At 46.1% G+C, this 567,524-nt stretch overlaps 5 protein-coding genes and 1 long non-coding RNA gene across 26 annotated transcripts; 2 read left to right on the forward strand and 4 right to left on the reverse strand.

The window, feature by feature from the left end:
• Positions 1–245,447: 245,447 nt before the first annotated feature.
• Positions 245,448–267,399, reverse strand: nkapd1 (NKAP domain containing 1). 11 transcript variants are annotated; one of them, XM_038778633.1, is made up of 6 exons: positions 267,197–267,399; positions 259,930–260,011; positions 251,428–251,528; positions 249,999–250,151; positions 249,359–249,412; positions 245,448–248,323 (listed from the first exon to the last, which is right to left on the reverse strand). In XM_038778633.1, the coding sequence occupies exons 2-6, from the start codon at positions 259,996–259,998 to the stop codon at positions 247,789–247,791; spliced, it is 912 nt and encodes a 303-aa protein (XP_038634561.1). In that variant the 5' UTR covers positions 259,999–260,011; positions 267,197–267,399; the 3' UTR covers positions 245,448–247,788. The 11 variants fall into 11 exon arrangements, with proteins under 11 accessions (XP_038634561.1, XP_038634559.1, XP_038634563.1 ...); XM_038778631.1 differs by lacking the exon at positions 267,197–267,399 and adding an exon at positions 266,766–266,871; XM_038778635.1 differs by lacking the exon at positions 267,197–267,399 and adding an exon at positions 266,560–266,741.
• On the forward strand, positions 267,009–275,402 carry pih1d2 (PIH1 domain containing 2). Of its 3 annotated transcripts, none has more exons than XM_038778628.1 (5): positions 267,009–267,028; positions 270,075–270,320; positions 271,483–271,606; positions 273,043–273,575; positions 275,177–275,402. In XM_038778628.1, the coding sequence occupies exons 2-5, from the start codon at positions 270,138–270,140 to the stop codon at positions 275,333–275,335; spliced, it is 999 nt and encodes a 332-aa protein (XP_038634556.1). In that variant the 5' UTR covers positions 267,009–267,028; positions 270,075–270,137; the 3' UTR covers positions 275,336–275,402. The 3 variants fall into 3 exon arrangements, with proteins under 3 accessions (XP_038634556.1, XP_038634557.1, XP_038634555.1); XM_038778629.1 differs by lacking the exon at positions 267,009–267,028 and adding an exon at positions 267,677–267,706 and having other exon boundaries at positions 270,081–270,320; XM_038778627.1 differs by lacking the exon at positions 267,009–267,028 and adding an exon at positions 267,679–267,706.
• Positions 275,403–278,513: 3,111 nt separating this feature from the next.
• dlat (dihydrolipoamide S-acetyltransferase (E2 component of pyruvate dehydrogenase complex)) lies at positions 278,514–311,819 on the reverse strand. Its single transcript, XM_038778642.1, has 14 exons — positions 311,490–311,819; positions 303,563–303,664; positions 301,428–301,552; positions 293,959–294,112; positions 291,165–291,291; positions 290,471–290,646; positions 289,636–289,780; positions 289,029–289,096; positions 285,762–285,842; positions 285,544–285,651; positions 284,359–284,477; positions 282,830–282,992; positions 281,502–281,638; positions 278,514–281,055 (listed from the first exon to the last, which is right to left on the reverse strand). Exons 1-14 carry the CDS (start codon positions 311,718–311,720, stop codon positions 280,926–280,928), a joined length of 1,866 nt encoding a protein of 621 aa, XP_038634570.1. The 5' UTR covers positions 311,721–311,819; the 3' UTR covers positions 278,514–280,925.
• Positions 311,820–318,377: 6,558 nt separating this feature from the next.
• On the reverse strand, positions 318,378–479,356 carry LOC119953854 (dixin-like). Of its 9 annotated transcripts, XM_038778430.1 has the most exons (21): positions 479,221–479,356; positions 471,620–471,716; positions 417,250–417,379; positions 416,335–416,460; positions 415,255–415,513; positions 408,497–408,595; positions 368,243–368,352; positions 361,307–361,461; positions 359,261–359,350; positions 359,098–359,151; positions 352,286–352,336; positions 351,796–351,900; positions 349,798–349,851; positions 348,523–348,615; positions 344,360–344,431; positions 333,706–333,789; positions 325,430–325,591; positions 323,307–323,373; positions 322,859–322,967; positions 321,927–322,035; positions 318,378–321,609 (listed from the first exon to the last, which is right to left on the reverse strand). In XM_038778430.1, exons 2-21 carry the CDS (start codon positions 471,641–471,643, stop codon positions 321,526–321,528), a joined length of 2,037 nt encoding a protein of 678 aa, XP_038634358.1. In that variant the 5' UTR covers positions 471,644–471,716; positions 479,221–479,356; the 3' UTR covers positions 318,378–321,525. The 9 variants fall into 9 exon arrangements, with proteins under 9 accessions (XP_038634358.1, XP_038634359.1, XP_038634357.1 ...); XM_038778431.1 differs by lacking the exon at positions 471,620–471,716 and having other exon boundaries at positions 479,221–479,339; XM_038778429.1 differs by lacking the exons at positions 471,620–471,716; positions 479,221–479,356 and adding an exon at positions 446,235–446,456 and having other exon boundaries at positions 322,859–322,964.
• A 320-nt stretch (positions 479,357–479,676) lies between these two features.
• On the forward strand, positions 479,677–484,471 carry LOC119953856. Its single transcript, XR_005458125.1, has 3 exons — positions 479,677–479,775; positions 480,702–481,304; positions 482,158–484,471. It is a non-coding gene; the product is annotated as an uncharacterized LOC119953856 (long non-coding RNA).
• Positions 484,472–493,024: 8,553 nt separating this feature from the next.
• Positions 493,025–535,230, reverse strand: LOC119954439 (uncharacterized protein C11orf52 homolog). The gene is made up of 4 exons (XM_038779652.1): positions 535,080–535,230; positions 506,925–506,965; positions 498,808–498,860; positions 493,025–493,507 (listed from the first exon to the last, which is right to left on the reverse strand). The coding sequence occupies exons 1-4, from the start codon at positions 535,214–535,216 to the stop codon at positions 493,265–493,267; spliced, it is 474 nt and encodes a 157-aa protein (XP_038635580.1). The 5' UTR covers positions 535,217–535,230; the 3' UTR covers positions 493,025–493,264.
• Positions 535,231–567,524: the final 32,294 nt, after the last annotated feature.

A 567,524-nucleotide genomic window follows, 5' to 3' on the forward strand; every position in this document is an offset into this window, starting at 1 on the left:
TGAGCCCTCATTTCCACCCTATCACCCTTAATCCAATAACCCCTCTTAAACTTATTGGACACTAAGGGCAATTTAGCAAGGCCAATCCACCTAACCTGCGCATCTTTGGACTGTGCGAGGAAGCCGGAGCACCCGGAGCAAACCCACGCAGACATGGGGAGAAAGTGCAGACTCCGCACAGACAGTGACCCAAGCCAGGAATCGAACCTGGAACCCTGGCGCTGTGAAGCTGTAGTGCTAACCACTATGCTACCATGCTGCCAATCAGTCCCAGTGTCAGCACTTAATCTCTCAAATGGAGAATTCTGGCCTTTATCTTTATCAACCCTGCCTTTTCCTATTAATATCTTGAAGACTTCGACCAGATGACCCCCTTAACCTAAATTCTAGCGAAACAGGCCTAATTTGTGCAATCTCGCCTCATAAATTAACCCCTGTGGTCCAGGTATCATTTTTGTAAACCTACACTGCACTTCCTCCAAGGCTAATCCATATTCCTAAGGATATATTGTGGTGCCCAGAACTGTGGATTACCAGGGTTTCGTACAGCTGCAGCATAACTTCGGTGTCTTTATACTCAAATCCTCTTCGGGATGGCACGGTGCCTCGCGGCACCGAGGTTCCAGGTTCGATCTTGGCCCCCGGTCACTGTTCGTGTGGAGTTTGCACGTTCGCCTTATGACTGTGTGCCCAAAGATGTGCAGGATGGGTGGATTGTCCCTTAATTAAAAAAAAGAATTGCATACTCTAAATTTAGAAAAATTATTATACTCAAATCCTCTAAAGATAAAGGCTCACATTCCATTAGTCTTTTTGATTTTTTTCTGCACTTGTTCCTGACATTTTAAAGATCTATGTACCTGAACCCCCAATTCTCTTTGCACATCCCCTGTACTTAAACTCTTCCTATTTAGAAAGTACTTTGCTCTATCCTTTTTTGATCCAAAATGGATAACCTCGCGCTTGCTTATATTGAATTCCATCTGCCACAATTTTGCCCGATGTGACGGGGAACCAGGCCTCTAAGGCCCCGAAGTCTGAATAATAGATATCCCACTTTGTGCATGATGAATCAAACTCCTGGTCATTGGCATGGTGCAGGAACCCTTGAGGTATGGTATTAAACAGACCATGGAGCTGATCGCACAAAATCATCCCTTCTCTCTCCTCTGCAGTGACGCCTGCGTATATCTCAATCTTCTCCAGCTAGCAGAAGAGATGACGATAACCACGCTGCCCACTCCGATAGCTTCAATGATAAAATAGCATTCAATCGTTGACTTGATTTGTAACCTTTCTTCTCTTTTCGCAGAGCAGTTTTGCTCTCCTCCATTCCAGGTCCCCAAAGTTTTCCAAGGCCAGACCAACCTACCGCACATGGGGCTACCATGACAAACCCTGCTGGAAGTTACCCCAGAGCCAGAACGACTTTCAGAGAAGTCTTTACCTCCACCAGTGACAGTAGACACGCCAATCTCTGCACAAAGCCAACAACCTCCAGCCAGTGTGCCGAAACCACTGCATCTGCTGCAACCAGGGAGCAACCTCACACAACCTACACAACTAAACAAAGATGAGCCACCTACCCAGTCTTCTTCTATCCACAGGTGAAAGAAGAAGAAAAAGCATCAGCAACCTGACGAATACCAGTTTCATCGACTCAGAAAGGACCGATCACAACTAACAACAACCAATCACCACTAAACCATCCAGAATGACCAATCATGGAGCGCCATTCATCAATAGAAGAAGCATTGAAGCCGTGCCCACATCCCAGAACAATTCCAAACCTCTAGAGCCTTCCACTTTCCCGACTGGAATGCTAATCGAGATGTTGCAGATTGTCTGAATCTTTGCTGACAAGGATTTGAGGACGGAAGATGGGTAGTAAGAACATTGTTAATACATGCCATTAATGTTAATGTCTATAATGAAATAGCACAGGGTTAGAATAGTTTATAGTTGTGACATTAAAATTGGTGCACAAGACATAAAAGTAATGTCGGACTTGAAGCAAACTGGAAGTAAACTAATGTCTTGAAGTGCAGGTGTAGCAGAAGGATTTGGTACCTAAAGGGTTAATATGAGACTGAGTATAGTATCGCCCAACACGGTGATGTGAGAAGGGCCACACCTAGAACTAGGTCCAGTCTCGGGATGAGTAACAACGTGTAAGTATCCAGTATGGAGTCCTCTCCATATCTATGCACATAGTTTTGTTCATAAAGACTCCCTTTTAACTTATTCTTGAAGGACAGTGACCCACAAAGGGCAACATCCTCTCAGCATCTGTCAAGAGCATAAACAGAAGCCATCAATGTAAGTTTGTCAAATCTCCTCAGAAACTTTACATGTTTCAGTGACAAGATCACATCTCATTGTTCTAAACTCCACTAAGTATAGGCATGCTGCAGGATTCTCCATCATCGGGATCCTCCGCTTTGCCTGCAGCATACCCACCCCCGCGGGTTTCCCGACGGCTTGGGATGGCCACAATGGGAAACCCCATTGGCCGGATGCCGGAACGGAAGATCCCGTTGCCAGCGGGGGGGACGTCACGCCAGTAAAAGGGCTGACGGGGCGGAGAATCCTACCCCCCTTCTTTCTTCCAGATTCTGTTTATCGATTGTTGTAATTCAAGTGCTTTGAATTAGCTGAAAACTTAAGTCTTGTTTATAACTAACAAAGCCAATTAACATTTTCCTCCATTACACCTCATGTGAGGCTCTAGTGAGTATCTATGGTCTACTGGACCTTGACAGGTATCACCAGTGAGTTTGTTGTTTTGCTCCTTCATATTGTAATTTTGTTTCTCGATGCGTAAAGTTTTTTGTTTTTTTTATAAATTTAGATTACCCAATTATTTTTTTCCAATTAAGGGGCAATTTAGCGTGGCCAATCCACCTACTCTGCACATTTTTGGGTTGTGGAGGCGAAGCCCACGCAGACACGGGGAGAATGTGCAAACTCCACACGGACAGTGACCCAGAGCCGGGTTTGAACCTGGGACCTCAGCGCCGTGAGGCGGTTGTGCTAACCACTAGGGCACCGTGCTGCCCTCGATGCGTAAAGTTTAGCGGAACTCGCAAATGATGCATCGGCACCTGGACTTATTTGAGCCAATTATTGATTTTCATTCTCCCCTCTCACTCCCATCCTCCCCAGTGGCGAGCAACAGCCAATTAAAGCTATGTAGGGACACTGCCCATTGTGGGAAAGCCCTTGATAAAACTTCAACTAATGCTAGAAAGAAAGACTTGTGCAGCATTGCATGGGAAGTACTGCATTGAAATGTAGATGTCATTGGCCAGGCTAGCCCATCCCTAAATACCATAGACCATTACGCTCCCACCTCCCCAAACAGTCCATGTTTGAGTTTATGCTTCTCTCAAGTTTCCTTCCATCTTTTCTCATATACATCAAACATCGTGAACCTCTCTCCCCTTCTCCCACGCCTAACTTCTCTTTAAATGCTTTGATATTATTCACTTCAACCACTCCTCAAAGTAATTCTCAACATCATAATATAAGTCTTACTGTCACAAGTTCGGGGCAGCACGGTAGCATGGTGGTTAGCATAAATGCTTCACAGCTCCAGGGTCCCAGGTTCGGTTCCCGGCTGGGTCACTGTCTGTGCGGAGTCTGCACGTCCTCCCCGTGTGTGCGTGGGTTTCCTCCGGGCGCTCCGGTTTCCTCCCACAGTCCAAAGATGTGCGGGTTAGGTGGATTGGCCATGCTAAATTGCCCGTAGTGTCCTTAAAAAAAAAGTAAGGTTAAGGAGGGATGGGGGGATGGGGGGATGGGGGGGGGGGGGGCTGTTGGATTACGGGTATAGGGTGGATACGTGGGTTGAGTAGGGTGATCATTGCTCGGCACAACATCGAGGGCCGAAGGGCCTGTTCTGTGCTGTACTGTTCTATGTTCTATGTAGGCTTACATTAACACTGTAATGAAGTTACTGTAAAAATCCCCTAGTCGTCACACTCCGGCGCCTGTTCAGTTACGCAGAGGGAGAATTCAGAATGTTCAAATTACCTAACAGCACGCCGCCTTTCGGATCTTGTGGGAGGAAACAGGAGCACCCGGAGGGAAACCCACGCAGACACGGGGAGAACGTACAGACGCCACACAGCCAGTGACCCAAGCTGGGACCCTGGCGCTGCGAAGCATCAGTGCTAACCACTGTGCTACCATGCCGCTCTGTAAGAAGATTCTTCTGAATTCCAGATTAGATTTAAATTGATAGCTTCTGTTTAAGCTCTTGTCCACACAAGGAAACATAGAAAATAGGAGCAGGAGGAATCCATTTGGCCCTTCGAGCCTGCTCCGCCATTCACTATGATCATGGCTGATCATTCAACTCAATAGCCTAATCCTGCTTTCCCCCCATAGCCTTTGACCCCTTCGCACCAAGTGCTATATCTAACTACTTCTTGAAAATATATATGTTGATCTGAAAGTATCAACTACTTTCTGTGGTACTGAATTCCACAGACTCACCACTCTCAGGGTAAAGAAGTTTCTTCTCATCTCTGTCCTAAATGGTCTACCCCGTATCCTCAGACTGTCATCCCTGCGTCTGGACACACCCACCATCGGGAACATCCTTCCTGCATTTACCCTCTCCAGTCCTATTAGAATTTAATAGTTTCTAAGAGATCCCCTCTCATTCTTCTGAACTCCAGTGAATACAATCCTAAACCGACTCAATGTCTCCTCATATATCTGTCCTGCTATCCCAGGAATCAGTCTGGAAAACCTTCTCTGCAATCCCTCCAGAGCAAGAACTCAGATAAGAAGATCCAAACTGCATACAATATTCCAGCTGTGGCTTCATCAAGCCTGCATAACTGCAGCAGGACATTCCTGCTCCTGTACTCGAATCCTCTTGCTATGAAGGCCAAAATACCATTTGCCTTCTTTACCGCTTGCTGCTCCTGCATGCTTAACTTCAGCGACTGGTGTATCCAGATCACATTGCACATCCCCCTCTCCTAATTTATGGCCATTCAGATAGTAATCTGCCTTCCTGTTTTTATCAATAAAGTGGATAACCTCACAATAATCCACATTATACTGCATCTGCCATTCATTTGTGTGGTAAACCACTTTTACACCTGTATTAGGTGATGTAAGGTAGGACCTGTACTACAGGTTCGCCGGTAGCCGCTGCCTGCTGGCTCCACCCAGTAGGAGGAGTATAAATATGCGCGTCATCTATTCAGCAGCCATTGCGCCAGCTGCTGTGGGAGGCCACACATCTTACTGCAATAAAGCCACAGCTGTATCCAACCTTAATCTTTGTACAATTGATCGTGCATCAATTTGCCCATTCACTCAACTTGTCCAAATCACACTGAAGCATCTCTGCATCCTCCTCACAGCTCACCCTCCCACCCAGCTTTGTGTCATCTGCAAATTTGGAGATATTGGGCCGGATTCTCCATTGACGGGATCCTCCGCTTCGCCGGCAGCGCACTCACACCCACAGATTTCCCTATGGCATCGGGGTGTCCACAATTGGAAATCCCATTGGCCGGCTCCCTGGATGGAGGATCCCGCTGCTGGTGTGGGCGTGCCGCATCAGAAAACGGTGCAAAGGGGCGGAGGATCCCCCAGCCGGCGTGGGCGTGCCACTCCAGAAAATGGGTGCGGCAGGACGGAGAATCTCGCCCATTACATTCAGTTCACTCATCTATATCATTAATATATATAGCGAATAGCTGGGGTCCCATCACCGATCCCTGCAGTACCCACTAGTCACTGCCTGACATTAGGAAAAAGGCCCGTTTATTCCTACTCTTTGCTTCCTGTCTGCCAACCACCTTTCTACCCATTTCAATACACTATCCTAATACCACACGCTTTAATTTTATACGTGGAATTTTATACGTAATTCCTATGTGGGACATTAGTGAAAGCCTTCTGAAAATCCATATTAGCCACATTCTCTCTGTGTATCACTGTGTCCGAATCGCTCATTTTAAAAAAAAATTCCGATTAAGGGGCAATTTAGCGTGGCTAATTCACCTACCCTGCACATTTTTGGGTTGTGGGGGTGAGACCCAGGCAGACACGGGGAGAATGTGCAAACTCCGCACAGACAGTGACCCAAGCCGGAATCGAACCTGGGACCCTGGAGCTGTGAAGCGATTGTGCTATCCACAATGCTACCGTGCTGCCTACAATGCTACCGTGCTGCCTTTCACAACCTCAAAACCTCTCCAAGCTCTTTGCAGTCGTTCAGGTGCCGTCACTGGTATAATGTGGAAAATGCAGCGGCCAATTTGTGCTGAGCAAGCACCCACAGACAACTCAAGTGATAATCACCGGGTAATCTGCTTTAATGTTGTCGATTAAGAAATAAACATTGGCCCGAATACAGGGAGAATGCCCCTGCTCTTCTTCAAACGATTAGTCCGAGAACGCAGACATCCGCCAGGGTCCCAGGTACGATTCCCCGCTGGGTCACTGTCTGTGCGGAGTCTGCACGTTCTCCCCGTGTCTGCGTGGGTTTCCCCCGGGTGCTCCGGTTTCTTCCCACAGTTCAAAGACATGCAGGTCAGGTGGATTGGCCATGATAAAATTGCCCTTAGTAACCAGAAAAGGTTATGAGGGGTTATTGGATTACGGGGATAGGGTGAAAGTGAGGGCTTAAGTGGGTCGGTGCAGACTCGATGGGCTGAATGGCCTCCTTCTGCACTGGATGTTCTATGTTCTATCTCATGCAAAAAAGCGGCACCTCCCTCAGTACGGCACTGGAGTATCAGTCTGGAAGATTCCTGGGGTCGGCTTTGAACCCACAACCTTAAGCACATTGCAATTATTGCAAAGGATCCCTCTGTTGTACTTGGAAGCGCACAATGCTCAGGAATTCAGAGAAAAGAGCTCAAAAAATGACTGCCCGCTTTCAAAAACTTTAACAACAAATGCTCATTAGTCAGACTGCAGGAGGAGGAGGACAGAATATGTTTTCAGCAGTCCTGTAAGCGCCGGGTAGATGTACGATGATTCATTTTGTACAAAGAATAGACGGTGTGCAGAAATAATGCAGGCAGTGATTCAGCCGGGCTTGATTGAGATATTGTTGAAACACAGTTAAAAGGCGAGCAATTATTCAGCAGCAGGGAAGTTAGCAACCCGCAACCGGGCACACCATTTCTCAAAATGGAAACGGAGAGGGGAGGCGGAGAAACAAACAGAAACAGGGAGGCAAACGCAACCTGTTAAGCACCTTGGTATCCCGTCACCATGGCAACACAGGTCCCAGCCTCTCAGCTCCAGCTTGCTCTGACGCAGGCATTAATTTTCCAAGATAACATTAGCGTCACCGAACCTGGCTCGACAAGAGGGCAGGTTGCGTAACCTGATGCCGAATTTGGTGTCACACCTAATCTATAGTATTTTGCCATCCACAGCGAGGCCATTCGGCCCGTCCTGGCTGCGTTTGCCCCCTGAGCGAACTGCCTCCTCAGACCCATTTGCTTCCCTTTCCCCACAACCTTTTACGTTTTAAAAAAATATATTTATCTTGTAATTTAAACACTTTTATGGACTGTGCTTCCGCCACGATTTTGTGAGCGGAGTCGCGCCCCTAACAAACCAGCAGGTTGAACAAAAACCTCTAGAATTTCTCCCCTCATGTTTTTTGGTGATGGTTCCACAAGTTGTTCACTTTAATTTGCAACACTCCAATATTACAATCCCAGACCGGACGCCAACAGTTGCTGGGACACCAGACAGAAATCCCATTATTTAATTAATTTGTAAGATTGTGAGGAAAGGATACTTTGCTCTGTGGTGATTCCACACACAGATAGTGATGTGATGAAACAAACTTTATCATGAACACAGGGTTTGAATAACTTTGACACCATGCAAGAAAATAGCTCACAATCACCTGTTAAACAAAGGCCAACAATGAAATGTAGCCTTTTAACTCCGAACTTTAATCTTTTAATCTCCACTCAAGCAAAACCTATTTCTCATAAGTTAGCAAGCCCAGGGTTACCTGCTGTACACATGAATAGAGTTATTTTTAAAAGACTGATTAAAAAGAGAGGGAGATACAGTCAGGATACAGGCTGTACATTCTTGCCTGTCTCAGACTACTGTTTAACCTGCCAGCCTATGACAAAGAAGCTCCTGTCCTTGTCCACGGGAAGATTTTTAACTCTAAACTGTTTTGAGAGAAGCTGCTGACCTGATCACATCCCAATCTTTAGCTAAACTGAAACTCAACACCTGACGGCTTCAGCTCCTGCCTCCTCCCATTACCGACATCATCTCACTAAAGCGAAACACAATCGGCTGGATTCTCCATTTGGGAGACCATGGGGCGGGATTCTCCGTCCCGCGCGGGGGGCCCCCCACTGGCAGCGGGACCCTCCGTCCCGGCAGCCGGCAGAAAAACCGCGAGTGTGAGTTCGCTGCCGGCGAAACCGAGGATCCCATCGGCAGAGAATCCAGCCCTGTGTTCTCCCCGCTAGAGGTGAATTACAACCGGTTTATGATGCCCCTGGCAGTGCAAACTGGCATGCAGTTCAGTGTTCCTTGCCATGCAAATTCATGCATGGCTTGGATTACGAGGGATCCAGAGGGAATCCCGCTATTGGGCCGCCATTGTGAGCGGGTGGCCTGATAGCAAGGTCTCCTGGCAGGCTACCCCTCTGTACCGCTAATCAGCCCGGAAACACCCCTGCACCGCACAGCAGCCACTCACCCCGAATTATCTGGATGCCCCCCTACCCCAAGTACATGGGTGACCTAACCCTCCTCCCGCCCCCCCCCCCTCCCCAACCCCAGGGACCCCTGTAATAGGGAGACCCCCCACAGGCACTCTGATAATATGAGGACTCCCCACACTGAGACCTCTGTAATAGGGAACCCCCCATGGACCCTCTGACCAAAGTGGGTCAAGTCCCCTGCCTAAAGGGACCCTCTCACAAAAGCCTGCCCCAAACCCCCCTCCCAGACAAGCAATCCATGTCTGAAAGTTGGAGAGCAGCCCAGACAGGAGCAGAGTTACAGCAGCTATATTTACCTTGAAGCTCCATGTGTCCATTCCTTAAGGGAGAACAGCTGTGGCACGTGCCTGGCTCACACAATCCGTTAACTACACGCCATTCATAGCTTTCTAGTAGTCGTTTATGATTGACAGCTTCTACAAACCATCTGCAGCTTTGATTCATTCATCTCCCTTCATGGTTCAGTGGCCTAGGTGGTGAAACCCCAATGTTTACAAGCATTGACACATCAAAGAGAGGTAAGTGCACTCCAAGCACTAAGTGTATTTAAAGCACTCAGGCATGTGATTGCACTGTGGTCGTGGTTGCGGTCGTGGACCTCAATCCTGCCACGAGCGGGGGGGGGGGGGGGGGGGGGAGTCAGAGCATCGCGATTGGATTGGCGCCTGGTATCGATCCCGATTTTGCCCCTCCTCCCGATTCTCTGTCACATCGTGATCTGGGCATCATGGGATGGAGAATCCCACCCAATTATCCACTCCCCCAGAGAACCTGCTTTGTCAGGGTAATGGAAGGTGACCCTTTATTGCAAGTGGGCTCAAAAGTGAGGAAGCGGTGCTTCAGCTGCACAGAGCCTGTCAGACAACATCTGGAGTAACAGCATTCCATACTGGGGACCAAATCTCAGGAAAGGTATACCGGCTTTGGAAGTAGTACAATGCAGATTTACCAGAATTTTTTTTCTTTTTTTTTATAAATTTAGTGTACCCAATCATTTTTCCAATTAAGGGGCAATTTAGCGTGGCCAATCCACCTAGCTTGCACGTTTTTTTTTTGGGTTGTGGGGGCGAAACCCACGCAGACACGGGGAGAATGTGCAAACTCCACACGGACAGTGACCCAGAGCCGGGATCGAACCTGGGACCTCAGCGCCGTGAGGCGGTTGTGCTAACCACTAGGCCACCGTGCTGCCCTCAGATTTACCAGAATGATTAAAGATTACATTGCGAGGGAAGGTTCTTCAAACTTGGTGCAATTATGCATTTTTGGAGACTTCTTTGGTAGAACAAAAAGGGATTTATTTACAAGTCATCTGCAGGAGCTGCATATTTGCAGCTAATTCTGGAGTACGTCTCCACTAGGGGTACTCTTCCCTCGAAGTGATTCCCCACTCTGCACCCCCTCGGCCAGGTAACCCTTACTCTGATGTGTTGCCCTTCAAGGGACAATCACCACCCTTGGTTTGTATTCCTATTAGTTTTGAAGCTGGGGGAATGGTGGCGAATTTAATCAAAGTAATTAAAATGATGAAAGGGTACAATAGGGCTGATAGGGAGAAACCATATTCTCTGGTGTGAAAGAATGTAAAATGAGGGCGCATCCCCATGACATCAGAGCCATGCAATTTAGGCGCGACATTGGGATTCCTTTTTCTCACACAAATGGAAGTGGAAATCTGGAACTTACTCCCGCAAATAATGAGGGTGTTGAGTCAGTCGAAATCGATAATCCTGAGATCAGCAGAATCATGTTATCCAGAGTATAGAGAATAAATAGAATTTGAGCACAGATCAGATGCAATCCAATAGAATAGTGGATCAGGCTTAAGGCCCACTCTTGTCCCTATGTTCCATCCTGATGCCAAGTTAATAAATCTGTCCTTTGGAAAGCAATGGAACAAGAACTTGACAGCACTATCTCAGAGATTGACTAAAATAATTAGTCCGCACCTCATATTGCTGCCAAATCCCAAGACACACATACAAATCTGTCGGGATTATGAAGTAACATAGACCATAGTGTGGAGGATAAAACCTTTCGCCTTCATCCAAAATTGACAATTTGTTGCTAACACTATCCAGAGCCACCTTATTCAGTAAATTGGGTTTGTAGAATGTTTACCAACAGCTAAAGCTAGGAGCTAACTCCATGGAATATTTGATGTTCAATGTTCACCAGGATACCTATTTATATAATTGGCTTCTGATGGAATCTCAAGTGTGTTCCAGTCAGTCAGTGATCAAACATTCCGAGATCTGTTTCTCCCAAGACATACTGATTACTGCTGGTTCAAAACAGAATCAATGTCAAGTTTTAGTATTTTGGGCTCACTAGTGGGAGTACAAAAATTATAGGGAAGTAATGTAAGGAGTAATAAAGAAAATGGAACCGTTCACTCACTTGATTCATGTTGGAGAGAAAGCCAAAGTGGATTATTTGATTTTAATGTGACAGTATTCAGGATTCAAGACCTATGCCTGGGAAGGATTTCCCGCTGGTCACAGGAATGGGACATGGCTAAGCATCGGAGGAGGATTCTGTCCGGAGAATCGGCGGACTTCCGTCCAGGCGGCGTGGCACGATTCGCGCCGGTCCCGGCGATTCTCTGGCCTGGCCCCGGGGTGAGAGAATCCCGCCCATGCTGTTAGGTGAATTGGATATTCTAAGTTGTCCCTCAGTGTACCCGAACAGGCGCCGGAGTGTGGCGATTAATAATAATAATCACTTATTGTCACAAGTAGGCTTCAATGAAGTTACTGTGAAAAGTCCCTAGTCGCCACATTCCGGCACCTGTTCAGGGAGGCCGGTACGGGAATTGAACACGCGCTGCTGCCATGTTCTGCCTTACATGCCAGCTGTTTAGCCCACTGTGCTAAACTAGCCCCTGTGGGTTTTTACGCCAATTGACAATGACTTCGTGGTCAGCTTTAGACTTTTATTTTCAGATTGTGGTTTTTTTTAAATGAATTCAAATTTCGCCATCGGCCATGGCGGGATTCGAATCCGGATTCCCAGAACATGACTCTACGTCTTTGGGTTACTAGTCCAGCGGCGGATCAGGAGCTTTTCACAGTAAATTAATTGCAGTGTTATTGTAAGCATACTTGTGACACTAATAAAGATTATGGTTAGGAGTGTAGCAACCTGGGGTGGCCACGTCCCGATTCCAAAATGGATACTCGCAAAGAGTGCAGGGAAAAATGGACAGCACTAGAAAAACAAGCAGATGCAAGGTTTCCTGTGGATTGGAACTTGCAGAACCCAGACAGAACTGAAACTACAAGCCATCAGCATAGTAATGAGCTATCTCCGGGGACAAAAAGAAACATTGAAACAATCGGTACCAGGACAGACTTCCCGGCGCCAGTTGAAGCTAAAACAAAGGCAGGCCAACGGTTACCTAGAGCCCGCCCAATGATCAGGGAACGACCCCGTTATTGGAGAGAACCGATACAAACGATTGGGACATGGTCCAATTAATTGGGACCAAGTCCAGGGTCCGCCCAGAAGGGCGCGAAACCCCTTGGGGTATAAAGCAGAGTCCCCAAGGTCAGTTCGCTCTCTTGAGAACTCTTACTTTCTCCATCTTCACCTTGGCATTTGGCTCTCAGCGACGAGAGGCCCAATAAGCACCAGCCAAGTAAGTCTAAGGTCAATGCACACTACGAGATAGGCGCTCCTAGATACTATTATATACCAGTTCGAAGCCAGCAGTATTAGAACCGGACAACGGCCATTGTTCCTCTGACTGAGTGGGCCACTCGAAGCTAAGTATAGGCCTTTAGTATTAGTTGTAGTTTAGCGACTAGAGTTTATGCACGAGTAATAATTGACTGTGTGTGTAAATAAATGTGCATTGATTTCAAACTTACTAACTGGTGTATCGAGTCATTGATCAGTATTCAGCTTTGAACCCTGTGGTGGTATCAGAAAGATACCTGGCTCTAGAGACTCTTGAGCAAAGGTAATTGAAACAGAGCAAATTAAGGGAAAGCATAACGAGCAGCAGGAGGAGTCCAAATATTAATATGTCAAACTAGGTGGGAGTTAATGCCACCTAGTGGCCAGAGACAAATTCAAGTTGTTCTTGGAAAAAAAATCATTCATCGAACACACCCACCCGGTGGCCGTATCAGTGCTGGAGCGTGTTTACAGACAGATTGGCCAATTAACCGGCATCCTGCGTGAAACACAAGCTCCGAAAGGTTCAGTGCTGCGGGGCAAGGCGAGAAGAGGACGGGCGCTGAGAGAAGTGATGGTGCAGGTGGGCGTTTCCAACAAGCCCCTGAAGGCTGTCAGCTGCCCTTTCAATTGTTGACGGGCGTGCTTCCGACTGCCATACAGGTCCACCGACTGTAAATATGGCGGGAGAGCGCCATGGCATCAGGATGCGTGTGATTTCACACGGGTTTGGGTCCAGCACTCGTCCAACCAAGCTTTGTAAAACTATGTTGCAGTGCAGAAAGAGGCCATTCAGCCCATCATGTCTGTGACGGCCAGAAAAGTGTAAAAAAGAAACTAGCCGCTCGATTTAATGCCCCTTTCCAGCAGATGAACACTGCATGGGAGAAGAGAGAGGCAGTCAGCACTGCCAGCATCACCAGGAGGAGTTAACTGGTGATCTGGAGGGGTGGTGGGGTCACTGGTGAGGCCTCTGCCCTGAGAGGGGCAGAGAACAAGCAGGACTCCTTAGGCCAAGGTTCCAGTGTCCTCTGGCTGATGTGAGCTCTGCTGATCCCCTGCTTCCTCTGCGCTTCTGAGGAGTGCCAACACCTGGCGGTCCTCTGATTGAGCTTGGCCACGCCCAACCACTTGATGACACAGCTGTGCTATGAGGGTGTCCAGAAGGGTGGCCTAGATGGGCTCCCAGACGACCAGAGGCCTTCTGAGCATTCAAACGATACAGAAGCACTCAACAGTGTGAGCAGTCAGGAGCTTTTAAGAAGCACCAAAGGGGTACATTTAAAAGACAGAGTGCAGCAACGGCAACATGAGCCAGGCCACCCTGATCCCGAGGGGGACACCCCGAATCCACAGTCTCGGCACCAAGTCACTCACCGCTACTGCCCCCGGCCTGGGGAGCCACCCTCTCGCAAGCCCAAAAGTTATTAACGGCTTTTCAGTATTTCTTTAGCCGCCCGCTACCCCTCCATAGTCATGGTGCCCAGTCCCCGTTCGTAAATAATTGTAATAATTGTTGCGCATTCGAGACTTCCACCTGAGAGGGGCGGAGCATCCCAGAAGGGCGGAGCATGAAGTGTCCAAGCCACTAATCAAATGCAAATGCCGGTTTTGCATGCTACTGCAGGCGCGGGAACCAAGCCCCATTTTCGCTGGTGGGGAGGGACCAGAACATGGCGCCCGAATCAGTGCTCGATTTTTACCGGGCACCCGATTCTCGCGGGGCAGCACGGTGACGCAGTGGGTTAGTCCTGCAGCCTCATGGCGCCGAGGTCCCAGGTTCGATCCCGGCTCTGGGTCACTGTCCGTGTGGAGTTTGCACATTCTCCCCGTGTCTGCGTGGGTTTCACCCCCACAACCCAAAGATGTGCAGGGTAGGTGGACTGGCCATGCTAAATTTCCCCTTAATTGGAAAAAGTGAATTGGATACTCTAAATTTAAAAAAGAAAAGAATGTTTGCACCAAATCAACTAGACTGGACTGGACGCTATGTCTGGATGGCCTATTCACTCACATGAACACCCACTTGTGACCCTGATTCCTACTTAAATCGAGACACAGCTGATGCCACTCAGTTTCTGAGTGTATGTGTGTGTGTATGTGTTTATGTGTGTGTGTTTATGTGTGTGCATGTGTGTGTGTTTATGTGTGTGTGCATGTGTGTGTGTTTATGTGTGAGTTTATGTATGTGTGTGTTTATGTGTGAGTTTATGTGCGTATGTGTTTATGTTTGTGTGTGAGTTTCTGTATGTGTGGGTGTGTTTATGTCTGTGTGTGAGTTTATGGATGTGTGTGAGTTTATGAATGTGTGTGTGAGTTTATGTCTGTGTGTGAGTTTATGGATGTGTGTGTGAGTTTATGTATGGATGTGTGTATGTGTGTGAGTTTATGTACGTGTGTGTGTGAGTTTATGTATGGATGTGTGTATGTGTGTGAGTTTATGTACGTGTGTGTGTGAGGTTATGTATGGATGTGTGTATGTGTGTGAGTTTATGTACGTGTGTGTGTGAGTTTATGTATGGATGTGTGTATGTGTGTGAGTTTATGTACGTGTGTGTGTGAGTTTATGTATGGATGTGTGTATGTGTGTGAGTTTATGTACGTGTGTGTGTGAGTTTATGTATGGATGTGTGTATGTGTGTGAGTTTATGTACGCGTGTGTGTGAGTTTATGTGTGTTCCTCTACCCTCCATTGCATAAAGCAGCAATCACTTAAACATTGGTGAGACAATTTTGCTAGTATAATTAGTCAGGCTTTATTACAACCACTTTCTTGGAACGCTGGCTGCCAATACCAAAGTAAAGTCTATTGAATAATGGGGCAATCAAATCCTTGTTGAGCAAAGGGCAGAGGACCAGCCACACTGTTCAATCTAATCCACAGCTTCACACAAAGAGCACTCAATCTGCACATCTTTTCAGTTCAATAGAGACCATTGTTCAGGCTCAGGTTGAGAAGTTAAGAGTAACATTTGTGCCCCACAAGTGCCACAGCTGCAGGAAGGGAGAACTCAGCTACCTCCCCATGACATTCAGACGCATTACGCTTGCTGAATTCCTCCACTATTATAATCCTTTGGGTTACCATTGACTGAACTGGAACCAGCCATATAAATATTGTGGCTACAGAGGCTGGGGACATTTTGGAGAGTAACTCACCTCCTGATTCCCCAAATCCTGTCCACCAGCTACAAGGCTCAAGTCAGGCGTATGATGAAATACCTGCCTGGATGAGTGCAGCTCCAAGCTTGTCACTGTCAGAACCCTCACAAGGACCGGGGGTTGCCATCATTGATCTCCCTGTGGGACCTCTGGAGTACAAGCTTCTCAGGTAGAGGCTGGAAGCCAACCATCTGGGGCTGGTTATGAGCTAACATAAAAGCAGGCCCAAAACAGGGCCTGGTGTGGTTAGTCCTCCCAGCTAGGATTGCAATGGGAGCGATATGCTGCGTTATGCAGACCTGTGTAAATAATGTAAATAGATCTATGTTTTGTATACCTTCAGCCTCCTTCGAGTCATCAAAGACACCATCCAGGACAAAGCAGCCCGCTCGGTTGGCACCCCATCCACCTCCTCTGAGAGCACCTTCAAAACTCGGGACCTTCACCAGTTCGAAGGCGCGTGGGGACGCCATCACCCGCAATTTTCCCTCCAACCCAGCCCGGAAATCCCTTCCCAAAATCACTGTGGGCATACTACTCCACATGGCCTGCAGGAGTAGGCTCACAGCCACCTTCTCAAGGGGAATTAGGGACAGGCAATACCTGGCTGTCTTTGCCAGTGTTGCCCACGGCGTGAGAAAGAATAGATTAATTTTTTCATAAAGCGCTCAGATACCCCTCTGAGGTGTCAGAAATAGTCTCCCAAAGTTCCCTTGTCATTTTGCGTGTAAAGCAATGTAAACCAACGAGATGTATTTTTGTGGTCTGAATTTGCAATTTGGAAAATTGGGCTCTGAATTACTTAATCATTCTCCACCGGCTCCAAAACGCCTAAAATAGAATTGAAACAAATAAATCACATTTCAATCGCAATTTCCGTCTGCACTCAACAACTTCATAAAATCTCTTCAACTTGCCATCAGACTTATTTAGAACATTAATGCTAATACACCATGAAAAAAGGTTTTATCTTATTCAATACATTTATTCTGCAATGTACTTCTTGTGCGATTCTCCTAATTTAATATCTCAAATGATCCCTGCCATCAGAACCATCAGTGATAGACTATAATTTTAGCTCAAATTGCTCTCTCCTGACATATAAAAAAGCCTCGATTTATATAGCAACTTGCACAACCTCAGGACATTACAAAGTACTTCACAGCTGAGAAGGTATTGTTGAAGTGCAGTCACTGTTGTAACGTCAGAAACATGGCAGCTAATTTGGACTTGGCCAGCTCCCACAAGCAGCAATTAGGCAATGGCCAGATTTGGGTAATCTGCTGGTATGATGTCGATTGAACGATAAATACTGGTCAAGGTGCCAGTGGGAGCTTCCTGACTCCTCTTCAAAATAGTGTCCTGGAATTTCTTCTGTCTACCAGGAACGACAAACCACGCATGGAATTTTCCATTCCAGGTCTAAGTCCTGTGGCCAAAGCTTCCTTTGATTAATTTTGTAACCGGGCGTTTTGCACTATCTTCCATGGTGGGGAATGTGGCGCTAACAATTGCACACAAAAGACTCGATAAGGTACAAAAGAGGCTTTATTACAGTGAGATGCTATTCCTCCGGCTGCAGAATGGCATCTCAGGGAAACTTATGAATATTTATATTGCTCCCTGGGGGCGGAGCTAGCCGGCAGGGGCTTACCAGCAAACCTGTAATACAGGTACTGTCATACATCCCCTAATGCAAGCACACACATATATACAGTGGTAGATCACCACATTCACCCCCTGTAAAAATTTGAACGGCGGGGGTGATGTGAAACTATAATACATAAAAGTGATATAATTACAGGGGGGGGGGGGAAGGAACCAAGAGTCCATCGGGTAACCCTGTGTCCGTCACAGCTGCGATGCAGCAGTGGTGGCGACGTCTGCACAGGCGGTGTCGGCGACAACGGCGTAGGTGCTGGCAGTGTTGGTGCTGGCGGTGTTGGTGCTGGCGGTGTCGGTGCTGGCCAGTGGCAGGATGACTCCGGGAGTGAGACAAAATCTTCCTTGTCCTCTAGTGTGGGCAGGGGAACAAGGGATGGACCTGGTGGGGCTGAATTCGGGGGCACCGGGGAAAAAGAGGGTGGCGCGTGGGTAGGGAGGAGTGTGGGCATGGGATCGGCACCTGCGGGAGCCAGGTCCCTGAGTGAGACTGTATCCTGGCGGCCGTTGGGGAACTCCACGTAGGCATATTGGGGGTTCGCGTGGAGCAGGCGTACCTTGTCCACCAGAGGGTCTGCCTTGTGGTGCCTGACATGCCTACGAAGGAGGACTGGCTCTGGAGCTGCGAGCCACGTCGGGAGCAAAACCCTGGATGTAGACTTCCTAGGGAAGGCAAAAACACGTTCATGGGATGTATTGTTAGTTGCGGTGCACAGCAGTGACCGAATGGAATGGAGTGCGTCAGGGAGGACCTGCTGCCAGCGAGCGGCTGGGAGGTTCCTGGACCGTAGGGCCAGCTGGACGCCCGCCATACCGTTCCGTTCTCCCTCTCTACCTGCCCGTTTCCCCGGGGGTTGTGGCTGGTCGTCCTGCTGGAGGCGATACCCCTGCTGAGCAGGAACTGACGCAGCCCATCACTCATGAACGAGGATCCCCTGTCACTGTGGATATAGTCGGGAAAACCGAACAGAGCGAATATGGAATCAAGGGCCTTGATGACGGTGGCAGACGTCATATCCAGGCATGGGATGGCAAAGGGGAACCTAGAGAATTCATCGACCACACTAAGGATGGAGGTGTTGCAGTCGGTGGAGGGGAGGGGCCCTTTGAAATCCACGCTGAGGCGTTCAAAGGGGCGGGACGCTTTCACCAGGCGCGCGCGGTCTGGCCGGTAGAAGTGCGGCTTGCACTCAGCACACACCTGGCAGTCTCTGGTGACTGTCCGTACTTCCTCGACGGAGTAGGGCAGATTGCGGGCTTTGACCAAATGGTACAACCGAGTGACCCCCGGATGGCAAAGGCTCTCGTACAAGGCACGGAGCTGGTTCACTTGTGCGCTGGCACATGTACCTCGGGAGAGGGCGTCTGGGGGTTCGTTGAGCTTGCCGGGGCGATACAAGATCTCGTAATTATAGGTGGAGAGCTCGATTCTCCACCGCAAGATTTTGTCGTTTTTGATCTTGCCCCGCTGCGTGTTGTTGAACATGAAGGCTACCGACCGTTGGTCAGTGAGGAGAGTGAATCTCCTGCCGGCCAGGTAATGCCTCCAGTGCCGCACCGCTTCATGGAGGGTGAGGGAAAATAGTGCCACGGGTCTGCCTGCCTGGTTTAGAGTGGCGGTAAGGGCGACATCTGAAGCATTGCTCTCTACTTAGAAGGGCAGTGTCTCGTCTACTGCACGCATCCCGGCCTTGGCTATGTCTGAGCGAATACGAGCGAAGGCATGTTGTGCCTCGGCCGTGAGGGGAAATTGTGTGGCCTGGATCAGTGGGCGGGCCTTGTCCGCGTATTGTGGGACCCACTGGGCGTCTGAGGGCCTTGGGGCAGTGGGGAAGGGGGAGCATGCGGTCGGGATCGGGCCCCAGTAGTCCGTTCTGGACTACGTAGCCGAGGATGGCTAAGCGGTCTGTGCGGAACACGCACTTCTCCTTGTTATAAGTGAGGTTGAGGAGAGATGCGGTGTGGAGAAATTTAGCAAGGTTGGCGTCGTGGTCCTGTTGGTCATGGCCGCAGATGGTGACATTGTCTAAGTACGGAAACGTGGCCCGCAGTCCGTACCGGTCAACCATTCGGTCCATTTCTCGCTGAAATACCGAGACCCCGTTAGTGACGCCGAAGGGAACCTTAAGAAATTGATACAGTCGACCGTCCGCCTCGAAGGCAGTATAGGGACGGTCCGATTTACGGATGGGGAGCTGGTGGTAGGCGGATTTCAGGTCAATTGTCGAGAAGACCCGGTACTGTGCAATCTGATTGACCATATCAGATATGCGAGGGAGGGGGTACGCGTCGAGCTACGTGTACCGATTGATGGTCTGGCTGTAGTCCACGACCATCCTGTGTTTCTCCCCAGTTTTAACCACCACCACGTGGGCTCTCCAGGGACTGTTGCTGGCCTCGATAATACCCTCCCGAAGCAGCCGCTGGATCTCGGACCTGATGAAGGTCTTGTCCTGGGTGCTGTACCGTCTGATCCTGGTGGCGACGGGCTTGCAATCTGCAGTCAGATTGGCAAAGAGGGAGGGAGGGTCAACCTTGATGGTCGTGAGGCCGCAAACGGTGAGGGGAGGTAGGGGTCCGCCGAATTTGAGGGTGAGGCTCTGGAGGTTACATTGGAAGTCCAGGCCCAGTAAAAGTGTCGCACAGAGGTTGGGGAGAACGTATAGGCGGAAACGGTTAAATTCAACGCCCTGTACGGTGAGTTTAACCAGACAGAAGCCCTGGATCGGGACAGAGTGGGATCCGGAGGCCAGCGAGATCCGCTGGTTGGCGGGATGGACCGCGAGGGAGCAGCGCCTTACCGCGTCCGGATGGATGAAGCTGTCTATGCTCCCAGAGTCGATGAGGCAGGAGGTCGCGTGGCCGTTGACAAGCACCGTCGTAGAAGCGGTGGCCAGGTTGCGAGTACGGGATTGGTCGAGCGTCATGGAGGTGCGTAGCGGGCGATCGCCCGAAGAGCCCGAAGATTCCGATGAGTAGCGGCAGCGACCCGGGTCCCGTGGTCCAGTTCCGAGGGGAGGACAAAATGGCGGCGTCTGGAGTACCTGCGGGGAAGAAGATGGTGGCGCCCATGCAGCGCACGTTGTGGGGCCGGGGCAAGATGGCGGCGCCCATGGTGCGTACATGGCGGGTGCGGCGAAAGATGGCGGCGCCCACTGATCGCACGTGGCCACAGGGGCGGTGGACGGCAAGGCCCATTGCACGATCGGCTGCAGTGAGGGGGGGGGGGGGGGGGGGGGGAGTTCGGGCACGATAGCGGCAACTGCGCGGGATTGACACACCGCTGCATAGTGGCCTTTCTTGCCACAAGACTTGCAGGTCGTGGTGCAGGCCAGGCAGCACTGGCGGGGGTACTTCTGCTGACCGCAGAAATAGCAGCGGGGACCCCAGGGTGCGTGGTGCGGCGAGCAGTGCAGGCATACTGCGCGGGAGCGGCCCCCAGACAGGGGGGGTCGGTTGCGGGGTCCACAAGGGGTAGGATGGGTGGGCCGCGCGGCTGGCAGGGTAAGATTGCACATTACGGGAAGCGGCCGTCATTGAGAGCGCTAAGGTCTTTGTTGCCGCAAGATCGAGAGCGGCCCCTTCCAGCAGTCGTTGCCGGATGGGGTCCGATGCAATACCCGTTACAAATGCATCCCGCATGAGTAGATTCGAATGTTCCGTGGCCGTGACAGCCTGGCAGTCGCAGTCCCGTACTAGAGGGATAAGGGCCCACCAGAAGTCCTCAATCGACTCACCCGGTTGTTGAACACGAGTGGAGAGTACATGCCTCGCAAACAGAGTGTTCGTTGATTGAGCGTAATTCTCTTTGAGCAGTTCCATGTCCCGGGCGTAATTAGGCGCGTCCTGAATCAACGGGAACACGCTGGAGCTCTGCCTCGAGTAAAGGAGTTGTACCTTCTGAGCCTCCGATGGTGCAGGGTCTGCTGAGGAGATGTAGGCCTCGAAAACAGCCAGCCAGTGGTTAAAGTCTTTCCTGGCATGTGGCGACTGCGGATCCAGCTGATGTCCATGATGTTGGAAAATCTCACTGTAATAAATTGTGGCGCTAACAATTGCACACAAAAGACTCGATTAGCTACAAGAGAGGCTTTATTACAGTGAGATGCTATTCCACCGGCTGCAGCTGTAGAATGGCATCTCAGGGAAACTTATGAATAATTATACTGCTCCCTGGGGCGGAGCTAGCCGGCAGCGGCTTACCAGCAAACCTGTAATACAGGTACTGTCATACATCCCCTAATGCAAGCACACACACATATATACAGTGGTAGAGATCACCACAGGGAAGACCTGATGGCGTGTAGTCCACCAGGCGTCCGACGCCATATTGAAAAGGCGCCCAACATCACTGACCCACTACTGAAGAAAGAAGGTGGACCTCCTGAAAATGAAGATGGATCTTCCGGAACATTCTGAGGCTGGAAGATGGACACTCTTCAAGACATCAAATCTGGAAGGTCCACCTGCAGATGCTCTCTCCACCGACTGCTGTGCAGTTCCGGGATCCAGGGTGATGGGCGGCCTTCATCCTGAAATCCGAGGGCAACCCCAGGCATTGTTCGAGTGAGTTTTGACATCCACATGCCATGTTGTTCCAAGCGTATTTCGCACCGGCATGTGTTCCCAACTGGTGCTGCCGAAAATCGGGCATGGACGATCAGGCCTTTATCTGAATCCCATTAGTGGGATGCTGCCCTCCAGCGGGTTTCCCGATCCGACATGGCGAGCACCAGCGGAAGACCCTCCGGGAAATTCACCCTGGCGTAAAACCAATGTTTGGGTCTCCTGCCGAATTCTCTCCCCTGCCTGTTCTCCTCCCTCCATCCACCCAGGAATCCGAGCGAAATTGTTCATGCCCACGCAATTAAACAGATTTGAGGCCAACGTAATTTCCCTTTGGTGCGATGCAAGATTAGACGGCGTGGGGAGATTCTGGCAAGCAAGTATTTTAATGAGCATTCATGAGATGCAACAGCATGTAACGGGTATTCACACCACCTGCGGCAGCGAGAGAACCAATCCGCCATTGACAGAATTACAAACTGGTTTTACACCCATGGGTTCCTGATGTTTTGGCTCCCGATAAATTTTCCGCTCTCAATCGCCACAAAACCTGCCGTGGATGGGATCAGAAAAGCCTGCCCAATAAGTGGCAATCCTGCATCATAGAAATATAGAACTCGAAACACAGGAGCGTAACATCTGGCTCATCATGCCTTTTGGATGGTCGCTGCACATTAGAGCTGTCTGCTGTAATCCCCATTCCCCGGCCTTTCCCATCACATGGAGATGCCATGTGGAATGAAGAAACTATTTCACAAGGAGAGAGGAGCATTTGGAGATAAAAACATACTTTAGCTGCTCTGGCGTACTCCTTAATAGTTTTGGAGCAGGCACTGGCCTCCTTTGGCCTTCTGCCCTCGAGTGCTGGGCCGTCCAAGTGTAGAGGAAATAGTGAAACAACAAAACATATTCAGACAAATTTAAAATTTTGAGACAATTTATTCAGTCAGTTGGGGCAGAAAGTACAAGTGTAGATCACCAAATAGTGAATTCACTCCATTCTCCTCATCAATTCTCACCACCTCATCTTTTCTCCTCAGAATAATTATTCCACAAAATTCCGGGGGGGGGGGAGGGGGGGGGGGGGGGGGGGGGGGGGGGGAGAATATAATGCTCCTTTATTCGTCGGTTTCAAACACATTCCATCCAGTGGTGGTTCGAAGCAATAAATGAAAGAAAGTTAAATAGTTCAGAATACTAACGGCAAAGTTTATAAATTCCGAACAGCTGCGGCTGTAACTTTGTTCTATTGGAAAGAATTCTTTGCAGTTACCAAAGCAGGAATGATGAGCTCCCTGATTTCGGCCTCCCGGAAGAGATCGTGGCCTTGACTGAGAGTGCCTTTTGAGCTTTCTTCAAGGGGTACTTCTCCTGCCTTCAGTCACATTGAACACGGAAAGAAAAATAGCCCAGAGCGCTTTTCTGTATTGCTCAAGGCTGCCCTCTGGCATTGTAGCTTGGCTGAAGAACAGCTTTGATGTTTATGGATTGGGCAATTCTGACTTAAGGGCATGAATTTGGCTACTTAATTTGGGGAAAAACTTCTCAAGTTTGTATTTCTTTTGAAGCAGACTACTGCGCATAACAACCAGCAAGAAACATTTACTGATATTTGATTCACATAAGTTTCTTAATTCATTCATTATTATATATGGGCTCCTATTACATGTTTGGTTATGCCTCTGTTCAGATCACGGACCAGAACCCGACTATCGCAATGTGTAAAACTGTGAAGAAAGGTTAGAGCACTACAGGAGTGATAACACTGACCAATAGGTTAAAACAAACATTAATTTAACCACAGAATTAACAACATTAACAACAGAGTAATAGCTTTGCAACTAATAGTTAAAACAGTTCTTAAGTGAAAGAAGAACTTTAACTTACTTCCTAAACCTGCCACTATATTCCAATTAAGCAAACGGATATAGTTCAAATACCACTCATGAATAAAGGTTAACAACCAGGTATCTACTTGCTTTTCTCTGGGCAGAATCTTTGGAGAGAGAACCTTTCAGGACCAAAGCTGAAACACCTCTGTTCAGATTAAAATCCGAGGAAGAACTATATTTTCCCAGACAGACTTGGCTCCTCCCCTTATTTACATCATCTGTACCCAAAGCAAAATACATTCTTCGGTCTCCTCTCACATGACCCCTTATTTACAGCTTTAGCAGACATACTGACTGTATGCATCCAGGTTTTAATAACATTAATGCAAAAGATCTCTAAAATATGACAATTTCTTACATTCATCACACCTTCCCCCTTAAAGAAAATGTACCAACAATATGAAAAGACGGTTGCAATTTCCAAAGACTTTTCATCTTTAAATACTACTCATTACTAAAACTGCTGTTACACTATAAGGTACATATCTCATCATATTCATGCATGCAAATTTAAACATCAGTAGAGTCCATTTCAGTCTTTCTTTCCCAACTTTAAACGTTCCAATCTTCTCATATCTTAAATCATGATTTAGCATCTGCAATTATGATTTCTCTCCCTGCTACATGAATAATTTTAAAGTTAAATGGTTGGAACAATAAACTCCATCTAAACAGTGCTGCACTATGATCTTTAAACTGCTCCAGAACGTTCAATGAATTATGGTCTTCATAAACAATTGCCTCTGATCAATTGTTAACAACATAAATGTCAAAATGTTGTAACGCCAATACCAAACTTAACGTTTCCTTTTCGATGATCAAATACTTTTTGATCTACATTTAGTTTTCTGGAAAAATAACCAACAGGACTTTCCAGACGGTAGCACAAGTGGACAGCACTGTGGCTTCACAATGCCAGGGTCCCAGGTTCGATTCCCTGCTGGGTCATTGTCTGTGCGGAGTCTACAAGTTCTCCCTGTGTCTGTGTGGGTTTCCTCCCGGAGCTCCGGTTTCCTCCCACAGTCCAAAGATGTGCAGGTTAGGTGGATTGGCCATGCTAAATTTCCCATAGTGACCAAAAAAGGTTAGGAGAGGTTATTGGGTTACAGAGATAGGGAGGAAGTGAGGGCTTAAGTGGGTCAGTGCAGACTCGATGGGCCGAATGGCCTCCTTCTGCACTGTATGTTCTATGTTCTATACCTTTGTCATCTTCTTGCAACAATACAGCACCAACGCCCACATCACTCAAATCCATGGTCCCCTTAAATTGCTTGTTATAATTGTGTGCCGCCAAAACTGGTGCGGTGGTCAACACAATTTTCAGATTAACAAATGGCTCCTGATGTTCTGAGGTCCAATGAAATATTGTGGGCTGGATTCTACCCCCACAGCCAAGCCACATTTCTGCCCTGACCTGCCGGCGGGATTCTCCGTTATGCCGGCCGGTCAATGGGGTTTCCCATTGTGGGGCTCTAACACGCCGTTGGGAAACCCCCGGGCATCGGCAAAACGGAGAATCCCGCCCCCTGTTCTTTAACAAACATTCAGTCAGTGGAGCAACTACACTGCTAAAATTGAGCATAAATATTCTGTCGAAACCACTCGTGCCCAGCGATCTCAAAACCTCTCTTCTCGTTGACGGTATTGGGAACTTCCCAAAAGTTTCTGTTTGACGTTCCATGTGGCCACCTGACCATGTCCAGCTGTATGGCCGAAGAATGTGACTTTGGCTTTCGCAAATTCACTTTTAGTCATCCAGCCAGCCTCTTTTAGTTGATGGAACAATTCCTTTTGATGGTCCAAATACGCCTTCCACATTTGACTGAACACTGCGCGATCATCCATGTAAACTGCACAATTATTTAGTCCAGAGCTGACCTTATAGGTTAGGCTTTGGAATGTTGCTGACATATTCTTCATTCCAAACGGCATGAATTTAAACTGATACATACCATTTGCATTACAAAAGCCAAAACATCCTTTGCCCATTCAGTTAAAGATGCTTTCCAGTATCTGTAATGATATGTAGAATATCATTTGTGTATATAACATAATAACCAATCTGTATATAAACATTAGGGCCTGTAGGCATAGATTACAATTCTGGCATCTGAATACAGGTGGCGTGGCGACAGGAGAAGGTCACTGGAAGACACCCACATGTGAGACAGGACGTTTTCTCCTGGACCGCAGAGAGAGACACACACTGGGCAGCAGGCACAGACTGCAGTTACAGATCAAGCAGCTCCTGAGTCAACAATAATTAATTAATAATAATTCATTATTAATAATAATAATAATAATTCATTAAATAATAATAATTAATAATAGTTAATCATAGTTGTTTGGGGCTGGTTTAGCTCACTCAGCTAAATCGCTGGCTTTTAAAGCAGACCAAGCAGGCCAGCAGCACGGTTCGATTCCCGTACCAGCCTCCCCGGACAAGCGCCGGAATGTGGCGACTAGGGGCTTTTCACAGTAACTTCATTGAAGCCTACTCGTGACAATAAGCGATTTTCATTTTTCATTTTTTTCATTGTATTTAGCCATCGTATTGTAGCCACCTAAGATGGACACTGGGCTACAAAATGGAGAACTGCTAAGGCTGCAGGGAGAAAACAGTCTTAGCAAGGACAAGCAGTTTGCAGAAGGATAATTAGCATTCTGCACGTACAGAAACCAGTTTGTGGCCAGGTGCAGAATCTCAGCTAAAGGTGTAAATGGCAACAACGATTTACATAGTAATGAGGTGATCCAGATCCAGGCCCACACAATAGAAACATGAATGGATACTTTTGAGTAGACGCCCAGACGAAACGGCACCATAAGTATCCATCACAAAGAACCATAGAGACCGCCCCACCCATCGAGAAGCAACCCTCAGATTGGGGGGTTTGGAAAATATCGATTGGGAGAAGGCCCAATCGATACACGGCAGGTAGAGAACCGCCCCGAAGAGGCACGGACTTTGGGGGACCTATAAAAGTAGACCCCGCACATGGTCCGGTCTGTTGTTTTTGGCTCCGGCTCTCTGCTGTTTTCATCGCTTTGCTGATACATCGCATCCTGACTCCAGTTCCATCGCCAGCCGTTGAGCCACCAGTCATCGAACTGTAAGTGTCACCACAACAATCGCTACGTGATCCAGACTTGCTAGACCCTGACGATTTTAAGACCCTGAGAGTTGCAGACCAAGAACGGGACAAAGGCCTCGCTCCCTGACCTTGCCTGTTCCTGTCTAGATAAGTATTTTAGTCATTTAGTTTAGAAGTAACTTAGTCTCTTTAGCGTATGCATGTGTATTTATTATATTTGTTATAATAAATATCAATCGTTTGAACTTACTAATCGGTGTACAGATTTATTACTTTGAACCTGACCTTGATGTACTTGTGAGGTGTCAAAATACGGCACCTGGCGACTCCTGAGCAGAATTACATACACAGAGCCGTAGTAGTGTTAAGCACACGGCCTTTAAACGGAGGCGTGTTAATATACTCCAATAAAACGCGTAACACTCAAGTAAAACGTGCAACAGTATCCAACTGTAATCTTAGTAGACATGATAGAAACACTTTGGTGTTTTAGTTAATTAATAAACAGTTTTGTTCATTTACAAAGCTGTTTGTTCTCTGATCACTTCAACTACAAAAACCTCGCCATCCGCGCATATAGAGAACGTTACAATGGGCGGAATTCTCCAACCCCCCGCAGGGTTGGGAAATCGCCCGGGGCCGTTGTAAATCCCGCCCCCGCCGTGACCGGAATTCTCCACCACCCAGGAATCGGCGGGGGCGGGAATCGCGCCCCACCAGTCGGCGGGCCCATCGCGGCGGTTCCCCGGCCTGCGATGGGCCAAAGTCCCGCCGCTGTCAGGCCTCTCCCGCCGACGTGGTTTAAACCACCTCTGTGCCGGCGGGAGCAGGCGGCGGGGCCCACCGATCGGCGGGCAGGCCGGTGCTGTTTGGGCACTCTTTTTCTTCTGACGCCGCCACGGCCGCCACCATGGCGGAGGCGGAAGAGACCCCCTCCACCACGCATGCGCCGGTGCTGACGTCAGCGGCCGCTGACGCTCCGGCACATGCACGGACTCACGCCGACTGGCGATGGCCTTTCTGCCAGCCCTGACACCGGGCAGCGCGGCTCCAAAGGCCGTGGGCGCCAGTCGGCGGAGTGGGAGCCACTCCGGCGCGGGCCTAGCCCCTAAAGGTGCGGAGAATCCGCCAGACGCCGGAGTGGTTGGCGCCACTCCGTCCCACCGGGACCCCCCGCCCCGCCGGGTAGGGGAGAATTTCGCCCAATATTCTTTTCATACATCGATTTTGGTAATGAAATTTGCCTCTTTTTATTATTTTTCTCTCTGCCCTTTCTTTTCCTCCCTCTGCCCCCCTTTCTCTTTTGCTTCTGCCAAAGCCTCTCTCTATTTGTCTTTCGCTTTTAATTCAAGCTGTCTTTTTATTTTAGTATGTTGCAATTGTTCAATTTGCAACTGGACCGTAGGTAATTCCAATGATTCTTGCCACAACTCAGGCTGTGTATCTTCCAAATTTATAGGCTGAGCTATTGAATTAATTATCTCTAACTTCCTCACCCCTGTGGGTAAGTTCACCTACAACTTGTCCACCAATTACAAAAGTTTTGTTTTAACCATCTTCTGTAAACCCTCCAGGGTTATTTCTTCAACCCCCTGGAATCTCTTAGCTTCTGAAAGAGCCATTTTACAAGTCACTTGCTATTAATCAAAACCTGAGAGCAGCAGCTTCTCACTCACTGGGCAGGATTCTCCAGTCCTCCAGCAGCGTTTCCCTGCGCGGCATTCCCCCACCGATAGTGGGATTCTCCATTCCCATTGTGGCCACCCCACGCTGCTGGGAGGCCCAAGGGCATGGGTGCACTGCCGGCGAAGCGGAGGATCCAGCTGGTGGAGAAACCTGCAGAACATTCCTCAGTAATTATATACACCCCAGTTGTCCTTTAAACATAAACAATATTCCATTTGCCAGATAGTTTGAAACAAGTAAATGGGCCTCAAATTTACTAGCAGAACACTTCACCTGAAAAATCAGTGATCACCTCACTTTTACAACCCCTTAATCACAGCTTTAGCGAACATACTGACTATGCAGCTTAACCCAAGTTTTAATAACATTATTGCAAAAAAAAAGTATAATATATGCCAATTTCTTACATTCATCAACCTCTTTCCCCAATATTTTCCTCCCATAATTATCCAACTCAAATAACAGTTGAGCCCCTCATTCTAGGTTTATTCTGGACATGCTGATGTTCAGTTGTCTGCTCGAAAGTTCCTCACTGAAACACTGGCAGTTGTGACTGCCCTCCTTCCTCTGGGCATCTATCTTCCACCTTTGTGGGTGACAGCCCCATTACAAATGGGGAATTCCCCACTATCCATTCCCTGAGGGAGACATGCCAGTATTTCAGGCACCTATCAGGATACCCATCAAGGTCTTCACAGAGATGGATGTCCTGCAACTGAGAGCTGCTTAGCCAATCAGAGGCCGGCAATGTTCCATTGCTGATCAGCGGCATCAGAAGCAGTGACCGCTGGGGTAATCCACCCACTAGAGGCCCAGGATTTCCGAAGGACACCGGGCCAATGTTGAGTGAGAACAAGGTGAGGATCCCAGGGTGGGGGTTGCAGGAACAGGATGTGGGGGAGGAGTGGTCAGAGACAAATGCAGATGGGGGGGGGGGATGGTATCAGTGCACAATCTCCTCTTTACCAATGGTGGGGGCCCTAAATAGTTATAATAATAATAGCTTATTGTCATAAGTAGGCTTCAATGAAGTTATTGTGAAAAGTCCCTAGTCGCCACATTCTGGCACCTGTTTGGGGAGGCTGGTACAGGAATTGAACCTTCACTGCTGGCACTGTTCTGCATTACAAGCCAGCTATTTAGCACACTGTGCTAAACCAGCCCCAGTTTTGCTGGGTGGCCTTCTGGAGTCGCAGGGGAGCTGTGTGCCCCCCATTTGATCCCTGAGCCACCACTGAATTGTGGTGGGCTCAGAGATAATGGACTGCAGTTGGCTCATTAGTGAGCCTAATTGACATCCTGCTGACAGCCATCTGATCCGACTGTCTGTCCATCTGCACCGGCTACATTCACGCTGGATGTTCCTGGAGAGGGAGCTCCAGTCCTCCCTCCAGTACTGTCGAGGTCTTCGGTGCCAGGTAGGCAGGCTGGGACTGGGCTGCCTTATCGACCCCCTTAATCACATTTTGGTTTGATGTTCTAAGTTTCATGTGTGATTTACATATACATATAATTTACAGTGCAGAAGGAGGCCACTCAGCCCATCGAGTCTGCACCTGCTCTTGGAAAGAGCACCCTAACCAAGCCCATACCTCCACCCTACCCAATAACCCCACCCAACATTAAGGGCAATTTGGACCCTAAGGACAATTTAGCATGGCCAATCCACCTAACCTGCACGTCTTTGGACTGTGGGAGGAAACCGGAGTACCCGGAGGAAACCCACGCACACACGGGGAGAACGTGCAGACTCCACACAGACAGTGACCCAAGCAGGGATTTGAACCTGGGACCCTGGAGCTGTGAAGCATTTGTGCTATTGTTTAAGTTTTTGTTTAAGGCAGGATCCCGTTAAGGGGCTGTCCCTTTAATTTGTCCCTCAGTTTGTTTAATTGAGATTCCTTGGATATTTGATTTGCAACAAAGTGGTTGGAATGCCTATGTCAGCCCTTCTGTCCTCTGACTTAATCAGGGGGAGGTTTTGCCATGAGTGGGAGACTAACATGGGGCCTCTCCTATGATTACGTAAGTCCAGCTGCAAAGGTTTCTGCTACAGCAGGCTGCATTAAATCGAGCCCAAAGAGAGAGATGGAAGGATTTGATTAGAAAAGAGAAAAAAGAGGAAGTATAAACTGAAAGTCTTTCGAGACTTTTTATGCCTGTGGGATGAGACTCTGGAAGGTGCAAGTGTTTCCTTTCTGGGTCAGAGTGGATTAGTGGCAAGGCAGAAATATAAAAGTTGTCAATGAATGGGTCCTTACGTTGTTAAGTACCAGCCCTACCTTTCTGCATCAGGTTTGATTCATTCTTTGCAGCGCAAATGCAACACGTTAATGGAACTTACCGGGAGGCTGACGGCGTGAGTGCATCTTCATCAGGCTAACTGCGGAGCGGCACAAATTGTCCAACGAGTTATTATGATTTGCAACCCATGGTGTGTCTTGCCACAGATTGATGGATTTGTCATGTGCTAACGACAGCGTGTGCATTGGGCCCGTCATTATTTTCGCAGCAAACGCTGACCCACTGCACAGAGAACCGAAGACATGAGCAGACGTTGAAAAACTCTGGGTGGAATTGCTCGAGTGAAAGTGGTTAATGAGCGTGTGAGGGATCACACTCCCGGACTCAAACAGCAAATCAATGGAAACAATGTAGACATTAACAATAATGTTTCCTACTTTCCTCCTTCATAAGTTCTAAATCTTATGCAAACAGTTAAGTAGCCTTAGAGTTTCACATTCCTGTAATGATACACGAGATCCATTGCCATTTGCCCAGCTGTATCTGGGAAAAGAGACTATTTCATTTGCTGCATCCATTTCTTAATTTCTTTCCAGTAAGCCGCTCCATCGCAAACTCCAATCACCTAGAAAAGTTCAGGTCTGCACACGGTGCTATAATTATTAACGTGCTATTTAAAAATACAAACTAAAATCTGCAATAATCTTTATCCTTATCACACCCGGTCATTCCTATCAAATTTTAAGTTTATTTTTAAATCCCTTAATTATTCAACGTCATTCTCTCCAGGTTCATCTGTACACTAAATATCCGTACTTGACAAATGGTTTCAATAGAAACCGATTGTTTACCACATTGTCAACTTAAACCTCACTTGGGGCAAGCCATCCAATATGATAAGCAAAATAGGCTGCAGCTTCAATTATCCATCTGCGCTCGGTTGGATGATTAAGCCGTATGGCCGTCAAGCATCAGTTTGCCTGAGTGCTCTTGGGGGTCAAGGAGGAGAAAAGTCATCCTTCATTCTCAGCCCTGATCATTACCCCATGACCAATGCTGGAAATAAAATACATTAAGCATTGGAGGAACACAGGATCAGGCGTCGTCTAACATTCCCCCACAGTCGAGCAACACTGGCCCATCCTTGCACAGAGCATAAGTCAGAGGGGGGAAACACTTGCAGTAGAGAGCACAAGATGAAGCCCATACTTGCTTCAGGGGGTCTGATTATCTTTTTCTATCCTCTTTAACCCATGGAAACTGACGCCAGTTGTGGTCAGCAACGTTACTGCTTCTGACGTCTGGATCAGTACACTGTGGTGCCGACCAACTGGATTTTTCATGATCATCCAGATGATCCCGCAATCCCAGCTTTCTGCCCTTCATTGTGTCTCACAGTTTTATAGGCCATGAGCATTTAGAACCACACATAGGTGGCATGGTAGCACAGTGGTTAGCACTGTTGTCTCACAGTCCCTGTGATCCCTCACACGCTCATTAACCACTTTAACTCGAACAATTCCACCCAGAGTTTTTCAACATCTGCTCATGTCTTCGGTTCTCTGTGCAGTGGGTCAGCGTTTGCTGCGAAAATAATGACGGGCCCAATGCACACGCTGTCGTTACCACATGACAAGTCCCCGGTTCGATTCCCGGCTTGGGTCGCTGTCCCCGTTTTCCTCCAGGTGCTCCGTTTCCTCCCACAATTCCGTGTGGAGTTTGCACATTCTCCCAGTGTTTGCGTGGGTTTCACCCCCACAACCCAAAATTTGCAGGGTAGGTGGATTGGCCACGCTAAATTGCCCCCTAATTGGAAAAAAAATAATTGGATACTCTAACTTTACAAAAAAAAAGAAATATGCCAACAGAGATAACGTTTGAAAATTTGTTTTTTTACAGAATAGTCTAAGTTTGGAATGCGAAATTGACATTTTCAAAATGAAGATTTCCCTGTTGGTGGGAGTGAAGTTGTGATACTGATCAGCAATGATCTAATTGAATAGCAGAACAAGCTCAGGTGTTGAATGATCTGCTCCTGTTCGTCTGCTTGAATGTGACACTTTTCAAATCCTTATGATCGCCCAAAAGCAATTTGGAGCTAGAAAATTACATTTGATGTGGCAGTCGCTGTTTGTGGGGCCATCTCAACTGGCAGATGAGGCTTTGTGTTGACATCCCAACCAAAATACTGTACCTCTAACAATGCTGCACGCTCTCTCAGGTGCTGAATTATTATTTTTTTTTAAATTCATTTATGGGATGTGGGTGTCGCTGGTCAGGCCAGCATTTATTGCCCATCCCTAGTTGCCCTTCAGAAGCTGGTGGTGAGCTGCCTTCTTGAACCGCTGCAGTCGCACGTGTGCAGGTACACCCACAGTGCTGTTAGGGAGGGAGCTCCAGGATTTTGACCTAACGACAGTGAAGGGACGACAATATATTTCCAAGTCAGGGTGGTGAGTGACTTGGAGGGGAACCTCCAGGGGTAGGTTTCTCAGGTATCTGCTGCTCTTGTCCTTCTAGATGGCAACGGCCGTGGGTTTGGGATGTGTCGTCTAAAGAACCTTGGCGAGTTACTGCAGTGCATCGTCTAGATGGTACGCACTGCTGTCACTGTATGTCAATGGTGGAGAGTTTGAATGCTTGTGGAAGGCAGAGCAATCAAGCTTAGTCCTGGATTGACATCTTCATTCTCACATCTTCAAATGGAACTTCAACACTTCATGTTCAGATTCAGGTGAAAGTGCTCCCAATAGAGCCAAGCAGAATCAGGGACTGAAGTGCGTGCCCCAGACAATCACCTTACCCAAACTTGGTTGTCTGGGGAAGTATTTGACAAATAAACACAGATCTTACTATAAATAAAGATCATTCAGACCATTAAAATATTTATTCTGTAATAAATAGATAAAACATTTCAACGCCTCCATCTGATGTAATATTGATATTTGCAGTACATTAAACTTGACAGAAAAATTAAGACGACATTACTATTTTGTTAAATATGTATTGCTCGCTGCAAATTCCTGTGTGTTCATTTGCAATGAGTGACATGACAGTTGAATGAATAATGCATACATTTATGCATAATTAACAAGCCATTGCCTGGTAAACCCAAGTTCATAAAGTATTTGACAATGAATTTATTAAATATATATTTGCCTCAAGGATCAGATGTTATCTAAACATTTTACTTTTTCTTGAATTATGATATCCATGTTCATAGTGATTTAAATACCAAAGTGAATTTTCACAGATGTTCATTCAATTTAGTTCAGCTTTTCATCTTTCATTTGTAAAATAAAACTGGGGTAAACGGCGGCAGCTGTATCAAATTGCCCAGACTGCAGGCAGCAACCAAGTGACACCAGGCAGAGAAGTTGTGAGGAGAGTTTTGAAACACTGGGACTATTTCTATTTGAACAAAGGTGTTTGAAGAGAGGATTTTGATCAAGTGAATAAGCAATTTCATTTTTTTTAACCCAAACTGTTTAAAAACCACCTTTCGAAGATTTGTATTACAATCAAGAACTTACCCCGACACCTTCAACAGCAGCCCACTACTTATTTACAAAGAAAATCTTGTTGAAAATCAATATGTAGAGAGCTTAATTATTATCCAACCATTCCCACATCACATGCTGTCAGTTAATTTTTCCTCTGTTGCACAGAGACCACGGCGGCGGGTTGGAGAATCCCCGGGGGCACGTGAATCGCGCCCCGACGCCGGCTTCCCCATTCTCCGGCGTCAGTTTTCGGGCGCCAGCAGGATTGCCGCCACGCCAGTCCGGGGCCATTGACAGCGTTCCCCCCTCTCCCCCCCCCCCCCTCCCCCCAGCAATTCTCCGGGCCCCAATGGGCCGAATGGCTGACGGGTTTGGCTGAGTCCCGCCGTCGCGGATTACTCACCTCCCACACGGTGGGACCTGGAAGGTGAGCATGTGGGAGCCGTCCTGGAGGGTGGGGGGGGTGGGCAGTTCCGACCCCGGTGGAGTGCCCCTACGGTGGCCTGGCCCGCGATCGGGGCCTACCGATCGGCCGGCGGGCTGGTTCCGTGGGGGCCTACTTTACTCCCCGCCGGGCCCCTGTAGGGCTCCACCATATTGCCCGGGCGCCATTGCGGCCGTTCCGCACATTCCTGGAAATGCACTGGCCATCTCGCGCGGGCAGTTCCGCGCCGACTGGAGCTGCGGGGACTACTCACTTTCGGGGGCCATTGACGCCAGAGTCATTGACGCCAGTTTTCACGCCAGTGTGGGGGCATAGCCCCATAATTAGAGAATCCCACCCCACAATTCCACAGGATATCATTGGGAATGTCCGAAGTTATGAGAGGCTCTACATAAATGCACATTGTTGGTTTCTTAAAGGCTTTCTGCCCAGTTAGATTTTTTTTACTGTTCAACTCAAAGAGATGTGGTTAGAATCATAGAATTCTCTGCTCCATCAAGCGGCCACTTTCACTAATAGTAAAGTTACAGGAATGCGCACCATCTTGCTGTCAATCTGTACCTCAACGTGAGAAAATGGTGTATTTTTTTCCTGTGTTAAAAGGTGCTGCGCAATTATCACTCTCTTACATTTCTTTCCAGCACATCCCCCTCTGGTAATAGGAAAATTAAACAGCCATATTCACAGTTCATTAATTATTGTAATTAGTTGTTATAGTGGTTTCCACCCTACCTGGCACGTACTGAAGCCTATGCTGAGTAGGCAACCACCTAGCTTTGTTGTTTGTTTTGACATCAAAGTAATATTTATTTGCTTCACGCACGGTTCACTTTTGGATCCGTTGCTTTGGCTAACACCACAGGGAGCACCTTTGACATTAGTAAACTGGCTGTGGACATGAGCCTGATGGCACAGGTAAACTCTCAGTGCCTGAGCCACTGAGACAATGAGCTTGTTTTCAATCCCAGCTCAGGTTTTGAGCTGCCGAAGCTTTGGTGAGGAGGAAGTGGAAGAATCAGACAGAATTGCAAACGCTGCTACTACACCAGTAGCATTTAAGATCCTGAATGACCTTGACAAGGTGGAGATAGGAAGGATGTTCCCTCTTGTGGGTGAGTCCCAGAACTAGGGGCCACTGTTTCAAAATTAGGGGCAGACCTTCTGGGAGAGAGATGAGGAGAATGTTTTTCTCTCAGATTTTTTTGCGACTTTGGAACTCTGCCTCAGAAGGCCATGGAAGCGGGATCGTTGAATATCTTTAGGATGAATATTTTCTAATGGTTGATGAGATGGTAACCAAGACACAAATGTAATGTTGTCATAAAATGGAAAGGTGAGGTAGAAAATTATTTGCACAAAATGTGGTTCGAATTGTAGAGTTCTCTGCTCCAGAACGTTGAAGTGGAGTCCATAAGTACTTTTAATAGGGGATTTAGGGGCAACGCGGTGGCGCAGTGCTTAACACTGCTGCCTCACGGCGCCGAGGCCCCCAGTTTGATCCCAGCCCCAGGTCACTGTCCCTGTGGAGTTTGCACATTCTCCCCATGTCTGCTTGGGTCTCACCCCCACAACCCAAAGTAGATGAATTGACCACGCTAAATTGCCTCTGAATTGGAAAAGAATGAATTGGGCACTCTAAATTTATTTTAAAAATAAAAGGGGATTTAGATAATTATTCAAAAGAGAGGAAAATTAATGAACAAGCAGAAAGTGGGATTAGACTAGTTGGATCATACAGAAAGAAACTGACACCAACTGATGAACTGAATGACCTTTCCCTGTTCTTTGACAATACGTCTCCATCCATAATCATGATGATTCTGAGGACCAAGTGCCATAATCTGACGTAAGCAAGAGAAATAAGAGGAGTCGGTGATTAATACAAGTACTATGAAAAGCTATTTGGTACTCAGGAGGTAGCGGTCCGATCAGTGAAAAAGACAAATGAGCCCTGAAAGATGGCTGCCCCACCAGAGGCCTACTTTGTCAAAGGAAGAGGTAATTCCTTGCTTAATCTGAAGAGACGTGTCCACCAGTGAGGTCCGGAGCAGCTCCATTCCACCACACATCGCCATGATGTGACCGACCCCAAGCTTTCAGGTCTGAGGTGTTCTGTACTGATTACAATCCGCCAATGACTTCGAAACATGACTTCCTTTCACCACTGTGGCCCGTATCGCCTGCCTGATCCAGTGTTCTAACGTATAAGATGAGTGAAACATAGTACGTAGAACAGTACAGCACAGTTCAGGCCCTTCAGCCCACGATGTTGTGCCGACTATTTATCCTAATCTAAGATCAACCTAAGCTACACCCCTTCAATTTACTGCTGTCCATGTGCCTGTCCAAGAGTCGCTTAAATATCCCTAATGACTCTGACTCCACCGCCTCTGCTGGCAGTGCACTCCACACACCCACCACTCTCTGTGTAAAGAACCTACCTCTGACATTTCCCCTATACCTTCCTCCAATCACCTTAAAATTATGTCCCCTTGTGACAGCCATTTCCACCCTGGGGAAAAGTCTCTGGATAGCCACTCTATCCATGCCTCTCATCACCTTGTACACCTCTATCAAGTCACCTCTCTGCCTTCTGCACTCCAGTGAGAAAAGTCCTAGCTCCCTCAACCTTTCTTCATAAGACATGATCTCCAGTCCAGGTAGCACCCTGGTAAACCTCCTCTGTACCCTCTCCAAAGCATCCACATCCTTCCTATAATGAGGCGACCAGAACTGGACACAATATTCCAAGTGTGGTCAAACTAGAGTTTTATAAAGCTGCAGCAAAATCTCGCAGCTCTTAAATTCAATCCCCCTTTGAATGAAAGCCAACACACCATATGCCTTCTTAACAACCCTATCAACCTGGTTGGCAACGTTGAGGGATCTATGTACGTGGACCCCAAGATTCCTCTGTTCCTCCACACTTCCAAGAAACCTGCCTTTAATCCTGTATTCAGCATTCAAATTCAACCTTCCAAAATGAATCACTTCACGTTTATCAAGGTTGAACTCCATCTGCCACTTCTCAGCCCAGCTCTGCATCCTGTCAATGTCCTGCTGTAACCTGCAACAACCCTCAACACTATCTACAACTCCCCCAACCTTCGTGTCATCGGCAAACTTACTAACCCACCCTTCCACTTCCTCATCCAAGTCATTTATAAAAGCCACAAAGAGCAGAGGTCCCAGAACAGATCCTTGCGGGACACCACTGGTCACCGACCTCCAGGCGGAATACTTTCCATCCACTACCACTCACTATCTTCTTTCGGCCAGCCAATTCTGTATCCAGACAGCCAGATTTCCCTTTATCCCTTGCCCCTAACTTTCTGAATGAGCCTACCATGGGGAACCTTATCAAATGCCTTCCTGAAATCCATATACACCACATCCACTGCCCAACCTTCATCAATGTGTCTCGTCACATCCTCAAAGAATTCAATGAGGCTTGTGAGGCATGACCTGCACCTCACAAAGTAATGCTGGCTATCTTTAATCAAACTATGTTTTTATAAATAATCCTAAATCCTATCTCTCAGAATCCTTTCCAATATTTTGCTCACCACAGGCGTAAGACGGATGGGTCTGTAATTCCCAGGGATTTCCCTATTCCCTTTCTTGAACAGGGGAACAACATTCACCTCCCTCCAATCATCCTGTACTACTCCAGTGGAGAGTGAGGATGCAAAGATCATTGCCAACAGCACAGCAATCTCCTCCCTCGCTTCTTGTAGTAACCTTGGGTATATCCTGTCAGGCCCAGGGGACTTATCTATCCTGATGCTTTTCAAAATTTCCAGCACATCCTCCTTCTTAATATCAACCTGTTCGAGTCTATTAACCTGGTTCACACTATTCTCATGAGCAACTAGTGAATACTGAAGCAAAGTATTCATTTAGGGCCACCCCATCTCCTCAGACTCGAGGCACAAGTTCCCTCCACTATCCCTGATCGGCCCTCCTCTCACTCTGATCATCCTCTTATTTCTCACATAAGTGTACAACGCCATTGGGTTTTCCCTAATCCTTCCCGCCAGGTGGCAACTTTGAGGGACCTATGTACGTGGACCCCAAGATTCCTCTGTTCCTCCACACTGCCAAGAAACCTGCCTTTAACCCTGTATTCAGAATTCAAATTCGACATTCCAAACTGAATCACTTCACATTTATCAAGGTTGAACTTCATCTGCCACTTCTCAGCCCAGCTCTGCATCCTGTCAATGTCTAATCCCTAATCCTTCATGCTCCCTTCTAGCTCTCCTCGGTCCATTTTTGAGTTCCTTCCTGGCTACCTTGTAACCCTCTAGAGCCGAGTCATCCTTGCTTCCTCAACCTTACATAAGCTTCCTTCTTCCTCTTGACGAGAAGCTCCACTTCTCTTGTCATCCAAGGCTATTTCACCTTACCATTCCTTCCTCGTCTCAGTGGGACAAAACAATTCAGCACTCGCAGCAAGTGCTCCTTCAACAATTCCCACATTACTGTTGTATTTCTGGGGGGCAAAACTTGAGGCTGGACTAGCAGAAAAGGAAGGTTGATTATTACGCTGAGCATAGATTCAAACATGACGTTTGGCACCCAAAAATAGAAGTTGTCTTATACACTGGGGTGACTTATGCACTGTGATTTCCGGTAGACATTTAAGCCAGAATTCTACCGTGTTCCATGTACAGTGGTTGTGTGGAAATGATGACAGTTATAGACAAGTTCAGAAACACCAACCTTGTTAGGTGTCTGTAGCTTCAAACCATTAACTCCTGTGTACAAACAGCAGCCAGCTCAAACTCGTAAAAAAAAAACCTGTTGAAACATTTCCAAAGACTCTATTGTTTAAAGGGCAACTTTTCTATGAATATCAAAAATATTATTTTGACAATTACAGTGAACCTGCACAGGGAGCCAGAACCATGCATTAAATGCTGAGGTTATTAAATGCCTATCAGACCTATAGAAATATCTGGCTGTCCTTTAAGGGAGGTGTTGCAATATCAGTAACAATGTGTGGGTGAAGCACATGCACTGCATGAATGCACGTATTGTCCTTATAATCAGACTTTGTTGCGAGAACTTCCAATTAGAGGATTTCTATTTGTTTTACAGTTGGTGACATCTCAGTAACTCTTCAGGCAGGTATGATTAAGGCCTTTGACAGTGCAGGAGAGCATCTTGTGCTCCTTTGGGCTATTTGGCATTTTCATTCCTGGTGTGTTACTAGACCTGTCAAGAGCACAGACTGGCCAATTAGGCTCAGTCTACGAATTAGAACTGATGCTCACAAGGGAGCAAGCTTGAGTGCAGACCAGACTGCCAGAACTCATTTCCCATGTGATGCATTACTTCCAGCCGTGATCTCCGCACTGTTTAGAATGAAACCCAGGTGTAAAGAGGTAAGAGATGGCAGTTGTTAAACTGAGGGTCAAAACAGTACTTTATTGCTTTGATAGTCTGAGTGGTGACATTGGCAGATAATTATTTTAAACCTTTTCAGCCTTAATGATGGCAACAGCAAAAGCCTATAACAGCCTTTTCTGCCTTTTAGTTTTGACATATACTAAATTTCTTGCCATATTTTTGTGAAGATGAACTATAGCTATATTCCATTGCATAATCTCCCCTGTTTCAGTTGTATTTCTATGTTTTATGTATGCTCGTACTGTACTCTGGATTCAACCAGGCATCCATTAGGGGACTTGTCCTCAGTAAATTGGTCAGTCAAAGAATTTCCTTCAAAGTAGGTATCTGGAAGATACTAACTGTGGATAAAAAATCAACGTTCCCAGTGTGGTCTAGACTGAGACATGGAGCAAAGCTATTCCCGCACAAGGGACATCGCAACTAAGCCCCCATCTGTTCTCAGCCACCATTCGTGCCATCAGGGACCGCTGGCTTGAAATTTGGGGTAAAATGTTCACCCTCATTCGCCCAAAGGTGGTGCGTTCAGTTGCACCATCTCTACCAACACCTGAACTGAAATCAGCCAGCTCGCCAAAGACTGAACAATGGACCTGGAGGACTTCCCTATTCTTTTATGGTTCAATTCCCAGCAGCCATTTCCTGAACTGGAAGGTCAACTTTAAAAAAAGCCATTGCTACTGATTCTTTCATTTCAAGATCTGACTTTACATACACACTGTTTCTGTGCAAGTCCAGAATGTCGCTTTGCATCGCGTGTAAACTGAACCAAAAGGGAGATGCCAAAGTGAAAAAAAGGACCGGATGGTAAAGAAGAGATAGTGAAATATTTCAGTCAGCAGAGTGGGCTTCTGATATTGTTTCCCTTGGCAGTGCATTTGAATTAGCTTCCTGATACCCAGCCTGGTAACATTTGCAGGGGAGACTGGAAACGGAGATGCTTGTTTGCCCTCTGAGGTGGATGTGAAAGATTCCATGGCACTATTTCGCAGAGGGCACTTATCCCTGGTGTCCAGACCAATATTTATCCCTCATTCGACATTGCAAAAACATATTGGGCGGGCTTCTCCGGCCTTTCCCGCTGTCGGAATCTTCCACTCGCGCAGAAGTCCACCCCCACCCCACCTCCCCCCAACACCGGATTCCCTGGCAACGGGATGGGAGAGCCATGCGTAGACATCAGTGGGACCGGAGAATTGTGCTGATGGCCAATGGAGCTACCTCCGACTCTGGAAAACACGCCATTGGGTGACTGGGCCTGATCATTATCACATTTTCTGCGGAAGGGAGCTTGCTGCGCACAAATTGGTTGCCTCATTTCCTGCCCTACAACAGTGAGTAAGCTTCAGGAGTACATTATTGGCGTGAAAGGAATGTGGGATGCCCTGAGTTCATGACAAATACCATACAAATGTGTGTTTTTCTTAAGATGAATCTGATCGCCATTTCTTCGGTGTGTATTCCCAATGAAAACATTTCAGTCTTTGAGATCATTAATAATAATCTTAATTAGTGTCACAAGTAGACTTACATTAACACTGCAATGACGTTACTGTGAAAAGCCCCTTGTCATCACATTCCGGCGCCTGTTCGGGTACACTGAGAGAGAATTCAGAATGTCCAATTCACCTAACAGCATGTCTCTCAGGACTTGTGGGAGGAAACCGGAGCACCTGGAGGAAACCCATGCAGACACGGGGAGAACATGCAGACTCCGCACTGCCAGTGACCCAAGCCGGGAATCAAACCCGGGTCCCTGGCACTGTGAAGCAACAGTGCTAACCACTGTGCTACCATGCCGCTCATCTGACACAGAGTATATAGCTATAGATTCCATTTATATATTCTTTCACAGTGCTAACATTTCCATATTGCAAGCAAAAAAAAATTATTTTCGAGTGACTCATAACTAAGGCAACAGTAGAACCTGATAACAGTCAGAGCAGGTGACACCCTACAAATGTCATCAAAGCTAAATATGGACCCATTTATCTTAATACACATAGAACTCGGTAGCACATCTGCCTGCAAAGGTGACTGTGTGTGTGGGAGAAAATATTGGACTTTGAATTACATTCATCGGACCATTGCTAAATGCATTGCTCTTGCTTCAGCAGAGCAGTATTAAGAGCCATGTGTTTGTAGTTAATCTGATGTGATCACTGAGTGTCTCAGACACGTGTCAAATTTGCCTGATGAAGTGATAAATGAAGAGAAGCAATTGTCTGATTCTCTTTCTCACTCATCAGCGGACCTTCCCCCCCCCCCCCCCCCCCCCCCCCCATTGGTTTTGCAAACTTCGGCAAACCTGTTTCAACTAAAGCTTTCAGTAGATTCTCTTATCCAGAAAAGTGAGGAAGCTCCCCACGGCCCTTACAAGCTTACAGTGTGAAAGGAGGTCATCCAGCCTATCATGCCTGTGATGGCCCTATGAAAGAGCAGCGGTGCTTAGTTCCACACCTTGCTTTTTGTCCGTACAACTCCAAGTTTCTCACCCCCCGTATACCTTTCCAACTCGCTTTTAATACCATGAAAGCAGTTTCTACTAGCTTTCCGTATAAAACATTCCAGACAACTCTCACAGTGAAAAAGCCTTTCTGCACCTTCCACCCAGACCTTTTGCCACTTATTTTTAAATCTATGATTTCTAGTTATTGACCAATCGACAGAGGGAATCATTTTTTTGTATCTACTCTATCAAGACTTCTCATCATCTGGCAGGGCAGCATGGTAGCACAAGTGGATAGCACTGTGGCTTCACAGCGCCAGGGTCCCAGGTTCGATTCCCCGCTAGGTCACTGACTGTGCGGAGTCTGCACGTTCTCCCCGTGTCTGCGTGGGTTTCCTCCGGGTGCTCCGGTTTCCTCCCACAGTCCAAAGACTTGCAGGTTAGGTGGATTGGCCATGCTAAATTTCCCTTAGTGCCCCCCCAAAAAAAAGGTTAGGAGGGGTTGTTGGGTTACAGGGATAGGGTGGAAGTGAGGGCTTAATTGGGTCAGTGCACACTCGATGGGCCAAATTGCCTCCTTCTGCACAGTATGTTCTAGAAAACCTTTAAGATGTCACCTCTCAACCTTCCCTGTTCCTGGAAGAACAATGTAAGCTTTCTGATCTTTTCTGATAACTGACTTCCCTCATTGTTGGTAACATCCTGATAAATCTCCTCAATATCCTTTCTACATTTTTCATGAAGTGTGTCGTCCAAGGTGGTCCACAATACCCCAGCTGAAGTCTAACCAGTGATTTGTAAAGTTCTTTAAACATCTCTTTGCATCTGTATTCTATCCCTTCATTCATAAACCCAAATGCATTTGTAGCCAACTTATCAACCACCTTTCAGGATTGATTGGAACGGATATCTAGCGTGAGGAAAGGCCGTAAACAAAATAAAATGTGTTCCATATGAAATGTGCACTAAAAACTCACCATTTACTACAAATGCCGCTGATATTCTTTGGGGGAACTTTAAGCGCTTCTCCCTTCAGCTGTGGCACAGTTGGTTGTGCTCCCACCTCTGAGTCACAAGGTTCTTGGTTCAAGTCCCAGGCCAGGCATTGAGCAAAGTATGCCTGATACTCCAGTGTGGTTCAATCGGTGCTGCACTGTCCGAGGTGCCATCTTTCGGAGGAGACATTAAACCAAGGTCCCGACCTGCCTCCTCTGGTGCAAACGGTCCAATATCAAGATTTGGAAGAAAAGCAGAAGAGTCATTCCTGGTGCCCTGACCAATATTTAAAGCACCATAGCATACAAGGCTTTGGACCAAGTGCTGGAAAATAGGTTTGGAATAGATTGGTGCTTGATGGCCGCTCAGACACGATGGGCTGATGGGCCTCATATTGTCCTGTAAAACTTTGGACGTCACTTTGGGTGGGCATCGTGAGGTGATTTCCGTCGAGTGTATGGTGATTGCAATTCACTCACATTTAAGCCATGATTCACGGACCAAAGTTAAAGTCCTGCTTTGGGCATGTTTGGCGGGGAGTTTCAAGGTGGCCGTGTATTCAACGCACTTAGTGCCAAGAATGAGTCCCCCCCCCCCCCCCCCCCCCCCCCCCCCACCTCCCCCTGTTGGAGAATATTGACATTACTGGCTCCCTCACCGTCTGATTTGCCCAACTCGCGCCTCAGCTGCTCGTTGCTAACCAGGAGGAGCTGCTTTTAAGTGCTCCCTGACCTCACACTCCCAGTCAACACAAGCATGGCAGGGTGCCGGCCTGCTCCTCACTTTGGGAACGCTGACCTGTCCAGGCTTCTTGACGCTGTGGATGAGAGGCGGGCCACTCTGTTCCACCAAGAAGGTTGGAGGTCCAGCTGCAGAGTCAACAATGTTGCCTTACAGTTTGGCCAACATGACCAGGAGGACTGCCGTCCAATGTAGGAAGAAGACCAATGACGAGCTGCAAGGGTATATATGTTACCACCTCCCTCCTGGCATCAGTTCTGACTGTCACTCCCTGATTCCCCAGAGCTCTTGGGGCGACATGTGTGCCAAAGCTGGCGCACTAGACCTGGGGCATCCCGCCGGTGGCAGCATATCCTGCAGCCCGGGCTTCTTGGTGGGCCTGGCCAGGTCAAAGTTGATATAGTCTGATGCCTGGGCACACAGAGCATCCGCCACCTCCCAGATACATCTGCCAGCCTATAGTTGTGATATTCCACACAGGTCCCTTCTCAAGCCCTTCAATGACCTGATGGCATAGAAGTTGAGGACTGCGCTGACCTTTGCGGCCATTGGGAACAGGTGTCCTCCTCCACGGGGTGCCACATCATCGAGGACATGGCACAGAATCTATATTGTCTCTGCTGAGATGGAGTCCTCTGCGGCATATCATGTCCATCAGCTCATGGACTGTCCAACGATGCCTGTACACTTTGGACCATCGCTGATCTCCCCTTCTCGGTCCCTCCTCAGCCTAATGGGGAGCCGGGTCTTCAGGGTGGACCGTGACCCCATTCACATGGGGTGCCGCAACCAACCTGAGTTGCGTTGCTGCCTTATCCAGCGTCTATTTGCCTTGGCTGCCGCAAGCACAGCATTGCGGGATCCACACCAGCAAACATAGTTTATCTGGAAGGAGAAGCAGAGAAACTGACAATCAGTTAGGCCTTTCACCCGGGGCCCTCGATTCCCCCATGGTTCCCCCACCTTTATCGTGACTTTCCCGCCTTCTCTCAGAGTCCCATCCAGTGAGCCAGTTGTGCCGGCAAATCATGCTCTGCACACCCACCCCCGGGCCATGTCAGGAGCCCCTAGACCTAGTGGGCAGCAGGGTAGCATTGTGGATAGCACAATTGCTTCACAGCTCCAGGGTCCCAGTTTTGATTCCGGCTTGGGTCACTGTCTGTGTGGAGTCTGCACATCCTCCCCGTGTGTGCGTGGGTTTCCTCCGGGTGCTCCAGTTTCCTCCCACAGTCCAAAGATGTGCAGGTTAGATAGATTGGCCATGATAAATTGCCCTTAGTGTCCAAAATTGCCCTTAGTGTTGGGTGGGGTTACTGGGTTATGGGGATAGGGTGGAGGTGTTGACCTTGGGTAGGGTGCTCTATCCAAGAGCCGGTGCAGACTCGATGGGCCAAATGGCCTCCTTCTGCACTGTAAATTCTATGGCTTAGAGAAACATTAGGGAGGCCGTGCTCAGCTTCCCTCCGCTCATCCACACACTTACCCTTTGGTCGCGAGAAGGTCCTCAGTGCTCATCCCCAGCTCTTTAGTGTTTGATTGTTGTCAGTTGCCTCTTTGGTGCTGATGCTCCTAGAGTTCATGCACAGCGTTCAGGCTTCAAAGTTCCTTGAAATCCCATAATCATCCTCTGAGGCATGGCACGTGCACCCTCGAGGAGGCTCTTGAGAGTTGAGGAGTGTGAAGTGCTCTCACAACTAACAAGGTAATTCCATATTTGAAGTAGCCTTAAGTTGTGAAGCTCAAGGCTGCTCACAGTCAAAGTGGAGGAAATTTGACTTTCAGGAGAGGAGCTGCAGCAGGGCTCTGTCCTGGAGGTGTTGAGTAAGACAGACAGGTTGCAGCTGTGGTTGCCCCTGTTATGGGTGTCCACAATATTTAAAGTTACTTGAAGGTCTCACAGACGCAAAGCCCATCACCTCCCCCCCCACCCGGGCAGTGGTGACCCCCCCGTCCTGGAAAGTTTCAGCCCCCCCCACCCCCACCAAGCCCAACCCCCCCTGTGGTGTCCCCTCCTTCCCTCCCAGGGCTCCACCCCCCCCCCCCCTCCCCTCCCAAGTACTGGGCCAGTAGTTCCTGTGCCCTTGAGCTGCATGCCCGTAAATGGAAATGGCTACGCACCTCAGCTCCGCACAAAGGCCATTGCGCCAACTTCACGTTTCTGAAAAGGAGCACTAAACGACACCCTGTGACTTCCTGCTGAGGAGCCAGGTAAATGGTGGGGGGGAGGGGGTTGGGGAAGTGGGGGGGGGGGCGGGAGGAGGGGTGTCTGGCAAGATGGGCAAGGTGTCCGGGGGTCAGCCCGTATTGCAGAAGAAAGTGACAGAGACATCGTAATGGTTGTGCAAAAAGCTGTTTAATGTGCTGTACAATACCCGATTCCGGATAGTGCCAACCACCCAAACACCCCCAGCCCGCAACCACACTCCCTCCCCACCCCTACGTCTACTTCCCCCCCCCCCCCCACTCCCCCCCCCCACCCCCCTTCACCAGTTACCTCAGTGATCCCCTCCTAACTCTACCACTACGTCTTGGTGTTTCCCCAGGATGCACAACTGAGGTGGAGGCAGCCAGCTGCTCACCTCGTCCCCTGGCTCTTGATGCCCTTGGCGGATGTCCTCTGGGGAGGCGGGTGAAGGGAGGATTGAAGGGGAGGGTTGGAGGGAGCGTGGGGGTTACCTGGGGGATGCTCCCTGGGGGGTCGGGGGGTGGGATGTTGGTGTCTCCTCACCTGTGCTACCCAGTGTAGGTCGTTCTTCTGACCCTGAAGGCCAGTCCTCCTGGTCACACTGCCCGAGCAGACAGCTACTGCCCAGGCGGCACTTGCTGCTGAGTGGCTCACCCTCTGGGACCCTCAGGGGAACAGGATGTCCCTCCTGGCCTCCACCGCATCCAGGAGCCACCCCAGGTCAGTATCCCCGAATCTTGGGCTGGTCTCCTCGGCGCCATTGTTGCGAGCTGGCTGGGGTTGGCTGAGCAAATGCAGCTTAAGTGCTGCTCGACCTTGTTAGTGGGGGTCTGGCGAGCGCGGTCCTGGTGAATCAACTGGTGAGCCAGCATTCGGGGCGGGAAGCCCATGAAGCCTCGTTAAGTGGACCAATTAACGATGAATAGCGTTGCCGGCCTCGCTGGGCCGAGCGCTAGGAAACTCACTCCAATTCCCGCTCACTAGCAAACTTAGAAACCATTCTGGAGAATCGCGCCGTACACTTCGAAAAGTTATTAAGTGGCTTTGCAGCACAAACTGCTGATTGCAAGTCTTTCTCTTTTTTCCACTTCTCCGTTCTATGCACTTATATTATACTTTCCCTTCTTCCTGATGATGTCCTTTACTGTGACACTGAATGCTGCTGCTGTTTGCTGTCTAAGCTTTGAAGAACTGGGACAACACCCCAATAGGGGTGGGATAGTGAAAGAAAGGTGACAACAGTTTGCTGAGGTGAAGCTGTCTCCCAGAACTTTATGGTTAAACTAATATTGATTGTTTACTTCTTTTAATAAAAATGCCATCTGTCTACACACCTAGCCCCCTCCCAAAATATATTGTTGTGTTATGCTTCTTCATGTAGCATAAGCTGCTTCCTTGATGTATACTCTGACAAAGGAAGGTTCAGACTTGGAGATAGGTGTGTGATGCTTCCCTGATCTGCCCCTGTCTCTCTGAGTGTCACCTATGGAAAAAGAAAGAGCATGTGTGCCCTGTCCTTTTATATGGGTAGCCCCCTTGTGGTAGTGTCACCTCTGGGTGTGTCTTGACTGCCCATTGGACATGTCCTATCTTACTGACCTATAGGTTGAATGTCTGTGTGTCATGATGTCTCTGGTCTCCCTCTCGTGTTTATTTAGTGCTAGTGTATTTACATTAACCCTTTGTGTATTTACAGTGTCCTAGTGTATCTACATTAACCCCTGGTGTAGTTACAGTGATGCATATCACCACATATATTACACATGCCATCTATCCATTAGTGCTGAAAAATGCAATTAGATTGGTAGGTGGTTGTTTTTGACCGGCGCAGACGTGATGGGCTGAAGAGCCTTTCTTTATCACTCTATTACTATAGGTCAGTATGAACAGAAATCTAATCACAGATGCTGAAGAACGGAATGGTGAATACACAGTTTTTGGTTACAGCAGTTAAGCATAATGGACACCTGTCTAATTGTCCAGATGAATGCATTAAGTTTGACCTTTCTGCTAATCCTCTTAATTGCTCTTGTAAGCAAAATGCCTCCGAGTCCCAATTGCTTTTGCATTATTTATGCTGAACCTGTTGTGGTATTGCTGACATCAAAGAAAAGGTTTTAATTCTAAGTTATCCCCGCCCCTCCATTTTCTGTCAGTCTTGTCCCACATCACCTCTTCTTTTCAAAGCATCGACACTGAGGGGTCGAGTTAACCTTCAGCATGTCGCTCAATTTAGATTTCTTTCGCCTATGGGACAGCACAGCAACATGCTCGGCCTGTTTCGTTGTCGACATCACAATTCACGATCACAATTCTTATGACTTTAACCCAACACAATGGGGCAACTGTGTCACTGTCGCTGGGTTAAAATCCTGGAACTCCCTCACGACCAGCACTGTGGGTGGACCTGCACCATATGGACTGCAGCGATTCAAGAAGGAGGCTCACCACCGCCTTCTCAAGGGAAATTAGGTATGGGCAACAAAATGCTGGCCTTAGGGCAGCACGGTGGCTCAGTGGTTAGCACTACTGCCTCACGCCGCCGAGAACCTGGGTTCGATCCTGGCCCTGGGCCATTGTCCATGTTGAGTCTGCACATTCTCCCTGTGTCTGCGTGGGTCTCACTTCCACAACTTCAAAGGATGTGCAAGGGGGGGGGGGTGGTAGCACGGTGGCACAGTGGTTAGCATTGCTGCTTCAAGGCGCCAAGGTCCCAGGTTCGATCCCGGCTCTGGGTCACTGTCCGTGTGGAGTTTGCACATACTCCCCCTGTTTGCGTGGGTCTCACCCCCACAACCCAAAGATGTGCAGGGTGTGTGGATTGACCATATCTTTTTATTAAAACAGTAAAAAATATACACAAGGTCAAATGGTACAAACACTAATTTTGTGTTGGAGAAACAGGATATCCTCCCCTCAGTACCAATGTACAGGGAGGGGGGTAAGAAACTCTGATTATTAAACAGTTCACAACACATTTATACAAAAAACAAATGGTACACGCACTAAACTTTGCGCTGTAGAGACAAGATTCCCTGGCCTCTGGGAAAGGAAGGGATGTGGTGGAGAGAGAGGGTAAAGGAGGGTGGTGGGGAGGAAGAAAGTCAGGATGTTGGTGGAGGGGTGCCCAATAGGACACTGCCTGAACTATCTACAGAGGCAGAAAAACAAAAGAAACTTCAATTATGATGTGCCAGATTCCGGGAGACCCCAGAGGGGGTGAGGGGTGGCACAGTGTCGGGCACGAGTGAGCCATGCACCCCACTGCAGAGAGCCTCATGACCGCCCTCCGCTCCTGACACTGGGCGGGATTGGCCACGCTAAATTGTCCCTTAATTGGAAAAAATTAATTGGATACTCTAAACTTTAAAAAAAACGATGTGCAGGGGAGGTGAATTGGCCCCACTAAATTGTCCCTTAATTGGAAAAAAAATAATTGAGTAGTCTAAATTTATTTTTAAAAATAATAAATAAATTCTGGCCTAGCTGCGATGCCCACATCCCATGAACGAACTTTAAAAATAATGAGATTTACAAAGAAACAAGTTGCCTGACATGACCTTGTTATTCAAGCTGACTGAGATGCTAAAAGATAACTTATACATGGTTAATAAATTCTATAACCACGAATACATTAATCCTGCTTTAAAATTATGGATAATTACATCAATGCTCCGTCCTTTGCAAGTAATGTTTAACGCAAATTGAAAGAAACAAAAATGAATGTCATGACACACTTTTCAATTAAATTGCCTATTAAATATCACAAAACCTTAAAGAGCCCCTTGGCATTACTCAGTAAGAGAGGACCCGTTCGATATTTCTGCATTGAGCATTAATGGAATTTCAATGCAAAATTAATTGTTGTCAAATACATTGACATAAATGGGACAGTGGACATCTGCACCTTCTGTTCTTGGGAAATTCACACCCGGTTTCAAAATGATTATTTTGTTTATTACAGGTGGCAGTGTTAATTAAAACACTTGAGTGTTAAATTGCAAATCCATCATGCACATTTCATCCTAAAGTAAGGTGAGATTGACAAATTATATAAATAATAATGAAGTAATAGAGCCTGAAATGAAGCTACAACTAACTTAAAATCAGGGTTGGGTGAACTTTCAGGGAAAAACACAGAGGCTGATTTAGTAATACAAATTGCATTACTTTTCTCACCAACCTGCATGACTCAATATTAAGATGTGGAATGGTATAAACGTCCCACTGATTGAATTTCTATAAAAAATTATTTGCCGACTGATTTTCTTCTGAAACCTATTTAAATATTATTGAGGTTTGGGGAGGTGGTGGTGTAAAGGCATTGTCACTGGACTAGTAAACCAGAGACTCAGCATAATGCTCTGAGGTCCCAGGTTCAAATCCCCCCACTGCAGATGGCTAAATTTGTATTCAATTAAAAAAACATCTGTAATTAAAAGTTTAATCGTGTCCATGAAACCATTACCGATTGTCGTAATAACCCACCTGGTTCACTAATGTCCTTTAGGGAACGAAATCTGCCATCCTTACCCGGTCTGGCCTACATGTGATTCTAGACCCACAGCACGGTAGCATAGTGGTTAGCACAATTGCTTCACAGCTCCAGGGTCCCAGGTTTGATTCCCGGCTTGGGTCACCGTCTGTTCGGAGTCTGCACGTTCTCCCCGTGTCTGCGTGGGTTTCCTCCGGGTGCTCCGGTTTCCTCCCACAGTCCAAGGACGTGCAGGTTAGGTCAATTGGCCATGCTGAATTGCCTTTAGTGTCCAAAAAAGGTTAGGTAGGGTTATGGGGATAGGGTGAAGGTGTATGGATAGGGTGGAGGTCTGGGCATGGTAGGGTGCTCTTTCTAAGGGCCGGTGCAGACTTGATGGGCCAAATGGCCTTCTTCTGCACTGCAAATTCTATGATCTAAATTCTATGATCAATGTGGTTGACTCTCAACTGCCCCTCAAGGGCAATTAGGGTCAGGCATTAAATGCTGGCACAGCCTGCGGTGCCCTCATCCCATGAACAAATTTTTAAAAATGGCTTTTAAATAAATAGTTTCGTTCATGCCCTTGCTCTTAAATCAGCTTGTGAACTTGGAGCTCACAGGTTGGTTGTGCTTGAATGGGTGAATTTTTTTTTATGAATGTTTTTTTATTGGGTTTTTAAACAAAATATATTTACAGTTTTGTACACAGAATAAAATATGTATATAGAAGAGAAGAAAACTAAACTAATAAAAAAAACTGGTAGGATAACTGGTAGGTACAGCAACTCTGTACAATCAGCAATATTGTTAAAACATATGTAAGCACCTGTTTTGGGGGGGGGGGGGGGGGGGGGGGGGGGACTGGGAGGTGCATATACATTTGGGTGCTAGAGAAACAATTTCACTAGTTATGTCCAGTACAGAGAGGGCAATATGAGCATGGATCTGGTGTTGATGTTGTTACTTTCTGAATAGGTGAAGTTGACCTGAAATGAACAAGGAAATAACTGGGGAAGAGGCATATCAACTGGGCAGAGAGTGCCTAAAATACCCTGAACCTCTTGACGCTTTTGTGCACTAATTAGTGACAAGCTGTGTGCAAGATCCCCGAATGGTTCAGCTGGTAACAGTAACATGCCGCTCAACCACATCGTCGCCTGTGGCCAGTTAACTTTTCTCAGCCAGTCTGGCAGAAAGGGTGCTGTGACGGCCTTCAGTGTTCTCGAGTTTGGTGGGGGGGGGGGGGGGGGTGATAAGTCAGGATTCCTGTTCCACGTCACTAGCCGATATAGAAAATGGGAATGTACATGGAGTGATTGTAACGTTCCCACATGTGGAAGGGCCTGTCCACACCTAGGTTCACAGTTGAGGAGTAACCACCTTGGCTTGTTATTAAAAATAGACTGGTACAGAGGAACATGGGAGTGAGAGTCGGCCATTCAGTCCCTCAAGCCTATTCGGCCATTCAACTAACTCAGGGCTGAAAGTTTGCCTCAAAGCTATTCCCTCCCCCCCCCCCCCCCCCCCCCCCCCCACCCCACCCCCCGTGACAATATCCCCATAGCCCCTAATGCCATTAGTATCAAGAAATCTATCGACCTGTCTTGAACATACTCAATAATTGAGCTTCCACGACCAAATCCAAAGACTCACTCCCCCAAATGAAGAAATTCCTCCTCATCTCAGTCCTAAATGGCCTGTCCCTTAATCTGAGACTTTGTCCCTTGGTTCTGGATCCCCCAGCCAAGGGAAACATCCTTTCTGCACCTACCCTGTCTAGCTCCTTAACAATTTAGTACGTTTAGATGATATCGCGTCTTCTTCAAAAGTCACGAGAATACAAGCCCAGTTTTTTCAATCTCTCCTCATATGTTAGTCCTGCCGTCTCAGGAATTAGTCTGGTGAGTCTCTGCAGCACTCCCCATATGGCAACTATTACCTTCCTTGGGTAAGGAGCCCACACCTGTACACAATACTCCAGGTGCAGTCTAACCAAGGTCCTATGCAATCACAGTAAGAAGACCCATGGGACCCTACACCGGTGAAACTTAGCTGAGCAGGAGAAGGGCATTTGCCCAGTTGAAATCAAGCTAGAATGTAGATGCCATCTCTGCCCATTTCAGAGAGGAGCAGCAGCGGGCATCAAATCCAAAACCTGCTTTGGAATGTGATACCGCCTCACAGTGGCAAACCTTGGAATGGCACCGTTAGGACTGTCATCCATAGTTCTCTGCCGATTTGGGTTCTTGATTTCTTCCTTGTCACAGGAGGCGTTGGCAGGTGAGGTGAAGGCCAATTCACCGTGGGAAAATCTCACACTGGCTATCTCAGGAGTGGCATTAACATTGGCAAAGTAGAAGATTGCTAGGTGGGCAAGAGAGTTCGGACAGTATCAAGTTTCCCACTATCGTGAAGCACAAATTGAGGAGGTGGAATAACCTGGGCCCCTTTTTTGTGTTGTAATTCCAATAACCAGGTGCTAGAGTTACTGTACTCCTTTGTCTTTTAAAAACCCCACATTGAAGCAATGTTAAGTTTTAACACTCTTGGCTCAGAGTGAGCAGAGTGCCATGTGAGTGTCCCTTTAAGAAAAGTTTTTGTCTCACCACATGGCTTCAGTGATGTAATTGTGTGGCTGGAGCTGGGCTGTGGCTGTGGGAGGTTTTTGGTTTCACTTTCACATTTGAACGCTGTGGTCTCAGACCGGAGAGAGAAGTGTTTTGGCCTGTCTCTTTTTATTTTCATTTAAAATATCTGCTCCCGTAAACAAAAACCATTGATTATAGCTACCTGCTGTTTTGGTAACTTAGAAGATATAGTTTGCTTTACGGAAGGGTTTAGACCTGCTGGTGAGACGGGAATACAATCTCAGGGAAAACCCGTCTTATTCAAGTGAGAATGCAGAGTGCTGAGCCACGCCCTTGAAAAGGGGTTTTTGGTTTATGGGATTTTGTTTTTGAATTGGAACAGTTAAGGGGAATTCATTATGTTTTATACATAGATTACTGTAGCTGTGGGGTGTCTTTATGTTTGTAATTGATAAAAGGTCTTGCTGTGTGTTTATATAAATGTTAATTCAGTTCTTCGAATAAAGTTTATTTTGATTAAAGTGTCAGGGAAGATTGTTGTATCACACCTCAAGAGAAGGCTATCACCCTAGCCAATTTCAACAAAAAAGTATTGGTCAGGTGGACGCCATAATATACTTTGGAGTTTTAAAACCCTGGTGCATAACAAGAGTTTCAGGTTAAAGGTTGTTTTGCAATTGTTTTGATAAGAACGTAAACATAGATTGGAAGAAAGTCTAAATTGGAGCAATCAATGCTGGAGCATGTGTCATCTGCTGATCATACAGGCCCTGAACTGAAACTCAGAATCAAACAGTAATAGCTAAAGTTCAGAAAGACACAAAATGGAAGATTAGGACTGACTACTCTGGCAATGCTGAATAAAGCCTGAGTATAAAGGAACAATGTAGGTATTAAGCTAGAAGAAAGCAACCTCAACAAATACGCCCATAGACTCAGCATTAAGAAGAGGTAAATTAGGGAAAGTGGAAAAAAGTAAGAACATTGAACTGACTGAGAAGGGCTAACCATGAAACATAATGGGTGGGGGATTCTCCCCCAATTGGCGGGATGGCCCGACGCTGGTGCCAAGAATGGCGCGAACCACTCCAGCGCTGAGCCAACTGGAAGTTGTGGAATCCTCCGCACTTCCAGGTGCGAGGCCGGCATTGGAGGAGTTGGTGCCATGCCAACTGGCGGCGAAGGGCCAGAGCGAGTTGGCGCATGCGCAGAACCACTGGTGTGGTTCCACGGATGCGCAGACTGACCAACGTGTTCCTGCGCATGGGGGTTCTTCTCCGCGCCAGCCATGGCGGAGCTGTACAGCGGCCGGCAGGGAAGAAAGAAGTGCCCCCATGGTACAGGCCCACCTGCAGATCAGTGGGCCCCAATTGCGGGCCAGGCCACCGTGGAGGCCTCCCCTGGGTGGGATACCCCCACGTCCCCCAGTGGACTCCACTAGATGGCCTACTAGCAAGGTCCTACCATGTGGGACCATGTCCATTTCACGCCCGCGGGACTGGCCAGGAACTGATGGCCTCTCGGCCCATCGGGGCCTGGAGAATTGCCTGTGCGAAAACCGGCGCCAGAGAATATCGGAGCAGCGGGGCGGGATTCACGCTGCCCCCCGGGTATTCTCCGACCTGCCGCCGGGTTGTGGAGTCCCACCCAATAAGTCCTAATAAGTGGCAATCCTGGTGAACCAGCCTTTGGAATTGTTATTTACTTGGTGCAAAAACCATCACAGAGAGCAATTTGGTAGATGTGTCCAGGAGGGCTTTTTGATACAGTATGTTGACAATCCAACCAGGGAGGAGGCCATACTAGACTTGATATTGGGGAAGGAGCCAGGCCTAGGTGATTCATGTTTCTGTGGGGGAACATTTTGGGCTTCGAGATCATAGTGCCATAAGATTTCGACTAGTCATGAATAAGGACAAGAGTGGCCGGAGGGTGTGGGGGGGGGGGGGGGGGGGGGGTGCGTAATTGGGCAAGGGCCAATTACATCCAAATTAGATAGGAACTGGGGAATGTGGGTTGGGAGCAGCTATTTGAGGGCAATTCCACGTCTGACATGTGGGAGGCTTTTAAAGGCCAGTTGATTGAAGTGCAGGACAGATATGTCCCCGCAAAAATGAAGGCTAAAAATGGCAAGATTTGGCAACCATGGATGACGAGGGAAATTGTAAGCTTAGTCAAAAGGAAAAAGTAAGCAATGATAGGTCTTGGCATCTAAAAACTGACAAAGCCCTTGAGGAGTACAGTGAAAATAGGAAATTACTTAAATATGGAATTAGGAGAGCTATAAGGGGCCTTGAAATGTCTTTAGCAAACATGGTCAAGGAGAATCCCAAGGCTTTTATACCTATATTAGGAGCAAGAGGGTAGCGTGAGAAGGAGTAGGCCCACTCAAGGACAATGGAGGGACGTTATATGTGGAACCACAGGAAGTGGGTGAAATCATTAATGAGTACTTTGTATTGGTATTTACCAGGCAGGAGTACATGATGGATGTAGAGGTCAGGGATAGGTGTGTGAACTCTCTTGAGAACGTCAGTATATCAAAGCAGGAAGTGTTGAGTATCCCAAATTTTATGAAGGTAGACAAGTCCCTGGGGCTGGATGGGACTGATCCCAGGCTACTGCAGGAGGCAAGGGGAGAAATGGCAGGGGCCGTAACATATCTTTACATCCTCTTTGACCACAGGCGAGGCTCCAGAGGGCTGGATAATAGCCAGTGTTATTCCCTTCTTTAAGAAAGGAAGCAGGGATAATCCAGCAAATTAGAGGCAGTGAGCCTGACATCAGCGGTGGGGAAGCTTTTGGAAAAGATACTGAGTGTCAGGATCTCTGCACATTTGGAGAAAAATGGACTCGTTAGTGACAGGCAGCATGGTTTTTTTCCAGGGAAGGTCATCTCTCACCAACGTGATTGAGTTTTTTGATGAGGTGACAAAGAAAATTGATGAGGGAAGGGCTGTGGATGTAGTTTATATGGACTTTAGTAAGGCATTTGGCAGACTGGTACAGAAACTAAAATCACATGGGATTCAGGGTGGGCTGTCTAGATGGATACAGAACTGGCTTGGTTATAGAAGGCAGAGGGTAGCGGTGGAGGGTGCTTTATTGAATGGAGACCTGTAGCTAGTGGTGTCCCACAGGGATCAGTGTTGGGACCTCTGTTGTTTGTAGTATATATAAATGCTCTGGAGGAAAATGTGGGTGGTCTGATTAGTAAGTTTGTGGATGACACGATGATTGGTGGAGTTGCTGATAGTGCCGAGGATTGTCAGAGAATACAAGATATAGATAGATTGGAGAGTTGGGTACAGAAATGGCAGATGGAGTTTAATCCAGACAAATGCGAGGTGATGCATTTTGGAGGATCAAATCTAGGTATCACCAAGGAGAGGAGCCATGTTTTTGAGGATGAGAGTGTGATACAGGCGGGTAGGCTGAAGGAGGTAGATGTTCTGCGGAAGGATGTATTAGCAATTTTGAAAAACATGAGGGTTGACAAGTCCCCTGGGCCAGATGAGATATATCCAAGGATTCTTTGGGAGGCAAGGGATGAGATTCCAGAGCCTTTGGCTTTGATCTTTGGGTCCTCACTGTCCACGGGAATAGTGCCAGAGAACTGGAGAGTGGCGAATGTTGTTCCTCTGTTCAGGAAAGGGAATAGAAATGACCCTGGTAATTATAGGCCAGTTAGTCTTACTTCGGTGGTCGGTAAGTTAATGGAAAAGGTCCTGAAGGATAGGATTTATGACCATTTGGAAAGATGCAGCTTAATCCAGGATAGTCAACACGGATTCGTGAATGGTAAGTCTTGCCTCACAAATTTGATTGAATTCTTTGAGGAGGTAACTAAGTGTGTAGATGAAGGTAGAGCAGTTGATGTCGTATACATGGATTTTAGTAAGGCGTTTGATAAAGTTCCCCATGGTCGGCTCATGAAGAAAGTAAGGAGGTGTGGGATAGAGGAAAACTTGGCCAATTGGATAACTAACTGGCTATCACATAGAAGACTGAGGGTGGTGGTGGATGGAAAATTTTCAGACTGGAGACCAGTTACCAGCAGTGTACCACAGGGATCAGTGCTGGGTCCTCTGCTATTTGTGATTTTTATCAATGACTTGGAGGAGGGGGCTGAAGGGTGGGTCAGTAAATTTGCTGATGACACCAAGATTGGTGGAGCAGTGGATGAGGTGGAGGGCTGTTGTAGGCTGCAAAGAGACATTGATAGGATGCAGAGCTGGGCCGAAAAATGGTAGATGGAGTTTAACCCTGATAAGTGCGCGGTGATTCATTTTGGTAGAAAAAAATTGAATGTGGATTACAGGGTCAACGGCAGGGTTCTGAGGAATGTGGAGGAACAGAGAAATCTTGGGGTTCATGTCCACAGATCTCTGAAGGTTGCCACTCAAGTGGATAGAGCCGTGAAGAAGGCTTATAGTGTGTTCGCGTTTATTAACGGGGATTGAGTTTAAGAGCTGCGGGGTTATGCTGCAACTATACATGACCCTGGTGAGACCACATTTGGAGTATTGTGTGCAGTTCTGGTCACCTCATTATAGGAAGGATGTGGAAGCATTGGAAAGGGTGCAAAGGAGATTTACCAGGATGCTGCCTGGTTTGCAGGATAGGTCTTATGAGGAAAGGTTGAGGGAGCTAGGGCTTTTCTCTTTGGAGCGGCGGAGGATGAGAGGCGACTTAATAGAGGTTTATAAGATGATGAGGGGGATAGATAGAGTGGATGTTCAGAGACTATTTCCTCGGGTTGACGTTGCTGTTACAAGAGGGCATAATTATAAGATTCAGGGTGGGAGATATAGGAGGGATATCTGAGGTAGATTCTTTACTCAGAGAGTGGTTAGGGTGTGGAATGGACTGCCTGCTGTGATAGTGGAGTCGGACACTTTAGGAACTTTCAAGGGTTATTGGATAGGCACATGGAGCACACCAGAATGACAGGGAGTGGGATAGCTTGATCTTGGTGTCGAACAATGCTCGGCACAACATCGAGGGCAGAAGGGCCTGTTCTGTGCTGTACTGTTCTATGTTGCAACTATACATGACCCAGGTTTAAGACATGGCAGGAGATCCCAGACCCGTGTCATGCTCCTCGTGTGCGATGTGGGAGCTCAGGGACACGTCCACTGTCCCTGGCTCCTTCACGTGCAAGAAGTGTGTTCAGTTGCAGCTCTTGTTAGACCGCTTGACGGCTCTGGAGCTGCGGATGGACTCACTTTGGAGCATCCGCGATGCTGAGGAGGTCGTGGATAGCACATTTAGCGAGTTGGTCACACCGCAGGTGAAGGTTACTGAGGGAGATAGAAAATGGGTGACCAAAAGAAAGAGCAAGAGTAGGAAGGCAGTGCAGGTGTCCCCTGCGGTCATCTCCCTGCAAAACAGATATACCACTTTGGATACTGTTGAGGGAGATGGCTCACCAGGGGAAGGCAGCAGCAGCCAGGTTCATGGCAACGTGGCTGGCTCTGCTGCACAGCAGGGCAGGAAGAAAAATGGCAGGGCTATAGTGATAGGGGACTCGATCGTAAGGGGAATAGACAGGCGGTTCTGTGGACGCAATCGAGACTCCAGGATGGTATGTTGCCTCCCTGGTGCAAGGGTCAAGGATGTCTCGGAGCGGCTGCAGGACATTCTTGGGGGGGAGGGTGAACAGCCAGCTGTCGTGGTGCACATAGGCACCAACGATATAGGTAAAAAATGGGATGAGGTCCTACAAGCGGAATTCAGGGAGTTAGGAGTTAAACTAAAAAGTAGGACCTCAAAGGTAGTAATCTCAGGATTGCTACCAGTGCCACGAGCTAGTCAGAGTAGGAATGTCAGGATAGATAGGATGAATGCGTGGCTCGAGAGATGGTGCAAGAAGGAGGGATTCAAATTCCTGGGGCATTGGGACCGGTTCTGGGGGAGGTGGGACCAGTACAAACCGGACGGTCTGCACTTGGGCAGGACTGGAACCGATGTCCTAGGGGGGGTGTTTTCTAGAGCTGTTGGGGAGGGTTTAAACTAATGTGGCGGGGGATGGGAACCAATGCTGGAAGTTGGAAGGTAGTAAAACAGGGACAGAAACAAAAGGAAGTAAGGGGAAAAGTGCAAGGCAGAGAAGACATAGTCAGAAATCCATAAGGGCGACAGTACAAGGTACAGTGACTGAGGGGAGCACAGTGAATAGGCCCAGTAATAACAAAAGGAATAAAACTGGAGATGTTAAGATTCAAAACAGAGGTAAAAAAACCCAACATAAGTGTACTTTACCTGAATGCTCGTAGTATTCGGAATAAAGTAAATGAGTTGGTGGCACAAATCATCGTAAATGACTATGATTTAGTGGCCATTACTGAAACATGGTTAAAGGATGGTCACGACTGGGAGTTAAATATCCGAGGGTATCAAACTATTCGGAAGGACAGAGTGGATGGTAAGGGAGGTGGTGTTGCTCTGTTATTTAAGGATGACATCCGGGCAATAGTAAGGGATGACATCGGTGCTATGGAGGATAAGGTTGAATCCATTTGGGTGGAAATCAGGAATAGTAAGGCGAAAAAGTCACTGATAGGAGTAGTCTATCGGCCACCAAATAGTAACGAGATGGTGGGGCAGGCAATAAACAAAGAAATAACTGATGCATGTAGAAATGGTACAGCAGTTATCATGGGGGATTTTAATCTACATGTCGATTGGTTTAACCAGGTCGGTCAAGGCAACCGTGAGGAGGAGTTTATAGAATGTATCCGCGATAGTTTCCTAGAACAGTATGTAATGGAACCTACGAGGGAACAAGCGGTCCTAGATCTTGTCCTGTGTAATGAGACAGGATTGATTCATGATCTCATAGTTAGGGATCCTCTCGGAAGGAGCGATCACAATATGGTGGAATTTAAAATACAGATGGAGGGGGAGAAAGTAAAATCAAATACTAGTGTTTTGTGTTTAAACAAAGGAGATTACAAGGGGATGAGAGAAGAACTAGCTAAGGTAGACTGGGAGCTAAGACTTTATGGTGGAACAGTTGAGCAACAGTGGAGAACCTTCCAAGCGATTTTTCACAGTGCTCAGCAAAGGTTTCTACCAACAAAAAGGAAGGACGGAAGAAAGAGGGAAAATCGACCGTGGATATCTAAGGAAATAAGGGAGAGTATCAAATTGAAGGAAAAAGCATATAAAGTGGCAAAGATTGCTGGGAGATTAGAGGACTGGGAAATTTTTAGGGGGCAACAGAAAGCTACTAAAAAAGCTATAAAGAAGAGTAAGATAGAGTATGAGAGTAAACTTGCTCAGAATATAAAAACAGACAGTAAAAGTTTTTACAAATATATAAGACAAAAAAGAGTGGCTAAGGTAAATATTGGTCCTTTAGAGGATGAGAAGGGAGTTTTAATAATGGGAAATGAGGAAATGGCTGAGGAACTGAACAGGTTTTTTGGGTCGGTCTTCACAGTGGAAGACACAAATAACATGCCAGCAACTGATAGAAATGAGGCTATGACAGGTGAGGACCTTGAGAGGATTGTTATCACTAAGGAGGGAGTGATGGGCAAGCTAATGGGGCTAAAGGTAGACAAGTCTCCTGGCCCTGATGGAATGCATCCCAGAGTGCTAAAAGAGATGGCTAGGGAAATTGCAGATGCACTAGTGATAATTTACCGAAATTCACTAGACTCTGGGGTGGTCCCGGTGGATTGGAAATTAGCAAACATGACGCCACTGTTTAAAAAAGGAGGTAGGCAGAAAGCAGGAAATTATAGGCCAGTGAGCTTAACTTCGGTAATAGGGAAGATGCTGGAATCTATCATCAAGGAAGAAATTGCGAGGCATCTGGATAGAAATTGTCCCATTGGGCAGACGCAGCATGGGTTCGTAAAAGGCAGGTCATGCCTAACTAATTTAGTAGAATTTTTTGAGGATATTACCAGTGCAGTAGATAACGGGGAGCCGATGGATGTGGTATATCTGGATTTCCAGAAAGCCTTTGACAAGGTGCCACACAAAAGGTTGCTGCATAAGATAAAGATGCATAGCATTAAGGGTAAAGTAGTAGCATGGATAGAGGATTGGTTAATTAATGGAAAGCAAAGAGTTGGGATAAATGGGTGTTTCTCTGGTTGGCAATCAGTAGCTAGTGGTGTCCCTCAGGGATCCGTGTTGGGCCCACAATTGTTCACAATTTACATAGATGATTTGGAGTTGGGGACCAAGGGCAATGTGTCCAAGTTTGCGGATGACACTAAGATGAGTGGTAAAGCGAAAAGTGCAGAGGATACTGTAAGTCTGCAGAGGGATTTGGATAGGATAAGTGAATGGGCTCGGGTCTGGCAGATGGAATACAATGTTGACAAATGTGAGGTTATCCATTTTGGTAGGAATAACAGCAAACGGGATTATTATTTAAACGATAAAATATTAAAGCATGCCGCTGTTCAGAGAGACTTGGGTGTGCTAGTGCATGAGTCATAGAAGGTTGGTTTACAAGTGCAACAGGTGATTAAGAAGGCAAATGGAATTTTGTCCTTCATTGCTAGAGGGATGGAATTTAAGACTAGGGAGGTTATGTTGCAATTGTATAAGGTGTTAGTGCGGCCACACCTGGAGTATTGTGTTCAGTTTTGGTCTCCTTACTTGAGAAAGGACGTACTGGCACTGGAGGGTGTGCAGAGGAGATTCACTAGGTTAATCCCAGAGCTGAAGGGGTTGGATTATGAGGAGAGGTTGAGTAGACTGGGACTGTACTCGTTGGAATTTAGAAGGATGAGGGGGGATCTTATAGAAACATTTAAAATTATAAAGGGAATAGATAGGATAGATGCGGGCAGGTTGTTTCCACTGGCGGGTGACAGCAGAACTAGGGGGCATAGCCTCAAAATAAGGGGAAGTAGATTTAGGACTGAGTTTAGGAGGAACTTCTTCACCCAAAGAGTTGTGAATCTATGGAATTCCTTGCCCAGTGAAGCAGTTGAGGCTCCTTCATTACATGTTTTTAAGGTAAAGATAGATAGTTTTTTGAAGAATAAAGGGATTAAGGGTTATGGTGTTCGGGCCGGAAAGTGGAGCTGAGTCCACAAAAGATCAGCCATGATCTAATTGAATGGCGGAGCAGGCTCGAGGGGCCAGATGGCCTACTCCTGCTCCTAGTTCTTATGTTCTTATGTTGTTCTTATGTTCTATGTTCTAATTATACTGTAAATGCCAGAATTCTTAAGAATATGAACATACAGAGGGATTTGGACATGCACGTCCACAGTTTCCTAAAAGTGGCAATACAGGTGGCCAAGGTGATTAAGAAGGCATATGGCGCTTGTCTTCATCAGCCGGAGCATTGTATACAGGAGTTGGGAAATCATGTTGCAGTTATATTAAACCTTGGTTAGCCGCTTTTGGAATATTGCGTACAGTTCTGGTCACCACATTATTAGAAGGACATGGAAGCTTTGAAGAGAGTGCAAAGAAGGTTCACCAGGATGTTGCCTGTTCTCGAGGTGTTGGCTATGAGGAGAGGTTGAATAAACTAGGATTGTTTTCACTGGAAAGACAGAGGCTGAGGGGAGATCTGATAGAGGTCTACAAAATTATGAGAGGCATAGACAGGGTGGACAGTCAGAGGCTTTTTCCAAGGGTGGAAGTGTGAATTACAAGGGGGCACAGGTGCAAGGTGAGAGGGGGAAAGTTTAAGGGAGATGTGCGGGGAAAGTTTTTCACGCATAGAGTGGTGGATGCCTGGAACGCGCTGCCAGAGGATGTGGTGGAAGCAGACGTATTAGCAACATTTAAGAGGCATCTAGATGGATACATGAATAGGGAGGAAATAGAGGGATGATGCACTGTCAATTACGACGAGACGAGAGTAGAATGTAATCGGGGCTTTATTACACAGACATGTGTGGCCTCCTACAGCAGCTGACGAAATGGCTGCTGTACGCAGAGCACAGATACTTATACTCCGCCTACTGGGCGGAGCCAGCAGGCAGTGATCTACCCCCATACCTGTAGTACAGGGGCCTTACCGTAAAACCCATATATATATATATATATATATATACAGTATAACACATCAATGGTGACTACCACAAGGGATATGGACAGAGTAAGGGCAGAAGGTTTTTTTTACTTAGGGCATCATATCAGCAAAGACTTGGAGGGCCAAAAGGCCTGTCCCTGTGCTACACTTTTCTTTGTTCTTTGCTCTTTGTCAAAGAATTTTCCATCTCCATGGAGATTGGATAGACGACATGCATTAAAATGATGTAAAATGTGTGATTCTCATTGCTTATCACTTGCTGCCAGAACATTCAGGCAGAGATATAAAATGTTACAAAGTGCCTGGGGCCATAGTTACAAAGACTTGGTGATAATGTTGAGCGACTGCTATGGAGAGTGTCAACCGAATGGTGCTTTTCCTGTTGTAATTAAAGGTGGAAATCCAACAGCTGATATCCCTCCCTCACCACCTCCAATATGAGAGAAAGTTGGGTATCCAAAATGTATTTTGCCAGATGGAATTTCATCTAGACATGCAGGTTCAGATCACTTTAATAGCGACTGGTCTACATGTGACTCCAGGTCCACAGCGATGTGGTTAGCCCTAAATTCCCCTCTGAAATGGCCAACTGGGCCATTTAGCTGTTTCAAGGAAAGAAACCAGATGGACCACCCGACACCGAAATGACAATGCAAATTCAACCAGGTGAACGCTCCAAAATCCTCCTTACTAAGGTCTGGGGCCTTGTGCCAAAATTGGGAGAGCTGTCTCACAGCCAGACTCAAGGAATAGTAGCTTCCAGATAATTTCCCAGGCACCATTATCGCCAGCCCTGTCCTGCTCATAGTTCAGGATATAATAATAAAAATCACTATTGTCACAAGCAGGCTTACATTAACACTGCAATGAAGTTACTGTGAAAATCCCCTAGTCACCACACTCCGGCGTCTTTTCGGGTACACTGAGGGAGAATTCAGAATGTTCAATTCACCGAACAAGCACGTCTTTCGGGACTTGTGGGAGGAAACCGGAGCACCCAGAGGAAACCCACGCAGACCATAAGACCATAAGACATAAGACATAGGAGTGGAAGTAAGGCCATTCGGCCCATCGAGTCCACTCCGCCATTCAATCATGGCTGATGGGCATTTCAACTCCACCTCCCAGCATTCTCCCCAATAAGACCATAAGATAAATACAAGCTGTTGTTGCATTACTATTGTTGCAGAAGTAATTGATATTGAAATTGAAAATCGCTTATTGTCACGAGTAGGCTGCAATTAAGTTACTGTGAAAAGCCCCTAGTCGCCACATTCCGGCACCTGTTCGGGGAGGCTGGTACGGGAATTGAACCAACCTGCTGGCCTGCTTGGTCTGCTTTAAAAGCCAGCGATTTAGCCGAGTGAGCTAAACCAGACACGGGGAGAGTGTGCAGACTCCGCACAGACAGTGACCCAAGTGGAAATCGAACCGGGACCCTGACGCTGTGAAGCAATAGTGCTGACCACTGTGCTGCCATGCTGCCCATATCCAACAGAGGTGGTAGCACAGTGGACTACAGTCAGGAGGGAGTTTCCCTGGGAGTCCTCAATATTGACTCTGGACTCCATGAAGATACCCTCCATATGTCCATTCTCCCAAGTAGCGTTCATTGATTGGCTGAGATTTCAAACAGACTTAACAAGGTTATGAGGGGCATGGATAAAATGGACGCGCAGGCACTCATTCCCAGGGCAGAGGGGTCAGTCACAGGGGGAATAGGTTTAAGGTCCATGGGGCAAAATTTGGAGATGAGCGAGACAGGTTTTTTTACACAGAGGGTGGTGAGTGCCTGGAACGCGTTGCCAGTGGAGGTTGTGGAAGCAGATACATTAACGGCGTTCAAAAGGCATTTTGACAAACACATGGATAGGATGGGTTTAGAGGGATACGGCACAAGGAAGTGCTGAGGGTTTTGGCCAAGGTTGGTATCATGACCGGTACAGCTTTGGAGGGCCGAAGGGCCTGTTCCTGTTCTGTATTGTTTTTATTTGTTGTTTATCCACGATTGGGCAACAGGAGGCGCTGTGGGGCATCAGCAGCAGCAGAATTATACTCAAGCACAATCTGTAACCTCATGGCTGACATATCCCCTACTCTACCAGTACCGTCAAGCCAGGGGGTCAACCCTGGTTCACTGAAGAGTGCAGGAGGGCATGCCAGGATCAGCACCAGGCATACCAAAAAAATGAGGTGTCAACCTGGTGAAGCTACAACATAGGAATACTTGTGTGCCAAACAGCATAAGCAGCAAGTGAAAACAGAGAGAAACAATTCCACAACCAATGGATAAGAATTAAGCTCTGCAGTCCTGTCACATCCAGTCGTGAATGGAGGTGGACAATTAAACAATTAACTGGAGAAATAAGCACTACAAATATCCCCATCCTCAATGATGGGGGAGTCCAGCATAATTGTGCAAAAGACAAAGCTGAAGCATTTGTAACAATTGTCAGCGCGAAGTGCTAAGTGGATGATTAATTTTGGCCTCCTCCAGATGTCCCCAGCATCACAGATGTCGGTCTTCAGCTAATTCGATTCATCCCATGTGCTATCAAGAAATAACTGACGTCACTAAATACTGCAAATGCTACAGGCCTTGGCAATATTCTAGCAATAATACTGAAGACTTGTGCTCCAGAACTTGCCGCACCGCTAGCCAAGCTGTTCCAGTATAGCTAAAGTACAGGCATCTACCCAGCAATGTGAAAAATGGCCCTCAAAAAATGTGTACACAAAAGGCAGGACAAATCCATCCCAGCCTTTTATTTTTTTTTTCTTTTTTATAAATTTAGATTACCCAATTATTTTTTCCAATTAAGGGGCAATTTAGCGTGGCCAATCCACCTACTCTGCACATTTTTTTTTTTTTGGGTTGTGGGGGCGAAACCCACGCAGACACAGGGAGAATGTGCAAACTCCACACGGACAGTGACCCAGAGCCGGGATCGAACCTGGGACCTCAGCGCCGTGAGGCGGTTGTGCTAACCACTAGGCCACCGTGCTGCCCTATCCCAGCCTTTTATAACCCGTATGAGATCAACAGGGTTGCAGCAATCAACTTCACCATAAGACTTGCTGAATAAGAGCTCGCCCACTAAAGGGGCAGGGAACCCTAATCATCCATCGATAAACCCTGTATAAAGTCGGTCAGATATGGTACCAACAGTTCAGAGCCGGCTAGGATCTGGTGCATATTGTAAATACTAGTGTGTGTTAATAAACTAAGTTTTCTTAAGCCTACTCAGTCCGGACTCATTTGTGATCTACAAAACAGCCAATAACAGCTCTATCCGTCTACTCTTGACTATCCGGGGTCATCAATAGTGCTATCAAGAAACACTTCCTTAACAGTAACCTGCTCACTGATGCACAGAAGTGTGCACAGAATTGAGGTGAGAGTGACTGCCCTTGAGATCAAGTCAGCATTTGGCTAAGTATGGCATCCACGTCATACATACAATTTACAGTGCAGAAGGAGGCCATTCGGCCCATCGAGTCTGCACCGGCTCTTGGAAAGAGCACCCTACCCAAGGTCAACAGCTCCACCCTATCCCCATAACCCAGTAACCCCACCCAACACTAAGGGCAATTTTGGACACTAAGGGCAATTTATCATGGCCAATCCACCTAACCTGCACATCTTTGTGACTGTGGGAGGAAACCGGAGCACCCGGAGGAAACCCACGCACACACGGGGAGGATGTGCCTTACCAAAACTGAAGTCGGTGGAAAACAAGTGGAAAACTCTCTGTTGGTTGGCGTTAAACCTGGCACAGAGGACAAGAGTTGTGGTTGGTGGAGGCCAATCATCTCAGTTTCACTGGATCAGGCTGGAGGAGGACACCTGTACGTGGCCTAGCCTGAGGACCCTGGTGATAGCCCCCATTGCCATTAGCTCCAGTGAGGTACACGGGGAGTCCGATAGTGCAATCAACGATCAGGATATGGAACCAGTTGAGGAGACTTTTCAAGCTGGGAAGAATGTTGGTATTGATGCCATTGTGTGGGAACCCAAAGTTTATGCTGGGGGTGGGGGAGTGGAAGGGATGTATGGGAAGTGGGGGGTGGCGGCGCTGGAGCGGGTTAGGGATATGTTCTCGGAAGGGAAGTTTGTGGGACTGGACGAGCTGTGGGAGAGGTTTGAGCTGTCCAGCAGCAGAGAGTTTAGGTATATGCAGGTGAGACCATAAGACTTAGGAGCAGAATTAGGCCACTCGGCCTACCAGGTGTGGGACTTTGCGCGAAAAGAGTGGCTGACGTTCCCCAAGCTGCCAGAGTACGCCCTGTTGGAGCAACTGCTGCTTCCTGCCGACGTGGGGGAGGGAAGGATTGGGGCTATATACAGGTGGTTGGGGAACAGGTTGGAATACAGGTGGTGAGGATAAAGCATAAGTGGGAGGAGTAGGAGAGGGAATTAGGTTGGGGCCTATGTTGTAAGGCACTGGGGCAGGTGGACGCACCCTCCTGCTCTGTGAGGATGAGCTTGACTGAGTTTAAGGTGGTGCATAGGGTGAACATGCCTCGGGCGAGGATGGGTGGACTCCCAGGGGTGGCCAATGGGTTTGAGAAGTGTGGACGGGGGCCGACGAATCACGTAATCGCGTTCACATGTCCTGGGGCTGCGAGATGCTGGAGAGGTTTTGGAAGGCAGTGTTTGGGATGCTATCCAGGATAGTGGGGGTGGAGGTTAGGTTGGGCCATATGGTGTTGATCTTTGGCGTCTTAGCGGAACTGGAGCTGCTGGGGGTGAAGGGGGTCGCGGCAAAGAATCTTGCTGAATTGGACGTCGAATGCGCCGCAGGGGGGTGGCGGTCCGGCCGGGGCACTTGAATGACTTCCTCCTGCTGAAGAAGGTCAAGTTCAAGTTGAGGGGGTCAGAGAAGGGTTTCGAGGTGGGTTGGAGGCTGTTCATGATTCATTTGAGCAGTTGCCCATCGCGGGGAAGGACTAAAAGGGAAAAAAACTGTAGAAACCTTTGATTATGCTTTGAGGGGCTGTGTATTTTGTTGATGCAAATGCAATCCATATCTGAACAGATATGATCATGGTGGAATGCAATTCGACAGTTGTTGTCCAAATGATCTGTTCTCCTGTTCCAACTCCTTGTTACACTTGACTTGAAGATCAGGCATTTTCGAGGCTGTGGGGAATTCACGCTCTGCCTCCAGGAGAGGCCATGGCCATTGAACCTGGCAGGATGTCCAGCATTACCCAAGAAGTGTGCCAGTGACAGTCCGCGAGCAGGATTACTGATTCTGCACCTGATGTAGCATTATTCAAGAGTTTTCCAAATTTCTTTTCATGATCCAAGAAAATCAGATGTACTGGGAACATTCTCCCAAGTAGCGTTAGATGATTGGCTGAGAACAATGATAATCAGAAATGGATTCTTCAAAATAAATTGAAGCTACCCATCACACATATAATTAAAGACCCTAACCCTAACCCGAAGGTCGAATATTTGTGGGACTGCTCCCCACTGTGCCTCGTCTCCATGCCATTGCTATCAGAATAAATTCAATTTGTCACCTGTTGACTTAATGGACCCTTAACTAACCAGAGTCAGTAATTGTGGCAAATGGTTCAGAGGATCATAAGAAATAAGAGCAAGTGTAGGCCGTTCAGCCCATCGAGCCTGTTTCACCATTCAACAAGATCTTGTCTGATTAGAATCATAGAATTCCAGAACGCAGAAAGAGGCCATTCGGCCCATCAAGTCTGCACTGACCCTTTGAAAGAGCATGTTACCTAGTCCCACGCCCAGCCCTATCCCCAACTAACCTACACATCTTTGGACTCTAAGGGGCAATTTAGCGTGGACAATCCACCTAACCTACTCTTATTTGGATTGTGGGAGGAAACCGGGGCACCCGGAGGAAACCCACGCAGACACGGGGAGAATGTACAGACTCCACAGTCACCCAAAGCCGGCATTGAAATCAGGTCCCTGGCACTGTGAGGCAGCAGTGCTAATCACTGTGCCACCCCACGTGACGCCACACGGTCTTAAGTCCGCTTTCCTGCCTGCCATCCCCTGTCATAACCTTTGACTCACTTGTCAATCAAAAATCTGTCTAACTCAGCTTTGAACATATTCATCGAACCAGCCTCCACTGCTCTCTGTGGACAAGAATTCCAAAGATTAATGATCCATGAGAGTAGAAACACCTCCGCATTTTAAACGGGAGAATGGGAGAGTCCTTAGTTTTGAATTGTGCCCCCCTAGTTCTAGGTCATCCCCACTCAACATTGTTTTTCTTTATTCTTTCACTCCCCAATGTTGCTTGAGCGCAACGCGGCTGGAGAATGACGGGAGAGCCTTCCAGCGAGCCTCCCGGGAATCTCCGATGCCCCGCGAGGCGTCGGAGTCGGAAAGCCATCCCACAACGGTGGGACAGACTGACGCTTACAACATACCTACACGGGATCCAATGGCCTCCCAAGGGAGGCTGCAGCTGGGTGCCCATCAGTTCTGGTCCATACAAGCGTGAGCCAGGCGGAATGGCACCCAGCAGTCTCCCAGGCCACCGGAGACCCTAGGGTGGTCAGGGTAAGTGCAGGGTGGCTCCCTGGCCCTCCTGTGGAGCGCGGGCACCTTGGCACTGCCACCCCAGCACTGCCAAGGTGCCTGGATGACACTACCAAACCAGCAGGGAGCTGCCTGGGTGCCAGGGTGGCACTGCCAAGGACCGGGGGGGGGGGGGGGGGGGGGGGGGCGATGGGGGCCTTGCCCATAAAATGAGGGTGGGGGGGTTGAAGGGTGGGAGAGGGTGGGGCAGGGAAGTAGGGGCCCCTGGGAAGTTGGAGGGTGATGGATGGGTGTCCTGGAATGGAAAGGGTGCTGTTAGGATTTTGAAGTATGGTGGGGGGGGGGGGGGGGGGCTGAACAGGGGGGACCCCCAGGGACCCCATAGTGGGGTGTCCCCACTTGGGGGTGTGTGGGGTGTTGTCCATGAGTGTGGAGGGGGGGGAGGGGGGGGGGGGGGCTGACATTGCCCATGGGTGGGGGCGTGGGGGACCCACAAGCTCACTTGGAGATCGGGCACCCTTTCAAAACGGCGGCCCGATCTCGAGTTCAGCTCCCCCGGTGCTAAGAAAAATTCTAATTGTGGCCCAAACCGGTGAGAAACCCCGAGGGCCCGAAAAAGTGACAAAGTGTCATTGAATAGCGGTGGGGAAGTCGCTGGCGGGGCCTGCGGGAAACTCCCTGAAAAACCAGCCACAAATTAACTCCGAAGTGTTGGGGGAGAATCGGGCCCATTAACTTTGTTAGAGATTCCTTGCCATTTAAATCAAACAGACTGCTGCAATAAGAAAGAAATCTCAGGCAAAGAAATTGATAAAGAATAAGCTTGTACTTACTCAATATTTTACCACATTATTTGAAAGTCCCAGAGTGCTTCACAACTGACCGACTACTTTTTTTTAGCAAAGATCACCGACACTACGTAGAGAAGCAGTTCTGAGCTTGCCCGATGGTTGGGTGGATGATGCACCATATGTAATTTTACTGAGCAATACACCACAGACACATTTCAAATTCAATCTCTGAGCCGTGTGAGGTTAACCGACCTCGACTAAGACGCGAAGCAGCAGTTGTGTAATTGGCCTCAGTGGCCCTGACCGAGTGAGGGGAAGAAACAATTAGGTTCCCGGTGGTCCTGAGCGTCAGAAAACGATCTTTAGCAAAGAGATGGCATGAACAAAAATAATGGCTGCTTTTTTTTCTCTCGAAGATACAGTCCACAATAAGGTCACTGGAAAACAACTCATTCACATCTATGGTCGCGATGGCAACTGAAGTTTTACTGCGGTGTTTAATGTGTTTCACACTTTGAGGTAGCGATGAACTGAGGTGAGATTAAAATTGATATTGCCATATTTAAATGCTTGAAAAGTTCAAGGAAGTGGCAGCGAATAATCAGAGAGGTGCGCTTTGATTAAAAGAAAACATGATAAGACCATAAGAGATAGGAGCAGAATTAGGCCACTCGGCCCATCGAGTCTGCTCCGCCATTAAATTATGGTTGATATTTTCTGATCCCCATTCTCCTGCCTTTTCCCCATAACCCCTGATCTCCTTAGTAATCAAGAACCTATCTATCTCATTCATTTTGAAAAGATTAAGCTCAAGATGGAGGAGCGTTAACTCCAAAACGTACAGCGTAGAGTGAATGGTTACAGATGTAAGTAATTAGTTCTTCTCCCTGCTTTGATGTCCCTCACCTGATTGAGCGAACAAAATCATGACAGTTTACTCAGAGTTTTTTTCATATCTGTGTTTCAAACCAAGTCAGATGCATGGATTGGAATATAGGGCGTGGTTCGACAAAAACATTTCTAAATGTAATTTTGGGCACGTTTGCCGGGGTGTTCCTCAATGGCCATGTTTGTGTCATCGTGGCCCGTATTTAATGGCACTTAGTGCCGAAAATGTGCCCCCACCAACTTCTCGTCATTACTGGCTGTCACGCCATCTGATTCTCCAGCCTCACGCCTGAGTTCTCGACGCTGTGAATAAGACGTGAGACATCCTGTCCTCCCGAAGGGACAGAGGACCAACAGCAGGGTAAGCAATGCCACCTGGAAGGCAGTACCTGCGCCTGTCAGTTCAGGCAGCATGACCAGGAGGACCGCTGTACAATGTCGGATGAAGACCACCGGCCTACACTGAGCTGCAAGGGTAAGTTACCACCGCTCTCCTGTCATCAGTTCTTCCTGACACCCCTCAAATTCTCAAACCACCCCCCTCCCCTCACCATCACCAAATCACTAGCTGACACCTCGCACCCTCCCCACGTCCGATCTTCGTATCACTTCCTCAGAGCCAGCTGGCCCCCACCAGGACAATGTGCAGGTGCGGTGCCCAAACATGCCACCTGCCGCAGACCCCCTGACCCATCAAGTGTGCATCTCACAACGCCCTCTCTTTGTCCCCGCAGGAGAAGATAGCCCACAATAAGCAGGAAAGGGCCAAGGTGGTGAGGCAGAGTCCCAGAGATCTAAGCCCTCACGCCCTATGACGAATGGGCTCTCGAGAACGCGGTGTTGACCAAGGAGTATGTAGTTACCGACAGCAAGGTTGGTCTGTACCACAAGGTGAGGATCCACAGCCCAATCACCCAGACAACCTGTCTCAGGTCAGTAGTTTCTGTCAGACAAAATGATCCTTCCCTCTCACTGGCCACATGTCCATTGTCTCGCAGGATCACCATCTGATGGGGCCGGGCCATCCGGAGTCAGTGCACCAACACCACAATCCATTCTGGTATCTGTAAGGAATTGGAGAATCAGAGAGACTGACAGTTAGCGAGTTAGCTTCCATCCAGGGACCTTCACATCCGACCCCCCCCCACACACACACACACAACTGTATCATGATTATCCCTTTCTCAGTGTGCCATCCAGTTGTGCTGGCAATACCTTGCTCTGTATCATAGAATAGAATCCCTACAGTGCAGAAGGAGTCCATTCGGCCCATCAGGTCTGTTCCAGCCCTTGGAAAGAGCAACCTACTTAAGCCCACGCCTCCATCCCATCCCAGTAACCACACCTAACCATTTGGACACGAAGGGGGCAATTAAGCATGGCCAATGTATCTAACCTGCACATCTTTGGACTGTGGGAGGAAACCAGGGCACCCGGAGGACACCCACGCAGTCACGGGGAGAACGCGCAGAGTCCGCACAGTCACCTGAGGCCAGTATTAAACCCAGGTCCATGGTACCGTGAGGCAGCAGTGCTAACTCATAAGTCCAGCTGAGCCTGGTGCTCCAGGAGCCAGGCATCATAGAAAAAAGTATCCTTCTTTCCGGCTGCAAAAAAGAAAGGAAACAGCAACAGACGTCCCCTGGCATCTGCAGCCCCCAGTCGGAGCAAGCAGCAAACACAACCTGCAGCTGTGAAGTGAGGATGTGTGCAGTGCTCTCACAACTAACAAAGCTAATTCGTCATTTGCAATAGCCTTTGGCTGTGAAGCTTGAGTCTGGTCACAGTCAAAGATAGTGAAATCGACTTTCAGCATTGAAGCCAGAGCAGGTCTCTGTCCTGGAAGAGTTTGGTGGGACAGACAGGCGGCAGCTGTGGCTGCCTCTGTTATGGGTCTCCACAATATTAAAAAATGGCTTGAAGGCCTCACAGACGCAAAGCGCCTCACCCCTCGCACCGCCCCCCACCCGGCCCCAGGTGACTTCCTGGCCTACAACGCTTCAGCCCCCCGTATGACATTATCATAAATGGAAAGGGGTTAATGTAATGTCTAAATCAACCACTAGAGGGAGATAGAGGCACAACTATATAAGACATTGATGCTAAGCATTGTGGGGGAGAGGTTGAGGAGAAAGCAAGAGAACAGGCTGAAGGAAAGATAGTTTGAGCGAAAGCACATCATAGTTAATGTAATTATCATAGATTTACAGTGCAGAAGGAGGCCATTCGGCCCATCGAGTCTGCACCAGCTCTTGGAAAGAGCACCCTACCCAAGGTCAACACCTCCACCCTATCCCCAGAGCCCAGTAACCCCACCCAACACTAAGGGCAATTTTGGACACTAAGGGCAATTTATCATGGCCAATCCACCTAACCTGCACATCTTTGGACTGTGGGAGGAAACCGGAGCACCCGGAGGAAACCCACGCACACACGGGGAGGATGTGCAGACTCCTTGCAGACAGTGACCCAAGCCGGAATCGAACCTGGGACCCTGGAGCTGTGAAGCAATTGTGCTATCCACAATGCTACCGTGCTGTCCCTAATAGTTTAGTTTAGAGATTAGTAGTAGATGAGTGTAGATTATGGGCGGGATTCTCCTTTCATGGGACTAAGTCCCCATACCGGCGGGAAAACCGCACTTTCGGGGGCTAGATGGACGCCGGAGGGTTTGTTGCCGTGCTAGCCGGCTCCAAAGGGACTGCGTGAGTCCGCGCATGCGCCAAAGGGCCAGCGTGATTCCACACCAGAGAATACGGCAGCCGGCATCGGGGCGGCGGGACTCGATTCGCACAACCCCCCGGGGATTCTCCAACCCGGCGGGGAGGGGTCGGAGTATCCCGCTGTATATGTGTATTATCAACTGTGTATTATATAGGAGTAAGTGTCAAATTCAATTAAGTATTGTTAATAAATTTAAGCTTTGTTCAATGTAGAGCTATTTTGTGGTCTTTGTGAACACTACACCAACTATCCTGAAATTAGCAACACAAAGACCACCCCGACCAAGCCCAACCCCTCCTGTGCCCCCCCCCCCCCCCCCCCCCCCCGGTAGCCATCTGCAAAGGACCATGGGAATTATGGCCAACCCAGGACTCGGACAGATAAAGAACTTCTGTGTATTTGAAACGCAAGTGGCTAGATCTGATCGAAACCCCTCCTCGTTTGCATTTTAATGGGCCGTTCCCCAGAATAATAAGACTCCAATCAAGAAGCCGGTGCAGCCACAGACTGATCGGCGCCACACCCTTTACTCAGAGAGACCAACTGTCAAGGTCAATGACTGCTAACGACCCTCCCAGGCACCAAGGCACCCACCCCTTTATTGGCCGAAATCGAAGGCAGTGATCAGAGCCCTGTCGAACAATTGGGTCCACGGTTAAGGACCGTCCCAAAGAGCGCAAAATCCCAGAGGGATAAAAGGGGACACAGCCATGTGTTCTGTCTATTTTGGATCTGGCCTGTGCCAGTCCAATTGCAGCAGGAACAGCCAGCTAAGTTCAAGACCAACGATCGCTACCTGACGGATGAACCCAGTAGAGACAGAGCCACTTCTTCAAACGAGCCACATGAGATCAAGATAAAGGCCTTTTCCACTTGCACAGTGCCAGTTAGCCTGAAGTTAAGTATAGATTATTGTAGCTGATAGGTGTAGTTTAACTCGTAGTAGATACTGTGTTTGCATGTCGAAGTAAAGGGGTGTGGAGGTAATAAACAAGTTTAGGGAGTTAGGCTGGAAGTTAAAGGCCAGGACAGACAGAGTTGTCATCTCTGGTTTGTTGCCGGTGCCACGTGATAGCGAGGCTAGGAATAGGGAGAGAGTGCAGTTGAACACGTGGCTGCAGGAATGGTGTAGGAGGGAGGGCTTCAGGTATTTGGATAATTGGAGTGCATTCTGGGGAAGGTGGGGACCTGGACAAGCAGGACGGGTTGCATCTTTACTAGAGGGGCACCAATATCCTGGGGGGGAGGTTTTCTAGTAGTCTTTGGGAGGGTTTAAACTAATTTGGCAGGGGAATGGGAACCGGATTTGTAGTCCAGCAACTAAGGAAGCCGATATTCAGGACGCCAAAGCGTGTAGTGACACAGTGGGGAAGGTAACACTGACAAAGGAGAGTACTTGCAGGCAAGGAGATGGGTTGAAGTGTGTATACTTCAATGCAAGAAGCATCAGGAATAAGGTGGGTGAACTTAAGGCATGGATCGGTACTTGGGACTACGATGTGGTGGCCATCACGAAAACGTGGATAGAAGAGGGGCAGAAATGGTTGTTGGAGGTCCCTGGTTATAGATGTTTCAACATGATTAGGGAGGATGGTAAAAGAGGTGGGGGGCGGGGTGGCATTGTTAATTAGAGGTAGTATAACAGCTGCAGAAAGGCAGTTCGAGGAGGATCTGCCTACCGACTGCACAGGCAGCAGACCCCCCCCCCCCACCCCCCCCCCACTCACAATTCGACTTCCATCAATCCAGTCACCACACAGTGTAGGTCATCGGATCAGGATGAGCCTGATATCATTTACACCACCCCACTATCCATAACCCAATTGAGAGAAGCTTGCACGAAAATTAGTCCATTCCAGCCCACCGCAGACCCGCACAGCTTCTTTGAGGAAGAGGGCCAACAAAAAGTTATGTACGGTCTAGACGCGAGAGAGGAAATCAAACTCATAGTTATGAACCTTAGCCAGTCCGTAAGATCAGCTTTGCCTGAACCCCAAAACGTAGCAGGAGGAACCCTACAGGAAATGAAAACGGCCATTTTAGACACAATCGGGTACAACAAAGGAGATCCAGTCGAGGGTTTAAATCACTGTAGGCAAAAGAAGGTATAGCATCTGACCGCATTTGAAGGTCGCCTTTGGATTCATTTTATGGCAGTTTACGGACAATTGAACCGCACACACCTAAGTGTGGACGACACCACTAAATGGTCCCACACCTTAGTCTCGCATACCAGAGAAGCAGGTCAAAAGGCTTGTGTGAATTACGACCCCGCACACCAGACACACAATGAAGTTTGGGTATTAAAACGACTTTCCAGAGCATGGGAACAATCCCTACACCGACAGACAGATCAGGAAGAGATAGAAGCAAATATGCACCCAGTTAGAACTAACCAGGTCCCAGCATGGATAAACGAGGGTAGACATGAGGGACAGCACCCCAGAGCACAGGCACTGTTTCTGGAAAAGCAGTACTAAACGACGCCCACGTGACATCCCACTGGGGAGCCGGGTAATTCCCGGGAGGCCGCTGCATTCGACTTCAATCTCGTTAAAGAGATTGAAATGTTTGCGAATGAGGGTTAATGATATGCCCGCCATTTTGGAGCGAGATGCAGAAGCACACCATTGGGAGTGAGCTGGGTGAATTGCTGATTGGCTCGCGTCCTGCGCAAATCTCAATTTTGGCCATTCCCGCTAATTAGCCGGCCTGCCCAAATCCACGGCGGGTACAACACGATGGTTAAGTTGTGCCCATAGTCTGTCTGAGGGCTGTGAGGGTTTCTGGTTTCGGTGGCCTGCAACATCGACTGCACTAACTTGTCACACTGACAGCTAATTTGTTTCTGAATATTGTTGAATTGAAACATTTAAAACAATGCTCTTTAAACTCTACTCATTAGGTCATACTATTAACTTTAACGTTAAGGTATGAGGGCAATTTAAAGTAACCCTCAGTTAGCCCCCACTATGGTAGGGGAGGTGGTGGCACAATAGTATTGTCGCTGGTTTAATAATCCAGACACCCAGGGTAATGCTCTGGAGATGTGGGTTCAAATCCCAACATAGCAGATGGTGGAATTTGCATTCAATAAAAATCTGGAATTAAAAGTCAATTGTTGTAAAAACCAATCTGGTTCACCAATGCCCTTGGAAATCTGCCATCCTTAACTGCTCTGGCTTACATGTGACTCCAGGTCCACTGCAATGTGGTTGACTCTTAAAATTGCCACTCAGCTTGAGGGCAATTAGGGACAGGTCTGTGACACCCACATTCCATGAAAGAATTTTTATAAAATGCACCGCATATTTACTTCCAAACCTTTAGATAAAGTGTTCCACATTAACTGTGTAATTGTACAGAATCATCTGTGAACGTTTCCAGGGAGAGTATATTGTCGCTAATATACATATCGGTGGTGTGAGTCAGGTTCTGTTACAGCTCGTAGTGTGTGGGCTTTTAATTCCAGGCCCTCAGTTTTGCTGCAGGAAGTGCAATAGGGGTTAAGTCTCTGCAAGCTGAGGGGGAAGAACTTTACACAAATGCTGCGCGCACTCGGAAAGCTGCAGCTTCTATAAAGTTTTATGACCAGCCAGTGTTTGTATACTATCATCTTAAAGCTAATATGGACATAATAATAAGATTCTGTTAATGTTTGACTGCGTCGTTCTCCATTAAAGATACAGATGATCACTTTGAAGATTGTAATGGAGTTCCTCAAGCCCCAATAAAATTATTATATTCAGCATTTATCATGCAATAAATGACCCGTTCAAGTGTAATGGCCTTAATTTACAGCTCTCCAGTGGTAAATGTGTCAAGTCAAGCAGCAGCAGAAGTCAACCCCTTCTCGGCTCTGTTGTGGATTTCAGTTGCGGCATCAATTGAGGCACCTCATTGGCTTTGTATCATTGAGTTGTGCAGGGGGAATACCGACAAGGATCCAATCTCTTGATTTTTTAAATCTTTATTCTTTCATGGGATGTGAAAATGTTGACCATCCTGCTTGCCCAAATGGCTTGTTTTCAAGAAGCAGTTAGATATAGCACTTGGAGGGAAGGAGATCGATGGGTATGGGGGGAGGGGGGAAAGATGAGATCGGGCTATTAAGTTGGATGATCAGCCATGATCATAATGAATTATGTGCTTTCCATTCATCTCCCTTCATGGTTGAGTGACTTTGAAGTGGTCAGCTGTGAGACTAAGAGAAAGAACTAAGTGGTCCGGGATCTGTCAATCAAGGCTTGATGTTCATTTCACAGTTGACCACTTCAAAGTTACTCAACGGTGTAGGGAAATGAATGGCACAATGCTGACAACTGTGTGTGTGTGGAAGCTGTCAATCACAGCCTATTAAAAACAATATCAAAAAAAAATAAATGAATGGCTTGCAGATCAAAGATCTTAGGGGGTTTAAACCCAGCTGACTGTTCCTTTCTTTTCAGGAATTGACATGTGCTGCTTCCTGGGTCTGAGCCAGCAAGTGAAATGTCCAGGTGAGTTTTAAAGCAGTAATTTTGTTCTCATCCTAGGTCTGGACTGGTCTCGAGCTTCCTGACAGGGGTCTCTCTTCTGGCAACTCTGTGGGTGGTCTCTTTATTTAGGGGTCTCTGTGGGAGGGGGGTCTCTTTACTTAGGGGGTCTCTGTGAGAGGTCTCTTTATTGAGGGGGTTTCTGATGTGGTGTGGGGCAGGGTTGGGATGGGTGGTCAGGTCACCCCCGGACTGTGGGGGCAAGGAGCGTGACTCAGAAAATCCAGGTGGAGAGGGGTGAGTTACGCTGCGCGAGGGGAAGAGTTGCACATCCGCGGGGCCTCAAAATCGGGCTGCCCACTCAAAATGGGGATCCGATAATGGGATTCCCTAGGGATTCCCTCACGATCCCTTACGGAGTTGCCGCCAAAGTCCATCTGAGGGCCATCCTCCCCACCCACAATCCACTACCTGCCCACCCTGTGACATCATCATAAATGTAAGAACTGCAAGGATTAATGAAATGTCTAAATCAACCACTATAAGGAGCTAGATTTACAAGCATATAAGACATTGATGCTGAGTGGGTGTTTATAGGTGGGAGGTTGAGGAGAAAGCTAGAGAACAGACTGATGGAAAGATAGAGTGAGTGAGAGCAGATCATAGTTAATGTAGTAGTGTAAAGATTAGTAGTAGATGAGTGTAGATTATATGTTTATTATCAACTGTGTATTATCTAGGAGGAAGTGTTGAATCCAAATTAGTAGTGTTAATAAATTTATAGCTTGTTCAATTTAAAGCTATTTTGTGGTCTTTGTCAACACTACGACAACCATCCTGAATTTAGCAACACAAAGACCACCACATACCCCTCCTCTACCAGACAAGGGGTTGCCCCCTTGGCCCATCGTGACATCCAACATGAAAGGTAATGCTGATCGAAATCACAAGTGATCTGTGCCCACGTGATTCCTGGCCCCTGGGAACGGAAAACCCTGGAAGGACGGCTAAACCAGCAAGGGGCTGGTTTAGCACAATGGCTAAATCGCTGGCTTTTAAAGCAGGCCAGCAGCACGGTTCAATTCCCGCACCAGCCTCCCCGAACAGGTGCCGGAATGTGGCAACTAGGGTTTCTTCACAGTAACTTCATTGAAGCCTACTTGTGACAATAAGCAATTTTCATTTCATTTCATTTTCATTTTCATTTTAATTTCATTTAATTTGCATAGGGTGCCAGACCGGCTAAATGTTTGCAAAAGAGTAATTAATCCATGGGCGGTCATGGATCTCGATTCCCGGGCGTCAGAACATCACGTTTGGATCGGCTGCTGCAGTGGGGTTACATTTTCTGCCCTCCAATCTGCCGGGATTGTTCCCGAATCTACAGAATGTCGCTGGACTAATCCAGAGACTCAAGATAATGTTCTGGTGACATGGGTTCAAACGCCACCATGGAAGTTGATGAAATTTGAAGTCAGTTAATAAATCTGGAATATGAAGATAATCTCAGTGATGGTGACCCTGAAATTGTCATAAAAATCCAGCTGGTTCACCAATGTCCTTTAGGGAAGGAAATCTGCCGTCCTTACCCGGTCTGGCCTACGTGTGACTCCAGACCCACAGCAACGTGGTTGACTCCTAGCTGCCTCTGAAACGGCTCAACAAGCCACTACGTCCAAGGGCAATTAAGGACGGGAAAAAAATACCACGAAAGAGTAATAAAAATTTATATTCTCAGTCTTCACTCTTTGTCCATGGCATGAGGCTCAGTGGATTGGATTGGATTGGATGGATTGGATTTGTTTATTGTCACGTGTACCGAGGTACAGTGAAAAGTATTTTTCTGCAAGCAGCTCAACAGACCATTCAGTACATGGGAAGAAAAGGGAATTAAACAGAATTCAAGAACATAGTGGGCAGTATAAGTTGGGGAAAGAGAGGCCTCCCTGTGGAGGTAGACAACTGCAGCATTGTGACATTTTCCATTCTCCACACTATTCATCACTTTGGATTCTGAGACTGAAATTGTCAACCTACTGTCAAACTCTGACAGTTTTGTGCTGTGCACTTGCTGCACCACATGCCAGGTTGTCACTAAAGGCGTCAGAAAGAGACTTTTATTTGTGGTCTGGATTCTAAAACGAGTCTCGAAAGTGAACGACTGGTGTGTCCAAGCTCGTCAAACTCGCGTCACTTTGCCTCCATCTATATTATCCTTAAAGCAAATGATTAGCTGTGTTTTGGTTTTGTGCGGCGTTTCCACTGAGAGGCCGAGTGATTTGGAACATTTTGTGAATTCTATTCCCTGTCTCTGTTGTTGTCATTCGCTTCTAAAGCCTCTGTTCCTCTCAATGGCGTCGATGATTGTTCTTCACCTAGTAATGTCACTATTTCCTCTGACTTTTTGAAAGGTTTGCTAACGTGTGAACATGTCCCCTGTCATTTCTGTATCACACCAGCCTGATACAAACATTCATAGCTCCCTCAAAAGGTGCCGTACAATCAAAGTTTCCACATTTTCTGGAGAGGCAGAATCTGCTGATGAACTTCATCATGATTTATTGTGAAAGGATTGAGCTGTTTTGAGGGCTTCGTGGGGAAAAACAACAACTGCATGAACAGTGCAACATTTTCTGTTGTCCCCTGGCGTTTCTAGTCAGCAAGAAGAAGCAGAAATGAAATTCTCCTCTAGCTTGGACATTTGTGCCATTGTCAATCTTTCTTTTCCCAGGTATCAGTCACAATTACTTTAGATAAACTAAATGGACTGTGAAGGTTCCACTTGGCCCCATCTGAACAACAGACTGTGATTATTTTCGCTCCTCCAAGGTATGTGTACTTGCACAAGTCTTTGTGGCATTTGCTGATAATCATGGAATCCTACAGTCATTTACAACACAGAAGGAGGCCATTCAACCCATCTAGTCTATGCCAGCTCTCAGTGGAGTAATCCAATCAGTCCCATTCCTCACTCTATACCCAAACCCCTATAAGCTTATTTTCATCAAATGCTGACCCAATTGGCTTTTGAAATCATTGATTTCACCACCCTCGTGGGCAGTGAGTTCCAAGTCATTAAAATTCGCTTCCTCGCATTTCCCCCTTAACCTCACGGGCAAAACCTTGGGCGGGATTCTCCGAGCCTCTGTGCCGGAATCGTGTACGGCATGGGGGACGGAGAATAGCCGTTCACACCGGTATACCGGCGCGACAGCACTTGCGCGGTTCTCTGCTGACCCAGCAGTCCCACGCTCAGTCGACACGGCGCCCGTCTGGGGCCGTTGGAACAGGCCCCCGCGGTGATTCTCCGCGGTCGACCAGCCTCCGCGGGCCAGCGCAATCTGGGGGGGACCTACCTTACTCCGCACAGACCCGCTGTGTGGCCAAGGTGGGCTGCCATGCGCATGCGCGGACCTGCTTGCGGCCGGCATGCGCGTGCACAGCCACGCGGTCTGTACAGCAGGGCCCTGCTGGCAAGCAGAGGCGCGAGTCGAAGGCCCTTTTTCCGGCGGGCGTGGGGACTTAGTCCTCAAAAGGGAGAATCCCGTCCCCTATATCTATGCACACTAATGCCTTTGTCGTCATCTAATAGGAATGTATTCCCTTGCCTGCCTTATCCAAACCTGTCATAATCTTGTACACCGCTATCAAATCTCCTTTGATCCAAGAAGAATCCCAGCTTCTCCAATCTAACCTTGGAACTGAAATCCCTCATGCCTGGAACCACCCTGGTAAATCTCCTCTCACGGACTCTCACATCCTCACGCAGAAACATGCAGAATGTCAGCAGGTTCTAGGACATTGTCAGTGTTGGCAAGATGCTATACCAGGCCTCCAGAACCAGAAGAGGAATATAGGTTTCAATGCTGATTCAAAAAGGCAGTTACAAATAACACTGCAAAATAGTGTCTGAGAGGCAGCACGGTGGCGCAGTGGGTTAGCCCTGCAGCCTCACGGTGCTGAGGTCCCAGGTTCGATCCCGGCTCTGGGTCACTGTCTGTGTGGAGTTTGCACATTCTCCCCGTGTCTGCGTGAGTCTCACCCCCACAATCCGAAGATTGGCCACGCTAAATTGCCCTTTAATTGGAAAAAATGAATTGGGTACTCTTTAAAAAAAAAATTTTTTAAATAGTGTGTGAGATGTTTTGGTGCTGAATGTATACATCTGTGAGTGGGTATCGGTACAAAACCTGATAGGAGCAGAAAGCATTGGAAAATCTCATTCGAAGAGAGCACTATTGGCACATTGCTACTTCAGATCCGTGTTGTTTTGTTGTGAGCCATCCTTTCTTGCAAGCCCTGAGTTATTACTAGTTTAAAAACCACACACACTGACACACGCACATCTCCCTCTTGCATGTGAGCCAGTAAATGTATCATTACGATGTGGCTTCTTTTCAGCTTTCAATGTGCCAACAGTCTTCCTTCTAAGATGCAGCCTGCATCTCTGCCTTGCTGCAATGTGACTATGGATGGTAGGTATGCAAAGGTCTTTCAGGTTGCACGACTACTCTGCAGGCAGCAGGACACGAGCGCACCTGGACATGTTGGAGGAGACCAGACTTTTCCGTCTCCATGCCACGCGACAAGCTGCCCCAGAATTGTTCCATATATGTACAGTGAACTCTGATTGACATCGGGAACAGGCATGGCTCTGCTCAAAGAAGGAAAAGTTAATACAGCATGAAACTTTAATGTCACTGAATTCTTCCGAGCCACCCGAGGAGACACATGCTAAATCGGGCAGTTGTGCAATACTTAATAAAAACCAAAATTGCTGGAAAACAGGAGCTCGCCTGACACCAACTGTTTAGAAATAGATAGATTTCAATGCCGATATGATTCTTTTTCGGAACTTACCTGCATCAAGAAAATGACAAATATTGTGTGGGATTCTCCACACTTCCCATCGCGTGTTTCTCAGCAAGGAAAGGCTGCGCACCATTCGCTGGCGGTCCGATTCTCTGTTCCTGCCGTTGTCAATGGGCTTTCCCATTGAAGCCACCCGACGCTGTTGGGAAACCCGCGGGCAGGGATGTGCTGACAGCGGGACAGCAGGACCTGAGAATCCCTCCACCAGCGAATGCTCAGAGAATTCCAGCTATTATGTTTGCAAAGGGGCGGGGAGTATATTCATCACTTTCTCTGTAAAAGTAAGTTAGACAAGGCTGCATGATGCCCAGAGCATCTGCATGAAAGCAAAGTTTGCTCAAGTGATATTTTGCCACAGAAACCTTATTATGCACATTAATGGTCATTATCCAGGATGCAAGATGATACTCTCATCACGGGGTTGTCCAAAGTGTCTGCCTGTTTGGATGATTAAAAACACAGGGAGGAATAGCTGTAAGGTTCTAAAGCTAGCCTCTGCACAGAATCATAGAATTTATAGTGCAGAAGGAGGCCATTCGGTCCATCGAGTCTGCACCGGCCCGATGGAAAGAGCACCCTATCTCAGCCCACACCTCCAACCTGTCCCCGCAACCGAGTAACCTCACCTAACCTTTTTGAACACTACGGGGCAATTTAGCATGGCCAAGCCACCTAACCTGCACATCTTTGGACTGTGGGAGGCAACCGGAGCCCACAAAGAAAACCCGCGCAGACACGGGGGGAATGTGCAGACTCCGCACAGACAGTGACCCAAGCCAGGAAGCGAACCTGGGACCCGTGAGCTGTGAAGTAACTGTGCTAACCACTGTGCTACCGTGCCGCCCATCTATGACTGCGAACAGTACTGAAAACCCTTCGCAGCACAAGACATCTTGGGCTAGAAGAAACTAATCACTATTCCACAGTCATCACTTCCATGCACAAAACAAAATACTACTGATTCTGCAACAATGAAAATTTTGCGCAAAAGAGCAATGACTCCTTGAAATCTTACTTTCCTGAAGGAATGCTTGTTTCCTTTTTAGGTTTTTGTCGATGATTGATGAGTCACACAAGATTGTCGTGCCAGTTCAGGAACACAATTACATTGGACTTCCTTCTGATGACAGCCTCATCCTTGATTTTGACTTTTTTCACCCGCCAGTAAAGATGTCTTTATCCTGAGGACTGTCCTGCATTTCTGCATCTTTGTTACTGTCCTGGACTTTGCTCCCTGTTGATCATGTTGCAGCCTGCTTGATGTTGTCAATTTTTTCCATTTACGGGGCAGTGAATAATGTGGGTGTGATGGCCTGTACCATTGATTATCCTGATTTAACAAGTTCATATCATGTTAAACCGAATGTTGAACGCGGGATTTGTCCACAATCTTTATCCTAAATGTACTTTGGCCTTGGGCTGGTTTAGCACAGTGGGCTAATCAGCTGGCTTGTAATGCAGAACAAGGCAGCAGCGCGCGTTCAATTCCCGTACCGGCCTTCCCGAATAGGTGCCGGAATGTGGCGACTAGGGACTTTTCACAGTAACTTCATTGAAGACTAATTTTGATAATAAGCGATTACTATTAATGCCTGACAATCCTTGTGGTGGAGGGAGGGGGCTGCTCTTTGTTGCCTTCCTCCTGTCTCGCTTAGAAGGAAAATGAGTGGAGCCAGAGTGGGATGGGGGGGGGGGGGGGGGGGGGGGGGGGGGGGTGCAGGGTTGGAATTGGCAGGGTTTAGTTTGTCCTCACGGTGATCGAGGAAGGTCCTCCCAGTTAGAGCTGAGCAGTTTCATGTTTTTCATCTTATTTTTTTCTTTTAGTTTGGATTCAGAGTATCCGTGCTTTTTTAATTTTTGGGCCTGGAAGGGAGCTAGATTGCATTGTGGGAATCAGTATAATTCCCCCTTAGCTCTGGCGTTCTAGTGTGTTTACTCTTCTGTTTTTTTTCCTTGAAACTGTGGGTATGATGTAACTCTGTGTTGAATGTATCCTGCTTTGATGCAGACAGATCTTGTATCCGTGGAGGGAACATGTTGGGAATATCGTCCCTGGTTCATCTGGTCTTATTTGTTCCAATGCTTGCAATGACTTTTGTTTTGTGCTGCACTCGTTTTGCATTGGTACCTATGGCGTTTATCTCTTTTTCTTTTGTTTTGATGCGCTATTTGTAAAAGTTTGAGAACTTCAACAAAAATACATTTGAAAACAAAAAGGTAGAGTTTCAAGGTGACAGAGACTTGCTCTGGACTGTCTTTTGTAGAGAGATTGGGCAAACTGGGCTTGCATCCTCTAGAATTTTGAAGAATGGGTTGTGGGGCCGGGTTCTCCGGTCCCCCAGCCGCGTGTATCTCGGCCGCGCGCCGTTCGCTTGCGGTGGGATTCTATCCTCCTGCCGCTTGTCAAAAGGTTTTCCCATTGAAACCATCCCATGGCGCCACGAAACCCGTTGGCGTGAGTGCGCAGCCAGCAGGAAAAGTGAATCCCAACGATCGGAGAATTCCGTCCTGTCTCATTGAAACCCACAAAATACTTCACAATAATAATAATCTTTTATTGTCACAAGTAGGGTTACGTTAACACTGCAATGAAGTTACTGTGAAAAGGCTCCAGTCACCACATTCCAGCGCCTGTTCGGGTAATGAGCTGGGAATTGAACCCACGCTGCTGGCCTTGTTATGCACTACAAACCAGAATCAGACAGGGCATATACAGGTAAGATGAGGAGTCTCGAACCAGGGGGCACAATTTCAAAATAATGGGGAAGCCACTTCAGCTTTCATTACTCAGAGGGTTGTGAATCATTGGAATTCTCTACCCCAGAGGCCTGTCGAAGCTAAATCATTGAGTATGTTGAAAGCAGAGATAATAGATTTCTGATGAAGAACAACGTAAAGACTTATGGGGGTAATGTGTGTAAAAGACATTGAAGTGTTTGATGAGCCACAATCACGTGGAATGGCGGAGCAGACTCGATGGGCTGAATGATCCACTCCTGTTCCTATTTCCTTATCTTGCACTACAAACCCATCTTGCTATCCTCTTAGCATTCGGTGATGGCTGCTTAAGGTAAGTACCAGAAATTGAGGAGGAAAAACTCCCAGATTGGGAATAGCACAATATTTGATTAGGGATATGAAGTTCTGATCAAAATATTTGTCCTGGTCTATTCATGGAGTCCTATTTGCTGTCTGGTTCATTTATGTTGTCCTAAAAGCTGACATCAACAGTTGTGGAGCAGGCGAGGGCGTTCGATGTGGAAATCGAGCTAAAAACAGCTCGGCGCTGTTCAGTCTCCAGTGGTGCTCAGTCTGTTCCGTGTAGGTGGATTCAAGGGACCTTCTAATATGCCAACTCTTGTTTATTTCATTCATTGCTCCTCTGAAGTCCTTGCTTTGCTGTGTGCGAGAGCTGATGTAAACCACCAGGGACAAACTTCACCTTAAAAGTCACTACCCTGAAGCTGCTAGCGGTGCCCATGAGGAGTACTAAATAATGCATGTGTCCTTTGAAATGCCTGTCAAAAACGTGTCCTTTTTTGATGTGACATCCTGTACAACTATGCGGAAAAGATGATGTGAAAGCAGCTGGATATTGATTTCAATGATGCATTTGGAATGTTGTTTCGCTAGAAATTGGAGGCGTTATTATTGGAATCTCTAATTCACGGGTGTCTTCATTAAGGTATTAAAATAGTTAAAAGTGATCAATGAACACAGAAAATGTCATTAAAATGTGTAATTGACATTCGGTAAATGCAAATCCCTGATACAGTTTGTCCTATTTTCTTTTTCCTGCTCTGTTGACTCATGTTTGGTGTCCCAGATGAGGCAACAACGAAAATATAAATATATATATCTGCGTAACCTGGCCAGTCCAGTCCATAAAATTATTGTTTTTATTTTTAAAAATTGACAAGACTTTACGCTGACAAGCCATGACTCATACCAAAGGAGGTTCCAACCTTCCGACAAACCATAAGAGACTCGTTATCTCGAAAAGAAAGGCACTAATGCCTTTTCCTGAAACTGCACAAAGCCACTTTGCATTTCTAAAGTAGGATTCCAGCCACCAGAGATGCAGTGGTTCCAAGAGCAAAAGGAACCCTGACTCCTATTAAACACCTCAATATTCCAGACCTGGGAAAATATATCCTTTGTCCAGTACCGAGAAGCGGTGGGAGGCATATCGCATGACCTCTCTAAGCTGATAGGACCTATAATATTGCCCTGTGGCCCTGAACTCAGTCCGTTACTGTTTGACCTCCAAAGAGAAACAGTAGCCCAGGCAAGCAGCCTGTGGCTGTCTATCATCTTGCCATCGAGCATTTGGCAGGTGGAAAACGAATCTGATCCTCATCTACACTGTAAACTACTGCAACATTGGAATGTGTGCCTTCAAGACTAATTCAGCTCTCCGTGCCTTCTCGCATCTTGGAAGTCCTCACTTCCTGAAAGACGGATTACCCTGTAACAGTAAGCCAACTACCCGTTGAAGGAACATGCCATGGATTCTGGATTCTGAACTCACATGAAACATAACTCGTATTACTGCAGATGCTGGAATCTGAAACTAAAACAAAAAATACTGGACAATCTCGGCAGGTTTGACAGCATCTGTGGAGAGAGATGGGAGCTAACTTTTCGAGTCTGGATGAGCTTTGGCAGTGAGTTCCCCTATATCCTCCCACCCAGTCACCCCCCCCCCCCCCCTCCCCACCCCCGTGCATCCCTCAAACCCATTGTCATAATATACACCAGAATATCATGGTGCAGACATTACTGAGGGACATACATTAGGACCAATCAACATGCACAAACACCGCAGCCAATCACCAGTTAGAACATGCACACTATAAAGGCAGAGGGCATCACTTTTCCCGCTCATCCTGGATGCTGCCTCACAGAAGCACAAGAGCTCATCTAGTTTAGTACAGACTCACACCATGCGCTGAGAGATTCAACTGGTTCAGACAGGCACAGGTCTCTAGTTAAACTAGCATCGTTTAAACCCACAGTTCTCGTATGTCTATTATTTTATTAGTAGTTAATAAAATAGAGTTGAACCTTCTTCAGTGTTGGTGGCATATGTTAGCTTCACAAGTCTACACTGCCCAACACGTCACCCATGTCCCAGGGGGAGGATGGAGGGGGCAATAAGTTCCAGCCATTATTTGTTCCAATCTGCATTTAGATATTTAGGCTACTGCAAATATATAAATAACTGATTTTAATGATTTGCTCGCTTGTCTCATAGAAGAGCTCCGTAGTAAGGCATTGGCTCCTCAAGCATTGTCTATGGGAATAGAACCCAGTCACCACAACAGAGCCTCAAAAGAGTTGAAAAGGAATTTTCCTGCAGTACAGACTTTACCCCAATAATTGTGCCGTGATATTTTATCTTTCAGATCAAACATCCACTTGATCCAGATGCGATGACCTCATCAAACATGATTATCTTCATCATTGATGTTAGTGTGCGCACTGTGTTCACTGAGTTGCAAGACAAATTACTCCTGTAAACATCCCATATAATAAAGAGAAAATAAATATACCCAAGAGACTCTTATTGTCAAGCAATAATCATGAGCCACATAAAATAGCTCTGTGGAAACGTAGAAGATCCTATGCTTCTTGACAGTCAGTAAGGTTCAATATACAGGAGATGCCCTTGCTGTTCAAAGTCATCCTTTCATTGCAACTCTCAGGCTAAGAAGTGACACAATGAATCTTTTTTTTTCCAATTAAGGGGCAATTTAGCATGGCCAATCCACTTAACCTTTTTTCCAATTAAGGGGCATGGTGGTTAGCATAAATGCTTCACAGCTCCAGGGTCCCAGGTTTGATTCCCGGCTGGGTCACTGTCTGTGCGGAGTCTGCACGTCCTCCCCGTGTGTCCTCTCCGGGTCCTCCGGTTTCCTCCCACAGTCCAAAGATGTGCGGGTTAGGTGGATTGGCCATGCTAAATTGCCCGTAGTGTCCTAAAAAAGTAAGGTTAAGGGGGGTTGTTGGGTTACGGGTATAGCGTGGGTTTGAGTAGGGTGATCATGGCTCGGCACAACATTGAGGGCCGAAGGGCCTGTTCTGTGCTGTACTGTTCTATGTTCTATGTAACCTGCACATCTTTGGGTTGTGGGGGTGAAACCCACGCAGACACGGGGAGAATGTGCAAACTCCACACGGACAGTGACCCAGGGCCGGGATTCAAATCCTGGTGCTCAGCACCGCAGTCCCAGTGCTAACCAACAAAATGCATCTCGAGTACAATGCAAGGAATAACATGCAGCTTATCCTAAGATTTAAACCAGGGAAGGCATGAATCATAAAAAAAAGTCTTGAGTGCAGACCCCTGTAAACCTATACAAGAATGCTCCCATTACAATCTGGGCAGTTTAATAATGGAAAATAAAAACTCATGAATATGAAAAAATGATGTCCCTCCTTTACCCCCCTTCTTGGAGAGGAAGTCTCTAATTCAGTCACTTTATAGAATCATAGGCTAGAATTTTTTGGTGGGTTAATGTTTTAGTTTATTAGTATTTATAATAAATGTCTTCAAAATGCAAATAAAGCAAAATGAAGTTAAGCTTTTTTTAAACTTTGGTTTGTCATGAGGCTGTTAATTCCATTAAAGGAATTATAAATGATAGAATGGGTTTGGAGAGTATGTAATCTTCGGTGATCTCTCACTCGCTAACAAGTATGATTGTCCACCTAAGATGCTCAGTGTTACGAGTCGCGGGTTCTGTGGGTCCTTGACTGCTTGATGAGCTTAATCCTAGAGCTGCATTTTCAATCACTCACTTGGTAAGAGTTTCCCAAAGATGGGTCCTTGGACGCTTGGTTATGATATTGCTATCTCAGGCTCCTTTCCTGGGTCTCCTCTTGCTCTAAGGTGTTCTTGAAGAATTGTACCCCTTCAATCAGGCGGTTCCTTCAAATAGGCCTCTTCTGAACAATGGTCTCCCAAGCTTTCTCGATTATGTTCCATTTCTTGAGGTAAGCCTACAAGATGTCTTTGCAGAGCTTCCTTTGTCCTCTTCTTGCTTGGGATCCTTCCTTGTGCTGGATGAAGAAGATTTGTTTTGGCAGTTGGGACTCTGACATCCGAAGCATATAAGCTACCCAGCGGAGTTGGTGTCAGATGACCATGGCCTCGATTCTGGTGCTATTGACTCCTTCACGAACACTAATCCTCCCAGCTGATTCAGAGGTAAAGTACATTTGGATTTTGCAATGTATTTAAAGCTGTGTTGTTTAAGAGTCTCCTTGATGTAATTTTAATCTTTACAAGCCTCAGTGGTTGCTTCAAATGCTTTAACAAACATTAATGCCTTAGTTGACAAATACAAGCCTCCTGTAAGGAGAGAATTTATCTCCACTTGGAGAGGCAAGGTTTGATCACGGATAGTCAGCATTGCTTTGTCAGACGGAGTCATGCCTAACAATTTTGATTGAATTTTTTGAGGAAGTGGCCAGGTGTGTAGATGAGGGTAGTACAGTTGATGTAGTTTATATGGATTTCAGCAAAGACTTTGACAAGGTCCTACATGGGAGACTTATAAAGAAGGCAAATGCACATGGGATACAGAATTTGATAAGGTGGATTCAAAATTGGCTTAGTTGTAGGAGACAGAATGAGGGTGATGACAGACGGCTGCTTTAATGATTGGAAGTCAGTGTCCAGTGGCGTACCACAGGGATCTGTGCTGGGTCCCCTATTGTTTGTCATTGATATAAATTACATAGATGACTATGTGGGGGGTCAAATCAGTAAGTTTGTGGATGACACAAAGTTTAGCCAGGTGGTTAATAGTGAGCTTGAGTGACTTGGGTTACAAAAGATATAGATGGAATGGTCAAATGGACAGATACGTGGCAGATGGAATTTAACCCAGAAAGATGAGAGGCAATATACTTTGGAAGTAATTTGACATGGAAGTATTTAATGAATAGCTTGATGCTGGGAAGTTCTGAGGAACAAAGGGACCTTGGCGTATTTGTCCATAGATCTCTGAAGGAGGTAGGGCAGGTTAATAGGGTGGTGAAAAAGGCATATGGGACACTTGCCTTTATTAATCAAGGCGTAGATTACAAAAGCTCATGTTGGAGTTGTACAGAATCTTGGTGAGGCAACAGCTAGAGTACTGTGTGCAAGTCTGGTCACCACATTATGGGAAGGATGTGATTGCACTGGAGGGGCTGCTGTGGAGATTCACCAGGAGCTTGCCTGGGATGGAACACTTTAGTTATGAAGAGTGGTTGGATAGGCTTGGGTTGTTTTCGCTGGAGCACAGAAGACTGAGGGTTAACCTGATTGTGTGTATAAGATTATGGTGGGCATGGACAAGGTGGATAGGGAGCAGCCGTCCGCCATAGTTGAAGGGTAAGTCACGAGGGGACAGAGTTCAAGGTGAGAGGAAGAAGCTAATAATCAGACGAGGTTGGGCTTTTTCAGATTAGTATGGCTATAGGCAAAGGAGATTTGAGGAAAAACCTTTTTACCCACAGGATGGTGACAGTCTGGAATGCACTGCCTGGGAAGGTGGTAGAGGCGGGTTGTCTCACATCCTTCAAAAGGTACCTGGAGGGGTACTTGGCAAGTCATAACATTCAAGTCTCTGGGCCAAGTGCTGGTACATGGGATTAGGTAGGTAGGCCAAGTGTTTATCAGATGTTGATGCAGACTCGATGGGCTAAAGGGCCTCTTCTGCACTGTATTTTTCTGTGATTCTGTGATCTCTCTGTCAGGTATTGCAGAATCCAGTGCAGCTTCAAAATCTGTAGTCACGCTTCACCTCCACTGGGGCAACACACATATAGCTTGGCTTCTAAAAATCCTTGAACATCTTTTGAGGCTTTGCGTGGGCGCAGGGATCGTGAATCAGGCATCATCTCCGCCTGGCGAGCAAGTAAATCAATTACCCAACCCTCAGAGTGTACAGACAAAGGTATGAAACGATGCCAGAGGAGATGTGTGCCAGGAGACTGAACTTCAGCAAGGAAGCAATAGTGACGCCTTCGTGAAATGTTGAAGGAAGACCTGAAGCCGGGCTCTCACTGCCGCACTGCCTTAACAGTGGATATGAAACTGACGGCAGCATGATTTTTTTGTTCTGGGTTCTTTGTGTAACATTTCACAGAATGCTGCTCGGACCTGCATTCTCCAGGTAATTAATGCAATTTATCGTTTGGCTTCGGACCTTATTGGGCGGGATTCTCCAACCCCCCGCCGGGTCGGAGAATTGCCGGGGGGGGCAGCGTGAATCCCGCCCCCGCCGGCTGCCGAATTCTCCGGCGCCGGAGATTTAGTGGGGGCGGGAATCGCGCCGCGCCGGTCGTCGACCACTCGCAGCGGCACCCCTGGCGATTCTCCAGCCCGTGATGGGCCGGTGTCCCGCCCATTCTATGCAGGGCCCGCTGGCGTAGATTGGAGTAGGTCCCTTACCGGTGGGACCTGGCGGCGCGGGCGGGCTCCGGGGTCCTGGGGGGGGGGGGGGGGAGTGTGGGGCGATCTGGCCCCGGGGGTTGCCCCCACGGTGGCGTGGCCCGCGATCGGGGCCCACCAATTGCCACCAGAAACGGATGAGCTGGAAGGGGGCAATATGGAACCTGATACAGGCAGGCCTCCTAGTGCGGGTGTGCAAGCCCAGGCTCCAGGTGATGCAAGGGTCGTTCGAGATCACCTGGCAGCTGCTACTTTCGGACATTGAGCTTGTAACATTAACAATTGATATGTTATAACCCTCCACTCCCCCCTTTCTCCCTCCCCTCTCCCTCTCTCCCCTACCTCCCCTTCCCACCTCTTCTCTCCCTCCATCCACTTCCCCCCTCTTTCCTCCCTACCTCCCTCCCCTTGCCTCTCTTCCCTCCCCTCCCTTTTACAAATAGACAGGACCATTGTCTTTATATGGAAGCATATTCTATTGGCCGCTGTGCTTAAGTGAGAAAATATATTTTATTGCAAGAAATTTGTAAAAGTTTAGGTAGTTTTATGTCATTGTTCAGCTGATAAAGAACAAAGGACAAAGAACAAAGAACAATACCGCACAGGAACAGGTCCTACGGCCCTCCAAGCCTGCGCCGACCATTGTACCTGCCTAAACTAAAACCATCTACGCTTACAGAGTCCGTATCCTTCCAGTCCCACTCTATATTTGTCTAGATGTCCCTTAAATGCCCCTATTGTACCTGCTCCCACCACCTCCCCAGCAGCACGTTCCATATATTTGCCACCCTCTGTGTAAAAATCTTGCCTCGCACATCTGTTCTAAACTTTTCCCCATGCACTTTAAACTTATGTCCCCTAGTACTTGACTCTCCTACCCTAGGAAAGAGCATCTGACTATCCACTCTGTCCATGCCACTCATAATCTTGTAGACCTCTATCAGGTCGCCTCTCAGCCTCCGTTGTTCCAGTGAAAACAGGCCGAGTTTATCTAATCTTTCCTCATAGCTAATGCCCTCCATACCAGGCAACATCTTAGTAAACCGCTTCTGTACCCTCTCCAAAGCATCCACATCTTCTGGTAGTGTGGCGACCAGAATTGTACCACATCCTTCTGGTAGTGTGGCGACCAATATTCCAAATGAAGTTCCACGTTAAGTTAAATGCTAACTGGTTTCCAAGCTTGGTATTTATAAAATATTTTTTTTAAATAAATGTTTCCATTAAGCTTTACAAGCTTCAATAAATGTCTTACTAAAATATCAAAACACATTTAATTATGATATAATTATAAATGATTACGATAATTGAAGTAAACAAGACAGAAACATAATAACACAGGTAACACGGTGGTACACTAGTTAGCACTACTGCCTCATAACACCAGGGATCCGTGTTCAATTCGGATCTTGGGTAACTGTGCAGTGTTTGCACATTCTCCCCGTGTCTGCATGGGTTTCTTCTGGTGCTTCAGTTTCCTCCCACAGTCTAAGATGTGCAGGTTAGGTGGATTGGCCTTGCTGAATTGCGCATGTGTCCAAAGGTTAGATGGGGTTGTGAGAATGGGGCATGGGCTGAGCAGAGTTCTCATTCGGAGAGTCGGTGCAGACACGATGGGCCGAATGGCTTTCTTCTACACTGTAGTGATTCTATGATTCCATAAACACAAATCAAAAAAATATCCAATGTGACAAGGACAGTGACAGCAGAAAGCCCTGGGGCACTTTTAGAATCTTATAACCATAATCCAAATTAAAACATACAAACACTTTTAAGCATGCAACACGTAAAGTTATATAATAACATTGTGCAGATGTAAATAGTTTCACAGATTTAAAACAAATAACCAAATCTGCGTTCACTTATAAATAATCATGTTTAATCATTAAAAAATTAAAAATTACTTTAGAAGAACCAACAGCAACAGCGATGGCTGTATCAAAGAAAGGGGAAGAAAAACTGTTCAAAAAACATGTACATGCCTTTAAAACACTTGTAAAACCTATTGCCTGTTGTCTTCAATATAAACCTGCTGTTTAAACGCCCGACTTCAATGGGCGTTGCCGTAGCTGCTGCGTCACAAGGGGGTATGGCTACATTGAAACTGTGCCACGCTGGAGCCTGCGCAGACTGTTGTGCTGGAGACCCGAGGCTGCCGCTGGAACCGGAAGGTTCTCTGCGATTTCATGAGCGCAGTTAAGTGCGCACATTTCTCTTTCAGTATCGGCGGACTGCGGCTTTCCGCCGATACTTGGAAGTTACGGCCCATTACTATATTAAAAATGGTAAACACACATCTCAATTGTCACAACAATACACACGCATGCAAAAATTAAGTTACAGATTATAGGAGGTTAACCTTTCGTCAAACTCAGGTTCAACAAGAAAAGGCAAGTGAAGAGTTCACTAATTGTAACCCCTTTATGTTGTTTGTGGCTGAGGCAGTTCTTAAGCTTGTCCTTGGTTTCCTCCCAGATATACTGTTTTGGAATTTGAAGTCTTCTTTAGAATTTCTCTATCTGGGTTCAGGTTTGTTGGCAGACAACCTTCAGCTACTGGTCTTTTGTGCTTTCAAATATGACTTTTCTGGACTGCTCCAAAGCAGGGTTTTTTTAATCAAGGGCATTTCAAATGGTGATTCTGATTGTATGACATCTTTCTCCATAACGATTGAGTATTCCACAGAAGGTCATTGCTTAGCTCATGTCCAGACAGATCTTGGCTACTGTGTTATGGTCTAGGTGACAAAATAACTAGGACGCGATTCTCCGCAAATGCGGAGAGTCGTAAAGGCTGTCGTGAAACTGGCCGTGTTTCACGGCAGCCTCCGCGCCCCCTCCCGGGACCCGATTCTCCCCCCCGGGCGGGGCTAGCAGCGCAGCCCCGCGAAGCACGGCATCGCGGGCTTAGCGACCGTCGCTAAGCCCGCGCGCCAAGCGTCATGGCGGCTGACGCGCACAATGTCAGCCGCGCATGCGCGGATGACGTCATCACGCATATGCGTCAAACCCGCGCATACGCGGGCCGTTATGCCCCTCAGCCGCCCCGCGGACTGATCCTGCGGGGCGGCGGAGGAACAAACAGTGTGTGGGTATCAGACCCGCTGCCCGCGATCGGTGCCCACCGATCGCGGGCCCATGCCACCCCTGCCGGCCGTGCCAATCGGTGCCATGGTTGTCCGGAACGGCACTTTGCGGCCGTTTTCACGAACGGTGAGATCAGGTGTGTTTGCGTTCGTGAAAATGGCCGTAAAGGCCTGGGAACTCGGCCCATCGGCCAGGGGAGAATCGCTGTTCGCCGTAAAAAACAGCAAGCAGCGATTCGTGTCGTGGGGCGGCCGTGGGGGGGGGGGGGGGGGAGAATAGCGGGAGGTCGGGAAAAATGTCGGAAAGGCCCTCCCGCTATTCTCCGACCTGTCGTGGGCAGCGGAGAATCGCGCCCCTAATGTTCAAATGAACCATTCTCCCATGTAATCATAGAATTTACAGTGCAGAAGGAAGCCATTCAACCCATCAAGTCTGCACCGGCCCTTGGAAAGAGCACCCTACTTAGGTCCCACACCACCACCCTGTCCCCTTTATCCCCATAACCCGACTTAACATTTTTTGGACACTAAGGGCAATTGAGAATGGCAAATCCACCCAACCTGCACATCTTTGGACTGTGGGAGGAAACCGGAGCACCCGGAGGAAACCCACGCCTACACGGGGAGAACATGCAGACTCCACACGGATAGTGACCCAATCTGGGAATCGAACCTGGGACCCTGGAGCTGTGAAGCAACTGTGCTAACCACTATGCTACCGTGCTGCCCTAGGTGAACTAAGAAGAATAGACCAACGCCTCCAAGGTGGCTATTGTCTCTGTAAACTCTCCCTCTCTGGCCCAACAGAAATGAAATGTAGCTATTAGAGTGATGTAAATGGTAGCAGCCATTTTAAGTTTCAGTCCACGTTTGAAGCAACCCTTGACTACAGCAGGTGTGAAATTCCACAGGTGGTTCCCCCCGGCCACATCCTGATTGTAATCCATGTTGGAAACTTCCAAAAACGAGACCAACTGGCAGTTGCAGACATGTCAGCTCTCCTAAGTCAGCATCTTTATTTTAACATCTCAAATAGCCGCCCGGCAGAAATTTTAATTGCAATTTAATATTTGACATCAACACATCTCTGTAAGAACACACAAAGTTTTCAGAGGAACAAAGTCTGGCCAATTTTGTTTGCTTTCACACATGAATAATCTTGAGATATTTAATCAGTTGATAGTTAAGCATTAAGAAAATATTGCACCCACAGGTTTCTGGGCAGTAATATAAATGGAGATTTTGTCATTTTATCAAGTATTTGACATAAAGGGCAAAATCTACCAGCCACGTTATACCCACAAGGCAGTGTGCCGTGGCTGGTAGATGCCGGGATCCACCTGGCTCGCCACGCCTCGCGAGATCTAACCCGATCGTGTGAGATGACGCAATGTCATCCCGCCCAATGGACCTCGGGCGAGAACCATTCAGTGCTGGCCTCCACAAATGGGGACCCGATGGGATGGGGGTCTCACAGGGAATCGGAGGCCCCCCCCAGGTGCCACTGCCAGGGCGCCAGGCTGGTATTTTTCAAGTGATGGGGATCGGGCCCAGGGGGCGGGCCACAGGCACCCTTATAGGTGAGTTGGGGTTCGGGGGTTCGCAGGGTTCGGGGGTTGCGACAGGAGGTCGAGAGATTGGGACACAATTTTAAAATGGCACCCCGATCGTTCTCTGCACTGAGGAGTTCCAGCAAGCGGAGTGTGGCCTCGGCCGCGCGTTCCCAGCTGAGGCTCCCGATCTACCCAAATGGCCATTCAATAGGGTGGCGTTTCTCAACACCCAACTAATCGATCGCACTATGGGACTCCGTTCCCATTCGGGTAGATCGCGCCCACGATGTTTTTATAAACAGAACATTTGTAGGCATATGCAGAAACCAAAGCATTGTGATAGTCCACAGAGGCTTATCAAACTCCTGCAAGCAGAAAAAGGGCTCACACTGTTTAAATAATTAATATGTTCAGATCAGCATCTGTCAGTTTACTGCAGTGATGTCCTTAACTAGTCAAGCATTAAGCTTTCTTGCAAAGAGTTGCTGTGAAAGGCAGCAGGAAACTAAAGGGAGGTTTTTATGAGCATTGCTGAAACTTAATGCGATCATTCCATCAAAGCCTAATGGAGAGCATTGGAGATTTAACCAGGCCAGGGTTACACAGATCTCTGCTTATTTGTTTGCGTGAGAGCAACTCTCAGCAATCTGGTTTGTACAAATGCCTGACATTGATGCAAACTCTGAAGGCGTGGGTTCCAGACCTGCATCAACTCAGGCAGAACTCACAGAGTGAGGTGAAAGAAGAATTCAAAAATACCGCAACCTGAAATTGAAACAGACCTCTAGCCATGAAGTTATTGGTCTTACCGTTCCTGTTAACTCTTCAATAATTGTGGATTCAAAATTATTGTGCACCAGCTGCGCAAATTGGGCTTGGAGCAAATCAGCGGCCAATTTTTCACTACAGTCAGTCTCATTTTATGCAGAACATAGAACATACAGTGCAGAAATTCTATGATCTATGATCTATGGAGGCCATTCGGCCCATCGAGTCTGCACTGGCCCACTTAAGCCCTCACATCCACCCTAACCCAATAACCCCTCCTAACCCTTTTGGATACTAAGGGAAATTTAGCATGGCCAATCTACCTAACCTGCACATCTTTGGACTGTGGGAAGAAACTGGGACACCCAGATGAAACCCACGTAGACAACGTGCAAACTCCACACAGACAGTGACCCAGCAGCTGAATCGAACCTGGGACGCTGGCAAGCCACAGTGCTAACCACTTTAGGGCAGCACGGTAGCATTGTGGATAACACAATCGCTTCACAGCTCCAGGGTCCCAGGTTCGATTCCGGCTTGGGTCACTGTCTGTGCGGAGTCTGCACATCCTCCCCGTGTGTGCGTGGGTATCCTCCGGGTGCTCCGGTTTCCTCCCACAGTCCAAAGATGTGCAAGTTAGGTGGATTGGACATGATAAATTGCCCTTAGTGTCCAAAATTGCCCTTAGTGTTGGGTGAGGTTACTGGGTTATGGGGATAGGGTGGAGGTGCTGACCTTGGGTAGGGTGCTCTTTCCAGGAGCCGGTGCAGACTCGATGGGCCGAATGGCCTCCTTCTGCATTTAAATTCTATGATCTATGATCTATGCTACCGTGCTGCCCAGTGGCATCCTTTCCAGTGACGTTCACAGAGCAATAGTACAAACCTATTTTGGAAACTCATTTCCCAGACGCACTGTCAATTTCACTTGGTTTGAAATGAAAAATCTCAACAGTATCTTCCAAGTCAATGGAAAATGAAAACTGGCGAGTGAATACTCAGCTGGCAATTCACTAAGAGTCTGTTTCATGCTGGCATTATCCAATTTCACCCCCTATTTTCAGGCGGGATCTTCCAGTCCCGCTTCTGTTAACGGGTTTCCTGTTATTCGCCCCCTCTGCTGTCGGGGAGCCCATGTCCGGGGGTCTCTGTCGATGGGGCCAGAAGATGCCGCCAGCGGGAATGGCCAGAAAATCCCGAACTGCGCACTTTGGCCAGGGGTCAAAAACGGAGCCGGGCGCCCAATGGAACGTCATGCTCTGGTGCCTCAACAGCGGCGTGAATGTATTCCACGCAGCACACCAGTGTGGGCATGTAAATTCTACAGTGAAGGCCATTGGCATATCATTAATGGGCCCGACCCGCCATTCTCCAGGCGATACTCCACCTCCGCCAGGTGGAATTACTGATGGCAAGGTTCACTTGTAGTTTTGAAAATCAGGAACCGGCCGCAATTGTTACTGAAGGAGAGAGAGGGAGTACAAAAAGTGTCCAACGTCGCTGTAGTGTAATGACAGTTGTGTCACTGGCCGGGGACATCTGCCCGGGTGGGGGAGGAGTAGCGGGGGGGGGGGGGGGGGGGGGGGGTGGCCAGGGGTGGGCCGTGGGGTCAGGGTGGCTGAACACAGACCACCATTCCGCAGCCTGCAAGGCGGCCATGTGGCTGCACAAGCCACAGACTGCCCGCTGTGACCTTAGTACCACGGGTCGTATGGCTGTATCCCCAGGCCAGCCCCTCAGGAACTCTCTGACCCCAGCTCACCCATCAACGCGATTGACATGCTCCAGCGTAACCAGTGCCATCTTGTCGGCTGGGATGAGGGAGTGTGGGGGGTGGAGTGTTCATATGCAGCTCCTGCCAGTCAGCCTCTCCAGCGCTGATCCCGACCCTGTTATATCACACGCCACCATGCACTAGTTCCACATGGCGGGGTGCCAGCCCAATAACGTGTCCTGAATTGCTCTGGAACCGGTGCCACTTTTGAGGCCATAGAACAATTGCCATTCTGTCCTGGCATCAGCACCTAGACTCCCATACAGAGAATTCCGCCCTATTTGTTTATTGTTCATGTTTAATCCACTCTATGCACTCAATTGTTTGCCTAAATTATCACTCCGACATAGCTCACTAACATTACTGGCAAAGAAGCAATGTCTCCTCAGCCTCACAGAATTTAACAGGATCACTGGGAGCAGCAATCGTGGCAGGCGTACTCAAATGGAAGTTGAAACCTCTGCTTCCTGATGGCGGGCTGAGTTTAAGGGACCAACCCGGCAACGTTTCAGGTACGGGTCAGGACTCAAGGTGTCCAAGTGACGAGAATCTCCTTTCCCTCCGTCGGCCTAGCTGCCATGAATACTCACTAAATCTCCTAAATGATTCAGACCTTCAAGGTTAAATCGGTGGTGAATGGGAAACTCTTGCCACCTCATTTATGTTTGGTCAAAGATGGCGTGCACCAGTGGAGGAGGAGTCTTTGCGATCATAGGTGAGCAGGTTGTCTTAGTTGAACCCTGAGGAAATTGGAAGGGGAGCAGAAGAATGATCACAGACCTGAACTGAACTGTGGAAAGAGCAAAGGTGGTGGCTGGGGAGTGATTGGGTGGGGGGTGGGGGTAGGGGGGGGGGTTCCTGAGACGATATAGAATTATGAGGGCGTAAATCATGGGGGATAAAAGATTTTGAGATACAAATGGGGGTGTCAACTTAGTTTCCAGATAATGCCCTTCCAAATCTTCAAATCGGAAAACGTATCCTTGGGCACCTATTATAGCCTGCCCGGAACTACCCTCCAATTTCCTGACGGAAGATTTGCCGCTTCCTGCCTTCCCCCTGCAGCGTGATTGCTCATGCCCTAAATGCCCATGCGCACCAGCTGTCAGCACGCAAGCGGAGGTGACGCCCACTTCCACTTTCGGCACCAGGACCCACACCTCGTGGATTAAATTCCACCCCTGCTGTGTAAAGTTCTCCTGCAGTTCCACCTTCATTGTAAGCAGAAGAAAATGTCGGGATAACTGAGGTTTACTTGCGTTTATTTATGGCTGGGCATTCTGGTGTGTCTCTACAACAATGTCAAATGAATATACCTTTATTAACCATGTGAGCAATAGATGTTTTTCCTAAATGGTACTGATCATTCGTATAAAATATCTTGTGAGACAATTATCTGTGAACATGCACTGCTGTGAGTATACCTTCATATCGCATGCACCAATAAATTTGAAAAGCTAATGAAAAATTGTTGTCCAAGATAATGCTGTTCCAAAACCTTGTCGACTGCTACAGACATCGCTTCCTCAGTCAGATCCCTTCCGCAACATGGCAAACTACCTTAGTAATGGAAGGCTGCGTGGGAACAACCCAGGCTGAGAATAAATCTTCAATCTACCTTCAGCAATTAATGTCTCAATAAACAGTGTCCTTCCTCGGCATGTGTAAAGTAATTTTGTCATGGCAAATTTTGAATTGATGGAGACCCCGCTTGATCGTCCACCCCGCCATAAATCCAGTGGGTCACAGCAGCTATAGCCACCTGGGTTTGCCACTTCCCAACTTAAAATGGAGATTCGCTGAGAACGCAGGGAAAAATGGACAGTCTCAGAAAAACAAGCCGTTTGCAGAGTTTTCCTGTGTATTCGATTTGCAGAAAGCAGACAGCACTGAAACTGACGACCATCTACATATTAATGAGCGATCCCTGGGAACAATATCAACAGTTAAAGATAATCGAGGTAAAGCCAGACTCCTCGGCGCCAGCAGGAGCCAACAAAAAAGAAGCCAACGGACACTTAGGAACCACCCAGCTATCAGGCAACAGCCCCAGTATTGGGGAAATCAAACCAATTGATCGGAACATAGTCCAATCAATTGCAACCAGGTACGGCTCTGCCCAAAAGGGCGGGAGGCCCCTGGGGACTATAAAATAGAGTCCCCAAGTTCAATTCGGTCTTCTTGGCAGGGTCTCCCAGCAGCTCGAAACAACCCTTGACAGAGTCCTGCCTAGCAGCTGCACCAACCAGCAAGTGTCCAGTCAATGCATGCTACGAGATAGGCGTTCCTAACCCTTAGTCCATACCAGCTGGAAGCCTGCAGATTCAGGATTGAACGAGAGGCCATTGTTCCCTGACCCAGTGAGTTCCTTTTCCAAAGCTAAGTATTGGCCTGTTAGTGGTAGAAATAGTCTAGTTCTGTAGTATTTTGTGCATGAGTAGCAATTGACTGTGTATATAATAAATGTGTTTTGATTTGAACCTTACTAACTGGTGTATTGAGTTATTGATCAGCACTTGAACTTGAACCTCGTGGTGGTATCATAAAGATACCTGGCGACTCTAGAGCAAAGGTTATAAAACAGAGCAGTTAAGTGTAAAGCGCACTTAGCACAATGAGCAACACAGCCAAACGTATTTGATATTATATTGGTTTCTGTACTCGCTCACCAATTTTACAAACAGCAAGCTAAATATATTTTATCTATGTATTTATGTACATATATTGGTATTGTCACCGGATAATGCTCCAGGGACCCTCTTTTGAATCCCACCACAGCAATTTATGGAATTTGAATTCCACAACAAATCTGGAATTGAAAGTCACGCAACGGGGTGGCACGGTGGCGCAATGGTTAGCACTACTGCCTCACGGCACCGTGGACCCGTGTTCGATCCCGGCCCCAGCTCACTATCCATGTGGAGTTTGCACAGTCTCCCAAAATAATTGGGTACTCTTAAAACAAATTTTTAAGCGACATGATGATGTGATTTAAAAAAAGTCCCATGACGGCCTAGAATCCATCAGCAATTGTTGTAAAAACCCACCTGGTTCACTAATGTCCTTTAGGGAGGGAAATCTGCCACCCTCACCTGGCCTGGCTACATGTGACTCCAGCAATGTGGTTGACTCTTAACTGCCCCTCTCAAATGGCCTAGCAAGCCACTCAGTTCAAGGGTAATTAGGGATGGGCAATAAATGCTGGCACAGCCCACAATACCCACATCCCATGAATGAATTGTTAAAAATGACATGGCATTAGAACATAGAACACTACAGCGCAGTACGGGCCCTTCGGGCCTCGATGTTGCGCCGACCTGTGAAACCATCTGAAGCCTATCGGACCTACACTATTCCATTTTCATCCATATGTCTATCCAGTGACCACTTAAATGCCCTTAAAGTTGGCGAGTCTACTACTGTTGCAGGCAGGGCGTTCCACATCCCTACTACTCTCTGAGTAAAGAAACTGCCTCTGACATCTGTCCTATATTTATCACCCCTCAATTTAAAGCAATTAACTATGCAAATAACTGAAATTGCTCTTTCTAGGAAGGAACTGCATGTTAAGAATAAATACAAACAATTATTTTTGTAGCAGTTTCCTTTATCTTATCTCAAATCCTTTTTTACTTGTTTACATTTTTTACTTCCTTCTTAAGCTGCCTGCCTGGCACTATCTTCTCAAATTTGTCACTATTGCCTCTCTGTCCCGTCCCTTTAATATTTATTATGTTAGATTTTGTATGTTGAATTCTTTCGCCGCCGGTTTTTGCTCTCCTTCTGCCTCCTCTCATCTCATTCAGTGCTTCCAGATCTCTCTTTTGGCTTTCTGATTTCTGCCTTTCAATATTTCTTTCAATTTCGCCTTGTTGTTTTTCTTTCATTTCAAGCTGATGATCTGTAAGTCCAGCATTGCTTGTTTTTAACTATTCAATAAAATACTCAGCAGCCGCAGCAAGGTAGGACAACAGTGGTATCACATATAAAACTCCTCATGATCCTTCTGTTCTTGGATTCTATTTGGACATTTACTGCTTCATTATCAGATGAGTTGCAAATGGTGTTGAACCTATTGTGCAGTCATCCGCAAACATCCCCACTTCTGACATTAAGGTGAAAGGGAGGTCATTGATGAAGCAGCTGAAGATGGTTGGGCCTAAGTCACAGTTTTAATGCAAGTGAGGCTCATCTTACCTCAGAGGGCGGAATACTGGAAGGGCAAGAAAACTGCAAGGAAATTTGCAGGTGAGGTAATCAATTTTGGTGTGGAAAACAACCCAAACATATCCTGCTCCACCATGCTTCTAAAAATAAATACTTGTCCTAAGTATGCACTGAACATACTCTAAAACCTTCAGGAATCATGAGAAGGTGGTATAAGCCTAGGTTTATTTGTAAAGCAAAAGTGAAGGCCACAAGGCAGCATACAACACCTAGGTCCCAGCCGGACTACCGATCCTGCCAATCCCAATTCAGGCCGGCTTTTAAGCATTAGTTCCACAAGCCCCAGCTTCAAAGCCTCCGCTCCTCAGCAGGGGAGCTCATATTCCACAACCCCATTTGAAGATCACTTGGCTCATCCCCATGGTTCTCGTGAGGGTTTATTACATAAACGCCAAAAACGTCCTGGAAATTGCGAGGCTAATGTCTTTATAGAAGTCATAGAACAATTGCAACATAGAAGACGGCCATTTAGGCCATTGTATTTACACTGCCCAGCTGCATCCCACCTTCCTGTACTATTTCTGTAACCCAGCAGGTCACAGCTTCTCAAGTAGACATCCCAGTACTTTTTAAAACATTGTGAGAGTTTCTGCCTCTACCATCATTTCATACAGTGACTTCAGGTCCTGACAACCTACTGGCTCCTATCTCCAGTCAGTTGTGGCTCAGTTGGTAGCAATCTTGTCTCTGAGTCACACAGTTGTAGGTTCAAGTCCCACTCCAGGGCTTCAACATGAAACCCAAGGCTTGGAGTACTGCATTGTTGGAGGTGAGAGATGAGGCCCTGTCTGCCTGAACATGCAGATGCCATGGCCCTATTTTGAAGATGGGCAGGGGAGTTATCCATGATTCTGATGAAGAGCGAAATGGACTCAAAATCCTTTCTCTCTCCCTACAGATGCTGCCAGCCCTTCTGAATTTTTCCAGCATTCTCTGTTTGCTTCAGATTCCAGCATCCGCAGTATTTTAGAGTTATCCCTCAATCAACATCACAAAAAAACAGATTATCTGGTCATTATCACATTGCTGTTTGTGGGGGCTTGCTGTGCGGAATTGGCTGCGATGTTTCCTATGTTGCAACAGGGGAGGCGGTGGAATAGTCGTATTGTCACTTGGTTAGTAAACCCAAGACCCAGAGTAATGCTCCGTCACTGCAGAAATTTCAATTCAATAAAAAACCTGGAACTAAAAGTCTAATGATGACCATGAAACCATTGTCGATTGTCATAAAAACCCATCTAACTCCTTTAGTGAAGGAAATCTGCCGTCCTTACCCGGTCTGGCCTACATGTGACTCCAGACCCACAGCAATGCGGTTGACTCTTAGCTGCCCCCTCAAGGGTAATGAGGGATGGCCAATCAATGCTGGCACAGCCTGCAATGCCCATGTCCCATGAACAAATAGAAAAAAAATAGTTAGTGCACTTTATTGGCAGGAAAGCACTTTGAGATAGAACATAGAACAGTACAGCACAGAACAGGCCCTTCGGCCCTCAATGTTGTGCCGAGCCATGATCACCCCACTCAAACCCACGTATCCACCCTATACACGTAACCCAACAACCCCCCCCCCTTAACCTTACTTTTTTATTAGGACACTACGGGCAATTTAGCATGGCCAATCCACCTAACCCGCACATCTTTGGACTGTGGGAGGAAACCGGAGCACCCGGAGGAAACCCACGCACACAGGGGGAGGACGTGCAGACTCCACACAGACAGTGACCCAGCCGGGAATCGAACCTGGGACCCTGGAGCTGTGAAGCATTTATGCTAACCATCATGCTACCCTGCTGCCCCTAAGATATCCTATGGCTGTGAAATTTGCAATATAAATGCAAGTATTTCTTTCCATTTTTGTAATCCTTCCACCAATTACATTAAATTATGACCCCTGGTTGTTGGCTCCTCAGGTACAGTAGCGTGATCCAGATAAGAACATAAGAACTAGGAGCAGGAGTAGGCCATCTGGCCCCTCGAGCCTGCTCCGCCATTCAATGAGATCATAGAACATAGAACAGTACAGCACAGAACAGGCCCTTCAGCCCTCAATGTTGTGCCGAGCCATGATCACCCTACTCAAAACCCACGTATCCACCCTATACCCGTAACCCAACAACCCCCCCCCCCCCCCCCCCCCCCCCCCCCCCCCCCGCCTTAACCTTACATTTTAGGACACTACGGGCAATTTAGCATGGCCAATCCACCTAACCCGCACATCTTTGGACTGTGGGAGGAAACCGGAGCACCCGGAGTAAACCCACGCACACACGGGGAGGAGGTGCAGACTCCACACAGACAGCGACCCAGCCGGGAATCGAACCTGGGACCCTGGAGCTGTGAAGCATTTATGCTAACCACCATGCTACCATGCTGATCTTTTGTGGACTCAGCTCCACTTTCCGGCCCGAACACCATAACCCTTAATCCCTTTATTCTTCAAAAAATCTATCTATCTTTACCTTTAAAACATTTAATGAAGGAGCCTCAACTGCTTCACTGGGCAAGGAATTCCACAGATTCACAACCCTTTGGGTGAAGAAGTTCCTCCTAAACTAAGTCCTAAATCTACTTCCCCTTATTTTGAGGCTATGTCCCCTAGTTCTGCTTTCACCCGCCAGTGGAAACAACCTGCCCGCATCTATCCTATCTATTCCCTTCATAATTTTCATGTTTCTATTAGATCCCCCCTCATCCTTCTAAATTCCAATGAGTACAGTCCCAGATGTTGTATATTTCCACTGAAGAATTGATGTAACCTTTCAGCATCCACCTGACTCTCCCTCCTTATATTCAGCACGTATATCTCTGTTTTACTAAAGCATTAAGTGGACTTACAACTGAGGGTAGTAATAATACCGAGAGTGCATTGACAGCTCACCCTCTGACTCTTGTCAGATCCGACATGCTTAGGGTTTATAAGAGGGTCAATTTTTCTCTCAGGCTACTTCGCTGTTTGAATCTGTAAGTGCTTTGAGTGATTCCATTTTTCTCTTTTGTAATAGTACATTTCTTGTCTTGTTTGCTAGACAGCTAGCTGATTCATTTCCCCTTCTCCTGGGTTGGAGTAAGGCATGGTTTGCCCTAAAGGGATTTCACACCTTACCCCAGTTTGATGTAACCATGGTTATACTCATGCTCCTGCACTTCACAGTACATTGCTTAAACCGATGTGCCAATTAAGTGGGTAACAGTCCATACGGAATAACAGATGCCAGGGATGGTGTTTCTAGATTATAATTCCATCAAGTGGTGCAGGTGATGTCATAAATTCTTCTTGCTTCTCTTGGCGGTTGATAAATTGTTTTAAATCCCAAGGTCATTTCCAGCCGCACAGCTCACTGAAGTTCAAAATGATGTAAATAGTCGTGATCTTTTCCTGACATTTTTGAAGGTTGAAATTTCAACACAAACAGTTGTCAAGGAATTTATTCACCAGCGCAATGTTAGTCAACTGCCTGTTTTCGAAAACTGTGACGGCTTTGACAACCCATTCATTTCACCTTCAGCGGTGGTTCAGTTAGCAGAACCCTCGCCTCTGAATCACAATGTTCTGGCTTCAAGTCCCACTCCAGAGCTTGAGCACAAAAATCAAGGCTGACACGACAATGCAGTACCGAGCGGGTGACACACTGCTGGAGGTGCCATCTGTCAGTTGAGGCATTGGGTTGCACTTAATGTGCCGAATAGAATATAGAATAGAACATCCAGTGCAGAAGTTCTGCACCGACCCACTTAAGCCCTCATCCTATCCCCGTAATCCAATGACCCCTCTCAACCTTTTTGGTCACTAAGGGCAATTTATCATGGCCAATTCACCTAACCTGCACGTCTTTGGACTGTGGAAGGAAACCGGAGCACCCGGAGGAAACCCACGCACACACGGGGAGAACGTGCAGACTCCGCACAGACAGTGACCCAGTGGGGGAATCGAATGTGGGACCCTGGCGCTGTGAAGCCACAGTGCTATCCACTTGTGCTATCGTGCTGCCTTGCCAAGTATGTTTTCAGGGGAGGATGGGGGGAGGGGGGGGGGGAGGACATGTAAAATATGGCAGGAACCCCCCTTCCCACTGACCCCAAAGCTCACCCTTATAATATGACGGTGGGGTGAGGGAGGGGGAGAGGAACGACACTGAATTCAGCAGGCCCACCCACCATATTTAAATAGATGATCAAGGGTCAAGTTGGCTCATTGCCAAGCCAATTGCCTGATACAGTAATACACTGCCCTCACGATGAAACATTTGGAGTGGGCATTCGGGCGCGGGTGGGCAGCCAATTTTTAACATAGTCTCTTCGGAGGGCGAGAAGGAAGTGAGTTTCTATATTCGGGACTGATATCTGCTGACTGTGGGGGCGGGGGACTCAAGATAGAATTCCCCCTCTTTCTTCCTAACCACCCGCAGCCTCAACCCCTCCCCCCCCCCAACACAGCTACACCCCCTCCCTGAACTACTCAAGCCCTCCCTGCCCACGATTACCTGCGCCCCCCCCCCCCCCCCCCCCTTGCATTACATTCAGCCACTTAAATCGAAGCCCAAATGCCAGCTTGGGTGGATGTAAAAGATCCCCTGGTACTATTTTGAAGCAGAGCAGTGGAGTTATCTCTGGGGTCCTGGCCAATATTGACCCCTCAGTCAACGTCACAAAAACAGTTTACAACATCTGGTCATTGTCACATTGCTGTTTGTGGAAGTTTGCTGCGTGCAAATTGGCTGCCACATTCCCTGCATTGTGTTATGGGCCAGGGTTTAGAGAACCCCAAAGTGTATCCTGGAGTTCACCTGACCCACAACTTTTAATAGATTGTGGTTAATGGGAGCACACGGGCCTACCTTACAGGTGTGATGCACCAGAGATCCATAGTACTTTTAAATTAAAACAATGTTTATTTATGAAACCACAGTAGACATCTTAACAACTATCAACACCAATAAATCCCACAAAGAATACAGTACGCTATAAGTAACTATAAGTAGCATAGTGGTTAGCACAATTGCTTCTCAGCTCCAGGGTCCCAGGTTCGATTCCCGGCTTGGGTCACTGTCTGTGCAGAGTCTGCACGTTCTCCCCGTGTGTGCGTGGGTTTCCTCAGGGTGCTCCGGTTTCCTCCCACAGTCCAAAGATGTGCCGGTTAGGTGGATTGGCCATGCTAAATTGCCCTTAGTGTCCAAAATTGCCCTTAGTGTTGGGTGGGGTTACTGGGGGTGGGGTGGGGTGTGGGCTTGGATGGGGTGCTCTTTCCAAGAGCCGGTGCAGACTCGATGGGCCAAATGGCCTCCTTCTGCACTGTAAATTCTATGAATTATTTCCTTGCAACATCCATAAGACAAAAAGAACCCTTTTTGTCAGAAAGACATCAGGTTTAACTTCACGACTGAGAACAGTTACCACATTGAAATCACCAAATGGGCATTCATAAGCTTGCAGGGATTCAGAGAAAGTAAAAGCTGACAGACAGCCCAGCTCCACCACACTCTGACATCACTGCAGTAATAAACACCCATTTCTTAACGGTACTCTCACATGACAATTGTAACAATTACAATACTTCAAACAGTACTTTATTGGGTGTAAAGTGCTCTCAGGCACTGCTACTCAGCAAGGGTGCTATGTCAATCCAATTTATACTTTCTAATTGGTGCATTCTAAACAGGATCAAAATCATGATGGAGTCTGGACAGAGTAGGTAAAGAGGAACTATTCTCATTGGCAGGAGGGAAACAAAAGTATACCAATTGACACAAGAAGTAATGCTAAGTAGAGGAAACCATTAATTATTATCAGACAAAGATGTGCAGGGCCACAGAGTAAAGGTGGGGGAGTCGGCCGAGAGGAGTCGCTCTTGCAGAGGGCCAACACATACATGATGGGCTGCATGGCCCCCTTCTGCACCGTAAGCATTCCATGAAACCATGGTGCGTGATTCTACGGACCCCCAGCTGCATGTCTCTCGGTGGCACGCATTTGCCGGCGGTGGGATTCTCTTACCTGGCGACGTGGGGTGGCCTCAATGGGAAATCTCGTTGACAAGCGGTGCTTTTTAACATATGTGAAACAAAGCCAGATAAGATGGTGAAAGGGCAAATGTACCTGTACCAACAACAGAAAATCCACAGGCTGATAGACATCTTCAAAACAGTCAAAGGTTTGATAAGATAAGTAGCGGAAAATTGTTTCCATTGGTCACAAATTGAACATCAGGCTGAAGAATAATTTAGCTAAGACATTGGGGGAAACTCTCTCCACTTTGAAATTTTTCCTTTGAGGATCTTTTGCCGTCACTAGTGATGGCAGGTGGATCCTCATCTTAAAGTTTCATTGGAAAGACAGAACAACCAACAGTACAGCACTCCCTTAGTACTGCACTGACGTGTCAGCCTGGATGTTGTTCACAAGACCCGAAGGTGGGACCAGAACTCACAACGCTCTGACAAAGGCGTTTGCTGCCATCGAACCACACCTTATACAGTAGAGCCCCGTAACCTGTTTACCACTCTGAGAGTGGGTTAATTTAGTCATGTGGCTGGTTTGTGGATGGTTCTCCATCTCAACAGTTCCATTAGGTGCGATGAACATTTTAAAATTTACATTACAAATGAGAAGACACCGTTCACGGAACCAAAACGTGGAATAGAATCAAGGAGCAAGAGTCTAAAAACAGCTGTGACAGCATTTAATAATGAAATGGCAACACCTCTTTCCAACTTTGACTTTTAACATATCACAGTTGTGAACTAAATAGGAAAGTTAATAGGTGAACTATAATTAGACTGAAATGATAGTATTTCATCAGAACATCATAGTACTATTACAGCAAGAATGAGAGACCGACCGCAGAACCTAGACACCACCCCGAGGACTCCACATCTATCCTTTTTCCTTTGAGTGTGTGTGAATGTGAGTGACTCTTATGTTATTTCAAAACGTAATTAGTAAATCTTCATATTTCATACTGTATGTTAATAAATGTTGCCTTTCTATTCGACAAGCCTGGTTTTATAAAAAACTCATAATGTTGTTTATTGAAGAAACATCATGATACATGTCTTTCAGGACTTGTGGGAGGAAACTGGAGCACCCGGAGGAAACATACACAGACACGGGGAGAACGTGTAGACTCTGCACAGACAGTGACCCATGCCAGGAATTGAACCTGGGACCCTGGCGCTTTGAAACAACAGTGCGAACCACTTAGCTACTGCACATGGCAATTAAGTGGTCATTCTGAGATTAATAGAGAAAGCGCATCTATGGTCATACAGCTAACTGGGAACGTCATTTGGATATATCTTGTGGTCCGTGGAGTAGTGGGATTCGAGACAGACACTACTCCCATCCTGGTCATAACAACGCGGCCATTCCAATCCAATCCTATCAGTTTTCCACCAGACAAGTTAAGCAAGTTCATTTAAAATTACTCACATTCTACATTGCAACAGTGGCTGCAATTCAGAAGTACTTTTAAAACATTCTTTCATGCGACGTGGGTGCCACTGGCAATGTCAGGATTTGCTGTCCAACCCTTGGTTTGCTCGGCCATTACAGAGGGCAGATAAGAGTCAAACACATCGCTGTGAGTCTGGAGTCAAATGGAGGCCCAGATAAGGATGGCAGGTTCCTTCCCGAAAGTGATCTTTACAGCAATCAATGATAGCTGTTGTGGTCACCATCACTGAGACTAGTTTTTTTTATTTCAGATTTGTTTACCAAATAAAAAATTTTGCTAAATGATGGGATTGAATCCATGCACCAGGAGCATTAAACCTGAGTCTCTGGCCCAGTGACATTACCACTATGCCACTTTCTTCCCCCTTTATTCATTGCAAAGCGTTTTGAGAGGTATAGTGGTCATGGAAAGCTGTACAATTTTTCCTTCCATTGTGTGAGATGCCTATTATAAGACCATAAGACATAGGAGCAGAAGTAGGCCATTCGGCCCATCGCATTTGCCCTGCCATTTAATGCGATTACGGCTGAATTGATAATCCTCAACTCCAGTTTCCTGCCTTTTGCCAGAACCTTCGATTCCCTTACTGATTGAAATTCTGTCCATCTCAGTCTTGAACATATTTAATGACCCGTCCTCTACAGCTCTCCACAGATTCACTACCCTCTGAGAGAAGAAATTCCTCCTCATCTCTGTCTTAAATAGGCTGCCCCTTACTCTGAGATTCTGCCCTCTGGCCCTAGTCTCTTCCACAAGGGGAAACATCCTCTCAGCAGCTACCCGGTCAAGCCCCCTGAGAATCCTGTAAGTCTCAATAGTTCACCTCTCATTCTTCTAAACTCCAATGAGTACAGGCCCAATCTACTCAACCTCTCCTCACAAGAAAACCCCTCCATACCCAAGATCAACTTAGTGGAGCTTCTCTGCACTGCGTCCAACGCCGGTATATCTTTCCTTCAATAAGTGGACCAAAACTGTTCACAGTATTCAAGGTGCGGTCTAACTAGTACCTTGTATAGTTTTACCAAGACTTCCCTATTTTTATACTCCATTCTTTTCCACTATAAGCAACCACTCACTTCAAGCAATATTCATTGAGATCAAATGTGGAAACCCTGAACCACCAGGAATTCACACTGCCTGAGTGAAAACATAAAACAATTTTTCTTTTCTTTTAATTTTACTTCAATTAAAATGTAATTGGTGAAGTACAGACAACACATCACCTCACTGACTGTATCGTAACAATTACTTTGCTTTCTATAATGTATTGCCATCTAATAATCTAAAACTCCTCTCATGTGTGCGCCTTAAACATTCACTTGAGACAGTTCTCAAATATTAGCAATATTTCAAAAATATCTGGTCATTTTATGATTTCTTTTTTAAAAATTTTTAGTTGGGTAATCAAAATGAAGCATTTTCCATTACATTGACTTAGACGTGCTCTAAACACTGCAACACCCAATGGCTAAAACCAAATTATTTATGAAAATGATTTCTATATTGCCTTCTGTTATGGATCGAATAATGATGCGGAGCGTAACAGTTTGTTTTCTGCTGCAGGCCTCTCACAGCCATCAGATGTCCCACTGTTAGATTATCAGATTACAGTGAAACTGTTTTCTTTTTCAACCGTATTAAGGTGAATCTTACAATTGCGCCTTACACTCCACAATCCAGCAGCCGTACATTTTCCGCACAGAGTTGTTTGACCCCGAGGGTTAACAATTACTCTTACCTGCAGTAATCGCCATTTTGCATTAAATGTAGAGCACTGGAAGCTGAGCTCAGACGCGCCACAATGATAAATGTGTTTTACAGAATAGCGGAATACTTAATAGCTCAATGTACCGCAACAAAGGCAAGCTCATGATGGGGCAATTTGCTCTTTGAAAGCAGCATCTTCAGATACTAAAAAGTGAAAGGACTTTTCCAAGACCCCATACCACTTTTGGAGCACAGGAGGTCAGTTACCAGACAATCGAGAGTGCAATTTACTGTCGTTGTCCCTTGGAAAAGTCCTTTAGCTTTTGAGGTCTGAGCCACTAATGAGTTGAGTTCAATTCATTTAGGTTTTCCGTCTTCCTTTTATATTACCAAAAATGTTCCAAATTCTGAAGAGGCGGGAGATGCTGCCCACGAAATAGAGCAATAATGATGTCTACAGAAATCATGGTTATTTTCTTCAAAGCACAAAGAACAGTGGCCCAGATCTTACTGGAGGGCATTTTGCAATGTACAATGTTAGTTAGCCTCTCGCACCCTTCAGCTCAAATCTTTGTTTGCGCTTTATTTGCTGGACATTTGTGGTGATATAACCACTGTAGATATGCGTACTTGCAGTAGGGGGATGTATGGCTGTACCTGTAATACAGGTTCCTCCGGTAAGCCCCTGCCGGCTAGCTCCGCCCACAGGGAGCTTGTGTATAAATATGCGTGTGAGCCACCGAGAAATAGCATCACACAGCAATAAAGCCTCGATTGTACATGTCTCGAGTCTTTGTGTGCAATTGTTAGCGCCACAATTTATTGCTGTGTGATTTTCCTTACACCATGGACATCAGGATCAAGCCTGAGCATCTGCAGCTGGATCCGCAGTCGCCTCACGCCAGGAAAGACTTTGTTCACTGGCTTGCAGTCTTCGAGGCCTACATCTCTTCAGTGGACCCTCCCCCGACGGAGGCTCAAAAAAGACAACTCCTGTACTCAAGACTTAGCTCCAGGGTCTTTCCTCTAATTTGAGATGCGCCTGACTACACCAGAGCTATGAAACTGCTCAAGGAGAACTATGCACAGTCGACGAACGCCCTGTTTGCGAGACATCTACTGTCTACTCGCGTCCAGCAGCCGGGTGAGTCGATTGAGGACATCTGGAGGGCCCTTATACCTCTGGTACGAGACTGCGACTGCCGGGCCCTCACAGCCACAGAATACTCTGATTAACTCATGCGCGATGCCTTTGTTACAGGCATTGCATCGGATCCCATCCAGCAATGACTGCTGAAAGGGGTCGCCCCCGACCTCGCGGCCACAAAGACTCTGGCGCTTTCAATGACGGTCGCCTCCCGTAGTGCGCGATCTTACTCCGCTAGCCACTCGGCCCACCCGTTCTACCCCTCGTGGACCCTGCAAACTGCCCCCCAGGCCCATCCGTCCTACCCCTCGTGGACCCCGCAACCGCCCCCCCCAGCAGCCGTCCCCGCGCACTACGCCCGCGCTGCTACAAGGAAGGTAATGCTGAGAATCCATTTGTGTGAAGCAAATGGCGGAGTCTACAAATTGACCAGTGCGTTCTGGAAATTTGCCCATCAGGTTATATCCCATGAGCCCCTGAATTTCTCGGTCAAGTTGTCCATCACTCATGGCCAGTGTTGTTACCATGCCATTATTCTTCCAGCAAGATTCAGCCTGATATTTAATTCAAATGTAATTGCTCCACCTTCAGTACATATACAGTTGCGGCTTCACACTTGCCTATCACTTTGTTCTGTGACAATTCACCTAATTCCAAACTTTCCAAGCATTCGCTTTAAACTTGCTCAGTTCACTTTTGTTTACACTGATTCAACCAAATCCAATTTAATTTGGAGAACCAACAGAATGCAAAATTCCTATATAAACAGCCAGTGACAGCACACTGATTAAAATGAAACAAATAATATACACCTCCAAAGAAGCAAAGGTGATGATGTAGCTAATTTGATGATTGAAGTCAAGGCTGTGGCTAGGATTCCCCGAGGCCGCCCGTTAGCCATGGGATTCACGATGGCCTGCTGAACCCTCCGTCGGGCCAAAATCGGGATTCACGCCGGACGTCAAACCGTGCCGTGAGGTTCCCAGCCCACCCCGGCAGCCATAACGGGTTTCCCGACATCCTCCCAGGATACCCACACCCACCTAGCAGGACCATGCAAGTAGCCAATACGAGCTGTTCTGCATCTCATTGATGGTCAGGACGCCCAACTCGCTAGTCAGCTGGGGTGTTCTCACCCCATCGAGAGTCCCACTGGCGTGAATTGGTACAAGTCTTGAGGAATGTGGACCTGGCGGCTTGCAGTCCAAGGGGTGGAAAGTTGGTAAGTACCCTCCCAACAATCAGCTCCAGGGTGCTGAGTGTGGTTCATCATGGGGAGGTGGGGTCAGGGGGGTTTGTACTGGACTGGAGGGATTCAAACCGGGGGTCATTTCTGGGATGGGGCTTATTCAGCTGCTCTACCATTTGCAGCCTTTAAATCCTTTAAACGGTCAGTGATAGAACCATAGAATTTCTACAGTGCAGAAGGGGGCCCTCCGAATGAACAGCCCACCAAGACCCACTAACCCGCCTTATCTCTGCAACCTCATTACCCACCTAAACTGCACACATTTGAACACTCAGGCGCAATTTAGCATGGCCAATCCACCGAACTGGAGCACCCGGAGTAAACCCACGCAGACACGGGGAGAAAGTGCAAACTCCACACAGTCTAACAAGGCCTGAATCCAGGCCGCTGAGAGGCAGCAATGCTAATCACCGTGCCACCAAGCCGTCCCTCGGTCAGTATGAAAAAATGGAAGTTTTCTCATGATAAAGTGAAAGTGATCCCTAAACCCATTAAACAGACACTCCGTACCCCAGAAATACACATTTCTCATAACAAAGTGAAAGTGATCTTATCTGTACCACTAAACACTTTAAAAAGTCTGTCAGTATGCCAAGTTATATTTAGTCATTGTCACATAGAGCAAAGATATGGAGGTGCCTACACTCTGCATTCTTGTAAAACACAATGAGAGGCTTATTAAGGGTGTTGCTCATGCAGTCAAGGTGGTGATCTGCCCAAAGCCCGCGCAAACGCTCTGCTGACGCCACTATACATCACGTGACGCATAACCAGAAGGAATGTATTCCCAGATACATAACATCCCTCCCTCTTCACTTCACTAGTGCAGCAACAGCAATTAACATTTGTACAACAGATCCCTTGATATGTTATTTCCGTACATGTATACAATTCAATAAGAACTGTCTCTGTTGGACATCCATTCATTTTTGGTGGAATTTAGCATTCTTGAATTCAGCAACTTGCAACCTCAGAAGTTTCCTCATTCCTTTCTGTGGATGGTTCTTCTTGAGTAATCATTTCGGTATCTGTCACTCTCGGCATTGGAAAGTCCTCAGAAACAGAATCTGAACTCGTCATTATCTCTGGTCTCCTTTCCAAAGTTAGCTCTCCAGATCTTCTAAAAGTGGAACCTCTTGGGAAATTTTTGCAAACTCACTACGTGTAACAAGTAACTGATCAGCATGACATCACCAAACATTTTCGCGGTTTATGCTATTGGACCTCTCTTCGCGAGGATCATAGCTGGTACCCATTTCTCGTTAGTGGTGTAATTCCAAGCTAACATTCTCTGTCCCTCGTTGAATACTCATCTTTTAGAGATTTTCTCCCTCCTGCAATTTGCGTTTGTTGTTGTTGTTCGACAATCCCCGAAGTATGAGATGGAGTGAACAAATCAAACTGTGTTCATAGTTTCCTCTTATACAACAGCATTGCCAGAAAACTTTGTGTGGTACCACATACGGTGTTCCATTGAAATATCGGAATTTAAAAAAACTTTTTTTGATAATGTTCCCTGGTCCATCGATGCTTTGATAGAATGTTTTAATAATTGCACAAACCCTTCAAGCCAATCCATTCGTTGCTGAGTGATATGGAGCTCACTTGATCGGGTGTATACCATTCCCTTTCAAATAATCCTCAAACTCTGGATTTTTCCTATGAACATCTAACAGCATTCCTTTTTGGACCAAGTACATCATCTTCCCCATCACTGGATCGGTTTTTGCATATCTTTGAGCTTGAGGTGAGGTCACAGGTACACTAACCATGAACGGAAAATACAGCAATATGCTTAACTTGTAACAGCAATCGTGATAAAGCATCAGCATTTGCATGGTTGCTCGGACTTGCGGTACTGGACATCTTAAGTGTGCTGACAATATCAATGACAATATTTGCAATTGCCTAGCTGCAAAGATGGTATAACTTTATACAGCCCAAAGATTGTAGTCAAGGGTCAATTATACAATTATACATCAAACGGGTGAAATATCGACCAGAAAGGTAATGGTGGAACCTTTTTACACTGAATATGATGCTTAAAGCTTCATCCTCTAGCTGGCCTTTAATCGTTTGTAAGAACACGTGAAGCAAATTCTATCAGTCGTTGCTCTCCTGAAGGCAAAATGTGCGAGACGACTGCACCAAACCCAAAGGGCGAGGCATCATAAACCAATTGCAACTTCGTCTTGGGATTACAATGAATCAACAGCTCTGACTTCAGTAAAGCTTGCTTCACTTCATTCTATGCATTTTCACATTCTTCTGACCAGTGCCATACCTGTTTGACACATAGAAAAGTATGTAAAGGCTTCAATTGTGTTGCTAAACTCAGCACAATGCCAGCATAATAATTGATTCTTCCTAAAAGCGACCTTAACTGTGTCATATTTTGAGGACACGGTGCTTCTATGATTGCAAACTTTTTCTTTGGTTCTTTGTGTGAAGCTCACTGTTTAGCTGTGTTTAGCTCACTGGGCTAAATCGCTGGCTTTTAATGCAGACCAAGCAGGCCAGCAGCACGGTTCAATTCCTGTACCAGCCTCCCTGGACAGGCGCCGGAATGTGGTGACTAGGGGCTTTTCACAGTAACTTCATTGAAGCCTACTCGTGACAATAAGCAATTTTTCATTTCATTTTCATTTCATCTTTGTCGATTATATGACCTTGGATGACTTGAAAAAGTAATTTTTTTGGATCCCGGCTCCTGGAGTCTACACTTCCTCTTTTCCCACTGTGTTGGAAAGTATGGCACAAACAATTCCTTGAACGAGTAACTAGGAATTCTTTCCCTTTTATACCTGAGGATTATTTTTTTGAAAAATTTAGAGTACCTAATTCAGTTTTCCAATTAAGGAGCAATTTAGCATGGCCAATCCACCTACCTTGCACATCTTTTGGGTTGTAGGAACGAAACCCACACAAACACGGGGAGAATGTGCAAACTCCACACGGACAGTGACCAAGAGCCAGGATCGAACCTGGGACCTCGGCACCATGAGACTGCCATGCTACCACTGCGCCACCGTGCTGCCCTATACTGGAGGATTTTGACTTTTCTACTGAGTAGTGGCCCGTGCAGAGCCAGTAAACCTTGAAATTCCCGTAGCCATATGCACAGGCCTTGTAGCCCAGACCCATTCACTTCTACACCAGCAAGTCTTCCCCGACTGTTGGTCTTCTTACTCACAGTTGCTGTCGAAAACCTTTGTTAAACCTTCACATTGGTCGCAATGCTTAACTCGAGGTTTGCGTGTGTGCAAGCCTGATCCTGAGAATCTTCCGCTGTTCCCGATGCCGTCCCACAATTAGTGGACAAAAATCCTCTTTCCAGCGATCTCCGCGCCTCAATCCTCATTGGCAGTTTTCTCTCCTTTTATATTTCTTTGTTGCCGCACATTCTTGTGAAACACGATGAGGGGTTAAGGGTGCTGCTGATACAATCGAGATGGTGATCTGCCCAAAGTCTGTGCAAACACTCTGTTGGTGTCACAACTTCCACACCTGCTCTTTCTAGGAAACACTTCAGAACAAAGTGGCAGTCTCGTTTAAAAAAAAAACCTGTGATTAGGAAAGTACCTGCGCTCCTGAGTTCATGAACCCCTGCAGAGCTATCTAAATAAACAATTTGATCTCCCCTTTGAAACAGCCTTGACCTGTCAATCAAACTTTTTTAGAAAGCAATGGTGCATTAAATTGAATGTAAACAATGTCATTCATAGCTTCAGCCTTCCCGGCATACACACAGACTTTTTAAATTCACAGGACAATGAATTTGACTGTGTGAAAACCACTTTAAAGGTTTCCACAACTTCAAAGGGATTGCATTTACATTCATCTAATTTAAAATTGGCATACTGAGACATTTTTGAAGGCTTCAAGGATACAGATTGGCTCACTTTCACTTTATTATGAGAAATCTTTAATTTTTACATACCTGACTATTTAAAGGGTTTAAAGGCTACAGATGGGTAGAACGGCCAAACAAACAACATCCCAGGAAAGACCCACAACCTAAGCCCCTCCAGTACAGCACAAGGCCCCCTGACTCCACCTCCCATGAAGGACCCCCTCAGCCCCTTTGTGCAATTGTTGGGAGGGGGCGTAACCCTTTGCTACCCCTCAGACTGCAAGGTGCCAGGGGGCGGGGCCTGAATGTGGTGGACTGGAGGGGTGAAGGGTAGATTGAAGGGGTTACTGAGGGGGTGGCTGAAGGTGGGTACAGGAGGGGTGGTGAAGTGGGGCTGATAGGGGTATGGGCGGAGGGCAAGCCTGTGGTGGGGGGAGGAGCTGAAGGGGAGTTCTGAGGGGGGAGGGCCTTGCCAGTTATTAGGATGGGGGGGCATGCCAGCGATCAGGGGGTGGAGGGGGCTGCAGCAGCTTTTTGAGATCAGAGCACCCTTTACAAAGCGGGCTCCAATCTGAGAGATGCGAGACCTGTCAGAGAGATTGGGCCCCACTCCGGTCTGCCATGGAATGGCATAGAAAACCCGATTCAGGTGCAAAAAAAATCCAAGTGCCAGTATATGGCACATTGCAGTTGCTCCTCGCACCAGTGGGAATCAGTCTAGTTTTCCCACAGTCAGGAGCACTAAGTAGCGGACCGGGAGAATCGCAGCCTGGCCTCCTCTGGAACTTGAAGTTCACATCATAGAGAATATATATTTAAATCCTTGCCATCTTAGATCAAATGAATATCCTGTTCTCTTAAGGTTGCAAATATCAGTGTGATAGCGCAGTGTCAGTACAAAGTAATCTTCCAGAAATCGGTATGAAGACGAACATCAGAACTCACCAGTCAGTCAAGTTGTCCAATATTGAACACAGAATTGCTCAAAAACACGATTTAGCCGCAATATGTATGAAAATGTGAGAGAGAAATAGAACAAGCAGATTGGCAGTAATTTGACAGGCCTGGATACACATGCCAGATGTTTCTGAACATATGTCAAGATTTTCTTAAAGGGGCAGTCACAAATAAATTTGAGCAGTCAGAAATCGTAATCTGGCAAAATGAATAACAGGTGAATGATATCGGAATTCACTCCACAGTTAATCGTGTTCAGGTTGGTTTGCTTTTAATTTTAATTGTCTTTGGGGGTTTCAATTAGGACATAGTAAAAAGAGTAAGGTTAAAAAGAGATAAATTATCTTGGCTACCTTTCTATTATAAGATACAGGTCATTCTGCTGAAATTTGCATTCCACCATAGTGCTCATTTGATCTCCGATTCTATCAGCTTATACAAACTTGTAGGTATTGAAAAAAAAACCACTGTGGGCAATGGCACTTCAGCACGCCATACATTTGTGTGAAATAGCTCATTTCTATTATTTTAATGAGCATGTTACCCTACTTATTTAAAATCTCCACTGAAGCAGTGGAGAACAAATTCCAAACAAACATGTTAATCATTTGTACAATATCATCTTGGAGCTTAATTTCAAAGGCATTAAAACAGTTGTTGATAAATTTTAAATGTTCGCAGCTTAAGGCAGGAATAAAGTAGAAGAGATTTACCATTCACAGCACATAGGCACCAGATAATGACAATCTCCAGCAACTAAACACCCAATCACACCACCCTGACCTTCAATGGCACTATCATTGCCTAGCCTTCTACCACTAACATTCTGGAGAATAATGATCAGAGGATTCACTGAACCACCTTTGGCTACTTGAGTATGTATTTGAAATGTCATAACCTCCAAAAGGCACAGACCTAGAGGTGGAACATGGATCAGACTGGAAATTTTTATTTGGGCAGATTAGAAGCAATGGCCCCGAATATCCTCCTCTGGTGCCATAACCTTCTATGATTCAATATTCTGCCAAAAACACAGCTCACGGGGCAGGGCAGAGGCTCAAACGTCCAGTCCATAAAAGAATTTTCACCTTCCACAAGGTTCAAACCACAAGTGTGACGGAAGGTGCGCCAATTCACTGATTGGACGCCATCAGGAAGGTTGACCCTGCCCAGGCCAAAGCTGGCTGCTTCGAGTCACCTGGACTTGAAACGTTGATTCTATTTCTGACTCCACAGATGCTGCCAGACCTGCTGAGATTTTTGCCAGCATTTTCTCTTTCTGTTTGTTTGTAAAGTGCGCCTGCCAATGAGCGTAATATGCACCCCTCCCAGCCCTGGTGCACTGCATGATCCAGCTCCAGGATTAACTGCAGCAACCCAGCAAGTTTACTTCGACAGCATTACCCAGACCTGTAACCACAACCACGTGGAAGAACAAGAGCGAGACGGTCATAAAAATGCCATCTCCTCTAAATTACACCGACTTGAAAATGCTATCCCTTCACGTGATTGAATGAAAAAATGCACAATTCTTCCCTAACATCTGCACAAGAACTGCAGCGGCTCAAGAAGAAGGTCAATCATCACTTTCTCAATAAATTTGGGCAATATGTGCTGCCTTCCAGGATTTACTCACATCTCAAGAAGAAATGCTAGTAATAGTGTTTAATAGCCTGTCGTACCAAATGCCAATTCTACTGTGTGTCTCAGAACATAGAGGACTTGGAGATTTTGATCATTTATTATCCTTTTACAATAAATTAAATGTGTACATGTGTTTATTGACAACATATATATTGTAAATAGTACTTTGTCGGAAGCATATTTTTTGCTTTCTGCTACAATTTGACATTACCCAAATGCTGACAAGTAACAACCTATTGTCATTTTTTCTGGCATTCCCATACATAATATTATAAATAATTACAAAATAATCGAATCGTCGGGTTGAGATCACATTCACAAAATGCTCAGATTCCCTTTCTTCATTTATGACAATTGGATTTCTACTTTACACTTCTCCTCCAGGTGTCTATTCTTCCTTGTGCAACAGTAATGCGAAAAGCTACGATTCACCATGGCTCTTGAAGGTTATATTTACACCGTGCAGGGGTTGTGAAATATAATTCCAATCACCTTTTATTCGTGTATCTGCTGAAATCAATAGGAAGGAATGTTCCGACAGAAGCTCTTGTGTCCCCACAATGAGCCGAGAAGGTAGTTATCACTGCATTGTACAAATGAAGAATGAAGCTTTCTCTCTGATGCTATGCCTGCTTATTTTCTCTGGGTGAATTTAATTTGACCCCAGATCTTCCACCCCCAGAAAAGAAAATAAGCCTCTTACACTACATTGTGATAATGAAGCAGAAGATTGACAATTGTGCCATAATGCTGTCATCTTGTTCCGAGACTTCTTTGTGTTACTGAAGCGCTCGCTGTGTGATAGTTAGAAACGCATTTTTGTTCCTTCACAGTTTTGCAAGTGCGTATCCATCTCAGATGAGCTGCTGCAGATCCTGCTCACAGTCAACACGACAGGTTAATTTACATCAGAGTCCAGCGCTGCACTCCTTTGACATTAAAAATTCAGTGAGATCAAATATTCCAAAATAAATTAAACAATGACTGCATTAAAAGGTAACATAAATCGCAAAGGATTGCCGATTTACTGAGGACGATTTTACCGTGACTAATGGGAAGCCTACACTGGCAGCCATGTTACATCTGTCCCCACTTACCCAAGTTGACACTGAAAAAAGGGAAGACTTGCCTTCATACAGCACTTTATATGATCACCAGGCATCTCAAAGCACTTTGCAGCCAATGAAATAGGTTTGAAGTGTATTGATTGCAATGCAGGAACTGTATCAATCAGTTTGTGCACAGCAAGCCCCCACAAGCAGCAATGAGATTGTGACCAGGTAATCTTTCATTTTTGCAAAAACATACTCTATTCATAAAGAATTCTGAATTCTCCCTCTGTGTATCTGAACAGGCACCAGAGTGTGGCGACGTGGGGCTTTTCACAGTAATTTCATTGCAGTGTTAATGGAAGCCTACTTGTGACAATAAAGATGATTTATTTATTTTATTTATTTATTAGCTGAAAGATCATTCCAAACATTTCAAAATGGCCAGCAAAGAAAGTGCAACAATATTCAAGTCTTCTCCATGGATCATGTTGCAATCTGAGGTGCTTCAATACAGTCAAAAAAAATCACCAAAATCTCATAATCCGTTTTTGTGAAGTTGGTTGAGGGATAAATGTTGACCAGGAGACTGGATAATAACCCCCCTGCTCTTCCTCACCTTCCACCTGAGCAGGCAACTGGGACCTCAGTTTGTCATCTCACCTGTAGGTCGGCGCTTCCAACAGTGCAGCTCTCCCTCAGGACTATAATGGTGTAGCACCCTTGATTCTGATGCACAAGCCCTGGAGTGGGATGTGAGAGTTACCAACTAAGGCACCAATACACAACTGATGGATGGACAACAAAAACAGGCAGTATTTAAAGGCAGTGTTTAAAACAAGGCAACCAACTCGATCCCGTCGGGAGTTTCCTGCAGGGTTAGGGTACAATTGCTCCCACTACTGTGAGTTGGTGAGGTGAGAGGTTGCTCCCGGGAGTGTTAGGTTTGTCCCAAGCCTTTCTTTGTATCAAGTGTCCAATCTCAGCCCTGTCTAAGTTCCACTTAGGAGGAGGGAGGAATGAAAACTGAGGAGCATAAATATCAGGAAGTCATTAATAAATCCGACAGGGAATTCAGGAGAAATTTCTTTACCTAGAGAGAGTGGCTAGGATGTGGAATGCATCATTACAGCGTAGTTGAGGCAAATAGCAAAGGGAAGCTAGATAAACACAACACTGGCGTTCTGATTAAATTTGTTTTTCAGTTTTATTATGTCGGTTTTATGAAGATGCAGAAAATGATCATGAGATTATAATGAATTTAGAGAATAACATATGCCTGAATCGACCATTCTGAATGACATCATGAAAAGCAACAGCAGAAATGGAACAGTTTATTAACATCATCTGAACCCTACAATTGTGTTAAATCCTCCAAGGCGTTCAGGATAGTCACTATTTTGTGTATATCCTAATAGTTTCTTGCTTGGGAGGCTGCCAAAAATCCCATCACTTCTCTCTCAGAGATAAGATACGGTTTGTATCAATCAAATGAAATTCTATAAACCAGAGACATGAGCATTGTGTTGAGGAATTACTGTATATTTTCATATTACCTGGAAGAAGCAAAAGAACGAAAAGATCAAAAAGAACAAATAAAACCCTTGTTATTTTGTTGCTCCCTTACTCGGCACTGTGCTGTGACCTGTCAAATCAAATCGCAAAGCTCGATTGCTGTGACTCACCTCCCTAAAACCAGCATGAAACAACGCATCAAAAAAAAATAGTTTCAAAGAGCTGGGTCTTTTGCAAATGAAAAAAAACTTGAGGTTCCAGGCAGCTAGAAGGCTGGGCCAATATTGAAATGAAATGAAATGAAAATCGCTTATTGTTATGAGTAGGCTTCAATGCAGTTACTGTGAAAAGCCCCTAGTCACCACATCCCGGCGCCTGTCTGGGGAGGCTGGTACGGGAATCGAACCGTGCTGCTGGCCTGCTTGGTCTGCTTTAAAAGCCAGCGATTTAGCTCAGTGAATGTGCCTCAGCTTATCCCGAATCCATTGGAGTTGGGCTGGAATTCTCCCATTTTGGGACTAAGTCCCGTGGCAGGGTTGGGAATGTGAAGTGTTTCCGTCTGCAAAGGCTGATGGGTAAAGAAGACACATCTGCCCACATCAAGATCATTAATTATGAACCCGGCTGTTTCATGCCATATTCAGTGGCGGGGCAGGCCTGATGGTGCGTGGTCCACCAGCCTGTCCGAGTGCCGTATTACAGAGGTGCCCAACATTACTGACCCATTATTGGGGAAAGAAGGTGAACCTCCTTAAAATTAAGATAGATCTCCGGGAGCACTCTGAGACTGGAAGATGGACCTCTTGAGAAAGAAGATGGATCACCTGGAACATTCTGAGGCTGGAAGATGGAGCCCGTCCAGGACACAAAATCTGGACGCTCCACCTGTAGATTATCCCCCAGCCGACTACTGGTGCTACGGGGTCGAGGGTTACAGGTGGCCTCCTTCCTGAACTCCGGAGGCAGCCCCAGGCATTGTTCAGGTGAATCCCGACAACTGCACACCACGTTGTTCTGAATGTGTTTAATGCCGACATAGTTTCCAACCGGTGAGAATGTGAATCCGGCAAGAGGGCATCAGGCCTTCATCTGCATCCAATAACGGGATGCAAATTAGTTTAACGCTGGCTTCCGGCATGTTCTCTAACACAAGCCATGGTGGGCACCAACGGATGATCCTACTATAAACTTACATCGGTATGCATCCAATTTCCCTCCACATACTCCCCCCACATCTGCCATGAAACCCGTTGGCGGGGGCTTGGAGGAATTACACCCTTAGATTAACAAGGAGAAATTGACTCAACTGTTTTGCCAATACTCATTGTATTCACAAACCTGAGTTTAAGCTCCTGGAATGGGAACCATGAACGGGGAGTCAATATCTTCGGAGAGAGATGGAAACTGGCAGATAAAGCTAAAAAGAACTGACAAAAATGCTTCAAATGCAATAAGTTGAACATTATGGCCAGAACTTTCCGGTAGTTCACGTTTGTAGGATCTTCATGTACTGCCGGCGGCGCAATCCCGCCGTATGTTTCCCGGCTGCAAGGGATGCATTCAATGGGAAACCGATTTCACAAAGGCGGCTCCAGAAGATACCACTTCGGCCAATGGCGGGCCCTCTCTACCATTGCGGGTTGCGCAGAAAATCCCGCCCTATATTCTATGAACTTAACTGTAAATAATAGCACCCAAAGCTTAGTGAGCAGGATTCGCCAGTCCGGCAGCCGCAGTTCCCTGGGCAGCGTGCCTTCACCGGCAGTGGGATTCTCTTGTTCCGTCGCCTGCCAATGGGATTTCCCATTGTGACCACCCCACGCTGCCGAGAAACCCGCGGGCGTCGGTGCGCTGCCGGCGCAACGGAGAATCCCGCCGGCGGAGAAACCCGTAGATTCTCACTAATACAGTCTCTCTGATTCTGGGGGACCTAATCCATCCAGGGTGTCTATTCCTCATTGTTATCAAGTAACATCTACATAAATAGACCCGTATCTGATGGCAGTATTGGGCTTTCTTAAAAAATATTTTTATTTGGCATTTTGGCAATTTTATATACAGTTGCATTTCCTGTTTGATGTTCTATGTTACGTGAGATTGTTTTATATCTATTTACATTTTGTTACCATCTGTCTTGGTGCGCCATCCTCTTCTCCGCCCCTCCCCCCCCCCCTTGATATCTTCCCTGTTCACTCGGTGGGGTTCCCCCCTCACTTCCGCTTTCTCCCTTTCCCACCTTCTTGCCTTTGTGTTTTCTGCCGTGTCTGCCCTGTGGGTAGGGGAGAAGGGGTCTTCTGCCCCCTCCCTCTGTGGTGTTCCCTTCATTTCCCTCAGGTTCCCTCCTCTCTCCCTCTCTTCCCCCCTCTCCCCCAGGGTTGTGCGTCCCTGTCAGTCTTCTTCTAATTTTTTTGTTTTCTTCCTTTCTAGTTATTGTTGGCTTCGAACAGGTCTTGGAACAGGCCAACAGATTGCCCCCATGGCTTTGAGGAAGCCTTCCTCTGACCCTCGGAAGGTGCATTTGATCTTCTCCAAGTGGAGAAATTCCGCCAGGTCTGCCAGCCAGTCTGCAGCTGTGGGTGGAGCTGCTGATTGCCAGGCAGTATCAGGTTTGACTGTACTGTCTCACGTCGTCCATCAACCAGCAAGACTCCGACTTTCCAGCCATGCACATGAAGAATAGCTGCTTAGGCAGGAACTATCTGGTGTGGAAGCCCTTCATTGGAAAACATTGGAGAAGTATCAGCGGTAGTGTTGGGAAGGCTCCTCCCCCTGAATGCATGCCACCAGTAATGCAGATGTCCATTAAAAACAACAGGACAGAAACTAATGCATGTGGTTGATGGCATTGGAGATTAATGTTGGATTTAAAGATATGATATAAACTATGAAGTATGAAATAACATTGGAGCAAAGGATTACCTGCCCAAATGGCACCTGGACTTTGAAACTACATACACCATGCATGGGGTACCAGGGTTTGCAATTTGTAGGTTCAATTCCCCGTGCCACTAAAGGTCCCATGCTGAGCTGAGAGCAGGCATTTTGGGAGCAGGCAGTTGCATAGAAGAGGGAAAATCAGAGAGATGCAAGAAGCCTCAATCTCACTTCTGTAGCCAGGGTCATGAGTTGCAAACTATCTTTTCAGCCTCTTGACTGCCCGCCTCTGCGACCCTGAAAGACCCTGCCGGAGGGGGAGAACAAGAAGGTGTGCGTCTGTGTGATTCACACAACCTTCAGCATGAGAGATATCTTTCAAGAGCCTGACATGCCTCTTGACATTTTAATTGGTGGGTTGATTATGCTTTCTGCCAGATCATGTGACTCGGCCGAGCATATGTTTTGCTGAGAGTTTATCGCTCCCTCTCTCTCCCTCTCTCTCTTTCCCTCTCTCCTTTTCACATAATCCCAATCTACAGTTCCTGAATCCACCAGACTTTGAATGAAAATATTTCCAAGCAAATGGAATCTCTCGTTTTCTCAAAATGCCCCGAGGCAGACGTATTTTATTTTGATGCCACGTACTGATTATGTTGAATTTCTTTGGCAGCTAAGCAACAGGAATATTGAAGCTTGTCGGGCATTATTTTCAAGTGTTGAATAAAATCACCTTGTGTAAAGTCTTTTGTCAGCATAAAAATGTGGTTTGTGCATCTCCTCAATAAGACAGGTTAATGCAAAATTGTGTTTACTAACTGAATAGAATAAGCTATTAAATAGCAATTGAACAATCAATATGAATAATTGTATAATTTAATAGCGGAACATTTGAAAGGATTCACTGCACAAGTTATGTGGATTGTCCATTCTTTTGTTAATATTCTTCTGTAATACCACAGAACATTACCCTTATGCGTTAAGGCAGGTACACGCATCTACAGTTTTATATTATATTTTATAATCACCTATCCAAATTAAAACCATCACGTTGCACAGTTTTCAAAAACTAAGAATAAAGTAACCTGTCACCAGGTTAGATTTTCCGGAAATTGCATTTCAGTGTTATTAAAATGTGCCTGAAATGTTTGATTATAAAACAGTATGAGTTAATCCGTATAACTTCCATTTTTAATAATTTTGTCAAGTAAATGTTTTTATAATGAAGTCTAGTCCATGCAAAATGAAGGACAAAAAAAATGGCAGGCGTTTTTCCATTGACTAAGTTTGGTTGAAGACACTTAACCTGCAGCACAGGTTAGCTGGAATTAACCTGCCTCACAGCAATGCTCAGAGGAACGAGCTCTGGACATGTTAGACATGAACGTCACCTGTTGGAAACTGTTCCCCTCATTGCATCTGCAATTCCCAAATGCGGTAGCTGTAATCACAGAACATCCAGCACTCGAAGCACCAGCCTCAGATATGAAATCTCAGAAGCGGTCCAAAGCAAACAAGTCCCTCCACAACATAAGCGTCTGAATGAGGCAGCAGCCAAGAAATCTGGACTAAGTTAAAGTACATCTGACTGCCGCCGGGATCAGAATTATCTCTCACGCAAATGTAACTGATAATCATTAAAGCTATAAAACAACCAAAACCGGAAGAACTGACACTTAACGGTGACCCTGCCTTGTCATTCGGTCGCACATTGGTTAGCACCATTGCTTCACAGCGCCAGGGTCCCAGGTTCGATTCCCGGCTTGGGTCACTGTCTGTCTGGAGTCATAGAATCATAGAATTTACAATGCAGAAGGAGGCCATTCGGTCCATCGAGTCTGCAACAGCACCCTACTCAGGGCCGGCCCAAGGTACCGGCAACTCGGGCAGTCGCCCGGGGCGCCATGTGCTCGGGGGCGCCAGAGACTCGGGTCCCGCGCATGCGCAGTTGGGCCGGCGCCAACCAGCGCATGCGCGGTGGCCGCCCTCCCCCAGGGGGGCCCCTTCCGCCCCCCCCTCCGTCCGCCGCCCCCCCTCCGTATCCCTTCCGTCTGCCCCCCCCCCTCGGCCCGCCCCCCCCCCTCGGCCCGCCCCCCCTCGGCCCGCCCCTCCCCCTCGGCCCGCCCCCCCTCGGCCCGCCCCTCCCCCTCGGCCCGCCCCCCCCTCGGCCCGCCCCCCCCTCGGCCTCGGCCCCGGGCCCGCCCCCGCCCCCCCCGGGCCCGCCCCCACCCGAAGGGCGCCGAAGTTCAGCTTGCCCGGGGCGCCAGCAACCCGAGGGCCGGCGCTGACCCTACTTAAGCCCACACCTCCACCCTATCCTCATAAACCAGTAACCCCACCTAACCTTTTGTACACTAAGGCCAATTTAGCATGGCCAATCCACCTAACCTGCACATCTTTGGACTGGGAAGGAACCGCAGCACCCGGAGGAAACCCACGCAGACTCCGGTTTCCTCCCACAAGTCCCGAAAGGCGTGCTGTTAGATGATTTGGACATTCTGAATTCTCCCTCAGTGTACCCGATCAGGCGCCGGAGTGTGGCGACTCGGGGATTTTCACGGTTACCTCAATGTAGTGTTAATGTAAGCCTACTTGTGACAATAACAAAGATGATTATTATGAAACTTGTGTTCTCCGAGAATAGTATTTTGAATTGTAGCCTGATGGGTATTCGTAAAGAGACCAGCAAAGTGAAGGCACCAGCAAAGCCTGATGGTTAGAAGGGCTGACTCTGTATTAGAGTAAGTAGCATAAGCAGTGGGTCTGCATTGAAGGACAGGATATGCAGCCAGGGAGTGAGTGCAGGAGCTGATTGGACAATGACTGTTGCTCTGCCTTGGATGGACTGTGATTGAACACTGACCTCTCCCTGTGTGTCATGCTCCTGGGAAGAAATGTGACCCCTGGGTCATGGGTGAGACACGACTCTTTGAGCATTTGTGACCAAAAAAACCACTGATTGATTAGTGCTGTCCTTTGAGTACGTGACTGGAAGCATGAGAGAGTTCTGTATAAAAAGGAGAGACTAGAAGACTTCTGAAGTGATAACCTGCAGGAACAACCATCTTACAAAGCCGTGCTCTGGGCCGGGGACCTATGGGTACCTCAGGATTCACCAAGAGGAAGTCAGATCACCTCACCTCTTAACAGGAGGTATTTAGGTCCAAGCCATTTTGACATCTTTTGTAGAACAGTGTTTTGATACTGTGTGCAACACAACTTTTGATACTTTGCGCAATGGATTAAGATAGAACCTCTCTTGTAGCAGTGATAAGCACTGGGATATTTATATTGTGTTCAATAAAGTAGTGATTTGATTCAAAGTTAAAGTGTTGGCCGGGTTTCCCTGGTATCTGGCAGGGCGGGCCGTATCGGCGCCAAAAGTTTGGCCTGAACCACTCCAGCATCGGGCCGCCAGAAGATGCGGAATCTTCCGCACCTTCGGGGGCTAGGCCGGCACTGGAGTGATTGGCGCAGCGCCAACCAGCGCTGAAGGGCCTCCGCCAGCCAGCACGAGTTGGCACATGCGCAGGAGTGCCAGCGTGTTCCAAGAACCGCTGGTGTGATTCCTGCACGGGGGTTTCTTCTCTGCGCCAGCCATGGCGGAGTTTTATACAGGCTGGCGCAGAGAGAAAGAGTGCCCCCCATGGCACAGGCCCGCCCGCAGATCGGTGGGCCCCGATCGCGGACCAGGCCACTGTGGGGGCCTCCTCCGGGGCCGAAATCCCCCCGCGCCTCCCCGAGGACTCCGCAGGCCATCCTCAGAGCCAGGTCCCGCCGGTACAGACCTTGTGTAATTTACGCCGGTGGGACTGGCCAAAAACGGGGGGCTGCTCGGCCCATCGGGGACCAGAGAATTGCCAGGGGGGCCACTGACAACTGCCCTCGACCGGCGCGGTGCGATCCCCACCCCCGCCAAAAAACGGCGGCCGAGAATTCGGCAGCCGGCTTCGGAGCGGCGGATAATCCTGCCCGTTGTGTCTCCAATCAACTGGAACATGGGTCCCGGTCAACAGGAAGGATGATCAGATCAGATGGCCCGAAGGTTCTCCTATAGTTGAACCAATCTTCTGATATGGAAACAGACTGGGGCTTCAGCAGTTTTAAATGCAAGGAACTCAAGCAACTCCTTGCAGTTCTTTTTACTACTTCCTTCTGTTTGTTCCATGCATTGAATGAGAATGGCTGAGTTTCTACAATCTTCTCTTCCAAGAATGGTTTGAATGGCACAGTATATTGCAGCATGGGGATTTTTCCTCAGCCCTCAAAACCTCTTACATCCTATCCGATTCAGAGCCCTCTATCCTGCATCGGAATGCAATGTTAACTCATGCCCCCACCCACTCGCCATGTCAACTCAATGCCAACTCATGACCCCCACCCACCCTGATTCACCTCTTGGTCCTCATGCAAACTCAATGTCAACTCATGCCCCTGCCTACTTACCATGTCAGTTCAATGCCAACTCATACCTCCACAAACATTGACCCCCCCTAATAGTCTCCATGCCAATTCATGCCCCACCTATTTCCAACTCCCCATGCTAACTCCATAGCTACTTACCCAGCACCCACAAGAGCAGCCCTCAGGAGCCATGTGGAGATGAAAAAAGTAAACTTCTGACAATCTAATACACTTCTTATTCACAGACATTTGATAGTGAAAATGCATCAGTCGCTGAAAGTAAGTGTTCAGGTGCAGCAGGCAGTAAAGAAGGCAAGTGGTATATTGGCCTTCATAGCAAGAGGATTTGAGTATAGGAATATGAATGTTTTACTGCAATTGTTTAGGGCATTGGTGAGACTACACCTGGAGTACTGTGTGCAGTTTTGGTGTCCTTATCTGAGGAAGGGTGTTCTTGCTATGGAGGGAGTGCAGGTAAGATTTAGAAGACTGATTCCTGGGATTGCAGGACTGCCATGTGAGGAGAGATTAAGTCAATTAGGATTATATTGATTGGAGTTTAGAAGAGTGAGAAGGGACCACACAGAAACTTATAACATTCAAACAGGATTAGACAGGATAGATTCAGAAAGAATGTTCTCGATGGTGGGGTAGTCCAGAGCTAGGGGTCATAATTTGAGAATAAAGGGTAAATGTTTTAAGGCTGGGGTGAGGAGAAATTTCTTCACCCAGAGAGTGGTGAATCTGTGCAATTTACTGCCACAGAACACAGTTTGGGGTGAAAACGTTGTGTAATTGCAAGAAGTATTTAGATATAGCTCTTGGGCTAAAGAGGTCAAAAGGTATAGGGGAAAGGCAGGATCAGGGTATTGTATTTGATGATCAGTCTTGATCATAATGAATGGTGGATCAAGCTCAAAGGGCCAAATGAATGATTCTATGTATGTTTTTGAAAAGCTCCCATTCATGAAATCCATTCAACAAGTGATTTATCCCTGGTAAGAACAAACACACTTCTGTTCATACGTCACGGCACGGACAACTAATTCTTTAATAGCCTCTTTTAACTGTCAATAAAATTGTGAATTTAGAACCCCCTGGTGTGAAATTATAGTTTTTGATTTTCAAACAGGCATTCACAATGACTTAACAATAGCTTTGGGGAAAGTTCAACAAAGTGATCTATTAAAACTGCACAAACAGATGCGAATGCTTTATTCTAGCCTACACCAGGTAGCCTGTCAATCAAAGCAGTCCAGCAGAGGTTTTTTTAACCTCTCTCCAAAGGCTTAAATTAAGGCTTTTTAAAAAGGTTTTTTAAAAACTACGCATTTAAAACACTTCAAACGATGATACTTAAACAGACCTTAGCCACATTTCAAGAGTATTCATGTCTACTCCATCAACTTGTGACTCCCACTCTGTGGTGAAGGCCCTTGCAACAGCCAAAATGGGCTCCTTTTGACCTCAGCACTAGGTTCAAATTACCCTCTTGTGTTTGTGACTCACGCCCTGCCCCTCCCAACTCTTTCCCCCACCCCAAAAATTGGGTCGGCCAGCAATGATGGCAAGAATTCCACATTTGGGTCCCACACACAATTATTCCAACTCCACAAAGACCCATCCCTCAGTTTTGGTTCAATGTGTATGCATGAATCGACCTCTGAGCAAGGAAACAATCCAAATCTCGGGTGGAATTTTAACGCTAAAAAGTGTGGCAGCCAATGGAAAATGTGGTGTTGTAGCTGCCAGCACCAACAGTGGTGGTCTCCATTGCATTGCTAGGACCTTAGTGCAGAGGAGTTGTAAGGGTGAATCCCATGATGTCATGTTGGCAGGATGGGCCTTGATTGAGCCTTCTCTGCCAACAACATAGCTTTCTCAAGATCAGGGCACCATTTTTAAAGGCATTTTAAAAGTTCAAATGGGTACTGCCAGGTCAAATCACCTTCCCCCCCTCCCCCATTCCTCCCCGCGCGAGTGATGCACCCACCTGAGCTCCGCTGGTATCCACCATTCAAAGGCCTTCATTTTCTTCCTTATCATAATGTGACCTAGGGGATGAAAATGCTCCCACGCTCTGGGAGACCAGTTTTAATTCACGCCTGCGCACTGTCACACCGACGTGAATGGATTACATAATGGGGAGGGGGGTGATCAGGTGTACAGGCCTTATAATGAAATGCAAATTTATCGTGATGGGGTTCCATCGGGATTCCTTTCATGTCACAGGTGGGGAGGGGGAGGTCGGAGATAATTGTGACGAGACCTCCCGTTGATGTAAAATGCTATTTGCGCTTCTTGAAGACATTTTCCACTCCCATCACCTCAAACACGCCCGAGAAAAACAGGAGCAGAAAATCCTGGCCCTTGTTTCTATTTTTGTTTTAGTTTAACTGGGGTTCGATGTTCACACCCATCTTAGCTAAATGGGATCAATTGCAAATGTTTCAACCTGATACTGTGTGTCGTATTATCTCAATTCATTTTCTGTGGTACTGAATGGAATGACTCTCCTGTCGAAATGAAAGTATCTCCTAGCCTTAATGAAATTCTGAGATCTACGGATGAATAATTGAACATTGCACTGCTTTTCTGAGGTGTACGCTGAGACTTGATTCAAGTACGTAGACCTCGGCACTGACCTCAATCCCCAATTGCATTGTATGGATCATCCATATAAATAAAATTGTAGGCTTTGATTAGCCTTGTCCACGGTCCGTCTACCTGTCTGTTAACTGCATTCAACAGGTAGCAGGTCTCAGACATTCATGTTCGGTGATATAGTGCACTAGTGCCAGTGTTTATCAGTTCAACTGGTACTAACATTCAGGCTTTCAGCCCCCTAATCTTCCATCAATGAGATGTGAAGATGTGTGCCTCAGACAGGTCAGAAGAAACGGGCAGAGTGTTTCCTCTCTGCATTAGCAGTTCAGTGATAAAACCACTACGTCATCGCCTCCTGTAGTAGTTACTTGTAGCTAGTACAGGAGGAACCTGTAGTTAATTGCAGGAACTTGTAGATATGCTGCTACGGTCTTTCACGTCCACCTGCCTTGTGCAACCCTCGCACATCCAATGTAGAACGCCTCCCAATCTACGATGCCCTTCTTCCAATCTATCTGCCTAAGAAGACCCCTCTTTCTGCAATCCTCCACTTTTCCCCCTGGAAGTAATGTCTGATCAAATGTCAGCTCTGATCAAATGGTCGAAATGCTGACGCTTTCTTTTCTGAGTGTCACTTTTCCGTTGTCTCTTTGCTCTTGCAATTTCCAGCACCTTGTCATTTGTCTAAGGTCTCCAAATGGAATTTTTTTTTTTCATGGTTTTTTTTAAATTTAGAGTACCCAATTTTTTTTCCAATTAAGGGGCAATTTAGTGTGGCCAATCCACCTATCCTGCACATCTTTTTGCGTTGTTGGGGCGAAACCCACGCAGACACGGGGAGAATGTGCAAACTCCACACGGACAGTGACCCAAGGCTGGGATTCGAACCTGGGTCCTCAGCGCTGGAGGCAACAATGCTAACCACTGTGCCACCGTGCTGCCCCTCTAAATGGAATTTTGCATGTTTCTTTAGCGTCCACAATTCAAAGGCCTCCATTTTCTTCCTTGTCAAAATGTGGCCCAGGAAAAATTAGCATTTTCTTCCCCAGGTCACATTTTGACAAGGAACAAAATGGGGGCGTTTGACTTGTGGACGCTAAGGAATGGGCAAAATTCCATTTACAGACCCATTAGACAAATGAAGAGGTGCTGGAAATTGCAAGTAATTATTGCAATGGTGTAGTGGTTTTGTCACTGAACTGGTAAAGCAGAGACCCAGGGTAATGCTGCCATGGCAGATGGTGAAATGTGAACCCAATCTGGAATTTAAAGTCTCACGATAACCGTGAAACAGTTGTTGATTTTTGAAAAAAAAAAACCCACCTGGTTCATCAAAAGCATGCAATCAGAGGGGTGGCATGTGGCTCAGTGGATAGCACTGGGACTGCGGTGCTGAGGACCAGAGTTCGAATCCCGACCCTGGGTCACTGTCTGTGTGGAGTTTACACATTCTCCCCATGTCTGCGTGGGTTTCACCCCCACAACCCAAAGATGTGCAGGTTAAGTGGATTGGCCACGCTAAATTGCCCCTTAATTGGAAAATAAAAAAATAATAATTGGGTACTTTAAATTTAAAAAGCATAGAATCATAGAAATTATAATGCAGAAGAAGGCCATTCAGCCCATTGAGTCTGGCACTTGGAAAGAGCATCCTACCTGAGCCCACACCTCCACCCTTTTCCCAATAGCCCCACCTAACCTTTTTGGACTCTAAGGGCAATTTAGTCTGGTCAATCCACCTAACCTGCACATCTTTGCACTGTGGGAGGAAACCGGAGCGCCCGGAGGAAGCCAACGCAGACACGGGGAGAACGTGCAGACCCCGCACAGACAGTGACCCAAGCTGGGAATCGAACCTGGGCTCAGGAGTTGTGAAGCAACTGTGCAAACCACTGTGGTACCTTGCCGCCAATAATGTCCGGTAGGGAAGGAAACCTGCCATCCTTACCTGGTCCGGCCTACATGTGACTCCAGACCCACAGCAATGTGGTTCACTCTTAAAAGGCTCTCCGAAATGGCCTACAATCCATGCAGTTAAAGGGCAATTAGGGGTGGGCAATAAATGGTGGTCCAGCCTATTTCCCATGAAGCAGCAGTAGGTTACTTAATGGCTTGGATGAGCACCCATTATCAGACCAGTTAATGGCCCATCCTTGTATCTAAAGAAAGGGAAACTGATATTGGGTTTCCAGGATTCTTGCACGACATAAGTTCTAGTTAATTTCTACGCTGAGCTCTGATTCCCTGGCTGTACAATGCAAGCTTCCTTGAAGGTTTCCTGAATTTAACTGTGGGTGTGCAAACAAGGGTTTCCGGCCTAATTGTGTCCCAAACCGGGGCATCACGGCAATAACTTAGCCACCAGATAATATAAAGTGTGATATAATCAGCCTGTGGAGACTGTCATAGAAAATTTCTGGGAAGCCACAATGGCAAGATTAGTGTGGAGGTGGCCTAGCAGCTTGATTATTGTTTAAGCTCTAAAGTAATGTCGGCATTTTTCTGCCTCCAGAGAATTCAGAATGGGACCCAAAGTACTCGAGCAGATAGTCCGTTGAATCAAAATGCCTTTGCATTTAAAAATCACACTTGACAAAATTTAAGATACACATGTGTCACCAAATGCTCGTGTGGGGATGGGGAAGGGATGCAGGAGCATTAAAATATTACAAGAATAGCATAGTTATATAAAAGGTCAGAGAATTCATCAAGCCTCAAAAGCTCCGGTATTTCAGCCTGGTCAATTCCTTGGGTACTATGTATGCAAGAGTTGGCCTTGTTATAATTTATCACTGAGCTGCAAAAGGTCATGACCTACATGACAGAACTCCAGCTTTGCCCAAGGCAGATTCATACGATCGCATTTCGTCTGTTCCCATTTGAGAACAAAGGATTCATAGAAACCTCTGAACCGAAACAAGAGTAGATCTTGAATCCTGTATTATCAGTGCTTATATTTTCCACAAATTCCCAACAGGGTGTTCTCAACCACCCCCACCACCACCGCCGTCATGGCAGGATTTCGCCGGCTGAGACGGCAATGGCGTATTCACTGACTCGCCAGCCTTGCTGCGGGACACCTTCCAGCCAACCATGGGTCGCCTACGCCGTCGGAAAACCCGTCACAAGGGTACTGGAAATTTCCTGCCATGATTGTATGATTTTGGGTGTTTCAGAACTCCTCAGCCTATGGAGTGGACTTCATGGGTGGGCCATGGTGAATTTGACGGCAGAGGAAGAATTTAAATCAGGTGTGAGAGTGGCAGGTGGTGGCTGCCTTTCCACCTCTGCTTCCATTTGAGGCCCTTAAGTGGCCAATTAATGTCAACTTAATGGCCTCATCCTGCCAGGGTTGCTTGCAGTCAACGGGGGCCATCCCTCATTCCATCAGTGCCCGATCAAGGGACCTACCTTTAGGAGGGGTGGAGGAAGGGTGGGGTGTGGTACTAAGAGTCACACCCCTGTTCTTGTTGTCAAACCCTGCCATACGACTGTCAACCTGCAATGCCCACCCCGCCATCACTCCCCGTGAGCCTAATTCCTTGGTGATCTGAGTGCAATTCCATCAGCAGCCACAACCTCCCCGCAGGCGCTGCTGAGCAATGAAGAGCTGCCAACCTCTGATTGGTCGGCAGCGCTCGGGTGGGGCTTGCAGCTCAGCGCCCGTAATTCTTGGGAAGGGCAGTCACTGACCAGTTAATGCGATGGGCCTTCCCGAAAAGAGTGGATGGGAGGGTTTCCGCCGGCTCTCCAGCTGGTGGGTGAGCCTTCCATCACCTAAACTGCTCCCCACCTGTTTTAACCAGGCAACATGACAATAAATGTTGCCAATGAGAGAATGAGTGGTCATGGGTTTACCTGATGCATTTCTACCAACAAAGGAAAATTGATTAGAAAACTGTCATGGGAATGTCACTTTAAGAAATGTTTGTCTGCTCAAGTGGCTGCAGTGATATCAGAGTGTGGATCGAGCTGAGCTCTGGCTCTGCTTTTTAGTTTCAGTTTGAGGAAAAGCCTGGGTATGTCGGTGTTTTTTGCTTTAGTTTTAGTTTTAGAGAAGCTGCAATCACAGCAGGATGTGTATTAATCTCTGCAATCTTATGAATGTCCATTTGGCGATTTCAACGTGGTAACTGTTCTCAGTAGTGAAGTTAAACCTGATGTCTTTCTGTACAAAGGGTTCTGTTGTCTTATGGATGTTAAAAGGAAAGTTTAAGTATTACTTAGAAAGTGGTATTCTTTGGGGGTTGTATTTGAATTGGTGGTTGCTAAGATATTCATTGTATGTTTTTAAAAAGTTAACTGAGTTCATAGAATAAACATTGTTTTGCTTTAAAAATTACTATTACATTTCTGCTGCACCACAGCTGTGGAGTGGGCCTTGTGCTCCCCATACCACAATCCAGTAAAGTAAGAAGTCTTACAACACCAGGTTAAAGTCCAACAGGTTTAGTTTCAAACACTAGCTTTCGGAACACTGCTCCTTCCTCAGGTATAATCCAGTAAAAGTCGTGGGTCAGGTGAACTCCATGATACACTTTGGGGTTCTCTAAACCCTGGCCCTTAACGAAACTACCATAAAGTTGATTCTAACAAAGTTCATGCCGTAGAGATAAAACAGCACCCGACAGCTCAATAAAAGCCAGAATATAAGCCTCATGGCAATGCGATGACAAGGAGTTAGACTGAAAGTACATTTGCAAGCAGGCCTGTCATAATTTGTGATGGAGGAATCCCAGGATTTCATCACTTCAGACTCTAGTGATAAAGCTAAAGCTACAGCTTGCGACAGTGTGAAATTTCTCAAGAAGATGCGATAGTTATTTTTCTAGGGCCAGGTGAGAGCATGGGCTCTGGAAAGTATAGATATTTGCCATTTGCACAATTTTGCAACTCCACTTTTTCAAACTAAACCTAATCTACCCTGAACGGTTTATTTACAAATGGGGGTGATTTACAACCCGCGATCGCCATCACAGAGAACGACGGCAGGGGCAGGAAATAGGGAGTGAATCGGGAAACACAATTTTTTTACTGAGAGAAAGAGGCACCCTTAAAAGGTGCCACCCCGATCTTCTATGGAGCTGGCTGCTATATTGCCCAGGGACCGGCATGGAGAAGGGAACACCCGTAATTACGCTGGCCGTAGCGTGCATGCGCGGAAATACGCCAGTCGTTTCACGCATATGTGAACCTGGTCCAACTCAGACACTTCCCTTCCCTTCCTTGATCTTTCTGTCTCCATTTCCGGCAATAGACTATCTACTAATATCCACTACAAGCCCACTGACTCCCACAGCTATCTGGACTACAGCTCTTCGCACCCTACACCCTGTAAGGACTCCATCCCTTTCTCTCAGCTCCTTTGCCTCCGTCACATTTGTTCCGATGATGCCACTTTCGAAATGGTGCTTCAAAAATGTGTTCCTTCTTCCTCAACCGTGATTTCCCACCTACAGTTGTTGACAGAGCCCTCAACAGTGTGCGGTCCATGTCCCGTGCCACTACCCTCGCTCCCTCGCCTCCCACCCAGAACAAGGATAGAGTCACCCTCGTTCTCACATTTCACCCCACCAGCCTCCGTATGCAAAGCATAATCCTCCGCCATTTTTGCCAACTGCCCACTTTCTCTGTTAGCTTTGACAAAGGATCATCTGGACTCGAAAGGTTAGCTCTTTTCTCTCCCTACAGATGCTGCCAGGCCTGCTGAGATTTTCCAGCATTTTCTTTGTGGTAAAGAGTTTGTATCTGTGATTTGGGAGAGAGAGGGGTTTTCGAATGCTCTCCCTGTGATTGCTGTGTCAGTGAGCTGTGTTAGAGCTGTCAGAGCTGTATCAGTGGAGAGTGATGCTCCAGAGGTTTATGCAGGGTATGTCCCTCCATACTTGACTCATGAATGAACTGTTCTCACGTGTCCCTGAGTCTCCTATGGTTAAAAGCAAATTACTGCAGATGCTGGAATCTGAAACCAAACCGAAAATGGTGGAAAATCTCAGCAGGTCTGGCAGCATCTGTAGGGAGAGAAAAGAGCTAACGTTTCGAGTCCAGATGACCCTTTGTCAAACCATCCAATGGCCACCACCAGCATTTTTATTGAGAACGGTGGCTGCTGCCAACATTTAAATGAGAAGGAAAGGGGGCTGTTTGCAGTCTTACAGCCAGAAGTGGCAGCTGTGAGCAGGTCACACATCCTGCTCATACATTTACCATCAAGTTCCGGTATATATGTGTTTTTGGCGGCAAATCACAGAGGAGAGCTTCTTCCATTTTCTAGCTGCTGGCAAGCAATATGGGTAGCATGGGAGCACTGTTGCTTCACAGCGCTAGGAACATGGGTTTGATTCCCGGCTTGGGTCGCTGTCTGTGTGGAGTATGCATGTTCTCCTCATGTCTGCGTGCGTTTCCTCCGGGTGCTCTGCTTTCCTCCCACAATTCCTGAAAGACGTGCTTGTTAGGTGAATTGGACATTCTGAATTCTCCCTCTGTGTACCCGAACAGGCGCCGGAGTGTGGTGACTAGGGGCTTTTCACAGTAACTTTGTTGCAATATTAATGTAAGTCTACTTGTGACACTAGTAAAGATTATTATTATTGAAAATTGGGTTTCCCGTCTCCACCCTGCTGCCTACGCCAGAGGTTTTGTGGCACGGACAACAATATGGTCCTTCAATGGCAAGATATTAAAAAATACTTGAACTAAGTCCACCCATAGCAAAAATAAAGGGTTAACTGAATGACAACAAGCCTAGTTGAGGGGCCAGCTCAGGGATGGGCGGGAACGTGGTGAGATGGGTGCCCACCCCATTTCATATTCCCCCTGTTATTTTACTTGGCTCCCCTCCCACACAGGGGGCACGTAAAATTCATCCCAGAGAGTTCCTCACTGACACCTTGTAAGTAATTAGGTCAAACCTGCCAGGCCCCAGCCCAATTGAGCATCTGCTCTGTTGCCTTCCTTGAGATTCACCTGGTGCCTTCTTGAAGCACCATTTCATCTTCACAGCCTCCCCTAAATCCTGCCCCGGAGTTTGATCATCTCCCGAGGAAAACACAGCTCACCATCTAGAGATCCAGTTTAATTCTCTCTGTCCTCAGCTTTCATGAGGGATTCTCTTGCTGTGGCCTATTTGAACACGTAACAGATTAATAGTGACATCCTGCTGCCCATTGCTTTAACAGCAACATAAACTTGTGAAGTGGGCTAACGATACCATTAAATAGCAAAGTACTGTCGCAAGGACACATTCACCATTTACATCACAAATAGTAATTTCTAGCTTTATTCTCTGTTGGGATATTTCATGGGAGCCAAATAATGGAATTATTACAAAAATGTTTCAAAATGACAAGATATTAAAAAATACTTTTAACTAAGTCCACCCATAGCAAAAAAGACCGTTGTTAATACGGAAAAGTTGAAAGGTCATCTCTATAAATAGCGAAGTGGTCTTTTCCGTCTGCTCCAGTAATTATTAGAAAAAATAAATAGATTTCAACTTCATATATTATTTCACGAGAAAACTGACTCCTTTTGTGGATCAGGTTACGGATTGAGATCTTACAGGAATAAATGCAGAGTGAGAATACAGAACAAATAAAATGTGGGATTGGCTTGATTCTCTGGCGTTACTTACAGGGGATTGCATAGAAATAGGAGGACACAGGAGGTATTGTTTAATGAGACTATGTGAATATATAAATCTATTATGAGCAGACAGATAGAGAGGGGATTCAACGCGCATGAAGAGATATATGACTAAAAGAGTTTTTAAACAAGGTAGTTGCAGGTTTCTGCTGGATAGAGAAAGGCAGAGAAGACAAGATCACCGATAATTCCGGGTCTCTGGCACTGCATTACTAAATCTGGAAGCATGCCCTCCAGCTCCTTGATTATTTCCTCAATCTCAATTGGGGCTCCCAGCCCCTCCATCGGGTCCTCCTCCACCCTCGGGAACCTCAACTGATCCAGAAATTGCCTCATCCACTCCACCCCAGCCGGGGGTTCCGCCTCATATAATTTACTATAAAAGTCCTTAAACATCTCGTTCACCCCCGCTGGGTCCAGGACAGTATTACCGTCTCTACTCTTTGCTTTACTTATCTCCCTGGCCGCCTCTCTTTTCCTGAGCAGGTGTGCCAACATTCTGCTTGCCTTTTTCCCGTACTCATAGATCGCCCCCCTTGCCTTCCTCAACTGAACCACTGCTTTCCCTGTGGTCAACAGCCCAAACCCCACCTGTAACCTCCGCTGCTCCCTCAGTAGCCCCGCGTCCGGGGTCTCCGAGTATCTCCTGTCCACCTGGAGTATCTCCTCCACTAATCTATCCCTCTCAGTCCATTCCATCTTTTCTCTGTGGGCCCGTATCGAGATTAATTCCCCTCTGACTACTGCCTTCAAAGCTTCCCAGACCGTCGCTGCAGAGACCTCCCCCGTATCATTTGTTTCCAGGTAGTTCTGGATGGACTTGTTAACCCGCCCACAGATCGCTTCGTCCGCTAGAAACCCCACATCCAGTCTCCACAGCAGGCGTTGCCCTCTCTCCACACTAACCCGTAGATTCACCCAGTGTGAGGCATGATCCGACACTGCAATTGCCGAGTACTCAGTATCCACCACCTTCGGTATTAGCGCCCTGCTCAGAACAAAAAAGTTGAAGCAAAAGTATACCTTGTGAACATGTGAAAGAAAGGAAAACTCCTTCGTCCTCAGTCGTGCAAAGCTCCATGGGCCCACCCCCCCCCATCTGTTCCACAAAACCCTTCAATTCCTTTGCCGCAGCCGGCCTCCTCCCTGTCCTGGATTTTGACCGGTCCAATTCCGGATCAATGACTGTGCTGAAGTCCCCTCCCATGATCAGGTTATGTGACTCTAAGTCTGGGATCTTACCTAACACCCGCCTCATAAATTCCACGTCGTCCCAATTTGGAGCATATATGTTCAAAAGTACCACTCTCACCTCCTCCAGCTTCCCACTCACCATTATGTACCTAACCCCCTTGTCTGACACGATTCTCCGTGCCTCGAATGCCCTCATTTGCTGATCAAGATCGCTACCCCCCTGATCTTTGAGTCCAGTCCTGAGTGGAACACTTGGCTAACCCAGCCCTTCCTCACTCTCGTCTGGTCTGTAACCTTTAGGTGTGTCTCTTGTAGCATTGCCACGTCCGCCTTCAGTTCCCTCAAATGCGCGAACACGCGAGCCCTCTTGACCGGCCCATTCAGTCCTCTCACTTTCCATGTGATCAGCCTAGATGGTGGGCTTCAAACCCCCTCCCCCTCCCTGCCGACTAGCCATCACCCTTTTTAGGCCAGCCCCGAGCTCGCGCCCTCCGCTTCCTCGTGTCCCCACTTGGGCTGTCGCCATTCCCAACCTCCCATTTGTCCCCTAGTAACAGTTCCTGCCCTGTCAGCAAAGCAGCTGCCCCCCCACCCCATTCGCTTACCCATGCTGACTCGATAGCTCCCACCCCTGGCATCAAGCAGTCTGTCTCCCTATTGTATTCTTTCTCTCCCCATCACACATGAATAAACATTTTAAAAGCATCACATTCCCCAATAAACAAACAGAAAAAACAGTGAAGTAACAGTCACTTTAGAAAAATAGTCACCCAAAAAGCAGAACTAAATTCAAAGCCCATCCCCCCCCAACAAGGTCTCTGCAAGACAGATCAACCTTTAACCATCCATTCAGCCCATTATTTCACATAGAGCTACTTAAATTTAGAAAATCCAGCACCACAAAATCGCTGCCACACTACTTCTCCAAGGCTTCAGTGTCTTTTAATTCGCCTCCAGCTTCATTTCTTTAATAAAGGTCCATACTTCGTCTGGTGTTTCAAAGTAGAAGTCCCGTTCCTTATGTGTGACCCACAGACGGGCTGGGTGCAGCATCCCGAACTTCACCCCCTCTTAAAGGGGGTCGTTTTTGCCCGATTAAACCCAGCTCGCCTCTTGGCCAAATCCGCTCCCCGGTCCTGATAGATGCGCAACTCTCAGTTCTCCGACTTGCTGCTCAGTTCTTTCTTGGCCCACTGCAAAACGTGTTCCCTGTCCATGAAACGGTGAAAACGTACCACCATGGCCCTCGGCAGCTCATTCGCTCTGGGCTTCCTCGCGAGGGCTGTGTGCGCTCTGTCCAATTCCAGGAACGCCCCAGCCCCCATCAACTTCTCCAACATGTCCGTCACATAGGCTCTCGCATCCGATCCCTCACTGCCTTCAGGGAGGCCAACAATTCTGAGATTCTGCCTCCTGGACCTATTCTCCAGGTCCTCCAGCTTCTCCTGCATTCTTTTCTGGCGGTCGTTCATCATCCCCCACCTTGCTTTCCAACACGGTTATATACTCCTCGTGCTCGGACAACTTTTGTTCGACCTCCTGGATCGCTCTCCCGTGGGTTTCCTGATTCTGAACCACCTGATCAATCGAAGCCTTAATCGGGTCCAGCATGTCCTTCTTCAGCTTGGCGAAGCAATCCTCGAAAAACTTCACCAACTGCTCCGTCGACCATTGTGCCGTCTCCCCACGGCCCTTGCCCTCCGCCATGCTGTCCCGTGTTACCAGCTCTGCTTGCGTCTCCCTTATAGGACTTTGTCGTCTCACACGGCTGCTTCTGGTCCAATTCTCCATACACCGGATGGGGATTTCTCCTTAGTGTCTCACTGTTCACTGATTTATCCCATAAAATCCGAAAAAAATCATGGGTAAAAGGTCCGAAAGTCCGTTACAGGCGGGAGCTATCAAATGTGCGACCTAGTCCTCCATGGCCGCCACCGGAAGTAACTCTCGTTAAAACTTGATCTGAGCGAGTTGAAGTGGATCGTGATTGAGTTTCAGGGGCGGCATTCTCCCCTACCCGGCGTGACGGAGGGTGCCGGAGTAGGGGATTGGCGCCAACCACTCAGGGGTCGCGCCTCCCCAAAGGTGGGGAATTCTCCCCACCTTTGGGGGCCAGCCCCGCGCCGGAGCGGTTTGCACCAGAAGACCGGCGCAAAAACCCTGCGCCCCCGGCAGCGGGGCTGGCCGAAAGGCTTTCGCCGGTCGTTAAACCACCTCTGAAACGGCGGTCGCGGAGGAACATAGTGCACCCAGGGCACTGGCCCGGCCCCTGATCGGGGGGCCCCGATCGCAGGCCAGGCCACCGTGGGGGCACCCCCCTGGGGTCCGATCGCCACCCGCCCCCCCAGGACCCCGGGGGCCTGCTCGCGCCGCTGAGCCTGCCGTTCCAGAGGTGGTTTATACCTCGGCGGCGGGAGAGGCCTCCCAGCGGAAGACCTCGGCCCATCCGGGCCGGAGAATCACCGCATGGGCCTCTCCGATCGGCGGGGCGAGATTCCTGCCCCCGCCACTTCCCGGGTGGCGGAGAATCTCTGCCACGGCGGGGGCGGGATTTTACGCGCCCCCAGGCGATTCTCCGACCCTACTGGGGGTCGGAGAATTTCGCCCCAGATTTGTAACTTTTCTCCCTGCCCCTTTCCTGCTTTATCTGGGATATTACAATTCTCCCATATTCTTGTTGGAACAAGGGATACAGGTTTTTCAAAGTTAACACGGGAGGCTGGGGGGGTTGGTGCTCAGAATGTAAAAAGTGCATCAAATTTCCATCAACCATATTGATCAAAGAGAAGCTAAAATACTGTATGTGCTGAAATTGAAAGGCTTAGCAAGCAATTGTGATGTATTGGCTGGGCTGGAGAGTTTTAGCTGTGAAGAGAGAGTCGATGGACTGGTGTTGCTTTCCTTAGAGCAGAGGAGACTGAAAGGGGGAAATGATGTATAAAATTATGAGGGGCATAGATAGAGTAGACAGGAAGAAATGTTTCCCCTTGGAGGAGGGATCAATGACCAGGGGCCCTAAGGCAGCACGGTAACACAGTGGTTAGCACTGTTGCTTCACAGCACCAGGGTCCCGGGTTCGATTTCCGGCTTGGGTCACTGTCTGTGTGGAGTCTGCACGTTCTCCCCGTGCCTGCGTGGGTTTCCTCCGGGTGCTCCGGTTTCCTCCCGCAGTCCCGAAAGGCGTGCTCATTAGGCTAATTGGACATTCTGAATTCTCCCCCTGTGTACCCGAACAGACGCCGGGTATGTGGCGACTAGGGGCTTTTCACAGTAACTTCTTTGCAGTGTTAACGTAAGCCTACTTGTGACAATAAAGATTATAATATTGGAAAGGAAGGGACAGGAGGTTTCGAGGAGATGCGAGCAAAAATGTTTTACCCAGAGAGTAGTGGGAGTCTGCAACTCACTGCCTGAAAAGATGGTGAAGGCAAAGACCCTCAAAACGTTTAAGAAGTATTTAGATGTGCATTTGCGATGCCAAAATATAGGCCATGTGCTGGAAAATAGGATTATTTGTTTTTGACCGGTGCTAACACACTGGCCAAAAGGCCTTTTCTGTGTGGTCGAGTTCGAGACTCTCTGGCTACTCTATATCAACTTTTTTTTAATGTATTCTTTCACATGATATATGTGCATCACTGGCAAGGTCAGTATGGTATCTTGAAACACTGGTGACCACCAAGTAGATTAATGAATAAACGATTAATTAAGGCTAATAACTATTTACAGAGAATAAATACTCCACAACTCCAATCTCCGAACAGTAAAACCTGCGGCAAGTCCCAGGGTTCGCATACTCCGGCCCGATTGGCCCTGTGTGTCACATGACCCTCTGAGAACTGGAACACCGCCACAACCGTCAATTGTTGCCCCTCCCTAATTGCCCTTGAAATGGATCGCTAGGGGGCAGCATGGTGGCGCAGTGGTTAGCACTGCTGCCGCACGGCACCGAGGACCCGGGTTCGATCCTGACCCCGGGGTCACTGTCTGTGTGGAGTTTGCACATTTTCCGTGTCTGCGTGGGTCTCACCCCCCCACGGCCTGCTTTGTGGTCACCATTACTGAGCCTAGCTCTCAGTTACGGACGTTATTCATTGAATTTAAATCCCACCAGCTGCTGTGGCGAGATTGGAATCCCCTAATCCTCAGAGCACTAGTTTGGTGGATTACTACGCCGGTGACGTTACCGCCATCTCCTCGGTCCGAACTCTGTTTCCTGAGTTAAGCTGCTGAGCTGTGCGGAGAAGTAAGGATTCTGAGCGCCTGGAAATGAGAGTGTCGTCACAGCACGGCATCAGGCTTTTCTACAATAGAATGAGGAAATCCACAAGGTTGTCTGCATCAATTATTAACAGCGTCGATTCACACTGGGTGCAGTGGTGCAATTGAACAAATTCTGATCTTCACCCAGTCAGAATGGGTAAGGTAATGTGAGTGTTCAATTCATTAAAAACAATTGGAGAGGGAAAGTCGACTGTTGGCATGCAATTTGCACCCATGACTCTGAGAAGTGCACAGAAACAGTGCCATTATGATTGCTATGCTTCCACTTGCCTCTGCAGCCCCCCCCCCCCCCCCCCCCCCACCGCTCCCCCAGCAACCTATGTTACTGCAATTCAACCTTCTATATGGCAAACAGAATAATTCATTAATTTTATGATTTACAGAGTGAGACTTCATTCATTTCAGCAACATAAGATCAGTAATTATAGACGTCAGCACAAAATGTTTGGAGGCAAGATTCACAGACTGCTGCAACCTCCAGTCCAAGCAACTGTTTTTTTTCCTCCAGCGTGGGTTACCCAGGCAATTGCTCAGAATTAAAAGGGCATTGCCTTGCAGTGAGCAAGCACTGTCCCAACATTGTAAACAGAGGCTTGCAAAGAGATGACATATAAAATGACGACCACCTGAGGGGCAGGTTTTGGATTTTAGACTGGGAGGACCGGGAATGAATGGAAATGCGTCCTGTGGCCTCATCGGCATCTGTCCATCTCAATGGACAGTTGGATGGACGCAGAAATTAATATTTTTTACAGACAGTGTAGTTTTCAGATAGATTTTACAGAATGGAATTTACAGTGCAGAAGGCGACCATTCGGCCGATCGAGTCTGCACCGGCCCTTGGAAAGAGCACCCTACTTGAGCCCACGCCTCCACCCTTTTCCCGTAACCCCACCTAAACGTTTGGACCCCACTAAGGGGCAATTTAGCATGGCCAATCCACCTAATCTTTGGACTGTGGGAGGAAACCGGAGCACCCGGAGGAAACCCACGCAGACACGGGGAGAGCGTGCAGACTCCGCACAGACAGTGACCCGAGGCCGGAATTCGAATCTGGATCCCTGGAGCTGTGAGGCAGCAGTGCTAACCACTGTGCCACCATGCCTCTCCAGGTCCTTGGAGGAGATGGGAACATGAAAAAGGCCTTGGGAACGGGAGCGATTGTGACTCCGTAGGCGTTAGGGATAACTCTCCATCCTTTGACCCCCACATAAAGCTTTTATCATTAATATGCTCAGGCTGCAGAAACATACTGAATGAGCCGAGCCCGATAGTTGTCCCACTCTTCAGCAACAGATTTCTTGTTCAGAGCATTAAGCTCCCAATTTTCATATTCAAAAGGTCCAACACATCAATCATTAAAGTTTAAGGGGTCATCTACGTGAAAGGATGAAATAAAAAGCAATCCCCCCACCCCCTCCCCAAGTCCCAGAGCTGAGCTGATTTGGTGCTGGCCATTCTACTGCCAGACTGGTCTGCCTGGTGCCTGCTTTGCAGGTGTACAATGGATGCAACAGTTACCCATCTCTGCCGCTGAGTGCCTCCTTCCTTCATCTGCCCTGAATTAGCTGGTTCTTCTGGCATTGGGAGTCCTTCAGCCTAGCTCAAGTGAGTGGTTGGGGAGGGTCAATGTACCCTCTTTAACAGAGAGGTCAGTGCCTACCAGACCATAGACTTAAAGTGATTGGCAGAAAGTTTAATAAGGACACGGGTACTCCACACCAAGTAAAAATAAGAACAAAGTTTTATTCACAGACGGGATATGTACACTTTGCGTAGACCCGACTGGTCGGTGCCTTACTGGCCGACTTTATATACAGAGGATAATTGGGCTGCCCCGCCCCCGACGAGGTAGCTCGGACTCTGCAAGGAGCACAGGGTAAACAAACATTCCCATCCCGTAGGTCCCCCCGTGTGGTATATTACATTCCTTCCTCCCCCCACCCCAGAGTCTGAAGATCCCTTCGATCAGCAATGAGACAGAGGAGGAGGAGCAGGTGGAAGATGTTGGAGTCTCTTCGGCTCCGGAATGTCCTCATGGAGCTGATGCGCTGGATCAGTGGGCGGATACCTCGCCGGGGAACGCCGTCGGTGGCAGGAATGACGTGGTGGAAGATGGTCAGGAAGTGGCTGAACTATGGAGTCGGTGTTCGAGACCTGGCTCAGAGTCCGCCAACACGAAGTTGGGCATGCCGGTGTCGAGAGAGAGAGACGAGAGGCGTCACAGCAGATTGGTTCGGCAATGGAGCCGGAGGATCCGGAGCATCGGAGGCACTTCACGAGGGAGTAGCAGCCATGAGCGGATTTGATCCAGGTGTCACTTCATGAGTTGCCCCCAGAACTGTACTTGGTAAGAGACTAGTCCCGATAGTCAGACGACATCCCAGAGAGTCAGCGAGCATCGCCGTTGAAGTTATGAACGAATACCGTGTAGTCAGGTGCGAATTGACAAAGAGGCGAATGTCAAACTGGGCAATGCCCTTGTGAATCTTGGTGATGACTCACCTTCACTCCAATGTCTGGTCGAGTCAACCTGGGTCATGTATGAAGTCTACGAGCCATTAACATCTCTGTGGGGGCTACCCCAGTTACCCAGTGCGATATGATCCTGTACAAGATTAATAACCTTGCCGTTCTTCTGTCCATCGAGCCTGACGTCTGTGTCTTCAGCCCACGTTTAACCGTCTCCACCAAACTATTGGATGCCGGTAGGTACTCGGTGGTGCGATATGGCAAATCCCATTGCTCTTGACGAAAGCGGAAAATTCTTCGCTCGTAAAAGAGGCCCCATTACTAGCAGAACAAGAACCGCGGAACCGCTCAATGGTCACCCGAGAGGTGATCGTCGCCGTCTTGTGGAACTCCAGCCACTTTGAGCGAACGAGAAACATTGAACCCAAGAACGGATTGGCGAAATTGGTGTGCAGGCAGGCCGTAGGGCACCCTGGCCACTCCCAAGGGTGTAGGTGCCACCACCGGGAGCTTCTGGTACTCCTGACAGCTGGAGCACTGCTGGGTCTTAAAATCCGTGTCCAATTCTGGCCACCAGATGTAGCCTCATGCCAGCATCTTCATTTTGGACACTCCAGGATATCCGTTGTGAAGGTCGTTCAGCATGACAGCCTATCCTTTCGCCGGGGCAACAATCCTGATACTCCACAGGAGGATGCCGTCCGCCATTGTCAACTCTGAGGAGATAGTCTTTTCTCCCCTAGTCGCTACAGATGCTGCCCACCGAATAGCACCAGATGACACACATTGGCAAGTACAGGGTCTGGTTTGTGTCCAGTCATGAACACATGAGCAAGGAGTCCATAAAGTTCAGGACGGCAAACGCTTCATCCGCCATAGGATGGTTCCCGGATTTGACCTGCAGGGGAGGATGGCTCAATACATCAGCATGCACAATCTGGGTCCCTGGGCAGTGTTCGGAAAAGTATTCATAAGCAGCCAAAAACAGAACCCAATGCTGTATCCTCACAGATGCTATCGGTGGGATTGCCTTGTCTTCACGGAAGAGGCCGAGCAATGGTTTGTGATCAGTGTTGATGACAAAATGGCAGCCACAGACATATTGATGGAATTGTTTCATACCGAACGCGAGTGCCAGACCTTCCTTTTCGATCTGGACATACTTTCTCTTGGCCCCAGCCAACCTCCGAGAAGCAAAAGTGGTCGAATCATCACGGCTGTCGTCTTTCCGATGGGACATATGCGACATATCCGACATATTCGGATGCCATATGGCGAAGCATCACATGTGGCGTACAATGGGTTAGAGGAGTGAAAATGTGTCAGCACTCCTAAAGAGGACAACGGCCACTTTACCTTGTCAAGCGGCGCATCTTGTTCCATTTCCCAAACCCATGTCTGGCTAGCATTTTTTCAAAAGCAACTGGGGTGGGAGGGGGTGGGGGGCACTTGGATTGTAGCCACATCCGGAACAAAGCGCCCATCATAATTCACTAATTCAAGGAAAAAGCGAAGTTCCGTGGCATCTCACAGAGCGGGAACCATCTTAATTGTCGTATCTGCTCGCTGACCGGGTGTGGGCCATCCCGTTGCATCCAATACCCCAAATGCGTGAAATACCAGGCAGACACCCTATTTGGAAAACTGTTTTAACACCGCCTCGAGGTTCTGCCAATGTATTTGTTCTGTGGCTCCTGTAACTACAGTAGTCCCCCTTTATAACGCGGGTGTTGGGGTCCAAGACAGCCACCCGCGTTGCATCCGAGCCACGGATATCCACGATGGGGGTTTTAAATTTATTTAAAAATCTATGCTAGCGCTTCCCATTGAGAGTCTACGGGGGTCTGACCTCTCCCCCCGCCCCCCGTAGACTCACAATGGGAAGCGCTAGCATAGATTTTTAAATAAATTTAAAACCCCCATCATGGATCTAATTAAAACAGTGTCAATTTCAGCGGCCGGCTCACTTTGATCCGGAGAGGGAAGCTGCTCTCTCACTGAAACAATCAGCCGGCCGCTGAAATTGACACTGCCGGCTGCTCTCTCCCTCCAATCAGAAACATTAAAACTTAAAAGTTGGATTGGAGGGAGAGAGCAGCGGGCAGTGTCAATTTCAGCGGCCGCTGATTGTTTCAGTGAGAGAGCAGCTTCCCTCTCCGGATCAAAGTGAGCCGGCCGCTGAAATTGACACTGCCGGCTGATTGGAGGGAGAGAGCAGAGAACACAGGAGGAGGTCATACGGGCCTCTGCAAGACCAGCATGGTCTCACATCGCCCCTCCCCTCTGTAGCTGGGGTACAGGCCGTGGCTGCTGGGCTTCAGGCTGTGGCTCCTGGGGTTCAGGCTGTGGCTGCTGAGGTACTGTGGCTGCTGGGGTGCAGGCCGTGGCTGCTGGGGTACAGGCCGTGGCTGCTGGGGTGCAGGCCGTGGCTGCTGGGGTGCAGGCTGTGGCTGCTGTGGTGCAGGCCGTGGCTGCTGAGGTACAGGCTGTGGCTGCTGGGGTACTGATTGGAGGGAGAGAGCAGCCGGCAGTGTCAATTTCAGCGGCCGGCTGATTGTTTCAGTGAGAGAGCAGCTTCCCTCTCCGGATCAAAGTGAGCCGGCCGCTGAAATTGACACTGCCGGCTGATTGGAGGGAGAGAGCAGAGAACACAGGAGGAGGTCATACGGGCTTCTGCAAGACCAGCATGGTCTCACATCGCCCCTCCCCTCTGTAGCTGGGGTTCAGGCTGTGGCTGCTGGGGTACTGATTGGAGGGAGAGAGCAGCCGGCAGTGTCAATTTCAGCGGCCGGCTGATTGCTTCAGTGAGAGAGCAGCTTCCCTCTCCGGACCAAAGTGAGCCGGCCGCTGAAATTGACACTGCCGGCTGCTCTCTCCCTCCAATCAGAAACATTAAAACTTAAAAGTTGGATTGGAGGGAGAGAGCAGCGGGCAGTGTCAATTTCAGCGGCTGGCTCACTTTGATCCGGAGAGGGAAGCTGCTCTCTCACTGAAACAATCAGCCGGCCGCTGAAATTGACACTGCCGGCTGCTCTCTCCCTCCAATCAGAAACATTAAAACTTAAAAGTTGGATTGGAGGGAGAGAGCAGCCGGCAGTGTCAATTTCAGCGGCCGGCTGATTGTTCCAGTGAGAGAGCAGCTTCTCTCTCCGGATCAAAGTGAGCCGGCCGCTGAAATTGACACAACTGACAGTTGGGGTCCATAAGCCCCCCCGCGGTATATCGCGAACCGCGGTATTGCGGAGCGCGGTATAACGGGGGACTACTGTAATACGGCGTCTAAGTAAACCGCAATGCACAGCAATCCACTTGGGATATTCTCCATGATGCACTTGAAGACGCCACACGCCGAGGAAACTTCGAATGGAAGCCCGTGGTACTCGTAGAGTCCATTATTAATTGTGACCTACTTCCATGAGGATTTATCAAGCACCAGCTGCAGATAAGCATCACTCATGTCCAATTTGGATCGGATTTGTTTATTGTCACGTGTACCAAGATACAGTGAAAAGTATTTTTCTGCAAGCAGCTCAACAGATCACTAAGTACATGGGAAGAAAAGGGAATAAAAGAAAATACATAATAGGGCAACACAAGATATACAATGTAACTACATAAGCATCGGATGAAGCATACAGGGTGTAGTGTTAATGAGGTCAGTCAATAAGAGGGTCATTTAGGAGTCTGGTGACAGTGGGGAAGAAGCTGTTTTTGAGTCTGTTCGTGCGTGCTCTCAGACGTCTGTATCTCCTGCCCGATGGAAGAAGTTGAAAGAGTGAGTAAGCCGGGTGGGAGGGATCTTTGATTATGCTGCCCGCTTTCCCCAGGCAGCGGGAGGTATAGATGGAGTCAATGGATGGGAGGTAGGTTCGTGTGATGGACTGGGTGGTATTCACAACTCTCTGAAGTTTCTTGAGGTCCTGGGCCAAGCAGTTGCCATACCAGGCTGTGATGCAGCCCGATAGGATGCTTTCTATGGTGTATCTGTAAAAGTTGGTAAGGATTAATGTAGCCATGCTGAATTTCCTTAGTTTCCTGAGGAAGTATAGGCGCTGTTGAGCTTTCTTGGTGATAGCGTCGACGTGAGTGGACCAGGACAGATTTTTGGAGATGCGTACCCCTAGGAATTTGAAACTGCTAACCATCTCCACCTCGGCCCCGTTGATGCTGACAGGGGTGTGTACAGTACTTTGGTTCCTGAAGTCAATGACCAGCTCTTTAGTTTTGCCGTCATTGAGGGAGAGATTGTTGTCATTACACCACTCCACTAGGTTCTCTATCTCCCTCCTGTATTCTGAACTCGTCGTTATTCGAGATCCGGTCCACTATGGTCGTATCGTCAGCAAACTTGTAGATGGAGTTGGAACCAAGTTTTGCCACGCAGTCATGTGTGTACAGGGAGTAGAGTAGGGGGCTAAGTACGCAGCCTTGCAGGGCCCCGGTATTGAGGAGTATTGTGGAGGAGGTGTTCCTGTACATTTTATAAATGTACAGATACCGGCCAATGTTGGAAATCCTCAATCCGAGGTAACGGGTAAAGGTCTAGTTTCGAATCCGTGTTCACTGTCAATTTATAGTCTCCACAGTGGTGGAATGGTCTTATCCGGTTTCATTACGGGGATCACCAGCGTCACCCAATCAGCGAAGCGCACAGTCCCAATAAAGCCCAAACTTTCCAAACACTGAAGCTCAATCTCACCCTTCTCCATTATAGAATAGGGACAGGTGTGCTTGGAAATATTGGGGCTGGGCCTCTATGTCCATCTGTTTTCTAGCCACGGCCCCTTTAATGGTACGCAAACCAGGCTGGAAATTTGTTCACAAACCCCAGACCCCACTTGGAGGATATTCTGCCAATCCAACTTCAATCGGTGTAGCCAATCACAGCCCAACTAGCTAGCGCCATTTCCTTGCACAACAATGAGGGAAGGCGCATCGCCTGGTGGCCGTAAATCACTGGAGTGAGGGTGGACCCCACGTCGTTCCTCTGTGTAAGTGGGCAAACGAACCACCAAGTCAGCCAAATGCAAAGTGTGTACTCCCTGTTTGCGTCGCCACAGAAATTTCACTGCGCCATCATTGTTATTAGTACCGCAAACCAAGCGATCGTGGAGCATGTCGGACAAAACAGTTCCATGCTCACAGAACTCGCTACCTTCTGAGCTAAGACACAAACTCGGTGACGGACTCAATGGAGGACCTCCATTTGGAACATATGACCATTCACTTGCATAAGGACGGAAATGGGCCCACATGGGGTGTTGACGAACAGTTCAGCTGCATCTCAGTCTCATCCTCCGCCTCTTCTGGGTCATCCAGATGCAAAGCCCATCTTCAGGGCTCATGACTACCTCAATCAGGGTGCCTGGAGCATTGACCATCCTGTCGCCGGCGGTGACGCCCAGACCAGCATCGACATGTAGCACGCAGGCCGGAATCCTCCTCAGCCAAGTCCGGGATCGGCGCACGACCTGGTGGCCGGCTCCTCACCCAGAGGCCAGAGTCACTGCGGCATTCGGTCCGGGCCGTGGGGATATGCCATGAGGGGCATCGCCGCAAATCGTTCGTCTGCACCGCTTGTATCTCCTGGATGCCGCATTCCGCACTTTCCTGGGGTAGGGAGAGCTGTAGCGCCTGCTGAAAAGTGAGGGTGACTTTGCCCAGAAGCCTTTTCTGAGTTTCTATGTTATTAGTACCGCAAACAAAGCGATCGCGGAGCATGTCGGACAAAACAGTTCCATGCACACAGAACCCGCTACCTTCTGAGCTGAGACACAAACTCGGTGACGGACTCAATGGAGGACTTCTCCGGCATATTAAACCGATACCTTTAAATGATTATCGACGGGGTTGAGTTTAAAGTGCTGCTCCAAGAGTGGATGTACACGTTTCCAGTGCCACCGGATATATGAGACTCCGGATCACTCGGAACATATACGATCCACAGGCCATCAACAGTATGACTGTCTGGCTCATTCTCCGCATTCATTGAGCGTACTGGTTCCTGTCTTCATCACCGGCGTCAAATGCAACTAGCTGCCCAGACAGAGGCACAGCAAATCAAAGAAATCCAAACCTGGGTCCAGAAATTGGGGAGGTGGCTCAGCTGAGTAGGTCGCAGCGTCGATAGCAAAACAGTTAACACCTCGTCGCCAGTTTAGTAAGGGCACGGGGAGTCCACACCAAGTAAGATATGAACAAAGCTTTATTTACAAATTAAATATATACACTTCCCGTTAGACCTGTACCGAGTTCCTTTCTGGTGTTACTGGCCGACTTTATACACTCTGGGTAATTGGGCTAACCCACCCGAGTGGGGGAGTGAGTACTCCGCAAGGAGCACAGGGAGGCAAGCATTCCAACCCCATTGATCCTGTATGGGATAAAACAGAAAGATTAGAGGGGAGATGGGGAGACATGTTTTTACCCAGGGGGTTGTGGGGCTCTGGAAATTATTGCCTGAGAGGGTAGTACAGGCAGAACTTCTCAATTCAGTGAAAAGGTATCGGGATATGAACCTCCAGTACCATAACTGTGGTGTTTTTTGTGTTGCTTATTTAGGACGGTTGGCGTAGTGTTTCACGAAGACCACAGTATGGATTTTACCAAAACAAAGCTATTAATTTATTTACACTACTAAACTGGGATTCGACACTTAGTCCTGAAGAATACAGAATTGATCAATAACATCTAACTACACTCATCTACTGCTAATCTCACTACTGGTATAGACTGTAATCTAACCTTCTCACACTAACTGCTCTGATGACCTTCACTAGCTATCTCCTGCAGACAGTCCTCCCCTAAGGTCACTGCTTTATATAGTAGTATCTGCAGCTCCCTCTAGTGGCTATTCATGGCACTATATTAACCCTTGTAATGCTGCTAGTTATGATAATACCACAATAACCTGCAGGGCTATATACCAAATACTGGAGAGTGGGATTAGACTGCATGACAAGTGGCCTCTTTCTGTGCCATAAACTTCCCATGATTCTAATTGCCTCATCCAGTGTCTGCTCACATGCGGCAAGCGTGTTCCTCTTTGGATAATGACCACAAGTAGGCGCTTCTGGCTGGGTGTTTGACCCCCTATCCTAGTAGCCTTTGAGTCCAATTATAATGGTGTATTGGGAGTGGCACAGTGACACAGTGATGAGCATTGCTGCCTCACAGCTCCAGGGACCCAGGTTCAATTCTGGCCTCGGGTGACTGTCTGTGCGGAGTCTGCACGTTCTACCCGTGCCTGCGTGGGTTTCCTCCCGGTGCTCCCGTTTCCTCCCACAGTCCAAAGATATGCAAGTTAGGTGGATTGGCCATTCTAAATTGCCCCTTAGTGTCCAAAAGGTTAGGTGGGGCTACTGGGTTGCGGGGAAAGGGTGGAGGCGTGGGCTTAAGTAGGGTGCTCTTTCCAAGAGCTGGCGCAGACCCAATGGGCTGAATGGCTTCCTTCTGCACTGTAGGGATTCTGGATTTCTAGATAATGCTCCAACTACTACTAGCCAGACCGAGATTAATCAACTCATCAGACAGGGAGCCAAATCCTGGATACCCTGGTACCGAGACGCACATGCCCATCGAGCCAAGTTCTTCCACAATTTAATCTGACTCCTCTGCGCAAATTCCCTGAGCACTTGAAATTAATAATAATAATTTTTACTGGTGTCATAAGTAGGCTTACATTAAAACTGCAATGAAGTTACTGCAAAAAGCCCCTAGCACCACACTGCGGCACCCATTCGGGTACACTGAGGGAGAATTCAGAATGTCCAATTCACCTAACAGCACGTCTTTTGGGACTCGTGGGAAGAAGCTGGAGCACCCGGAGGAATCCCACGCGGACACGGGGAGAACGTGCAGACTGCACACAGACAGTGACCCGAGCCGGGAATTGAACCCGGGTCCCTGCCGCTGTGAAGCAACGGTGCTAACCACTGTGCTACCGTGCTGTATCATGCTCGTCTGTCTTGCCCCATCCACACGCATCCACAGTACCTCATCTACAGCCACTCTGCGATGTCCTTCAGCCTGGGTTGATCCCTCGTTCTGCTGCCCTCCTCTTTGCCCACGAGAAGAGATCTTCTGTAGATTCTCAGCTCTGATCAAATGGCCGAAATACTGATATCTTCTCTTCTGCATGCCACTTTTTCAAAAGTTCTTAGTAGTGACATTAAAATACTCAGGCAAGTAAAAGGAAGTACAGAAGCCGTAAACATGTTGAAACGGTTGAGGGTTTAATTTCATGCAATTTTTACCTTGTTTTTGCCAATCCCACCACAGTTTAATATTCACAACTGTCGTAATGTCATGTGAAACCTCCTGGCAGCTGCTAAGGATTTGGGCTGTCAGATTTATTCTTTAATCTGAAAATAAAAGTATTGGGGGGAAAGAAAAAAGAGTTTAAATATAGCTTTAATGCACCGTTTGAATTGATAGGGCCGCCTTCAAAACAATTACCTTGCTTTATCTTTCAGATGCTAATCAACCTTCCATGACTTTCAAGCGCTTTATTAGATTTCCGGCATTTGCAAATTTCCTTTTCATTTTATCATGAAACCCTCGCACTTTAAAGTCAGATTTAACTCTCTTGGGGAAGAAAGAAAGCTTTTTTTCATGACATCGCACAGCACTTTGCAGCCAATGAAGTATTTTTGAACTGTTATCACTGGTGTAATGTAGAAAACACATCAGCCAATTTGCACACAAGTCCCTTAATGACTAGATAATCTGCTTTTTATAATAATCATCACTTATTGTCACAAGTAGGCTTCAATGAAGTTACTGTGAAAAGCCCCGAGTCACCACATTCCGGCGCCTGTTCGGAGAGGCCGGTAGGGGAATTGAACCCGCGCTGGTGGCATTATTCTGCATTGCAAGCCAGCTACTTAGCCCACTGCGCTAAACCAGTTCTGTGGTGTCGATTGAGGGGTAAATATTGGCCGGAACACTTGGGGGTAGGCGCCTTGCTCTCTTCCAAAGTGTACCGGTGGGTTGGAGGAGGGGAGGGGGGGGGGGGGGGGGGGGGGGGGGGGGGGGCATTTGACATTCACCAAAACTAGCTGTGGAACCTTGGTTTAATACCTTACCCAAAAAACACAGAGATGCAGCACTCCCTCCGCACTGCCTTGAGGCGCCAACCTCAATTTTTTTGCTCAAGTGCTGGAATGGGACTGGAAGCCAGGGCATTGTGACTCCGAGACAAGAGCGTTACCAGCTGAGCCCTGGCTGACGCTCATGCTGTGAATCAAATATTATACGTTCAAAGAAACATCTGCTTTCGTCACAAGAAATGCACATTTGGGAAGCATTGGCAACTCGAGAAAGTACTTCAGCTTGAGAGTCAAGTCTAAGCTAATTAAAGATTCCACTTGTAAATTAGTTGATAATAATTTACTTCCTGCGTAACAAGATATCTCTCTGGGTCGACCATACCTTTCATCCTAATGGTCCCAAAAGGAAAAATGAACAAATATTTTTCACGTAGAAGCTTAAAATTTACAGTGCAGAAGGAGGCCATTCAGCCCTTCGAGTCTGCCCCGGCCCTTGGAGCACCCTACGTAAGCCCCACGCCTCCACCCTATTCCCTTTATCCCCGCAACCCAGTAACCCCACCTAACCTTTTTGGACACTAACAGACAATTTAGCCTGGCCAATCCACCTAACCCTTTATTTGGCCTGTGGGAGGAAACCAGAGCACCCGGAGGAAGCCCACGCACACACGGGGAGAACCTGCAGACTCCACACAGACAGTGACCCAAGCTGGGAATCGAACCTGGGAAATGAATATGAAATGAAAATCGCTTATTGTCACAAGTAGGCTTCAATGAAGTTACTGTGAAAAGCCCCTAGTCGCCACATTCCGGCGCCTGTCCGAGGGGGCTGGTACGGGAATTAAACCGTGCTGCTGACCTGCTTGGTCTGCTTTAAAAGCCAGCGATTAGCCCTGTGAGCTAAACCAGCCCCTGGAGCTGTGAAGCAACTGTGCTAACCACATGAACAGGTGTCAGGCTCCCTTTCTCTATCCTGACCATATAAGAACCGGGACCCTGTGGTAACAGTTAGCCAGGGTAAAATTTAGCCAGAGACTGATAAACCACTGTCAGAATGGTCAGATATACTTCCTGTCGTCATTTAGCAAATACCTTTGTGATACTTAGATGAAGACGATTGTTTGTAAATAACATATGCTTCTGATCGTTACTGAAACATTTTATAACCCAGGTTTTCTTTTCCCTTATTCCTGCTGAATCCATGGGCAGATAAATGCCTCTGGTAATGAGTAAACTACTCAACAACAATAACACAAACATGTATTTATATCCAGCACCCTTTACTGGGTGAAACATCCCAAGGCCTTTGACAGGCGCATTATCAAACAAGATTTGACACTCGAGCCACAAAAGGAGATAGGACGGTGGGTGGACAGCTTGGCGAAACGTATAGATTTCAAGGAGCATTGTAAAAACAGAGGCAGAGAATTTCAGGGGGAGAATTCCACAGCATAAAGCCTCGGCAACTGAAGGCACAGCCACTAACATTGAGGATGCTCAAAAGGTCAGAATTAGAGGAGTGTGGATAGTTGGGAGAGTTCCAGGCTGGAAGAGATGACAAAAGAAGGGGGTCAAAATTTGGACAGCATGGTAGATAGAACATAGAACAGTACAGCACAGAACAGGCCCTTCGGCCCTCGATGCTGTGCCGAGCAATGATCACCCTACTCAAACCCACGTATCCACCCTATACCCGTAACCCAACAACCCCCCCTTAACCTTACTTTTTAGGACACTACGGGCAATTTAGCATGGCCAATCCACCTAACCCGCACATCTTTGGACTGTGGGAGGAAACCGGAGCCCCCGGAGGAAACCCACGCACACACGGGGAGGACGTGCAGACTCCGCACAGACAGTGACCCAAGTCGGAAATCGAACCTGGGACCCTGGAGCTGTGAAGCATTTATGCTAACCACCATGCTACCGTGCTGCCCCATAGTGATAGTGATAGTAGCATAGTGATTAGCACTGTGGCTTCACAGCATCAGGGTCCCGGGTTTGATTCCCAGCTGGGTCACTGTCTGTGCAGAGTCTGCATGTTGTCCCGGTGTCTGCGTGGATTTCCTCCGGGTGCTCCGGTTTCCTCCCACAGTCCAAAGACGAGCAGGTTAGGTAGATTGGCAGGGATAAATTGCCCTTAGTGACCAAAAATTTAGGAGGGGTTATTGGGTTACAGGGATAGGGTGGAAATGAGGGCTTAAGTGGGTCGGTGCAGACTCGATGGGCCAAATGGCCTCCTTTTGCACTCTATGTATAAGGATTAGGGGTTAGGGTTTTCTAAAATGGGATTTGCTTTGACCTCAAAACATAATCTCATATTTATTGAAGATCAATAAAATTACTTATGGTTACAAAGCTTTTCATCACATGATGTCCCAAAAGATTTCACATCCAATGATTTATTGTTTGGAGTTTGCTGTTATGTTGTCAAATGCGGAAAACAATCTGCAAGTAGCAAATGGGCTGATCAGATGAATAACCGATTATAGTTGGGGGAGAAAGCTTGATCTTCTTGCCATGGGAAGACCTTGGGCTGGATTCTCCACACCCCAATGCCAAAATCGCGTTTGGCAATGTGGCGGAGAATCCATTTTCCCGCATGAAATTGGGACGGGTGCCGGTTCCGCGATTCTCCGCCCCCCCCGAAAATCGGCTTACTCAGGGAGTACGCCGCGCAGGGTATCCGCTATCTCAGGCCATCGCTTGAGGTCCACCGCACTGTTCTCCATCCCCGACCGGCCGAATTCCCGACGCTGTATTTCTAATGTGGCTCTGCCGTTCGGGAAACCCGCGAGGTGGCTGCGGACTCAGTTAATATTTGCTTCTCTGATTCCAGGACCAATACTGTCTCAGCTAACTCACAGTGAATTCGGGATTGAATCTGGGAGCTTGAACCTGGGATCTTTCTTGGTCTGTGGAAATGATCTACTTAGTTGCTGCACCAGTAGGTTGGGTAAAACTGGCTGGACCTCACACCCCACTGATCCTTTCCCAGCTGTAGTTCTGCTCCCCATGTTCATTTAGTTGAGCTCTAGCTTTCAACTGCATTCCCTCTCCCTCCACCATATTCTTATTTTTAAGTTTTCAGTATCACTAGTTACTTTCCCCTGATTTTTCCTTTCTTATTCCTCTTGAACTACAAAAGCTTTGTTCCACACAACCCTTCGTTCAACTGCTTCTTTGTTTTAAAGCCAAGACTTGCTACATCATCTGCGATTTCAATTCATTCTTACCCAAGGACGGTGGCACAGTGGTTAGCACTGCTACCTCACAGCTCCAGGGTCCCAGGTTCAATTCTGGCCGCGGATGACTGTGCGGAGTCTGCACGTTCTCCCCGTGTCTGCGTGGGTGTCCTCTGGGTTCTCCAGTTTCCTCCACAGTCCAAAGATGTGCAGGTTAGGTGGATTGGTCATGTTAGATTGCCCCTTAGTGGCCCAAAGGTTAGGTGGGGATGGAGTGGCGGCGTGGGCTTAAGTAGGGTGCTCTTTCCAAGGGCCGGGTCAGACACGATGGGCCGAATGGCCTAGTTCTGCACTGTGAATGCTATGATAACCAGCAGCCTTTGAAAACTCGCGCTGAAGTTAACTCTTTACGCACCGCGTTTTCTCTGCTACTCTTTCGACCCCGCTGATCTCTTGCACCGACAGCCTTTGGCCCTCCACTCACGTTTCTCGAGAAGGAATCTGTTTTCGCGACGTTTGCAATGTAAACAACTCCCTAACAGTACGAACACCCACAAGAACACATATTCCTGCTTGCCGTGAGATTGCTTTCATTATGCATCTGTGCACTCAATAGGCACGAACTGGCATATGCTGAGCAACGTGCCCACCTGTTACTATGCAAAGCATTTGTACTGTTGAGTGAGTTAAAAGAACTTTTCATATCTTTACATATAAATATACATATTGCAGGAAGCATCCTCTATAAAATATACATCTTTTATGAACACGCAGTCATAATTATTGTCCTTGAAAAATTAAAGAAAAGCCACCAGTATATAAAGTGTAGGTGTGGTATTACTGCACAGTGAGGAGCTGCTGTGGGCAACAGACTGTCTATTATCTCAGTTTTTCTTAGACCGGTTAATTCTGCCCAAGATGGTGCCAGAACAGATGCAGGGAAGAGGTTGGTGGGATTAGCATAATTCCCTTCAAAGATCATAAATGCCCCAGGGCTGTTTCCTGACGGTCTGTTCCTAATTCTCATTCTCAGAAATAAAGCAATTAATAAATCCGCACCTTCGTCATCTTTTCCTCTCACGGAAACATTCAAATCATCAAACTGACGGTTTACTCTGCAAAACAAAAGACTGTTTTGCCAATCAAGACGCTGAATTATATTTTACCAGAATGTTATGTTCACATGAAAACTATCAGATTCCAAGGCGCTGCCAAAGAGTTTATTTTGTTGCAGACTTTGACTGGAGTATCGTTCTCCACGGGTGGGCACCAGCACCACTGATTTTGCTGATATGTTGGGTGCCGAGTGCACAATTACAAAATGTGAAGGTATCATCAAACTTGGGAGTATTAAGAGCTGTGAGGATAGTGGTAGATTTCACTACTCAAGCCTGCACCTCCGTCCTGTCCCTGTAACCCCACTTAACGTTTTTTTGGACAATTTAGCACACCCAATCCACCTAACGCGCACAGGGCTGAGGGCTGGTTAAGCTCAGTGGGCTAGACAGCTGGTTTGTGATAGATCATAGAATTTACAGTGCAGAAAGAGGCCATTCGGCCCATCGAGTCTGCACCAGCACTTGGAAAGAGCACCCTACCCAAGGTCAACACCTCCACCCTCTCCCCATAACCCAGTACCCCACCCAACACTAAGGGCAATTTTGGACACTAAGGGCAATTTATCATGGCCAATCCACCTAACCTGCACATCTTTGGACTGTGGGAGGAAACCGGAGCACCCGGAGGAAACCCACGCACACACGGGGAGGATGTGCAGACTCCGCACAGACAGTGACCCAAGCCGGAATCGAACCTGGGACCCTAGAGCTGTGAAGCAATTGTGCTAACCACAATGCTACAGTGCTGCAGAACAAGGCCAGCAGCACGGGTTCAATTCCCGTTCCAACTTACCCGAACAGGCGCCGGAGTGTGGCGACTAGGGGCTCTTCCGAGTTACTATATTTTTTTTTTAGGGGCTGTTTAGCACAGGGCTAAATCGCTGGCTTTGAAAGCAGACCAAGTAGGCCAGCAGCACGGTTCGATTCCCGTACCAGCCTCCCCCGAACAGGCACCGGAATGTGGCGACTAGGGGCTTTTCACAGTAACTTCATTTGAAGCCTACTCGTGACAATAAGCGATTTTCATTTTCATCTTTGGATTGTGGGAGGAAACCCACGCAGACACGGGGAGAACGTGCAGACTTGGCACAGACAGTGACCCAGCCGGGAATCGAACCTGGGACCCCGGAGCTATGAGGCAATTGTGCTAACCACTGTGCTACCGTGCTACCATCCTTCAGCTATTTGTGCACAGATAGCTGAAGGAGGCAGGGCAAGTTCAAAATGTTAATAAGGCTTCATGGATCCTAGGCCTTATAAATTGAAGAGTACACTGGTTCAGTCTCAATTGAAGTATTGCAGTACATTTTCCGTTCCTGCACAGCGTGAGAACCATCGCAAGTGGGACAGAAAATTTGGCGGACCGTTTAAAGGTCCATTGACCTCGAGCAGGGAATCTCCGGTCTTGGACAGGCACGACTGGAAAGTCCCTCCAATTGGATTGGATCGGATTTGTTTATTGTCACGTGTACCGAGGTACCGTGAAAAGTATTGTTCTGCGTACAGTCCAGACAGATCATTCCACACATTAAAAAATTGTGTCTAATTTGGACCTTTACGATGGGTGTGAAGGCTTTGGAGAAGATGCAGAAAACTGGTTCTAAGGATGAGAAACTTCAGTTGCATGGACAGATTGGAAAAGCTGAGATTGTTCTCCTCAGAGAAGAGATTGTTGAGAGCAGATTTGATAGAGATGTTCAAAATCATAAGAGGTCTTCTAAGGCAGAGTAGATAGAGCGGTGTTCCCATTGGTGGAAGGATTGAAAACCAGAGGGCCACAGATTTAAGGCAATAAAAACAGAAAATGCTGGATAAACTCAGCAGGTCTGGCAGCATCTGTGGAGAGAAACAGAGTTAATAGGCGCGATCTACTGGCACTGTTACCGAAAAGCAGCGTGCTGCAGCGTAACGTGGCCGGTAAATGACGGGAGACCCCACTCTCGAGATCTACCCGACTCACTATGCTTAGCGAGATCTAACGCGATCTCGCGGGATGTCGTGTTGCGAAGCCCGCCCACTTTTTGACAAATCTGCAAATTAGAGTGAGGCAGCTAGTCTCACTCTGATATTCAGTTCCCTGAGGCAATCAAGGCTTTGGGATCTATCCTCTTCATCTTAGGTCCTCGGACACACGCTGTTCAGTGCTGGTCTCCACAGGTGGGGACCAGGTGGAATGACACTCATGAGGGTCTCCCAGGGGATCGGAGGCCCCCATGTACTTGCCCTCTGGGCAGGATGGCACTCTGGCAGTGCCACCCGGGTGCCAGACTGGCACTGTCAAGTTTGCCAAGCTGGCATTTTTTGCGCGGCGGTGATCGGACCAAGGAGATGCACTGCGCAGGTGAGGGGGGGGGGGTGCTCCAGAGCTCCCCTTATAGTGAGTTGGGGCTGGGGGGTGTTCGGGGGTCGTGTCGGAACCTCGTGAGATCAGGACGGCATTTAAAAATGTCGTCCCAATCTGTCGCTGCACTGAGGAGTTCCGGCGTGTGGAGATCCTCAGTGCAGCAAACGGGGCTGAGTGCGGCTTCGACCGCTCGTTCTCCTCTGAGGCCCCTTATCAAACCGGATGAGCGTTAGATAGTGGGGTGTTTCTCGACGTTGCGAGCGCCGGGAAATGCGCGGCCAAACCCCGTCACTATGGGACTCTGAAGACCAGCACTGAGCGGCATTCGTCCGAGGCCCGAAGATGAAGAGGATAGATCCCAACGCCTTGATTGCCTCAGGGAACTGAATATTAGAGTGAGACGAGCTGTCTCACTTTAATTTGCTTAGATTGGGCCCAACGTTTGGAATGATTTAAGGCGATTGGCAAAAGAACTGATGAACCATCAATCGAACGCGAGACGAGTTGCTGTACAAAAGTTAGGCTTTAATAAGCTAGAAGTTAGCCCTGCAGTCGACTGCAGTAAATGGACGACCGCCGGGCGTTCTGGGTATTTATACCTCGCTCTGGAGGCGGCGTTAACTCAGCCTCTCGACCAATCGGGGAGCCGTCACATGACTGGTCTCAACCAATCGGTCGAGAGGCACATGACCGACCAGGGCCAATGGTAAGCCAGTGTTCTGCACCAATGGCAGACAGCTATGCAAATCATACCACCACAAGAACCAATGGCAATTGGGAATTCTTTTCATTACTCAGAAAATGGTTACGATTAGAATGCAGTGCCTGAGAGCGTGGTGGAGGCAAATTCAAACACGGTTTTCAGTAGGATATTGGAATAAGCATTCGAAAATGGCAGGGCTACTTGGAAAGGGCGGGGGTGTTAGACTAGCTGAATTGTTCTGCTAGAGAGCCCGCAAGTATTCGACAAAACTGAATAGTCTCCTTATGATTCTATAATGCTTGCTATGCTGTGACATTTGCTTCTATTGCCATAAATCAGCCTTCACTGTGGAAATCCTGTTATGATGAGATTTTTAAACTATAATATAATATGGCTCCCTTCATGACTTTTAAACAGTACCAGCTATTAGAGCGAAGTTGAGGAGAAAAGACAGGATTTTAATAAAATTCTTTATTTTCATACTAAATTATTAATCATAAATCCACAGTTTAATCGACCAATAAAACATCCATTTTATACATTTGTCTCTTTGTACAAATGTTCTTTCAATGTATGAATCACCTGAATTGGATAATCTATTGTGAAGTTATGGCCTTATAAAGGTCACTGTTTGTCATGAATATCTGAACTAGTTGGTTCACTACACTTGCGGTAAGGAGGATTTCATTAACCAAGGTACCAAAAATCAATTTTTAATTAAAAAATGCGAAGAAATAAATATACAGAGCCGGTTTCAAATTTACTGTTGGAAGAGAAAGGTCACATTCTGTAATTCGAAGACTGTGAGCAAACTAATCGCTCACTGGCAAATTGAGATGAAATAAGACAAGGCATTTCAGACCCCTCCCCCCACCCCCCTGCAGAGACAACTTGTTGGGATGGACGTGTGTGTACTAACTCTGTATGTGCCTTAACAACAAGTGCAGTAAGTACCGGAATTTTCAGCCACCTCATGGGTTCAAAGGGCGGAATTTTCCAGTCATCCCGGTCCTGCCAAAGTTGACCCCTGCCGTACGTTCCCTGCCGACAGGATGGGAAAGCCATTCAAATTACCATTGACTTTACGGTGACCAGAAGATCCCACTAACAGCCAATGACCATCCATCTCTGTGGGGCGGGGCAGGCAGGGGTTGTGGGGGAAGGGTGGGGGGGGGGGGGGGGGGGGCTGCTTCTGGAACGTTCCGAACAAAGTGTGCAAAGACTGCACCACAACAGTTTGCACTTTCTGCCTGGGTTTCCTCCGGGTGCTTTGGTTTCCTCCCACAGTCCAAAGATGTACAGGTTAGGTCAATTGACCATGCTAAATTGCTGCTTACATCCAAACGTTTGGTGAGGTTATGGGTTTGCGGGGGAGTGGGCCAAGCTAGGGTCTTACAGACTCCCAAGGGCTGAATGGCCTCCTTCTGCATTGTAGTCATTCTATGATTCTATAATAGTTCTCAATCAAACGTAGTAAAACATCCCAAATCATTTCCCAGGAACGTTGTGAAACAAAACCTGCCAGCGAGCCACGTAAGGACATACTAAGACCGATGACCAAAAGCTTGCTCAAAGAGGCAGAAGGGAAAGAATTCCAGAGTGGAGGACCTAGGCAGGAGAATGCATAGCCGCCCTTGATGAGGCAGTTAAAATAATGGGATGCTTGAAAGGCTAGAATTAAAGGAGCGCAGCGATCCCAGTGGATTGTAGAGCAGGGTAATGCTACAAAGATACAAAGGTGGAAAGGGGAAAGATCGTGGATGGATTCGAAAACAATTTAGAATTGAACTAAAGAAGAATCATATGAAAATGTTGAGTGGAATATCGATCCTGACAACATTTACTGAATAGAGACACATGGAGAATGCAAGGCACCAGCTGAGATAAAATACAGCATCAGCTAAAGAGGAAAAAAACTTTTTAAAGTACAGTCATGGTAGAACTGAAAAAGCATGGAATATAAAGGAAAGATGTTGCACCTTTCCATTCTAATGTTAATGCAACTTACATACAATCTTTGTCTGTTTCTTTCCCTATATGATGGTTTCATAAGGTAGCTTTTACTCAATGTTGTCCTGGTGCAACTTAAATTCATGACATCTTTTCTGCTGAGTGGAAAAGAGACAATATTGACACCAGTGATCTGTCAAGCATAACATGTCCATCACTACCAGCTGTTTATTCAAAGCACATTTCTGGTTATCCTCCCAAGCTTCTCTGACAGAACAATTCTATTCTCTGGCCTCTAGCGGTCTCCAAATCTCTCTGATGATGATCACTCACCTCGGGGTCCATCCATACTGTGCTTTCATGTTGTTGCCGTATCTCTGGCAGTCTCTGCTAATGAGGGTAGCAAAGTGAGCCATTACGTTAACAGGCAAATGCATCTTAAAACAAACAGCTCAGACTGTCACCAAGAGAAACAGAATTAAGACGATATCGTCTTAAATTGTATTTGGGTGAACATAGGTGTTGCCGGAGATTTCATCCAGAATTGCAAGACAGCATTGCGGAAGCCTTTCAAAGAGCAAGGCTACGAACAAGACTGCACAGGCTTACCATCTACCATCTTGGTGGATGCTGTCCACTTGCAAAAATGGACAACCTGGATTCTTCACTGCGATGAGCCTTTCTGTCGTTTATTCAGGCCATGGTGGAAATTAAGAAAGGCCTGACTTTCTCACTGTTGAAAGTCTCTTCACGGGTTGATAGGCCCGTTTGAGAAATACGCAGAAGCGTTGAAGTCTCCACCCACACCTTCAGTAAATTATTCATCCATTTGTCTGATCTGGTCAGCACACTGACAGTCAAGCAGGGTCTAATTCTCAAAAGCTGCCATAAGTTCCTTGGTATGATTTGCTCAGTTCTTTGGCATATATTCAAACGGATGCCACAGTCAGAGATACTGTTAATTAAGAAATCGTCTGTCTTTCCATGCACCCTCAAAGTCTTCTTCATAATGCAGATGTCAGACAGAATAGTGCGCATTGCGCTCAGTTTTTGCTAAGAAATGGGTACATTCTAAATTTGGGTACCAGTTGTGCCAGTTACATCTCATTTATTTCCCCTAATGTGAAGGAACCCAAAATCCAGCAGTGCTACAGGAAGAACATGAGATTAGGCAATCCTCTTTTTAAATTACTTTATCGCTTACTTAAAATGTATTGTTCCCATATATTACCTTCTGCATAAAGACTATTGTTTAACTCTGTGCAGTGAATACTTTTTTTTTTGTTTTTTATAAATTTAGATTGCCCAATTATTTTTTCCAATTAAGGGGCAATTTAGTGTGGCCAATCCACCTACTCTGCACATTTTTGGGTTGTGGGGGCGAAACCCACGCAGACACGGGGAGAATGTGCAAACTCCGCACGGACAGTGACCCAGAGCCGGGATCGAACCTGAGACCTCAGCACCGTGAGGCGGTTGTGCTAACCACTAGGCCACCGTGCTGCCCGTGCAGTGAATACTTGATAGTAAACCTGCAGCCAGCCGGTCCACACCTTATTTTCTTCCACCTACAAAAAACAGCAAATTTTACACCATCAAATGACATTAGATTTTAGACTTAGTGGAGTACTGGATAGGCCATTATGTTGCCATTATGATCTTTGGCTCCATTTTTGTGTGTTCAAAATCCAACCTGGTGTCATGCATGTCACATTATGATCAGTCAGTCAATATTTTTAAAAATTGGACACGAGTAAGCTGTTACGATGGCTGCCGTAAATCATGTGACTTTTGGCACTTGGACTGCAGACAGTATCAATATCCGGCGAATACCTTTTAAAAAATGTTTATTTTATTACAAACATGTATCAAAACAGTTCACAGCAAATAAACACCCTGGGAAACATATTTCCCAACAATCAACTACATTCTGTACGGATTTTTCCCCCTTTTTCACCCCCCCTCATCCCTGCAACAAACAGCTCCTCAAACACGGTCACAAACATCCCCCACCTTTTCTGAAACCACCCCCCCCCCCCCCCCGCTTAACTCATACTTTAAAATATATATATATTTATTCTCCTCCTTTTTCACATTTTCAACCAAATTTACACCCACCAATAAACAGTCAACGGTAACAAATACAATGTCAATCTGCTGGCCAACAATTCCTCCCTCCCACCAACCCCCAAACAAACCTCAACATTTTAAATATAAAAATCAAAGAAAAGGATTCAGGAATCCACCTTCCAACCCCATACATAGTCACCAACAACATACACAGTCCAACCACACCCCCTCCCCCCCCCCCCTCCACCCCCCCCCCCCCCCCCCCAACCTCCCCCCCACTAATGTTCGATGTCATGCAATTCTTGGAAGTGCATAATAAAAAAAGCCCATGAATTGTAGAACCCTTCCATCCTTCCCCTCAACTCAAACTTCACCTTCTCGAGTGTTAAAATCTCCAACAGACCCCCCCACCATGCCAGGGGACAGGGTGGAGAAACTGACCTCAACAGGATCCGCCTTTGGGCGATCAGTGAGGCGAAGGCTAATACATCTGCCTCCAACGCTGCCAACCCCGGCCGAACCGACACCCCGAACATGGCCTCCAGAGGACCCGGCTCAAACCTCACATGTACCACCTTCGAGATTACCCTGAACTCCACCCTCCAATACCCCTCCAGCTTTGGACATGACCAAAACATATGAACGTGATTTGCGCCCCCCCCCCCCACCCAACCCCCCCCCCCCCCCCCCCAACCCCCCAACATTCACAAACATCCTCTACCCCTTCAAAGAGTTGGCTCATTCTCGCCTTTGTGAGGTGTGCCCTATGCACCACCTTCAGCGATATCTGCCCCAAACTCATGCATGAAGTTGGGGCATTTACCCTCCGGAGCACCTCACATGTATTCCCTCCTCCATGCTCTCTCCAAACTCTTCCTCCCGCTTTGCCTTAATCCCCTCCAGCGGTGCCTTCTGTTCTCCCAGAATTGCCCCATCAATCGCCAACACCACCCCCTTTCTCCATTCCCCCTGCCGTCAGCACCTCCTCCAACAGTGTGGAGGCCAGCATCACCGGAAAGCTCTGTAACTCCTTCTTGTCGAAATCTCAGACCTGCATATAACTATATTTCACCCCAGCTCCTTCAGTCCCGTAAACCGGCCTCCTAGAAACAAATCCTTTAATGCCCTGACCCCTCTCTCCTCCCATCTCCGAAAGCTCCCATCCCACTTCCCTGGCTCAAATCTGTGATTCCCCCCAAATTGGCATTTCCTTTGCCCCGCCCCCAGCCTAAAGTGCTGGCGCAAGATTTTCAACGTCGTTACTACTATGGACTCCTTTAACTCATACTTTAGCTTCTCCAACCACAGGAAGTCGTACAGGTCACCCAGCCAAGCCTCTACCCCCAGTAGTGATGCTGACCGCCAGTCCAGTAAAGTTTTGCCGCCGTGCAATCTGAGAGCCAAAGGCCACCAGATCAGCCTTCCTCCTATCCATGAGCTTCGGCTTCTCTGAGACCCCAAATATTGCCACCAAAGGGTCCGGATCCACTTCCTTCTCCAGTATCCTGGCTAACACCGCAAACATTCCCGCATCCTGCGAATACTGATTAAATATGGACATAGGTGAGGACACCCCACAGCCGTTTATGGAATTCACACATATTATTGTTTAAGGATGGGTCAACACCTGAAGGCTATTGTGTTCCCAGACTACTTGTCGCCCATCTTCATACCGGACAAAATGAAAGATTGAAACCCAATGGCCACTATCAATTTTGCATTGTATCACAAAGGCCATCCATCATCCAAATTAGACTGGGTGGGCCCTGGGAAAGTGTGTGAGAATATATAACCCTCATTTTGTTAAATTCACAAACAACTTGCTGCAGAAGCTAGTTCTTTAAGTTATGAAAAGATAAATGTTGCTCTCCTAAGTGCCTACGCACGCCCACCAGATGCGTACCACCAACAATTCCAGAACTCTCGTAAAACACCCACTCAAACATTGCTGCATATATACCAGAGCTCTGGCTAGCTGAGATCTTGTTTGGAATCCTGTCTGAAGGAGAGGAGGCACTCAGCCAAGCCTCCTCAATGAGGCCCAGCAGGCAGACTCTGAATTAAAGGCTTTAGCACAGACTACCTGTTCAGAGGTAGAAACCCACAGATCCCCAAGATTTCTGTCACAAGGTGGGGTAGTAATGCAGAAATGGAGCCTCCTGGGAGACCTGCGAATGGCGTGGAGTAGATTGTGCTTCACCAGTTTCTAATGGTCCCAGAATATTGTAAGAAACCTTGTGAATTTCCCAAGCTATTCCGATGTTTGGACACGTGGGTATCCACAAAACATGAGCCACATAAGCACTTTTTCTGGCCTGATGTGTCATGCTTGTCAGATTGCAGGAAAACCACGGGCTACAATTAAACCTGTCCTCTCAAACTCATACCAGCATTGGTAAACCCATTACCTGAATACTTTTCGAGAGCAATGTGTCATGGAGCCAACCACAGAACAGGCTATCTTCGATTTGGTAATGAAGTAAGTTTAATAAATGACCTCAGTGTAAAAGATCCTCCAGGGAGTAGTGATCATAACATGAGCAAATTTAATATTAAGTTTGAGAGTGCGATACATGGGTCGGAAACAACTGTATTTAACTGGGCAGCACGGTAGCACAAGTGTATAGCACTGTGGCTTCACAGCACCAGGGTTCCAAGTTCGATTCCCCGCTGTCTGTGTGGAGTCTGCACGTTCTCCCCGTGTCTGGGTGGGTTTCCTCCAGATGCCCCGGTTTCCTCCCACAGTCCAAAGACGTGCAGGTTAGGTAGATTGGTAATGATAAATTGCCTTTAGTGACCAAAAAGATTCGGAGGGGTTGTTGGGTTATGTGGATGGGATGGAGGTGGGGGCTTAGGTGGGTCGGTGCAGACTCGATGGGCCGAATGGCCTCCTCCTGCACTGTACATTCTATGCTCTATGAAATAAAGGGAATTACAATGAAATTGGAATAGATTTGGCTAAAGTGCATTGGGTTGTTAGATTCGCAGGAAAGACAGTAAACAAGCAGTCGCAGACTCTCAGCAAAAATATATCCCAGTAAGGAAGATTTGAAGAGTCGGATAAACATGGCTAACCAAGGAAGTTAAGGAAGACTTAAATTGGAAGAAAAAGCATATAAGGAGGCAAAAGTCAGTGATAGACCTGAAGACTGGGATAAATTCAGAATCCAGCAAAGGAGGGCTAAAAAGCTAATAAAGAGAGAGAAAATAAACTATGAGCCAAACTAGCGAGGAATATAAACACTGACAATAAGAGCTCCTTTAAATATATAAAACGAAAGAGAGAGGTCAAAGTGAACATAGATCACTATCTACCTGGCTGCTGCAGCCGTTGAGGATGCACGGAGTCGAGAGCGCCAGGGCCAGCCCAGGCGCGACCCTGCACTAGAGAAGCCTGCCCTAAATCAGCAGGGATCAGTCGGTAAGGCTCAAGTGCTGCCCATCCACCAGGCAGAGGAGGAGGTACGAAGAAGGCCGCATCAGGCCACTTGTGTACCATCAGCGCCTGTCCATCAAGGAGTTACTGGGACCATGCGTGCTGCCAACGATTCCGGCTCACCAGCGAGACCATGCACTGCCTGTGCCAGATGGTGGCGCAACCCCCCCCCACTTCAATAACCCGTCACCTAAAATCCACATCCCCAGAACCATTCTTCTCCCTTAGACCTTCCACCCCTTCCCTCTACCACAGCTCCCCCTCCCCCGAGGGTCAAACCAGCATCACTACAGGGTGATGGGCCTGTGTTGGCAGGATCAGTGGCTTTTGGCTATGGGATGGAGGATGACGATGACACACTGTGAATTGAGATCTGGTGCTCCTCAGTATCTGGCCAAGTCTGACTCCTGGCTTTCAGGTAACATCCCACTGTCCGCGTGGCTACTGCACAACATCCAGCCCCAGCCCCTAGTCCCCGGCCCTTGGCCCAGCCCCAGGCCCAATGTGGTAAACGTATTGTATTAACCATGTATTTCACTGTATCACTCTGTTGCCCATGTGGGCTCCACCTATGGACCATTGTACGATATCACACGGAATGTATCATGTTGGTGCCCTTGTGGGCTCCGCCCCTGGCTCCGCCCCTTGAGGGGAGGTATAAGAGCAGTAGCCCTGTAGGCGGCTCGCAGTAGCAGAGCAGTCGCAGGCAGGCACTGTTCCAGTCGATTAAAGCTACAGTTTACATCTAGTCTCTGTTTCGCCTGAATTGATGGTCCCATCACTACTACGCGCATGTCAACTAAGTTTTTCTTATCTTTTGAGCTCTACCCACTTCTTCTAAAGTGTTTCTTCAGACAACACTTCAGGAATGGAGGCGGCCTGCTGCTTGTCTCGTCATCTGCCCTGTGATGCCCTTGCCATTCGTCCTCTGGAAGGCCTGGATGGGCCCGGCCGACTTTCAGGTGTCACCGGTGATGAATTATCAGCCTGTTTCAGCTGCTGCTCAGCAGATGTGCCAGTGCCAGGTGGGGGGCATTCAGAAGGGCTTAGATGTTCCAGCGGGGAGACTCCGGCATGGGCCCCATCACTTCCTCATCCCTCAGGGTGCTCGAGGGCCTCCAGACAATTCCATGGGATGGAGGGGAGGCTGGCCGGAGTGAGCTCCAAATGCCCCATCGGCAGTCAAGGAGACTCACCCTCATCAGAACCATGGTGGCGATGCCCTCAGCCATGGTGCTCTGTAACTGGGACATGCCCTTAGCGAGTGAGCCATGTCCCTCAGAGTCTCAGTTATGTCCCTCTGTGCCTGTGACAAGTCCGGCTGTGATTGGCTAAGGTCAGTCATCACCTGACCAATGCTCTTGATGCCCTCAACCATAGCCCTTTGTGAATGTTCCAGCAATGTCCGTCTGTGCACAGGACATGTCCGCCTGTGACTGGGTCCTCCTGACCTGCACCTCAGCCATCGGCAGCATGGCATGCCCCAAGCCTTGGACATCTCGACACCTGGCTCTGACTTCTTGCCCAAAGGCCTTCCACCGCAGCCGCCACCTTTTCAGTGTTGGCCTGGGTGCCACGCATTGCCATCTCCAGTGCCTAAAGGCAGCTGGACTCCTCCAGCTGTACTTGTATGTGCTGGAAAGTTGCTGACACCCTGTCCTGTAAATTCTGGATCAGGTTCTGCATCTGCACCAGTGATGGGATCATCTTTTCCAGAAGCGCTGTGTCTGTCTGGACTACAGCTGTTCCCTGGGATCAGAAAGCTCTCTGACTGTCCGCTCCCTCCGGAGTCCCTGCTTCCACTTGATGTGCTGCAGCATGTGTGTGATATTCACCAGAGGGTGACCCAGGGGCCTGATCACTAACATTACCCACCGAGGTGATAGTCTCTGCAATGGTGGATTAGCACTGCTGCCTCAGAGCGCCAGGGACCCAGGTTCAACTCCAGACTCTGGTGACTGCGTGGAGTTTGCGTGTTCTCCCATGTCTGCGTGGGTTTCTCCTGGGTGCTCTGATTTCCTTCCACAGTCCAAAGATGTGCAGGTTAACGGGGGTTATGGTAATAGGGCGGGGAAGCGAGCCTAAGTAGGGTGCTATTTCAGAGGGTAGGTGCAGACACGATGGGTCGAATGCCCTCCTTCTGCACTGTTGGTATTCGATCGATTCTGTGGAAAGCTTTGCCGAGATGTCAGTGTCTTCTCCACAGCACGGCTCCACGGTGTTCTGAGCGTCTGGATGGGAGGCAGTGACCCCGTTCAGCCCGGCCTCCTCTGATGCTGACCTTGCAAGACAAAAGACATGGGGTGAGATTTTGGGAAGGAATGGCCTGTGGGAGAGGAGGGACATCCGAGTTGCGACATACTCTCACTTGTTTGGCACACGCTGGACTCCATTGCAGCCTCTGTCCTCTCCTCTGCCTCCTCCGTGAGATGCAGGGCCCTTTCCTCAGAGGGGGTGTGGACCCAAGTATCTGGGATGCCCCCCATCGTCTGGTGTTCCCAACAATTATGGGCTATTTTATCCTTGGGGACACAGAAAGGACATAGTGAAACACTGGGAGGTGGGTTTTATGAGGGATTTGTAGGTGGCGGCAAGTGCATGCAAGGGTGCTGGCCAAAGAAGACAATGGGCTAGAATCTCTGCTGTCAGGATTCTCCATTGCACCGGCAGCACACCCACGCCTGGGGATTTCCCAATGGAGTGGGGCTGCCCACAATGGGAAACCCCACCAGCCGGCTGGCACGACGGAGAATCCCGCCCATTGTTGGGTTTCGTGGAAGGTGGGTTGTCAGGGAAATGCAGGCAGGTGAGGTATTGTTGGCCTCTGGGGAATTGGAGGAAGATGTGAGGAGTGCTATTTACTGCAAGAAGCTGCACTAACCAGTCCACAAGCTTCCGTCTATTTGAATAGATTTACAGACCGATGTGCCATCAATTTTGTACAGTTGTACAAAACTCTAGTACGGCCGCATTTGGAGTATTGCGTACAGTTCTGGTCGCCTCATTATAGGAAGGACGTGGAAGCTTTGGAACGGGTGCAGAGGAGATTTACCAGGATGTTGCCTGGTATGGAGAGAAGATCTTATGAGGAAAAGCTGATGGACTTGAGGTTGTTTTCGTTAGAGAGAAGAAGATTAAGAGGTGACCTAATAGAGGCATACAAAATGATCAGAGGGTTAGATAGGGTGGACAGCGAGAGCCTTCTCCCGCGGATGGAGGTGGCTAGCACGAGGGGACATAGCCTTAAATTGAGGGGTAATAGATATAGGACAGAGGTCAGAGGTGGGTTTTATACGCAAAGAGTGGTGAGGCCGTGGAATGCTCTACCTGCAACAGTAGTGAACTCGCCAACATTGAGGGCATTTAAAAGTTTATTGGATAAGCATATGGATGATAATGGCATAGTGTAGGTTAGATGGCCTTTAGTTTTTTCCATGTCGGTGCAACATCGAGGGCCGAAGGGCCTGTACTGCGCTGTAGCGTTCTATGTTCTAACACAAGACGCGTAGTGAATGAAACTGTGGCTTTAATAAGCTCAACAGAAAGCCTCCCGGCCATTGATCCCGAACTAGAGCAGGGTCGGAGGTCAGCCACCTTTATACCGAGCCCGAGGGGAGGCAGAGCCATCAGGCAGTGGTTTACCACAATACATGTAATACAGTAACAGCTTACCACAATATATATAATACACTAACAGTGGTTAACCACACAGACGTGAATTCCGAGCTCTCTTGAAGCTACTAAAAATTTCTGGATCCAAGGACGGACAACTCCGTGCTGGGATACATATCCACGTTTCAGAAACAACTAATGCCTGTGTTGCGGCCCAGTAACATTTAAAGCCTTCTAGCTCCTTAACAGACAGGTTGAGACTCAACCCCTCCACCCAGGGGAAGCCCACCTCGTGCTGCAGCAGCCAGGTGATGCTTTCCAGGGCACATTTATTGGTCCTTATTGGGTCGTCAAAAGGGTCAGTGAGGTAAATTGTTTGATCCACACCCCTTACCAGGGAGAGAAACACTGGTTGTGCCATCTTCATACGTCAGACAAGAACCTCTTCAGCCAGAGGGTGGAGATCGCAGAGGACAGCCCGGGAGAGTTAAACAAGGCAGTGGGACTGGGGGGGCTCCCCTGGTTGAATGTCCAAATGTCAGACTGGCAAACATGGGAATTCTGAAAAATCTAAATCCCCTATTAACCTAAATGAAGCGGAAGGGCATCGCCAGCCGGCTCAGGGAAGTTAAAGAAATCTGCAGGGACCATCCAGACATGCCTCACTGACAGACCGCGATATGGATGTAGGTGCTACACCACTATTAAAGCAAAATCCCTAGGGGCTGATCCCCGACAAGTAGACACAGCCAGACAATTATATAATCAAGACCAGCCCAGATCGCCCGTGGCATTAGTTCTAAAACTGGATAGATCACAATGGCTCTATATTGACTATTGGAAGTGAGCCAATTCATATCCAACCATTTGCATAAAGGATTGTATGGATAAGAGGGAATGCCCTGCCCACTGCAGTAAAATTGATCTTTCAAAGGGGGGGCTGGCAAATCCCCATGACCGCCCCCACCAGAAATCTCAGTGTTTGTCACCCCCATGGTCGGTGCAGGCTTGCAGGGCCGAAGGGCTTGTTCCTGTGCTGTATTGTTCTTTGTGACCTATACCAGTGTAAGTGGCTTTAAAGAATACCACAGCAACCTTTCAAAGGCGCTTTGGTGAGTTGCTGCATTGCATCGTGTGAGTGGAGGGAGTGCTCAAAGTGAATAGGTGATGATCCACCGGGATGCATTGTCCTGGTTGACGTCGACCTCCCTGCGTGTTGTTGGAGCTGCGCTCATCCAGGCAAGTGGAGAGAAGGCTACCATACTCCTAACTTGGGCCTTGTGGATGGTGAACAAGCTTTGGGGAATCAGGAGGTGACTTACTCGCTGCAGAACTGCCAGCCTCTGACATATAATTCTAGCCCACACTAGTTGGCTCAAAGTGCCCTCTGAAATAGCCAAATAAACCACCCTGCTGTAAAACAAACTCAACAAGAAATGTTGTCAGAACAATTAGAGTTGGGCAATAAATGTTGCTTTTCCAGTGTTACTCACATCCTGACAACAACTAAACCATAGGTCTTAATCGCCCAACATAATTGTTCGATCGACACAAAAGTCTCCAGCATAGCAATTTTGCTTATTGTGAACTTGTCTCCTGAATATTTTTCCCCGGATAATTATTAATAATCTAAATTTCTCGAAAATTCCTGTTGCGCTGCACCTGTTCCTCCACTGACTGTGTGTGAGGCAGGTGTGACGTTCCAATGTTCGAAACAAATATTCCGATTACAATGCAAACAATAGTGTGCATTAACACCATCTGGAGCACAGTTTGCTCCATTCTAAATATAGGCTTGTGTGGGTGAAGGGGTTAAACAATAGCAAAGTTGCCATGGAAACAGGCACCGTCACTGTAAAGAGATATCATTTGAAACCGCTGTACCAATGCCAGTGCCTTATTACATTTGAGGTTTTAAAATTTGTAGCAATTATATTTTTAAAATTTGTACATGTTACCGAGCACTAAATCCAGCTATAAATTAGCAAGTTGCCATGGGCCAGACTTCAAATGTAACTAAAAAGAGTTTAATAGTTATGTTGCCCATTCTGACAAGTTCTGTTTTAGTTTGATCACCAGGACGTGGTTTTTTAATGTGCTCAGTGAGGGTCAGAGCTGCAATGTGGCCATCCATCCATTGTATCCTGGAACTGGTTTTAATTCAAGTCTCCGATATGAGATGCTCGAGCCACTTACCGCGTTAGCCACAGCTGAGTTGAACCACTCCAGGCACCTGAACGCAGAAGTCAAAGCTGACAATCCTGTGCAACACTGACGGAGTGCTGCACCATCAGAGATTAGGTCTTTGGGAAGAGACATTAAAGTGACGACCTGCCGCCTGATCAGGTGTCTGTATGACAATACGTCGACGAAGAGTAGGGAAATCATACGCTGTATCCTAGCAAACATTTGTCCATCAATCAACAGTAATAAAAACAGACATTCTGGTTATTATCAAGTTGCTACTTGTGGGAGATGCTGTGCGCAAATTTGCTGCCATGTTTCCCACATTACACTGTAAGGGTCCTCCCTGTTGATTCCCTTATTCCCCCGTTTTGCCGTTATCATTTTGATCCCCGGATGCTTAATTAACATGTATTTCTTAGTCAAGAAGCAGCGAGAATGAGGAATTCAAAAAGTTGCAACATAGAATTTGGCGTTAGTTTTCGAACAGCGGAACTCAGACTCGGCGGCACCCGAGAGATCGGTGGGACTTGGTTCGATTGGTTGGCTGGTGGTCAATGAATTGGCCAAAAGCCCGTATTGTGCCAGGTAACAGGTGGTGATTGGATCCTACCCGAGTGGGATGATTTCGAGAGACCTGAAGAAAGCAGAGTTGACTCTTGGACGCTCAAGGAAGAAGGAGTTGAGAGTGTCTGCACTCCCTCTGTTCTCTCTCTCCAGAAATGCTGTGAGCTGCTGTATTCTTAACCTATGTGAACCTGAATGTATGAATTTACAGTGAAAACCATTACAGACTGAAAACAGAGGCCTTGACCTGAAAGCCTAGGGACGGAAAGTGTGGTTGAAGACAAAAATCTGAAACAATGACTCTTTATCCTTTTACTTATTATTTTTACCCCTTTCATCCCTTTTGTGTTTGTTTGTCGTGTGTGTGAGAGCATGTGAGGGCAAGTTAATGTGGAGGATTAGGAATTAGATAGCTACCCAATTGTATTAGCTGCATATTTCATCATATTGCTTATTATAAATAACAAGTAATTGAGCTTAAATTTACAAACCTGCTGCTGGTAATTATTGGGCAGCCAAGAGCCAAAGGCCTTGGGTATTTTTCTAAGATTTATTGGTTACTTCAATTGTGTTGCGACTCCAGGACAAGGGGGTGGCTGGAACTTACTGCGCCCTAGCCCAGGGGGTTGTAACAACACTTCAAAAGTATTTCATTGCCTGTAAAAATCGGATGATATCCGATAGTCATTGAAAGCCTTATATAAGTGCGGGTCTCACTTTACAGAGAAATAGTTGAGGTGGTTTCACATTGCTTTCCTTGAGGATTTTATCTTTGGAGTGCCTTCTCCTCGATGAGCTGCAACCAAGGCTGAAGAAATGAAATGAAAATCGCTTATTGTCACAAATAGGCTTCAAATGACGTTACTGTGAAAAGCCCCTAGTCGCCACATTCCGGCGCCTGTTCGAGGAGAGCATCCCCCTATCCTTTAAAATTGAGGATTGTCCATGCACCCATTGGACACAAATGCCCCGCAAGATGTCAATCCAGTATTCAGCTCTGGTGCTCACGGCTCCCTGGTTTGGGCTTGAACACAACAGTCCTGACAGGACAGAAAATAAATACATAATCTCGGTTAGCCTGACTATTTTATACATTTTGCTTCCCCTGTTTTTCAAAATAGATGATTGATAGACTGATAAAATGGCTCCAGCAGATCACATGTTAGCTTCTGGAAGTTTCCAAGCAGTGTAAAAGTGAACGAGGACTGACGCCTCACACCTGCTGGAATGTGACACTCCTTACTTCACATGAACATTCCAGCCAAGTCAACACAATGGTCTCGCAGACGAGCTGCCTGCCCCAGCCAGCTATGAACAAAGGCAGTTGCTTTCATGTCCTAGGCCGGTACTTTCCGGCCGTTCACACCGGCGGGATCTTCTGGTCCCACCGACGTAGCACCCCCACCATGGATTTCCCGGTGGCAAGGGGTTAATTGAACAGGAAAGCCCGTTGAAAATAGCCGGGCCAGAAGATCCTGCTGCCAGCCAATGGTGGTCTGGTGCAGAAATGGTTAAAAGCCTGGGTTAGGGTTGTATCTGACTGCTGCAGTAATGTTTTTGAAAATCCTGGTTAGAAAGGCATCTAGACTTTGGGGCTGCAGAGGTTCAATTAAAATATCATAAAGCAAGATCATAATTCATTCCAGCCGTGGATACTGTTTGCCAAAGTAAGGCTAATAGAATTTTATTTATAGAACAACTCCCTGGGGAGTAGATAATTAGAGACATTGTGTTTAGCCTTAGTCAGGTGGTCAGAACCCAGTTAGTGGGATAGTGATTATATGGTTAATGGGAGGAGCAAGGGGGTGAAGCAGTCCAGTGCTGACTTTAGCTTACGATCTGTCTGTGAACAGACTTGCAACTTCTGGAAAACAGTGAGTTAAAAAATTTACTGTGAACAGAACAGGAACTTCTGCAAAAGGCTGTCAGGTTAAACAGTAGTCTGACACAGACAAGAACCTGCAGACTGGTCCCTGAAGGATCTCTCTCTCTCAAAACAGTTAATCCAAGACATCTCTATATAGCGAGTATTCCTCGGTCTGCTAACTGGAATTAAAAGTGTGTTTTGACCTGAGTTGGGTTTGTTTGATTGGAGATGAAAAGATAGCAGTTAGGAGATTTAGAGTGTTTCATTTTATTGTTAAGCATTGTTTAACTAGTAATTGTAAACCATTTTTTAATGAGGTTAATGTTAGTTTAAGATTGTGTTAATAATAAAGTTTGTTTTAATACACCATGTCGCTATTTGTGCGCGGAATCATTCCTGGAGCGAAGTATCCTTTCCTCACAATCTTACAAATTAAATTAAACATTGGGGGGGGTCTGTTTGGTATCTTAACAACTGTTGGCGTGTGGTCCAAGATTGTAATGTAAACTTGATTAGTAAATTGGAATGGGTCTGAAGACTCGCTATCATTCAGGACACATGCCATGATGCTGGCGTGAAACCGTCAAACCATTGTGATGAATTTCCCAGGGCAGTGTGATGAATTTCCCAGGGCAGTCAAATTTTTCCATTCTCGTCCAAAGGTGCTCACTGCCGACTGTGTCAAAGGCCTTGGTCAGGTCAACAAACATGGCGTACAGATCCACGCTCTGTTCTTGGCCTTTTGGAGTTGTCTAACTGCAGGCACCATATGAGCAGTTCCTCGCACTGACTCTCTGGCAGGAGATCCCGATCCAGGAATTGCACGCCGAAGATTTTGCCAGCAATAGAGAGGAGGGAGATTCCTCTATAATTGTCTCACAGTTGGCGAGAGTTCCTTTCTACTTGTGCAGATAGATTGTACAGCTGGGAAACATCAGCTCTTGGAGCCACGCCAGGCAAGAGTTAAATCGCATTCACCATTTCTAAATACAAGGGAGGGTCATCAGGAGAACAGGTGATGGCAACCTGTGATAGCCTGTTGATTGCTTCTCCACTGATGGATAAAGGCCAATTGAGAATGTGTTTAAGTGCTCTGCCCGTCTTTCTAGGATTTGGGCTTTTTCTGTGAGTAGTGTTGACCTGTCGGCGTCAGGAATTGGCGATGAATCAGTAGATTGGTCCCATGGACAGATCCTACAATATCATAGAATCTCTTCCAGTTTTTGTGATCTGCATGTGACTGAACTTCATCTGAGTTCTGAATCAGTCAAATTGTATTTCTCTGAGCTTAAAGACAGTCCTGTGGATGTGTTGGTGGGCATCGTGCTTGGATAGTGATGACTTGTCATGTTGAGCCATGTTGAAATGATGTTTTTCCTCCAAAACACTTACCTCACCGAACCAATGTTGTTGCTTGTGGGAGAGTCAAGGGCCTCTAAAACAGTGGAGTACACTATGTCCCTATATCACTCACTATATCCTATATCACTCTCTGCATTGAGAATGACTGGGTGACCTTCAGGGATATAATGTACTCCACTGTTTTTATCCTTCCTACCAAAATGAGTAACTTAACACTTCCCCATATTATATCCATCTGCTACTACGATGTCCATTCATTTCACCGGTCTATATCTCATTGCAGTCTCTTTGTGCATTCTTCACAGCTTATCTTCCCGCCTAGCTTTGTATAACCATCAAACTTAGATACATACATTACTCCCTGTCTCTACGTCTCAGTCATTAATACAGACTGAAAGGAGTTAAGGCTACAGCACCGATCCTTACAGCACTTCATTAGTTACAGCCTGCCAACGTGAAACGGCTTGTTTTTCCCCCTACAGATTGCTTTCTTCTCCTGAACCAATCCTCTACCTATTCTAATATATTACCTCTAACTCCATGAGCCCGTGTTCTGCTAATTAATCTTTTGCGTGGCACCATATCGACAGCCTTTTGAAAAACCAAGTCTACCAGTTCCCCTTTACCTACCTTATTTTTTACACGCTCAAAAAAACTCTGATATATTTGTCAAACAAATTTTGTTAAATCATGTTGACTTTGTCCGATCATGCTATGATTTACAAAGCGATTTGTTAAGACTTCCTTAATAATAAATTCCAGCACTTTTTCAACCATTGATGACAGGCTAACTGGCATGTACATCCCCGTTTTCTCTCTCCTTCCTTTCTTGAATATCAGTGCTGTACTTGCTAACTTCCAACTTGCTCGGACTGTTCAAGCATCTAGAGGATTTTGCAGTGTGTATTGGAATTTGTTCGTGGGTCTGTTAATTCACTACATATATATCATCCTGGAATGAGTAAATATGTCAGTTTTGCTCCAGGAAACATTATTCATTTTAAGGTCGAAGTTTGGCATAAATCAATATTTTACTTAACACTAATCTCTCCTTTATTTGCTTTATGCCTTCCTTTAATTTCCTATATTTCACCTTAAAATTACCAAATTTGATCAGCAACTTTCTTGTAAGTTAGCCTGATGTCAATGAGGATTTCAGCAAGCTTACCATGGATTATGTAAGAGAAATATTAACCTCAGTTTTGCCAATAACCAATTCTTAGGTGCAGTGGGTAGCGAATCCATAGAACCGCTGCAGCGCAGAAGGAAGCCATTCAGCCCATCACGTCTACACCAACCCTTTGAAAGAGCACCCTACCTAGATCCACTCCCCCACCCTATCCCCGTAACCCCACCTACCCTGCACATCTTTGGACGCTCAGGTGCAATTTTAGTAAGGCCAGTCCACCTACCCTGCGCATCTTTGGACCGTTGGAGAAAACTGGAGCACTCGGAGGAAACCCACAGAGACATAGGGAGAACGTGCAAACTCCACACAGTCACCTAAGGCCGAAATTGAACCTGGGTCTCCGGCACTGTGGTAACAACTGTGCCACCTTGGGTATAATACATCGCTGAAAAGCGGTATGCTTTTTTTTTCTCATTCATTCACAAGATGTAGCCATGTTGGCAAGGCCTAGATTTATCGCCCAAGCGCTCATTTTCCTTGAGTTGGTCGGGGAGCTTCTTGCAGACAACCAAGTGGCTTGCTAAGCTATCTCAAGAGTACTTAAGAGCCAACTGCATTGCTTTGGTTCTCATATATAGGCTTAAGTAGGTAAGGAAAGTTGACATCCTCCCCTAAAGGGAAACCCAGATGGGTTTTTACAACAATCCAGTGATGTCACAGTCACCATGACTCATACAAGTTTCTTTTTAAATTTAATTAATGGAATTTAAATTCCCCAGTTTTGTGGAAGGTTCATGTAGTCTGATTATTCTCCCAGGTTTTGTTCGGGTACTTAGCCAGTAACTTAATCAACATGCGGCCATACTCTATGAAGATAGGCGCAAACTATAAGCAAGGTACCGAAAAAGTGGATGCTGGGAATATTTTTGTTGAATATGGTGCGAACACCTGCAAATTATCCAAAAGAATAAGGTGAACCAAAATGCACAAAAGTAATTTACAAATAATGGCATTTATTTCAATCTAAAATACCTGCAACATTCAAGTTGGAACGGTCAAGCAAATTATGTTTTTGCAACTACTGTGCTGTGACCAAAACATAAAACAAAAGGTGAAACAACGCTACAGGATGCAGTGTGTGTACAACATGGTGATAAGAGGTTTACAGCTCTTGTTCAATCAGATTCATAGGCTGGAGCACCAAGGCATTTCCGTGGTTTCATGTTGTTGAACTTGACCTTCAAATGTTTCAAAATCACTCAATTCAGTTAAGGTCATGTTTTCACAGAGCGCAAGAACAACTGACCTTTGTTTCAGTAGAACTTTCTTACAAGATGGGGTTAGCGTCTCGGATCCTGTTCATATTGAGGCAGAAAATAAATGTCAAAGCCTTTTTCCTTTAAGCCTGTTTATTACTCCTCAAGGATTCTGTGTCCCTTGGGTGTCTGACAGAGCCGCGCGTGTCTCGGACTCACAGTCACAGCCAGATGTTGATTCTTTAAATGTTTCTGTGGCAGAATTCTGACTGACCTCGAACACCGATGTCGCTTTTGTCCCCCTATCTGAAAGCCATCCAGTAGATACCACATTGTGACAGAGAGCAAGTCCAAACACTCTCTAACACTCTATCACGTTCAAGTATACCCCACCCAAGTTCACTGACTGTTTAAAGACTGCAACGGCTGCCATCAATTTCCATAGAAGCTGGCTTCATTCACAAGATGGCTTTTAGTGGATTTTTCATTCAGGCGTGTAGTTTGTCAATCTAGCCACATAATGCATACTTAAGCAACAGTTTAATAACACCCCCCCCCCCCCCCAAACCAATTTACCATTGTAAATGCGGAGTTGCTCATTTTTCATCTAAACATCTAAATTGGCACTCCACAGAAGCACGGATTGTTACAACACAGAAGGAGTCTGCTCTGCCTCTCCGAAACAGCAATGCACTCACCCACCTTCTCCCCAGGTTCGAATAAAGCTGCCTCTGCCACACTCTCAGGCAGCACATCCCAGATTCTCACCATTCACTGCATGAAGGAGGTTTCTCTTCATGTCGCCATTGCTTCTTTTGCCATTTACCTTAAACCAGTTCCTTCCTGTTCCCAATCCTTCCATCACCGGGACCATTTTCTCTCTATCTACCCTGTCCACACTCCTCATGACTGCAGGTATCGAAACCGACAACCTGTCCACCATATTAATATGATCACTTAGAATTAGAATTAGAATTAGAACAGTACAGCACAGAACAGGCCCTTCGGCCCTCGATGTTGTGCCGAGCAATGATCACCCTACTCAAGCCCACGTATCCACCCTATACCAGTAACCCAACAACCCCCATTAACCTTATTTTTTTTAAGACACTAAGGGCAATTTAGCCTGGCCAATCCACCTAACCCGCACATCTTGGACTGTGGGAGGAAACCGGAGCACCCGGAGGAAACCCACGCACACACGGGGAGGACGTGCAGACTCCGCACAGACAGTGACCCAGCCGGGAATCGAACCAGGGACCCTGGAGCTGTGAAGCATTGATGCTAACCACCATGCTACCGTGCTGCCCTATGGTTTGTTATTAAGCCTATTGACCCTAATAATATGCTGTCCATTCCATGATATATTTGCCATGGGTTGCAGGGTGGTTAAAAAGGGCGAGAAGGAAAGGGAGAAGTCTCTCTTCAAGGACTGCCTTTTGCTGTCCGCAAGGCGGCCTCCCTAACACTGAACCCTTCACTTCCTTCCTTCCTGCCTGCTCCCTCTTTTAAACCTAACATCCCCCCCCCCCCCCCCCCCCCCCCCCCCCGGCCCTCCATTGCCCCTTCCCTTCCCAAGACCCCAGATTTACATTTTCCAGGGATCCCAGACCTTGGGCCCTGCTGTGCAGCTGCAGTCCCAGCAGCTGTCACAGGTGCCTTCTTGGTGTTGCCAGGACTGACGGAACTGCCAGCCAATTGAATTGGTCAGCATTCCAGAGGGGGCAATTCCCAATCCGATGAGGGGCAGGAGACCCACTCAGCCCTCGTTAATGAGCCCTGTGGCGTTTTAATGCTATGGGACTGCTTGGCGTGTTGTTAGTCAGATTCACGTCAATGTGATTTCTAGGGGGGGGGGGGGGGGGGGGTGGGGGGGGGGGTGCACCATCTGCCACCACCCCTCTCCCCCTTCCTCCTATTATTCAGCCATTGATGTCAGTCATACACGATCTTGCCCACCCTGGTTCTACCTAGTTTATTCCCACAAATACCTTTATAGGACTGCAGTAACTCTTGTCAATTCGCTCCGCCTCTTATTTGGGAGATGATTTACCCACTTCCTCATTGCCCAAATGAATTATAGCGAACTCACAATCAGAATTTGATCTCTCGACTTCCCCCCTCGCTTTGTTACTAACACTACTTACTCATGTTTGTTCTCATCTCCTCTAACCATGATACAGTACACTGTGTGATTTGCAACTATCTGGGGTGTGTGCCAGATAGTTTACATCGCTCAATTCCATTTCAATGTGATATGGCCCAATGAATCTAGCTTTCAGGTGTTCGCAGGTTACAGCTAATAACACACACACGGTCTCTCTCCTGAAGTAAAACTACAAATCTGGGCCTTCCTACCTGATGCGTGATCAATAACTACTGAAACGAGGATGTAATCCAAATTGAAGGCTTTAATCAACAAGATGTTTCCCCAGCAGCTCGAGTACAGAAAGAGGCTGGCTGCTGGGAAACACGGGTTCTTATACCCCGCCTCACTGGGCGGAGCTACCTTACGTTCCGACCAATGAAATGCAAACACTTGGGCCAATGAGCAGCGAGCCTTCTCCACCAATGGTAACTCACACTCCCAGGTACCGTAGTACCTCTAGTCACACTACCAACCCCTACTTTCATTCCCCGCTAGGCTGCCTTTAAATGTTTTCTCGCCACCTCACAGACCCCATTCAGCTATTGCCGCCCGAAATTTGTTCTCCGGTGTCTAACTTAATTTTGACCCTGTTTAAGTTTGATAACCCCAACCGCTCAACTATTTAATCCCCAGCATAGTGATTTTGTGTGGCCCAGTTTATTACAGTGAAAACGTCTAACCCCTTTCACATCTCTCACCCCTCCAACAGACTTTTTATTTTGACGTAAAGTCCTTGGGAGTTTCCAACCATCCCCTCTCTTGCTGGCCTGCCCTCTGGCACACCTTCCCAGTTCCCGGCTTTCTCCGATTTAAAGGTGGGTCTAAAGAAAGGCTTTGATCTGGGAACCAGCCCATAGTCATCCGCAAGTTCCATGGCTAGTCTGGCAGTTCTAACTTTCTGTTCCTCAACATGAGTTCTAATCATTGTATGAAATTAATCTTTAAACTCCGCCAACAAAATTATCCCTCTCAGGGTATCATGGGTTTCTTCTATTATCAATGCTCACACCGACCGATCAACTTTGCTTAACCCTTTCGAATTAAATGTACGTCTGTCCAGATTGTTTCATTACAGCTCAAAACCTTTGCCTCTGGCAGCTCATAAGCCACGACCCCACTGTCTAACGGGAGATCTGTTGGTTTTTTTTGGCCTTGGCCGGGAAGAACACACTGAGGCTGCACTTACCTCATTTCCTGCACTGGTGAACTCAGCTTGTCAGTGCAGGAAGGCATCGAGGCGCCATTTTAAAATGTCATCCTAATCTTTTGACCCCCTCGGAATCCCCTCTGAAGCCTCCAAACCCCCACCCCCACTGCCACAGCTTACCTCGTAGGGGGTCCTCGAGACCCCCCCCCCCCCCTCATCCTGCCTCTTTAGGGCAGAGCACCCCCGGGCCCATTCCCTGGCATGGCACCCGTGAATCTTGGCACTGCCAGCCTGGCACCTTGGCAGTGCCACCCGTCCGCATCGGAGGTCGCATCACCGAGTCAGACGCGATGAGGTCATTCAGTCGCACCCGTTACTGCCACTCTGCTTCTGAGGGTGCCGGCAACTATACATCATTTGTCTAGATCCCTGAATCTTGTTACTTTTAAAATCGCATCCGATTATGACTTTGGGATGTTGGCTACTGCTATCGCGGGGCAGATTTCTACCTGTTGCTAGGCAGATCCATGACACTTATACTACAGTCCTGAGACCCGCCATGTGGTTAGACGGCCATGTTTACAAGGTATTCTGTTGGAGCTCGTTTGGAGCTTAGCGTGCGTTGCTGCCTCAGCAGCCCAATCTTTTCAAAGTCTCGCAGAGCCTAGCGTGTAGAATGGTCAACTTCTGTCCTGCCTCAGTTTGTTCTACTCTACAGTTCGTATCCAATATCCACTTACATGCAGCTTCTGGAACCGGTCACTGGAGCAGGCGGCACAGTGGATGAAACCCAGGCAGATTTTCTCTTCTCTACCCAGGAGTACTGTGAGTAGTAATAATAATCTTTATTATTGTCACAAGTAATTTTTGCAAACTCACTGTTGGCCGAGCTGAGACCAACTTGGCAGCGCACAGTGCAATCAGGCGTCTTCCTGATCTGTGTCCAGCCCTCTGTATAAAACGTGAGTCAATGAACTGGTTTCAAAATGGCTGAAGCTGCACAGAAACATTTGTGTTTTGCATCAGACTCCTCCCTATATTCTGTAAATGAGACATGGAGAAGCAGCACCATTATTTTTAAAAAGCAGCCGATTCTAGAATTGCAGTCCATCTGTTCAAACTGTTTCTAACTATTAAACGTTAGTCGCATTTCTAACTGTGGCAGTGAGCTGCACTTTCGAGTATTAAGTCCCAAGTGCTTTTCTAAATGTGTGGTTAATCGAGAGGGCTCTTTAAGTTAGGAATAGACATTGTTCTAAACAGTGTTTTGCATTCTGTGGCAGTCATGGAAATAATGGGAATTTAACTTGCTTTCAGCAATTAGCAGGAACAAGCAGTCATTTACAGTCAGTCTAGAACAGGGGTGGGCAAACTTTTCCGTGCAAGGGCCACATTCAGAAATTCACAATTTTAAAGGGCCGCATAGTATATTAAGTAAAATAATTACTTCACACGGTTATGATTCTGGGCGCCTCATATAGAACATAGTACAGCACAGAACAGGCCCTTCGGCCCTCGATGTTGTGCCGAGCAATGATCACCCTACTCAAGTCAACGTATCCACCCTATACCAGTAAGTAACCCAACAGCCCCCCCATTAACCTTAAAAAAATAATTAAAAATTTAAAAAAAAAAATTTTTTTTTTTTAATGACTTGGTGGGCCGCATAAAGACCTTTGGCGGGCCGCATGCGGCCCACGGGCCATAGTTTGCCCACCCCTGGTCTAGAACGTGGGTCTTAAACATTACTGATGAGCTGCTGATAAACTGGCATTCACTGGAAGTGTCGGGGTGAAAGCACAGGTGAACAGATGGTACAGATGCTTGAGTCTGTAGCCTCAGTCACTACATCTCAACCCTCCACTGGAGGCCTGCACTCCAACCTGGACCACAAAGTGCTCAGCCTGGTCTCACAGGTACAGATCAGGAGGGAACTTAAGTTCAACATAATGATGATCAGGAAGGGGGGAGATGTCCTCCTACTCAGCATTGATTCTCCCTCCCATATCGCCTGTTTTGACACTTGTTTCCTGGCCGCTAAACGTGATCCACAAGATCCTGTCTCCAAATCTGATCTGAAGGTCTCAAGATGTTGACCATATTTTACATTATTACATTAAGGGTTGCATTATTCCCCTCTAATTGGAGGGTATTTTAACCCATCATCTCCACTTTGAAGTAACTCAAGATATTAAAATTTTGATATTGAAAGACCACCCCCTGGAAATGCAGCAAGGATTCCCTAATATTCCTGTTGGATGGCCTGATTTATATTATCATAGAATTTACAGAAGGAGGCCATTCGGCCCATCGAGTCTGCACCGGCTCTTGGAAAGAGCACCCTACCCAAGGTCAACACCTCCACCCTATCCCCATAACCCAGTAACCCCACCCAACACTAAGGGCAATTTTAGACACGAAGGGCAATTTATCATGGTCAATCTACCTAACCTGCACATCCCTGGACCGTGGGAGGAAACCGGAGCACCCGGAGGAAACCCACACACACACGAGGAGGATGTGCAAACTCCACACAGACAGCGATAATCTTTGTTATTGTCACAAGTAGGTTTACATTAACACTGCAATGAAGTTACTGTGATAACCTCCTAGTCGCCACATTCCGGCACCTGTTCGGGTACTCAGAGGGAGAATTCAGAATGTTCAATTCACCTAACAGCACGTCTTTCGGGCCTTGTGGGAGCAAACCGGAGCACCCGGAGAAAACCCACGCAGACACAGGAAGAACGTGCAGACTCTGCACAGACAGTGACCCAAGCGGGACTCGAACCCAGGAACCTGCCGCTGTGAAGCAACAGTTCTAACCACTGTGATACCGTTCCGTCTCTCTCCCAGCTCCCTAGTCAGACTGAAGTCACCTGACTCTAACAGTCACTTATATACCAATGAGATTCCTGGTGGTCAGTCGGTGAATTACAACACAACCATGATATCACGACAGGGGACAACAGTGGGAACTTCAGAGGCAAGGTAAAAAAGGTTAGAAAAACTACCATTTGGCTGGTGTTAAAATTTAGCTCCTGCTGAAGTTACAGTCAGGGAAAGCCACAAAAACCTCATGGCTCGCAATTCACCTAAAAGGCCTGCCTATGCAGAGCATACTAAAGGGCCACACCTACTCAAGTGTCAGGTCGGCAAGAGCATGTCTGTATGCCAGCCTCCAGTAATCTGCAGGGCAACAGAGGGCAGCTCCACAAAATCATTGAATGACACAGTACCGAACAAGGCTATTCAGTCCGTTGTGCCCGTGTCAGCTCTTTGAAAGATCTATCCGATCAATCCCCCATGGCCCAGCATTTCTTTCCTTGCCAAGTATCTATCCAATTCATTTTCTGAAAGATATTATTGAATCGGTTCCCATTACCCATGTGCACTCCGAATGAGAGTACCCTCTTGTAATCTCACGGTGCTACTGAGTTTACTATATTTATTCAGATGAGGCCAGACTGGTGCCTCATCCAATAACACTGAGCTAGTTTATCAGAGGGAGGAAAATTAGGCCAACTTACATTACAGAGTCGATTTTATCATCCAGGGGCTGGTTTAGCACACTGGGCTAAATCGCTGGCTTTTAAAGCAGACCAAGGCAGGCCAGCAGCACGGTTCAATTCCCGTACCAGACAATTCCCGAACAGGCGCCGGAATGTGGCGACTAGAGGCTTTTCACAGTAACTTCATTGAAGCCTACTCGTGACAATAAGTGATTTTCATTCATTCATTTCATTTATCGCGCCGGTTTGTACCCAGACCTGTAATGTGTTGGACTCATTGCTCAATGATGAAAAAAAGCATCAATATTTCTGAATGCAATCCAGCTCAGAGGTTGTTGATAACAGCCTGGGGAAACATCCTGCCTGAATCAGCTTTCTGGACAGTCAACACTTACTGCTTCAAAATGATTGGAAAATAGTTTTAACAGTTGCCAGTTTTTGGTTCATGAAGAAACAGTTACTAAGATAAATCAAAACAACCGGTCAGGGGGAGCTCCTGGGTGAACCAAGCTGTCGATCGGGGATGGATTTCTCTAGTGTGAAGGAGCAGCAGCAGCGTTCCGAATCAGGAATGGCTGCTAGATTCTCTGATGCACTCGAGATGAAATCAAGGCAAAATAGATTGTCTGTTGGGCAGTGAAATTAAATGAAAATGAAAATCGCTTATTGTCACGAGTAGGCTTCAATGAAGTTACTGTGAAAAGCCCCTAGTCGCCACATTCCGGCGCCTGTCCAGGGAGGCTGGTACGGGAATCGAACCGTGCTGCTGGCCTGCTTGGTCTGCTTTAAAAGCCAGCGATTTAGCCAAGTGAGCTAAACCAGCACGCACAGTGAAGGCAGTTAATCCCATTGAAAGGGGAATAAGTCTCAATTTTAAAGTTCAAATGTTCCAATACATCAAAAGCCTCACCGCTCCCTATCTCTCTGACCTCCTAATCACTACAACCCTCCAATAGATGGAACACTCATCCAATTCGGACTTCTTGCATGTCCATGATTTTCACCACTCCATGGCAGGAATTCTCGGGCCATTCACTGGCGGTGGGATTCTCTGGGTCCGCCGGCAGCACACCCCTGACCGAGCGGTGCGGGTTGGCTTCAATAGCAATTCCCATTGACAGTGGTGGGAGCGGAGAACCCAGCCGCCGGCAAACATTGCGCCGCCAAGAAAGACGTGGGAGGCTAGAGGCCGGAGAATGCAGCCCATATTGTTTTCGTCATCTTTCCTATCAGAATCTGGACTTCAGGAAAAAAAATGGCAAGCGCGTTCTCTGCAACACACGAGCACCATTTGAACTCGCATTGTGCGCCTCTGCTACTCTTCACGACTTCATTTAATGGCACAATGCATCAGCACTCCCATCATTATGCAATGCATCCTTTCATCGAAGGGATAATAGGTCTCTCTGATGCTAACGTTCCATTCAGCGTGTCATTTTCCTCCAGAAAGGAAAACAATCACCGACAGTACGTGGGAGATGCACAAAGTCTGAAATCCCAGAGCCCAAATTAACAGGAAGCTCCGCAAATAATAGGCAAACTGGTGAGGTTGTAGGATGAATATGATGACAAAGTTAGATCAACTTTTACATGTGGGAACTAGCTTCTTCACTGCCGTATCCAATTTAGATGTACATTCACAATACTATTATCCATGTGAGCCATTGTCCTTGCTTGCATTTCTGTAGTAGATCAGCCTCTACTCCTAAATATATCTAACAGCAGACACACATGTTTTTCCATGAGGGCCATCTCGGATTCGGCAATGTATTTGGTCCTTTCTTTATTTCTTGACAAGCTCTTTGTCCTTCAAGACACCAAATATAAGATAGGTTCTTGCACATGAGATACTGCAAAGGGAAGCAACTTGGTAACGAATGTAGGAAGCATAGAACCATACATGTTTGAAAGTTGTGATATATTCTTCACAGCCTGGCTGATGTCAGAATTCCTTTTGAGATTTATGGAACGTATTATATTCCCCAAATATTCACTCTTGCCTTTTGAGTATTTGCACTTCACAAGATAGAATCGTGAACAGTCCGAGAACATTTGTAACGCCCGAACCGAGGAAGCAGACAAGATCATTGTCTTTGCTGCTGCTTTTTAAAAATAAATTTAGAGTACCCAATTCTTTTTTTTCCAATTAAGGGACAATTTAGCATGGCCAATCCATCTACCCCGCATATCTTTGCATAGTGGGGGTGAGGCCCCCGCAGACACGGGGAGAATGTGCAAACTCCGACAGGGACAGTGACCCGGGGCCGGGATCGAACCGGGGTCCGCGGCGCCCTGAGGCAGTAGCGCTAACAACTGCGTCACCATGCCGCCCCTGTATTTGCTGCTGCTGAAAATTCTGTGAAAACTATGTCACCATGACCATGTGAGGTGTAAAGAAGTGGGGGGGGGGGGGGGAACCAATAAATCAGACTTTCACTGTCTGCCCTATATCTTAGAAAATGTCAGACTTACCACTCAAATCTAGTGGTCTTCCTGAGACGCCCAACCATCACTTGACAGCTTTGTACAGCAGTGGCATAAGATCATGGACTGACCCGACACCGCACGTGAAAGGTATTGTAGGTATCAGCCGCTCTCAAGCACACATTCACCAGAGTCCCTGTGCGTTGCATCAATATATTCAATAATCTTTCTTTTAATAATATTTTCTTTGTGTTCACATTGCAACTGTTGCCACCTATTTAATGTTTTCTCAAGCACACAAATTGTATTATCAAAGTTCTCGTCACCTTCAGCTTTGATGGCAGGATAAACACTTGTATATGGGAAACAGTTTACATCTTTAATTATTTCGATTGTTTAGGGATTAAGGACTGATTTCAGTCCAGCTCCTGTAATTAGTGGATTAATTATTCAAATTAGATGCAGGTGGGGGATGGAGGGGTGGAACTTCAGTAGGTGCCCTTATACTAATTAAATACAGCCATGTAGTGCTCAGTGGGGTGAATGAAATGTTTAATTCAAACACAATTTTGAGTGCCAAGGTGATACTTGGCGATTTGTTTTTTTTATGTGAAGACAGCATCTTAGTGTCATGTTCAATTAAAGTTTCTTGCTAAAGATGAGTTCTGGATTAGATATTCAGACACTTGTCACAAATGATAAGCTTTAAAAAACTTTACCAATTTCAGAATGGCTTGTCAGAGTTACTGCAGAGTAGAGCAATGTAAAATAGCACAGCATCTTATCTCAGTTTTGCTTTGAGGCTGTGAGATTAACATAAACTATTGATGCTTTAAGAGCAGATACACATTTAATTATTAACTATTTCTTCTTGCCAACAGCATCTTGTGCAAGTACAAAATGGCACATAGACATACTGGAAAGCATAACACACTTGGTTATATCAAAGCAGGTTAACTCTGCCACTACCGCGGCAGCACGGCGGCCTAGTGGTTAGCACAACCGCCTCACGGCGCTGAGGTCCCAGGTTCGATCCCGGCTCTGGGTCACTGTCCGTGTGGAGTTTGCACATTCTCCCCGTGTCTGCGTGGGTTTCGCCCCCACAACCCAAAAATGTGCAGAGTAGGTGGATTGGCCATGCTAAATTGCCCCTTAATAGAAAAAATAATTGGGTAATCTAAATTTATAAAAAAAAAGAAAAAAAAAAAAAAAAAACTCTGCCACTACCCTGTGAGAAGATAAGAAAGCATGAAATGGGAAGAAATCACTCGGCTTATCAAGCTTTCACTTTGCACGAGCAATGTACAATCTACCTTATAAAATCCACCTGCCCCTTTAATCAGAAGCAAAGTCACGCATTGAAATGCCTGGATCACAAAGGTTATCAAGTAAAGGTCTAAAATATTTTGCAATTCTATCTATTTAACTGTTCCACCCTGATCAGTTCTCTTCCTGTGACATGATTTCCCTGTCACTGCAACTATTTTGAGGAATGCTTTTCTTTTTAAAATTAATTCATGAGATATGGGAAGCGCTGGGATGGCTAGCATCTATTTCCCATTTATGTGCAGTCCACAGTCAGTAAGAATGAACACCAACACCTCCTCCACAACAGTCCTCAATACCGGTGCCCCGCAAGGCTGCGTACTTAGCCCCCTACTCTACTCCCTGTACACACACGACTGCGTGGCAAAACTTGGTTCCAACTCCATCTACAAGTTTGCTGACGATACGACCATAGTGGGCCGGAACTCGAATAACGACGAGTCCGAATACAGGAGGGAGATAGAGAACCTAGTGGAGTGGTGTAACGACAACAATCTCTCCCTCAATACCAGCAAAACTAAAGAGCTGGTCATCGACTTCAGGAAGCAAAGTACTGTACACACCTCGTCAGCATCAACGGAGCCGAGGTGGAGATGGTTAGCAGTTTCAAATTCCTAGGGGTGCACATCACCAAAAATCTATCCTGGTCCACTCACGTCGACGCTATCACCAAGAAAGCACAACTAAGGAAACTAAGGAAATTCGGCATGTCCACATTAACCCTTACCAACTTTTACAGATGCACTATAGAAAGCATCCTATCGGGCTGCATCACAGACTGGTATGGTAACTGCTCGGCCCAGGACCGCAAGGAACTTCAGAGAGTCGTGAATACCGCCCAGTCCATCACACGAACCTGCCTCCCATCCATTGATTCCATCTACACCTCCCGCTGCCGGGGGAAAGCGGGCAGCATAATCAAGGATCCCTCCCACCCGGCTTACTCACTCTTTCAACTTCTTCCATCGGGCAGGAGATACAGAAGTCTGAGAACACGCACGAACAGACTCAAAAACAGCTTCTTCCCCACTGTCACCAGACTCCTAAATGACCCTCTTATTTACTGACCTCATTAACACTACACCCTGTATGCTTCAACCGATGCCAATGCTTATGTAGTTACATTGTATATCTTGTGTTGCCCTATTATGTATTCTCATGTATTTTCTTGAATTTTGTTTAATTCCCTTTTCTAATGATCTGTTGAGCTGATGCAGAAAAATACTTTTCACTGTACCTCGGTATACGTGACAATAAACAAATCCAATCCAATCCAATCATCTCAACCACTTTCGTACAATCTCATTCGCTGCCAGTTCCTTTGTGGGGGAGTTAATTGTTCTTCTCTAACTGTTTTTGTTGGGAGCCTGTTTAGCATATCCATTACGCGTTGGGTAGAAAAGCATTCTCTGATCTCAAAATCCCATTTGAGGCTTGTTAATTCTAAACCTGCGCCCGCTGGTTCTGCCTACAGCCAACGACCAATGACCCACAGCATTTTAAAGACTTGACTCCAATTGGACAGCATGGTGGGCAGCACAGTAGCACATGTGGCTAGCATTGTGGCTTCACAGCGCCAGGGTCCCAGGTTTGATTCCCGGCTGGGTCACTGTCTGTGTTGAGTCTGCACGTTCTCCCCGTGTCTGCGTGGGTTTCCTTCGGGTGCTCCGGTTTCCTCCCACAGTCCAAAGACATGCAGGTTAGGTGGATTGGCCATGCTAAAATTGCCCTTAGTGTCCAAAAAGGTTAGTAGGGGTTATTGGGTTATGGGGATAGGGTGGAAGTAAGAGATTAAGTGGGTCAGTGCAGACTCGATGGGCCAAATGGCCTCCTTCTGCACTGTATGTTCTATGGACATCTTTTCTTCAATGAAGATAAATTTGCTTTGCTCATATCACTTCAATGTTAGAAAATCAAATCCTAGAGTAATCTTTGTTTCTGTTCCTTGGACCTTAAACAACATACAAAGCTCTTAGTGGTGGATTCACACTGAAGTTAATCCGTCCGTGACCACTCTTGTACTGATGAGCACAAATTGTAGTGTAATCAAACCAGAAAATGTTGGAAAGGCTCAGCAGGGAAGGCAGTATCTGTGGAGGGAGGAGCAGAGTTGTGTTTCAGATCTTCAGATGAAAGGACATCAAGTCAAAATGTTGGCAGGAATTTTACAAACAACACCCCCGCCCGCGCCCCCCCCAAATCGTCATTGGCTACCGGCACGATCTCCGAGTCCTGCCGAAGCCTCAGAGGTGGATCGTCATTGGCCACCGGCGCGATCTCCGAGTCCTGCCGAAGCCTATGCAGATTTTCGCGGCTGACACGCCAGCAACGGGGTTCGACTTCGACAGGGCCAGAGGTTCCCACCAGTGGGAAGGGCCAGAAAACCCTGCCTGTTAGCCCGACTTCTCTCTCCACAGATGCTGACTGATCAGCTGAGTGTTTCCAACATTTTCTGTTTATTCAGATTTACAGTACCCACAGTATTCTGCTTCACAAATTATATTGTATTAGATCTGATGGTTGAATATTCTAGCCCTCTCTCTCTTCATATAGTGTCAGCATCAATAGTTCACAATCTACCCAAACAGACTTAGTTTGATATCTCATTCAAAGTGGACACTATTGTGAGAGGCTTGAGAGAGAATTAATCTCTTGAACCCATTCCCTCATTGACTGTGTTTTTGGAAGGCTCAATTCCTGAGCGTGTGATCAATTTTTAAACAATTCGCAGCAAGCTTTCATGTGCTTAAATGAAGAGGAATATATATTCATGCATTCACCTTGAAAGTCTTGATGCTGCATCATTCATTCACACAAATACACACTAGAGAAAGAAACTGTTCAAGAGGATAGCACACTTTTACAAGTTGTAAATGAAAGAAAAGTGGGATGAATGTAGGAATTTTAGAATAAATTTTATTATAACTGTTTGGTGAAGTAAGGGTTAAAATCCTGGGTTAGAGTGTGTTTGACTGCTGAAATCATGTTTTAAAAGATTCCTAGGTTGAAAGACAAATACGCTTTTGGGAGCCAGAGGTGCAATTAAACATCGTTAAAAAGCTTGAGCTAGTGCAATTTTGTTTTGATTAGGCGTATTCCCTGGGGAGTTAATTCATTTTCAGCTTGGTGAGATGATGTCATTGATGGGGTGGAGCTAAGGCTTTTTGAGGAAGCATTTTCAGTTTAGTTCTGATCTGGCTGAAGCTGTGTGCACAGTGAAACAGTTCTGCTCTCACTGTAAGTTAGTTAAAGGAGAGTAACAGTATTTAAAGCAGTGCAGACTTGTCTGAGGACAAGGGGGAGCCGAAACATGTCAATGAAACAGATTTTGAAGACATACAGCCAGAATTTCTGACAGGAGCCAGATCTTTTCTGTAAAGCATTGCCAACAGATCTCTTTCTCAAAGAATAGCTCTGAAAAGCAAGTATTCCTCTGTGCCATTGATATTTTAGGTGCTGGAATAGCTGTTTTCGTATTGTTCCAGTGGGAATAAAGAAACCAATTAAGGGTATTGTATTCGCTGTATTGAGTAGTAGTGTTTAAGCGGTAATTGTAGCTATTTTCTGGGGTGATGTTAAAGATTTTAATACTGTGCTAGGAATAAAGTTTGTTTTAAACCCCTTCTCCCTATTTCTTTGACCAATCACTCCTGCAGTGAAGTGTCCTTTCTCACAGTCTTACAAAATTAAAATAAATTATTGGGGTCAGGCCTAGGATCATAATATAGAAGTTCATAAAAAGCATTCATAGGCAAGTAACTGACAAATTATGTTCAGTGTAGATAAACGAGAGATGCATTTTAGCAGGATGATTAAGACACACACATACTATATGGATAATACATGGCTAATTGGTGTAGAGGAAAGAGGAACTGAGGATATAGTACATATGTCACTAAAATTAGCAACATGTAATCAGGGGTTCCTAAACTGGAGTCCATGGACCCCCAAAGATCCGTGGAGGGTCTCCAGGGGATTCATGAAGCTGGCTGCCGCCACATGTCCGGTAAACATCGGTTCGAACTCCAAAAATCCAAAATAAATTTGAGAAATCAAATAGACCAACCAGAGCCAGATATCTTGCCGCACTCAGTGCTCCGAGAGGCCTTGCAATGATTGGCTCATTTGATTTATTCCATCTTGCTGTTGCTGGGCAGAATAGTCCATGGGAAGCAGTGAGGCCAAGGTGAGGCAGGAGACAAATCGAGCAGAAGCTGGGCGGCGGCGGCAAGGTGAGGCTGTGTGCGGCCTACAAGCGGCAGGCAGTCCTGGGTGACAGTGGCGGGGCCTCAAGATCGGAGCTGGTGGGCCTTGGGAAAGGAGACGCGTGGTTTGGGCCTCAGGAATGGAGAGGTGCAGTTCGGGCCTCGGGGACGAAGTGGGGAGGAGGTCTGGCCTTGGGCAAATGTGGTGGCGGGAATTCTGGCCTTGGGAAAGTGGGGCAGGGCATTCTGACCTTGAGAACGGGGTGGGGGGCGGTTCTGGCCTATGGAAAAATGGGGTGTTCTGGATTCTGGAAAGGATTCTGGGGGGTGAGAGGCATGTGGATGTGTGAATATGAGAGAGACACGAGTATGTGAATGTGAGAGAGACATGAGTATCTGAACGTGAGTATGTGAATGTGAGAGAGACGCGAGTGTGTGAATATGAGAGTGAGCCATGGATGCCCCGAGGGAGTGTGAGGGTGCCCTGATGCACAAAGGGTACCTACCCCCTTCTCTCCCAACCTTTCAAAACCTTTTTGACAGAGAAAACTTCCCACTCGGGCCTCCATGCATATACCAATCATGTTATAGCGTAAGCATCATAAATTTGGGGCTAATTGACTTGTAAACAAGCCCAACTGACTCTTAATTATTTAATTACATTTGGCAGGTGGGTGCCGAACTTCTGTTTTATGGGGGACAGCTCAGAGGTGGGCAAGAAGGTGGTGGGCTCGCTACCCCTCATATTTTATATGCCCCTCCTGCTGAATGCACGCCTGGCTTGAAGGACGTAAAATCCAGGCGCAGGACCTGATGGCCGGGGAAGGTGCGTTCTTAACATGGCCAAGCAGATTGATTATTACCCTGTAAGTCCTTCCAATATGCCTATGGCAGGCAGTAAAACACTAGGGTCTCCTGATCAGCCAAGCTTTTGTGGAGAGGCCCCCTTATGTATAGCCTCTGGTGACCAGTGGGCAAAACGTTCCTGTAAAAACTAGATACAAAACGGGCATAAACACGTGCTGTGTCTGCCTTATGTGTCATTAGATGTAGGAATAGTCTAAGCCTAGATAAGTACATGAGGGAGGGAGGTAGGAATAGAAGGATACATCGTAGGATATGAAGAGGCTCATGTGGAGTGTTAATACCAGAAAAAATAATCAGATGAGCCAAATGTTTTGTTTTTGTGCTGTAAAGTCTGTATAATTTTATGTAACATGTAACCTACTCCTTTCAAAAAGTCACAGCACTAATTAGAAAATATGTGCCGCTGGTTGAATGTTCCCGGGTTACCGTAACTAGAACTTAGTGAGTTACTGAGAACCCCTCCAGTATTGTTTTTGATATATGGTACATGGCCTCAAACATCCGCAGTCCTCATGCAACCAGCATTGTCAGATGGGGACAGTTTGATATAAAATCATTCAATTCTTGTAAGCAGGATGCGCTGCTGAGAGTGATGATGGTGCTTCGCTTTGCAGAGTGCTTTGCGATTTCCACATTAGCTTAAATCCCAAAAAGACAAAGCTATTGTCAGGAGAGACAAATGATTATTCTGCACTAAATTAATCTGAAGGCACTTAGAATGGTGGCAACAATTTGTTTTCGAACAGAACTTTTTTTGTTGTTAAAAAGGTTTTGCATTTTTAAATGAAACGTAACATGCTGTGGGAAATGGTTGGTGCATATTAGCAGCTATTCTGTTTGCAGGGAGCTCCCCCAACTGAGGGAATAAACATATTGCTGCTCGAGCAATTATTCCATTTGGGCAACAGGTTTACATTCTGCCGCTGATCCTGGCATTCATGATAAACAAGCGCCACTTAATTAAAGGCTAGTCACAATTATTGGGAATTCTTCACCTTGCACAAGAAGCAAATGCACTTCTGTCACTGAATTCAGCAGGTATGTGGGCGCTACTGCTAATTCTGTGGGTGTTGGGGGTGAACAGGAAACTAAATCTCCTCTGCATTTGGTTATTTCGCCACTCCACTTAATTGGGTACTCTAAATTTAAAAAAAGAAAGAAAAAGAAGCTCAACTAAGTTAACATTTCATTCACAAATCGCTACTCGATTATGAGAAACAGGATGAAAACCAAACGTGCCTCACAGCCAAGTAAGTACTTTGGAAGTGTAGCTTTTCTGTCGAGGCAGCCCATTTCTGCACAGCAAGATCACACAAACGACTCTTCTTCTAAACTTCTTTTGCATCCCATGGACAGGACCTCAGTTTAACATCACTTCTGGCACCCGTACTGTGCTATATTGAAAGGTCGGTCAGGGCTAGGCGCCCAGGACCTCAAGTGGGAATCAATCCCGTAACAATCCGGGTCAAAGGCTGCTGCCACTGAGCCACGGTTGGCACCCTGGAGAAAGGGCTCGACAAAATAAATTTATTATGCCCCTGGCTAACTAGAAGCGGTGAGTTGTTAAGATTTAATAAGCAGAAGTGTTGAACCTTTATCCCCAGGAAAATAAACAAGCATGGCTCTCACTGTTCGGTGTGCTGCTGTGATTTGTTCATGGGTGAAAAGCACAATAAAAATGTCAATTATTAAAACACAAGTGCCTTTGGCACAGAAAGGGATTTAGGCTGGGAGGGAACAGAGCTTTAACAAGTTGAAGGGTAGCAAAGCAGTGAGATAATGCATAGAAGGAGCAGAGACAGAGGAAGAAAGACGTTCAGGCAAATTGCTTTGATGCTTTAGCTCACCAGCGCTGGTAAATCACTTATCCCAGCAAACAGCAAAGTCAAATGTTGAAGGTTTGTTCAAGATGTGGATGCCATTCATTATAAGTTTAAAGCAGAGCTGGAAGCTAAGCTTTCAGTTCAAGGAATCTAAAGCATTTCAAGATAAAGAATGTTACTTTATCTCGAAAGTCTTCAGCTTACCGGATAATTCAAATAAAAGTGCTCAATGAAAGCACACGCAGAGGTGAGATTCACAAGCTCAAGTGCTATGTGGGGAAAGACTCGTGCATTGTTTTATGGAACTGCTTAAGGCCACCTATTGCAAATAACAAACATTTATACAATCATGGAATGGTAAAACACAGAAGGAGATCAATCAGCCCATTGTGTCTGCGTTGGATTTTTGGCGGATCTATTTAATTAATCTGACTCCCATACCCTTTCCCCATAACCCTATAAATTGTTTTCCTTCAAAGGTTTGTCCAATTCTCTTTTGAAAGTTACTGCTCCCACCATCCTTTCAAACAGTGCGTTCTAGATCTCAACACTCGCTGTCTAAAAAAATGTTTACCTTACGTCACCGCAGGTAGTTTTTCACGTCGCCTTAAATCGGTGTCCTCCTGTTACTGACTCTGCCATTGGTAACACTCTCTCCTTATTTACTCTATCAAAATCACTCGCGATTTTGAACCCCTCTATTAAATCTCCTCTTAACCTTCCCTTCTCTAAAAGGAACAATTCCAGTCTCTTCAGCCTCACTACATAACCTGACGGCCCACGTTCCCTGAGATGCTGCAGAGAAGTGTCAAAATTAATGTCTACTGAAAAGTGTTAAATAAGAAGAGATACACTTGCTGATTGCCAAGTGTAGGAGGCCCTAATTGAAATGTCACAGCTTAAAATTTTAATTGCATTATATATTATACATTACTAATATCCTTTTAAATAATAAATCACACATCACGATGTCGAACCATTTAGCTTTAGTATTACTGAGGCAAAAAAATTAAAGGACAATTAACAAAAGTAGACAATTGCTTTAAAACTCAAACTTTATGCCAATTTGGCGGCCTTGCAAGAGATAGGAGTTTATTCTCGTGGTTGATAGCAGTAGCTAGCTAAATTAATAGAACATTGTCATGGAATTTAATTCAAGTTTCTTTATCTTTTAAAACTTTAGAGGTTCCAAGGATTCAATGATCTTAGTGCCTCTGAACTCTCTCACTCTGATCTCTCTCAGTCCCTGACATTTATTTTTTTGGCTGCGCACGGTCTTTGCCAAAACCCTGAGGTAAACTACTACGATTTTCTTTCTTTTCTTGTGAGGTGCCATGTAAGAACAGAACGCTCTGCACGCATGGTCACTCGACATGAATTATGGGCTGTGAGAGATAAAATATTAAGATCAAATGTTAGGATAAATCATAAATCAAGCATTGAGCTTGCAGTCTGTGAGTTTTGTTACTGCAATTAGGTCCCCACTCAATGTGCTCATGTGTGAACGGAATGGGTTCATCTAACACGTGGTGGTAATACTTTACGTCCCATCAATTTAATGGTTTAGAAACCTTTTCCCACCTCAGACAACTACACCTAAAAGCAGACAAATTACTAAACACTACTCATCCTTCTAAAGCTTTTGCAAGAATATCATTATGGAAGCCAACTCATACAATGTCCAACTATCTATTCTTCAGATGTGAGCTGAACAGCAGGTACCTTGAAATACCTGACAGTGCGGGCACATGACAGTCAAACCTGAAGCTGCTTTCCCCTGATTGTCAAGCCATGGATGCTGGGCACTGGGAGTTGGGACCTTTGGCAGTTTTTCTCCTGCTTATCTGATGAGGTAGAGATCACGTGCTGCATTCTCTCAGGTAACCTTTAATCCCCAGTGAATCAAGACACCTTTTTTTCTGGGGAAGAATTTAAGCCATTTATTGTGTAACATTGTCGATTTGTCAAACAAATGTCATTATTTTCCCTCACGTCCAGCACTTCAATGGTAAGGCTAAAGCGCTGAAAGAATTTCTACTATAACCCCTGATCACATTTGTGAGAAAGTGCTGAACATCTTGCATAATTTTAATGACTTTCACAGTGAAATGATTGACCCATTAACCTGTTTCACTGACCAGGGCTACATCCCAATGCTTCCGCAAAGTTGGATCTGTTATTTTGACCCAAACTTAGTCGAACAGGAAACTGAAGCTCTCCCTAACGTCTCAAAAGAAATCTGACAATGCAATGCTCCCTTTATGTTGCACCCGGGCAGCATGGTAGCACAGTGGTTAGCACAGTTGCTTCACAGCTCCAGGGTCCCAGGTTTGATTCCCGGCTGGGTCACTGTATGTGCGGAGTCTGCACGTTCTCTCCGTGTCTGCGTGGGTTTCCTCCGGGGGGGGGTCTGGTTTCCTCCCACAGTCCAAAGATGTGCGGGTTAGGTGGATTGGTCATGCTAAATTGCCCTTAGTGTCTAAAAAAGGTTAAGTGGGGGTCACTGGGTTACGGGGATATGGTAGATATGTGGGCTTCAATAGGGTTCTCATTGTATGGACTGGTGCAGACTCGATGGGCCGAATGGCCTCTTTCTGCACAGTGAATTCTATGATTCAGTCAAGATCCTTGGCTTTGGGTCCAAAATGAACCCACGATCCTCGGTCTCAAGGGGGCTGAGCGTTACCAGGTCACCCAATTCAAACTGGATGGCCCTCATCTGGGCTGGGGGATTTTAACCGAAGCTAAGGAAAGGTAAGTGTGTGGATATGCTGGAGGGTCCATCCCCAAGTCTGCTGACTGAAGAAAGAATCTGATAGGCTTTTCGCTGCAGATGAATGTGTTGGGGGAGGTGGGATGCAAAGTAGAAACTATAATCAGGTAAATTGGGTAATTAAAAAACAAAATTATACACAATCTTTGAAATCCCCAGTTATCAACAATATTTAATTAACTGTCATTCTCTACAATTAGTTAGAAAATAATTTCAACAGAATATAACAATGTCCATAAATTAAAAGTGAACATGCAATCATTCTGTTTATTATTTTGATTAGTTGTTTCCTATTAAATTGGAATTAGGATTATGAAATGATATTTAGTTGGAGACATTTTATAAACCAACTGGGAATTTCAGTCGCTGAGTAGAATGCAGAAGTTCTCTTTGGAGCTCACTCACTATTTAACAGGATTCTCTTTGGAGACAACTATCTCTAGTTCACTCTGGCCCACTGCATTTACCCACAGACCAAACCCCACAGTCATCCCATTGCCACACTGCGTATACTCCCACTTTAACAATATTTTAAGTCTTCATTGATCCCCATCCCCCCCCTCCCCCCCCCCCCCCCCCCCCCGCCCCGCCTTACACCTTTGAAATGCTTATAGGGCAGCACGGTGGCGCAATGGTTAGCACTGCTGCCTCACGACGCCGAGGACCGCAGTTCGATCCTGGCCCCGGGTCACTGTCCGTGTGGAGTTTCCACATTCTTCTCGTGTCTGCATGGGTCTCACCCCTACAACCCTAAAAGATGTGCAGGGTGGATAGATTGGCCATGCCAACTTGCCCCTTAATTGGAATTTATTTTTTAAAAGATGTCTGCCGTCCTTACCTGGTATGGCATATATCGGCCCAGTCAGTAACACCCACATCCCATGGTTGAATAAAAAAAAGACATGCTTTTATCACTCCAGACTCAAGGACCTCAAGACACTCCATGCTGTCCATCAGCAGCTTCCAGCAATGTCTACTTGTCCAAATCTCTGCCTCACAAATACCGGATCACGGTCAACCCATTTTGATTGAACTATCAGTTTGTCCTTTAAGGTAATAAATGTACGGTCCTCCTCTTCATCTTTAAATCGTTCCAGTGTCTTGCTCCACCCTATCGTTGCCATATCCAGCCTGATGCGCCCTCTTTAAGGCGCCATGCAAATTCAACCTCCTGTTCTTTGACCACGTGATTCTAAGTATTGTTTTGTGTTTTGTGGAGAAGGGTTTGCCAATCTGAAGTGTAACACTGACCTCCTGTTTTTAAAATCCTTAAGCTTGATTCCCCTTTTGGCTTTACAGCAATTAGAGTGCCTGGTGTAAAACCTAGGCAGGGTAGAAGAGAAGGTTTGTGCGTTCAATTCCAGGTCACTCTCAGGAGGCTGTTTATGAATTCTGAATTTCAGTGTGAAGCTCACAGATTGTTAGGCCAATTGTTGTGCTCTAACCCAGTATTAATTAACCTGGGGCTTTGAAAAAATTCTCTTTCTTGCCCCAGCGCAGCACACACTCCCGGTCGCTGAATTGATGGAACCGCACCAGCACCGCCCGCGAGGGTTCATTTGTCTTGGGCCTCCTGGCCAGCACTCTGTGGGCTCCCTCAAGCTCCAGTGGCAAATGGAAGGACCCCGCTCCCATCAACGAGCTCAACATCGTGGTCACATAAGACGGAAGATCCGTCCCCTCCAGCCCCTCCGCCAGGCCCAGGATCCTCAAATTCTTTCGCCTCGTGCGAACATCCAGCTCCTCCAAGCGGTCTTGCCACTTTTTGTGAAGTGCCTCGTGCAACTCCACTTTCCCCACGAGGACCACGGCCTCCTCCTCCCGCTCAGCGGCCTGCTGCTGCAACTCTCGAATGGACACCTCCTGGGCCGCCTGGGTCTCAAGCAGCCTGTTGGTAGTCACATTCAGGGAGTCCAACAACTCAGCCTTCAGCTCCGCAAAACAGCGCAGAAGAGCAGCTTGCTGCTCCTGCGCCCACTTCCACCAGTCCTCGGGTGTTCCGCCGGCCGCCATTTTGTCCTTCTTCCCCTGCTTTTCCTGGGGAGCTGCTGCAGCCTTTTCCCTTGCCCCACTCCGGGTGAGCACCATAAATTTCGCGGAATGCTCCTCCAAACACCTTCCCCCACCAGGATTTGTCGAAACAGCGCCGTTTGGGGCCCTCAAATAGGCCCGAAAGTCCTTTAGTAGCGGGAGGTGCCGAACGTGCGGCTTAGCTCCGCATAGCCGCAACCGGAAGTCCGGCTTTGAAAAAATTGAACACACGGTCAAGAAACTGGTATGAGACCATCAATTTCCTCTAAATATGGCGGTGGTATATTTTCAGCTAGAAATGTGCACAAGTTTCTTGTGCACTATACTGGGGGCATTGTGGACCAGTTAAGGTCAAGCAATGAGTACTGACTGGCCCAATTTATAAGTTTATATATAATATCTTACATGACCGGTTCCCGGGAAAAGTGACCAAGTTTGTTAACCTGGACGAGATCCCTTCTTGGCCGCTATCCCAATTTGTAAAAGAAAATCCTGGATGAGATTCCTCAACTTGTTAACTTCCAGCTGGGACACCCTCAAATTGTTACATCCCATTAGGGACGAACTGGCTCTTTATCCAACCGTCCTTTGTTGGTCACAACAAGATTAATGTAAAACGAAAAGAATCTTTCCTTTTGTGGATTCCTTTTCCTTGTCCTAATGTTTATGGTTTATAAGGAACCAATTTAACCAGGTTTTCTTGAGTTAAGGAAAGAGTGAGTTTATTGACTATTAAATGCAAGAAAATGATAAAACATATGCATATACGTTCACGCAGATTAGAATTGAGAATTGAGTTCAAAGTAAGTAAGTTTTTAAAAAATGTATATGAACCAGCCCTTGACTTGTTTGTGAGGAATTTGCGGTTTGTGATTTATGTGGCGTTGACTTAAGCAGGTAACGTTAAGTTTTGATGTTCTGCAGTTTGGCAGAGAAACTGCCCTGTTTCCCTTTTCAGCTGTGGCCTGGTTGACTTGACTTGCTTCAACAATAAGAGAGAGAGAGAATATCTTGCAGGGGTTGATCCACTGTCTTTTCTCCTATGTGACACGTTGACATACCAAACACATGTTGATCCTGACCAAGCATTGCAGCTGGCTTGTATCCCTGTCTTTCCTGGAAAGTGAAACCACCAAATCAGTTTGGGACATTGATCACAGGATATCATTCCTGCTGAGTTGATACTCACCTCCCATTGTCTCCACAGGAGATAGCAATTAGTTTCTGGAATGCATTTGTGTTTTTGATGTATCTTTGTCTGGGAATGGGGTATGACTCAATTTGTTCTCTCTCCTAGTGTCACCCACCAGCAATTAAAACAGTGACTGAATTTATTTAGATCATTAGCCACCTTTGGCTTGCATGTCCATTTTTAATAATGCACAGGTCTTATTTAAATTCAATACTTTTGCAGGTAATTTGGTGTTTTTCCCCAGCATCGTGACAATGTCCATCATCGTGACCATGGAAAGCTTGGTAGGTGAGAAAATGTGACAGGATAGAAATTACATAAATTGCCATTCTGATGGAAGGTTTGCTTTTTGAAAAATACATTGAGCTGTATAGTGTGTCTATAAAGGAAAGTGATGAAAGTTCCTGCGTTACAATGATAGGATCACAGCTGCAGAGGCTGATGGCCACACAGGGTGTCAAACAGTTGCTAGCAATACACTATACTGGTACGATCTTCCAAAAAACAAATTCATACAAATCAAGATCATTCACTTACAATAGTGTTTGTCTGAAAGTAGCTAAGGGGTAAAATAACTTATTTTGGTCAGCACATGATAACCTGTGTTCGAGAATGTTCGATACAACCTTTCCAACAAAAGCAACAATGTGTGGTGTACTGTGCCTTTCATGTGATATCATGCACAAAGACACTGCACAAGAGTGTTTAAAAGAAAGTATGTCACTCAGCCAAGTAAGAAGGCTTTAGGTCAGATCACCACAAGCTTGAGCAAAGAGAAAGGTTTTAAGGAGTGTCTTAAAGCAGGAAAACCAGGTGTAGGGAGGGCCTAGGCAAGTGAAAGCATAGCTACCAGTGGTTGAGGAACTAAAATCAGGAATGCACGCGAGAGGCCAGAATTAGGGAAGCGCAGGGATTTCGGATGATCGTGGAATTGTAGAAAATGACAGAGACGGGGACGGCCAAGGTCATGGAGGGATTTGAGAACAAGCATAGGAATTTTAAAATCAAAACACTGCATATTCAGAAGCAAATGTATGACCAGCATAGAGACGTTAGGGGTATGGGACTTGATACGAGTAAAGACAGTGCAGTGCACATCTCAGTGCATCACAGTACTAATTGACATCTTTTATTCAACAGCAAAAAAAAAGCACTGGGCGCGATTATCCGCCCTCCACGACGGGTTGGAGAATAGCGGGAGGGCCTTCCCGACATTTTTCCCAACCTCCCGCTATTCTCCCCCCCCCCCCCCCCCCCCCCCCCACACGAATCGCTGCTCGACGTTTTTTTACGGCGAGCAGCGATTCTCCCCTAGCCGATGCGCCGATTTCCCAGGCCTTTACGGCCGTTTTCACGAACGGCAACACACCTGCTCTCACCGTTCGTGAAAACGGCCGCAAAATGCCGTTCTGGGTAACCATGGCACCGATTGACATGGCCGCACCACGGCCATGCCAAGGGTGCCATGGGCCCGCGATCGGTGGGCACAGATCGCGGGCAGCAGGTCCGAACCCCGCGCACTCTTTGTTCCTCCGCCGCCCCGCAGGATCAGTCCGCGGGGCAGCTGAGGGGCATACGGCCCGCGCATGCGTGGGTTTCACACATATGCGTGATGCCGTCATCCGCGCATGCACGGATTGGAGCCGTCATTGTGCGCGTCAGCCGCCGTTAACTTTGGCGCGCGGGCTTACCGAATTTCGCTAAGCCTGCGATGCCGAGGTTCACGGGGCCCCACTGCTAGCCCCGACCGGGGAGCAGAATCTGGTCCCGGGAGGGGGCGTGGAGGCTGCCGGGAAACACGGCCGGTTTCACGGCAGCCTTCACGACTCTCCGCATTTGCGGAGAATCGCGCCCACTATTTCTCAACGCTGAAAAAAAAATACTGACACGGTACAAATCTGTTTGCGGAACATTCTGCATGAAAGCAGCAGAATTACACTGAGGAAAAGGAATGAACAGGTGGTGACTTGGGCATATGCATATTGGGGTCAGTTGTGAAGAACAAAAATTTATATATATTTATGTTAGATATATATGTGTGTGTTTTGTTAGTACATGTGTGACTCCCAGAAGCTTCTTGTATTTTGGCAGCATACCTGTCATTCAAACTACTCTCTTTAATGGCATTCTGAAATTAAATATGCTAATGGAAGAGAAGTCACGTAGAACTGAAATCTGAGTCACAGAAATGTGTTTGTATTATGATCTGCTAACCCATCAGTGACTGAGCACTCATTATATGATGAGTCATGTCTAACTGCATAATTAACAAATGCAAATTAAAAAAAATAAGGGAAAAATTTACAGTGAAAAGTTGGGCACAATAGATTCACAACCATGAAGACATTAGCTCCCGTTATAGATCTGAAGGGCCACTCGGTATTGAAATATCATCCATCTTTGAATCTGACCCTACTGACAGTTGGGAAAAACCACAAGTTGGTCGGAGAGATACTAATTATTTTATTGTGTAAATGTTATTTCCCTCTGTTCCTTTTCACGACCTCCCTGCATGAACTCTGTCCAAAAGAATCGAAAGGCGCGGCCACTTCGATTTTGTGACTGCTTTAGTTATTCATTACAAGGTCCATTTGAGTCACGTTGAACACTATCCGGCTCTTGCTCCTCAGCCAAGCCCTCTTTCTAGTCCATGATGGGCAAGGACAACCCAAACTCCTTTTCATTGCACCGGATCACCTCTTCAAACCTTTTCTTCTTGCTTTTTCTCCCCCACCTCCAATAGACAATGCAAAAGGAACATGGGTTTATTTTTTTTTTAATTCATTCATGGGATATTGGCATATCTGCAAGGCCAGTATTTAATGTCCATCTCTGTTTGCCCTTGAGAAGATACTAGCGAGTCATCTTCCTGAGTTGCTGCAGTCCATGTGGAGTCGATACACCCAGATTACTTTTAGGGAGAGTGTTCCAGGATTCAGACCCAACCATGTAACAGTGAAAGAACGGTGATAGTTTCAAGTTAAAATGGTGTGTGGCTTAATGGGAAACTTGCAGTTAGAGGTTTCTCATGCATCTTCTCCCCGTGTCCTTAGTAGAGGCCGGAAATTTTGGGAAATTCCGTTGAAGAAAACTTGATGGTTTGCATCTTGTAGATGGCACACACAAGTGGTGGAGTGGGTGAATGTTAAAGATGCTGGATGGGTGCCGATCAATCACAAGATAATGTCAAGCTTCTTAAAGCTTGCACTCATCCAGGTAAGTGAGGCACATTCTGATTTGTGCCTTGGTTGAGGCCGAACTCATGTGTACAGAACTTGGCTATAAGTTTCTGCTCTGCGAACACTTCAGCAGTCATGGGCATTCAGCCTCTGATCTCCGGGTAAGCGTTCTCCAAGGCGGCCTTCAGGACGCGTGACAACGCAGAATCGCAGAGCAGAAACTTATAGTCAAGTTCCGCACACATGAGTACGGCCTCAACCGGCACCTTGGATTCATGTCGCATTACATTCAACCCCACCACCTGGCCTGGGCTTGCAAAATCCTACCAACTGTCCTGGTTTGAGACAATTCACACCTCTTTAACCTGGGGTTACCCCTCTGGCTCTGAAAGAATTAATTACCTGCAAATGCTCGCATTCAAAGCATTGTCTTGCATCTTTGACTTTATCTATATAAATGTTTCTGGAACCTACCTCTCCATTCACCTGAGGAAGGAGCAGTGCTCCGAAAGCTAGTGATTTGAAACAAACCTGTTGGACTTTAACCTGGTGTTGTAAGACATAGAATTCTGAGCTGCTAACCTGTTGTTGTAGCGACAGAATTTAAGTAGCTGGTCCAGTTAAGTTTCAGGTTATTGGTGGCCACAGGATGTTGATGGTGGAGGATTGGTGATGTTGCTGAATGTCAAGGGGAGGTGATCATTACCTGACTCTGGTATTGTGTGAATATTACTTGCCATTTATTTGCCCAAGTCCAAATGTTGGCTAACTCTTACCGAATACAGACACTGGCTACGTCACCATCTGAAGAGTCGCGAATGGTGCTGTGAACATTGTGCAATCATCAGCGAACGCTGCTCCTTCCTGACCTGATGATGGAGAGAAGATCATTGATGAAATAGCTGAGGGTGGTTGGGCCTGGAACATGACCTTGAGAAACTCCTGCTGATGCTGCACAGGTGTCAAGATGATTGACCGTCTTCCACCTAGATGTTTATGGAGTTTCTACCCGTTTCTGATTCCTTGTCTCCATCCAAGATTCCATTAGTTTCTTTCCCAATGATATGCAGGCATTTCACTTCCTTGTGATATTTCACTGGGTCCATCTGAAATCTATCAGATTCTGGCTGTGGAGTGCTTTCTGTCACGATGCCTTCTCTCTCCGCACTCTCTTCCTGGGCTGGAGAGCTTTCAGGTTTTATGCTCTGTGCCTGAAGTTGTGCCTGAAGTTGAAAGTATGAGCTTGAGTGCCCCTTTGTTGCTCCTCATGTTTTTTTAATTTTCTCAAGATCATCTGAGCTAATGCTAGTTTGTAGTGTTTGCTGTAGAGTTGTAAGATGTGTTTGCAGGCATCTTCCCATCAATAGTTCTGATGGTAAGAACGTGTTCTTTTGGCGGGGAGGTCCTGTAGTTAAGAAGAGCTAAGTTAATATCTTTGTTCTTTTTCATCAATTCCTTGATTGTTTGAACTCCTCTTCCTGCTTCTCCATTCAGCTGAGGATATCAAGACGAACGAGTCGCATTCATGAAACCATATTCCTGTGCAAAGTTATGGAGCAGCTCAAACTGAGGACCGTTGTCTGACACCACAATGTCCGGGATGCCATACTGTGGTGATGATTCTTCTTAGTGATGTAATAGCTGCTTCCGCCATAGTCTATGCTGTCCACTCTCCATGGTCTATACTGTCCACTCTCCATGGTCTATACTGTCCACACTCCATGGTCTATACTGTCCACTCTCCGTGGTCTATACTGTCCACTCTCCATGGTCTATACTGTCCACTCTCCATGGTCTATACTGTCCACTCTCCATGGTCTATACTGTCCACACTCCATGGTCTATACTGTCCACTCTCCGTGGTCTATACTGTCCACGCTCCATGGTCTATACTGTCCACTCTCCATGGTCTATACTGTCCACACTCCATGGTCTATACTGTCCACTCTCCATGGTCTATACTGTCCACTCTCCATGGTCTATACTGTCCACACTCCATGGTCTATACTGTCCACTCTCCATGGTCTATACTGTCCACTCTCCATGGTCTATACTGTCCACACTCCATGGTCTATACTGCCCACTCTCCATGGTCTATACTGTCCACTCTCCATGGTCTATACTGTCCACTCTCCATGGTCTATACTGTCCACACTCCATGGTCTATACTGTCCACTCTCCATGGTCTATACTGTCCACTCTCCATGGTCTATACTGTCCACACTCCATGGTCTATACTGTCCACTCTCTGTGGTCTATACTGTCCACTCTATGGTCTATACCAGGGGTGGGCAAACTACGGCCCGCGGGCTGCATGCGGCCCGCCAAAGGTCTTTATGCGGCCCACCAAGATCAAGTCATAAAAAATTTTTTTAAATATCTTTTTAAAAAAATTTTTTTAAAAATAAGGTTAATGGGGGGGGGGGGGGGGCTGTTGGGTTACTGGTATAGGGTGGATACGTTGACTTGAGTAGGGTGATCATTGCTCGACACAACATCGAGGGCCGAAGGGCCTGTTCTGTGCTGTACTGTTTTATGTTCTATATGAGGCGCCCAGAATCATAACCGGGTGAAGCGCCATTTTTGAAAAGTAGAGAAAAAGAGGGCTAAAGGCAGGATGCCGCCGGGGGAAGCGCTTAGGTATATGCCGCACGCTAATTGATTACAACCGGGACTATTAATTAATATACTATGCGGCCCTTTAAAATTGTGAATTTCTGAATGTGGCCCTTGCACGAAAGAGTTTGCCCACCCCTGGTCTATACTGTCCACTCTATGGTCTATACTGTCCACTCTCTATGACTATACTGTCCACTCTCCATAGTCTATACAGTCCACACTCCATGGTCTATACTGTCCACTCTCCGTGGTCTATACTGTCCACTCTCCATGGTCTATACAGTCCACTCTCCATGGTCTATACAGTCCACTCTCCATGGTCTATACTGTCCGCACTCCATGGTCTATACTGCCCACTCTCCATGGTCTATACTGTCCACACTCCATGGTCTATACTGTCTGCTCTCTGTGGTCTATACTGTCCACTCTCTATAGTCTATGCTGTCCACTCTCCATGGTCTATGCTGTCCACTCTCTATGGTCTATACTGTCCACTCTCCATGGTCTATACTGTCTGCTCTCTGTGGTCTATACTGTCCACTCTCTATAGTCTATGCTGTCCACTCTCCATGGTCTATACTGTCCACACTCCATGGTCTATGCTGTCCACTCTCTATGGTCTATACTGTCCACTCTCCATGGTCTATATTGTCCACACTCTATGGTCTATACTGTCAACTCTCTATGGTCTATACCGTCCACTCTCCATGGTCTATACTGTCAACTCTCCATGGACTGTACTGTCCACACTCCATGGTCTATACTGTCCACACTCCATGGTTGATATAGTCCACTCTCCATGGTCTATCCTGTCCACTCTCCGTGGTCTATACTGTCCACTCTCCATGGCCTATACTGTTCACACTCCATGGTCTATGCTGTCCACTCTCCATGGCCTATGCTGTCCACTCTCCATGGTCGATATAGTCCACTCTCCATGGCCTATACTGTCCACTCTCCATGGCCTATACTGTCCACACTCCATGGTCTATGCTGTCCACTCTCCATGGCCTATGCTGTACACTCTCCATGGTCGATATAGTCCACTCTCCATGGTCTTTACTGTCCACTCTCCATGGTCTATGCTGTCCACTCACTTCAAAACATCTGCAGTGGTAATCAATGACAAGGATGAAAACTGCGCCTTTCAACTTTAACAAATCCATTCCTAGCAATTGCCATGGCCTCAAAGGAAAAGTGGAAGGTGCCAATGGTGCACCCTGTTGCTGGCTGTTCAATGCGCATGTTGGGAAATTCGTGATTAAGTCTTTAATGAAGTGATTGATGCCTGTCCACCCGACTGCTGAGCTCTCGCTCGACATTTGCCATTCCTAAAGTGACCTGAATGTACTTTTTGGATAACGTCAAGTTGATGTTAAGAATCATTAGTCTGTCATTAAAAAATTAAGAACTCATCAATGATGATCAGGTTAAGGTATTGGAAAAATACTGGATTATTAGGTGTATAATCCATCTATCCATTCTAGCAAAACTTTTCTATTTTGATGCACCTGATCCTACTCTGATGCTTGCTTAATCTCTTATATTCTCTTCTCGGTAACTGGTAAGCGTTTAGTAATGAGTCAAGAAAAACTTCAATTTTCTCAATAAAAATTAAATCTTCCAGTCTGACTCCTTCCACTGGTACTCTTGATGAGGTATCTGCTGAGTCTGGTACTTTCCTCGGACATACACAGTAACTGAATTATATCTCTTCAGTCTCCGTCTAAAGCGTTGAATTCTAAGGGTTATTTTTAAAATTTCTTTCCGGTTAAGAAGGGTAACCAAAGGTTTTTTCATTGATTTCAATTTTAAATCTTACTTTCATGACATAACTGCAGAACATCTCACAGGCTCATGTTAATGCTTCTTTCTCAATGGCTGCATACCTTTCTGGTGGTCCTTGAGGTGCAATTAACTGGTCTTCTTTGTCCATCTTTTTGAAATTAAACATTATTGTGCCCAAGCCTGTAGGACAGTTTGCATCTGCAGCTACAATTGTTGCCAATTCTGGATTGTAGTGCGCAAGGATTTCTGGTGAAATTAGCTGACTTTTGATCTTGACGAAAGCATTTTGCTGGTCCACATTCCAGCGCCACTCCTGACTTTGTCGCAACAGCTGTTGTGATGTCCCATTGATTTCTGCCAAGTTTTGCTTATTTGGTTGACCCTGCCAAGGAATCCTTGTAATTCTGTGCTGGATGTGGGAGCTGTATAATTGGCTTGGTCTCTGTGGGTCGGCAGTAATTCTTGAAGCGTGCACAATGTGCCCTAGGAATTTCATTGTAGCTTTTGCAAATTTAAATTGGTTGTCCAATGTCAAATATGTTTCTTGTCAAAACCCGAGGACTGCTCTTACTCAATAGACGAGTTCTTGTCTCGATGAACCTTATGCGAGTATGACATCCACATGGCATATCACTCCCTTCATGTCTTCCAGGGTCTGACACATCATTGCTTGAAATATTTCAGGTGCAGAAGCAAATTTGAATGGTATCCTGTTCACAATAAAGACTAAAAAAGATGATAGAAGCCTCAACTCAAGCCCTGTCTCATATCATGTCATCTGCAATAGTCCCTACTGTGTAGATTAAAGTACTGGTCGGATCCCTTTGTTCCTTCTTGATCAAACCTGAAGCTGTCCTGTATCTAGAAAATCGCTTCCACCAATTGTCCTAGTGTTGAGCCTGTTGTGAGCCTTCAGCACTTTGGAAAGTTTCTGGGAATGACAGCATATACTCCATGCTTGTCCTAAACTCTTGAGCTTTTACTGCTTCAGTCGTTTGGCTTGTAGGGTGTGATCTGTACTCCCTTCTGTCTGGACACTGGATCTGTCTGCCTCTGCTGCACTAACGATGCTCTGTTCTCAGATGAGTCTTCAATCTTTTCTCTTCTTGTCCTTTTGTCAAGCTTTTGTAGGTCTTTCAGATCAGCAAACTTCTCTTTATGCATTTTATACTCTGTCCAGTGCCACCGTTGAATCTTGAGTTCGAGATTTGATGGGGTTTCTTTTGGGTTTGCCTGTTGCCCTAAGAGAGCTACTTTAGTCTGTAATTCATAAAAAAAACATTCTTGTTTATTGACAGATCTATTTCCATCTCAGTATTCTACACAAAGTTGTACTTCTGCTTCCCACCAGATCTCAGTTACTTAATCATGTGTGATATTGCAGCATAGTTACAGCAGTCGTTATATCAATGTAGGGTGTCCTGGTGTTAACCCTTTCCTCTACATTGATTGCACCTTTCATCACTTGCTGACTATTGAGAATAGACTGATGGGGCAGTAATTGGCTGAATTGGATTAGCCGTGCTTGTGAACAGGGCAATTTGCCACATTGTTGGGTAGATGCCAGTGTTGTAGCTGTACAGCTTGGCTAGTTTTAGAGCTCACGTCTTCAACAGTACAGCTGGGATGTTGGCAGAATGCTCAGCCTTTTCTGTATCCAATGTACTCATTCACCAAGCTGAATGCTTTGCCTCCTGACATTTAAACCACCCTTGACTTTACTACCCCTCCATAATCCTGGCCACTAAATGTGTTCACTGGTCTCCTATCCATCCTGCCTCTTACCACCTGTTAACACAGTTGGCATTCTCTCTCTGACTCCCCCTTCCACCCCAAACTACATAGTCTAAGGTCCTCAAACATGCTGACACCTCCAGCTCCTACTCACTCCTGCAGAATCCTTTGTTCGACTCCCTTCAGTCCAACCTTTAGCCTTGAAGCACTTTGGGACATATTATCACTTTAAAGGCGCTGCAGAAATATAAGTTGTTGTTGTTGCTCATTATACCACACCAATGGCTAAGCATCGCCTGTGACTGTGGCCATGATGCAATGATGCCGAATCACTCCTTGTCCTCCTGAACCCCATTACGGTGATTGGTCTAGCTCTAGTCAAGTCATAATCCAGTTCCCAGTGTGCAATGCTCGGTCTCGAAATTGGCAATTTAGATTAGACTCGTATATTTGATTAGGGATCCAATTATTGGGTCCTTTCCCAGCGTAAAAGTTCTTGACCTTGATCAGCACCTAAACATCATCCATTTTTTTAAAAAAAGGTTTGAACTGATTGTTCTTCAGAGCTGACCAATTACGGCCTCTGAGTGTTTCAATGTTCAGTCCGTCATTTCTCTTGGCCCTTATTATTTGGATTCTATACATACCAAACTGTGTCAAAAAGCAAGGGAAGATAACTCCGCTCCATGTCTGATCTTATTGTCACATAGGAACAGGAGTAGGCCATTCAGCCCATCGAGCCTGCTCCGCCATTCGACACGATCATGGCTGATCATCCACTTCAATGCCTTTTACACACGCTAACCCCATATACTTTAATGTCATTGTTATTTAGAAATCTCTCAATCGTTACTTTAAACATCCTCAAAGACTGAACAGTTCTGGTCGCCTCATTTTAGGAAGGATGTGGAAGCTTTGGAAAAGGTGCAAAGGAGATTTACCAGGATGTTGCCCAGAATGGAGAACATAGAACATAGAACAGTACAGCACAGAACAGGTCCTTCGGCCCTCGATGTTGTGCCGAGCCATGATCACCCTACTCAAACCCACGTATCCACCCTATACCCGTAACCCAACAACCCCCCACTAAGAGTAGGTCTTACGAGGAAAGGTTGAGGGTGCTAGGCCTTTTCTCATTAGAACGGAGAAGGATGAGAGGCGACTTGATAGAGGTTTATAAGATGATTAGGGGAATAGATAGAGTAGACAGTCAGAGACTTTTTCCCTGGGTGGAACAAACCATTTAAAGGGGACATAGATTTAAGGTGAATGATGGAAGATATAAGGGGGATGTCAGAGGTAGGTTCTTTACCCAGAGAGTAGTGGGGGCACGGAATGCACTGCCTGTGGAAGTAGTTGAGTCGGAAACATTAGGGACCTTCAAGTGGCTATTGGATTACGGTAGAATGATGGGGTGTAGATTAATTTGTTCTTAATCTCGGACAAAAGTTCGGCACAACATTGTGGGCTGAAGGGTCTGTTCTGTGCTGCATTTTTCTATGTTCTATGTTTTTTTTTTGCTCTGGAATTGCTCGAGAATTCCGGAGATTCACAACCTTCTGAGTAAAGACATTTCTCCACATCTCGTTCCGAAATGGCTTCCTCCCTTATTTTGAACTGTGTCCTCCTGGTTCGAGACCCACCAACTAGGGGAAACATCTTAACTGAATGAAGCTTAGCTCCATTCAACAACCCCCCCCCCCCCCCCCCCCCCCACCCCAGAAAATGTTAACCATTTACAACCATAATCCTCATGCAATATTCTGCACCCTTAGTTTAATGTTGGGGGTTAAGATTGGGTGTGTTCTTGATTGATGATTGTGTTCTTTTTACATTGTAACTTGAAGCATCATCTGTTTTATATTTATTTCTGTTTGTAATGAAAAAGTTTTCAATAAAAATATTTTTAAAAAAAAAACAATATTCTGCACTCATCTTCCTGGGAGGCAAAGGGGTTCAGATACAATAACAACTTGAATTTATAGAGTCCCCTCAATTTAACTTTGCAGGAGTACAATGAGACAGGAACTGAGATTTAGTCAAACAAGGAGGAGCCATTACAGTGAGTGAGAAACATATTGGTCACAGCAGCCTCTCAAAGGAGGAGAGAAAGAGAGGGGGCTAGAAGTATCAGGAACCGAAATCCTGCCTGATTTTTACATAAAACTCAAGAATCCGATGACGAAGTGTAGCTCTCTGCGTCCGATTGTGCTCACTGCAGCTGAGGTCAGCCAAGGAACAAATGCCTGACCGTCTGCCTAGTTCAGTGCCCCACCCAAGAAAGCATTTGCCCAGCTGTGGTGTTTTCACCGGGCATGCTGCTCCTGAAATAGTGTTTCTCTCTAAACTGGAGGGTATGGAGTCTGGTCGGCTGACAGGTAGGTTTAGTTTGAAACACAGCCAAAGCAGATGCCGCTGAAATGGATCCAGTTTTCAACATTCTCCAGTTGTAATGGCTTATGTAAAGCGGCCTGTAAAAATGAAGCTATCAGTCACATCAGCCAAGATTTAGCAAGCATAACCAGCTCAAGCTGCTGTGGCAGATAACTGCAGGAGAGAAGCCCTTTTTTACCCTGCTTACTATTAAAACAGAGCGTGAAGCAACAGTAACATTAAATTAGATTCTGACGAAGGGCCCACTACCTGAAGCATTAACTTGTCATTTTGGTTTATGGCTGATTTTCCCAGCACTCTTGTTTTTTTAAAAAAAAAGGAAAAATGGACATTGTTTCATTCAGGAATTGGATAGAATGAAATGAGGTTTGAATTTGTACCTTCTCAAGATTGAAATTTGCAATCAGCAGCACATCTCTCAATCTGCAAAGTCCTGGAAAAGTAGAATTTGGGTCAGAAATTGGCACAGGAGGCGCATTTTTCGAAAACATCAGCAAACTGACTCGACTTGCGAGTTTTGCTTCTCTCAGCAGTACAGGAACATCCTGATTAAAATAGCACAATAAGACGTATGCTTGTGAATAATTCATCCCACTCGGACTAGACCCAACCCATAAGAATGCAGGCTTAATGTATCCATTTAAATAAAGTATTAAGAAAGTCTCAATCTCCACTTGTGTGAGTCCGGACAAAGTGTCAAAGGTCCGACTGCCAGGGGAACGTGGGTGACCTGGAGTCAGGTAGGTCACCCGCATTAACCAAATGTGTTCCTCAAACTCCAACATGGTAAAGTCAGTGTCCGGAGAAGAACAAAAGTGCAATATTACCAAATTGCTGCCACGAGGGGTTCACATGTCGAATGGAGACTGAACACAAATCACCCCGTTAGAAGAAAAATAAGTAACTATGTCAAATGGCCACTTTTAGACTAGCTCCTAATAGGCACAGAATCCCTACAGTGCAGAAAGAGGCCATTCGGCCCATCATGTCTGCACCGCCCCTCCAAAAGAGCATTCTACCCAGACCCACTCCCCTGCCCTATCCCCATAACCGCAAGCATTGATTATGACCAATCCACATGATCTGAACATCTTTGGAGTGTGGGAGGAAACCGGAGCACCCAGGGGAAACCCACACAGACATGGGGAGAACGGGCAAACTCCACACAGACAGTTACCCAAGGTTGGAATCGAAGCTGTTTCGCTGGCGCTGTGAGGCAGCAATGCTAACCACTGTGCCACCGTCATGTGCATAAAATTCCGTAAATTCAGCATCAGCTGTCGATTATCACTCAGGAAGTGGGTACTTCGGGGCTGGCAAGATGGCACAGTGGTCTCTCACAGCACCAGCAACCCGATTGAATTCCAGCCTTGTGTGACAGTGTGGAGTTTGCACATTCTTCTCTGTGTCTGTGTGGGTTCCCTTTGGGTGCTCCGGTTTCCTCCCACAGCCCAAAGATGTGCAGGTTAGGCGGATTGGCCATGCAGAACTGCCCCTTAATGTCCAAAGATGTGAAGGTTAGGTGGGGTTCCAGAGCTATGGGGATAGGTTGGGGGACTGGGCCTAGGTAGGGTGCTCTTTCAGATGGTTAGTGCAGACTCAATGGGCCAAATGACCTCCATCTGCATTGCAAGGATTCTATGATTCTTAGAGCTCTGATGGAAGTGACAAATTGTCACAGTCGATGCAATAAAAGGCTGCTTTTCGGGAATTCAATTGGTGTTAAGCATATTTTTTTGGACAAAGTAAAACTCATCTGACCTGGGACTATCCAGGGGCAGTACGGTAGCACTGTGGCTTCACAGCGCCAGGGTCCCAGGTTCGATTCCCCGCTGGGTCACTGTCTGCGGAGCCTGCACGTTCTCCCTGTGTCTGCGTGGGTTTCCTCCGGGTCCTCCAGTTTCCTCACACAGTCCAAAGTCATGCAGGATAGGTGGATTAGCCATGAAAAATTGTCCTTAGTGACCAAAAAGGTTCGGGGGGGTTATTGGGTTATGGGGATAGGGTGCAAGTGAGAGCTTAAGTGGGTCGGTGCAGACTCGATGGGCCGAATGGCCTCCTTCTGCACTGTATGTTCTATGTACTATTCAACAGTCATAGTAAATGTCCAGAATAAAAAAAACAACTTTGTTTTCACAACTTCCACTTCCCTTGACAAGGACAGAAGTTCATTGGAAAGAATTTCAATGGGAGGGGGTTATTGGAAACGCACAGTTGCTGGTTTATATTAGGAAGGTCGGTAGAAGTCTCAAAGCAACAAGTTTGTGATAAACCATTCAGGAATGAGGGTGGGCATTGCTCATATTATTTAAATCAGAATTAATAATTAAACTGCAGGTATCAGGAGTGGAATTATGGTGAAGCATCATTAATCATAATCTTCACCGCCTCCTCTCACCCAAACGAGGATTCGATCATTGTGGAATATCTTTACGAGGGTGATAATCAATTTGATGTTGAACAATCATGGGTGGAAGTTCCCCTTCAGGTGCCAAAAATCTCTCAACCCACATAGCAACTGAGCTTACAATTGCAAGTCTGGCAGGAAACAGTCCTTGTCTAATTTTCTATGCATTGTTCGTGTTTTGAATTTTCTGTTCTGTTCATTGGTTTGGAAACTTCCTCATATAAGATAAAAGCAGATGCTGGAATCTGAAACAAAAACAGATCTGACAGTGCCTGTGGAGAGAGAGAAAACAGAGCAAATGTTTTGAATCTGGGTGACTCTTTGTCAAAGCTAACGTGTGTAAGAGAGCTAGCTGCCCAACGAAGGGGTGCCTGGGTTGATGCTGGTTTTGTCATGGCCGGGGGGCAGGGGGTTTAAGTGGATTTTGAAATATCCCAGCCATTAACCCCCTGAATGAGTCATTCCCCTTCTTGATTAGAGCGGTCATCATATCTCCATATGACCATTGCTCCCGCACACTTTCTGTCTCCACTGGGGAAGTAGCCTTATGGTAATGTAAATACTCTGCCCAGGACATCACAGTAGATCCTTCTGAAGTAGTTCCTGCCAGCCACAGATGTGAAATTCTAGAGAAGGATGCATGTCTGAACTTTATTTTGATGTCAATACCAGGCATCAGGTGCTTTATAGCAGCCATCTTTCTTGTCTTCAGAAAGTCCTCTTTATACAGTTCAGTATGTGTTTGTTCAGTCGGTGAAATTACAGATTAATATCACTCAGGCACAAATCACATCATTGTGACACAGACAAGGTACACTTTCTGGACATGCACAATCCCCCTGACACTGAAAATGTAATTTTTTAAAAAATTTGTTCATGGGACGTCGGCATCGCAGGCTGTGCCAGCATTTACTGCCCATCCCTAATTGCCCTTGAAAGGCAGTTAAGAGTCAACCACATTGCTGTGGGTCTGGAGTCACATGTAGGCCAGACCAGGTAAGGACAGTAAATTCCCTTCCCTCAGGGACATTAATGAACCAGGTGGGTTTTTATGACAATCAACAACATGGTCATCTTTGAATTCCAGATTTTTATTGAAATCAAATTCAGTGACGGGATTTGAACCTGGGTCCCCAGATCATTACTCTGGGTCTCTGGTTAAGTAGTCCAGTGGCAATACCACTATGCCATCACCTCTCTTTGTTTGGGATATTGTCCTGTCTGCGGAGGGGCAATGGGTTCCAAGTCGAGAGGAGAAAATGATTTAATCGATACGGCCCACCTGAAAATTATTTCCAATTCAAGGACGGCACGGTAGCACAGTGGTTAGCACTGTTGCCTCACAGCTCCAGGGTCCCAGCTCCGATTCCCGGCTTGGGTCACTGTCTGTGCCGAGTCTGCACGTTCTCCCCGTGTCTGCGTGGGTTTCCTCCGGGGTGCTCCGGTTTCCTCCCACAGTCCAAAGATGTGCAGGTTAGGTGGATCGGCCGTGCTAAATTGCCCCTTAGTGTCCAAAAAGGTTAAGTGGGGTTACTAGGTTACGGGGATAGGGTGGAGGTGTGGGCTCAAGTAGGGTGCTCTTGCCAAGGGCCGGTGCAGACTCGCTGGGAAAAATGGCCTCCTTCCGCATTATAATTTCTATGATCTATGATCCTTCAAATTTGAAATGAAATAATGGGAAATACGTTGTATGATATACCTCCCTCAACTGCCTTATGTTGGAATAATCTACCCCGCGGTACCCAGCAACACCCACCCCTTCCCACCACCGCCCCTCTCCCCCTCAACCCCAACCCCACTCCAGCAACCCCACTCCAACTTCTGTCCGAAGTTTTTAATAGGGCCCCACTAAAACTCTTCAGGATTATTTCAGAAATCCATTGGAATGGTCTGGGCGTATTTCCTGGATCTTGGAAGCATTTGTTTTGCAGGCCCAGCATTGCGGAATTTCATTTGCACCGTATGTATGTATATATTCCTTAACCTGGATAATGGGAATATCTACAGCTATATGCTAAGGAGGAGACACTTTATTCAAGCAAACGTATTTTTTCGACAAGCATTCAGAAGCCTATTTCATGCTGAGAGGAATCATTATTGTTGACTGACATGGGTTACTGTGCCTCCATCAGTGTTTTCACAGAAAATAGACCCTCTCCCCCTGCATTCAGCTGCAACCCAATGTAGCCATCTGGGATGGCCACTTACAACAAGAAATATGGACGTTCGCAAAGCCTAATGGGAAATATGGACAATGTAAGATTCAGGCAGGCACAGAACCTCAATGTGTATGTGTGAGCAAAGAATCCAGACAGCATCGAAACCCCCAATCGATTGGCATTTTGATGGCCCATCTTCGTAAGATGAAGGACTGATACTTGTGTAACCGATACAATCCCAGACATTTTGGCGCCACTCCCTGTGCTCAGGAAGCGTAAACAACAGGGTCAATGACCGCTTAGGACACGCCCAGCCATCAAGGCACCCGCCCCTTTATTGGCTCAGATCAAATACAGTGATTGTGAACTACCCAATTAGTGGGGTCCAACCCGAAGGACCGCCCAAAGGACCGCAAAACTCCCCAAGGATAAAGAGAGACACTGCCACGTGTACGATCTCTTTTGGACCTGGCGCTCCGGCAACGTCCATCTCCAAACGCAGCACCACCAGAAGCAAGTTCAAGTTCAACACCCGCAACCAGACGGATGAGCCCAGCTGAGCAGCAGCTACTTCTCCAGACCCAGTAGATCCAGATTCAAACAAAGGCCACTGTTCCTCTGACCTAAGCCGGGTGCCTGAAGTTAAGTACAGGTTGTCATAGTTGTTAGGTGTACTTTAGCTCGTAGTGTTTATATTGCATGTATAAGTTAATCCTGGGTATAAATAAAGTATTATTGAACTTGAACTAACTAATTGGTTGTTAGGTCTTTGATCGATATCTGGTTGAACCTTGTGGCGGTATCCTTTGATACCTGGCGACTCTGAAAGCAATATAATACCAATATCTAGATAAAAGAAGAGCAACCTTATTGACGGCCATATTTATAGCAGGTAAAAAAAGGCGACACCAACTCCAGTCTTCCCTTTCTCCCTAAATTCCTTGAACGTGTCGGTGCCTCTCAAATCTGCAACTCAAATCTCTTCCAATTAGATTTCCAACCTGATTGAGACCTGCAAGTTCCTGAGGGGTCTTGACAAGGGCGGATGTGGAGAGGATGTTTCGTCTTGTGGGAGAATCTAGAACTCGGGGTCACTGTTTAAAAATAAGGGGCCGTCCATTTAAAATGGAGATGACGCGAGATTCTTTTCTCCCAGTCTTGGGAGCTCTCTTCCTGACAAGGCGGTGGAAGCAGAGTCCTTGAATATTTTCAAGGCAGAGGTGGATAGATTCTTGGTAAGAAAGGGGGTGAAAGGTTATTAAGGGTAGGCCGGATACAGATTTGAAGTTACTGTCAGATCAGCCATTATCTTCTTAAATGGCGGAGCAGGCTCGAGGGGCTGAATTACCTACTTCTGCTTTTTGTTCGCAACCTGCTGTAACACTAAAATACACAGATCAATGTCACAAATGTCTTAGTCTGTGATGATGACATTATTCATTGTCATTCCTCACTCCATCTTAAGCTTTTAACATAGTCACACAGCCATCCTCCACAAAACCGCCTTCTGTTGTCTAGTTCAACAAAAACTTCATTTCACACAGTCGCACAATGGTTCGCACTGCTGCCTCACAGCGGCAGGGACCCAGGTTCGAAGTTTCCTCTCACAGTCCAAAGATGTGCAGGTTGGGTGGATTGGCCATGATAAATTGACCCTTAGTGCTCAAAGAATGTGCAGGTTAGGTCACAGGGGTAGGGCGGGGTGGGCAGGTGAGTGGACCTAGATACAGGGCGCGATTCTCCGCAAATGCGGAGAGTCGTGAAGGCTGCCGTGAAACTGGCCGTGTTTCACGGCAGCCTCCACGCCCCTCCCGGGTTCCGATTCTGCTCCCCGGTTGGGGCTAGCAGCGGGGCCCCGTGAACCTCGGCATCGCAGGCTTAGCGAACTTCGCTAAGCCCGCGCGCCAAGGGTAACGGCGGCTGACGCAAACGATGACGTCAGCCGCGCATGCGCGGATTAGACGGCTCCAATCCGCGCATGTGTGGATGAAGTCATCACGCATATGCGTGAAACCCGCGCATGCGCGGGCCGTTATGCCCCTCAGCTGCCCCGCGGACTGATCCAGCGGGGCGGCGGAGGAACAAAGAGTGCCCACCGATCGCGGGCCCATGCCACCGGCCGTGCCAATCGGTGGCATGGTTCTCCAGAACGGCACTTTGCGGCCGTTTTCACGAACGGTGAGAGCAGGTGTGTTGGAGTTCGTGAAAACGGCCGTAAAGGCCTGGGAAATCGGCCCATTGGCTAGGGGAGAATCGCTGCTTGCCGTAAAAAACGGCGAGCAGCGATTCATGTCATGGGGCGGCCGTGGGGGGGGGAGGGAGAATAGCGGGAGGTCGGGAAAAATGTCGGGAAGTCCCTCCCGCTATTCTCCGACCCGTCGTGGGGGGCGTAGAATTGCGCCCACAGTGTTTGGAGGGTCAGTGCAGACTCAATGGGCCACTGTAGTGATTCTATGATTCTTCCTGGAATTTCCATCTCAGGATTCCACCAGGTAGCCTATCCTTGGGGCCCCCACCATCCTCATCTGTATCTTGTCCCTTGACGCCATCCACAGACATGAGGTCAGCATCCACATTCATGTGGAGTTGAGGTGGAGTTAAGGCCAGAATAAGATCAGTCATGATTGAATGGCAGAGCAGACTCGATGGGCCAAATGGCCTAATTCTGCTCCTATATCTTATGACAGCAGTTACCCTGCCTCACCATCACTTCTTTTCAGCTAGTACGTTAATTTAGACAAGTCTTTGAGGGGAGAGCAGTAAATGTTTTTGTAAAAACAGAGATGTAGATCTATATGGCACCTCCACATATACGCTGTGTGATAGCCATTCCATCATTTTGTTCAGATACGGGCTGAACGAACATCAGTGGAAAGGATGAAGGAGCTTTGATTTCATTAGTTCCTTTAAGGAATGCACCTTCTGACGTGGCCACTTTGATACATATTTCCGCTTGTTTTAAATCCAGCTGTACGATACATTTTGGTATCTGTGTGTGTCTTGCTTTTTCATGTGGGATGTCACACATTGAAGCGGAGGTATATTTTTAAAATCTTGTGAGAATGCTTTGAAACTCCTTCTCAGGATTTGGAGAAAAGATAACAAAGGGATCAAAGTGGCCACATCAAAGGACATTTGCTTTGTCAAGGGACAAGTCAGGTTTCATGCGGTGCACTCGTCTTGGTCAACGCCAGCCTTTAGTGCAACAATTTTAACGTTTTGGATACTCTTGCTGTGTCCTTCAAAGCTTCCAGAAGGCACATAGGTTCTGCCATATAATATGTGCAAAAGTGAGTTTCTGTAGTGATAGAGAACACCCACGGCCACTCCCCCCCATCCCCCCCCCCATCCCCCCCCCACCCCCACCCCCACCCCCACCACCCACCCCCACCCCCTAAATAGCAGAACATTTCTAAACTCTCAGCTCCATCAATGCAGACAGTAAGGCTAATGTGTGTTGGAATTAGTGCCCGCAACAGGGCGAAACAGTTGAAATTAAATTAAATGAAAATCGCTTATTGTCACAAGTAGGCTTCAAATGAAGTTACTGTGAAAAGCCCCCAGTCGCCACATTCCGGCGCCTGTTCGGGGGAGTTCGATGTTCGAGTTCGGAGTTTGATGCCTGGTGACTCTCTACCTACCTCACATTCAAGCCCCCACCTCAGTCAAATGTCCTGCTGCCTTTCTTGTCCAGATCTGCGCATGAGGATTAGCCGCTTGCCTGAGCTACTGAGTACCTGAATGCTCCTGAAGGATCAGTGTGCTCATGGGGAGGGGCGGAAATGTGAAAAGTAGTTAAGAAAATGGTCAGATCCTTTTTAAAGAATAAAATGAGCCTGAGATTCCAAACCTCCAGCCTCCGACAAACAGAGGGGCTTTTCACAGTAACTTCACTTGAAGCCTACTTGTGACAATAAGCGATTTTCATTTCATTTTCATTTCATTTTTTCATTTCATTTCATTTCAAACAGTGGCTGTGCTGGTCTCTGATCTGTTCTCAACTATGCTTTTACCAACCCTTATGTATGTTAATGCTTGGGTAGTCCCAATACCCACTTCAACCGGTGGGAAAGCAATCCTACCTATAGAAAGATAACAATGAAAATGGTGCCGCTAAATTCATGCACAGCAAGCTCCCACAAACAGTAATGTGAAATGACCAGATTATTATTATTTTTTTAATGATGTTGGGTCAAGGGATAAACATTAGCCAGAACAGAGAGAGAGAGAGAACTCCCCTGCTCTGCTCCAAATAGTGCCGATGGGACCTGCACATGCCCCTGGCATGGGAGAAAGGGGTTTGTGTCAAACCTTTCACCCAAAAGACCTCTCCTCCCCTAGTGCAGCTGCGTCCTCAGTACTGAACTGATGCGTCAGTCGAGCGATTACAGCCACGTCTTTCAACTGGGACTTGATCCCCGGATCTTTATGAGCCAGAACAAAAGGTTGCATTTCTATAGCGACTTTCACGGCCACTAGACATCCCAGCACCCTGTACAGCCAATGACGTACTTTTGAGGTAAAAACTTTTGAGAATGCTGGAAATAGCCAAGGGCCCTGGCAGCACCTGTGGAGAGGGAGACAAAGAGAGTCTGGTTGTCTGTAATTCGAACTTCCATCACGTTCTGTCTGACGTGTTGAGTGTTTCCAGCATTCTCAGTTTTATTTCAGATTTGGAGCATCCGCGGTATTTTGGTTCTGTACAAGTACACAGCCACTGTAGGCAGGACAGCAACCAATGATAATGACCAGATAATGTTTCTTTTCATGTTGCTTGAAGGATAAATACTGGCCAAGACTGCGGGGAGAAGTCTTCTTCTTTGAATTAGTGCAATGGGAGTTTTCATGTCCACCTGAGAAATCAGACCTTTAGGCCGGGACTGTCCGGGGCGAGTCCGCCCCCCGGCCGCTGCCAGCAAGGACTGAGGATTTGCCGCTCAGACAAATCTCCCGTTCACTGCAGCGGGCCTAGAGGCCCCGACTGCCATGAGCGGACGGAGAATCCTACCCTGGGGAAGTGGTGGAAGGATTCCCGAGCTGATTATCCGCCCGTTGAACCGTGTTATGAACATTCCTTCCATGGCCAACAAGTCCTGGCGTTGGACTTGAATCCGGAGCTTCAGGTTGAGAGGATGGGGCACTGCCGATGTCCCACAGGACCTCCCACCTATCCAGTTGTAGGCAGAGAATCACGTGCAATAGTTCCTCTACCTACTTCTGCACCATTACCTCTGGTGGCTTCAAGGATTTATCCTTGCCTCCCCCGTTTCTCAGAGAGGGGAGAGGAACATAAGAACATAGGAATTAGGCGCAGAAGTAGTCAATTCAGCTCTTTGAGCCTGCTATACCATTCAATCAGATCATGGCTGATCTCATACTGGTCTCAAATCCACCCCCCTATCTGTTCCCCATATCCCTTTAACCCGTTTTTAAAAAATCAGAAATATATCTTTCTCTCGAGGTGTCGGAAGACGATACTGTCGCCATTTGATCGAAGTTGAAAAGCTACAGAGATCTCTGACGGAGAAGGTGACGGGCAGAAAGCGGGGTTGGATGAGGGAATAGAGCAGTTGAAGATGAGCGACAGTGACTGTGTGAGGATGGCACAAGACAGGTGAGCGCGACACACCATGACGGGAGTAGCTACAAGCAGCAGCAGCAGCAGAAAGTGTGACCAACCGTGTCAAAGGCTGCAGACTCGAGAAAGACAAGTAGATAGTTTATCTAAATAACCCAAAAAACTGAATGCTAAGCATCCAATTATGGTGAGGGGGGGGGGGGGGGGGGGTGGATTAGGAACACCCGCAGCTGAATTGACAAGATTCACAAAGCACTTTTGTGATTGTTCAGCTGCCTCATTGCTGGGTCCAACAATTCTGAGCAATTTCCTTCGTACAACACGCTACCTACAGCTGTTGCAAATCACATCTTCAAGAGCCGGAACTAAAGTACTCGTGGTGATAAACCGCTACAGTCAACCCTTTGATTTCCTGTTTGCAAAGTGGAACATCAACCCTCGCCAGTGCTTAGGGGGGTGCAAACATTCCACTGGCAAAGCCGTTTCTATTTCCCTCTGCTAGCGCGCACAATTTTAGCAAATGCCGACTCGAAAGTAAGCATGGTAAGTCATCCAGACTCGAAGCGTTAGTTCCCTTCTCTCTCCACAGGAGCTGTCAGACCTGCTGAGACTCCCCAGCATCTTCTGTTTTTGTTTCAGATTCCAGGAGCCGCTGTAATTTGCTTTTATTGAACCCTCGCCATGTTTTTTTCTCACCAAATAACGCTGTCAAGTACGGCCAGTTACAGAGTCTTTGAATATGGAGTTAGCAATTTGCCAATAGGGACATATTGCACTCACCCAGGTCCATCTCCCTCAGCCGCAATTCAGCAGAACCAAGGAACAGTTCCTCCTTCTCTTCTGCGCACAGATTTCTTTTGGCTAAAACTGCACAACGTACGCATAGGCAGATGGTTAGTAGGCTTTGCATCGCCTTCAACACCTCCATTTTAAAGAAAATCAACTTTATTTTCAACCCGCCCCCTCCCCCTCAACCCTGGTCCTTCCCTATCTCTGGAATCTCCTCTGTGAGGCGCCTTGGAATACTTTGCAATGTTAAAGGGGCTACATCAATACACATTGTTGTTGATGAGGTGGGACCACCCCACCCGCAAGAGTTTAGATGTAATATTCCTCGTCAGACAATAATTACAAAAGGGGACATTCTCAAGTACTTCATGTCATGATATGCAAACATGCAGATAATGATATGCAGAAATGCAGCTGATGAACACATAGAATAGGACGCAACCAAGGAGCAGTCAGGACACTCAGGGGTGGTATCTCACTATAAAAGGGATAAGGCACTCACGCCCCGCCTCTTTCCACAGACCAACATCTACAGAGTGCGACAGGGTGTATCCTCAGCATCACACCCAACACGTGGCTTAGAGCAAGGCTGGTTCAGTTAGACTGAGTTACTACATTTAGATGAGCAGAGAGTCGAAGTCATTAAGAACTGTGCTAATGGTTCAATAAATCACATTGAACTTACTTCAAAGTCTGGAGCATCGCTTACTGAAAGCTGTATCAAGTTGCAGCCTGTGTTATTCCAAAGTACATAACACGACACTTTACGCATGCCAAAAAAGAATTTCTGCAAAAGTGGCACCCTGATGCCAATAACTTAAAAAATAAACACGGCAATATCAGCTTCATTCCTGCAATCCTTGTGTACTTGGGCCCCCTATTCCCTGAGCCATTTTCTTGGCAGCTTTGGTCAGTGGTTATCTGCCATAGCCTTCCAGTCTCAGAGGCAGGGCAAGGAGACAGGTCCCAAGTTTACCTCAGGCAGAATAGAAATCAAATCTGCGCTGTTGGCATCAATCTGACCCACATGCTAACCATCTGGCTAACAACCCCCCCCCCCCCCCCCTCCACACACACAAAGAGTAGCAATATATCATACAAAACTTTTATATTCCTATTTTTATATTTTATATTTTATAGGGCAGCACGGTAGCATTGCGGATAGCACAATTGCTTCACAGCTCCAGGGTCCCAGGTTTGATTTCAGCTTGGGTCACTTGAGTCTGCACATCCTCCCCGTGTCTGGGTGGGTTTCCTCCGGGTGCCCCGGTTTCCTCCCACAGTCCAAAGATGTGCAGGTTCGGTGGATTGGCCATGCTAAATTGCCCTTAGTGTCCAAAATTGCCCTTAGTGTTGGGTGGGGTTACTGGGTTATGGGGATAAGGTGGAGGTGTTGACCTTGGGTAGGGTGCTCTTTCCAAGAGCCGGTGCAGACTCGATGGGCCGAATGGCCTCCTTCTGCACTGCAAATTCTATGATATTCAATAAATCAAGTCAAAACATATTCTACCCCGGAGGGTCGGAGGGGTGTGCGACTGCCAGGATAGTGGTTGTGTGTGCTGGGACAGAGTAAAGGATGTATAAAGCTGATCTACTGGAAACCTTAACAATGTAAAATAAAATCGAAGTGCCGTTAATTACCTGCTGGTGGCACTGCTGAGTTGATAGATGTTCATGCTGGTAGCACCACCAGCAGGTCATTTTTAGTATTACAGGGCTCTAATTCTGGAATCCACAATTTGCCCTCATGTAGCACTTATAATGTAGTTAAGGATCTTCACAGGAGTGTTATTGAGCATAATTTGACACAGAGTCACAGAAGGAGATCTTCGGCTGGTGGACAAGAGACAGATAGGGAGAAAGGCAGAGAATTCCATAGTTTAGAGCCTTGGCAGATGAAGGCATTGTTGCCAATTGTGGAGCAAATTTAAAAAAAAAGATATTTTCACACACACACAGACTTTTTTCCCTTTGGGGATTAGTGGGGAAATGGTGGAAGGATTCCCAAGCTGGTTATCAGCCCAGTTGAACCAGTTCACAAATGCTCCTGCCCTGCCGTGGCAACAGGTTCTGGTGCTGGGACGTCAACCCGGAGCTTCTGCTCCAGGGGTGGGGCTGCTTTCCACTGTATCAAGGTGGCACCATTAGACCACTGATTTCGGGGAGTTTTAGGAGGTTACAGAGGGTTTGTAGGGGGCCCAGGTAAAACTCATGTTGATGCAAACAAGGGGAATGATCTCCAGTGGCCAGCACCAATTCAAAAAGGCAGCTCATCACCACCTACAGAACAGCAACAGGGTATGGCAACAGTGCCAACTTAGCCAGCAATGTCCACATCCCATGAAAGAGTTAGAAAAAAAAGTTCTTTGAATTTATTTCATACTTTCAAATGATGGGAATCTAAAGGTTAATCCAGAATTTATGGCATGTTTTTGTTTTATTTGCAGGTAAAATTATTTTTAAATTTCTTCCCTCTTTAAGTCTTAATAAAAAAAATCTGTTTTATGGTTTCTCACAAGTATTTCAGTCCAATGAATGGCAAATATACATAATAAACGCAAAACTATATAGATGGACCTGATTTTTGATCTGCTTGCTCACTTTAGTAACAAATTGCACCATGATCGAAATAAACACATTGGATAAACTTAACTGGGTTTTCAATTTTTGGAAGTTCACCTGGGACACCACTTTTTGTTCCTCTTTTTCCATGTATCAACATTGTGTTTTTATTGTATGTCCTGTGTTTTTTCGTGTATGGAACGATCTGCCTGGACTGTACACGGAACAATGCTTTTCGCTGTACCTCGGTACACGTGACAATAAATCACATCCAAATCCATTACTAAAACAGGTTACTTGGTCTTCATCGCATTGCGGTTTGTGGGGCCTCGATGCATGCAAAGCTTCACTGGCTATCAAGCACTTTTGAGATGTCCCTATAAATCAAATCAAATCAAAGGATTTTACAAATGTCAATAAAAGTTGCAAAGTAATGTTTTTATTTTCAATCCGAGCAAGGCCAGAATTGTTTTTCTGCAACTGCTAAAACTATTCTCATGGTTTCAAGTCTATTTCTCCCCCGAGCTTTGTGACTTTTTACAAATGCCGTCAACGCGATACAGGCATCAGCAGCAGAGTCAGTATTTATTGCTCATTCCTGGTTGTCCTGGTGAGCTTTATTCCCTGTTGCACACTTTGGGTTGAAGGCACTCTCGCAACACTGTTAGGGAGGAAATTCCAGTGACGATGGAGAAATAGTGATGCGTGTCTATGTCAGGATGGGTGCGACATGGAGGGGAACTTAGAGTTGGCGGGGTTCCCTTCCAGCTGCAGCTCTTGCTCAGGGTAACCCAACCTCAGCAAGGGTGGGTGTGTGTTTTGCATGCTAGGGCACTACCGGCCCACATAACGAAGCACGATTGCAGTCATCAGAAGCCAATCGTCTCCGCCCCAGGGTTTTTCCGCAGAAGTATCTCCAGGAAATGTCCTGGGCCCAGCTATCTTCAGCTGCTTCAATGACCTCCCCCTTCAGCTTCAGGTCATAAGTGTAACTGCTGACGATTGTTTAGCTCTACTTGGAATTCTTCAGATAAAGCTATGCCAGCGAGCGGGAAGATCTGGACAACATCCAGCCTCGAGCTGATAAGCAACAGATAATATTCACATTGTACAAGTGTCAGGCAATGAGTACCTCCAATGAGAAAGCCCAACATTCGCCATTTGACATTCAATGGCATTAGAGACTTGATCACACAATCTAGGCCTGCATCCCAGCACAGTACTGAAGGAGTGTTGGGCTGTCAGAGGTGTCATCTCCTCGTTAAGGGCAGCACGGTAGCATTGTGGATAGCACAATTGCTTCACAGCTCCAGGGTCCCAGGTTTGATTCCAGCTTGGGTCACTTGAGTCTGCACATCCTCCCCGTGTCTGCTTGGGTTTCCTCCGGGTGCCCCGGTTTCCTCCCACAGTCCATAGATGTGCAGGTTAGGTGGATGGGCCATGCTAAATTGCCCTTAGTGTCCAAAATTGCCCTTAGTGTTGGGTGGGGTTACTGGGTTATGGGGATAGGATGGAGGTGTTGACCTTGGGTAGGGTGCTCTTTCCAAGAGCCCGTGCAGATTCGATGGGCTGAATGGCCTCCTTCTGCACTGTAAATTTTAAGAAATTGGGGCTCCACCTGCCCTCAGATGGACTTAAAACATTCAAAGGCACTATTTCAAAGAAGTTTGTAAGTTCTCACTGGTGTCCTGAACAATATTAATTCGTGAACGATCATTCTCTTTTCCAATCTCTTCCATCAGGCAGGAGATATAAAAGTCTGAGAACACGCACTAACAGGTTCAAAAACAGCTTCTTCCCCGCTGTTACCACTCTTGAATGACCCCCCTATGGACTGAACTGATCTCTCCACACATCTTCTCTACTTAGCACTACACTCTGTATGCTTGACCCGACGTCTGTGTCCATTTATCAACATTGTGTTTTTATTGTATGTCCTGTGTTTTTTCGTGTATGGAACGATCTGCCTGGACTGTACACGGAACAATGCTTTTCGCTGTACCTCGGTACACGTGACATCAAATCACATCCACATCCATTACTAAAACAGGTTATTTGGTCTTCATCGCATTGCGGTTTGTGGGGCCTTGATGCATGCAAAGCTTCACTGGCTGTCAAGCACTTCTCAGATGTCCCTATAAATGCAAATAATTTCTTTCACCATCATTGAATCACCATAGTCTTCGGAGCCATCACTGGGCAAGAACTGCACTGTACCATCCACATCTGCTGCAGAGAAGATCAGAGAGGGGAAGTCACTGGAGTACCATGGCCGAATGATCTAAATAGCTTCAAGGTGCCACAAACAACGTGCCAAGGTTTCTTTGGCAATATTTCCCATACCACCAAGAAGAACAAGAATCGCAGGTGGAAGGGAACACCACCAATTCTAAGCTCCCCTCCAAGCCACACGCCATCCCGATTTGGATATACGGATATCCACCCTTCCTAACAGTGTTGTGAGAGAGCCTGCAACACAAACTGCAACAGTTAATAAAGCTCACCATCAGCTACTCAAGGCCAACCAGGGATGGGCAATAAATGCTGGCTTTGCTGATGATGCCCATATCCCGTCAATGCATTTGTAAAAATTCACAAAGCTAGGTGGAGGAATAGCCTTACATCTATGAGAAAAGTTCTTAACAGTTTAAAAAATAATTGTAACGTCGCATTGTTTGGATTAAAAATACAAACATTAATTTGCAACTTTTATTTCTAAAGACTTTGATACCTTAAGTTGATGGGACCTTTAGGTTGGTTTTATTCTGTGCGGCCCCCTTATGAAGCTCCAAAAACTTTAAACCCTAGTAAAAGTTATCCAATGGATTTATTTAAATCTTGACCCAATTTGTTACCAAGTCACAGGTCCAGAATCCAGACAGTTTTGGCATGGTTATATTTTTGAAAAGCAGTATTTACTTGTATCATTAAGACTTATGTCATGTGAGAGTGCCTTTAAGAATTGGATGTTTAAGAAATGCACCTTTAAGAAATGAAGCTGATCATATTACTGAAGTGGTATCACAGGGGGTGAGCTGAGCTCACTTCTGCTTTTTGGGAGTTTTAGTTTCAGTTTGAAGAAAGCTTGGGTGTGGCTGTGAGCTGCATTGCTGGTGATCGCTGCCATGAAGGACTATCTCTTAATCCTTTGGTGAAATCGGAATTGTAAAAAGTCTCAGTATTGAATATAAATCTAATGTGCTTCTGTTTGAAATATTTGTTAAGTCTTTTGGATGTGTAAAGGAATAGTTTGCAGGATTAGGTAGTGTATTATTTTCGGGGTTATCTTTGAAGTAAGGGGTGTTAACAGATCCAATGTTTATTTAAAAGGATAATTTGAGTTCATGGAATAAACATTGTTTTGTTTTAAAAACCACGTGTGCATAATTGTAATACTACACCTGGGGAACAAGCCGTGTGCTTCAAAAGCAACAATCCATTAAAGGTGGGGGTTGGTTGAACTCCATGATACATTTTGGGGTTCTGAAAACACCGCTCCCATAACACTTAGAGGAAATACATTTTTTTATGATTTTATGCGAGAACGAAACAAAAGCATGTCAAATTTCAGCTTAATCTGTTGATACCTGTAATTTTGCATGTTTTAATTAAAACTCAAATAACTTTTTAACTCTTTCACTGGATGTAGGCGTCGCTGGCTAGGCCAGCATTTATACCAATCCCCTGTTGCGCAGGTGGTGGTGAGCAGCCTTTTTGCAGGCCATCTGGTGTAGGTACACTCCAAGTGCTGTCAGGAAGGGAGTTCCAAGATTTTGACACAGGAATAGTGAAGGAACGGCGACATATTTCCAAGTTGGGATGCAACATAATCTTGTTTTAACATACTTCCTTACAGTCAGGGACTTGAGCCATACCTTGTTTGATGCGACATAGATTTCTCTGCAAACACCTCCAACCACTCCCCACAAGATTGATCAAGGCGCTGATGCTACTCGCATCATCAATGGGCTTCCGTAGTCATGAACATGGGACAGTGTAAACCGGACAGGAGAATAGGAAGGAAATTGATAGTCAAGGATTTCTTTGTGACAAGATCCTAGAGATTATTACACCATTATGGCACTATGGGCAGCATGGTAGCAGTGGTCACCACTGGTGCTTCACAGCGCCATGGACCCGGGCTTGAATCCCGGCTTGGGTCACTGTGCAGAGTCTGCATGCTCTCCCAGTGTCTGCGTGGGTTTCCTCCGGGTGCTCCAGTTTCCTCCCACAAGTCCCGAAAGATGTGCTTGTTAGGTGAATTGAGCATTCTGAATTCTCCCTCAGTGTACCCGAACACTCGCTGGCATGTGGCGACTAGAGGATTTTCACACTAACTTCATTGCACTGTTAATGTAAGCCTACTTGTGATACTAATAAAGATTATTAAAACTTCAGCATAATTCACGTGCATTGCATCTTCTGGCCTCTCACACAAGAAAATATTCCAATTTGTTTTTTTCTGAGTTCTAAGGTTACCCACATTGACATCTATCTGCCATAGTACTGCCTACTCAGTCTGCCACTTTCCCAAAACAGCTTCCTGGTATCATTCACATAACTTACTGCACCTCCAAACTGTCACCTGCAAACTTGGGTGCATAACCTTCCTAATCTTTCACTTTGCTCTCATTGATTTATTCAGTGATGAGCCATATAGCGCAGTTACCAATTTGATTGCTGCTGAGTTTACTGGTCTTGGGGGGGGGGGGGGGGAGGAACAGGAGTTGGCCATTCACGTTCTGCTACGCAATTAGATCCTGGTAGATCTGTACTTCAACTCCAGTTACCCACTTTTACCCCATATCCCTAGAACCACATAGCTAACAAAAATCTATTGACCTCAGTTTCAACTCACCCAGCATCGAAAGGCAGAGCAATTTCCAGAGTTCTATTACCTTGGCAAGGAAAAAATGATTCCTGATATCAACCCTTAAAGACATGGCTCAAATTTGGTGCATGCCCATTTTCCAGATAGTTCTGTCTCTACCCCGTTGAATCCTTTTATCATTTTAAATACATCAATTAGATGGCTCCCTAATCCACCTAAATTCAAGATTATAGAAGACACGTTTGGTTAAACAGTCACCCTCCCTCGTAAGCCTTTATGCGAGTGAATCGGCACAGTTATTCTCATCCAAGATCTTCTGCAGGTCTGTTGCTCAAAACTGACAGCAGCACTTCAGAAAGAACCTGGCCATGGATCTACGCAACTGAAGCAGAACTCCTTCACTTTTGGATTTTCAGCTCCCTCGGATGAGGCCAACATTCCCTGAGGCTTTGCGATTTAAAAAAATTCCTTTTAGCGATTTATGTACATGATACCTGATTCCCCACAGCGCACAAGAAAATTCCAAGCGACACCCTCGGATGTCCACATTGATATCCATCTGCCATAGTTATGCCCAGTCAGTCTGTCACTGTCCCATAATAACTTCCTAGTGTCATTCGCATGGCTGCAGCACTGAGCCCTCGTCACATCCTGCCAACCAGAGACTTAACCCTTTTTTAAAAAAACTCGGTCTTCTCCCAATCACTGTTACAAGCTGACCTCCAGTTCCATCTCCCTTTGAACTTTGCTAAGCAACTTGGTGCGCCAAATGTTGAAGAGGCAGTGGTTTGGATGCCACAACTGGTTTACAGAAGAGAAAATGGAAATGCCGCCAATTTATTGGTCCTGCAAATGTGGGAACAAAACCTGCGATAAAATTAAAATAATGTAAATGCTGGAGGTTTTGAACTAAAATAGAAAAATTAATAAACACGGAGGCTAGTCAGCATCGGAAATAGAATTGATTCAGTTGGATTCCATCTTCCAGATACTGAACAGACTGCCATGAACTCCAGTAGTTACTGATGGCAATGATTGTCTCCGTCATTTACCATTCTTTAGGGAAAGCCGATGTAGGGGAAAACCACTGCTAGAATTAGAATTAGAACAGTACAGCACAGAACAGGCCCTTCGGCCCTCAATGTTGTGCCGAGCAATGATCACCCTACTCAAGCCCACGTATCCACCCTATACCAGTAACCCAACAACCCCCATTAACATTATTTTTTAGGACACTAAGGGCAATTTAGCCTGGTCAATCCACCTAACCCGCACATCTTTGGACTGTGGGAGGAAACCGGAGCACCCGGAGGAAACCCACGCACACACGGGGAGGACGTGCAGACTCCGCACAGACAGTGCCCCAGCCGGGAATCGAACCTGGGACCCTGGAGCTGTGAAGCATTGATGCTAACCACCATGCTACCAAAGACTGAACTCCAGAACATTACAGCGCAGTACAGGCCCTTCGGCCCTCGATTTGTGCCGACCTGTGAAACCACTCTAAAGCCCATCTACAATATTCCCTTATCCGTAAGTTTGTCCAATGACCATTTAAATGCCCTTAATGTTGGCGAGTCCACTACTGTTGCAGGCAGGGCATTCCACACCCTTACTACTCTCTGAGTAAAGAACCTACCTCTGACATCTGTCCTATCTATCTCCCCTCAATTTAAAGTTATGTCCGCTCGTGCTAGCCATCATCATCCGAGGAAAAAGGCTCTCACTGTCTGATCCTCTGATCATCTTGTATGCCTCAATTAAGACACCTCTTAACCTTCTTCTCTCTAACAAAAACAGCCTCAAGTCCCTCAGCCTTTCCTCATAAGATCTTCCCTCCATACCAGGCAACATCCTGGTAAATCTCCTCTGCACCCTTTCCAATGCTTCCACATTCTTCCAATAATGCGGCGACCAGAACTGCATGCAATACTCCAAATACGGCCGCACCAGAGTTTTGAACTGCTGCAACATGACCTCAAGGCTCCGAAACTCAATCCCTGTACCAATAAAAGCTAACACGCCGTACGCCTTCTTAACAACCCTATCAACCTGGGTGGCAACTTTCAGGTATCTATGTACATGGACACCGAGATCTCTCTGCTCATCCACACTACCAAGAATCTTACCATTAGCCCGTACTCAGTCTTCCTGTTACTCCTTCCAAAATGAATCACCTCACACTTTTCTACATTAAACTCCATTTGCCACCTCTCAGCCCAGCTCTGCAGCTTATCAATGTCCCTCTATAACTTGTAACATCCTTCCGCACTGTTCACAACTCCACCGACTTTAGTGTCACCTGCAAATTTACTCACCCATCCTTCTACGCCCTCCTCCAGGTCATTTATAAAAATGACAAACAGAAGTGGCCCCCAAACAGATCCTTGTGGTACACCACTAGTAACTGAACTCCAGGCTGAACATTTCCCATCAACCACCACCCTCTGTCTTCTTACAGCGAGCCAGTTTCTGATCCAAACTGCTAAATCACCCTGAATCCCATGCCTCCGTATTTTCTGCAATAGCCTACCGTGGGGAACCTTATCAAACGCTTTACTGAAATCCATATACACATCAACTGCTTTACCCTCATCACCTGTTTAGTCACCTTCTCAAAGAACTCAATTAGGTTTGTGAGGCACAACTTACCCTTCACAAAACCGTGTTGACTATCCCTAATTAAATTATTCCTTTCTAGATGATTATAAATCCTATCTCTTATAAACCTTTCCATGACTTTGCCCACAACAGAAGTAAGGCTCATTGGTCTATAGTTACCAGGGTTTTCTCTATTCCCCTTCTTGAACAAGGGGACAACATTTGCTATCCTCCAGTCTTCTGGCACTATTCCTGTAGACAATGATGACATAAAGATCAAAGCCAAAGGCTCAGCAATCTCCTCCCTAGCTTCCCAGAGAATCCTAGGATAAATCCCATCCGGCCCAGGGGACTTATCTATTTTCACACTTTCCAGAATTGCTAACACCTCCTCCTTATGAACCTCAAGCCCTTCTAGTCTAGTAGCCTGAATCTCAGTATTCTCCTCAACATTGTCTTTTTCCTGTGTGAATACTGACGAAAAATATTCATTTAGCACCTCTCCTATCTCCTCAGACTCCACGCACAACTTCCTACTACTGTCCTTGACTGGCCCTACTCTTACCCTAGTCATTCTTTTATTCCTGACATATCTATAGAAAGCTGTAGGGTTATCCTTGATCCTACCTGCCAAAGACTTCTCATGTCCCCTCCTGGCTCTTCTTAGCTCTCTCTTTAGGTTCTTCATAGCTAACTTGTAACTCTCAAGCACCCGAACTGAACCTTCACGTCTCACCTTTACATATGCCTCCTTCTTCCTCTTGACAAGTGATTCAACTATTTTAGTGAACCACAGTTCCCTCGCTCGACCACTTCCTCCCTGCCTGACAGGTACATACTTATCAAGGACACGCAGTAGCTCTTCCTTGAACGAGCTCCACGTTTCAATTGTGCCCATCCCCTGCAGTTTCCTTCCCCATCTTATGCATCCTAAGTCTTGCTTCATCGCATCATAATTACCTTTCCCCCAGCTATACCTCTTGCCCTGCGGTATATACCTATCCCGTTCCATCGCTAAAGTAAACATAACTGAATTGTGGTCACTATCACCAAAGTGCTCACCTACGTCCAAATCTAGCACCTGTCCTGGTTCATTACCCAGTACTAAATCCAATGTGGCCTCGCCTCTTGTTGGCCTATCTACATACTGTGTCAGGAAACCCTTCTGCACACATTGGACAAAAACGGACCCATCTAAAGTACTCAATCTATAGCGTTTCCAGTCAATATTTGGAAAGTTAAAGACCCCATAACTACACTGTTACTTTCGCTCCTATCCAGAATCATCTTTGCAATCCTTTCCTCTACATCTCTGGAACTTTTCGGAGGCCTACAGAAAACTCCCATCAGGGTGACCTCTCCTTTCCTGTTTCGAACTTCAGCACATACTACCTCAGTAGACGAATCCTCATCAAACATCCTTTCTGCCACCATAATACTGTCCTCGACTAACAGTGCCACCCCTCCCCGTCTTTTACCACCTTCCCTGAGCTTACTGAAATATCTAAATCTCGGAACCTGCAACAACCATTCCTGTCCCTGCTGTAGACATGTCTCCGAAATGGCCACAACATCGAAGTCCCAGGTACCAACCCATGCTGCAAGTTCACCCACCTTATTCCGGATGCTCCTGGCACTTTAAACCACCTTCCTGCCGGTACATTCCTGCAACCTTGAAACCTTACTCATGACCTCACTACTCTCAACCTTCTGTATACTGGAGCTACAATTCAAGTTCCCAACCCCCTGCTCAATTAGTTTAAACCCTCCCGAAGAGCATTAGCAAATTCCCCCCCCCCCCCCCCCCCCCCCCGGGATATTGGTACCCCTCTGGTCCAGGTGTAAACCATCCATTTGTAGAGGTCCCACCTACCCCAGAATGAGCCACAGTTATCCAGGTATCTGAAACCCTCCCTCCTGCACAATCCCTGCAGCCCGTGTTCAACCGCTCTCTCTCCCTATTCCTTGTCTCGCTAGCACATGGCACGGGTAACAACCCAGAGATAATAACTCTGTTTGTTCTAGCTCTAAGTTTCCACCCTAGCTCTCTGAATTCCTGCCTTGCATCCCAATCCCTTTTCCTACCTATGTCGTTGGTGCCGATGTGGACCACGACTTGGGGCTGCTCCCCCTCCCCCTTAAGGATCCCGAAAACACGATCCGAGACATCACGGACCCTGGCACCTGGGAGGCAACACACCAACTGCGAGTCTCTCTCGTTCCCACAGAATCTCCTATCTATCCCCCTAACTATGGAGTCTCCAATGACTAATGCTCTACTCCTCTCACCCCTTCCCTTCTGAGCAACAGGGACAGACTCTGCCAGAGACCTGTACCCCATGGCTTACCCCGGTAAGTCCGCCCCCACCACCTGTATCCAAAGCGGTATACTTGTTACTAAGGGGAACGACCACAGGGGATCCCTGTACTGACTACTTCCTCCCAGCCCCCTCACCGTCACCCACCTATCTTCATTCTTCGGAGTAACTACATTCCTGAAGCTTCTATCTAAAACCACCTCTGCCTCCCGAATGATCTATGCCAGCAAGAGTTACCACCTTAAGAGAAGATGCAATGCAAGAAAAACTGAAATGGAAGAAAAATCAACAGTTACATCACTAGATCAGCCATTTTGAGCACTGCACCTTGTATGTGTAACTTGTGTGGTGCCATTCCTTCAAATGCATTCACACAGAACTCAAGTAAGGAATGTGATTCAAAGGCCAGAGAACTTTCAGTTCGCAATGGAGTGGAAAGTGTGGAACAGAGTTTTTTTAAAAAAACGAAACAGTATTTATTCTCTATCCCTCATGGAATACAGCCCACAATTTCACGTTTGCACCTTTTAAAACTATAAACACTTCTTACACAGTTGGCATTTCATGGATGTTAGCAGTCAACAAAAGTGCAATTGTTAAAATATTTGTTAAGCAAAAATCATGCTTTAATGTTCTAAACGTTAAATACAAAATGGATTTTTAAAAAAAATGTCACTTAGTAACATGGGAAAAGACAACACCAATAGTTATTGGCAGGAATATTCAACGTAACCTTGTACATTGCCAAGCAGTACCCACAGTAGTTCTATTTATAGAACCAGGGCTTAAACACATCAATTGTGCAAAAAGCAGCAAATATTTTTTCCACAAAGGTTTATGTTGATGGTTTACCAGAACATAGGTTTCAGGCATGTTCCTTGATGTTTCGAAGCAGGAGAATATTTACCAGTAAATAGCTCCAGCAAGTGGAGGATATAACGTAAAGGACAATACTGTGTTTTGAGAAAAAGAATTACAATACTGTTCTCATGGAGCCAGAGGTCTGTACAAACAAGGTGCAGAAATTTGCTGCTCCCTGCCAAAATGGATGTCGCTGCTTTTAATTTAAAAGAACAGGTTCCCATTAACATAAAAAAAACCTCCGTACTCAGAACACGTCCAATCCACTAGTCATCTAAAGCAAATGCTTCCCATCAATATCCAGTACAGTGAGCATCCTGAGAGCAGTCAGCGCCTCTGGAACTCTCAAGGATCTGCCTCTCAAGGGGGAAAAAAGAAAAGAGGGAGGAAAGAGCTAGGGAAAAGAAATCCAGGTGGTAAAAGCTCGAGCTGTTCCCTCTTCACAGATTTAATAATGGTTAAAGTTATAACGGCCAGAAAAATCTTAAGTTTTGAGCTGAGTTTGTGCAACAGTTGGGAGTGCCACAACTGGTTTCAACACCGCTGAGCCTGATGAATTCTTGCTCCAAATTGCATTTTGGAAAGTGCATCCGAGCGCGCATCAAGTGAACATCAGATTGGGCTCAGTTACAGCAACGGATGTGTATATTAACTGCCAAAGCTTATTGCACACGGGCTCATACGAGAAATGGCCATGTGGACAGGGTAACAATTGAACTGTCTCCACGAACCAGGATCAAAAGCAGACAGGAAAAATGCTCCACCAGTAAACATTCTACGACAGTGTTTTGCGTAGAACCAACATGAAAGTGATCAAAGTGCTTTATTAAACCAATTTTTTTCTTCAATTGCCTATCATCTTTGCCTCTGTGACCTCTCCCTTGGCCTGTCTTTGTTTACTACCCATTTGGAATCCTGAGAATCGCAAAGAATAATTAACCGTATGTAACAAAATCAGAAATAATTCAGTCAGAAAACGCACCATCAAAATCAATCACATGATTACGGTTTCACACAGGATCGGAGCTAGGAGCATTTGGCAAAGTACACAGCTGCTATAGTGCTCTCCAGTATATAGTTACTGATTGGATCAAAGGCATTAGATTGCACAAAGAGCTGTAAGCACTGGTTTCAATCAAAAGCAAACCTTTCCAGTCAATCCTGCCATTCAGCAGCACAGTATCAAGAGCTTTGATTGCAGACTTTCACTATTGTGGAAGCTGACCCATTCAAGTTCCTGCAGCAGGTACACTGCATTCAGTTAAGATTACCTTATCCTCTTGTACTAATCATAATTTTGCTTCACACCACCCTCTTCCCAGGCCAAAGCCAATTCCGCAGCTCTGGGACATCATTTATATAGCTCAAGTCAGAGAGATTACACACATCAGACTGAAAGGTCACTTTTGATTTTCACGTCCACCATTTCTTTGCGACGGACAACTCAAGTCCCAAGCAAAAATAACAGCGACTGAAACAAAGTGCAGTTTTAAATTTTAATCATAGTTGCCCCGTCCAGAATGACTGTAGAACTCTGCAAAATAAAATCAGACACAAGATTTGTGTTTTAGTTATATTACAGATAGCTCCAAAGTCAACGACAGAATGTTTCCAGAATTTTGGTGCGGTACAAGGAAGCCATTGCCAAAACCAGGAGGGTTTTGAACACGCCGTGGTGTAATTCTGTGTTGGACAGGCCCAGCTCCTGGTGTGTAATATTCAGCGAATGTAGGCATCACTTTTGAGAGCCAAGAAGCTTTATGGAGTAAAGCCAGTGCTGTACAACAACCACCTGAAGCCAAAAACATAAATGTACGCCTAGCACTAGCACTGTTAGACCAAATCAGTAAAAACCAAATGATGTACTTGGTCTGGTTCGGTTTACACAATTCAAATAGGTTCCTTAGGACCTTGAAGACAAGATTTTCAAGGTGCAAATCTAATTCAAGTCATCTTCCCCACTGTCATCTGAAGTATCATTGTGTGCTATTTTCCAGTTTTTTCTCTTCCTTCTACTATTTTTTATTTCTTTATCGCCATCTTCTTTGGGAACGTTTCGGTGATGCTTTTTCTTCCTCCTTTTTCTCCTTTTCTCCAGGCGATCCCCAGGATCGCTTTCATCTTTGCTAGTCGTGTCGGAATCGCTACATTGCGATGAATTGTTTTCACTTTCACAGGAGACGGAGGGTACTTTCTTCTGCTTTTTGGCTGTTTTTCTGCGATGCTTCTTCTTCAGTTTTCTCCGTTTCCTGTGATCTGAGTCCTCCTCCTCCTCCGAGCTTTCACTGTCACTTGAAGAATCACTACTCCGCAGATGTTTCTTCCTCCTCAGCTTTTTACTGGATTTCTTTTTGCGTTTCTTCTTGTTCGCTTTACTTGATCGCTTGCGTTTCCGTGAATTTGATTTTGAAGACTTCAGGCGTATGGCTTTTGTTCCGTTGGCAGTGCGCCCGTCGCTGCTATATTTTTGGTCACTAGAAATTTAAACACAAACACATACTATGACTTTTAAGAAAAGCTTTATTTCATCCGTAACCAGATATATCTTAAGACACGCATACTGGAATTAGGCCACCGTTGTTGCGGAGATATAAAGACACTTCACGGCAGCAGATTTTCCACTTATATCAAAGGATGAGGGTTTGAAGAGGCCGAGGTTCCCACACTGTGGGCAAAGCCGGCACTGTGCTGCAATTATGCTTTGTCCTTTTAAACAATTGGCAGAATCAGTGTTGAGGGAATCAGCTGATCACCAGCACGAAGCGAGCCACTGCTCAGATGCCGCAACCAAAGCCAGCAGGGTGACTACGAGGGCAGGCGAGACACTGAGGGAGAGACCGGGGAATGGAGGCAAATTTTGCAAAGGGGACGAAAGGAGCAATCAGGAATTGGAAGATAGGCAGAGGGCAAGTGAAGGGGCACATCCTGCAGTGGGGTCAATTGGTTAAAGTGACGACACAGCTGGTGGACTAGCTTTTTCAATCTTTTGGGGTTGCCTGCGGAGGCTGAAGGTGAAGCATACTGGTGAGGAATATAATCAAACCATCATTTAGTCTTGGTTTGCAAACTTATTGGCTGATGTAGTCAATAATATCATCCAGGAATGGTGGAAGAACTCCGCAATCTTTAAACATATTTACACGGGACATTTTACATACTTAGATGCAACTGCAATTAAAAAATAACTTAACAGGTCATTTTGTTTCTTCTCAAAAAGCAGTGACAACCCTACTTAGATGGCTGATACTCAAGTGCAAGGTTTGAAAGCTGGTGATTATCACATTACTGCTTGTGGCAGCTTGCTGTGTGCAAATTGGCTGCAGGTTTCCTTCATTACAACAATGCCTGTACTTCAAAAGTATTTAATTGGCTGTGAAGCAGTTGAAGGCTTCCTTAGGTGGGGAAATGGTCCATATAAAAACAAGTCTTTCTTCCCCTAACATACTCTTTCATTAGGATTACAGTAAACGGTCACATTTCCAACCATGCCAAGCTGCATTGAAACTTACCTCTCTGATTCAAATTCCTCTGGATAAAGTTCTTTGTAGCCGCTGTGACCCCACCTGAATAAATAAAACCATGTATAATTACAGCACGGTTTAACTTTGAAAAAAAGTCATTTTAATATTTTCTTTTAAAGCAAAAAAGAATGAAAAGATTCCCAAGAAGAAACGCGATGCTGAGGTGTTTGAACACGACTTGTCACACAATTTTCTTGTAAGAATATTCCAAGTAGAAACACTTTCCCCACAAAGGCAGTACATCCAACTGCTTTGCATTACCTAGTGGAACTGGCAGAATCCCAATGATTTTCAGTCATGGTTTGAGAAGAGACTTGAGGTAACCGATGCCCCCTTAAATTCTGGCCAATAACTGGGCTTATCCAAATATTAAAAATTCCAAAACGTACTTTAAAAAAGTCCCACACCATTGCTCCTCACTCAAAATCTAATATTTTAGCCAAACGCAGTCTGATCTTCTTATTTAAAAGTCAATTAATTCCAGTTGTCTAATTCAACATTTTTGACAAAAATGAATTTGATCCATCAGGATTAGGCCGTAGTTATTTTTGTTATCTCATTTGCTGCGACATGACACAAACAACCGGCACTTCCTGTCAGCTCACAAAAGATTTCAAGGAGCACACACCTGTTTGGATCACTAGCTTCAAACTCGTACAGCTTCTTTGTCCAGTATCTCGCTTCACGGTCATCTTGTGGAGTGGTCAAAGGCTTACGAGCAGCAGCATCCGCCTTTCTCTCCTCTTCCTCTTCATCGTACCCATCACATCGCATTCTATTGCTGGTACAAATCAGAATCGCTTTTAGAATCCACAGAATCCCTACAGTGCAGGAGGCCACTCGGCCCATCCAGTATGTGCTGACCCTCCAAAAGAGCACCCTATCTAGGCGCACTCCCCCACCCTATATCCGTAACCCCACCAAACCTGCACATCGGAGCACTCGGGGGAAACCCACACAGACACGGGGAGAACGTGCAAACTCCATACACGGTCACCCAGGGTCAGAATCGAACCCGGGTCCCTGACGCTGTGAGACAGCAGTGTCACCCAAAAATATAAGCCACTCAGCCTTTTGTGTTTTTGCTTTCCACTACCCACACACAGTTTCCTGATTTAAACGAGTAGAAGAGATGTCTCGTGGCACTGTCCCTACCTCTGGGCCAGACGTTCCAAGTTCAAGTCCCACTTCAGAACTTGATAGCCATGGAAGGGCCATTCATAACGTAGTCAAAACAGGTTGATTATCAGCCCGTAAATCCTTTCAATTTACCCGATAGTAGCTGGTAAGAGGAGTTTCCTGGTCAGCGCACTGCAGAAGGCCACAACAAACCACTGCCGTGCTTTGCAAGCATAATCATGGGCCAATCAAATGGAAGTCCATGGTTGCTAATGCTGCCTTAGAAGATGGAACCTTAGAGAGGGAGCAAAGTAGTTAGGTAACCTCTTGCCATATCTATGCCGGTATCATGCTTTAATAGGCAGACAGTCATGTGGCTGTGACCCCTGTGTGTAATGGCAGGATAATGGGCTGTGTACAGCATCATAGTTGATACTTGCCTTTATTAGCATTTTTCAATAGGATCAGTAGTTGGTGGTCAATGGGGTTCCTTCCTTGCCCGTGTAATAGGCATGCCCTAGGCAGCCCCAACAGAGAATAAGATAAGGTAGCAGGGATTGTGGACATTTTGCTTAGCCCTACATAGTGATGCCTATATTCATTTAGGGCTTGCTTGTGCAGAAACTTGCTGGAATCTAAAGCCCCCAAGTCTCAGAAAAAAAAGTCCACCTCTATTCCCTTCATTTCAAACTTTGATTCTTTGAATCAATGCAGTAATGAGGATAAATGTTAAAAAATAAACACCATTATTAAATTCAAATAAGTGAATGAAGCAATTTTTAAAAATCATACAAAAATAGAGAAAGTAAGGTACATTTTCAGGACTTGTGACTTCACCCATGGTCACAAGTGAGCAGCTCCAAATTCCGCACGAAAGGAGGAAAAGATCATAATTCCACCCCAGATGGAAGTTTCTCAGGGAAGGATTGGATGCTTACCCTGGCAAATCGACAGATTTTCTCCTCCGCTGAAAAAATCTCGTCTCGTTTGTCTGCTTCTCTTTTTCTCTAATTTTCCACATCTCTGACTCTTCTTGAATCTATATATTTTTTTTAAAAATCAGAGGGAACGATTAAAAACCTGGAGTACTGCCCAGTTCACTGAAATGAGTCAGGTAGCTGAATGCTAGGCTCCAGGACAGGAAACTCTCACGTCTGAATCGTGTGCAAGAGCTACTAAACTTTTTACCCCATTAAAGGGTGGGATAAAATGAGTCACAGCCTGAGGGTGCGGATGGGGAAGGATACAGGAAAGTAAGGACAGAGTGTTGGTTGTAACATGTTCGCTGTTCAGTGAGGGGGGGGGGGGGGGGATCACCATCACATTTAACAATGGAGACCAACCTTTGGGTGTAGGTTCTCTCACTGAAAACAATCAGCTCCAAGACACAATTGAATTTGCTTCTTCCAGAAACTGAATACTGCAGATGCTGAAAATTTGGAAATAAAAACGATGAATGCTGAAAATGGAGGTCAAGCAGGTCAAGATAGAAACAAAGTTCATGTTTCAGGTTGATAGTCTTTCATCAGAACAGTGTTTCCAGTATGTCCTATTTATATTCTAGTGCTCCACAATGCAATTCAAAATTTCAAAACATTGTTAGTAAGTTGTCGAAACTTGTCTTATTTCCCAATAATCGTACTGTCGGCAATGCATTGCATGAAAGTAATTAACTGTGTCAGTGCTCATTCACAGCCCCGTTATATGAAATGCATTATAAACCCAAACTTAATTTTGATGTTATGACAATATTCACTTCCATTTGATTATTCTAAGTGCTCAACAGCTTCATATATCTTCCACCCTCTGTATATGTGAGCTCATCTAAAATTCTGCCGTGCATATTATTGCACCATCGTTCCTGTGTACACCGACTTACACGGACTTCCAATTGAGCAATGCCTCAATTTAAAAATTCTCATCCTTATTTTCAAATCCCTCCAGAGTTCCTCTCCCTAGTTCTGTAGCCTTCTCGAGTCTGTCAATCCTCTGAGATATCTGTGCTCCTCCAGTCTAGACCTGTTTCACATAACAATTTTAAAACTCTCTCCAAGACTGCTGGTCGCTCCTTCAGCTGTCTAATCTCCAAGCTCTGAAATTCACTCTCTAAATCTCTACACCTGTCATCCTTTCAGATATTTCTTAAAACTTACTTATTTGATCAGGTATATATATGGTCGGCTCAGCTAATCTGGGAGCATTGCCGTTCCATTTAACAGACACACTTCTGGTACCGAGGGGTGCAGATGGCTCGGGATTGGGCCCGGCTTTGTAAATTGAACATTGCAAGCCTGGTGAGTAAGGTTAAGGCCGATCTAAAGACCTGGCATTGCCTCCCTCTGTGAAGAACATTCTGCCAGTTTCTATTTTTATTCCAATGTCTACCGTTTATGTTTAACCAACTGGAGAGATTGATCCCATCCTTCATCTGGGCGGGCAAGGTAGCCAGGATTCAGGAAACGATCCTGCAGAGGGACTAGGAGTCAGGGGGCTTGGTGTTTCCAAGCCTGATATATTACTATTGGATGGCGATTGCAGAGAAGGCATTGGGAATTTACAGGAGGATCCAGCATCTCTTGGTGGGGGGGTTAAGGCCAAGTGGAAGGAGGAATTGGAGTGGAGGTCAGCTTCTCCACCCAACCCAGGATTGTATAGAGTTTTTTTAGACCTTGAAAAAATTAAGTACGCCATGAGAGGTGCAATTGAGGAGTTCTACAAAAGATGGTAGCCGTTTATTTTGTACTTTACAGAGCTAGTCAGCGTCAGCTGTTGGGGGAAGGGTTTTTGGAGAGGATGTGGGTATTATATGTGCCTGCTTTATCGTATTGCATTTGTTAAAAAATGTTCAATAAAATATATATTTTTTCAAGTATATGGTCAGCTTCCCAGATATCACCTTATATATCGGGCAGCACTGTGGCACAGTGGTTAGCATTGCTGTCACAGTGCCAGGGACCCAGGTTTGGTTCCAGCCTTGGGTGACTGTATGGAGTTTGCTCTTTCTCCCCTTGTCTGCGTGGTTTCCTCACGAGTGCTCCGGTTTTCTCCCACAGTCCAAAAATGAGCAGATTAGATAGATTGGCCATGATAAATTGCCCCTTAGTGTCGAGAGAGATGCAGGTTGGATGGGGTTGCAAGGTAAGGCCGCACACCTGGTTAGGATGCCCTTTCGGAGGATCAGTGTAGACTCAATGGGCCGAATGGCCTCCTTCTGCATTGTCCTGTGGTGATATTGTTCAGTGTGAAATTTTGCTATATAATGTTCCTGTGCAGGGCGGCACGGTGGCACAGTGGATGGCACTGCTGCCTACGGCATTGTGGATGCGGGTTCGATCCCGGCCCTGGGTCACTGTCTGTGTGGAGTTTGCACATTCTCCCCATGTCTGTGTGGGTCTCACCCCACAACCCAAAGATGTGCAGGTTAAGTGGATTGGCCACACTACCTTGCCCCTTAATTTGCAAAAAAAAAAAAAATTGGCTACTCTAAATTTATTTTATTTTTTTTAAATGTAATGCTCCTGTGCCTTGGGACAGCTTGCCAAAGTGCTATATAGATGCAAGTTGTATTGTCCACACGTAATGTCAAATTGGGGTAAAAGGTCCTTTAGAGAATCCAATTAAAACATATGATATATTAAACGATTGTGTCAACTTGAACATCCATTTCAAAATTGATTCTGAGAATTAAGCACATTTACTTATCTACATCATGGCACCTTGCAATAACTGCATATGATCACTTCCGGTTGCGGCTATGCGGAGCTAAGCCGCACGTTCGGCAGCTCCCGCCAGGAACGGACTTTTGGGCTCTTTTATGGGTCCCCAGCAGTACCTGCTCGACGGTTCCCGACGTGGGAAGGTGTCTGCAGCGGATCCCCAGTGGTCTATGGTCTTGACCAGGAGTGGGGCCAGCAAAATAGCGGTGGCAGCGCCTAAGAAAAAGCGGGAGAAGAGAATCAAGATGTCGGCCGGCGGAGGCCTCGAGGAATGGAGGCAGTGGGCGCAGGTGCAGCAGGAGACTCTCCAGCGATGTTTTCAGGAGCTAAAAGTGGAGCTGCTAGACTCGCTGAAGGCGAATGCGGACAAGTTGCTGGCGACGCAGGCAGCCCAGGGGGTGGAGATCCGGGAGCTCCGACAACAAGCCTCCGAAAGAGAGGTCGAGGCCGCGGCCCTCGTGGCAAAGGTGGAGATGCACGAGGCACTCCATACGAAGTGGCAGGGGCGGTTCGAGGAGATGGAGAACGGATCGAGGTGGAATAATTTGGGGATCCTGGGCCTCACGGAGGGGTCAGACCTGGGGGCCTATGTGGTCATTTTGTTGAACTCGCTGATGGGAGCTGGGTCCTTCCAGGGGCCCCTGGAGCTGGAGGGTGCCCACAAAATACTGGCCAGGAGGCCCAAGCCGAATGAGCCGCCACGGGCGGTGCTGGTGCGGTTCCACCGGTTCGCTGACCGAGTGTGTGTGCTTAGGTGGGCCAAGTAGGAGTGGAGCAGCAAGTGGGAGAACACGGTAGTGCGGATCTACCAGGACTGGAGTGCGGAGGTGGCGAAGCGGAGCGCCGGGTACAACCGGACGAAGGCGGTGCTCCACAGAAAGAGTGTGAAGTTTGGCTTGTTACAGCCGGCGCGTCTGTGGGTCACTTTCAAGGACCGGCACTTTTATTTTGAGTCCCCGGAGGAGGCGTGGGCCTTTGTGCAGGCCGAGAAGTTGGACTCTGACAGGGTCGGGGGTTTGTAAATAACTGTGTTAACTTTTGGTGGGAAGGGTCTCTGTTTTATGCTGTTTTAAGCTGGTTGTGTGTTGGTTCTTGGGCGGGGGGTTGCTGTCTTTTTTGCGTGGGCGGTGTCGGGCAGAGGGAAAGCGCGGTTTTTCTTCTGTTTCCCGCACTGAGGGTGGATGGGGGCGGGGTCGGAGCTCAGAAGCGCGGGCTTTTTTTCCCGCGCGAGAGGGAGGAGGGGGGTCTGCTGATGGGTCTGGGGGAGGAGTAGTAGTCCCACGTTGGGGGGGGGTCGGAGGTGTGGCGGGAGCTGATGAGGTCAGCAGAAGTTAGCTGGCTCACGGGAGTGCTACGGAGGGAGTAACGTGGCTGGGAGGGGTCCTAGCCTGGGGGGGGGAGGGGTACCGGGTTGCTGCTGAAATGGTCAGGAAGGAGCTGGAGTATGCAGGGAGGGTCGGGGTGGGGGTTTGCCGCCGTGGGGAACGGGCCGAACGAGAGGTGCTGGCCTGGGGCGGGCAGGGGACAGGTTATGGCTAGTCGGCAGGGGAGGGGGGCAGGGAGCCCTCTGATCCGGCTGATAACTTGGAATGTGAGGGGGCTGAATGGGTCCGGGCCCGGGTGTTTACGCACCTGAAGGCGGACGTGGCTATGCTTCAGGAGATGCACCTGAAGGTGGCAGACCAGGTTAGACTGAGGAAGGGCTGGGTAGGCCAGGTGTTTCATTCGGGGCTGGATGCAAAAAACCGGGGGGGGGGGGGTGGCGATTCTGGCGGGAAAAAGGCTGTCGTTTGAGGCGTCAAAGGTGGTGGCTGACAGTGGAGGGAGGTATGTGATGGTGAGCGGCAAGCTGCAGGGGGAGCAGGTGGTGCTGGGGAATGTCTATGCCCCAAATTAGGACGATGCGGGTTTTATGCGGTGCATGTTGGGCCGCATTCCGGATCTAGAGACGGGGGGGCCTGATATTGGGGGGGGGGGGGGGGGGGGACTTTAACACAGTGCTAGAACCCCCATTGGATCGATCCATGTCCAGGACGGGCAGGAGGCCCGCGGCGGCTAAGGTGTTGAGGGGGTTTATGGACCAGATGGGAGGGGTAGATCCTTGGAGGTTCGCAAGGCCGAGAGCCAGGGAGTATTCATTTTTCCCCCACGTGCATAAAGCCTATTCCCGGATCGATTTTTTTGTCCTGAGCAGGGGACTGATTTCGAGGGTGGAGGATGCCGAGTATTCGGCCATAGTCATTTTGGATCATGCCTCGCACTGGGTAGACCTTGAGCTGGGGGAGGAGAGGGACCAGAGCCCGCTCTGGCGCCTGGAGGTGGGGCTGCTGGCGGATGAGAAGGTGGGCGGGCGGGTTCGGGGGTGTATCAAGAGGTACTTAGAGGCCAATGATAATGGGGAGGTCCGGGTGGGTACAATTTGGGAGGCATTGAAGGCGGTGATTAGAGGGGAGTTGATTTCCATCCGAGCTCATAGGGAGAGGGGAGAGCAAAAAAGAGAGAGGGAGAGGTTGGTGGGGGAGATGGTGAGGGTGGACAGGAGATACGCGGAGGCTCCGGAGGAGGGACTGTTGAGGGAGCGACTTAACCTTCAGACCAAGTTCGACTTGCTGACCACTGGAAAGGCGGAAGCTCAGTGGAGGAAGGCACAGGGAGCGGTGTACGAATATGGGGAGAAGGCGAGTAGGATGCTGGCGCATCAGCTACGTAAGCGAGACGCGGCCAGGGAGATTGGTGGAGTGATGGATAGGGGAGGCAATGTGATACGAAGGGGGGTGGACATTAATGGGGTCTTCAGGGACTTTTATGGGGAATTGTACCGGTCCGAGCCCCTGGTGGAAGGGGGGGGGGGGGGGGGGGGGGGAGAGAGAATGGGGCGCTTTTTAGATAGACTGAGATTTCCGAAGGTGGAGGAGGGACAGGTGGAGGGGCTGGGGCCGCCGATTGAGCTGGTCAAAGGAATAGGCAGCATGCAGTCGGGGAAGGCGCCGGGGCCGGATGGGTTTCCGGTTGAATTTTACAAAATGTATGCAGACCTGTTGGGCCCCCTGTTGGTTAGGACCTTTAACGAGGCAAGGGAAGGGGGGGCTTTGCCCCCGACTATGTCACGGGCGCTGATTTCCTTGATCCTTAAAAAGGACAAGGACCCCCTGCAGTGTGGATCATATAGGCCGATCTCGTTGTTAAATGTGGATGCCAAGCTGTTGGCGAAGATCTTGGCCACAAGGGTAGAGGACTGTGTGCCGGGGGTCATTCATGAGGACCAGACGGGGTTTGTGAAGGGAAGGCAGTTGAACACCAATATACGTAGGCTTCTGAATGTTATAATGATGCCGACGGTAGAAGGGGAGGCGGAGATAGTGGTAGCATTAGATGCGGAGAAGGCCTTTGATAGGGTTGAGTGGGGGTACTTGTGGGAGGTGCTGGAGGTTCGGGGAGGGGTTTGTCAGTTGGGTGAGGCTGTTATACGAGGCCCCGATGGTGAGCATAGCCACGAATAGGAGGAGATCGGAGTACTTTCGGTTGTACCGGGGGACGAGGCAGGGGTGTCCCCTGTCCCCTTTGCTCTTTGCGTTGGCAATTGAGCCCCTGGCCATGGCGTTGAGGGAGTCGAGGAATTGGAGGGGTCTGGTGCGGGGTGGGGAGGATCACCAAGTGTCATTATACGCAGATGACTTGTTGCTTTATGTGACGGACCCAGTGGGGGGAATGCCGGAGGTGATGCAGATCCTTAGGGAATTTGGGGGCTTTTCTGGGTACAAGCTCAACCAGGGTAAGAGTGAGCTGTTTGTCGTGCGCCCGGGGGAATCAAGTGGAGGGGATTGGTGGGCTCCCGCTGAAAAGGGCGGGGAGGAGCTTTCAGTACCTGGGAGTCCAGGTGGCTAGGAGCTGGGGGGCCTTCACAAGCTTAACCTCACTAGGCTGGTGGAGCAAACGGAGGAGGAGTTTAAAAGATGGGACATGTTGCCGCTGTCGCTGGCAGGCAGGGTGCAGTCCGTCAAGATGACGGTGCTCCCAAGGTTTTTGTTCCTGTTCCAGTGCCTCCCCATCCTTATCCCGAAGGCCTTTTTTAGGAGGGTCAACAGGAGTATTACGGGATTTGTATGGGCACATGGGACTCCGAGGGTGAGAAGGGTGTTTTTGGAGCGGGGCAGGGATAGCCCAACCTCTGTGGGTACTATTGGGCTGCCAACGCAGCGATGGTGCGTAAGTGGGTAATGGACGGGCCAGGGGCAGCATGGAAGAGGATGGAGATGGCGTCCTGCGTAGACACGAGCCTGGAGGCGCTGGTAATGGCGCCGTTGCCGCTCCCTCCAACGAGGTATACCACGAGCCCGGTGGTGGCGGCTACCCTCAAAATGTGGGGGCAATGGAGACGGCATAGGGGGGAGGTGGGGGGCTCGATGGAGTCCCCGATACGGGGGAACCACCGGTTTGTTCCAGGGAGCATTAATGGCGGGTTTCTGGGCTGGCACAGGGTAGGTATTAGGAGGTTGAGGGACCTGTTTGTGGATGGGAGGTTTGCGAGCCTGGGTGAGTTCGAGGGGAAGTTTGGGTTCTCCCGGGGAACATGTTTAGGTACATGCAGGTTAGGGCGTTTGCCAGGCGGCAGGTGGAGGGGTTCCCTCTGCTGCCCCCACGTGGGGTACGGGACATGGTGCTCTCGGGGGTGTGGGTTGGAGGAGGGAGGATTTTGGACGTGTACCACGTAATGCAGGAGGTAGATGAGGCCTCGGTGTAGGAGCTGAAGGGTAAATGGGAAGAGGAGCTGGGTGAGGACATTGAGGAAGGGATGTGGGCGGATGCCCTGGAAAGAGTGAATTCCTCCTCTTCCTGTGCGAGGCTTAGCCTCATGCAGTTCAAGTTGCTACAAAGGGCTCACATGACCAGGACGAGGATGAGTAGGTTTTTCGGGGGCGAAGACAGGTGTGCTAGGTGTTCGGGGAGCCCAGCGAACCATGCCCATATGTTCTGGGCATGCCCAGCGCTGGGAGAGTTTTGGAACGGGGTAGCAAGGACGGTGTCGAGGGTGGTAGGATCCAGGGTCAAGCCAGGCTGGGGACTCGTAATTTTTGGGGTTGCAGTGGAGCCGGGAGTGCAGGAGGCAAAAGAGGCCAGTGTTCTTTGCGTCCCTAGTAGCCCGGCAGAGGATCTTGCTTCAATGGAAGGATGCAAGGCCCCCAAGCATGGAGGCCTGGATCAATGATATGGCGGGGTTCATCAAATTGGAGGTGGTGAAATTTGCCCTGAGGGGATCAGTACAGGGGTTCTTTAGGCGGTGGCAGCCTTTCCTGGACTTCCAGGCAGAACGGTACATCATGGTACACAGCTGGAGTAAACACAAGAGATTTTTTCAGCTCGGAGATGTCTTCACTGTAAGAATTTTTACCCAGAAACACGTTTAGCTGCAGATGTCATAGAATCCCTACAGTGTAGAAGGGGGCGATGCGGTTCATCGAATCTGCACCGACCCTCCAAAAGAGTACCTAGGCCCACTCCCTCGCCCTATCCCCATAACCCGTGCATTGATCATGGCCAATTCACCTAACCTGCACATCTTCGGACAGTGGGAGAAAACCGAAACACCCAGAGGAAACCCACAGACACGGGGAAAACGTGCAAACTGCACACAGACAGCACTCAAAGCCGGTGCTTTGAGACAGCAGTGCTCACCACTGTGTCTTCCTAAATTTGAATTTACAAACTTAAGTGGAACAAATTTACCTTGTTGTGTGCATCTGTGTGGCGGATAACATTTCGCAAAAGAACTTTGCCCATGGGAATTCGAGCCATTGCTGTTGTTCTTCTAAATAAAGGGAAAAGTACCATCATTTTGGAATTGCAGCTTTTAAATTAATCTTTCAATAAAAGTGGTTTCCCTTAGTGCCTGATTAAGATAATGTAGCTAAACCACATAGGCCAGAAAATCCACAATTAAATTGTTGGTTTATGATCTGTTAATGATTGTCTCAGCCGGAATGGCAACAGAGGTAATACAATTTGCTTTCTGCAATGCTCATAATACTTAATTTTTTTTTATTGGTTCTTTTTATTTTCGTCCACAAGCTAAACCAGCGGAGCAGAACATTCCCAGGATTCCTGATCCTGTTCCCACCACTGTTGCAATAGTTTGCAGATTAAAAACAAGATCAGCCTTGGCGATGATGTTTCGTGATCAAGCATCTTCTTGCTGGCCATTGCACATCTAACAAAATGTCTATCTGAGCGTCACTTGCAGCCCACAATGCCGTAACCTCATAGTCAAGGTCTTCAGAACGGGAGGAAATTGAGAAAAACGCATACAAGTGTGCCACTGAAAATTTATCATATATTCATTTGACATTGAATAGAAACAGAGGCAAGGGGCTTACACAGCCTCAATATTGGTTTTAATTGTTTATGCAACGCACAAACATGCTTGTTGGACTCAGCTGAAGACAGCTGTGAATGCTAGTACTCTTTGGGCTTATGTAGATTAGAGGAATTTTAAGCATTTTTGCAAATTAAAACACAAATTCTTCCCCCTCCAGTCAGGCCAACAAATGATTCAAAACATTCAGTAAAAAGTAAACCTCACCCAGAACATATAGCTAGCATTAAGACACTTTAGATACTACTGGCGTTATTTTGCTGCTGTGTTAGTATTTCCTTTTGTGGAAAGTTAGAGAGAGAATATCTGATTTTTTTTTTAATTGAGCATTTATATGCAACAATGTAAAACCTGTGCTGCTCTACAAGGACAGTATTCTGAACCACAAAATTAAGGGCTATTAAGACTGGGTGACTGCTTTGCTAAACAGTTTGGTTCAGTTGGAAAGCGTGACCCAAGGCTTCCTGTTGTTTGTCATTTCAATTCTCCACCATGCTCCCACTGACCTTTCTATCCACGGCCTGCACCAATGCAGTTCAATGCAAGTTCGGGGAACAGCACCTTTCAATTGGGCACCTTACAGCCTCTGGGTTCAACAATTTTCTATCAGAACCTGTTTCCCATTTTGTTTTTGTATTTTTGCTAGCTGGTTCAGTGTTTAGTCTCTTATTTATTTCACTAATCCCGTTACCCAGCATTTCAATGGCTGCTATCTTGCCATTCAAATGCCATTCTCGCAGAAAGAAAGGCCACTTTCTAGGTGCGCGTTGCAGCGAGAAGCCTTTGAAAAATGGCAAGATCCATGAAGTAGAAGATAGCAACAATATTGAGATGCCTTTCCTTGGGGAGTTCCAGGAACCAAGCAGAAATTACTGGAGTACTGATATCCTAATGGAGGGAAAGAAGACACGCTAAATTAGACACAGAGATTCAGTTCTTTTTGAAGCTGAACCGTGGTTGGAGACAAGTTCTCTTCAGCCATCATGCATAAAACACTGGCCAGGAGATATAGAACTCAAGGTTGTAGTACAACTGAATGCAGCTCTTCAATATAGGAAGTGATCATCACTAAAACCTTAGATGTAAGCCTTATCGACTTACATCCAATTTACTGAAGAGGAATGGGAAGTCAAGATCATCAGCCGAAAACATCAGAACTCAATTTCTACATCTGTTCACAGGACGAAGAAAGTTGAAGGCAGCATGCCACATCAGTGTACACCCTGAAATGAAGCCAGTGTGTCTATTAACAGCTAGAAAGAAATGGTCCCAATGCCAAAACCCGACAGATCGTTCAGAGGTTGTGTAGATCTTACACAGTTGAACAAAGCAGTCAAACGGAGCTCAATCTATGTTGCCTGTGGACGAGCTTAGCAAAATTGGGAAAGAGTTCAATCTTCACAAAGCTAAATGTAAATAGTGATTTTTGCCAACTACCTCTCGACAAAGAATCCAATGTGCTCACCACCTTTATTACACTGTTTGGGAGCCTTTGTTTACACAGATTTCCCTTCAGCATCGAACCAGTGGCAGAAAGCTTCCAGAGACCATGTCAAGTAGCCTAGAAGGGCTAGATGGAGTCATGTGTCAAAAAGAAAGTAGAGAACAGTTTACTATACATCCATTAACTAATAGAGACTGAACAGAGATGTACAGCAGTAAAGGAGGAAGCATTACCTGCTACATATGCTTGTAAAAGGTTTGCGGGTTACGTTCTTAGTCTCCACTTCAGAAAGAGACAGGCCCCTTAAATCCTAATAAGTTAGCAAAAATTCCTCCAAGCGTACAACAATTCAGACTGAGGTAGAACAGCAGATGATTTGTCCTGTATCCCAGTGGTAAGACCTGAACCAGGTGACCTAGGCCTTGTTGAAGAGATCGGAACCATTTTGTTGACAACAACCAAATCTCTACCAGCAGCAACTGAATTAAATCAAAGATGCATAGAAACTTAAAGAATATGTTCAAGTCAGAGAGCACCATGTCAAGGATGGCCAGCATACATGCCACAGACATGGATTCACAGCTAGTTCTATGAGGAGAGAGGATATCTCAAATGTAATTAATGATTTACTCATCTAGGATGGCAGATTGGTCATTCCCAGAGTTCTGAATTCAATATGCGACAAGGGCACCAAAGAAATTAAAGTATTACAAAATTTCAAATCAGAGCAAGATATTCTGATTGGTTTCCAGGTCTCTCAAGTCTTTCAAAAAGATGTATTACTGATGCAATTTGTCACCGGGAGACAAGAGGACCATTGATGTCATCTTCCTTCCAATCAAGACCATGGGCACATCTTGAGATGAACCACTTTGAACTCAAGAGGCAAGATGTCCTTAATCCCAGTAAATTACTACTCTCGATGGATAGAAGTCAAACAACTGCAGTAATTATGTCGCTGAAGGAACACTTGGAACACAGTGTAATCTCACACAATGGGCTGCAGTTTGCCAATAAACATTTTCAAGGGTTCAAGGCATTATATGGATTTTTCCATACTATCAGCTCACTGAGAAACCCTCAAGCCAACCCTGAAGCTGAAAGAGGAGTGCATACAGTGAAGGAATGGCTGTAGAAGAATGCCAAATTCCAACTTGCACTTCTGAGCTATCATTCAATTCCACTCCAAAATGGTTTAATGCCATGTGAAAACTTAATGGGAAGGTGACTGAGAACTCAACTCCATACTCTCCCATACACACACATCATGTGTACAAACTAATGACTTGGACAAGCTGAAGGAAAAAGAGGATGAGCATCATTCCAGATGTGGAACTATAAGAAATGTCACAAAGGACAGAACTCCAACCAGGGAGAGCCAGTTTGAATCAGAGACCAAGCTTGCTACAGGCAAGTGGTTGAACAAACACATGTCCTAGCTCATTCAAATAGATAATGGTAGGGTGAAATAAAACAGACAAGCACATGCTGCACAGAAGCAACCTCTTACACAGCCAAAGCAATCATCTACCCAAAAAGACAGACCAGGTACCCTTTAAAGGGCCCAATCAACTAAATAGAAGAACACAAATTAACTTGTGGACAAATTAAAAGGGGACGCTCCCATAGAAGAAACAAAACACAGCCCAAAAGGAATAAAGAGGGAACAGAATCTTATAAACCATCAAACAGGATGTGTAAATCGGAGTCGATAAAGCAGTCCAACCTCTGCGGTGCCAACCGAGCACGGAAGGTCTCGAGCGTGCTCCCTTTCCGGGGACACCCGGCCACGAATGAGGCCGCAGAAGAGGGGCAGACAGTCAGGTTTGACTACCCCTTTGATCACCCACTATCTGGCAAGTTTGGCCAGGCACAGGAGCAGGTTCACGAGTTCTCTGCCTTCCCCCTCCGCAGCTGATGCCCTTAGATCAGGAGCGTGGGACTGCTGCATTCATCGTGAGATCCAGATGACAGGCTAATTGCTAAAATAGAGTTATGGCAATTCGCCTTCTGCCCAGAAAAGTCCGAGAGATTACATGTAAGACTTAAATCCTTGGTCTCCTCTAATGGAGCGGAGAACCCGTTTGAATAGACTGTGAAACAGTTGTCCCTAAAAATAAATGGAAGTCAGAGACTTCGGGGGAGGGGGGGGCAGGAGATGTAGCATAAGGGGTTAATTCTAGTTGTTGTACTGTGCTACCACAGGACATAATGCAACGGTAGCATCGTGGTTAGCACAATTGCTTCACAGCTCCAGGATCCCAGGTTCAATTCTCACCTTGGGTCACTGTGCGGAGTTCTCCCCATGTGTGCGTGGGTTGGGTTTCCTCCGGGTGCTCTGGTTTCCTCCCATATTCCAAAGATGATCAGGTTAGGTGGATTGGCCGTGATAAATTGTCCTTCGTGTCCAAAATTGCCCTTAGTGTTGGGTGGGGTTACTTGGTTTTGGGGATAGGGTGGAGGTGTGGGCTTGGGTAGGGTGCTCTTTCCAAGAGCCGGTGCAGTTTTGATGGGCCGATTGGCCTCCTTCTGCACTGTAAATTCTATGTCTCAATCTTGCTCTTCTGCAGAACCTCATGGCAAGGTGAAGCCACTGGAAGATGCTGTTCAGTAGTTATCTTACCTCAGTATTCTGCTTTAACACACCAAGACCTGGACTTTTATGCTGCCCTGATAGAATTCCAGCCACTGTCCCAGGGTAGATGATCTGCTAGTTCATCAACTGATCCTTGAATGAGACGAAATTGAAGGATATGCCAAAATCATGGAATGGGTACAGCACAGAGGCTGTTTTGCCAGTCATATCCATGCCAGCTATCTGTGAAACACGAGACCCAATCCACACCCCACCTTTTCTTCAGAACTCTGCAAATTCTTCGCACTTTGGATAATTGCCTCAATCATAATGTCAGGCATTCCAGTAGAAAGAACATACGAAACAACTGGGAGGATTTTGTGGAGCAATCTCGAACTACGGAGCACACATTCAAAATAACGGGTCTCCCACTTAAGATAGCAATAAGGTGGAATGTCTTCTCAAGAGGGTGGGGGTTGGTCTGTGAAATTCTCTTCCACAGCTGGAATTGCCACCCTCCAAGATTGGCTTGGGAGTCTCCCGGAATGGAAGATTAATCTCCAGGACATTGCTGTGCTCAATGCTGAAATCATCGGGACATTAAGAAATATTGTTTTCTTTGTCATTTTTTAAAAAATATTTCTCTTTACCGGATATAAAAATATTGTTAAAACAAAAAAGGCTGCTTCGCATCCAATTGAGTAATGAGTATTTTTGCTTTCTAATTGGGGTAGCAAGACAGCGCATCCGTCAAAAGGATGGATGTGATAAAGAGTCATCCAGGCACAAAATGTCAGCTCCATTCTTTCTCCGCTGATGCTGTCAGACGTGCTCAGGATTGTCCGGCAATTTTCTGCTTTTGTTTCAGATTCCAGCACCGGCAGTAATTTGCTTCCATCGAAAGGATGGACGTGTCGGTCAGGTATCGACTGGGGTCGCAGGGGCAATCACCTGATGAAGTTAATTAAAAAAAACACTGGATAAACTCAGCAGGTCTGACAGCAAGGGAAGGGACGAGAATTAATGCTTCGGATTCAAATGCTCCCTCTGCAGAAGGGCAAAACCTCCATTTAATCAGACGGTTCGCCAACCCGCGGGTGGTGGTGGCCGAATCACTGAAACTTATTTGAAGGTTCAGCCGGGCAGAGTTCTGATCGACGAGGGTTGGGGAAACAAGGCCGTAAGAAACTACAGAGTCGTGAACATCACCCAACACAGTCCTCCCTGTGTGTGCGTGGGTTTCCTCCGGGTGCTCCGGTTTCCTCCCACAGTCCAAAGATGTGCTGGTTAGGTGGATTGGCCATGCTAAATTGCCCGTAGTGAAAGGTTAATGGGGGGGATTGTTGGGTTACGGGTAACGTGGGTTTAAGTAGGGTGATCATTGCTCGGCACAACATCGAGGGCCGAAGGGCCTGTTCTGTGCTGTACTGTTCTAAGTCTAAGTACAGTCCATTGACGGTCTACACCTCCCGTTGCCTTGGGAAAGCGGGCAATGTAATCAAAGGCCGCTCCCACCCAGATCATCTCTCTTCCATCGGGCAGGAGATACAAGAGTCTGAGAACACACACACGAACAGGTTCAAAAACAGTTTCTTCACTGCTGTTACCAGACTGCTGACTGACCCCCTTATGGACTGAATTGATCTCTCCACTAATCTTCTCTACTGTGCAACACTACACACACCGTATGCTTCACCCGATGTATATGTCTATGTATAAACATTGTATATGGCGGTGGGGGTAGCAATTGCTTCACAGTGCCAGGGTCCCAGGTTCAATTCCCGGCTTGGGTCACTGTCTGTGCGGAGTTTGCACGTTCTCCCCGTGGGTATCCTCCGGGTGCTCCGGTTTCCTCCCACAGTCCAAAGACGTGCAGGTTAGGTGGATTGGCCATGGTAAATTGCAATTAGTGTCCAAAAAAGATTAGGTGAGGTTACTGGGTTGCGGGGACAGGGTGGGGCTCACGCAGGTTGCCCTTTCCAAGGGCCGGTGCAGACTCGATAGGGCGAGTGGCCTCCTATGAGTCAAGGCCACCCTCGGCTGAGGCACGGTCTTCCTGGGCGGTGGGAGCAGGCTGAAGCTCTCTCTGTCTGTCCAGACTGGGCCTCAGAGCTGTTGGGGGAGGTCCAGCTCCTGTGGCCGCCACGTCGCCGCTGAGGGGGGAGATTTACCTGGCTGGCTGGCCGTCTCTCTCTCTCCCCCTGGGCAAGCCCGGCCCCAGCTGGGCCCCCAGGAGCCCAAATCCGCCCTCAGGCCGCTCGCATCGTCTTCCCCCCGCCCCCCCCCACCGCAGCCCTGACCGGATGTCGGAGCCACCCTCACAACCATCCGGCTGCCCGCAAACAACGATCGTTCCGCCCCCGCGGGGACTCCAAAATCTTACCCCCGCCGGCCCGGGGACAACATCTTCACTTTATTATCAGAGTGTTTCCAGGTAGTTCGGCCGGTATAAAACTCCATACCCCTGCTCCATGTCCAAAAATCGAGAAGCCCGCCATTTTGTTCAGGGATCCTATTTTCTCACCGCTCCCGTTTTTTACATAGTGTGTGTGTGTGGGTCCGACATTTGGTGATGATTTATGCACTGTAATCTGATAATTACCTGGATTGTTTTGTTCTTTCTCACATTGGGGGAGGGGGACCGTGTTTGCCGCGACCCCTTCCGGGTAGGAGGTCGGGTCCGGTTGCCGGGGTAACCAGGGCGCGTTGGCTCTGAGTTGTGGCCCGCGCCCGGCGCCGGCTTCACATTGTCTATTTCCGATTTATATTCGCTGAATTATTTATATTTGAGGTTTTCAGTATAGCTGCTTTATTCTCGCTCTCCGCGGTTTGAGGGTTTTGGCCCTGGGGGAGGAGGGGGTGTTTGTCGGGGGGAGGGGGGCGGTTACGGTTTCAATTGGTTGACGTCCCGCCCAATCAGGAGCGGCCGGCCGCAGCCGCACTTTCCCATTGGGCCAGACAGCCATTCAGCCGTTTTCTGACTGCTCCCATTGGCTGTCGCCCAGCCAATCAGAGGGCTGGCGGATCACCCCTCGGTGTTGCTCATCAATTCCGCTCTGTGACCCGGGGGCTGAGGTGAGCAGAGCGGCGGTGGAGAGGGGCAGAGGAGGAGGTCAGGCCTGGCTGGGGCGCGGCAGCGGGATTGCGGGCAGCCCGGCCAGCCCGGCCAGAGAGCTGCAGGGCTGGATGTCCCGGGGGTGGGTCCCCTTGGGGGCGGAGCTGCATGTCCCCTTGGGGGGGTGAAAGGCTGCGAGGGGGCGGGGTTGGATGTCCCCGGGGGCGGAGCTGCGAGGGGCGGGGCTGGATGTCTCCCGGGGGGCGGGTCTGCGAGGGGGCGGGGCTGGATGTCACTGGGGGACTCTGTGGATTGTCCACTTAGCATGGTAGCACAGTGGGTAACACTGCTGCTTCACAGCGCCAGGGACCCGGGTTCCATTCGGGTCTTGGGTCACTGTGCAGAGTCTGCGCGTTCTCCCCATGTCTGCGTGGGTTTCCTCCGGGTGTTCCAATTCTCTCCCTCAGTCCAAAGATGTGCAGGTTTGGTGGATTGGCCATGATAAATTGCTCCTTAATGTCCAAAAAAATGTTAGGTAGGATTACGGGGCTAGGATGGAGGCTTGGGCTTTAGTAGGGTACACTTTCCAAGGGCCGATGCGGACTCGATGGGCCGAATAGCCTCCTTCAAATGCTACGATTGGTTGTATCTCTTCAGTATAGGTCCACATTATGAATTTTCGTATTTGAATTTGGTCTGTTTCTTCCTTTGAATGAGTTCTGTGTCTTCCTTTAAATGTTCTACTCTCTGGAGAAGTTATTTTACTGCAGCAAGCTCTTGGTGTGTGGTCAGTTACGCCAGTTCTTGTATAATCTATCCTTGTTCCATCTATCTGCCTGTGAATGGCCCCTTTTTGCACAGCGATGACATTCCTGTTGCTGGATAGACTTCTTACCAGCAGCCAGGTTACGATTCCAAGCTGAGGAACCTTCCTGCAAGCTCTATCGAAAGAGCAATATCTATTGCTGTCTTCAGGCATGGATTACATTCCGCTAATAACCTTTGAATAGCATCATATTTTGAACCACTAACAACGATCTCTGATTGGATTGTTTAATGAAATGCCAAATTCACAAAATTGGCAAGTTGTTTGAGGGTTGCAACGAACTGCACAATATTTTCACCTTCTGAATGATTCTTTCGACGAATACAAAATATCCCCGCAGTAATCAAGGGCTTTGGTGAATAATGCTCTTCTAATTTCTTATCTCTGGGATTCTGGCTGAACTAAACTTCTTGGTAAATTCACAGTTTTGTTTCCAATTGTACTTAAGATACAGGGGCCATAATCACTTCTGAAATTCTGTTGGCTGAGATGAAATAATGGGATCTCTCTGAATATGACTTCCAGTTCTTTGAGTCCTCATCAAAAGAGCCCACCCTGCCAAAATGTCCCGCCATTTTTCTCGGTATTGGAAGGCTCACTGCCTTTGCTTTATTCTGTGGTTTAGTTCATTCGCCGGATTACCAATATGAAACAACTTTAACTTTCATCAGCATTAGCTTGCATGACAGTTATGAATCTCGTGTTCTCAGCCCTGCTCTACCTCTGTGCCTTACTGTTCTGCACGTAGTGAGTATTGCAGCCTGACTCCTCAGATTGCCAGTTTAAAACCCTTCCTGTGAATGTTTGCTCAAAACCTTTACCAGCTCTGTTGCCAGCGATTTCTGACCTTCTGTTAATCATTCGATCAATTGATCTGTCAATGCTGCTCTACTCCCAACAATTTGTTTTTTAAATAACTTTTTTGTTTGCTTTTTTCTGACCTGTTCCCCGTCGCCAGTTTTCTTTTTCTAAACTGTTGTTTATTTAAACAAACAGTACAAAAGAATTAGAATTGCCAAAGCACAAGGGTTTGATGCAAGATTAACAGGTTTATTGAATAGGTTTTCACTGTACAAGCTTTGGCACTGGGTTCCCGAAAAGCCTGCAAAGTAATAATAATAATACAAGTAGGCTTCAATGAAGTTACTGTGAAAAGCCCCTAGTCGCCACATTCCGGCGCTTGTTCGGGTAGGCCGGTACGGGAATTGAACCCGCGCTGCTGGCATTGTTCTGCTTTGCAAATCAGCTATTTAGCCCACTGTGCTAAACCAGCCCCAAGAGTCGCCAATGATGTCACGAATATTATGTGACTCTGATCTTAAAGAGACATTGCAGATAACGACAATAACCCACACATATAACCGAACGCAAGAAGAATAGGGCAAAGCAAATCTGAAATAATCTGCTGCTGAAATAGTAAATCTAAAAGTATTTGAGTAATTCAAGATGGATGCTAGGCTAAGTTCTTTGGAGTACCCGTGGGAACAGCTTCAATGAGCCTTTTATACCTTTGATCTGTTCCCATTTATGCTGTAACATCAGCTAAGCATGATTTTTAATGGAAACACCATGTATAACATTGTGCCGTTTTGCAATAAGTTACAGACCTGCTGTCCACAGCTCTGTTAAAGAAGAATTTAACTGTTAGAATTCAAGGTAGCAATGGCAACAAAACATTGTGAAAAGGAGATGTTGCAGCAGGTAAACCAGCTGTGGAGCCTGCTGGATGATATATCTGAAAACAACCCCGAAGCATATCAAAAATTCATCCGGCATCATCTAGAGGAAGGAATAAAGCAGTTCAGTCCTCCGGAGCCTCACACCTGCTTTCAGACAACAATATTGGTACAGTATCTGTTAGCCTAAGTGCCTGATGTTTTATTATTATTGCATGAATTGTCTGCGTGGGTTTCCTCCTGGTGCTCCAGTTGCCTCCCATAGTCCAAAGATGTGCAGGTTAGGTGAATTGGCCATTCAAAAAAGAAATTCCCCTTCGTGTTCAAAGATGTTTCTGCACTTGAGGAATTCTATGGCTCTAAGTCCTGAATTGATATGTAGGCCAATGGTTCCCAACCTTTGATCCAAGGGCCTCAAGGTGGTCTGAAAACAAAATACAATTAAGTGTACTCGTTTGTATCATAATCGAGGTTACATTATTCGCAATTTTAATTTGCTTCACAAATATTCTTGTGTAATATAATCCATAGTATAATCTGCAATGTATTTGTAAGTGTGCATTGTAAACTCTTATAAATAGCTTTGTTTTAATACCCGTTGATATATAAGTTTGATTCCTGTCAGCCATAGGCTATGTAAAAAAATAGCCAGCGTACATTGTGGGCTGCAAAACCTTTTGATTATATGGTTTGCATAAAGGAAAGGTTGGGGTCCGTTGATGTGGACAAACACAATAGCAGATGTGCACACGGCAAAACTTCACAAACAGCAAATGAATGAATGGCTGGAAAATCTTTTATTTTTAACAGTGTGTGTTGAGAGGTGAAAGTTGGCCAGGACACAAGCACGTTTCCTGTTCCCCTTCAAATAATCCCAGTTGATCCTTGTCACATCTAAAAACTCCAGTTTGGGATTGGAAGTAAAACAAGTCAGATAAGAGTTCAGAATTTAGGATATTTGACTCTTTATATAGTTTGTACAAATGAAATGAAATGAAAATCGCTTATTGTCACGAGTAGGCTTCAAATGAAGTTACTGTAAAAAGTCCCTAGTCGCCACATTCCGGCGCCTGTTCGGGGAGGTTGTTAGGGGAATCGAATCGTGCTGCTGGCCTGCCTTGGTCTGCCTTCAAAGCCAGCGATTAGCCCAGTGAGCTAAACAAAGGTGTTTTGATAAAAGATTTGTATTCTTCAGGTACCTTGAAACTTAATTTTAAAGAACAAATTTTACTCAGTTGTTTGAAAATTTCCATGATCTCGGTCGGCGGCCTTTGCTGTGCAAGCTCACACAACTGTCAATGAGCAATCACACTGATTTTTTTCTCTCCTAGGAATTTGGTGAGAGGTTGCTGTATGTAAACCTTTGCATGTGGAGTTGCATCTCTGCCCCAAAGACTGAGTCAGATCCTGTTCCTCTTGCTGGAGGAAATTTGGAGGAAAATGTAGAGGGCACAGGTAGGGTGGTGAGAAAATGTTTCCTCTTTTCTGGGTGTTAACATAGGGCATTTTTACATTAAACATTTTTTAAAACTGAGGTAGGGGTTTCACAGCTGCATCTAATCCTGTTCTCACCTGCCATTCATAGAGGTGTTCTTTCCAGATAAGATCATTCGATAAAGGCCAGGTTAGGGAACATCCGTTAACCAATGGACACAGGACTGAACCTTAGATTTCCTAGTACTTCCCGTCCTGAGTTTAAGCACAGGGGAATAGTCTGCCCATTGAGACATTGGAGAAGTGTGGCAGGGTGGCACAGTAGTTAGCACTGCTGTCTCACAGAGTCAGGGACCCGGGTTCAATTCCAACCTTGAATGATTGTGTGGAGTATGCACATTCTCCCCATGTCTGCATGGGTTTCCTCTGGGTGCTCCAGTTTCCTCCCACAGTCCAAAGATGTGCAGGATGGGTGGATTGGCCATTCTAAATTGTCCTTTAAATGTCCAAAGGTTAGGTGGGGTTATAGGGATAGGGCGGGAGAGTGGGCCTGGGTAGAATGCTCTTTCAGAGGGTCGGTGTAGACTCCATGGGCCGAATGGCCTCCTTCTGCATTGTACAAGTTTTGTGTTACACCATTATCTGATGTACCAACATCACAGAACACGAGGAGATACTCAATCTTCTGGTTTATATCAGGATCAGGGATCCTTGGAAGAGGGAAGGATGATAAATTGTTGGAGCAAGTATCAAACGTATTTCTCTTTTAGAGTATATCTCCAGGGTCACATTCTGCCCAATGAGTACAGTACCCCATTTCCTCTTGTAAGTTCTTAGCTGACCTTGGGGTATGGTGCAAGGCCTGGACCACAGTCCCCAATAAAATTCAGCCCCAGGACTCAAATACAATACCTAGCTGGCAGGTCCTGTGAAATATTGACGGTACGAGTTTTGTCCTTTGACGAAATGTTAAGCTGAGGCCCTGTTGTTCTGCAATTCTGGTGAACATTACAGACCTGACGGTAATCAATGAAAATAATTCTCTGTGCCCTGGCCAACATCGATCCCTCAACCCCCAGTGCTTGTGGGAGGACCATGTTACTTGGAAAATAACTGCCATGTTTATCTAACAGTTAGCATATTTTAAAGTGAGACATTGTGTTTGGGTGTTTATAAGAGATATATTTATTAAGGTGCAAAAGTTATATCCTTTTCTCTTACTCTGATTCACTTCTTAGCAGCTACTTATAAGGCAGTATTTTCAACAGCCTAGGATTTGTCACGCACGTGCTTATAGCCTAGGAATGATATATAGAGATCTAGACACAGGAAATACATTTTTCAGTCTTGGTATGAAGGGTGGATGGGTGTGTGTGTGTGTGGGGGGGGGGGGGGGGGGGGGGGAGAGAAAGGGGAATAATTGACTATTTATTTGGTGATTCAAACTTTTTTCCTAGAGATTTATACAGTCACTGATGTTGTGTACAGCCCAGAAGTCCTTAAGAAAGTAAATGAAGACACAGTGGAAAGGGATCAATTGGTCCGTCTAGCTATGAAATATATTGAGGAGCAGCACTCCTTACGCCTGTCACACTCTTACACCCTCATGAAATACAAACTAAAAGGCAATAAAAAACAGATGAAGCAACGGCTGACTGGAAAGGCGAGCCCTGCACAAACTGCCAGGGAGGTGACATCAGAAAGTGGCACTTCGTTGCTTCAACAGTTGACAAGTCTCAATTTAACAGGCAAGGAAAATGAAGAAAATAGCCCCCCAATTTGGTTGCCAAGTGACATCAGACATCCTAAGAAGTCAGGACTCATTGAGGAGATTTCGAGTACGGAATTTGACAGTGGAAATAAAGTAGAGACCCCAAATTATCAATTATCGCTCAGTAAAGATGAAAATGAAAAGGCAACAACGATTCAACTGAAGGTAGAGCTACCGAAAGTATCCTCTGTCACAGAATGTAATCTCAGTGTTTCAAAGGTATGTGCTGGATGTGGAGTTGGTCTGATATGAAGTACACCGATATACCAGGTCCATGTTTAACAGTATCTTGTAAATTAGGACAGTTCACAAAATTCAATTTCTCATTCATACACACGAGACAAACAACAGGTGGGGGAAAAAGCAAGTTTCCCCACTTTTGAGACTTGGGTCCAAATCCAGATTGAACTTTTCTGGTTGTACATTTCTAACTTGAATCAAGGTTAGTCTCAGCCCTGCCCAATACAGTCCCCAATTTCCTACCTTTCGGTGAGATTTATAGATTCTTTCCTGGGAAATGACCTGAACCGTGTATATGTTAGGGCAGCACGATAGCATAGTGGTTAGCACAATTATTTCACAGCTCCTGGGTCCCAAGTTCGATTCCCGGCTTGGGTCACTGTCTGTGTGGAGTCTGCACGTTCTCCCCATGTGTGCGTGGGTTTCCTCCAGGTGCTCCGGTTTCCTCCCACAGTCCAAAGATGTGCAGGTTAGGTGGATTGGCTATGCTAAATTGCCCTTAGTGTCCAAAATTGCCCTTAGTGTTGGGTGGGGTTACTTGGTTATGGGGATAGGGTGGGGGGGGGGGGGGGCTTGGGTAAGGTGCTCTTTCCAAGAGCCTGTGCAGACTCGATGGGCCAAATGGCCTCCTTCTGCACTGTACATTCTATGTTGTTATTTACTTGTTAGGCTGAAAGGTGGTTGAGATGATGGGAATATTGGACACAGCACAAACATAACCCATTAACAATCTCAATCAGAACCCCTTCGCTGTTGTGGAAAATGAAAATCTGCCACAGGGATAATAAGAACATAATCTTAAGCATGGGCCTGGGACAGTGCACAGAACTTTACTCTGCATCTGAAAGTTGTTTCTTACTCTGCTCAATGCTGACACCAGGTGAATAAAATGGAAAATGTTCAATTTCCCAACACTAGCAGCACTCACCATAGTGAGCACAAAAGAATCAGCTGTTCTTTTGCATGTCTTAGCAAATGGCTGAAAGCAGAAACATGGGAGCAAGTGTGTGGACCTTAAACTCCGTGCACGATATGGAAGGTTACAAGAGGGCGAATAATTTTTCCAATAAGTTTTTATTTCAATTCAGAGTTTGGTAAAAGCATCAAAATGCTTGGAGGGGATTGAGAAGTAATTTTTAAGTCTTGGGAACTTGTGATAGACTACAAAGGTCTTTTTCAATTTTGCACCTCCGTATTTTCCTGTTGTTTTTGTAGATGGACCTTTCTCGTTCAATATCTACAAACCATATCACTTTGTTGTTTATTCTTTAATTGGATTCGCCAATGAGAGGTTTGAACAATTAAAATTCATTTTTAAGAGGGAGAGCTTTTGATGCTTTTAGTGTATTGCTTGTGTGCTGTAAGCAAATCAAATATATTGCGTGATGTCCACACTGAGGAATTGGAGCAATAAATGGCCTTTACTCGCTCCATAGTTTGTGCTGAAGATGCAAGTTGCATCTATCAGCTCCTTTTTGCCCCAAGAAACCTGCCTACTATATTTCCATGCATTTAGTCCATCAAGAAAACTAATAGAGTCTGATTTTTAAAATTGTATTCTATGTTTGCCTCCAAAACAGAATGACTTAGTTGTTGATGTCCCCAGGAAGTACAGGCTGCAGCTTGATCTAGCTGAAACTATCAGTGAAGACATGGTCACAGCAAAGTTCAACAAAAAGACTCGCATCCTGTCTGTGACGATGCCCATCAAGTATTGTATTGCATCTGAATTGTGTTGAAATGTACACATTTTACCTGAATAAATCACAAGAGCAATGCTACATCGAAGCAGATTGCTGAGAATGCCATTTCAAAATGTGAAAATATAAATTTTACTGTCTAGATATTTTTGTAATGGGAGAATAGCATTCTAATTTATGTGTAAAAAATAAATCACAGAAGGCAGCATGGTGGTGCAGTGGTTAGCACTGCTGCCTCACAGGGCCGAGGACCCGGATTCGATCCTGGCCCTGGATCACGGTCCGTGTGGAGTTTGCACGCTCTCCACATATCTGGGTGAGTCTGACCCTCACAATCCAAAGATGTGCAGGGTAGGTGGATTGGCCAGGCTAAATTGCCCCATAATTGGAAAAAAAAAATATCACAGAAATAGGCCATTTGGCCCAGCCGGTCCTTCAGAATCACGACAGTGCAGGAGGCCATTTGGCCTATCGAGTCTGCACCGATCCTCTGAAAGAGTGCCCTACCTAGGCCCACATCCCGACACTTTCCCAGTAACGCCACCTAACTTTTTGGACACTATGGGGCAATTTAGCATGGCCAATCCACCTAACCTGCATTTTTAGACTGGGAGGGAACCGGAGAACCCGAAGGAAACCCACGCACACATGGAGCGAACATAGAAACGGGCAGTGACCCAAGGCTGGAATTGAACCAGGGTCCCTGGTGCTGTGAGGCAGCAGTGCTAACCACTGTGCCACCCCTTGCCAAGGTTTATGCTGCACTCCCAAGCTTCCTCCAATCCTCGGTCGGCAAAATTCTCTATTCCCTTCTCTCATGTGTTTACCTATATTTTTTTCTATTAAATGGATCTGCTACTTGCCTCAACTACTCTCTGTTCCACATTATCACCAATAAGTTCCTTCTGAATTCACCATTTAATTTCTTGGCGACCATCTAATATTGACGGCCTCCAGTTTTACTCTTCCACACAAATGAAATCCCGTGTCTATCTCCACTATATAAACCCAATAGGTAATTCCTCTGCCTTAAGGAGAAGGTACCCAGCTGTTCATCCTCTCTGGATATATCCTTGCTGTTCTGATATCATTTTTGTGAATCTTACGAGTTCACTAGTAACTTCACCTCTGCTGTTCTTGCCGGCCCGATACTCCACAAGTCCAGTGGTAGCGGCGTCTCTGAGGGCAATGGAGGAGATATAAGAGGGGAGGGAGCATCGATTTAGACCCCGATTTATAACAACCACAGGTTTGTACCAGGTCGGCTAGATGGTGGGTTCCGGAATTGGCAGAGGGCAGGAATTAGAAGGATGGGGGATCTATTTATGGAGTTTTTCCAGAGGATAAATTGAAATTGCCAGCAGAGAATGGTTTTAGGTATTTGCAGGTGTGAGACTTCCTGAGAAAACAGGTACCGCCCTTTCCGCTGCTGCCGCCACAGGGGATACAGGATAGAGTAGTTTCCAGTACCTGGGTAGGAGAGGGGAAGGTATCAGATATTTACCAGGAGCTTTCGGAGGCAGAGGAAACTCCGGTGGAGCTTAAGAGCAAGTGGGAGGACGAGCTAGGAGGAGATAGAGGCGGGGCTAGGGGCAGATGCCCTAAGCAGGCTTAATACCTCATCATGCGCCAGGCTTAGCCTGATACAATTTAAGGTAGTCCACCAGGCACACACGACAGTGGCTAGGATGAGTAAGTTCTTCGGGGTTGAGGATAGATATGCAGGAAGCCCAGCAAATCATGTCCACATGTTTTGGGCATGCCCGAAGCTTAAGAGGGTATTGGCAGGATTTTGCTAAGGCGATGTCCACGGTACTAAAAACACGGGTGGTGCCGAGTCCGGAGGTAGCGATCTTTGGAGTGTCAGAAGATCCAGTTCAGGGGGCGAAAGAGGCCAATGCCTTGGCCTTTGCCTCCCAGGTAGCCCGGAAACGGATCTTGTTAATGTGGAGGTTTCTCAGTCTCGAGAAAATAAAGTTTGCCTTAAGAGGGTCAATGTAATGTTAGGGTTCACCCGGAGGTGACAGCTCAGGGGAAATTAAAATGGCAGCAGATGCAGTATTCCGGGGGGGGGGGGGGGGGGAAGAGAAAGAGAATTGTTGTTGTATGGTTGAGGTGTGAGAAGATTGGGCTGGGGGGCAGAGGAATGTTTATTTTACCATGTTGATGTCATTGTTTATGTTACTGTTACAAAAATTTTCAAATACCTCAATAAAACATTATTTAAAAAATAATTCTTAGAGTTAAATGTAAATGGGGACCAAATGATCAAGTATGAGGAAATAATCCTATACTAGGATTTTAAAAATAATTTCAGACCTCGAGTGCTCCTGACATTCCTTACTGAAGTGAGTTGTATATGTCTGAAATAAAAACAAAGTGTTGAAAATACTCTCAGAACTGGCAGTATCTGCATGGAGAGGAACAGAGTTAATGTTGAGTCGAATACGACTCTGCTGCAGAACTCCAGCCTCCGCAGTATTTTGCTTTTAGGTTGGTGCATTTGTCCACTGATATAATTCATCTTTTGATGTGCAAAAATAAATAGGAATTTGCCATATGAGGAATGCTGGATGCAAACTTCCATCTCTCCCTCGTAGAGCAGCTTTAAGATTTCAAGCATTACTTTATTGTTCCACCTCAAAACCCAATATGGTTATACAGGCTCATGCTTTTAATGTCTTATGAGGCTGCTGCTGTCCTGTCCTCCTTTTCCACCAAGCCAATGTGTCCCAGACCTTTATTGTTAGCTCTGAAATAAAGCATGCTGTAAAAACTGAGTAGTGCTCCCTGCTGGTCACCAGGTGCCAGAACATCACAAATGACTAAGAACAAGAACTCTGCTGAGAATATGAAAAATGGAATAGGAAAATCTGTAATTTAGCAGTAATACTCAAGCATTAAATAAATGCTGTTACAACAACAGGTAGCCATGTGGAGGAGATGCCAGCATTGGACTGGGGTGAGCACAGTAACCTGTCTAACAGGTTTGTTTCAAATCAAGCATCCAACCAAGGAAGGAGCAGTGCTCCAAAAGCTAGTGATGCGAAACAAACATGTTGGTCTTTAACCTGTTCTTACTGAACAACAGATAGTACTGTAGTATACACTGGTTCCATCTTGTTCTGAATCAGTAATCCTCATGATCTAGAGTGGCTGAAGCATTGAGCACATTTTTCAACTCCATGTATGGTATAAGCATAGGCAAAGCTTGAAGTTTTTCTTCTATTATTTTATTTTAATCTGGTTTTTAAATAGAAATTTCTCAATAAGTTGCCACAACCAAGGAGCTGTTAGGCCGAGGCTGTGGCTGGAAGTAACAATACATATATGGTATAACACATTTTGTCATAAGCTTATACATACTTTACCATCTATTTGTGCGTTTTGTTTCCTTGTCCCTCAAAAAGAAAATTCCAGGATTTTATTGTTAAAAATTAGGTTTAATGCTGAATTTATCTGTATGGCAAAATGGTGCTTCGACCAAAACAAAATGTCCAGATTTTACATTTCCTTTTTAATATAGTCAGGTGGTCAACGTGTGCAGCATCGCAACTTCCATGTTAACAATATTGAGCTATAACTAACGGGAGGACCTTGTGTCGTTCAGACCCGCTGGCAATCTCACAGTACATAACCCCAAATAGAAAATACAAATTCCGAATGAAACATCCTACAGAAAGAAAAATATTCAAGTCCTATTTTATATGCAATGTTCCAGGTACATCTATTAGCAGATTAGAAAATAACTTGTCTGACAACAGTCACAGTAGCAAGCTACAGTACACAAATGATGAAAACTCTACTTAATAATCAAGCATTAGATACACAGGGTGCCATAGCAATCTGATTTGAGAATCAAGTTGATTCAGTTTAACCAATCAGTATCCATGATGTTTGAAGTACAACATTCCTTTTTGCAGTACACGTTGATTCAGGACGATCGTGGGATTGATCACACTATAGGTGAATAGCACACACAAATATATATTTTTTAAAGTATTCATTTAATGAAGAATATAGCATTTTATTGTTGCCACCAACAGACATACCAATGTGAAATATTGTACAGATCTCTACATTTAAATTTGGTTTCAAGTGCAGCTTTTATTTCCCCCCACCCCTCCCCCATTTCCTATTTGTTAACTTGCTGTTTACTTCTATTAAATATTAAGGCATAAAGAATATCTGAAGTGGTATTTTAGGCAGTAAACAGAATAATTAGAATGCACTGCACGAAGCATGAAAATTAATGGCTGTATTAAATATGTTTGGGCTCATGTTCTTTTATTCTTAAACTTTTATATTTAATTGTTGAAGTGCCAATCAATTTTTTTTTAAAAACCCTGTGACCCATAAGAAATGATAGAATAGACAAGAGACTTGACTAAGGCAAGGACAAAGACAAATTTTATCCTTTATTTCCAATTTAACCCGTGCGGTTACCCATTCTCCAACATCTGGCTGCCCCCTAACAAAGCATGTGTAAAATGGAACAAAGCAGGTACAGATTCCAGTGATAGTATCATAAAAGAACTAAGGTGATTGCATACATGAATCTCTGAGGTCTGCAACAAGATAATGTTTAAATTTAATTGCACTCAGCCAATCGTGAATGGGTGTTGCAAACACACCAGAGACCCCAGACTTGCGGAAACTAATCTGGTTAAAACCACACGCACATGAATGACCAGTTCTGAAGCTTGATAAACTGTCAGAATTTAATATTAATTTGTCTGTTGACAACAATTAAATAATATATTGCTTGCTATGTGGCACATGAGCACCCAAACATGGTTAATTTGCCTCCCGAATTTAAATATAATAAATGTAATTTACACAGGGAAAGGGTTGGGAAAAAACACAATTTAGGATAAAACCTACTTTAAACAATTGTTATTGGATACGGGAGAATGGGGAAAGAAAGGAAAACGTGTCATTGTTGTCCAATTAATAAGTACCAGTGCACAACACTGAAATTAATATTCATTTATACCACTTGTCTTTATAATCCTGCCAAGCCTCTGTAAAGTAGTTCTAGTTTATGAAAAATATTGGACCAGAGGTATGCAATTAATCTAGTACCTATCACATTGATTTTAATGAAACTGACTAAGAGAAATATAGAAAATATACCCCATCTCCAGTGAGGATTAACCAAGCTCATGCTACCAATTTCATATCACCCAGATGTTCGCAAAGAAAGCATTTACAATTGTGTAGATAATTTCCCAACTGAATTCGAATTTTAACGAAAAAATACTCCCTTAGCTTTTAAACAGTTATCAGTTTATTTTGACTGCTTTCTAGAATATGGCATCTGAACACGGTGATCATGTGCAGCACACAGTATTTCTAGCGCTGGATTTGGGTTAGTGATAAGTTCCAAATTCAGTTAGACCACTATCTGTTGATACGGTTGGACTGGAATTAGTAACCAGCATGAGGATTTTCCTCAACTATGAGTTCTAGCTCATCTGTATACCTTCTCTTCCTTACTGTACAAGTACTTTAACCGTACATGGGTAATGGGAACACAAGAATTTCATGCAGATACTGGCATTTATAAATAAAACCACCTTGAGAAAAAAAAAAAGACTTGACATTCTTAGCAATTGGTTCCTGCAATTTATAACAGCATGGTAGATGGCCTTTCAAGGAACTTCTTGAACTCCGTTAACCACTGGGCACCGACTGCTCCATCCACAACACGATGATCACAGCTCAGGGTTACTGCCATCATATTGGAAACATCAAATCTGCAGGGGTATGACACGGTATTGGTCAGATTTTAAAATTACACATGTCCTTCAACATACTAAAAGACATACCAAAAGCATTTGGAGAATTCAATTCAAGTGAGTGACACAAAGCTACTGAAGTGACCAGCAGATGAGCATCATTAGCAAATAAAATAAAATTCACTTCATTCAAATCTGATCTATTCACATACTTTGACACAAAACATTTTATTGTATTTAACCTTCCAGCCACCTTCCGAATGACATGCTACATGATTAGCCAAAATGTTCCAGGTCAAAAATTAGCTTTAAAAGTTCGATAATTTACATATACTTCAAAAAAAGCATTCCGTTGCAATTTATGCACACAAAATTATTTGTAACGCTTTGTATTTAATTTGTACTAGGTGGCCATAACAACATTCACAAGAATAATCCACAAAAGTTTAAGAGAAATGGTTTACCCCCTCTCATTTTCGGCAGGAAGCAGTCTTTGTTCTGATCCACCAATAGCTAGAATGCATGCTTGGGGTGGGTTGATAATTGCCGAAAAGTTCTTTATACCATACATTCCCAGGTTAGATATTGTAAATGTTCCACCCTAACGTAAAAGGATAAAAATAGAGAGTTACATGGTCTGATTTTTAAAAAGTGCGACAATTTACATTGCCAATTTTGACGAACTACTGAAATATTAATCCATAAATAGATAATTTACATTTACATGCATACTTGGACTGAACTAGAGTTTATTTTGAAACTGTAACTTATCTGGTTTGACAGAGAGTCAAGAAAAAAAGAGCCTCCCAAAAGCCACTGAAAGACGAGCGATTATCTGGGGTCTGATTAAATCTCTGCAAAATTGAGGCATAGCTTCTTCCTCTTTGTATTCCAGCTCCCTTGAGGTAGAGGCCTACACTCCACTAGCTTTTTAATTACCTGCTCACTAGATATTAGCGGTCTGTGTGCCGGGACACCCAAATCACTTGTCCAGAATTACTCATCTCACGATTAAGAAAATATCCCAATTACTCTTTCTTGGATCCAATGTGTGTGGCATTACACTTCATATTGGCTTTGGGTCACTGTCTGTGTGGAGTTTTGTACGTTCTTTGGGTTTCCTCTGGGTGCTCCAGTTTCCTCCCAATCCAAAAATGTGCAGGTTAGAGGGATTGGATATGCTAAATTGCCTCCAAGTGTCCAGGGATGTGCACTTTAGGTTACGGGGATAGAGTGTGGTGGACATGGGTAGAATGCTAATTCAAAGGGTAGGTACAGACTCAATGGGCCGAATAGCCTCCTTCGGCACTCCAGGGATTCTATGTTTGAACTTAATTGGCGAGTTTGGCTTCATAGAATCGTAGAAGGCGGCCGTCTGGCCCATCATGTCTGCACCACTGAAAGAGCACCGCACTTAAGCTCAAACCTCCACCCTAACCCCATAACCCAGTAACCCCACCTTTTGGACACTAATTGGCACTTTAGCATGGCCAATCCACCTAACCTGCACATCTTAGGACTGTGGGAGGAAACCGGGCACCCGGAGGAAACCCACACAGACACAGGGAGACACAGTCACCCAAGGCTCGAATTGAACCAAAGTCCCTGGAGCTGTAAGGCAACAGTGCTAACCACTGTACCACCCCTTAAATTTTCGTATTTATGTTTTCAATTCCTCCACGCACCCAGAATACTATCATATTTATGTCCAAACACCACAATGGGGGAGGGGGGGTACTGAAAGCAGAAGAGGAGATACACTGGATTCTTCTTTACAAATATTAATTCTTACCTGAAATTCATGGGGCTGGAGTTTTCCTCCACGAGCCTTTTCAGCTAAGGATTTCACATCATTATTGATGGAGGCCAGTCCCTTGATATGTGCGTTAAACACTATGGGAGTAATCAGACCAGCAGGAGTGCTCACAGCCACACTAATGTCCACGACATGGTTTCTGATGAGAAACATACATCACGTTAACTCATTTGATCTTTTTTCACCAGCTAACTTCGAATCAAAGATTTTGTCTTGTGTCATCCCATCACATTAGTGGAATTAGTGGAACGAGTTGCTACACATCAGTCAATAAGTGTTAACTGATGATACAACATGATTGATTATGCACATTTCAAGGAGGAATAAAAATCTTTGGTAGCACAGCGGTTTAAAGCAAATGTGCTGTTTTGATGACCTGGGTTCAAATACAACATGATTGATTATGCACATTTCAAGGAGGAATAAAAATCTTTGGTAGCACAGCGGTTTAAAGCAAATGTGCTGTTTTGATGACCTGGGTTCAAATACAAGTTATACTGATCGCATAAATGCACCTTTCCTTTCAACCGTGTACTAATGGAGCATATGCGTGGAGTCTGCACGTCCTCCCCGTGTGTGCGTGGGTTTCCTCCGGGTGCTCCGGTTTCCTCCCACAGTCCAAAGATGTGCGGGTTAGGTGGATTGGCCATGCTAAAATTGCCCGTAGTGTAAGGTTAATGGGGGGATTGTTGGGTTATGGGTATACGGGTTACGTGGGTTTAAGTAGGGTGATCATTGTTCGGCACAACATCGAGGGCCGAAGGGCCTGTTCTGTGCTGTACTGTTCTATGTTCTATGTTTCCTCCGGGTGCTCTGGTTTCTTCCCGCAGTCCGAAGATGTGCAGGTTAGGTGATTTGGCCATAATAAATTGTCCTTTGGTGACCAAAAAGGTTAGGAGCGGTTACTGGGTTATGGGGATAGGGTGGAAGTGAGGGCTTAAGTGGGTTGGTGCAGTCTCGATGGGCCGAATGGCCTCCTTCTGCACTGTACTACGATGGTTTTGTACCAGTCTGGCAAGTGCTTCTAAATTTTTCACACTCCTGCCTAATTGGCTGCATTTCAAAGGCTTAAACCGAACCACATTCTTGTGAATGAAACAGAGGTCATAGCCATAACCATTTAGCCACAGTGTTAAACGTTTTCAAATTGACACAGTTTGATAAAATTTTGAATTATTCTTACTTTTTAAAGTCACCAATATTAATGGTACATGCATTGTTCGTTGTCTTTCCCTATTTGCAGGTCACAGATAGGAAACTAGTGAATATTAAGCTCTAATAACTTTCGACCCTAATTATTGTTCTGCAAAGTGAAACTTTTGTATCCAATGTCTGGCACGGTGAAATTTCACATCACATGACAGGAAGGGTACATCTCTAAATACAAATTAAAACTTATTACAAGTTCCACCTTGAACATTTACATACCTCACAGCCTGGTAAAACATTTAAACAAAGGTGCCGTGCATCTTTTAAACACTTGAAACTGCAGAGTGATTACTCACTGCCTGATAACTGTATCCAACCAAGAGGAATTTACTTCGGGAATCTTTAAGCATGCCAAAGCTGAAGCTTTTATGAGAAAATCATTCACTGACAGCTTGACGTTTTCAGATTTGACTTCCTGTAAATGGAAGAGTCACAAATATTAATAATCTCCCAGGGTTGATCCGTCATTTTCAAAGTCGCAAAATGATAATTCCAGATTTATATTTGGTTAAAATTCTGATTGCAGCTAAGCAGCGATTCCCTCATCAATAAGAAAAACACCACCAATTAGAGCCTGGATAATGTTTCCGAACGCATAATATATTATTTATGCAGGTAAATATTTGGGAAGCATATCAAACATGTACATGCTACGCAGGCCTCTTGTTGAGTGGGAAAGGGATCCAGGTGTTATGGTGAATGATATAATGATTCACAATCAGTGCCATGAGACTACAGGAAAAGCTAAGAGTACCAGAATGTATCGCTCGAATGACCCTATCTGTAAACAAAAAAGCACTGTCGTTCACAAGAACTTTCATCTAAACCAGCACTCATTTTTCATTAACCTGGATGGTGGGCTATATAAATGCCCTAGAAGTGCAGAGAAAAGCCACAACCATAACCTAGCTTAAAAACCTCTAGCTGTACTAATATGTTTAAATATAGGTCATTGTTAATTCTAGAAACGTTAATGGATGTATTTGAAATAATGAAGGGACTAGACTCTCCATGTGGACCAACTATGTGAACAAAATAGGTAGGGGGTAGCAGGCATGTGTTCAACAAGTTAGAATAAGCATAGAACTAGACAGCAGGAGGTGTTTCACATTTAACAGATCATCCTCCTCTGGATCAAGTGGCAAATTCATGTGCAGTTTGCTGAGTTCATTCAAAATAGAGCTGGATGAGTTTCTGACTGAGGCCACGTTCATCGCATGCAAAAGACATTGGGTCAGAGGCCTCCCACAAATCATTTTAATCAAGTTATGGAGGAATTCCTGAACCGGTCTAGGGTTTTGTTTTGCCACTCCTAGGAGGTTACAAGCAATGTTGACAGTAGCCTGACCAGAACACCATTTTCTCTCTTCTCCACCCCAATCTCTCAGTTATAAAAGGTGGGTATTATAGCTAGGAAAGATTAGTAAGCAAACCAAGAATGAACGTAACCCCAAAAATATTTACACAAAAGTAACTCCTACCTCATTCAATTGCTTCCTAAGCTCCAGGATCCTATCCATGTTGACATCGATAGATAGGTAATAATGGGGGATGGTCTGCTTGGACTGTATAAGACGCTGAGCTATAACCTAATGGAAAAACATAAAGGAGTTAGTGAATGGAAAACCAAATGAGACATATATGCCTCTGCTGCATCCATTTCACTTTATCAGTTGCAATTTTGTCAATAGTATCTTGCCTTCCGTATATTGGAGAGAGGGATATCTGTGAATGTTCCAGTAGGTACAGGTGCTACCCCAGGAGCAACTGGAGTTGGAGCCTACATAAAATAACAAAGTCAGAGTTAAGCATGTTAAACCATGTTGCACACTAGAAAAGCAGCTAAAATCTATAACAATAACTCTTAAGTATTACATGTGTCACACTGTGATTCTATGTTCCTGAGAAAAATTCAGCCAATGAAAAACTTATTCCACTGCCCCCAAACAAGTTACAAAATTCTTTCTCCATCCTACACTTTGCCTCTATTTGATCACTCAGCATTTCCGTGTATAACACTTGCTAAGCATACACCATAACCTGCCATTCATTCTGAGCAACTTCATGGAAATGTGTCAGTGGCACTTATAATACAAGTAGCTGGTAGGAGCATCTATAACTTCTTTCATTTTCATTTTTGGGATGCAAGCATTGCTGCTGAGGCCAATACTTAATGAAATCTCTACAGTGCAGGAGGTCATTCAGGCCATAGAGTCTGTGCCAACCCTCCAAAAGAGCATCATACCTCTGTCCACTCCTATCCCCATAACCCCACCTCATGTTTGGACACTACAGGGAAATTTTGCATGGCCAATCCACCTAACCTGCACATCTTTGGACTTTAGGAGGAAACGGGAGCACCTGAAGGAAATTCACACAAACACAGGGAGAAAGGGCAAACTTCACAGTCACCCAAGGCCTGAATTGAACCTGGGTCCCTGGCACCGTGAGGCAGCAGTGCTAACCACTGTGGCACCATGCCACCTCCTTTCTGGACAGGAAACATACAAGGACATATTTTGATTGCTTGCCCACCCCTTATTGAACCACTGCAGCCCATATGGTGTAGGTACACCCCCAATGTCAAAGAATTTACAGTGCAAGAGGCCATTTGGCCCATCGAGTCTGCACAGGCCCCTGGAAACAGCACCCTACCCAAGCCCACACCGCCACCCTAATCCCGTAACCCTACCTAACCTTTTTTGGACACCAAGGGCAAATTAGCATGGGCAATCCACCTAACATGCACAACTTTGGACTGTGGGAGGAAACCCGAGCACCAGAGGAAACTCACGCAGACTTGGGGAGAAAGTGCAAACTCCACACAGTCACCTGAAGCCGGAATTGAACCCTGGAGCTGTGAAGCAACAGTGCTAACCTGCCGCTCAATGCTATTGTAGTGGTTTGATACAACTGACTGGTTGCACTATTTCAGGAGGGCAGTTAAGAATCAACCACATTGCTTTGGGTCTGGAGACACATGTAGACCAGATCAGGCAAGGACGGCAGATTGCCTTTCCTAAAGAAACATTAACAAGCCAGATGGATTTTTACAAGAATCCAGTAGTTTCACGATCATTGTAACGAGATCACTACTTTGTTCCAGATTTACCCATTAATTGAATTTAAACTACCCAAGCTGCCATGGTGGAATCTGAACTTGTGTTTCGAGAGCATTAGTCCAGCTGCTAGATTACTACTCCAGTGACATTACCATTATGCTGCCGTCCCACTTTCAACATTATTCAATTCCTACCAGAACCTGCCACAAGAGTGCTAACTGAATTTTATAGCTACAAAGGAGTAGGCTATTTGGCCCCTTGAGCCTGCCCCGACATGAAGATAGATCATGACTAATCGGATTGTGGCCTTGACTTTCCTGTCCATGCCCTATACCCTTTACTCCCTCATCAATCAAGAATCGGAGGAAGAAAGTTCCACAGACGAATGACCCTGAGGGAAAAGATTTCCCTTCACCTCTACTGTAAATCGGAAAGCCCTGTGTCTTCTAATCTCTCCATCAAGGGAAACATCCTTTCAGCATCTGACTAGTCAAGTCCCCTCAGGACCTTAGATGTTTCATTTAGATATCTTCTCATTCTTCTAAACTCCAATGGTTACAGGCCCAACCTGTCCAACCTCTCCACGCAAGACAACCCCTTCATTCAAGGAAGAGGCACATGAACCTTCTCTGCAATCTTCTAATACAATTATATGCTTAAGTACAGAGACCAAAGCTGCACACAAAACTCACAGATGTGATCTCACCAATACTCTGTACAACTGCAGTAAAACTTCCTCAGTTTTAGATTTCATTCCCCTTTCTATAAACGACGACATCCCTGCATGTTAACATTCTTGTGACTCATGTAGCTGGACACCCATATCCTTCTGTACTGGATAGCTCTGCAATCGCTTTCCATTTAAATTAATGCTGCCTTACTATTCTTCCCGTCAAGTGGACAAGTTTACATTTTCCCCACACTATACTCCCTTCTGCCAATTTTTTTGCCCACTACTTATCTATATCCCTTTGTAGAGTCCTTATGTGTTCTTCGTAATTTACCCACCCACCTATCTTTGCATCATCAGCAAATTCAACAACCATACATTTGATTCCTTCCACGTCATTAAAAAGATTGTAAATAGTTGAGGTGCCAGCACGCCATCTTCACACCTAGTCAACCTAGCAATTACCAATTTTTGCCTACTCGGCTTCCTGTTAGCTAACCAATCCTCTGGGTAGACTCCAGTTACCAATGCTTCTTTCTCATGGTTACAGTTAGGTACCATAACACCATCATCAATAGAATTCACTAGTTGAAAATCAAAGCACTTCAGCTTATTTTCATGCAGTCATTTAATCTTTTAACATTGATGCCTTGAAAGTTAGTTATTTCATGACCATTCTGAACAATGGTAAGATTTTTTAAATGCCATTTTGTAATTCTAATGTAAAATATTGCTTAAACCTCTCTTTCTAACATAGCTAGGACTGCTGTTCTGGAATCAATTGGCAACCCAAACACTAGGCAATCTAACATCCGTTGTCACAGCATATGGCGATCGAGAGATCGATTTATTAAAACAATAGAATTGGAAACTAGAAAATAGTACAATTCCAAACTCTCTTTTCTATTCTCCCCAAAATCAGGTATGATCTCACCAAATGGCAGAACAGACTAGAGATCCAAAAGACTTCCTCCCGTTTCCATTTAATAAATTATGAGTTCTCAAAAATTAAGTTGAATCCAATGTGTTTACTATTCCAAAACCAGAATCAATGGGGACTGAAACAATAAACTTGGCCCACATCTCCTCTACCTTGAAGTGAAATTAGCTCATTCTTCTATAGTATATTCAGTACTGAGTACTCAAGACTTAATTGCACAGCTCCAAAAATGTGAACTGCACTGAGCAAACTTCAGTAGATTTTAATCTTAAGAGTTATTTCAAAGAAACTTACTGGGGCTAGCTTCGAAGGCACAAATGAATCAACATCCTTTTTCCTGATTTGACCATCTGGTCCAGTACCTAAAGTGAAGAAAATACACCACCAACTTAAGAGCACAAACATCAATTTTAGACAAATCCAAGTGATGGCTGGGAAAGTTTTATATGCTATTGCCTTTTCAAAATAGGCTGAAGTTTTAAATTCATTGTAATATATTCAATAGGGCTTTATTTTTGCAAAAGCATAGCTCTATCACTGTTCCAATTTGCATTCTAAAATTAATAGGTTAGTGTTAATGGAATAAAGACGACTATTTTAAAAAGGACCCACGTTAAAATGTTCATACTTTAAAAAATATAAAGATACATCTCAAATGTGCCAAAACAGGCAGTTGTGATCTTGGCTTAACATCTTAATTGAGAGGTTGAAACTTTGACAGCAGAGTACTACCTTAGTATGGTAGAATGCAGGCCAAATTCAAGAGTGGTCCTGGACCCACAAACTTCTGATTTTGGGTCAAAACTCTACCAACTGAGTCAAGCAATCAACATATGCCCTTGGTATAAACAATCTGCTGTGACTATTAAAGCAGCTATATTTAAATTTGAATGCAACTCACCTTTAATTTGTTTGAGGTCAATGCCCTTGTCAGCTGCCAATTTCTTTGCCAAAGGGCTTGCAAAGACTCGACCTTTGGGATCTCTGGACTTGACTGGGAGCGATACAGTTGGTGCTGCCACAGGCTGTTGTGGGAGAGGTGCAGCCTGGAACAAATTTCAGAAGTTTGACTGAGCAATCCATATAATCTCCCCTTCAAACAAGACACATAATCTGGCAGCTTTTACTGAACAGTGGGTTACTACACATTATCAGCTAAAACTTTTTTTTCCATTAAATTTATGAATGCATCATTGTTTTCAACATTTTATTATTAAACCTCGATTCAAACCAGACAGGACAAGTTTCAAGCAGGAAACTTTAAAGCCATAATAAACGCCCATATCTGATGGAACAGAAAATCAGCGATACAGGATGTTAGATAGCAGAAGCATGTCAATTTGACTCACTGATTCAGCAAGCTGATGCATTCAGTAGCTAAACCATATAATCAAGGAGTTCTTAGGTTCAATCCCTGGACTATTGAGCTGATCTTTACACACATTTGGGGTGTCAGTAAAGGCTAAAATCAACTTGAATTTACATTTCTGATCCCAAAACAACAATCCTCGCTCACATGGATATCAGGTGAGAGAATCACGATTCATCGGTGGTTTAACAGACTGGCAGATGCAGCCAAGATTCACACATGAAGAGTAACCATTTAGACAAACCAATATAAATGCTAAATGGCCACCGGAGATTGAACACAGATGGGAGGGGGATAAACCCAATCTCTTCAGAAGATTTGAAGCACCAAGTGTTACAGATGTGTAGATATAGTTATGGGCTCTTACTGGAGGTGGAGGTTGTGGCTTAATATCAGCAACTCCGGTTTCCACATAGTCAGCAAATGCTGGGATGTCGGACTCCTTCTCTACAATAATGCACAGCGATGTCCCAAGAGGAACGTCCCGTGTACCTTCAGCTATTAGAATCTTGGCCAAATAACCTTCTTCCATTACTTCAAAACCTAAGAGAAACACAATGGATTTTATATAATACAATACTTTAACAAATCTTATTCCAGTTGGTTTTCCTTCAGAGGCGTCGCCCTCATTGGTCAATGGGTTGTAGGGCATTCTAACCACAACAAATATAGAAAACAAAAAAAATCTTTAAACTACTTTTTTGAAAACATCATGAATTATAATTTATCACATTGTTGTTACAACGGTGCTGATTTTGAACTTGTTTAAATATTTTCATAAAATAACCCATGTAAATATCAATAACCACCATACTGTCATGTTACAATTTTGTTTAATATCAAGGGTTACCGTACATTAAGCCAACCTCAAACTTTACTGTCCATACACAGACACGTCAAATCTAATCTTCCAATTATGGCCACATCATAAACACAGTGTAACAAGTGTCTAAAATAATTTTAAGGCATGGTGTGAACAAACCAGAATGTGTCCGATTCCCAAACTCATAAGCTATCTTAACTGTGTTACTGAGCATGCAAAATTGAAGGTCGCTGCATACCTATTGTTGCTTTGTCTGTTTCAATCTCTGCTATCAGGTCACCTTCACGCAACTTCTCACCAACCTTTTTCTCCCATCGTTGAACAGTACCCACCGTCATTGTTGGAGAAAGAGCAGGCAAAGCAATCTGCAAATAGATAGCGTATTCTGGCTTTATAATTATCACGAAGCTGAAAATTTAGACTTCTAGATTAGGACATAATACTTTGCTTCACAGCTCAATGTCCAATGAAGCCAAGGCATTTGAAGCAAGCTGACTGGAAAGGTTATTTTAACTTACAACATTCTAAAGCAAATTGTAATAAAAAGAAGAGATAAAGTTAAACTGGGAATGAACTCACTGGTATACAGTTCTGAAATTTGCCACATTTTTGCCTTCTTTACTTATTATCCTGCATTCAATCAAGTCAGAATATATCCCGTTACAACCAGTAGAGGGACAGGATAAATCAAAAAGTTCTATGCAATGAAGCGCACTAAAGTGTTATATAAAATATCACTGTCATTTCAATAAATTTAATATATTATGCGTATTAAAAATTAATACATTTTGCAATTTTCATGCAAATAATTGGCTTCCAAATTGACCTGCTTGTTCAAAGAATATTAAAATCCAAGCAACTGGCTCACAGGCTGTTTAATGTTTACAATTGAGGGTTTTCAATTGTTTCGAAGCTACATCACAAGCACATAACATTCACCGAGAAGAAATGCTTCAATGCGCCATTATTGTAGTGAAAGATCGCCTTGTGCAATAGGAGGAGCGTTCTAAAAGTACATTTGACAATGACCTGCATCAGGAGATTGGGCGGGGTTTACCGGCTGTTCACGCCAGTGGGATATTCGGTCCCACACCGGTGCACGAGTGTCCCAACGGAGAGGGGTACTGTCAACGGATAATCCCACTGACAACAGCGGGACCGGTAGATCCTGGCGACAGGTCCACTTCCAATACTGAAAAACACATGGCGGGCTGGTGGGAAAATCCCACCCATTATTGCATCTTGATCTAAAAGGTTTTGTCAGGTGGTACATTTTACAAAGTATCTTAAAGGAAGAGCGAAGGAGGGAGCGGATTCCAGAGTTTTGTCAGCTGAAAGCACAGCCACTAATGGTGAAACAATTAAAATTGGGAGCCAGAATTGTAGTGCAGGTATTGAGGGTTGTGTGGCTGGAGAAGATGAAATGAAAATCGCTTATTGTCACGAGTAGGCTTCAAATTAAGTTACTGTGAAAAGCCCCTAGTCGCCACATTACGGCGCCTGTTCGGGGAGGCTGGTACGGGAATTGAACCGTGCTGTTGGCCTGCCTTGGTCTGCTTTAAAAGCCAGTGATTTAGCCCAGTGTGCTAAACCAGCCCCTAGAGAGAAGGAGAGATCATGGACAGATTTGCAGGGAAAGCAGAGAATTTTAAAATTCGAGGTATTGTTTAACTGAGAGCCAGCACAGGGATAATAGGTGAACAGGACTTGGTGTGAATTAGGCCACGGACACCACACATTTGAATGAAATCACGTTTATAGGGTGTGGAATGTAGGAGACCAGTCAGAGGCGTATTGGAATATTTACATCCCGAGGTAACAAAGGAACAAATGAAGGTTTCACCAGCAGGTGAGCTGAGCTAGGGGTGCAACCAGTGACATTTCAGATGTGGCAATTGGCATACAAGGTTAAGAGTTAATTTTAAGGTCAGACAAGGCATTTGAGATCCGTCCAGTTCAACCGCAGACAGCTGTTAGGGAAAGAGATGGAATCGGTGGTTAGGGAACTGTATTCGAGATGAGGATCTAAAGCAAGGGCTTCCCAATAAGTAGCTGGAAGGAAATTTCTGCACATCCAGAATTGAATGTCAGATGAGCAATCTGATAATTTAGTTACAGCGAAGGAATTAACAGGCAGTGGTGAGTTGGAGAGGGAGCATACGCTGGAAACCAATGTTGTATTTTCGGGTGTCTTGGTCGAGAGACAACATGTAGATGAGAAACAGGAAGGGGCCAGCACAGATTCTTGGGGGACGCCGGAGGTAACACTGTGTGTGCAGTCCCACCAACTGGACGATGAAGAGAGTTTGGAGGAGGATAGTGCGCTCATCCCCGTCAAAAGGTGCAGAAAGGTTGTAAAGGACGAGCAGGGATAGTTTCCTGTGATCACAGCTAGATAGGACTCTGATATGAGGTGTTTTAGTTCTGTGGCTGAGTAAAACCAGGTTTGAGGGATTTAAACATGGAGCTCCAGAAAAGATAGTCACAAATTTGAGAGGCAACAACACGTTAAAGGACATCGGAAAAGGGATATTGGGGATGGGACAGTAGTTTGCCAGGACAGAGGATCAAGGATTGCTTTTATTTTGTGAGAGGGGCAATGTCAGCAGATTTGAAGCAGTTTTAACAGATGACAGCAGATCCTCATGGCGCAATAAGCGCTGCAGCCAAATCGGGAGGAAAATGACTAAACCAGTTGTCTGCCACATCTGTTGTAGTCTGGGTCCAGATGGAACAGCCAGGGAAGAGACACAGTGATGGGTTTAATGGGGACTAGGATTTGGGTGAAGGGGAGTGTTGTTGACAGATCAGTGCTTGCAGAAACATCTTGGTGATTGGAGCACCAAAGAGTTGGGATTTTGAAAGTGCAGTTGTAAACGAATTGGGAGAATATTTTCCAGTGGCAAACACATGTCCTTATCGAAGACTGGCAAGGTGGAACTGATAAGGCCATGTGGGATGGCAAAGTCAAGGGGTCCAAACTAACCTAACACAGTTTGAAGTGCTCACATTTCCATTTTCTTTTCGCTCACCTTCATGTGGGGAGGATAAGAACTGCCCGGAGCTTTGGGTGGAGATGAGGGTGTGGAAGGGGTTGCAGCAGCTGCTGGTGGGGTGGAAGGGGTTGCAGCAGCTGCTGCCGCTGCCTCTGGAGTGTAATCCTTAAAAGCTTCAATATCCTCAGCTCTAAACAATACAAGCAACAGAGAAATTTGTGTCATAATTAATAGCAACATAGATCGTACAGACAGTGCAGACTAATCTCAACAAAGATACAAAATAGAATGGTATAGACTGCATGATGAATCAAGCCCACCCTAGGTGTCCATCGTTCTGCCATTACATGACCACATGGAAAGAAGTTTAAATTGAAACTACCAATGGATAATTGAGGAAAATAACTTCTGGGAAATTCCTGTGCAACTCATGGCAAACAAGCAAGCTCCAAGCCACCGTGGCAATGTCCAATACACAGCGTACAGATTTTGGCTTTCAGCCTAGACTCTGGGAAAAATCTCACCCAAGTCAAAAGGTTATAGGTTCACGTTCCCTTCCAGGACTTGAACACCAAATCATGGTTGACACTTTGTGTAGTGGAGCGGGCATGTTGCGCCTACAAGAGCTTTATTTCAGATGCAACGTCAAACCAAGGAATTGTCTGCCCTCTCAGACGTACATGAACAATTCAATGATACAAGTCAAAGAATAGCAGAGACGTCTACCCAGCGTCCAGGCCAATTATTTACCTCAATCAAAATCACCTTGGATGTGCATAAATTGCCTGCCAATGTAACCCCCCATTTACAAACAGTCACTGCACCTCATAAGGTGATGTGAAACACTTTTGGGCATCCTGTGCATATAAACGGTATGACAGTTCAGCATGGGTTACTTAAAGGTGCTAGAAGAGACATATATTCACATACAGGGCCTGTCCTTAGCAGAAACAAAGAACATGCCCACGCAGTGCACCTTTCTCAAATAATAAAAACTTTGGGGGACAGCCATACCCTGGTTCATTCCCCATGGCAACTCCTTGACCAGAGTCAACTTGCCCGCTTTCAATTTAAACCCCAAAAGTAGGGCAGTTAACTGTTCCCTGGTTCATTCTCCATGGCAATGCCTTCACCAGGAGTTCATTTTTCAACCAAGCAGCACCCTCTTCTCATGTAAATGGTTGTCCCCATCAAGATTTAGTATTCTTGCGAATCAGTCCTGATGAGTGCAAGATGACAGCACATCTCTTTTTTCAGCAAAGGCATTATTATATAATTGCACATTCTATATATTAATGACCGTAATGCAGAACAAAATCCCAAAGCACTTCACAGAAGTAGAAGGAAAATGGATGCCCTGCCTGGGGAAGATTAGCTGCAGCGTCCAAAAGCTTGGCAGAGAAGGGGTTTCAGGAGAATGACAAGAGAGGATGGTACCAGCACTATTTAGGGAGGGAACGGAATGCGGTTCAAGGCACAGTCTCCAACAGCAATGGGAAAGATGCACAAAAGGCAGGACTTGGTAGAGCACTGAGCGTGGATTGCATTTTATCGTCAAAAACTGTTATTTTGAAGATAACAGTTTGTCAGTCCCAACTTTTAGCTTGAGGAACACAATTTGGATCCAACCTTCTTCTCAACCAACATTCATGCATTTTCTAGCAGGTGTCACTGCTTGCTTATTAGCAGGAACCTCGGCTCTTTTCTTCTGCTCATCAGTTTGCAAGAAAGTTGATTGTAGCCACTTAACAGCAGCTACAACTGAGATTAGTTAATTTAGCATGAAACGCGGCTTTTATTTGTTCCTTTTCATGAGGATGCTTCATGGTATAGCAAATATGGCAAATCACAATCAAGAATGGAAAGTGCCGAGTGTGTTGAACCACACAACTGAAAGTTACTTCAACCACTTTAAACTTTAATTTTGTTGATTTAATAGTGGAGTAAGAGCGAGTAGAACAGAAAGCCAATTGTGAAAACTCTATATATTCTCATTTGAGATGGTCTTTATACACAATGTTCTGGCTCAATTAAGAGTTTGAGGTACCTGTAATAGTCAAACTTTGTTTGTCCTGCTTCTATATTATCGTTCAATTCTTCTACACAATTTAGTTATAATTTAACAGACTCACAGAATAATACAACTGACCTGTCCACCTCATCCCATTTGTCCGGACTTGGCCCATAGCCTTGAACGTTATGACGTGGCTAAGTGCTCATCCAGGTACTTTTCAAAGGATGTGAGGCAACCCGTCTCTACCACCCTCCCAGGCAATTTATTCCAGACCATCACCACCCTCTAGGTAAAAATGTTTTTCCTCAAATCCCTCCTAAACCTTGTGCCCCTGAACTGAATTTGTGTACCTCTCATAACTGACCCTTCAACTAAGGAGAACAGCTACTCCCTATCTACCCTGTCCATGCCACTCATAATAGTGTACACCTCGATCAGGTCACTCCTCAATCTCCACTGCTCCAGTGAAAACAACACAAACCTATACAACTCTCCTCACAACTTAAATGTTCCATCCCAGGCAACTTCCTGGTGAATCTCCTCTGCCCCCCTCCAGTGCAATCACACCCTTCCTATAATGTGGCTTTCAGAATTGCACACAGTACTCCAGCTGTGGCCTCACCAAAGTTCTATACAACGCCATTTATACCGGCATTTCTAACCTATGCCTCGATAAAGGCAGAATATGCCTTTTACATCACCCTATTAACCTGCCCTTCAGATACCCATGGACAAACACATCAAGGTCCCTTTGTTCCTCAGAACTTCCCAGTATCAGGCCATTCATTGAATGCTTCCTTGTCAAATTACTCCTTCCAAAGTGCATCACCTCACTTTTTTTGCCATTTTTTTGCCCAGTTGACCATCCTGTCTATATCCTCCTGTAACCCAAGACACTCAACCTCACCTGTTAACCACCTGACCAATCTTTGTGTCATCTGCAAACTTTTGATCCTACCCCCCACATAGTCATCTATATCCTTTATAGAAAATTACAAATAGGGGACCCAGCACAGACCCGTGCGGTACGCCACTGGACACTGGCTTCCAGTCACTAAAGCAGCCGTCCGTCATCACAGTTACCTATAACGCCAATTTTGAATCAACCTCATCAAGTTACCCTGTATCCAATGTGCATTTGCCTTCTTTATATGTCTCCCATGTGGAACCTTGTCAAAGGCTTTGCTGAAATCCTTGTAAACTACATCAACTGCACTACCATCAGGGGCAGCATGGTGGCAGTGGTTAGCACTGCTGCCTCACATGTCGAGGACCCGCGTTCGATCCAGAGTCACTGTCCGTGTGCAGTTTGCACATTCTCCCCGTGTCTGCGTGGGTCTCAGCCCCACAACCCAAAGATGTGCAGGGTAGTTGGATTGGCCACGCTAAATTGACCCTTATTGGAAAAGAATTAGGTAAAAACTGCACTACTCTCATCTACACATTTGGTCACATGCTCAAAAAATTCAATTAAATTTGTTAGGCATGACCTCCCTCTGACATAGCCATGCGGACTATTCCTGATCAAACCTTGCATTTCCAAGTGGAAAAAGAGATTCTCTCCTTCAGAATTTTCTCCAATAGTTTCCCTACCAGTTACGTGAAACTCACTGGTCTGTAGTTCCCTGGCTTATCTCTACAACCTTTCTTAAATAGTGGGACCACATTTGTTCTCTAGTCCTCAGGTGCCTCTCTGGCCAGAGAGGAATTAGAAATTTGAACTAGAACCCCTACAATCTCCTTCCTCGCCTCCCACAGCATGCTGGGACACAATTCATCCAGACCTGGAGATTAGTCCACTTTTAAGCCTACCAACACCTCCAATACCCCTGTCACTCCCTATGACAATTTGCTCAAGAACATCACAGTCTATCTTCCTGCGTTCCATAGCTACCTCCTCATTCTCTTGGTGAAGACAGACGTAAAGTATTTGTTCCAACACCTTAACAATGCCCTCTGGCTCAACCCACAGATTTCCCCCTTGGTCCCTAATGAGCCCTACTTTCCTGGTTATGATTTGATTTATTGTCACATGTATTAGTATACAGTGAAAAGTATTCTTTCTTGCATGCTGCAGAATATAATGTTACAGTTATAGCAAGGTGTAGAGTAAAGATCAACTTAATACGAGGTAGGTTCATTCAAAAGTCTGATGGCAGTAGGGAAGAAGCTGTTCTCGAGTCGGTTGGTACATGACCTCAAACTTTGGTATATTTTTCCTGACAGAAGAAGGTGGAAGAGTATGTCCGGGGTGCGTGGGGTCCTTAATTATGCTGGCTGCCTTTCTGAGGCAGCGGGAATTATAGATAAAGTCAATGGATGGGAGACTGGTTTGCGTGATGGACTGGGCTACATTCACAACCTTTTGTAGTTTCCTGCGGTCTTGGGCAGAGCAGGCTCCATACCAAGCTGTGATACAACCAGGAAGAATGCTTTCTATGGTGCATCTGTAGAAGTTGGTGAGGGTCGTAGCTGACATGCCAAATTTCCTTCATCTTCTAAGAAAGTAGTCGTTGGTGGGCTTTCTTAACTATAGTGTCGGAGGAGGCGGGGGGGGGGGGGGGGGGGGGGGGGGGGAAGACACCAGGACAGGCTGTTGGTGATCTGTACACCTAAAAACTTGAAGCTCTCGACTCTTTCTACTTTGTTCCCATTGATGTAGACAGGGGCATGCTCTCCACTACGCTTCCTGAAGTCGATGACAATCTCCTTTGTTTTGTTGACATTGAGGGAGATTATGGTCATCGCACCAGTTCACCAGATTCTCTATCTCATTCCTGTACTCTATCTCGTCATTATTTGAAATACGACGCACTATGGGTAGTGTCATCAGCAAATTTGAAAATCGAGTTGGAGGGGGATTTGGCCACAGTCATAGGTGTATAAGGAGTATAGTAGAGGGCTGAGGACACAGCCTTGTGGGGCACCGGTGTTGGTGATGATCGTGGAGGAGGTGTTGGTGCCTATCTTTACTGATTGTGGCCTGTGGGTTAGAAAGTTCAGGATCCAGTCGCAGAGGAAGGAGCCAAGGCCAAGGAGTTTGGAGATGAGTTTCGTAGGAATGATGGTGTTGAAGGCTGAGCTGTAGTCGATAAATAGGAATCTGACATAGATGTCTTTGTTATCTAGGTGTTCCAGGGTAGAGTGCAGGGCCATGGAGATGGCCTCTGCTGTGGACCTGTTGCAACGGTAGGCAAACTGTAGTGGATAAGGCAATTCGGGTGGCTGGAGTTGATTCGTGCCATGACTAACCTTTCGAAGCACTTAATGATGATGGATGTCAGAGCCACTGAATGACAATCATTAAGGCACGCTGCTTGCCTTTTATTTGGTACAGAGATGATGGTCGTCTTCTTGAAGCAGATCGGGACCTCAGATTGTTGTAAAGAGGTTGAAGATGTCTGCGAATACCCCCGCCAGCTGATCTGCGCAAGACCAGAGTGCTCGTCCGAGTACACCATCCGGGCCAGTGGCTTTCCGTGTGTTCACCTTCGAGAAGGCTGCTCTGACGTCTGCAGTGGTGATCTCAGATAAAAGTTCATCCGCGGTTTCTGGGGTGGAGGGCTCTCTCTCGCTGGCCTCTTGCTCAAAGCGGGCATAGAATGCATTGAGCTCATCAGGGAGGGGTGCGAGGAGCCGCCGATTTTACATGCCTTCATCTTGTAGCCCATTATGTCTTACTGACCTTGCCACAGACGGCAGGGACCCGTGTGGCTAGCCTGGGACTCAAGCTTGGTCCGGTCCTGTCTTTTGGCACCTTTGATGGATTTCTTTAGATCATATCTGGCTTTCTTGTAGAGGTCAGGGTCGCCTGACTTGAACGCCTCAGATCTCGACTTCAGCAAGCAGTGTATATCCTCTTCCTATTGATATACTTCTAGAATATCATGGGATTTCCCCAACTTTAACCAGCCAGAGTTTTTGCATAACCCCTCTTTGCTCTCCAAATTGCTTTCTTAAGTTCCGTCCTGCACTTTCTGTACTCCACTAATGCCGCTGTTGATTTGCTCCCGTTGCACTCAATAAAAGCCTCTCTTTTCCTGCTCCTCGTATCCCAAATGTGCTGGCCATCCAAGGTTCTCTGGGCTTGTTTCTCCTTCCTTTACCCTGAAGGGAACATGCTGGGCCTGTACCCTCCCCACCACCCACTGGTCTTCTGTAGATTTCCCCACAATAACTTTTTCCAGGCTACCTTGGCCAGATCCTGCCTTATTACTAAAATCCGCTATTCACCAATCCAAAACCTTTTTTGCAACTTGTCCATTTCTTTGTCTACAACTTAAATTATACCATGTCGTGGTCACTTTCAGTAAAATCCTCCCCCACCAACACATCAACCATCTGTCTGGCTTCATTCCCCAGAATTAACACTGCACCGTCCCTTGTTGGACCCTCTACATACGGAGTTAAAAAGTTCTCCGGTGTATATTTTAAGAACTCCACTCCATCTAAGACTGTAACACGATGACTATACCTATTAATGTTGGGAAAGTTGAAATTATCCAATATAATTACCCTATTATTATTTTTACACACGTGCTTGAGCACATATTTGCTCCTCAATTTCCCGCTGCCTATCTGGGGGTCGATAATAAACACCTACCAATGTGGCCGTCCCATTTTTATTCCTAAGCTCTACCAACAAAGCTTCATTTGATGCCCCCTCCAAGATATCTCACCCAATTGCAGTAACTGACTCCTTAACTAATAATGCAATGCCTCCTCCTCTGTCTTGCCAGAAGAGTCTATATCCCGGGATGCTGAGCTGCAAATCCTGCCCCTCCCTCAACAACATCTCCGTGATGGCTACTATAATCACAATTTAAATGTACCCATCTTGTCCGTCAATGGTTTAAAATGTAGTAAATGTATTGCTTAGTCTGTGCGAGTAGAGAGATTGGATTAAAACAGGGCCACAAAGACTACCTTGTTAATCCCAATTTTGATAAGCATGACTGAATCATCTCAATGACAACATTCTTTAACCACATTCCTAGTGCAGGACAGCTTGATGTCTTATAATATTGAACTTTTGCTTTGTAGTTTTGAAACAGGTGTTGCGTCTCGTCAACGTAGCACCATGGAATTAGACCACAATCAAGAAATGAGTTTGGCCACAATCAGGACGACTTGCTGCTGTTCCACGGTGCTTCACAGAACAGAAACAGTGAGGATTCTTACGGTTAAACGGTAATGGGAGAGGTTTATTGCAATGTCCTGAATACCCATGTCCTCATGCATCCAGTTTGAATTGTGGAAAAGGTGAGCTCTACTTGATCAAATTAGTCAAGAGGAATCATCTCAGGCTGTCCCTATACATCTCTTAATAGCTGGTGCAATTACTGGAGGTTGTCGAGCAACCTTTGCAAACAGGGAATAACTAGAAGTCTAAAGTGAGGAGGACGGAACCTTTAAAATGTTGTTTGCTCTGAAAATTACCGAGAACTTAACAGGAAAAGTGGAATGTTATTTAGAACTATCTGATGCTCACTTTTGAACCGTGATGCAGATGATTGTACCAAGTGGCACATCTCGTGCTCCCGCTGGCAATAGGATTTTTGCCATGTAACATTCTTCCAGACTCTCAAAGCCTACTGTTGCCTTGTCTGTTTCCACCTGAGAAAATACATATATATTTTAATAAAGAGAAAAAAAAACAATAATTCTGGAAAACAATGTCACCTTTTATGTTTCAAATAAACATTGGACATTTTTCCTCGGAATTGCTCCCTGCCGGTTGGCATAAACTAGCCATTCTGTAGGGCAACTGTTGACTCTCATACACAGGAGCCTGTTAGGATTTGACTTCTTCATTTACACTTCTCACACTGGTGAGCACATAATCCAGAATATTTCCAAACTTTACAATAGTACAAGCACTGTACGAAATCTTTCATAACATTTTGGACTGTTTGCTGATTATTGATAGAGCTGAGTGACATGGATTGGATACTTATTTGCTATGCCTAATACGATAAGTTAATGCCATTCCTCATGCAAGCCCATTCCTTAAACCCTCCATACCCCATTCCTTTTGTAAAGAAAAGTAAAATCTGGTTTCATTTGTTCACATCTGTGGCAAAGTTAATAAAAAGGCCCCCTTAATGCAATGATGATCATTATAGAATATCTTGCCTAAACATGTAACTATGAGCGTTGATGCCATTTTATCAGAAACAAATGCAAGAATACAGTTTTTAAACAAATACAATACAGTTGGCCATCGTACAATTAGATTACCAACTATATCTCAATTCTGGTTCTGCAGTGAATGTCATTAAGGAGTTGTGCAAGTTGCCAGTTGTTTTTAAAAACATTTTATAGAGTTTTGATTAGAAAAAATGAATTATTTATACGGCATCTTTCACATCCTCAGGACATCGCAACGTGCTTCACAGCGCCAGCCAATTAAATGTAGCTGCAATTGTAATGTATGCAAGCGCAACAGCCAATTTGCACACAGCAAGACCAGATAGTCAGTTGTTGCTGGCTATGGTACAGAGAGAATTCCCCAGCTCCCCTCGAAATAGTGCCACAAAATCTTTCTTTCCATCTGAGAGGGGAAGGCAGTGCCTTGAAGTCTTCCTCAGCATATCCCATTTCCAAAAGTGGGTATTCCCATAGTACTACGCTGAATTGTCAGGCTTGACTTTGTGCTGAAGTCTCCGGAGTGGGGCCTGATTATCTTTTAAATTGCAGCAACTTTTATTCTTAATAAGAACATATAAAAACAGACTATTTCCTTTAAATACACAAGCAACTATTTTGCAATAGGAAATAGTCCTAGTATGGGGTATACGATTAAAAATCATAGAATTCCTACAGTGCAGGAGGCGGCCATTCGGACCACCAAGTCTGCACCAACCCACCAAAAGAGCACCCTACCCAAGCCCAATCCACCGCCCTACCCCCATAACTCCAACTAACCTTTGGACACTTGGGGGCAATTTGGCATGGCCAATTCACACAACCTGCACCTCTTTGGGCTGTGGGAGAAGACCGGAGGAGGAAACCCACGTGGACACTGGGAGAATGCGCAAACTCCACACAATCACCAGAGGTCAAGAATCGAATCCTGGCGCTGTACTGCAGCAGTGCTAACCACCTTACCACCTCAAAAATGATACAGGGCAGCAAAGCAAAGCAGAAATGAAGGCCTGTTGTTGTCCAAATGTCTCAATTCAATAAACCTGATATTTTGATGCTTCTATCTCTACAAACACAGTGGCCAACACAGAAAGTAGACATGGCATAATGTTGCTAGGCACCCATGAAAAATAGGCATCTTCGTAACCACTTTTGCACCACCAACTGTCCAGTTAAAATTCCATAGGATTGGCATCACTGCCCAGGCTGGCCTATTAAATTATTGAGGCCAGTGGCAGAGCTGACAATTTGTCACAAATGTACAATTCTGTTGCCAGGATAGTTTTGCGGGCAACGTGTGTGAGCTCTGGTATGAAACCAAGAGAACTGCAGTGTGAAAGCAGATGTTCAGGATCACTTTGATACACACCAAACACACAGCATCACTACAAACTGGCTGTACAAAAAAAGGTTGGTGAGATTTGCATATTAAAAGTTCTTTAACGCACATAGATAAAGCAGGATTTTAATTGCACATACCTCAGCTATTAAATCTCCCTCATTTATTTTATCTCCTTCCTTCTTCTCCCACCGAGCTATAGTTCCCGTCTGCATTGTGGGTGACAGGGCAGGTAACGGCATCTATGGATAAAACAACGAGTTACACAGCTCTTCTGGGTACAGGTACAATGTCTCAAAAATTGGCAACCTTGGGTCCAAGTTCGCATCTGATTTTGGATATTAGACCATAAGACATAGGAGCAGTGGTAAACCATTCGACCCATCCAGTCTGCTCTACCTTTCAATGAGATAACGACTGATCTGATGTGCTAATCCTCAACACCACTATTCTGCCTTATCCCCATAGCCCTGGTTTCCCCTACTGATTAAATCTGTCTCTCCCAGCCTTGAACATACTTAATGACCCACCCAGCCTCCACGATAAAGAATTCCACTGATTCACTACCCTCTGGGAGAAGAAATTACTCATCTGTCTGAAATGAGAGTTTTGGATCGTGTGAGCCAGGTCAAAGGTCGCTTGGATCACTGCGAAAAGACTGACACAAAGCCGATAACTAGCTCAGCATGTCACTTCACCAATGCACACCTAGCCAGATAAGCTGAAAAGTTATTTTACTCTTTTAACACTAAAATTCTTGACTTCCGATGGGATTGATTTGCTGAGCAGACACACATCAGATGGCTCGCCTCCAAAAAATAACCAAATAGGCACTTTTAGGCGAATTTTGCCTGAGAATTCGACAGGAATTCACCCTTAACCGAGAAAGGGGAGGAATAGAGCCAGCAAATGAGAGCTCGAGAGGCTGAAGGGACAGCATGAGCGGAGGGAAAGAACACGAGCAACAGGCGAACGAGCCGGCGGACCCACGAGGCGAGGGGGTCCCTGGCCACCCAAGGGAGAGGGAAACCAGCGACCCGAGCATCAGACTCCATCCCCCACTACTTGGAGGCGAATGGAAGGCATTCCTTCTGAAGGAACTGGCTGCGATGAGAGGCGATAAAGGTAGAAATCCAGGTGGCGGTCACAGAGGCGATGGTCTCCACGCAAACAGCAATCGATGGATTGGGGAAGAAGGTGGAGGCACAGAAAAAACGATCCAGGGGCTGAAGGAGTTGACATACCAGAGTGACAGGATTGTCACAAGGTTGGGGGCGGCCCTGGGGAACTTGGAAGGGGCAAGTCGAGGACCAAGAGAACAGGTCCTGACACCAGAACATTCGAATTGTGGGCCTCCCAGAGGGGATTGAGAGCAGGGACCCGACTGGCTACATCAGGGGTGGGCAAACTTTTCCGTGCAAGGGCCACATTCAGAAATTCACAATTCACAAAGGGCCGCATAGTATATTAAGTAAAATAATTACTTCACCCGGTTATGATTCTGGGCGCCTCATATAGAACATAGAACAGCACAGAACAGGCCCTTCGGCCCTCGACGTTGTGCCGAGCAATGATCACCCTACTCAAGTCAACGTATCCACCCTATACCCGTAACCCAACAGCCCCCCCCATTAACCTTAAAAAAAATTTTAAAAAAAAAAAAAATTTTTTAAAAAAAATTTTTTTTTTTTTTTAATGACTTGGTGGGCCACAGAAATACCTTTGGCGGGCCGCATGCGGCCCGCGGGCCGTAGTTTGCCCACCCCTGGGCTACATTGTCCAAATGCTGGGCAACCTAATCGGGAAGGACAGCCACCCCAGCACCTCCCCCCCCCCCCCCCCCCCGGAGATGGACAGGTCGCTCCGGCCAAAACTCCAAGATAGGGGAACACTCGAGGGCGATCATCGCGAAATTACATCGATACCAGGAGGTAGGTGAAACAGACCAAGGCGAGTAGCTGGGAAGGACACAGAAGGTGGACATGGCTAAAACGCAGGACCGAATTTAACCAGAATGCTGTTCCCAGCTTGGCTCTTGGTCACATTCCAGAATAAGGAATATTATTTCAACACTCCAACGGAGGTGGACAAGTTTGTTCAGTCAAATGGCCTGGACAAGGGGCAGGCGAGGCATCGATGAAGGTGAAGCAGAGGAGGAAAGAGAGAGAGAAAGAAATCTATTGGACACATGATATTCTTGCGCGGGACAGTGCTGCCTCGCTTTGACCAGAAAGACCAGGTCATAGGGAAGGGCAGCAGAACGCAGGCGACGGTGAGAAATAGGCAGAGGGAATGGACAGACAGCGAGCATGATCAACCCCAGGAGGGGGGCCACCACACTAGCAGGGATAGCTAGCACAGGAAGAAAGATAGCAAGGGAGGCTGCAGGCACCTCCCGATAGGGAGGGAGCTTCTCAAGGGGGGAGGGGGAATGGACGGGGAGGGGGAATGCTGAGGGGGAGACGCAGGAGGGGAGGAACACAAAGGGAAGGGTTGGTTTTCAGGTTGGCTTCAGCAGGTAAGGTGCAGTTTGAGGGAACAAGATGGCACCGCAAGTAGCCACTCTAGAGGATCCCTAAACAAAAGGAAACCCCAGAGCGCAGGGCCTGACCTCATGTGAGAACGGTGACTGCAGCACCCTAACAAAGAGAAGCCCTGGAGCGCAGGGGCGTATCCACCAGGTAAGTATGGTTGATCCTGCAAGGAGGGGTCAGAAACCCCCTCCACCAAGATTATCACCTGGAATGTCAGAGGTCTTAACAGCCCAGTGAAAAGATCCAGAGTCGTCCACTTAAGAAGTTTGAAAACTGACATAGTCGTCCTGCAAAAGACACACCTAAGGGAGAAGGAACGACTTCGGGTCAGGAAGGGCTTGGTGGGACAGACATATCACTCGTGTTACAGGGCGATGGCTAGGGGTGTAGCCATACTGATTAGCAAGGGGATGGTGCTTACGGTGACATGGATGGGTACTGACCCAGGGGGACGGTACGTCATGGTCTACCGGGTCCGGAAAGGGACACCGGTAGTTCTGGTAAACGTGTACGTTGCCAACTGGGATGTCACAGAATTTATGAAGACGACCATGGCAGAAATCCCCGGCATCGACACACACTGCTGATCATGGGGAGGGGCGACTTCAACTGTGTACAGGACCCACTGACAGACTGATCATCCACAAAACAGGGAAAAAGACAGGCATGGCTAGGGAACTGGGATCTTTCATAGAGCAGATGGGGCAGTGGACCCATGGCGATTCCTACAACCCGGTGAGAAGAAATTTTCAATCTTTCACTGGTGCATAAAGTATACACACGTATTGACTTCTTTGCAATTGGGAAATCAGTGCTTCCAGAAATAACAAGGGCTGAGTACTTCGCGATCATAATCTCTGGCCACGCTCCACACTACATGGATGCTAGGTTGGAGACGGGCCCTGCCCAACAGCCCACATGGAGGTTGGACTTGGACCTTTTGGCCGACAAGGCCTTCTGCCAGAAAATGTCACAGGCCATAGGCGAGTACATCACTAATAACCAGAACGAGGAAGTCTCACCCTCCACATTCTGGAGGCATTGAAGGCAGCGATTAGGGGAGAGATTACAGCCTACAAGGCACGTAGAGACAAGGAAGAGGGGGCAGCTGGGCAGTAACTGAATGACTCCATCAAGGAAGTCGACAGAAAATACTCCGAGGCCCCGACCGTAGAGCTTCTGGCAATTCACCAACTCCACAAGACATGGGGATCCTCTATGAACACGAAGAGGTTAGCTACCTGTTGGCTCAGCAGCTGAGAAAGCAGGCAGCCACGAGGGAAATAGCCCAGGTAAAGGACAGCAGAGGCAGACTGATAGCCGAACAAAAAAAAGATCAACCAAGCATTTGAGGCCTTCTACCGGGGACTATACATCTCCGATCCCTCCAGCGGATATGAAACGGTTTCTCGATGGACTAGACATATCAGTTGTGGAGGTCGATAGACATGGGGAGCTGGAAGCACCAATAGGATTGGGAGAGATCATGGAGAGTATTAACTACATGCAGGTGGGGAAGGCGCCGGGAACCCACCTTCTACAAAATATTTGCACCAACCCTGACCCCACACCTACGGAAATGATCGTGGATTCGCCAACACGGAGCAACCCGCCTCCAACGCCACGATATCGCAGATACCCAAAAACAACAAAGACCTGACGGAATGTGGAACATACAGACCCATTTTGCTGCTCAATGTGGACGCGATGATACTCACAAAAGTCCTGGCTAAGAGACTGGAGAACTGCATATCAGAGGTGGTTGCAGAGGACCAGACCGGCTCTGTCAAGGGTAGACAGCTAACTCCAAATATCAGGCGGCTACACGCGAGACAGACTTGCGACCCTAGACAAACTAACGGAAGAACTGTAACGACCGGAGTTATGGCACCTACAAATCAAACACATTCTCCACAAGGAGACGAAGCGGTATCCTAGGGCCCCGAGAGATGTTTACTGGAGGAACTACTAAGCACGGATACTAAAGAGAAGGGAAACCGTGGGGACATCTACGGACGACTGCTGGAAAGGGTAAAAACACCATTGGACGAAGCTAGGCAGAAATGGGAGGCCAAACTCGAGACAGAAGTCCGTTGGGGACTCTGGAGCGAAGCAAGCCTAAACCTCATGCAGTTTAAAGTAGTGCACAGAGCTCACCTAACTAGAGCCTGAATGAACAGGTTCTTCCCGCAGGTAGAGGATAAACGTGAAGGGTGCCAGGGAAGCGCGGCCAACCACCCCCACATGTTCTGGGCCCGCCCCAGACGTGCCGGGCTCTGGGCAGCCTTCTTCGAGGCGATGTGGGGGTGAGGGTGGAGCCATGCCAGAGTGTGGCAGTCGTCAGGGTTTCATACCGGCCAGAACTACATATGGGCAAGAGGGCCGATGCCCTGGCTTTTGCTTTCTTAATCGCACGCCAGAGAATCCTGCTTGGCTGGAGATAAGCAGCACCATCCACAGCTGTAGACTGACTGGCAGACATATCGGAATTTCTCTACCTGAAGATGATCAAATACACCATCCGAGAGTTGGACAAGGACTTCCACAAAGCATGGGGGTTAATCATCAGCCTGTTCAAAGCCAATAGTGATTAGGAAGGGGGGGAAGACCGATTACGGCAGACAACAGCCAAAAGGAATTGGGGAGGGGGCGGGGGGAGGCAAGGAAGGAACCCCAGGGAAGTAGCAGAGAGACATGGGAAAGAGAGGGAGGAAGAGGCAGAGAGCACCCAGTGTACCCACAAGGCTAACAGCAGGAACCGCATAAGAAAAGGTGAAGTATAGCAATATGACACCCAGGGCCAAAGGTGGCGCCAAGAAAGAGCCAAGAAGGAGCCCGATTATCAACGCCGATAGGAGGAGGGCATGTAAAATTGTACATAACACCATACATTGTAAATTTTATGTTCTTTATATGTTATGCTGTTTAAATTCCCAAATACCAATAAATACTAAACAAAACAATAAAATTCATGCATAGCAGCTTATAAAAATGTCAGGTTTTCAGATAGCCAGATTTAAGACACTGCATCTGTAAAATAACTGAATAAGGGGCATCACATTTCAAAAAATGTTTTATTGACCAAGGCAGCCAATTCATTCTTCAACCTATATTTAGTGCCCATGCCAAAACAATTCCAGCAGAAACAGAAGAAATGGACAAGCAATAAATATTACAAACTCACTCCTGTCAGGCTTCAAAAGATTTTTGTAAGTTATGTGAGCACTTCATCAAAAGAATAGGTGGGCTTGAAGAGATTTTACATATTTTCAGTCATTCTGAAAGCTGTGGACTTGCTTTTAGACCATCACGTCAGGTCAGTAAAATGGGCCTCAAACATTCCTCTGAAAGGCAACATCTCAAAATAAGCATCGAGGCAGCAACCATTCAGCAAGAAGGCACGTATGTGGTTAGAATTAGGTATTTGAAACTACATTTAGTGGGAGGGCAGATATTTGGTGCAGAAACTTCCAGACAGCCCATTCAAAAAGTAGCAAGTAGCAGAGTGGGCATTAAGCATCCAATGTAACTGGGAAACAATACCCAATTCTCTGACCGTTACTCACAAGTCTGACCAATAAAGCTCAGTAATTGCAACCAGCAGCAGGCTGTAAATTAAGCCAGAAGTGCCATGATGGCAATTACAGGAACCACAGTATCAGATTTCAATCAAACTGTATAATTATCTCCACATAACTTCCTACAGTCAGGAGACAATGCAGAATCCAAAACCAGGTATACAATGCAGCAGCAGATGTTTAAACTCCTACAGTTATGTTATAGAATTCCTTTCCCCAAACTCCTTCCAATGACCTTCCAGCACCAAGGAGGCCAGGAGCTGCAAAGTTATGGGCACATTATCACCTTCAAGTCACACAGCCTCCAAGTATAGTGAAATATCACTGTTCCTTCATCATCATTGGGTTAATATCCCAGAATTTCCTACCCAACACCACTATGGGAAGACCAATACCACAAGACCTACAATGGTCATGGAGATTGCTCACCACCAGCTGATCATAAATAAATTTAGCCTAGCCACAATCATCCACATTTTGAATTTTTCCCCCAAAAAACACTGCCTTAATTAGTCACGCCATCAGCCTCATAAATATCTTACATTTATATGAAGGTTCTTCCATCATCTCATGTTAATATGGCAACCAATTGCCATCTAATTAACCTCTCATATAACCCTCTAAAATATTGAAATTTTCTAATGCTGTTTAGTGTTGTGAATAACCGATCAGTTATATTTATTACCTCAGTTTCAATAGTTTTAAATTGTAAAAGATTTTGCGCTGGGAAACATTTTAAAGCCTTCAGAGAAGATCAGGTAAAACAGAGGGGAAATGTTGATCCGTACCAGCCTCCCCGGACAGGCGCCGGAATGTGGCGACTAGGGGCTTTTCACAGTAACTTAATTGAAGCCTACTCGTGACAATAAGCGATTTTCATAAAGTCAAACCATCTTCCAGAATCTTGTAATCTCACTAACACCGCAGTTTTTTAATTTGATACAAGCAAATAGTCATCATTTTAAATTTGACCAGCTAATTTTCCCCAAAAAATGAACAACTTGGCTTATGTAGCACCTTTAACATAAAACATTCCAGTTTGACGTGAGGGAATTCAAACAAAAGTTAACCTCAAGTCAAATGAGATTTTAGCACGTTCTGCTCGTCTACAAACACTATGTCACCTGCTACCACGTTGGAATGGTTGGTTATGCATGCCCACTCAGCACCCACTGTCCACCAGTGATATCATTCTGCGCACGTAAGGGGCTGGTTTAGCTCACTGGGCTAAATCACTGGCTTTTAAAGCAGACCATGGCAGGCCAGCAGCACGGTTCGATTCCCATACCAGCCTCCCCGGACAGGCGCCGGAATGTGGCGACTAGGGGCTTTTCACAGTAACTTAATTGAAGCCTACTCGTGACAATAAGCGATTTTCATTTTTTCATTTTACATTATTTGCCTCAAATCACAAGCCCCCTTGCCAGCCACCGCAAAGATCTCACCACCTCCACTCTTGCCCCTACCAATCCTCCCCCCACCCTCCATGTCCCAAGACCTCACGCCACCCTGTGTACAATGGGAGAAACCAAACGTGCCAGCAGACAAAGTGGGTGCCCTGAGTGGATCCGCAACTCTCAGCGCAGCGGCAAACACTGCCCTCCTTCAAAAGAGCACCACTGGATCCTTTCTGAGCACCCGAGGGGCCAGATGGAGGCCTTGGCATCAATGCCATGTCCGACATACAGCAGCACCACTGGCAATGCAGCACCCCCTCAGATGTTGCACGAGAGTGCCAGCCTTAATTGTTGTGGGATTCTGAACCTTGGGGTTCAGAATGGGAGGAATATATTGAGGTGGCGGGAAATGCAAATAAATAGAAAGGAGCTGGAATTAATTAATAAAGTGGAGTCAATGAAAGGAAAGTGCTGCGACCTCTGTGCTGTGGTACTGAAGGTTCCTTTCCTGCCCTTGGTACAGGCCCTCCCTCCACCCTCTCTCCCCTTCTTGCTCACCAGTTGATGTGGGGGGAGGCTGGACCACCTCCTGACCTGGGCCGGGGTCTGGGTCGGAGCCGCGGCCGGCAGCCCGCTCCCGGGCAGCAGGAAGCGCTTGGGGCCGGCCTTCCCGTGGGCGCTGAGCGAATACCAGCAGCGGGGAGCCGGAGGAGGCCGGCCCGGCCCCGCAGGCCGGCAGCCGCGGTGGAGCCGGACGCACGACCGCAAGCGGACTGCCTGGCGGAGCATGGTAAAGGCGGCCTGGCGATCAGTCAGGGAGAGCGCGGGACTCGGAGCTGCTCGGCCTCTCCTCAATGACCTCCGCCGGACGGCAGAACAACTGCCGAAAAACGGACGTGACGTCACCGGAATAATCCATTTCCGGTTCTATTGGCTCAACCCTCAGCTGCATTTCATTGCATTTTTAAAACCTCCCTTACCTGCACTTTATTACATTTTTATAATCTCCCTCAGCTGCATTTGATTGCATCTTTCAAACCTGCCTTACTGCATTTTTATAATCTCCCTCAGCTTCATTTCATTGCATTTTTAAAACCTCCTTTACCTGCACTTTATTGCATTTTTATAATCTCCCTCATCTCCATTTCATTGCATTTTAAAACCTCCCTCATCTTCATTTCATTGCACTTTTTAATTCTCCCTCATCTTCATTGCAATTTTTAATTCTCCCTCATCTTCATTTCATTGCAATTTTTAAATGAAATGAAATGAAACGAAAATCGCTTATTGTCACAAGTAGGCTTCAATGAAGTTACTGTGAAAAGCCCCTAGTCGCCACATTTCAGCACCTGTTCGGGGAGGCTGGTACGGGAATTAAACCGTGCTGCTGGTCTGCCTTGGTCTGCTTTAAAAGCCAGCGATTTAGCCCAGTGTGCTAAATCTCCCTCATCTTCATTTCATTACATTTTTAAATCCTCCCTGAGCTTCATTTCATTGCATTTTTAAAACCTTCCTCATCTTCATTTCATTGCATTTTTAAATCCTCGTCATTTCATTGCATTTTTTAAATCTCATCTTCATTTCATTGTCCTTTTTATTCTTCACTTAATTTTATTTTTCATCTCCCTAATCTTAATTTCATTGTATATTTAATCTCATCTTCATTTCATTGCATTTTTAAATCTTTGCTGCATTGTCTTTTTGATCATCTTCACTTCATTTTATTTTTAATCTCCCTAATCTTCATTTCATTATATATTTAATCTCCCAAATCTTTATTTCACTGTATTTTTTACATCTCCCTCATCTTCACTTTATTGCAATTTTTAAATCTCATCTTCACTTCATTGTCTTTTTGATCATCTTTACTTCATTTTATTTTTAATCTAACTCATCTTCATTTCATTGTATATTTAATCATCATAATTTCATTGCATTTTTAATCTCCCTCATCACTGTTGCATTTTAAAATCTCCCTCTTCATTTCATTGCATGTTTTAATCTCTCATCTTCACTTTATTGCATTTCTAATCTCCCTCATCTTCATGACATTTTTTTTTTACATTTTTATTCTCCTTTTTCACATTTTCTCCCAAATGTACACCCAACAATAATCAATAATGAATGTAATGTCAATCCGCATATCAATAACAACGATCCCATCCTCCCACCAAACCCCAGACATTGGCCCGCTTTTAACATAAACAAATGACAAAAAGGAATCAGGATTCACTCATAGTCACCATTATCACATACAGTATGAACATGGTTTGTGGGGCCTCCCCCGCAACGTTCACACACATCTTCTACCCCCTCAAAGAGCCGGCTCATCCTCGCTATTGTAAGGTACGCTCCATACACCACCTTCAGCTGTATCAGCCCCAACCTCGCACACGAGGTGGAGGCTTTCACCCTCCGGAGCACGTCCTCCATACCCTCTCCCAACTCTTCCTCCCACATTGCCTTGATCCCTTCCAGTGGCGCCTTCTCCTCCTCCAAAATAACCCCGTAAACCTCCCATACTACCCCCTTCTCCAGTCCCCCTGTCATCAGCATCTTCTCCAGCAATGTGGAAGCCGGCTCTACTGGGAAGCTCTGTATCTCCTTTGTGGCAAAGTCTTGAACCTGCATGTATCTAAATATTTCCGCCTGCTCCAGCCCATACTTCACCCCCAACTCCTTCAATCCTGCAAAACGACCTCCAAGAAATGAATCTTTTAGTGTTCTAGTTCCTTTCTCCTCCCATCTCCGAAAATTTCCATCCCATGTCCCTGGCTCAAATCTATGGTTCCCCCAAATTGGCATTTCCCTTGACTCTGCCCCCAACCCGAAGTGCTGTCGAAACGACGTCCAAATTCTCAACGAAGCTATAACTTCATTACATTTTTAATCACCTTCACTTCATTGTATTTCTAAAATCTCTCATCTTCATTTCATTGCATTTTTAACTCCCTCATCTTCATTTCATCGTATTTTTTAATCTCCCTCTTCATTTTATTGCATTTTTAATCTCCCTCATCTTCACTTTATTGCATTTTTAAAATCTCATCTTCATTTCATTGCATTTTAATCTCTCATCTTCATTTCATTGCATTTTAATCTCTCATCTTCATTTAGTGCAGTTTTAGGGTAGCGGAGTGGTTAGCACTGTTGCTTCACAGCACTACCTGAAGGATGAGCCCAGCCGAGACGAACCTGATGACTTCTAACTGCTTGTGGTTCACATAGAAATAAAGAAATCAGCACTGGGATCATAATACATGTCATATTCATAACTTAACATGGATGTGGAAGCTTCTGGAATTATGGGTTATTTATTTAAAAACTGACACTGATGAATTGATAAGATGGTAACTTTAACCCAGACTATCAAGCTTCCAAAGTGTCTTGAATTGAATCATAGTGGATCGGGGCGACTCGGTGGTGCAGTGGTTGTCACTGCTGCCTCACGGCACCGAGGACCCGTGTTCAATCCCAGATCACTGTCCGTGTGGAGTTTACACATTCTCCGTGTGTCTGCATGGGTCTCACCCCCACAACCCAAAGATGTGCAGGGTAAGTGGACTGGCCATGCTAAATTGCTCCTTAATTGGTAAAAAATGAATTGGGTACTTTAAATTTATTTAATTTATTTATTTATTGAATTGGGGTTTAGAAACACACAGGTCTACCTTTCCAAAAATAAACCACACTGATTGGAATTGGGGGATTCAGTCCATCTCTCCTCTGTCCATAACTTGCCATTCTAATGGTCAATTATACAACCATCCCGGCACATCAAGTCAGAACTGAGCTAGAATTTACTGCTGCTTAACTTTGGCAGGACTGAAGTTATCATATTAATTTGAACTTGAAAATATAATAGTTTAGGTCTTGATCCCAGCCTCTTGCTGGAGGTTCAAGTGGCAACGCACAATGTTAGCATCCTGCTCGACCTTGAGTCGACCACATCTAGCCATCACCAACATTGCGTGCTTCCACATCTGGTGCAACACATCCCTCATCCCAAACCTAAACCTTCTTCTGTTGATGGCGTGATATATCTGCCCTACTCAGTTTACATCCTCGCCTGCTGACCAGCTTCCACCTTCTTCTGTAAATGGCGATGCAGTTGATCAGGGGATTGAAAATCTGCTGGGGTTCTGATTCCTAATGTGGGATTACTGACCCCTCCCATCTGGAGTTAAAATCAACCCTGAAGCTTTTTCAGTCTTTCATCTTTAAAAAGGTATTTTTTATTCCAAACAATACAAAAGTTGCCACAATCATATAAAGCACACACAACCATAATACAGGCAGTTTGTATTTTTATATTTTAACAAACTAACTAATTTGACCCCCAAAGCAGGCTGGGAGGGCCGAAGGGCCTGTTTCTGTGCTGTAATTTTCTTTGTTCTTTGCACATGTCCCCCAATCTGAAATGCCACCAAAGTTGATTCCAATTTTTAAGGGATGCCACCACCACTGGGCTTGCTGTAAACTTGGTCGAGGAGAACAGGAGAGGGGCAGTGACCAATGCCTTTATACATGCCTCCACACAAGAAGCCGCCTCCATTTGCCACCGTCCTGACCCCCGCTTCCCCCTCCACACCTTTTCTACATTTGCTGTCTAGTAATAATATAATTTGGGAGAGCGCAGCCCCTCTCCCCGGCCCCTCAAAGCACTGATCTCCGTCCCTCTGCAAGAAGACTCCCCGGATCCTGGGTGTCTTATGTGCCAATCCAAAGGCTGAAATTAACTTATCCACCCTCACAAAAAACCCTTTTGGGATGAGTATCGGGAGAGACTGAAACACGAACAGGAACCTTGGGAGAATGTTCATTTTTATGGTCTGTACTCTACCTGCCAAGGAAAGTTGGAGAGCATCCCACCTCCTCAGGTCCCCTCTCACCCCCACCCCAAGCTAGCCAAGTCCATCATGGACTACTCACGAGCCACCCGAATACCAAGATACCTGAATCTCGTTTTGGCCAGCTTGAATGGCAAGGTTCCCAAGTCTATGCACCATGAGAAGGATCCAAGCTTCTTTAACAACCCCATTGTCTTCTCCATTCATGAGAAGGGGTCCGAAATTTACAGGAACAAATTTTCCGCAGAAAGGGACACCCTATGCTTCCCACCACTTAACATTTTTTGGACACTAAGGGCAATTTAGCATGTGCACTCCACCTAACCTGCACATCTTTGGACTGAGAGAGGAAACCGGAGCACCTGGAGGAAACCCACGCAGACACGGGAAGAACGTGCAGACTCCGCATAGTGACCCAGCCGGGAATCGAACCTGGGACCCTGGAGCTGTGAAGAAGCTGTGCTAACCACTATGCTGCCCAGTGCCCATGGTTTAACGCAATTTTGTTCACATTACTCTCACCCTCACATAGTATGATACAGACTCATAGCTGATCTCTATGTATTACCCATACTTAATGCAGGAGGCTGGCCAGGCTACAATCATCAATGTGGGTATCTTCTCTGGGCCTCAAAACCCAGGGTCCCTTCTTCTTGTGATGGTTCTGCCTGGGAGACTCTCAGGTTATCGCTGAAGATCTGTTCCAATGTTCCTTCCTTTATACTGGTCTGCTAACATGGAGTCATAGGTATAGGCCCACAACTGGCCAGGTCCATTGCCCCATCCAGACCACAACTCATTAATGAAAAAAAACAGAATACTCCAGGGTGATTCAATCAAGATCCATTTCCTTCTAAATCACCTGTGTCTCACCAGCTATTAGTCCATTATGGAGTCTGATGGCTTCTTTTGTCTGTCCTTCTTCCAGCTGAAAGTTGATCACCTGTGTCTGGAAATGTGTTACATATTCATAGTATGGTCTTATTCTTTTGTGTAAACTCGAGTGGGTAATCACAAAGTCTATATTGTAATAATGAATGTGTGTGTTCATTTGAGTGCTCTTGCTGACAGCCAGTATCAATTCAGCCAGGGCCTCATGTGACAGTTTCTGTTCTTTTCCGACGTGCCTCGTCAGCATCACAATCTCCTGCAGTCCTATTGGCACCTCCAATCCCTGTCCCCCTCTTCACCTCTGGGAAGTCCAACCCGTCTAAAACTTGCTCCATTTCGGAGTCCCCCACCATGGTTTGGGACCTGTACAGCCCTCGATAAAATACCTCAAATGCTCCACTGATCTTCTTTGGAGCCATCACCAGCACACACCCCCCCCCCCCCCCCCCCCATCCTGAGCTATCCCTTGTGTAGCCACCTGTCGACTCAACTGATGAGCTAACAGATGGCTGGCCTTCTCCCCATACTCATAAATACCCTGTGAGCGATGCAACTGGTTCACCACCATCCCTATAGATACCAGATCGAATTCCACCTGCAACCTCTTTCTTTCCGCTAACAGCTCTTTTGTCAGGGCCACGGAATACTGCTGATCCACTTCCAAAAGAGCATCGACCTAGTCCACTTCCAAAATAGCATCGACCTGGTCCACTTCCAAAATAGCATCGACCAACCTCTGCCTTTCCACCCTACCTTATCCCTGTGGGCCTTATAAAATATTACCTCCCCTCTAACCGCCGCCTTCAAGCGCTTCCCAAAACGTGGAGAGCATACCTCCCTACTCTGGTCAAACTTCACGTAATTTCCTATGGCCAAGGCTACCTTTTCATAAAACTTCTTGTCCACCAGGAGCGCTGAATCTAACCTCCACAGGGGTCGCTGGACTCAACCTGTTCCATGAAAACTCCCAGTTCCTTCGCCGTTCCTGAGGTTACTAATGACTTGAGGCTCAATCTATCTATCCACCCTTGGGTCCAAAATGCAGTTGAAATCACCCTCCATGATCAATTGATGAGAGTCAAGGTCCGGGATGGCCGCCAGTGCCTTCTTAATAAAATCAATGTCATCCCAATTAAGCAGTCTTTCCGTCTTACTACAGATATGGTACCTGTATCACTCCACCGATTTACGTATGCATTAATCATGTGCTATGCAGAGAATACTTTCAGTTCAGGGGGAAACCTGCAAAGTCACTTCCAAAAACAGTATTTATCACTTAAATGTAATGTTTCTGATTGTGAGGGAATCCAAACTAGACAGACATCATTAATAAATCTAGTCAGAAATTGAGGAGGAACTTCCTCACCCAGAGTGGTTACAATGTAGAACCTGATAGGGACTGTTAAGGCAATTAGCTTGGATGCATTTAAGGGGAAGCTAGTTAAGTTCTAGTTAAGAAAGGAACAGGAAGTTATGTTGACAGGATCAGGTGAAGTCAGGCAGGAGGAGGCTCATGTGCAGCATAAATACTGATAAGCCAGGTAGGCCGAATGGCCTGTTTCTGTGCTGTAAATTCTGTCTGAGCTCCATGTAAAAGTGCGACAATCACAAAAAAATCATCTCTTCAGCTTTGAAACAATAACTATTTACAAATTGGGAAAACATTTTTTTTCGGAATATAGAGAGATAGAACAAAATCCCCAGGTAACAAATGAACTCCTCACACATTTTATTTAAAATGCAACAGCTTTTTGTTTACACCAATATCTTTATACAGTTACACCTTATCATGACAAACATATGTCCCTGGTGGCATGTGAAGGACCAATCGAGTCTACGCAATTCGAATAATCTGTTATAACAAAACACCCTCTTATACAGACACATGAACTAATTCCACTGCATCGTTTGAAATGTTTAGTTCTGCCTCAATAAACTGCACAGCAGTAATTGTTTTGGCACCTACACCAAATGTCTAGTACCACTGATGTCCCCTGAACACGAGTGCCAGCAAGTACAATACCTGAAACTGTGGCAAAACAACCTTTTTTTTAAAAAAAGGAGTCCATTGAGAAAAAGTACTTGGAACAATTCAAGCTTGATAAATATAACCCTCCAATTGTAAAAAACAAAGGTTACTGTTCCAGTTCTGCAAGTTTGTGTCAACAAGATTAGTTACATCCAAATTCAGTTTAGAGAGCTGATTCGATAAATTTCCAAATAGTAGTCGATATCAGCTGTATTAACGATCATTAAAAAAAAATAAACAAAAACATTAAAAAGCTATTAGGAATACTGACTCTAAAAAGCAACTGTACTTGGAAAATTTGTGACTGTGGTATGAACTCTCAAAATCTTGGATTTACCAGGACCGGTAGAAAAGAAATCTTCCAAACGCTGCACCTTTTCCAGACATCTTAATTCCAGAAATCCAATTCTTCTTTATCTAACTCCTATTGCTCACCATGTTTTCATAATTCTTACTCCAAATAGGATTAACAGAATTCCACTTGCCCCTCCCCACCCCCTTAAACAAGGCAGCATTTCTTCTGGATGTGACATCTGCAATGTGCATAAATTAAGTACAGTATCATTAAATTGAGAACACAATTCAATCGGCATAAAACGGAACGCCTTTCATTCTGGATAATCAGAACCTAAATGATCAGTTGAAGTCATTTCACATGAGCCTAAAACAATGTTAATCCAAGGCTTTTTTGTAATCGTTTTGTCTTCAAAGTTCATAGGGCCTTCACAAATGTCATATAATAATATTGCAAATGTCTATACGATATTATTCCAAAGTCTCCAGTGAAGCTATTCTGCGACTAGACAGCAGGGGGTGCATAACAGTAGCCCTGGGTGTTTGCCAATACTTATTTTCTGTTGTTCTGAGGAACGTCATCACTGATGTACTGAAAACTTGCAACTGAGAGATTTCATAAAAATTTGGAAGCATCAGTCAAACAAGATGGACAATGTCTGTCGTTTTATCTTTATTAAAGAATGAAGTTAATGGCTGAGGGAGGTTCAAAATTAGAATGTTTTGTCCTCGTCTTGGTTAGAATCTTTTGACGTAATTAAATGATGATTGAATTCCGCTGTTCCTTCCTCCTCATTAACCAGGCCTCTCATTTTCAAGTAACTTCCTGCAGCTGGTGAGGCAGGAAGAGTCTATGCCACAAACCAGGGCTACTCTTAACAAAGGCACACTTACCGCAGGTAAGGAAGACAGCTGCAGTTCAGAGGTCTCACCGAGGAGCAGAAGAGGCTTGTTTAACTATCAGTCATCATCAGTGAAAATTGTCATAATTCATCAAGATGTGTGTGGGTTTCGCCGCCACAACCCAAAGATCTGCAGGGTAGGTGAATTGGCCGCTCTAAATTGCCCCTTAATGGGATAAAAAAGTGAATTGGGGACTCTAAATTTATATAAAACAAAATTCATCGTGGCCAGGATTCTCGATTCCCACCACTAAGATCGGGAATCACGATTGGGCGGAGAATCCCGCATCAGCCCAAAAATGAGATCAGCGCTGGGCGACAGACCAGTCCCAGCCTCCGATCCTGCCCACCAACCACAACGGGCTTCCCACCCTGCACTGACGGTGACAAACAAACAGCTGATATGCATTCATTAGAATGCAATTAACAAGCTGGAAGCCCCATCTCCCCCGCCGCCATTATACACCGACCCTCACAGCAGGACTCCACTGGGTGGACTAAGTATTGACAAGCGCTGTGTTGGCACATTGGATCCCGAGGGCCTCTCTGCCTCTGTCATCTAGGATGGGTGTCCCGTGTCTGGACTGCTCCTTCCAGCCCTGGGCAATCTGAAGATCACTCATGGCATGGTGCAGGCAGTCCTTTGTGCAACATCATCATCCTTGCTGGGCCTGTTCAAAATCTGAAGTGGTCTTCCCACTCTGAACTGCTCTGCCTGGTAGATGATGTGGAGATCAGACAGTCCATTGAAGATTTAAGCCAAGAAGACCTTCCCTTTCCTCACATCTGCACCCTTAGCCCTTTGCATTTGAAACTGATGCGTTTTGGTGTGTCAGAACCTTCCTAGAAAGTCCTCAACAATGAACTGCATGGTGGTGTGGGGGGTGGATGATCCGTCATTCCCGTGGGAGCAGGGGGAGGATGTCCCTTCTTGGGTGAGGGGTTGGGGTGCTCCCCTTGTTCGCAGGGAGGACAACATTTGGGTTGTGGGGGAGGAACACTAGGATTGGAGCGCCCGTTCGAAATGGCGGCCCGGCACCAGTAAGTGCTGGGAAACCGGCATATTTCATAGCCAAGATCTGAGAATTCCATTTTGGCAACGTTACTAACAGGACACAGTCCCCATTCTCCACTGGCGGGAGCATTTAGATCCTGGCATGGAGAATCCCATCTGATATCGAAAGATTGGTCACAAAGAGTTCAAATCTTTTTATATAAGAAAAGGCATGATCTGAATTGAAGTTGCTTCTCAGCTATATGAACTTACAGCTCCATAGCATCGAGGGTATATCAACGCCAATATTCAGCTGAGGCTGTTTACCACAACATTGGCGTAGCAAAAGTCCACGTATTGCTTATGACATGGCATAAAAATTTTACACTGGTACAGCGAGTAACAAAAGTCACGTCGACTTTACAATGACCAGTCTATTTTCATCAGCATAAGACTTGAGAACCTTTTGCACTGGACTCTTCTTTCTGGTCCACATTTGGCACGGCAACATATTCTACCCTGAAGGTAGAGAAGGACTTGAAGACTTGAGTGGGGTCTTTCTGTTCTTTGGTGCTTGTCCTCTGGACCTTTGTGGAAAAAAAATCTACCTCCCAAATCTGGAGAGTGCATCAGTCTACCTACTGTCTCCATGGTCTTCTTCAACCCAAGCAACTATTTTTCCTTCCCAACCAGGAACGATATCAGCATCGTGGAAAAGCTAGCGGAAAAATAATGAAAATCAAGTTAACATTTTAAAACCTGTAATTTTGGAATGGTTTCTACAACACTCTGTACAATCTAAATGGAAGGTCACTCATTATTTCTTCCATATATTTCTCTATTTCTTCATCAATGTGTATAAGCAAGTTTACAGAAAGGAATTCTCATCTCAGCTATCTAAAGCTCAACTAATTCAGCACAGTTTAGGGACACAATGTATTATATTTATAAGCGGCACACATTCTCTCACCAACAAAATATTTTGCTGTTCAATTGTCCTGAGTATTACCAATGATACCAATCACTGACCCTTACCTCTTCCTTCACTGTGCCAAATTCTGGGTCCAGTGCCTTAAAGTGATATCGGTAATTCCCTTCTCGATCAATTGCTGCTTTAAAATCTTTCAGAGTCACTTCACCAAGTCTGCAGAAATAAAGTTGATTAGAGATTGAAGGTGCGTGATTTTAAGCAAGAATTTTAAATTACAGACTTTCCCCGATTGAGCGAGCAGAAAAATCGGCCTACACAGCTTTAAAATTGCTAATCTTGAAAAACAACCTTAGACACACGGACAGAAGCACCCTAGGTTGACCGAGCTTCTAATTTTCGCTTTCTTGTCGATTTCCTTCCAAGGATGCAGTTAAGATTGGGACCTCACATTTGGGGACATGAATGGGATCGTATCCTTTCAGTCCAGGGTGCAGCAAACCAAAATTTAAACACATTCTACTTCTGTGGAGTGTTGCAACTGATACAGTTCTAAAAAGAAGACTTAGTTGTCCTCAAGCCGGCTTTGGGTCACTGTCTGTGTGGAGTTTGCACATTCTCCCCGTGTTTGCGTGGGTTTCACCCCCACAACCCAAAGATGTGCAGGGTAGGTGCATTGGCTACACTAAATTGCCCCCGAATTGGAAAAATGAATTGGGTATTCTAAATTTATTTAAAAAAAAGAAACAGCCTCAAGCCCCTTTCTGCTGTCATCCTAAATATCCTAGATATTCACAGAACGAGTGAAAGTTTTAGTGACTGGTTCAAAGCAGCACTTTAAATAGGATGGAAGCAACAGCTGCTGCAAGAGAGAGAGAGAGAGAGGGACAAAAACAAGAAAATAAACTAGATCGAAAAGGATTTTAACAAAATTCACATGAATGCTTAATCGGATAGTTTTGAAAGTCTCCTGAAAATGGAGGCAAGAATTTCAGTTTTCCAACTGCTACAATTGGCTGATACAGTAAGAATTACTTGCCTCTTTGGAATGTTTACCATAAACGGTACAAGAGTTCGATCTGTGAAATACAACACTTTAGTGCAGACAGGACTGCATAGACTAGGACTGTTGTGAGAATGAAGACCTGCTGAGAGAGAAAATCTTTTTAAAAAAAAACAAAATACTTTTGACAGACAACAGCATGACCTACCTTCAGTAACCATGGGTAGAATGGGGGGGGGGGGGGTTTACCAAGTGTAAACTTAGCTTACAGTGTGCAATGCAGTGGAATATCATGATTTGAAAAATGAGAGTGCTCTGCTATGGAATTGAAGGGCCACAAGTTCACAGTTTCCCAGAAATATTTTTCCAGCAAATTAAATAGGACGGTTAGGAGATCACATCAACCTGAATATTTAGTTCACAGTGTTGTTTAACACCAAACAAATATAAGTTTGTGAAATGAAATGTTTGCCTCTGAACTTACTGGAATTGGATGGCCAGGATTCTCTCTCTGCACTTGCTTCTCTTCTTCCTGAATGTTTCACAGGAGTCTGCAGATATAAACAAAAGGATATCAAAGCAGAAATGCAACAATCGTAAAGCTGATGATTTCATCCTGCACCCATCCACCAGGCTTTACGTTTTCATTCAATCACTTTATTGGGCAAATTCAGCCCCTGATGTCAGGATGCTATCCAAAATTTGAAGGGCATCAGCACTGATCCAAAATCTGTCTTTTCCTTACCCAAAACCCAGATCTCCTTGTAGGAGTCACTGGAAAAGCACTCGTGACTGACAGTTTTATCCCTCCCTAAGGAGACATTCAATAAATTACAGTGGCCCAACTAACTCAGTGTAGACGAGGAATTGAACCCAAATGAAAATCGCTTATTGTCGCAAGTAGGCTTCAAATGCAGTTACTGTGAAAAGCCCCTAGTCGCCACATTCCGCGCCTGTTCGGGGAGGCTGGTACGGGAATTGAACCGTGCTGCCTGCCTGCCTTGGTCTGCTTTCAAAGCCAGCTCTTTAGCCCTGTGCTAAACCAGCCCCAAGATCTTGAAGTTTGTATTGGTTTGGCGCACCATCAAATGCATTTTTTACTGGCCCACACAGTAACAATTAGAACTATTCTTTCCGTTCTGTTTACTAATTTTATTGAAAAAAATAGACGTGGGTCCAAAACACTGATAGTTTGTAATAAAGGTCAGCATATTCTGAAAGTGGGAGAAGTGCAAGAAAACATTAACTGGAGATTGCGTAATTTTTAAGGTTCATTTTTGAGAAATTAATGAATAATATGAAGTTATATTTAAATGGCACTGCTTTTGATTGGATTTGATTTATCATCACATGTATTAGTATACAGTGAAAAGTATTGTTTCTTGCATGCTATACAAACAATGCAGACCGTACATAGGGAAGGAAGGAGAGACTGTCCCCATTAAGAAAGAGCTGACATGCATTATTTGCTGGGACCATCTAGGTTCTGACTGAAAACAGGCGTGCAGCTTTCCAACTGCATAAGCTGAGATTTTAGACCAGATTCCCGTGAAAAAAGTGGGTGGGGTTTGCGCCCTCAGTCTGGAAGGGTGGGGGCCTGATATAGCCAGCGAGACAGAGATTCCGACGCCACCTTTAAAGAGTGCCATGATCTGAATTAAAGTGAACGCCTCCCCGCCTCCCAGCCTCCACCCCCCCCCCCCCCCCCCCCCCCCCCGCCCCAGCATAAGCAAACGGCTCTCCTGACCCCACCATAATGCCAACATTGTCACCCTCACCCCATCCACCCTCAGCCTCAGCATCAGGGCTCTCCCTGTCACCCCCACTCCTCTCCCCATCACAGTCATCAGGACTCCCACTCTACCCCTCCCCTAGAGCAGTCTGGGGACACTCTTTCTCCCCCCCCCCCCCCCCCCCCCCCCCCCCCCCCCCCCCAACCACCGCTGCAGTCTCAGGGGCATTCTACCCGACCACAACTATAGTCTCAGGGGCATTGTGTCTCTCCCCCTACCCCCCCCCCCCCCCCCCCCCCCGAAAAGTTTAGCTCATTTAAAATGAATTCGTTAACACCTTTATTAAAATGGTAAATAAAATGATTTCTTGCATTAATTCATCTACTAATAATGCCATACAACTCAATTTCAATCAATGGTAGTTTGTTCCTATTGAATTGTTTGTTCCTAGGGGCCTCACGGTAGCATGGTGGTTAGCATCAATGCTTCACAGCTCCAGGGTCCCAGGTTCGATTCCCGGCTGGGTCACTGTCTGTGTGGAGTCTGCACGTCCTCCCTGTGTGTGCGTGGGTTTCCTCCGGGTGCTCCGGTTTCCTCCCAGAGTCCAAAGATGTGCGGGTTAGGTGGATTGGCCATGCTAAATTGCCCGTAGTGTAAGGTTAATGGGGGGATTGTTGGGTTACGGGTATACGGGTTACATGGGTTTAAGTAGGGTGATCATTGCTCGGCACAACATCGAGGGCCGAAGGGCCTGTTCTGTGCTGTACTGTTCTATGTTCTATGAATTAAAGAAGCCAAAAATGCAAAAAAAATTAATCACCTAAGGGGCTCATTTGGAGATTACTTTTTACACGGACTGGTAATATGTCCTTACTTTGTTGCCAACTCTTCCCTGCGTTTCGGCCACGTGCATTCGCTCCAATAGGCTTGTGATTCCTTGTTCCAGTGTGTCGATTGTGTGGTGCTGGGGGTCATGACCAGCAAAGCTACTCCGTAGACTGCGCAGAGAATCTCGTACTACCTGAAGATCTTCTGTCTATAATTACATATACAAGAGGTCAAGGAGTGCTCCAGGATAACATCCACAATGAATACAATAAGGCAGTGATTTTTCAGACTACTTTTGCTGAGTCTCTTGGCATCATTTTTTAAAACTTCTATCAGGTACAAAGCAGCAGTGTAATGCGAATTTTAACTTGGTTTTCAGCCAGAAACTGAAAACAGCATCCCGTAAAACCAGGTACATTGGATAATACATCAGGTAACAAGTAGGTTTCATAAGTGGTCTGTTTTCAAAGAGAGACTGAAAAGCATTCTATTAAATGTTACTAATAGCACAATGTTTGCTGCTGTTGAACGACAATGAATTATAAAATAATAGCCTTCTGGAAATGAAAAGCACATCTGATCAATAAAATCCGAAAGCTTCAACTTTGAACATTGACATCAGTTTTGTCTTTCCATGTAATCCCGATGGAATATCAAAGCACTATAACCTTCAACTGGGGCTTTTCACAGTAGCTTCGTTGAAGCCTACTCGTGACAATAAGCGATTTTCATTTCATTTTTTCAACTGGAGCATAATCATAACCGTGGAGATTACATTTTCTTCAGTAACTCAGCTCATATTTTTTGCAATTGCTCCTTTAACTAGGAGAAATAAAACATGCACAAAAGATCGAACATTAATTTTTAAATTCTCACGCATCAAATACGACCAAATATCTTATTTCTTCTAACTTCACAATATATATCATGTGCCAAATACACGCGGTGGAAAGGCAATGTATATTTGTACGTCTGTTGTCTCCAAAAATAAAGCTATTCATTGCTTTCTGGCATTATTCCTCAGTATTGATTAATCATGTAGTCTCCTCTTTGTCTGTATAATCTGCTCATTGTGTCAAAATATTTATATTTAACATCTCAATGAAATTATCACATCATATTAAACACAATAGCGGTAGTTTGGAGTGAGTGACTGATGGAACCATCAATTCACCAGACACGCGTTTTACGATATGAATATAGGCTTTAATCTACTTATACAGAGCCAGCCTGTTACCCGTTGATGAACTCTCGGTGAACTGCAGGCTGACTCTGGACAAGGGTACTTAAACAGCAGCACAGGGGGAGGAGTCGTGGGCGGAGCCAAGGGTGGAGCCCTGTACAAGCTCCTGAGCATTCCCAGAGCTGCTCCCCCTAGTGGTCGGATAACGCTACTGCGCTTACAAAGATACAGTGTGAATTACCATGTTACATTCACCACAGTGACTTTGATGATGCATATTTCTTTTCTGTAATCATTGGCACTTAGGATCTTATGCATCCTAAAAACACATTCAGTGGGTTCTTCTGACCTTTCCCGTCGGCGGGACGTCCGGCCTGGGGTTCTTCTGACCTTTCCTGCAGGCGGGACTTCTGGCCTCTCCTGCCGGTGGGATTTCCGGTTCAGCCGAAGGTGACCCGCCCGCCATCCCCCCCACTCCCTGCACACACACACACAGCTGGTTCTCCAACAGCAGGACGAGTGTGCCATCATAGATAATCATGGGACTCGAAGATCCCAACAGCGGTCAATGTCAAACCACCTCCACCACCAGAAAATACACCATATGGCGCTCTGGAAAATTACACTTACTGGTGGAATTTAGAACTTTCTCCTGTGGTGAGTTTGGTGGTGTGGGGGCGGGGGGGGGGGGGTGATATTTAATCAGGTGGGAGGGTGCACCTCTGATAAAGTAGAGGGCTTCCCACCCTCACTAGTTGATACTCTTAAATGGGCAATTAATGACAGAGGAGGGTTTATAAACGCTGTTTTCAGAAGGCAACAATAGCAACTATGGAAGAAGAGAAAGGTTAATCGGAAATGTTGGATCTGATCGATGGGCCTTGCCCTGCCTGACTCGGGAGATGCCTCTCACGAGATTTCCAATGCTTGGAATGCCTTGCGAGATCTAGTGAGACATTGTGATCTGGATCTCGTCCTCACTGAGCGAGATCCAGATTTACATATTTCAGTGAGCAGTTAGGCCCCTATTTGGCACGAATTGGTGCAAGTATTGCAATCAGGGACGGAGTGCCATAGCTGCTGAGGCTGAGGGGGAGTCTAAACAAACTCTGAAAAAGCCTCAAAAATAGTCGGGCTGGCTGCGGGTAGCTGCCCGGGCTGGGGGTAGTAGAGTGGAATGACTTGGTGCCAGTTCTGGGACTCTGAGCCCTCCCCTCGGGATATTGGTGGCCTAGCTCAAATATCATTGCTGCTGTATGTGGATTTAAACGCAGCCCTTTGGGCTCTGCAACGTATGGCTTCCTGACTACTCACTGTGTCCTGTAAATGTTCAGAGAGCCTCTGGTCATCTGGGAGCCAACCCAGGCCGCCCGTCTGGACAGCCTCATACCCCAGATGTATCAAAAAGGCTATGGGCTTGACCAAGCTCAATCAATGGCCCTCCTCAGAAGCACTGCCACGCTGCAAAGGAAGCAGGGGATTTAGCAGAGCGCACCTCAACCAAGGAACACCTGCACCATGGCCTTTGGAAGCCTGCTTGGTTTTCTTCCCTTCGCAGGGCAGAGGCCTCACCAGTGACCCCCACCCCTCAGATCACCGGCTGTCTCCTCCTAGTAAGGCTCACAGCAGTGACTGGCTCTTCCATTACCTCCCAGGCGCTGTTTAGGAGGGTGGGCTTGAGACTGCGGCACACCTGGGAAAGAAGGTGTCCCTCCGCACTGGCATGGACCAGTGGGTCCACTTCGGACCTCTTGTTTTATTACTCTTCTGTTGGGGGCTGGTTTAGCACAGTGGGCTGAACAGCTGGCTTGTAATGCAGAGCAAGGCCAGCAGCACGGGTTCAATTCCCGTACCAGCCTCCCCGAGCAGGTGCCGGAATGTGGCGACTAGGGGCTTTTCACAGTAACTTCACTGAAGCCTACTTGTGATAATAAGCGATTATTATGTTATGATATACTACTGAATGTAATATATATTACTCAATACTGTTGCTGATGAGGTTTTCTGAACCTTGATGAAAAAGACTCAAAGTGCTGTACTGTTCTATGTTCTATGTCCAGTAGTAGCAAAAGATTTATCGAGTAACTAAAAACAATAATTTTGTGAGTTCTTTACTTTCATATTAATACTAATAGTAAGGTTAACAAGATCAAAATACAGTAACTATGTTTAACTACACTAACACTCTGAGCTAATCTATACTCCTGCTCGCTCGTTACAGAACAACCAAAAAGAAAAGAGAGGCACAATGCGATTGCTTTTATACCCGTTGGTACTGCCCTCTAATGATCATCTGATGCCAATGATTACAAATTAACCCCTTATGTACATGCACATACAGAGATCACTACACTTCTGACCTGGGGGGGGGGGGGGGGGGGGGGGGGTGCGCAGGTCTTCTCTGAGCCATCTTGGTGGCTGCAGTGTATGTGTGGTAAGTGAAGCTGCGGCTGTCTGGCTCTTTAGCGCTAATTCTGGTCCCAGCAGTTACACCACGCGCCGAGCCAGAAATTGCTTTCAATCCGTGGCAGCAGTGCTGGTCCATTTGCATGCCCTGACTCGCTTACTGAATAGCATACCCAACAGAAACACAAATCACGTACTGTTCAGTTCCGGCGGGATTACTGAGCGCTGGATCCTCCGATTCTGGACTGGGAACAGTGGAAATTTACGCCAGGAAAACTGGCGCAAAATGGCTCCCAATTCTCCGTTTTGCTGGGGACGAGCAGGACGGCAGCATAGAGCACCTGGCTCTACCTGGCGACATGCCCCGGAGAATTGCGGGGTCCGTGGCCGAGCATGCACACGGTGGCGGCCTGCAGCGGCCACGCCGTGCTACATGGTGCAGGCTGCGCGCGGACCCAGCCCGCAAAAACGGCCCCCTCTTCGGCTGGCTCGCGCGCCCTGGACCACCACCTTCCCCAACCCCCCCAGCCTCCAATAATGTACCCCCACCCGTGGATCGGCCCTGCCATGACTGTGGCAGCCCTGGACTGAGTCCGCAGACGCCACTCCAAGTTCCCAACGGGTGAGACCACATGTGTCCCACGACGTCGGGAACTCGCCAGTCAGGGGTGGAGCATCGGGGCCACGCCTCAGGCAAAATCCTGAGGCCTTCAATAGGTGGCGCGGCGTACTCCTAAAGTATGCCACTTTGGAAGGGGGCGAAAGCGGCGGCGCTCCGATTTAGTTGGAAACTTGGGTTCTCCGGCCAGTCACCGAACGTGATTTTGGCGTCACCTATCGGAGAATCCAGTTCTTAGTCTCCCAGACGGAGATTTTCTTTGTTTCTATGTTTCTTTGTTTCCATTCCCACTGTGCAGAACAAGCTTATGTGCTGCCCGTCCCTGACTTTTATCTCCATTAGTTTTAATCAACAGTCATGGGCTGGGCATACTTGGTTTTTATAATTTGCACTTCCCAGCAAGCATCAGAAGTGGAATTTATATCCTGTGGACTTTAAAATCAATATAGAACTATAGTGGACACTTTTCACGGCTTGACAAATTTTGCCTGGGGACAAGTTACAGCTGTATTACCTTCTGTAAGTGCATTGTTAATGGAAGTTCTATGGGCTGATATTAACTCAATTCTCAAAAGAAATGCACAGTCTGTTGTACTGCTCATATGATGAAAAAAAGCTCTCTAATGATGTAATGCGCTTTATTACACAGCAGAATGAAGACTGCTGACTGATCTCAGTAATGTAGCCAGCTCTGACCCATTTTCAACCCAACAATCAACTGGCTTAAACTGGAATGCATCATTCACCTTCAATGGGAAATGCCAACTCAACGCAGTGAAGAATGGATTAAAATCAAGTCCATGGACATATAGTGGGTAATTTTAACAATGCAAAAATGAACGAGGGCTTAGAAGTAAAAAATCTAGGAAAGGAACCCAATTTTCAAACATGGCTATTTCCAGTTTTAACACAGGAAGGATGGGGTGAGGGGCGTCGGAACGGGCGACCAATCCATTGTCAGGAAGTGGGATAGTCTTGAGCCTTTTAAGGAGGCTGTGTGCCTTCATTCTAACAGTGTTCTTATTTTGAACCCAAACGTTTCCCAAGCCTTGGTAAATCGAACAGGAAAAAAGGTGAGGAGGACTGGATCCATAAGGGGCGGAATTCTCCGCTCCCGGGAAAAATCGGGAGGGCCGTCGTGAACTTGGCCGAGTTTCACGACGGCCTCGGAGGCCGCTCCTCACCCCCTATTCTCCCCTCCCGGCGGGGCAAGGAGCGGCGCTCCGTAAATCACGGCCGTGGGGGCGTCGCGCCGAGAATGACGTGGCCGGCGCACCTAATGCGTCAGCCGCGCATGTGCAGGTTGGCCGGTTCCAACCCGCGCATGCGCGGCTGACGTCGTGCCTCTGACGGCACGAACCCGCGCATGCGCGGTGGCCGTCTTTCCCCTCAGCCGCCCCGCAAGATGTGGCGGCTTGATCCTGCGGGGCGGCGGAAGGGCAATAGTGCGTCTGATCTGGACGCCGGCCGGCGATCGGTGGGCCCCTCCCGAGCACAGTCGTGGTGCTCTTTCCTTTCTAGGCCACTTACAAGCCCCAAACGGGCTTCTCACTCCCGTTTCACGACGGCAGCGACCAGGTGTGTTTGCCTCCGTCGTGAAACGGCCGCGAACGGCAGGCCGCTCGGCCCATTCGGGCCGTGAAAAACAGCGAGCGGCGATTCTTCCGAGCAGGGTGGGGGAGAATCGCGGGGCGTGAATTTTGTCGGGGGACCCTCCCGCGATTCTCCCACGCCACGTGGGGAGCGGAGAATCGCGCCCAAGGTCTTTACAGCATGTTGGTTGCAGGATAAGATTGTTTCCCACAACCCAAAGGGCTACTCTGTAAATCTCCTCACCCCTCCCAATCTGGCTGGTTCTCCTTTCCGATCAGATCCCATTCCAAGTATCACCAGCTCTCCTACCCCCACTACCTCATAATCTGACTAACATGGGCATCCCACACCACTGCGATCTGATTGTTCTGCCATTGCACACTTGCAGGTTTCCCAGCAGGTAAATGTGCCCCATCGCACACTTCCCACCTCACTGTTATTAATGGGGCCAGCGTGCCTCAAAAAATACCAACAAATATGTTCTCCATGTACTTTCTACACTTTCTTGATTTTAGCAGAGGTGTAACAGTGCCTGCAATACAGCCAATGCCATTTCCCTTCCATAGAATTCAACATGCAGCCAATTCAATATTGTCTGTTTTATTCTTCTCCCAAACATTTTGTCCTTTTTTTAGTTTCTGCTTTTCACCCACTGCCAATCTTAACTATCTGACAAAAGATAACCAACATCAAACTATCTGCTATATAATATCAAACAAGGAAATTAACACCTTTTGAATGATAATTTTACAATTGACTTACTGTAAATATAAACACTTCTAGAAAAGAATGAATGCTCAATGTCAGTACACCCTGGACATGATTACATTCTATGAATATAATTCAGATATTATTCATACAAGATCATAAAGCAAAATATCAAAGCTAAGCCAGTTTATGATTGACATCTAAACCTCAATTTAAGAGCACAACTCTTTAAAATCTCTTCCATTATCTATTAACATATGGAATAGTTTCGATTATTTTTCTCTTGCTATTGATATCATGACCCAAGTCTCATAGCCAACACAAATACGCCCACTTTGAAGGACTAACAATTATTGAAGGAAAGCCAACAGTTAATCAATAGCAAATAATGGAACCCGTGTACTGGATCGTGTGTGGAATTAGCACTATTCTGGTCACTATGCCATTATAGGAAAGAAAATAGAACCAAAGAAAGCTAAAGCTAGAATATTACCAAGGATTACAGGTCATAGTATGGAAAGTTTAAAAAAAACTGGGCTTTTTATTTGCTGGTGCAGAGAAAGTTAAAGGGGATCTAGAAGAGATCTTCAAAAATATAAAAGTTTTTGAGAGGGAGCATTATGAATAATTATTTCCCTGCTTCATGTCCTGCGAACTAAAAAAGATAATAGGGGAATGTACATAAATTAGCAGAGTTTTGAAGTATTTGAACAAGAATAAGAAAAATGGATACAGAAAATGTTTCAAGGAAATGGAATTAAAGTAGGTCATTCCAGTTGAAGAATTAGCACCAACATAGGTTGAATGATTTGTGTCTGTGCTTTAAAAATCAAGAATTAAAAGTACTAGATAAATGGTAAGAAGTCTTACAACACCAGGTTAAAGTCCAACAGGTTTGTTTCAAACACGAGCTTGGTGTTGTAAGACTTCTTACTGTGCTCACCCCAGTCCAACGCCGGCATCTCCACATCATAGATATGTGGTGGAAGAGATTAGTTTTTCTAAGGTGATTCTGATTACTTGGATTTGGCAGGTGCTTTTAGATGGTGGAGTGTCCAACACTGCAACCTGAAGAATTAGCAGGGATAATCACTGCAGCCCCACAGTAATTAACACACTGAGAAGGGTTAGTTAGCTGGAGATAGGACCTCCACCCCTCACTCAGGCAGAAGTCCCATCTCAGAGCTCGAGAGGTGCCCCCACCACCTCCCCTTCATGCCTACAGCCCAAGCCGGCTGGCCTGTCGAGCTTCCTCCCAATCTGGAACTCGTCCAGCCAGCCTCAAAATTGCTGTCTAGCGGGAAGTAGCCACATAAGGACCTCATCTGGCGCGAGGGTGGATGGAGCCACCTTAGGCCTAATCCGCCCCATGTAACACTGCAGACAATTAGAGTGGCAGGGAGGCTACATGATGATTTCTACGAGACCTCATTCCTGCAATCCCACTAGCAAGAGACCTTGGAATTCCACCACTGATATTTATGCTATTAAAATGTTTTCTGTAGCCTAGTGGCAGATTTGCAGCTCCATTTTTACTTGAATTATGGAAAATGTTATTGGAGAAGCCACAAAGCAGTGGTCTTAATCAGGTTTGTTACCCCTTTATTGCTAGCACAGGTTGTCCTGATGGAGACTGCTAGCGGAAAAGTGTGATATGATATAAAAGTACGATATGGTTACATCTAAAAATCATATTTAATAGGCTACTGGGAAATCTTATGAGTAGCATATTTTTAATAAAGTTAAAAATTCTATGCAAAAGAGAAACTTTAGCAAAAGTGGGGCATTAATAATTTATCAAATTTCTACTCACCCCTCTATACCCTGGAGAAGCGGTTTTGCTCATTGACTGGACATAGCCATTATTTGCTGATGGTTTACAGGGATACCCAGACACCTGGTGAAATGTGAACAAAGAGCAAAGTGTTCCTTATGAATTCTGACGCAAATTATTCCGTTTAAATAGGATTAAAATATTTCCATCTGGAAGACACTACATTTCACTCACACTGATTTAACTCAAACACATTGGCCCTGATATTTACAGGAAGGCTGGGAAGGCACAGTGGATGTTGAAAATGGCTGAGGAACCTGGCAAGGCCATGGGCACAAAGATCCTGGTAGATCTTTCCCCACCAGGCAGCTCGTGGCTGGGAGAGAAAAGCAGTGGAATGGAGGCCACAGGTGGAAACCCTTGGGAATGGTCTCTGACAACTGGGAGGGTGAAATTCGCCAGCGCGGCTTGAGGGTAAAGGCCTTAAGAGACAAGAAGGCCAAGAGGTCGGAAGGCGGCAGGGGCGAGAGGACAAGATTGACAACTACAGCAAGAGGGAGGAGAAAGGGCACGATCAGCAGTGGAAAAGCCACTGGCTCACCTAATAGGCCCAGGGAATTAAGTACTTCTGGAAAAGGCAGTTACTTATCTTCTGGAGCCAGCAGCTCCTGCCTCTCTTTCCTTGCTGAGTTTCATGACACTTGCGAAACCTGCACAGCGGCAGTAAATTTTAATCCAATTTCACTGACAAACAGCTTTTTTTCAATTTGCTTAATAGGGTCTTAATTTCAAGTTGAGAAAGGAGGAAAGATCTATAGGATGCTAAGTATTTTACTGAGGACAAACCCGGAGAATTAAGATGAAATTGTTCAGGGTATCTGATAAGATGGAAAAAAAAAATCTACTTGATTGGCGATAATTAAGAATAGGTTTGATGGATGGTTGAAGGAAAGAGGGGCAAATGGGACACTGAAACAGAGTCGGTACATAGGTTTTAACCTCCTGTTTTTGTACATAATTAACACCAACGGGGACTCAATGGGCTATATCTGCCTTGTACTTTAGGTGTAATTCTCTGTAAGAAACCTTGCAATTGTTGAGAGTGAAGCATCTATAAGCTCTGACAAAGTTTGTATTCAGCTTGCCTTGATTCAGTTGGTAAAAACATTAAGGTCTGTTACACAAATCACCCTTTCTAAATAAGATCATCCAAGGTTTCATTTGATACTTGTGATTGCTGGACCCATAGGCCAGGACCATAGAACAGACAGCACCATTCATAATATTCAGTAAACAACTGAGACTACAGATGTGTTTAGTTCCTTACAATGTCTTAATGTTGCTACAAAAACCCTAGGGAACTGATTCCTCAAATATCAAGGCTTATTTTTCTGGCCAGGTTAATTTAAAAGAATTGCAAGCAATGGTTCTCATCATGGGATATACCAGCAAGGATACTGAACAATTGAATTTCAAACTGCATCCTTCAAGTATGATTAAAGGCAAAGATTACCCCAAATAAATATAGTACACTACTCAGCTTGTGGTGAAAAGGTAAGCTCTTCTACATGGAAATTAACTAGGACAATTTTTTCCACAGGAGCATATCTTGTTCATCACTTGTGTAGATTGTAATAAAGCTGATGTGCTAACAATTGCACACAGAAACACGAAATGGTACAAAAGAGGCTTTATTACCACGAGATGTTATTCCCTTAACTGCAGCTGTAGAATGGCAGCTCAGAAGAGCTTATGAATATTTATACTGCTCCCTGTGGGCGGAGCTAGCCGGCAGGGGCTTACCAGCAAACCTGTAATAGCAGGTACTATTGTACATCCCCTAAAAGAGGCTCACACATATATATAGTGGTGGATCACCACATTCACCCCCCGTTAAGAATGAGTCCGGGGGGGGGGGGGGGGGGGGGTGACGTGAAACTATAATACATAAGCAGTGATTTATTTACAGAGGGGGAGAAAAAAATCGGGTGTCCATCTTGCAACCCGGTGCCCGTCATAGATTGAGTCTGACCGGCGGTCTGACGGTGCGTTGAGAGCGACGCAGCAGTGGTGGCGACGTCTGCACAGGTGGTGTCGGCGTTGACGGCATCGGTGGTGGCGGTGTTGGTGCTGGCCAGTGGCTGGACAACTCCGGGAGCGTGCCGCAATCTTCCATGTCCTCGAGTGTGGGCAGGGGAACGAGGGATGAATGAGGGAAAAGGAGGGTGGCGCGTGGGTGGGGAGCCAGGTCCCTGAGCGAGTCTGTATCCTGGCGGCCGTCGGGGAACTCCACGTAGGCATACTGGGGGTTCGCGTGGAGCAGGCATACCCTGTCCACCAGAGGGTCTGCCTTGTGGAGTCTGGCATGCCTACGAAGTAGGACGGGCCCTGGAGCTGCGAGCCACGTCGGGAGCGACACCCCGGATGTAGACTTCCTAGGGAAGGTAAAAACACGTTCATGGGGAGTTTTGTTAGTCGCGGTGCACAGCAGTGACCGAATGGAGTGGAGTGCATCAGGGGGGACCTGCTGCCAGCGAGCGGATGGGAGGTTCCTGGACCGTAGGGCCAGCTGGACGGCCCTCCATACCGTCCCGTTCTCCCTTTCTACCTGCCCGTTTCCCAGGGGGTTGTAGCTGGTCGTCCTGCTGGAGGCGATACCCCTGCTGAGCAGGAACTGACGCAGCTCATCGCTCATGACTGAGGATCCCCTGTCACTGTGGATGTAGTCGGGGAAACCGAACAGAGTGAATATGGAATCGAGGGCCTTGATGACGGTGGCAGACGTCATATCCGGGTATGGGATGGCGAAGGGGAACCTAAAGAATTCATTGACCACACTAAGGATGTACGTTGATGCGGTCGGTGGAGAGGAGGGGCCCTTGGAAATCCACGCTGAGGCGTTCAAAGGGGCGGGACACTTTCACCAGGCACGCACGGTCTGGCCAGTAGAAATGCGGCTTGCACTCAGCATAGACCTGGCAGTCTCTGGTGACTGTCCGTACTTCCTCGACGGAGTAGGGCAGATTGTGGGCTTTGATTAGGTGGTACAACTGAGTGACCCCCGGATGACAAAGGCTCTCGTGCAGGGCACGGAGCTGGTTCACTTGTGCGCTGGCACATGTACTTCGGGAGAGGGCGTCTGGGGGCTCGTTGAGCTTGCCGGGGCGATACAAGATCTCGTAATTATATGTGGAGAGCTCGATTTTCCACAGCAAGATTTTGTCGTTTTAGATCTTGCCCCGCTGCGTGTTGTTGAACATGAAGGCTACCGACTGTTGGTCAGTGAGGAGGGTGAACCTCCTGCCGGCCAGATAATGCCTCCAGTGCCACACCGCCTCAACGATAGCCTGGGTCTCCTTTTCAACAGAGGAATGTCGAATTTCGGAGGCATGGAGGGTGCGGGAAAAGAATGCCACGGGTCTGCCTGCCTGGTTTAGGGTGACGGCAAGGGCGACATCTGAAGCGTCGCTCTCTACTTGGAAGGGCAGTGTCTCATCTACTGCGTGCATACCGGCCTTGGCTATGTCTGAGCAAATACGGGCGAAGGCCTGTTGTGCCTCGGCCGCGAGGGGAAATTGCGTGGACTGTATCAGTGGGCGGGCCTTGTCCGCGTATTGTGGGACCCACTGGGCGTAGTAAGAAAAGAACCCTAGGCATCGTTTGAGAGCCTTGGGGCATTGGGGGAGGGGAAGCTCCATGAAGGGGCGCATGTGGTCGGGATCGGGCCCCAGTAGTCCGTTTTGGACTACGTAGCCGAGGATGGCTAAGCGGTCTGTGCTGAATACGCACTTCTCCTTGTTATAAGTGAGATTGAGGAGAGATACGGTGTGGAGAAATTTGGCAAGGCTGGCATCATGGTCCTGCTGGTCGTGGCCGCAGATGATGACATTATCTAAGTACGGAAACGTGGCCCGCAGTCCGTACCGGTCAACCATTCGGTCCATTTCTCGTTGAAAGACCGAGACCCCGTTAGTGACGCCGAAGGGAACCCTAAGGAATTGATAGAGGTGACCGTCTGCCTTGAAGGCAGTGTAGGGCCGGTCCGATTTACGAATGGGGAGCTGGTGGTAGGCGGATTTCAGGTCAATTGTTGAGAAGACCCGGAACTATGCAATCTGATTGACCATATCAGATATGTGAGGGAGGGGGTACGCGTATACCGGTTGATGGTCTGGCTGTAGTCCACGACCATCCTGTGTTTCTCCCCAGTTTTAACCACTACCACTTGGGCTCTCCAGGGACTGTTGCTGGCCTCGATAATACCCTCCCGAAGCAGCCACTGGACTTCGGACCTAATGAAGGCCTTGTCCTGGGTGCTGTACCGTCTGCTCGTGGTGGCGACGGGTTTCCAATCTGCAGTCAGATTGGCAAAGAGGGAGGGAGGGTCAACCTTGAGGGTCGTGAGGCCGCAAATGGTGAGTGGGGGTAGGGGTCCGCCGAATTTGAGGGTGAGGCTCTGGAGGTTACATTGGAAGTCCAGGCCCAGTAAGAGTGTCTGACAGAGGTTGGGGAGCACGTACACGCGGAAACGGCTGAATTCCACGCCTTGTGCAGTGAGTTTGACCAGACATAAGCCCCGGATCGGGACAGAGTGGGATCCGGAGGCCAGGGAGATCCGCTGGTTGGCGGGATCGACCGCGAGGGAGCAGCGCCTTACCGTGTCCGGATGAACGAAGCTGTCGGTGCTCCCGGAGTCAAGTAGGCAGTAGGTCGCATGGCCGTTGATGAGTACCGTCGTTGAAGCGGTAGCCAGGTTGCGAGGACGAGATTGGTCAAGCGTCATGGAGGCGAGTAGCGGGCGATCACCCGAAGATTCCCATGAGTAGCGGCAGCGACCCGGGTCCCGTGGTCCAGTCCCGATGGGAGGACAAAATGGCGGCGTCTGGAGTACCTGCGGGGAAGAAGATGGCGGCGCCCATGCAGTGCACATTGTGGAGGCGGGGCCAGATTGCGGCGACCACGGAGCGCATGTTGCGGGGGCGGGGCAAGATGGCGGCGCCCACTAATCGCACGTTGCGGGGGCGGGGAAAGATGGCGGCGTCCACTGATCGCACATTGCGGGGGTGGTGCAAGATGGCGGCGCCCACTGACCGCAAGTGGAGTCGGGGGAGGAAGATGGCGGCGCCCATGCTGCGCACGTTGCGGGGGCGGCGAAAGATGGTGGCGCCCACTGATCACACATGGCCCCGGGAGCTGCAGACGGCGGGGCCCATTGTGAGATCGGCTGGGGAGAGGGGGAGAGGTCGGGCGCGATAAAGGCATCAGCGCGGGCCTGACACACAGCTGCAAAGTGGCCTTTCTTGCCACAAGATTTTCAGGTCGTGGCACGGGCCGGGCAGCGCTGGCGGGGGTGCTTCTGCTGTGGAGTAGCAGCAGGGACCCCCAGGGTGCGCGGTGTGGCGGGTAGCGCAGGCATACTGCGCGGGAGCGGCCCCAGTTGGGGGGGGTCGGTTGCGGTGTCCATGAGGGGTAGGATGGGTGGGCTGCGTGGTAGGATGAGTGGGTGGGGTAGGATTGCACATTACGGGAAGCGGCCGTCATAGAGAGTGCTAAAGTCTTTGTCGCCGCTAGATCGAGCGCGGCCCCTTCCAGCAGTCGTTGCCGGATGGGGTCCGATGCAATACCCGTCACAAAGGCATCTCGCATGAGGAGACTCGAATGTTCTGTACCCGAGATGGCCTGCCACTCGCAGTCCCGTACTAGAGGGATAAGGGCCCGCCAGAAGTCCTCAATCGACTCACCCGGTTGCTGGACGCGAGTGGAGAGTACGTGCCTCGCAAACAGAGTGTTCATCGACTGGACATAATTTTCTTTGAGCAGTTCCATAGCACGGGCGTAGGGCGGCGCGTCCTGTATCAGCGGGAACACGCTGGAGCTCAACCTTGAGTAAAGTAGTTGCCATCCTTCCACTGCCAAGGTGCCCTCGTTAAAGGGGGCGCGTGGGGGGGGGGGGGCAGGGGGATAGCCTGCCCTATCTCTAACCACCCAGGGACCTCTGATGGCCCAGGGGACCTCCAGGTGTAATTCTGCCTAGTCCAAGTTTGTGTGACCAGTACTAACGGCGTCTGGCTGGGCTCTCCATGGGAAGTTGGTAGATGCTGGGAGCCCGAAAGATCCCGGGTCAGCATGCCTGGGTGGGTTTTAAACTTACTTAGGCATGCAAGGCTTAGTCCTGCTCATTGTGGCGGGATTCTGATCGCGATGTCTCGCAAGATTTGGGTAGATCAAGTGAGGCTTACTGGCTGTCTGGTCTCGTTCGAGCGCAACACGGCCAGTAGATTGTGCCCAGGATGTATGTCATTAACATACAAAATGGAACACTAAAAGAAGGTAGTCTTTACGTAGTCTCAGTTGTTGTCAATTACCAATTACTTTGCGATATTTCCAATGCTTCCTTCACAAAGTCTCAGCAGTAGAATGAGAAAGAATGAGCTCGTACTTAATCACAGAAGCGAAAGTGAAAATCGTAACTAAATGTGTGTGTGATTTCAACAAATAGCTAAGTACAATATTGTTTGGAATTTAATCGGGACACTGTCCTTTATTTACTACTATTTAGAAGTTATATACAACTAATCATTTATGTAACTATTTTAATAGAGTTTACTTTCGGGTTTCAACAAATTCAATAAACGCTTTTGTGGTGATCCACCACTGTATATATATATGTGTGTGCCTCTATTAGGGGATGTACAATAGTACCTGCTATTACAGGTTTGCTGGTAAGCCCCTGCCAGCTAGCTCCGCCCACAGGGAGCAGTATAAATATTCATAAGCTCTCCTGAGCTGCCATTCTACAGCTGCAGTTGAGGGAATAACATCTCACGGTAATAAAGCCTCTTTTGTACCGTTTCGTATTTCTGTGTGCAATTGTTAGCGCATCAATTTATTACCGTGAGATTTCCTACATCATGGACATCAGAATTAAACCCAACCATCTGCAGCTGGATCCGCAATCCCCGAAAGCCAGGAAAGACTTTAACCACTGGCTGGCTGTCTTCGAGGCCTTCATCACCTCAGCGGACTCTTTACCATCGGAAGCTCAGAAAGTGCAACTCAGAAAGTTCCCAGGTAGCACTGCAAAGCTGGCGGGAGCCAGTGGGGCAGTGCCAGGATGCCACGGTGGCACTGCCGTGAGTCAGGGCTTGAGGGGATGGTGAAGGGGGCATGAGGGGTGCAGGGTGGGTATGAACGGGCCTCTGGAAGGTTTGGCGGGGGTGGGGGAGGGGGGAAGTGTGTGTGAAGGATGGAAGCTTTGGAAGGAGAATCCTCAGTGACCCCATAGCGGGGTGCCATCGCTTGGGGGTGGGGGGGGTATGGAGTAATGCCCATGTGTGTGGAGGGTTGACATTCCCCATGGCTAGGGGATGTGGTGATCCACAAGCTTACACAGAGATCATGGGCACCCTTTCAAAATAGTGGTCCGATCTGCGAGGAGCCCACCTGGCTAGCGCGTTCAGGTCCCCAGTGATGAAAATAATTCAAAGTTTCGGGTTGACCAGAGAGAAACTCCCCAGGGCCCAAAAAGTGACTTTGTTAGATATCGGTGGGGAGCTCGCCAACAGAGCTGGGAAGAAACTCCCAGCAAAACTCGCCACAAATGACACTTCAAAAGCGCAATTTAACTAAATGCGAACAAAGTCTCATAGTGAGAGCATTTAGCCGCGTGATTGCCAGCACACGTTATCGAATGGCACTCGGGTTAGATGGGGGGCCTCAGCTGGGGGCGTGTGGCCGAGGTTGCATACAGCCCCATTTTCTGCACTGAGGAGCTCCGCTTGCCGGAAACCTCCGTGTAGCAAGAGAACGGGGCACTAATTTTAAATGGCGTCCTGATCTCTGGAGCCCCTGACTCTTTGAGTGATTTGGGGATCACATTAGAGTCATAGACACAGAGTCATGGGGCTATGTTCTCCGTGCCGGGACACCTAGAATGTGTTCCCAGATGGAATGGAAAATCCGGGGCGAAATTCTCCCAAAGGGAGACAAATTGCCGACGCTGGAGTGAAACCCGGAATGTTTCACTCCAGCGTCGGAGGCCGCCCCTCGCCCCCTATTCTCTCCCCCCCCCGGGGGGCTAGGAGTGGCAGCGTGTCAATTAGGCGCGCCGGGCCTTGATGCTTGCGTCAAAGCGGTGCGGCCTGAATGACACGGCCGGCGGCACCTAATGACGTCACCCGCGCATGCACAGGTTGGCCGGTGCCAACCCGCGCATGCGCGGTTGCCGTCTTCCCCTCCACTGCCCCGCAAGACATGGAGGATTGATCTTGCGGGGTGGCGGAGGGAAAAGAGTGCGTCTTTTAGAGACGCCGGCCCGACGATCGGTGGGCACCGATCGCGGGACAGACCCCTCCTGAACACCCCCCTGGTGCTCGATCCCCCCTCCGCCCCCCACAGGCCCCACATGCAGCGGTCGCGCGATGTTCACGCCGGCAGTGACCAGGTGTGGTTGGCGCCAGCGTGAACTGTCGGGTTCGGCAGTCCGCTCGGCCCATCCGGGCCGGAGATCAAGCGGCGTGGCGTGATTCGCCCGGCACTCCCGCAATTCTCCCACCCGGCGTGGGGGTCGGAGAGTCGCGTCCCAGGCGTCAGGGCAAAATCCGGATCAGCGGCAGGCGGCAACCAGAATGCAATGCTCTAACCCTGTAGCTGGTGGCATGAACGAGGTCTATGATACACACTGGTGGGGGGGATGTAAATAGATGCAAATGGATCGTAATGACCCATTTGCATCTATTTTGCGGGCGGGCGTCCTATGCTCCGCCCTCCCGTGATTCTCCAGTCCCCATGGCTGGGAATCATGTGGGCGAGGTTCACTTGTAGTCTCTACAATCGTGTCCCTGACATAGATTATTATTATTGAGTCATTGGAATTAACTTAGTGCTTGGACTGATGTGATCAATATTTACAAACATTGGCGGTTTTATCACTTAGGCCACTGAAGCATAAAAGTTATGAATGGATCAAAGCTGCAGATGTTTTTTACGAGATGTCAATCATATATCACAACTCAAAAGCTATGAATGGATTGCAGATAGCTACAAGGTACGTGTTAGAGCTAAAATGCTTCCCACAGCCCCTGTCTGGACTTTTCTTTAGCTTCCAGACAGGGCCCCTCTATTACACGGGTCACGGGTCCCTGAGAGGGCATTCCAGGGGCTGGTTTAGCACACTGGGCTAAATAGCTGGCTTTGAAAGCAGATCAAGGCAGGCCAGCAGCACGGTTCAATTCCCGTACCAGCCTCCCCGAACAGGCGCCGGAATGTGGCGACTAGGGGCTTTTCCCAGTAACTTCTTTGGAGCCTACTTGTGACAATAAGCGATTTTCATTTTCATTCCCCCTATTACATGGATCCCTGAGGGGGTTCCCCGAAGACAGTGCTCCCTATAATTTGGGGGGGGGGGGGGTCCAGGTCACCCCCGCACTTGGAGGTGGCGGCTGCTGTGCAGAGTGGGGGGGGGGGGGGGGCAGTCGGAGCCGATTTGTGGTTAAGGTAAGGCGGCAGTGGCCAGCTGCAGGGCCTCGCTATCAGCCGCCTGCTCAAGATGGCGGCCGGATAACAGGATTCCCTGGGAAACCCTCATATTCCATGCCATGCATAAATTTGCATGGCGTAGAACACTCATTTGCATCCTGCTTGACGACCGCAAGGGAATCGTAAAACTGGCGCAATTCAGCTCCAGCAGGAGAACATAGTCTCCCAAACGGAGAATGGAGCCCACAGAGTTTTACGGAACAGCAAAAGACCTGTCACACATCGTATATGTGCTGGCCATCAAGCACCTATCTATTCTAATCCCATTTTTCAGCACTTGGTCTACAGCCTTGTATGCTATGGCGTTTCAAGAGCTCACCTAAATGCTTCTTAAATGTTGTGAGGATTACCACCTCCACCACCTTTGCAGGCAGGGAGTTCCAGATTACCACCACCCTCTGGGTGAAAATGATTTTTCTCAAATCCCCCCTACATCTCCTGCCGCTTCTCTTAAATCGGTGATCCCTGGTTATTCACCCCTCTACGAAAGGGAAATTTTTTTCCTATCTACGCGCTTAATAGGTTTGTACGCCTCTATCAGGTTCCCACCTCAACCTTCTCTGCCCAAGGAAAACGACCCCAGCCTAACCAGCCTAACTTCATAGCTGAAATTCTCCAGCCCAAGCTGCCTCCTGGTGAATCTCGAGTACATTCAACAATTTTACATTTTCTCTAAAAAATATAAAGCTAGCAGTCCTGAGGCATTAATCCTTCAGCAGGAATTTCATAAGACAGGAGAGGAGGAAGGGGAGGGGGAGGGGGTGTGGGGAGAGAGAGAGAGAGAGAGAGTGTGTGAGTGTGAGAGTCTGTGACATCTAATGCTTTATTACGTCTTTCAGATCGTCCTAATGCACTTCGTGTATAACCTTTAGAGTGGCAGCCATTTTGCTGAGATCAGTGTTCTGGATGCAGCAATGAAATAATTGACCAATTCATTTCTTGTTCATTGTGATCATAATTAATCTATTTTTGGAAACAAAAATTGGCTCTGTGTTACTCTAAAGATGTCCGGGTTCAGATGTTTATAATTACGGAGGTAATTTTGGTGATTATCTGAGCCCGGGATGAAATAACTTCTTTGAGTTCACTCCCACATATTCATTATTAATTTGGTTAAATTATACAGAATCATACCGGAGATATAATATTATCATACCTCTTCCTCCTCTCTGCTCAACAGCTGTTGAAGGAGAATATCCTTCTGTTCCAAGTCCTTCTGCAAGTCATTCTGAAAGGAATAATACAATGTTATAATGCAAATCGCCGTCCAACATAGAAATTCTCACAAAAAATACTAACCTCATTAATATTACTGTATAATCCTTGACTGTAAGATTTTGACCTATTTAGTCTGAAGCAGTCAGAAGTCTGAGTTGCAGCCAGCTTCATCAAGCCCTCCAGTATTTCATTTTTACTAAGGGGGTGAGGATTCCAGCATATTTCTGTTAATCTTCATAATACTATTTTAGCTAGGGATATTGAGGCTAATTGCAGTTTTCACATCATAGGCCAGCTGGGATCAATTGACTTGACAAAAGCCGGCACACAGGGTGGGGGGAGGGGGAGAGGAGGAGGAGGAGAGAGGGCTGCATATGGAATTATTAAGAAGATCTATGAATGAGTGGAACAATGATAAGTTCAAGATTCTGCACATTGGAAAGAAGAGGGAGCATCAGATAGCTAAAGTAACACTGAGACTGATTCGGGGTAATCATTGATTCAAAGCATGGTGTTACTTTTGGAATCAATATGGCGATTGCTGTCTACTTACAACTGGAAGCAGTGGTTATGGGGATGTTGCTCAAATTGGCACATCCTTTCATATTCCTGGGCCTCACTTTATGTATTCCCTAAGCTCTCGTGGACACAAATACTTTAATTTGGGGGAAATGATTCAAAATGCTGTAAATGATTTTGCACTGGCTTCACTCCCAGGCAGAATCCACCAGAAATTAAATTTGATGGCCTTGATCTCATTAGGCCAGTTACAAGCCCACCTTTACTTAATTAGTGATATTCATGTCCGGTAAAGTGCTTTCCAACCTATGCTTCTTAATTTCAATTGGTTGCGTTCTCTAATTTCTTTTCTCTCGTGAATAATTTGTTTTATCATTTCCGCAGTTCAGCTTGCAGCTGGTTGCGTGCACTGTGTGGCTTCTGTGGAACAATTCTAATTGAATTGTTAACTTCTTTCAAAATGGAAGGCTACTGAAAAGATAAATCACCCGAACAGTTGGGTCCTTATTCAGTTAAATAGCAGCCCTATCTTTGTGTGGGAAGGTTTATTCTTATTTACAGTGAAAATTCAGTAATTTACCCTTATAGGCAAGCTTAATTCGACCAGCGCAAATAATCCAACATTTTGTGGTGATTTGCAACCTAGGAGGGATCCCTGGGAGGGATTACCCAGGCCTCTCGAGGCGTGTTTCGCAGGTAAAAACTGGGTTCCAATGGTACAGCTCACGCTATCCCTAGTACTGGTGCCAATGCCCCACGAACAGGAACGCACTTCTACCACACATCTTTAAATCATGTATTCATCTCTCTATTTTATGCCAATTTGCATGTGGTTCAGGTACTCATCCACTGGTTCATACTTCTGAGTTTATCATAGAATTTACAGTGCAGAAGGAGGCCATTCGGCCCATTGAGTCTGCACCGGCTCCTGGAAAGAGCACCCTACCCAAGGTCAACACCTCCACCCTATCCCCATAACCCCACCCAACACTAAGGGCAATTTTGGACACTAAGGGCAATTTATCATGGCCAATCCACCTAACCTGCACATCTTTGGACTGTGGGAGGAAACCGGAGCACCCGGAGGAAACCCACGCACACATGGGGAGGATGTGCAGACTCTGCACAGACAGTGACCCAAGCCGGAATCGAACCGGAGATCCTGGAGCTGTGAAGCAATTGTGCTATCCACAATGCTACCGTTCTGCTTTTTAATTTAGTGCCTAGCTCCTCATGCTGACGAGGCAGAATCCCTTTCCTCATTCTACTTTGGTCACTGGTGCCAATATGGACCACAATTAATTGGATCCTCCCCCTCCCACTGTAAGTTCCTCTCCAGACTTGAACAGATGTCCCGAACCCTGGCACCAGGCAGAAAACACAGCCGTCTGGAGTCTTCCTCTTTGCTGCAGTGTCAACCCTCCTCATTATACTGTTACCTACGCCACCACAGTCCTCTTTTGCCCCCAACACTTGAATAGCTTCCTGTGCCACAGTGCCATGGTCAGTTAGCTCATTCACTCTGCAGGCCCCTCTCTCATCTAAACAAGTTGAGAAAAGGTCAAATTTTGGCCAACTGCAAAGGCCTCCTCAGAAATTGCTGGATTTTAATGCATCAAACAGCTATAAACATAGCTGTTTTGCAGAAAATTCTGTGCCATTATAATTGCTACATGTTAATTGCAGCACTATTCAATAGAAAGAATTTTGCACAGCACTACAGTAATTACTGAAGGATATTGTTAAACTAGAAAGAGTACAGAAGAGATTTACGAGGATGCTACCAGGACTTGATGGTCTGAGTTATAAGGAGAGGCTGCACAGTCTGTGACCTTTTCCCCAGAGCGTAGGAGGCTTAGGGGTCATCTTACTGAGATCTATAAAATAATGAAGAATAATTGCTGAGAAGAAGCAATTTTCATGGGGAAATATGATTGGAAATAGGAGAAACAGCATTTTAAGGAAGTTGCCTCATTGAAATACAACATTCAACATTGAGCAATTATTTGATGCCAACTTGTCTTTTAATGGCTACAGTTCAAAGCTCTGTCTTTAACAAATGTTCTATTAAAATCTATTAAATACATTAAAAACTAAGTCATTCATTGATTATAAACAAGCTGTCATAATTTGCAAGTAGGGGCCTTGCTAAGTAATAATACAGCATAAACAGGAAACATAATTTAGCTGGTTTAATCATTTTTAACACTGAAAGCTTTTTGAAGTTCAAAGTATGCAATGCTTTTAATTTATTACTTTCTGTCCGCCTTTGGGGTACAGAAAGATAGCAATGCCAAAATTGGGGAATATTGTTGAATTTATTCACTAGATTAACATATTGGGCGCGATTCTCCGAAACGGAGAGAAACAGCCGACGCCGGAGTGAAACCCGGAGTGTTTCACTCCGGTGTCAGAGGCCGCTCCTCAACCCCTATTCTTCCCCCCCCCCCCCCCCCCCCGCCCCCCCCGGGGGCTAGGAGAGCGGTGCGCGAATCTCGGGCGCCGGGCCTTGACGCTTGCGTCAAAGCGGCATGTCGAGAATGACGCGGCCGGCGGCGCCTAAGTGACGTCAGCCGCACATGCGCAGGTTGGCCAGCTCGTGGAGGGTGCCAGGGCGGCATGTCGTGATTCGCCCGGCCCTCCCGCAATTCTCCCGCCCGGCGTGGGGAGCTGAGAATTGCGCCCATTGTATTTTATTTTGCTTCAATACTATTTCATTCTTAAAGTTTTAGGGGAGTATACTGGTTATTTAGGTGAACATTTCACACTTAATCTGAAGTTTGAAATGTTTGTACTATACAGTCCAGGGTGATAGAGTCATAGATGTTTACAGCATGGAAACAGGCCCTTCGGCCCAGCTTGTCAATGCCGCCCAGATTCTCTCACTAAGCTCGTCCCACCTGCCAAAATTTGGCCCATATCCCTCTATACCCACCTGCCCATATAACTGTCCAACTACTTTTTAAAAGACAAAATTGTATCCGCCTCTATCACTGACTCTGGCAGCCTCTTCCAGATGCTCACCACCCTCTGTGTGAAGAAATTTCTCCTCTGGTCTTTTTTGTATCTTTCCTCTCTTACCTTAAACCTATGCCGTCTAGTTCTAGACTCCTCTAATTTTGGGAAAGGATGTTGACTCTCAACCTTATCAATGCTCTTCATTATTTTGTAGACCTCTATAAGATGACCCCTAAGCCTTCTACGCTCCAGGGAAAAAGGTCACAGCCTGTGCAGCCTCTCCTTATAACTCAGACCATCAAGTCCTGGTAGCATCCTCGTAAATCTCTTCTGTACTCTTTCTAGTTTAACAATATCCCTCCTATAATAGGGTGACCAGAACTGAACACAGTATTCCATGTGTGGTCTTACCAATGACTTGTACAGCTTCAACAAGACGGCCCAACTCATGTACCCAATAAAACCTAGCATGCTGAATGCCTTCTTCACCACCCTGTCCACCTGCAACTCCACCTTCAAGGAGCTATGATCTCCTTGTACTCCTAGATCTCTTTGTTCTGTAACTCTCCGCAGAGAGGGGTTCGAAGGTAACACATTCTACTGGATGAGCCTCCTTTCCAATACCTTTAAATGAGTGGCTTCTGTTAGTTTCCGTAGAGTATCGTCCAGTTTGGCCTGCTGCTGTTGGAATAGCCGGTCCTTCTGGCCCAACTCTCTCTGTAAGAAAATATAATTCATCACAAGCGAAGATAGATTTGCATTTACACAACACCTTAATGTTCTTCTCGGAAAAGCTTGAAAGCACTCCATATTGTTTCATAAACATGCGATGTGGTACATCTCATCTAGACAGACAGTAGCTAGGCTCAGGTAGTTACTTCAAACTGACTTATTTACACCACGTATAATATATACAAGGTGGGCAACTGAGTAGGCACATCTTCTCCCTGGTGCTGCCTGCTTAGTCTGCAGTACAGTCTCTTGATTGCTGATATCATTGTTACATCATGGCCTTCAGCACTCATTTTCATAACTATTAACCCATTACATGACACCTACTAAATAAAATATGAAATAAGTTAAATTAATAATATTAAATAATACTTTGAACTGTTACATATGCAAACACAGCAGCTATTTTGCAAGGTTCCACAAATAGCTATGCATTAAATGATTTGCACATCGGCTTATGGTGGTAAAGGCTGATGTTGGTCAAGACTCTGTTTTTGAGAAATGTCAGGGATGCATAATTATGCCTAAATCACTGAATACAGGAAGATAAGGTTTTGGTGCAACAAAATATTTGAAGGTCAGCATTCACAACAAAGCAGGATCCTTTTAGCACTGTAGTATCAACTAAGATTATCTTCCTCTCAGAGGGAATTATAACAGCACCACATATACTAATAGAATGAGTAAGGCATTCACATCAACTGCTGTAACAGATAACAAACAGTTTTGTGACAAATATTTTAAACAGAATTGTCATTAAATAATTTATTTAAAATCCAGCTATATTGTAATCTTTTTAATAAGTTACAATTGGCCTGTATTCCGCCAGATGATAGTTTTAAAAACAAATTTAGAGTATCCAATTTATTTTTTCCAAGTAAGGGGCAATTTAGCATGACCAATCCATCTAGCCTGCGTTGTGAGGGCAAAACCCACGCAAACACGGCAAGAATGTGCAAACTCCACACAGACAATGACCCGGGCTGGGATCAAACCAAGTTTCTTGGTGCCGTGAGGCAGCAATGCTAACCACTGTGCCACCATGCTGCCCCCACCAGATTATAGTTTGTGACAATTAGTTCATTCTGCAACAAATTAAAGTCAACACATGGTGTTTGGTTTGGACAATGCAATTATTTTATCAGTGAGAATTTTAGAAATCCTTACTTTAAATTCCCCAAGGAGCCTGTTCCTTTCTTCCGTCTTCCTTTGTAAGTCAAGCTATCAATACAAAATGAAAGTGAAATAAATAACTTTTTCCAGTAGCCAGTTCATGAAATCCACAATAGGGGAGAACTGTCACAAGACGAACAACTATGAGTCGGGGGATTTTTCACCTCTCATTTGATCCTACAATTTCTTCAAAAATGGGCACATTTATAGACCGATGCCAATGGGCTGTGCAATTTCCAAAAGGAAAGATGATTCTATTACATGCACCGTGGTAGATGCCCAGCCAAGTAATCCTGTTGGATCCCGAGCTGAGCTCTGAATCCTATCTCCTGGAAATTGCCATTACAACCCAGTTCAATCTCTGTATTATTGTCCACTTGTGCATTACTTTACCCTCACTATTAATGAAATGTTTATTCATGCTTTCATCATCTCCAAGGTTTTTTTTTTTTAAATTTAGATTACCCAATTATTTTTTCCAATTAAGGGGCAATTTAGCGTAGCCAATCCACCTACTCTGCACATTTTTTTGGGTTGTGGGCGCGAAACCCACGCAGACACGGGGCGAATGTATCATCTCCAGGGTTAACCTCTCCAAAACAATTCTCAAGTCTTGCGTTACACCCACACGTGAAGTGCAACTCACCTGTAGTTTTCTTTCTTCCCATTCACCTTTGTTCTGTCCTTTTTAAAAGTTTTTTTCAAACTTTTACCTGTCAAACCTTATCCCCACTGACCTGCACTGATTCCTCAGCCACACTGCAATGATTTGAAAAACCCTCATCCTCGGTTATGAATCCATCCATAACTTGACCTTCACTTATCGGTGCAATCTTCTTCAGTCCTACATCCTGGCTTGAATAAAATCTTTCAATTCCCTTTCCTGTTCTATCAGTCTTGAAAGTCTTCAGCTGTCAACGGCTTGTAGCCTGAAATTCTCCTCCTGAACGTCAAATTACAGCTCCCCCCATCTTGAAATGTCCCCTCAAAGTATGCCTCTTCCTAATGTCATGATGTGGAGATGTCAGTGTTGGACTGGGGTGGACACAGTAAGTCATGAGTCAATCATCTGATGAAGGAGCTACGCTCCGAAAGCTCGTGATTCCAAATAAACCTGCTGGATTTTAACCTGATGTTGTATAACTTCTTACTCTTGCTACTGAAGCAAACGTTGATGCTATTGTTGTAAATTATTTTCTTCCAGGATTATTTTTATTTCAATGTGGATGCAAATCTGCGGGTCCTTATTAGTTGCATCATTTATTGTTGTGCCGTTCTGGACAGCAGAAATGAATGCCTAGATAGTCTGTTATATGTCCGTTAATTGTCAACGTGCTCTATATAATAATGTTGTTTTTCTTTTCCTGGATTAGTCACTTAATTCCTCAAACAGAATTTTCTAAATGCCAGCCAAAATTAAACAGGCTATATTTTAAACTCATGCTTCAAACAAAATAATTAACAATAAATGAGATCTCACTCAGGCTACAAATGGTATTCCACAGTTTTTGAATGCAATGCATATCTATTGATAATCATGATAATTAAGACACTAAAAGTCCTTGGATAGGGCATGACACTTCAAACCTATCCCTGACACAAAATCTGTCTTGCTTCTCTGATTGGCTCCACTATCTAATTATACTGATTGGTTAAACATATTAGCCAATCAAAAAACACTTTACCGCAGCATCGTTTCTCCACTCCCTCACTTTGAGCAACATTAGAGTTATTATAAAGCTAATGAACAGGCCTGGCCTGACAGTAAGTGAGCAGTAACAATTTCCTGATATTTCCCAGTATATGGTCTAACCTGCCTTCTTTGTTCACAATCTTTAGTACAGCTTCTTGCTGCATTTATCATGTGAGATGTAGGTATATTTTGACTAAATAAACGTAAAATGATGTTGGTCCTTGGTACAAACTTACAGATACTGTGACAGCTCTTATTTCCTAAGAGTGCTTACAAGCACTAGAGAGCTAGACCCTCACATTTTCACTCAGTAGCTCATCTTTTGCCATGCTCGTTCTCAGCAACTCCTGCTTCAGCTGAAGAATGGAGCTCTCCTGCTGTGCCATCCGATGCTGCAACGCATCCTGAGGAAAGAATGCATATTTCAATGAGCTGGAAAATGACCATCAACGTCTGTGGTCAATAGAATCTCTCAACCGATCAGGGAGTGTCCTGCCATACAAACGTCATCATACTTACATTAAATCCTTTCTATAGGGAAAGCATTCCTGAAATGCTGAGTTTATAGAAGCACAAAATTACTGCACGAATTCTACCGTGCTGTGAAATAGATGTTAAATTAAGCTCCTCTAGAAATGCCATGCGAGATAATAGATTTTGGCTCGAGTTATGTTCGAGTCTTGTGTTGGTCAGCATAGGTTAAGCTGCATTAACAAGTGCATTTGTATGGGAAAATTCATTTGAGATGTACCGCATAACTCGTCATCATTTGGGCAACTCTATTCTTACCTTTACTCCCTGCAGATTCCTGGTTTCTTGTTTGTATTTTAATAGTTCTCTCTGTAATGAAAATGAAATTGAAAAGATCGATTTTTCTTCCCCATCACAAGACATTAACTTTCCACCAATTATGGTGCCAAAATATTGCAGAAAATACAGGAAGCAAAGCTAAACTTTCAACAACCATTTATATTGCTGGGGGTAGGGGAGGGGAGGGGAAGTCAGCAGCACTGAAACATCACACAATTTAAAAGGGGCTGTTCACTTGTAACTTTGTTCATCTCTAGCTAATACAAGCCCACAATTGTAACTGTGTCATACCAGCTGTGGATCGTCTCTGATATTGGGGGAAGGACTAGCAATAGCTAATATTCTATTACCTGGCCAGTGTAGGTGGGTGCATTTATTTAATTATTAATTAAATGAATTCAAATTCCTCCATCTTCTGTGGTGGAATTTGAACTTATGTCTCCAGAATTAGTCGGGGCCTCTGGATTACCAGTCTAGTATTATTACCATCCCTGACTGACTAAACGCATGGTAATTACTCAAAAAAAAAATTTACATTTTGGAAATGTTAACAATAAGATATATGGGGCTTGATTCTCCGGTCCCCTAGCCTTGTGTTCCTCGGCGCTGCACCTTCTGCAGGCGGTGGGAGTCTCTTCTCTTGCTGCTGTCACTGGGAATTCCCACTGAAGCTACGCTGTTGGGAAACCCATGGGCGAGGGTGCGCAGCCAGCGGGTCAAAAGAATCCCGACCAGAGAATTCCGGTCATGATTAAAAAAGTGAAAAAGATAATAACCCTATTTAAAAATAACGGTAATGACTATTTTTTAAGAATTAGATAAAGATTTAAACCCCAAAAAGGTGATTTGGAGGCTCTACATCAAACAAAGGGTGAGGTTATTCAACTAATTGTATTTTCATATTCTTCCGCCCTCTGTGTTTTTCAAATGACTCCTTTGAGACTGGGCACTCACTGACCTGCAAGATAATGAACAGCCTGCTCCATGGCAAACTGTTACTTTGACAATGTTGTTCAGCTACCCGTGTGAAAATGTCCTCCTATAAATGATGCACTATCAGCAATGTATCACAGCAAATGGCTGAACACTTCACAACCTAAAGCAGCCAGCCAGCTGAAGAATTTCAGGTGAAAATGTTAAGTCTTTGTACAAAATATCACAGAGTAATTTCTAGACTGTACAAATGTATCAGACAAAAGAGCACCCTTCAGATTATGTTTTATTTTTATGAACTTGCATAAACTCTGTGACGAGCATGAATTGCTTCAATATGATGGGCTCAGTGGTCTTCTTGCTGTATCATTCTAAAGTTCTAAGAAACTCATTAGTCCATTGCCGCACTCCAAAGAAAATGTTTTCCTCTTCACTTAAAAGGAACTTTTATTACAAAGGTTTTGCTGCAGTCAGGAAATGTGATATGCACTAAATATCCTGTTGACAAACCAACCTTTTTAAAAAACATGGCGTTCATGTGATAACTTGCTGCTGAGGAGTCAATGTGATTATACCACTAAGCAAGAAAGTTCCTATTCATTAGGACAGTCATTGTCAATTTTTGAATACTGTTTCTACTGTCAATGCTGGTTATTGTTATAGTTATAAATACTGATGCAAATTACCGTATACCTTGTCACATTAAGATTCCTGTAATTTGATTTTAGAAATGTGCTGTTAAGACTGATGATATCATGGTTTGAAGCACAGAATCCTAACTTGAATTAATGGAATTTTCAAACAGATTGCACCTCATAATTGAGAGGAAAGGGTAATTTCTGATATTGCTAAACATGCCCGTTTACTGTTTCATTTGACACTGAATTACTTTGGGCATCGGTAAATGGTGAATGCTGTGCTATGTTAAATTAGGGTAGTGTTAAATTACATTTAATATTGCCACCTATGTATGTGCTGGCCTCCATGCCACGTCATTACCACAACTGATAAGTGGAAATGAGCTATTACTATTTAACCCGTCATCTTCATCATTCAGGTTACCAGGCCCCAAAAGGGCATTGGCAACCATGGACTTCTATTGGATTGGTCCATGATTGTCATTGACAATGTACTGCAGCGGTCTTCCATTGCCTCTGCATTATGACTGACCAAGAAACTCTCCTATATAAAAGCAAATTAATGCGGATGCTGGAATCTGAAACCAACAAGAAAATGCTGGAAAATCTCAGCAGGTCTGGCAGCATCTGTAGGGAGAGAAAAGAGCTAACGTTTCGAGTCCAGATGACTCTTTGTCAAAGCTCTCCTGAAACTCTCCTGAACTTACTGCGTGCCATCAGGTGTATTTGAACATTTTGCGGGCTGATTGAGAATCAATTATGAATGCGCCTTCCTTGGCCATCCAAGTCCTGAAGTGGTATTCGAGCCCGGAGTTTCTGGCCCAGCGATAGGGAAGCTACTACTGCACCACAAGGCCTCCCTATTAAACTATCCATAAGCCTTCATAATTTTAAAGAACTTGTATCAGATCACCATTTAAACCTGGCCAAAGTTCTGACTTTTCTTAGTTTTTCGTAATGATAGCCTAGGATCCCTGACAAAAGCCCAGTGAGGTTGTGCTGCACCCTTTCCACTACTTTTGAAATCTGCCTGAAATGGCATGCACAATACTAAATATAAGACTCTGAATGCTGCCTAACTAAGGAATAAGTTCAACATGACCTTGTGGCTTTTGTATTCACAATGTACAAAACCAATTATTCTTTTGCCTTTTAGAAGTATTTACCAACTTGCACTGCCATATTTAATGGCCTGATAGCTGCACACCAAAGTCCCTCTGCTCCTCAGCTCCAGCTGAAATCTTGGGCGAAATTCACCCCTACACGGTGGGGCGGGGGGGTCTTGGCGTAGCGGAGTGGCGCCAACCACACCGGCGTCGGGCCTCCCCAAAGGTGCGGAACTCTCCACACCTTTAGGGGCTAGGCTCACGCCGGAGTGGCTCCCGCTCCGCCGACTGCCGCCAACAGCCTTTGGCGCCACGCTGCCCGGTGTCGGGGCTGGCCGAAAGGCCTTCGCCGGTCGGCGTGAGTCCATGTATGCGCCGGAGCGTCAGCTGACGTCACCACCGGCGCATGCGTGGTGGAGGGGGTCTCTTCTGCCTCCGCCATGGTGGAGGCCGTGGCGGCAGCGGAAGAAAAAGAGTGCCCCCAGAGCACAGGCCCGCCCGCCTATCGATGGGCCCCAATCGCGGGCCAGGCCACCGTAGGGGCACCCCCCAGGGTCCGATCGCCCCGCCCCCCCCCCCCCCCCCCCCCCCCCCCCGCCCCCGCCAGGACCCCGGGCCCGCTCGCGTTGCCTGCTCCCGCCGGCACAGAGGTGTTTTAAACCACATCGGCGGAAGAGGCTTGACAGCAGCGGGCCGGAGAATCGCTGCGGGGCGCCCACCAAGCGGCGCGAGGCGCCCGCCAACCGGCGGGGCGCAATTCCCTCCCCCGCCGATTCCCGGGTGGCGGAGAATTCTGTCCACGGCGGGGGTGGGATTTACGCCGGCCCCGAACGATTCCCCGACCCTGCGGGGGGTTGGAGAATCCCGCCCCCCTTACCATTATTTCAGGTGCCTTTCTTTCCTTGTTCTCATTTCTGAAATGGTATGCAAAATTAGAAGGAAAACTAAATAAATGAATTGCTCGCCTTCCGAAAAATGTATTTTGGATCGAAGCAGAGTTCTAATCTAGCACAGCTTTTTGGGATATCTCTATGGGATCATCTATCCTGGTGAAGAAAGATAGGCCAGTCTTCAAAACTGATCATCTTTATGGGTCAGGGCAGCACGGTGGCCTAGTGGTTAGCACAACCGCCTCACGGCGCTGAGGTCCCAGGTTCGAATCCCGGCTCTGGGTCACTGTCCATGTGGAGTTTGCACGTTCTCCCCGTGTCTGCGTGGGTTTCGCCCCCACAACCCAAAAATGTGTAGGATAGGTGGATTGGCCACGCTAAAATTGCCCCTTAATTGGAAAAAATAATTGGGTAATCTAAATTATAAAAAAAAAAAAAAAAAAAATCTTTATGGGTCAACCTACTGAAGTTATCAGAACTAGTGAGTTATAAACTTGGATGACCAAATGACTATGAAACACTGTACAATCAAGATGTAACTAATTGGGTTTCACCAAAATGGATTGCAAAGTTGTAGACTAATACCCTGGAATTTCCTTTTATACATTTCCAACAATCAAAAAGTTAGCTTTTAATTGTTAATCAGAGTCTGCCCACTAGAAGCTGTGATCAGGGTCACTCAACAGTTTCGAGCCCCTTAATTGAATACGCAAAGGGCCTGATGCCTTTTTTTGGCCAATATCAATATTCTGTCATTGACCGTGGGCAGCACGGTAGCATGGTGGTTAGCATAAATCCTTTACAGCTCCACAGTCCCAGGTTCGATTCCCGGCTGGGTCACTGTCTATGCGGAGTCTGCACGTCCTCCCCGTGTGTGCGTGGGTTTCCTCTGGGTGCTCCGGTTTCCTCCCACAGTCCAAAGATTTGCGGGTTAGGTGGATTGGCCATGCTAAATTGCCCGTAGTGTCCTAAAAAAGTAAGGTTAAGGGGGGGTTGTTGGGTTACGGGTATAGGGTGGATACATGGGTTTGGGTAGGGTGATCATTGCTCGGCACAACATCGAGGGCAGAAGGGCCTGTTCTGTGCTGTACTGTTCTATGTTCTATGTTCTATGGTTTATCTTGGGATTCGTTGGCATTTTATTCCAGGAGAGATCTTCCTGGAGGCAGTGTTTTTTTTGTTCAAAAACATTTATTTAGAGGCTAACGATTTACAAAGATTAAATAAAACCGAGACATAGCTGAAGCTACTCCCTGAGATGCTTTGCAGTCATCTCCTGCCAGTGAATGACATCATGGTTACATAGCTCCTCACACACATGCTCAGCAGCTATCATTATAATTAACCCTTTAGTCTACAGACATGGCAGAAAGGCAGCTTGAGAAAACATCCCTCTGCTTAGCATTACCCCCAAAATAGCACAGCTTTGATTGAGAAGCCAACAAGTGGCAGAGCAAGAATTTGATCCTTCTGTGCTGCAGCATATTAATATTCTACTAAGTTATGACACTATGCAATCAATTAATTTTTAGTGAATCATGGAGTAGTTGATCCATTTGACCCTCTTGCTCATAATAAGGTGCAACATCAGATTATAGTGAAGGTTTATCAGTAGAGTCTGCTTTGCTTGCAAACAAGATATTTCTAATGAATGGGAATTTTGTACTGTCAATGTTGTTCGATACATTAGCCACTAACCTCACAAAGCTAGCTGAGAACCCAATTTTCATCTCAACATTTTACCAACAAATGAACAAAAAGGTTCTGCACACGCATTGGCATATTGTGAGAGAGTATATGGGTGCTGGAGTCACCATTGTCACAACTACAGCTAGTCAACAGATTTTACTAAACAATATTGGTCTATATGAATATTTTGGTGGAATTTCAATGGTGTTCCTGGTAACCTGATAACTAGAAACACAATTGTCATCCAAATCCAATCGTAAATTGTCATTTAGTGTTGGGCTTATTAATCAGGCAAGTTCCCCCATTGGGAAGCAGGGGACTTCTGCAGAGACCATGGCCCTGATATTTACGAGTAGAAAGAGGGGAAGTATGAGAAGGCATTCGGGATGGAAAGCTCAGAAGGTATTTACTACAGGATGCCTTTTACATTTTGCTCTGCAGGTTTTCCCCCGACAGCCAGAATGATTGACAGGCTGGCTTCCTGATGAATGGGGAAACCTGCAGCATGAGGCTGCAGCTAACATGTAGAGAGCAGGTAGAGAGGGAGGGAGGGAGAAAACACGGTTGGGGTTGCGGGGTTTACTATATTGTGGGGAGAGAAGAAATCCTGGGATAGTGAGCGAAGGAGAAGGATATGTAGGGGATATCGACGGGAGTCGGTGATTATAAAGCTGGAAGCAGATAAGCTTGTTTTTTTTAGAACAGTACAGCACAGAACAGGCCCTTCGGCTCTCGATGTTGCGCCGAGCAATGATCACCCTACTCAAACCCACGTATCCACCCTATACCCGTAACCCAACAACCCCCCCCCCGCCTTGAACCTTACTTTTTTAGGACACTACGGGCAATTTAGCATGGCCAATCCACCTAACCCGCACATCTTTGGACTGTGGGAGGAAACCGGAGCACCCGGAGGAAACCCACGCACACACGGGGAGGACGTGCAGACTCCGCACAGACAGTGACCCAGCCGGGAATCGAACCTGGGACCCTGGAGCTGTGAAGCATTTATGCTAACCACCATGCTACCGTGCTGCCCATAAACCATGTTGTGCTGGGTGAAACAGTGCTGCTTCTCCTGGTCCACACACAGTGCGGTAAATGCAGTTACTTTATCAATCTGCTCTTTCTTGATCCCTTTAAACTTGCCTGATTTCTCAAAGCCTTGGGGAACCTGGTCAAAATGAGTTAAAAATAAAAATGCAAGCATGCAGCCTCCTTAAAATCTTTTAACGTGTGACCTGCCTCTTGAAAGTGGTTGGATCCCCACCTATGCCATTCACGCCTACATTAAAACTAAACATAGGCAAGTTGTGGCGATGTATGAAAGTTTTCAAATGTTAACTCCTCATCTGATCAATAGCCACCCATTCATGGAACCAGTTACAGCATCTCCCTCCCCAAAAGGAACACTAGAATTTTCAACTTGGCACAAATTACATCCCAAAAGGCTTTTAATTTCTTGGTTAAGGAAATAGCACAACAAATAAGCAGCAGCATCAAACTTAAACATTTTAAGTGACTATTCTTTGTACCTTCATCTCTTTGCATTCATCCATGCTTAGGTCTAGACGACTCTTGATAATGACCTGAGCAACATAAGAATTTACAGTCAGTAGTTTCTTCTAGCACATAAAAAAAGCCAAGCTGGACGGACCAAATATTCTACTGTGTTACCAACTATAAAACAGCACACACCAACTGTTCTTCTGCACTGGCCCCTTGTTCGCACAGTGGAAATGATCCCTCCTGTTCGTCTTCGGGAAGTGAACCGTTCAATAGTAGTCCCTGGCAACAAAAGAAAAGCAGTATTAAAACATGGTATCATGTATCAAAATGCTGAAGACACTCCGGTTTCTACAACAATTACTGCACAGTTAAGAGTCTGTTCACATTTGGAAGCACTCACAGGGGTAGCAATATTAAACACTATTTTTTGTAGCATAACATAAGTTAAATGAGTAATTCTTTTGCCGGAAGAGACAATAGTGGAAATCAGTCAAAATCGATCAGAATTAATTTAAGTCTGCCTTTCTGTACAGCAAAGTCAACTCAATGATTTATTGATATTTAGAATCCAACAAAATAAACACCTCTGCCTGCCAAGCACGGTTGAATGTTATTTTTCTATTGCTTATTTTCTCAGGGAAAAATTATTGAAAACCATGGCCGGGATTCTCCCCTACCCAGTGGGGCGGGGGGTCCTGGCGTGTTGGAGTGGCGTGAACCACTCCGGCGTCGGGCCGCCCCTCCGCACCTTTAGGGGCTAAGCCCTCACATTGAGGGGCTAGGCCTGCGCCGGAGTGGTTCCCACGGCCTTTGGCGCCACGCCAGCCGGGGCCGAAAGGACTTCGCCGGCTGACGTAAGTCCGCGCATGTGCCAGAGCGTCAGCGGCTGCAGACGTCATACCGGTGCATGCGCAGGGGAGGGGGTCTCTTCGTCTCTTCCGCCTCCGCCATGGTGAAGACCATAGCGAAGGCGAAAGAAAAAGAGTGCCCCCATGGCACAGGCCCGCCCGCCAATCGGTGGGCCCCGATCGCAGGCCAGGCCACCGTGGGGGCACCCCCCCAGGGTCAGATCGCACCGCGCCACCCCCCCCCCCCCCCCCCCCCCCCCGGCCAGGACCCTGGCGCCCGCCCCGCCGCCAATCCCGCCGATAAGCGAGGTGGTTTAACCCACGCCGGTGGGAGAGGCTAGTCAGCGGCAGGACTTTGGCCCATCGCGGGCCGGAGAACTGCCGCGGGGGGCCCGTCGACTGCCAAATGTCGGGGGGCGGAGAATTCGGGACACGGCGGGGGCGGGATTGACGCCGGCCCCGAGCGATTCTCCAACCCGGCGGGGGGTTGGAGAATCCCGCCCCACATTTTGCATATTACAATGGGCACTTTTCGCTATCGATGAATGGCACAGACTAGGGGACATAGACATGTGCAGACATCTGCAAATAACAGAAATATGGTCACGAGCAGGAGGCATTTGAATAAGACGGCGTGCTGTAGTTCTGTCCACTGCCTGGATCTTTACTCAAAGTGGAGAACTAAGGACAAGAATATAGTGAAAAGTTCCAATTTTACAAGAATGTCAAGTTTTTGGCTGTTGTCTCAACACCTCTTTTAACCAAAAATGAAAATCTTTGTGAGCCGAGATAACCGTGTTCCATCTTCAAAGTGTCACTTAGACTTAAGATTTGAGTCCAGATAGCAAGCCAATAAAACCGAGAGAAGCAGGGAGGAGTGGCAGGAAACACAGAGTAACATAGGATGTGTAAGGGCAGAGGACTCTAAAGTTAATTTGCTGCTACCATGTGCTGAGATGGAGCTCTTCATTTCAAGTCAATGGCCTTTCATCAGAACTGACAGAACAACTCTGACAAAAGGTCACCAGCCTGATGGGGCATCGGCAGCACAAGCAAGGCCACATTTATTATTCATCCCTAGCTGCCCTGTGAAGGTGGTGGCGACGGTGGTGAGACAACAGGGTGGCTTGCAACACCGAAGTGTGGCGTGAATCAACCGTAGTGTTAAGCTGAAGTCACATATAGGCCAGACTAAATTGAGTTGGCAGGGTCCCTTCCAGCAGAAGTGTTACTTTTATTTTCACAAATTGTACTATAGCTGTGTCTTGCCGTAACAGGATATGCATTTTTAAATCACTATTTTTGCCATCCACAAGCACAAATATTTTCAAAGCAGTTACAACTAGATAGTTTTTTTTGTTTAAAAGGAGCTAAATAAACTTCATACTTGTAAGATTGAAATCATCTTTCTGGCTTCTTCCATCTCCTTCCCCAGTTGGTCTTGTTGATCGAGCAATTGATCCTCCCAAAGGTTTTGCTTGTCGTTCATTTGGAATTTTCCAGAATTCATGGACATCCATCCAGATTGAACATTGTCTTCTACTGGGCGGAAATGTTTCAATAGTATTTTTTGTATTGTAATCTCAGCTGTCGAAGTGAAGATCCCTCATTTGAAAATATTAGTGCATTTAAAAATATTTTTTAAATAGTTATTTTTCTAGAGTACTTTTAGTTACATTTTCCTGTTCTTCCCAAATTAAAATCCAGACTCTAAGTAATTTCGATTTAAGTCTGTCGGGACCTACCACAAAACAAGAAATTACCAGTTCGAGTATAGCTTTGACAAAGCTATTTTAGATGGTGGTTTAAGTTGGATCAGTGTTAAATATCCCACTAAAACTATATCAGATATGCCTGGTAAGGGCAGCAGAGTATAGATGTGCACATGCATTCAATATTTAACTCATAATCTATGTGTCCTGTGTGCTTTTAATACATCAACAATCGCCAACGTTACTCAAAGAAAGACACTTTGAAAACATTCTCTTAGTCTCTCTAACATCATAGTCACCTGCTGAAAGGAGGTTAAGGGACACGATTCAGCAGACAAAAATTTAAGTCAGCTTTCGGGTGCATTTAGCGGGGTGTTCCATAGTAGTGTCATCACCGAGTAACAGCCCACTATTCAATGGCACTTTGCCATTTTTTTGTCCAAGACAGCAATGAGAGAGATTTCCTGCTGGTGAGCTGATCTTGCCAGCAGAAATGGCTGTTCGCATACTGGGGTGCCATTTTAATTGGCCCTAATCTTCACTGCCCTTTCAAGTCCCTCACTATCTGCCCCCCCCCCCCCCCCCCCCACCCTTGCCGAGGCTTCTGAGAAACCCCCATCACCCCCTCTAATTGGCCAGGCCCCTGGACCCGACCCCTGGCAGTGTTAACCTGGGACCCATGTGGCAGTGCCAGAGCAGCACTGCCAGCATGTCCAGATGGCGCTGGCAGTGCCAGGGTACCACCATGCCCTGTCCCTGTGAGACCTATTGGCTCATTTAAATATGCAAATCTGGATCACGCACAGCGAGGGTGGAGCGAGTTGGGTGACTCGCGATTGGTCCACACGGAGCCTGATCTGGGGCTCTCGCGTGATTCACCCAAGATTCGCCCTGATCCGCGCCAAGTGCAATGGGATTGTTGAATCGTGCCCAGGCTGTGGGCTGGATTCTCCGCTCCCCCAGCGCGTGTTTCTCAGCGACGTGCCGTTTACTGGCGGAGGGATTCTCCAGTCTCTCTGCTTGTCCCATTGAACCCGACCCTCACCGCCAGGAAGCCCATGGACAGAGGTGTGCTGCCAGATTGATGGAACGGAGAATGCCAGCGTCCTATATATCACTTGAACAATCATTTTTTGTTCAAATTTATATTAGTCCCTCAATTAACATCAATAAATATATTTAATTAGTCATTTATCTCATTACTATTTTTGTGTACATATTGGCTGCTGCATTTCCTAATTATACCAGTGACCAAACTCCATTAACCAATACGACCAAGCCAGGGGATTAGCCTGGTTCAATGAAGAGTGCAAGAGGGCATGCCAGCAGTAACACCAGGCATACCTAAAAGTGGGTAAAAGCAAATTACTGCAGATGCTAGAATCTGAATCAAAAACCTAAAATGCTGGGACAATCTCAACAGGTCTGACAGCATTTGTGGAGAGACAACGGAGCTAATGGTTCAAGTCTAGATGACTTTTTGTCAAAGGAGGTGTAAACCTGGTGAAGCTACAACACAGGACTTGCATGCAAAGCAGCATAAACAGAAAGTAATAGATAGAATAAGCACTCCCACCACCAACAGATCAGGGCAGGAATTCTCCGGATGTTGGAATTCTCTGTTTGCACCGGCAGCAAACTCCCGCCTGTAGGTTTCCCGGCGGTGTGGTGTGGCTTCAATGGGAAATCCTAGCGACAAGCAGCAGGAAGAGAGAGAATCCCGCCACCAGCGATCGGGGTGCTGTCAAGAAACACGCGGCTGGGCGATCTAAGCTCTGGATTCCTACCATATCCAGCCATGAATGGTGGTGGACAATTAAACAACTCACTGGAGGAGGAGTCTACACAAATATCCCTAACTTCAATGATTGAGGGGCACAGCACATCTGTGCAAGAGACAAGGCAACAATCTCCAGCCAGAGGTGCCGAGTCGATGATCCATTTTGGCCTCCTCCAGAAGTCCTCAGCATCACAGATGTCAGCCTTCAGCCAGATGATTTACTCCACGTGATATCAAGAAACAGTTGAAGCACTGGGTGCTGCAAAGTCTATGGACCCTGACAATATTCTGGCTCCAGGACTCGCCACACCCCTGTCCAAGCTGTTCCAGTACAGCTACAACACTGGCATCTACGTAGCAATGTGGTAAAGTGCCCAAGTGTGTCCTTTACACAAGAAACAGGACAAATTCAACCCAGCTAATTACTGCCCCATCTGTCTACACTCGATCATCAGTAAAGTGAGGAATGGGTCATCAACAGTGCTGTCAAGTGGCACTTTAAAAATTTTTGTTCTTGGGATGTGGGCATCGCTGGTTGAGCCAGCATTTGTTGCCCATCCCTAATTGCCCTTGAACTGAGTGGCTCGCTAGGCTATTTCAGTGGAGCGCAGTTAAGAGTCAACCACATCGCCCGGCACTGGAGGAGTTCTGGAAGGGGGTGGCGAGGACGGTGTCGAGGGTGGTAGGATCCAGGGTCAAGCCAGGCTGGGGACTCGTGATTTTTGGGGTTGGGGTGGAGCAGGGAGTGCAGGAGGCGAAAGAGGCTGGTGTGCTGGCCTTTGCGTCCCTAGTAGCCCAGCGGAGGATCTTGCTGCAGTGGAAGGATGCGAGACCCCCAAGCGTGGAGACCTGGATCAACGACATGGCGGGTTTCATTAAGCTAGAGAAGGTCAAATTCGCCCTGAGAGGATCGGTACAGGGGTTCTTTAGGCGGTGGCAACCTTTCCTCGACTTTCTGGCTCAACGATAGGGTACTGGGTCAGCAGCAGCAGCAACCTGGGGGGGGGGGGGGGGGGGGGGGGGGGGGGGGGGGGGGGGGAGACGATGTCTATGTTTGCTTATTTAATTTTAATTTATTTTTAAGTTCTCTTGTTGTTTATTGGGTTTGGGGAGTGTGGGGGGGATGTGATACATGCGTTGATACGGTCTTGGGGGTGTTATAGTTATTATGGGGTTATATTGTTGCTTTTCATTGTTTGTTGTCATATTTTCTGTAAAAAATTCCAATAAAAATTATTTTACACACATCGCCGTGTGGGCCTGGAGTCACATGAAGGCCAGACTGGGTAAAGATATTAGTGAACCAGATGGGTTTTTACGACAATCGGCAATGGTTTCATGGTCATCTTTAGGCTTATAATTCCAGATTTTTATTAAATTCAAATGTCACCATCTGCCATGGTGAGATGTGAACCTGGGACCCCAGACCATTATCCAGGGTGTCTGGATTACTAGTCCAGTGACAATACCACTACCCCACCATCTCCCCTCCTTACTCAACAATAACCTGCTCAGGGAGACTCAGTTTGGGTTCCGCCAGAGTCGCTCAGCTCCTGACCTCATTAAAGCCTTGATTCAAAAATGGCCACATCCCGTATAATGAATGATTTTTTTTTTTTAATTAAACGTTTTACAGTTTCCTGAGGCTATGAAAGGCATTATATAAATGGAACTTCATTTCTTTTTGTATTCAACCCATTTATTCTTCAATCCTATCACGCTCTTAGCAAATGTCAATCTATACATGTCCTTGAATCTTGTGCCCACAGGTAAACATAGCTGAATCATCACTTCTTAAATTGCCCACTTCTAGCTACCAAATATATTCAAATTTGATATGATTGCCCATGTGCAGTGCCGGAGATGACCAACACATGTACGGTATGCATTGTTGATATATACCATGTATTAAATGATCTTTCAGCTTCTTAAAATTGCACGTATAAAGTGTTCCATGTATTGTGTAAGCATTGCAAAGACTAAACACGTAAAGCTAATTATCTAAAAGGTATTAGCCAAGCAATTCGCCCGATTTGACTTCAGAAGCATGAACACAGTCTTATTTGTGGCCGTCTGAATGTGTCACTGATCTGCTATCCATTTTTGAAGGGATTTTCTTTCCACTAATTCTGAAGGGATTTGCATGTGCGGAATCACTTTTTAAAAAACTTATGGTAAATTCTGCATTTGATTACAAAATAACGTCACCCTTTTTACAAATACCCCAAGAACATTCTGAATGAGCAAGTTATTTATCTACAGCACAGCGTGGGCTGAATTTTATGGCCCCATCACAGATAAAGTGAGGCTGGAAAACGTGGCGAGCCATTCAAAAGTCCATTGACCTCGGCTAGAGTGGAAAATCCCACTGGGAGAAAATTCCACCCATGATTAAAATGAGTAGGATAGGAAGAAAGGGATGAAGAAATCCATACTCTTGTGAAGCTTGCAATCACAGGGTCACAATCACAGAATTTGACAGCACTGTTGGAAATCACTCAGCGCATCACACCTGTGCCAGCATTCTGCAAAGCTAGTCACTCCAGTCCCTTTCTCCTAACTGTTCACCGTATGCTTTTCAATTTATCTTTTTCAATTACATCTTTTGCAGATTCGGTTTCTAAACCCTGGGCGGGATTCTCCGGCCTCCCAGCGCATGTTTCTCAGAGGCTGGTGGTGGGATTCTCTGCTCCCTCCGCTGTCAATGGGAACTCCCACTGATGCCACCCCATGCCGCCAGGAATCCAGTGGGCAGGGGCTGCCGGTGAGAGCAGAGAATCCCGCTGCCAGCAAAGAGCCGGTGAATTCCGGCCACTGTCCAAACAAGCCTCCCCGCAAACGATATTCTGTTTGAGGTCTCCCTTTGTTCTTTCGGTGATCATTTTAAACGGATGCCTTTGAGTTACAAACTCATTGATCAATGGGCATCGCTTTCCCCAATTTATTTTATCAAACTCTCACATAGTTATGAAAATCTCTGCAAAAGAGCTCTTCTTGCCTGGCTTCTCCTCAAACTTTCTTTCCTGGTATCATTTCTGTGCAAGGGTTTATAGCCTTGCAATCTTTCACCCCTCCCCGCATAAATATGTTAATATTTTTTCTGGTATGGAGATTCATGGCGCTGGAACCAGCACCTCACTAAAGTCATCATCATCCATGTGGAAGCCTCATAAATGGGTTGGTGTTGGAGGTAACCCAAATCCATCCTCACCAAATGTCCAGACACAAGTCACTTCCTGCAGGTAATTGATCATGAACGATCTTTCCCTTCCCTAACCCAGGGTGCTGAGACTATTGTAGTGTCTAGATTTAGCGGAGTTAACAAAGCCGAGACCAAGGGTGGAATTCCCCAGCCCTTCCCGCCAATTGGACCTTCTGGTCCCGCCAAAGTCAACTGCCACCGCGGGTTCCCCGAGCACGGCACGGGTGAGGAATGCGGTGGTGTGGGAGGCACCCGAGCACCCCCTTACAGATGAGTTGGGACTTTGGGCCGGGGTGAGGGGGGTGATGGTTGGGAGATCAGGTGCCATTTAAAAATGGTACTCGATCTCAGAGCCTGAATGGAGCTCCTCAATGCAGGAAACAGGACTAAGTGCAGCCTTAGTGGGGCGTTCCCTGCTGAGGCCCTGAATTGCTACAAAGTCCCAATAGATAGCATGGAGTTCCTCAGCGCTGCGAAACACCCAGCTAAACGCGCTCACCACAAGACTCTGTTACAATTTGATTACATCACGCCTATACAATTTGGTTACATCACGGCCATACAATTTGGTTACATCACGGCCATAGAGTTTTTAACAGCACGGAAGGAGGCACTTCAGCCCATTGTGTCCATGCCGGCCATCAAGCACCTATCTATTCGAACCCCATTTTCCGGCACTTGGCCTGCAGCCTTGTGTGCTATGGCATTTCAAGTGGTCATCTAACTATCTCTTAAATGTTATCAGTGTTCCCGCCTCTATTGCCTTTTCAGATAGTGAGTTCCAGATTCTAACCACCATCCGTGAAAACATTTTTCCTCACATCCCTGGAAAAACCTCCTGCCCCTTACCTTAAATCTCTGCCCCCTGGTTATTGACCCCTCATGAAGGAAAAAAATTCCTTCCTATCCACCCTATCTATGCCCCTCATAATGTTATACACCTCAATCAGGTCCCCCCTCAACCCTTCTCTGCTCCAAGGAATACAAAGGGGGGGGGGGGGGGGGGGGGGGGGAGCTTGAGAATTTCACCCCAAGGATTTTTACCTGAGAGCTTACTATTCTGTTCTCCTTAATTTGCTGAGCGATCCTGTTCAAGTCATGTGTCCCAACTCATGTTGCAAACATGGTGCATACATACTCTTGCATTTAACTGCTGCATACATTGTGGGCATTATTTGTTGATAAGTTAATAACATATTCTTAAAAATCAATTAATAATTCAACTTCCCTGATGGAACTGCTATTTGCTGGATGAATTCAGTCAGCCAGTGCGGGGACCCATGAATTATTCCATGTCACCTGGCTCTTGCCTGGAGCTTCGGCAGCTATTTGTAGCACCTCACAACCATCTCAATTAACACTACGTAACAGGTATATATTTTCTGACTTTGCCATTTTGTTTTTAATTGCAGTTTGGATTTTGATCATTTAAGTTCCAGAGCAACGAATGCAAATTAAAAATTAATCTTAGTGGAACTGTAACGTGGGCGATATCACATAAGTTACACATTATACACCAGGCCTGATATCCTGTTCCAACTGACTTGAATGGTAAAGGCATATGGCTTGTGGCCAATGCAAAACCATTTTATAGTAAGTATAAGCTTGCAAATTAAAGGTTTAACTTACCGGGCCTGGTTTCCCATTCCACTTTTTGGGAAGATAATTCCAGTGTTTCATCCAGTTGACTTGTAATAGACTCTGGCTTCGCACTGTTTGTTGGACTCTCTGAACTGACACTGAAAAAAAGTCAAAGAACTTAAAGACACTATCCACTGCTGTTGACTAATGTAGAAAAAATACATCATAATCCAGTAGAATTAGAAAACTGTTCACTGGATTTAGTCATGTGTATTAGAAGATGACAGAAATTCAGCATTATTTAAATGCATCAAGGTACAATAGCACGTAGGACAAATCTCACGGGTTTATCCCATTATTGAGGCAATATAAAATGGTAAATTTAGGTCTCCAAGACTAATGGCACCTCAGGCGTGATTTAATGGAAAAGTTTCTAAGTGTGGTAGCAAGTGGAAACAGCTGCGAGCTTCCCAACGCTCGGGAGGCCGTCACCGCTATAAAAGGTTAATTGGTCCACTCAACGAGACGCCACAGGCTTCACGCCGCAAATCATGGTCCACATTCACCAGCCCCCTGTTAACAAGAGAGATCAGCACTTAAACCGCCCCTCCACAGCCAACATCAGTCAGCTGGCAGCCAGGCCGTCGATGAGACCAGCCCACAATTCGGGGATGCAGGCTTGGGCAGATTACTTGAGGTGATCGAGATCACTTAGGATGCCATGTTCCCCCGAGGATCTCAGAGGGTCAACCACAGGGCAGCCAGTGCCCCATGAGAGGAAGTAGCAGTCAGCTTGGGGAGCGTGACCAGGAGGACCCAGTGCCGCAAGAAGGTCAGCGACTTCCACCGGCCACTCGGGTGAGTTGGCACCAGACCCCCCCCCATTTGCCTGGCACCGCCCCCGCCCAGCACCACTCCATGCCCTGGCCCACCCATGTCCAGCAGTCTGCCAAAGCTGTTCCATCCCCCCCCACCCCCCACAAACTCCCCAACCCCCCGACTCCCCCCAAGTCTCCTCCCCAACCCTCCTCTTCCCCGATGAATCACGCGTGTGGCTAACGGTGTCCTCTCTGTATCCCCCAGCAGAAGTTGGCCCACAACCGACGGAAGAGGGCCCAGATGGGCAGAGGGGTTCCGGTCATCAGAGTCCTCACCCCCTAAAAGGAAAGGGCCCTGGAGGTCGCAGAGCTTGTCAAGGACAGATTGGTCACCAGCGTAGGCATTGGTGCATGGCGCAGAGATGAGGATCCACTGGCCTTCACTCAGTTAAATTATCAAACGTGAGTTGTTGAATGCCATACAGACTGACCCATCCTTCCCACTGTCTATTCTCCTGCACGACCTGCAGCCGACAGCGCTGGCCCATCCGGGATGGCCCTGCACCCCCACCTGCCTCCCAAGAGAACACCTTGGAGGAGAGTTCCGAGAATGCCACCGTTTATGCGGCACCGCTGTAATCTCCATCTTCCACACAGAGTCACACACATCGGCGGGCAACGGTAACGGTCAGGCTTCTGGAGCATATTCTGATGAGCACCACGCAGTTGCTGATGCACATCAGGTGGAGGCATGAATGCCCAGGCGAGACAGCAGTCGGAGGTCTGCTGGATCCCAGGACCCAGCCAGATGCTGAGCCTCTGGAACAGGTTTACACGGAGCTGATAAGCTGTGGCAATGAGATTCAGATGGGGATGTCAGCGACACTCCAGCAGGTCCATAGCCGATTGGAGGTGTCCAAGAGGCTGCGGACACAGAGGATGACATAGAACAGACAGTGCAGAAGGAGGCCATTCAGACAATCGAGTCTGCACCTCACTTAAGCCCTCACTTCCACCCTATCCTCGTAACCCAATAACACCTCCTAACCTTTTCTGGTCACTAAGGGCAATTTATCATAGCCAATCCACCTATCCTGCACCTCTTTGGACTGCAGATGGCGGCAGCAATGCATGGCACCGAAGCCACTGCTAAGGTGGCGACCGCAGTGGGGAGCCTGGTGCATGACATCGGCAGCATGAATTGAGGTCTCTAGGGCATGGCTCAGTCAGTGACTGAGGAGGGGGAAGCAAGTGGGCGTGGAGGCAAAGGAGAGGGAAAGGAGGAAAAAAGGAAGGGGGAAGCAGGGATACAGGGAGAAGATAAAAAACTGTGAGCTTCCTGGTTCACATGGCTCAGCTACGCACAGGAATAACTCAAGAGCACTTCAGGGAATAACACGGCAATGTGATGACAAAATAGATAGGTTGGTTCATGACAATACTCTAATCAATGTCTGTTCAATGATGGGCTGTTTGCCTAGATCAAAAGTAAAGGCATAAAATTAAAGATGTAACAAAACTTTTAGGTTTCTCTTGCTCTACTTACATTGAAAACTAAATATCGCTCATCCTTTCTCCTGTTTCAATTTTTCTATCAGTTTACTTCTCTTCAGTCTCGTTAGCCGTCCCTCCAAGAATCAGTTTTCTAATTGCTGTCTTATTAACACTCATTTCAGCGCAATAAATAAAATGGATCTTGGGTTCTAATACGGACAGCACGGTAGCATTGTGGATAGCACAATCGCTTCACAGCTCCAGGGTCCCAGGTTCGATTCCGGCTTGGGTCACTGTCTGTGCGGAGTCTGCACATCCTCCCCGTGTGTGCGTGGGTTTCCTCCGGGTGCTCCGGTTTCCTCCCACAGTCCAAAGATGTGCTGGTTAGGTGGATTGGCCATGATAAATTGCCCTTAGTGTTGGGTGGGGTTACTGTGTTATGGGGATAGGGTGGAGGTGTTGACCTTGGGTAGGATGCTCTTTCCAAGAGCTGGTGCAAGCTCGATGGGCCGTATGGCCTCCTTCTGCACTGTAAACTCTATGTAATTCTATGTAATACTTTGCACATCTTTTTAGAGGTCAAAATCAAGTTTTTACCTCGTCCACATTCTAAAATCTTACAGGGACCCTTCCCAAATGTGTCAGTTGTTTAATGCAGCAGGCAGCTCACCTGGTCACAGTTTCAATTTCTAGTCTGTTGTAAGTGACCTGACCTCAGCCACAGAAGAAATAAAAGTGCTACAATTTAATCCAGAGCCCATGGGTTAGGGTGGGAAAAGTCAGGTACAGACCCCCTTCTGATCATTTATCCAGTGATTGCAGCTGAGAAATGGATTGTGTAACAAGAAACTGGCAAGCTCAGTGTGATGCACCCCTAAAAGGAACATCCATTGTGTCGACTCACACATATTTGGTGGAACCTTGTGGAGACACACCACATGTTGTGCCAATCAGATAATTGAAAGGCCAACGGCAGGTCTCTAGGGTCGGAGGCCCCACCCACTGGCCAATTCCGCTGTGCAGGCAGGTGGTGGTGGCTGTTTTTGCAACACCACGCGAGGCCTCAGTTTGCTGAGGGCCCCTCTCGGGGGGGGGTGTCACAGGGTTAAGCTCGTAGGTGTGGGTGATGTGTTCGGCAGGTTGGTTCGACATTGACTGCAACTGGATGCAGCGAAGCTGGAAACCAACGTCTGACACAGGAGATGATCCAACACTGTTTTATTTAACTAGGGGACTGCTGTACATGTTCAGCTGTGGGTTGACACTCTACTAATCTAACTGATGACCTCTTACTGGCTTGACCAGACTTACTAGCTACTGCATGGTGATAGTGCTCACTAGTTTGAGCACTCTGACTGTCTCAGTGGCTGGGTCCTGAGAGAGGGAGAGTCTTAATGCCCTGTGGGCTTTAAAGTGGTGGTGTCCTGTCTGGTGATTGGTTGTTCTGTGTTGTGCGTTCATGGGTCATTCTGTGTGTCAATCACTGCCTGTCTACATCTCATTATATACATGAGTGGATATTATGACAGTGGGGAGAGGGGTTTGCAGCAAGGGTGAACAGTAATGGCTCTCACACACCCTCCTCTTCTCAATACTGGTCCCTCAATGAGGCACCAAATGCCTTTGAACACAGGGCCCTCTCTGTGCACCCCCCCCCCCCCTCCAAAATAAACAGATCAGGATTTGCTTGTCATGCTTCCTGCATGGTGACCCCATCCGCTACACTGTGTTAATACTAGAGGCAGCAGGATAAGGCACTTAAGTGTAAATTCTATGATCCTATGATAAAGTGCTCCATATGGTTAAAACCACCACCTCAAGGAGAAACAGCGGAGGACCAATGGCAGGAGGATTCAGGGATAAAACATTAACCAGATACCACTCTCTCATCATCGATCCCACTGTTCGTCACCTGATTTTGGTCTTTCACAGTGACAGTAGACCCTTTTAAACCATTTTCAGTCTGGCCAAGGTTGCAGTTACCCAACCTTAGTGGTACTGCCAAGACCATCCAGGTTACAGGTATGGTGCAGTCCAAACAATGACTCACATTGTCGAGGAGGGTCCACTGACTAAGCTTGAAGGCAGACAGAAAATACCTCCATCTAGCCACTGACAAGGCTATTGCTTGGCTCTGTGACTATTCATACACTAGCTAAATAAATAAATACCAAACTAATCAAGGGCACAAGATTCGGCCCTTTGGAAGGGTTTTAGAACTGAAAAAGACTCTGTAATCATATGGCAGGTGGACAATTAGAAAAAGTTGATGTAAAAGATACTCAAAGGGGAATTGTCCCTGAATGTTATTTAGCACTAATGTTACTAAACTATGAACATAAGGCCTGAATCAACAATTTAGAGAACAAAATATCACCATGACAGTTTGAGAAATTTAATTTGACATTTTTGAAAAAAAAGAAAATGAATGAAAAGCTGGTATCAGTAAAAGAGACCATGACATGGCTGATCTGAATCCCATTGGTTCATTAATGTCCCTTACAGATAGAAACTTGCTCTCCTTACCTGATCTGGCTTATATATGACCCCAATCCTTTTTCAATATTGCTAACTCTTAACTATCCTCTGAAGTGACCTAGATAGCCACTCGATTAGATGGAACTATAGGGGCTCAAGAAGAAGCCTCACCACCTGTTTTCCAGTGCAACTGGAGATGGATAATAAGTGACAACCTAGGGCACCACGGTGGCACAGCGGTTAGCACTGCTGCCTCACGGCGCCGAGGACCCAGGTTCGATCCCGACCCGGGTCATTGTCTGTGTGGAGTTTGCACATTCTCCACGTGCCTGCATGGGTCTCACCCCCAGAACCCAAAGACTGTGTGGTGAGTTGGTGAGGTAAGCTTTTCATTCCTTTTCCTCTCTCCACCCTTCCACCTCCTCTACCCTGCGGGGAGTGTGAAAATCAGGTAAGCTTTTTTCTCTCTCTGTAATTGCCAAGTCGATAAATGGAAGGGATGGCAGCGAGGGCAGTGCAATGTTCCTCCTGCAGGATTTTCGGGGTGAGGGACTCCGTCAGTGGCCCTGCTGAGTTCATCTGTGGGAAGTGCACCCATCTCCAGCTCCTCAAAGACTGTGTTAGGGAACTGGAGCTGGATGAACGGAGGATCATTCGGGAGGCAGAGTCGGTTATAGATAGAAGCGCCAGGGATGTAGTTACTCTGAAGCATGAAGGAAGCTGGGTGACGTTTATAAGGAGGGGGAAGAAGCAGTCAGTGCAGGGATCCCCTGCTGTTGTTCCCCTCAATAACAGGTATACCGTTTAGGATACTGTTTGGGGGGGGGGGGGGGGGGGGGGGGGGGGAGAGATACCTACCAGGGGTAAGCCACGGTGACCAGGTCTCTGGCACTGAGTCTGTCCCTGTGGCACAGAAGGGAAGGGGGGAGAGCAGGAGGGCATTAGTTATTGGAGACTCTATAGTTGGAAGTACGGATAGGCGGTTCTGTGGTAACGATAGAGGCCGATGGTTGGTGTGTTGCCTTCCGGGTGCCAAGGTCCGTGACGTCTCTGATCATGTTTTCAGGATCCTTAAGGGGGAGGGGGAGCAGCCACAAGTTGTGGTACACATCGGTACCAACGACATAGGTAGGAAAAGGGACGGGGATGTAAAACAGGAATTCAGGGAGCTAGGGTGGAAGCTGAGAGCCAGGACAGACCGTGTTGTCATCTCTGGTTTGCTGTCAGTGCCACGTGCTAGCGAGGTGAGGAACAGGGAGAGTGTGCAGTTAAACATGTGGCTGTAGGGATGGTGTAGAAGGGAGGGTTTCAGTTTCTTGGATAATTGAAGCACATTCCAGGGAAGGTGGGACCTGTACAAACAGGAAGGGTTACACCTGAACCAGAGGGGCACCAATATCCTGGGAGGGAAATTTGCTGCAGCTCTTCGGGTTTGTTGAGCTTGAAGCATCAATTGGTACCTGGGACTACATTGTTGTGGCCATTATAGAGACGTGGATAAAACAGGGGCAGGAATGGTTGTTGGAGGTTCCGGGGTTTAAAATGTTTCAGTAAGATTAGGGAAGGTGGTAAAAGAAGTGGAAGAGTGACATTGTTAATCAAGGATAGTATAATGGCTGCAGAAAGGCAGTTTGAGGAGGATCTGTCTACTGAGGTAGTGTGGGCTGAAGTTAGAAATAGGAAAGGAGCAGTCACTTTGTTAGGGAGTTTTCTATAGGCCCCCGAACAGTAACAGAGATGTGGAGGAAAAGATTGCAATGCAAATTTTGGATAGGTGCGGTAGTCACAGGGTAGTCGTCATGGGTGACTTTAACTTACCAAATATTGATTGGAACCACGATAATTCAAATAGTTTGAATGGGGCTGTTTTTATCCAGTGTGTGCAGGAGGGTTTCCTTACACAATATGTGGATAGATCGACAAGAGGCAGGGCCACATTGGATTTGGTACTGGGTAATGAACCAGGCCAAGTGTTAGATTTGGTTGTGGGAGAGCACTTTGGAGATAGTGACCACAATTCGGTGACTTTCACTATAGCAATGGAGAGGGATAGGAACATACTGCAGGGCAAGGTTTATAACTGGAAGGAACATACGGCAGGGCAAGGTTTATAACTGGGGGAAGGGTAATTACGATGCAATTAGGCAAGAATTGGGGAGCATAAGATGGAAACAGGAACTGTCAGGGATAGGCACAATTGAGATGTGGAGCCTGTTCAAGGAGCAACTACTGCGTGTCCTTGATATGTATGTCCCTGTCAGACAGTGAGGAAATGGTCTGGTGAGGGAACCATGGTTTACAAAGGAGGTTGAATGTCTTGTCAAGAGGAAGAAGGGGGCTTATGTAAGGATGAGAAAACAAGGTTCAGTTAGGGCACTTGAGGGATACAAGATAGCTAGGAAGGAGTTCAAGAAAGGGCTTAGGAGAGCTAGGAGGGGGCATGAGAAGTCCTTGGCGGATAGGATCAAGGAAAACCCCAAGGCTTTTTACACTTATGTGAGGAATAAAAGAATGACCAAGGTGAAGTTAGGGCCGGTCAAGGGCAGTAGTGGGAATGTGTGCATGGAGTCTGAAGATATAGGAGAGGCCCTAAATGAATACTTTTCTTCAGTGTTCACAAAGGAGAGAGGCCATGTTGTTGAGGAGGATAGTGCGATACAGGCTGGTAGGCTGGAGAAGGTAGATATTCGGAAGAAAGATGTGTTAGAAATTTTGAGAAGCCTGAGGACACAAAAGTCCCCTGGGCCTGATGGGATATATCCTAGGATTCTTTGGGAGGCGCGGGATGAGATTGCAGAGCCTTTGGCTTTGATCTTTATGTCCTCACTGTCTACAGGAATAGTGCCACTGTCGACAGGAATAGTGCCAGAAGACTGGAGAGAGGCGAATGTTGTCCCCTTGTTCAAGAAAGGGAATAGGTATAACCCTGGGAATTATAGGCCGGTTAGTCTCACTTCAGTCATAGGTAAATTATTGGAAAGGGTCCTGAGGGATAGGATTTATGGTCATTTGGAAAGATACAGCTTAATCCAGGATAGTCAGCACGGATTTGTGAGGGGTAAGTCTTGCCTCACAAGTTAGATTGTATTCTTTGAGGAGGTAACTAAGTACAATTTCATTTTCATTTCATTTTCATAGATGAAGGTTGAGCAGTTGATGTCGTATACATGGATTTAGTAAGGCGTTTGATAAGGTTCCCCATGGTCAGCTCATACAGAAAGTAAGGAGGCATGGCATAGAGGGAAATTTGGCCGATTGGATCAGTAACTGGCTATCACATAGAAGACAGAGGGTGGTGGTAGATGGTAAATTTTCACCCTGGAGCCCAGTCACCAGCGGTGTACAACAGGGATCAGTGCTGGATCCTCTGCTATTTGTGATTTTTATCAATGACTTGGATGATGGAGGTGAAGGTTGGGTTAGTAAAGTTGCTGATGACACCAAGATTGGTGGAGTAGTGATTAATGTGGATGGCTGTTGTAGGCTGCAAAGAGACATTGATAGGATGCAGAGCTGGGCTGAAAAGTGGCAGATGGAGATTAACCCTGATAAGTGTGAGGTGATTCATTTTGGTAGGACAAATTTGAATGCGGATTACAGGGTTAATGGCAGGGTCCTGAAGAATGTGGAGGAGCAAAGAGATCTCTGGGTTCATGTCAATAGATCTCTGAAAGTTGCCACCCAAGTGGATAGAGCCTTGAAGAAAGCCTATAGTGTGTCAGCATTTATTAACAGGGGGATTGAGTTTAAGAGCCGTGAGGTTATGCTGCAACTGTATAAGACCTTGGTTAGACCACATTTGGAGGATTGTGTGCCGTTCTGGTCACCTCATTATAGGAAGGATGTGGAAGCATTGGAAAGGGTGCAAAGGAGATTTACCAGGATGCTGCCTGGATCAGAGAGTAGGTCTCATGAGGAAAGGTTGAGGGAGCTAGAGCTTTTCTCATTAGAGCGAAGGAGGATGAGAGTTGACTTAATTGAGGTGTATAAGATGATGAGAGGGATAGATAGAGTGGACGTTCAGCAACTTTTTCCTCGTGTGGATGTAGTTGTTACAAGGGGGCAGAACTATAAGGTTCATGGTGGAAGATATAGGAGGGATGTCAGAGCTAGGTTCTTTACTCAGAGAGTGGTTGGGGTGTGGAAAGCACTTCCAGCTATGGTAGTGGAGTCGGACACTTTAGGAACTTTCAAGTGGTTATTGGATAGGCATATGGAGTGCACTAGAATGATTGGGAGTAGGTTGATTTGATCTTAGTTTCAGACAAGTTCGGCACAACATCGTGGGCCGAAGGGCCTGTACTGTGCTGTACAGTTCTATGTTCTGTGTTCAATGTGCAGGGTAGGTGGATTGGCCATGCTAAATTTCCCCTTAATTGGAAAAACATTTATGTTTTTTTTTAATGAAACAAAATTCTTACCAGCATGACCACAGAGATTTTATTTTAAAAAGCAAATACCAAATATTTTAAATTCAACAACTTGTGATATTGCATAAGCCCTTCCACGTGCAAACAGTTCCTTGCTATCATTGGCGTACTGTAAGATTTTCCATAGGCATTTGGCTCACAAAGAAAACACCCGTCTATTGACTTGCCAGGATTCTGAGGAAACATGTTACAGTTAAAACCTGCAATGTTACATGGTGGCTTTCTCTTCAGTACAGTAAAGTTTGGGATCTTTGGCCGCGAATTCTGTTTGAAGCATTTTTTTTTTTAAAGTAGTTTTATCGACAAACTTTAGTTTTCCTGCTCTCCTCTGATTTTCAGCATGATTTTAGATTTTAAAAATAATCTAATGACTATAATCATTGCTCTTTGAAAAAAACTAAGCATCTGACTTGTACGGGATAAAAATGTAGCCGATGGGAGCAGTATGCTCAGAGCTACAATTCTCCACACTAGAAGTTCCCAACCGTGATTGCTGATGGGGACAGGGTAACATTTATTATTGAGATTCTCAGACACGGACTGTGTAATGAGCAAGTTTGTGGGTTGATTGATTTCTTTTCATTCAGGCTTTTTATGTTCCTACACATTGATATGGAAAATTGAAGGGCAAGTCTGTGCTACATATTCCTGAAGGGCCAGTAATAAAGAGTAATCAGAATAAGTAATATTCATGTCAGATGCCTTAGAAAGGCATACTGCTTGAAAGAGGAGTGCCTAAGAGAGAGTAGAAAAGAGATAAATGGGGAAGAAAAGGAAGGGGAAGAAAAGATCTGTGGAACATTTGCTTCATATTCAGTGATGGAAATTCGAGGTAGCAGGCTGGGCTCAAGACATCTGTACAAACACACAAAAACTGCCTTGTTTTAAAAAATACTTCTATTCACAATAAAATGGGATTTGGAGCCATATCAGTGATTAAAATCACAATTTCCATTCGCGTGGAATTGATTTTCTGCCATTTCCTACAGAATTGATTTTTTTTCTCTAAAAGGAAAAAAGAAAATTCAAAAAAGTGGACAAAATATAACAACACTTCAATTTTAATTTAAGTCTCTTGTAATTCTCCACGCTTTCCCTTTGTTTCCATGACAACTTCTTTATTTGGGAGGTGTGGCCCTGTAAACGTCTCACTGGATGCAGACTATGACATTCCTTCTTAATGTTCTTGTGTGATGTGGGAACAGGAATCATCCTCTCACACAGAGCTTTCCAACAAAAAGTAAAAGTGGCAAACTGCCCTAAATCATTAACATACTAAAACAATCCAACTTCAATCCAGAATGAAATTTCCCTTCCCCCCGCCCCTTAGTTGAGATTTCAACTCTTGCTTCTACATTTCAACCCACTTGCAACTGCCTTATAATTCTATGTATTTGTTTTTATATCTCCACATTGGACAGAACAGCTGACAACATCTCATTGAAGCACTTAGGAGAACTACATCTTTTGAGTTGTTCCCCACATTTATGTAGCTAAAACAGGGTCCTTTATCCCAGCAGCAACACTGCAGCAACATACAAAGGTTCTGGCACCAGAATGCTTACAATGTTGGATCGGACACTGGCACAGCAGACACATGATAGAAGAGGAAATTCAGGAAATGCACAGCATAAATCAGCATCTGAAACCTCAAATGAGTCTCGAATAACACAGTAAAATTCAACTTTCATTCTCGACCAAAGTTATGTTCTGTTGCGTATGTTAATGATTTAGAGAAGTTTGTCTGATTTATTTACTGTTATAGGACAGGAAGATTATGTATGGGAGAATAATTCTCTTCTCCCAAATCACAGTGGTATAAGTAGAGTCCATGGTGGGGAGGGATAAGGGGATAATTAGCCACCCATTTTATTTTAAAAAAAAGAGGTGAATCAACCTTTTGTTTTACATTGCCCTTTTAGACTGCTGAGTTATATAATTCCAAAAATGATTGTTATGAATAGCCCCAAAAGTGCTAGAAATTTAGAGGCAATTATAAATGGATACGTGCGTAAACCATTTGTGTGTGTGGGGGGGTGTTAAGGTGGAGGGGGGCTGGTGAGAGAGGTGGCAGCTCAACTGGCTCAAAGTGGTTTGTTTTGACTTAACATTTATTTATAATAAAGCTAGGTTCAAATAGTGTAATTTTACCGTTAAGATCTGTACTCAAATCAGACTGGTCACATTAAAGTGTCCTCTCTACTGGAATCTCGGTTTCAACGGAGTTCTTAATCAGTACACGACAACCAAATAACGCTGCCTATAAGCTAACAATTTACAATGAAAGGTTAGACTCGTGTGGGATATAACAGGCTAGTGAAACAAAAACACCATGCTCTTTCAAGGTTAGGGTAACGGCATATTCTGAGGCAGAGTATAAGGAAGTTCTTGCTTATCTTGGGAGTTTTTAAAAAATAAATTTAGAGTATCCAATTATTTTGTTTCTAATTAAGGGACAATTTAGTGTGGCCACCTAACCTGCACATCTTTGTCTTGCAGGGATGAAACCCACGCAAACACGGGGAGAATGTGCAAACTCCACACGGACAGTGGCCCAGGGCCAAGATTCGAACCCGGGTCCTTAGCGGCGTGAGGCAGCAGTGCTAACCCACTGCGCCACCGTGCTGCCCTGTCGTCTTGGGAGTTGCTAAAACGGGTGAGCGGGAAGTATTTAATTCCTCGATGAGCCCGAATTAGCTATGTTAGAGCCATCTATGAAACCAAGTACAACAGAAAACATAATAGACTGCATTTGCAAAAAGAATGTTTTTAAAACTGCCAGCTTTGGAGAGTCAACTGCAGTGATGCAATTCCTTTTTCAAAGAGTCCAAGACACATCATAGTTTTTTTAAAATTAAAGAATGGTTGCTTGACAAATAGATCAGAGACTAACTGGCTCCTTGGCCAACAGTTTGATTATGCGGATGATACATGGATCTTTTTCTGAGCTGCAAAACAGTTTACCAAAAGTTACTTTCTGAAGCAGTAACAATTCCTCCTGAGGCCTAGCTGACAATCTTTTGTGCTCCTAGCCTCCTAAACAGTAGGAAAATCTGTCACGTTCAGTGGCCCATTTAACAAATGCCTCGAGTCTTCAATGAACGAATCTGAGTATGTGTAGGTCTGGTACGAAATAGCAACCTCAGTCTGGCTGCCAGAGCCCCTGCAGAGACCATGCGCCTACAGATAAATATAGAAGAAACCCCACCTTAAAATTCCCTCGAGCCTATCATCTCTGCAGAAATGTTAAAATGAAGAAAAAGGATTGCATTACACTCGACACTTAATATTATGTGAAGACGAGCAAACTACTTACCGGTAGTCCATTTTATTTATTTTTATCTACATTACCCCTCCTGCCTCAATCATCTTTTAGGCACCATGTGCCATGTGCTAGTCTGGTCAACACAGCAAGTATTCAAGCTGTTCCCAAGACTTTTTGCCAAAGTAAAATCTGTCATCAACCATGAAGTACAGTGGGCACCTCAGGATAACGTATTCTCATTTTGTGGTGAAGTGTTTCGATTTGACATAAAGCTTCAAGCTTATGTTCTTCAATAAGACCAGAGATAAAGGACTACTAAATTCAAGATGTAGGGGGAAAATTCAACTACATTTCACCTTATTTTTGGGTGTAAAATCAATGCCAGAGGGATCAATTTGGGGTCACTACCTCGTGGGCCCGATCTCCCCATCTCCACCCCTGAAGCATGTCAGCTGCCAAATTGGAACCGGTGGCTTGTAGGGGGGGTATGAAAATGAAATGAAAATCGCTTATTGTCATGAGTAGGCTTCAATGAAGTTACTGTGAAAAGCCCCTAGTCGCCACATTCCAGCGCCTGTCCGGGGAGGCTGGTACGGGAATCGAACCGTGCTGCTGGCCTGTTTGGTCCGCTTTAAAAGAGAGCGATTTAGCCGAGTGAGCTAAGCCAGCCCCTGTGTGTGTGTGTGTGTGGGTCTGTGTGTGCGTGCGTGTGTACACCCACCTGAAACTGATATTAGGTGCCTTACATCCTCCTCCTGGCCCCACAAAAATAAAGCTGGTTGCTGCCGTCCAGCACTTTGTCACTGTCCCAGGTCCTCCGAGCAGCTAGTTCAGAGCTGGCAGAATAAAGCCTTGACTAGCAAGCTGCACAAATTGCCCATAGGCAGCCGCAGCCCTGTTTCACTGAAATGAGGCCAGGTGTCCAATTTGGCTTGAGCCTCTTGCTGACACCCTAAAGCAAACATTCAGAACATGCTACTCATTTCCTGCCGGAAACCAAAGGTGGTCAAATTTCTCACCCATGACTCAAAACTGTACTCTGGATGGACTTTTTATAAATAAAAATATATTGCAGGGCAATTTTATATTTTATTAATGGTGTATAAAACTGCCTGTTGTGCACCTCTCATAATTTTTGCATCAAGCAGGAACCACTGACTGTTTTCAGCAGGAACACTGCCCCTGGCCAACCCATCAACGCCAAAGAGTCTGACTTCTCGTTTCCAAAACAAGACCAGGGAACACAATGTCCTGACAAGCAATTGTATAAGGTGTAGGTGAGACCAAATCTGGAGTAGTGTGTCCAGTTTTAGTCTCCTTATTGAGGAAGGATATGGTGGTATTGGAGGCAGTTCAGAGGAGGTTCACCAGATTGATTCCGGGGGTGAAAGGGTTGATGTATCAGGAGAGATTAAACATTTTGGACTTATACTCGCTAGAGCTTAGAAGGATAAGAGAGGATCCGATTGAAGTATATACAATACTAAAAGGGATATAGAGTATACGTGGACCAAATGTTCCCCCTTGTAGTGTATTCGCAGATATCTTCAACACCTCACTCCTCTGCTCTGAGGGCCCCACCTCCTTCAAGAAGACCAACATAATACCAGTACCAACGAAGAACAAGGTAGCCTGCCTCAACGACAACCGACCGGTGGCCCTGACATCTGTTATCATGAAATACTTCGTACGGCTAGTCATGAGACGGATCACTGCCAGCCTCCCAGACGGTCTCGATCCACTCCAGTTTGCCTATCACCGCATCCACAGCAGATGCTATCTCCCTGGCTCTACAATCATCACTTGAACATCTCGACAACAAGGACATCTACGTGAGACTGCTGTTCATAAACTACAGCTCCGCCTTCAACACCATTATCCCAACAAGACATATAACCAAACTCTGCGATATTGGAGTTGACCCCTCCCGGTGCAGCTGGGTCCTTGACTTCCTCACCAACAGACCGCAATCTGTCAGGTTCGGCAACAGCACCTCCTGCACAATGGTCCTCAACACCAGGGCCCCTCAAGGATGTGTGATCAGTCCTCTACTGTACTCCCTATACACACACGGCTGTGCATGAGATTTAACTCCAACTCAATCTATAGGTTTGCGGGTGATACGACTGTGGTGAGTCGTATCTCAAAGAACGATGAATCAGACTACAGAAGGGAGATAAATCACTTAGTTGCATGGTGTACCGAAAACAAAGGGGGCGATGCTCCGATATGGAGCCCAAGTGTTTGCGATGGCGTTCACGACGGCGCAATTCCAGCATGGCGCTGGAGCAGTTCACGCCGCTCCAGCCTCCTTTTCCAGCGCCAAATGGGTGCCGCACCAACCCACACATGCACAGGGGGCTTCTTTAGTGCGGCGGCCCCGCCCAACAAGGCGTCGGTGTTCAGGGACCGGCCATAAAGCAGCCCCGGGGGGGGGGGGGGGGGGGGGAGGCTGGCGTGCTGCTAGCCTGCTTGGTCTGTTTTCAAAGCCAGCAATTTAGCCCTGTGCTAAACAGCCCCTCTGTCATATCGGCGCGGCCGCTCGGCCCATCCGGGCCAGAGAATCGGCGATTCCAGCAGACAAACGTGCCGGCGCAATTGGCGATGGTTCTCAGCACCTCGGAGAATCGCGCGCTAGCAACGTGGTGCAGTTGCGTCGATTCTCCAGCCCAGCGCCAATCTCTCTCTGAATGTCGGAAAGACCAAGGAACTGATCATCGACTTCAGGAAGCGTAGCACGACACATACCCCCGCTGCATCAATGGCTCAAGTGGAGATGGTCAATAACTTTAAGTTCCTGGGGGTCACCATCACCAACAATCTGTCCTGGTCCACTCACGTTGTTACAACAGTCAAGAAAGCCCAACAACGTCTCTACTTCCTATGGAAGCTAAAGAAATTCAGCATGTCTGCATTGACTCTCACAATGTGCCATGGAGAGCATCCTATTCGGCTACATCACAGCTTGGTATAGCAACTGCTCGGCCCAAGATCACAGAAACTGCAGAGTGTGGTGAACTCAGCCCAATGTTATCACACAAGCTTGCCATCCTCCCATTGATTCTGTATACACATCCCGCTGCCTCAGGATGGCAGACAGCATTATCAGAGACCCCTCCCACTCAGGCACTGCCTTCTTCCAGACCCTTCCATCAGGCAGAAGGTACAGAAGTCTGAAGACCCGCACATCCAGACATAGGAACAGCTTCTTCCCCACAGCTACAAGACTCCTCAACGACTCCCCCTCAGACTGATCTGTTCCCTGTAAGAACAGTATTCACGATGCCCTATGCTGCTCTTTCTCATGTGTTTGCTTTGTTTGGCCCCTTGCTCCGCACTATAACCAATCACTGTTTGTCGAGGTACCATTTGTCAATGTACTATGTTGATTATTCTTTTTGTCTACTATAAATGTACTGTGTACGTTCTCTCAGCCTCAGAAAAATACATTTCACTATATGATGAGACCATCAATTCACTAGACACGCGCTTTGAGATATGAACAATGGTTTTAATCTACTCACTACAGAGCCAGCCTGTTACACGTTGAACTCTCGATGAACTGGTCGGCTGGCTCTGGGCATCAATATTTATACAGCAGTCCAGGGGGAGGAGCCATGGCCGGAGCCAAGGGTGGAGCCCTGTACAAACTCCTAAGCATTCCCAGAGCTACTCCCCCTAGTGGTCGGGCAACGCATCTGCGCTTACAATCGTACGGTCTCATATATATATCACAGTGTGAATTACAGAGTTAGATTCACCACACTATACTTCGGTACATAACAATAAATCAAATCAAGAACGACTGGTCACAGATATAGACTGAGATGTGGAAGGTTTAGAAGTGAGATGAGGAGGAATTACTTCTTGCACAGCATGGTGAACTCGCTGCCCCATAGTACAGTGGAATCGGAGTCATTAAATGGTTTCAAGAAGGAAATATTTCTGATTTAAAAAACGGGTAAAAAGGTTATGTGAACAGGCAGAGAGGTGGATTTGAGACCAGGAAGAGATCAGCCTTGACCTGATTGATTGGCGGAGCAGGCCCGAAGGGCTGAACTGCCTGCTTCTGCCCCTAATTCCTAAGGTCCTAAGCAGGCTGCTTCAGCTTGCAACCTTTGCTTCAAGGCACACTCCGATTATGGGTTCACAGACCAAAAATAATAAAATGAAATGGGAACAAATGAAACAAACAGGAAGGACTCTTACAATATACCAAAGGAGAAGTCCCTTGGGTAGGAAGCACTGGAGGATTGCTATTGCCCATGGAATCAAAGTAAAGTAATGTTGATTGAAAAGGAGGGATAAAATTGAACAAAAGATAGGTTTGTTAAAGTTTCTCTGCATCTCATAAAATTGTTTCATGTCCTGAATGCCATTTCCCTCCACATATTTTGACTCATATACTTCATGACGGTTTATATTACCCAATTAAATATTAAAACAAAATACGCATACTCTAGCAGCAGAAAATTGAATTCACTAATTTGAATACTATATTCTTCTATGAAATATCTATCTATTCACAGCAATATATTTTCACCTTTAGATAATGCAGACAATTCATGGACCATTGTTCAACAACCATTGTTTCCAGTGAGTTTGCTGAACGGAGCATTGTGCTAAAGAGTACTCAATCAAGGTCAAGGTTTGCAGCCCAGGAAGAAAAGAGAAAACAGAAGAGTCTCTCTAACCAGTCAGTCAGAGGAAGTCATGTCTCAAATTGATGAGGACTCTATCTTTCAAATTGTCCTGCCTCTGCCTGAGTGACTGACGAAAGATGATCATAGCGTGGGACTCGATGTGGGAATAAACGGGAGAGAAATACATAAATAAACAGAAACTGTGTGCTTTTGAGTTTGGAAACAAAAATATTTTTGTGGGTTTTACCACTTACATCATGAGTCACCTCGGTGAGTGGCTCATAAATTATTCATGCTATCCCAACATATGGTATTCTATTTATGGACTGTTTAATAATATTATGTTGTTCTGGGGCATTGCTTTGAATTATCAATGCACAAAAAAAAGCTTGAGGCTGAGAAAGAAAAAAACCTCAGCAGTTGCAAAATGATATGTACACGTGCAAAGGAGATGGCACAAAAAAGTAGGACTTTTGTGTTCTTCATTACATTGTTCGCTGTGGGTGGTCCCTGAGACAGTGCCACGCAAATCAATATATTGATAACTACAGCCAAATGTAAATGTTGCCACAGTTCCAGGGAACCATAGGCTGCTCTACCTTTCAAGAGAGAGCTGACTGATAGTGATTTAACCCGAGGGTCACCACACCTCAGGCAAGGGCCAACGTTGAGAATAACCTCAACTGGTAATGGAATTGAACCCAAACTGTTGGCGTCACTCCACATCACGAACCAGGCAACTGAGCAAACGGACCTCCTACAATTTACGTGTACCAAACGTATATTCTCCCTGTATCTGCGTGGGTTTCTTCTGGGTGCTCTAGTTTCCACCCACAGTCCAAAGATGTGCAGGTTAGGTGGGCTTATGGGTATAGAGCGGGGGAGTGGGCCAAGGTAGGGTGCTCTTTCAGAGGGTCGCTGCAGGCTCAATGGGCCAAATGGCCTCTTTCTGCACTGTTTGGATTCTATGGACCTATGTTGAATGTTAACTCATAGTAATTGAAGCTAGGACACAAATACAGGAACCAGATTTAAAGAGAAGTGCGAGATTTTGTTCAAAGATCAACGTTAGTTTTACTCTCTTTGTGTTGACTATCTTTACAGCCATTAAAATGTGATATTCTAGTACAAATCATTTAAATATTAACCTTAAAATACATACAAAAGTAATGTAATTACTTAACCTTAAAATACATAGAAAGTAATGGAGCAATCTAGCAATCAAAGAATCATTTAGAATATTTCTATTGTGTCATAATTTCCTTTATTTAACACAAGCGTAAAAATTATTCAATAAAAATGCAGAAGAAAACAATTAGGGAACAATGTTACATGGGCTTAGGGAACAGATCCGGCCCAGACTCAATGGGCCGAATGGTCTTCTATGCTTTCACCATTCTATGATTCTCTAATAATCCCCGCTTTGAACCCCAGTCTCCAAATTGCTACATTTTCAGAAAGGCTCTCAGTAGAGCACTAAGTTTTAACTGATCTGAATGGATAGAAAAAGCTTAGTTTAACTTTTTTCCACCGTGAACCTGATAAATTATTATTGGTCTCTGTGGGCTTCTGCTTTAAAAAAAACCCGATGTAATTGGAAAGTAGAAGGGTTTCGACAAAAGAAGAATTTATGTAGGAAGACAGCCAACTGATTTCCCCTGGAAATTATCTTCAACAGGAGGGTAGTGCGTCCTTTTCCCATGAGCAAGGTTTAAAGCAAACAATTTGTAAATAGTGAACTACTCCTTGTAAATAAAAAAACTGCAACGATATTTTGGAAGGAGACTGGTAAAAAGTCAGGGCATTGCATTTATACACAGGAAATAAAGATCCAAACTGTTCTTTATGTAGGTTTGTTGTGAAACTGTTTTGGATGCAGAATGCACTCCTTGCATATGGCAAGCATTTTTACATTAAAAAGCAAAATAAGGGATCTATTTCTACTGACGTGTCCTATATAATGTTAGCCCTGTGTATGGAAATATTCATTGGAAAAAGGGAGGAGGGAGTAGCTGTAGCAGTTCAAGTCTGAATGTAGGTTAATGCAGCCTGAGAGACATTTTGTTCAGACCATTGTAAAGGTTTATGCAGATGAAGGATTTAAAGCTTTAAACAGATTGATTCTGGATATAAATAGTGGCACTACTGCAGACAGGATACAAACCATGCTATTTTATTTAGTTAATATCAATAAGATAGAGATAGACGGAGGAGACAAAGGCAAGATAAATAATTTTTTGATTCAATGCATTTAGATATATAGATACTTTTTCAGATGATGTTAAAAATACTGAAAATATTTTGCTGAATCTAGCTGCTGCCATGTCTATCCAGAAATATCAGTTCACAGACATTGGCAGATAGTTGCAGGGTGCAGAGGCAGATGAAAAACACTGCAGCAATAAAAATACAGTTTCGCCTTATTTAAAAAGCTCCTACCATTTGATCTGTAGTCCTCCCATTGTCCCCTCTGACCTTCAGCTTCACAACAAGTTATACTCTTCATTTAGCCACAGTGCCTGTCCACTCGTTCCCAGCTCTTGTTACACGTAGGTCCAATATAAACACGGTCTGAAAAGACTGCTTAAAAAGGGAAGCAGTTTCTTCAAGCAGCCAGTTCCAGAAGCTTAGGCTCACAACGTACTGCCTATTTTGCTTGATCCCCTTCTATTTTGAGCCATTTTCTTAACTATGTCTGTTACTTTTCATGGTATATCCAGTCTCAGTAACTTCAGTCACAACCCTTCACTTAGGTTCAGTTTTCTCTTTGTGGAAACAACTGCTCAAAATTGGAAACAGCTTTCTTTCAACATTTGGCTCATGAGGCCAGCGTTTCAAATGCACTGCCTCTCTACTGCTCTGCCTTCTCTGTTGTCAAACATATCCTATGCACAACAGTCACTGTTCATTTACTTCACACCACAGGGATGAAACAGAATTTTGCTTGCGAAGGGAGGGGGTGGGGCTTGAAACTAATTAGGGTGGATTACGCGCTGGCATGGGATTTAGTATGTTTTGTCCTCAGCTGATGTTGATCATTATTGTTGCCATTTCTAATAAAGTAATTCAGATTTCTTAACGCCTTTATGAATGGCGTTAAGAAATACACCACAAATTTGCAGCAACCAGGACAGGCCCCCAACTGCAATCCTGCAGCCTAATCAGAGTATTTCTCCTTTAGATTTTGACACAAATTGTAATCCTAGACTACAGGAGAGCATGTGCTAAATCCCACAGCCTAAAATGTTTAACACCTTCAATGCTGTCGAGTTAAAATATATACAACATAATTAAAGCTGAAGCTATTCTTTGTCCACAGTGTAGTCAAGGGTCTGTTCAGATCAATTAAAGATCAAAGCATAAAGGTGAAAAGATTATGGGCACAATCTAACGGAAAACTTTCAAATTATCATTTGTGGCGGGTTTGCTGGGAGTTTCCCAGGGGCGAGTTCCCCACCGCTATCTAACCACATTTAGTCACTTTATTGGGCACTGGGGAGTTTCTCACTGGTCAAGCCCACACTTAGAATTATTTTCTTCACTGGGGACCTAAGCTTGCTGGCCAGACCAGCTCCTCAGAGATCGGGCCACCATTTTGAAAGAGTGCCCTGATCTCTAAGAGGGCTTGTGCGTCCCCCACACCCCCACCCATAGGCAATGTTAGCCTGGGGAGGCCTTTGGAATCTGGGAAGCCGGTAGATCCCGGGCGAGCATGCCTGAATGGTCTGATTGAGGTGCAAGGCTTGGTCACGACCATTGTGTGTGGGATCCAGATTGCGATGCCTCGCGAGGTCTGGATCGGTCTTGTACGGCATATTGCCAGAAAGCCCGCGTTGCACTCCCTTCAGGCGTGACGTGTCCGGTAGATTGCACCCATGTTAATCTTTGAAGTGATATTATCAAAGGCAAGGAACTCCTCAACCTATTGATAACAAAAATATACTTTTCTTTTAAAATGCTTTTCTAATCCAATTCCCCCCTCCCCTCCCCTCCTTTGAAGGTTCTGATTCTTATTGATGGGGACTAGCAACAAGCTAGTACCTTAGAGAATCATAGAATTTACAGCGCAGAAGGAGGCCATTTGGCCCGTCGAGTCCGCACCTGGAAAGAGCGCCCTACTTAAGCCCAAACCTCCACCCTATCCCCATAACCCAGTAACCTCACCCACCCCTTTTGGACACCAAGGGAAATTTAGCATGGCCAATCCACCTAACCTGCACATCTTTGGACTGTGGGACAAAACCGGAGCACCCGGAGGAAACCAACGCAGACACGGGGAGAATGTGCAGACTCTGCACAGACAGTGACCCAATCCAGGAATCGAACCTGCGACCCTGGAGCTGTGAAGCAACTGTGCTACCGTGCCTTTGCCCAAACATCACTCAATGCAGCTTCTGACAGACACCCCGGCGCTTGTAAAACACTTTCAAACACTTCTAAATACGTTGTAAAATTACAGCACTTGGGCATTCAATAGAGTCATATAAATTAGGCAGCTAAAATAATTTACAGAAATTGTTGATTTGACTACACAAGGCAAAAAGTTGTATTTTAGTGACATTAAATGTATAGAACTCTCTTTACAGAAGGGTTGTATGCGTTACCATAATGTTAAAGCAACCCGCTTTGAAAGGCCCCAAAGGACAGATATTGTTTGAAGCAAGGGTCTAGATCAGGCATTGTCAAACTCGGGGGCGTGAGTCGCGGGCGGGTGTCGGGAGGGTCGTGGAGCCGTCCGTCACGGCACTCCCGATGGCGCAAATCCGCGCACAACAGCCGGCTTTTAATAATGCCGGCTGCGAGCGGCCTTCAAAATGGCCAGGAACAGATAAAAACAATTTGGCCGCACTGCGCACGCGCGCCCGATCATAGGTGCGCATGCGCAAAACTATGCGCATGTGCACCAATGATCGGGCACGCATGCGCAGTGCGGCTGCATTTATTTTTATATGGTCGCAGCCTTTTTTTTTCCACGTTCGGGGGACCAAAGGGACAAAGGGACCATTAGGGCCAAAGGGACCCAAAACCATTTCCTCCATTTTTGTCAGCAACAAACAAGAGAAAATGGTGGGTCACGCAGGTCGGCTGGCATGGGTCACGAAGGTCGTCCGGCGTGAGTCGCGAAGGTTGGCCGGTTGGTAAAAATGGGTCCCCGGAAAAAAAAGTTTGAAAACCACTGGTGTAGATGGCAAGTGTGCTTTCCCATCATGAAAGATTCTATTGAAAGGCAGGGCCAAAACTCAATTTTCTTGTGTTTTTCCCATTCAGCATGGTATCTCTGTCCAAGGGGGCATTCAAATGGCCTGGTTCCAGGACTTCACCAATGTCACCACTTGACGCTGCTGAATATAGAACAACCAGTTTCCAGGTTCACAAACCAATACCAGGAATTTAAAAGAGGGTGACTTGAACTCTCAAATCCATACCACAAAAACATCAGCCGCTTCGGGATGGGAAGGAAAGGGGGAATTTTGTCCAGGACAACAACAAAAAAAGAGAACCAATAGCTAATATTTTAGTCCGCGACAACTAAATGGGAGACTTTGAAACAAAAAGCAACAAAGGAAACTATTCTCAGACAACAAAAACCTTTACAGTGATTCTCAGTGCCATGCCTACAATATTATACGGTTCCAGTGACAGAATTAAGGCAACATTATTTCACTGTCAACAATAAGCCACAGAATGAAGCATGGATTTGTCACAAAATTGAGAGAAACAGTAAGTCAATGTTGACAATATTTCTAGTGGGAGTGACCCTCCAGTGAAATGAAAATTTTGAATACTGTTCTTTAAATTTGAACCTAGCTTTTAACCATTTCTCAAATTGTGCATACAATTTTGGTCCTAGAATCTCATAAAGGTTAGTGCTGTACAAATGAATTGGCTGCTATTGATTTTGTGTGCTTTGCAAGCACACTGATTTGCTTAACAATGACACAGCCCGCTACCGGTATTGATGCTGCCAGCGTACAAAGGGGTCACTATGCTCGGAAAGAAGGAAAAAACAAGCAAAGCTTTACTCGCCTCAGGAAAGCATAACTCATGAAAAAAAAAATACATGAACATTTGTGGACTGCACTGACATTTCTGCAGCGACATTTTTTAAAAAGATCGTGAATGCTGCAAATCACATTTACAACCAGTGGCTCTGCACACACACAAAAACAAATCTTTATTTTGCAGCTCATTTTTATTTTGGCTCACCAGGCAGAAGAGAACGTGGCAAACACATTCTTTATTTCTACATCTGCGGCTCTGTAATGGTTATTTCATTTCCCTCCCTGGAGGAGAGCTCTGCTCAGGAACTCTTTCTGTGCAATTCACCCTAAATTAAGAATTTATCATGTTAAGCACCAGACAGCATCCCAACCACCCTCTGTGTTACAGCATTCGAGTATACCACCCTGCTGTGCAACCAGGGGAACTGGTTCTGCACAACACTTAATCACTTTTAATTGGGTTCAGATAATTGCTTATTCTTCATGGCCTGATCTTTACTTCTTGGCCCAAATTCTTCCTCTCAAGATATTTCAGGAATGTTATTCTTCCCAGATATTTGGTACAAAAAATGCCAGTGTGATATGTAACAAAGCTGGAAGAGGAAACTCTGTATCCAATGCCAATAATTTAAAAATTGCATAGCAGAGCAGAAAACATTTCAAGTAATAGCCCAATCCATTTAATGCAGTCAGTTTTGCTTGGCACTGATTGAGACTGGAGTAATTGTGAGGCATCACAGTCAAGACAGACAGCCTGGATCTGCTACCCAGCTGTGGAGCTGAATGCAAGAACAAAAATCAATAATGTCTGCAGGCCTGCTTCAGCAAGTTAGCTACCACCCAACTGTTTAAAAATAGTAAAACCACTGTGTTCAAACGCGGAATATACATAGTAAATAATTTCTTAGCTGACTTGTGGCCCGAGCACAATATTATTTTTAACTACATCTATAAACATAATAAACACATTTTCAAAAACATTTATTATGGATTTGATCTAGGCAATTTGATGTAGTATTTTTAACAACCTCAGGATATCTCAAATCGCTTCAAAATCAATGATGCTCAGTCTGGGTTTGTCAGGGGTACTTGCCCCTAGACAAAGATCTGAATTCCAGACATTAGGTCAGAGAAACTGCCTTTAACATCAAGGCTGCATTTGACCAAGTGTGGTATCAAGGAGCACTCGCAAAATTGAAGTCAATCGGAATGATAAGAGCCATGGAATAATTACCGCACAGAAAGCAATTCGGCCGTGCTGACTCCCTGCAGGAGCAATTCACTTTGTGCCACACTGTTGTGGGCAGGGTCACTTTCTTTTCTTTTTAAGAAAATATTTTATTGAGGCATTTAGAATTTTAACAATTTTACACATCAAATTTTCAACGAAAACACAACAATATAACCAACAATCCTTCTCAAAAAAGTTGATGAACGGCTGCCAACTCCAAGCAAACCCTTGCAATGACCCCCACAAGGCAAGTTTGATTTTCTCGAGTCTGAGAAACCCGGCTATGTCACTAACACACACCCCCAACTTCGGGGGCTCTGTGTCCCTCCACCCTAGTAAGATCCGTCTCCGGGCCACCAGGGAGGCAAAGGCCAGTCGGCGGCCTCTCTCACCACCTGGGCTCCCAGGTCTTCCGACACTCTGAAGGTCGCCACCTCTGGACTCGGCACCACCCTCATTTGTAAAACCTCTGACATGACGTCAGCAAATCCCTGCCAGAAATCCCTCAGCCTCGGACACGCGCAAAACATGCACGTGATTCGCACAGTGCCCCCAAACCAATGTCCTTACATGAGGCCACCTCCACCCGCTCCCACACCAACCCTTCTCCCACTACCCACTTTCTGACCATCGCAATATTCGCCGCCCAATAGTAGTTAATAAAATTGAGAGAGCCCACTCCAGCAGCATATTTTTCACCCGCGGGGTTTTCCCCGCCCAAAAATCCCGATATGTCTGCATTCACCTTTTTGAAGAACGCCTTGGGCATAGCATAAAAATTGGGAGGCTCTGGAAAACAAACAGAAACCTCGGGAAGACCGTCTTAGACAAGATCACTTTCTGGCTAATCGACATATTTGAGTGAGGCTGCTAGTCTCACTTTAACATGCGTTCCCGAGATCCAACCAAGGATTGAGATCTAATCCTTTCACCTTGCAAACCTCTGGCGAGCGCTGTTTTGTGCTGATCTCTACATGTAGGGATCAGACAGAATGGCACTTTTGAGGGTCTCCCAGGGGATCGGAGGCCCCCAGATGTGTGCTGACTTGGCAGGATGGCACTGGCACAGAGCTTGGCAATACCACCTGGGTGCCAGCCTGGTGGTGCCCAGGTGGAACTGGCAGTGGCACTGACAGGCTTGCACAGCCAATGTGCCAAGCTGGAATTTTCCATGCATCAGGCCGGGTGGGAAATGCCCGATGTGGGTGTCCCCAGACAGTGAGTTGGGGCTTGTGGGGAATTTGGGAGATCAGAATGCCATTTAAAAACGGTATCCCGATCTCTCCCTGCACTGAAGTGTTCTGGCGAGTAGAGCTCCCGAGAGCAGGGAACAGGGCTGAGTGCGGCCTCGGCTGCATGTTCTCCACTGAGGCCCTCAATTTACCCAGGTGAGCTTTAGATAGTGGGGTGTTGCTCAGTGCTCCAAGCGCCGGGAAACACCTGGCTAATCGCACGCTATGGGACTCTGTCCCCAATCGGGTAGATTGCGCTCACTGTCCCAGGTCCTAACATCTTCAGTTGTTTCAACATCAAACTCCTTCCATTATAAGTTCAGATGCGGGATGCTCGGTAAGTGAGTTGACAATGTTAGAAATACAGGTCCTTTTAAGAGTAAACCAGGTCTTGGTTCAGAATGAATTGAGAACTGGTGATGCCCATTAAAGCTTATATTGAACAGCTGGGTTTTTCCCCCAGTTGCGATTGCATCTGGACAGAGAGAGGATCCAGAAGGGAAGAGGGTAAACCAGTGTTTGTACTGAACTATAGTGTCACAAAAAACAACTGTGAACCATCAGAATGTCTTTGCTGCCTAATTTGATGAATGGATATTCATTTATTTAACTTAACATCATTTGCAACACCTCAGATACTGAAGCAGACTGTGCTAATGTCTAGCAAGACCTGGATAAAACTCAAGATTGGGCTGACCAGTGACAAGTAACATTTGTGCCATACAAGTCCCAGGCAATGACCATCGGCATAAAGAAAGAATCTAAGCATCTCCTCTTGGCATTCAACGACATGCATGACCACCGCGGAATCCCCTACTATCAATATCATCTGATTGCAACTGAACAGATACTGACTGGAACAGCCAAATAAATACTGTGGCTACAAGAGCAAGTCAAAGACTGGCAATTTGGAGTTGAGTAACTCACCTCCTGACTCCCCAAAGCCTGTTCACCATCAACAAGACACAAGGCAGGAGTGTGATGGAACACCTTCCACTTGCTTTGATAAATGCGGCTCCAGTAACACTCAAGAAAAAGCAACCAGTCATCCACCACAAACACACAGTGGCAGCAATGTGTACTCTCTACAAGATGCACTGCAGCAACTCACCATGACTCTTCTTCGACAGCATCTTCCAAATCTGTGACCTCTATCACCTAGAAGGACAAAGGCAGCAAAAGCATGGGAACACCACCATCTGCAGGTTCCCCTCCAAGTCACACACAATCCTGACTTGAAACGATATTGCCGTTCATTCTCAGTTGCTGGATCAAAATCTTGGAACACCCTTCCCCGCAGCATTATGGGTGCACCTGCGCAACATGCACTGCAGTGGTTCAAGGCAGCAGCTCGCCACCGATTTCTCGAAGGAAATTAGAGATGGGCATCAAACGCAGACCTGGATAGTGAACACACAGCAGCAAATTTGTACACAAGGTCCAACAAACACCAAAGAGCGGAGCAACCAGATAATTTGCCCGAGTGATCTGATTGATGAACAAATTCAATCATGCTATCTGAACTATCGTATTCTTTAGATACTGTCAATACCACTGAACCAGGTCAATGACTGACTAGAATGTCCTGGAAATGAATACTTGTCCATTTTTTAAATAATTGCAATTAACTGCCCAATTGCATTAGTTCATAGTAGATTTTGCATTTGGTGACATGCACTAGTCTGAAAGACACAATTTGCTGGGGAATTGCCAATTAGGTAAAAGTTTCCACTTTCGGCACATTGTGTTTAGAACAGAATAGAATAGAATTTACAGTGCAGAAGGAGGCCATTTGGCCCATCAAGTCTGCACTGGCTCTTGGAAAGAGCACCCTACCCAAGTCCACACCCCCACCCTATCCCCATAACCCAGTAACCCCACCCAACACTAAGGGCAATTTTGGACACTAAGGGCAATTTAGCATGGCCCATCCACCTAATCTGCACATCGTTGGACCGTGGGAGAAAACCGGAGCACCCGGAGGAAACCCACACAGACACGAGGAGAACGTGCAGACTCCGCAAGACAGTGACCCAAGCCGGGAATCGAACCTGGGACCCTGGAGCTGTGAAGCAATTGTGCTAACCACCATGCTAAATAGAAGTAATCTTCTCTGTCATACCCAGTTGCTATTTGTGACACAGTCAGAGAAGCTAGCTAGCTTAGACATCAGTACAATTTGTCAACAAACCTCACAGAAGTAGAATTTAATCCCAGAACCTAGATTGTAATAATAAAAAAGCAAGATTTCAATGAAGTCTTATCTGTAACAAATATATTAATCATCAATTTGGAGTGATGTTTACACCATGTAGTGCTGCAGTAGAGTTCCTTAAGACACAGCCGCAAGATTCTCAATATTAAATCCATTACAGTTACCTCCTCAATACATTCCCCAACACCTATCCCCACAACCCCCCCCCCCCCCCCCCCCCCCACCACACACACACACACACACACACACACACACGCACACACGCACACACGCAATATCTAGAAGGACAAGGGCAACAAATACAAGGGAAAACCAAGACACGCACCCTCCAAGACACGCACCATCCTGGCTTGGAAATATATCACTGTTGCTGGGGCAAAATCCTGGAACTCCCTCTTTCCCAACACTGTGGGTGTACCTACATCTCAGGGACTGCAGCAGTTCAAGAAGGGCCTCACGGTAGCATGGTGGTTAGCATCAATGCTTCACAGCTCCAGGGTCCCAGGTTCGATTCCCGGCTGGGTCACTGTCTGTGTGGAGTCTGCACGTCCTCCCTGTGTGTGCGTGGGTTTCCTCCGGGTGCTCCGGTTTCCTCCCACAGTCCAAAGATGTGCGGGTTAGGTGGATTGGCCATGCTAAATTGCCCGTAGTGTAAGGTTAATGGGGGGATTGTTGGGTTACGGGTTTACGGGTTACATGGGTTTAAAGTAGGGTGATCATTGTTCGGCACAACATTGAGGGCCGAAGGGCCTGTTCTGTGCTGTACTGTTCTATGTTCTATGTTCTAAGGCAGCTCACCACCACCTTTTCAAGGGCAGTTCAGGATGGGTGATGGATGCTGGTCAAACCAGTGCTGCTCACATCCCGTAAAAAAAAAGAATGGAATAGAAAACACACACACTTAATTTTCTGATGTCTCTTCTGACTTGCTGGAATACAGTTGCAATCGGCTTGACAACCCTTCAACCTAAGTGACCATTCTTCATGTGTGAGCCTTGACAATGTCATTGGGCTATTTTATTAGGCAGGGCAAAGTTCGGCGCAGTCATCTGCTGACTGATGTCAACATATGTACATTTTCCCATTATGGAGCATTACTGATTCTCAGGAGCAGGACCCCAAAGATGCCAAGGCCAACTGCAGGCCCCAACAGCCATTCTGACTGTAATTAGCAAACTCATCGGAGATCAGCGTCAAATCTGAAGCCTCTGGCCATTTTAGGTTCTGGTACGATAGCGCTGAGGTATTTTGTTGAATAATGTTTCTGTAATATAATTAAACTAAGCAATAAAATAACAACATTTTGAACTTTTTTAAAGAATAAACATTTTCTGTAAATTTCTCGAGTTTTACTGGAAATTGGAAGAAAATAACTATTATGGAACTGTGGACTCAGAAAGATTGAAATGTTTACTGTTGTACCCCGGGTGCACTGAAGTTAACTGAAAGTTAATATTTCAATGCTTTTTAACAGGGAACCTTAGGGTTAAAAAGATGGATCACGGATTTTATGTTTTTAAAAAGAGTCAAACATAAAATTGCGCAAAGTCCTCGTTTTGCAGAAATTGTTCCATTTCCAAATTTTTAAAATAGCATGGAACTGCATCACAGCTGTCTTCAATTAAGCCCAATCCTGGGGGAAGTATGCCCCAGATTGCAGTTACGTGGAATGGTTCTGAATTAGTTTTTATTTTTAAATATTAGCAATTGTGTGAGAGCTGTTTCACTTTAGTGTTTCATACATAATGGTTTCCTATGACTTTCATTGGAACCCCAGTCCAATATGGCATGACACCAAGATTTTTCTCAAAACCTCTTCTCTACACATCTAACTCATCTGAGGACACTTGGTGCCCAGGAATAGTTCAAGATTCGAACTGGATTGCACATTTGATTGAACAAAGTATAGATGGGTCACAGACTCTTAATTAAAAAAGAAACAAGATTGTTGCAGAGCTCAAATCCATTTATTTTTTCTTTAAATAATTTCCTCCACTGCCCCAAGGGTTCATTCCTCAGGTTTCCTTTCGGTCTTCTTCTCCTGAATCCAGTGATACTCTCATACGAGTACCGTATTACAGACACAGAGCACCTACTGATATGGTCACCCACGTGGCCACTCATGGAAGAACCTCACCAGTGAATGTCAACAGGTTCTCTGACTATGGAATGCGCAATGGGCTGATTTTATGCCACTGACAGGCCCAAAAGCCAGGGAAGAACCCACTTTCGTAGTCAGCGGGACCGCAGGAAGTCAGTTGGCAGTTGCAGGGGGGACCCTCTTATTAAGGCCCTCCCCAAGCATTGCCAACCAATCAGAGGGCCGGCAGCTCAGCAGCGCCACCAGGAGCGATAACCACTGCTGGGATGGCAACTGGAGGATGATGAGGCAGTGATGGACTTGTTACCTCACAACCAGATAAGTGGGGGTCTGCCTGACTGGTCCCGGCAATTTGGAAAGTGGGTGGTGAGTAGGTGTGTAGGCGGCACCATTTTCTGCTGGGCCAGGGGTCCCTCTGTGGACCAAGGAGTGTCCAAAAATAATGGTCACGCTCCCTCCCCCCCCCACCCGCTACCCCCCCACCCCCACCCCCGCCCACCCCCCACACAACACCACCAGCGCATCTGCAGAAGCAAAATCCAGCCCAATTATTCTGTTCCCACCCAACATCCACACACTTCCAATAGGATTCACTGTATAATGAATGGAAACTCTGATCATTTTTCCTTTCCTGATCGCAACTCATTTTAGCGCTCCCACAACTGAAATCAACTGACACAAAAGGTGTATTTGATTGTGGCAATGAAATCTCTTACCAAACACCATCTATTATTCAAGTCAGATAATGATGTTTAATAAAAATAGTACTTAATTTTACATCACAGGAAAACTTCAAAGGATGCTGAGAAGATGAAATTGGAAAAATATAAAACAACGTACTCTTCCAAATATTTACTGTGGACGACATGAGTAACATGCTCAGTAGTCAAAGATATTGAAAGTAGGAAATAACCATTTTGCAGGAAAACAAAGCAAGTCAGATTTTTTTCAGTTCGTCCACACTATGTTCATCCACACTACCCATATACAACTGCTCATGAGATTTGTTGCTCTTATAGTTTGTTTGTTTACCCCAAACTCTTTCTGCCTCTAACCCAGGTTTCCACCGAGTGAGCAAGGTGAAAATTCCATCTTTGTTTCATTGAATTGCTTCTGTTGTTTAAATCAGCACCTGCCAGAAGAGGGCCATTGTACATTTCCAAATAATATTTTATTCGATGTCTTAAAGTTCACTTGCTGTCAGGAATGTGCTGTAAAGAAGAAATTCTGCTGAAAGCAAACTAAGTTGAACCATTTGGAAGAGTAGCAGAAAGCTCAATCATCTATAAAAATGCAAGACAAAAATAATGATCTAAAAATTGCGAAAAGGTGTGCATTTTTTATTTATTTTTTTTAATTTTTTTTTTTAATTTAGATTACCCAATTATTTTTTCCAATTAAGGGGCAATTTAGAGTGGCCAATTTACCTATCCTGCACATCTTTGGGTTGTGGGGGTGAAACCCACGCAGACACGGGGAGAATGTGCAAACTCCACACGGACAGTGACCCAGGGCCGGGATTCGAACCCAGGTCCTCAGCGCCGTAGGCAGCAATGCTAACCACTGTGCCACGTGCCGCCCGAAGGTGTGCATTAATAGTGAAACTTAAAAGAAAAGTCAGGCTGAGTGTGAATCAGGCAGCCAGATTGCTTATATCTGTTTTTTTGTCAGGCAAGATAAGTTAAAATTACCCATGTTATTGTCGAGAGACAGTGGGGTTAATCATTCTGCTGAAAAACCTCCCTAAATGGCATTTTAAAACAAACAGTCAAACACCCCCCCATTGGAAATACTTTCTCTCAAACACCTTCCCCACAGCAGCACAGTTCTTTACAACATACAAAGAATGACATGTGTAAATCCCCATCTTAACACCTCACAGTAAATATCAACGAGTTTAGACATAGTAAACATGGATTTATGAAAAGCAAATCAAATTTGTCAGGGCAGCACTGTGGCGCAGTGGTTAGAACGGCGGCCTCAGGGCGCTGAGGTTCGAATCCCGGCCCTGGGTCACTGTCTGTGTGGAGTTTGCACATTCTCCTCGCGTTTGTGTGGGTTTTGCCCCCACAACCCAAAGGTGCATAGAGTAGGTGGATTGGCCATGATAAACTGCACCTTAATTGGAAAAAATGAATTGGGTACTCTAAATTTTGAAAAAAGTTTGACAAACCACCTGCAATTTGTTTGAGGACGTAACCAGTAACGTAGATAAGAGAGAACCAGTGGATGTTGTGTATTTGGATTTTCAGATTGTAAGTCCCACATAAGAGGTCAGTACGCAAAATAAAGTGCATTGGATTGGGGGTAATATGCTGATATGGGTTAAGATTGGTTAGCAGACAGGAAACAGAGAGTAGGAATAAATGGATCTTTTGTGCAGTTGAGGGTGGTGACTAGTGGGGTACCACAGGAGTCAGTACTTGGGCCCGAGCTATTCACAATATATATGTCAACGATTTGGATGAAAGTATCAAATGTAATATTTCCAAGTTTGCTGACGACCCGAAACAAGGTGGAATTGAGGTGAAGTAAAGAGGCTTCAAGGCTATTTAGACAAGTTGAGTAAATGAGAATATACATGGCAGATGCAGTATAACATGCATAAGTGTGAAGCTAGCCACTTTGGTTGTATAAACAGAATGACAGAGTAACATTTAAATAGCGATAGATTGGAAAATGTTGATGCACAAAGGGACCTTGTTGACCTTGTACCCCAGACATTGAAAGCAAGCATCCAGGTGCAGCAAGCATTTAGGAAGGCAAATGGTGAGCCTGGTCAAGTGGCCTCATCTCATCTGCTCAGGATGCGTCAATCTGTTCAATCTTGGAATTCTGCAATGCTTGGAAGCCTCACAAAATCTAACAGGATCTCGCGAAACGTCGCGATCTGGATTGTGCCCTCCCTGGGCAGGGTCCAGATTTTCATATTTAAATGAGCAGTAAATCTCACTTAAACATGTCTGCACCGGAGTCTCCCAAGGCCCGGGATGGAACGCCTGTGCCTGGGAGACCTTGTCATTTAGTACTGGTTCACACAAATACGGACTAGGTGTGACAGCACCTGGGGGTGGGGGGGGGGGGGGGGGGGGGATGGCGGCACTGCTAGAGATCGGGTCTGGGGAGTGCCCTGCTCTTATGAGGTGAGGAGCAAGGGTGTCTTACTGCAGCAGCACAGGGTCTTGGTAAGGACACACCTGGAGTATTGTGTGCAGTTTTAGAATAGTACTGCACACTACACGCTCTTCGGCCCACGATGTTGTATCGACCACTTATCCTAATCTAAGAGAGCAATGGAGGCCATCCCTTCGGAACGGTCTCCATATCCAGGAAAACATATATTTGTCACCGAGGAAGTGCAGAGAAGGTTCACCAGACTGATTCCTGGGATGGCAGGATTGACACAGAGGAGGGGTTGGGTTGATTAGGCCTGTATTCACTACAGTTTGGAAGAATGCAAGAGGATTTTATTGAAATGTATACAATTCACTCAAAGACTGGTGAAGCTGTGGAATTCACTACCACAGAAGGCTGTAGAGGCCAAGTCAATGAATTTATTTAAAGAAGATATAGATTTCCCAGCAGTAAAAGCATCATAGAACATAGAACATAGAACGATACAGCGCAGTACAGGCCCTTCGGCCCTCGATGTTGCACCGACATGGAAAAAAAAAACTAAAGGCCATCTAACTACACTATGCCCTTATCATCCATATGCTTATCCAATAAATTTTTAAATGCCCTCAATGTTGGCGAGTTCACTACTGTTGCAGGTAGGGCATTCCACGGCCTCACCACTCTTTGCGTAAAAAACCCACCTCTGACCTCTGTCCTATATCTATTACCCCTCAATTTAAGGCTATGTCCCCTCGTGCTAGCCACCTCCATCCGCGGGAGAAGGCTCTCGCTGTCCACCCTATCTAACCCTCTGATCATTTTGTATGCCTCTATTAAGTCACCTCTTAACCTTCTTCTCTCTAACGAAAACAACCTCAAGTCCATCAGCCTTTCCTCATAAGATTTTCCCTCCATACCAGGCAACATTCTGGTAAATCTCCTCTGCACCCGTTCCAAAGCTTCCACGTCCTTCCTATAATGAGGCGACCAGAACTGTACGCAATACTCCAAATGCGGCCGTACCAGAGTTTGGTACAGCTGCATCATGACCTCATGGCTCCGGAACTCAATCCCTCTACCAATAAAGGCCAACACACCATAGGCCTTCTTCACAACCCTATCAACCTGGGTGGCAACTTTCAGGGATCTATGTACATGGACACCGAGATCCCTCTGCTCATCCACACTACCAAGAATTTTACCATTAGCCAATATTCCGCATTCCTGTTATTCTTTCCAAAGTGAATCACCTCACACTTCTCCACATTAAACTCCATTTGCCACCTCTCAGCCCAGCTCTGCAGCTTATCTATGTCCCTCTGTAACCTGCAACATCCTTCCGCACTGTCTACAACTCCACCGACTTTAGTGTCGTCTGCAAATTTACTCACCCATCCTTCTGCGCCCTCCTCTAGGTCATTTATAAAAATGACAAACAGCAACGGCCCCAGAACAGATCCTTGTGGTACGCCACTCGTAACTGAACTCCATTCTGAACATTTCCCATCAACTACCACTCTCTGTCTTCTTTCAACTAGCCAATTTCTGATCCACATCTCTAAATCACCCTCAATCCCCAGCCTCCGTATTTTCTGCAATAGCCGACCGTGGGGAACCTTATCAAACGCTTTACTGAAATCCATATACACCACATCAACTGCTCTACCCTCGTCTACCTGTTCAGTCACCTTCTCAAAGAACTCGATAAGGTTTGTGAGGCATGACCTACCCTTCACAAAACCATGCTGACTATCCCTAATCATATTATTCCTATCTAGATGATTATAAATCGTATCTTTTATAATCCTCTCCAAGACTTTACCCACCACAGACGTTAGGCTCACCGGCCTATAGTTACCGGGGTTATCTCTACTCCCCTTCTTGAACAAAGGGACCACATTTGCTATCCTCCAGTCCTCTGGCACTATTCCTGTAGCCAATGATGACCTAAAAATCAAAGCCAAAGGCTCAGCAATCTCTTCCCTGGCTTCCCAGAGAATCCTAGGATAAATCCCATCCGGCCCCGGGGACTTATCTATTTTCACCTTGTCCAGAATTGCCAACACTTCTTCCCTACGCACCTCAATGCCATCTATTCTAATAGCCTGGGTCTCAGCATTCTCCTCCACAATATTATCTTTTTCTTGAGTGAATACTGACGAAAAGTATTCATTTAGTATCTCGCTTATCTCCTCAGCCTCCACACACAACTTCCCACCACTGTCCTTGACTGGCCCTACTCTTACCCTAGTCATTCTTTTATTCCTGACATACCTATAGAAAGCTTTTGGGTTTTCCTTGATCCTACCTGCCAAAGACTTCTCATGTCCCCTCCTTGCTCGTCTCAGCTCTCTCTTTAGATCCTTCCTCGCTTCCTTGTAACTATCAAGCGCCCCAACTGAAACTTCACGCCTCATCTTCACATAGGCCTCCTTCTTCCTCTTAACAAGAGATTCCACTTCTTTGGTAAACCACGGTTCCCTCGCTCGACCCCTTCCTCCCTGCCTGACTGGTACGTACTTATCAAGAACATGCAATAGCTGTTCCTTGAACAAGCTCCACATATCCAGTGTGCCCAACCCTTGCAGCCTACTTCTCCAACCAACACATCCTAAGTCATGTCTAATGGCATCATAATTGCCCTTCCCCCAGCTATAACTCTTGCCCTGCGGGGTATACTTATCCCTTTCCATCACTAACGTAAAGGTCACCGAATTGTGGTCACTGTTTCCAAAGTGCTCACCTACCTCCAGATCTAACACCTGGCCTGGTTCATTACCCAAAACCAAATCCAAAGTGGCCTCACCTCTTGTTGGCCTGTCAACATATTGTGTCAGAAAACCCTCCTGCACACATTGTACAAAGAACGACCCATCCAATGTACTCGAACTATATCTTTTCCAGTCAATATTAGGAAAGTTAAAGTCTCCCATAACAACTACCCTGTTACTTTCGCTCTTTTCCAGAATCATCTTCGCCATCCTTTCCTCTACATCTCTAGAACTATTAGGTGGCCTATAGAAAACTCCCAACAGGGTGACCTCTCCTTTCCTGTTTCTAACCTCAGCCCATACTACCTCGGAAGAAGAGTCCCCATCTTGCATCCTTTCTACCACCGTAATACTGTCCTTGACTAGCAGCGCCACACCTCCCCCTCTTTTGCCCCCTTCTCTGACCTTACTAAAGCACCTAAACCCCGGAACCTGCAACAACCATTCCTGTCCCTGCTCTATCCATGTCTCTGAAATGGCCACAACATCGAAGTCCCAGGTACCAACCCATGCTGCCAGTTCCCCTACCTTATTTCGTATACTCCTGGCATTGAAATAGACACACTTCAAACCACAGACCTGAACACTGCCGCCCTCCTGCGAAGTCAAAACTGTGCTCCTGACCTCTCTACTCTCAATCTCTCGCACCCCAAAACTACAATCCAGGTTCCCATGCCCCTGCTGAATTAGTTTAAACCCCCCCAAAGAGTACTAACAAATCTCCCCCCCAGGATATTGGTGCCCCTCAGGTTCAGATGTAGACCATCCTGTCTATAGAGGTCCCACCTTCCCCAGAAAGAGCCCCAGTTATCCAGAAATCTGAATCCCTCCCGCCTGCACCATCCCTGTAGCCACGTGTTTAATTGCTCTCTCTCCCTATTCCTCATCTCACTATCACGTGGCACGGGCAACAACCCAGAGATAACAACTCTGTTTGTTCTCGCTCTGAGCTTCCATCCTAGCTCCCTAAAGGCCTGCCTGACATCATTGTCCCCTTTCCTACCTATGTCGTTAGTGCCAATGTGGACTACGACTTGGGGCTGCTCCCCCTCCCCCTTAAGGACCCGGAAAACACGATCCGAGACATCACGTACCCTTGCACCTGGGAGGCAACATACCAAACGTGAGTCTCTCTCGCTCCCACAAAATCTCCTATCTGTGCCCCTGACTATTGAGTCCCCAATTACTAATGTTCTACTCCTTTCCCCCCTTCCCTTCTGAGCAACAGGGACAGACTCCGTGCCAGAGGCCCGTACCCCATGGCTTACCCCTGGTAAGTCGTCCCCCCCACAAGTATCCAAAACGGTATACTTGTTACTCAGGGGAACGACCGCAGGGGGTCCCTGCACTGACTGCTTCTTCCCAGTCCCTCTTACAGTTACCCATCTATCTCCAGTCTTTGGTGTAACTACTTCCCTGAAGCTCCTATCTATGACCCCCTCTGCCTCCCGAATGATCCGAAGTTCATCCAGCTCAAGCTCCAGGTCCCTAACACGGTTTTTGAGGAGCTGGAGTTGGGTGCACTTCCCACAGATGAAATCAGCAGGGACACTGACGGCTTCCCTCACCTCAAACATTCTGCAGGAGGAGCATTGTACTGCCTTCCCTGACATCCCCTCTAGATTAAAAAAAAAACAAGAAAAAGAAAAAGAAAGGAAGAGCTTACCTGATATTACCTCAAACCCTGATCCCGCTGAAAGGTAAGCAAATTTAAAGGCACTCACTCACCTTCACGACAGGCCCCTGCTCCCGCTTCCCAACCACCGTGGGGTGGGGGGGTTGGTTCGAGGAGGAGGTAGGGTGGGAAACACTCACAAAGTGTTTCGGGTTTAACTGTCACTTGCCAACAGCCCCTCCACAAACCACCTTCAACTTAGGCTGACCGCACTGCACGTATGCAAATTTCCCCAGAACAGCTGATCAGTAGCTCTGCTCTGCTGCCCTCTGCTGGTTGCTTGCCTTTACTCAAACTCCTTGGGTCTTCTTCGCAGGTTCACCTTCAACTTAGGCTGACCGCACTGCACGTATGCAAATTTCCCCAGAACAGCTGATCAGTAGCTCTGCTCTGCTGCCCTCTGCTGGTTCCTTGCCTTTACTCAAACTCCTTGGGTCTTCTTCGCAGGTTCACCTTCAACTTAGGCTGACCGCACTGCACGTATGCAAATTTCCCCAGAACAGCTGATCAGTAGCTCTGCTCTGCTGCCCTCTGCTGGTTGCTTGCCTTTACTCAAACTCCTTGGGTCTTCTTCGCAGGTTCACCTTCAACTTAGGCTGACCGCACTGCACGTATGCAAATTTCCCCAGAACAGCTGATCAGTAGCTCTGCTCTGCTGCCCTCTGCTGGTTCTCAAGGGATGTGCAGAGAGGGCAGGAGTATGGCAGAGGATCACATCTCAAACATATCCATATCCAGCTCCGTCACAGATTACTGCATTCTATTTTTCTACACAATATAGAAGGGAATGAGATGTGATCGTCCATTGAATGGCGGGGCAGGCTTGATCGGCCAAATGGCCTACTGTGGCTCTTATTTTCCTCGTTTCTAAGTTTCTAGTATAGCTCATCAGAAATTCACATGCTGACCTAGCCAAAAGAGTGGAACATTTTACAGCTAAAGAATATTCTTTAGGTTTTACACTTTTAACTTTCTAGAACCATAATTATTCGTGAGATCATGGCAGATTTAAACTGCTATTCTCATCTTCAATTTGACCAATCCCTATTCTAACAGTTGGTTCTGTTCTAGGTTATTTTTGAAAGCAGTTATACAACATCTAAATGGAGACTAAACAGCCTCCATTGAAAAACGGATGCCTACAGAACTCAGTGTTTTAATAAGTTTCTCCTATGTCTCCTAAAGATTGAAGGACACATTTTTGTTTACACTGCTCTTTTCAACTTCAAATTTTCCATTCATATAACTTCTTTGAGATGTTTTTCTGAACTTAATGGGAAGTGCAGTGACAAAATAAGGTGTAGTATGTTATTGCTGCAACTTTATTTAGACTGGAGTGCCCAATAATTCTAGGCTTCAGTTCAACATCAAAAATTGCGCAGTCCGAAAGGTTCGAAAAGTTTGGAGCTCACCAATGGCTCAGTGAGTTTGTCTGCCGATTAGCCCAGCCTTACAAATCAACACGTTAACAAGTTTCACTCCTCACTCTCTGCTGTGTTAATTGATCACAGGTAGTGGTGAAACTATCCTCATTGCTTTAGGTTAAGGAGAGGAAAAATCAATTGGATCTCTGCTTCAGATCACTCTTCAGGGACGACTGATAGATGTGAGCAAGTGTGTGGCCATTAAAAAATAATTAGCATTTACATAACGCCTTTCACAACCTCAGATGTCCAAGCCAACGAATTACTTTTGAAGTTTAGTCATGGTTGGAGTGTAGGGAAATGCAGAAGACATAAACAAGGATAAAATAATTGACCAGGGTCCGTGTGGAGTTTGCACATTCTCCCCATGTCTGCGTGGGTCTCACCCCCACAATCCAAAGATGTGCAGGCTGGATGGATTGGCCACGCTAAATTGCCCCTTAAACGGCAAAAAAAAAAGAATCGGGTACTCTAAATTTAAAAACATTTCTTTTTTAAATTGACCAGAAAATTTGCTTTATTGTTGGATGAAGTATAAATATTGACCATAAATAAATAATATTTATTGTCACAAGTAGGCTTACATTAACACTGCAATGAAGTTACTGTGAAAAGCCCCTAGTCGCCACATTCCGGCAGCTGTTTGGGTACACAGAGGGAGAATTCAGAATTCTCAGCTGGTACGGGAATTGAACCCACGCTGATGGCCTTGTTCTGCATCACAAACCAGCTGTCTAGCCCACTGAGCTAAACCAGGTGAACTTATTCTTCACAAAATCTCATGGGATCTTTGACATCCATTTGAAAATTCAGACCAGGCCTCTGTTTCACATCTCATCGGAATAGCAGCACCTCAAATAGTAAAGACAGGATTGACCTCAGCGGAGTTAGCCCTGCCCTGCCTCCAGTCAAATAACCTGCTGACACTGATTGAATAATAGGGGCAATTTTAACCTTGCTCGTTTGTGGAATCTGGGCTGACAGCCTTACCCCCCAACAGGCCATTCCCTTCCCACGGTCTTCAATTTTCAGATGGTAAGAGGTAAAAGCATTACCTCAAGTCTGACAACTATGTCTCACAGATAGCCTCGTCTACATCTTATTCCTAACTTATGACCCAATTTGAGTCTCATCGAGAAGAAAATCTTGTCGAGTCTTGCGCCATGTTTGAAATGTAATTTACGTTTTACCTTTTAAAATCCGTTTCGCATAATACGAATTATATTGTTAAGTGTTGGAAAAGAAGATCAATTTTTTATCTACGGATTTTACAGAACACAAAAATTTCTGTGAATTTCACTCTGGAACAATTTAGATATTTAACCTGATATTTCAGCAAGTGTAAATGACTATGCACATAAGAGTAAATCGAAGGACAGTACAGTTATAATTAGGAACCAAAGTACCTTGGGGACAGTGGTGGCGATAAAGGCATCTGTTGACCCTCGTATTGCTGTACCATTGCCCGGACGCTCCAGGAGGGACTTCCAATATCCTCCTCAAAGCTACAGAAAGAAATAAAATGGTCAGGCAGTGCTTTATCGGATACTACCAAACTTCCGAAATGACAGTATTAAGAAGTCTACTTTCCTGGTTTTCTGGGAAAATGCCAAGTTGTAAAAAAAAAATCAGTACTCATTAAATGGAGTTTATATTAATATTACAACAGCCAGCAGAGGGCACCTTTGTGACATTTTGTGCTTCTTGTGCTGCCTGCACAATTGCACTTTTCGTAAAGTATTTGGCTGAAATTAAAAAAGCTCACATACTAAAATACTCCTAAACACACTGAAATATTCAATAAATAACATTTAAGGGTCGAATGCAGCTATTACTATTTGGTGTTGCCCTTATCTGCAAACAAATAAACTGACCTCAGTAGGGTCATTCAGTGAAATATATTTCCCGTGTTCATAGAATCATAGAATCCCTACAGTGCAGAAGGAGGGCATTGAGTCAACATCGACCCTCTGAAAGAGCACTCCAACCAAGCCCACTCCCAATAACGTATCCCAATGACCCCTTAATCTAACCTACACATCTTTGGACACGAAGGGCAATTTAATATGGCCAATTCACCTAACCTGCGCATCTTTGAGCTGTGGGAGAAACCCAGAGCACCTGGAGGAAGCCCACACATACACGGGAAAACATGCAAACTGCATACAGACAGTCACCCAAAGTCAGAATTGAACCCGGTGTCATGTTCTGTAGATCGGCCGATATGAATGATGCACTACAGAACATCTAGTTTAAATAATTTATTATGAAACAACTGCGTGGCAAAGATAACTGGAATAAATAATTAACAAACTACTAACACTAACTATTATAGAGCTACTGCAAAATACATCTATTCTCCAACACGACTTACTCCCAAAGGCACAGAGCCACATGATGGACCTACACTGCCACACTGCCACCTGCTGGTCAGAGGTTGTGTATAATATTATATACAGAATTGCTTTATACATATTATCACACCCGGATCCCTGGTGCTGTGAGGCAGCAGTGCTAACCAATGTGCCACCGTGCTTCCCTTTCTTTGATAAACAGTTCTAAAATATAAAGGAAAAACTTGAACTTACTATCTATACCTGCAAATCCAATTAAGCAATCCAATACAGTTCAAATAAATAAAGTTAACAAAACAGATTACTTGCTTACTGTACTGTGGAGAGAGTTCCTTAGCTGTACTGTGGAGAGCAAAACTGCAGTTCAATTTAAAATCCTATAACAGAGTGCAAAAGTACGACCTGGCTCCTCCCATTAATTACATCATCTGTAACCTGCTAAGTTCCATGACCTGCTTAGCTAGGACTAAATACAATTCCTCAATTATTGACACGCCACGAAATCTCCAGTATCAAAACACTATTTCATTAGTCCTTTATCTGTAACCAATTAAGTGGTTGGAATGAATTATCATCTTACCTTTTACAACTCTTTAATTACAGCTTTCGTAGACACATTGCCTATATGTATTTTAAACCAGGGCTTTTAATAACATTATTGCAACAGAATATAAAATATAGTATATAACAATTTCTACATTCATCACAGTTGGAAGATAAGGACATGTAGAAGAGTTATTCAATTTGTACCATTCCCCTGCCCTTTGCCATAACCCTGCAAATTTATATACCATCCTTTCAGAAAGTCCATTCTGCAAGTGTACTCTAACGTAAACCTGCACAGACGATGGATTCTTGTTCCAACCTGAGGGGGAACGAGCGTGAGACAGAGTGCGCGAACAAAACCTCGGGAGTGAAAATGATGTTTTTTTAAAACTGGTGAACAAGTGTTACGCTTTCAGGGTGCATCTTTTCTGAGGCTCCAAGAGCACCAGGACTACTTTACAGGACTCCAGCCTTTGAAGGGCTTCTGGTCTCACATAATGTGCAGGCACTTTCATGGTTTGGTGAAGGCCAACTAGCACTGGCAACAGGCCAGGGATGTCCAAATTCTTCTCTTAAGTCTGAAAGGTGGCCTTACACGGCTATTCCAATCTACAGTTTGTGAAATAAAAACAGAAAATGCTGGAAAAACTCAGCAAGTGTGGCTGCATCTGTGGAGAAAGAAACAGAGTTAACGTTTTGAGTCAGCGTGACTCTTCTTCACAGCCAAAGAGAGGGAGAAATGTGATGGGTTAGATGTAGGTGGAGCAAAGTAGAAAGTCAATGATACATGGGAGCTAGGAGAGACTGCAACAAAGATGTGTAGGGCACAAGTCAGAAATGGCAATGTGAAGGTCTATGGAAGATGCTGGTGGTGGCATTAAGGGAATATAGCAGAATGTGTTAATAAGAGAACAAGGATTAGTGGACAGTTAAAGCAAAACTAAAGAACAAATGACAGGTGGTCCGGTATTTGGGAGGGAGGGGTCCATTTGGGGGAAGGAAATTGGGTTTTTTTTTTAAAAAGAGGTCAGGATAGAAGAAAAAGGTCATAGGCTGAAGTTGTTGAACTCAATGTGGAGTCCTGAGGGCTGTAACATGCCTAATCAGAAGAGGAGGTGCTGCTCCTCTTGCTCATGAGAGCAAGATGCTGAATTCAAATGGGAAGGTTGGAGTCACGCTTGCAGACTGATCAAAGCTGTTCCACAAAGTGGTCACCCAGTCTGCGATTAGTCATCCCAACACAGAGTAGGCCATATTTAATAATAATAATAATCTTTATTGTCACAAGTAGGCTTGCTGTAATTAAGTTACTGTGAAAAGCCCCTAGTCGCCACATTCCAGTGCCTGTTCGGGTAAACAGAGGGAGAATTCAGAACGTCCAAATTATCTAACAGCAGATCTTTCGGGACTTGTGGGAGGAAACCGGAGCACTCGGAGGAAACCCACGCAGGCACGGGGAGAATGTGCAGACTCCAGACAGACAATGACCCAAGCCAGGAATCGAACCTGGTACCCTGGTGCTGTGAAGTAACAGTGCTACCAACTGTGCTACCGTGCCGCCTTTGGAGCAGCCAATATAGTAGACTAAATTGAAGGAGGTGCAAAGGAACTGTTGCTTCGCCTGAGAGTTGGGACTTTGAACAGTGTGCAGGGAGCAGATAAATGGGCAGATGTTATACCTTCTGTGATTGTGCAAGGGAAGATGCCGTGGAAAGGGGATGAGGAGTTGGGAGTGATGGAGGAATGGACTAGAATGGTACCCTCTGTGCTTCCGAGTGATCTCTGCAGAATGCTGACGGACATGGGGAGGGGTAGAGTGAGGGGAAGATAGGTGTCATGATGCCATCATGCTGGAGTTGGCAGAAATTGCAGAGGATGATCCTTTGAATACAGAGGTTGGTGGGGTGACAAGCAAATCCTATTTGGGCTTGCAACCTTGGGATATTGTGCGCTGGTCATACCATACACACAACTTGGCCCAATGCAAGCATGTCCATTGTACTGTTGCATTGGCTGTTGACCATATTATTGGCCACTTTAACATTGATCCACAATTTTATTTTTTTAAGCTACAAAATTCCAAATTTTGCAGTTCTCAATTGTGCAATGAAGTAGAAAACGGACGTTACTTGCATTTCCACTTGGTTGAAATTTTCTTTTAAAAGTATTATAAACACACACACATAAAAATTAACATCAGGGTGACTCCCAGGCCTCTCTCCGAACAACCAAAGCTGGATAGTCTGAAATCTGGGGACAGGCTGCCTGCCCACTCAGCTATGTAATGATGCATTGCAAGGATTATCAAAAATAAATAAGCACAACCTATTCATGAATGGAATGTTATTACACAAAGAATTACTGGATGAATATGATATGCCTTCAGATTTCATATTTTAAATTATTCTTATTAGATTTAGATTGAAAGTACAGCTTTCCATCAATATAACATCATTCCTGGAGCCAGGAAGGCCCAGCATGCAGACTCGAGTTTCTAGACACACTGAACAATTAAATTGCTGGGAGAATAACAAAGGAAGGCGCCATTCACATGTGTAAAGCTGTACAAAAAGTGTTCTGTCTGCTTTCTGTAGAAGGCAAATTATCTTTAATTGCCCTTTTCCCCCCTGAAATGGTTAAAAGAGATCAAGCAGTTTTTCTTGCTTCCTGTTTCACTGAACCTGAAATTGGGCAATCGCCTCCTGCTTCTCTTGATGCAGAACATGAAATCCAGGGGCAATCATAAGCAGTTTTTCTTGCTTCCTGCTTCAGTGAACCTGGTATTGGGCAATCACTTCCTGCTTCCTCTTGGTGCAGAACAGTGGCTCCAGGGGCAATCACAAGCACCTCTGCTTTAAACTCTTGGACTTTTACCATAAAAGGTGCCGCTGTGCAATTCTCTCCGCACCAGCCAACTCCACTTTGTACAGCAAGAGATGGAGCTTGAATTTTTTTTTTGGAAATGTTTTTTATTGAGTTTTCATATTTTATATCCAACAAATTACAAATTATTAGAAAACAAACAGATGGAGCTTGAATTGAGTGGCATTTCCTAGACTTAGAGCATTTCTTGCTCTTGTGTCTCCCATTGAGGAGACAGGGAGACACAGAACTACAGTTATGGTAGTGGATAAGGAGGGAAAAATAAGGGAAAGCTAACTAGAAATATAAAGACAGATAGTAAGCTGTTTTAAAAAAGAAAATAATTAAAGTGAGCATTCGTTCTATAGAAAGTGAGTCTGGGAATTAATAATGAAATATAAGGAGATGGTAGATGAATTGAACTGATATTTTGCATCAATTCTCACTATGGAACTTGCATGTAATATCTGCATAAATAGCTGCACATCAGGAAATGAAAGGGAGGGAAGAACCCAAGAAAATTACAATCGTCAGGGAAGTGGTACTGAGCAAATTATTGGAGCAGCAGGCTGACAAGTCCCTGGGTCCTGAGGGACTTCATCCGAGGAGAAGTGACTCGTGAAATAGTTGATGCATTGATTTTAATTTTCCAAAATGCCCTAGATCCCATGAGATTGGAAAATAGCCGATGTAACTCTTTTATTCAAAAAAGAGGGAGACAGAAAGCTGGAAACTACAGGCCAGTTAGCTTTTCAGCCATAGGGAAAATGTTTGAAGCTAATATTAAAAGGTGTTACAGCAGTGCGCTTAGATGCAGTCAAACAATCAAGCAGAATCAACATGGTTTTATGTAAGATAAACTATGTTTAACCAATTTATTAGAGTTTTTTTGAAGAAATTACATGTGCTGCAAATAATGGAGTACCGGTGGATATACGGACTTAGATTTCCAGAAGGCATTTGATAAGCTGCCACATCAAAGGTTATTGCGGAAAATAAAAGCTCATGGTTTAGGGGATAACATATTACCATGGATAGAAGGTTGGGGAGCTAACAGGAACAGACAGTAGGCATAAATGAGTAACTTTCTTGTTGGCAAGATGTAATTAGTGGTGTACAATTTATGTCAATGACTTGAATAACAGGACCAAAGGTATTGTTGCTAAATTTGCTGATGACACAAAGATAGGTATGAAAGTAAGTTATGAAGAGGACACAAGGAGGCTACAAATGGATATAGATAGGTTGAACGATGGGCAAAGATCTGCCAAATGGAGTAATGTGGGGGAAATGTGAAATTGTCTATTTTGGCAGAAAAAATCATTTCATCTAAATAGCGAGACATTGCAAGGCCTTGAGATGCCGAGGGACCTGGGTGCCTCGGGCATGAATCGCAAAAGGTTAGTGTGGAGGTACAGGAAGTAATTAGGAAAGCAAATTGAATGTTATTACTTATTGTAGGGGGAATTGAATACAAACATAAGAGAGGTTATGCTTCAGTATACAGGGTGTTAGTGAGATCACATCTGGAGTACGGTATGTATAATTGGTTTCCTTACTTAAGAAAGGATGTAGAAACATTGCAAGAAGTTCAGAGAAAGTTTACTATATTAATACGTGGAATGGGCAGGCTATCCTAAGAGGAAAGACTGGACAGGCTAAGTTTGGATCCACTGGAGTTCAGAATAGTAAGAGGTGATTTGATTGAAACATGCAAGATCTTGAGGGGTCTTGACAGGATGGATGTGGAAAAGATGTTTCTTCTTGTGGGAGAATCTAGCCCAAGGTCAATGTTTAAAAATAAAGGGTCGCCCATTTAAAACAGAGATGATGATCATTCTTTTCTCTCAGAGGGTGATGAACATTTGCAACTCTCTTCCTCAAAAGGAGGCGGAAACAGAATATTTTGAATATTTATAAGGCAGAGCTAAATGGATTCCTGATAAGCCAGGGGTGAAAGGTTATTGGGGCTAGGCAGGTGGAGGTAATGTCACAATCAGATCAGCCATGATCTTATTGAATGGTGGATGGGGCAGGCTCGAGGCTACAAGAGGCCTACACCTGCTCCTAATTCGTATGATTGTGGATCATACGTATGGATTGAAAACATATTATTCAGGAAGAAGATTTCAAAAAATAGAGAAAGGTCATTTAAGTTTTTCATGCAAACCAGTTAAAAATAATCCTTGCCAGAGACTATGTGATTGTTCGGTTATTCTTTTATGTCAAATGCATAGAATCCTTTTAGTCTGATTCTTAGAATCTACCTGGGGTCACTGAAGGAACCAAAAACAATTATCCTTTTTCAGTACAGTGACAATTTCACAGCCACACAAAAATACCAAAGCAACTGAAATGAGCACAGGTATCAGGTTGAGGAATACCAGAAAACCCGTTCTCACCTTGGGACCTCCTGTTTGTATCGGAATATTTCCCGTCCAGAACGTGAAACGTCTTGCCGAACTTCGGCAAGAGCAGCGGCAGCTGTCTGCACCATAGCAGCGGCGGAAAGTGGCCTATGATTGTCCAAAGTGATTCCAGACTTGCTTTTCAGGGGTACTGCTGATCTCTGGCTGGCTGATCTAACACCAGACGGTTTGAAGTGAGCTGCCAGAGCTAGAATCAGCCTCATTATGCATTTCAGGTTCCCTTCAACGATGTCTTGGGAAGAAAAATAAAATATTTATACCAATAATGCCTCTTTCTTTTCCAATATTCCTCCCTCATCTTGTCCTATTTGTGACTATTTATTGATCTGTCAATTATCTCCAATAATGATGAACAAGGGCAACTGTCACGGAGAATAGAATGAAAAAGTAAAATGTGGGGCGTGATCTTCCCAAAAGGGAGTAAAATCTCCAAGTGAGCGCGTTTAGCTGCATGTTTCCTGGCACTCGCAGTGCAGAGAAACACATGGTATTCAACGCGACTCGCTTTGAATAAGGGGCCTGAACAGGGAACATGCGAACGAAGCTATTTTTTTTACAATGGGCAGCTCTGCTCGCCAGAACTCCCCATTGTAGCAAGAGATCGGGACGGCATTTTTAAATGGCGTCCCAATCTCGGAGGCCCACAAAAGAAATCCCTCCCACCCCCCACCTCCTCACCCGCTTACTGCCTTGCTCTAGTATGGAATTGTGCTAAAATGTGATCCCGGCCATCGTGGGCGGGATTCACCTTGCAACGTCTCGTGAGATTGCGTTGGATCTCGCGTGGCGGGGTGAGCTGGGTAGATCCCGGGAGCGGGGTTTCCCAGCTTTTAACGGCCACACTACATCGCGGTAAGCTGTTTTACCAGCGGAGTGTGGCCGGATGATTGCGCCTATGATCTCCATGACATTACAAAGTAATTTGTAACAAAAACAGAATTTGACTTACTCAACTGCCCCGAATAACACTGTCTCTCTGTGAAGACACCCAATGACATTTTCTGAACTTTAACGGCACTATATAAATGCAAGTTGTTGTTGTAGTACACTCACCTCGGGCCGAGGTCTGGTGCATACGGATCTTTTTAGAGGCTATGAACTGCAGCACTTTTTCCACATTGTCTTTCATTTCCTGATAGCCGCCAGGGTTGAAGCAAATCTCATTGAGTTGTTCCCCGGCTTCAGGTGAGAACAAAAAAACACAGCAATTAATTGGAGAGGCTCGATCATTTTGAAAAGCAAGCATAAATACCCACTTCCCACTATATTGGAAAATGTTTCAGGCTTCAAGCTTCAGACAGAACCAGCTGTTCCACCATTCTGTTCAAACAAAAGATGTCACAGCCTGCCGTCTTAAAAATTGTTTTTAGACATCTAGTCACAGCAACAAAATTCACCGTTATGTTTAAAACATCCTTCCTAAATCATCATTTTAAGGTGCAATTTTCTTTCCTAGATATCCAATTCCCACATCTTGACTTGTACCGCAGTCATATATTTGTATGATGTAGCCTCTTGAATTAGCTTAATACTAAACATTCTTCTCACCTGACAAAGCCAATATTTTTCTTCAAGGTTTAGAAATATATCGGCCAGTGTTTCATTTTCTACCCCTCTTTGATCTCCTCAGCTATCCACATCCTGCACTTAGCTTAGACCTCATTCAATGTTAGTCTAATTTGAATACTTCCAAAGTCGCTGACCAGGAGGACGCACCTGACCTCTATTCTGTGCCTTCTGACAGCAACTCACCTGAATTAGTAATTTCTTTCACAACAGATTTTGAGCCTACATGCGTACATTCTGCCATATCACTGAACCAGAAGTTCTAGTATAACCAATATATGAAGTAACATCCATTCTTGCACTAATATGACAAAAAGAGATACATATTCTACATCCTTTAACCCTTAACCAAAACGTGAACTAAATATCTGACACTTGTGCATATAGCTTACTTCTACTAACCTACAATCTCCACAAGATGAATCAACACCACTCCATCCCGCAGATCTTCCCGCAAGTCTTGTACTGGCTTCAATCCAGGTTTTTTCTTCAGTTGAGAGTTTATCCATACTACATACGACTGCAACTGTTGCTGTGGTACAAAAAAAATTAGAAAAGTTAATTACTGGCTTTAATCTAAAGGAACAGCAACACTTAAAAATCATAATTTTAGTTTAATATTTTCACAGCATGACTGAAGAATAGATGGGGCTCTTCCTAAAAATAATTGTAATTTTCATATCTTCACACTCTTCCCTTAGAAAGAATAGTGTGAAGTAGTGGAAGGGTCCACAGGCTGATTAACAATCTGACAGATCATAATGTGAAGGCACCTTTTATGGCAGTAGCCATCTTTATGTCAATTAATTAGGTGATTAGTCCTATATGCTGGAGGGGACTTTTGAGCTACCACCATCTATAATAAAACTAGACTATGCCACTGGGTGACAAACCAAAATTCAGAGAAGCGGTTTCAGTTTATAATATGGCACCAGAGCCCATAATCTGGAAATCATGCCCCAAACCCGGCACCCACTATTTTCTCCGGGGGTAGTTGGTTCTGAGGCAGCACCTATACAAATAAAAATGTAGCTGCCTTCAAACAGAAGCTATTTTAGTCACGCAGGTTTCTGGAAATCAGGTCGTGGACTTTACGTATTTGAGGGTATGTGACCCCCCGCAAGAACCATGGGGAAACCATTGTTGATCTCCCAGAAGACTCGTAGAGTATAAACTTCCCAGATAGGTGGCAGACGGCACCCAGCTGGAGCTTGTTATAGACTCACATAAAAGCCGGCCCAGAGCAGGGCCTGATGTGGTTAGCTCTCCCAGCAAGGATTGGAGTGGGAGTGAGTTATTGACTTGTGCAGAATATTGTATATAGTTAAATTAAATCTTTATTCACCTCAAGTTCCTGAAAGAGAAAGATCTAAACCTGCTAGATCTCTTTGGAGAGGGACGGTAACCTGTGAAAAAGGTAAGGTACTTTGGGAGAGGTCAGGTATCCCTTTGGGATTGTTGTGAGTAGGCACGAATATCTGTAAGGGGTGCATAAGATCTTTGAATCTGTCAAGCTATCAAGTAATTTAAATACCCTCTCCTTTAAATTTTGAGGAGGAAAAAACAGCCAGCCTGCAATTAAAAACAAAACAGTGCCTGCAATTTCAACAGTTGGTTTTTTGACATAAGCCTGAGGACAATCATTATAATTAGTACTGTTTGACTGCTTTAATAACATAATTATCAGAGTGGGGACCTATAAATTCACAGTTTGATGGACAGTCCAGAGAAGTTATAAAGGGATTAATGATTTTTAATGTGAAGATATGAATGCAAAAGATTATTTTTATGAAGCACTAAGTACTTGAAGGAAATGTTTGTTTTTATATGGGATTAAGTACTTTATGACATTTAAATGTGTTGCATTGGCATTTGTCAATTAGACTAAATATATTGAAGTCTATAACAGATACCTAGAACTTTATTTTATTTCAGCTCATGAGCTCTGCCCATGGTGGGCGGTGTAATGTCGGTGAGTGGCATAGGGGCTCTAAAAGGCTATAAGGGTGGGTAGAGGGGCATACGTTTGCAGGACGTTTATGCGGGGCCACGGTGGAAGGCACGAGTTGGCATGGGTAGGGCAAAGGGAGCATGTGGGAGTGAGACGGTGTGGGGGATAAGGGCTGTTTTTAGTTTTGCTGCTTTTTCTCAAAACTGGGACAAAGTCACAGAGCATCAAAAATCTGACCATTCAGGGTAGTTTCTCCCGAGTTGGGTTTGCAGAGTTGGGTTTACCAATTCCTGATTCCAGAGCGAAAATTCACCCTGAGAATAGTGCAAAATCTTAAGAACAAGTTCCACAACTGTAACATTCTGTGGTTTCATTATGGCGAAGTTCACAAAACATATAAATAAAAGCACAAAAATTGTGACAACTCGGGTAAAGAATCAGAGAAGCTCCACAGCATAGTGTTTGGAGGCTAAATTGGCAACTGAAGAGCATATAGTCAATTTTAATATTGTGGTGATCTTCATTTCGACTTTTTACATTAACTATTTGGGCGGCAAGGTAGCACAGTGGTTAGCACTATTGCTTCACAGTACCAGGGACCTGGGTTCAATTCCCAGCTTGGCTCACTGTCTGTGCGGAGTCTGCATGTTCCCCCCATGTGCGGAGTCTGCACGTTCTCCCAGTGTCTGCGTGGGTTTCCTCCGGGTGCTCCGGTTTCCTCCCACAAGTTCCGAACGTGGTGCTTGTTCAACGTACCCGAACAGGAGTGTGGCGACAAGGGGATTTTCACAGTAACTTCATTGCAGTATTAATGTAAGCCTACTTGTGACACTAATAAAGATTATTATTATTTGTTGCCATGCTCTAGGACTTGCATTAATTCAGTTTTTAGAAAACTTAAAACTAAAATCGGGAGACGTATTTATGGATAGCTCTTTGAAGAAAAATAATCAAGAAATCTTAAAAGCCAGCAGCACAATGAATCATGAATTTCCAGTGGCATTGCTGATATCCTTTGAGGGACCGCAGTTCTCCTCCCAGTGGACACTTACAGTCTAGTCACTGAAACCAGTATTACTTCAGAAAAAAAATGTTAATACGGATGCTTCAATGGATTCCACTGGTGAAGACAAATTACTGAACAAAAATAAGTTGTACAGCATTTTATTTAAAAGGCCAGTAAAAGGAAATGATCAAGCTGACTGCATATTTAATTAGATTGGAGAAGGGTTTGTTATCTACTGGTAACATTCTATCCATTTCTGACAATGATAAATGGCTACTTGGTGGTATCACTGTTTTACTGTGCAGCAGGAATAGAAGCAGGGAAAATCCAAAGAGCATAAAGAGAACATTCTACTCCAGGTGATGGACGTACCGCAATGTATTTCACCTACCCAGGCTCGATAGTGCAGAATGAAGCTGGAACTCAGGAATTTTCGATTTTAAGACACTTCATTCAAATGAGCTGATATTGAAATTTAAATGCACCAAATGTCGACTTAGTGCTATTTATGTTATTGAATCAACGCTTAATTGATTCACTGAAAAAAATATTGTGCAATAAACAACCTGGAATTAGACTGAAGCTTACTATCCAGGTCCAACCATGGCTCGATACAACAGATCTGAAGCATGAGAAGAAAAACTGATTCTGGACTTCAGGTTAGTGGAATTTTGCATTCTTCTGTGATATTTATTGCATCTATGAAGAAACTAATATTCCTGATGATGAAAACTGAGGAAGGGAAGTGAATAAAACAGAAGGGAGTAAACCAGAGGACAAGGGTTCATTGTAGAGAGAGGGAAAATAACCAAAATGGGATAATGAACCATGAAACCATTTTCGGATGTCGCAAAAGCCCATCTGATTTACTAATGTCCTTTAGGAAGGAAATCTGCTGCCTTTAGCTGGTCTGGCCTACATGTGACTCCAGATCCACAGCAATGCGGTTGACTCTTAAAAAGAAATGCCACTCAGTTCAGGGCCATTAGGGATGGGCAACAAATGCTGGCCTAGCCTGCTGCACCCATATCCCATGAAAGGATTTTTAAAAATTTGGAGGGAAAATGTTTAAAAGAATAGTTTCCCCTTTTTAAATTAAAATAAATACGAAAGACAGACTCATACAATACATTTAATCAACAGAATTTTACCAAAATTCTTCACAAAGGAATAGATTAGGTATAGGGAGCAGGTGAGAGCAGATGAACAAAACGGGATTGAAGGAGTACGTTTTGGGGTGAACTTTTAAAGATAGGGTGAAATGTGGCACAATGGAAGTGCTTAGAAGAGTATTGGGCCATGATTCTGCTCCCAATCCTCTCACACAAAGGGAGAGAGGCACAAAATAATTCAGACTCAGAAAGGAAGAAGGTTGCTGGAGGTTATGGCGGTAGATGGAACAAAGTCATGAAGAGGCCTGCACATGCCGTTTACTCTCTCAAAGTAGTGAGGTCAAACTGAACCATTTCCGCTCCCAAGTTCACTGTCCTAATCTTGGGTCTAGTCAGCACAATGCAGAGTCCCACCAAACTGACTCAAATATATTGGGCGTGATTCTCCGCTCCCCACGTGGCGTGGGAGAATCGCGGGAGGGCCCCCTGACAAAATTCACGCCCCTTTCGCGCCCCCCGCGATTCTCTCCCCCCTACCCCCGCTCGGAAGAATCGGCACTCGCCGTTTTTCACGGCGACCAGCGATTCTCCGACCCGGATGGGCCGAGCGGCCTGCCGTTCACGGCCGTTTCACAACGGCGGCAAACACAACTGGTCGCTGCCATCGTGAAATGGGAATGAGAAGCCCGTTTGGGGCTTGTAGGTGGCCTAGAAAGGAAAGAGCACCACGACTGTGCTCGGGAGGGGACAGGCCCGCGATCGGTGCCCACCGATCGTCGGGCCTGCGTCTCAATCGAACGCACTCTTTCCGCTCTGCCGCCCCGCAAGATCAAGCCGCCACGTCTTGCGGGGCGGCTGAGGGGAAAGACAGCCACCGCGCATGCGTGGGTTCGTACCGTCAGCACATGACGTCAGCTGCGCATGCGCGGTTTGGAGCCGGCCAACCTGCACATGCGCGGCTGAAGTCATTAGGCGTGCCGGCCGCGCCATTCTCGGTGCGACGCCCCCGCGGCCGAGATTTACGGAGCACCGCTACTAGCCCCGCCGGGAGGGGAGAATAGGGGGCGAGGAGCGGCCTCCGAGCACGTCGTGAAACTCGGCCGAGTTCATGACGGCCCTCCCGATTTTTCCCGGGAGCAGAGAATTCCGCCCATTATATTTAAAATAGCTTCTGACGACATATCCTCAAATTCATTTGCATAAAACTTTCCTGGCTAGACATTAAGGAGTTCTGAAGCAAACCTATAGTTATACAGAAAACTTTGTGCAACTGTAAACCGCACTGCCTATGACAATCTAGAGAGTAATTTTAGACACTCTTTAAAGAAAGAACCTGTATTTATGTAGCAGTATTCATCATCTCAAGAGTATCCCAGTGAGCAACGAGCACAACTAATTCCTTTTGAAATACAGTACCCTTTGCTGTAGACAAATACAGCAGCCAATTTCTGTACAAGCTGCCACAAATAGCATTGAAATAAATAGACAGATAATGTGGGGGGTTTTCTTCGGTAATATTGATCAAGGTTAACGTGCACTAAGTTTTGCCACATGTCTTACTCCCCCCTGAGGTTTAAAATCTCAGAAACAGCAGCACCTCCAACAACAAATCTCTCCCTCAGTGTTGTACTCCACTCTGAAGCCTAGACGATCAGCAGGATTCTCCCTTCTGGGGAATTCTCCGCACTTCCAGGGGCTAGGTAGAGGCCGGAGGGGTTGGTGCCGTTCCAGCCGGCGCCGAAGGGACTGCGCGAGTTCGCATGCGCGAAGGGCCGGTGTGGTTCCGCGCAAGCGCAGACCGGCCAGCGTGTTTTGGCACATGCATAGGGGGTTCTCTTCTCCGCACCAGTCATGGCTGAGCCCTACAGGGGCCGGCGCAGAAGGAAGGAGTGTCCCTACAGTACAGCCGCGTCCGCAGATCGGTGGGCCCTGATCGTGGGCCAGGTCATCGTGTGGGCCCCCCCCCACCGGGTCTGATCCCTCATCCCCCCCCACCAAGGACCGCCCCGCCGACTTACCTGCCAGGTCCCGCCATGTGTAGCTCACGCCGGCGGGACTCGTCAAAAATGGATGGCCGCTCAGCCCTTCGGGGCCCGGAGAATTGCCGGGGGGGAGGGGCGATGCCAACGGCCCCTGACCGACGTGGCATGAACCCCGCCCCGCATGAAAACCGGCACCGGACTATACAGCAGCCAGCATCAGGGCGGTGGGGCGGGATTCTCCGACCCCCGCCCAGTATTTTCATGCGTCTGGTGTAAGGCTTGAACCTACAACCTTTGGCTCAAAGGTATTCCAGCAGGCACTTAACAAAAGCCAACACCTCTGTAGAAAACAAAATCACTAACCAAATGAATAATTGACAAATTCAATATATTATACTCAACATTAAAGCCCACAAGAGATAGTCTTCACTTCCATTTTATGCAAAGTTCAGCTGTGTAGTAATTTGAGTAATGTTTTATTTTTCCTTTTGAGCCAACACAATAAATTTCACCAGTAACTACATAAATATATCAGAGAACGGATAGCCCGATAATGTAAGATATATGTAACCCACAAGTTGGAATATTATTTTTCAGAAAAATCCTGTGCTTGGCATCATTTAGCTTCTCGTTATCACTACGTTAAAAGGTGGTCCCTGGCTAAAACAATCACATTTCTATTATCATTGACTTCCACTTGCCTCGAGTTAAATCATTCATTCAAAACCATCACTGTGTTTTCTCGGTCAAAGAAAATGGTGTCCAGAGGTAGAAAATAACATGAAAATTGTACTTGTTCTGCTCACAATCACAATGAGACTTTGGGATCATTCTTCTCCCCCATTACCTGAAACTTTTATGTGTAAATAATTTTATTTTGTTCTCCTCTCTTCACTGTTTACACTTGGCTCAATACTGCTCTTTTCTCAGTCCCAGATTCTCTCTTTTTTTTAAATTGAGTGTACCCAATGCATTTTTTCCAATTAAGGGGCAATTTAGCGTGTTCAATCCACCTACCCTGCACATCTTTGGGTTGTGGGGGCAAAACCCACGCAAACACGGGGAGAATGTGCAAACTCCACACAGACAGTGATCCAGAGCCTGGATCGAACCTAGGACCTCAGCGCCGTGAGACAGCAGTGCTAACCACTGCGCCACCATGCTGCCCTCAGTCCCACATTCTCATCCCACAAAGCCAAACAAAATTGTGGTTGAAACCTCTGAAACATCAAACATCAAATATAAATCAAAAAAGGTACATTTCATTTTCTGGCATTTTCATTTTACCCATTAAAATAGATGGAATTGGGTCATCATCCACTAAATCTGGCTCAATGTTGTTGAATGTTTCTTCCTGCTAATCACTTTACATAAATAAATTTAATAATATTTTTAAAAGTACAATGCTAGAGAAGCAATACGTTTATTAGAGAGTAGAATGAACTTCAGATCAGCTTAACAGATTTTCCAACAGGCTAGTATTAGTTATTGTACTAGACTGTAAAAATTCTGTTACAATCACACAATGCAACAACTACATATAATTAATTACGTATTAGTGAGGAGACTCTTCATATATTTAAAATTCCACACTCAATTTGTGGAAAACATTGATGATTGAACAGTAGATTGCTTCCAATTTGCTTACATACTGATTAATAGTGATTTACTTTGATAAGATTATAAAAGACTAATTACATTCATACATCTGTGCCATGCTAGCAATGAGAAATGCAGATACAAGCTTTAATCATAGCAAATCTGTATAAAATGATTCATTCACAATAATCTCTGCCAACTTTATTGCCAAGAGCTCTTCCACCATTTCAATGATAATCTTTGACTGAATTAAGTTATTTTTTTGAGTACAAGGGCTAAAATATAAAATGACCCATTCACTGTGAGTATATTATATTATAAACTTTATTTCATATACTGTAACTGGTTAGAGAATGCACACTCGTCATGCGTAGCTGTTGCCAACAATTTTAGATGACACAGCAGAACTGATCAAGTCTTTGGATAAGTTCCCACGTGACACAATGATCCATGATCATTGGGGCAGCACAGTGGTAAGCACTGCTGCTTCACAGCACGAGGGACGCAGGTTCACTTCCAGCCCTGGGTGATCCTGTGTGTGGAGTTTGCACTTTCTCCCTGTGTCTGCGTGGGTTAATAATATTAATAATAATCTTTATTATTGTCACAAGTAGGCTTACATTAACATTGCAATGAAATGACTGTGAAAATCCTCTAGTCACCACACTCAGGCGCCTACACTGAGGGAAAACTCAGAATGTCCAATTCACTGAGCAAGCACGTCTTTTGGGACTTGTGGGAGGAAACCGGAGCACACCAGGAGGAAATCCACGCAGGCACAGGGAGAACATGCAAGTTCCACACAGACAGTGTGTGGTGAACCACTGTAATCTGACTGCAATAAAGCCACAGTTGTACCCAATCTGAGTCTTTGTGCAATTGATCATTTATCACAGTGACCCAAGCCGGGAATCGAACTGGGGACCCTGGCGTTGTGAAGCAACAGTGCTGATCACTGTGCTACGGTTTCCTCCGACAGTCACAGTGTCTGTGCAGACTCGATGGGATGAATAGCTTCCTTCTGCACTATAGGGTCTCTATTCTATTTTAAGAGCCACCCTAGTTCTGAAAAGACCAACAAATGCCCTTATAGTAAAACGGTGTGTGCCATGTCTGAGAAACATTCTGAAATGGGTTTTTATAGTGCTGCTCATGAATTAGTAGTGCACGTTGAGCGTAGCTTCCTTCATTTGACAGCTGCCAGCATTCTTGGAATCACTCCAGCTTGGCAACTGTGAAAAAAAATCCAGGCTAAGTGAGAGTCTAGCACAGCTGCAAGGCATCATTGTTCACCTACTTATAACCTCCCCCGATCCCTTCGACTGCCACAACCCACCCCCCACCCCTAAAAATTCCACCCCTCCCCCTCCCCAACCCTCACTACTTTCTGACTGACCAGATGGGAGCTCCAGCCCAGAGCCTCGAGGAGTAATACAATAGCTGCACAATTCATATTAAATTGAACTATTAGGGCAGTCTGGCTGACCTTGGGGTTACTGAGTACAGCTTATTTCCTCTGAAATCCAATGCGGGGATTGATTTTCACTAATGTACACTAAGATTGTCATTACCAGAATCATGGCTACTGGAACCACCTATACTGTAGTGAACAAAATCGGCCCAGTCCTCCAATTTAAAAGACTCATCCTGATTTAACCGTCTTCATGGCTTTCCCTTCCCTACCTTTCCCAAAGTACTCGAGCTGCACAATATGTCTCATGTAACAAACCTTTTGGGCATCCCCCCCCAGCTTCAATGCTAAAACGTTCCAAAATGCCTCTCGACCACCCTAGTCTTCTTTAAAGCCTTCTTTACAACATATCTCTAAATATTCTCTTCCTTGTGTTTACATCATTCCATTTTTTTCTGTTTATGCCTCTGTGAACCACGATGGGTTGTTTTGCTATGTCAAAGACAGAATATAAATGCAAGGTGCTGTTTGGAATGAACATGGTTATATCCATAGACATATATTCAGTTACTTTTTAATTAAATTTGGATCATCTACAGTGCAAAATAAAGTTCTCGTCATTTGTTTGCTTTCTAGCAACATTGGATGTTGCTGCATTTTAAAATTACATCTGGCGAATTTGTGAAGCAAGTAAATCATCGGCATTCTGGAGTTCTGAAAAGCAATTAATAATAACTGAGCCATTCAGAACAGAAAGGTCCAGTTTGAGGGCTGTGGTGAGTTGGTTGATCTCAGCCAAGGTAGCAGCTGGAAAACCACACCATAGCCTTGACACTAGATAGGGTGAAAGTTAAGCAGGGTTCCCCTCTCCTGGTAGCTGTTTTGTTGGAAGATGTTTCTGTCAGGTAGATGAAGAGGACCCTACTCAACTGTGATGTCCTTCACAGTCAAGTAGCTCACTGTCCAGACTTGCCCGTAACTACTGACACCTCAGCAAGTTACTGGTGAAGATGTTGGTGGAATGGTACCCAGGCAAGGTTAGGTTAGAAGAGTTGGGGAATAAAATGTCAATTAGGGTGCTACAACTAGACTCCGCATCCTTGAAGTGAAATAGGGCTCCTGCTCCGAATACTGACTCATGCTGGGAACATGCTCAAGCTTAGCAGCGATGTCAGACTTCTGGTTGCGGTGATGCGGAGCTAAGCCGCACGTTCGGTAGCTCCCGCTATTTTTGGACATTCGGGCACTCTTAAGGGCTCGCAGCGGCGCTGGTTCGATTTTTCCCCGGGTGGGAACGCGGTCACTGTGCTCGGCTGCCGGTGGATAGGCTGGACCAGGAGCGGAGCGGTCAGAAATTCGACTTTGAAGCAAAGAAAGGTGCGAGGCAAGGAAAACAAGATGGCGACAGGCGGGGAACCGGCAGCGTGGCAGCAGTGGGCGCGGGAGCAGCAGGAGCTGCTTCAGTGCTCATTCAGGGAGCTGAAGGCCGAGATCCTGGAACCTTTTAAGGCCTCGCTGGACAAGATCATGGCGACTCAGACGGCTCAGGCTGCAGAGATCCGGCAGCTACAGCTAAAGACCTCGGAGAACGAGGACGAACTCCTGGGCCTAGCAGTGAAGATGGAGTCGCACGAGGCGCTTCACAAGAAATGGCTGGCAAGGATGGAGGAGTTGGAGAACCGCTCCCGTCGGAAGAACCTGCGGATTTTGGGCCTCCCGAGGGGCTGGAAGGTTCGGATTTGGGGGCCTACGTGGTTGTGATGTTGAATTCATTAATGGGCGCGGGGTCATTCCCAAGGACCCTTGGTGCTGGTCCGCTTTCACCGCTTCGTTGACCGAGAGTGCGTGCTGAGATGGGCGAAGAAGGAAAGGAGCAGCAGGTGAGAAAATGCGGACATTAGGATCTATCAGGACTGGAGCGCGGAGGTGGCGAAGAGAAGGGCTGGCTTCAATCAGGCGAAGGGAGCGCTTCACAGGAAGGGGGTGAAGTTTGGCCTGTTACAGCCAAAGGCTCGCCTTTGGGTCACTTACAAGGACCGCCAGCTCTACTTTGACTCTCCGGTGGAGGCCTGGGCTTTTATCCAGGCAGAGAAATTGGACTCGAACTGAGGACTGGGGGGCTGGGGAATGATGTACATTGTCCAGAGGCTTTGTCCTCCTTGGTATCCTTTCATTTTTAATGGCTATGTTTGGTGTTGCATTTTTGTTGCTCTGCTTCTTCGTTTTTTGGGGCTGTTATTTATTTACTGTGGTGCTTTTTAGTTTTTTCCACTGGTGGAGGGTTGGGGAGCAGTTCGCGGTCCCGCTGAGTCATGTGCCATCTTTTTCCCACGTGTTGGGCTGGGGGGGGGGGCGGGATTCGGGATGGAAGAGCGGGCTTTCTTCCTGCGCTGGAGGAGTTGGGGGCGGGGCCGGCACTAGGAGGGGAGATTGGTGATTGCGTTGCATCGGAGGGGGGTGGGGTCGTCGGTATGGCAGGGGTAGCCGGGGTCAGCAGGAGTCGGCTGACTTACGAAAGTACAAAGATAGGGGTTACGTAGCTACGGGGGGGCCCTAGCTCGGGGGGGGGGGGGGGGGGGGGGGGGGGGGGGTACCGGGTTTCTGCTGCAGGGGCCGTAGGGAAACGGCTGGTGAAGGGGGGGGGAGCTGGGAGGTAGGGTCTGCCACCGTGGGGAACGGGCCTGGGGGGTACCCTGGGCACGTGGTGAGCCGTGGGAGAGCTATGGCTGATCGACGCAGAGGGAGGGGGAAGACCCCCCAGATTCAGCTGGTCACATGGAACGTGAGGGGGCTGAATGGACCGGTGAAGCGGTCCCTGGTCTTGGCACACCTGAGGAGGCTGGGAGCAGACGTAGCTATGCTCCAGGAGACGCACCTTAAGGTGGCGGATCAGGTGAGGCTGAGAAGAGGCTGGGTAGGACAGGTGTTTCACTCGGGGCTCGATGCGAAGAATCGAGGGGTAGCGATCTTAGTCGGGAAGAGCTTGTCGTTTGTTGCGTCTAATGCGGTGGCGGGCAGTGCAGGCAGTTATGTAATGGTGAGTGGTAAACTTCAGGGGGAGTGGGTGGTTCTGGTCAATGTGTACGCCCCCAACTGGGACGATGCGGGCTTCATGCGGCGCATGCGGAGCTAGATCCCGGACCTGGAGACGGGGGGTTTGATCCTGGGTGGGGTCTTTAATACGGTGCTGGATCCGGCTCTGGATCGCTCGAAGTCTAGGACAGGTAAGAGGCCGACGGCGGCCTCGGTGCTGAGGGGGTTCATGGATCAGGTTCTTGAAGACGGGGGGTAGGGAGTTCTCCTTTTTCTCCCATGTTCACAAGGCTTATTCCCGGATTGACTTTTTTGTTCTCAGCAGGGCGCTGATCCCGAGAGTGGTGGGGGCGGAGTATTCGGTGATAGCCATATCTGACCATGCTCCGCATTTGGTAGACCTGGAGCTGGGGAAGGGGAAGGATCAGCGCCCTCTATGGAGGCTAGATGTGGGGCTTCTGGCAGAGGAGGAAGTATGTGTCCGGGTCAGTAGGGGTATAGAGGGGTATTTGGAAGCCAATGACAGCGGGGAGGTGCAAGTTGCGGTGGTTTGGGAAGCGCTGAAGGCAGTAGTTAGAGGGGAGCTTATATCCATTCGGGGGTACAGGGAGAGGGGGGAGAGGATCGAGAGGGAGAGGCTGCTGGAGGAAATGGTAAGGGTGGATAGGAGGTATGCGGATGTCCCGGAGGAGGGGCTTTAGAGGAAGCGGCGCAGTCTCCAGGAGGAGTTCGATATACTAACCACCCGGAAGGCGGAGGCGCAGTGGAGGAGAGCGCAGGGGGCGGTATATGAGTATGGGTAGAAGGCAAGTCGGATGCTGGCCCAACAGCTCCGGAAGCGGGAGGCGGCGAGAGAGATAGGGGAAGTCACAGATGCAGGAGGGAACTTGATGCGGGGTGGCAGGGACATCAATGGGGTGTTCAGATCCTTTTACGAGGGCTGTACCAGGCGGTGCCCCCTAGGGAGGCGGGCGGAATGGACCGCTTTCTGGATGGGCTGGAGTTCCCAAGAGTAGAGGATGAGCGGGTGGAGGGTCTGGGGGCCCCAATCGAGTTGGGGGAGCTGATGGAGGCGCTGGGGAGCATGCAGACAAGGAAAGCGCCAGGACCTGACGGGTTCCCGGTGGAATTTTACAACAAGTTTTCATATTTGCTGGGCCCGCTGCTTGTGAGGACCCTGAACGAGGCGATGGAGGGGGAGGCTCTGCCCCCGACGATGTCTAGGGCAATCATCTCTTTGATCCTGAAGCGGGACAAGGACCCCCTCCAGTGTGGGTCCTATAGGCCGATTTCACTCCTTAACATGGACGCAAAGTTGTTGGCAAAGGTACTGTCCAGAAGGGTGGAAGATGTGGTCCCGATGGTTATCCATGAGGACCAAACGGGGTTTGTGAAGGGGAGGCAGCTGAATGTCAACGTACGGTGGCTTCTTAATGTTCTGATGATGGCGCCGGTGGCTGGGGAGGTGGAAATAGTAGCATCGATGGATGCGGAGAAAGCTTTTGACAGGGTGGAGTGGAGTTACCTGTGGGAAGTGCTAAGGAGGTTTGGGTTTAGTGAGGGATTCATCAGCTGGGTGAGGTTGCTGTACAGCTCCCCGGTGGCGAGTGTGGTGACGAACGGGAGGAAGTCGGAGGACTTCTGGCTTTCCCTTGTCTCCCCTGCTCTTCGCGTTGGCGATTGAGCCCTTGGCCATGGCGCTGAGGGATTCGAAGAACTGGAGGGGAATTGTGCGTGGGGGAAGAGGAGCACCGGTTGTCGTTGTACGCAGACGATTTACTGTTGTATGTCGTGGATCCAGCTGGCGGGATGCCAGAGGTGTTGAAGATACTTGGGGAGTTTGGGGACTTTTCGGGCTACAAGCTCAATGTGGGGAAAAGTGAGCTGTTTGTGTTGCACCTGGGGGACCAGGCGAGGGAGATAAGGGAGCTCCCGTTGAAGAGGGCGGAGAAAAGCTTTAGATATCTTGGGGTCCAGATAGCTAGGAACTGGGGAGCCCTGCACAGGCTTAACTTTTCGTGGCTGGTGGAACAGATGGAGGAAGAGTTCAGGAGGTGGGACGCGCTGCCGCTTTCGTTGGCGGGCAGGGTCCAGTCGGTTAAAATGACAGTGCTCCCGAGGTTTTTGTTTCTTTTCCAGTGCCTCCCCATATTGATTCTGAAGGCTTTTTTCAAAAGGGTGAATAAGAGTATTCTGGGGTTTGTATGGGCGCGGAAGACCCCGAGAGTAAGGAGGATATTTCTGGAGCGAAGAAGGGAGGCAAGCGGCTTAGCGCTGCCCAACATGTATGGGTATTACTGGGCTGCGAATGTGGCAATGATCCGCAGGTGGGTGATGGAGGGGGAGGGTGCCGCATGGAAGAGGCTGGAGGTGGCGTCCTGTGTGGGTACGAGTTTGGGGGCATTGGTGACGGCCCCGCTTCCGCTCCCCCGGCAAGATATTCCAAGAGTCCGGTGGTGGTGGCGTCCCTCAAAATTTGGGGGCAGTGGAGGCGGCACAGGGGGGAAGTGAAGGCCTCAGTGTGGGCCCCGATACGGGGCAATCACTGGTTTGCACGAGGGAGAATGGATGGTGGGTTTTTGACTTGGCATAGGGCAGGCATCAGGCGGATGGGGGACCTTTTCCTCGATGGGAAGTTTGCGACTTTAGAGGAGTTGGAGGGGAAGTGGGGCCTCCCCCCGGGAATGCTTTCAGGTATATGCAGATTAGGGCGTTTGTTAAGCGGCAGGTGGCAGAGTTCCCGCTGCTGCCGCCTAAGGGGGTGCAGGATAGGGTGCTCTCGGGGACGTGGGTCAGTGAGGGGAGGATCAAGGCGATTTATTAGATGATGCAGGAAGAGGAGGAGGCCTCGGTGGAGGAGCTGAAAGCGAAGTGGGAGGAGGAACCAAGGGAAGAGATTGACGACGGGACGTGGGCGGATGCCCTGGGGAGGGTGAACTCGTCCTCTTCTTGCGCACGGCTCAGCTTAATTCAGCTGAAGGTGCTGCATAGGGTGCACATGACTGGGGCCAAGATGAGCCGGTTCTTTGGGGGTGGAAGACAGGTGCGGGACGTGTTCGGGAGGCCCGGCGAACCACACCCACATGTTCTGGGCATGTCCGGCGTTGGAGGGGTTTTGGAAGGGGGTGGTGGGGACTTTGTCCAAGGTGGTCGGTTCCAGGGTAGAGCCGGGCTGGGGGTTCGCGATCTTTGGGGTAGCATCGGAGCCGGGAGTGCAGGAGGCGAGAGAGGCCGGTACACTGGCCTTTGCGTCTCTAGTAGCCTAGCATAGGATTCTCTTACAGTGGAGGGACGCGAAGCCCCCGAGCCCAGAGACCTGGATCAATGACACGGCCGGGTTCATCAGGCTGGAAAAGATTAAGTTTGCCCTGAGGGGGTCGGTACAAGGGTTCTTCCGACGGTTGCAGCCTTTTCTCGATTTCCTGGCGGAGAGGTAGAGGGTGGTCAGTCTCGGGTGGGGGGGGGGGGGGTGGAATTTGTTGTTGAAAAATTTGAATAAAATTTTTTTTTTCTTTAAAAAGCTAGCCTGCTGGCATTCACCATCTCAGTTCAAATATATGCACCGAGGTCCTGGGTACTGCTCGTTCCTCTGAAACAAAATCTCAGTAGAAATCAATGCTTTCAGGAGAGGTGAGATTAAAAAAAAATGGAGAAATAATTTTACAAAAAGAACTAAGTGAATAGCTACTTAAGAAGAGGATTGAAGTTTATGGGAATAATTACAGACACAGATGATTAAATATCCTACAGGGCACTGTGGATGCAGTGCTTCGGGGAATACTGAAATTTCATTAACGGAATGCTGCTGCCCACGGTTGAATAACGCAGATTGTAGTGTCTGGTACATATCCTGGAGTTCTTGCTCATTTAAATTTTTCGGATATGGGGTATGTTTTATAATGCATATCATTGATAATTCGGGTTATTCTTCATCATAGCACTTGACAAATTGGGCCTCGTCTGAATCATCTTCCTCATGTAGCACAATCTCAGAGAAATGGCCTTTTTCTTGTAGCATAGGCTTCATTGCTGATTCCAATTCTTTCCAAAGCACCTGGCTGCCAAGTCCATCCTCAACATGATATGAGCAAAATTCAAAAACAACTTCACACTTCCATAGCATTCTACACGTACAGATAGGACTCTCCATATACATCGATGAGCTTTACAACGAGGAGCAAGAACAGAGGAAGTTGCCCTGAAGGGAAAGTGGATAAAGTCTGAGGGGAAAGGAAACGGGCAGACAAAAGGAGATTTATTTTTATAAATGTTTTTTATTGGGTTTTTGAGCAAGGTATAACTACTGTTATGTACACAGAATAAGAAACATATATATATATATATATATACACATATTTAGAAGAGAAGGGCACACCCCAACATAAAATACAATAAAATATGAAATAGAATAACTGGTAGGGTATTGTGCACCAGCTCGACAGCGGCAGCTCAGTACCGCATCCCGTGCCTTCCTGCCGGCTCCTGTTTCCCCCCCCCCCCCCCCCCCCGCCCCAACCTTCTGGCTCTCCTCTCTTGTCTCCCCCCCCCTCCACGGTTGGCCTTTCTTTCCTCAGGTTTACCTGTCTCCCCCCCCCCCCCCCCCCCCCGTGGTTCACCTTTCTTTCCTCGGGCTTAGCCGTCCCCCCCTCCCTCCCTCCCTCCCTCTCTCTCTATCTCTCCCTTTCATGACTTGGCTACCTTCCCCTGATTCTTGACTAAGTTCCCCTGATTCTTGGCTACCTGGCTATTCTTCCTCTTGTTCGTTGGCCATAAACAGGTCCCGGAACAGTCGCGTGAATGGCTCCCACGTTCTGTGGAAGCCGTCGTCTGACCCTCGGATGGCGAATTTGATTTTCTCCATTTGGAGAGATTCCGAAAGGTCGGACAGCCAGTCTGCAGCTCTGGGTGGTGCTGCTGACTACCAGCCAAACAGGATTCTACGGCGGGCGATCAGGGAGGCAAAGGCAAGGGCGTCCGCCCTCCTCGCCAGGAATAGATCTGGCTGGTCCGAGACCCCAAAGACCGCTACTTTCGGGCATGGCTCCACCCTCACTCCCACCACTTTGGATATTGCTTCAAAGAAGGCTGTCCAGTACTCCACAAGTCTGGGGCAAGACCAGAACATGTGAGCGTGGTTGGCCGGGCCTCCTTGGCACCGTTCACATCTATCCTTCACCTCCGGGAAGAACCTACTCATACGGGTTCCTGTTAAGTGGACTCTACGTACCACTTTTAGCTGCGTCAGGCTGAGCCTTGCGCACGTGGCGGTGGAGTTGACCCTATGCAGTGCTTCACTCTTTCTCAATCCCCAGGTCCTCCTCCCATTTCTTTCTTGTTGCGTCCAGCACGGTGTCGGCCCTTTCTGTCAGTCGGTCGTACATGTTACTACAGTTTCCCTTGTCTAGTATGCTTGCGTCCAGTAGTTCTTCCAGTAGTGTCTGTCGTGGCGGTTGTGAGTACGTCCTTGTCTCCTTTCGTAGGAAGTTTTTAAGCTTCAGATACCTTAGCTTGTTACCCCGGCTAGCAAAAATTTCTCTGTCAGTTCGTCCAGTGTTGCGACCCTGCCGTCCGTGTATAGGACAGTGACAGTGTCCCTCCTTCTTTGGGATCCTAGCATTTTTACCTCCCCCCCCCATACGAACGCCATGATTAGTTTGTCCAACGCTTTTAAAAAGGCCTTGGGGATATAGATCAGGATGGATCTAAACAGGATGAGGAACCTGGGCAGTACGTTCATTTTGATCGTCTGGACTCTCCCCGCGAGGAGAGTGGGAGTGTGTTCCATCTTTGCAGGTCCTTTTTTACTTCCTCCGTCAGACTGGTGAGGTTCCATTTGTGGATCCCTTTCCAGTCATGGGCTATTTGGATCCCCAGGTAGCGGAATTTGTGTTGGGCTTGTTTTAGTGCTGCCCCCCCCCCTCCCCCTCCCCCTCCCCCTCCCCCCCCCAAACTTGCTAGTGCACTGGGAAGATCTCGCTTTTGCTCATGTTGAGTTTGTAGCCCGAGAAGGCTCCAAACTCTTTCAGGAGCGCATTGATTCCGCCCATGCTGCTCTGTGGGTCCGAAATGTAGAGGAGCAGGTCATCTGCATAGAGTGAGACTCTGTGCTCTCTGCCTCCCCTTCGGATCCCCCTCCAGCTTTTTGCTGCCCTGAGCGCAATTGCTAGCGGTTCAATCGCTAGGGCGAACAGCAGCGGGGACAGTGTGCATCCTTGTCTGGTGCCCCTGTGCATTTGGAAGTATTGGGAGTTGGTATTGTTGGTCCGTAGGCTCACCATGGGAGCGTTGTATAGGAGCTTTACCCAGGAGGTGAACCCTGTTCCAAGCCCGAACCGCTCCAGTACCTCTATGAGGTATTTCCATTCGACTCTGTCGAAGGCCTTTTCTGCGTCCAGGGAGACAAATCACCTCTTGTGTTCTCTCCCCGGAGGGGGTCATTATCACGTTCAGCAGGCGCCTGATGTTCGAGGTAAGCTGTCTACCTTTGACGAAGCCTGTCTTGTCCTCTGTGACCACCTCAGGTACACAGTCTTCTAGCCTTTTGGCTAGGATTTTGGCCAGTATTTTGGCGTCTGCGTTCAGCAGTGAGATGGGTCTGTATGACCCCCATTCCGTTGGGTCTTTGTCTATCTTAGGTATCAGCGAGATTGAGGCCTGTGCTAGCGTGGGTGGCAGTGTGCCCCTAGCTAGTGAGTCTGTGAACACCTCCAGCAGGTGCGGGGCCAGCGCTGTCGCAAATATTTTGTAGAAGTCCGCCGGGAATCTGTCCGGTCCCGGCGCCATCCCCACCTGCATGGAGCTAATGTTGTCCATGATCTCTCCCAGTGCTAGTGGTGCTTCCAGGCCCCGTTTTCTGCCCTCCCCCACAACTGGAATGTCCAGTCCATCAAGGAACCGCTTCATCCCAGACTCCCCCCCTTGGGGGCTCTGAGATGTACAGCTCTTGGTAGAAGGCCTTGAAGGTTTTGTTAATCTTTTCTGGTTCTGTTTCCAACGTGCCTCCAGTACCCCTGATTTGTGCAATTTCTCTGGTGGATGCCTGCTTTCTCAGCTGGTGTGCCAACAGGCGGCTGGCAGCCCGGTGGTGGCGGCGACCCTAAGAATCTGGGGACAGTGGAGACGGCCTCGGGGGGAAACAGGGGGCTCGATGGAGGCTCCACTGGGTGGCAACTATCGGTTCTTCCCGGGGAACACGGATGGGGGATTCAGGGGGTGGCAAAGGGCGGGCATCAGCAAATTGAGGGACCTGTTTATTGGCGGGAGGTTTGCGGGCCTTGGGGAACTGGAAGATAAATTTGGCCTTCCCCAAGGAACATGTTCAGATACCTGCAGGTAAAGGCGTTTGCTAGGCGACAGGTAGAGGGATTCCCTTTGCTGCCCTCGCAGGGGACGATGGACAAAGTGCTTTCGGGGGTGTGGGTAGGAGAGGGGAAGGTGTCTGACATCTATAAGATAATGCAGGAGGTGGAGGAGTCGTCAGTGGAGGAGCTGAAGGCTAAATGGGAGGAGGAACTCAGGGAGCAGATAGAGGACAGGACTTGGGCGGAGGCCTTGGAGAGAGTCAACTCTTCCTCCTCATGTGCGAGGCTTAGTCTCATCCAATTTAAGGTGCTGCACCGGGCCCACATGTCCGGGACTAGGATGAGTAGGTTCTTTGGGGGTGAGGACAGGTGCACCAGATGTTCGGGGAGTCCAGCGAACCACGCCCATATGTTCATGGCATGCCCAGCACTGGAAGAATTCTGGAAGGGGGTGGCGGGGACGGTGTCGAGGGTGGTTGGATCCAGGGTCAAACCAGGGTGGGGACTCGCGATTTTTGGAGTTGCGGTAGAGCCGGGAGTGCAGGAGGCGAAAGAGGCCGGTGTCCTGGCCTTTGCGACCCTAGTAGCCAGTCGAAGGATTCTGTTACAATGGAAGGATGAAAGGTCCCCAAGTGTGGAGACCTGGATCAGTGACATGGCGGGATTTATAAAATTGGAAAAGGTCAAATTTGCCCTGAGAGGATCAATACAAGGGTTCTATAAACGATGGCAGCCTTTTCTGGACTTCCTGGCTCAGAGATAGGTAACTTGGTCAATAGCAGCAGCAACCCGGGGTGGGGGGGGTGCGCATTATTGTAGTGTTTATTCAGTAACTTTATAGTGTGTTAATTTGCGTTGTTGTTAAAATGCTGGGTTGTTCATGGGGATGGGGCGAATGTATATGATTGTTAATATTATTGTTATTTTCGGTATTTTACTAAGGTGCGTCAATGTTGTATAAAATCAAAATTTTTCAATAAAAATTATTTTTTAAAAAACAGGCGGCTGGCTTTGTCTCCGTGTTCGTACAGGGTCCCGCGCGCCTGGCGGAGTTGGTGCACTGCTTTCCTGGTGGAGAGCAGGTGAAACTTCCTTTGTAGCTCTTTCCTCTCCGCCAGGAGCTCCACGGTCGGGGCCTCGGAGTATTTACGGTCTACCTCCAGTATGGAGTCGACCAGCTGCTGCCTAGCCACCCTTTCCTCCCTATCTGACAAAAGGAGTTTTGAAGTAGGTTCTTGAAAGGATGGACAGAAATGGAAATGACAGACAGACCCATGAGGAGAGTATCATAGGATAGAGGTGGGATGGCTTAAAAAAAACAGTGAATAATAGAGAAGAGGAAGCAGGGAAAAGAAGCCACAGGGTGTCAGAGGACTGGAATGTGGGCGTGAGGACATGGGCTTTCTTTTTTGAAGGGATTCTTTGTTTCACTTTATATCAAACTATCACGTTGTGTAGCTGACGACGATTTAAAAAAAAGAAATTCTAGTGTAAATTATACTTCCCAAGTGGCCTCCTTGCCTTGTGCCCCATAAAACTAACATTGGTGTAGAGTAAAACAAATAAATATACGGTACACGCTGTGCATACAGTTTTTTAAAGAATTCTGAAATGCATTGCAGTCATTCTACAGAGTAATTTTCCATACTGATCACAGACATGTGGTAAAGCAATGAGAAAACTGGAAAGTTTTTACACTACAAAAAAAATAATCACGTCAATACAATGTGCTGAAAGTTTTTACTATGTCCATCTGTCTACTTTACTGATCATTCTGACTCGCTATAAAGTTCAAAGGTCATGTAAGCCTCCCACATCACATTCTTAAACAAGAGTGGTTTAATCTGAACCAGCTGATCATTTTTAGCAAATTTGTCTGTTATAATGCAATACAACCATGGGGAACACAACAGCTCAGCCCAATCCTAACCTCACACAGCCCCACATATTGCTAGGAAAGATGACAAGACAGCAATCAGGAAGGACTATCTATTGCGTCCCCAGCTGAAGTCGGCTGACAGACGTATTAAAGATAAGTACCAACCGACGGCACGGTGGCACAGTGGTTAGTACTGTTGCCTCAAGGCGCTGAGGACCCGGATTCAATCCGAGCCCCGGGTCACTGTTCATGTGGAGTTTGCCCATTCTCCCCATGTTTGCGTGGGTCTCAACCCACAACTCAAAGATGTGCAGGGTAGGTGGATTGGCTAGGTTAAATTGCTTCTTAATTGGGAAAAAACAAACAAATTGGGTACCCTTTAAAAAGAAAGATAAGTACCAGGCCCTTCCCATTCTCTATAGCCCAATGTCATGTAATACAGACATTTTCAAAGTCGGGGGCGCGACCCGCGGGTGGGTCACGGGCGGGTGTCGGGGGGAGTCGCGGAGCCCTCAGTCGCAAAACAAATGCAAAAGCTGAAAATGTTTTCATCCTCTCGAAATTAGAGGTTCTACACATTTCACCTAAAGTTTGAAGTGGAAGGGTAGTTACTATATCTTATATTCATACAGGGAGGTTGTACTAAATGCTGGTAGGAAAATAATATATCAAATGTTAAAAATCTAAGATTGAAACAGAAAATGATGAAAATACATTAGCATTTGAAAAGAGGATCGGCTAATTTTTCAGTAGACTCCATATTGGGTACTGACATCCTATAATCATGAACAATCAAAATGTTCACCTGTCCTTTCTCTTTTGAATAAATGTATAGCGATTTGCATTTTTATTTTGTACTTACTCCTGTCACTTGGTCAACTTTTGTTCCTAGTTAGAGACTCAGTTGGAAAAAGTATATTCTACATTTACAGCGTGTTTTAAACATCCTTGTGTAACTTTAGAATCTAGGATGTGGGGCAACACGGTGGTGCAGTGGTTAGCACTGCTGCCTCACAGCACCGAGGACCTGGGTTCGATCCCGGCCCCGGGTCACTGCCTGTGTGGAATTTGCACACATTCTCCCGTGTCTGCGTGGGTCTCACCCCACAACCCACAGGTGTGCAGGCTAGGTGGATTGGCCACGCTAAATTGCCCCTTAATTCTTTTATTTTAAAAAAAGAATCTTGAATGTACACCTGATAGAAGGAAACTATAAACAGAATCTGGAGGTGTCGTAGTTCAGTAAGTCTGAAGGTATTAGGTAAATCAACAGTAATTATTTATTACTACTAGAAACCACGTACATAGATACAGTAAAAGTCCAAGCTAAGGGCTAGCTCCCTTCTTGCTTCCAGAGCTCGGTATTGCGCTGCCCAACACAACACAGACCGCTGGGTGTGGGTCATGTGTTCTCTTACATCACTGTGTGAGCGGTTCAGTACTCAGTTCCAGATTAATCCTTTATGCCAGACACTTATACTATACCTCCCCCCACGTCCCCTCAATGCACTCATAAAGCATAATTTCTGAAGTATTTTTAGTGTTAGTGTTGTTGTTAATGCTGTGTCAATGTTTGTTCATTTTATTTCAAGTGCTGAAATGACTGAAGATGGCAAAAGTGGAAGGAAACTGGGTTGTTTCTCGCAGAACCTACACCCATTTGAGTTCAGAAGAATGAGAGGTGACCTTATTGAGAAATGGGCAGCATGGCACCACAGTGGTTAGCACTGTTGCCTCACAGCGGCAGGAAATCAGGTTCGATTTGCGGCCTGGGTCACTGTCTGTGCGGAGCCTGCACGTTCTCCCAGTATCAGCGTGGGTTTTCTCCGGGTGCTCCGGTTTGATCCCACAAGTCCCGAAAGACGTGCTTGTTGGGTGAATTGGGCAATCTGAATTCTTCCTCAGTGCACCTGAGCAGGTGACTAGGAGATTCTCAAAGTAACTTAATTGCCATGTTAATGTGAGCCTACTTGTGACACTATTCTTTGTCTTATTATTATAGGATTCTTAGGGGGCTTGACATGATAGATACCGGGAGGTTGTTTCCCCTTGTGGGAGAGTCTTGAGCCACAGAGCATCATCTCAGACTAAAGGGTCACCCATTTAAGACAGACGAGGACAACATTTTTCTCTCACAGGGTACTGATATGTGGAGTTCTTTACCACAGAGCTGTAGAGGCTGGGTCATTAAGTTTGTTTAAGGCTGAGAAGAAAGATTTTTAATCAGTAAGGGAATCAAGGGTTATGGACATAAGGTGGGAAAGCAGAGTTGAGGATTATTATATCAGATTAATCATGATCTCATTGAATGGCGAATAAGGCTCAATGGTCTGAATGGCCTACTTCTGCTCCTATGTCTTATAACAAATTAGCATTGAACAAAATATTGAATAATGCTTTCATCTGCAATTTACAATTTGTTTGCATTTTAAGTTGCAGCCAGTAAAGACACTATGGGCTGGATTCTTCACTGTTGGGATTCTCCGTTACACCGGCTGCGCACCAATGCCTGGGGATTTCCCAACCACGTGGGGCTGCCCCCAATGGGAAACCCCATTGGCCAGCTGGCAGGACGGAGAATCCCACACCCTGTGTATCACAATATTCTGCTCAATTATTATGATTGTGGTTCTACTGAATCATGAATCCCAGCACAGGAGATGATTATATCCATCACATGTCTGTGCTCCTTGAAGGAGCAATTCACCTGGTGCCACTGCCACCCCGCCCCCCCGGCCAAACCACTTCCTCCCCATAGATCGATACATTTTTGTTTCCAGATAATAATCTAATTTTTTTGCAAATGCCTAGATTGAACCTGCCTCCACTACACTCTCTGGCCACGGAATATTCATGGTAATACTGAGGTAGACTCCTGTGATCTTCGGTATAAGATGTTGGCTTTAAGACTGTTGTAAAGCTAAAGCAGAACTGTCAGAATGCCCTCATGAAATCACATCCATCTTCATTGTGCAGAGAAGGCTGGCCACCATTCAGTATCTTGCCCAAAAGGGGATTTTAAAAATAGTAACCACTGGTGGTTATTGTATTCCTTGCAGGAGCTGATTGAAGAGTAGAAAATGACACAACACAACAAGATTTCCTATCCATTAAAAAGCAGGATTAAAGTATTTAAAAAAACAGCCACAACCTGAGGCAACTCGATTTAACAGCCATTACAACATCTGGTAAGCTGGTGCTCTAAGTTTTCTATTTAAACAAAAACAGTATTTTTAAAATCACAAAATGAGGTAGGTCTGCACTCGAAAATTAACACTTTTCCATTCCAGGAACTCAAGAGTCAGCAGGAAGCATTCTCAGGCCAAGTGCAACATAGTTAAGCCAGGCCTCATTCAAAACCCTATCACTTGCACAAGAGTTGCAAAATAAATCTCCCTTTTCCCCGATTTGATAAGTGCAAGTTCAGGGAAATATCCTTCTGTCACTTTTCAATCCCCAAATCAGCCACCATGTGACTTTTTCTGAATTAATTTGATCTAGTGTCTAGTAATGCCCAAATAGTGCCACAAGGAACGGAAAACGAAACAAATTTTAAATGGCCAAAAGATAAAGGAGATCTTTTAATCACGTTAATCTGAGCAGTATTTGAACCCAGATTCCAGAGATGCAAGATTAGTACTTAATATCACCATTACTCTCTTGTCAATGCACATCAAATAAATGATGTACAAATGGAACACTTTACTTGCCTCATGGTGTTCCCATTAAAAGCTTTGACTGTAGGACACACAATGCGCACTGAATCCCATCAATTAGAATGTGACCTCAAGTTTTCCTAATATTGCTGTATTGCAGCAGTCACACATCCGTGGTTCTTCATTATGAAGTGACTACTCAGCTGTGTAGTTTGCTTGTCAGGAATTGAAGGCAGCCATTTTTTAAAAAAATTAAAAATGAAGGGAGTAAAAAAAACATGTAATTATAAAAATGTGGTTAGGTGTAAATTGTTCTAAAATCTAGGTTTCTTTGTGATTTAAGACGGAGATGAGGAGGAATTTCTTATCTCCGAGGGTTCTGAAATGTTAGAATGCTTTACCCCAGAGAGTAATGGAGGCTGAATCATTGAATATATTCAAAGCCAGATAGGCAGATTTTTAAATATAGGGGAGTCGAGGGTTGTGGGGAATAGGCAGCAGAGTGGAGTTGAGGCCAACATCAGATCAGCCATGATCTTATTGAATGGCAGAGCAGGCTCGAGCAGGGCGGTATAGCCTACTCCTGTTCCTAAGGTTCCTATGTTCTTATTTTGTCATCAATTTAAATAAGTCAAAACCAATTCAATAAAACCATTTTAGATCGTTCTCTATTAACTGTAGCAGCAATTATTTGCCGAGGTCAAATAAGTGGCCAGAACTGACACGGTGGGGATAAACCCTCAACATTTGTTTTAAACACATACGTGTAAGCTATTCCACACCATTCAGAGTATATTATAAATCAAAGTCCTTTTGTCTTATAAATTATTGTATGGTACTGTTTCGTAAAATTTACAGAACAGGGTTTAATGATTAACCAGCACGACATAACAAATTTACCATGCTACACAGTGTTAACTGCGAAAAGTTCATTATTTGGAGAAAATAAATTGAACTCTCTGACAGTGAATTATATTATTCAAGCAGATATATCTGTTACATGACCAGTTATCCTGTTGTTGTAATGAGCCTTGTTAAATCTACATGGTTATTTGCGTCCTTCGAATCAGTTTTTGGCTGTTGACAATACATGGAATTCTGTACTTCATGCAATATCACTACAAAAGTCTATGCTAATAATTTAAATGTTTCATATTAGTTCATAGATTCAGGTCTTTTCTTGAAACTCTTCCTTAAATTTGTGATTTTATCATTAGACTAAACCAGCCATTTTCAAAGTGGGGGGCGTAACCCGCGGGTGGGCCGCAGGCAGGTGTCAGGTGGGCCGCGGAGCCACCTATTGCGGTGTTCCCAATCATGGGAATTCAGGCGCAACAGCCACAGCAGCCGGCTCTTAATAATGCTGGCTGCGAGCGGCTTTAAAAATGACGGCCGCAACCAGTTAAAAAAATGTGGGCACACTGCGCATGCATGCCCGCTCATCAGTGCGCATGCACGGAGTCCAGCAAGAAGCAGCGCCTCCTCCTGACATCAGCGCACTGACCCAGGAGATTTTTTTTTATTCAATGCAATCTTCCTGCCTGAAACGAGGCAAAGAGCAGGTCACACGCCCCGAAGGCTGATGTCACGTGCTTTGGGCGCGATTGCGAATCCTCCATTTTGTCAGCAGCAAACAGGTAAATGAGGACCAAGCAGGCTCACCTCTCGCAGTAAAGGCAAGGGAAAATGTTGGGTCGCGAATGTCGGCCGCCGTGAGATGCGTAGGTCAGCCTACATGGGTCACGAAGGTCGGCCGGCGTGGGTCCCGAAGGTTAGTCGGTTGGTAAAAATGGGTCCCCGGAAAAAAAGTTTGAAAAACGTTGGACTAAACCATGCACTTGAATAGGGAAAACATTTACAGAGCTATGGATAAAGCAAGGGAGCGAGATTAATCAAATAGTTCTTTCCAGAGTTGGCACATGCACGAGAGGCTGAATAGACTCTTTCTGTGCTGTTTAATTCCAGTCCAGGGGCATGAAAGTTAATTGCTGCATTCCTACTATTGCCCAAGATCAACTAACTCAGTGCAGATTGCTGAGTGAACATGTAATTTTAATAATATACTATTGTCTTCCTTTTCTTTTCTTTTGCTCTGTGTACACAATATGTGGTTCTTTTGACTGCTATAAAAAAACATGGTGGGATCAGGATTGACACAATTGCTTGTAACAGTAATGTCCAGTGGTTTTTAAACTAGAGCTTACACCTAAGAAAAAATCTTCTGTAATGATGACTGCTTTGAAGTTTTTAGCTGTATGCAATGTGCTCACACGGGGCACTTTCAAGTCGCAGTGTCGGAATATAGACAGTTAATTATTTTTAAAACAAATGCATGTGTGAGTTGTATTCATCTATAGCATGCATTCACAAAGATCAGGAGGAAACTCACAAAATGGCATGTGGTTTTAATTTATAAAGCTTTGCTGTTTAATCACCGCTAACCTGAAAAGAAGAAAAAATAAAATTCCACCATGTCAAAGGTCCAGATTTTACCCTGAGGCAGGTTTTAGTTAGGAATGCATTTCTTTTACTTTACCCACAAGCAGGATGTGATTCAAAAGTAGAAGTGATAGTTAACATGCCAAAATTCCTAGTCATAAAAAGTCAAATTGCTGAAAGTAACTTTATTCAGTTAGCATATTTTAACTTTAACAAAATTATCTGCTGTGGATTAGTGATAACAATCACCAGAATCTTTACAGTATAGGAGGAGGCTATTCGGCCCATCGAGTCTGCACTGGTTCCCCTGCCTTATCCCCGTAACCTTCACTTCTTTGCTTTCAGATAGTTTTTATATTTTTATTTTATCACACCTCCAAGATAGAAGGCGCAGAGACCTGGACAAATAATCTAAGCCGGCAACTTTGTGCAGTGCTCATCAAGTGTTGGAGGCGTCTTTTAGGTGGAAGGTCAAACCGAAGCCCTGTGTGCTCTCTCAGGTGAGCATAACAGATCTTGTGACTCTATTTGAAGAGCAGGTGAATTCTCCAGGTATCATAATTCTTCAACCAACATCTAAAACAGCTGATCTTGTCATTAATTTCATTTGTTTTTGAGAGCTTGAAATGTACAAATTAGATGCCTCATTTCCGGCATTATGACAATGACTACATAAATACTTCTTTGCTTTAAAGCGCTTTGGGACATCTGAGATTGTATGTCTCTCCTTTAACTTATGAGAAGGTTTAAAAATATACTTTTTCAGAGAAATTGTGGATACAAAATTTGAAAACACTGTTACAGATTCATCTGAATGGAACAACATTCCAAAGAATATAGGCACAAACATTAAATTGCTCATTAAAATGCTTTTTGCCTCAAATGCTCACTATCCAATATTAAACACGCATGTCAGGAAATGTTACCGAACCTGGTGTCATTGACGTTTTTAGCCTATGAAACCACCACCAGGTCAAGTTGAATCACTCAAAGACAACATATTTTGCAAGCAACTGCCAGGAGGTAAAGCAACCCAACATCACTGCCTCCTCCACCCACCCAACCCCACCAGCTCCAAGACAATGAGAAATCTATTATAGTCCTTGTTCTGTACACGCCATGATTAGTGCTCCAAGCTCTACATTTCCAGGAATTTCACTGTAGTAAAGATAGATTTCTTTTCAATATTAAAATTTGCCACATGCTTTGCAGCAACTATTTCACTTTATTTTTAAAAATTGGTATGTGTCTCGACCAACATATGTCCACCAGTCCTGCAAACAGGGCTGCAGATAGATATATTCTGCACCTCTAATAATTTCTCTCTATTCCCAATGGAGAGGCTGTGTTGTAATAATAGTTATGCCATCCATTAGTGCAAGACACATTTTGTGTTTCTCAGTCATAAAATAAGAGGTGCAAAACAATATTTTTTAAGGTTGCTTGACCAAGTCAATTACTGTGTCCAAAAGTACAATCATTCGAGTTCATAACATCCTTAATCACTTGGCAATTTTTAAAAAATCTTTAACTTCAAACTAAAATTATTCATTTCTTAACTGATCCCACACACAAAAAACTTTAATATCTTCTTTAAAGTCACTTAATTGGGAGTTGAATGCTCTGAAAAGATTTACGAATGAATATGGTGGTTACCTTGGACATTGCATTCAATACAAATTTAGCATTAGGCAAACTGCACTTATTTTAAAGTCACGATCAGGAAAACATTCATGCATGCAGAACAGATTTAAGACTTCAGTTAATCGAGGCCATCTAGTCCATTTAATCAACTCCATACGGAACACTGTAAATAATTAGAACTTAGAAGGTTAGACATCATAACAGCAAGAGGCTTTCTACCTCCTGATAAAAGGCTTCTTCAGCTTCCTATACTGAACATTTACTTGCAATACACTACATCCCTGTGTCCTTTCTACAAAAAACAGCTGTTACTAGATTAACTGGCTTGCTTGAGGCCAACACATGTCCCAGTCATTACTTTCAGTATTATTTACCTCTGTGAATCCCTCTTGCAGAACATCCAGCAAATTTCCTTTGGTGAAGCAGGCAATCATCTTAATTAGTGCTCCAAAAGCAAGCAGAAGACCAAGTTTTTTTAAAAATCAGACGAAAGAGGATCTTGTCCTCCAAGAAAAACAGTTCAGAGACTAAGAGAAGGCAGTTTCTTCTTATCCCATATGTACAGCACGTTACCTTCGTTTAAAACAGGATGAGAGTATCAGACCACAGAACAGAAAAGAGGGAACACTGAGCATGCTCAACAGCCAACCAATAATAATTGAGAAGATTAGGCATGGCAGGATTGTCATGACAACTGTTCACCACAGGATGAGGGGGTTGGCACTGTCTAAAAAGACAACCTAGAACACAGATGGTGGGTTTTCGAGCAGTTTGTAAAAACAAACATCGGCAAGCTAAATCTAACAAAGCTTCCATCGACAAATATTTCATAAAGCCTGCCTGCTCCTTTTGTTTTACAAGCATAAGAATGACAAAGTAAATTATTCACAACTGAAAAGGAATGAGTGATCCGACATGACAATGTTTAAACATAGTGTGAAAAACAGGGAACCTTCAGTCAGCTAATTGCTGGATATTGATGTGATGCACAATCTAATTTTCATCCTTTCAGCAACTGTTTCAAAATGTAAACGTAGCTAGATTATTGCATTTTACATTTTAAACTCTTATTCGTTGAAGACTTATAAACCTTGAACTTCTGGATTTTATATTCCAGCTATCTCATGGAAACTAACCATTCTTGAATACCATTTGCAAAAAAAGGCGTTTACCATGTACAGTGGCACAGTGGTTAGCACTGCTGCCTCACAGTGCCAGGGACCCGGGTTCACTTCTGTCGCTGGCTGTCTGTGTGGAGTTTTCACGTTCTCCCCGTGTCTACCTGGGTTTCCTCCGGGTGCTCTGGTTTCCTTCCACAGTCCAAAGGTGTGGCAGGTGAGGTAGATTGTCCATTATAAAATTGACCTGAAGGTTAGGTGGGGTTGGAGGGAGTGGGCCAAGGTGGGGTGCTCCTGCAGAGGGTCAGATCAGACTCGATGGGCTAAATGGCCTCCTTCTGCATTGTAAGCTTCTATGATATAGATGGAGAATATCGGAGATGGACAAATTTACCAAATCAATATGGTTTCTGTCTCCTGACTGAACACCATCATGTTTTGTAGTTAAAACCTAAAGGAAAAATTGCAATAATTTTGGGTGCTAGGGGACTTTGTTCCATTTTGGTAAGATCGTGCCCATGGTGTTCAATTGCAGCGTGCAAAAATGGCCAGGTGCACATTCGACAATTAAATGCTTTTAAATACAATGAATGCAATTCTGGCAAACATAGCTGCAATTTTGGGCATAATGTTCACATTGACTGAAGGAGGAATGTTGTCCAAGAGAACTCCATGTTCTTTTTCCAATAATGCCCTTGAAGATCGATCCTCCACCTGAACTTGGCATAATGTACTATCTGAAAGACTAGTCTTAATCCAAAAAAATTAATCGCTTATTGCCTATTGTTTATCAAAAGGTATCAGCAAGATTAAAAACTCCCAGGAAATATCATACTTAGTGCACAATGTATTCACAAAGCCCTGGCCAAAATTATAGAGTTACAAAATGTTAGAGTTACAAAATCTAAAATTCATGGAGAACAATAAATAGACATATATGCTTGTTAATTCTGCCCATTGTGATGCAGTGTTGCCTTTACGTTTTGCCTTTACGTTGTGCACATGCGCAACAGCAAAGCAATCACAAAGGTCTCTTTCCCTCAGGATTGAGGAAGACTTTCTTCCACTCCAATTTGATAGGTTCTGAAATGGCTGAAGTCCAATGTGCAACCTACAGGTTCTGCCACATGCGGAGCAGGTGCTGCTTGAAAAGTTGGTTAGATGGGTTGTATGGATGTTTGTGTGCTCCCTTCAATGCCTTAAATTTACCTCTGCATTTTCCCAACAAAGTATTCAGTGCCTTCTCAAAGGAGCCTTCCCCATTTAGGTTGCTCATATGCCAGGGTTGACCAAGAGTTGGCGGGTAAGTTTGACCACTTTAGGGATGCTCTCAGGATCTCCTTAAGCATTTCCACTAAGCTTCTGAGAGCCTCAGCATGGTTTTCACATTTGGAAAGGTTGCCTGCAGACCATCACATAAACGTCTGTACAAATCAGCTGGTGATCTTGAAGCACAGAGCTCATCATTATCAATAAAGTGAATGAATTGTTTCACTTTATCTTCAAAATGAATGAATTGTTTCACTTCATCTTCAAAAAGATCAGTGTCTATGCCCTCCCAGCAGAATTCACTTAATTTGCTATTGCAGAGGCTTTTAGCATGCTCATCCAAACTTCTGTCAAAAAGTACACAAAAGAAATCAAGTTCTCTTTAGAGATTCACTTCTACTCTGCAATTGCACCATTACTGTGGCACAAATAACATTGACAGTCTCAACGATGATCTTCACTGTCCCTTTTAAAGTGATTTCATTGTCTCTAGTTTCATCATCAGAGGGACCTGTATTTTGTGCTAATGTTAGTGCCACTGCTTCTACTGAGCTATAGTCATTTTGAACTTCTATGACAAAACTTTTAATTGAGGCTAACAATTGAGCAGTATTCAATAAAATTGTGTCAACAATTGTAGCTGCCAAAGACCCTGGTTCAACCCAGCCCCAGGACACTGTCCGTGTGGAGTTTACACATTCTCCCTGTGTCTGCGTGGGTCTCACCCCCACAACCCAAAGATGTGCAGGGCACGTGGATTGCCACACTAAATTGCCCTTAATTGGGGAAAAGTGAATTGGGTCATCGAAACTGTTTATTAAAAAATCAACATTTGGCAGTGATTTGCTGACAGCATTAATTCTTTGAAGTAAACAGTTCCACAAGATAGTAAAAACAGCAATATCATACTTTTCAAACTTCACTGCTCAAGATTTTGCTTCAGCTTTCAGGTGCTTTTTTCAGTTTGATGCAGCTATGTCTGATAAGGTTTCCTTTATATATATTCAAAGTTCATTTTCAAAGCCAAAATAGCATCTGCACAAGTGGACCACCTGGTTGTCACAAATTCTTTTGACTGTCAAATGTTTTTTTATTTGCCTCATCAAGTTTGACTGCAACATATTCCACTGATGCCCTCCCAGTAGAATTCACTTAATTTGCTACTGCAGAGGATTTTATCATTCTCATCCAAACTTCTGTCAAAACAAAAACAGAAAAAAAGGCAAAGAAAATATGCAGCTACCCCACAGGATTCAGCTGCAGTACTGCAGATTAAATTTAAAGAGTAGCTGAGACATAGGATGAATAATCCACAGGGACTTGTATCATTCAGTCCTTCATTGCAGACCAGAATATATTCTTGCCATATTTATGGCATTATTAGAGCTCTGCCCATGACAGTTTTGATTTCCAAACTTAAATTTGTGGTGGTTTACAAAACAGTTGTTTGCAGACACTCAGAATTATGATGTTGTAGCTGGACAAAAATAAATAAATCGCTCTATAACTTCAGCGTCACTGGTCACATATCTTAAAATTAATGTTACTGATCCACATGACTCAAGTCTGGTATCGAATTAACTGTTGTGGAATTGCATTTGACATCTTTTACTTCATTAGTGAATTAGTTTCTGAACCATTCTGCCATTTCACAGCGCCAGGCACCCGGGTTCAATTCCCGGCTTGGGTCACTGTCTGTGCGGAGTCTGCACGTTCTCCCAGTGTCTGCATGGGTTTACTCCGGCCGCTCTGGTTTCCTCCCACAATTCCCGAAAGATGAGCTTGTCAGGTGAATTGGACATTCTGAATTCTCCCTCAAGTGTACCCGAACAGATGCCGGAGTGTGGCGACTGGGAGATTTTCACAGTAATTTCACTGCAGTGTTAATACAAGCCTACTTGTGACACTAATAACAATTATTATTATTATAGTAATGAAGTCATCATAGGTTCTGTGCATTAAAAAGTTGGTCTTCCCTGAGCCACAATACTGAAAACTTTTTACATGCCCTTTGAGAAGCTCATCAAATTCAATAAAATATTCAAGGCAGGCTGGTATAAATTACCTCTTCATGTTGACAATGTTGACTCCTCATGTCCTCTTCGAGATAGTACCGAAGAAGATAGCAGTTTGACTGTGGCAACAACACGTCACAGCATTTTCTTCCAGTAAGAGCACTCCTTTTCAAACTGACCGACAACACAGATTCTATTTCTTGCCCAACTTTTTCAGGCGATGTGGCTTCTCCGGAAATCAACAAGTCTAAAGTCATCAGATAATTCACCCATACTTTTGGTGGACGAGGAGGAACGTGCAGTGTGTGTTCTGTTCAAAACTTCAAACTTTTTAAAGTAAAATGACAAACTGTCTTAATGACTAGTTTTGATCTCTTGCCTCGCCTTCACTTTACTGAATTTTTGACTGCCAGATTGATCATATCGCTTCATATTAACTGATCTTTCTTGATTTTAATGAATATGGCTTCTCTGAAAGAGTAGGCTTGTTTTGCCCTTCTCAGCCTTGGGGGTTGATTCGCCCTGCTCCTCTCACAGCTCGACAATGGCCAACCCGAGTCCCGACCGGCTGGCTGGCTCACTCACCACCTCCCTCGTGGCTTTTCTCACCAATTCGCCTGGCAGCGCCTCGCATCTCACCTTGATGGCCTTGCCTCACCACTGGCTCGGCTGCCTGCCCAGCCCTCCTTGGCTGTTGCCTGTGAGTCGAGTTGGTCCTGCCCCCCTCAACAATGGCTTACCTTGGTGAATCCCAACCAGCTGGCTGGTTCACCACATCCCTCCCTCATGGCATTCGTTTGCCAGTTCACAGAAAAATCTGAGGAAAGAAAGGAGAACCAGCGAGGAGGGGAGGGGGGAGGGGGGGGGGGGGGGGGGGGGGGGGGGGGGCAGAGAAATGGGAGCCGGAAGTAAGGCACGGGATACCAAAACGAGCATGACACCTCCAGGAGCGGGGAACGAGGAAAATAAAGACGGAGGACGGGAGGAGCAGCAGAGGCGGAGGCGAGCGCGAGAAGGCAGCGAGATCCGTCCGGGAGAAGCAGGCGACAACAACACAAAACACAGCCAAGTATCGCACACTGAAATTATCTCCCCGGTACCCAAATGTATATTTGCCTCCCCAATCCCCCCCCCCCCCCCAACCTGCAAACAGTCGCCTACTTACGTGTTGTAAATAATTTTGGCCAGGTGTACAGAGCTGCCGCTGTCGAGCTGGTGCACAATACCCTACCAGTTATTCTATTTTATTTTTTATTGTATTTTTTTTTACTATGTACTATTTTCTTCTCTTTGGTATGTTTGGGTGTGCCCTTCTCTTCTATATATGTATATATATATACACATGTTTCTTATCCTGTGTACATAACGGTAATTATACCTTGTTCAAAAACCCAACATAAAAACATTTATATAATAAAAAAGAAAAAGTTAATTAAGTAAACACAGGAGCTCTCCACCTCTCTCTCCCTCCTTTTTTAAATTTAGAATACCCAATTCACTTTTTCCAATTAAGGGGAAATTTAACATGGCCAATTCACCTAGGCTGCACATCTTCGAGTTGTGGGGGTGAAACCCACGCAAACACGGGGAGAATGTGCAAACTCCACACGGACAGTGACCAAGAGCCGGGATCGAACCTGGGACCTCGGCGCCGTGAGGCAGCAGGGCTAACCCACTACGCCACTGTGCTGCCCTTTTTTAAAATTTCTCTCTCCCTCCTTCATAGATTAATGATTTCTTCATTCATTGATGTTTTTAGATAGTGATTGAGTGCATAGCTAAAGAGTGGAATTAAGATAGTCATTGTTTCAGGTAATGAATCAACTATTGATCTTTCGGGTCTTCTCTGTAGAAATTCAGACATTGTTTCACCGAATGTTTCATATGAATGGACTATTGTATTTCAGTGCATTTAGCAATCAGATTTGATCAACTAATTAGTTACAGCATTCTCTATGACCAGCAGATTCATGAAAAACCTATTCTCATGGGGATGCGCACGTAGACACAGAATTATTCTTTTTTTAAAAAAATATTTTTATTCTTTTTCACATTTTCTCCCAAATTTGCACCCACCAGCAATAAGCAATAAGCAGTAACAAATATAATGTTAATCCCCATATCAACAACAATCCCATCCTCCCACCAACCCCCAAACAACTGCCCGTAAGTTAACATAAACAAATAACAAAAAGGAATCACCCTTAATCACCATTAACACACACAGTCCCCTCCCCCCAACCTTCCCCCCCCCCCACACTAATATTCAATGTTATCCAATTCTTGAAAGCGCGTAATAAATAACGTCCATGAATTGTAGAACCCCTCCATCCTTCCCCTCAGTTCAAACTTAACCTTCTCAAGAGTCAAGAATTCCAACAGGTCCCCCCGCCACATCAGGGCACAGGGTGGAAAGGTTGCTCTCCATCCCAACAGGATCCGCGTTCGGATGATCAACGAGGCGAAGGCAACAACATCTGCCTCCGCACCCATTTCTAACCCCGGCTGGTCCAACACCCCGAATATGGCCTCCCGAGGGCCCGGGTCCAGTTTCATATGCACCACTTTAGAGATTGTCCTAAAAGCCTCCGTCCAGTAATCTTCCAGCTTCGGACAGGACAAAAACATATGAACGTGATTTGCGGGACCTCCCCAGCAACGTTCACACACATCTACTACCCCCCTCAAAGAGCTGACTCATCTTCGCCGTAAGTGAGGTGTGCCCTATATAACATCTTCAGCTGTATCAGCCCCAACCTCACGCACTCTCCGGAGGCGTTCACTCTCCGGAGCACCTCACACCAGAACCCCTCCTCCATACCCTCTCCCAACTCTTCCTCCCACTTTGCTTTGATCCCTTCCAGTGATGCCTTCTCCTCTTCCAAAATAGCTCCGTAAACCGCAGACACTACCCCTTCCTGAGTCCCCTTGTCGTCAGCATCTCCTCCAGCAATGTGGAGGCCGGCTCCGACGGGAAGCTCTATCTCCTTTCTGGCAAAATCTCAAACCTGCAAGTATCAAAACATTTCTCCCTGCTCCAGCCCATACTTCACTCCCAGTTCCTTCAATCCTGCAAACCGACTCTCAAGAAACAAATGTCTGAATTCCCTTCTCCTCCCATTTCCAAAAATGTCCGTCCTACTTCCCTGGCTCAAATCTGTGGTTCCCCCAAATCGGCATTGCCGTTGGCTTTCCCCCTGATTTTTACAAACATTTGAAAATGGCCTCGGATGTCAGCGACCTGGGATAGGGGCAGTGTTACTATAGGATAAGTCAGGAATAGAGAAGTCAGTGGGATACTTTTCAATGAAACTAAGTGTACCAAGGAAAGTATTCCACCACTGAAAAGGAAGCCTTAGCATTGCTACTAGTCCGTCAGCATTTTGAAATTTATGTCAGGCTTGGTGATAAGCAAAGCCTATTCTATGCTGACCATAATCTGTCTGCGTTTGTGGAAAAAATTAAAACTCGCAACGTATGATTGTTCCATTGGAGTTTATTGCTGCACCCTTTGGGCGGCACGACAGCACAGTGGTTAGCACTCTTGCTTCACAGCACCAGGGTCCCAGGTTCGATTCCTGGCTTGTGCCACTATCTGTGTAGAGTCTGCACGTTCGCCCAGTGTCTGCGTGGGTTTCCTCCGGGAGCTCTAGTTTCCTCCTACAAGTCCCGAAAGACGTGCTGTTAGGTGATTTGGACATTGTCATGTGCGAGTACCTTTAAGAAATTGGTATTTATCGAATAGCTGTAGTGGGTGTACCTTTAAGAAATGGGGGTTTGTCAGAAAGCTGCAGTAATGTCAGAGAGTGGGTGGAGCTGGGCTGTCTGTCTCTATCATTTTTGCGCAGGCAGCTACAGTGTGTTTTTTAGTTTCATTTTGAGAGATGGATAGCTGCAGGAAAAGCAAGCAGCTGTATAAGGATCTCTCTGCAATCTAAAGGCTGTCTCCAGATCATTTGGGTGATTTCAAAGTGATAACTGCTCTCAGTAGAGAATTTAAACCTGGGGCGGGATTCGCTGACCCCCCCCCCCCGCCGGGTCGGAGAATCGCTGGGAGGGGGGGGGGGGGGAGGGAGCGGAGTGAATCCCACCCCCGCCGGCTGCCGAATTCTACGCACCGGAGATTTGGCGGGGGCAGGAATTGCGCCTCGCCAGTCGGCGGGATCGCCCCGGCGATTCTCCGTCCCGCGATGGGCCAAAGTCCTGCCCGTTCTGTGCCATTCCCGCTGGCTTAAATTGGAGTTGTCCCTTACCGGTGAGACCTGGGATCCTCGGGGGGACTTTAATTTAAAAGTACTTTAGCTCTCTGTTGCACTACACCTGTAAAGTAGGCCCGTGTGCTCCCCATAACCACATTCTATTAAAAGTTGTGGGTCAGGTGAACTCCATGATACACTTGAATGAATTAAATGAAAATCACTTATTGTCACGAGTAGGCATCAATGAAGTTACTGTGAAAAGCCCCTAGTCGCCACATTCCGGCGCCTGTTCGGGGAGGCTGGTACGGGAATTGAACCGTGCTGCTGGCCTGTCTTGGTCTGCTTTAAAAGCCAGCGATTTAGCCCAGTGTGCTAAACCAGCCCCAGTGTTCTGTATACCCTGGCCCATAACAACATTCTGAATTCTCCCTCAGTGTACCAGAACAAACGTCAAAGTGTGGCGACTAAGGAATTTTCACAAACTTCATTGCAGTGTGAATGTAAGCCTACTTGTGACTCTAATAAAGATAATTCTTATTATTGTTATTAAACATTCTGCATATTCCTGGAAAGAACAATATTATTGCAGACAGTGGCGGACTGGGTCTAAAAATATTGGTTGCCAGGAGACAAAGGGGGCCCACCCACAACTACAATGTTATCATTTAATTTTCAAAACGAATAAATAAAATTTTCAAAAAATACATATGGAAAAAAGGGTACAATTAAAATGTTTGTGGAAAAAATGTGTATTTCTTAGTAATTGCAGTGTACATGTACTGTACATATTACTGGCAGTAGATACCAAATGTAAATACAGAATGTTATAATTGAATTTTTAATTTTTTTTATTTTAAGTAATTGGTTGATATTTTTAAATAGTTTACTGCACAATTTACACATTAACAGATAGTTCAAAAGCACAATAGAGCATTGCATGCAGTCCACTATATTAAGAGCAATCGTTTGTGTTCGCTAGATGATTGTGCAAATCTGCCAATAATTGCTTCTGCATCCAATTCATCTAACAATTCCTTTTCAATGGATAGCAACATGTATGATTCCAAATTCTCCTCAGACAGCGAATTTCTTAACCTTGTCTTTATGATCCTCTCACATTGGACTTGAGTAACTGATAGTGTGCAGATGACTTAATAAAGTTCATAAAGGTTATCTTATGCCTTCTCATGAAGTCTGTTGGATGCCAGAATTTTTAGTACACACGATGGGCAAGTGCTGCAAATTTTACAATTGTTGCCATTGGAATCCATATTCTCACCATCATTAAGCAATAGCTTTAATACATCAAAGTTTGATCTTTGCTGATTTGTGGAAACAGCTTAATAATACCTTCCAATGCTTCATCTTCAAGGCCCTTCTCTGCAATAGTTTTAAACTTTGCTGGGTCCAAGCAGGACAAATCTTTATACAACTGTTTGTGTTGTACAAAGCGTGATTCTAGTGACTGGACAATACCATCTATTATTAGGTTAAACACATTTACTCGAAAATCAGCTAGAGAATCTGAGGAATTTCTTTCATCATCAATAAGCTCATCTGCCATTCTTTTCTTCTTCCTCTGCCTCTTAACTGGCAATGCTGTTTCCAACGCATCAATTTCCAATGTTTGATTTTCATCCATATTCATCTGTGAAATCCTGTCATTACATTTATTTACAAATTCCAAAGCCTTGCTGTGAACGTTATCAAATGTTCTTGTCTGTTCCTTCAACTTTGTTGTAGCTGAATCTACCAAACTCCATGCAGTAAACATATCTAAACCACTTTTCTGTAGATAACTTGATAACGGGGTTGTAGTTTCAAATATATACAAGTAAGTAAATGCTGTCAATATGGTTTCAAACTTTAGAAGACTTTGAAGTAAAACATTTGCTTCATGTTTTGTTTTTGCATCAAACTTTTCTGAATCTTGTATCATTGATAAGCATGTCAATAGATTTACCAAAGTATTGGCAGCGGCATCATCAAAACGTTCAAATATAGTTGTTGCTGCATTGGAATTTCCTGACCATCTGGTCTCACCAATTAGCTTTAATCGTTTCATTTTTTCTTGTCCTAGATGTTTTCCAACAACTTCTATCCATACAGCCATTCTCTTGTATGATGCTTTCACAAAAGTTGCTTTATTCTGGAGCAAATTGAAAAAAGAAACTGCAGGCACACAACATTTTGTTGTTTCAGTTATCACCAAATTCAAGACATGGGCATAGCACCATATATGAACATGTTGATCAGCCACATCAGCAATTTTACTTTGTAAACCATTATACTGGCCATGGTAGCTTGCAGCGCCATCTGTGCTATCAGATAAACATTTTTGGGGGTCAATTTTAAGATGCTGTAATGTTTCAATCAATAGATCAAAAAGTCCCTGTCCTGTACCATCATTACTTGGCACAACTGAAAGTAGTCGCTCACAGATAATACCTTTAAGCACATACCGAATAATAATGCTAAACTGATCGATGGATGAATTATCTTGTGTTGAATCAACCTGAATAGAATAATATTTTGCTTGAGAAACTTCATGACTAATTCTTTCTTGTATCATATTCTTCATAATTTTGATTAACATGTTTATAGTTGTTTTACTCAGGTATGTAACAAGTCCACCACTGCCTTTACTTTGAGCCTTTCCTTGTTGCTCTAATCGCTTGATTCTTTGTTTAGACTTGTTTTGCACTGCAGAAACGTGAGCTGCCATAATGGGGTCATATTTTGCCATCAACTGCACTGTAGCTAAAAAATTGCCATGATTCAGAACCTCATTATCTAGAGTGTAGGCTGATTCATTTCTGTGACCTCGAAAAGGAAGTGCTTGCTTGCCTAACATCTTTATGATGTCTATAATCCTCATGACAATACTTCTCTGCTTCAATATTTCTTCTTTCCTTTTAATTAGTGATGCTGCAAAAAATTTATCTAAGGTGCCATCATTAACCACACTGATATATTGCTGAGCATTTCTGGCATGTGTTGTTGTCGATTCATGTAAAGTCAAGCTCTGGCTAATACGCCTGTAGTCACTAAAGCCACGTACAAAGGGTGATGGATTACAAATGTTGGGAAACTCAAAGGCTAAGCAGTATGAACAATATAAGCATCTATTTTCTATGTTAGCCATTTTCTTGGGACTGAGTCATTCATAATTTTCCTCTCATACAAACGAGCATCAAATGGCAGATCATCAAGTGGCTGAAGTGGATGTTCAGCAAAAAACTGTTTTAGCTTTGCTTGTGATGGATATTGGAAGATTCCAATAATTGATCTTTCATTTTCTTGCGTAGGTTCATTTACAGGATGTGCTTCAGAAACCAAGTCATTTATGCTTGAAGGAATATCTGATTCCCTGTCACTAGTTGAAGCTATGTGTTCAGATGTTGCAACTACAGGCAGTACAGATACTGTAACAAGGAAGCCAGAAGAAATATTGGGCCTGGGTTGATTAGTAATGGATGCATTTGTATTTGTCTCTACATTCAAAGTAGCTCTTCTCTGTTCTTGTAACGCGCATGTCATTGCATCATCACCATAAGCATTGTTTCTTGCTTCTTGATTATTTGTTGCAGAACTAGATATTGATGTGGATTGTGCTTGTGGTATTATAAACTCTGTAATAGGCCTGCATCGCTTGGTTGATTCCTTCCTTTCTGCTTCTTTTTGTTCTTTGTGTTTTAGTGACCCAGATTTATGCTTTTTTTTTCCCATGATGGTAGGGGTAATATTCCTGAAATAAAAACTTAATTAAAAATAGCCCACATTGGGAAAAATGAATATTGATGATTGCAAGAATAACTTGAAGGAACACCAGATAAACCCCTACTTGATAAAAAATATAAAATAACTTACTTACACTTCAATAGGCTATGTTCATTAGTCAATACTACTGTGGCCTATGCAGCTTCAGAAGAGGAGACAATCCACTGTCCAGTGTTCACACCAGCAAGCAACTGAGACAACTGTTGAAACTTAGAAGTTTGGTCCGACTATAGTAAGACATTAAGAATGGTCCCACGACCAAAGTTAACATGTCCAGTTTGATACCAGTGTAGTGTTACAAGTCGCTACCCTTTGAGTTTACCAATCATGGCTTATCACTTCAATATCTTTGACCTCATGATTCACGGTCAAAGGTACCGCTTCTCCTTTTCGGTGACCTCACGGCCCTATGTACTGCTTGATATCCTTTCAAGTTGCCGACCATCTCAAATCACGAACTGTAACTTTATCTTTAAATTCACACACTCTTGCTGAAAACGTGGATTTCCAACTATGTCCGACCCGGGTGAACCAGCCTCCCCCCCCCCCCCCCCCCCCCCACTCCTTTTCACATCCGTTTAACACTGCTTCGTTCCTTCATACACTGAGTGATTATTTGTTTGTTTCTTTATTGCATTATTTGGTATTGCTCTTTTTAAAAACAATTATATTTTATTAAGTTAAAATACAAATCTCAGGAAAGAAGTTGGAGATTTATTTATCTAATTAATTATAATTTTTAAGGGCCCTTCAGAGATTCACGGGCCCCTTCTTGGCTCTCCGGGCCCCGGACCGATGTACCGGCTGAACCAAGACTACTGCTTGATATCCTTTGAAGTTGCCGGCCATCTCAAATCACGAATTGTAACTTTATCTTTAAATTCACACACTCTTGCTGAAAACATGGAATTTCCTTAATTATGCCCGACCCGGGCCCCCCAATTCCACATCCTTCCACTACCTCCCCTGCTTCATTCCTTTTCATGCACTGCTTATTTGTGTCCTGTTCTCTTTTTGTTCTTATTCCTTTTTATTACTAAAACAGTTGTCTGTGTTTGTTTCTTTATTGCATTTTTATTTGATATAGGGGGCCCACTTCATTAGGGGCCCACTTGCCATCGGGCAAGCTGACACCCTGGCCAGTCCGCCACTGATTGCAGATGCATTGTGACAAGTTTAAATGCTGATAATTGTCAGATATGAGACTGGGGGGAACTTATGTAGTGAGAAAGAAAGGATAAATGGATGTGTGTTTGTGTAACATACCTTGTGATGAACTGACCTTGCAATGGCATTCCATCCCTCTAAGAAGGAAGGTATGCAAGAGTCCTTCCTGTTTATTTGCCTTGTTCTCATTTATTTTATTTTATTATTTTTGGTCTATGGACCATAATTGGGATGTGACTTTAAGCAGGAGATTCAAAGTTGAAATAGCCTGCTTGCCAGGACACTGTGTTCCCAGGTTTTGTATTTTGGAAGAGAGAAGCCAGACACTTCTGCACCGAGTGGGAACCAGCTTTGGAGGGAGTCAATTTGATTGGTTAACTGGCAACTGGTGGGTTGGGCAGGGACAGTGTTCTGCCTGACCACGGTCAGTCATTAGTCCCTGCGTGATGCTTTCTGAGAGAACTCAGGAAAAGTGTTTAGACATTGAAAGTGTCTCGCTCTGTCTCCTGCTTGCTAAAATAAAAGAATTGATCTGTTGTTCTGAAAGCAGTGAGTGCCTGCCGCATCTTTTGCTGTGAATCTGAAGTGATGCTGAGTCTACAGTGAAAGTAGACAACCTACCAGAGAAAAGCATCTCAAGCCTAGAAGGAAGAAGTACCAAAATAAAAGCCTGAACTTCAGAAAGGCATTGACTGGAAGTCATCCCAGTGCATGAAAGATCCTTATCCTTTTATTTTATTTCTGTTTTCTTTCCCTTTCCCCTCTGTGTTGTTTGTTCGTGTAGAGTGAGGGGCAAGTTAGGAAGGGGGGGTGAGAAAGAGATAGTAGATAGTTAGTTTGTGCGTGTAAAGTGAGAGGCAAGTTAGGAAGGGGGGGCTGGGAAAGGGGTCGTAGATAGTTTGTTACATTTTTGTCCGTTTCATTGTACGACTATTTATAATAAAAGGTTTCTTGTGTTTTAAAGTTCCAAACCTGGCGACTAGTTTATTGGGCTCAACCAAGGACCTCAGGAATTTTAAATAAAATCTAATTTCACCCATGTTGCAACTCTGGGTCAAGTGAGGCTGGAATTGACCATGCATTAGCCCAGGGTGACGTAACACTCTGTAACAAAGGAAATGCTCCTTCATCCAATCGTCCTTGCTAATCAAAACAGAACTACAATTTTGTCCACTAATCAAGCGTTCAAGGTAGCATCATGTGCGTGACAAAGAATTAAATCCAGCGATTATGAACGTTACATTTGCATTTCGTAAAGAGGGCATCAAAATAGATGACAGGTTTCTTTGTTACTACATTTACTGTATAACAATGGTAGGCACATATTGTTTATGTAGAATTTGCAAAATGTTCAGATACAGTTTCACTGAAACCAAAGCTTAGGAAGAGAAACTTGCTAAAGTGAAAGCCATGCATCTATAAATACAAGAATTGTTTTGTTATTCTAAAACTAGCATGTTTGGTACAAGATGCAGATTATTCCCTGGTACTTCTCCAGTCAAGAGGAACAGTGGCTTGAAAGTGGGAAGAAGTCTAATAAGACTAGGAAATGGAGGCACAAGTAGCACAAATGTTGCATTTACAAACAATCACATATCGAACAGATAAAGGCCATGCAGCCCAACCAGCATGCTGGTGTTTAAGCTTCACTCGAGCCTTCCCATTCTTACTCAACTAACTCTCATCAAAAACTTTTATTCCTTTTTTCCTTACATGCTTATCTAGTTTCTCCTTCAATTAATAAATACTACTGGCCTGCACATGTGGTAGCAAGTTCCAATTCTCACCACTCTCTGAGAATAGCAGTTTTTTAAAAAATTCTGTATTTGATTTACTGGTGATTACCGTATATTGATGGTCCTTAGTTCTGTAATCTCCCTCCTTTACTTCTCCTTTTCTCTACCGGAAGCACAGATTCAGGATGGGCCATTGGCCCATAAGCACAAGCTGTTCGACAGCTGAATTGGCATTCTTAATACAGGAGCTTAGATTGTGATGTTGGGCCTTACAGCTGAAACTGACCCGTTCTTTACCCAATGTCTACAAACACGCATTTGCCAGCAAGAAACACTACATAACAATCAAAACCAAGCAGCTTATTTGTTCTGTGGACCAACGCACTGAAGCCACTAAAGGTACCTGTATTGTCATCCTGGCTGGCTGAGATGAACAAATTCACCTTTCTGGAGCCATATTGGATTTTATGGCTGAATTTCAATCTGTGCAGTGTTTACCAAGGGAGATCTTGCTGGAGTATTTATTTCATTGTGGAAAATAAACTCCAAGCCTCATGGAATAAAAGAAAAGCTGAGGGTGCGACTGTGTTAATGTTTTTTTGATATATGTTTTTCCAATTAAGAGGCAATTTAGCATGGCAAATTCACCGACCCTGCACATCTTTGGGTTGTGGGGGTGAGGCCAACGCAGACACGGGGAGAATGTGCAAACTCCACATGGACAGTGACCCAGGGCCGGGATCGAACCCGGGTCCTCGGCACATTGAGGCAGCAGTGCTAATCACTGCACCACTATGCTGCCCTAGCTGTGTTTAATTTTTAATTGGGAACCATATCCTGACTAGGTACCATTTAGCAATTTTGATTCATTCACCCAATCCTAAATCATCCCGAACATCACATCACTTTATGAATAGAAGTCAACATGTCACACCTTTTAAAAGATATTCACATCAGAAAATGGACACATGTTGACCATGCTTGTCCTTAGATTCTGAAAATCATTGCTCTACGTTACGATCTTGGTGAAGTCCAGTAACTCTTAAAAATAAATTCGAACTCCATTATTAAGTGAAAGAATTGCACCACAAGATTTCAAATTTTAAACAAAACCTTTTACTGTGCAAGCATTAAGCAAATTAAATACTAACGACACAATAACTTAAATCTTAAACTTAAATCTGAAAATCTCAATCGGACACTCCTTGATCCACTTTCATTTCCGACCAAGAGTTCCTACAGGTCTTGAGGGTTCCTTCATTTCTGCTGGGACCAAACCACACTCCCAGGAATTCACTTTGAATCTCCTCAGTGTTCCCACTGTTCTATGAGGTATGAGATTTCTTGGACTCCTTCCATTAGCATCTGGCTGGGCAAAACCTCCAATTCTCCTCCAACACCTCGTGAATGTGTACTCTCCAGCTCAAGCATGGGTGTCACTGCCTTTTTGCTGAATGACTCCAAATCAGAAAACATCATTGACTCCGCTACTTGTCCCAGTGACTTCCAAGAACTAACTGAATCCTTCGGAGAGAAAACGCAGAGATAAACCCCAAAAAAAGGGTACTCCCCAGCACAACCTATTTCCATAGCAACGTGGCACAATTGTGATGTTCCAGACAGAAATTTAAATGAATTAGCTCTAACTCCAAAACCCCTCACTGAGACAGCTGTAGACACTCTGTCTCTATCACGAAATCTAATCATGAAGCCCAGAGAGGGGGGTCATCCATTGTTAGTGATTTTCCACTTCCAACTCTGACCTTATTAAATAAACATGGATCACTCTTTGAACTGCAATTACTCTAGGTTTGTTCAGAGTTTCTCAAACCATGAGCTTTAATTTATTTTACATTTAAATGTTTCAATCCCCCAAACTAAACGCTATATTCCTAAAATATATGAATCAAGAAATTACATATTTCTAACATTCAACGCTATGGATGCTAATGATCCGTACATCCACCAACGGTATATTAATTTTATTTTTTGATGGGATGTGGGTATCACTGGCAAGGCCAGCATTTGTTGCCTATCCCTAATTTCCCTTGAACCAAATGGCTTGTTAGGTCATTGCAGAGGGCAGTTAAGGGTCAACCACATTGTGTGGGTCTCAAGTCATATGTAAGCCAGACCAGGTAAGAGTGGCAGATTTCCTTACCTTGAGGACATTAATGAGGGGCTGCACTGTGACGCAGTGGTTATCACTGCTGCCTCACAGCTCCAGGGACCCGGGTTCAATTCCTGCTTCGGGTGACTGTGTGGAGTTTGCAATTTCTTCTCATGTCTGCATGGGTTTCCTCCAGGTGCTCTGGCTTGCCCCCACAGTCCAAAGATGTGCAGGTTCATGCTAAATCACCCCTTAGTATCCAAAAGGTTAGGTGAGGTTACTGGATTACAGAGATAGGGCGAAGGTGTGGGCTAAAGTTGGCTGCTCTGTCCAAGGACCAATGCAACCTCGATGGGCCGAATGGCCTCCTTCTGCACTGTAGGGATTCTATGATTACAAACACATACGTATTCAGGCGAATGTGAGAATTTTATGATCACTTCACATACCAGATCTATTAATTGAATTTAAATGCTGTGATGAGATTTGGACCCACGTCCCCAGAGCATTAGCCTGGGCCTGTGGATTACTAGTCCAGTGACATTACCATTATGCCAACACATTCCCCAAGTAAGCTTAATACTGTAGACTTCAGAATTAATATTTGTAAAGAGGAAATAAAAGTAAGCTTGTAAAATGCAGAAATGATCTCATTCATAGATAAAACTGCGCTCATTATGTGGTCACTTAATTACATTCCGGTTGTATTAAAGATATCTGTACATTCACCAACACATCTCAGTCACCTCATGTTTATCGTTATGCTTTAAAAGCTCCTGGTCAAAACAGGGATGGAAACTTTGTGCAAAATCCTCTTTCAGTGGCATCAAAATGGGGACAATGACTATAGCAACTTTGCTTGCTGACACATCACTAACAAACAAATAGATGTCACTACAAAGGAAATTCTACATTGTTTTCCAAGACACTTTTCATTTGCAGTTTAAAAGCTAAGAATAATAAATTACTGATGAACGCCAGTACATGAGCACCATCGCCCTTTACTCCGTTTAGAATTAAATACCACAACGTCTGAACACAAATTCCCTTAAGCATAGTGATTGCATATGATTAAACTGTAGTTACAACAATGCATGGGAATACCCAGCGCCGACAGTGCACACATTAATCAGCACAAAAAAAAACTTTAAATGTTAGACAAAAATGCCTAAAAATATACACCATGATCACAAAACATATCAGTGGAAAAAATGGCCACATTAAGTGTAGAAAAGCTAGCATGGAAATGAACCACAGCCAACTCGAAGACTTTGTGTGCCTTAGTCCATATACAAATGTCAGCAACAATATAAATATTTCTAAAACATGAGCAAGGAGCAATTATGTGAACACAAAAGCTCTCCAACGTCTATGTTTCAACTTTTTCTGTCAAGACAACAAATCAGGTTTTATGATGGCGCTCCATTACAATTGCACATTCTTGGGACCCATATTTTGTTTAATGTAGAGCTAAGCCACGTGAAGGTGGTCCTAGGTTTCATTTCTGTCTCGTGCTGCAGTCTGTGCTAACAGTTTCTTTGTAGGACAAACTGCATCAAACCCACATCAAAAATCAAAATATTGTGGATGCTGGAAATCTGAAATAAAAACAGAAAATGCTGGAAATGCTCAGCAGATCAGGCAGCATCTGTGAACAGAGAAACAGTGTTAATGTTTCGGTTCTGTGACCCTTCATCAGAATTAAACCTACCTTGGCTGTGAAATCTACAATATTAGGTTCAGTAAAACTGTCCCACTTATATTGGCTGCTCTCACAGGATATCTCCATGACCTCTTTGTTATCTACCAAGTGAAAATGTTAATGTTCCATAGGTGCTAACAATCGACATGCATCACCATTCGTAAAAAAGCAGGAAAGGTACTGATGTAGCAGCAAATCCAGCCATGTCTCAAATACACCATGTTTCAATCAGTTCCGGGATGGTGAGAAGGATTTACATAATGCTGGGGCCAATAGAGAGCACATAAATATTGCTTGAGCAGAGATCAAGTTTCAGCAGGTGCCATACCTTCTTTGACACAAAATGAAAGCACCTTTTTGTGTAAAATATGTTTAAAAATAGTCTTTCAGGGAATTCTGTGAGCTGTAAATTATTTGCAAACAGTTGATCATGCACTTTAGCTGGTAAACTGAAAGAAAACCTATTATACAAAACTGCATCATTGTGCTTTACCAAGCTATACTCAAAATATAAGCAAGAATTATGTTATAATGGAAAGCTATATTATCAGCTCAGTCACAGTCTCTTTCGCAATACATTATGCAGTTTGTACCAAAATATACCAAACACTAATCTATACCAAAGGATTTGGGCTTTTCAATATGGACTTTTAATACCAATTCTTAAGGAAAACTAAAGAAATTGACTTGAGTTGCAAGTTGTAGGCAACATCATCTGGAAAACTAATGTCAATAAAACTAATTATCTTAAAAGTTTCTCAGTTGATTATTTCTCATTCCTAAAGAGTAAAGGATGGCCATTAAAACACTCCAGTATACATTCGTAAATTTAAGGCTTGAAAATGGCAAGTAATTTTTAATATAGTTTACTATTATTCATTTCCATATCAAATATATGAAAGCTACTATTTACTCAGCCGGACTAGTTTATTCTGTCTAATCCACTGGACATTTTATTAAACAATAGTGCTTACTTTCACTTCAATAAACAGCTCACGGCCATCATTGTAACACCACAAAACAATATCACAAACAGGCAAATGGAGAGTGATGCTGTATCACTCCTTATTTTCCCTGGTTAGCTCAATTAGCTAGGCAGCTAGTGTGTAGTTCAGAATAACCTCAAATGCACAGGGTTCAATCCCTGTTCCGGCAGAGGTAGACATGAAGTCTGCCTCCTTGTACCGTCTGCAAAAAAAAAATCACGGCGTAAGCCAAGGTTCCGTGACCCTTGAATAACCAAGGATACTACCTGAAGAAGAAGACGGTCATTTTGTGAATTAATTATGAAGGAGTTGAGCCTTGGAGTGAATAAATTGGTAACTCTTCAACTCGGCCTTTCGTAGTTATTACAGTGCTTCATTGGTCATTACTCAAATCACATGCTTGTCATATGCTACACGGTAAAATATTGCAGTAGTACAGATAACAAAATACACATTTTTAGGAACATGTGACATTATATAAACTCTAACTTAACTAACTTAAAACCAATTAAACTTAACGTTTCAAAACATTCAGCATCACCTTTTTAGAACAGTTCAAGTTCAATGTAAAAGTGCTAAATCCCCTTAGAAAAATGTAAGTGGACAAAATGCAGAACTAATTTAAGTTGCACAGAAGCTTCTTTCTTTGTTAAAAGATCCAGCAAACCATTATGGCCAAAACAAACGCTAGGTATCCAGCTCAAGCGGTGCAACAGGAGCAGTAGTTGTTGAAAGTGGCCAGTGCACTATTTCCAGCCTCTTCTGGCCCACTCATTATGTTGGTACGAGTGCCAGCGCAAGTGAGCCATGCATGCACCAGAAGCTTGCAAGTGGGGAAATTGTGATATCAAATGATCTTTCAGGTTGATTGGATAAATCACCTGATGTGGACCAGGCAGATCCAGTAAACACTCGTAGTTTAACATTCATTCAGCTGCACAAGAGACCCCCCCCCCCACCTGTAGTTGAATATTCATTCAGTATTTTCACGCCCCTCCCCCCCGACCCCACCCGACCCCACCCCGCTCATCCCCTGTTACTCGCATTATCTGAAGAACCAGTCATCCAACTTGCAGATGAGATGTTTTTGTCTTCCAGTTGTTCTTGCAAAGTTTCTATGGGCAGCATAAGTGGTTAGCACTGTGGCTTCACAGCGCCAGGGTCCCAGGTTCAATTCTCCGCTGGGTCACTGTCCGGAGTCTGCACATTTTCCCCGTATCTGCGTGGGTTTCCTCCGGGTGCTCCGGTTTCCTCCCACAGTCCAAAGACGTGCAGGTTAGGTGGATTGGCCATGCTAAATTGCCCTTAGTGACCAAAAAGGTTAGGTGGGGTTATTGGGTTACGGGGATAGGACGGAAGTGAGGGCTTAAGTGGGTTGGTGCAGACTTGATGGGCCGAATGGCCTCCTTCTGCACTGTACGCTCTCTGTTCTGTTCTGTTTATAGAAGTACTGTGGTGTGTTCGTGAATTAATTTTTGTGTCTTGCGAGATTTTGAAGGGAGTGTTGCTGAATCTTGACAGGGAGATCAGAAGAGTTTACTGCCCTGTCTACAGAAAGCCTGAGTTATCGGATCTATTGGTACAGTCCCAACTGGTCAACAGCAAAACAGGACATGGAGCACCAGCTTCAGAGAGGGGAGGTAGTGCGCAAAAGAGGAAGGCTTTCCACAGAAGGTGCTAAACATTAAGTGTTTTCATGGAACACTTCTCCTACCTCATTCTCAGCCAGGGGCAAAGTTTTTTTTTTCTTTTTTTTAAATTTAGTGTACCCAATTCATTTTTTTTTCAATTGAGGGGCAATTTAGTGTGGCCAATTCACCTACTCTGCACATCTTTTGGGTTGTGGGGGCGAAACCCACGCAAACACGGGGAGAATGTGCAAACTCCACACGAACAGTGACCCAGAGCCGGGATCAAACTTGGGACCTCGGCCCCGTGAGGCAATAGGGCTAATCCACTGTACCACCGTGCTGCCCAGCCAGGGGCAAAGTTTGAGGCACCTAAGATTAAGAAAGAAAGTGGCACTGAACTCTGCCATCTCCTTTAACACATCTGGATGGCACTGCCAGCAGCCAAAAAGGTAAATGTCACCCTGAACATCTATGAATTCTTCCAGGCTGGGGCAGGCAACATTTCCCAATTCACAAATCATCACTGCATCAGGGAGGTGACAGAGGCCCTGTGTGCCAGGAGAGGAACTTCATAATTTTTTCTTTTATCACAGAGAAGCATAAAGAATGGGCATGTGGTTTTGCCAGGGTAGAGGGATTCCCAAATGCAGCAGGGAACCAGGAACCACATGCATGCTGCTCTGCAAATCCCAAATGAGAGGTCCAAGAAATGCAAGGGCTACCAGGCTAGCAGCTTGCAGTGTGTGTGCAACCATGTCTGAACCATCATGTTGTTGAATGTCTGCTATCCTGGCAGCAGCCATGACTTCATGCTGAGGCAGTCAGCTGTTTATGCCGCCTTGCTGTCTTTGGGCCACCACATTGAGGCAAGGGAGGGGTGGCCTCTGTGCATATGATTCATAACTCCCTTCCATTACCCGACCATGTGAGAACAACACACCTCTTACAAGATCAGTATTCACCAGAATAGATTTCCCCAAGTTCATGGTGGTTTGCTGTGATCCTCACAACCTCTTGCAACCAGGAATCAGGATGCCACTTTGATGGAGATAGAGGGGCCCCTTTGTTCTGAATGGTGTCTGGAAGCAGCTACTGAGTTTCCGTTTCCTAGAAGACCTCAAACCATCAACACTGCTGCATCAACAATTCCTCACCTTCTAATCCACCTTCTACATCCCATCACAGCATCCTGTTGTCCAAAATGCTGAAATAAAGGCCAACAAAAACCTTTCCATAGCAGCTTTACCCACAAACACGTCCAATAAGATAAGATATACAAAAAACAATGAATTGTTCACCTTTGTACTTCTCCTTAATGCACGTTTTGCAGTGTCTTTGCTTGGCCCTGCGTTCCATTGGAATGTTACCCCAATGGCTCCAGCATGTATGGTGGAAAGCTGCTGACCTTCAGTGGAGGAGACTATGAAAGGCTTTGCAAACTGAAGGCCTAGCTTCAGACAACAACACCTCCTCATGGGTGGTGGCAGTCTACAATGGCTGGCTGGCTGAGAGGCAACAGGCTGGAGCATAAATGCTGTCAACATGAGGGAGCTCTCAGCTCCCTGGGGCTCTCCCAGTCTGGTGCCGCAGCAAACCTAGAGAACCAGTCTGCCTCTTGGAACACTGTAATCTGTAGTCATTGCAAAGAGCAAATACGATCTCGTGACCTCAATCTGAGCTTTCATGCAGATCTGAGTCATTGCGTGGCATCTTTCTCTGTACTGCAACGGAAGTTGAGACAACGGTCACCACATTCTCCATCACACCCGGGTCTGCAACGGCTATCATGGCACCACCGCCTCCACACTGGGATGTATAAACGCCATGTTCTAAATGCTGTCCAATGTCACGTTGAAGCTGGGCACCTCTATACTCCACGGGAGTAACAGGCTGTCTGCCAGGCCCGTCAATGCACCAAGGATCTTGGTGCGCATGCTCACCAGTTTTCTCCAATGCACCCTCAATTAAACACAGCAGGCCCAATGCCTATCTGGTTCAAAGAAGCCTGCGTGACTGACACCCATCCATCACTATAAACTTTCATGCCCTCCACCACCTGCGTGTACAATACAATGCTGCAACTCACCAAGACTCCTTCAGCAGCACCATCCAAACCTGTCATCGTTAACATATAGACGGACAAGGGCAGCACACGCATGGGAAGACCAGGAGCTGCAAGCTCCCCTTCAAGTCAGACACAATCCTGATTTGTTAATATATCACCTCCCTTTACTGTCACTGGGTCAAAATCCTGAAACTCTCTCCCTGACAGCATTTTGGGTCTACCTACAATCTAAGGTAACTCACCACAACCTTCTCAAGGGCAATCAGGGACGAGCAAGAAATGCTGGCATTTCCAGCAATTCTCACATCTCAGGAACAAAGTTTTAAAAATTGGAGTCTCAGACTGCCAGATTAAATTGCTACATCCTTTACTGAAAAAGAAAGGGGAAGTGGAGGGCAATAATTCATGCAATAATAACAAACAATGCCAATTGTTGAGGGCGGGGGTGAAGGAAACATTATTTCTTCCTTTTACTTCCCACTGGGGAACTTTCTCAAGGAAATCTAAATTTCTAAGCATTTTGAAAACCATATATGAAATGGGCTAGTAAACTGTGAATTAAAAGTAAATTATTTCCTTCCTAGCCATGGACAGACCAACTACGTTATTTGCATGACTATTTCCCTTCCTGTTGACACATGCACAAATACACTGAGCTGTTAAGCATCTCAACCACAAACCAGCAGCCTCCACAACTTGGTACCATGGAAACAAATTTCTGACTTCCTGAAGTAGATCAATACTGGTGAGTTTGCAAATGAACAACTAAAGCCAAATCTAAAATGTCCATAATTATTAATAGTTGGAATATTTTTAAAAAATCTATATTGCACATGGTCAGATTGAATCAATTATTTTTGTGTCTATCTCAAGGGCTGTAAAATCTGATACACAAGTCATACCATCATGCATGTTTCATATAAGTGCACACTGCTGAGGCTAATAACTTCCATCACTGTTAAGGTACAAACAAAAGCAATATATAATTTATGAAATACTGGGCTGGATCATTTGATCGTGCCCGACTCAAGATTGTCACGGATGGGACACAGACCATTTAACGGTCCACTTGGCGCCAACTTCCGGTCTCCAGGCGGGCGAGGCCGAAGAATCCCACCCACTATGACACTTCAAATCATAGAATCCCTACAGTACATTTATTCTGGTTTGGCCAAATATCGCCAATTATCACTCTTGTAACAACTCAAGCTAAGAACAGTCAAAATTGGAAAACCAAAGTGAGACTAATCCGCCATATTTTTGAGCAGATAACCCATAACACAGCACTAAAAGTTGCTTATCTGAGTGTTGGTTCTTCCTCATGTCTTAGATACTGGGGAATAAAAATGGGGGAAGAGGTAATTCAGAGAGTTTTTGTTAAACAATATAAAAATGATAGTCTCCATACATGTCGGTTTAATCGAATAACACCATTAAAAATGTTCCACATTACTGAATTGGTCACCTTGACTGGTCATTATTGGTCATGTTAGATAATGAGGAATTTTCTTCAACATACTTTAAGGTATTTTAGATCAGACATTGTTCATATAAACGAGGTTTGCAGAACGTCTGAAGGGATTTAGAAGTTCATGTTGATCTTTGAAAGTGAAAGCGTGGAAAATTGGAAGCATTATAAAGGTTGCATTCTTGAAAATCAAACTAAAAGTAGAATTTAAGTGAATCCCAAAAGTTAACTCATGAAGGATTACAGTACATGAAAGATTTTTGAAATTTGCAAGAGATGATTGATGGATAAAAATGGCCAACACATACTGCCACTCACTGCAGGCCTCTCCAGAGCTGAGTTAAGACTACCCCAAGGAATTGCCTGACACTGTAGCAGCCTGCTATCCAGGCAGATTGTCTGATTTTAGGTTCCTGTCACAAAGGACTGGAAAGCTGAATACAAATATTATACTTATCTTTGTTAATGCATACTTGAATAAAAGTACCTTGATATAATGCTTTGATTACTTACAGAAAATTTTTCAGGTGTGTCCATGATTCAAGAATTCACACTACTGCAAGTCAGATCTGCAGCAGTTTGGAACGACCTGAACAAATTACTTTCAACACTGAAGAGCAACACAGAGAAAGACATTTAGAAGACCCAAATTTCAGAGTTAATAATACATTTTTAGAACTTACACCCAACTTTCTTTCCCACACAAGCTGACATTGTAAACGGACCCCTTCTCCAAAGGTAGGTAATCCAGTCCCATCTCTTTGCAATCTGCAATCAACATCCCATCACCAAAACAAATCCTTCCTTGACCCTATGTCCTTGTAGACTATCACCTCATCTCCAACCGCCCTTTCTTCTCCAAAGCTCTTGAACAGTCCTAATCAAAAACAGAAAAGTATCATTGTGACAACAAAAACACCACCTCCTGGGTCGAACTGAACCAGACTGTTTGCAATCTCAGTATTCTATTTGATCCAGAGCTGAGCTGAGCGACTGGCCCCATATCCTCCCCACCACAACAATGCCTCTCACTTCTATTGCCTGACTCTGCCTGTGCCACAATTCATCTTCCACTGAAATTCTTATCTATACTTTTGTTAGCTCCAGACTCAACTATTCCAATGCTCTCATTGCCAGAATCTCATCCTCCTAGCTCCATAAACGTGTGCTTTTCAAAACCTCTGCAACCTGCATCTAAGCTCAGACAAGTACCATTCATCCATCACCACAATGCTCATTGACCTACATTGCCTCCCATTCTATCAATGGCTTAATAATAAAACTCTCATCCCCATATTCAAATGATTCCTCCCTATCCCAGCAACGACCTCCAACACAACCCTCCAGTAACTGCATTGTTTACCCCATTCCCTTCACGCCACCTGTGGTGGCCACACCTGTAGCCATCAAGGGCCTAGGCACTGGAATTCTCTCCTCCTCCCGCTCTCCCTTAATGGATATTTTTAAAAATAAATTTAGCGTACCCAATTATTTTTTCCAATTAAGGGGCACTTTTGCGTGGCCAATCCACCTAACTTGCACATCTTTGGCTTAGGGGGTGAAACCCACGCAGACACGGGGAGAATGTGCAAACTCCACACAGTGACCCGGGGTCAGGATCGAACCGGGGTCCTCAGTGGCTTAGGCAGCAATGCTAGCCACTGCGCCACCTTGCCGCTCTCCCTTAATGGATAATCCATAAAATCTGTCTCCTTGACCAAGCTTTTTTTTTGAAATGTTTTTTATTGAGTTTTCATATTTTCTATCCAACAAATTACAAATTATTAGAAAAAAAACACGCAAAAATTAACGTATATTTACAGGTAAGCATCTTCATAATAACAACTGTGGCCGCCCCCTTAAGCCGGCATACATATTTTACATTCCCCAATATGGCCGAGGCACATGTTTATAGGCATTTATTTACAGTTTGGTTTTGGGCCTTAGCTTGCCATCAAACCCCCATAACGAACTCGTAGCCCCCCCCCCCCCCCCCCCAGCTACCTTCCCCCGATTCCCGTCCATTTTCCCCTGATTCTTGGCCACCCGACTATTCTTCCTCTTGTTTGTTGGCCACAAACAGGTCCCGGAACAATTGCATGAATGGCTCCCACGTTCTGTGGAAGCCGTCGTCTGACCCTCGGATGCCGAATTTGATTTTCTCCATTTGGAGAGATTCCGAGAGGTCGGACAGCCAGTCTGCAGCTCTGGGCGGTGCTGCTGACCGCCAGCCAAACAGGATTCTATGGCAGGTGATCAGGGAGGCAAAGGCAAGGGCGTCCGCCCTCCTCCCCAGGAATAGATCTGGCTGGTCTGAAACCCCGAAGATCGCCACTATCGGGCATGGCTCCACCCTCACCCCCACCACTTTGGACATAGCCTCGAAGAAGGCTGTCCAGTACTCCACAAGTCTGGGGCAAGACCAGAACATGTGGGCGTGGTTGGCCGGGCCTCTTTGGCACCGTTCACATCTGTCCTCCACCTCCGGGAGGAACCTACTCATACGGTTTCTTGTTAAGTGGGCGCTATGTACCACTTTTAGTTGCGTCAGGCTGAGCCTTGCGCACGTGGAGGTGGAGTTGACCCTATGCAGTGCTTCGCTCCAGAGTCCCCACCCTATCTCAATCCCCAGGTCATCCTCCCATTTCTTTCTTGTTGTGTCCAGTACGGTGTCGTCCCTTTCTACCAGTCGGTCATACATGTCGCTACAGTTCCCTTTCTCTAGGATACTTGCGTCCAGTAGGTCTTCCAGTAGTGTCTGTCGTGGCGGTTGTGGGTACGTCCTTGTCTCCTTTCGTAAGAAGTTTTTGAGCTGCAGGTACCGTAGCTCGTTCCCCCTGGCTAGCCGAAATTTCTCTGTCAGTTCGTCCAGTGTTGCAATCCTGTCGTCCGTGTATAGGTCCCTGACTGTCAGTGTCCCCCCGTCCTGCCTCCACCTTTTGAAGGTGGCATCAGTCAGTGCTGGTGTGAACCTATGGTTGTTGCAGATGGGAGCCTTGTCCGACATTTTGGTCAGGCCAAATTGCTGCTGCAGTTGGTTCCAGGATTGGAGGGTGGCTGTCACCACTGGGCTGCTGGAGTGTTTTTTGGGTGGGGATGGGAGTGCTGCCGTGGCGAGGGCCCGGAAGGAGGTCCCCATGCAGGAGGCCTCCTCCGCACGCACCCACTCGGCTTCTGGCTCCTGGATCCATCCCCTTACTCGCTCGGCTGTTGCCGCCCAGTGGTAGAATTGTAGGTTCGGGAGGGCTAGCCCCCCCCTGGATTTTGGTTTTTGTAGGACCTTCTTTGGGATCCTAGCATTTTTACCCCCCCCCCCCCCCATACGAACGTTGACCAAGCTTTTTAATCGGCCATTCAAATATTTTTATTTGGCTCTATGTCATTTCTTTGTCTGATTGCATGTCCGTGCTCAGCTGGAGGACATTCAACATTGTTAAAGACATCAAATAAATGCACATTGCTATTGTTCTATACAGCTGAAAGTTTTTTTTTAAAGTCACTTAGAAGTTACAATTAACTCATATATTGAACCAGAGTTTTATTGTATGGTTGTGTTGGGTGACAGTATTAAAGGAAACTTTTAAAGCATTATTTTTACTACTGGCTGTGGTCACTTGCTCAAAGCACATCTACCAAACAGAACAATACATCAGTTTACCTTTTGACATGTGATTCCACTCGGAGGGAAATCGGATTTATTATAATAAATAGGCAAAATTGGCATTTCCTGATGTTAAAAAAATTCCTGCATTCTTATGAAACAGTTAGACATTACAAGGCTATGTATTGAAATAGGAGGAAGTCAGTTCGTCAGTCATATAAACTGCCAACGCTCAACATAAACTGTCATTTGAGTGAGACATTTATCAGGTTACCATCAACTTGTGAAACTGCATATTAGCAATAAGCTGCCTTCACAACTGAAGGGGTAGGAGGGCAAAAATTGGAGAAGAATTTTAAAATTAAGACTAAAGATTACCTTAATGACTTTGTGCAACTAAATCATATAGGGCATATTGAATGCTCAGACTGCACTGGCTTGATTAATCCCTGCCAGGGCATCAGTGAACCACATTGCAGATAGGGGCAAAAAAACAATCAGGTTTCTTGCACTTGATATTCAAGGATTATTTGCTGGAAAGCGCATATCGGGTGAGAACAACCTTTGCAGGCACAAGGTTTAAATCACCCACTGGCAAGCACTCGCTGTCCAAGGCATGATCTCACCCCAACAACGACCACTTCAACTGACATCCTCAACAAAACTTCAACCCAACCTTCGAAGGAAGAGGCTGATTAATCCCCAAAGATGTGCTTGTTAGGTGAATTGGACATTCTGAATTCTCCCTCAGTGTCCCCAAACAGGCGCCTTAGTGAGGCGACTAAGGGATTTTCACATTAACTTCACTGCTGGGTTAATGCAAGTCTACTTGTGACACTGGTAAAGATTATTATTATTAGTTGTAAAGATTGGAAAATGTCCTTCATTCAGTCAATGTCACTCAAATTAATACTGACCGGCGTGGGAAGCATGCAGACAGGGGAAGCGTCGGGGCCTGACGGGTTCCCGGTGCAATTTTACAAGTAATTTTCAGATTTGCTGGGCCCGCTGCTGGTGAGGACCCTGAATGAGGCCAGGGAGGGGGGCAGGGAGGGGGGAGGGGGGGGGGGGGGGGGGGGGGGGGGCTCTGCCCCGACGATGTCCAGGGCAATTATCTCTTTGCTCCTGAAGCGGGACAAGGACCCCCTTCAGTGTGGGTCTTATAGGCCGATCTCGATCCTTAACGTAGATGTCAAGTTGTTGGCAAAGATACTGTCCAGGAGGGTGGAGGATGTGGTCCCGACGGTGATTCATGAGGACCAAACGGGGTTTGTAAAGGGGAGACAATTAAATGCCAACGTGCGGAGTCTCCTGAATGTTATGATGATGGCGCCGGTGGCTGGGGAGTCAGAAATAGTGGCGTCATGCGGAGAAAGCTTTTGATAGGGTGGAGTGGAGTTACCTGTGGGAGGTGTTGCGGAGGTTTGGGTTTGGTGAGGGGTTTATTAGCTGGGTGAGGTTGCTGTACAGCTCCCCGGTAGCGAGTGTGGTGACGAATGGGAGGAGGTCAGAGGACTTTCGGCTTTCCAGAGGGACGAGGCAGGGGTGCCCCTTGTCTCCCCTGCTCTTCGCGTTAGCAATTGAGCCCCTGGCCATGGCGCTGAGGGACTCGAAGAGTTGGAGGGGGATTGTGTGTGGGGGGGGGGGGGGGGGGGGGGGGGGAGCACTGGTTGTCGCTGTATGCAGTTGATCTGCTGCTGTATGTCGCGGACCCGGCTGAGGGGATGCCAGTGGTGCTGAGGATACTTGAGGAGTTTGGGGACTTTTCGGGATATAAGCTCAATATGGGGAAAAGCGAGCTGTTTGTCCTGCACCCGGGGGGTCAGGAGAGGGAGATAGGGGAACTCCCGTTGAGGAGGGCTGAGAGGAGCTTCAGGTATGTTGGGGTCCACATGGCTAGGTCCTGGGGGGCTATGCATAGGCTTAACTTTTCGCGGCTGGTGGGGCAGATGGAGGAGGAGTTCAGGAGGTGGGAGGAGTTCAGGAGGTGGGATGCGCTGCCGCTCTCGTTGGCGGGCAGGGTCCAGTCGGAAATGACGGTGCTCCCGGGGTTTTTGTTTGTTTTCCAGTGCCTCCCCATATTGATCCCGAAGGCTTTTTTCAGAAGGGTGAATAAGTCGATTCTGGGGTTTGTGTGGGCGCGGAAGGCCCCAAGAGAAAGGAAGGCATTTTTGGAGCGAAGAAGGGAGGTAGGGGGCTTGGCGCTGCCCAACCTGTGTGGATATTATTGGGCGGCGAACGTGGCGATGATTCGCAGGTGGGTGACGGAAGGGGAGGGTGACGCATGGAAGAGACTGGAGGTCGCGTCCTGTGCGGGTACGAGTCTGGAGGCTTTGGTGACGGCCCCACTTCCACTCCCCCCCCCCGGCAAAGTACTCCATGAGTCCAGTGGTGGTTGCGTCCCTAAAATCTGGGGACAGTGGAGGCGGCATAGGGGGGACGTGAAGGCCTCAGTTTGGGCCCCGATACGGGGCAATCACCGTTTTGCGCCAGGGAGAACAGGTGGGGGATTTGGGAGTTGGCAAAGGTCAGGCATCAGACAGTTTGGGGACCTCTTCTTGGATGGGAAGTTCGTGACTCTGGATGAGCTGGTGGGGAAGTGGAACCTCCCTCCTGGGAACGCTTTTAGGTATATGCAGGTCAGGGACGTTGTTAAGAGGCAGGTGGAGGAGTTTCCGCGGCTGCCGCCAAGGGGGGTGCAGGACAGGGTGCTTTCGGGGACGTGGGTCGGGGAAGGGAAGATCTCGGCTATCTACCAACTGATGCAGGAGGAGGAGGAGGCCTCAGTAGATGAGCTCAAAGCAAAATGGGAGGAAGAGCTAGGGGAAGAGATTGAGGATGGGACGTGGTCGGATGCCCTGGAGAGGGTGAATTCTTCCTCCTCTTGTGCACGGCTCAGCCTAATTCAGCTGAAGGTGCTGCACAGGGCTCACATGACTGGGGCAAGGATGAGCCAATTTTTCTGAGGGGAAGATAGGTGTGAGAGGTGTTCGGGTGGCCCGGCAAACCACACCCATATGTTTTAGAACATAAGAACATAAGAACTAGGAGCAGGAGTAGGCCATCTGGCCCCTCGAGCCTGCTCCGCCATTCAATTAGATCATGGTTGATCTTTTGTGGACTCAGCTCCACTTTCCAGCCCGAACACCATAACCCTTAATCCCTTTATTCTTCAAAAAACTATCTATCTTTACCTTAAAAACATGTAATGAAGGAGCCTCAACTGCTTCACTGGGCAAGGAATTCCATAGATTCACAACCCTTTGGGTGAAGAAGTTCCTCCTAAACTCAGTCCTAAATCTACTTCCCCTTATTTTGAGGCTATGTCCGGCTCTGGAGGGGTTTTGGGAGGGGGTGGCGGGGATTTTGTCGGAAGTGGTTGGGTCTAGGGTCAGGCCGGGCTGGGGCTCGTGATCTTTGGAGTAGCTTCGGAGCCGGGAGTGCAGGAGGCCGGCATTCTGGCCTTTGCGTCTCTAGTAGCCCGGCGTAGGATTCTGTTACAGTGGAGGGATACGCGGCCCCCGAGTTCGGAGACCTGGGTCAACGACATGGCTGGGTTCATCAACTTGGAGAGGATGAAATTTGCCCTGAGGGGGTCGGTACAGGGGTTCTTTAAGCGGTGGCAGCCCTTTCTCGATTTCCTGGCGAATGGGTAGAGAGTGGTTGGTCTCGGCAGAAACCGGGGGGGGGGAGGATGCAGGGGGGTGGGTTTGGGGATGGTTGGGGGGTTTGTTTTTGCGGTGGTGGGTTTGTTATGTTATTTTCTTCTTTCTTGTATTGCTATTTGTTATTATTTATTTTGGGGGGGGAAGAGTTCTTTTCTTGTTTTGGTGTGGAAACACGCCTTGTTTGTTTTAAATTGCGGGGAGAACATTTGTTATTGTTATTGTTATTAAAAAACTTGAATAAAAACTATTTTTTAAAAAAATTAATACTGACCAATTTATCTGGTAAAACATAACAGCAAATGTTGGGACTTATTTCAATCAACCTTCAAAAAGAAAATGCTGCATCTGTGCTACAGCCAAAACTGCGCGGAGTCTGCACGTTCTCCCCGTGTCTGCGTGGGTTTCCTCCGGGGGCTCCGGTTTCCTCCCACAAGTCCCGAAAGACGTGCTTGTTAGGTGAATTGGACAATCTGAATTCTCCCTCCGTGTGTGTACCCGAGCGGGCGCCGGGATGTGGCGACGAGGGACTTTCCGCGGTAAATGCATTGCAGCGTTAATGTAAGTCGACTTGTGACAATGATAAAGATTATTATTGTAGTGTTTACCTCTAACCGCCGCATGTTGTGTGAGCCACTTTACTGCTGACTGCAATTAAACTACAAAAAGCTATTTTCAGAGCTGGCGTTTTTGCCTGATTATCATCATTTCAGCGAGAAGTGGGAGAAAGCAGCAGCCACCATCCTCCCTCCCTCAGCTAACCGGCCTACCGGGCAGCTCTGACTGCCACCGTCTCTCTGTCTCTCTGTCTCTCTCTGGAAATAAATTCAAAAAAGTCGGCCACTCACGTTAAACATCCCCGCAACGTTTCACCATTTTCACCCGCCAGCCGCGGAATGTGTTATCATTGGCGGCTTCTGTCTGGGAAGAGATAAAAGCGGAATTGATTCTCGCTGGCCTGCAGCCCCTCCCCCCCACCCTGCGTGCCCGCTGCCATGGCGACCCGAGGGGGCGGGGCGGGAGGGAGCCGCCGTGCAGATGCTCGCTGCGCACGCGCGGCGCCCAGCGCCCCGTCCGATCTGCGCACGCGTGCCTTCCCTTCCCCCCCCCCCCCTCCCTCCCTCTCCCCGACACCCCTCCCCCACCCTCTCCTCTCCTTCCCTACCCCCTCCCTCCCCTCCTATCCCTTCCCCTCCCAGCCCCCTCCCCTCCCCCCCTCTCCCACGACACCCTCCCCCTCCATCCCTCTCCCCCACCCTCTCCTTCCCTACCCCCTCCCCTCTCCCCACCCCCTCCCTCCCCTCTCCCCTACACACCTCCCTCTCCTCTCCTACCCCTTCCCCTCTCCCATCCCCTACCCCCACCCCTCAATAATGTTGCTTCTCCACATCAGAATTTTGATAGTGAGTGACTGGGTTGAGGAGGGGAGATATCGGCCAGGCATGGACAAGATAGCTACTGTTGGCGTGCAGGAGTTACGTCAAGCTTTACAGCATCAATATATCTCCCATGTTGAGATTCTCTGCCCACAAAACTTGCATGCAATCCCTCCCTGGCATACAGTCTGTGTTGCCTGCAGGATGCAGTAGTGGATGGTGAGCCATGCCCACTAGAGGTGCTTGGCAGTCGCATTGACACCTCTTTACTTCTAAACCGCTGTGCAAAGCACCTCGAGAATTGGCACTACTGAATTTGGAGTCCTTTACAAGTGCAGCAGGGTATATACCAAGTCCTCAGTTTAAGTCACCCACTTAATTTTGTTTCATTTTAAAGTTGTTTAATCACCACACCTCGGGCGAGGGGCAAGGTTGAGAAGGCTTCATGCATAATCTCAGCCGCTATAGGAAACGAACCCATGCAGTTGGCGTCACTCTGCGTCACAAATCAGCCGCGCAGCCAACTGAGCAACCGACCTAAAAGGAACACCAAGCATTAAATGGATTTTAGTTATGTGGAATGAATGAGAAGAACATGGGTGTTTGTAGAGCACAACATGATCACATCACAGCCACGTCTGCAGTGAGGATCTGTGTGCTGAGGAACTCAACTCTTAGTTGTTGAGCTGTAGTCTGAGCTGCTGGTGCTGCAGTATGTTAGGGTGGTTTGTTCCTGTTTGGAAACAGGGTTCAGGTTTCTCCTCATAGCCTGGGGAAGAACTTTGAGTGATGGAGGGCAAACCTTGCCAGGGCCCACATGTTAACCATTTACACTTACACATGCAGGGATGGACAAGGTTCAGCTGAGGGTTTGCGATGCTTGAACTCGCAACACTGAGATGTATGCATTTTAATCTCTAGAGTGCTCATTAATTTTCTGCATTATGTTTCAGCCACCTCGCCATCGGCTGCAAAGCCTTCATCACAGTCAAGTTTGTTGGGACCAAGAATAGGCTTTGTGTCACTGCCTACCATCTTGTACATAGCGGCCATGTCCTGGATCCACAATGTTTACACGTGTATGCCATAAGGCAGCAACTGAACGAGGATCGAAGGAAGAGGGTTGAAGAGTTGGTCAAGCTGCAGACCGGGAACAAGCAGCTGAAGATTCAATAAGACTAACGCTGCGTGACATCAGAAATCTAAAGAACCAGCTCAAAGCACAGGGCGACAGCATGGATTCAGTCTGTGAGACTCTGGTTTTCCATAATAAGGTCCTCTGTAAGGAATGCTCCTATTCAAGGTTCCTCCAGAGAGCCTCTTTCAAGCATGTTGCAGAGGCATCAGCTAATCTCCAGTCCATCCAGGATTTGCCAGCCAAACTGTGAACCTGATACATCTGCATTTTCACCTGAGGAAGGAGCAGTGCTCCGAAAGCTAGTGTTTGAAACAAACAAGTTGGACTTTAACCTGGTGTTGTAAGACTCCTTACTGTGTTCATTGGACCTCACAGCTATCAAAAGGAAAACATATGTTTCAGATAAATGATCATTTAAGTAAGAATAGTCAAACATACGTCTCTAACATTTTGTATTTCTCCGATGTAGGTACTGAATGAATATTGTGCCCTTTATGACGTCCTCCCTCTGTGGCTCTGGTTCCATGTTTTCTGCTGTAGTGTGCCTCCACAGCTGGACTGAAAGATAAGGTCAAGCACCGAGTGCATCTGGGTTAGCTTTACCACCACAGAGCTCTCCCTGACCACCACCCTCAATGGTGTGGCCCTGGTTCCACTTTGCCTGCCATTTGGTTTATAGCGTGCCTTTCACAACCTCTCAAAAGTGCACCTCCAGGCTACTGTGAAGTAGCTTTGTAGTTAGTGTTGTTATGTACAGAATTCTGGCAGCTAATTTTGACTTGGCAAGATTCACAAACGGAACCAGACACAGGGATTGGGGGCAAAATTGGATCTTTGGGTGTGTCGCCCTGTGAGTTTCCAAAATGGAGTTTGCGGCACATACACACGCTTCTGAAGTGGCCGATAGCTGGATGTCCTATTGGTGGGGGGGGGGGGGGGGGGGGTGAGTAGCACGCCAGGAAAGGCAGATCATGACATTAACCAGTGAGTAACAATGATCTGACGATTTTAGAGCACCAAGCTTCAACCTGCATCCTCTCTTCTTGACTTTGCACAGCTGAACACGAGCTAAACAGCATAAAGGGCATCGCTCCCTCCAGCCCCACATTCCTCTTGCCTCCACCACTACTTAGTGTGATCAAAAACTACTTGCAGCTTAATTGCTGCCTTATTCCTTCTGGCTGTTGCTGCAATTCAACTGGTTTTGAGTCCTTTCTATCATTGGTTTGAATTATCAGATTGTGTAATGACACTGCTTTGATTGTTTGCAGTACAGGCCTGTGAACTGTGAAGCCTTAATTCAAAATCCATGAGTGCAGGATGATGTCTGGAAGTGGATACTATCACAAATCTAGAACACAGAAAAGGAACGAGGGACTTGCAAGAGAAATCGAGACAGGAAAACGCGCCAGGGCATTGCTTCAAGTTGGCAACAAGAACACTGAAGAAAATGCAACTAATGTCATGGCAAACTTTTGTCTAAAGTTTCAATCTATTTCTAGTGCTTTGGCAATCAAAGATGAAAGTGGTACAAATACGGAAAAGGATGAAACAAAGTTGGAAGGGATGGTACTGGTTCCAATCCTCCACAGTTTCTTTATACAAGTATGTTTTCTAATGCTCTAATCTAACAAAATCCTCAATAACAGTCTGATCAAGACCCTTCAGACTCTATAGTGGGCAATAATTTCCATTATCTATTTTCCAAGTGAAACGACTAAATGGTGAAGTTGTGAAATGAGGCAGACTGGTTTCTCGACTTCATAAAGGTGCATTGTTTTGTTTCCCTATTTGCTGCAAAGGTAACTCAAATAGCCAGTAGCTCTTCCTTAGGAACTTTTGGGTTTGGTAAGATCCCCCATGGAGACAACCCTATAATTAGATTAGAGCACATATCAGAAAGTGTTATTTCGAATGGGACCAGTTGGAAACGCACTTGGCAGGCAAATCTGACATTGATACAAACGAGAGAGTACTTTCAGGGCGAGTCAAACAGAATAGGCGATGTTAATAATAAGTTTTTGAGCCTAATGTGAACCTTTATCTCGTCAAAATCTGGTTCTTCATGAACATGTAACTTAAGGTGAACGAAGCTCAGAAATTTTCTCTTTTTTTCGTTTTTATAAATTTAGAGTACCCAATTATTTTTTTCCAATTCAGTGGCAATTTAGCGTGGCCAATCCACCTATATAGCACATCTTTGGGTTGTGGGGACGCAGACACGGGGAGAATGTGCAAACTCCACACCGACAGTGACCCAGGGCCGGGATTCGAACCCAGGTCTTCAGCGCCATAGGCAGCAATGCTAACCACTGTGCCACCATGCTGCCCTAAAGAAGAAACTCAGAAATAAGGAAAGTTCAGATATTTAAAATACTGACAAAGTGAATTTATTCATCTCTCTACCATGAAGTTCAAGTCTTTCATCGTGATGACCACACCAGAGGTCTCAGATGAAGCAAAGTCTTAAGATAATTAGCCAGTGTTTCTGACAAGTGCAAATTCAAGAACTCTTTTATTCATTTGTTGATGACAATGGGGAGAATTGCAAGGAAAGTTTGGCTATGGTATTAAAATTTCAAAGTAACAATGATATTCGTTTGAAGACTAGTGATCAGGGCTACCAGAGCACCAGTAGAATCTTTGGTCCTTGCTACAACATTTCTTAGTAATCTCCGGAGGAAAAATCATCCTTTACATCTTCTCCCCTTGTGGCTGCCATTCTCTAAATTTGTGTGGCGTTGATTCTACTTGTTGCAAAGAGGTAATGACTTTTTGGAATGGTGCAAACATTCTACATTCTCTAATCCTTCAGGCCAAAAGGTGGGCAATTCTCAAGAGCCATATTGATGCATCTCTGAGTTTATCAAGGATTTGATGGACCGTCGGAGTACACAGTTCCCAGCACTTTTGCCTGTCATTGGCCAGCTATTCACGTTACCCTCCAAAGAAATCTATAAACTGAAGAGTTTGGCAGCCTGGGCCAAGGTGGAGCTGATTAGTGCTGTCAGTTATGTATCAGTGTTCCAGAATGTTCGGAAAACAAGGAGTTTTAGGAGAATTTTATTTGTGTTGGTAAACGTTAGAAATAAGGTACAGTTTTAGGTGGGTTTAATTTAATGTTTCTGTGCCTGGAAGGGTAAAACCTAGTTAAATTCCTGCTGGAAAATGGTGTGTGTATGTGAGAACGCTGGTTAAGTTCCATCTAGGTATTGATTGGGTTAGAGAGGGCTACGGTGTGAAGAATAAATATAAGTCGGTGCTCAATAGCAGGAGGCCACTTCCAGAGGAAAGGGATTTCCTTTGTTCTTAGTTTTAACTGGAAGCTAGAGCACTTGGAACTAGATCACTGAGGAGAGAACAGGGGCGGTATTCTCCCCGACCAGGTGGGGAGGGGGGTCCCAGCGTAGTGGAGTGGCGCCAACCACTCCATCGTCGGGCCTCCCCAAAGGTGCGGAATTCGCCGCGCCGGAGGGGTTGGCGCCCCATTGAACGGCGTGAGCGGCCTTTGTCTCCCCGCTGGTCGCCGCGAACGGCTGGCCGAAAGGCCTTCGCCGGCCGGCGTGAGGCCACGCATACGCCAGAGCGTCAGCAGCCGCTGACGTCATCCCGGCACATGCACGGTAGGGGGGGGGTCTCTTTCGCCTCCGCCATGGTGGAGGCCGTGGCAGCGGCGGAAGAAAAAGAGTGCCCCCACGGCACTGGCCCACCTGCCAATCAGTGGGCCCCGATCGCGGACCAGGCCAGCGTGGGGGCACCCCCAGGGTCCGATCGCCCCACGCTCCCCCCCAGGACCCGCTCGCGCAGCCTGCTTCCGCCGCCATCAGAGGTGGTTTAAACCACGTCGGCGGGAGAGGCCTGACAGCGGCGGGACTTCAGCCCATCACCGGCCGGAGAATCGCCGCGAGGGGCCCGCCGACCGGCGCGGTGTGATTCCCGCCCCCACCGATTCCCGGGTGGCGGAGAATTATGGTCACGGCGGGGGCGGGATTTACAAGGCCCCGGGTGATTCCCCGACCCTGCGGGGGGTCGGAGAATTCCGCCACAGTTCTCAACTCTGCCAGGAGAAGCTGGACAGGACAATGGAGTTGCAAAGAAGCAGGCTTCCTATACAACACAATACAGTGCAGATAACCAGAGAATTGGGACTGAAAGAGTGTCTAAGAAGTCTGGAGATAAGTGAACAGAGACCAAGGTATTTTTCAGAAGAATTCTGAGTTAAAGAGACAGTCGCAGGAACTAAGGGGGACAGCAGACTTCAGAGGTAGATTAAACATTTTACGTCATTTTAATACCATTTGGGAATCGAGAGTTAAAGCAATTGTGAGCAATCAAGGCAAATAAATTCTAACAGGGCTGGTTTGAAACACGACTGGATTCATTGTTAAAAGTGGAGCAGAAGTTTTGTTTAAAAGTGTCATTTGTAAAACTCGGACTAGATTTCAGAATGCAAACTGCCACCTAAAAGCATTATTAAGGCAGAAGATTTTTAAAAGTGAATTTTTGGGAGTGGAATTGGAAACAGTTGTGACAATCATCTGGGGTGATCCTGAGGAGAAAATCACAAACACTAACTTGGGTTCAAAGCAGAGTGTGTATTTGACCGCAGTCATCTTGTGTGCTTAAACGGGACTTTGTGTTAATCAGACCATTGTAGTTTAAGATGCATTTTGTTATCCAGGTTAATCCTTAAATCTGTGTATTTGTTAAGATAAAGAAGAAGAAAAGGAATATTGTACAATAATCAAACTTTATGTTTAAATGCATTTTCCTTGTTAAAATTAATTGGCGATCCTGTCCACTTTTTTTTGGAAAGCAAATGTGACAGTTTCTGAACCAGGGTTCCATTCTGGGATCTTCCCGTCCAGTTGTAACATCGACTGTCTTAATGGCAGCTGTCCGTTTTAAAGTTTTGAATACAACAGGCAGATGGTGGCATAGTTGTATTGTCACTGGACTAGTAATCCAGAGGTCCAGGTTAATGCTCTGAGAACCCGGGTTCAAATCCCACCAGTTGATGAAATTCTAATCCAATAAAAGTCTGGAATTGAAAGTCTAATGATGACTATGGAATCATGTTGTTTGTTGCAACGACCCGACTGTTGTTTGCACAAGTTGCCATTGCCAATGCAGGAACACTCCAGTGTTTCCTTTCTTAACTGTGAACAATTGAGCAGCTCCATCTTTCATGCTGGCAGCTGCCTGACCTGTTGCTGGCAGTGACGTATCACTTGAACGCACATTAAAAGTGGATGCTAACATTGCTCTGTGTATCCATTGTGTTGGCATCAAATGCAGTCTGGAAGCGAAGATGTCCGACTGAGGTGGAGCGAGCAGAGAAATATTATACATAGCTTATGATATTGTTCATGTTCAGGTCACATCAGCTGAAGAATAGATCACCTGATCTGATGTACCCAGGCATTTGAAGACAAAACATTGCGCCTTTAACAGGACATCCCAATGGGTTTGTGGGATGTGGCGGGTGTTACCTCTTTCCCTTTTGTTGTTTGGGTGTTCTTTTGTTTTTTTTCCCCTTTGTTTGTAGTTGCTTTTGAAGTTGGGTGGGTACTGTTCTTGGGGTGTTACCGCGGTTGTTATGTTAATAGAGTTGAGATGTTTATATCTTGTAAAAATTTCAATAAAAATTATTTTTTTTTAAAAAACAGGACATCCCAAAGTGCATTATAATAATCTTCATTAGTGTCACAAGTAGGCTTACATTAATACTACAATGAAGTTATTGTGGAAAATCCCGTAGTCGCTATGCACTCCGGCGCCTGTTCTGATACACTGAGGGAGAATTCAGAATGTCCAATTCACCTCACAAGCACATTTTTCAGGACTTATGGGAGGAAACCAGAGCACCCGGAAGAAACCCATGCAGACACAGGGAGAACGTGCAGACTCCGCACAGACAGTGACACAGCGCCGGGACCTGGGTCCCCCAGCGCTGTGAAGCAACAGTGCTAATCACTGTACTATCATGCCGCCCATCAATGGAGTACTACGGAAGTATAATCACTTGTAATGTTGGAAATGCAACAGCCATTTTACACACAGCAAGATCCTACAGCCAACAATGTGATAATGACCTGATAATCTGTTCTTTATGATGTTGATTGAGGATAAATATTGGCCAGGACACAATAGGGATTGTCCCTGCTTTTCTTCAAATAGTGCCAAGGAATGTTTTGTATTCATCTGAGAGGACAGAAGACACCTCTGACAGAAATATTCCATCTGAATTGGAGTGCCCACCTTGATTTTCAGTTCTGGAGTGGAACTTGAACCCTCAACTTCCTGACTTAGTTTTTCATGAAAGGTTGCTTTTAAGTGTGCGGTTTATATATTCACAGTAGGAATAAAGAGTCTAAATGAGGTAGAGGAGCAAGGAGTACAGATTCGCAGACGATTGAAAATTGTAACAAGGCCATAATAATGGAAACCACTGGAATTAATTTTATTTGCAAGTCAAGTTGGAGTGTGGCTTGAAGTGATGGTGTTCCTTGTCCGAGGTAGTAAAGGTCACAAGTTTGGAAGGTGCTTTCACTCATGATCGTTTGCACACACACACATGCACTCTCATTTATTCTTTTTTCTCTCACACGCACACACATTCACTCATTGACTTCCTCACTCACCCAATCTTGCATGGCTTGGAGACTGAAATGTTGAGGAGAGGTTTGGGTCTTTCTCCCTATCCTCTCTAACAGTCCAGCTTTCCTGGGTCCAGTTGTTGCTTTAAACACCGTTCTGCCATCTAGACTCTTTTAGGGGGTGTCTTCTCCCCCTGGCAGGTAGGGGCACTTTGCACACTCTGAAAGCCTCTTTTTCACCTGCATACAATTGCTGCTCCTCTAATCACAATGATTCTCTCCTGCATTGCTGCTGACGGGCTGACTAGTGATTGGAGGAGCAGCTGCTTGCAGAATTGTCCCCTTCATTTATCTCTATTTTGAACAGTACGTCAACAGGCTTGATGAGTTGAGACATTCAAATGGGGCTGGTTTAGCTCACTGGGCTACATCGCTGGCTTTTAAAGCAGGCCAGCAGCATGGTTCGATTCCCGTACCAGCCTCCCCGGACAGGCGCTGGAGTGTGGCGACTAGGGGCTTTTCACAGTAACTTCATTGAAGCCTACTCGTGACAAGCGATTTTCATTTTTCATTTTCATTTCATCATATGCAGCCAACATCAGTCGGCATACACCGCACCATCAGGGTGGGAGATCTCCCAAAAGTATCTGTGCCACTAAAGACAAGGCCCACCCCAACAACTTCTAGCCACCGCGGACGAACGAGGATTTAAGCATTTTGTCTCGTCCCAATAATGCCAAAACACTGACCAATAAATTTCGGGAGATAGTGTAAATCAAGAAAAGATATTTTTAAAATGTACACACAGATTTTAAAAAAGGTTAGATGAGCAAAACCGCAACCGCTCCCAAAGTAGAAAGTATTTAATCATTCTCCTGATTTGTGCCCTGTAGGCGGTAAGATGTTTAGTTAGGAGGCGAGTTACTTGCTGTAGAATTCCCAGACTTGTACCTACTCTTGTAGCCACAATATCTATATGGGTATCCCAGCTAGTTTCTGATCAATGGTATGCTCCCCGCAAAGATGTTGATAGTCGGGGACTCTATGTTGGGAATGCTGTTGATTGTCAAGGGGATTGTCTTGTTGGAGATGTCATTGCCTAGCACTTGTACTTTGTAAATGTTATTTGCCATTGAACAGGCCAAGCCTGAATGTTGTCCACATGAAATGAAATGAAATGAAAAAAAAACGCTTATTGTCACGAGTAGGCTTCAATGAAGTTACTGTGAAAAGCCCCTAGTCGCCACATTCCGGCACCTGTTCGGGGAGGCTGGTACGGGAATCGAACCGTGCTGCTGGCCTGCTTGGTCTGCTTTAAAAGCCAGCAATTTAGCCGAGTGAGCTAAACCAGCCCCTAATCGCTTATTGTCACGAGTAGGCTTCAATTAAGTTACTGTGAAAAGCCTCTAGTCACCACATTCCGGCGCCTGTTCAGGGAGGCTGATACGGGAATCGAACCGTGCTGCTGGCCTGCCTTGGTCTGCTTTCAAAGCCAGCGATTTAGCCCTGTGCTAAATATGTTGATGCATGTGGCAGGGACTGCTTCAATATCTGAAGTTGTGCTTGGAACTAAACACTGTACAGTCACCATTAATGAACCTCACTTCTAACCTTATGTTTGATGGGAAGGTTACTTATGAAGCAGGTGAAGATGGTTGGGCCTAGGACATAATCCTGAGGAACTCCTGCAGGTGAGACTGAGAGGAGTGGCCTCCAAAACCACAACCATCTTCCTTTGTGCTAGGTCGACTAAAACCAGTTTAACCTAACTCTGATTAAATTTTGTTCAAGTTCCAGGATGTTGCACTCAGTCAAATGCTGCTTTATGTCAGAAGCAATCACTCTGACCCTGATGGAACCCAAGCTGAGCATCATTTTTAAAAATAATTTAAAGTACCAAATTCTTTTTTTTCCTCCAATTAAGGGCAATATGGCGCGTCCAACCCACCTACCCTGCACATCTTTGGGTTGTGGGAGTGAGACTACATACATGCGAACAGTGGCGAGAATGTGCAAACTCCACACGGACAGTGACACAGGGCTGGGATCAAACCTGGGTCCTCAGAGTCCTGAGGCAGCAGTGCTAACCACTGCACCGCCGTGCCACCCTCAAACTGAGCATCACTGAGCAAATTAATACCACTGTCAATGCCGTTTCTGGCTGTACTAATGATTAGGAGTCGACTAATGGAGCAGTAATTGGTCTGATTGAATTTGTGGACAGGACACACCTGGGCAGTTTCCCACATTGTCAGGTAGGTGCTGGTGTGTAGTAACTAGGCTAGGGGCAGGTCTAGTTCTGGAGTGGCAAGCTGATAAACATCTGTCAAATGATGACCAGGATCTGACAAATTTAAATGAACGTTTAATTCAAAAATTGCTGACAAACAACCATGAACACTTGTATTTCAACAAACCAACTATTTATAGTAACAAAATAATCCCGTTGTGAACTGCGAGGACAAATAGTGTAGAACCACAAAGGGACATGGACAACTTGGTGGAATAGCAGACAGGTAGATGACGTTCAATGCAAAGAGGTATGAGGTGATTCATTTTGGTAGAAATAACTGTTACAACCAGGATGGGAGGAGAGTGCGTATAATCTAGCCCCACTACTCCGCAGGCATGCCATAAATTTAGATGCCTGATTTACTCTTTCAATAAACTCAAGAACGATTGTTTATTATAAACAAAACTCCTTTTGACACGTTGCAAGTATTAATTAACACACAGTGGTAATCGGGAAGTATAACTAGGCTATTTCTTCCCAAAAAATTCCCCACCGCGCACACCCACACTCGGACAAATGAAGAACAAACAGAGATGGGCTTTAGAGGTTGACGTTATAAATGAAGGATCTCGAGTGTCGACCTGGAGTTCCTCGTGTGAAGAGGGACAGCTGGTCCCTCTGGACGTCTAGGAGTTGTCACCTCTGTCTCAGCTTTGCTGGTCCAAATTCAGACCAGTAACTCTCAGATGAACGTTCTCTGGCGACAAGTTGATTAGCCATACACAATTTTAGGCAAGGTAGCGAGAGAGAGCACCTTCCTCAAGTTTGTTCCCCCAACAAGACGACTTCAAAACTTTTCTCTCTCTCTCCTCAATTAAAGTGATTGCAGTTCACAACAATCAGTTAGATCTGCCTCAAGTACCATAAAGTTCAAGGCTCAACAACCCTTTGATTGAAGAAATTTATTTTCATCTCAGTGCCAAGTGATCAGCCCTTCTCCTGAAACATGTAGATTCCCAGCCGGGGAAACAACCCCTGTACCTTCTCTGTAATGTTTTTTGGTGGGGGTGTTGCTGCCTGCTGCATTGACCACACTTCACACTGCCATTGCGATGGGAAGTCATGAAGTGTAACTCAGAATTATTTAATTTGTAAGTAATAAGGCTCATTGCAGTCTTTTTGAATAATGGGAGATTTGTGTGAAGTGGGATCGTAAACAAAAAGTTTGTTTAAAAAATAATTAATAAAATGACTTGTCCTTCAATAATTTTTATCATTATTGACTTTATAGGATTCTTACAATTTGCTGGCACTCCATTGTGGATAGTCTGTGTGATGTTTGACTATTTTGGAGCATTTGTGTTAATGTATCGGGACAATATTTTCACTGTTTTCAAACTGAATCATTTACATCAGAAAGAAGCAACACCCATGGCAATATGTGAGGTAAATCAGACTTGCAAACATTTTCCAGCATTTGTACAAAGCAAATCAAGCATGTAAAATATGTAATCCAATCTAAACATCTCAAAACATTTCAACCTTTAGAGCCCAGGGGCTGGATTTTCAACACCTGCATGAATTCTGGGCCCAGGTCCATAACCAAACTGCATTGTTACCATGATGCTAATTTTGAGATATAAATGGCCTAATGGGGCAGGAGGAGGCAAGCTCGCTGCCCAGTTAGAGGCACGGAGGGACAGAGTTAATGCTGCCTTGCAGATTACAGCAGGCAGCTCCTTAGAAGGCCAAGAGATTGAAAGCAGCCATGGACGGCAAGATTTGGTGTGGCATTTGTGCCAGCGCTAATTGCACCTTCCCCGGCCCCGATCTCTCACCTCCAAGCAACTGCAGAGATAATTACGGAAAGGGGGGTGGGGTGGGTGGGGTGGGTGGGGGGGGGGGGGGGGGCAGGGGTGGTGCAGCAATCCCAATTTAATGTACGACACTTCTAGGCTTGGCCGAAAATAATTTTTAAATTCCAAACCATTAATGAGTTTCTTAATGAGCTGAAGGGGCTGTTTGCTGTTGTCCACATTTCATTCTCCCTTCCCACCGCAGGCCCTCTGAAAATACAAAACTCTCCTGGAGGCATTGGGATCCTGGAGATGACCTTTGGGACCATCATTTTCAAATTGTGCCCGCACGGGGTCCCGTCCCCACGTTGCTTTTGAATATCCAGCCCCAAAACTTTGAGGAAAGCATAAAATTCTGATACTTTTTAAAATTGATATATTTACAATCTCTGTACACAAAATCATTTTAAGGGCTTATACTATACAGGTCATTGCACAAATATTCAGGTAACGAATTGACAAATAAGGATTCATCAAGTGCAAATTCACAACACAGTCTACCCACACATGGTTTCGTAGGGTAGCATATATTTTTCCTTCAGTATTCACAGCCAAGGACAGAAACAACATTCCTTTTCGGAAAACTTCAGTAAGGTCTACATTCCAAGATAGGTTATAGGTTTTGGTTCATTTTATCAGGACTTGCCCATTCTTAATATCTCCACATCATATTAACATAATACTCTATACTGATAGATAGAGTGATAACTTTATGTTAATGCCTTTTGGCATTGTGCGTGCTGAACACGGCAGGACATCTTCAAGTTTTAACAGGATGCGGACATTCCATATGTTCAATATTAACATGGGCCAAGGAACAACCTCGAGAGAATGACAACAATGTCAGTGAGCTTTGTGCTCTGGTTCAAAGATACAAAGAGAAATGGAAATTTTCATTCAATTTTTGTACCCGAGTCAGAAGCGAGTGTAGTATGGATCAGGTAGAATGTAAAAATTGCCTTTGTATTGATTCAACAATCAAACCCAACATCAAAAAAGATGTTGCCCCACTGCACTAGTATGATTTTATCCAGGTATTCTATCAACCGTCATTTCATTTCAAGTGGCAATTAAATGCTAAATTGTCAGTGGTTGCATACAGTGGGCATGGGTCTAACAGGTAGTGACATGAGACTGCCCAAAATTATTTAAGTATGACCCTTAGTGTAGCTAGAAACAGTACCATTTTACATTACAAGGCATAGGCACACTCTCAGTTTGTGACGGTACAACAACCGCGCAATTAAATTACTGCCTTGAGATGCCCAAAAGTGCTGAATTACGCTTATTAAATATAGACTGTGTTGTTCAATAGGGAAAATAGTTTAAAGATTTTTTTTAAAAAAACATCATGCCATTATTTAATAAATACAAACATTCCAAAATATGGATGGACTTTTTCCAGAAGTCTTATATGTTGTGTAAAAAGCACATTAGAATGAGAAACATGTTTTAAGAGTTTCATTTAATGACCTATCAGAAAGGTGTATGATGCGAGTGTCGTAATGGTGGTATTTAAATTTTTTTTTGGTTTATATGTTTGGTAAAATAAGCAGCAACAAAAATATATTAATTTGCTGAAAATCTGAAATATTGTTTTGACAACCAGTTTTGTATATTTCAACTGCAAGATTATTGTCCTTTTAAAAAGATACAAGAACCATTTTTTCTGTACCACTTTTGTCTGGATTTATACCAGAGTCCCATTTTTACCGTCATATTTTACTGCGGGTTTGAAGCTAATGGTTGCATACTCTGTCGCACTTTCCTTTTGCTGGGCCTTAACTTGCTTGACTGTGCGCCGGGATCGCTGTTGGATCACCTGAACTTCAGCGTAGTGGATATCTTCTGGCTTCTTTTTACTCACTACAGCATATACTGGTATGTCAGGGGCTACTTCATCATAGGGATGCAAATCTTCGTGTACCTTTGCCTGTAGAAATAACAAACCATAGTACTGTAAAACTGAAAAGCATTTGTCTATGCTGCAATATTATGTTTGAAAAATCAGAAGCACACAACTGTCTGATAAAGTACTCCTTGTGAGCAAGGCTTTGCCACAGAAAAGTAAAAGTGGAGAAGCAACCCTTTACTTCCCTTCCTAATATTATCTAGAATTAGCAAACATGATCTAGCCTGACACGTCAGTACAAAAACAGGGTGAGTGACATCTTTGGATGTGCAGTTCCTCGAAAGAGACATCAAGAGGATCTGTAAATTCTGGGAGTTCAGGTGGATATAGTTGATCTGATTTAAGAACGCAGAGTTATCTCAGTGTCCTAACTAACATTCTTCCCTTAACCAACACCGATAAAAGCTTATTAACTAGTCATTCATCTAATTTACTACCTGTGGAATCTTTTTGGACAAATTGACTGCTCTGCTCATTCAAACATTACAGAAAATGATCTATTATATGTAAAGTGCTATAAGATGGCGTAGATAGGTGCGGTAAATATAAACTATGTAAATGAAATTTCTTCCATATATTCCTCATTAATCTTTAGAACATACAGTGCAGAAGGAGGCCATTCGGCCCATCGAGTCTGCACCGACCCACTTAAGCCCTCACTTCCACCCTATCCCCTTAACCCATCCTAACCTAGGGGCTGGTTTAGCACAGGGCTAAAATCACTGGCTTTGAAAGCAGACCATGGTAGGCCAACAGCATGGTTCAATTCCCGTACCAGCCTCCCCGAACAGGCGCCGGAATGTGGCAACTAGGGGCTTTTCACAGTAACTTCATTTGAAGCCTACTTGTGACAATAAGCGATTTTCATTAACCTTTTTTGGACACTAAGGGCAATTTAGCATGGCCAATCCACCTAACCTGCACGTCTTTTGGACTGTGGGAGGAAACCAGAGCACCCGGAGGAAACCCACGCAGACACGGGGAGAACATGCAGACTCCGCACAGACAGTGACCCAGCGGGGAATCGAACCTGGGACCCTGGCGCTGTGAAGCCACAGTGCTATCCACTTGTGCTACCGTGCTGCAGTGTCATTTTCTCTGCTTAATTTCTACAATCATTACTTAGTGTTTTCCTATTATGGATAGAGCAGTGCCTACATTTACTTCATTAATTTATCTTAATGAAAAAGCAGGTGGTAATATCATCTTACAAAGTACATTAACCTCTCCAGGCCAGAAAACCGAGTTGTCCACAATTCTTTTGAAAATACACCAGCAACATTTTTGTACAGTAATTAAAACAGAAGGTGCTCAAGAAACTGAGCAGGCAGTTTTGAAGGAGAGTCAAGAGACAAAAGGTTAAGTCTGTTTCTCTCTCCAGAGATGTTGCCAGACCTGTTGACTTTCCCAGCACTTTGTTTTTATTTTTGTAAACGCAGTAATAATGAAATGAAATGAAAATGAAAATTGCTTATTGTCACAAGTAGGCTTCAAATGAAGTTATTGTGAAAAGCCCCTAGTCGCCACATTCCGGCACCTGTTCGGGGAGGCTGGTACGGGAATTGAACTGTGCTGCTGGCCTGCCTTGGTCTCTTTTCAAAGCCAGCGATTTAGCCCCGTGTGCTAACAATAATAATTGCTTATTGTCACAAGTAGGCTTCATTGAAGTTACTGTGAAAAGCCCCTAGTCACCACATTCCGGCGCCTGTTCGGGGAAGCCGATACGGGAATTTTTTAGATGGCCTTGTTCTGCATTACAAGCCAGCTATTTAGCCCCCATCTTGTTTTGATGCGAGTACAGTACTTTGGGAGCAGAAACATGGAAGATACACTATCTTGATAAGTAAAACAATTTTTATCCCGGTTTCATAATGTTTTGTCACAGGGCTTTGGGTGGAGACATGTAGGTGGAGGTCGAATGTTGGGTGGCTCCTGCTGGACCTTTTGTGTTTTGGCCCTATTCCGCCCAGATTTTGGGGAGAATTTTATACGAGTGATTGTTAGAAAAATTGCAGCAACCAAAGGAATGTCGAAATCCCAGAAAAAAAATCCGGGAAGAAAAGGTTTGAGCGAAAGTCCGCCGGTGAGCTCTGTGGGGAATTCAGTGGGAGGAAAGATGGCGGGAGCAAGCGCGGGGGGTGGGGCAGCAGCCATAACAGTACATAAGCTGGCCGAAATGATGGCGGGGGAGGTTGAGTGGCAGTTTTCCAAGCACTTCGACAGGCATCGAAAGGAGATGATGGCCTCACTCAAGGAATGGGTGGAAGAGATTCTTGCCCAGTAAAGGATGCTTTGGTAAAGACGGCGACGGAGGTGCGCGAGCAAGGAGGTGTTGAAGGGGCTGAAGGAGGAATTGTCGCAGCACAGTGACCATAGGTGAGGAGCTACGGAGGGTGGTGGAGAGTAACATAGGGCTGAGAGCCAAGGTGAAGAACCTGGAGAGCAGGTCTCGAAGGCAGAATCTGAGGATCGTGGGGCTGCCTGATAGGCTGGAGGCCGATAGAGGCTTTTGCAGAGATGTTGGGGGAGGAGGAGGACAGGGGTCACTGGTCGCTCCAGCCAAAACCAAAGGCAAATGAACCACCAAGAGCTGTGATTGTCTGCTTTCACATTAACCGGGTGAGGGGGAAAAAGATGAAGTGAGAGGTTAGATGGGAAGACGGTGGCATTCATATATACCAGGATATCACGGCAAAGCTGGCAAAAAGGTCAGGCGGCCTTTGGTCAGGCGACGGCGGCGTATAAACGCAACATGGGATTTGGGGTGGTCTACCCGGTGAAGCTGAGGGTCACACATAACTTCAGGGATTACTACTTTGAGACGGCGGCGGAGGCATTCGTGAAGGCTGAAGGACTGAGACCAAATTTTTATCGTTTTCATAATGTTTGATCACCATTTATGTTTTGGGTAAAAATTGAAGTGTTGTTTTCCAGTTCACAGGTTGGTGGTTAAGCATTCTAATGTCATTTTATAATTCTGAAAATTCTGAAATCCGGAAATGACTAGGTCCCACACATTCTGGATTGGAGAGGTCACAGTGTATATATTGTTGTGATTGGAGATGCAAGGTAACACTAAAACATTCCTCTTAATGTGTCTTGCACTTCTTTTTTTCCTCTGACTTTTATCTTTGCTTTGCTCATTTGGCTCTCTGTACCCAAAACACAATCACAAAGCAACTCTAAAAAAGTATTTTTTGCATGTGTCGCATTTTACTTGCATATGTAATCTCTAATCATTTTTCCTGCACAATATTTGTTCCTTAAATTATCATAAGAAGCCTTAGTCCTAATATCTTAAAACAAATTACAAAGTCAGCATGCATGTACAGCAACGCAAACTGAATGTTGACCTTTATTGCAAGGGATGGAGCATAAAAGGGAGGTCTTGCTAAAGCGTACAGGACACTGGGGAGACCTACAGTACAGTGTATTGATTGGTCACCTTACTTGAAGAGGCATATACTTGCATTCGAAAGAGTTCAGCAAAGGTTCGCGAGTCTGGGGCGGGATTCTCCCCTACCCGGCGTGACGGGGGGTCCCGGCGTAACGGGGGGTCCCGGTGTAGGGGAGTGGCGCCAACCACTCCGGGGTCGGGCCTCCCCAAAGGTGGGGAATTCTCCGCACCTTTGGGGGCTAGCCCCGCGCCGGAGCGGTTGGGACCTGAAGACTGGTGCAAAAAACCGGTGCCCCCGGCAGCGGGGCTGGCCGAAAGGCTTTCGCCGGTCGGCGCATACGCCAGCGGTAACGTCAGCGGCCAGCTGCTGCTGACGTCACCACCGGCGCATGCGCGATGTGGGTTTCTCTTCCGCTTCCGCCATGGCGGAGGCCGTGGCGGCGCGGAAGGAGAAAGAGTGCACCCAGGGCACTGGCCCGGAGTCTGAGCAGGGGGCCCCGATCGCGGGCCTGGCCACCGTGGGGGTACCCCCCGGGGTCCGATCGCCCCCCCCCCCCCCCCAGGACCCCGGGGGCCCGGTCGCGCCGCCGATCCCGCCGCCACCAAAGGTGGTTCAAACCTCGGCGGCAGGAGAGGCCTCCCAGCGGCGGGACTTCGGCCCATCGCAGGCCGGAGAATCGCCGCAGAGGCCTTGCCGATCGGAGTGGCGTGATTCCCACCACCGCCACTTCCCGGGTGGCAGAGAATCTCTGCCACGGCGGTGGCGGGACTTTCGGCGGCCCCAGGCAATTCTCCGACCCTGCTGGGGTCGGAGAATTTCGCCCCTGAATCCCGGGATGAAGGGGCTTCTATTTCATGAGGATCGGTTGGGCCAAGACTCAGTGAAGTTTCTAAGAATGGGCAGTGGTCTTAATGAAACACATAGGGCGGGATTCTCCCAACAGGAGTCTAAGTGCCGTGCCAGAGTAAATACCGGAGTGTTTTACTCCGACGTCTGTGCCCTTTCCCAGACCCCTATTTTCCCCTCTCCATGGGGCTAGCAGGGGCATCGCGCAGCATCAGAGACCCAGCGCCCCGTAAAAGACACAGCACCTTGGGTCCCGCGCATGCGCAGTTGGGCCGGCGCCAGCTAGCGCATGTGCGGTGGCCGTCCTCCCCCCAGGCCGCCCCGCACAAAGATGCCGCATGGATCCAGGCTGGCTGGCGGAAGAAAGGAGGCCTGCCGACAGAGAGGCCGGCCCACCGATTGGTGGGCTGGCCACTCCAGAGGGCCTCCCCGGGGTTGGAACCCCCCACCCACAGGCTGCTTCCGGCCCTTGGAGCCCCAGGTCCTGCCGGCCCGAGAGCAGGTTAGAATGGCAGGTTAGGTTAGTGGGGGGAAAATCCCGCCCATAGGATTCTGGGGACGCTAGATGAGGTAGACACTGAGAGACTGTTCCCCCTTGTGGGGAAATTAGAACTATTGAGCAGAGTTTAACAAAACGGGGTTTCCCATTTAAGCTGGAGATGGTTAGTGTTTGGAATTCTCTCCCTCAGTGAATACTGGAAGCTGGATCGTTGAATATATTCAAAACTGTGATTGACAAGATAATTGAGGGTTATGGGGGGCAGGTAGCAAAAGTGGAGTCAAGACCAGAATCAGGTCAACCATGGCTCAATTTGCCGACTGGTCTACTCTCCCTATTCCTTATGTTCTTATCAATGTTTCAGAAAAAGCAATGCCGTCTGGATTTACATATTTCTTGCAACAAAACATCGAGTTTATTTCAGTATGTGTTGTAACACCATGCAGAATGGTTGGAGATTTCTCGGAGGGCAAAGTCTGCCTCCATCAACTTTTAATGTTTGCAAGCTCTCTGTAAAAATGATAAAATGTGATTATTTCAAGCTTCCATTTTTAATCTATTTTGTGCATTATTATTACCTGTGCACGTTTACCGTCTCTTCGTTTACCTTCTCGTGTCCTGGTCTCAATAACTACAAAGAAGAATGAACCAAGGCAATCAGTTTCATGCTTGAAGAAACTTTAAGAAACTTTGAAAATTTGATCAACACATTTGGCTGAAATCTTTCCCCACTCAGAAATTTCTCGGACGTCGGCACCATTTCAAGAGCCCAGACCCCACTTAGGTGACTGGTGCGCCTGCCAGCTGAATTTTATGGGCGGGCGGGGGGGGGGGGGGACCTCTGCATTTGCTGTCCAATTTGGGATGGCAGGTTGGTCCTGGTGACTTTTTAAGGAGCTGCTTCGCAGAACTAAAATCGGAGATTCTGGCCCCTATGAAGGCCTCCATGGAAAAGATGCTGGAGGTCCAGAAGGCACAGGAGAAGGCAATCAAGGAGGTGCAGAGGAAGGTGTCTGAGAACGAGGACGAGATCCTGGGCCTGGCGGTCAGGGTGGAGGCGCACGAGGCCCGACACAAGAGATGGCAGGAGAGGCTGGATGACCTCGAATACAGGTCTCGGAGTCACAACCTGCAGATCCTGGGCCTCCCTGAAGGTGCGGAGGGGGCGGATGCGAGCACGTATATGACTGCAATGCTGGGGACGCTGATGGGCGCGGGGACCTTCCCGCGGCCCTTGGAATTGGACGGAGTGCATAGGGTCCGAGCCAGGAAGCTGAGGGGGAACGAACCACCGAGGGCGATGGTGATAATGTTCCACCGCTTTACAGACAGAGAGCGTGTCCTACGTTGGGCAAAGAAGGTGCGGAGCAGTAAGTGGGAGAACGGCGAGATTCGCATATACCAGGACTTGGGAGCTGAGCTGGTGAGGAGAAGTGCGGTTTTCAACCGGGCTAAGGCGGTCCTCCACAGCAAAGGGGTGAAGTTCGGGCTCCTGCATCCGGCGAGGCTTTGGGTAACGTAACAGGATAGGCACCATTATGTTGATACGCCGGACGAAGCGTGGACATTCATTAGGCACGAAAAGCTGGACTTGAACTAAGGGGCAGCTGCACGTTGGTGAAACGCATTGGCGGGGGGGGGTGTAATCGGGGGTTGGCCTGTTGTAAGTGTGTTTGTAGAATTTAAGTTTGTTTGCTCTTCTTTTCCTGTTTTTGTTTCAGGGGGCGGGGCAACGCCCGGGCTGTGTTGTCCGGCGAACGGGAAGGATCCGGATGGCACTTGCCCTCTTACCCGGAGGAGACGATAGTAGGTTCGGAGATAGAGGCGGGAGTGGCTGGGGTCAGCATGGGTCAGCTGACTTACGGAAGCGCAATGGGGGGGAAATCAGTGCTAAGCGGGTGCTTGGCTGGAGGGGGAAGGGGTGCTGTTTTGCTGACTGAAGGGGAGTCAGTTGTTGGGGATGGATGGAAAGTCGGGCTGGGGGGCCTCCGGCGGGAGGGGTGGAGTGAGTGGGGGGTGTGGCTGGCCGAAAAAGGGAGATGGCTAGTCGGCGGGAGGGGGGGGGGGGGGGGGGGGGGGGGGGGGGAGCCTATCCAGGCTGATCACGTGGAATGTGAGGGGCCTGAACGGGCTGGTCAAGAGGACCCATGTGTTCTCACACTTAAAGGGATTGAAGGCGGGTGTGGCCATAATACAGGAGACGCACTTAAAACCCGCTGACCAAACAAGGTTAAGGATGGGATGGGTGGGCCAGGTGTTCCACTCGGGGCTAGACTCAAAGACCAGAGGGGTGGCAATTCTGGTGAGTAAACGGGTGGTGTTTGAAGCAGGGAGCATCGTGGCGGACAAGGGGGGTTGGTACATAATAGTGAGTGGCAAATTACAGGGGGCCCGGGTGGTGGTGGTGAACGTGTATGCCCCGAACTGGGATGATGCGGAATTCATGAGGCGCATGTTGGGTAAAATCCCGGACTTGGAGACAAGTAACTTGATTATGGGGGGGGGGGGGGGGGGGGGACTTTAATACTGTCTTGGATCCGGTGTTGGACCGATCTAAGTCCAGGTCGGGAAAGAGGCCGGCGGCAGCCAGGGCCCTGTGGGAGTTCATGGATCAGATGGGGGGGCGTGGACCCGTGGAGATTCGTGTAGCCTAGGGCGAAGGAGTTCTCCTTTTTCTCCCACGTCCATAAAGTCTACTCACGGATTGACTTCTTTGTGTTGAGCAGGGCGTTAATCCCGAGGGTGGAGGGGGGTTGAGTTCTTGGCCATTGCGGTCTCGGACCATGCCCCGCATTGGGTGGACCTGCGACTGGGGGCAGAGTGGGGGCTGCGCCCTCTCTGGAGACTGGATGTGGGGCTGCTGGCGGATGAAGAGGTGTGTGGGCGGATAAGGAGGAACATTCAGAACTATGTGACAACGAATGACACGGGGGAGGTAACAGCGGCATCGGTTTGGGAGGCTGTGAAGTCGGTCATCAGGTTGGAGTTAATCTCTATTAGATCTCACAGAGAGAAGAGGGAGAGGGCGGAGAGGGAGAGGCTGGTGAGAGAGTTACTTAGGGTAGACAGGAAGTACGCGGAGGCCCCCCAAGGGGGGGCTGCTAAAGGAGCGCCGGAGATTACAGGCGGAGTTTGATTTGTTGACCACAGGGAAGGCGGAGGCACAGTTGAGGAAAGTGAAAGGAGCAGTCTACGAGTATGGGGAGAAAGCCAGTAGGATGCTGGCGCACCAACTCCGCAGGAGGGAGGAGGCCAGGGAGATCGGGGGAGTGCGGGATAAGCAAGATAACACGGTGTTGAGCCCACATAGGATCAATGTAGTCTTCAAGGAGTTTTATGGGAAGCTATACGAGTCAGAACCCTCAAGGAGAGGGGAAGGGATGAAGCAATTTCTGGATCGATTGAGGTTCCCAAGGGTGGACGAAAAGCGGGTGGAAGGACTGCGGGCTCCGATTGAGTTGGAGGAGGTAGTTAAGGGACTGGCAAGTATGCAATCGGGCAAGGCCCCGGGGCAGGAAGGCTTTCCTGTAGAATTTTATAAGAAGTTCTCGGAGCTGCTGAGCCCATTCCTGCTCAGAACCTTTAACGAGGCGAAGGAGAGAGGAACCCCCCCCCCCCCCACCCCCGACGATGTCGCAGGTACTGATCGCGCTCATTTTGAAGAAGGATCTGCTTCATTGTGGGTCCCACAGGCTGATATCGCTCCTGAATGTAGATGCCAAATTGCGGGCAAAAATTCTGACCACCAGAATAGAGGACTGTGTCCCAGGAGTGATCGAGGAAGACCAGACGGGTTTCGTCAAGGGCAGGCAACTGAACACAAATGTAAGGAGGCTCCTGAATATTATTATGATGCCCTCGGAGGGAGGGGAGGTAGAAGTAGTGGCTGCAATGGAAGCGGAGAAGGCCTTTGACAGGGTGGGGGTACCTGTGGGAAGTGATAGGTAGGCTTGGATTCGGGGAGGGATTCATAGGGTGGGTCAAGCTACTGTATCAGGCCCCCGTAGCGAGTGTGTCCACAAACCGGCTGAGGTCGGAGTATTTCAGTTTGTACCGAGGGACGAGGCAGGCATGCCCCCTGTCCCCGTTACTATTTGCCCTGGAAATTGAGCCGTTGGCCATAGCGCTTAAGACTCAAGGAACTGGAGGGGGCTGGTCCGGGGGGGTGGGAGGTACACCGGGTTTCCCTCTACGCAGATGACCTGCTGTTGTATATTTCCGACCCGCTAGGAGGGATGGGGGAGATCGTGCGGATCCTGGGGGATTTGGGAGCTTCTCGGGGTACAAGTTGAACGTGGGGAAAAGTGAGCTGTTTGTAATCCACGATAGGGGTCAGGAGGAGAAACTTGGGGAGCTCCCGCTCAAGATAGTGGAGAGGAGCTTTTGATATTTAGTTATACAGGTGGCTAGGAACTGGGCTGCCCTACACAGGTTCAACTTATCTCGGCTGGTGGAGCAGGTGGAGGGAGATTTTAAAAGGTGGGACACATAGAACATAGAACATAGAACAGTACAGCGCAGAACAGGCCCTTCGGCCCTCGATGTTGTGCCGAGTCATGATCACCCTACTCAAACCCACATATCCACCCTATACTCCTAACCCAACAACCCCCCCCCTTAACCTTACTTTTATTAGGACACTACGGGCAATTTAGCATGGCCAATCCACCTAACCCGCACATCTTTGGACTGTGGGAGGAAACCGGAGCACCCGGAGGAAACCCACGCACACAGGGGGAGGACGTGCAGACTCCACACAGACAGTGACCCAGCCGGGAATCGAACCTGGGACCCTGGAGCTGTGAAGCATTTATGCTAACCACCATGCTACCCTGCTGCCCCTGGCGGGAAGAGTGCAGACTGTGAAGGTGACGGTTCTTCCCAGATTCCTGTTCGTTTTTCAGTGTCTCCCCATTTCCATCCCCAAATCCTTTTTCAAGCGGGTGGACAGGATTATCACGGGGTTTGTGTGGGCAAATAATACCCCGCGAGCCAAAAGACTATTCTTGGAGCGTCGCCGGTGGGGGGGGTTAGCACTGCCGAACTTCTGTAGCTACTACTGGGCAGCTAATGTGGCCATGATAAGGAAATGGGTAACGGAGAAGTGGTTGGCGTGGGGGCGGCGTCATGCAAAGGCACCAGCCTTGGGACACTGGTAACGGCACCGCTGCCAATCTCGCCGGCACGGTACAGCACAAGCCCAGTGGTGGCGGTGGCACTGAGAGTCTGGGGTCGGTGGAGAAGTCACAGGAAGGAGGAGGGGGCCTCAGTTTGGACCCCAACACGAAAAACCATAGATTTGCTCCAGGCAGGATAGATGGTGGGGGGGGGGTTCCAAGGCTGGTATAGGGCAGGCATTAGAAGGATGGGGACCTGCTTATAGACGGGACTTTCCCTAGCTTGAAGGCGCTGGAGGAGAAGTTCGGCCTGCCCCCGGGAAAAGCTTTCAGATACCTCCAGGTCCGGGACTTCCTCAAAAAACAGGTGGGGACATTTCCGCTGCTACCCCCACGAAGGATACAGGACAAGGTTGTGTCTGGCATCTGGATAGGAGAGGGGAGGGTGTCGGACAAAAATCAGGAGCTGCAGGAGGCGGAGGTAGCCCCAGTGGAGGAGCTGAAGGGCAAGTGGGAGGAGGAGCTAGGCGAGGTCGTGGTGAATGTATAGTACTAGTAATTCACCAGTGTATTAGTATCATGTTCTGCCATTGTGTTACAGCTATGTTATGTTGTTGACCTTGTGGGCTCCACCTATGGGCCATTGTGTGGCTTCACCCACAGGGGGATATGTTGGGGCATGTACGGGCTCCGCCCATGGCACCCCCCCTTGAAAGAGTAGTTGACCTGCAGGTGGTCCACAGTATTGTACTAGTCGCAGGCAGGCTCTGTTCTAAGCTGATTAAACCTCGGTTTGCTTCTACTCGTGTCTTTGAGTAAATTGATGGTCGCATCAGAGGTGCTGGAGGAGGGCATGTGGGCCGGTGCCTTGGGCAGGGTGAACTCGTCCGCATCATGTGCCAGGTTCAGTTTAATTCAGTTTAAGGTGGTGCACTGGGCTCGCATGACGACGGCGAGAATGAGCAAGTTTTTGGGGTGGAGGACAGGTGCGCGAGATGTGCAGGGAGCCCAAAGAACCATGTCCATATATTTTGGGCATGCCCGGTGCTTAAAGAATTCTGGCAGGGCTTGGCGAGGACTATGTCCAGGATTTTGGACACGCGGGTGGAGCCAAGTCCAACAATAGCGATCTTTGGGGTGTCGGAGGATCCGAGAGTGCAGGAAGCGAAAGAGGCCGAGGTGTTGGCCGGAGGCGGATCTTGTTAATGTGGAGGGACTCGATACCCCCAAGCGTGGAGACCTGGGTTAGTGATATGGCTGGGTTCCTCAGCCTGGAGCGGATAAAGTTTGCCTTGAGAGGGTCCTTGATGGGGTACTCCCGGCGTTGGCAAGCTTTCCTTGACTTTCTAGGGTAGCAGAAAGTGTCAGCAGCAATGGAGGGGGGGGGGGGGGGGGGGCTCAGGTGGGGGGAATTGTTGATATAATGTGTATTTTAATTTTGTATAATGATAGCAGCCACCTTGTTTTGTTAAATATTTTTCGTTTATTTTCTTTGTTATGTAAAAATTTTGGTTGAAAAAAGCTTTAATAAGAACAATTTTATAATAAGATAGTTGTACAGCCTAATATTTTTTGAGAGTGATTACTTTTTAGTGCACATTGGTGCCGAACCACTGGAACTGATGGTTTTTTAGCTTATCAGAATTACCCGACTTCTCTTCAAGACTTTTTATTTTTCATTTTTGCACACTTAATCCATCTGTTTAAAAATCCCCCCTTCCCTTTTCTTAACTCAAGTTAATTTTGATAGAAAGGTGTAATATCCTATTCCAGCCATGTGGATGCACTATTGGAGGAAGGAACGAGCGTGCTAACTTTCCTAACTGGTGTACAGTGACACCAAATGGTCTGGATTAAGTGATGCATCTCATTTTAAAGTTGAAGAAAAATTTGCACCAATTTAGATGAAAAGGTCACACAGCCCCCGAAACGAAAACTCTTGTTTTTCTCCCTCTGCAGACACTGCTAAATCGGCTGAGTATTTCCAGCATTTTCTGTTTTTAATTTCAGATTTCCAGCATCCGGAGTACTTTGCTCTCTCTAATATGATCTTTTTTTTTAAAAATGTTTATATTCTTCATTTTCGCATTTCCCTTCAAATTTTACACCCCACCCACAGACAGTAAACGGTAACAAATACAAAATCAATCCCCTTAGCAATAACAACGACCCCATCCTCCCACCATCCCAAACATCAGCCCACCTGTCAATATCTGCATCCAGTAAAACAAACCCTCCCACGGTGGAAACAAAAAACAAAGGAGAAAAAGAAAAAGGAGTCCGGGACTGCCCATGGTCACCATAGAGAGTCCACACCCCCCCCCCCCCCCCCCCCCCCCCCCCCCCCCCCCCCCCCCCCACACACACACACACACTCAACGCCGTCCAACCTCTGAAAGAGTACCGTACATGATACCCAAGAGTTGGAAACACCGCCCTCTCCCCCCTCCAACACCTCCCGTCCACTCCCTCTTGTAAAACTCCTCCCCCCAACCTCGGTTCCTTCCCCCCAACTTTCCACCCCGGCTAGACCACTCGGACCCTGTTTTGCCAGGCTCCGATGGCCGCTGCCCCTCCCCCCACCTCACTCCCGTTCACTGACCGGCTTAAACCGGCCAGCGTGGAGTCCCCCGCCCGGGTCCCTTTCCCCCTTGCCCGGCCCCAGGAAAGCCCAGAAATCCCCTATTAGCACGCAAACCTCGCATATCCACCTACACTCTAATATGATCTTTGGTAAGGGTTAAAGTTTGGCCAGAATATCAGAAGGGTTTTCCAGTGCAGTGCAGGAACTGAAGTACTGCACCAAGGGGAAATAAATGCACTTCCCACAATGGAATGGGAGGCACTGGGAAGGGCTTTCAGGCAAGATACACCGGCATTGGAGGCAGTCCAGAAATGGTTCGTTAAGTTGATCCCGGGTATGGAGGGATTTTCTTATGATGAGGAGAGTTTTAGTAGGGTGGGCCTGTACTCATTGCAGTTTAGAAGAATGAGAGATGCCTTTATTGAGACAAATAGGATTCTCAGGGGGCTTGACTAGATAGATTCTGAGGGGTTGAGATGGCATAATCAAAAGGGGCAGCCCATTTAAGACAGAGTAGAGGACAATCTTTTTCTCTCAGGGTGGTGAATCAGTGGAATTCCTTACCGCAGAGCGTTATAGAGGCGAGACAATTAAGCATGTTCAAGGCTGAGATAGATTTTTAGTCAGCAAGGGAATAAAGTATTATATCATATCTGATCAATCATGATCTCATTGAATGTGGAGCAGACTTGATGGGCCAAATAGCCTACGTCTGCTGTTATGGTCACATTAAAGCATTGGAAACAGGTCCCTCATCCTGGGGGAGTAATATGGATAATATGAATATCTATCAGCAATAAAAAAAAGACAAAAATGAACTATAAAGAAACACCACAGAAAAATAGAATCAATAACAGGTGACAGCAGGTCATCGACCTGAAATGTTAATACTTTCTTCCCCACAGTTACGCCTGACCTGCTATGTGTTTTCAATGTTTTCCATTCTTGTACAATAAAATTAACCACCCAGTTACTGATTCTCCCAATCACTCACCTGTACTGTTTTCTTTTGATTTACTTTTTTTGGATTTGTTCCTGTTGGAGAAAAATATTCCTAAGTCAGTTTAATTTTGTAATCAAAGTTCTTTGCTTTTACACACATTTTCAGAGAACGTACTGGGGATAATTTTACTGTGAATTGTGCTGGCGCATGTTAAAGGGTGTTCATAGAATTTACGGTGCAGAAGGCCCTTGGAAAGAGCACCCCACTTAAGCCCATACCTCCATCCTGTCCCCGTAACCCAGTAACCCCCCCTAACCTATTGGACACTAAGGGCAATTTAGCATGGCCAATCCACCTAACCTGCACATCTTTGGATTGTGGGAGGAAACCGGAGCCCTCGGATGGAAACCCACGCAAACACAGGGAGAAAGTGCATACTCCTCACAGTCATCCGAGGCCAGAATTGAACCCGGGGCCCTGGAGTTGTGAGGCAGAAGTGCTAACCACTGTGCCACCCCTGGGTTGCTCACGGACACTTTAATCCCCTGAGAAGTATTCAGCTTCTGGGTTTAATTTCTGCAGATTTTTAAAAAAAAAAATTTATGGAGTGTGGTGTCACTGACTGGGCCAGCATTTATTCCTAATTTCCTTTGAGAAGATGGTAATGAGCGGTCTTCTTGAACCGCTGCAGTCCATGTGGTGTATGTACACACGCAATGCTATTATGGAGGGAATTCCAGGATTTTGACCCAACGGCAGTGAAGGAACGGCGATATAGTTTCAAGTCAGGATGGTGAGTAACTTGGGAGGGGAACTTGCAGGTGGTGTTCCCATGTGCCTGCTGCCCCTGTCCTTCTAAATAGTAGCGGTCGTGGGTTTGGAAGGTGCTGTCTAAAGAGCCTTGGTACTTTCCTGAAATGCATCTTATAGACAGTACAGGCTGCTGCCAGAATGTTTGTGGAAGGGGTGCCAATTAACCAGGCTGCTTTGTCCTGGGTGGTATCAAGCCTCTTGAGTGTTGTTGGCGCTGCACTCATCCAGGCAAGTGGAGAGTAGTCCATCACAATCCTGATCGGTGTCTTGTAGATAATGGGCAGGCTTTGGGGAGTCAGGAGGCGAGTTGCTCGCTCCAGGATTCCTAGCCTCTGGCCTGTTCACAAAAATTATACGGCTGATCCAGTTGAGTTTCTGGTCAATGCTAACCCCAGGTTGTTGATCATGGGTCGGGGATTCATATAGTGTTTGAGGAGGAGAAAATCCTTGGAATGGGAAACACAGAATTTCCTTCTGGGGCAAACAGGAGCACTTCAATATATCAGAGGGTATACGGCACAGAAAAAGGCCATTCAGCCCAAACAATGTGTCAGTGTCTATACTCCACTCAAACCTCCTCCATCTAAATAAACCATCAGAACCTTCTCCCGGTCCTCTCTGCGTCTATACTGTTCACTTCAGCCAGTCCATGTGGCAAGGGGTTTCACATTACTCAAAGAAGAGTGCCAAAGAAGTTTCTTCTGAATTCCCTATTGATTTCCTGGTCACTATCTTATATTGTTGGCCTCTAGTTATGCTCTTCCCCACAAGATGAAACATTCTCTCTGTATCCACTCCAACAACACCTTTCATAATTTTATTGGGACACAGCTCAATCTTCCATTTCACAAGAGAGAAGTGACCCACCCAGCCTGCAGTCCTTACCCACACATTTCTGGTATCATCCTTGTAAATCTCTCTGCACCATCTTCAATGCCTCTATATCCTTTTTATAACATAGAACATAGAACAGTACATAGAACAGTACAGCACAGAACAGGCCCTTCGGCCCTCGATGTTGTGCCGAGCAATGATCACCCTACTCAAACCCACGTATCCACCCTATACCCGTAACCCAACAACCCCCCTTAACCTTACTTTTTAGGACACTACGGGCAATTTAGCATAGCCAATCCACCTAACCCGCACATCTTTGGACTGTGGGAGGAAACCGGAGCACCCGGAGGAAACCCACGCACACACGGGGAGGACGTGCAGACTCCGCACAGACAGTGACCCAGCCGGGAACCGAACCTGGGACCCTGGAGCTGTGAAGCATTTATGCTAACCACCATGCTACCATTCTGCCCTCATTGCGATAAGAGCTGTATTCCAAGTGTGGTCCAACCGACGTCTACATATTTGGCAGAACCGCCCCTATTTTTCAATTCTAGCACTCAAACATGAAGCTTAATGGGTTTTTTATGGCCTATGGTACAATGTTTAGTGACCAATGTATTTTTACTCCAAGATCCCTTTGTTCCTCTACCCCATCTAGACTGGTCTTGGTCCACAAGGGCATTTAGAAAGAAATTAAACATAGTTGAGCCACTTTGGTCCCTTTCCTGGCAGGTCTGACCTAGTGGAGAAGCCATGGTTGCTTCTCTACTCCAGTCTCAGATTAATATTAAAGTCTGACTCAATTATGTCATTGGAACCCAATCTACATATTTAATGAAGGGCCTTGTCAGCTTATGGCAGGTGCCTTTGCTACCTATAATTTAAAATTAGTTAATCAGTGGAAGCTAGAGGCAGGTAGACAGCAGGTAGACAAAGTTCTAATGAAAGATCATCAACCCAAAATGTTAGCTCCTGTTTCTCCCTCTCTGTAGTTGATGCCAGACAAGTTGTGTATTCCAGTGTTTTCTGATCTTATTGCAATTTCTCAGCTGTTTTAACTATTGTCGCACTTTCCCGATATTGCAACAGTATGCAACACATAATCGATTCAGAAGCATTTTTCAATGTCCTGAGAATGTGGAAAAGCTCCAATATCAAATGGCTTCCATCACCTGTATTTATTCTGCAGTTGACATGCAGCAATTGTCATACTACTGGCATAAATTTTAAGTTTGGGGAAAATTCTTCATTTGTAGAACTTGCAGCCCATGTAGCCACAGCAATAATGTCAAATCTGTCACCTGAATGCATTAGAAAGGGTGAGAGGATAATAGGAAAGGAGTCCAATAGCAAAAAAGCTGTAGGGGGAAGTGAAAGACATTTTCTGTTGGGGTAATTAATATATTAAAAATTAGATATTCGTATGAGAATAACTTAAGCAATTAAGTGTGAATTGAATATTAGATCAAGGGAACCGAGGGGTCATGTAAGATGCTACATATAGTCAAGATATCCCAAAAGACAGTGAAGCACTTTGGACATTTAGTCATTGTTGTAATGTAGCAGACAAATAGTAATCCAATAATAACCAGAAAATCTGTTTCTGGTGGTGTTGGTTGGGCGATCAATATTGGCCTGGACACAGAGGATAACTCCGCTGCTTTTCTGTAGAATAGTGCAGTGGTAGCTTCACATCCACCCAAGAGGGTGCATAGGGCCTTTGTTTAATATCTCACTTGAAAGAGGGCATCTCTCGCGGTGCAACACTCCCAACAGTGCAGTGTTAAGAAAAATGTATATAGACTCTGAACAATGTACAAAATTTAGGAAAAGTGATTGAAACCTTCTTTTTAAAAAAATGGGGATTAGAGAATGTTTTAAAAAGGTAGAAAGAGATGTGGATTCGTTTAGGCAGGATGTTCCAGAGGGGAGGGGTGAGGGCTGTTACCAATGGTGAGATGAACGGAGGGAGGTTTGGAAAAAAAGACCAAAGTCAGAGAGCCAAAAGATACCAGAGCCGATTTAATTTACAAATGGTTACAAAGTTGTCATGGGGCAAAGATAGGAATGAGGATTTTAGGGGAACAGCGAGATGCGGTGCTGGACATGGGTTTTGAACATGTTGGGAGAGTTTATGGAGGATACAGCATGACGGACAATGAAGAGGATGTTGAAGAAATTGAATTCAGCGAGCAAAATACAGCGGTGGAAGCGAGTTGGGGAAAAGTTGGCCAATATTAGGGATGTTAAAGTAAACTCGCTTGGTGATGGATAGGATGCACAGTTTGACACTTAGCATTTGGTCAACAGGATGCTGTGATTTCTCATGGTCTGATTCATCCTGTGCAGGTGACCAAGAAAGGAAATGGGGTCCAGACGGGAGGAGATGGGGTTTATGGCAGGGGCAAAAAAAAAAAAATGGACTTTAATCTTCCAAATATTCATTTGAGGGCAAAGGTTGATGTGACAAGTTTAAATGTTCATCTTCAGAAATGAAAGTCACAGAGAGATTGTCAAATTGACTTGAGAAACTTACGTGAGGAAGGGGGAGGGGGAGCACATGCTTTGAAGAAACTCGTAAAGACTTCCATTTCTACAGACAACATGGCAAGATAAGCTAATGGGTCCATTTAACTAAATCAAAGCCTTTTCACCGCTGGCTCGGTAGAACATAGAAAATTACAGCACAGAACAGGCCCTTCGGCCCACAATGTTGTGCCGAACCTTTGTCCTAGATTAAGAACAAATTAATCTACACCCCATCATTCTACCGTAATCCATGTACCTATCCAATAGCTGCTTGAAGGTCCCTAATGTTTCCGACTCAACTACTTCCACAGGCAGTGCATTCCATGCCCCCACTACTCTCTGGGTAAAGAACCTACCTCTGACATCCCCCCTATATCTTCCACCATTCACCTTAAATTTATGTCCCCTTGTAATGTTTTGTTCTACCCGGGGAAAAAGTCTCTGACTGTCTACTCTATCTATTCCCCTGATCATCTTATATATCTCTATCAAGTCGCCCCTCATCCTTCTCCGTTCTAATGAGAAAGGCCTAGCACCCTCAACCTTTCCTCGTAAGACCTACTCTCCATTCCAGGCAACATCCTGGTAAATCTCCTTTGCACCTTTTCCAAAGCTTCCACATCCTTTCTAAAATGAGGTAGGTGGAGACTCAATCTCCATGTTGGGAGCTCATAAATTAGGCAGCATTCTAGGGTAGAATTGAGTCCTACATTGGCCAGAGATGCCATCTCTCGGGTGAGATAATAAACCCATGTCCTGTCTGCCAGTTCCAGTTGACACTGACGATCTCTTGGCACTATTTAGCAGAAAGGCCGGAGCTTCTCCCAATGTTCCTCCCTCATTCACCGTCACAAAACACGGATTAATGGGTCATTCATTTTAATGCTGTTTGTGGGAAACTGGCATGGAATGTCTGCTGAGTCTGCACAAGTATAGAACTCAAAGAAAATAAATACTTTGTGTGAAATCACAACTTGATAAGATGCTATTTAAATGCATGAGTTATCATTTAGAATAACGTGAGAGGGGTGGCAGCTTCGCCTAATATTTTTGGGAGTTTCTGAAATACAACAGCTGCATCTGGTGATGGGGGGGTGAATATTTAAATAGGTGGCGCGAACCTATCAGGGAAACAAAAATCATACAATTGCTTTAACATTGCGGGAAAAAATGTTAAATTAATTCTGCAAGAAAAAGCACAGATGTCATTAATGGAAAACAGCAAAGCTTTGGATTCAATAAATAATCCCTCCTTAATCTACTGGGATTCCAGTGGATATTTCATAAAGATTTTACACTGAAGCATGTGAAAGATGAGAGCACAAGAAATTAATTAGGTATCTGGATTAAACAGTAGCAGAAGTGACATTGGTGTCTGACAACCTTCTTTAAGCTCTTCAATGAAATGGCAGAAAGGTTTGATGAAGGTGGTGCATTTTACACTGTGTATAAAAGGTAAAGTCACCATAGACCATAGGCTGCTTTCCCCTTTGAGGGGGAGAGCTGACTGGTGGCGATTCAACCCGAGGATCACCACATCTCAGGTGAGGGGCAAGATTGAGAAGGTGGGGCCTTCATAAATAACTTCAGTGGTAAGAGAATTGAACCCCTGCTGTTGGCCTCGCTCTGTAACATAAACCAGCTATCCAGCCACTGAACTAAATCGGCCCCCACGCATTGTGTATACAAACTTTCAAAAGACATTTGATAAAATACTACATTTAGGCATTGGCAAAATCAAGGCCATGGGATTTAAGGGGCAATTAGGTAGCATGAATTGCCAACAAATCGCTTCTTGGCCTTTTGGCTAAGATGAGCGTGGGATCAGGTGGTAATGCCTGGATCTGGTATGTCTCTCATGTGGGGACCATGAATTGGATTCACTTTGAATTGGTTTTTGGGGCAGGCAAGGAGCTGGATTAGGGGTTTGCCCCTGTCCACACTCTGAGCTCTGGCTTTGTAGCTCTGATAAAGTAATAAAAAAAGAAGGGGAAAAAAATGAATTGCCTACGAGACAAAAAGCAGACAGTAATAGTGACGGGTTATTCTTCAGACTGGAGGGAAGTATACAGTGGTATCCCCTGGAGGTCACTATTAGTCCAATTGCTCTTTTTAAAAATTCATTTATGGGATGTGGGCATTGCTGGCTAGGCCAGGCCCAGGCCAGCATTTATTGCCCATCGCTAGTTGCCCTTAAGAAAGTGCGGGTGAGCTGCCTTCTTGAACTGCTGCAGTCCTGGAGTTGTGGGTACACCAACAGTGCAGGTTGTGAGGGAGTTATAGGGATTTGCCCCAGCAACAGTGAAGGAACAGCGATATATTTCTGAGTCAGGGTGGTGAGTGACTTGGAGGGGAACCTCCAGGACATGGGGTTCCCAGGTATCTGCTGTTCTTGTCCTTCTAGATGGTAGTGGTCATGGGTTTGGAATGTGCTGCCCAAGGACTTTGCATTGTAGGATTCTCTAAGTGATGAGAAATAGTCAAGCGTCTGCTGGAAACACAGCAACAAGTAGAATCCTGCAAGGATCTGCACGGGGTCTCCAGCTATTGACAAAAAAAGAATGAAGGAGGGGGCTTTTAGTAATATTATTAGATTTGTTGGTGACACCCAACTAAACGCCATGTGACATGGTATAGAAAAGATTGGGAGCATTTAATAAAACCTGAACAAATGAAGTGGATTGTCAGCTGGATAATGTCGATACATATCTTTGGCAAGGCAAAGGGGAACTTAAAAAGATAACAGGTCTGAAGAGCAGCCATACGGACAGCAAATGCTAACTCGGTTTCCTACTCCACAGATGCTGCCAGGCCGGCTGAGTTTTTCCAGCTTCTGCAGTAATTTGCTTTTACTTGTAAACAGATGTTGACTGTTTGCAGAGGTGAAAAACTTAAATGTGCTGACTTGCACATGATCACCATATGCTCATCGCAAGTATCCAGGGCATTTAATTATTAATTGGAACAGGTTAACTTAACCATGTATAATTTATGGGTAACAGAATTAATTGAATATTTTGCGAGTTGTTGGCACAATGCTTTTTTTATAAGGCCACAAAGGAGCCACAGCAAGTAATTCCGAACAGCTATTATGTACAACACATCATAGAACCCAACTCGGTCTCCCTCCAGTCAGTCACTAACTGGCCGGCTTTATATATGGTACGACCAGACATTGTTTAAAGGTCCTCTGCCCCATTAACGGGAGAGCTTGTATTCTGCAAGGGCCACGGCAAAGTTAATTGTTCCCACCATGCCAGCTAGAATCATAGATTCCCAACAGTGCAGGAAAGGTATTCAGCCCATCGAGTCTGCACTACCCTCTGAAAGAGTACTTCACCCAAACCCACTCCACCGCACGATCCCATTAACCCCTTAATCTAATCTACACATATTTTTGGACACTAAGGGGCAATTTAGCATGGCCAATCCACCTAACCTGCACATCTTTGGACCGTGGCAGGAAACCGGAGCACCCGGAGGAAACCCACGCAGACACGGAGAGAATGTGCCAACTCCACACAGTGACCCAAGGCCGGAATTGAACCCAGGTCCCTGGCGCTGCGAGGCAGCAGTGCTAACCACTGTGCCACCATGTTGCCATCCACTGCACCAATCCTCTGATGTCTACAGGGAGGGAGGGTGCCGGACTCTCTTTACATTCACTTGGGCATCGTACACCCAAGGTGCCAGGTCAGATGGTGTGAACCTGGAAGGGGAAAGATGCTTCTGCTTGCAACGGCGTGGTGGCTGTAACTTTGGTGGCGTCCGTACTGAGTTCTCCACCTCAGACATCCGACGCTTGACTTTCCATTTCCAAATCAGTGTCCACGACTTCAGACATCTCGGCGTCCTGACCCCCTCGGGGTCCCGTCATGGGTAGCTGTGGCTTCAGGGGCGGCTGGATGAGAATTTTCCACACACAAGGACATTGATCACCTGGATCAAACATAGTTGACCTGCATAACCCAACCGTGGACTTGTACTTGTTAGGATACTTGATAGGAAACCAGCCCTGTCTGGCGGAGGATAGTCCCGGAGACCCACTGGCTGCTGTCTGGAAAATTTCAAATATATACACCTGGTACAAAACGTCTGGGTTGCCGACACCAAACAGGGCAACACCCTTGCAATGGCATAGTTTTGCACCTATGTCTGGGAAAAGCAGATTGAGGCTGTTTCAGAGCCTACGCCCCATCAGCATTTCAACCGGGTCACCCTGGTCACAGCATGTGAGGTGGTCCTGTACCTAAACAAGAGAGGAGCGAGCCTCGTGGCCATTGAACCAGAAGGTTGCTTTGAGGCCTCTTTTGAACATCTGTACCACGCACTCCACTAAACCATTAGAACCCAGGTGGTACGGATGTGCCATACCACATTCGCCTTCAAAAGCCCCGAAGGCCCCTTGCTCATGAAAGGGGTCTCTTACCTATGGCAAGCACTTTGGGGAGGCTGTGATATGCAAAATGACTCATCTTCTCAGTGGTTGCTCAAGACGTGGTCGTCGCCATCTTCAACCATTTTAAATGAGCGTCAATGAACAGGAGGAACATGGAACTTTGAAATGGACCAGCAAAGTCAGCATGCACTGCTGTCCTGGTCATTCCCAAGAGTGAAGAGTGCAGCCGGTGGGAACTTATGGTGCTCCTGACAGACGGAGCATTGCTGGGCCATCTTCTCAATATCCGCTTCAAGTCCCATCCAGCAGACGTAACTGCATGCCAACATCTTTATTTTGGACATCCCTGGATGTCTATTGTGGAGGACCTTCAATATCAACTCCTGGCCTTTTTCTGGAATGACTACGCACGTACTCCACAGCAATATACCATCCTCCACACTGAACCCAGATAGTTTGGACAAAAACGCTCTTAATTCGCCTGGTAGCAGATGCGCTGCCGTTCGTACAACAGAATGTGTCGGGCTTTTGCGAGAATGGGGTCCATCAGAGTCCATTCACAGATCCGTGAAGCCGTGATAGGAAAAGAATCCATGAAGTTTCGAATAGTGGCCACTTTGTCTGCCCTGGGGGGAGGCGATGTGGAGCTAGACGGTAAAGGCAAACTGTTTAGTGCGTCTAGTGGATCTCAGTGCATTCACTTTGTGGGTCCCCGGCCGATGCTCCAACAAATATTCATAGGCGGCCAACAGCCAAGCCTACCGCAAAGGCAACGGGTGGGATCGCCATGTCCACCTTAAAAAGATCGATTCAAAGATGAATCATGGGGCTCTATACAAGGTTCAAGTCCAAGAGTTATCTTCACCTCATAATTGATGTAAAGTAACATTTGTGACTTTACTTTACCTGTTCTACAGCATGGTACTGATCTGCAACAGGAGGAAATATGGTTTGTTTTCTTGGGAATGCGTATTACATCAGGGCTATTAACTCTATATGGACATTCTTTCTTAAACCTTTGCGGTAACATTTCAAAAATTGTAGCTAATGTCTTCAAATTGAACTTTGCCACATGGCCCTTTCCCCTCATCAGAAAAAAACGCTGCTGTGTGCAGTGTAAATGTTTATCTTGTCACCTCTATTCGAATGACCAGCATTCCAGGTAGAATTTATCATCAGTTATCTGTGAAATTCTGTCAATTCATATCAAACTTGATCAACTTTATATGGATCCCTTCCCTCCTCAGGAAGCTGAATGCTGTAGCTTTCATCTCCTGTCCCAATTGTTTGATTTTACCAGTGGAAGTTAAAATTTACCCAATTTTTCCTTCAACTAAAAGCATCAAGCATAGTAACGGAAACTAATTGAAAGCGCTTGGCCTGTTCTCTCTGAATAAATGCTTAGTTTGTGTCTTTGGAATTAAGTTTTCACATCATTTTTCAATTTTTTTCTACACACCCAAACCAGCTGCATTCTTGTTCACTTGGCTATCTACTCCAATATATTTGCCAAGAATATAGTGCCCTTCACTGGCTGCACTTGTTATCTTTGTTAGATATCTCAAGATTAGCAGCTCAAGAGTGAATATAGGGAACCAGTGATTGAAATGTATAATTTGTGGTAGCAGGATTCAATCTCCCACAGAAGAACTTCTGGAGTGTTGCCGGAGCTGCATTCTCCAAGGCAAGTGAAAAATATTCCTTCACAGTTCTGATTGGGGCTTTGCAGATGGTGGACAGGCTGTTGGGATTCAGGAAGCGAGTTACTTGCCACAAAATTCGCAGCCTTTAACCAGCTCTTGTAACATAGAACATAGAACATAGAACAGTACAGCACAGAACAGGCCCTTCGGCCCTCAATGTTGTGCCGAGCCATGATCACCCTACGCAAACCCACGTATCCACCCTATACCCATAACCCAACAACCCCCCCCCCCCCTTAACCTTACTTTAATTAGGACACTACGGGCAATTTAGCATGGCCAATCCACCTAACCCGCACATCTTTGGACTGTGGGAGGAAACCGGAGCACCTGGAGGAAACCCACGCACACACGGGGAGGACGTGCAGACTCCACACAGACAGTGACCCAGCCAGGAATCGAACCTGGGACCCTGGAGCTGTGAAGCATTTATGCTAACCACCATGCTACCCTGCTGCCCATTGGACATTGGACAAAGTTCGGCACAACATCGAGGGCCGAAGGGCCTGTTCTGTGCTGTCCTGTTCTATGTTCTATGTAACTGGTTCAACCATATATATACTGTGTTTTTGGTCAATTGTAACCCCGGGATGTTGAGGAATAGGGATTCAGTGATGGTAATGCTGTTGAACGACCAAGGAAGGTGATTAGATTCACTCTTGTTAGAGATGGTCACTGCCTGGCATCTGTGTAGTGTGAATTTTACTTGCCACTTATAAGTTAAATGGAAATCAAAATGGTGAGAACAGCACGGTAGCATAGTGGTTAGCATGATTGCTTCACAGCTCCAGGGTCCCAGGTTCGATTCCCGGCTTGGGTCACTGTCTGTGTGGAGTCTGCACGTTTTCCCCGTGTGTGCCTGGGTTTCCTCCAGGTGCTCCGGTTTCCTCCCACAGTCCAAAGATGTGCAGGTTAGGTGGATTGGCCATGCTAAATTGCCCTTAGTATCCAAAATTGCCCTTAGTGTTGGTGGGGCTACTGGGTTATGAGGATAGGGTGGGGGTGTGGGCTTGGGTAGGGTGCTTTTTCCAAGAGCCGGTGCAGACTCGATGGGCCGAATGGCCTCCTTCTGCATTGTAAATTCTATGAAAAATAATCTATATGAAGCAGTAAGAAGGGTAAAGGGTAGTTATTCATGGATAGAAAGTAGTGTTGAACAGGGATCAGTACCGAGAGAACTATTCTTCAAAATTTACATTAATTAGGAGTGAGTAACTCAATTTGGAGATGATCCCAAACCGAATGGGTACAGCTAACATGGTATAGGACAACATAACACAAAAAGTCATTAGAAAACATGCAAACTGCAAGTTAGGGAGCAAGTTTAGCACGTAGAGCACGTTTAGGGGCTGGTTTAGCACAGTGGGCTAAACAGCTGGCTTGTCATGCAGAACAAGGCCAGCAGCATGGGTTCAATTCCCGTACCGGCCTCCCCCGAACAGACGCCAGAATGTGGCGACTAGGGGCTTTTCACAGTAACTTCATTGAAGAGCCTATTTGTGACAATAAGCGATTATTATTGGTATTAAGTGAATTTCCAACAGAGATATATATCAGATGATGGACTTAGTAGGGAAATTTCACAGTAACTTCATTGCAGTATTAATGTAAGCCTACTTGTGACATAAATAAAGATTATTATTATAAAACTAGAAACCTCATTTGCACCTTAGAAAACAAATAGAATGGGGGAGAAAAGCAAAGGGATCCAGAGATACAGGAGAATAAATCATTCACAGTTGTTCACGGGTCAACAAAGCAATTAAAAATGGTTAACAAAGCACTGGGATTTATTTCTAGGGGTATAACTTTCAGAAGAACTGGTGTAAGTCCCTGGACAAACTAAGAGTACTGTGGCGATATGAGATTAAACAAATTCACACAGCGAGTAACTAAGGTCTGGAATGCACTGCCTGATGTCTGATGGAGACAAGTTCAATCAAAGCATTCCAAAAGGAATTGGATTGTTATCTGAAAAGGAAGAACTTGCTGGATTATGGGGAGGAGGTAGGAGAATGGCACCAAGGGAATTGCTCATTCGGAGATCCAGTGCAGACACAATGAGCCGAATTGCCTCTTTCTGCACTGTAACAATTCTGTGACGCACCCGAGAGAAAAGGGAGAACAGTATTTTCCAACACCTCCTGTGTGAAAATTGCAGCCAAGGTAGAGTGCCCGGCAAAGAAAGACCCAAAAGATGGGGAGGGGGTGGAAGGGTAAAATAAAAAAATAAAGTACTATAAAGCAACATCAATATGAAGTACGATAGCGTAGTGATGATGATACTGGACAAGGGGTCTTAACTAATGATGTGACACTCAAGTTCAAATCCGATGATAGCAGGTCAAGAATTTAAACCAATTAAATCTTTACTAAAAAGATAGTAGTAGTAACGGTCACCGTGTAACTCCCAATTGTTGTAAAAATACATCTGGTTCAAGAGCGTCCTTCAAGGAAGGAATCGACCACCCTTACCTGGTCTATCCTGTATGTGCTCGTGCTTTACTGCCTAGCAAGCCATTCAGTTGGATCTTAAGAAGATAGCTCACCACAGCCATCTCAAGGAATTTAGAAATGGGCAATAACGGCGGGATGGTGGTGAAGTAGACAACATTGCTGCCTCACGGCGCCGAGCACCCGGGTTCAATCCCAACCCCAGATCACTGTCCGTGTGGAGTTTGCACATTCTCCCAGTGTCTGCGTGGGTCTCACCCCCACAACCCAAAGATGTGCAGGGTAGGTGGATTGGTCACGCTAACTTGCCCCTTAATTGGAAAAATTTAATTTAAGAAATTAATAAATATAAAAAGGAATGGGCAATAAATGTAGGCCTTGCCAGTGATGTCCAAATCACACGAATGAATAAAATATTATCCAAATTTTACATTTTACGGTATTGGTGGTTACTGGAACTACTTTTTTTCTGTGGACAAAATATAAATTTTCTAAACTCACAACACAGTAAGCTAATTACCAACTGCACTGCCGCCAGCTCAACTGGATCAAAATACAAAGGAATATGCTGCACAGTTAAACCCATATTTTGTATTACTTTACCTAATTAACTCTAATTAATGCAAATATATGGTATAATCAGGATACATTGAGACGACCCATGGGATCTGACTTGTATCCCATTTCTGGAGGTAATCATTACTCGGAACCTGTGATATATCAAGTTAGGCGGCATATCGAATGCGAATCATAACCTGGGGACTACACAATGTATTCGCTGCATAACAAAGGAACGAGCCGAATGAATTTAAGCTTCACTTTTTCTAGGAGAATAGAAGTGGAAATGGCCACCATCATGCCTACAACCTTGGGTGGAATTTTCCCCCAGTGGCATTTTCAGCTCCCGACAAATTCAATGGACCCTTTGGATGGCTCGCTGCATTTTCCAGTCCCGCCCCCTCCGTGGCAGAGCCATAAAATTCAGCCTTTTATTTCTAATTGCCTTGCTACCGGTCTCCCATTCTTCAAAACACCCACCTCTTATGGTCATGCGTTCGATTTCCTCCCCCCACAACACCTCAACCCAAATTCTTCTACCCTTTTCTTGACCTCCATCCTTCCACCTTCCAAAGTGCTGTGAGATGTTCGTGTACGTGTAGAATGCTATACAAATGCTAATTTGCTGTTGTGTAGTAACTTGGCGCATTTAGAGCAATGGCACACAGTTCTTTGCATTTGATTTGGTCAAAGAGGCGTTTTTCAGTAGTGCTGCCAGAGGAAAGGGCATCGCCTGCTGATGGTAGTCGAGGAGTTATCAAATGAGGAATCATCTGTTCAAAACTGCGGTTTATGATGCAATTTACTGAGACAAAGCACAATATGGGAGGCAGTGGCATAGTAGCATTATCGCTGAACTAGTAATCCAGAGAGCCAGTATAATGATCTGGGGACCTGGATTCGAATCCCATCATGGCAGGGGATGGAATTTAAACTCATAAAATATCTGGACCATGAAACCATTGTTTTTTGGTTGTTGTAAAAACCCGACTGGTTCACTAATGTCATCCTTGTCTGGCCTACATGTGCCGGCTGCAGATGTCTACTCCATCATCAGCAAAGTGATGGAAGGAGTCATCAACAGTACTATCAAGCGGCACTCAGCAACAACCTGCTCACGGACGGTCAGCTTGGGTTCCCCCAGGGTCACTCAGCTCCTGACCTCAATACAGCCTTGGTTCAAACATGGACAAAAGAGTTGACTGCCAGAGGTGAGGTGAGAGTGAATGCCCTTGAAATCAAGGCCGCATTTGACCGAGTGTGGCATCAAGGAGGCCTAGCTAAACTGCAGTCAATGGGAATCAAGGGGGAAACTCTCCGCTGGTTGGAGTCAAACCTGGCACAAAGGAAGGTGGTTGTGGTGTTGGAGGTCAATCATCTCAGCTCCAGGACACCGCTGCAGGCGTTCCTCAGGGGAATGTCCGAAGCCCAACCATTTTCAACTGCTTCATCAATGGCTTCCCTTCCATCATAAGGTCAGAAGGGGGGGGGGATGTTTGCAGATGACTGCACATTGTTCAGCTACATTCGCAAACTCCCTCCCCAACAGCACAGTGGGTGCACCTACACTTCAAGGACTGCAGCGGCACAAGAAGACAACTCACCACCATCTTCTGAAGGGCAACTGGTGATGGGCAATAAACGCTGGCCTAACCAGCGACACCCACATCTCGTAAATCAATGCAAAAAAAACCCACCATATTTTTTTTTTTAAAGATATGCAGTCAGTTCATCTTTCAGTTATGGACTATAATAACAACAATAATTTGCATTTATATAGCGCATTCAACATAGTAAAATATCCCAAAGTGACTTCCGGTGGTGGCCATAGTGTGAGTGGTCGCAAGAGGGCAGATCCAGCTTGAAGATGTAGAAAAGAGCTTGTTTTACCCAAAATCAGGTGTAACTTCGACAGAAAGGTGTAACTGAAGGTTGGAGGAGATATTCCCCTGGGAGTGGCATGTCTGCTGGTTACCAAACCCGGCAGAACAAGGTGAAAGATCTGGCCAAGGAGCTGGAAGAGATCTGTGGTGAACAGCCAGCGGAAAGATGCCGGAGGGGGAAGGGTCGGTGAAAATTGGAAAGCCCCAAATGGAACACAGTTGATGGCCTTCATCAAGGAAGATGCTCTGCCAGCAGAGGAAGGAGATGCAGGAGGATCGATCAAAGGGGCTGTGGCATTCCAGAAGAGACCAGGCAGCACGGTAGCATTGCGGATAGCGTAATTGCTTCACAGCTTCAGGGTCCCAGGTTCGGTTCCGGCTTGGGTCACTGCCTGTGCGGAGTCCGCACATCCTCCCCGTGTGTGCGTGGGTTTCCTCCGGGTGCTCCGGTTTCCTCCCACAGTCGAAAGATGTGCAGGTTAGGTGGATTGGCCATGATAAATTGCCCTTAGTGTCCAAAATTGCCCTTAGTGTTGGGTGGGGTTATGGGGATAGGGTGGAGGTGTTGACCTTGGGTCGGGTGCTCTTTCCAAGAGCCGGTGCAGACTCGATGGGCCGAATGGCCTCCTTCTGCACTGTAAATTCTATGATAAAGACCAATGGAGAGGGTGGAAAAATGTCTGGAGGCTCAGGGGTCACAAATCCGAGAGATCGAGAGGGTGATCTCTGAACACAGCGATAGAGTGGTGACATTGGAGGCAGAGGTGGGGATCTTTTGCAAGACGTTGAGAGCTAAGGCGGAGGAGCAGAAAAACAGGTTGAGGAGGCAGAATCTGCAAATGTTGGCCTGCCTGAAGGAGTGGAAGGTGCGAGTGCCACGGGGTGCGTTTTGAGAATGTTGGCAGGGCTGGTGGCTGAGGGAGTGCTGGACAAGGCCTCTGAGGTGGACAGAGATCACAGGTCTCTGTGGCGGAAGCGAAGAGCTGGGGAGCCGCCGCGGGCGGTGATCGTGAGACTCCACAAGTTTGTGGAGAAAGAGAATATCTTGCAGTGAGCCAGGGAGAAGAGGAACTGCGAATGGGAGAGGAACAAGGTCCGAATATACCAGGACATTGGAGCTGAACTGGCAAAACGGTGTGCGAGGTTCAACAGGGCCGAGGCGGTGTTATATCGACGGCAGATCAGGTTTGGTGTGCTCTACCCGACAAAACTATGGGTGATTTATGAAGGCCGGGAATATTATTTTGAGATCCCAGAAGCGGTCAATGACTTTATCAAGGAGCACAAACTGCGGGAGAACTGAATAACGTTGGGAGACAGAGGTGCTGGCACTCTGGAATAATAGAGAATACGGGTAGAGTGGGGGTTGGAGGGAGGGGTTTTTTTTCTTTCCCTCCGATGCGGAGGGGCTTTCTTCTTTTTTCTGTTGGGTTGAAAAGGGGTAGCAGGGATGGAAGGTTTGCAAGGGGCCGGCTTGCTGTGTTTTTTCTTTTGTTTGTTTTTGGGGAAGGTGACCTGTGGTTCAAGATGAGTCTTTGTTTGGGTGGGGGAAGGGGGAGGTCAGTGGGGAGCCTTCTTCACAGAACAAAGAGGTGAGGGTGGGGAATCAGTAGGGAGTTGCCACATCGGCAGATAATGCTGGTGAACGGAAGTGAGGTGACAGAAGGCCGAGAGAAGTGGCCATGGCGAGGGGTGGGTGTTGGTGATGGAGGGAGATACGATGAGGCACGGTTGGAGAAGAAACATGGTCAGGGGCGAAGAAAGGGGCATCTACAATGGGCCAGGTACAGGGTGAAGGTAACAGGGGTCGGGCTGAAGGTTGAGGATGGCAGACGTTGAGGGGAATGGAGGCGTAAGCCCCAGGTACAGCTGAAAACATGGAATGTGTGAGGGAGCGTGCAAGGGTTCAATGGACTGGTGAAATGATCTCAGGCCTGCACACCGAAGGAGTTTAAAAGCAAAGGTGGTCTTTCTGCAGGAGACGCACCTCCACGAGAAGGATCAGGTTAGGCTGAGGAAGGGATGGGTGAGATGGGGGTTTGATTCATTGTCACGGGGGCTGGGCATTTTGATGAGCAAGTAAATGGGGTTTGTGAGCCTGAAGGAAGTGAGGGACCCGGGTGGGAGACATGGGATGGCTGGTGGGGTATTAGAGGGGATGCCGGTGGTACTGGTGAATATGCACCAAATTGGTTTTATGAGGTGGTTGTTGTCAGCGATTCCGGACTTGGCCACGCACCAGTTGATTATAGGAGGAGATTTTAATTGTCTCCGAGAGCCGAGGATAGATAGATCGAGCCCAGGTCAATGGGTAGGATACGAATGGCAGAAGAGCTGGGCGGGTTTATGGAAAAGATGGGTATGGTGGACCCATGGCCCTTCAAGAACCCAGGGGGAAGGGAGTATTCCATTTTTCACACCATTTTATGTTGTATTCAAGAATCGGCTTTTTTGTGGTGAGCCGGGAGGTTTTCGCTGGGGTGGAGGTGGCAGATTACGCCGGGATCGTAATCTGAGACCTTGCGCCCCACAGTCTGGAGATTCGGCATAGATCGGGATGGGAGCAGAGGCCGGGGTGGAGGCTCGATTCGGGGTTGTTGGCAGATAGAGGGTTTTGTGATAATGTGTGGGCTGTGAGTAAAGTTATGTCGAATTGAACCAAAACGGGGAGGTGTTGGCGGCCACATTTTGGGAAGCACTAAAAGCGGTGGTCCGCGGGAGAGATTATCTCATTCAAATTACATGTGGATAGTGAAAGGAGGGAGGAATATGAACGGCTAATGAACGAGATAGTTGAGGTACATAAGGATTACTCGAGGGTGCCCACCAGGGAGGGATTGATGAGGAGGAAAAAATTGCAGGGGAAATTCAATAGGTTGATGACGATGAGGGCGGTAGGACAGCTGCGTAGGTCAAGGGAATACAGGGAGAAGGCGAGTCAAATGTTAGCGCATCAGCTAGGAAGGCAGGCCGCGTCGAGGGAAATATTGAAGATACGGACTGAGGCAGGGGATGTGGTGTCAACAGCGGGGGAAATAAATTAGGTGTTTAGGGACAGAGGATATCCCCGGACAGACCCGGGGGGGGGGGGGGGGGGGGGGGGGGGTGAAGAGGATGAGGACATATAATGTTTTTTAGATGAACTGGAGTTTCAACAATTGGGGAAAGAGAAGAGGCAGGCGCTGGAGAAGCCCTTGGGGCTGTGGGATGTATTGGACGGTATAATGGGTATGAAGTCGGCGAAGGCCCCGGGCCTGATGGTTACCCAGTGGAATTCAAGAAGGAGTTCACGACGGACCTGGCGCCACATCTCTTGGGGGCGTTTAATGAGGCGTTGGAGAAGGGGGAGCTGCCGGAGACAATGATGCAGGCAACAATTACATTAATACCAAAGAAGGGGAAAGGTCCATTGGAATGTGGGTCGTAAAGGCCCATATCGCTGTCAAATACCGGCGTGAAAGTGCTGGCTAAGTTGGTGGCAGGCAGGGTGGAAGCATGTGTCCCGGGGGTAGTTGCCGAGGACCAAACAGCCTTCGTAAAGGGCAGGCAGTTTTCTAGGAATATAAGGAGGCTGTTAAACGTGGTCATGACCCCGTTGAGAGCTCAGATACCAGAGTTAGTGGTGTCCACGGGCACGGAGAAGGCAATTGACTGGGTGGAGTGGGAGTACCTGTTTGAAGTCCTGGGACGGTTTGGGTTTGGGCTGTAATTTGTGGCTGAGCCTGTTATACATTGTACCGATGGCGAGTGTGCGGACCAACAGCATGGGCTCAAAAAACTTTGAACTGCACAGGGGAACAAGGCAGGGGTGCCTGCTGTTGTTTGCACAAGCGATAAGAGCCTCTGGCAATGGCTCTTCGGGGGTCGACAGACTGGCAAGGGATTACAAGGGGACAAAGAGAGCTTTGAGTGTCACTATACATGGATGACTTACTATTGTATGTTTCAGATCTGCTGGAGAGTATGTCACGCGCCTGCTGGGGAAGTTTGGGACGTTCTCGGGATATAAGCTAAACGTAGGGAAAAGTGAGATGTTCCCGGTGAACAAGTTGGGTCGGCGAGCCAGTCGAGGGGCTTGCCATTCAAGGTGGCCAGAGGCATGTTTAGATACCTGGGGATTCAGGTGGCGAGGAAATGGGCGATGCTACATAAATGTAATCTGGTGGAGGCTGGTCTAGGGAGGATCTGAGGAGGTGGCAAACATTGCACCTGACTCTGGTAGGTCCAAGTGGTGAAGATGAACATTCTGCCGAGGTTCCTGTTCATATTCCAGACATTTCAGATCTTTTACCGAAGGCCTTCTTTTGAAAACTGGATATGATTATCTCAGACTTTGTATGGGCAGGGAAGGTGCTAAGGGTTAAGAGGACACTGTTACAGAGACAGGGGCAGAAAGAAGGGTTGGCGTTGCTGATCCTGCTGCATTATTACTGGGCAGTGAACATGGAGAAGAAGGTGAGGCGGTGATGGGAAGGAGAGGGGAAGGTGAGGGGGCAGAATGGGTTAGGATGGAGGAAGAATTCTGTAGGGGTCCAGTTTGAGGGCTATGGTGACAGTGGCATTGCCAATGGTACCACGGAAACATGCGGAGAGCACGGTGGTGCAGTCCACAGTAAAGGTCTGCAACCAGCTGAGGAGGCATTTCAGGATAAAGGGATGTCAGTGCTGGCGCCGCTCTGCGAAAACCACGGGCGGGGATAGATGGTATGTATATGAAGTGGAACGAAGTAGGAGTGGTGAAGACGAGGTATCTGTACCTGGAAGAAGGGTTTGCCAGTGTAGAGGAACTGAAGGAGAGGGTAGAGCTCCTGAGAGGAAGTGAGTTTCGGAACCTGCAGGTAAAGGACTTTGCGAGGAAGTTTTAGAACATAGAACATAGAACAGTACAGCACAGAACAGGCCCTTCGGCCCTCAATGTTGTGCCGAGCCATGATCACCCTACTCAAACCCACGTATCCACCCTATACCCGTAACCCAACAACCCCCCCTTAACCTTACTTTTATTAGGACACTACGGGTAATTTAGCATGGCCATCCACCTAACCCGCACATCTTTGGACTGTGGGAGGAAACCGGAGCACCCGGAGGAAACCCACGCACACAGGGGGAGGACGTGCAGACTCCACACAGACAGTGACCCAGCCGGGAATCGAACCTGGGACCCTGGAGCTGTGAAGCACTTACGCTAACCACCATGCTACCCTGCTACCCTGCTGCCCCTGTGGAAAGAGTTCCACAGGTTGCCGAGGCACACCCTGTTGGAGCGACTGCTGCTTCCGGATGTGGAAGGGGAGGGCAGGATTGGGTGGCTTGGAGAGCAGGGAGATGAGCAGGTGATGAAGATTAAGGAGATGTGGGAGGAGGAGCTGGGAGGGGTGATGAACTGGGGAGTATGGAGTGAGGCACTACGAAGGGTAAATGTGACCTCCTCGTGCACAAGACTGAGCCTGATACCGTTCAAGGTCATACACAGGGTACTTATGACTCAGGCAAGAACGAGTGGATTCTTCCAGGGAGTGGCAGACGAGCGTGAGAAGTATGGGCGGGGACCTGCGCATCACGCACATATGTTCTGGACCTGCGAAAGGTTGGAGAGATTCTGGGTGGGACTGTTCGCAGGCTGACAAGGATAGTAGGAGAGCAGGTTGAGCCAGACCCTTTGGTGGCAATATCTGGGATTTTGAAGAAACCGGAGCTAAAGGAGGGGAGGAAGGCTGATGTTGTGGCCTTCGCCTCTCTGGTTGCCCAATGAAGAATTCTGTTGGAGTGGTGGTCAGCAACGCCGCCGGGGGCAGCGGCCTGGCTGGGGGGGACTTATATGACTTTCCTAGGCTGGAAATGGTCAAGTACGAACAAAGGTGTTCAGCGGAGGGCATTGAGGCGAGGTGGGGGATGTTTGTGGCCGTGTTTGAGGAGTTGTTTGTTGCGAGAGGCGGAGGGTGAAAAAGGGAAACATTTGTACAAACTGTATAGTTGTGTGTTGCCGTGTTTGCTCCCCAAATTGTTTATGTTTTGTAACCTTCTATATAAGTTTGGAATAAAATACATTTAAAAAATGTTCCAAAGCACTTCATAGAAACATTATCAAACAAAATTTGATACCAAGCTACATAAAGAAATATCCAAATGTTTGGTCCAAGGGACGTCTTAAAGGAAGAAGAGGGAAGTGATTTAGGGAGAAAATGTTAGATTTCAGTTCTCAGTAGCTAAGACATAGCGACCAAAGACTGCATAAATGCTGAACCTAATAGATCCTGTTATACAGGTCAGAGCAGATACCACAGTATGTCGAAAGTAGCTTCATTATTTTTAGATTTTCTATTCAGAAGATTTTGTTTCAATTTTGGATAGTCACTTGGCATGACAACAACCTATAGCTAGAGACAATAGATTTACAAATTGGCCCTGACGACTGCTGACAGCACAGAAACCCATGAAGAATTGCACCAGATGATATTGAGAGGTGACCTGAAAAAGCATTACTTTGCTAAACGCTTCCCTCTGCTGACAGCTGATGCCACTCACACTTACACCACCTCCCTTTGGATGAAGCACTCACTGTGAGGTGCTAAAATCTGAAAACAGGTATTTTGGGGTTTGCTTGTAAAATTCACCAAACGCACATTAATGATGCTGAAAGTGCCCTTCTGAATAGCAGTGGGAGCATTTTATCCCCTTGTGTGTTACAGAGTACTAAAAGAGATAGCTATGGAAATTGCAACTGCAGTGATAATTTACCAAAATTCACTAGACTCTTGGTGATCCCGGCGGATTGGAAATTAGCAAACGTGATACCACTATTTAAAAAAGGAGGTAGGCAGAAAGCAAGTAATTATAGGCCAGTTAACTTAACTTCGGCAGTAGGGAGGATGCTAGAATCTATCATCAAGGAAGAAATAGCGAGGCATCTGGATGGAAATTGTCCCATTGGACAGACGCAGCATGGGTTAATAAAGGGCAGGTCGTGCTTAACTAATTTAGTGGAATTTTTTGAGGACATTACCAGAGCGGTAGATAATGGGGAGCCAATGGATGTAGTATATCTGGATTTCCAGAAAACCTTTGACAAAGTGCCACACAAAAGGTTGCTGCATAAGATAAAGATGCATGGCATTAAGGGTAAAGTAGTAGCATGGATAGAGGATTGGTTAATTAATAGAAAGCAAAGAGTAGGGATTAATGGGTGTTTTTCTGGTTGGAAATCAGAAGCTAGTGGTGTCCCTCAGGGATCAGTGTTGGGCCCACAGTTGTTCACAATTTACATAGATGATTTGGAGTTGGGGACCGAGGGCAATGTGTCCAAGTTTGTAGACGACACTAAGATGAGTGGTAAAGCAAAAAGCGCAGAGGAAACAGGAAGTCTGTAGAGGGATTTGGATAGTTTAAGTGAATGGGCTAGGGTCTGGCAGATAGAATGCAATGTTGACAAATGTGAGGTTATCCATTTTGGTGGAATAACAGCAAAATGAAGTATTATTTAAATGATAAAATATTAAAACATGCTGCTGTGCAGAGGGACCTGGGTGTCCTAGTGCATGAGTTGCAAAAAGTTGGTTTGCAGGTGCAACAGGTGATTAAGAAGGCGAATGGAGTTTTGTCCTTCATTGCTAGAGGGATGGAGTTTAAGACTAGGGAGGTCATGCTGCAACTGTATGCAGTGTTAGTGAGGCCACACCTGGAGTATTGTCTTTAGTTTTGGTCTCCTTACCTGAGAAAGGACGTATTGGAGGGTGTGCAGAGGAGAATCACTAGGTTAATCCCAGAGTTGAGGGTGTTGGATTATGATGACAGGCTAAGTAGACTGGGACTGTACTCGTTGGAATTTAGAAGGATGCCGGGGGGGGGAGAGAATCTTATAGAAAGGGGGGGGGGGGGAGAATCTTATAGAAACATATAAAATTATGAAGGGAATAAATAGGATAGATGCGGGCAGGTTCTTTCTACTGGCAGGTGAAAGCAGAACTAGGGGGCATAGCCTCAAAATAAGGGGAAGTAGATTTAGGACTGAGTTTAGGAGGAACTTCTTCACCCAAAGGGTTGTGAATCTATGGAATTCCCTGCCCAGTGAAGCAGTTGAGGCTCCTTCATTAACTGTTTTGAAGATAAAGATAGATAGTTTTTTGAAGAATAAAGGGATATGCTGTTCGGGCGGGAAAGTGGAGCTGAGTCCACAAAAGATCAGCCATGATCTCATTGAATGGTGGAGGAGGCTCGAAGGGCCAGATGGCCTACTCCTGCTCCTAGTTCTTATGTTTCCATGTTATGTTTCTTTCGCTAACATTGACAATAGGGAGCTGGAATATTAGAAGACAAGTCAGTTTCCTGTTGGGCAAATCTTTCACTTCCATTTACTGCTTTCTGTATAGTAAGAAGTCTTACAACACCAGGTTAAAGTCCAACAGGTTTGTTTCAAACACGAGCTTTCGGAGCACGGCTCCTTCTTCAGGTGAATGGAAAGGCTTGTTCCAGAAATGTTTATATAGACACAGTCAGAGATGCCCCGGAATGCGAGCACCTGCAGGCAATCAAATCATCAAAGATGCAGAGAGAGAGGTAACTCCAGGTTAAAGAGGTGTGAATTGTCCCAAGCCAGTTCAGTCGGTAGGCCTCTGCAAGTCCAGGCTTGTTGGTGGGGGCCGAATGTAATGCGACATGAATCCCAGATCCCGGTTGAGTCCGCATTCATGCGTGCGGAACTTAGCTATAAGTTTTTGCTCAGCAATTTTGCGTTGTCGCGTTCAGGAGACGCGACAACGCAAAATTGCTGAGCAAAAACTTATAGCTAAGTTCCGCACGCATGAATGCGGACTCAACCGGGATCTGGGATTCATGTCGCATTACATTCGGCCCCCACCAACAAGCCTGGACTTGCAGAGGCCTACCGACTGAACTGGCTTGGGACAATTCACACCTCTTTAACCTGGAGTTACCTCTCTCTCTGCATCTTTGATGATTTGATTGCCTGCAGGTGCTCGCATTCCGGGGCATCTCTGACTGTGTCTATATAAACATTTCTGGAACAAGCCTTTCCATTCACCTGAAGAAGGAGCCGTGCTCCGAAAGCTCGTGTTTGAAACAAACCTGTTGGACTTTAACCTGGTGTTGTAAGACTTCTTACTGTGCTCACCCCAGTCCAACGCCGGCATCTCCACATCATGCTTTCTGTATAGCCAAGATCAGAAGTTCACATTTTTAGGGACATATCAGAGTGGCCCACTTATTTTACCACTTTGTGACACCGTGTCAGAGAATTGTTAAAAATGTCAGCAGCTAGAAACAGGTGGCTGATATAATGACATGAGACATTATCCATTGTTACAGTCTTACATTCGCTCTCACTCCAGCTGCATTTGCCTATCTCAGCACTTGGGTCAGAGCTGTTGCATTCTCGTTGTTGCCAGATGCAGATCACTGTTCACCCAAACATGACTAAAATCATAAATCTGGTCGGATGCAACTGCAAATATTCAGAGAAATGAGTCGAAATTAACTTCGACATCTGGGCTGTTAGCATGTGATAACAGGACCAAAGGTACACATTCTTCAGCTCAATTAATAACTAACTTATGGAGAACTTCAAATGAGCAATGTGACAAATTGACAGATGCAACAAGGAGGAAGTGAGGGATTGTTTTTCAATACACCAAGCTAGTTCTGACCTCGCGGAGTACGGCGACATTAAATAAGAGTCCATGAAAATATCATTTCAGATATTGTTGAATGAAATTAAAATGAAAATCGCTTATTGTCACAAGTCGGCTTCAAATGAAGTTACTGTGAAAAGCCCCTAGTCGCCACATTCCTGCGCCTGTTCGGGGAGGCTGATACGGGAATTGAACTGTGCTGCAGGCCTGCCTTGGTCTGCTTTAAAAGCCAACGATTTAGCCCAGTGTGCTAAACCAGCCCCTTATATGCACAGGTTTATGTTTTCATATAATGTACATTAAAGGGGGCCTCAAAGGGGAATTATAGGATGCATCACCCACCATATTGCCAGCATACTCCATTGTTACACAATGTATTAGTTTTATCTTTGTTTTGATAATACAAGAAACTCATTCAAGGACGGCATTGCTGGAACGTGATTTCTCCACTGAAGATGGGGCGAAATTCTCCGACCCCCAGCAGGGTCGGAGAATGCGCCTAAAATCCTGCCCCCGCCGTGGCAGAGATTCTCCGCCACCCGGGAAGTGGCGGGGGCAGGAATCTCGCCCCGCCGATCGGAGAGGCCCCTGCAGCGATTCTCCGGCCCGGATGGGCCGAGGTCCCACCGCTGGGAGGCCTCTCCCGCCGCCGAGGTTTAAACCACCTCTGGAACGGCGCGAGCAGGCCCCCGGGGTCCTGGGGGGGTGGGGGGCGATCGGACCCCGAGGAGTGCCCCCACGGTGGCCTGGCCCGCGATCGGGGCCCCCCGATCAGGGGCTGGGCCAGTGCCCTGGGTGCACTATGTTCCTCCGCGACCGCCACAGCCTCTGCCATGGCGGAAGCGGAAGGGAACACCACATCGTGCATGCGCCGGCAGTGACGTCAGCGTCCAGCTGAGGCTGACATCACTGCGCGACCGGTGAAAGCCTTTCGGCCAGCCCCGCTTGCGGGGGCGCCGGGTGTTTGCGCCGGTCTTCTGGTGCAAACCACTCCGGTGCGGGGCTGGCCCCCAAAGGTGAGGAGAATTCCCCACCTTTGGGGAGGCGCGACCCCTGAGTGGTTGGCGCTACTGCCCTACGCCGGCACCCTCCGTCACGCCGGGTAGGGGAGAATGCCGCCCCAGATTTTTTTTCAGGCAGTTTGTTCTGGGTTAGTCATCGTGAACCCATTATTAACGATGCAGCTTACTAATGAAGAAAGATTTATTTTTGCAACCAGTAACCACATCGTGATGACCAACTACACCATTACATCATTTGCATACAACGTCACCACACCACAGCTGTGTTTTCTCCTAAAACGGAGGTTTGAGGGCACAGGTTTGAAATTGTAAAAACGGGACACCGCGGGCAGCGCCGGCCCTAGGGTTGCTGGCGCCCCGAGCAAGCTGAGGTTCGGCGCCCTTCGGGGGGGGGAGTGAGGGGGGGGGGGAGTGAGGGGGGGGCTGAGGGGGGGGGGGGGGCGGGGGGGCGCGGGGCCAAGGGGGGGCCGAGGGGGGGGGCGGGGCCGAGGCCGAGGGGGGGGCCGAGGGGGGGTGACCGAGGGGGGGCCGAGGGGGGGGCGGGGCCGAGGGGGACGGAAGGGGGGCGGCGGACGGAGGGGGGGGGCGGACGAAGGGGGGGGGTGGATGGAGGGGGGGGGGGCGGCGGAAGGGGCCGCCCTGGGGGAGGGCGGCCACCGCGCATGCGCTGGTTGGCACCGGCCCAACTGCGCATGCGCGGGACCCGAGTCTCTGGTGTCCCCTAGCACATGGCGCCCCGGGCGACGCCCGAGTTGCCGGTACCTTGGGCCGGCCCTGACCGCGGGTGCTGAAACTCTGAACTGAAAACAGAAAATGCTGGGAAATGCAGCAGGTCTGTCGGCATCTGTGGAGAGAGAAACAGTGTAACCTTTCGAGTCTGTGTCACTTCTTCTGACTCCTCCATTTATAGATTGAAAATGTTTGGCAGATAAATCAAACGCAATACGAGGAAAATCTTTTGGATTTGTGATGCACTGTCCGATGGGTTGGTGGATAATAGAATCACAGAAGGAGGTCATTCAGCCCATCAAGTCTGCACCAGCCCTTTGAAAGAGGACCCCACTTATGTCCACACCTCTACCCTATCCCTGTAACCCAACCTAACCTTTTTGGACACCAAGGGGAATTTAACACGGTCAATCCACCTAACCTGCACATCTTTGGACTGTGGGAGGAAACCGGAGCACCCGGAGGAAACCCACGCACACACTGGGAGAATGTGCATACTCCGCACAGACAGTGACCCAAGCTGGGAATCGAACCTGGGACCCTGGAGCTGTGAAGCAACAGTGCTAACCACTGCCCGATGGGTTAGTGGATACCAATTCAATAGTGGCTCTATTCAAAATGGAATTGGATGAATACTTGGAAGGAGTAACAAAACACAGGGGGACAGGGGGAATGTGGGACTCGCTGGTAAAGTCACCATTGTCCCAGATGACCATCGGCTGCTTTCCCCTTTGAGGGGGGAGAGCTGATTGGTGGCGATTTAACCCGAGGGGCGCCACACCTCGGGCAAGGGGCAGGGTTGTGAAGGCAGGGTCTTCGTGAATAACCTCAGCCGGTACGGGAATCGAACCCGCGCTGCTGGCCTCGCTCCGCATCACGAACCAGCTGCCCGGCCAACTGGACCCTTTCAAAAAGAGGTGGCACAGAGATGATGGGCCAAATGGCCTGATTTGTACTACGATTCCACCAGGAAGTTTGCCCAATACTTTAAAACAAAAACACACCAAGATTTATTTTCACGTCTGCAAATGAATCCAATGCAGACTCGAAACCCAAAGATGCTGCCAGACCCGCTGAGATTTCCCAGCACTTTCTGGTTTGATGATAAATGATCATACTATCCGATATTATATTAGCGAATGCAATGTGTTGCAGCCGCTCTACACACACACACACAAATCCTCCCCCGGGGGGTCACACCCATGTTTATCCCAGATTCCTCGCATTGTTTACCCACTGACAAACCCAGCTCATGAGAGAAACGGGATTTAAATCCACCAGGAAGCTGATTAAAAATTTACAGCTTTACCCCCTGGCGTAGAGTTCTCCTGCTTTCCCAAACTTCTCACATCCCACCAAAGTAGGCAGGTTGGGGGGGGGGGGGGTAAACTTTTCAGATTACACTCCTTCGCCCCCTCCCAAAAGAAAAAACTTATAAAAAGTTCCAGCGATTTTGGAAGAGAAACGTTTCAACTCTCACGCCAGATCCACCAGGAAATGTTTGGGGAAATGGTGGTGGTGGGGGAAGAGACAGGATCCCGCTGCGACCCCCCGCTCCCTCTCTCTCCCCCCCGGGGCTCCGGTGAAACTGACAGCGCGGGGCGATTAAAAGTAGCAAAGAATGAGCCTTACTTTCCCGTGCAGAGTCGGAGGACGTTACCCATTGCCTCGGATCGGCGCTGCGCCATTGACGCTGTCCCCGCCCGCTCGCTCGCCGCCACTGCAATTGATTGCGCGTCAGTTGCACCCACCGCAAAATCTCCTCGCATTTCCTCCTTCGCCTCTTGGACTGGGCGCAGCGTGGCTTAACCCAGCCTCAAAATAACCTCCACATGTCACCCTGGAATGACCCACCCTCCCAAAAAAAAAACAGGCTTTGCCCATTTCACAACTCCCACCCATTCCAATCATTCATTTGTTTTTTTAAATATTTTTTTTTGCTAGTGTTTTTTTTTTAGTTTTAATCTGGAATAGCCTGCCAGCAGGACCAATTTGCGCAAGGGAAATATATTTGGGTCATGTGAACTTTATTTAACCTCAACCTTCTTTCCAAGTTTATTTTTTGTTTTGTGGGTGGAACCCTCAGCAGAGGGCGTTCTTCCCTCTCCAAACTGGACTTGATGATTGAAGAAACCCAGGACTGGGAATTCCTCTGGGGGGCAGCAAAAGGAATGGTGTCTGCTCGCTAGGCCGCTAGTTATACCCAGCGCCTGACATCCAGTTTCATTGCCAGCTTGGAACTCCGCAGTGGCACAGTGGGTTAGCACTGCCGCCTCCCAGCACCAGGGACCCGGGTTCAATTCCAGCCTTGGGCGACTGTGTGGAGTTTGCACTTTTTCCCTGTGGGTTTCTCCCTCCACAGTCCAAAGATATGCGGATTAGGTAGATTGGCCACACTAACTTGCCCTTGATGTACAGGGCTGCGGGGTTATGCGGATGGGGTGGGACGGTCAGGGGAGTGGATCTTTGGTGGGCTGCTCTTTCGGAGGGTTGAGCCACGTTGCTTCCTTCTGCACTGTACGGATTCTATGCACCCACACCACATCGACTGCAACCATCCCACCACCTTCTCAAGCGCAATTAGGGATGGGCTGTAAATGCTGGTCCTCTTTAAAACACCAACCATTTGAAATTCTCTTTATATTCACATCCAACCATGGTTTAAGTCCCTCCCATTATCAAATTCCCACAGTATTCCCCCTCCCTCAGGATGCTCTCTTGGGTCAAACCTGATTTGTGATCCTGCTCACTTCGCCTCATCTGTGCCCTAATCTCTGGAATTCCTTCTATCAATTCCTCTGCCTCCTCCTCCTCCCTTAAGAATCTCCCTTATAATCATCTTAGGCTTTGGTCACTCACTCTAATGTCTTTACTCCTTGTCCATTTCTGCCTGGTTACTTTTGTATTTCAGGATGCCCATCTATGTTATAGGCACTACGTAAATGCAAATATGTTAGTTGCATTTACCTTGTACGACTCTCAAACGCTCACTCCAGAGACGTGAGCATAAAATGTCTGAATGACTCAATGACTCTCTCAAACAGCATTGAGGTAATGCTGCACTATCTGTGGTGTTGTCTTTCATATGCAATGTTAAGCCAAGACCCTGTCTGCTATCTCAAGTGGATGTAAAAGAACACATGGTACTATTTGAAGAATTGAAGAAGAGCAGGGGAATTCTCCCTGGTATCCTTGGCCAATAATTGTTCCTCAATCAACGTGACTAAAACCGGGTATTTGATTATTCATCACATTGCTGTTTGTGGGATCTTCTTGCGCACATTTCCCACACTGCAACAGTAACTGCTCTTCAAGAATGAAAAAAATGAAACTGAAAATTGCTTATTGTCACGAGTAGGCTTCAATTAAGTTACTGTGAAAAGCCCCTAGTCGCCACATTCCGGCGCCTGTCCGGGGAGGCTGGTACGGGAATCGAACCGTGCTGCTGGCTTGTTTGGTCTGCTTTAAAAGCCAGTGATTTAGCTCAGTGCGCTAAACCAGCCCCTGGTTTATTGGCAGTAAGGCACTTTTGGATGCCCTGAGCTTGTGAAAGGCGCTATATATGTGTGAAAGGAGCAATAGGGGCTGGTTTAGCAGAGGGCTAAATCGCTGGCTTTGAAAGCAGACCAAGGCAGGCCAGCAGCACGGTTCAATTCCCCTACCAGCCTCCCCGAACAGGTGCCGGAATGTGGCGACTAGGGGCTTTTCACAGTAACTTCATTTGAAGCCTACTTGTGACAATAAGTGATTTTCATTTCATTTCATTATATAAATGTGTAAAAACAAATCACTGCAGATGCTGGAGTCTGAAACGCAAATAGAAAATGCTGGCAAATCTCAGCAGGTCTGACAACATCTGTGGAGAGATGACAAATGTAATTCTTTCAGATGTGTTCAATTATTGTTCTTGTAAGAAAGGTGCAGTAATGCTCCTTACAATACATCCTCCCTTCTTGCACAACACTGATGTTGCAACTCTTGGGCATTGGTATTGATGGCTAATATTTAGAGGAATATCTGAGAAATTATTCACACTTGGCAACAAGGAATTCCAGCAATGCAATTATAATCCCATTTTAGAGTTACACATGAACTTTTCCCTTAGAAACCTGGAATCTTGCCCTTATTTTGAGAATAGATTTAAAGGCTTGACTCAACTGTGAATACATGTTTGTCAAACACATTTCCTCTGACACGGTTTTTGTACATCTAGGTAACAGCAGGAAATGCTTTTGAAACTACGTGCAGTCATACCTAGAAGTGCAGTTAAGTTAAGAATATCCTCACTTTGCGGGATTCCCAACACTAGGAGATGCAATGTTTCCCTCTGAACTCCACGCATCAGTTCCATTTGTAGCCAGTTCCTAAGCATCCGTGGCAAAAAGAAATACATAAAGACAAAATTGAATCTGCCTCCACTGCCCTATCAGGAGTTGCATTGCAAATCCTAAACACTCATGGAACCATAGACATAATAAATCGGAGCAGGAGTAGACCATTCAGAACTTTGAGCCTGTTCAACCATTCATTATGATCATGGCTGTTCATCCAACTCTCTAACTTGTTCCCGCTTTCCCCCATATTCTTTAATCCCTTTAGTCCAAGAGATATATCAAACTACTTCTTGAAAACATACTGGGTGCATTTCAGTGGACTCAAGTTAAAGTCCCTCACTCCTTTACTTGGCGAGGCCCCCTACCCCCCCTCCCCCCCCCCCCCCCCCCCCCCCCCCCCCAACCCCCCACCGGCCTGAACCCTGACACTACCAGCCGACCATCCCGGCAATGCTACCCTGGCAATGCCAGAGTGGCTTTTCCAGGGTGTCTGGGTGGCACTAGAAGTGCTGAGGTGCCTGAATGCCAGGGTACTGCCCTGTTCCCGACTACCTGGGTGTCTCCAATAGCCTGGGAGACACACACCCGCCCACCTGTCCCAAGTTTCAGTATGCCTGGTCCACGTTCGTGTGGGCCAGTGCTAAACACCGCCCTGATGATGTCTCCCAGATGTAGACGTTGAGCCCTGGATGAATCCTGCATCTGGATATTTAAATGAGTGATTAGACCATCAAGGGCGAGATCCAGATCACAGCGGGCGGAGCGAGTCAGGTGACTCACAATCGGCCCAGCATGGAGCCAGGTTTTGGGCTTACGAGTGATTTACCCATTGTGCCTGGATTCGTGCCGGGCACAAAGGGGTTGCTGAATTTCGCCCGCAATGTTTCGGACTCAATTACTTTCTGTGGTAGAGAATTCCACAGGTTCACCACGTCTGGGTGAAGAAATGGCTCCTCACCGTCTGCACTGTAGGTTCTATGATCTCAGGCCTAAATGGTTTATCCCATATCCTTAGGCTATGATCCTCGGTTCCCACCATTGGGAACATCCTTCCTGCATCTACCCTGTCTAGTCCTGTTATAATTATATCGGTTCCTATGAGATCCCCCCCTCATTCTTCTCAACTCCAGTGAATATAATCCTCACCGACTCAATCTCTCCTCATACATCAGTTCTGCCATCCCAGGAATCAGTCTGGTAAACCTTTGCTGCACTCCCTCTGTCACACGGCACATGGCACAATGATTAGCACTGCTTCCTCACAGCGCATGGTTCAATTCCAGCCTTGAATGTATGTGTGGAGTTTGCATTTCCTCCCCGTGTCTGCGTGGGTTTCCTCCGGGTGCTCTGGTTTCCTTCCACAATCCAAAGATGTGCAGGTTCGGTGGACCGGCCATACTAAATTGCCCCTTAGTGTCCCACGATGTGCAGGTTTGGTTACAGGGATAGGGCAGGGGAGTGGGCCTAGGTAGGGTGCTCTTTCAGAGGGTCAGTGCAGCCTCAGTGAACTGAATGGCCTCTTTCTGCACTGTAGGAATTCTATGGTTCTATTGATCCTTAGATCAGAAGATCAGAACTACACAATATTCCAGGTGTGATCTCACCAAGGCCCTGTATAATTGCAGCAAGACGTCCCTGCTCCTGTATTAAAATCATAGAACCCCTACAGTGCGGAAGGAGGCCATTTGGCCCATCACGTCTGCACTAACCATCTGAAAGAGCACCCTCACCCTGCCCTATCCTTGCAACCCTACCTAGCCCCGCACAACCCTAGACTCTTAGGGACAATTTAGCATGGCCAATCTGCCTAATGTGCACATCTCTGGACTGTACGAGGAAACAGGAGCACCCAGAGGAAACCCACGCAGACACGGGGAGAATGTGCAAACCCCACACAGAGAGCCAACTAAGGCCAGAATTGAACCTGGCTAACTGGCGCTGTGAGGCAGCAGTGCTAACACTGTGCCACCATGCCATCCTCACTAATTCTCTCACTATGAAAGCCAACATAACATTTGCTTTCTGTTAGGAAAACAAAGATAGTTTTAAGGGATTCGTATTTGTATTGGTAAACATTAGAAATAAGGTATAGTTTTAAGTGTGTTTAATTCAATTTTCCTGAGCTTGGAAGCCTATAGTTAGATACATGCTGGGCAAAGGTGTTTTTATGTGTGGGGGTCGGGTTGGTTAAGTGCCATCTGTGTTTCTATTGTGCTTAGAGAGTGCTACAGCAGGAAAAATAAAGAAAAGGAATAAGCATGTGGCCATTGTTTAGCAACCGGAGGTCCTTGTAAGATAAAAGCTTTTAACTTTCAGTTAGGTAATTTGAGGGCAGCTGGAGACAGGATCTTGGGGAGTGAACATTTCTCAACTCTACCAGAAGAAAGGCTGGACAGGATGGGAGTTGCAAAGAGGCAGACTTCCTCAAGCACAAGTTACAGTACAGATAACCAGAGAATTGGGACAGAACGAGTGTCCAAGAAGTCTGGAGTTAAGTGAACAGTGACCAGGGTATTGTTAAGAAGAATTCAAGGAAAAGTAAACAATGGGGCGGGGTTCTCTGTCGGCTGTCGCCGGAATCGCGAAACGCGACTGGGCGGAGAATCGGTTTTGAAGCCAAAATCGTGGTGGAGGCCGGGTTCAGGCCAAATCGCAATCTCCAGTGCCTCGACAGCGGTGACAGAGCTTTCTACTCCGCACGTACAGTAAACGCCATTGGCATATCATTAGCAGGCCTGTCTCGGTATTCTCCAGGGCCTCCCTGTTCCGCCACCTCCACTGGGCAGAATTCCCGATGGTGAGGTTCATGTGCTTTCAAAAATTTTGAAACAGATGCCATGGCTGATGGGGAGGGTGGGGCTACGGAAAGTGTCCAACATCGTCATAATGTGCGGAAAGTTGAGCCGCTGGCTGGGGGACTTCGGCCAGGGCTGGGCGGGATGGGAGGGGGTGGGGGGGGGGGGAGCGGGGCGAGTAACAGTAGGTGGCCATGAGGTGAGCTGTAGTGGTGGGGTCGTAGGGCACAGAACACCATTTCCGCAACCTGCCAGGCAACCATGTGCCTGCATACGCTGCTGACTGCCCATTGTGGACTGAGCACCATGGGTCGTATGCAGCTGCAGCTTGTTAGCCTCTCAAGTGCCAATCCCGACCCTGGCGAATCCGACACCATTTTCCATTGGAATCGATCGTGTTCCCCGTGCCACCGGTGCTAGCCCCTCAATGGTCGGTGAATTGGTCCAGGTGCGGTGCCAGTTTCGCTGTCAGAGAACTCCACTAATTCTGCCCCAGCACTTAGTGTCAGGAATGAAGAATCCAGCCGAATGTGTTCTGCGTTAATGAGACAGTCGTAGGAACTAGATTTAAAATGGGACAGCCGACTTCAGAGATAGATTAAATATTTTATGTCACTTTTATACCATTTGGGAATAAAAAGTTAAAGCGATTGTGACAGTTAGCACAGCAGTCAAGTCAAAGAAATCCGAAAGGGCTTTATGTGAAATCCTGCACTGGATTCGCTATTAAATGTGGAGCAGAATCTTTGTTTCAAAATGTAATTTGTAAAACATGGACTGAATTTTGAATGCAAACCGCTAAGGGAAAGCATTATTATGAGAGAAGAACTTAAAGCATGTTTGTGGGAGTGGATTTGGAAAACTCTCATATGACAGTCATCTGGGGGATTCTGAGAAGAAAACCACAGACACTAACTTGGGTTCAGAGCGGAGTGTGTGCATTGAACCACAGTCATCTTGTGTGCTTAAAAGGGACTTTTGTGTTAATGAAACCATTGTAGCTTAAGATGTACTTTGTTAATCTTAAAATCTGTGTGTAATTGTTAAGGGAAAAGTAAATAATTATTGCATTATAATCCAATTTTTCATGTTTAATAAATGTTTTTCTTCTTGTTAAAACTAATTAGCAATCCTGCGACTCTGTTCCTCCATGTTTTATTTTTAAAAAGTAAATGTTACGGTCTTTTGAGCCAGGGTTCCATTTTGGGATCTCCCCGTCCAGTTATAACATCAATGTGGAGATGCCGGTGCTGGACTGAGGTGGGCACAGTAAGAAGTCTCACAACACCAGGTTAAAGTCCAACAGATTTATTTGAAATCACAAGCTTTCGGTGCGCTGCTCCTTCAACAGGTGAAGTGATAGTTATAACATCAACTGGATCGTAACATTTCTTTACCTTTGCTGTACCTGCATGCTTACTTTCAGAGACTGGTGTGCAAGGACACCGAGGTCTGGTTGCTCATTCCCTCTCTTAATTCATAGCCATTCATATAATCTGCCTTCCCGTTTTTGCTACCAAAGTGGATAACCTCACATTTAGCGACATTATTCTACGTCTGCCGTGCATTTGCCCACTCACCCAACTTGTCCAAATCACACTGAAGTATAGAGCCATAGAATCATAGAATCCCTACAGTGCAGAAGGAAGTAATTCGGCCCATTGAGTCTGCACCGGCCCATGCTCCAATGGAGTACCCCTTTTGGGCCCAATCCCAGGCCCCTATCCCTATAACTCCACCTATAATAATAATAATCTTCATTGTCACAGGTAGGCTTACATTAACACTGCAATGAAGTTACTGTGAAAATCTCCTAGTCACCACATTCCGGTACATGAAGCGAGAATTCAGAATGTCCAAATTACCTTCCAGTTTGTTTTTCGGGACTTGTGAGAGGAAACTGGAGCACCCGGAGGAAACCCACGCCAAACAATGGCCACATACTTGTACCTTTTGTTTATTTTTCATGCTGTAGCCCTCTCTAAGCACAATAGAAACACAGATGGAACTTAACCAACCTGACTGGATCGTAACATTTCTTTACCTTTGCTTTACCTGCATACTTACTTTTAGAGACTGGTGTGCAAGGACACCAAGGTCTGGTTGCTCATTCCCTCTCTTAATTCATAGCCATTCATATAATCTGCCTTATAGAAACAGGGGGGATCTTATAGAAACATTAAAAATTATGAAGGGAATAAGTAGGATAGATGCGGGCAGGTTGTTTCCACTGGCGGGTGAAAGCTGAACTAGGGGACATAGCCTCAAAATAAGGGGAAGTAGATTTAGGACTGAGTTTAGGAGGAACTTCTTCACCCAAAGGGTTGTGAATCTATGGAATTCCTTGCCCAGTGAAGCAGTTGAGGCTCCTTCATTTCATGTTTTTAAGGTAAAGATAGATAGTTTTTTGAAGAATAGAGGGATTAAGGGTTATGGTGTTTGGGCCGGAAAGTGGAGCTGAGTCCACAAAAGATCAGCCATGATCTCATTAAATGGCGGAGCAGGCTCGAGGGGCCAGATGACCTACTCCTGCTCCTAGTTCTTATGTTCTTATGTTCTTATGTTCACGCTTTTGCTACCAAAGTGGATAACCTCACATTTAGCAACATTATTTTGCGTCCGAGTTCAGAATCGAACCATGGTCCCTGACACTGTGAGACAGCAGTGCTAACCACTGTGCTACCATGCCGCATCTCTGCATCTCACAGTTCACCCTCCCAGCCAGCTTTGCGTAATCTGAAAATTTGGAGATATTGCATTTAATTCCCTCATCTAAATCATTAATATATATTGTGAATAGCTCGGGTCCTGGCACTGATCCCTATGGTTGACCACTAGTTGCTTACTGCCTGCCATTTGAAAAACAACCCGTTTATTCCTACTGTTTATTTTCTATCAGCCACCCAGTTTTCTATCCATCTTAATACACTACCCCCAATCCCATGCGCTTTAATTTTACATGCTGATGTCTTATTTGGGACTTTGTTGAAAGCCTTCTGAAAGTCCAAATAAACCACAACCACTGGCTCCCTCTCATCAACTCCTACTCGTTACATTTCCGCTCCAAATAATTCCAGTGGATTTGTTAAGCATGATTTCTCTTTAATAAATCCAATCCTGCCACTGTTTTCCAAATGCACTGCTATTAAATGGTGTAAAATGGATTCTAGCATTTTCCCCACTACCAACGTCAGGCTAACTGGTCGATAATACCTTATTTTCTCTCTACTTCCCCTTTTAAATAGTGGGGTTACATTAGCTACCCTCCAATCTGTAGAAACTGTTCCAGAGTCTATAGAATCTTGGCAACGGACCACCAATGCATCCACTATTTCTAGATGCACTTCTTTAAGTACTCTGGGATATATCAACCTTCAATCCCATCAATTTTCACAACACCATTTGTCTACTAATATTGATTTCCTTTAGTTCCTCCCTCTCACTAAACCTTGTGTTCCCCGACATTTCTGGTACATTATTTGTGTCCTTCTTTGTGAAGACAGAACCTAAATAAGTATTTAATTGGTCAGCCATTTCTTTGTTTCCCATTATAAATTCCCCTGTTTCTGACTGTAAGGGACCTACATTTGTCTTCCCCAATCTTTTTCTCTTCACATACCTATAGAAGCTTTTACAGGCAGTTTTTTTATGCTCCAGCAAGCTTTCTTTCATATTCTATTTTGCCCTTCTTAATCAATTCCTTTGTCCTCCTTCGAAATAGCTTCCAATCCTTGTCCTGCTGTTTTCTTCCATCCAATTTGTTTGCCTCTTCCTTGGATCTAATACTATCTTTAATTTCTCTTGTAAGTCATGGTTTGGCCATGTAATGACTTAGGCCAGGCCTTTGAGATTGGCCAATTAGAATATGAGTTCCCTGATTAATGGCTCAATCAGGGAACCCCTTTCTCTGTATATAACAGGGGGTGTCAGATCCTCTGTATTCCCAGTGTAGACAGCAAGCTGAATGCACCTGGTCTGTTCGGCTGTTGGTTTTGTAAATAAAAGGAATTCTGGTGAAGGGAATTCTGCCTCGGTGAACTTATTACTGGCCTCCTTTCCATTTTATTTTTGCAATAGGAACTAAAGTTTCCTTTATTTAGATTCAGAACCCTAGTTTCGGAATCAATTACCTCACTCTCCATCTTGATTCTATGATATTATGGTCGCTCATCCCCAAGGGATCTCACACAACTAGATTGACAATTATTCTTTTCTCTTTACACAATGCTCAATCTAGGATGTCCCGTTCTCTAGTTGGTTCCTCAACGTATTGGTCCAGAAAACCATCCTGTATATACTTCAGCAATTCCTCCTCTATGGTATTGTAACTAATTTGATTTACTCCATTTGTATGCAGATTTGAATTACTCATAATTACAGATTTTTCTTTATTGCATGCATTTCTAATTTCCTACTTAATGCCAATCCCAACATCACTACGACAGTTTGTGCGGTCTATATAAAACCCCCAGTGATTCTTTTACCCCTTGCAAATAAGAGATTTTCCTCATGTTAGAATCATAGAATTTGCAGTGTAGAAGGAGGCCATTTGGCCCATCGAGTCTGCACGGCCCTTGGAAAGAGTTACCTACTTAAGCTCACACCTCTACCCCATCCCAACACCTCTAACCTATCCCCACCTAATCTTTTATGGACACTAAGGGCAATTTAGTATAGCCAATCCACCTAACCTGCACAAATTTGGACTGTGGAAGGAAACCAGAGTATGCGGAGGAAACCCACATAGACACAGGGAGCATAGTGACCCAAGCGGGAATTGAACCTGGGACCCTGGAGCTGTGAAGCAACTGTACTAACCACTGTGCCACCATGCTGCCCAAAGTCTGACTTTGACAATCACCTGGGGGTGATTTAGCATAGGGCTAAATCGCCGGCTTTGAAAGCAGACCAAGGCAAGCCAGCAGCACGGTTCAATTTCCGTACCAGTCTCCCCGAACAGGTGCCGGAATGTGGCGACCAGGGGCTTTTCACAGTAACTTAATTTGAAGCCTACTTGTGACAATAAGCGATTTTCATTTTCATTTCATTTCACCTCAAATCTGTGCTTTCCAGTTATCAACCCTTCAACCATCAGAAACAGTCTCTTTATTTACTCTATCCAAATCCTGATTTTAAACGCTTTATCAAATCTTCTCTTTATCGTCCCCATACTCAAAGGAGAACGGCACCAACTTCTCCAATATGTCTGTTTTTCCTCATTGCAGCTGGCGGGATAATTTATCTGGCTCTTTGACAGAACTGATGCAGACAAGATGGGCCGAATGGGCTCCTCTGTGCCGTGATGTTTCCTGATTGTATGAAAATACTAAATCTGCAATATTTGGATAAGACAAGAGGAATTAGTCAACAATAGCTTCTTGAAATCCTTGCGGATGAAATAGCTAAACCTTTTTACGGCAATTATAAAAATGAGTTAAGCTATTTACATTCAAGGCACTCGTGAAGATTGATTGCCTTGTCCTCTTTGAGTCAAAGACTAACAGACAGAACTGGAACATTTGAGGGGGCGGAGCATCCCGAACGCGGCGCCGCCATCGATTTGGTCGGTAACTGTGATTCTCCAGCCGATCGCCGAAAGCGATTTTGGCGTCGGCGACCGGAGAATCCAGCCCAAGATATAAGAAATCCTGCCCAATGATTATAGAATTTTCCCAAACTTTCCAGATGATGGGTTGGCTTCAAATGAAGTGACTGTGAAAAGCCCCTAGTCGCCACATTCCGGCGCCTGTTCAGGGAGGCTGGTACGGGAATTGAATTGTGCTGCTGGCCTGCTTTCAAAGCCAGCAATTTAGCCCTGTGCTAAACAGCCCCTATGCAGCATATGCAATCAATTTGAGCCTTAATTTCATTCGATGAAAATTTAAACTTGTTATCACATGTCAGAAAGAATATTTCCACCTAGAGTGTGGATTCCTTCTGATGCTGACTGAGGTGAAGACAGGTTTTATGCACTATTATTTATCTAGTGAACAGTATTCTCTCATTTCATTAAAATTTCAATCACTTCCCTGATGATCCTTGGATCACTCAGTGGAACCAATAATATGGTCCCCTTATGTGCCTGCAGGTGAATGATTTGTCCGTATCAAATTTTTAAAAATTAATTTAAGGGATTTGTGTATTTCTGGATAGGCTGGCATTGATTCCCCATCCCTAATTGCCCTTGAGAAGCTGGTGGTGCAGTCCATGTGGTGTAGGCACACCCACTGTGCTGTTCGGGAGGGAGTTTCCAGGATTTTGACGCAGCCGCAGTGAAGGAACGGGAATATATTTCCAAGTCAAGATGGTATGGAGCTTGGAGGGGAATTAGAGGTTATTATTAGAGGGAGTGCAGAGAAGATTTATGAGAATGGCGAAGGAGATGTGTAACTTCAGTTACATGGATAGATTGGTGAAGTTAGGAATGATCTCCTTGGAGGAGAGAAGGTTTGACAGGGATATTCAAAATCATGAGGGGTCTGGATAGAGTGGTCAGGGAGAAACTGTTCCCATTGATGGAAGGATCGAGACTGAGAGGAGACATACTTGAGTAAATTGGCAAACAAAGCAATGGAGACATGAGGAGAAATGGTTTTCAGGCAACAAGCAGATCTGGACTGCGCTGTCTGAGAGTGTGGTTGAAGTCCAAAGATGTGCAGGTTAGGTGGATTGGGATTGGCTATGGTAAATTGTCCTTAGTGTCCAAAAAAAAGGTTAGGGGGGGTTACAGGGATAGGGTGGAGGTATGGGCTTAGGTAGGGTGCTCTTTCCAAAGGCCGGTGCAGACTCAATGGGCCGAATGGACTTCTTCTGCACTGTAAATTCTATGATTCTATGATTTAAATCATGGGATCGCTCCTTTGTAAACCCAATTCTTTTGAAGCAATCGGACAGAATGTTATCAGCATCCGTACCTTGATAGGTGGTGGGGTGGGATTACAGGCAGAGGTAGTAAAGCTTTCCTTTCATCGCTACTTACCAGGCTCCTCATGAAAAACATACAACTAGGAATTACGCAGCCTCACTTTAACCCCTAACTATCTGAAACTGTGAAACCTAAGGTAGAAATTCTTTAGTTACGGTCTCATAGAAAAAAACCAAGGTCCAGACATCTGCCTTTTTTTGTCAGATACTTCAAAGGAGTTGAACTGTGATTCAAAGCAGTTCTTTTGGTTTAATAGGTGTGAAGGCCTGGAAATGAAGGGGTTGTGTCAGGAGGAATCTCGTAAATTGTGATTGCCCAGATAAAGCAATGCATTTGGATTTTTTTTTAAATTCCAAATTAAGGGGCAGTTTAGCGTGGCCAATCCACCTCCCCTGCACATCTTTGGATTTCGGGGGTGAGAGCTGTGGTGATATGCATTACTGTAAATACACAAGGGGTTAAGGTAAATACACTAAGACTAAGTAAACACTAGAGGGAGCACCGGAGACATCATGACATGCAGACATACAGCTAATGAACACATAGAATAGGACACGACCAATGGGCAATCAAGATACCCAGAGGTGACACTACCACAAGGGGGCAACCCATATAAAAGGACAGGGCACACATGCTCTTTCTCTTTCCATGGGCGACATTCAGAGAGAAGGACAGGGGCAGATCAGAAGCATCACACCCACCACATGGCTTAGAGCAGACTGGTTAGTTAGACTGAGTTACTATAGCAAGATTAGCAGGAGAGTCGAACTCAGGTAGGAGAATTGTTCACTGTTCAATAAATGTGTTAAACCTATCTCCAAGTCTGAACCTTCCTTTGTCAGAGCATACATCAAGGAAGCAGCTTATGCTACATGAAGAAGCATAACACAACATGGTGCCAGTGAGTGCCTGTTGAATCTACATAGTTCAACTCAGTGAGATCCGTGACTACCAGCAACAGCACCCAGGCAAGATGATCGAGATTCCGGTTCCTCAGCAACTCAGGTACCATGGCAATTTCAGTGCCAACTGGCATGCATTCAAACAGAGATTTGAGATTTACATGGTAGCATCCGACCTAGATGGCATGGCCGGTGCTGTGAAGATAAAGCTTCTACTCACCAATCCGGGTGAAAGTGCAACAGAAATTTTCTACTCCTTCAGGTACTCCAAAGGGCAGGACAAGAGAGACTTCCAGACAGTCCTGGACAAGTTTGAAAACCACTGCGAGGTGAACACAACACAAGAAATTGGTAATACTGGCGCCAATACTCACCACGAAACACAGGGAGAATGAGCAAACTCCACACAGACAATGACCCAGGCTGGGATCAAACCAGGTTCCTTGGCGCCGTGAGGCAGCAGTGCTAACCACTGTGCCACCATGCCGCCTTTGAATTTAAAAAAATTCATTCATAGTATATGGGCAATGCTGGTATGGCCAGTATTCATTGCCCATCCCTGATTGTTCTTGAGAATGGTGAGCATCCTTCTTCACGGTAACCGAGTGCCTTGCTAGGATAGTTAGGAGTCAACATGTTGCTATGGGTCTAGAGTCACATACAGGTGAAGGAGAGGGTAACATATTGGTAATGTCACTGGACCCGTAATCCAGAGGTCCAGCCTGTGCTCTGGGGAAATGGGTTCAAATCTCACTGGCTTTTTTTAAGCCCAAGGTTTATTTAACTGATTGAATTTAAATTCAATAAAATCTGGAATTAAAAGCTAGTGTCAGTAATAGTGGCCATGAAACCGTGGTCAATTGTGTAAACCCATCTGGTTCTCTAATGTCCCTTTAGGGAAGGAGGTCTGCCGCCCTTGCCTGGCCTGGTCTACTTGTGACTCCAGACCCACAGAAATGTGGTTGACTCTTAACTACCCTCCGAAATATGTGGCAAGCCAAGTGTTCAAGGGTAATTAAGATTGGCAACAAATGCTGGTCTTGCTGGGATGTCTGCATCTAATGAAAGAGTAAAAAACGGCCAATTCAGGCAAGGACAGAAGATTTTTTCCCCTAAAGGGCATTAGTGAGTCAATCAGGTATTTAAAAAATAATCCAATAGTTTCAGGGTAACCATGGTTGATACTAGCTTGTTTTTAAACCCCAGGGCAGAATCTTGTGACCCCGTTTCGGCAAGGCCATAAAATGAGGTGAGCCATTCAAAAGTCCATTGGGACCATAATTGGGACCTCATTGACTTCATTGGGACCATAAATTCCTGTTGTCATAAAACCCTGTCTCCAGCTTTATTTAATTAATTAAATTTAAATTCCACCGCTGCCATGGTGGGATTTGAATTCACATCTGGATTGTGAGTCAGGAGCTCTGGATTGCGAGTTTAGTAACACAACTAATATTTTTTTTTTAAAATTTAGAGTACCCAATTATTTTTTCCAATTAAGGGGCAATTTAGCATGGCCAATCCACCTATCCTGCACATCTTTGGGTTGTGGGGGTGAAACCCACGCAGACACAGGGAGAATGTGCAAACTCCTCACGGACAGTGACCCAAAGCCGGGATTCGAACCCGGGTCCTCAGCGCCTTAGGCAGCAATGCTAACCACTGTGCCATCGTGCTGCCCTGTAACACAACTAATATGATGTCATGGCCACGCCAAACATACATATGAGTTTGAAAATGATCGGAAATAAAATGAACTGGTCTATCAACTCCGTCTCATACCATAACACAGTCTCCAAGGAGAGGAATAAATCACAGAATACACACTAGATGGGGCAGTAATTCCAGAGTATGTCACCAATCTGTCCTCATAGTCGGGAGATAGTGTGCTGGGTGGGAGTAATATCAGAAACATTGTCAGAAAGCAAGGGAAAATGATAGAATGACTGAACTGTAATAAGAAGGCTGAAATGACAGCAATGCCTATTTGTGAAAATAGCAGTGACTTGGATAGAGAGCAGTGAATTCCTCTGCAATTCATCACAGTAAAGCATCTGATGTTCTGCATCGTTTTGCAACATTGCGGGAATGAAGTTAAATTGTCAGTTTGATGTAAAAAAAAAATGAATAGTGTGGAGGATTGCAGGCAGGCATTCCCCCTTGGGTTTTGAACAACTTAAAAAATAATTCAACCACCTATCCACTGACATGAAATTACCTCGTTTTCTGAACTTCTCCACCGGAATGGTAACATAGTGAAAGCTGTTGGATTGCAATGGTAACCCAGAAGACAAGACCAATGCTCCATAGTGTGGTGATATGCATCACTGTAAAACACAAGGGGTTAATGTAAATACACTACTACTAAGTAAACACTAGAGGGAGCACCAGGGACATCATTACATGCAGACATACAGCTAATGAACACATAGAATAGGACACAACCAATTAGCAGTCAAGATACCCAGAGGTGACACTACCACAAGGGGGCAACCAATATAAAAGGACAGGGCACATGCTCTTTCTCTTTCCACAGGCGACACTCAGAGAGAAGGACAGGGGCAGATCAGAAGCATCACACCCACCACGTGGCTCAGAGCAGACTGGTTAGTTAGACTGAATTACTATAGCAAGATTAGCAGGAGATTCGAACTCAAGTAGGAGAATTGTTAACCGTTCAATAAATATGTTAAAGCTATCTCCAAGTCTGAACCTTCCTTTGTCAGAGCATACATCAAGGAAGCAGCTTATGCTACATGAAGCATAACACAACACATAGACTAGTTCAAATCTCATGTGGCAACTGGGGTAATTCCATTAAAAAATATGGAATAAAATGCTGGTCTCGGGGACTTCTGGTAGCGGCATGTAGGAGGAGGTCACACTGTTCCTGCACTGTCTCCCACATTTTCCAAGATCCTCCTTTATCCCGCTAAAGTCCTCGGCTGTTGGCCCTTTTTACCTGGTTTCCAGGCATAATTTATGTACAGACTCGTCCTGGTGGAGAACTGTTTGCAAAAGGATGGCAAAATAACCTAGGAAAGAATACTGGGAGAAACAGTGTGAACGTTAGTCCTCCTGCAGAGTTGAACAAGGTGCGGAGTCCATTGGGAGGGAAGATGGCGGAGGCAGGTTCATTGGCTGGGGCAGCACCTATTACCGTGGATAAGCTGGCACAGGTTTTGGCGGCTGAATTCAAAAGGCAGTTCAATGAACACTTTGAACGGCAAGCGAGGGAGATGCTGCAGACTCTCAAGCAGTCGGTGGCCCCGATAAAGGAGGATCTTGGAAAATGTGGGAGACAGTGCAGGAACATGTTGAGGCGTTGAAAGGGGTGGAGGGAGCACTGTCGCAGCACAGTGGCTGGCTGGCCTCATTGGAAGCAGACCTACTAAAGCTGGAGGATCAGAACAAGGGCCTGAAGGCTGAGGTCAAGGACCTGGAGAATAAGTCGCGGAGGCAGAACATCAGGATTGTGAGGTTGTCTGAGGGGATGGAGGGTCCAAGGCCAATGGAGTATTTTGCAACAATGTTCACAATGTTGTTGAGTTGGATAGGGCCCACCGATCGCTCCGGGCGAAAACACGGGCGAATGAGCCACCAAGAGCAATGATAGTCTGTTGTCACAGAAATCAGATGAAGGAGAAGGTCCATAGATGGGCCAAGGAGAGTCAGAAGGTGAGATGGGAAGGCAGTGGTATTCGTGTATACCAGGATGTCACGGCAGAGCAGGAAAGGAGGTAAGTGGCCTTCAATAAGGCGAAGTCGGCGCTGTAGAAGAATGGAGTGAGTTTGGGTGTGGTGCATTCAGCGAGGCTGAGGGCTACGCATAACTCCAGAGATCACTTCTTCGTGTTGGCGGAGGAAACAGAGGCATTCGTGAAAGCTCAAGGATTTGGACTGAACTGAGTGGTGGAACAGGAACTTTGTTGTTGGGAGGGGTCTGTTTGAGGACATTGCTGTAAAAAGTTCTGTGTTTTCTTTGTTTAATTATCATGTGTCCCTTATTTTTTTGTACATGGTTATTGTTGATTGAAATTAATGTTTGGGGTCTTTTGACTTTTTCTTTTGCTTCTCTCCTTCTCTTGTGTTTTGAGGCGATTGTGAGAGTACATGGATGTGGGGGAGGGGTGATTAGCAGTTTCTGGGTTGGAGTGAGGGGCGGGTGAGGTTCGGTAGTTGAGGTGGCCGGTTTGGGTGCGGGGGTTTTGTCATTTCTTTGCTATTCACCTGAGGGAGAGGGGCTCTGGCGGCAGAGGCTAGCAAATTGAGGGTTGGCTAGTGAACGGGAGTGAGATCAGGGGGAGGGGCTGCAGCCTGCTGATCCCATTTAGGCAGGTTTCGGTCAGCCTAGAAGGTGTGAGTTGTGGGGGGATTGGGATAGTGGAGAGTGGAGCTGTTTCAAGAGGAAGTTGGCGGAGGCTTTTGGGATGGCAGAAGGGGGGAGGGGTAGTTTGCTGACGGTGAATCGGGGTTGTTCTGTGTCCCATCCATTGAGTGGGGTTGGGCGCCATCTTGTGTGGGCTCCGGATTCAGGAGTTGGGGGGGGGGGGGATAATCCTTCTTTGTGGAAATGGCTGAATTGAAGGGAGGAGTGACGAGAGATGGACGATTCGATTGGTTATGTGGAATGTCTGGGGATTGGGGGGGACCTGGGTCAAGCATGCAAGAGGTTTTTTTTTACTTAACGTGTTTGAGGGCCGGAGGCTCACCTGTGGGTGAAGGACCAGGTCAAGCTCCGTAAGGATTGGGCGAGTCAGGTGTTCCACTTGGGCTTTGATAGCAGGAGGTAGTAATACTGATCAACAAAAACGGTCGGTTCCAGATGGAGACGGCGGTGGCGAATCAGAAGGAAGATATGTGATGGTCACCAGGTAGTTGCAGGGTACGTCGGTGGTGTTGGCAAATGTATACGCTCCAAATTGGTACGGTGTAGTGTTCATGAAGAGGATGGTGGGGGCCACCATCACAGTTAAGCTCAAACCAAATCACCCGCCATCCTGACTTGTATATACATCGCAGTCCCTTCACTGTTGCTCGGTCAAAATCCTGGAACTCCCTAACAGCTCTGTGAGTGCGCCTACAGTACATAGGCTGCAATGGTTCCAGACAGTTCACAACCACACTACCTTTTCAAGGGCAATTGGGATGGACAGTAAATGCTGGCCTTGCTGACGATGCCTACATCCCAACAACAAATAATAAGGAAAATTGGAAGTGTCCCTGCCCATGCTGACCTACATTGGCTCCTGGTGCTCCCTCAGTTTCTTCCATAAAAATTGGATATGTGAATGTAATTTTTCCTGTTTGCACCAAAATAACATATCACATTGCTCCCCCTGCTCTCTCAGTACAGTCCTGTGACCTCTTTATTAAAGAGCCACAATTGGGATGAATTCTCTGCTGACGGGATTCTCCGTTCCGCCAGGCACGCACCCCCGCCTGCGGGTTTCCAAATGGCGTGGGGTGTCTACAATGAGAAATGCTATTGGCCAGCGGCGGAAGGGAGGATCCCACTGTCAGTGACGGCACGCTGCCAAGAAACACTTGGCTGGGAATGCAGAGAATCTACATTGGCCTCGATCCTCCGTTCCTGAGGTTAAGTGCAGACAGCAACGGAGGATCCGTGGTGTTTCACAATCTGGAAAATCGGCTGGAACCCGGAATCGCACCGATTCCACTGCCAGTGAGGGGCTACCACCAGCGCCACGTGAAACACCCATGGAATGTGCGGAAAACAGTTGGTGAATGGGTGGGTCTGTGCTGCACATGCGCAGGGCTGACAAGCTGCAGCCGCGCGCACTCCTACGCCCCACACACGCGCACCGATCGCGTGTGCTGGATCGCGTGCCCACTCACCCTGACCCCACAGCCCAACTCCTGGCCGCCCCCCACCACTCCGCCCAGCCCTGGCAGAAGCTCCCCAGTCAGTGGCATGGATCTCGGCTGAGTGTGGCGGCGCTGGACACTCTCCGCACGCCCTCTTTGCCTCTCCGCTGCCGCCACGCCAGCCTCACGACCGCTGAGACCTCGCTTGGCCCGCGCCATTTGGAACTCAGCCCATCGGAGGCAGAGCATTGTGGGTGGGCCCGCTAATGACATTCCGACAGGGTTCCGACTGCGTGCAGCTCGTGACTCGGTGATGCTGATTCGGAGGGGGGTCGGTTAGTCGATGTCGAACTGCCACCTGCCGCGAATTCGGCGTCGGGAGCCATTCTCCGATTTCGGAAGGGACAGACAGCAGTTTATGCTTGTGTTCCTCTGCTATTGGCAACTAAGAGGCATAGGAGTACATTCCTGTGTTACCAGCTAGTACTTTTTCGGAAATTATGGCAAAATGAAGCCTCTGCTGTCCACTTCCCTCGTTGTAATGAGCAGGAAATACAAAATGAGGAGCCAACTGAATGCACAGAATTGCAGACATACTCCATCATCACATCACCCCATTCAATGCTTACTTAGCAAATGTAGCAAACATCTGACCCCAACATATTATTGCAGTAAAAAGTCTGAATCCGGGATTGGCACGACATGTGAGAATGATCCAGAATCTGCAGCACCATTGATTTGGAGTTTTAATTCTGCTATTTGCTTCTTTTTAATAATTAATCCGGTTTGCATTCCTGAGCAGTCATTTTCAAGCTTCCAAAGGTCAATTTGCCTGAAAGCATTCAGTGAGAATAACACAGCTGGCAGTGGGACTCATTACTCATTTAATAATTGTTTTAAAACAAAGTCAAAATGAATAGCTTGAATATGCTTATTTGATATAATAACTGTCGATCTTAGAAAAAATTGCAGACAGTTTAGCTCTTTATCATTGCTCTCATTGTAACAGTAGCACATTTGCAAAACAATATTGCTTTCCATTGGCCCCTCATCAGAAATCCAGAGTCTGGATCTTACCCGACAGTAGAATTATTAATATCTCACAAGTGCAGCATCAGTGCAAGTCTTTTTGTACCAACACTTCTTAAAAATTCATTTACGGGATGTGGGTTTTGCTGATTAGGCCACCATCCATTGCCCATCACTAATTATCCTTGAGTAGGTATTGATGAGCTGCCTTCTTGAACCACTGCAGTCCATATGGTTAGGTGATGTGAGGGAGGGTATTCCAGGTATTTTGACCCAGCGACAGTGAAGGAACAGTGATATATTTCCAAGTCAGGATGGTGTGTGACTTGGAGGGGACCTTCAAGGTGGTGGTGCTCCCAGATATCTGCTACCCTTGTCCTTCTAGATGGTAAGAAGTCTTACAACACCAGGTTAAAGTCCAACAGGTTTGTTTCAAACAACAAACCTGTTAGACTTTAACCTGGTGTTGTAAGACTTCTTACTGTGCCCACCTCAGTCCAACTCCGGCATCTCCACATCTTCTAGATGGTAGTGGTCGTGGATTTGGAAGGTGCTTTCTAAGGAGCCTTGGTGAGCTATTGCAATTGTAGGACTGGTTTAGAAACATCTCAGGTTAAACTTATTTATTTGCCACAGGAAAACAACCTGGTATTTGAAAAAAGGATGAATGGTGTGCTATGTGTCTTTCTGACAGTTCAGCTGGATACTGTGCTGTCATACAGTATATAACTCGTACATAATAGCTAGCGTCTCATATAGATATAACAGACGCCATTTAACCAAATGGGAATTATGTCCCACAGTGCATTTAGCCGCGTGTTTCCCAGTGCTCTCAGTGCAGTGCCGAGAAAGATAGCACTATCTAACATGACTCTGGTTAGATACAGGGCATCAGCGGGGAACGCTTGGCCGAGGCCGCACTTAGTCCCGTTTCCTGCACTGCAGAACCTCGCTCGCCGAAACACCTCAGTGCAGGGAGAGATTGGGAGGCCGTTTTTAAATGGCCACTAATTTCTCAAGCACCCGATGCGATCCCCGAACTCCCCCTCCAAGCACTAACTCCCTGTATGGGGGCCCCCGGCACTTCCCCCCCCCCCAACACCCCTCCCACCCGATCACCACAGCACAAGAAATGCCAACTTGGCACGTGGGCAGTGCCAAGGTTCCCAGTGGCACTAGTAATGCAGGGTACCGTCCTGCTGAGAGGTCATACACCTGGGGGTCTCCGATCCACTGGGAGACCCCCACGGGCGCTGTTCCATCTGGTCCCCTTTTGTGGAGACCAGCACTGAATGACTCTCGCCCACGGTCTTCAAGGCAAAGGGGGTTGATCCCAACACCTTGGTTACCTCAGGGAACTGCATATTGAAGTGAGGCTAGCTGTCTCGCTCTAATATGCAGATTTTCCAAAATGTGATCCTGCCCACAATGGGCAGGCTTCACATCGTGACATCTCGGTAGTGGTAGGTAGATCCCGGGAGTAGGGTATCCCATCATTTACTGGCCACTTTGCACCGCGGCACGCTGTTTTCGGGCACAGCGTGGCCAGTTGATCGTGCCCAACATATATATCCTCGTATGCGCAAGGCAAGATGTGCCTTTTAACTTTTAAAAGACACTTAAAAGCTCAATTTGTTTCATCAGAAAATATTGAAGCAACTGATTGTAACATATTGGTGCAATAACTACTGCACCTTGGTGTGGTGTTATGCAAGTCTGTTCCAATCAATTTTCCCGTAGACAAATTTTATTCCTCACTAGACTGTCAGCTGCTGGAGGAAATATTTAGTGAAGCTAAATTCCTATGCAGAGTGAAGGGACAAAGTATCTGTGCCCTTCTTACTAGCCATTTAGAAAGCAGCTTTGGCAGAGATGTGGGTGTGCGTTACCTGACTTTTGGTTGTGAATTGTCGGAGGTGGAATGCATGGCCCTATTAGAAGGCAAGAAAAACAATTTAGAAAGATTGGGTTGGCTTTGGAAGTGGATTGCAATGCACTGTTCAGTTCAGACTTTTGCTCACACATGAGATTCTAAGTTTGGTAGTTATCACACTTAAGAAAACAGTTGGGGAAATGTTCTCTTGCATCTATCATTTTAAAGCAATTTCTGTAAGCAGGAATACTTACATAGGTATTACTCCTAAATGTGCTTTGAACATCGGTTTGAACCATTTCTCGTAATGTTAAAAAAAAATGGAAATGAGGCATTTTGGAAAAAGAAAATGATGCCACGTTTTCAACATGCTCGGTCCATGCATACATCAACTACAACCAAAATGGCAGCAAACCAACCTGTCGTTGATCCCCACCTGTGCCTCCCTCGAGTAGATGTCCAATGTTAAGTCACCCACCAGTATTTTTGCCTCCACTGTGGGAAGTTCAACATGTAAGAAAGCATTATAATTTAAACCCCAGCTCAGTGTCATGATGGGTAGCCAACATCAACCCATCATCGCTATGTGGTACCATCCATTGGAGCTCCAAAACGCGATCATCCTAATGTATTGTCTAAATCTTTCCTGCCAGCTACCAGATTTACCTCCTTATTACTTGCATGAGAGAGTTAAGCTTAATTTTTTGACACAGTAAGAGGTCTTACAACGCCAGGTTAAAGTCCAACAGGTTTGTTTGGAATCACTAGCTTTCGGAGCTCAGCTCCATCATCAGGTGGGATGAATTTTTTGGGTAATTCTCGCAAGGCCAATATGATATCCTCAGTGAAGACTATTCATAATTATGACTATTTTGCCTGCCTCAATTCTTACTGCAGATGATCAGTCTTTACCTTACAGGAATGTAAACATTTTCCAATGCATTTATAAAATGCTTGAAGGAATTTACTTAATTTACTTCAGCCTGCATGGATTTATCTCCCTGTTAGGAACCAGTCCACTGAAGTTATTTCCAGTCCAGGGTTTCTGTGTACCTCAAATATTGGCAGATTATAAAGAGGCGCGTTGTTAAAAAGAGTTTAATTTCACACATTAGTCATTTTGGAATAGCTGACAAATGGCTGGGGCAGGAATGCTGATATTCAGCATTTATGCCAGAGAAAGATTAAATGAAGAAGCCGATGTCAGTCGATAACATCATCAGTAGATTCAGATAAATCTGTTTTCTGTGAGAACTGAGTCTATAAACAACGGACTGACATTGTGCATTAGTATCAAACCACTGTTAATCACAACAGCCTATTTTTTCAGGGTGGATGATGAGGTTTTTTTTGTCCAAATACACAACTCAGGTCAGGAAACTTCAAGCACACGAGTAGAATGTTAGATTTCCATTTTTGTCTTGTTTCTGCTCCATTCTATTGCATCCCAGCCAAAAGAAATGAGCAAGTGTTTCATTGAATTTATATTTGCAATTTCCATAAAATATGATACGCACCTGATAGTGTGTCTTGAAATATTGTGTGGAATGCAAAGTTCCTCAAGGCGTATCAGAATAGAATGTCTACCTTTATTTGCAAAAGAATAACTAGCACCTAAAGTAATGTCATGTAAAGTGCCTGCATGGATTTGAAGGAAATTACATTTAGAACAAAGTTTCTTTCATGTCTATGGCCACCGAGCTGTGTTCACTGATACTGACTTGTTCAAATTTTTGGTCAGGTTCCAACTGGGTTTCTGGTAGCAGGTGAGAAACATTCCTGTGCAAATACCACCAGTGATAGAAATTGGAGCAAGTCGTTAATTTAAAAACAATTAATTCAGAGTACCCAATTCATTTTTTCCAATTAAGGGGCAATTTAACATGGCCAATCCACCTACCCTGCACATCTCCCCATGTAAACACGGGGAGAATGTGCAAACTCCACATGGACAGTGACTCAGAGCCGGGATCGAACCCGAGGACCTCGGCGCTGTGAGGCAGCAATGCTAACCACTGCGCCACTGTGCTGCCCTGAGCAAGTCGTTAATAGTTCAATTGTTCACCCACTTGTTGTTCCAGTAGAGTGTGCTGATGCTGTATGAGCAAAAATATATGACATATAAATAGATATAAGCAGAAAAAAGAACCAATGAGTTGCAATGGCGTATCCATAAACGTTCTTTGATGCCCTTGCTATCCAGCTTGCATTAATCTGACTTTGATCAAAATGTGATTTCTTACCCTCTGTTACTCCAATTTTACGAATGTTGTGGGTTAGCACAGTGTTCCACTGCTGTCATCATAACTCCTTTACGATATTGTTAGGCAACCTACCTTCAGCTCTCACATAATCATAACTGTATTTCATGTCCTTGTCAGTCCCATGTTTTACTTAGTATATACTTATAAATGTTTCAACTTGTTGATAACAGACTGCAACAGTTGACAATCACAGGAAAAACAGCTGAACTGCTGAATTGAAGACATTTCTACACATGACAACAAATCTTGGCAAAGTCCTCCTTATGTCTAAAGAAGTGATATGAATGGCCAGCATGGGACCAGCTGTACGGAAGCAGCCATACACAGACAGACAGGAGTCTGGTTACAACTACCTATGTACCTCATGAAGTGAAGTCCTGCCCTCTTAGTCTGTCAAGCTATAATCAAACCAGACTTCAGTGTGGAACAAGTTTAAATTGTTTCTAGAAGTAAAGGAACATCATATTCGTGACAAATTAGCCTTGGCTGTTTACAGATGTGATAAAATGTATCTTTCTGGCACTTTTCCCCACCCTTAGATTAAAAAGGAATTTGCTTCACACTTTTTAAGACAGGTTATTAACGTTGATAGGGAATGCAATTTACCTCCAATTTGAACTCATTCCATGATGCTGCTCCGCTTAATTGTCATTTTCTGTGGGATTTCACTTGAATTCTAAAACCCAACCTTTCAATTGTGTTCTTGCTTCTTACCTGATCTTTCATTTAACTGTTTGTTTGACTAAGTTCTTGATACTTTTGTCAATTGATCCATGAGTGTGTCAAGGAATAGGAGGAATACTTTGGCATCCTCTTTCAAAATACCAATCATCGCAATTGTACACTCAGCCCAACAACTTCCAGATTGAGGCACTCCCCATACACAATGGGAACCATGAGCTATAAATATGATAAGGGAAGCCATAAAGCTGGGGCAATAGCTATCCATCTAGCTATAAACTTGTACATTTGCTTTCTTTATCAGTGTATTCAACCTGTGAACATTAAAGAAGCAAAGTTGCACATCTATAAGTAATTCAAGTAAAGCACTTTGAATCAATGTTGCAGAAAAGTGCAATTGATTCAAATTTCTCATTTTGTTAACAGTGTGGCCTCCTGAATTTCCCACGCTGTCAGAGTGAACTTTTAATTGCAAACTATTAAATCATTGTTGAACATGGGCAGATGCAGTTGCAAACAATAATTGGACAATGTGGTTCCATATCTACTCCGTTGCTGATGCGAGGGAGTTAAGAAAATTGGTTTCTTCTTTTCTGCTGAAAACTTGCCTTTCTTCCAACAATACTTTACCGTCTACACAAAATGTAATCTATCAGATAATTACTTATTTTTACCTCCAGACTTCCATTTTTCCTTCTCTCCCAAGGGAAGCGTTTTCCATAAGAATGTAATAAATAGGAACAGGAACAGGAGTAGACCATTTGGCCTTTCAAAACTGCTCTACTATTCAATATAATTATATCTGATCTTTTAACTCAACACCATCTTCCCAATTATTCCCCCATCCCTTAATTTCTGTCTTGATGACTGAGCACCTACATTGGGGCATAGAACTCCAAAGATTTACAATCATCTGAGTGAAGAAATCTCTCCTAATTTTGGTCCTAAATTCTGAGGCTGTGAGGCCTAGTTTTGGATTCTCAAGTGAGGGTAAACGGATCTACCTGGTCAAAACCCTTAAGAATTTTGTATGTTTCAATGAAATCACCTGTCATTCTTCTGAAGTCCTCGTCTGCTCAATCTATCCTCAAAAAATAATGATCCCCCGGGCACGGTGGCGCAGTGGTTAGCACTGCTGCCTCACTGCGCCTAGGGCCCGGGTTTGATCCCGGCCACAGGTCCCTGTCCGTATGGAGTTAGCACATTGTCCCCATGTCTGCGTGGATCTCACCCCACAAGCCAATGCAAGGTAGGTGGATTGGCCACACTAAATTGCCCCTTAATTGGAAAAACCTTTAAAAACAATAACAATCCCCTCATCTGGGAATTGTGATGAATGTAGGAATTTCAGAGATGGATTATGTCAGTGCAGTAAGGGTTAAACAGCTGGATTAGTGCATGTGTGTGACTGCTGCGATCATGTTTTAAAAGAAATCCTAGTTTAAAAGACAACAAAGGTTTTGGGAGCCAGGGACGCAATTAAACCATCGTAGAAAGCTGGAGCGAATGCAGTTTTCTTTGGATTAAGGGCATTCCCTGTGGAGTAAATTAGATTTCAGCTTGGTAAGATGATGTTGTTACTGGGTGGAGCTCATCTTTCAGGTATCTTGCAGAAAGCAGGTCAATGGAGCTCTAGATGACACTGTGAACAAAAGTCAAGCTGTTTGCTCTCACTGCGGTTCAATTACAAGAGATTAACAGCCTTTCCAAGCAATGCAGACCTGTCTGAAAATAAGGGGAGATGAAACAAGCTGAGAAGCATCTTCTGAAGACATACATCCAGAGTTTCTGTGTGGTTCTGACAGGATTCAGGACTTTTCTTTAAAGCAGTGGCAGAAGATCTTTCTTTCTCAAAGAACATCTCTGTGCAACAGGTATTCCTATGTGCTAATGGTATTGATTGATTGATTGATTTGATTTATTGTCACATGTACCGAAGTACAGTGATAAGCATTTTTCTGCGGCCGAGGGAACGTACACAGTACATACATAGTAGACAAAAGAATAATCAACAGAGAACATTGACAAATGGTACATCGACAAACAATGGTTGGTTACAGTGTGGAACAAGGCACCAAACAAAGCAGCATGAGCAAGAGCAGCATAGGGTGTTTTGAATAGTGTTCTTACAGGGATCAGATCAGTCCAAGGGGGAGTCGTTGAGGAGTCTTGTAGCTGTGGGAAGAAGCTGTTCCTATGTCTGGATGTGCGAGTCTTCAGACTTCTGTACCTTTTGCCTGATGGAAGGGTCTGGAAGAAGGAAATACCTGGGTGGGATGGGTCTCTGATAATGCTGTCTGCCTTCCTGAGGCAGCGGGAGAAGTATACAGAATCAATGTGGGGGTGGTAAGCTTGTGCGATGCATTGGGCTGAGTTCACCACAGTCTGCAGTTTCTTGCGCTGATGGATCGAGCAGTTGCCATACCGGTCTGTGATGCAGCCGGCTGATTGAGAACTGCGATTGTTTTTCTTGTTGTTTGAGTGGGAATAAAGATAGCCGTTAAAGGTATTGTATTCACTTTATTGAGCAGCATTGCTTAAGGGGTAATTGTAGCTATTTTCTCATGTGACGTTAAAGATATTTTAATACTGTGTTGGTAATAAAATTTGTTTTAAAATACCATATCCCTATTTCATTCTGCATTCACTCCTGGAGTGAGGTATCTTTTCCTCACAGTCTTACAAAATTAAAATAACACATTGGGGTTTCTGTCCAGTATGCTAGTCACTGTTGGGGTCTGGTCTGAGATCATAATAGAATAAGCCTAGTGAATCTTTGTTGCACTACCCCAAGCAAGTATAGCTATCCTTATAAAGAGACCAAATTAGTACATAGCATCACCAAGGCCCTAAACAACTGCAGGAAGACTTCTTCACTCTTGTACTCTAATCCCTTTGTAATAACGACTGGCGTCTGACTTTCTCTTTCATTAGTTTATTGTGTTGCAAGGATGTGCTTTTTGAAGACAATGGGCGCGATTCTCCCAAACAGGGAGAAATCGTAAGGCTGGCGTCAAAAACGGGCGGGTTTGACGCCAGCCTCCCCCCCCCCCCCCCCCCCCCCCCCCCCGACCGGGAACAGACTCTGGTGTCCGGTCGGGGCTAGCATGCCACGGCCGTGAACTCCGGCATCGCGGGCTTAACGAATTTCGTTAAGCCCGCTTGCCAGAGTTTGCGCCGGCTGACCCGTCACATGACGTCAGCCGCTCATGCGCAGATTGGAAGACTCCAACCCGCGCATGCGCGGATGACGTCATCGCGCATTTGCGCGAAACCCGCGCATGCGCGGGCCGGGATGCCCCTCTGCCGCCCCGCTGTATCAATTCGCGGGGCGGCGGAAGGACAAAGAGTGCGCGGGAATCGGACCCGCTGCCCGCGATCGGTGCCCACCGATCGCGGGCCCATGGCACCCTTGGCACGGCCATGGTACTGCCGTGCCAATCGGTGCCATGGATGCCAAGATCGGGACTTTACGGCCGTTTTTATGAACGGCCAGACCAGGTGTGTTTGCCGTTCGTAAAAACGGCCGTAAAGGGCTTGGAATTTGGCCCATCGGCCAGCTGTGAATCGCTGCTCGCCGTAAAAAAAACGGCAGCAGCGATTCGTGTCGGGAGTCGGGCATGGGGGGGGAATAGCGGGAGGGCGTCGGACTAGCGTGGCCATAAAAATTTACGACCCCCGCTATTCTCCGCACCGTCGTAAGTGTGGAGAATTGCGCCCACAATTTCTAATTCTTCTTTTTCTGGATGGATTTTTTTAAAAACTAAGACCCTATACAGACAATGGGGAAACTGTCCAGACTGCAGAAATGTACAATTTCACATTCCACCAAGTGGGATGAAGACAGATACCCAATTCATTAGGGACTGCGAAATACCCCATTCCCGTTGATTCACGCCACCCTGAAATTTTTGAAATGCTTCTGAGCTGAGACATGAAAATGCAATTATCTGTTCTGAAACAATAACTGCAGCAGACAAGAAGCAGTAGAATGTTTCTGGGATATACAATCAGTGAAGTACTTCAAGGTGGAGAAGGAAAAAAAAGACAATGCTATAATTATCATGGGCAGATTGTCGCTCTGAGCCCTCTCTGTGTCCTTTCTCTAGGAAATGCTATGCCCAATTTGCAAAGTGACTATCCTGAAAAAAAAGGCTGACTGTGAACTGAGCTCTGAAAGAAAATGTGGAAGTCTGCTCCATACATCTCACCCAGGAGGGCTGCTAAACAAAACAGTTGCAACATTGAACCACCACATGGAGTTAACCCAAGGAGCAGCTCACCACACTGCTTTGTTTTGTATTTCATAAACTGTAAAATTCTTATTAACCTATTTTTTTACTCTGCCTCTGTATTTGTGTATCTGTGGGTCCATAATAATGATGGTTATGTTTTACCTGGTCCTTTTTGTAGCTCAGGAAAGAGTTTCAATAAACTTAATGTGGTGATACAACCACTGTATATATGTGTGCTTGCAGTAGGGGGATGTATGGCCGTACCTGTAATACAGGTTTCTCCATATAAATATGTGTATAAATATGGGCTAGCTTCACTGAGATACTATTCTACAGCTGCCACTGGAGGAATAGCATCTCACAGCAATAAAGCCTCTCTTGTACTTCACTCGAGTCTTTGTGTGCAATTGTTAGCGCCACACTTACCTTGTTCTTTGTTTAATTTAAGTAAACCTGTCTGAATAATTATTTACAACCTCAAAATAGTGGAACACCTTTCAAAATCGGAGAAGCACATACTCTCTAAATTGTCCTAAAATCCCTGTTGAAGTCAAACGTGCAGGGGGAGAATAGGGGAGTCATTTCACCTTTTTCATATGCTCATAACAATGAAACAATGAACATCACTCTCTTCTTTCATGTACATTTCCAATGCTCTATCTTGCCAGCTCATCCCCACCACTGTATTGAAATCTGACCCCACAGACAATATCTCATTCTCATTCTTTCCTGGGACCTTGAAACTGTTCACCTTCAATTACAAACTTTTAAAGCCGAGTTTGGTGTCGATTGAATGATGCTTTAATTTACCTTCCCAGTTACTGTTTCATCCGGGTGGTTCTCTCTCTCGATTTATCAGTAAGATTGTTTGTAGAGGTAATGCTGCTGTTTTCAGCACTCCAAATTCTAAAGGAAGCTGGCATTCAGGAACCCAACAGTACATGACAGTGACTGTCATTGCACTCCATTGATTGTCCCTCATACAGATATGGAGTTTAGCTGGAGGCTATGAAGCTGAAGGCAGTTAGTAATGTAAACATATTTATTGGAACAGTCCCTGCTTCCATTGCCAATGTCTGATGAATTAGCCCACTGAGATGACAATTGTTAATTGCAATCGACCAACTGTCGCCCCAATAGCAAAATCGGCAAAGTCGTCTGGAGAGGAGGGATGGGAGAATAAATAAAACACAGGACAATTTCTCATCTGAGGCTGGGTTCAAATCCATCCAGTCATAGCATAAAACTGGTTTGCTTTGGTATTGATTGGCCTTACATGGAAAATCTGTTCATACAGACTTCAGAATAACTTGGGTAGCAAATGTTACACAGGTGTTAAGACATTTTGTCGAGGTTCAGTAAAGAAAGCTCTATTCTGTATCTAATTATGTTAAACTTGATTTGTCCAAAGATGTGCGGGTTAGGTGGATTGGCCATGCTAAATTGCCCGTAGTGTCCTAATAAAAGTAAGGTTAAGGGGGGGCTTGTTGGGTTACGGGTATAGGGTGGATATGTAGGTTTGAGTAGGGTGATCATGGCTCGGCACAACATTGAGGGCCGAAGGGCCTGTTCTGTGCTGTACTGTTCTATGTTCTATGACTGTACTTAATGCTGATATTTGGTTGCTGCAATGGAAAGTGATGCACTAACATTTTTCACCAAAATTACCTGATTAAATATCTTTCCAGACAATTCACCGGGTGGCAATGGTCTTTCACCAGTTTTATAACCACAGAAATCAGCTTGTCTCATTCAAATATACAGTGAGGTTTGAGTGCCTGCTAAACCAATGATGTGGTAATGTTATTTAATGCTGTTATTCAATAGTGTCATCTGAGACCTGTCTGCATTGTAAGGGAAATAACTTCCACAGTTAGTCACTCCATCTGGTTTAGTAATTTGTGACATAATAGTTTCATCTTTAAATGTTGTGACTATACTCGAGCTTCTGAAGTTCAACTTTGGCTTCTGTACAACTTGCTCTAAAACCAACGATGAATCTGAACTTGGGATTTTCTGAATTGATTCAGGGTGCCAAAAACAAAGTTGGAAAAATGATACCACAGGTAAAACTGTTGCACAAATAGGATCAACATCACCATAGAATATAAACAGTGCAATAAAGTTTCATTTCACTGTTACGGTCAAAATTTTCAAAAAAGCAAACACATATGTGGATACCTTGTGTTCATCGTGATTAATGTTGTATGGCCCAGAATAAGCATGCCAGCTTGTTTTAACCCAAATCATCTTAATGTCATGTGATCTAACCTCTTGGTTCAGACATTGCAAAGGTTAGTTAAACACAATTATTGGAGAAGTGCCGCTACCTGACACAATGGGCCTGAATTTGCCAGGGCATGTAAAGACTTGCCCTTGCATGTTCAGGTTCATTAATGCTTTACTTGGCAAGTTGGTAGAGGTGAAAGCTGATAACATTGCAGCGAGGGACAGAGGTCGTCTGGGACCTGGGGTGAACAGCGCAAACAACTGTGTGTCTCCTTAACCTATCAGATTGAAGGATTGCGAAATCAACCTTGCAAGAACTGAGACAGAGTGCAAGTTAGATTGGGACAAATTCAATTTTAGATCAGAACATGCAATAAATTTGAGGGGAAATGTCGAGATTAGGAGAGCGGGAGAGAGGAGCGACAGAAAGGAAAAATCAAACAAAAATAAATTTTGACATTTTTTAAATCTCCAACAAAAATTCAGACCTGTATGAATGAGACTCTCTTTGTGTGACAGTTAATTAATTGTGTCAGAAATGTACTGGCTGTAATGACAGAGCAACTTGGAAATAGGAACAGGATTAGGTTGTTCAGTGCTATTCAATTAGGTCAAGGCTGATCTATCTCAAACCGTTTTCCCAAACTACCCCATATCCCTTGGTATTTTTAATATCTAGAAATCTTTTTCCTGAATAGACTCAATGACTAAGCCTCCCCGGGCCTCTGGGTTAGAGAATTCCAAAGATTCACCACCTTCTGAGTGAAGAAATTCATCCACATCTCAGAACTAAATGACCTACCCTTTATTCTGAGATGGTATCCCCTAGTTCTAGCCCCCTGGCCAGGGGAAACATCCATCTGCATCTACCTAGCTACTTCTTTTAAAACATCTGACAGGTTTGGCAAACATGATTTCCCTTCCATAAATCCACATTGACACTGCCCAATCCTACCATTTATTCTAAGTCTCCAATTATTA

The sequence above is a fragment of the Scyliorhinus canicula genome, chromosome 19, assembly GCF_902713615.1.
Source record: "Scyliorhinus canicula chromosome 19, sScyCan1.1, whole genome shotgun sequence".
In the NCBI taxonomy this organism is placed as follows: domain Eukaryota; kingdom Metazoa; phylum Chordata; class Chondrichthyes; order Carcharhiniformes; family Scyliorhinidae; genus Scyliorhinus; species Scyliorhinus canicula.

Coding starts and splice junctions, on each gene's coding strand:
- nkapd1 (XM_038778630.1), bottom strand. CDS start 261,714: ATGATCTTGACTTCCCATTCCTCTTCAGTAAATTGGAT. Junction 260,012..261,676: donor TCCTCTTCAGTAAATTGGAT/GTAAGTCGATAA, acceptor CCCTTTATTTAG/AAGAACAACAGCAATGGCTC. Junction 248,324..249,358: donor GAGGAATTTGAATCAGAGAG/GTAAGTTTCAAT, acceptor TTAAATTTCTAG/TGACCAAAAATATAGCAGCG.
- pih1d2 (XM_038778628.1), top strand. CDS start 270,138: ATGGCAACAAAACATTGTGAAAAGGAGATGTTGCAGCAGGTAAACCAG. Junction 271,607..273,042: donor GGAAAATGTAGAGGGCACAG/GTAGGGTGGTGA, acceptor CTTTTTTCCTAG/AGATTTATACAGTCACTGAT. Junction 273,576..275,176: donor GTAATCTCAGTGTTTCAAAG/GTATGTGCTGGA, acceptor CCTCCAAAACAG/AATGACTTAGTTGTTGATGT.
- dlat (XM_038778642.1), bottom strand. CDS start 311,720: ATGCTCCGCCAGGCAGTCCGCTTGCGGTCGTGCGTCCGGCTCCACCGC. Junction 285,652..285,761: donor CTCTCTCCAATATACGGAAG/GCAAGATACTAT, acceptor TTTTTCCATTAG/GTTATAGCTCAGCGTCTTAT. Junction 281,639..282,829: donor TCCAGCCCCATGAATTTCAG/GTAAGAATTAAT, acceptor CTTTTACGTTAG/GGTGGAACATTTACAATATC.
- LOC119953854 (XM_038778427.1), bottom strand. CDS start 446,294: ATGATTGCCTGCTTCACCAAAGGAAATTTGCTGGATGTTCTGCAAGAG. Junction 416,461..417,249: donor TCATCTTGTGGAGATTGTAG/GTTAGTAGAAGT, acceptor TCTCACCTGAAG/CCGGGGAACAACTCAATGAG. Junction 351,901..352,285: donor GGAATCTGCAGGGAGTAAAG/GTAAGAATAGAG, acceptor TTCTTTCCTCAG/GATGCGTTGCAGCATCGGAT.
- LOC119954439 (XM_038779652.1), bottom strand. CDS start 535,216: ATGCGAGGAGATTTTGCGGTGGGTGCAACTGACGCGCAATCAATTGCA. Junction 506,966..535,079: donor CTCCGACTCTGCACGGGAAA/GTAAGGCTCATT, acceptor TTTCTCCAACAG/GAACAAATCCAAAAAAAGTA. Junction 498,861..506,924: donor ATCAAAAGAAAACAGTACAG/GTGAGTGATTGG, acceptor TCTTCTTTGTAG/TTATTGAGACCAGGACACGA.